A 576,716-nucleotide genomic window follows, 5' to 3' on the forward strand; every position below is an offset into this window, starting at 1 on the left:
TCAGATAATACAAGCTTTAAAAAAAATTATACATCACCTGATGTACAAATTGTTGCTCTAATTTAGAAGGGTGTTCATTGTTAAAACTGTTTGCCATTTGTGAGTCGCAAGTGCTAGGATAATAACACTTGCACTCCCCTTGCAAAATTTTGCGTAAAGTAAACGAGATCCTTGTGTCACGTTCCTTATTAACTAATCCCTGATCGACATCATAAAGTATATCACATTTTCTAGCCGATATCCCATGTGTCCACATGTATCTATAACAATATATCTTTATTTTAATATGAGCAAATTTCATGTTTTTTTTTTTTTATTGTATTAATGTCCATACCTAGATTCACCAGCAAGCACTAACATGGATCTACGTTTCAAAATCACAGGGATGTGTTTAGAATCTTTCCTGAAATCCATAATGCAATCAGAGCCTAAAGACAAAATCAAAATTTCATCCTCAAAAGCACTGTGAGTATCAATATGAGGAGGCAAACCTAGGAAAAGGAAAAAATTATTAAACAGAAAAATAATTATTTTTATAGAAAAAATTATTAATGTTATACAATTGTTAAGAAGTTTAGTATTGAAAATCTATATTGACTAGTTTCAGCCTTGTTGACCTAGAGGAAAATACTTTATAAATGTTGATGTTGACTTAAGCATTATGATGCCTAGGTGCCGAAATATTCCTCTATAAGGTATCATCCAGAAAGAGGTGATGAGTGTGTTTATGCCCAGAGAAATCGGTGATAAGATCACAAAGAATAATAAGGTGAAATGTGTTAGGACCTAACCCACCATAGCTACTCTTCAAACAAAGTCTCCAGCCAAACAGTATTAGGCTGATGAAAACTCCTATCCACGGGACAATGCAATTGCAATCCTATACTGATGAGAAGAAAAACATGGCCTACTCATTGAAATAGCTTCTTATAGTGAGGAAGGAATGTGAAGTTGTGAACCACAAAATTATTGAAAACATACAACATGCAAAACTCAATTATTTCTGCTTAGGCTAGGATGGAGTATATCCTTTGAATCCCCTTGAAACATCACGGCTTACAACCATCTAAGCAGCAATATGCAATAAGTTGTAAATACTTACAATTAATTAAGGGTTTTAGTTGATGAAAAAACGTTAACGGCACGAGAGGGATTCGAACCCACGACCTTCGGCTAGATACGCCGCTGCTCTACCACCTGAGCTATCGTGACCTCGATCCACTCGGACATCAACTCCCCATCTCAACCCCACCTTATGAGTTTTCCCTCCTTTTGCCATTTTTAACTTTTTTTCATCTCAACTAAAAACCTTAATTAATTGTAATGATTTAATTGGTCAAGCGGACCACGAAATTAGTGAATTTAAAGAAGTTGTAAAAACTACTAATACTACGACTATAAGTCACGAACAGTTAAAATGAACAGTTAAAACCATTAAAAGATTGTTAGTTACCTTGCCCTGGAGAATACAGATTTATTGTCAGTTGATCTGGATTATTGAGAAGTGGATATCCTTTTTCATTTAACCTCGGTCGGATAATATCACATATTTTTGGTAGACCATTGGGGAGAGGGTTGTTTTTATCAACATTATTATTTTCATACAGAAAAGCATATCCATAATGAAACACTTTACGCTGTTTTAAAGTAGTGGCTGAAAGAAAAAAGTGTTAATGCTCCTCTTCATAAATTAACTTATTGGTTAAATTAAATAATAATTCAATTCTCTACAGTTACAAATTTAAGCTATAACAATGGAACTGTAGATGGTTATGAAACAATAACAGTAGTTTACAGAAAGTTCACGATGTTCAATGTGATGAGTTAATAGATGTAGATAATGAATGAATTTGAATTTGTTTAAATCTTTTCGATTCAATGCACCCCTATAAATATTAGTTAAACTATTCTGCATACAGGGTGGTGCATTTTTCAACACATCATTGGAAAAACTAATGGAAAGGTAATGCACAATCTGCTTAACTGAACCTGATGCAATTTTCTAATTAAAACTAATTTCTTGGTAAGCACTGGCAAACATTTAGTTCAAAATGTATCCAACTCAGGAGAAAGTTGTGTGGATAGAGCAATATTACAGTATAATTTGGTTGTTACCAATCATTTAGATCTCTCTCTGTTTTATTTGTCAGACAGGTTTCGCCATCTTCAGTGTACCTGTAGAATTTAATGATAGACAGAACAAAATGACCAGAAAAGATCGAATTATAAATTCATCAGCACTACCGCACAGAGAAATCTCATAAAGTTGAAGTTTTTGGGGCATGGCAGAAAAATTTAAACAAGATACCCTGGGTAGCCAACTCCTTACCATAGTTCAATTATGTGAATGATTAGCAACTTTAATTCTGGAGATAATGTGAAATTAGTTCATAAAGGAAGTCATTACCAGCAAAAAATGAGTGAGAAGCGCCTCTCGACTTCTTAATGTGAGACCATATAAAATCTAAAATCAAAGTAAACCAACTGGAGCATGCTATACAAACACATTGTGGTCATATCATGCCAGTTCAACTTAGAAATTTTATGTCAATGGTCTCAAGAAAAGAAAACCAAAGTTTTCCATGGCATACTCTTTTATTGAGTATGTTTTGATTGGCAGTAGCCCAAATTTCTGAGTCTCCTACAACTATTTGATATTGTACCACAGATCTCTCTTTTTCCTCTGTGCCCCAGGATATCTCCCTCAAAGAAGTAGAGCAGCTTATAAGTTCAAGGGGTGGCACCCCTGGCTTACAATCTGATTTAATTCTCAGCATATATCTTCAAGCAGGGGAAGAGGTTGTTGGGTTGTCAATCTTGCGGGCAGGTCTTGTTATGGTGATGAACTCTGACAGGACTCAGATTCCAGACTCAGGCAGCTGATCTCATGCTGCACTGACTCCTTGATAACCTTCTCATTAAGTTCCCAACTAACTAATAACAGGCTCTCACTTCTGTCCATCTTCTCTAATGACTCTCATCTGTCAACACAACTCCTTTGTCCCTGGTAGGCCAGGAGTGGCATGGAGGCCTCCTTGCTGAAGAAGCAGTGTATACGACTAGGATGGTGGGGACCTCTGGTCTTGGCCGATGAAATTGTATACACGCTGTGGGCCATCAATGACAAGGCCTCTGAGCAATGCGACAATATAGCTAAAACTATGAATATGGCTAGATAGAAGTGAATTGATAGTCCATTAAAGAAGTGGTGCATTATTTTTATGGTGTCAAAAAAATGCACCACTCTGTATGCAGAATAGTTTAACTAATATTTATAGGGGTGCATGGAATCAAAAAGATTTAAACAATTTCAAATTCATTCATTATCTACATCTGTAAAATTACTGCTAGATTTATTGAAATAAGCTGTTTAGGTTTGAGATTAGATATAAATAATTTTGATTTTATGTATAGACACAATGTAAAAACCATCAAACTAAAATTCCATAACAATGTTCCAACTAACACAATATAATTCTTTAGCTTTATATTGTGTTGTTATATGACAAAAATATCACAAATTAAACTACAGTTGCAGTAATCTTACACTGTCCAACAAACGATTCGTTAGCTATTGTAAGAAATTCGTTTTCCTCGTCTAGGTTGAGAAAGTCTTTGAATAAAGTTGCTCCTGGAGGTAGTTGGGAGAAGTCGAATATATCATTGTCCAAAGGTGGAACTACAAAAATTGAACAATTTGAATTATTTTCACTAATTTCGTGGTTTGCTTGACCAATATGATTACAATTAATTAAGGTTTTTAGTTGAGATGAAAAAAAGTCAATGGCACGAGAGGGATTCGAACCCACGACCTTCGGCTAGATGCACCGCTGCTCTACCACCTGAGCTATCGTGACCTCGATCCACTCGGACACCAACTNAAAACTCATAAGGTGGGGTTGAGATGGGGAGTTGATGTCCGAGTGGATCGAGGTCACGATAGCTCAGGTGGTAGAGCAGCGGAATATCTAGCCGAAGGTCGTGGGTTCGAATCCCTCTCGTGCCACTGACTTTTTTTCATCTCAACTAAAAACCTTAATTAATTGTAATTTGAATTATATTGAAAAACATTAATTAGTAAGACACATACAAGACTGAGCAAAGAGTAAATAGAGAGGCTTCTTCACATTATCCAAGGCAAGCTTTCCATTAATTTGTCGATAACACTTTTCAGAACTTTGGACATCATCGAAGAGAATAAAAGAATACGACTTTCTCGGAACGAAAGATGCCGAAACAATTTTCCCATATTTTGAAAAAAAATTTATAATATCACTGCTGCTAATTCCATCATTGATTCCAAGATTGCAGATGACCAATACCTGCATCAAAAGCATACATTTAAATACTAATAACAACAAAAAACTATAATCTAGGCATTTTGTCCAAAAAATAATGAAAAATAAAAACAATTAAATAAATGATTTTAAACATTTTTATTAATTAAAATACCCTCCATCACTCTTAACACACTTCTCCCAATGTGATGGCAACTTGATTGAAAATTACTCTGAGCAAGGTGGTAAAAACTGGTGCACTGGGTTGAACTACTGCAAGGAAGGTGCAAGGGTGAGGTGTACAGTAAGTAAACTGATTTGCTCGTTACAATTTTCCTATTATATAGTGTGGTGGGAGGTCTAGGAGAGGACTTAGCATGGTGGGAGTGATATGTGTCGGTGAAGTCCTTATTTTTAATCTAGGTGAGACAGAACAAGGGAAAGGTTTTGTAAATTAAGAAATTGTAAAACACTAATACCAGCCACTAATGCTTGCACTGCACCTGGAGGATACATGCAATGAGTAACCAGCCAATACTGGCACTGAATGTGAGAGATTAAGGGGCAAGGAGGTCTCGAGGCCATCGTCGATTAAGGCAACATGGTGGGTTTTCAGGATGGGAATGTGTAGAGATGGCTCAAGCAGTAGGGTTAGGATGGATCGAGAGGTTCATTCGGAATCAGAACGGACTGATTTGTTGCCAAAAGGAATGTTGAGGTCGTTGTAAATAGTGATGTAGTTCTTCTGAGCACTTTTGATTGGAAAGATTGGATGTTGGATAGCTTGGCAGAACACCACAGTTCATTAGGTATATCCAAAGTGGTCACAATAAAATCTTGTATAAGTCTTCTTTCTAAGGTAGTGCCACGAGCGGGATTCGAACCCACAACCTTGGTCTGAGACACTGACTTTTTTATCTCAACCAAAACCTTAGAAAGAATAATTAATTGATTGATTGAAAAAAGTAACTTTGTCAATTGATAACGAAAATGAAATGGATTAATATCTTGTATAAGGTAGTTTAGTTTTGATGGTCAATGCAGATTTCCATTCTAAAAGTCTTGTTGTCCAAGTCTTCTAAGTTGCTGTCTTAATAATGTCATAATTCCCAAGTTTTGTGAGGGGATTCCACGTCAGTCTGTTGTCTAGGTTTAGTCCTAAAGTTTGTGACTTGAATGGAAATCGCTATCTCTTTGTTGTTCATGTACAGTGGAGGGCAAGACTTTTTTTTTCAATGTGAACGTACACCGAGGACAGTTTTCTTCATTCAGTTTTGTCCCCTACTTTTTACTCCAATGTTCGATAAGCTCAAGGTGTTCCTGGATGTTGGAGGTAGCTTGGATAGGATTAGAGGACAAGGTGTTGATGATGGTATATGGAATATATAGGTAGGCCATCAGTATAAATGATATAAAGGATGGGACCAAAACTGTTCCCATGTGCGATACTGGCTTGTATCTGTCTGACTTCAGAGAACTCCTTGCCTCACCTCACTCTGAAGCAGTGGTCTGTTAGGAAGGACTTCAGGATAAGTTAATAGAATAGGTAGGAAGCGTTTAAGTTTATAAAGCATGCCCCTTGTGCCAGACCCTTTCAAAAGCCTGAGCTACATCTACGAAAGCACCCAAACAATGTTCTTTATTTTCTAGAACACGGGAGATAGTGTCGACAACCCTGAAGCCTTGTTGGATCTTGGAATGATGAGAATGGAAGCTGAATTGGAGAGAAGGAATGATTTTATAAGCATCTACGATTATAATTTTTTATGGATGAAGTTGATTTATATTTTTAATGAGTGGTGTTTAGTGACTGTTAGTCAATGATTATGTGGAGATCATGAGATGTGGTCTGGTGTGATGTTTTTCTAAAACCTACGTCACACCAGACCACATCTCATGATCTCCACATAATTATATTTTTAATATTTTCTTGCTCGTTTGTAAACACTCTTGCCTTGCATAAAATTTATAAAGTTTGTATTGGTTTATATTTATACTTGTTGATCTAGTTGTAAGATTAATACTAATCAAAATGTGTTTATTACCTCTGTAGGATCTTGGCTCGTCATTATTTTATGATCCTCCCACAAGATATTTTTATACTTTGTAAATTTCCTATTCAACTTGTTCTGTTTCACAGAACTCATTGTTGAAAAGTTTATTTTTTAAAGTGAAAAGTAAGCAAAGATCGCCTACAGCTTTTTGCGTTTGGTCAGTAGTTTATTTTTCTAAATTAAAAAATTGTAGTACTCGTAGCAAATAACACCAATAGAACAGCTCCTAACTAACACTACACAAACACATTACAATTAACAACATTAGGCCGTTAGGTTTGTGTCTGTGACTTTAGAAGACAGCCTGACAGCCCCAGCAGATGGACATGGAAGGCATCACCTTATCAGTTATCACAACTAGAAGAGTAACCATCAAAGGTCGTTTACCGTATGTGATGTCACATACTAACCAACATAATGTACTGTGTAACATAATGTACAAATTCACTATTTTTCGTGGTCCGCTTGACCAATTAATTGAATAATGAACAAATTAGATTTTGTTTATGCATCTTAAGGCTAGCACACACTCGTAGACAAAATTGCGCCTCTGCCTATAGACAAATCGCCGATTTTATGTTTAGTTGAGGAACTGAACAAGATGATTTGTCACCATTAAACCTGCACAGCTTTATTAGTTAAACTAAATAGTTAGACGAGTGAGATGCTGGAAAACATAAAAATAGAAGATAGTTTAGGTTTCAGACATTCCACCTGGCTAACCACCACAGATTTTGAAAATTTGTAACTTATGGTTGGAAATAAAATATGCAAGCAAGAAACAAGATTCAGAGCAACCATTCAATGAAATGTTGAGCAACAGGTCAAAATTTGTCAGTTTGTAAACAAATTGTCAAAAACTAACTTTTATCTGACCTTCCTGTTAAGTCTGGCGTTCTTCAAGGTGCAATTTTAGGACCCTTATTGATTTTAATTTTATTAATGATTTCTCCTCTTGTTGAAATTACTCCAAATTTCACTTATATTCTAACAATACCCAAGTCTATATACAATATCCCCTGCATTTAATTCCTGATTATATCCATCTCATTGACAAAGACCTTTCTAGCTTCATTAATTGGGCTTCGAACAATGGTCTCAAATTTAACACACTCAAGTCCCAATCAATAATTATTTACAAATATATCTGCCAACTGAGTTTTTCCTTGCATTACTCGTGGTGGCTCTTTAATACCCTTCTCTAACCAGAAAAAAACTTGGTGTCTTTTAATGCCAAGTTATCTTTGGATGATTATTTAGGTTTTGTTGCTAGAAGGGTGAATGGGATTTAAGTTCACTTAGGAAATATCAAATTCATCTCCCAACTAGTCAATACTCTTATTTTACCTGTTTTTACTTTTTTCAGAACTATCTACTATTTTTCATTTAATCACACTTCTACTAAAAAATTAGAATACTTTTTAATAATGGCACAAGATTTGTATTAACTTTATGAAGAAGAGAGCACATCTCAACACATGGCAAGTTTATTCTGGGTATAAATTTCTTTGATTATCTTAAAGTTCGATTTCTTATTTATTTATTTAAAGTTAAAAATCACCTCTGCCCATCATACTTATTCATTATATAAATTTTAATTCTTTCCCAATTCTAGTATCAATATTATGAAAAGCGTGCATCATAAATCCAAATCTATGAATGATTCATTTAGAGTTCATGGGGTGAGTCTGTGGAATTCCATTCCACGGCATATTAAGTCGGCCCAGCCCCTTTAGGCATTAACGAGTGAAGCCTTCAACTTTTTTTTGCAAACAATCCATGATTTAATCAAACTAACATGATTTAACGTAATCTTGTTGCAATTTTTTTTTCTTCCCTCTTTTAGACTTTCCTTTATACCTACTTTTCTCCTTCATTCATACTCAACTATGTGAATACTATACAAATTTTACTTATTAATTATTATTTCTTGCAATATATTACATAACCTTTTTCTTATTTAATTATTTTATATTTTTCTACTCACTGTAAAAGAGCCCACCCTATTGTGAAACTGTTTATGATAAATATATTCCTATTTCTATTTCAAATAACTTGAAAACAAAACTTTCAAAGTAATTGATGATATCCATAGACATAGATCAAGGACTTGTGCTATCCTAGTGTTTTTTGACTTTTCTAACGCCTTTGTATTTCACATCAAATTCTCATTAACAAACTATTTATCCACTACTTTTAAGGTCAGTTCTTCTGTGTGCTCTATGATTATCTCCTTCCCTCCTAATATAATCCAATATGTATGTACGTAACAATATTAGCTATTCTTCCTCTAGACCTCGCTGAGGGGTGTTCCAAGGTTTAATCATTGGACCATAGTTTTTTTCCTTTTACATAGATAATACATCCTCTCCTCTCACTGTTCCAAATGTCACCTTTATGCAGATGATTTTCTATGTAAATCAGCTGAATTGCCAGTTTATATTAGTACAATTAATGACGAAATTATTAACATTCTACATGCTAAACATCTTAATATATGTATTTATTCAGGGAAAGGCCAGAGCCACAATTCATAGGCTGCAGCCTACTTGCTTAACAAGGAGCAACTAAAGATTCAGGCAGACAAGGTAAGTTCTAGGGATGTCTAAATTCAGATTTGACCAAAAATAAATAAATAAATAAAATTAAATTAAATTAAAAAATAATAAAAAGTCTTAATGAGGAGTTCTAGATAACAGAGATGCACAATAGAACACTAATACCGGTCATGGTTTATGGGTCGGAAAGAGACCCACTCCATTTTTAATATAATTTAATCTTAATGTAACCCCTCAGTAGAGTCAAATGTATGGATCTTCCTAATATCATCCTTAATAATACTTATTTGGAGATCGTCAGGTGTGACGTAGGTTTTAGAAAAACATTTTCTTTATCACACCAACGTTTCGATCTTTATTGAGATCATCTTCAGGGCTCAAAGTGTTTGTTTTTCGTGTAGATGTGTCATTCTTGTGTGTCATGTTGAGAGTGCCAAAATAATCATTGGCTAACGGTCACTAAACACCACTCCTTAATAATACTATTATCCCTTTTCATGATTGTATGAAAAATCTGCAAAATAAATACATAAACATTGAAAGATACACGCATGTACTTATTCTCAGACAGCCAAGCAGCACAGAAGCCTTAAACTCCTCCACCTTCAGTTCAAAGCTGGTCTAGGAATGCCTAACATACCTCCATCTCCTGGGAAAGTGTAATCACGTAAATCTGATGTGGGTACCAGGACACGAGGGGATTCAAGGCAATGAACAGATTAATAAAGGAGCAAAAGCAGGAACAGCTCCCACATTGTTTGGACCGAAACCACAAATTGGCATGCCTAAAGCATGTCAAAACTGAACAAATGGATTGAGAAAGAAATGACCAATAAAGTTTCAATTAATTAAGTTCCTCAATACCAGAAAAACAAAAATCTACTTTTCTCTCAGTAGGAAATAATTAAGGAAAATAATAGACCTTCTTTCAGGCTGAAATGATTAGAGAAAAGTGAGTAGCTGTTAAACACATGAATTGCAAGGAAAGAAAATCCGTACAAAAATTCGGATGGCATCAAGATCGCACTACCTAAGTTTTGAAACTTATTGTTTCTCTCGCTCAGATGTCTTTAGATTTATAGAATATTTAAAGAAAATAAATTTAGTTTTTACTATTATCATTATGTAATTAATTGCAAAAACTAAACTGTCCATTGCCATTTTAATTACCACCTAAAAAAGAAAAAAAATGGGAAAAACTGCAACAGAAACATCCTGACTCTGTCATAAAGAGGCAGAAACACTGAAACATGCCCTGTGTTACTGCAAACCATTAACCCAGAAACAGTGCCACCTAACCCATTAATGGCAGTATTAATGCTTAAAGAGGTGAAGAGGAACCTTGGAAACTGCTTAACTACTATAAGGGTAGAGCACTTTTTGAGAATTGTAAATAAATTAAGTTCAATTCCACAATACACAGGTCACAGTGGAAGAAAGGAACTACAACTGACTCCAAATAAAGGAAAAACAAAATTGTCATTATAAATACAATATTCAAGAACTGCTGTCACCTTCAATTATTCTAGACACAGCAAGTGACTTATCTTTACATGTCAAAAGCATACTTGGTTCTAAAAGCAGGTGCCCATGTTTCAGCAGTATATGGCCTGATAATAATCCCTCCTTATCATGTCAGGTTCTCAAACAGTCATTTACTATTACACAAAATTTCACAGCCACCCTTGGACTATTTATATGTTTTACAGTTATTTATTTGTGGAACTTCTCCATGCAGTCTGCGAGGTGATGAACTTGTATTCTGTTTGGATTGGCAGACTAGCATGATTGAAAACAACTAATCTACTAATCTAGCATTGCTTATTATTTTTAATAAGAGATGAAAGGTTGGTCGTACAAAATATTGTTTTATTGCTGAGCTTTCACTGAAGGATTTAGAACGATGACTTAAAGGATTAATTGATGGAAAATGATTTACTCTCTACCTTAAAAGCTATATAATATTTAATAATATAAACAGGAAAGTGAACAAATCATTTCAACATACTATTGCTTTTTCTCATTGAAATGAACTAATTGCAAATGAAATAATGCTTCTAAGAAGAAGTGGAAGAAAATAAATTTTACTCTGGGGCTTTGAACCCCCTTGATTAACAACAACAAAAAAATTGGCACAATTTGTGTCAAAATGAATATATAAATAAAGATTTAAATTTAATAGCATTATAATAAATTAAACAAATAATATTAAATAAGAAGGAAAAAAATTAACAGACAATTAATCAACCTCGGTGTTAAATTGCGAGGAAAGGATGTAATAAAAAAGAAGGGATAAAAGTAGAAAGGGTTGAGGCATGGCAAATAGAGTTAGGTAGGGAATTCTAGAGGAAGGGATAAGGAAGGAGGACTAAAGATTTGGATTTGTAAGAGAGAGGGTAGAGATCAGATGGGCGTGAATGAGTGTTAACAGATGTTAATAGATCATATATATAATATAGGAAAGGGAATGTGAAGAAATTGTTTGATTGAGGAAGGAGCCAAGAAAGTATAGCCGGCGATAGAAGGGGTACAGCCTATTTTAACCATGATACATATTAGACACAGCTAAACGTGAACCGAAGATAGCAGTTCATGATTCTCTTGAGTATGTCAACAAGCTCACTGGTGAGTCCACAGTAGAGCAAACTGCCACAATCGAAATGGGGAAGCACAAGAGAGGAGATCAGGAGTTTGTGGGTGCTGGTTGCGAATAGTTGGCTTGCATGACGGAATTGGTGTAGGGTGGAGAAAACAGCGGCGGGTGATTTGGAAATGTGGGGTTTCCACAATAGGGTTTAATCAAGATCAGATCAAGATGATAGAGATCAGATGGATAAAAGGAGATTGGTTGGTTGTTATTGCCAAGCAGTAGAATAGGAGGTAAAGATTGGAGAAGGGGAAGTGATCAAACATTATAGCCTTAGACTTATTGAGGCTCAATATTTTTCGGCCATTTTTAAAAGTCCAGGAGCTGATGGCAGTTAGGTCCTCTTGGATTCTTATGATTGAAATTTGAAGGCCATGAGGAGAAAAGGAGAGATAGATTTGAAAGTCAAACGCATAGAAGTGATAAATGCAATATTTAAGGATATTAGGAAGACCATTGATATAAAAACAAAAAAGGGGCAGATATACTGGAGCTTTGAGGAACAACAATAATGTTGGCAGGCGAGAGGAAGCCTTCTGCTTTAATTCAGACTTTTTTGGGCTTCATAAATTGCCCAGATTATCCCAAATATGTAATATATAATATGTTATTAGTATAATAATCAGTTAAGGACTGTCATGGGCATAGAAGAGCTGTTAAACATTCAGAAGACTCAATATAAAATAATTTACTTTGCGGAGCAATTTAATGCTATTCAAGGTACTCCAGTGAGTAACAGCAATTGAATTATTTGGCTCTGTAAAGTAATGAATTGCACTAAACAATTTATAACTTTATTATGTTGTGCACTGTACATAATACACATTTTTATCAGTAGTTAGAGGCATTCAAAATAACTGTTTGATTATTTGGTAAAAAAATGCCTGATTGCAACATGTTTTGGTTTATAAATAAATTTTTATTTACGGTTTTAATTACACTGAGTTTTATTACAGTCAATCAGAATATTGTTGACATAAATAAATAAATAAAGCAAATTGTTTGGTTAAAATGTATTCAGTTTTAGATTACAATCAATTCTTAAATGTAACATAAAGCATAAATAAATAATATTATTACTAGGAAGCTGTAATGTATAAATAATACTCTGTGTTGAAGCTGTAATGTTAAAACGCTGTATTTCTGTTATCTTCTTCAAACAATGTTTCGTTCGAATAATAAAGAATCCTGGAGCAATTGCAGAAGAACCAGTCATCTTACAAGTACTGTTCCTTTCTTTCCCATTTGTCTTAGCCATATTCTAAAGCAAATGCTATTATGTAAACTACATGTTCATACTTGAAACAGTTTAAAGAAATTCCACACAAAATATACATTTTGGTTCTTCAAATGATGTAGCAATAAAAGCTTAATTTTGAATCATTATCTGATATTTTAATTTTTATAAGAGATGCAAAAATTAGTAAATATAAATTCAAACTTCAAATTAAATTCATAAGTAACCAAGCTTCAATAAATGATTGAACAAAGTCATTTATCTAAGTAGAAGCAATCTTAGATCGTAAACATACACATTTACCACATTCTCATACACTCTCTACTAAAATCAAAATACCTTCAACTTCAATATATAAATTGATCTTTATAATTGTTTTTATTAAAAAAAGTTTAATACTTAATTGTTAGAGATCTAAATAAAAAATATTGTATTTAAAATGTTTGTGCAGATTCCTAAACTGTTTGATATATTCAATGAAATACAGTAATAACATTGCCAATGATTTTAACGTCAATTGCTTAAGCCATTGTTAGAGTTCCTGCTCCTAATCCAAAACCAACGCCCCTTGGCCCGAAATGACGACCATAACAACCTCGGCAGTAGATATCACCATCAGGTCCATCGTTCAAGTTAGTAGAATCCAATGATCGGTGGCAATCTCCACAGGAGAAACATCTTTTGTGCCAAACCTGTAAAGAGAAAAAATGATATTAATGAATATTATGATAATTATTGAAAAGTTACAACAATTGAAAACCAAAAGAAACAAGCAATCTTTCAAGAAGTTGGTTAGTTACAGCTTGAGGACACTCATTTTGATTATTACCTTCGTCTAATTTTTATAATACTTACTCTATTTTTGCTTATCATCTGTTCAGCAGCATATACTTCATAGCCACATCTGAGACATCCTTCTCCTTCTGCGGCTTTTAAACCAGGCCTTGCATCTAAGCTGAAATTTTTTTAAAATTTTAATGAAGCCAACTTTTTTTAAACAACTAAATACATACAAAGGTGCTGTGGATTCTCCATTCACTGAAACGAGAGTAGGAGCATGGCCATATCCAAAACCTTTTGGTCCAAAGTTTTTTCCATAACAAGCTTTACAATAAATTTCTTTATCAGGTCCGTCACAAGCCAACATCGAGTCAAGAGGTCTATGGCACTGGCAGCAGTTGAAGCAAAGTTTGTGCCACATCTATAAAAATCAATCATTGCTTTAACTTAGATAATATTTTAATTGACTGATTTTCTTATCAAATTTAGACATTTAAAATAAATTCTGCAGAGTAAATTAGCATTCATGCTTTTTCAGTTTGTTGCAGTTTGAAAATAAAGTAAATGTGCCAATATGGTATACCTGAGATAAAAGTAGTGAAAAGGTAATGTAATCATAAAACGAATGTATGTTAAAATAAATATTTGCAATCCAAATTTCACAGTAAACTAACAAAAAAATTTAAAAAATGTATCCAACATTTTTGGGATCATCAATTTGAACATTAACATTATGTTTGTACTTAATTTCATGCAAAATTTGTCTAAATCTTGGCTAAATGGCTAAGTATATTTTTTGCACTTACAGTGCCTTTAGCAAGCTGCTGCTCTGCTGCAAATACCATGCCACCACACCTTGGGCATCCTTGACCTGGAGGAGCGCGGATAGAGGTTGTGTTAGGACTGTAAAATGGCCTAGACTGTGACATTTCGTCTACCCTGTAAATTTCAAATAAATATGTAATTAATTTTGAATGTAATGAGAGTATTTTATAATTGACATACGTTAATCCGTCAGTTTGCAAGAAACCAGAACCACAAGCAAATCCATAGCCATGTGGTCCCCATTTCTTTCCATAGCAAGTTTTGCAGTACACATCCTTATCTGGCCCATCACAAGCGATGATTGAATCAAGGGTTTTGTTGCAGTCCTTACACTTGAAGCATTTGCGATGCCATTCCTGTAAAAATTAAATATATATTGCAGAATGCTTTTAAATAATATTAATTACAAAGTTATCTATTATAAGAAGTTTTATTTTTTTATGAATCTACTTTCCTGTTATGTAGTTATCCATTTCTTTATATCCATGAAAACCATACGGGGAGTGGAATGACACACAAGGTCCTATTTCATGCCATTCGAGCTGGCCAGATTTGACCCCCATGGATTATTTTCTTGGGGGGGGGGCTTTAAAGAATTGAATGCATGCCATTCCACCTAATTTTAATAAATGGTCAAATTTGCAACATAACTTAAATATAAAATGGACTCGATGATGTTAAAAGAAATCCTTTTTTGTAAAAGAGTTCTTTTTTTTTTCAAAAATTAATATAAGCTAATTAGCCTATTAATAACCCTATTCTGAGATGATTCCTATCCTAAATTAACTTGTTAATGCCACTCATTTTCGAAATAAACAGGGAGGGCCATCTTGTTACAAAACGCATACACCCTCATGCGTCTTCTGTTGGGCATAACTCATAAATGGTTGATCCTATCAAAATTTTCCTTTCAGTAAAAGTGACTTAAAATCAGTTCTAGAATTGAATTCTACAATAAAAATATGGGAATCTTGTTTAACATTAAAGTTAGTGCCATTTCCCAGCTATATGGGAAAGTTCTATTAAATCCGTTACCACCATACCATTCCTAGCGAAAATTAACTTTGGGTTTTGTATAAGACCATGTTTTGCTAAAGTTAATCATTTTCGAATTAAATGGATGAACTATATAAGTTGATATACCCTGTNATATATAAATAATTTGTAAATAAACTCTTGGCTTGTAGACCCCCAGTCAATGGTTCAATTCCCACCGTTGCCCCTGGTTTTTTTTTTCAAGATGTATATAATGTAGTTCTGTTCCAATTTGTCTTCACATACTGATTCTTACAAGTTTCCCAATATAAGAATGTATTTATATTCAAGTAAATTACACACACAAACTTAATATTTCAGTTGATCACATAACAAAATTATATTTAATCAATCATACTTAAAATGTATAAATCAAAAGTTTTACTTACACTTCCTTTAGCTAAGACCTGCTCAGCAGCAAATACTGAACCACCACACCGAGGACATCCTTGACCAGGTGGTGCTTTGATACGTGCTGTGTCCAACACAGTAGTTCTAGGAGCAGAGACCTCACTAAAGAAGGAATAAAGTTAAGTTAAAAATAGTACTTTGATGAATTTATTACTAGATATAATTCACATAGGAAGAATTTTTATTAATCAACAATGTTCAACATATCTGCTGATATCAACTAGTTTAGATATTATAAAATTTATTAAGCCTAACTAAAATGAAAATCACTACAGAAAACACAAAATGTTATACAGTCAGTAATATTTCGTTCCTAAGAATTTCCTGTTGATCAAAAGAATTTCATCCAAAGATAAAAAAAGCAAAGTTTCTAACTTTTATAATACAATATAATTTATTGGAACATTTTTAGATAATTAAAGAATTTATTTGTAAACAAACCCCCCTCCTCGGGTGCCAGCATTTTTGAAAAAAAAAAAAGCCCATTTGTAAGTATATTAGATTTGAATTCAAGATTGTTGGAATCGAACTTGACCTTCAGCTTACAGTGATTAGCGCCGTGTTAATGCCAAACCGTTATGGCCACTAACACCCCTTACTAAAATAGGATTGAATATACTTTATTGACTTTTTGTCATTTTCTGTATTTGGCTGGGTACATTTAACCAATTTTACTGACCAATAAATGCCATTTTCTGATTTGATAGGAAAACAATATTTCAGATAAAATAAAAGTTGAAAAGCTAAAATATATTTACAAAGAAAATTATTTAAAAAATTAAGTGTTGCAAAATAATAAGAATGGCTTTAAAATTAATATAATAATTTGATGGAATTATGTTGTCAAACTGTAAAAAACTGAAAAGATACAACATAGATAATTGTTTGTTGATTACAAACCACATATCTGTAATTTTAGGAATGCACATTTTTAACAATAACAATTAATATGGAAAATGTCAAATTCAAACACATTCCTAGTATGTATTAATTGATTATATAATCCTAATAATTATTATTTAATTATATAATCCTAAATTATTATATAATCCTGTATTATATAATCCTAAATTACAGCTAAAGGTAACTCTATAATTCTAATTATTTCCACAGTTAATACTCACAATACTTTAACATTTGAACATTACTGTAGCTCAATACATGATTTTAATATTCTCATATTATTATATAAATAAGTAAAAAATAATGTATTAAGGAGCTAACTAAATAGTCATCTTAAGAATGTTTTGTGACACAGAACAATTTTCATTTTAGGTACCAACAATACAAATTGACTCGGAACCAGGGATAGCTTTGTGTTTCATTGTATTGTCATGCATTAAAACTTTCAATGCTTATCAATTAAGACATGATTAAAAAAATATGTATCGGCACAGTAGCACCCTGAATTCAACTATTCCGATAGGGGAAAAAATAATACACAATACTAAAGGGACAACAATAGTAAAAATCATGCTTCTTCTTTCTAGGTGAAAACTATTTGAAGGAGTACGTTTACTGACATTAAACATTATTGAATTATGTAAATGTATATTATTTTGTATAAAAAAAAAAAATAAATAAATAAAAATAATAATAAAAAAACAGTTTTAGTCTTCAGGAAAACAATTTTTTTAATTGGGAAAAAGAGATTGCATCAAAATTTACACTGAGTTGGTGTTAGACGAATATAAACATACTACTTCAAATATTTAAATTTAATGAAAAAAATTGGATACAATAATAAGTGACTAATTAGACAGACTAATTAATTGATAACAGAAATTTAAAAATAAATCATGCAGATTTTTTTTGATAAAAAAATTCGTAGGGTTAAATAGGAATGATTTATGTAATCAAGATCGGATAAATTTTCTTGTTTATATATTGCATATACAAGTCTGAAAACAAGGAATTTTACAAGCAAAAAGGGGATAGACGGACCTGTTGTCATTGATATCGCATGTTAGACCAATCGCTGACCCTCCAAAACCTACCCCTCGTGGACCAAACTTTTTTGCATAGCACACTAAGAAAAAAAATAATTAGAGTGTAATTAAAGAACAACATGCATCTGCTCATTTTGCTAGAAAAAATACTGCTTTGCATTTAGGGACTAATCTTTTATATCAGTATCATGAAGTTATGACACATGTTTGTTATGATGTTCTACTCGAGTTTCTATTTGAAATGTTCAATGGAAAGAGCTTGAAATATATATTTTATAAATTTCTATGAAAAAAATGAGCACATGCATACTTGTCACAATAAATTATATATAATAAATGGACAAACCCATTAGAAACACCATCACTCTGCAATGCTCCACCACCTTGTCCATATCCATAGCCTTTAGGCCCAAATTTCTTCGCATAGCACACTGCAAACATCATGCAAAAACACACACGAATACATTCAGTGCAATATACAAAAAAGTAAAGGTATAAGAGAAGTTATAGTAAAATATTTTTGCTTTACAATCAAAATTTAAACATTATTAACACTCAGTTTAAACTAAACATATACTATAAATCCATATATGTTTAACAGCCATAATTGATCATATTAATTATTTCAATTAAATATTCTTTTTATCTAAGGTCTTGGTTGAGATGAAAAAGTTATTGTCATGAGCAGGACTTGAATATGACCTTCGGCTCAATACGCTGCAGCTCTAACCACTTGTCACGATAGCTCAAGTGGTTAGAGCAGAGGCGTATTGAGCTGAAGATCGTGGGTACGATTCCTGCTCATGACACTAACTTTTTTATCTCAACCAAGACCTTAGATAAAAATAATATTTAATTGAAATATATAATAAATTAGAAAAAATTTCAAGCTTTTAGCCTTATTTTTATAGCTTAACTTTATACCACTAAAGCAAGTCATCAAATGTATTTATGCTTTGTTGTAATATTAAAGTAAATTACGAAAATTTGAACTCGATGAAATAAGAAATACCATGTATAATGAAGTACATATTAATGAGTAAAATAATAAACTTAAGTACAAAATAACTTATTATTTACATCATACATTGCATTTGACACAATGAATTTAAAATGAAATTGTGATTTATTAATAACCTGTGTAAAATAACTGTTTGTTTTTAACTCGTTGCGGTTAAATTTTTATTTTAATAGGTGAGTACTGACGGAATAATTGTAAAATGCATTATACGCTTGCATACATGACAACTTGCTTTCCATCTCAACAAGTAGTGGATAATAATTGCATTGTAAGAATAGATATTGTAACACATATTACCTTTGCAGTATATATTTTTGTCTGGTCCTTCACAACAATTCGTAGAATCCAGTCGTTTCGAACAATCGCCACATTTGAAACACTCTCTATGCCAGCCCTGGGAACATGCACATGCAATAACACGATCAATCAAAACACATCAACAAAAACACTGAAAGTGCAAAAGGATATTTCCTTCATTTTCGTAGTTTTTATTTTTTTTGTTCAATTTCTTTAGTAGGTTTTGAGACAATCCACAAAAGTACATTCATTTCATAGGTTTTCAAGAAATATTTCACATATGTTATATATGTGATAACATTCAACAAGTTAAAAAAATCAAAAGCCAATATATTGTGTTATTTATCATACAAGTTTGCTTAACGGCATTTCTTCTCATTCATTTGTATTTTGAATTGACTTTTAATTTTTTCCTATTAACCGAAGTACTTACTAAGTACACTAAAAAATAATGGTGGTGGTATCAGTAATTGCATGAGCAGAGTGGTGAAGTAATTGTTCTAAAGAAATTACATGCTCGGAAAAAGTTTCCTTTCTATTCACTTACATCTACAATAAACTTCTTTATCTGGTCCATCACAATGCTCCAATGAGTCAAGAGTTCTCTTACATCTGATACAGAAGAAGCAGCTCCTATGCCAACCCTACCTCATAGTCAGTGAAAATAATTTTATACCTTTCATGCATCATTACATATGTTAAGTGATAATTTTGATAGTTTATTGAATTAATTCATCTAACTTTTACAATACACAAGAGACATGTCAAAACCGTTTCATTCCCTATTAATAGACATTCATCAACTTGGAAAAACAAACATACAATGTCCCACTGCTTGTATTATTAACATTTGTAGTTTAATTCTTCTTTTTTACATTTTTGAAATAAAAGAATCATTTTTCACATTCTTAACTGTAGGCACAAAAAATCTTTTTTTTTCAATACTAATGTTGAAGCATGCAATATTATTAAATTAAGGCAGTTAAAACTGTATAATGTAATTTTTTTTTCTTCAACATAACCAGGCTTGAGAATTCTTCATTAAATTTGCCTACGAAAGACATTATTGCTTGCATAGTTATTAATGTTTATTACTTTTTTTAATGTAACAGGGTTTTGGTTGCAATAAATAATCCACAAATAAAAAATTATATTGCAAAAAGTCTTTCAGAATATTTTTAAAAATATGGTGTAAAGATCAGAAATTTTATGTAGGACAATTGTGATCTAATTTCAATTTCTTCATCAAAATGTAAGTGAAGACTGTCCATTTTATTTTAAAAATTGATTCTTAAAAGACAATGTCATGGAAAAAATGCCTGATATTTTGAGCAATTTGAAATATTGTGGAATAAAACTAAACGAATTTACACTCTGCTCAGGCAAGGTGAAAGTGTACTTTTCCAATGATGGTAAAGATATTAGAACAACAATTATTACCTTTGCTAACTTTCACTGAGTGACATACTATAAAACTATAAATATATAATGTTTATTGTTGAGCTGTGATGATTGCTAATAGTTGCAATTATCATTAGGATGGTTTAAAGAATATGATTTAAATGAAAATGCTTAAATAAACACAATAAAAAAAATAAATGCGAACTTACCCTTCCTCTGGCTAACATTTGCTCAGCAGCATAGACGTATCCACCGCATCTTGGGCAGCCTTCTCCTTCTGGTGCCATAGCTATTGCACGGACTGGCATTGCTGCTGTTGCCCGTGTCCTAGCCAAACCTTGCATTCATTGACTTATTCTCAATTATTTTTTTTATTATACCACACATGTTAATGCAGAAAGTTAAATTAATTTAGAAAAAAAACAATTGAAAATAATGAAATGATATTAAAAACTATTATTTCACATTATATTTTAATCTGTTAATTCAAATCATGATATAAGACAAAATGATTTAGAATAAAACATCACAAGAAATAAATAAATAAAACATCTATGTTAAAAGCGTTAAACTAAATATAAGTAACAGAATTTTCAGCAAAGATTATTCGCAAAAAGCTGTAAATATAGGTAAAGAATTGCTAAATGTTAACTATTATGGAATTTAGAAAACTACAGAAAATTGTATAAGATAGCTAGTATAAGGCTTGGTTACTTATGGTACTGAATTGAATTTTTAATTTAAATATTTTAACAGCCAAGTAAGGGCATTTTCCTTACCAAATAGACCTTTTATAATTATTTGAAGAGTGTTTTAACTAAGGAGAAAAATTAATAGAAAAATATTTTTAAAATGTTATAAAGTATTATTGAGAAAAATTGTTAATAGGAGAAAATGGATTGGTGGAGGAAAAACAAGGTTGCAATTGGTCCTCAACTATTTTTGAATATTGTGTTATGGGTTACTTTGTTATTTAACCTACAAATGCATCGTCATACGTCTGTGTAGCTACAATTTTTCAAGATACTAAAGCTTTTATTTTTAGAAGTAAACCATGGAATGATCCATGCAATATTTAACGAGTAAAAAATGTTTGTCATTATATATATAATATATAAGTATAACTATTTCATTTTTGAAGTGGTAAGAAAGTCAGATGGAAAGACTAAAACAAATGGGTAATTACATGACTGAACCTTTCAACACTAGTAGCAGTAACTAAATAAGCATAAAATGGTAATTGCTGTGAGATTTATAGTAGTATTGGTTGAAATAAATCTAGAATCAGAGCTCAGTAACACATTTACCAACAGTGAAAAATCATTTGATACCATGATAGTTATAATAAAACAATTTTTGATGACAGTAACTACTGCTTTAAGCCTCTAGGTGCCCAAAATAAATCATAAGAATCAAAGAATGATTCAATAATTTGACTATTGTAACAAGGTTTGTTTTTGTACTTCTTCTTTTCCATTAAGGTTCTGTGGATAGATTAGGGTAAATTGTACGGATTTGTTAAGACATAGCACATAGAATTAAGATGTTAATTTCTTGTTAGAACTGTTATTTTGCGGACAGTTATCGTAATTAACAGAATTACTTTTTTTTGTAAGCAATAAAACAAAATGTTTAAATAATAATCTAGCAGACATTCATAATGCAAAGCCATAGCCATGCTCAGTGATATTGAATTAATCTCACCATTCCAATCTGGCCTGGTATATTTTCAGACAATTGATAGATATTGCTGTGAGCCCCCACAGTGATAATTTAATCCTTACTACATTATTCAATATTTTTAAAAACACATTGCTCCCAATTATCGCTAAATTCAATCCAAAGCTTTTCTACATAATTATATTTTCGTAATGTAAATGTTTTTGTATTATTATTAAAGGATATTTAGTTCTACTTAAGTCAAGCACTTTTTTTTTCTTTTCTTTTACATTGGAATGGCGCGAGCTTTTAATTATTATCTTGAGTGGGTATGGGAGTGTGTAGTAACTGTTCGTGTGCCATTCGAACAATTTGTCAAAGTAATAGTTTAGAAAATATACAAGCTATTGTATTGGCAGTTCTCACAACACATCTTTACTGTGAGTCGAGTGGTGCGTTTTGAGAATCTATGGCAATAAAGCTTTGGTTTGTGATTAAAGCGATGAAAAGAAGCAACTTTGATCAATTTCAACATGTACTGTTAATACTCATTACAAAAACTGAACTTTTAGTTTATCACACTTGTTTACTTTTTTCTTTCTTTTTCAAAGCTATTTACATTTTTGTGTAAATCCAGATCTTTTCTGTATGTCTTGCCCCATATTTACTTAAGTTTTTTTATTATTTAATTTTGATTCGCTACCATCATAACATTACTTCAAAAGTATTCAGCAAATGATAGAATATTGTATTGATGAAATAAATAATAACAGCTAACGTGCTATTAATATTCATTTATTCAGATAGTATTGTACATAGCAATTTGGATATTTGCTTAATATAATATTATGAATTTTCATAATATAAAAGTTGCGCAGAATGAATGTTTTGTTACATTTACTTAAAAATATGTTTATCTAAAAAAATATGACATTTCTTAAAAATTATATAAAATGCGGGAGTGTGGGGGTTTGGAGAACGTTCCTGTGGCATCCCTGGTGTTTAGTTACTGGGAACAAAAAGGGAAAAGGAGTCATGCACAATGATTCACTTAAATGAAAACACCCAATACAATATTAATGATTGTTTGAATCATTAATACAATCTTGGGTAAATTTAAGTCTAAACCAATTTAAACAAATCATATGTATTAACATATTGTTTCTTTTCTTTATTATTTTTCTGGCAATTATTTTAGAATCCAAATTATCTCAAATGCCAAAGTATTTATTTTAATCATTTGCTATAATAATAATAAGGAAAATGCCCTTTTTAATAAAATGTTGGCTAAGAATTTAAACTACTCAATTATATTTTTGTTTAAGGTCATAAATAAAATGGGACAAATTTATAAAATATTCACTCTTCCTTCTATTTTAATTAAAGTTAGTTTTAATTAGAGTACAATTATATAAAACATATTTATTGTAGGACTTAAAATATACAAAAATAAAAGAACACACTTACGCTTCAACATTGCTGCTGAATTGTTCCCCCTTATCCGTGCTGAGACATCCGGCTCCACCACCAAAACCATAGCCTTTAGGCCCGTATTTGCGGCCGTGGCAAACCTTGCAGTACAGTTCTCCTTCGTGTTCAGCACAGTTTGTGGAGTCTAAGAACTTGCCACACATACCTGAGAATAAAGAACAGTTGTTAATTAAAAATACATGAACGTATGGAACTTGATATTAAAGATATTTATGTATTTTATTACTTACCACATTTAAAGCACATTTTGTGCCATTTAAAACCGCCGGCAACGCGCTCCTCTGCCGCATACACCGACTTCCCACATTTTGGGCACTTAGGGTTTTCTACTGGCTTGAAAGGCATGATGCTGGTTTACGATTGACTTTTTTTAACTAGAAAGAAAATCGCATTATTTTACTTTATTTGCTATATATGGCTTACTATTTATTATTCTTTATTAAAAGTTTTATTTATATCTGTTTTGTAATTGTTAGAAACAATAAAAATAATGGATATCTGGTTTTGCAGCCACAGAGAAACACAAGTAAAACTAAACAAAAAAGCCTTATCTTAAAAAGAAAGTTTTTGAGTACTCTATTACATCTTTTGGTGTCAAATCAAAAGAACTTTTTTCTAGTTTAATTTAACAATTCTCAATTTTTCTTCTAAATTCTCAATAAACTGTGATAGAAGATGGTTTGAAGTGAAGAGTGTTAGTTGTAGTTTATGCTTTTTAACTTTTTTGCAGTGTATCAATTATGCTTTCATTAGTCTTTCCTGTGTAAATAATCAAGTAATTCTTTTTATTGGTAGACAAATTTTACAATATAGGCACTTTTAGAAAGATAAAAGTTCACTGAGGCCAAAACAAATACCACTGTTCTTAGGTTACACAAATAAATTGAAATATTAAAAGAAAGTAATATGAATGGAGAATGTAGATGTTAATTTCAAAATATTTGATAAGAAAGAGTGCTAGAAGCATAAAAGCAAAACTGTTGGCTTAAAACGTTGGGGGGGGGGGTACCATTTTCCTACTGGTAAAAACAAATTGAAATAAACAAATGTTTTGAAGGTGAAATGACAGTTTATAGTTTACATTTATTTGGCACCTAGTTTGCAATGGATGGATATACTTTTGGGTATTTATAGTTCAAATAATAAATTACCCACACATGAAACCTGACACTATTTTTTTTAATTATCAAACTTTTTTAAATTATTACCATAAGGTAAATCCACCTGAATTTAACATTGCATAGGTAAAACAATCAAAATTTTGTGAAATTTGTTGGTTGAAACTGGTAAAACCCACTCACACATCCAATAATCCATTCTGATAAAGTTTCACATTTATCTTTCCCGATGCAATTGTATCAAGTTAGTAATTAATTTTTAGCTATTCTTATTATATTTCATTGTCGACAGTGTGAAAATCATAATAGAGAATAAATTTAATAAGAATAAGTGTACTATTACTTAGGTAATGAAGAGATTCCAGACCATTGTATTTGAGTTTAATTTCAGTAGATAAGATGTTATGTAGAAAAAATAATAAAATGAGAGGAATCAGTAATATTTTTTTAAATTTAATGTTTTTATATTTGTTTTTTTAAAATTGAGTCACTCAGAATTATAAGTTGTAAAATTGCATTATATTTTTTAATATCTTTATTTATTTCTGAAATTAACATTGAAGCCTTGTTAGGCAAATGGCAATGGTAAAAAGAGAGAAAATGAGAAAGGTTGTAAGTTGAGATGGGGAGTTGGTGTCCGAGTGGATCAAAGTAACGATGGATCAAGTGGTTAGAGAAGCAGCGTATTGAGCCAAAGGTCGTGGGTTCGAATCCCGCTCATGACGCTAACTTTTTCATCTCAATCAAGACCTTACATAAAAAGAATAAGTAACGTTGAAGTTTAAATTGCAGAAATTTCAAAAAATTAAATAATTTTATTTTATTTATTATTATTATTTTTAATGACCTTATGTTTTCCATATTATAGTGATAAGAAATTTCAGGGGCGACAGTAGGAATCGAACCTACAATCGTGGTGTACAAGCCAAGAGTCTAACATGCTAACCTACCGAAAAAAATTGTTTCGCAACTTTAATTAAGATTAGAAAACAATTTTTCTATTTTGGAAAAGGATATGTGAATAAATTATATATTTAAAAAAAAATTAATTGCATATTTTTAAATTGGAAGTAATACAAATAAAAAAAACATGAACCTAATTACATAAAACCGTTTGTCAACATGTAATGAAAGTATATTTTCCCTGATTATTTATCGTGGAAAAGAAAAAACAAATGTGCTACGGCAAATGGAGTAAGACAGGGTGTGGGAAAGAGACAAACGAGAGTTTGGTCGCCTGCCAAGGAGGGTCGCCGGCCAAATTTGGTCTTAGCTTATGGTCAGGTGCTATGTAAGCCAGAAATACACATTCTTTCTCCCTGAATTCCCGAAATGGACTTCACCCTCCAGGTTCTTTTTTCCAGTTTTCCAGTCTTCTAACATTCGTTGTTACATACAAGACCAGAAATTGTCAAGACAATTTTTGTTTTTACATTGGCCTTAAGCAAGATCAATGTTTCAAGACTGTTTAGCCAATTTTTGATTGTTTGCCTCTTCTCTTTAAATTTGTCTAATTTATTAGTGATGTTTGATTATTTTTTAAAAATTTAATTCAAGTCTGGTTTGTGTGCAACTGATGTTACAATCGCAATTTTCACCATACCCTTAAAAAATTCATTATAAAAAGTGATGGTTGGTTCAATGAATTGTGAGATATGATCTGCATTGAAATAAATAATGCGGATTTTGTTTTTCTGGTACTACGTTCTAATCAAATTCAGTTGCATTTTATTTGATCTGAATTTACAATTACAAAAGTTCGCCATTTTGAAAAGTATAAACCAAACAATTAAAAAAAACGCTTAAATTGCACCAAAGAGGACATTTAATCAATATATATAAGAAAATTAAACTTAACTTAAAAACTTAATTTCATATTATATCTGTCTGCCTATGTAAAATTGATTAGTTGATTATCAATAAGATGGATGATCCATTTCTATCTGATTTGAAAAAGGAAAGTCTTGAAAGCAACTGCTCAAGCAATAGTATGTATAGTTGCTTCAATTTTCCTTCATATTAATTTTAGAAAACCAATAAAAGTGTCAGTTTTTAATTAGAAACTTTTTTAACTACAATTACTCCGAGAAATAGAAATACAATGTTCCCTTGTGTTGGCAGACAGGTTGGTGTTTGTGTTTGTTGATTGTTTTGCATACCTGTCGAGTAGTGGTATGTTTGTTCGTCTGTAGCGCCGACGGTTTTATCACACTAACAAGTTACTACTGGAGGCTCAAGAAGACCAGACTCGTTTATATAAGATGCCCCACCACCTTACCTTACAACCCCAAATAGAAAATAGACCACTGCTCCACCCAGTCGATCCCTCTCCGTGGAAACTATGATTCACTTTCCATTTATTATTACTCCATTCTTTCCATTTATTAGACTTCAAAAACCAAAGCCTTTTAATTATGGTCAATTTTATTGCGCCTAATATGAGGGGGAGGGGCATGGCAGGATCTAAGGCAATTCTCAGGCTGCAGTAAACAAAATTCAAATTTTGATTTTTTACACTATGACAAACTCGAAGCAGATTTTAAAAATACTAAAAGCATCTTTAACTTCATTCACTTCAACTACAAACTTAAGGGGGTGTGGGGAATGGATAATTTAAACTTTTGCGCGATTTTCAAAACTAGAGTAAACACTTTCAAGTAAAATTAGTCCAATTCAAGAAAATCTGTCTTATTTAATTTTCATAGAACGGTTCTAAATTGTCTAATGTTTTTATAAAGAAAGTATGTACCTAATATAGTTTCATCATTCATAGACTTTATTTATTTGTTATTGTTTTGTATAGATGTTATTTATTTATTATTTGTTTTTTTTTTTCTTTTGCAGGGTTCACAACAGAAAAGGTCATATCAACCCCCGAGGTGCCGATGTTTTTGAAAAGAGACCACCCATTCGTTGGGTTCGGATTTAGGGCCACTGGACTTGAACCCGGGACCTTTACCTCAGCGATGAGCGCCTTAACCTTTGCGGCCACCAAGGCCCATCAATGATTTATTGTTTGACGAAATTCATTTATTAACAATTGCAAAATTGTAATTTAAAATTTTCAATGTATTCCAAAAAAAATACTTTTTCATTAGAAAATTGCACCAGAGTCCATTTAATCAGGTGTTGCATTGTTTTTCCGAAATAAACACCACCCTGTAAATTGTTCTCTCTCTCACTCTCACTCTCTCTCTCACTTTCACTCTCTCACCCTCTCTTTAACTCTCTCAAACCTATCCCTCTGTTCTTTTGCTTTATTCTTTCCCTTGTTTATCCCTTTCCTAGTCACAAAACACCACACCTTTCTATTCCGACATCTATGAATGAGACAATTTCCAATTGAACTATCCATAAAAATGCATCTTTGTTCGATGATAAAAAATTATCCATCTTCAAGGGCCTTTAAAAGGGGATGTATTAGTCACAATATCCAATTTACATATAAGTGCAAAAAATTACCACCTGGCATATAGTGCCTTCGTAGATAGGTTTAAAAGTAAACCAAGACTTGAATATTTTTATGTGCCTCATATTAGAAATTTTAACGTAGGTAAACGAGATCCTTATGATTTGGGCAAGCACCATTCCAACTCACAAAGATTGATTGCATTTTGATTCCCGGAATTCTTCTCCTTTTATTCTGTCTAAAAACTATAACGTCTCTGCTCATGTTGGAAAAATTAAATCCGTTTCTTCAAATAAAACTAACCAGTCCCAGAATAAAGTTATTTTTCTTCTTCTTCTTCTTCCATCGGGCATAACTTAGAAGTGGTCAATTCTATCAAAATTTTCCTTTCAGTAAAAGTGACAAAAAATAAGTTCTAGAATTGAACTGTACAATACAAATATGGGATTCTCGTTTAAAATAACAAAGTTAGTGACATTTCCCAGCTAGATGAGAAAGTTATGTTAAATCGGTTACCACCACGCGATTCCTAGCCAAAATTAACTGGGGTTTGCATAAGACCATTTTTTGATAAAGTTAATCGTTTTCAAATTAAATGGGTGGACTATAGAATTTGATACAGATATTAAACTTTATTCTACGAGATGAATCCTGCTGTTCAAAAGGCAAATAATTTTGGAAGAAAATAATCAGTTTGAAATTATTTTCACTCTCCTCATAAATCACTTCTCGTATAATTCATTTCAATTAGTTAATTGTTTTAGATCCCATATGGTTTTGACATTAAATCTCCTCAGTTAAAACCAAAATTCTCTTCTTGACACAAACCTTGTGCAGTGAGTCAGTTTGAAATTAAAAAATCCTACCAAAGAAGTACTTGTTAAAAAAAAAATTGACAATATTTGATGTTAATGACCATATGATAACCTAATCCAGCTTCTTTAATCAAAACTGTTTTAATCCAACCTGCTCTATGTTTAAACCAAAACCTGACGTTAAAGTTGAAAAATATAAATTGAATATAAAAAATTGTCAAGGTGATTTCAACAATATTGAAGCATCAGAAACGAAAAAGCCTTTTCTTTTCAATTAATCTCGTCTAAACTTTGATTGAGGAAACTGTCCTATTCAATAAGTCGTTTGAATGTGAGATTTTGGCTTAAGTTCAGGGCAAAAAGCATTTTGTTTGTAGTAGTGCCCTCCATGGAAGAAAGGAAGAAAATAATTGATCACGTTAGAAAATTCCGTCTCTAAAAGTCCTTTACTTTATCCTCTAAAAATAGATCAGTAATAAAAAAATCGACTGAACCAACGCCAATCTAATGAATGCGATCTAAATGTAATCGTGAGTCACTTGTAAGACTAGTTCCAACTACTTTTGCGAGACACGTTGTTTATTTGATCGAAACACCTTCTGCCAATAAATGCCCAATTTCTCATTTTGGACCAATGATTGATCTAGTTTCTTTCAACTAGATAAAACAATAAAATTGACTTAAAAATAAAATTGATGTGTTTCACCAAATAAACTATACCTTGTACGATATTTTAGCAACAAACCACACTACATAGTTCATAAAACGTTGTCTTATTCCATCAGAACTGAATAATCAAAATGATGTACCTTTTGATTACCGTTGCAATTATGTTACCACTTGCATTTGTCTAAATTATTATATTTATGATATAATAAAGTTTGGTTGCAATAGATTTATGATTAAAACTACACAAAAGTTTGAATAGGTTTATTAAATAATACAAAAACACTCAGGCACCTTCTCCTGGGCCAAAGCCCATGTAGGTGCCCAGATGGGAGGTAAAATTCCAACCCCGCTTCCCAGCAGTGCCCCCTGGGAAACAATGGTCCTTGAAGACCCCTGGGAAGATAAGACTGACCAAAGACCGAATGGATCAGTAGGCTAAAGTGATTCTGGTACTCCTAAAACCTAAGTGAGGACCATTCCACCGCTCACAAATATGTCCTACACAAGCATATCGTCTACCCTTCTCCTATCTTATCATAACCTTATCCACCAAGTCAAAGTGTAATCGTAGCTTAGCCAAGGGCTACGTGGGTAAAGGGAAGGAAGCCTTTTAAGTGTCCTCTGATTTAAATCTTCCCCCGCCAGCGTCCCGCATGGCTACTTAGATCCCTAGCTTCTCGTGGGAATCACATGGTTCAAACAAGAAAAACTAAAAAATAGCGAGGAGGCAGAGGAGCTACTAAAAAGTCCTCCCTCATGTGTCCCCATGGAGGCGATGGAGGAAACGGAGCAGCTGACTCCTGAAGAAACTGAATTGGTTTCATAGGTTGAAGGTGCTCCTGAACCTGATGCCATCGTCAAGGGCAACCTGCAAGAGGTCAAAGAGGCTTCGGCAGAAACAAACATACTAAGATTTTCCATTTCGCCAGCCACTGCAGGGCACAACCCCGCCATCCAACAGCATGTGGCAACACCAAAAGCCTAAGGCTCGCCGGGGTCCCCGACGGCATGCCAAAAGGTAAATGGGGAGAAGGACGGCTTATTCTGGGAATACAGGGTGCTGCACAGGAAGAGTTGCAGGTCTGGGCCAATATCGCGGGACGAAGGTCTTGCTAATCGTAGATCCGGGCGCAGAGATATCCTTACTAACCCGACCAGCCCCGAAAATTCCGGTGCAAAGAACAACGGTGCGAGCAAGAAGTGTTACGGGTCAACCGTTGGCGGTACGAGGTAAGCAGTGGTTGAAGTGTGAACTGCTAGGGCAGGTAGTAGGGCACGAGTTCGTAATAGCTCCACTGGAGATGCAACAAGACGGCCTTTTAGGGAGGGATTTCCTCACAAAAGCAAACGTCCACATCTACTCAGAGGGAGGGGCGCTACATTTGAAGAGCTGTAAACAGACAGAGTAACCCTTGGAAGTTACTACGAGGACGTTGCAACGTAGGCTGGAACATCCCAGGCAGGACACAAACAACGCCGTACCACCCGGAGTCCAATAGAATAATCGAACGCCTCCACCGAACGTTGACCGCTTCTATCTCCCATTTCTTGGTTCGAGATGGAACGGACTGGGATAGGTGGGTACCTTTCGCGGTGATGGCGTATAGACCGATCCCGCATGCAAGCACGGGGTTCACACCCAACTATCTGGTGTTCGGTAGGGAGCTGGAGGAACCGTCCTCGCTCCGGAAATCGCCATAAGGGATACCTGGCACCGAGATCGCGAGAAAAGGGTGGGTCTTGCAGGACAGCTTACAAGAAGCTTTTAAGGAAGCCCGATCCCGGGCAGAGCAAGCATGGACTAAGAGGACGAAAGCCCGGAAAAAAGGGAGACAACCCCGAGGTTAGGGAGGAAGGGGCGGAAATAGAATTACGGTCACTCCAACAAGAGGTGTATTGTCCCTGGCACGATGAAGGTTGGATAGCACCCTGTTGTCCCCTTTAGAGTTATGTCAAATTTTGTCCAAAGTAGCGATTATGTTGCCGCCGCAGCTCCGATTGATTAAAGGTACCTCCGCTGCAGAGATGTATCCGTACTATGATGCCGCCGAGGTCCATGCTACCTCCACACAAGACTTCTTACAGGTGATAATCGACCTGCCACTGGCCTCAAAGGAACGAAGGCTCCGTCTGCTATGCTTGACAACTCTCCCTGTTCAGGATCCTGCTACTAGAGTAATCCTATCGCTTCAACCGGCGGCAGACTACCTTCTGGCAGCAATAGACCACCAGCACTTCGTCCAGGTCCGATGAGAAGAGCTGCGCTTCTGCAGAGGAAAGAACCCGCTCGTGTGCCCTGCTCGATGGCCGCTCGTATCCCGTCATAGGCCATCCTGCCTAACATTGCTGTTCTTAGGGGAAGTAAGCAAAGCTTTCCCGCTGTGTTCCTGGAGGACCGTGCTCGGAACGTACCAACCTGTTTGGGCGTGGAGCGAAGAACGAGAGGCTTGGTTCGATAGCGTCCCGGCGCCGACGAGGCTGATCTCAGAATGTGATCTCAAGGGAAAGGTTACTGTAACGGAGATGGAAGTTCAGGGCGTGGGCAAAGTGGCAGCAGCTGAAGGATGTACGCTACGCACACAAGACTTTAACTCTTGACCACCAGCAGCAACAACCTATCGGTGGACCTGGAGAAGAGGGTAGTACAGTGGACAGCGGACATGTAGTACGCTACCCCAGCTGCGGAACTAAGCGACAAAGGATGGAAGGAGGCGGAGGCAACGCTCTTGCAGGTCGGCGATGTATCAAGAGGGCGACACGGGGCTTGGGAAGCAGAGCTCGAAGCCCTATTACGAGAAAACAGCGAGGTGCGTCGGACTAGGAGGCGTACCCTGATTATGGGGATGGATGTTTGCTCTATCGGCGTACTGCTGCTAGTAGTCGGAGCGGGAGCCTGGTGGTGGAGGCGTCGCGGGAGGGAGGTAAGAGTGCCAACCAAAGAGAAGATTGCCTCACCGAGAGCAACACCCACCTTGGAAGAGGTTATCGATGGAACAGTGGTGAGGTTAAATAGTTTATGGTTTCAGACATAATAGTGTAAGAATGGTTGTTCCAAAGGGAAGCAACCACTTCAAACGGAGGGGAGTGAATTGTAACCGGTGATGGGAATATTTAATATAAAGGGATTGTGAAAATCTTGTTTAAATGGATTTAACATTGTAAGTAGAATAAGAAACGGTGTCGGCAAAAGGGGGACCTAGGTGCTATGTCAGCAACCCGGCCTCGTGTGAACGGAAACAATAGGGGTCAGTAGACGCAGAGCAGTCAGAGGAAGCAGTTTTCTATAAAATTCGTGTGATGTGGTGGGCTTTCTTCTTGGCAGGAAAAATATTAATGATAAAAAGATTAATGATATTGGCTATTAATTAATAAAAAGATGAAAAAAAGATTAATGATATTGGCATAGCTGCGACTGAGTTTACATGTATCTGTTCTCTGTTGATGTAAACCATTTCTAAAAAATTACTGATTGATAGATGGCTACAACGGTGTCTGACAAAATGAAAGAAAAGCAGTACTTTGATAGACCCTTCCATGTGGACATAGACAACAAAAACATTTGGAAGAAAGGTGGCCCTAATATGGTACACAGACGGATCGAAGATGGAACAGAGAGTAGACGTAGGGGTAAAGGGGCCAAACTTCTCTCTAGCGAAGCCCCTTGGACTGACTCCCAACGATTTTATAAGCTGAAGTCCATGCAATACAACTCTGTGCACAGGAGTCAATAAAGAAAAATATGAAAGGTGCACAGATATACATATTCTTAGACAGCCAGGCAGCCATAAAAGCATTAAATTCGTATGCTTTCAACTCCAAACGTGTCTGGGAGTGCCTAAACTGCCCAATAACTCTGGGAATGGAAAACGAGATTTTCTCAAAGTGGGTTCCCGGACATGAAGGTGCAGACGGAATTAAACAGGATGACTAGCCGAAAAAAAGGAGTAGCCCTCTCACCTTTGAAACCAGAACCACAACTTCATAGATGCACCGGGGTGTCACTGGGAAAATTTCTTGAGAAAGAAAAACTCAAGCACTGGACAAAGGCACAAGCTACGAGGCAAGCTAAGAGATTTATAAATATCTCAAAACGGAATGCGAAAGAACTCCTCTCTCTCAGCAGGCAGGATTTGAGGAAAATTATAGTCCTTTATACTGGCCACTGCCCTTTTAACTGTCACTTTAAGAAGATGGGCAAGGCTGAAATGGAAACATACCGGCTCTGTCAAGAGGAACCAGAGATATCGGTACATATCCTTTGCGAATGTAAAGCGTTGGCCTGATTACGGTACAGCCACCGGACATTTCTCAAGGAGATCCTCGAAGGAGCGGTAAGAAAAGTGCTCAGTTTTAAAAGGAATAGCGCAGCACTTTTCAAGGTATGCCATAGGGTTCCACCTGTTTAGGTCGCAGTGGAGGAAAGAACAACTTCTACAACAACCTTCAAAAAGCCTTATCAAAAAATCTCTTGCGGTTATCGTCTTGAATCAACTTATTTTAGTTTAAACAAATGGTTTCGTTATTTTGATCAAATAATTTCGTTATTTTTGCTTGTTTTGTGTTGTTTCTAAAATAGGAAGAGTTCTTTGTTTAGTTTCTGATTCATTTGACACAAACATTTATTAAGATGGATGATAATAAATTATGTAAATTTGTAATAAATAATAAAATAATGTAGTTATGTATGTTGTAAATTATTGCAAAAGGTTTACAAGACCCGATGTCCGCTCTAGACAAAAAAAAACCTGCCAGTCATGATCAGAAATGATTTGAAAATGTATAAACTGCAACAAACATTTCAACAGGAAAGACAATCTCATACGACATGGCAAATACTATTGCGCAAAAAGTTCCTCACCATCAAACACAGATATTTTTCCACACATGAGTATTTTTTGTCTATTTGCATGTTTTGTGGACAAGCATTTGATACATACGAATTGGGAGAAGCGCATGAAGTATCATGTGAACTCTAAAGGAGATCCCCACTATCTCGCGACGAGGATTCCCTATACTTGATACATTCAAATTATGTTTAAAATGTGGGGTAAATATTGGAAATGTATCTAGTCAAGTACATGAAAGTTCATGCAGAGCCCGTCTTCCTTCCACTTCACGAGATCGGCCATTGCAATCATCTTTCGACGAGGCCTGAGGTCTTGGCGTTTTTGCTGGATGTGTGGTATACCGTTTGATAACGTCAAAACTAGGCATGACCATGAGCTGCATTGCGAAAATATATGTTAAAAAAGGTAAATGGCAGACTGTTACCAAAAAAGCTCGTCTAATAAAGAATCCTGTCAAGTGATGACGGATTCATCGAAATTGAAACGGCTTTAATAACAAACTGAAAACCTGTTTTTAAAAAACATAGAAACATCAGTATATAAATCGATAAACCAACGATATTTGCGATAGAGCATTTAAAACAAAAACAAACCTGTAATAATCATGTCGGATTTATCAGAAATTATAAATCATTGTGTTAATAAAATAGGAAACGAGGTACGTCATATCTGGACGGGTGTTGGATAAAATAGGCTGTTTACTGATCAGAATAAATAGATAGAGTCCACTTAGAAGATTGGGGAACATAGTTATATCCATAACAAAATCCATAATAAATGTTAATAACACAGATGATTTTTGTTTTAAATATTCTGTACTGTCTAAATTCGTGAGAATACATCCAGAAAGTCTTGTCTTATTTTAGTATGCTAAATCGGTAGGACTTTTCCTGTGTTAACTATCCGACACCATTAAAAGAGACAAAGGTTTTTAGAAGGTGAATGATATCTCGATAAATGCATTCGGTCTTGATGAGAAAAATTATGGTTATCCTTTTAAAATTGTCGATTGTGAGCTACAAGACCACAGGGACTTACTTTCCTTGGAAAAAAATTCCATAATGCATTATTGTTATATTAAAAACTTTCAGAGACTTGTGGGAAGACAAAATAGATTTGGAAATGCATGCGTTGGTTGCAGAATTAACTTAGCTGTTGATAGCAACTGGAGCCCAACACCCGGGGTGGGTGATTCTCGAGTCTTCCGGCAATTTACCGTAAATAGCAAAAGCTGGAATTGCGGGTGGTCTAAGAGAAGCAAATACCTCCACCCGACCCATGTTTGTGTGTACTTGTGCGGATTTGAGCCTACATAAATCCAAATGAAAAATCTAGCAACACGCAATCGTTCACAACCAGCATTTGTCTCAACTGTCTCAAGAAATTCCATTATCAATAATACCCGACGAAAATCCGATAAATCCAAGTATATATACAGGTCCCGAAGTTGTTAAAAAACTTGTTAGCACACAATCAAAAATATTACACGGAGTTAAAATATAAAATTAACGAGGAGTTAAAAACTCTAACTCCAAATGAACAACAACAATATTATAATCAAAGCGAAAAATGCTAAATGTGTTACAAAGCTTTTACGGAAAATGATCATAAAGTCCAAAATCATAGACGTCTCAATGGAAGAAGGCTCAAAGAACATAACCTCAGGGCGTGGCACCCGGCACGTGGACCTCTTCTTACCATAGCTCAGAAAATGGCCAGGCTTCAATTGGTATGGAAAGATGTGCATTGGAAATTGGAAGATCAACCGGACACTTACAGTTCCGAGAGAATTTACCCAACTTTTAAGCCAAAATATATTTTTGTTTATAATTTCCTTAGTTGATGACGTAAGTAGTCGAATCCTGAAACCCGCTCTAACTAAAGGAGAAATTGAGATTGGCTTAATTGCCCTAAAGACAAATACCTGTGATAAGGTACCTAATGTTTTTTGTTTAAAAAAAAGTTTATTCAATTATTTTTAGAACATTGGTCTACGCTGTACGTTTTTATTGAAATCCTCCTGCCCCTGCCATCATTCATGCAAATTTCTTAATTCGTCTTGCCAATTTTTTTTTTTCAGCATTTGATCTATAAATTCGTGGAATGCTTATTCCATTGACCCAGATGTTTATTTTAAATATTTTCTTCCAACGACGGAAACTTCCCTCCTTATCCAAGCAAAACGATTGAAATGAAATTCTGATTGATTTTAACGAGTATTCATCAGGCTATGATAGAAGTGACCGTTTCGTTTTCAAAGAGCTGATCACAGCAAAAAGATATGCATCTTACTTCACCAAGAAGAAATAAATTTAATACATAAATTTTGCGTAGGCCTGATAATGGTGCAACCACCGACAGTTCTATAATAGGACAATTTGGTTCAGTTATACTTACAAGGTACTTACAAGTCATAATCGAAGAACATGTAGTGCCACTTGTCTTCCACGGTAAGAAATTCTTATTAATCCAGGATAATGCTGGGCCCCGTAGAGCACGTATTGTGGATGACTACATGAATGAGGATGAAATTGAGTGAGTGCTTGGTGTGGTCAGCTCGAAGTCCAAATTTGAACCCAATCGAACACATTTAGAACAAACTTGCGCGACGAGTACGACCCTGGTCCTAACACCCTAGAAGAATTGGAAACAAGCTGTTCTTGATGAATGGGAAAGAATTCATCAGGATTCCTCCAGAAATCTTTTGTAAGGAATGCGGAGACTTTTAACGGACGTACCAGAGGTGGGAATAGTTGGTATTAAAAAGGAAAAAAACATTTTTATTTGTTTATGCTTTTTTGTTCTTTACTCAATAATTTTTTTAGAATTAGGTAACAAACTTCTTTTTAAATGTTTTATTACGGATTCGAACCGACCACCTTTGGCTCAATACGCCGCTGCTCTTACCACTTCAGCTACCGTGACCGTGAAAGTAGTTAGAGCAGGGCGCTGTGTGTCATTTTTTCATCTCTACCAAGTCCTTATATAAAAAGTGTAATTAATTAAAATAATTAATACGGTGCCCATGCCTACTAAACAGATATGGGTAAATAATAATAATTATTAATATTTAAAAAATTACTGATTCAAAAGTTCCTGGGCATGAGGGTTTGCGTTCACAAACATAACACACATACACTGACATAAGCACACTATCATTATGTGTTGGACTTTTGGTGGGGCTTTCCTCAGTTTGGCGCGCCCCGGCTGCCTGTGGGTAACCACATGCAGACATGGGCAAACATACATATCACACAAAACACTCACACTGTCATAAATGAACTCATTACCAACAATACACTCCTAGGGTTACCGTACATAGGAGACCCTCTTTTCCCTCTCTCGGAGTCTAGGCAACATTCCCAGGCCAGTAGCCATTGGACGAAGCGAGTAGTCTGCCAGTTCATCATCAGGTGGCAGCCCTACCGACTAGCTAAGCTGCGAGGATTAACACTCCCCTCAGCCGAATCGGTGAAGGAGCTGTGGGTATCCAGGGACATTTGGTTTACAGACCTCGGCTCCTCAACAGAATCGGAGAACCCCCTTCATGCCACCCTCACAGAAAAACGCAAAAGAGATTAGAAGAAGGGAGGCCCCATCCCAATCTGCAAAATACAGAGTGACTAATAGAGTTCATTCTGCAGTGGAACTGCAGAGCAATAACAGTAAGAGTAACACATGCGGCAGTAACATATGCATCAGTTCCTATCAGGGAACATGCGCCGATGACGATACGATACTCCTCAGGATACCTGCATTCGCTCGAGACGCACGTTGCGTCAAAACTTCTCAGGGAGGTGCAGCCTGATGGGGGATGCTATATTAATAAGAAAAATATACATGCGCATGAGGTGATACTGAATACGAATATCCATGCGATCGCAGTTCGAGTGGCGACGCCGATGTGACTCACTTTGTGCTCTGTGTATCTTCCGCCAGACGGCTTATTTCAGAGCAGTGAGGTTTCTGCCCTGATTGGGCGTCTCCCCCAACTGACTATCGTGTTGGACGATTTCAATGCGCACAACACCTGGTGTGGTGACGGTCACAGTGCGGTCACCAATACCAGGGGTGTACAGACTCCGCCCTGGATCCTCCCAGCCGTACGCGTCCAAGAAGATCTCGCCGTGTTAGCCAAGTCGCCTACTCTGTCATAACTTTACCGAGCTAAGTTCTTGTAGCTTAGATCGAGGTACGCCGGTTTTCGGCTCGCCTTTACAGACGAGTCTAGGACAGACGAAGGTGTTTGGTGTGCCGTTTACTCTTCGACCCTCAATTAGGTTAGTTGTATAGTATGTGTAAAGGTACTGTTGGGAGTGAACGTATTCATTAGCGTGAATGTGTGATATGAGAGGGTCGATGGCGGAATATCGAGTAACCCCCCCAATTAGGTTAGTTGTATACTACGTGTAAAGGAAATTGAATGAATGGAAGTAAATAGGAGTGAATGTATTTAAGAATGAACGTGAGTGTGAATGGGTTTGGAACTGCATACATTGAGTGCTGAATTGATCTAGCTGTTGACACCCCCACAAGGGCCAAAACTTAGTCGCTGGACGGCTGAAGTCTACCCCCGGACTGCCAACACCCAGGGTGGGTGATTCTCGAATCTGGCGACAATTTACTGTAAATAGCAAAAGCTGGAATTGCGGGTGGTCTACTCGTGTTTGTATGTATGTACGTACATTTGTGGAGTTGAGCCTATACAAATCCAAACTTTTTTGAAATCATTATCCTACTTAAATACCAACAAACGACTACCAATTTCTTACAATACTTTTGTGATATCGACTGTTGATATTTTTTCTCACTGCTGCCCACCATCACACTTTACCAACCAATTTTCGTTTTAAGGAAACCCAGTTGTACTTTGACTATTTACCGTGATCTTCAATATGCTGCTGCATGATTGGATTATTTCATCCCGTGCGTGGTTGGTTTTGTATTAGTGTCCATTAACTATTTTAAACCACGGTTAAAAACATATGATCTTGGGAGTTTGAGCATTCACTGATTTAGAGCTTAAAAAATTGGCATGCTTCGCTTTACATTTACACCATAGAATTTTGCAATTTGATTACATATTTCCTTACCAAATATTTATGTATGTATTAGTAATTAAATGCATATATTATGTATAATGGAGCATGCTGCAATAAATGTTAATTAATTTGTATTGCAACAATTCAAAAATGTGTCCAACATTAAATTTGGGTTAACGTGATAGTTTTGAAAGCGTGTTATTTTTTATTACACGATCTAACGAGTCCGTTCAGAAAATATGTTGTTGAAAATTTCGATTGTGAGTTGTTTATAAAGTATCTTTTTTGACGTGAAACGGGTTTTTAAAATGTTTATTCAACGGCCTCGGTAAATTAAATCCCTTGGAATTTTTTATTCGAAGAATCGGAGTGAAATTGAGCTACCTGGCCGCATAATTGACGTATCTGGGTGAATGGGAGCCTTACAGTAGATTTGTAAATCGGACGAATTTAGTGTTTCTGTTAAAGCACCTTTTCACTATGGCCCAAACAGTGGCCCAACTGTCAAGGGCTTAGCAGGATCCTTGTTTGGGGGGGGGGGGTGTAGACAGATTGCAATTAGAAGTCATCATTGCTAAAGCTTACTTGTTAGAAAACTTTTTTTCTTTTTTATAGAAAGTATTCAAAATGAAATATAATAAAAATATAGGGCTACCCTCAACAGACGAAACAACATTATTTCTCGAAAAATCATAATAACCAAGTTTTGATGAAAATAAAAGTTTTGGGATCTTAACATTAGTCGACGTGGATTTTTCGAAAAATTTTCGACAACCGCTGATTCAATTTCTCCTTTCTTGTCGGGAAACGCTCAAAAGGCAAAGTCCGTTCAACCTAGATTCAGTCTTCGTCGATCTTTTCCATGTTTTAACTCTTCTCAAGGTACTGAAGGATCTCTCAATTGTGCTCGTAGAACAAGGCTGAGCTATTGATATAAGCAAAGCTTTTTGTATCGATGGGAAGATGCCGATTGAATTACTTCTACCATTTCCTTCTATTTTAGCACTTCATTGTCCACTTCTCCTTCCATTTCGTGTACCAAAGTTCACCTCACAAAAATCATCGGACTTCGTGATTTTTTTCTTCTAACTACTTAAATCATAACTTGAGCATCCGATACGGATGCAGGGATAAAAGAGAGAAGGCTGGAGAGTTATCCTGAGAGAATCTGCTCTCCAAGGAAAGTATTTTTATTTTTTTCGTATGAATGAGTCGAGATAAGGGATAAGAATAGCACATCCAATGGTTTTCATTGGTGGCAGCAGGAGGATTAGGCCGATATTTTTGTTTTCTACCATTCTTGGTGACTGAAGGTTGATTATAGTTTTCAGCTATTGTATATTGGTTGGAAAAGTGTTAATTTCTTTCATTGTAGTGGCACTTTCGTTCCTATGATGTTTTACAAGAGAGTGAATTTTTTGACGTGGTATGAGCATTGAAGGAGACTAACTATTTTATCTAATTCTTCTTATTATTATTCTTTTTTCTTTGTGCAGCGTTAAGTGGGGGGGGGGGCTCGGCCACCAAATAGTTGAAAGGAAGGCTCTCGAAGAAGGAATGGTTTCTGCCATTTTCATGCGATTTGGAAGAGACAATCGACGAACACATTGTTCGTTAATTTTAACATGTTAAATTTAGTTCCGTGACTTTATAGCTGCAAGCTTTATAAATAATCAAACTTGCTTGTTCTTTGTGGTTTCATCCCCATTTTTACGTACTATTTAAGACCTTGTTTGTTTTTATCAGTTAGCTTGGTGGACTACTTGATATATTATTACATTACATAACATATTACATAACAAACTTCGATAACATCTATTACATATGTAACTAATCTAAATGAGGGTTTATGGGATAGTCAATACTCCGCCATCGGTTACCTCCAAGAATAGGAACAGGGGACCCAATTAATAGCTGCATGAGCACAATTCTCAAATCGGGTGGCATCCCTGCACTCTCTCTACATGGAGCCAAGGAATTGCGCCCTTCAATTAGTTGGGACACATCGAGCAACCTTTCTCTGCATGCAGGACAAATAAGCGTGCTTTGGCCGGCATTGGACATTAGAAATAAGGGTCCGTGTGTCAACCTCGAATAGCGTTTTCTTAATCGGGTGAGGATGACCCTTCTTTGACGAGTTAGATCCTACGAGGGTCTCTCATCGACAGTGCTCTTGATACGCAAGAGCTTCTCTGTCGATCCGGCCCATTGACACTGCCACCTTTTTTTAACCATGTTATTTATTGCATTACGAGCTTTCTTTATGTACATCATATTACATCACCCAAGATCACGTCTGTGAAAAGTTGCAATAGTACAAACGGGACGAGAAACGAACAAAAAAATTTTCATCGAAAAAAGGCTAAATTTGTAATTGTTCAAGAGACTGGTAAAAATATCTTCCTCTTGTGATTTACTCGATAACGATGACAATGGAATAGATGATCTACAGAAGCATCGGTCTTATTGCCACCATCAACTCTCTACAAAACATGCACTTCCATTCAAATTGGACAAGAAATAGCTAAAAATCCTGTCTTGAGTTCTGCATTGTATTTCATTGGTATGGCTGCACTAAATTATCGATTAGGTAATAAGGAGAACGAAATAGATAGTATAACTGAACCAAATTGTCATATTTTAGAACTGTCAGTGGTTGCACCACCATTATCAGGCCTAGGCAAAATTAATGTATTAAATTTAGTTCAGCTTGGTGAAGGAAGATGCACATCTTTTTCTTATGATGCGCTCTTTCAAAACGAAACGGTCAATTCGTCAATAGCCTGATGAATACTCGTTAAAATCAATCATAATTTAATTACAATCGTTTTGCATGGATAAGGAGGGAAGTTTCCGTTATTGGTCTGAAGAAAATATTTAAAATAAACATCTGGGTCAATGGAATAAGCATTCCACGAATTTATAGATCAAATGCTGAAAAAAAAATTGGCAAGACGAATTAAGAAATTTGCATGAATGATGGCAGGGGCAGGAGGATTTCAATAAAAACGTACAGCGAAGACCAATGTTCTAAAAATAATTGAATAAACTTTTTTTAAACAAAAAACATTAGGTACCTTATCACAGGTATTTGTCTTTAGGCCAAGTAAGCCAATCTCAATTTGTCCTTTAGTTTAGAGCGGATTTCAGGATTCGACTACTTACGTCATAAACTAAGGAAATTATAACAAAAATATATTTTGGCTTAAACGTTGGATAAATTTCTCTCGGAACTATAAGTGTCCGGTTGATCTTCCAATGTCCAATGCACATCTTCCCATACCAATTGAAGCCTGGCCATTTTCTGAGCTATGGTAAGAAGAGGTCCACGTGCCGGGTGCCAGGCCCTGAGGTTATGTTCTTTGAGCCTTCTTCTTACAGTCCCGGAGGAAATCGAAATATTTCGGTCTTGTCTTATCAGATTTCTTATACCGAAATGATGACGGATGAATCTATCGTCTGTCTCGTCTGTAGACCCAGGTCGACCCGGTACTGGCCTCCAGTGTGAAGCCCTGTTTCTCTGGAGCGCCGAAGAACCTTTTCTATTGTAGAGTGATTTACACTCAGTCTCCTGGCGATGCTGTAGCATTCCTCTAATAATGTTGTGACCCTGACAATGTCATACTCACTCAAATGTCTGATGAGCCATTGTTAAAGGTTTAAAAGAATAAGAATAATATCAAATCAACAAAGGAAAAAGATTCACTGAAAGCGATTTTTAGGCGTAGCAGAGTAAGTTATCAACTCAAATATATCAAAAAGTGACACAATCCCTTTGTATATGTCAACCTTCATGGATTTATCAAAGGGAAGAAATGTTTTTTCTTTTTTAAATTGTAATAAATATAAAAGTTCTAAGAGGCGAGGAATGATGTTTTCTTTTCGTGTCCTTCCTATATTTGAGCTAAGTGTAGATAATAAATTTCTAGAGTTAGAATCTGTGAAAGACCGAATCGAGCCATTTTATTTAAGCATTGGTGGAAAACTAATTGCCTGGATGAGGTTAGACTCTGAGTCACGAGTCACCCACACTTGTACTAAATTTGGACGTTTCCCTCTCCAAGTTGCACGGGCGTCTCAGATTGGGTTACGTTTTTCAACAGTTTTTTTCTCTTCGGTAGAATCGGGATTCTAACTTAAATTTCAAATTTATTTCACCATTCCAAGATATCATCAGATTAACTTTACCGTTAAAGAGGCCTGCCTCATTTCAGTTTCAGTTTGACCAAATTGGACAATTCAAATTGCCTAATAATAATAAAATTAACCTATTTTTCTCTTATACAATATTAAAATCATTGTTTTGAAATTCTAACTGACTCAATAACCTGGTTTTATATTAAATAAGTGTAAGTGATATAAGGTTAAACGTTTTGAGCCTAAATCACATTTATTATGAAAAAAATTATACTTATATAAATGATATTCAAAAATTGTACAGTTTAATCGAAATAAGGTCAAACCTTATAAATAAGTCCCGTATCACAAATTTAGACCCAAATCGTTCACTGTCCGACAATAAACGCGCCTGGTTATTGTCACTGAGTCTCAATCAAATTTATCCACCTGCGTTTCGAATAAATAAGCTCGTAAACAAATGTAAAAATAAACGTGATGTACGTTTTATTTAGACTTTGAACACTTTGCTCTGAATGCCGTCTTATATTACAGCAACTAATTTAAAGAGAAAATATAAATTTTATACTCTGCCAATTTGTGTACATTGGAATTGGAACATAGCTGAATAGCACAATGTTTAAGCTAAATGATTGTTGGAAAATTCAAAGCTTTGAAAAACTGTTTTCTCCCCAAACTTAAAAAAAAAAAAAAAAATACGGGATAAAACTGAAGTTGGCTGGCAAAACGGCCAAAGACGAAGATGGCGTCCGATCCTAACTCCAGATCAACAATAGATATAGTGGAGATGACTTGATTGGATCCACCTGCTGAGTCGAACAAACACGTTCACACAAATCTTTCTGTCTTTCGGAATTTTAAGGGATTGTCAGTCTGTTAGAATAGCCGAATAGTAAATATATGTAAATGTAGATTTAATGTTCGGGGTTGTGTAATATACTGTGCCCATTGAGAGCTATTGTATCCACGTTCTCTACTTATAGCACGCCAGTGAGTCCTAGTACATGAAGAAATTTTATTAGCAGGCCCGGTTTTAGTGGTTAATTCCTTCTACGGTAACATTTTACATCTCGAAAAATTTCCCCCTGCGGGCAAATGTGGCGCGACAGGTTGTTAGGGTGTTGGTGTCTCTTCTGCTTCTTTGCAGAATCTGCAGGTGCCATGTTGGACAATGCCAAACTTCTTCAGATGCCCATACAGTCCGCGGTGTTCTGTCATGTTTTGAAGTTTTTTTTGCTCCCTTTGATGCATTCTTTTGTTTCGTCCTTCCAAAATTTACTAAAAGGTTCTTGGATTGTTTATGTTCAATGAGTGAATTCTACTGTTTCCTCATTTTCAATTTGTCTTTTTGCTCTGAGATATTCATTCTTAGCGTGAATCCCTATTCCACAGATGGGTTCAGGACCTCTCACGGTTCCAGGACGGAATACTCCTGCCCATGTACCTTCCTGTGTTCTAAATCCGTCATTGTACCGGCTGATGGTGCCGTTCTCAACGGAGGGGGTTTCCCTCTTTCCAATTCTTTTTTTTTGGTACTTAAACTTCGAAATTTCGCTTGTACTCAAACATCCTGTTTTGTCGTCTCTTGGGGCCATGAGTATCGGATGTTCTTTCATGGCTGTTACTATCTATCCATTTTAGCCTTGATGAAGGTTTCTCTTTGATAATGCTAATAATAGTTTTCTTAATTAAATATGTCTATATTTAGAGAATATAATATGTAATTAAAATTTAAACAGCTCGACCTTCCTGATTGGACTGTCCTTTTTTATTTACATATTAGGGAAATTGGTGGGAAATGTGTAAAGTGTGCTTCTTACGACGAGGGAGTTTGGATCGGGACTTCCCCCTTCAGGATACCACTTCTCTTCGGCTCTGGTCAATTCATGTGTGGGTAAATTTGTTAAAAAGTGAAAATAAAACACATAAGCACACGGGTTCAAATATGTCATTTTGTATACATATAACATTCTCACGGAAATATTGATACAACGAAATAAATTACAAATTTAATTCATGCCTTCCAAATGAGGACATATGAAAAAGACCAGGCACCTGTTATTCCAAATATTCTGAATTATACATTCTATTTTATAGTGTAGCCTATATACAAACTAGATTAATCTCAATACGTTAACCTTTGAACTGTGCAAATATAAAGTTATAGCCATTTCCAAATCTTGATTTCATCTTCATTTTTGGCAAAGGGGAAGCATTTACGGAGGACGGGTGCAAAAATAACTATCTGTAATTGGTTTAAAAAAAACACAGTGGGTTTTTTCCACAAATTGAAATTTATTATTTAAGTGTGGTGTTTAGTGACCGTTACTTGATTATTATTATTTGGAGGTCGTGAGATGCGGTCTGGTGTGACGTAGGTTATTATTTTCAATTTCATGATACCTGTTACGCCACTCATGTAGCCAATTAATTAAGTAAAAGTCCAAAAGTTACTTTGCTATCAGGATACCACTTACGTAAACGTTTATCTCGAAATGTAAGATACTATTATAAAAATGAAAATTTTCCAGTTCAATCTCTCAACCGTTTTTTAATTTTTTTAGGAATAACGGATTTTAACCATAAAGTTGTTCCCTGATAAATTTAAAAACAGTACCTAATATTATTATTATTAACTGAGTATTATTACATATTATTATCAGCGCCACGAACGTCTAAACGCTTTTTCATTGCGTTTCTACCAAAATTCCCAGGACAGAAATCAAATATGACGACTTTATTTTACAAATCTTTTTAAAACAAATGAGAATTATTTAACAGAAAATTAGAAAATTTTATCTCAACAACTAAACTGCACACTTTGGCTCTCTCAGATATTGTCATAAATATAAAAATAATTGATGTGCAATACCTCCTACGTCCCAGGGTGCAGATGCCAAAATTGGGCGACATGGTTCTATTTTTTGTTGATGTTTCGTTATTATAAAACAATCCAAAAGTTGGATTCCTCGTTTAATAGCCGTTCAGACTTTTTTTTCCAAATGTTTCATTTATTGAACGAAAAAGGAGAAGATTTTATTTATTATTTTCATTCAAAGGACCGACGAGAAGGGGAAATGCTTGCTGTTATAATATCACCAGCGCTATTAGTGTCCTGAATTGAGAGATTTTTGGACCCGACTGGTAAGCTACAGTTGCTATATGTATAATCCGTTTGGTGTATTTATGTCTCAGTTTTGCGGTCGCCCTCACTGAAAATAGAGCACAGCCCAAATATAGACACGACCGTCGACTCATCGAATAGCTCTGGGCCAGCGGCAAGTGATTGTCTTTCAAAATTCAAAATGATTTCTACAATCTATCGATGTTGAGTTTCTGTCGAACTATGGAATCGTTATGATTCCAGCGAGATTTATCGTCCGACGATGATTCTATAAGCGATAATATCCTGCTTTTTTAAAAATCTCTATCAAAGCCAAAAATATACGTCCAATCATATTTCGCTGTGATACTTTCACATATCTTTAAAACACTAAATACAAGTATTATGTCTTACCGTTTCAAAAAAAGATTATCCGATTCCTGATTTTCTATGTCTTCGGTACATAACGATATCTTGTTTTCGTTTCTGAAATTCAATTTCTTCTTCACAGCAAATCTTTTGGAACTTTTTCCGTGTTTGTAGGCATATTTTCGAACACATTTTGCATTGTTCACAGACACCTTTGAGAATACTATCACCAGGGAGAGAAGCGAGTAACTGACCAGAGTTGGGCGCTGCGCCACTATATTTAGACGGCTCGCTCCTGGGTTTTGAGTGGGTGTAGCTCTTCTACTCGATGTCAAGACATATTTATAATTATTATTTAATTTTGCTGCTTTTGTCCCTTGAAATCTGTTTTCTATATTTATCTAATACCTTTTAATTAATTCCAATTTGAATAATATTCTTAAGATGATTTACAGCCATATAATTTTCACAAGGTGTCAAAATATATCGCCGAACGTTAAATTAGTGCTTAATTAGGTATAACAGAAGGTATATGTTCTAAATGTCGGTCCTGATGAGAAACGATATTATTCTACTAAATCTAAAATGGTACTTAATAGCAAAAGGATCGAGTAAAGGGTGTTGTCTTCAAACCAAGAGGTTAAAATGGTCTTGAATATCAGTGCTTTCCCTCTCTGATTTAAAATCCAATATATTCATACATCGTATGTATTCTATATTCTGTTGGTACTGTGCACACTGTTTTTTCCAAATAACTAATGAATAAAATTAACGCACCACACTTAAATGTTAATATATTTGGGTCTATTCATATTTTCCGTACAAAAGTAGGTTTGGTTGCAAAAATAGTACATTTAAAAAGGAAAAAAAATAATACGAAAAAGTAAAATGTATATCGCCATCGATTCAGTTGGTCTTCATTAACTGAGTGCAGCGTAGCAGCATCTATGGAGTGAAGTTCCTTATGAAATTAGTGATAACCTTATTAACAGTATGCTTAACAGGTGCACAGAGGTTTTAGCTAACAAAGGAGCATCATACGGTATTAATTGTTTTAAAAAATTATTTTGTCCAATAAGCAAAATTATGGAATCGAAACCTTTTATTTTGTTATTTTTCAAAATCCCTTAATCAAATTTTCCTTCAGTAAAAAGCATAATAATTTCTAATAAATTTTAATGCGATTTATATTAAAAATAAAATAAAAATTCCAGGGAAAGTAAATACTACAAAATTGGCAATATCCTTATTCATTTTTGAACAATTTCGAATGATCTTTTACTACAGGTACATTGAGGAAGTTCTTCTGGAAGCTGTGGTCCCACTGCTCCATTTACTGGAGACATGATAATGCTCGACCGCAATAAGCTCGAGTTGCCACCCATTACTTGGAGAATGTAAGGGTTAGTACAATGAATTGGCCTGCGTCAATCTTATAGACCAATTATGGGACATCACAAAGAGAATGGTTAGACATCGTTCGCCGCCTCTAACAAGCACTGGACAGCTTCAAACCGATCTTGAAGAATGGTATCCTGTTGTCAAGGCCTTCGGCAAAGCCAGAGGAGGTCATACACGGTATTAAGAGCAACAACAGGTAATAAATTTTTAGTTAAATTTTAACCTATCCCTTAATAATTGCCTGGTGTTTTAGTGAATTTTCTTTCAAACAATCAAGGTTATGATTTACATTAAAATAAGTATACTGTAATTAATATAACAATAAAAATACATACAGTTGGAAATATAGAACAAAATATAAATTCTTTTTATATATATATTTTTTAGCAAATAGAGTAGCTAATCAATATGTTGATTGTTTTACATTTTTCATTTGCTATTGCACATATCTTCATTCATATCCTCATATGTTTGTAATCGTAATATCATCTAGTATCAATTGAGTACATTTAACAGAAAATTGAAACCAAAAGTGACACAACGTTGTACATAAATAAGAAATTTATTTTATTACTCTAGGCGAAATTATGACAATTAGAACTTAATAGAAATCACCCAATGTATTAAAAACGAATGGTTCTTTTCAATCGTCTTTGAAATTAAGATGTTAAAACGGGGTAAAATTTCGGTATTTTCGTTTGGAATTTTATCTTTTTGGAAAATTTCCAATTTCAGAGATACTCATTTCGCAGATAAATTAGTCGATTTAAATGGAAACTATCAAAAAGGCTAGTTCTCACGTTTCAAAATATATCAATCTGTCAGTGTTTGCAGTCCCTGTTCTGACGCTTATTCTTTAATAATTTGTATGGACCCCTCCTTTCCTTCTGAACATTTGTCGAAAGGTGTTCTTGGCAAGACTACAACATTCCTGAGAGAGAGATCTTCGAGCGGCAACAAAATATCTAGCAATATTCATGAAATTGACATGTGTTTCAATGAATATGCGAAATATGCCTCGGTTCAATCAATTCTGTCGAGTAAGATGACGGTATTAAGGCATTGAATAATTTTTTTTAATAGCCGATGAAGCTTTCTCGTAAAATTATTAAAACTGAAGATGAAGGGGTTTGATTTAATAGCGGAGTTTCGTCACATGGCCATGATCAATGGGATAAGAATCTACAGAAAGCTTTACGATCAGATGAGGCCACGAGTACTCAGGTACGTGTCAGGAAGAGTAAGTTAAAATACACGTTTGCTACCACACGACAACATGTTACAGTCTTTCAATAAGTACACGTGATATGATATTTAAACACTGTGCACTGATGTGCAATGCATTATCGCATTTAGTGAAAAAGACCGAGAAGAATCACACAAAAGCGTGCATCGTATCACCGACCTCATAATAAATGCAATAGCTGTTGAAAGCTTCAGAGGCATATTCTGGTCACATCCAGCTGGAAGAGGAAAAGCGTAAAGACTGGTAATCAAAGAATCCCTCCAGAATTGATTAAACAGGAACTGACCGAACTTAGGCCAAAACCTGCGAAATATTTCACCTGTAATACACCCAGCCACCAAACATGCCTTACCATTATTCTTTGTGGATCTTGATCCCAATTCGAACAACAAAGACTTTTTGGCATGACTACTCTTTGTTTTGCGAGGGTAAATATGGAAGAACCCCACGATAACGTTTAATAGTGCAATGCAAACGTTGTCAAGAATATGGGCACACGGAACCAGTGATGGCGAGCACATGACCCAATACTGAGCCCCTTATCACTCACGCCGTCTGTGCATTTTGCAACGGACGAAATCCGGCCAATTACAAAGGTTGTATTGTCAGCGTCTATGAAGACCACCGCCATTCAATGTGCATCCGACAACCCAGTGGAAAGCTTCGCAGCCAGTGACAGTCAACCTCAGAACTTTTGTTTTCTAAGTTCCGTCACGAAACCTGTGTTCCATGTTGTGTCATTAATTTAATCCAATAATGTTGTACATTATGTAAATTTCTATTAAATGTAGAAGAAACTCTGCTGATGTTAATTGGTGAGCACTTTCCAGGGTCGATAATAATACCCGGAGAGTCCACTAGCTTAGAAAGTCGGTGGAATAGTCCCTCCAAAGAGGACTGAAAGGAGGCGGCTAATATAGCCAAACAAGAGAAAATCAGATGGGCCCTTAATGGATTTCTCCCCTATAAATCCTCAGGTGTAGGCAATCCTTGGATAGGATATACCCTATACTACTACAGAAATGGCAGGAAGTATTTATACCATCTCTGGTAAGAATCTTTAGGGCCTCCCTAGCCTGAAGATATCCACTGTATGGAGGAAGGTGAAGGTGGCCTATTTGCCAAAAGTGGGTAGGGCCACAAATCAAACACCTAGTTCATACAGACCTATCAGTTTAGACAGAAGACAATAGAGAAACTGATGGAAACTATATTAGGAGCACATCACTGAAAACTAACCCACTCCGTGCTAGGCAATATACATATCAGACAGGGAAGATTTAACAATGCCACGACAATCCCTGGCCTATGCTCTACGTAAGAAAGGATCTCAAAATCCCTTTGTCAATGTGTGGAAGAAATCTAAGGAAGAGAATAATTTTATATACCCTGGGTGACACACAATAAGGGTGAGAACAACCGGAGGCTGCCCTCAGGGTGGAGTTCTGTCCATTACTGGGCCAGTATTGGTTCCTGATCTCCCCAAAATGCTCTCTTACGAAGGCTTTGCTTGCTTAAGATATCAGATCTGACGGTAGTTATGAATGACGGGATGAAAAGGGCACTTGGAGGAGTTAAGCCCCTTAGGCTAAATGGAATTAAAATTCCTTTCTCTACAGAGGCGAAATATCTGGGAGTCATCTTCGACCAGAGACTTTCATGGAACAACATCTAAACAAAATCACACAAAGAGCAAATATCGCCGTTGGCAAATGCAAACGCCATTGTGGTAATTCAGTTGGAGACTGAATCCAATTATGTCCATATGGCTATACACAGCGGTTGTTAGACGTATGATAGCCTACGGGTCAGAGGTTTGGTGGACAAAGACATTACAGCTAAGGGCGGTCAAGATCGTCAGTGCAGCTCAAAGACTGGGAGCAATGAGGATAATCCCGACGGGTGCCCTGGAAGTCCTTTTGAATCTACCATCACTATGTCTTAATCCAAGGAGAGGCCAGAGCCACAATTCATAGGCTAATGGAGGGACAGGCTCCAATAACCTACTCACATAACAAGGAGCAACTAAAGCTTCGAGGGTAGCTTCAGTTAGAAGAAATCTGAGGACCCGTAAATTCAGGTGATAAAAAATGTCTAGTTAAAATACCTTCTAGAGCAGACTGGGAGAAAGGGATCCAGTTAATGCCGACCATATGTGGTTTACAGATGGCTCCAAAACCGAATTTTGGTCAAGAGTATTTATAGAAATAAACCAAGGCCTAGAATTCATATATGTCATATACAATATGTCACCGTCTTTCAAGCGAAACTGTGGCTATTGAACACTGTGCCAAGGAGATAAAAAGGCTGGGTATTGTCAATAGAAGAACAGCCCTCTACTCGGACAGCCAGGCGGCACTGAAGCAATTGCCACGTCAGCGGTAAAGTGCAAAGTCATTTGGGACTGAATTAGAGCCCTGTCAGACATTGGGGAAAATAATAACATTACCCTTGTCTGGCTAATGAAAAGGCCGATAAATTGGGAAAGGAGAGTTCGATCAAGACACCTATTGACCCTACACCCTTTTGTGGCTTATCAAACTGCCAAAAATGCGGTTCCATTAGAAAATGGATTAAAAATAAGTCCTCCGTTAAATGGGAATGTAGCCCGGAACAAAGGCATGCAAAAAAAGTTTATCAAAGGACCATGGCAGAAACTAACGGCAAAACTACTAAATCTGCTAGGACTAAAACATTAGTTGAACTGCTGACTGGACACTCCAGACTCCGGAGGCATATATATAGACTCGGAGTGACAGAAAAAAAGCCTGCAGATATTATATTCCAAGAAGTAGAAGAAACAGCGGAACATGTCCTCTGTTGGTGCAAAGGCCTATGTAGGCTGAGATTCCTATTCCTGTGAGTCCTTTAAAAGCTTTGGGGTACGGAAAAAAGCCTTACGCTTAACGAGGAGCCCTTGATAAAAAAGAAAGAATAGAGATGTACAATAGACCAAATGGTTTTTCGTTACATTCCAGACCTACGTGTCCGGGTACCAAGTCAAAAAACACGGTTTTGCCAAGAAGCTCCAGTTCATGGTATCTGTCCAATGAGAGCACCATGAGACGGGCGATGTAAAACCTGCCACGGACAGCACTAACCGCGCTGAGGGTCGGTGCAGAGTAGATCATAAGAGTAACCGTCGTCTCGAATCACCTCAAGAGAGTGCCAAATTCCAAACAATTCCGCACGCATCACGCCACACCATGGCCGAACTTACACCGGTCAATGAAGACGGGCCGAAAACCGCTGCACCTCCATTTAACTTCCAAGAACCTAATTCGCTAAGGATATGACTGAATATACGACTTGGCTTACACGAGATCGCCCTGGACGATTATGGCCAGGATGGCCCAGGGCAGAGTCGGCCGGTTGCCCAGCTCGAGTACCGTTCCCAGTGTCATCCCCACCCTCTCTAAGGCTTCGATGCGGCTTGGTGTCCAGTGATTCTCAAGCAGCTACGAAATAAAAATTGTCCACATAACTTGTATAGGTTATCAAAAAGTTATTTTTCGGAGAGGTATCCGTCAATTAACACCAGCACTGCAAAGGTTATTAGGAGGCAGGAGAAGGGATGTCCTCAGGGATCGTGCTGAGGACCAGGATTCTGGACCATAATGTATGACTCCGTCCTAAAACTCGACTATCCTCCGGATGTTGAGGTGATAGCCTTCGCTGACAACCTATTAATTTTACCTTCGGGGAAATCGCCATTTGAAGCTGAGATAAGTGCTAACCGAAGTGTTTTCTGGTAGAGAAATGGGCAAACTGCAATACAATAAAATTTAATCCAGATAAGTCAAAAACCATGCATATTCATGGCAAAAAAGAAAGAATTGACTTACAAATATACTATTGGGAAGGCGACTGGAACAAGTCGATCATCTGAAATACTTCGGAGGTGTATTCGACATAGACTTTATTTGGAACCCTCATATAGAGATGATATGCGAAAAAGCATCACAACTCATAAATGCTCTTTCACGCTCTGCCAAGGTTTACTGGGTGATAGCTTGGGATGCACTATCGCCGATATACAAGGGCGCAATACTCCCTCTGCTTACATGTCAGGTTTGGGCAAAAGCCGTGGGAAAAAAATACAATGTTAAAAAATTGCGAACTGTTCAACGGAGGATCCTACTCAGAAGGATTAAAGGTTACCGCACTATTTCGTTTAACGCTGTATGCATTCTGGCTGGCGGGGAACCTATAGACCTGAAAATCAAGGAAGTGGTGGAAATCTGTAAGGTGTGTGATATCATAGTCATCATGGGAACATATGTCCTGACTACCAGACGGACACACACCTCCCCCGGTTCACACACTCTTGCATCCACAAACAGTTGAAGTGATCTGATCAAGAAGAAAATCAAAAAGACAGTTACTTCAACGTATACACAGATGGGTGTAAAACAGACACGAACATGGGATGTGCAGCAGCTGTTCACTCATTCAATCGATAAAATACAAATTAGCGGATTGGTGTTCCAACAATCAGGCAGAACTTTTAGCCATAGAGAAAGCACTGGACTGGATACAGTTTCAGAATGTAAGACCAGGAGATAAATCAGTTGTAATACACACAGACAGTCAAACGTCGCTTAATACACTCAGACAGAACACCAAATTGACAGGGACTGCTTTTAATATAAAGAACATCTTGAAACTCCTAAAAAATGAAGGAGGAGGGTTTCGTTCCGATGGGTTAAGGCGCACGTTGGTACAGAGGGAATTAGGAAGCAAATCATCTGGCAAAAGAGGCAGCAGCATGAAATACTACGGTCATAATCTCAAAAATACCAAAGAGCTATGTCGAAGCAATGGCCAAAAATAAGTGCAGCAGAATTTGGAACGAAGAATGGGAAAAAATCGGTACCGGTTCCCCTACATAACAGTACTTTCTTACAGTAAAGTCCCGTCTCGCAGCATCCTTTCAACAAGGCTGCAGTATGACCCAGGTTTTGAGTGGTCATGGAAAGATTAAGAGCTACCTTTATAAGTTTAATATCATCGATAACGAGATATGCACGTGTGCTCAGCAAGTCACTCAAACCTGGGATTATGTGTTTTCCTGCTCGCATTTTGAAGGACCAAGAAGCCGATTTATGGGAAAGGAGTGTGGCCGCCAAACAAAACCGAATTGGTGACTGTCTGCCTCGAAGATTTTCAGCGCTTTGTTAGGGAAGTGGATCTGGACGATCTTCTGCGATTCCAAATGCAGATATATGTGATAATTAACTTGCCTGTAAACTAAAAAAAACTCTCTCTCTCTCTCACTCTCCCTCCCTCTCACTCCCCTCCTTTCCTCTCTATCGCTCCTCCTTCCCTCCCTCTATCACCCCCTCCCACCGTCTCTCTCACACTCTCCCTCCCTCTCACTCCCCTCCTTTCCTCTCTATCACCCCTCCTTCCCTCCCTCTATCACCCCCTCCCAACGTCTCTCTCTCACACACACACTCTCCCTCCCTCTCCCTCCCCTCCTTTCCTCTCTATCACCCCTCCTTCCATCTCTCTCTCTCCCTCTCTCTCCCTCTCTCTCCCTCTCTCTCCCTCTCCCTCACCCTCTCCACTTGGTCAGTCACAGATATCCTTGCAGAAAATCATTCAGCTGCTCATGCTTTCTTGAACCGCCTGTTTCCTTGTCTTCCTTGATGGTTTTATCTAAATAGAAAAATCCAATTCAGATTTATATATATTAGTTTTATAGATTTTATCTTCGGTTCCTTGTGAAATCGCTGCTGGTTTTCTATGAACAACAAGAATTAAAATTGCAAACGGAGATAATTGGGTAAATTGGCTTAAACCTACAAAGTAGGTTCCAAGAATTCTTTACTCATACAAAAACAATGATGACCATTCTAATTAAGTTTCATTCTTAATAATGAATCATCAACATAAATAAGTCCAACATTGACCATCATAAATAAAAAATGGGGCAAAAACCTTAATACACTATCATTCCTAAATGCAAAACTCGTTTGTATGTATTCATTGCAAAGTTGTAACATTAAAAATATCGATAAATCCAAAATAGGAAAACAAATCAAGGACATCAGTAATAGGCACAAGCAAAATATTAATAAAAATTGTCAAAGAATGGAAGCATTACTAATTCTTCTCTACTTAAGCATATATTCTTTTGCAATGTGTCTTTTCGTGGTGCGCCTCTTCTTGTTCAATTTATCATTCAATGGAACCAAAACATTTAGCATGAGAATCGTTCCTGATCAAACTGTAATCACACCATTGATTTTAGGCTTATGTAGGGGAAAAAGTCTTCATAGTAGTATTATAAAGTCATAATTCAGTATATTTGATCAAATGATGTATATTGAATGTCATTTCATTCTATTTTCTCTGTAAATCGGTCTCATGATCTGTAATATTCCTTGTATTTTTAAGGAAAGGTGCTTTTGTCTATTGAAAATGGCAGTCATAAGAAAAGAAACATCACACAACCGCCACTGATGATGGTGTGATCTTGGGATTAAATAGCTTGGAAAAGAACAGGCGAGCCAAAGCCTTTGAGTAAACAACAACAAACTGCCCAAAATATGCAGAATTGCATGATATTGTTATATTATTTTTACTCTGCCTCAGTGGAAACTTTATTCATTTATTTATAATTAAATGTACTTGTATTCTTTCAAAGGCATGAAATTGCTACGATGCTGAAAAAAAAGTAGAGAGGAAGAGGGAAACAGCTATGTATAAATAGGTTGTACTACATTTGCCAAGTCCTTGGTGGTGGTGATTCACAAAGATAAATTTTATTTTACGTTTTGGCAAATAATAAGAACATTAAAATAGTCTTTTGGTTGTATTTTTAAACATTCATTTATTATTGCACATTTTAAAAACATGACCTTGATAATCAATCAAATAGGATTTTTTAAGAATATTTAAGTATAAAACAGCTAATGGACATTGAATCCATCCATACCTATCCATGAGGTAATGATGCAACATTTTGATGACATGTTTTTTACTTTTCACTATTTACTTTTACAAGGGTAAAAATTATTATGCATATGACCTTAACAGTTCATGCAGATCTTTCTGCTGTCACAAGAGACATTGCAGACTATACCAATTAAGAAGGCCAATTTGATTTAACTTTCTAAAATTCTTTAAATTATTAACTGTATTAATACAATTAAATTAACTGTAACTACTTTATGGTCTCTTGAGACAAAATTATTCTAAATACCAGCATATGTGTAAGATTAATAACTCATATTGAGGAGAATAAGCAGATTAGGAAAATTGGAGGTTTATCATCCAAACCAAAAGGTCCAAACTCCTGCATTTTTGTATTAATTAAAAGATAACTTTGCATTTCCTTCCCCAAGGAGAAATTTGATGCTTATTTTGTCCAACTTTATTTTTTTTTTAACCTGAAATTGCCATAATTATTAACAAGCAATTTATTTATGCAAATGAAAATAATTTTCCATGGAAACATGTTACATTTCAGTGTTTTTATACTGGATTTGTATTACTAAGTAGTTGTAATATAGTGTCAAACATCGCCAAAAAGAAGATATTTTGCGATCATGGATCAAGCACTGAGTAATACAACACTCTCAGTCCGTTCATTAGTGGAATATGAAACTGTTTTTAGTCTAGAATATGGAAATCGTAAGTAAAGGAAATTTGTTAGCACAAAAACCGAACTATCAACCTCAAATATTTCTTTGATAATCAGTCTGCAGAGTTGAGCTCAGTGAACGCTTAAATTCATTATTTCACTGCCAATTGTATAAATTATCTGTATCCTGTTAATTCATATTTTATAATACAAAAAAATGTGCCATATATCGGTAAAAAAATTAGTATAATCCTCTAGCTGGTTGTGAATGTTGGTCTACAAGTTTATAATCATACATTGAACCAGCATTGGGTCATCTACTGGGTCCGTCTACACCCATGGGTGTCTGATGTTACTCAAACATGATTCGGCTTTGCACCATTTTTAGTAAGGGACTCTGTTCTAGATTGTAGTAGTGTTTGGATAACATCAGTCTTGGACTGAGTGTATCCTCTCACGAATTCCTCAACTGAGTCTTGCTGACTGAATCCATCCTCATTTCTGCTGCATCCTAGAATTGACAGACAACTCATTTTGAATTGGACTGTCAATTGTAATCAATTTGTCTTGACCCTTGACAGTTGATGTCGTGTCTTGATTGGGTGTGTTCACTCACCCTCCGTATGGCTGACTCAGGCTGAATGAGTGTCCGACTGAGTTTCATTGACTGACTTATAGTTTTTACTTTTCCAATCTTCCCATTTTACATTTATTTCCCAGCGAGGGTGAAGGGAAGGAAAAGCAAAATTTGGTATGATGGTCTTCTCGCAAGGGTTAGTCATGACCTGGATACACACACCTTGTAATTTGAGGGAATTCCCATTACACAGCTCCCTGGTAATTTGTCAATGGCCCTCCAGCTTAAGGAATACAAAGTCCATCTGGTTGATGTGACCCCAATTTTATGGTGACCCTCAACCCAATGAGCTCTATCATGATATAAGGCAATTTTCCCTTAAAAATCACTCTTTTTTGTTATTTATTGGAGCTATTTGATTGTCATATTTTTACATCCTTCAGATTTTTGTGAAACATTTGTTCCCTATTGGGTTGGTGAGCTGTCAGATTTATAGCTGCATAAAAAAATCCACAATTCTTTACACTATTGCCTTATGTTAATGATTATTTTCAATACATATATTTTAACTTACACTACGTCAGGGAGGCTTTGAACCCAGAACTGTTAGCATGTCAAATGCAAGTAGGACACCATAACTACTTGATCACCACGGAACCCTATATTATATAAATAATTGTTTTACTTTTGTTTATGTATAATTTTCTTTTTTTAGGATATCAGGAAAAAGGAAATTATGATATTCTCTTTATAGCAATTGTGCTTACATCTGCAACCATAGCAAGACTATTATTTGGCACTGCTATTCCAATTCTTTATACGCCATTTATACTGCTGTTTGGTTTTATATGTGGAATAGCATTAAGATGGATTTCCTTACTTAGTTATTTCTCCGGAATAGCAACTGTGCCTTATTCGCTTATCATCGGCATATTTGGACCAATAACTCTCTTTCACTCAGCTTATGGAATTGACTATCACTCTTTGGGTCGTAATATAGGACATGTAAGTATACAGTATGAATACAACATAAAATGTAAAAACGAGGATTTAAAATAGTCAACATATTTTAATACTTTACAATTAATTAAGGTTTTTAGTTGAGATAAAAAAGTCAATGGCATATTTTAATACTACTTTATTAAATGACACCTAATTGCCAAAAGTCTAAATAAATCAAATTATGTATAAGTTAACATCTATTATCAATTAAATCAAGGTTTTTAGTTGAGATAAAAAAGTCAATGGCATGAGCGGGATTCGAACCCATGATATGCGGTTGAGATGGGAAGTTGATGTCCGAGTGGATCGAGGTCACGATAGCTCAAGTGGTAGAGCAGCGGCGTATCTAGCCGAAGATCGTGGGTTCGAATCCCGCTCGACTTTTTTATCTCAACTAAAAACCTTGATTAATTGTAATATATTAATTGGTCAAGCGGACCACGAAATTAGTGAATATAATGATTTGAAATGAAGTATACTTCACTAAAGCTCTCCGTGGCCATTTCATTTGTCGTTGAGAATCCAATCCGATTACACGACATTTGAAAAATGGCAAAAAGGAGGGAAAATTCAAAAGGTGCGGTTGAGATGGGAAGTTGATTTCTGAGTGGATCGAGGTCACGATAGCTCAAGTGGTAGAGCAGCGGCGTATCAAGCCGAAGATCATGGGTTCGAATCCCGCTTGTACCATTGACTTTTTTATCTCAACTAAAAATCTTGATTAATTGTAATATATTAATTGGTCAAGCAGACCACTTTTTTTAACACCTTTGCCAGAATAATTGCTTGTGCTATTGCTAACCTTTTGTAGTTTCCTAGCAAAAGAAATAATTGTTGAGGTATTTGGTGTCAAATATTTTTAACATACTTATTTTTATAGATTTTGTTGCTCGCAATACCAGGAACAATTTTGCATTGTACCATTGTTACATTCCTTGCATATCCTATTTTGTGGGCTGGAAACAAATGGAGTTTTGAAGCAGTATTCGGATTCAGTGTAGTCTTGGCTCCTTTGCAAGCAGAATCAACCATTGCTCACTTAGGCGGAGCTCAAGGCAAGTTTTATACAGGCATTGTTTTCACAGCTAAAATTTCTTGTTTTTCAAATGAGGAAGGAAAAATTACAATTTTTTAAATAAAAAAGACTATTACTAAACCTCACAAACCATTTAAGCCTGTTACATTTTTGTATTCCCTGATTTTTTAAAAACATCCGTACTATTACAGCTTTAATACTAATAGTATCAAATGTTGACAGTAGAATGTTACAAACTATCATTCAAAATGCCAACAATCATATTTAATATCTGAATTTAAAAGGAGGAACAAATAAAACCCATTAAGACGTCAAAAGAAACCTAAGATAAATTTCATAATTGCAAAAAGGTACTCTTATTTTGCAGCCCAATATCACCTGAGGCTAAACTTCAAAGTACTTTTTGTTTTTTCCTGAAAACAGCAAAGTAATCATACTAGGCTTAATCATACTTTCTAAGTAGGCCCAATAATTTTGGATTCTGATTTCATTGGTAATATTTAATTTTTTGTTGTTGTAAAAATTGATAATACTGTCACAAAAGTTATCAGGATTTGTCTGTACGCTTGATATAATAATACAAATCAAACTTACGGTATGAAATAAGTCAATCTTACAAACTTGGAAATAATTTAATGCTAACAAAACTATCTAGGTGTTCTTATATTTGACCTTCACTCTCCACAAAAAATAGTCTGTATTTTAAAAATTTCTATGAAGATGGCCTTATTTGACGGATGATCCTTATAAAAAAATTAGCAGCTTTATTCTCTAAAAATTTTGCTTAAGTCATAAGAACTGAATGTAAACAGCTGCTTGTATAAATGTTTTCACCTTCAATGTGCTTAAGTTTGTTTCATATGTCGGGTTATTTACACATTAAATAAGTAATTAAATATATGAATATTGTGCTAGTAATATCAATATGTATATTAATACATTTTGAATCATCTTCCTTTTCCTTTTTTTTGTAATGTGGTTTCATCATTCGATTATAAATAATTACTATTTAGATGATAATGGAATTATTTTTATTTTATAGGACAAGTGAGGCCACTTCAGTTACTTCTACAAGGCGAACAATTGATTACATTATCTATTTCTCTGTTTATTCACGCATTTCTCATGAAGCTGGAAGAAATTGGCTCGAGAAATGGTAATGTCCTTTTATTATTGTGCCAGTAAGTTTTATTATTTTTAAGATAAACCATTTAAAGAATAGTGCACACAAGAATAAAAAGCACATATTATTTTAGTAACCAAAGAGTTTATTTTATTTAAACACTATTTAATACAAAATACAAACCTAAAATCTTTCCAATTTGACAGAAGAGTAAAATATAGCTATAAATTTAGGCCAAATTAAAATTTGATAATCACAGTCAATTGATTGTCACTAGCATTTTATCTTTATTCTAGGATTACATATATCAATTGGCAATTTAACCTTAATTTAATTAACCTTTTACTGTTTTCTAAAATTTAAATATTATTAATCAAAGGGGCGTCGGTGGCTTCAACGGTTTAGGCGTTGACACGGCACTCATCAGTGTAAGGTAAAGGTCCCGTGTTTGAATCCAGCAGCTATGAATTTGAACCCGACATACTTACAAATGGGCTTTTTTTCAAAAACATCGGCACCCCGAGGGTTGATATAACCTCTGCTGTTGTGAACCCTCGTTAAAAATAATTAATACAGTCAATTATGACTATATGCATATATGGATTAATAAAATAATTACGGAAGTACTTAGCTAACAGCTCCTCGTGGCCACTTCATAAGTTACCAAGCATCAAATCCTGATTACACGATATTTTGAAAATATGGCAAAAAGAGGGAAAATTTGAAAGGTTGTAGGTTGAGATGAGGAGTTGGTGTCCGAGAGGATCAAAGTCACGATAGTTCAAGTGGTTAGAGCAGCGGCGTATTTAGCCGAAGGTCGTGGGTTCGAATCCCGCTCGTGACGCTTGCTTCATCTCAACCAAGACTTTATTTAAAAAGTATAATTACTTTAAATGTATCAAATATTAATCTTAGAAAATATTATTTATTAAATAAAGTTCAATGTTATAGAAATACATGTATATAAATATTTTATATAAATAGATTATTAGAGGATTGATTTACTGTCATCTTTATAATAAATATTATATTACATAGAACTGAATTTATCACAGCAATAGTAAATTAGTAATGATTACTAATTATTACATATTTTAATGAATTTACACAATACTTATTCGTAGTACATAGTTTTGGAAGCATGAACACTCATGCATATCACAAAATATATTATTATTATTTTATCTGAATAACACAATAAACAAAAATAAAATTATGTTTTAATAACAATAGTCACTTATACATGAAACCAACCTCATCTATTTTAATGAGCATATGACACAAAAGTTGATGTTTTGGGAGATTTTCCTTCTTTTACAAATCTGATTGCATGCAGTACTGCAACCGTGTCTAACTCCTGCTGAGTAGTTTGTTCATTGTCTAAACAAATTTTTGAAGCTCGTTCCCCAAATTTTTCCAAAATTTTCACCCTATAATCAATAACCGTTGACAAAGGATTTCCCGTCAGAACTATATACTCAAGTTTTTGTAGATTTGTCATGTGATCGAGTTCATTAATATGTTCTATTTTATTTGAACCTAAATTAATTCCTTGAAGTTCACACAAACACTCAAGCCCTTTTAAGGAAATTATACAGTTTTGAGATAAATCAAGAAAAACTAATTTGGAAAACTTAAGGTTAAGCCCTTCAAATGATGATATGCTGTTTTTTGAAAGGTACAGACGCTGTAGGTTGTCCAATCCCTCAATTTTTGGCATTTGGTAGATTAAATTTGAGCTTAAGCTTAAAGATTCTATATTCGGCAATAGTTTTAACGAGTCATCTAAAATAAAAAATTAATATTAATATCATGGAAGTAAATTATTCAATTAAATTTCAAGCAGTCAGGCAGTTACATTTTGCAATGTACGTGTTGCATGTTATGTTCATCTAACTTCAAAACCCAAAAATTTAAAGGTAATATTGAAAACATAAACACTAATTGTTGATTTTTAATCTGTATCCATAAATACCAAATTGTAAGTCATATGTACATGCATTTGTATTTAAGGTTTATGGTTCATGTTTTCACTCAACATTTTCAGAACGGTTTTTACCAAGATTACAACTGTTCATAAAGTAAGATATTTTATTTCTTATTAGAATCGTAATTATGTAATAACTGGAAGCAAATGGTGATACGCAACCATAAGTATCATTAATTGAAATTAATATATCACTCACATTCTCTCATACATTTGGCAGATAGCAATAAGAGGCAAGACCTTTTTTCTACAAATCTGTCAGCTATGACATAATTAGTTATATAATTAAAACTGGTAGTAATTGATACCAAAATTAATGTTTCTCAGCACAACTAGGCATATGATCACATGCCATTTTTAATTGGTAATTTAATCTTGCAAACAAAAAATCCACTACTGATACTATAGTATTAATAAGTTTAATGTTAAGATGTTTCAATTAATTTATGCAGAAAACAATTGCAAACAAATTACTAATGGTGCATAGCATTGATTCTTGGTTAAAATATTGCCAGTCTGTATGTGTCAAATTTATTTGAAGGTTAGTGCATCAGAAGAACTCTGTATATATATGCTGATCTTATACCGTATAAAATTAAAANTATATATAACAATTTGCAATTCCTAGTTGTCATTTTTCTCAAAATTACAGCAATAAAAAAAGTTCAGTTTATATATTTATGTTGACTATATTGTCATGTGTGCTAACAGTTTAAAAAAGTAATCAAACTGTAAGGACCTTTTGATTTTATTTAATCTAGTAAGGCTTAATAATTGTCAAGTAAATAAGCACTAATTACTAACCAACTATTTCTATTTTGTTATGGCTGAAATCGGCTTCGACAAGCTTGTTCCAACTGTTCGCTTCAGTAATTGTGCTTCTGTGAAGCGTATCGCACAGTAAAATATCACATATTTGCTTCAGTTCACACCAAATCACAGTTATATATTCTAACTTTTGCCTGAGATCTTCAGCTTTTATTAAATTAACAGGATCTATTTTGTTCAAAACAAGTTTTCTCAATGATTTAAAAGATGAAAGTTCAAAATATAGCATAGATTTATTTATATTGCTGGAGCCGACAGAGCTGTTAACTTCACTTATTGTCACTTTGTGCAGATTGCTACAAAAATCAAGTATAACACTGAAATCATGCTGAAACCCAACCATGTTTACTGGTGGACATGGAAGTTTTAACCTCTCACTGATTGCATGGACCTAAAAATATAAATAAAATATGTTAATAATACTACTAAATTTAAGAAGTGTAATTATTAATTACATCATGTATTTAACAAACAACAATAAAAATTGGATTTTCATTATTGCTAAATGGCTAATGCGTTAAATAAAGCAAAAATAAATAAATGAACTAGGCAGTAGTTGAAAAAATTAAAACCAGTCATTTTGATTTGTGTGACAGATCTATAAAAATTAGGGCAAAAAGGTAATGCAATTAAAATGATGAAATATATTTATTATGAAGTATTACAGTTCTCTGTTAGGTTTTGCAGTCAATAGGCATGCAAAAAGAGAAAGACACAAATTAATTTACAGGAAATGTTGAATATACTGAGTGGCCCCAAATCACGGGACAGAAATACAAGATCTTATACGAAATTGAATGCTGAGTAAAAAAGCCTGCCCTATAAACCTGGGTCTGGAAGGAAAGCCTCAGTTCCTTTCCTAGGATTTAACAAAATAAATCTTAGTTTTGAAATGGTAAGTAAACCGCTACTACTACCTTAAAACAACTCAAAACAATATTCATAATACATTTAATTCAGTGTCAAATGAGACTAATATCAGCCTGGTTGGTTGAGAATTACAATTTTCATGATTTTTAAAATTTAGGAAGGTAGGGGCACAAAAAATTCAGTTTCTGACATTTTTAACAATAATTTCAAAATATGCACCCCTATTAAAAATATTCCAAAACAAACCTTGTCAATGATAGAATTCTCCATCAGATTAGACCAACTCAAGTCCAATTGATGAAGCATCCCAATTTTGGCAAATTTATTACTTTTCACACAATTCAAAAATCACTGTTTCTAATGGCTATTCCACACTGTATGAATTAATGTACAATAAATCTGAAGGGGTTACTTAATAAATTTTGAAACTGTACATATCTTTTAATAAATATTACATTTTATTCTTTCAAAAAAAAAAATCGTTTGTTAATAATAAACTTGATTGCTAATCACAGTTCAATACCCTCCTTGAGCTGTGATGTCTTTGCACCTTTTACGTTAAGTCCAAACTACAATAATTTTCGCAAATTTGATGAAGAAATCCACAGGGTTTTAAGATCCTTTTTACTCAGCGTTCAATTTCCTATAAGATCTTGATTTTTTGACCCATGATTTGGGGGCTACCAAACCATAAGGATGGTTTCAATTGGTAAAAAAAAAAAATTTTGCCAATGTTTTTTTTACCTCACCCCATAACAAAAAGGAGGATTCCTCAAATGATTAAATGATTCAGAAAGACAAACAGCAAAGCATGCTTCTTTCTCTCTTGAAACGAGTATACATCCACATAAGGAAATTATTTTGTTGTAAAAAAATCATGTAACATAGTTGCTTCAATGTCTTCATTGCATCATTAGAGAGGGATATAGAATGAACACTTGGGTGCTCTCTTTTTTCTCTCTTATTCACTAAATATTTCTCCCTCCCACCCTCTCTTTCTTTCTGCTCCCTTTTTCTCTATCATCTCAATCTCACACACACACACACACACACACTGTTTCTTTCTTGCTTTCTCTATCAATGTATCTCATTCATTTTTCTTTCTCTTTCATTACTCTTACTACTCTCTTACTCTTACAATCTCTCTCTCACTCTCACTCTCTCTCTCTCTTTCTCCCTCTCACTCTATCTCTCGCTAACATTGTATAAATTTGAATTACACAAATATAGTATAAATGAATGTAGAAAAAAATTGTATATATTATCTGTAACTGTATGAGTGGTCAATATTTGACCAAATTCTGCGACACTAAATAAAACCGCATTCATTCATATTTATAAAAACAATTAGAACTAATTAAAGGGTTACCTGAATGAGTTGAAAATGGTAATCATCTGTAGGTTTCAGTTTGTAGCAAGAGTCGTTGGAAATATTCGACATAAATTTCTGTAGTATAACAATGACATCGTACTTATCAAAATCCAAGAAATAAGACAAAGGTTTTGGTAGTGTAAGGAGCAGTAAGCTGAGTATACTGGAAAGGTAATTTTCCAAGTCGGTTCTACGTTTCTCAATAAAATTCGGATTCTTGTTGATCATTTTCTTGGGTGGAAGAATATCTTTGGATATGCCATGATCGTTGACCAACGTGGCATGCAAAGCGGAAAATTCCCTGTATCTGTGTTGGACCTGCCAGCTCACAGGTCCGACCCTCACGTTGATCACGTAGTATGTCACACCGTCTTTCTCTTCGACGCGAGGTATGTCGATGCTCCAGTCCTTTTGGTGGGTCAACAGACAACTGGCCATTTTCCAACAACTCTCGAATATCAGTCCAAATGCTTTCTATTCGCATATAAAGGGTGAAAGCTCGATTTGTACAGTACGATGCTGAATTCTGAACATGATTTTTACATGCAACTCGTTTACATTTGTTACAGGGTGCTCAGAATAGGCCACTGTCGGTCGGCGCACCTTTTAACATATACTTTGCAACACTGAAATCAATGTTAGTCACTACTGAGTAATATCTCCAAAAACCTTTTAGGGGATTATAAAGTACAGGATAACAGATAATCCGTTCCTTAACACAAAAGTGATTGACAGTGAAGAGAATCGAGAGAATATTCTTTTGGATCGATTCATCGTGCCGCTACGAATTTTCGATGTTGAAATTTCATATCATCGTTAAATCCGGTAGATTACAAAGCAACCTGCTAAAAATAACTTATACACTAACGGCAATGCAAGCAGGAGAAAAAAATTAGGATGCTTAACAGAACTGATGTTTTATTGAGCTTAGTTACAGCACCATCATTAGGGCTGCACAAATCTTTAGCTAAGTAAATTGGCCGTTTAGTTCAAAGTGGGTAAGAATTTGCAAGATGGTCTCTTCAAAAACCAGCCATTTACATCCTTGTTGCGATGGTTGCCTACTGGTCCTTCAGACATTCTTATGTGGTTTCAGAAGAGGCTAGCTTACAAATAGGATTGTACTGATTTCCGTTGATTAAGCCAATAATATAGTCTTTTAACGGCTGCTTCAGTTTCCTCTATTCCACAATGATTGGTTTTCCCTGTGTGTTAGTTTTCTATAATGCTCTGTACTTCGTTTTCATCAATGACATCAATCAATTTTTTAGTACATTTCAATAGATCAATTTCGGAATCTTTCAAATGTTTTGCTACGGTTAAATAAAATTCTCTCTATATATATCATTTTAAAAATAAATGTAATATCTCTTTTTTGGTGTAATGAAAGATTTTACAAAGTTAACTATATCTTTTTCCAGATTACTTTTAGAAATTTGGCATATTATCCTTTTCTTGTTGTTAAATAAATTCAATATTTTTGTTTCAGCCGGGTTATGTTCGACGGTTGAGATTATTATTTGGTTCTTTCCGTGATTTACTGTGCATTCTGTATTGGTATCTCAATTTGAGTGTTCCCATTACGATTAGAATGAATTGTTTCTCCATCGCTCTCTGATTGATCAAAATTAAAGGGGTTTTCGTCAACATTAACTATTAGAGATTGATTATCCACTAGGTCGTCTGGGTTATCGAAAACTTCATTCGCGATATCTGGGTACTGTTCAAAAAATTGTGTCAGCATTTCATCGATTTCTTTATCTTCTGTGTTGGCTTCGGTCATATTTAATTGTATTCTACTTAAAGCATAGGCAACAGTGTTTTCCTTGCCACTTTTATATTTGATATCATAATCGTATTCCTCCAATTGAGCCGCCATCTCATAAGTTTAGAATTTGGTTCTTTGATCGAAAATAACCACTGGAGCGGTTTATGATCCGTAAAGATGGTAAAATGTCTTGAGTAGAGATACGGTCTAAAATGTTTGACTGACCAGACCATTGCTAGCAATTCTTTCTCAATTGTGGAAAGATGCATTCGCTCTCGTTCAAGGTACGACTCGGGTAAGCGATAGGTAAATCAGCATTATCAAAATTTTGGCTTAAAACAGCGCCTATAGCAGCATTGCTTACGTCTGTCGTAAGATGGAATTCTTTTGAAAAATCAGGATACCACAATATTGGTCCATTAATTAAAATGTTTTTGCATTTTTTGAAGCATTCTATATATTCAGGATCATTTATATAATTAAATAAATAATAAAAAGATATATAAATATATTATATTATATATAATAAATAATAATAAATAAATATATAATAAAAAGCTCTTTTGTTTTCAGTAATGCAAATATAAATGTGTACTATATTTGGAGCTTTAAATCATTGAGAAAACTTATAAAGTCAATTGTTAATACTGATCACAGTCATTTCTGTAATGAATCAATTCATTTCTGACAGAAAATCCTTTCATTTTTATTTATTAGTGTATGACTGAGGAAATACAAAGGAAATTAATAGTTTCGCTAGTTTCACAAATGTTAATAATTATAATAATGTAACACAGGACTGTAACAATAGTTTTCATTTTACAGTAGTCTGCCATTTGAATAATCTCGCAAATGCATCTTATCTTCAGTTTCTTGCTCATTAGATTGTTATATTTTTCACAGGATGAACCCAGTCAGCCGATGAAATTGATACTATGCTGATATTCATCTGAATCAGAATAATTATTAATGAAATGACCATATTGCTTGATCACAGAATCAAACTTAATCACTTGCTTTTTGTTTCAGCCGGTTTTGTACTAGCTCTTTTCGCATGGCAGCTACTTGGAGCGATCATGGGAATTGTTTTAGGAATAGTTATTCGATATCCTTACAAATTTGCCTATAATGATAATATAACACAAGTGACTCTTGCCATTGGAATGTTATACTTCGCTTATTACATAGCTGACATCATTGGTAATATCATGATTATATTTGTTAATGATTTGTAAGACTTGGTTAATTTTTTAAGAATTCTTTGAGAAATGTCAAATTATTCACAGGAAGGAAATTTTCTTAATGATAATAGCTTTTGAATTTATGTAATACTAAATTGGCAATTTAACCTTAATTTAATTAACCTTTTACTGTTTTCTAAAATTTAAATATTATTAATCAAAGGGGCGTCGGTGGCCGCAACGGTTTAGGCATTGACTTGGCACCCATCACTGCAAGGTAAGGGTCCTGGGTTCAAATCCAGCGGCCCTGCATTCGAACCTGACATACCTTACAAATGGGCTTTTTTTCAAAAACACCGGCACCCCGAAGGTTGATATAACTTCTGCTGTTGCAAACCCTCGTTAAAAAAAAAAAAATTAAAAATAAAATAAAAATAAAATTAATTAATTAATCAAAATTGTGTGAATTCTGTTTGATTATTATTAAATAAATGGTGTTTTTGATTTTCGTTATAAAATGTTTACTCTTACTTCCAAAAAATTGATGTCTTTGAGGAAGAGGTGTTCTGTACACTGTTAAACTAGAGGATTCATAAGAGAAACTGTAAAGACAACTCTCTTAGGAAATAGAATGTAACATTTCTACTAAATGATAATCTAATTAATATATTAGTAAATTTTAAACATGAAATTTGAGATAAAAAGCCAAGGTCACGGATGAGATTCGAACCCATGGTGGCTCCAGTGGTTAGATCAAAAGACTGTGCGTTCAAATCCCATTTGAGACATTGGCTTTTTATCTCAAATTTTGTGTTTAAAATTAACTTATGTGTAAATATAATGAATGGTACTGAAACTGATTAAAAAAACCCTTTAATTAATATATTCGGTTGTCCAGAAAATAATGCAGCTTTATGGTGATAAGACAAAAGCAATTAAATAAATGATTTTAAACATTTTTTATTAGAGTTAAATAGTTAAAATACTCTCCAGCACTCTCAATACACTTCTCCCAATGTGATGGCAACTTTGCTATACGCTCTGAATAGAATTTTTAGTCTTTATGATTAACAAATTCTGTAAAAGCATTTTCTAACGACTTATGATCAATAAATTTGTTTATGTTGTAAAACATTGTCTAGGTGCTTGAAAAAATGGTAGTTCTTAGGCGAGAGGCCTGTACTGTAGAGAGGGTGAACCTCTTAATGAGACAGTTTTTGTGATGTCACATATGAGACATGGAGGCCAAACCTTGTGGTGTAAGTGAATCAGCCTTTTCCCAATGATTAAATATGGCTTCAGTAATACCAATTTCTGGTGCATTGCTTTAATTTGAGAGCAATATATTTCGTTCTTGATTGTTTCACAAGGATTCAAGAAGCTATAGTAAGTAAATCAGTCAAAATGAAGCACTCCAAAGAGTCACCATCACTCTTTTGATGAGTTGGGGGCTTTGGAAAAAAAGTGTTGTTCCTTCTCCTTTGTCGAACCACTGTCCTGAATATCTGCTATTATCGACAAGAGAGAATTTTCTTTTCATCACAAGTAACAATTCTATCCAGAAAAGGTTTATTTCTGTTTTGGCAAGAAGTCTTGTGCAAACTTCATAATGTTGAATTTTTGGCAGTCGCTTAATGCATGAGGAACCCATCTTTTGAGCTTTTTCACCTATCCAATTGCCTTAAGGAGATCAGCAACAGTCAATTTGCTACCTAAAAGATTCTCTGCAAGTTCTCGAAAGTTGTTCTGGGATTTTCTTTGACCAAAGCCGAACATCATCATCTAGGGAGGAAATCCTTCCACAACGACCTTCTTTGTCTTTGACTAAAGTCTCCCTCTCAAAATTTTCTAAAACCATCTCATTCACACTGTCATTGCCCCTGACTTCATTAGTGTTTATGGCCATCTGAGCACCGTTCTGACTGAGTTGAACTAGTAAAACGAAATTACATGAAAATCACGTGTTAACTTCTTAGTAAAGACTAAATTATTCCGAAGTAACAAAATGCTACTGAAGTAAACAAACATTTTTGTTTGGAAGAAGATAAAAAAAGTGTTGACATTCATACAAAATAATCCATCAAATGTAAACAGTTTATTATTTAGAGGGGTAATTAACAGAAACATGAAAACCTGCATTATTTTCCAGGCAACTGAATATTACAATGCAACGTATTAATTTTCTTTCTTGTTTACAACTTGTTCTACACCAAGGTTTACATTAATAACAATAAATTTAATACATAATTAATAAATGCAAATTAATCACAATATTTTCATTTTGTTCATATAATTTCATTGGGACTACCTTATAGAATTATAAAACATTTTCAGGTGTAAGTGGTGTACTTGCTGTTGTACTTTTTGGTATCTTGTTAAGCTCAACTAAAATAAAAATTAGCCCTGAGACTGAAGTATATACAAACAACTTTTGGGAGTATATTTCATTTTTGACAAAAACCCTTATATTTGTTATGGCTGGCATTCGCCTAGGTTATGACAACCACTATCCTCAAGTAACTGACATTGGATATGTTATTCTACTGTATATACTATGTCTTGTAGCCAGGTAAGTTAGTTTTGAAATACATTTCAGTAATTTAATGTCAGTAAAAACCATTTTTTCCAGGATTATGATTTACTTACTTGCAAGCCCTGTGCTAAGGAAATCTGGTCCGCAATTATCATGGAGAAGTATAGTCATTTCAGTTTGGGGCATTTATAGAGGGTCGCCCTCTCTGTTGCTTGCAGTATTGTATTCAGCTCATTATCAAAATGAATTTGGCTACAGGGTAAAAACATAGTTTTTAATTTATCCTAAATTAGCAATGAATAAAACATTGAAACAGGACTATTATTGTATATTTTTTAAATTTAATGTAAACATGATTATATCTCTGCTTTATTTTGTAGGTGCTTTCATATTCCACACTAATTGTTATATTGTCACTGTTATTAAACTCATTTCTCATGCGATTTTTACTTAGTGTGCTAGGCTTGTATGATTTATCGAGAACAAAACGTGTAAATATGAACATGGCAGTAGCACAAATCAATGCCTGCAGAGAAAAGTAATTAATTATTGTTTAAGGATTCCATTATTCAAGCTAACAAACTTGTCATCATGTTTTAGAGCAATGTTTTCCCTAAAACTGGATAGAATTATCGCAGATGCTAATTGGCTAGTTGTTGAAAGTATAACTAGAATTGGACATCCATATCGAAAGAAAATGAAAGGACATGTATGTGTTGTTTTTTTTACAATAATTAATAAAATTGTTGTGGAGAATAATTCCATTTGTGGACAATAAACATTTCATAAAATATAATAATTAGCTTGAATTATTCTTTTTTTAATGTTTCAGGGTACATATGATGATGATATAGGAAATGACTTTCAAATTCGTTTGCTCAGTTGTCCAGATTGTGGAGGCCACACTTTGTGCCCACCGTCCTTGAAAGAAATTGATGATATGACTTTAGAAGCAAAACATCGCATTTTAAAGGCTCAATTGGTATGACTGGGTGTCTGTTTAAAGAGTTAGATGTACTGACCACATTTTTACTCACAAGTAATCTGGATCTTGGTATGGTCTAGATGAAAAAATTTTTGCAATAGTGTTAGTTGTTTTTTTTTAAATTTTTTTAATAATAAAATTAAATAAATAAATTTTTACTTAAACCATGGTCTATGAACGAAAGCAAACCATCTATTAAAAACTTAATTATGTAAATTTGTAGTCATATTTAGGATTGTTTTACCCTGATGATGATTTTAAATTATGATGAAAGCTTGGCAGTAAAACTTGAATTTGTTTTTTTCGTCACACATACCAAGATCCAAATTATTCGTGACTGGGTGACCCACATATTTGAACATAAACTGGTTAAAGAGGAAGACAAGATAAAAGGAATGCATTGTTACCCGACAGGTCTCATACTGGCGTCAATATGATCTGGGAATTCTATCAAGAAGGGGCATTAGAATACTGACTAATTTAATTGATGGTGCTGTTACAAAAGAAGATCCAATGCTGAGAGCAGTGGATTTAAAAATTCAAACAGAAGGATCAAAAATATTGAAAAACATGAAGTCATGCTTTGGACATTTGCTAACAGTTACATCAAAACAACATCGATTTATTCCAACCAATATGTTAGTATAAATATGTGATATATTTGCTATCAAAAAAATTAATACAATTAAGGTTTTTAGTTGAGATGAAAAAAAAGTTAATGGCACAAGAGGGATTCGAACCCACGACCTTCAGCTAGATACGCCGCTGCTCTACCACCTGAGCTATCGTGACCTCGATCCGCTCAGACATCAACTCCCCCTTCTCAACCTCACCTTATGAGTTGAGAAGGGGGAGTTGATGTCCGAGCGGATCGAGGTCACAATAGCTCAGGTGGTAGAGCAGCGGCGTATCTAGCTGAAGGTCGTGGGTTCGAATCCCTCTTGTGCCATTAACTTTTTTTCATCTCAACTAAAAACCTTAATTAATTGTAATGATTTAATTGGTCAAGCGGGCCACGAAATTAGTGAATAAAAATTAATATGAATTGTTATATAAAATATATGTTAACATTTTTCTGTTTAAAGTTAGATACATTTTTTTCACAGTTCTCATCTATGTGTACTGTATGTTGTTAATCTATATCTATGTTACTTGTTTCCAGCATCCGAGCAATGTGCTTTCGCTTATGTACTTCAAGAACTTTTCAGATAATTATGGCTTCACTTGCAATGTTTGATTTAGCCATTCTATTACATTTGACAATGTTGTATTATTTTCAAAACCAATTTGGAGATCATGATGCTTTTGCCTTCTATGCCCAAATACTTGATTTTATGTTTTTTAGCATATTTCTGTTAGAATTTTGGATCCAGGTTTGTTTATCTGAAATCATAGATTTCAATAAAGTTATTTTTGTCAATGGCAATAATTGAATACTATATAATTAATCGATTGCAGGTTTTAGGTATTGGTTTTGTTCAGTACTTCCGGAGTCATGTGAATAAAGTAGAATTTGCTGTTGGCATATTAATAAGAGGAAGTGAAATTACAATGTGTGTAGACACTTCCATTGATATGAAACAAGTGCTAAATGTTCTCAAATCATACGATATTATACTATTTCTGAAAACCTTACTCCTCTTACGTGCTGCACGCTTGTATATTTTTTGGACGGTAAGAGAAAATACTATCATTAAATTGCACATTAAAATACTACATTGCTAATATTTTAAACTGAAAAAAAGCTGATTCTTTAATACCTAAAATCTCATTATTTTGTCAGGGAATTATTTATTAAAAGCCAATTTAAAAAAAAAAAACAAGTTTACATTGATCCAGTCTCTAATAATCATATTGTTTGTAAGCAAGTTTTATACAAACTTTAAAAAAACTTGTAAAACTATAAAATAATCCATAAAACAAAACAAAAATCTTTTTATTTTAATAATTATGTGAATTAACTAATGTAGTTTAAATAAAAAATATATTTATAATGTTTTGTTTGTTTTATGGATTAATTTATTAATTCTTTTGTACAGGGTTTTAGCCTTCTTGCCAGTTGTAAGTTTATCAGGGTATTGTATAATCTGCACCTGTTAATTCTTATTCTCTTGGATGTATGGGGACCTATCTTGACTGCAGCATGACAATCTCCTATACAAATTAAAGTGTGTTGTTCCAAACACCTTATACCTAATTCTTCACTCCTACCTCATAGAATGATTATTTGTTCACCAAGGGTTGGTCTACTCCAACTCCTGTGGGAGCGGAGTGCCTCAGGGCAGTGTACTCGGACTAAACCCTCTACTCTCTTTGCATCCTTTTCAGACAACTTTTCTCTGAACCCGATCCTGCAATTGCCTGGGAGGAGCTCCAACAAATAGCCGATTGAAGCAAACTTTGGAGGATAAAGATGAATGAAAACAAATGCAACCATATTACATTTACTTTCCAAAGCAAAACCCCTCACAAACTTCTTCAACAACATTCCTATCCCTAAAACTGACTGTGTACACTACATTCGATTCTATCTTGTCGCACGTTTAACCTGGAACCAACACATACAAATAAAACAAGAGCTGAACAGATGCTTTGCACTACCCTGTAAACTGCTTGGATGCAAATCTAACCCGCCGACAAAAAAAAACTACAAAACACTACTCAAACTGATTTGGACATATGTACTGGAACTATGGGACACTGCTAAACCTACCAACATCCAACAAATTCAGTCATTCCAATACAAAGTCTTCAGAATCATAGTTAATATTCCCCACTGTGTAATATGGACCCTCAGGGGGCGTCGGTGGCCACAAGGTTTAGTCTTTGACACAGCGCTCATCACTGTACGGTAAAGGTACCGGGTTTGAATCCAGCGGCCCTGCATTCGAACCCGACATACTTACAAATGGGCTTTAAAAAAAAAAAAAATAATAATAATAAAAAATATGGGACCTCTTTGCCAAGGACTAATCCTTGAGTAAAGTTTGGAGAACAGCAATGGTTGCTAACTCCTCTCAAGACATAATGTATTGTCAACGTGAATGATAAATCCATAAAATTACAAAATGTATTATTACGTACAGTTGGTAAATATTTTATATAAAAAAATTCTCTTGGAATGAAACAGTTAACTATAGTTTGCATTTCATGCTTATTTAACTATGTAGTAACTTATCCTTGGATATAAAATGAAACCTGTATTGTTCTTTCAAATAGTAAACTAGAAATATGTTTAGTTGAATGAAGTGTATATTATTAAAGAGTTGAAAATTCAATTTTAGGCATTGATCCCTAAGCTACTAAATGTTATTGACAGACAAATGGATGATAGTCTGATGAAAAGCTATGACATTGGAAAGGCATTTCTTGTTGGACAAGAAAGAGTCATGAAATTTCTTGCGCATGTTGTCTGCAATGAAACAGTTTACAACAACTTAAGAAGAGTACTAGAGGCAGACAGATTAAAAGTTACAAAAGACCTTGGTAAACATTGCAAAATAACTAATTCATAATTCATCAAACTCATAGATGTACACTACACACATGTATATGTGTTTATTTTTTCTTGTGTCTTGCTGGTGGTTTTAACAGTAGAAGAGATAGGTGCTCCCTTAAGAGGGCTTTCTGTTATTTTAAATTGAAATTGTGGGATGTCGCTATCTCTCATAAAATATTTAACCCTTGTACATGTGATGGTAAAGTTTAAACAACACATATCAAAAAACACACATTTATACTACTATTTAACTAACCTAATTCAGGTTACTCAACTGCCTCCCCCAATCATCACACTTATAAATACATTCATACAAAACATAAACTTTCAAACAATGTATATATAACATTTATGTTGTTATCAACTAACCAACTTCGATGGATGTGTAGGGTATCTTATATTCCACCATAGACCAATCCAAACTCATACTCAAAACACTCAAGGCATTAAAACTTGAGAATAGACCACACCTTTCCTACAGTGCTAATAGTCCACACATTAATAGGATATGCTTCACAGTTAGTAGTGTAACATGCAGGAGAATCTCCAAACATTTGTTTTACATTTTGGTTTTTGTAGGATTAATCCAGAAAGATCGTCCTGCAATTGCAATTACCATGAAAACTCGACATGCAATTCGCCATATAATAAATATTATGTCAGACTGTTTAAATGATCTAAAAGAAGAAGGTAAAAAAAATTATAGTTAATAAATTATTTTATTAGTGTAATTTATTTATTGTAACCATTGTATTGTCAAACGAAAAGGGCATTTATCCAGCCATTTATATTTTATTATTTTCCAGCATTTTGTCCAGCTGAATCAAAATCTATTTGTATTTAACTACTTTCATAAAATAGTTTTTATTTCTCTAGATTATAAGAGTACCATACTTTTTTTAGCTTAAGTGAATGTCATAAATGATATAAGGGCTCTTGCCAGTGATAAAATAAATATCAAAACACATTAAGGCTCTTGCCAGTGATAAAATAAATATCAAAACACATTAAGGCTCTTGCCAGTGATAAAATAAATATCAAAACACATTAAGTTTTAAATTGAGAAGTTGTTTTACAAATTAAGTTTTTTTTAATTAGGAATTTTGGATGCAATAGAGAACAAAGTATTGGTATCCTCACTGGACCTCATAAGGAAAAAATTAAGAGACATTTCAGTTGTGAATCCATGTCCGCCAGACTTCATTTTGAGAGAAATACCTTGGCTTCATGGTGATCATGACACTTCAGATTTCCTTCTGGTAACAATTAATTTTGATCGTAGTGTAGTTTTAAAGATGTTTTAATTTGTCTATGGTAAATTCTGCACGTTTTTTTCCCATAGATTTAAACAAATTATAATGTATGCACTATTCTATCTTTTTTATATACATTTTTATGTATTAATTGTATAAGTAGAGACAGAGTTTATACTCAGTTTTTACAATAATTTTTTACTTGATCAAAGATAAATAGTTTATACAACTTTCAATTAAGGTTTTTAATTGAGATAAAAAAGTCAATGTCACGAGTGGGATTCGAACCCACGACCTTCGGCTAAATACGCCGCAACTCTACCACCTGAGCTATCGTGACTTCGATCCACCCGAACTAGTGAATTGAATAAGTTAAAATGAAGTATATCTTCACTAAAGCTCTCCGAGGCCATTTCATTTGTTGACAAGAATCCAATCCGATTACACGACATTTGAAAAATGGCAAAAAGGAGGGAAAATTCAAAAGGTGTGGTTGAGATGGGAAGTTGGTGTCCGAGTGGATCGAGTGGTAGAGCAGCGGCGTATCTAGCCAAAGATCATGGGTTCGAATCCTGCTTGTGCCATTGACTTTTTTATCTCAATTAAAAACCGATTGTAAAAGATATTACAATACCGATTGGTCAAGCTGACCACGAAAACTAGTGAATTGAAGAAGTTTGTACAACTTTTATAAACAATTTATTTAACACATTTTACACAAGTTAAATTATGTTCATATATGATACTCATCTCCAAATAATATAACAAAAAAATCAGATAATTCTGTAACCATTATTTTATTTATTTTGGTCATAAATAAAATAAATTCATAAATAATGATGAAATAATTACATCATTACAGCATTTTGCCATCTTCAGTGGTGGGATGTGTCACATCCAAACTAGATGTGCTTCATCCCACAGTATTCAAAGATAAATCTAACAAGAAAAATATCTATTAGACTCAGCAACTTTGTAAAAATTAAATTTTTTTTCCGCAGACTTCATTTTGTAACTTTTAAAGTTTTATTGATATCTAACTGTTCCTCAGACAATCATGATGAACCAGCATTGGGTCACTTATTGCGCCATCATAAGCGAGTTAATCTTAGGAATACTCCGTTCCTCACTTAAGATGGTGCAATGTCAAAACATGCTTGAATAGCTCAACAAACCTGCGAATGAAGATGGACCCAATAAGTGACCCAATGCTGGTTCAGCATAAGTTTACCGATTTGCAAACCACCACCCATCATCAACTCCTTAAACAATACCGTAAAATAAAACAGAACAAAAAGAACCACATCACAGTAAAGTTAAATTTGGGTGGAAAATACTCCATTTATTTCCACCAAAAGAACTAACTCCACAACTAACCTTAAGATTTACTGTTAAAACGCATAATATAATGCTGTTTTATTTTATTTGCTGTTTTATTACACAAGAATCTTTCACTTAACTCAGCGATATAAATAATTGTCAGTTTATTTGTATTCTAGATATATAATTGTTAAGTTCATTTTTTATTTGGTTTATTTTTAGCATCATTCAAGGCTTTCAAGTTATGATACTGGAGATGTTATAATAAAATATGGAGATGACCCGGTTGGATTGTATGTTTTGGTATCTGGCTTAGTTAAAAGTTATTACCGGCCATCATCTAACATAATTGAGGTAAATTGGATGTTATTTACATGCACTCTAGTTTTAGTCAGTATAAGCCCAAAATAAATAGCCTCATATTTTTAACCTTTCATTTCAAGCTTGTCTATAGTTTAGCAACTCCTTTTAACAACTTAACACGACAATTTTTGTTTTTTTTTTCAAATAAAAGAAAAGGTAAATATGAAAGCAATGGCTGAAAGCAAACAAATTTTTTCAAGAAAATCTTATAAAGATGACACATGAGAAATAATCGTAACAAATATTTTTTACATGTGATTTTTGACACTTGTTTTATCATGCCATCCTTCACATATTTATAGGTTAATACAAACTAACAACCTCTATTTCAGTCTTGTGAAACAATAAAACATTTATTATGGTTTAACATGAAATAGTGCTTAAATAATTATGTGAAAAGTTCTTGTTTAAAGTATTGTTTAATATATTTTAGCAAACGAATAAATATGGAATTCTTCCTAACTGTGATTTTTTCACTAATTTAAAATTTGATTTGCCACAAGAAGACTATGTTGTATCTGGAAATTTGGTTGGTGAAACTGGTATGGTCACTGGGAGAAGATATGATATGGACGTGCTTTGTGAAACTGCAGTTCAAGTAAGAACACATTTAAATAAGTATTTATATGATTTTGGTACAGATAAATTTCTAGTCATTGATTTTTCTAGTCTAGTCTAGATTCTAGTCAAAAATCAAAAGTTGGCAAGAAGTATTGTCATAACACTTACTTTACACTCAGTGTTTTTTTGCTTTAATTTTTGTTTTTGTGTTTAAGTTATGTACATTTGTACTATAACTTAAACAACAACTTGTGCTATCTTATATTTGTTAATTAATGAGATTGGTTTATTTTATGTACTAAGAATAATAAAATTACGTGTAGGTGTATTATATACCCTGGAAAATAATGAAAGCAGTTCTACATGACTCTGAAGATTCGGGTCTCATGCAATCAAAAGTGTGGAAATCTATTGGAATAAAGATCGCTGTAATTTTGTTACAATATTCCACACATTTTCAGGTACAAATTTAAAAAAAATCATTAACTATTGGGCTGTCTGGAAAATAATGCAGGTTTTCATATTTTCTTTCAATTACTCTTTGTAAAATAATCTGTGTACATTTGATGGATTATTCTTTTGTATGAACGTCAACAATTTTTAATCTACTCCCAAGCAAAAATGTTTGTTTACCTCAGTAGCATTTCGTTACTTGGGAATAATTCAGTCTTTGCTAAGATGTCAATGCGTGATTTTTGTGTAATTTCGTTTTACGAGTTTAAACTCAGAACGGTGCTCAGATGGCCATAAACACTAATGAAGTCAGGGGCAATGACAGTGTGAATGAGATGGTTTAGAAAATTTTGAGAGGGAGACTTTAGTCTTTAAGACAAAGAAGGTCGTTGTGGAAGGATTTCCTCCCTAGATGATGATGTTCGGCTTTGGTCAAAGAAAATCACAGAACAACTTTCGAGAACTTGCAGACAATCTTTCAGGTAGCAAATTGACTGTTGCTGACCTCCTTAAGGCAATTGGAAAGGTGAAAAAGCTCAAAAGATGGGTTCCTCATGCATTAAGCGTCTGCCAAAAATTCATCATTATGAAATTTGCACAAGACTTCTTGCCAAAACAGAAACAAACCTTTTCTGAATAGAATTGTTACTTGTCTTGAGCAGTGGATTCTCTACGATAACAGCAGTTATCATAGAGAACTCTTCTGAAGAGTGGACCACAAAGGTGAAGCAGCACCACATTTTCCAAAGCCCCAAACTCATCAAAAAAGTGATGGTGTCTCTTTGGAGTGCTTCATTTGGGCTGATCGACTAGTTTCTTGGCATCGAATTCTGGCAAAACAATCAATGCCAAAATGTATTGTTCTCAGATTGAAGCAATACACCTGAAATTAATTGAAACCATCTTTGGTCAAAAAGCTTCTAGTGTCAATGAGAAAAGGCCAATTCTGTTATAAGTCAACTCTTGACCCCTCGTCACGACAACATGAAAACTGTAGGTTCTGATTAAGAGTTCTGCTTCACCCTCCCTATTCTCCAGACCTCTCACCTACTGACTACCATACTTTCAGATCCTGAACAAAGTTTTACATCATAAAAAATTTATTGATCAAAAGTAGTTAGAAAATGCATTCACAGAATTTGTTAATAATAAAGACTCAAAATTATATTTAGAGGGTGTAGAGAAATTGCCATCATGTTGGGAGAAGTGTATTGAGAGTGATTAATAAAAAAATTTAAAATAATTTATTTAGTTGTTTTTATTTTATAACTATAAACCTGCATTATTTTCCAGACAACCTAATATATGACAAATTTTGTGATACGAATGAGGATAAAGTTAACAATGGTGAATAAAAAGCATGCTGTTTTTATTTTTAGGGTTGGCTACGAGAAAAATTATTGCTATATTTACAAAGGTCTGTTGTTCCAATGTTGTCAGGAGTAACGACAATAAATATAACTGATAAAGTAGACGATGTCATATTAGTTGAAGGTGTAATAATGGATGGCATTACAAGAGCAGTCTTTTTTGGACCATTTTATGTTCCAAGATCTGTTCACAAGATAATTCTGCCAGTAAATATTATTCAATCTTTTTCACAATTGTAAGGTGAGAAAATCTCTGTTGAAAACTTGAATTTGGATTACAGGATCACAGCACTTGGAAATATGACACAACTTATGAAACTCGCCTATTAATTATTCCAAATGTGCATGCCGATCAGAATGATATATTAGGTCCTGAAGGAATTTTCAAAGATCATTACCGTTCGCACCCACCTTTACAGACCATGGAAATTCTTTCTGATGCCTCTGTAGTAGATTCCACTACCAAACTATGTCCTCACGGGCAAAATAGCGGATGGAAATTGGATTCAGCGAGCAGTCAACGATTTTTCCAAAAACGAGCTGGTATCCATGTAAGTTTCTTTACAAGTCTGAAATTTTTATAGAAAAACAGAACAGTAGGGAAGTATAGTACAAATCAGATTATAACTTGGCTTAATCTTTGTACACTTTCTGTTTCATTTTGTAAAATTTTTCCTAAAACTGAAGCTTTTTCACATTTTTAATCACATTCTAACAAAATTATAAGTAGATTTCAATCCTTATTTGAATTTATTGCCATTCTACTCTATAATAATAAAAAAATCAGCTTTGCGTTGTTTTCTAAAAATAACAAATCATATATGAAACAACTTTCTTTTTTTTTTAATTAAAATTTCATTTAAACAACACAAAGAACACCTGCTGTTTTAGTAAACTGAGAGTGAAAACAGAAAAATACAACGTTTTAATTAAAACAAATGACTGCAATTATAATTTTCTTTTGTAGAAAAAAGTTGGGTTCATAGATTATATGCCGAACATTAAAGGAATTGATTCTACAATGCCAACTACATCTTATGCTTTACCATCAGAAAAAAAGACTCAAATCAAGGAAACAATACATGTTCGGAGAAATCAAGATTCAACTATCACCTATATTAAAGATATTGACGAACAGGTACCCACAAGCCCAAATAAATAACGAATTCTCAAAATCTTAACAATTAAATTGATGTTAATAAATTTCATACATAAAATAGATATTATTATCCTCACACAATTTTAAAGAATATAATAATTTTTAAATGTGATTATTAGAAGTAGACTAACCACTTTTATTGTGGCAAGTGATAAAACATTTTACAAAAGTAAGAATTAACTGGAGAAACAAAGCACATGGAAGTTACAAAATGTTATTTCCAATATAGATAATAAAGTATATTATATGCAAACCTCTAGAGGAAAGTATTGACTTAATGAATCAAGATGGTGGTGTACATAATTTTTGTTTAAGAAAACATACAGAAGCAAACAAACATTAACAAGATTTTACTTGACTCCACAGAGAAAATAAAATAAAAATAAATGTTAACATCAGAGTTATTGACTGTAATGTGTAACAAATTATAACTACTTCATTCATAAAAGTTATTAAAAATCAAGCTTGATCAAACAGTGGATTGTTTAATTGTGGTTTTTGAAATTTTAAATATGAATGAATTTACAACAAACTTAATGTTAGCAACTTTTGTTGTATTTTATTGTTAAGTTTAGTTCAGCTTATGTTTAGAGAGCTTCCAATTGAAATAATTAGTGTTTGTTGTTCTATAATACAAGCAAATTAATTAAAAAATAGTAGTCATTTATCATCAGTCAGTAGTCACAAAAAAATTAGATTTGGTTATTAGACTAGGCAAGATGCTGAAAAATTGTGTACTAGTGTTTTAATCAATTAATTTGGATTCTTTGGAAGAAACTTTTTCATTAAATTTTGAAACCTAATTTCACTTATCGGGCCAAGCATTAATTTGTTTGCTTTTTGTTTGTTAATATTACACATGTGCTAATGTGGGTCCTACTATTGGTCTCATTAAGTTTTATGTGTCAAAATTCACTCCTCATATATGACACAAATGTATTTGTTGCTACTACTTCCTTTTTGTATATGTATATAATATACTATAAATTTATAACACCAGATTTTTTAGGATCTCTTGAAAATTTATATTGAAATTTTATATTTCTTTATTTAATGACACAAGGAACTTTTTTAGCCAACTTTTTATTCTCTAAATCAACTAAGTCTTATAAACATAAAAAGAAAATTACATGTATTATGCCTTCAACTTATTAAAGTATTTTAAATAGTTTGTAGGTATAATACATGCAATTTACTTTCTGATAGTTTAAATTAAACCCTTCACTTTATTGAAAGGACAATATTTTATAGAGAAAAATCTTTCACTTTGACCAGATATTAAATTTGAGATAAACCAACAAATGGTATAAATTATTAAAATACACTATAAAAATTAAGTATTTGCAGGATTAAAGTTAATTGATTTGTAGAGTGAGGGCGAATCTGTAAAAGATGATATGCAACCGACTGTGAAATCAAAACATACACCCCATTTGCAACTAAAAAAACGCAGAAGAAGAACAGAACAGGTGTATGATTACGATATAGTCAGTGACAGTAGCTTTGAAGAGGATATGGTGCTGAAAAAGTCAAAGATGAAAGGCATCAGATCAAAAATATGTGACAAGATAAAGTCAAAAATACCTAATAGAGCAAGAAAAATATTCAGAACAAAGGAAGAGAAAACTAGTTTAACCGATGAATACAAAAGAACTTGTTCATCAAAAGACAAAGTATGTTCTGTAGAAGTTCCAAGGAAGAAGAAAACTGCAATTAAAAAAGCTGATCATTTGGCTTCTGATGATAATTTGGATGATTCTATAAATTCAAAAGAGTCCTATGTTAAAGTGAAAACATTTGAGGTTGAGGAATCTCTAGTTACTTTAATACGTATAAAAGGAGAATCGAAACATGTGCAGACTGATTTGCAAGCTAAAGATGTAAAGCACCTAGTTGACGAAACAGGCTATCCTGAACAAAAGATTATTGGTATTGATCATGATCGCCATGATAGTACTTCTTTATATAAGCAGTTGCAGCACAAGACAGAAAAGGACATAAAGATGGGAAAACACGTCTCCCCAAACTTCATAGTTTCCACCCATAAGATGGATCATTCTGCGGCCAAACAATTTACCACCAATCCATATCCTGTTGATGTTGAAGACAATGAAGAAACATCAAGTAATGATAGTACACCCGACACCTCTCCATTGTCTGGAGCTTCAATAAAAAAGCACAATCTAAATAAAAACACTTCCACAGATTCCTTATCAAAAAGTGAAGGTTCAGATTTAGAGCTTAAATCTGTTCCATCTGGGCGAGGCAAGAAGCAATCAAAAGAGAATTGAATTTAAAAAAAATGGAGTACAAATAAAATTTTAATTAATAAAAAATAACATCTAGTTTATTTAAATAGTTTAGTCAACAATGATTATGAAAAATTTTGTCTACATTACAACCCTATTGTTGAATGAAATCAAAACCAAAAGTTTGTTTCGCCATTTAGTGTTCCTTTTGACATATAAATACTTATGTCCAGTTTAAAACATTTTAAAATATTGAAGAACCAATGAAAAGAAGGACTTAATAAATAAACCATTTGCCAAATAATAAATGTTTGCCAATTAAAAAAAAATGTTTACAGGATTTATATCCAAAATTGGTTTGTTATAAAATATGGGATTTGTTAAGCTATCAGGGGCATGTTTTTATGGCATTTCTATTTAATTTGAAAAACAAAAAAACAATCACAAGATAAATCTGCTAGTTTACATTATGAATTACATTTTTAATTTTTTGACAAAATCAAAAACACATTCAGTTTTCATGGTTTGCATTTCTAAAAATAAAACTTCAATACGTAATTGGTAATTGAAAAAGACCTGAAATTCAATAGTTTAAAGCAGAAAATTATGTAATTGAAAATGAAGCAGGTGACATCAAGTGAGGCCATGCCATTAGATAAGCCAAAACATTAGATTAGTAATTCAGAAATTAATTATTCCAAATTAGTTTTCAAGGATCAATTTAATATTTTATTTGCACAAAAAGAAGTTCATAAAAAGTATGAACTTTTTATCATATATAATTTTTTTGCCTGTCCACCTCCATTCAGAAACCCAAGTGAATCCACGTGAGTCCCAGAAATCCCACAGAACCACAAGTGGCAAACCATGGCCAAATCATTTAAATTTAAAAACTATGAAGTGTATTAGTGATACTTTAAATATATTTATATGGTCCCTTTGTTTAAGAAGAGTTCATAAATGAGCCTTTATTACATTATTATTGCAAACAATTATTTTATAAAAAGCAATGTGACTTGACTACTGATATTTTATTTTACACAAATTTAATCGATCATAAAACAAATTGAATTTTGTTTTCACTAAAGATGTTCAGTTAATAAACAGTTGATTTTTGACTACGTTTACACATTCATGCTGTAGCAAGAAATAATAGCCTAACCACTAAAACTAATATAAAATGTACAATATATTATTTACAAAACTACAGTTGGGGTGTTCATACCATTAACGTTATCATTCATGCTAATAAATACATTCTACAGAGTAGAATCTTTCAAGCCATATGCATAAGTAAAAGTTGAGTAGCCTCCGTGGATTTAATATTACTTGGTGACTCACCTGCAAAATACACTGCATTTAATCATACATTATTTGGAGATCGTGAGATGTGGTATGGTGTGATAGGTTTTAGAAAAACATTTTCTTTATCGTGCCAACGTTTCAATCTTTATTGAGATCATCTTCAGGGCTCAAAGTGTGTGTTGTATCTCAATAAAGATCAAAATGTTGGCACAATAAAGAAAATGTTTTTCTAAAACCTACATCACGCCAGACCGCATCTCACGATCTCTGAATAATCACTGACTAACAGTCACTAAACACCACACACTTTAATCATACATACTAACTAACCTAACCTGTATTGACTAGTCTATGGGGTATTCTCAGTCCTTGACAATGATGGGACTGAGTCGGTCTTCAAATATATCAAATTTGAGATCATCCATAAAAAAATTAATTATGTCAATCTGTAGACATATGTAAGATGGTTTTGTCCTGATGATGACCTTAAAATAAGTTGAAATCTTGGCAGTAACAACTGAATTTGCATTCTCATTAAGACCATACATACCATGATCCAGAGTGTTTGCGAGGAGAAAAGTGTTGATACATCTAACACTTAAAACAGAGAAACTCTTTATTCCACCACACATCCGTCCATGCACACATTTTTTAAAAATCATTTTGCCCCTCTCAATTTATGAGACAGGTTAAAAATGGAAATAAGGGCTACTTACCAGACTATGATGGTGACTAATTATGGTAAGCACAAAGAATATTTATATCGTTTCAACCTAGCAGAAGATGATAAACACTCATGTAACACAGAATGCACTCAACATGGACACACATATTTCAATGTCCATTACAAGATTCCCCCGATCCCCCACAGGAAAATACCATTGAGCGGCGAACAGTGGCCAGTACCTTAAATGTGCTTATTTCAAGATTTGGTGACTTTTTTAATTTCTTAAATTCCTTAGATTTTAATTTAATCAGATTGAGACTGGCTGTAAAATATAAGGTATTAAACAAACACACACACACACAAATAGTAAATTGTATGTTGTATTGTATGTTTGTATTGTTAAATTGGCGAATCCTCAGGTGGGTCAACAATAGTCTCTCTTTTTTTAAGATTCTCTATGGCGCACAGTTTCACCGTGTATTTGATATTTTAAATTTTCGATCTTAAGTCATCCAGCAAGCTTGCCAGTTAATTATAAAACAAAACCCAAATGTAGAAATAAATTTCAAATGTGAATTTGAATTTAAGCAGGAAAGAATCAAGTAGTAGATTTTTTAGGCTGTTAATGATTTTAATTTGCAGGGAGTGCCCTAGAGGAGCGGTCCAGCTGGACCGTCTGTCTAAGATCTTTATATGGCTAAATGGCAAATTCTTTTCATCTCTTGTTTTAAGTCCTCTGAGCTAATCGGAATCTCCGGGTCATGGGCAGGGTTGTTGCTTTCTTGGAAACTTGATCAACTATTTTTTTCCTTTCAATGACAATGTGACCCAGGATCCACATGATGGTAACCTTACTTGGAATCAAAATTAGAAAAATGACAAGGCATAAAAAAATCAACTAGTCAAGTGCTATTGGTAGTCCTGGAATGGAGTTTGGTTTTGTTTGTCCTGCTCAGTGCTAACTAAAGTTAGGCCCCAGGCAGTTTTATTTATTAGCGAGCTTAGATATGATGGTGAATATACTGCTATTGTACCTCTCACAGTACATTCATGCTAATAAATTATTCTTGTTATGCTACCTGTGGTTAACAAGTTATCCACTAGGCGTCACCACTGCTTAAACAACGGTCTCGCCTTTCACTCTACAGCCAATCAGTTTGCAGCAGCTATGTATATAAGCAGGGGCTTGCATTCTTTTTCCAGACTTATCGATGAGGTCTCAACTCTCACTAACGAAGCTTGCCGTTAGCACTGTCTACAGTAACAAAGGTACTCACAGGTCACTCACCATACTCTCTCGCACTCTCAACAGCTGACATGGCTGCCTGCTGCAAGAGTCGTGGTCACCGCAATCTCATAATTTCAACACAAAATCACACAAATTAATACAAACATTAAAACAAGTACATTCAATAGAAGAGGGGAGAATTACCACGGGGTAACTGAGTATTTAGACTTGGTTTGCCAGGCTAGCTAGCAGTTTCAGGTTCAAATCATAACCCTTAAAATTTTGGTTGGGAATAATTGAATAAAAAGAGTATTGTTAAGCAACACTCAATGAGTAGTTGGGTAGATAGTGTATATTATAGGAATTACTTTACTTTCTTTTTAGAAAACCTCTACTTCTGCAGTACAGTTCTCATATTGGGCCACTACCAGGTATGTCATGTGTAACATACTGAGCAAACTTTTTTCTCCATGCCAGACACACAAGCTGATATTAGCACAAAAAGTATTGTCTGTGTGTCAACATCTTTATGTTTGGAGTTAAAAATTAATTTGTATGTAAAACATTATAACAAACTAATACATATAAAGTCACATTGGAAGTATTTAATTTATGTTGTAAAAAGAAGTAGGCATGTGGAACTTTAGTAGAAATTAGTAACGCTTTCGAGACCACAATGTTCATTATTAGCAATATTTCATACAAGCTTATGAAAGAACTTTTTTTTCCTGATGATCAGACAGGTACAATCTCCAAAACTTTACTAACATCCTATTATAACATGAACACACAACCGAAGAGAAAAAAAGGATAACAAACAAGTAATGAAAATTAGTATAAATTACGTTCACCACAAAAGAAATTTCTTTTTTTAAACTAACACAGCTAATTTAAAAACAAGATAGAGATGTTGAAAGTACGATGGTTACAAAGAGTGTGTAGAAAGTGAATTCTTCTTCAGAGCTCAGACTGAAATTTGCACCAGGCTGAATTGTATGACCTTTAATAAACTACATCCACAGTGACCTGTTAATCGATGTTATTTGAGTAAAATGTAGGGAAATTTTTCTTTTGGCACTATGAGAAAGTAATTACTATGAATTAAAATTTTGTAGCTATGCCCTACAAATTGCCATAAAGAATTGGAGGGTTTCTAATGAAGAATCGATGTCAGACCACAGAATAATAAGTTTGGACATTGAATCGGATAGGAGAGACCCTATACCATATAGAAACCCTAGAAACATTGACTGGGCAAGGTTCACTTATGGTACAACACAACTTGGGCTATGCAACAGTAAAGAAAACACCAAAAACCTATAATAAGTTAGAACTTGTATTTACAGAACTCGCAGGATTTATAATTGATGCATACGATTCAAGCTGCTCTGTGAAGGAACTCAAAAGAAGAAAAGAACCACCATGGTGGAATAGAGAACTGGGCAAACTAAGAGTCAAAATCAATAAAAGCAAAAATTGCCCCATAACAAGCAACTGGGGTGAGTAAAAAAGGTTACCCATCACAGGGTAAAGAGAGAAAATTTTCCTAAATTTGGTGCAGAAGTCTCCTCAGTATGAACAGCAGCTAGACTACATAAAGCACCAGTAAAGGACAGTGTAGATATAAACACTGACCTGAAGAAAGTAGATGGTAGCTACACAAAAGATGCAAACAAAAAGCAATGCTTCTTCTAAGTATACATTTTCCGGGCAGCACTTCTTTCATGAAATGACACATCCCTAGCAATTATTATAACAAATAAGCAGAGAAAAGAAAACTGGAAGAAAGCAGCTGAAATATGCACAGAGAAAAAGATCCTCTGGGAAATAAATTTTTTCAGCCCAGATAAAGCGCCAGGAATAGATGAGATTCTACCCATAATTCCAACACTAGTGTGCTTACATAGAAGCAGCCTAGCATTAGGATATGTACCTCAGACATGGTGTAGGGCAAAAGTAGTGTTTATACCAAAAGTAGGGGCCTACACTACCCAAATCCTATAGGCCAATCAGCCTAACATCTTTTTTTTACTAAAAGCCTTTGAAAGCTGATAGACAACTATATAAGAATGACAGTGTTGATAGGCAAACCACTTCATCATTATCAACATGCATACAGAGCAGGACGATCAACAGAAACTGCTCTGTACATGCATCCATGAAGGCGTCCCTAGAGAAAAAAAAACATGTAGAAGAAAGTGGCACAAGCTTTAATGGAGTGCAGAAGAATAGCGTGAAAAAACTGGGGATGGAGATCGGAAACCCTGCTTTGGCTAAAGTAAAACAAATAAAAAAATGAAGAGAACTCACAAAAATACAGACATTTCTCACAGCTAGTATGGAGAAGATACTGGGATTTATCCCTCTCCACCATATGATAACGAGGGCAGCACAGAAAACTATTATTAGTATTATCAAAGAAAAACCAACAACAGGAATAAAACTAAAATGGAGAGACAGCAACAACATAATGAATGATCATCCAATACTCATGGCTCCAAGATACGACATGAATAGGATGTTTGAGTTTAACCAAAATTTCCAAATAAACTTAGGTACCCAAAAGGAAAGGTAAAGAGAGAAAAACACCTCGTTTAAGAATGATACCATCACTGGTACATATATAGATTTAGAACTCTAGAAGGTATGGGGGACGATCATTCGGTCATGGAACCAAATACTCACAGTTTTTTCCTACTTCCTTTGATACATTCTATCACTTCTTTCCTTCTGAAATTTGTTAGGAGGTTCTTGCATCGTTTGTGTTCAATGAGTGAATTCCATTGTTCCCTCATTTTCTTTTCATCCTTCTGTCTGAGATATTCGTTAATAGTGTGGATTCCTATGCCACAGAATGGTTCTGGTCCTATCAGCGATACAGCAGCCCCTTTTCTTGCGAGGGTGTCCGCTTTCTCATTGCCTTCTACTCCCATGTGTCCTGGGACCCAGCAGAGGCTGACTTTGTTCTGCGTACCTAATATGTTTCATTTGGTTTTGCAGTTCAGTACCATCTTCAAACCGTGTTGGAATCGACTAATGATATTTGAGCTTATGCTTTGATGGCTGCTTGGCTATCTGACATGATAGCTATGTTCTTGTTTTTGTACCCTTTAGTCAAGTTGAACTGAGTACATTTCTCGATTGTGTGGACCTCAGCTTAGAAGATTCTGGTGTACTTTCCCTTGGGTTCTGAGTATTTGGTTCCAAGACCGAATACTCCTATCCCTGTACCTTCTTGTGTTCTAAATCCATCTGTGTACTAAAAGCTAGTGCCGTTCTTAAAGGAGGTGTTTTCCTCTCGTTCCCATTCGTTTTTGGTACCTAGGTTTATTTGGAAGTTGGACGAACAATGTAATTGTAGAAGAGATTCAACCACTAAAACCAGGCCTAATAATCAAGTTCCTTGATGAACTAGAACTTACTGGTGTGCTATAAGTACAGAATATGGGATACAATAGCTCTTAAAGCGCATGGTATAATACACACACCGACTAATACATGCACATTTACATCAGTTAAGATGATAAATAAATTGGTTCTTGGTTGAAGAAGTTAGATATGATTTCATTCATCTGTAAAACAGTGTTTGGAAAAAGTTTTTTGCAAATAACTTTAGAACGGTTGCTCACAAATAAAAACCGTTTGCCCATCTAAATTCAACGTCTTTTAAACACATTTACAGTGATGAGTTATTTAATGTTTGAAATGGGTAAGTTCCTATCCGTTATCTTGGAGAGTTAGATTAAAAAAAAATTGTTTGCCTTCTCCATAAAAACGGGTGAATCTTCTGAATCCTTGGTCCTACAACAAATTTCAACATGTCGCTAAAAATATACCTTACCATGTTTTCCATTTTATTTATAACAGAAATAATGCAAATATTTAGACATTTTAAAATAGTAAAAACTTCACTTATTAATACGATTCCCGACGATTTATTCAAGGTTGCGATTCGGACTTAAATTGTACGAGAAAATTAAGCAAGATTGTAAGAAACGTGATGATAAAGGGGGTGGAGGGTTTGGACAAACAGCAATCAACAGGCATTCCCTCACAATTTATGCCGTTTTAAAATTTGGAACCATTAAACTAGCGTCTATAAAATTTTCTGCCATATTTTCCTTTTTTCCTTCTAAACTATCTTTTGCTGAGTTATGTCTTCTTGAAAAATGAAATAACTCAGCAAACAACAATTTTTCGACGTTTTTGACGAAATAAACTTCCCTGATGTTAAAACCATTCAATAAAATCGTCGATCTTCGACTCTGGTTTTATTTGTAAAAAGTTTGACGTGTTTTAGCATGGCAACGTGACCTCAGTAATCTAAATAGCGTGCCGCCGCCTAACATTTGAGCCACTTCACCCTAATGAAATTAGAGAAGCTTTTACTCGAACCTGGTAGAAATTCAATTCTCTTAATGAGTTTGCACCTTTTGCCTATACATAGTTGTTTGACCAAAGTGAATACTTCACAGCGTTTTTAAAGTATGGGGAATAAAATTGTGACTTTTACAGAGGAACAACTTGAGGACTATGAGGTGATTTAGTAGTTTTTTTAATTGGTTAACTAGTCATTCTTATAATATTCTTGCGTTTCTCGTCGATTTTGTTGCAATGCACTCAGTTTAATTTTTTGTGTAGTTTTTTCATCAAACGTATTAACACTAAACAATTATTAAAGTATTATTAGTACGAGTATTTAACTCTGGACACCAAGTACACTGATTTCTCTAAAGCTTTTGATATAGTAAATCACACAATACTGTTAAGGAAATTAATGGATTATGGCTTCACCGGAACTTTCTTGAATTGGTTATCCAGGTTTCTCTCCGACAGAAAACAAATAGTCAAAGTAAAATAATTTAAATCGTGTCCCTTTGTGGCTTCCTCGGGAGTCCAGCAAGGGTCTCATCTCGGACCGGTTTTGTTTCTCTTATTTACTAATGATATCCATCTTGCTCTCCCTTATGCTCAGTTTTTATAATTTGCTGACGATCTGAAAATCTATTCCAAAATTACTTCTCCTTTGATTGCTTTCAATTACAAAATTCTATCAATAATGGATAGCACCTGGTGCTCTAATAACAAACTTGCTCTCAATGTCTCCAAATGCTACACAATTACATTCTCTCATAAGAAACAACCTTTTCTTTATCACTACACTCTCCATGATTCTCTTTTAACACGAGTTGAGGTTGTAAAGGATCTTGGTGTACTTTTTGATCAAAAGCTTAAGTTTAAAGAACATATTTCTTGAATAAAAAATAGATCTATGAAGATGCTAGGTTTCATCATCTGGAACACCTATGAATTTAAAAATCCTCTATGTTTTGTCCATCTTTATAAAGCTTTTGTACAACCCATTGTAGAATACGCTACACCTGTTTGGAACTCATACTGTGTAAATCACCAAAAAATTCTTCAATTTGTACAAAACAAATTAAAAAAAAAACTTTCTTTTAAACTCAATTTTCTGAACTCTGCCTACACTGGAATCCGATCTGAATTTAAACTTTTTGAACTGGAACTAAGAAGGGATTACTTTGATATTGTTTTTGTATTTAAATTATTAAACAATCTCATTGATAGTCCTTATCTCCCTCTCACCTACAGCTAGACGTCCCTTCGCACTCTCTCAAAACCCACAAACTATTTTATATTGAATTCCAAAGCTCTAACTACATGCTCTCTTCTCCTCTACACCGAATAACAATCAAGAGTTACAACATCTGCAATAGCATTGACTTCTTCAATAGTTCTGTGCAATCTGTGAAAAACCATATCCTCCAACCCTACTCTAGTTGAATTTTCTTACCAGTTTATATTTTTTAAATGCTTTTATATTTCATACTGTTAAAAGTTTATTGCAATTTATTTCATTTACTGGTTCCCCTAAATCTTGCATTCTAGTCTTATTATGTATCTACAAAAAGCATTATTTTCATTAAATATGTACCTAAACATTGTAGTTTTAATTGTCTTTCAGTATTATTTTGTTTCCTTTGCCTTAATTTGGTTAATAATTAATTGTCTTTCATTTTTGTTGTTGTTCAGTTTTTACTCTTTAATTGCGTTTTTATATTTATCATTTATATTTACCATTTATAATATTACCATGCATATATGTCCTTATTCTTTTTGTATATATTATTTGTATTTTTTGCATATATTATTTTGTATATTATTTTTATTTTTTGTTATTGTAAAATGTCTTTTTATAGTGGATTTTGATCCGTAAATAAATAAATAAAATAAAAAATAGATGTCCAGTAAACATACCATGACCTGCCAAATGACCAATTGCAAAATTTTGAATAGATGGTTTTTCACATTTGACTTTATGAATTTTTCTATTAAATACATACAATTATTTTTACATCATTTATTTGTATTTTTAATTGTTAAATCTGATAAACACATGTAGCCTAGCGTTATTTACCATGACAGGTCATTTCGATAAATATTTACTGTAATTTTCAAGATAAATATTTACTGCCTTATAAGAGTATTGTATTTGAAAATCTAATGCTAATTCACATTCTATGTAGTATATGAGTTTGTGGTACACTTCTGCAAAGACTGTTGCACAGTAAGCTCAATCAAATTGAACGAATTAAAATGAATGAGTGAATTAAAATTTCAATAAAGTGCCTAAAATTTCAAGTTGCAAGTATCATTTTAGTGGAAAGAAAAGGTTAAAAACTAAATACTGTTGGTAGCTAGTTTACCTATATATAATTTTATTTATTTATTTTATGCCGAAAATGTTATACTGAAACTCATAGAACCATTTACCAGTTGTGGAAGAACCATCACTATGTTGAACTATGACAATGTTTTTGGTTGACTCAGGTCAAGATAATAAATAAATTTTCTAATATCCCTGATTTAGCAGGCATAAATGCATAAATATAAGGAAACGGCAAGAGAAAATATATCGAAACAACATGTTTTACTCCAGTCAGCAGTAGAACTTGCTGCTGATTATTGACATGCCAAAGAAGAACAAATATGAAAAGGACATCGATTAATTCTATGGCAAATTATAATAAGCAGTAAAACATATCAAATAAATATTCTAAAGACAATAAAACTATAAAAATTTGTTCTAAATGTATGAAATATGTTTGTGGAAAATTTGTTGAAGTCGTGAGGAGTGGTCAAGAATTTTGTGGAAAATGTACATTGGTACCTTCTTGAATTTGCAAAAAATGCAATCTGCAATGAATTACCTGTTTTTAATTAAAAAAAAAAAAAAATAGTAATAGAAAAAATACATTTAGGTTTAATTATTACCTTAAAGTTATTTTTTAAATAATTCTTTACCAAAATCAATATTTCTCCATTCAATTGGGAAAAATAACGTTCTTACCTAAAAACTGGTCATTTGACCAGTTGCGATACAATAGTTATATAATAAATCTCAGCATGTTTAGTGTTAATTTGAAAAGTGGTGTCAAATACAAAAGGGTCTATGTACAAATTAAAATGAAAATTTGACTGTTCAAAACAATTAAACTTTTGAACATTTTACAACCGTCAGCCTTTTTCTGTCATTTTCTTATATTAAAGTTACATACATCTTATGTGTATAAGGTTTTAAATCTTCCCAACCACCCTCTTTATAAAATAACAGCGCTAGACTATTGGATATTGGATTAGATTATTGGACAAAAAATTGCATGATTATCCTCCTGGAATGCTTTCGTTCAATTCTCATCTCAATCTCAATGCCAATTCTTTTCTGTATAAGCTTAAAGAAAGGCCTTTTGCTTTCTAACTCGATCCAAAATATCCATGTTTTTCACACTGACAGTTATTTGGCTCAGAATTCCTCCAGATTCTTACTATATAAAGATCTTGGTTTTAATCACAACTTCTTTAATATGTCTGAGAATACAGCAATTTCTTCCATTCATTTTGTTCATTGGTTTTTTGAAATTAGACATGAATTGCTTCCCTTTAATTACAACCATACAAGAGATAACAGCTCTTTGCTATTTATGCAACAATCAGGCTAGACAAGACACTTTTCATTTTTGGCAGAATGTCCAATTTTATCTGAATTCAGAGTGAAACATTTAGGTTTACCCACGATAAGGAGAGAATACTTGATCTCCTCTTTAAAAATCTCATTGTTTCAGTTTAGTCAATTTTGCTAAAGAAGCCTGGAGCTTTATTTAGATTTTTTTAAAATCAATTATTATTTTCTAATATAAATTGGTTTTCTGCAGTAAATTTAAAATAAATCTACTCATCAAGATGAGTTATTTAATTTTCACCACATTTGTTTTGAAACATATTAATAAAACCGACTTAAGACAGTGCTTTTTTTTAAATGCAGGACTGTACATTTTTTACTAGGAAGGAAATTTTACGGTAAGTACTTGATTTGAAGTTATACAAGTAAGATTTAGTTCAACAATGTCAAACAATACATGACATTGTCAACACTTTAATACTAATTTAGTTTTATATAATATAGTACCTAGGTGTTTTGATTAGTTGCTGATATTATGGTGGAATTAAATTCTTTTTCAGTGTGCAAAAGAAGTTCTTTAGTATAAGCAATAACACAGTACCCAAGTCAATGATCAAAAATGAAGCTTCAAGAATTGCCATACCATTGAATGTAATAGAAAAATTGCCTGAACTTAAGGTAATTTGTTGTATTTTAATAACAAATGTGTTGTGCATTTTTTAAAATTTTATATATGCATGATTTGTTTGTTTTAAACTAGGAAAATCCATTCAGAACAAGAATTTGCCAGGTGTTTTCAAAAGATGGTTCTGGAGATCAAACGTTCGAGGATTTTTTAGATATGTTGTCAATATTCAGCGAACAGGCCACAAGAGATATGAAAGTGTTCTATGCGTTTAAAATTTACGGTGCGTATTATTAATTGAAATATCATTTTATGCCACTTGACCCCTTTTGATCATCTAGTCTCTGCATTTTGGAATTTCACTATTTTCTATTAGGTGTGTGTTGGAGCAATAATAGGCAAACCATGATGTTCAGGGTACAGCTAAATCATCTCCTCTCAACCTTATTTCATATCTCTTGATAAGCAATGTACGTTTTAAATTAATCTAAAGCATCTTACAATATAAATAACCATAAAAAACGAATCTCTGGCAGACTGAAAAAATACAACATAATTATGAGTTTAATGACAAAGAAATCATTAATAAAGACAAGTTTAGTGAGTTTACTACAACAAAAAACTTTGCATCAGTCGTGTGTATTGTAATATTCTATAAGAGTATGCTAATTGAACTAGTTTTCTATGGTTTCTTTCACATTTACTTCCCAGTAAAGTCTTGATGGTTAATTATTGCTTTTTACAATATGTAATCAAAAATATTTCATGTTCGAATTGTTTGAAACAAAATTGAACTTCTATGAGTAATTCTTATGATGTAAGGGTGTATATATAAATAAGAAAGGGTATAAATTATATAAATTTGATTATAACATTGGATATTAACCAGTTCTAATAACGTTTGATCTCTTAATTTTTCTGCACTGAAGTCGAATCTTATATTTTGAGATACTTAATCAAAAGGTAGTATGTATATGTTCTGAGAACTGTAGTGGGAAAATAGCGAGGTTATGCTCATTTATAAAGTCATATGGGTATCAAAATGTGTTCATCACACAAAAATTGTGGGTTTTAAGGTTAGAAGTATTCATAATTATCTAGTTAGAAAACTAATTCAATTTAGGTTACATTTAATGTGAATTCATATGAAATCAATTACAGATTTTGACAATGACAATCACATCGGCTGCGAGGACATATGCACAGCTCTTCGTTTACTAACTCACAATGAGCTGTCTGTTGAAGAAATGGTGCAAGTGTATGAAAAAGCTATGGAAGAGGGCGATGTAGACGGAGATGGTAAACTTTCTTTCATTGAATTTCACCATGTGATCTTGAGATCGCCTGAATTTTTTTCTACATTTCACATAAGGATTTAGTTAGCATATTACCTAACCAATTAAAATTCCTTGTAATTAAAATGCTAGGTATTTTGTAAGTTAATTGCATAATACTTATTAATTTATTGTTTTCCACTTTTCTTAAAACGTGTGGTGTTTAGTGACCATTAGACAATGATTATTCGGAGATCGTGAGGTGCGGTCTGCACCAGACAATCTTCAAATAATAATTTTGTTAAAACTATAATTATCTTCTTATTGTGCAAATATACTTTATATGTTACTAGAGTTGTTTTTTTACTTTCCTAATTTTTAATCTATATTGAAACAAAGTTGTCAACTATTATATGTTGAATTATGTCAGTTGATAATGTTTAGTAAATGCAGGAAGGGTTAGATGTGAAAGAAGAATCGTTGGTAAAAATATTGTCAGGGGTTTTCCAGCCTTCAGGTGCTCTTATCATCCCCTTCTGAAATATATTCCCAATTCATAGCACAATCATCACACTTTTTTCAAATATAGATTTGGACAAATAACTAGTGAACTTCTAGTTGTGAAGAAAGACAATGAACGAAAAATGGAAGAGAAGAGTAATTCAACATGTTTATTCTACAAAGACTACCAGTTGGACGAGAAATGTCAAACCACTTTATAATACTTTTCTAAAATTACTCTCATTTAAAATTTATGCACTATGCTGGGATCGGAGCCCATACCCCGTAATGTGTCAAATGCAAAAGTCACACATTTTAACCACTCCACTTGATGTTTATTAGTGTAAGAAAGCGGTTGGAATTTTATTCACAATCTGAACACTTGTAGTTATAGTGTTAAGTAAACTGATTGATTAATCATAACAGAGAATGAGTTCACATTAGTATGTGGTTTGTAAAACTATAAAACATAACCAACTAGACACATTTCCTTTAATTCTTATTGATTTTGATAAGATGAACTATTCCATTTAACTACAGTATATTATGCTCCAAATACACCCCAAATCAATGGCATCATGAAACATTGGCACATAAAAAAGTTACTTCAGTAAAAAAAGTTATGTAATTCCTGTCAGTCAGGAGGGCAAGATGTCAAACCACTTTACAATACATTAATCAATTAAAAAGCCATGGTCCTACCGAGATTTGAATGTAGAACCGCTAGCATGGCAAATACGAGTCGGACACCTTAGCCACTTGGCCACCATGTGTACAAGTATTGTTTTATTAACAAATTATTTCATCCATAGATCTGACCTTTAATGCAATTACCTTTTGCATCCTTTTGTGGACTGTATAGAACACACTAAAAAAAAAAATTGTTTGAACAATGAATTTTCAAAATATTCAACACAGAATATTTGTGCTAAATCAATAAACAAAAGAAAAGAAATATCAGAGTTCCAAATTTTGGCTGGTATTCTTAATTTCCAAAAAGCTTTTGACTTCCTTTTTACTCTTTACAACGGAGAATAAATTATCAATATGTGAATTTAATTAGAACTGATGTAAGGTCAATATGTCTTTTGAAGGGCAAAATTGGCTCAACATTCTGAGAAAGAAATCCAACATAGCGATCCACTCCTTTCCTCATCAATGGTGCCTCCAAGATGGTTTCCATTGCACTGGAATCAAAGAAATAAAAGTGAGAGGAAGGAACGGCTACTTGCAATTTATGGATGACCTGCTTATAGCCACCTTGGTTACTCAGGATGATACTCAGTGCAACTTTGCAAATTCTCGACCTTTAAATCAACAATGACAGGAGAGGAAAACACTATCTTTCTAAATGACTAACATATTGAAGGAAAGCATATTGTATAGTACAAAATGCTTTGGCAGAAAAAGTTCTTTCTGAAAATGTTCCAAACTCATGAAGAACAAACACATAAATACCAAGAATGAAAATGGTGGAGAAATGTGTTTTTACAATCTTGTCCTTCATAAAGATGAATATTAGTCATTAGCTGAAACCCTTCTTCTGATAGCCAAATTACCTGTTCATAGTTTCCATGGCACTCTTTTAAGTTGGTTATCTTCTTATCTTACCTCTAGAAAACAATATGTTAAACTAAAATCCTATTATTCTTTTCCTTTTCTTGCATCCTCTCAGGGATCACACTTAGGCCCCTTTCTATTTAACGACTTCATTAACAATACTGCATCTTTTCTTAATGTCACACACTGTCTCCTAATCGCAGATAACCTCAAAATATTCCACAGAATTCATTCTGAATCTAACTGCGTTCATTTATGGTCCAAACTAATTAACCTGGAAAAATGGTGCATCAACAACTATATGACACTGAACATTAACAAATACAATAGAATCTGTTTTAGCAGACTTAAATCTACTCTATCCTTCCCTTACTCCAAGTAGAGTGAAAATTATCAAAAAATGATCAAAGCTCTTGGTATTCACTTCGACCAATCTCCCTCTTTTAATCACCATATCAGCCTACCAGCCAATAGAGCAAACAAATTATTATTCTTTATCTGTCACTACTACAAGGATTTTAATCCATCCACTTCTACTCTTATATACATTTCCTTTGTTTGTTCCCTATTAGAATACTGCTTCTTAATCTGGTAACTTCATTACAACACCTACATTAAATTAAAGCAAATTCAGCACAAATTCCTTAGTTGAATAGGCTGGAGCAAAATGGGTATATCCTATTATGATTTCCCATTTACATCCTGCAGCAACCTGTACCATTCTCGTATCAATAGACTGCACAGACTTGGAAACACAATTAGTAACAATATTGTCTTCTTTAACAACTCTAGCGACTAGCTAAGAAATTTCTTAAAACCTATCCTATGGCATCTACTTTTCTTTCATATTCTTATTTATATTCAAGTATTTTATTGTAGTAATATTATAGGTATAATTATTATTATAGATATATTTAAAAACTAGAGGAAAAGTGATTAATTTATGATAACAAAACTAGCTAACTTCAGTTCAGTAATGAAGTTTCTTTTATTTTAAGAAATAAAATATGAACAGTCAACATATATGCAATCCTTAAAGCATGATACAATATAATAAAGTGTTTCCTTTTACATTGTAAATTATTAACCTATGGTTATGGTTTAAACTATCAATAGAAAAGTGTTTAAACTACAATAAAATAAAATAAATATACAATGAGTTTTTAAAACAATAACATTCCATAAATTTTGGTAAATGTAACAAGAAATATCTATCTGTCAGTTAAATAGTTTATGACTAAGCAATTATATCACTGTAAGTTAAAATACGTTTGTTGTAATTTTTAATTAAAATATTTGTTTGATTGACTTATTATAGTAGAAAAGGCACTTGATCTAAATAACAATCATAAAAATTACATACCAACAAACAATTTAAATGGACACTTCTGTTCAGTCGTAGTTAAATGTATGTAGGAGAATTTTCAAGGCATATGTTGCATGCTTTACAGTTCTTCAGACCTTTTTCATTTACAAGTGTACAATTAGGACATTGGCTTCCACCACTTATAAGAGGTTGAATCTCATTCCCTTGAGTTCGACTTTTGTTACACATTTCACAAATTGTGAGATTAATATTGTTATGGTACGTGCACGAATAACATGCCCAGAAATCATTGGTTTCTTCATGAAATGCACTAGTGCTATCTTTGGACTGTTTGCTTTTATCAGTGTTAGCAGGCTGACTGGCTTTGCTTGAATCAACCACACTGTAATCTTTTGCCTTTTTTCTGGCACTGACGTAAGTCTCTTGTTTTGAACATGAGGGCTCAGATGAGTTATGTTTCGAGGAAGTTTCATTTAGGCTCAGAGGCTCTAGAAGATTTGACGTTACATCTGATAATTCATTATTTTTAAAAAAATTACTGTTGGCACTCTTATTGGAATTGTACCTCCAATGTAGATCACATCTTTCATCTTTTGATTTGTGCTTATAAGAATCTTCATAACTGGAATGCTGTCTACTGCCATGATCTTTCACATCTGAAATGCTCCTTTTATGCAATCCACTATTTGAGGAAGGTGATGGTTCAAGTTCTATTAACTTGGCAGTCGGAACAGAACAACTATATGGCTTAGTATTAGAGGAAATTTCATAATTACATGTCGTGTAATATCCATTAGGAGAGCAAATTGGAAAGTGTGGAACCAATGGCTGAGATAAATACGTTCCATATAATGGTTGAGCTCCTTGCATATATATAGAATGAGGTGATACATGAGGATGACTGTATCTATAATTAGTCGAACAACCTACATGGTCAGGTGCGTATTTGGTGTACATATCTCGATAATAATACTGTTGGGCAATATTTATTAGGTCTTTTGTTGCTTCTTCTGGTGAACAAATATGGGTCTCTCGATAATGCAGAACATCAAACCAAGTGCAGTATCCAACAGATTTGATCATATTTTCAATTATTGTCCTCATTATCTGAAATAAATAAATATAATAAATAAATGTCTAAAAATATATGTATGTATTTGAAAGGAATAATGCAATCAGTGGCAAGTTAAAAATGCATATGTAAATATATATATATAAAATATATACATAAAATAAAATGCAGCTTGTTTCTTAACTTAATGCATAGAATAATTCAGAAGAGAACAGATTTCTTTATTAAATCTGCGCTTTGTATGTTTTTGTTTTTATCAATTACCATTTGTTAAAGCTCACTCAACCAAAATAAAAAATATTGCTACTTATAAAAATAGAAAATACTTAGAAAAACACTACTGTCAATTAATCTTTTTGGGACAGATGTTCTGTCTGTGCTGCTGCAAGCCCCCCCCCCAGCCTAATTATTTTGTATTATGCATTGAATTTCAAAGCATTCTCTTTGAATTGCTCCTTTTATGTCCCACCAATCCCATTCGAAATTTGACAGTATATCCTTCCAATATTCTACTTTACAACGGTTACAACTGAAGTTAGTAAATGTTGGGGGGGGGGAAACAAGTCAAATTTAAATGAAAATTTATTGGACTCAAAAAGTCTTTTTATGTATTTTAAAACATAATAACCAAAAAACAAAATAAACACTGATTACTGATTACTAAAACAAAATTACACTGATTTAGCTCAACTCAGCACACATAAATACCGACACAAATATAGAGTTGAAAAAAAGAAAGAAATCAGTTGTGTCGCAACCTTCAAAGAGTACACATTCTCTACAGAATACAGCTGTCGCTAATCCTTTGCCACACCAACACATAAGTACAATTTACACTACCTGTTGTAAAATACCTATTTTTTTTCTTTTATTATTAATATTATATATTAGTCATATTTCATACATTAATTTCCCACTTTAAGTCTAAACTGTTGGAAGTGCTCTAGGCGACCAAATGAAAATGTCAGCCTCAAGCAATGGATTCGATCTGATTCCTTCTAAAATTCTACTCCAGGTTGTGAATCGTGAATTCAATCATTTTACAGATAGCATTCAAATCTTGTAAGGTCCGTCCCACTCACTATTGTCTCTGTTTACATACCTCCCTCAGAAAATATATCTTACCAGGAATGGAAGCATTTCTTCCATAATCTCCAAAAACCTTTTGAGGTTGGCGGGGACTTTAATGCACACTACATTGCTTTTGGGTCTGAGTGGTCTGATAAGAAAGGGGAAAATTTACTAAAAGCGATAGAAGATAATATAATTCTTGCCAATGACAGATTGCACACTAGGATAATGACACCTAAGTCCCAAAGAAAGTCTGCAGTTGACATTACTGTGGTTTCATCAGACATTCCTCCGATAGAAATATGGGAAGTTCTCCAGGACCAAAGTTCTGATCATCTCCCATTTTTTTCACTCTTTCAAAATCTGGTACTACAGGCCCTCCTCACAGGGTTTTCTGTAAATGGTAAACAGAAAAGGCGATATGGAAAGATTACAAATCCTTTTGGGAGAAAGTGTGTCTTGATTGTCAAACATTAGCCAAAAAACTATTCTCATAAACAAACCAGTGTACTCACAAGGCTGACCTCTGACGAAGGTATGGTGGAACTCTGAGTGTGAGTTAGTTATAAAAAAAAACCGTAATAAAGCTACAATGATGACTTTGAAGCGCTTAAGGTTCTCCTGAAAGAATCAACAATACAATAGGTGGCAAAATCATGTACTGGGAAAAAGTATTGCTCTTCCTTAAATACGACTACTCCAATAAAGGATATATGGAGTAGACTAAAGGTCATAAGCAGTGGATCACTCTGCTCATCTACCACTCAGGTTTATAGAAAATGGATCACAGACTTCATAAGCAACTTGTGCCCTTCTGGATCAATTAATCAACTGGAGCTTGAAAAGACTCAAGTGTTGAGTAATATAGATATGACCTTTCCTTTTAAGATGTTGGATATATATATATTCTGAAAATCACTGTGAATGTAAATGATGTAAAATTAAAACTAAGGCCAATTGGCAGACAAAAGGTAAAAAATCAGAAGGCTAATAGGGTGGATGGTGGGAAGGTCAGGGGCGGGAGGGAGAAGAAAGTACGACAAAACATTCCAAATTAGGCATAGATATTCTGGCCGAATGGTTTTCCAGAAAAAGGAATGTGTTGCAATTTCGCACAAGTTTGAGTGAGAGACTAGGAGGACGGAAAAGGAGGGGTGTGGATGATCTCCATTCACTAACGAGGTGTCTGCTACATATTGGTTAAAACCTCAGCCCAATAAATGCCATGAGTGTTCAGCTATGGCTCCTAAAAGGCAAAAAACCAGGAGGGCGAGATAACTCGTCACTAGGCCTGGGAAGCGTACAAGCCTTAACAAGATAATTCGTCAATAGCCCCTAAAAGGTTAATTGCTGTAAAAAAGCACTGTGAAGTTCTTACCAGCTTACAGATTATCATTTAGTAAACAATATTGATATAATGACAATAACTTCAAATCAATTACCTGACATTCAACCAATGCAATAAATGAATCTTTGGAAACCTTCATAATTTGTTCTTTATTGACAGGGCCATTAAGTCTCATAGATCCGCTTCCATTAGATTGATAACCCATCAATTCAAGAATTATTTCTCCTCCAATCAAGCTAGCTTCGATGTGATGTTTATAAAAGCCACTATATGTCTAGAATAGAAAGGACATTTTTCTCATAAATATTATTTATATTTATTATCAATACACGTGTATGTATGTAAATATAAATGGAGTGTTTTTTTTTAACTTTTAATGTAACCACACATAAATGGCAAACTGATCACTATTTTACAACAATGTTATTAAACTGTACATGTCATGCTTTTATTTGGTGTCAATGATATCAGTCTTAAACTCATAAGGGGAAATGGTGGGCCACAGATTTGGACCAAACATTTTTTGTAGATTCTACACTCCAAAATATCAGATACATATCCCCCCACTTTTTGTGAATAGGTCCTGGTTTCGCAATTTTTTTTTTGAGAGTTGAAATTTTCCATTTTTAAAATTCTTATTTTGCCATTCTCCTTGCTCAAATGAATGTTGTGAATATATCATTGTACAGCATTTTTTTATGTAGATTGCAATAAAAATTTAGTAAAAGCTATCAAAGTTTATCAATAAAGAAAAAATTGCTGAAAACTAAATATTTTTCAAATAAACTAGGTGATAATTTTTTTGTGAAACTAACATGAAATTTCGTTACATGGTGATCCTAAATATAAATTTTTGTTTGAATTTACATTTATGTATTTTTTGAACCCTAAAATTTTTCCAATTTTTGAGATGTCGTAATCGAAATTTTTTTTTTGAAATGGCTATAATTCCAAAATGGCTTAAAGGATTTTAACACAGACTATTTGAAAGAAGAGGAACATAGCTTTCTAATGATGTATGTACAAGAAAAATATACAGAATAATTCTATAAGAAAATACACAAAATATCAAAATTGTCAGAATTTGTTTTTAAATGGAAATAATAGGCCAATTTTAATTATTGATATTAGAAGACTATTCAATTTGGTATGATTTATAAAAAGATAAATCAACAAAATACTGTTGTTTATGCATATTTTAGCAAACATTCTGCAAGCAAAGTAAGGCAGAAAATGATCAAAACTTGGATTTCACCTCATTGTCGTGATTCTAGTGTCCCCCTTAGACACTGACTTTAGCAGAAATCACTAATTTTATGACTGATAATTGCAACGATCTTCTTTCTGCCTGACTGACATCCCTAGAACAAACTCTAATATCATTTTTCTCAATAGCTAGGAAACCGATTTTCATAGTTGATAATTTGTTTTAAAGAAATTGTCAAGTGCATTTCATAACTGTATCGAACAATAAAATCAAACTATTATTTCAATAAAAAAAGAGGTTAATTTCTGACAAATAATTTTTCTATAGAAATCTTTTATATATACATATCTTATGGTACATATATGATTAAAAAGCTATTCCTCTTCTATCAAATGGTGTGTGTTTGACGTTAAAATCCTTTTATTCGTTTTTAAATTAAACCCATTTCAATCAGAAATGGGTTCAATAACGACATCAGAAAAAAAACAAATTAAGATCTAGTTAACTTGAAACATTTTTCGTTTTAGAAAGTTTTTGGTTATTAATTGGATAAACTTTGATATCTTTTACTATATTTTTATTGCAATCTACATAAAAAATACTGTAAAATGATATATTCCACAGTTGATTTGAGCAAGATAAACGACAAAATAAAAATATTAATTTCAACTTTCAAAAATTTTTGTTAGTGAAACCAGGGCTTATTCAAAAGAAGTGGTGGATACGTGTCTGATATTCTGAAGTGTAGAATCAGGAAAAAAGTTTGGCCGAAATCTGTCACTTCTTCAAATTTGCCTTTCCCTGATCATTTTTTCATATTTATAATCAGGCTTTTATATCATGTGGTTAGACTAAAAGAGAGCAAAATATTGCAAAAAAATCCTATTACTAGACTATTACAATTATTGTTTATATAAATTTATGTATATGTACAAAAGCTGCAATTTAGTTGTTACTGTTACAGCTTAGAAACTTGAAGTAAAAAAGTAAAGAAATAATTAATGTCGTTAATAAAATAACGGTAAATTTCATATTAATATTTGAAAATGGCAGCACAATAAAAAAATGAAGAAGAACAGACAAATACTTCAGGTGAAAACACAAGAAAAGAATAACATAGAGGTAGCTTCCCCTCTCCCATAATCTTAAAATCTACACTTTACGGTTTTTTAAATTTATTTTTTAAAGTTACTTAACTTCCAAAACCCAAAGTTATACTACTGCTAATGATTCTACATTTTAGTTGAAGCTAAATGCTTAAACTAATTGAACAAATATCATTTGACAAGAATCAGAAAAATACCAGTTTTGTTTCTATAAATCTTTTTTTTTATATAGTTTATTTTTAGAATTATAAAGTATGCCCACATGACAAGGCTAACAATGGATTTTGCTGGCAATAGTTGCAGTCCCTAAAAAATAATTTCAAATACTGCTTACAAGATATTTCTGCATTTCAAAACAACCTAACCTACTTACAAAATGGGCTTTTTTCCAAAGCACTGGAACCCCAGGAATAGATATGTCTACTGCTGTTACGAATTCCATAAATAAAACTAAAAATACCAACTTTTATTATTTTTTATCAAGTTATTCTTAATTACACATATACTCAACTGATTATACACAATTTTTTCGAAATGAAAAATCTGTGCCACAAGCAGGATTCGAACCCATGACTTTTGGTTAAATACACTGCTCTACCTCTTGAGCTACTGTGACTTCAATCACCCATGTCACAAATTTCTCATTTCGACTCCCCGTTTATTCCAATTGTAAGCAATTTGAGGCTTCATGTAGAAACACATTTTATTAACGATTGGACTACATTAGCGGGACTGTGTGCGATCCACAGGCGTGATTCTATTCTTAATTACAGATATACTCAATGAATTATGCACAATTTTTCATTTTGAAAAAATTGTGTATACTTAATTGAGTATATGTAAAAATAAAAATATTATTTCAAAGTTGAAGTCCATTTGGTTTACAGGCAACCACGTTAAAGGAAAAATTCAAGCTTATTTATGAGTTGAAATGAACTTCTCAGAAATATCACACCAATTTGAAAAACTTTATTATTGCTATCAATTATACAAATAAGACATTCATTAAACACTATACATAATGAATTCAGTGTGTTTTCTTCTCTTTTGCCCCGTTTTATCTTGGTGTCAGGCTGATGAATAAAGTTAAATCAGGTAAATCTATAAATTGTTTTTATCAATTTAATAACTTGCATCTGCACAATCTATATAATCGTGCTTTTCTTTTCACTAAAATTTAACTGAATTCATATCATTCAAGAGGGAAGTATATGATAAGCGATGTGAAAGATGTACATAAATATATCAGACAATAATTTTAAAATAAATTTGATAAAACGTATTAACTCCTACCTCTCAGGGATTTATTTTTTTACTTTGGATTTAGACATATTGTACTGAAGATTTCAGTTTTAAAGAACTAATGAAATATTATGGTCTTTCAAAGGTCACATTAATTTTGATCCAGCTTTACCTTTAATCATATTAAATGATGCAAGCAACAGTGAAGTTCTGTACTCGCTTATGAATCTGAGGGCATAGAAAAGCCCATAGGCTTCTCGAACACTTGCATCATCTGAAAAAAGTATCTGCTATTGATAAAGATTGAATCTGGCAATGTTTTTGCCTTAAAAATTTCCTCAATGGATATTTACCAAAGGATTTATTTACCGACTAACTTACTGCCATTTATGATTTAAAAAATCGCCGTAATGAGACAGACGAAGATTGACAAAAACCTCTACTTTTGCATATGTGCGATGGACAAACTTTTGAAATGATTCACCAAAGCATAGTTAAATTGTTGAATTAGGTGTATGTTACAGGGGAAATACACACACACCTCTCGACATGAATTGTAAGTCTCTGTTAGTGTTTGTAACTCCTTCAACCTGATGACGGGTGTTTAATGCTCGCAATCCGTATAGTTGTAAACAACAAATTCTATGAGTAGAACCATCATTTACAAAACACGTTTTTCTGATATTGCCTATTCATTTTTTTTCATACTGATTTATCATTTCACTTGAAAAAAGTTCATTATTTTGTTTCTTTCAATGGTGTGTTCCACACAAGTGATGTATATATTTTTTGCTGGAAAAGGAACATCTCATAACAAAATAGACTTCTTTTATGCTTCTATAAGCAATAAAACATAAAATTGCATAAAAGCTACAAATTTTTGAGAAGAGATAAATGTTAGTTGAGTATAAATTTCAAATTGCCGAAACTCCCAAAATTTTGGAAATCTATAACTAAATGCTGTTAATATGGATATTATAAATCACTGTGTTATTATTATTAAAGGAGTGGTTTTAAATGTAATACATATTTACCTTAATTTCCCTGAATTCTTTGCGCCAAGGTTGCACGATGAGATTGTGGGCATAAGCTACAAGTGCAGACCATGCTGCAGTTGTTTGGTATGCCGTGAAATCTTCTATTTCTTCAACACTCCGATGTAACACTTGGGCTGTTTCTCGAAAATAAAATTTGTCCTTATGAGGGACAATACTTAGATAGTTCTTGATCTGGGCTGGAATTTTATTTTACTTAGTATCTTTGTCGCTGTACTTATATATATAAAATACAAAATGAGATAAATGCGTTACCTTCCAGTTTCTTCTTCTCTTCCAATTTTCTTGGACTTTCCTCCGCTTCCAAATAACTAAGAAGAAGTTTGTCTATATTCTGATGCCACATTTGACAGTCAGATCTAATGTAGAGATTTGCTTAAAAAAATAAAAAATAAAATAAAAAAGGGGGAATATTTGAGTAAAAGCTATTACAACTAAAACTGAATATATAAAATGATTTTAAATATAATAATTATAGTCATTAATATGTAATGATATATTCTTGCACCCACATTATTTTATACCTGCACAAAAAAGGTGTCATTCTCTTAGACAAACACTAGTAATTGTAATAAAACATCTTTCTTACTTTTGCCTAGCATTTCAGAAATCAGAAAAAAAGTGGTTCAGCTATCAACATTACCAAAAGAGTGTAGTTTTAGTGGCCATAAATTAATGATTATTTAGAGATCGTGAGATGCAATCTGATCAACCTGATTAAACCTAAAATTTCTATATTGTGTACATCATTGAATAAATTCATATTCACATCTTATAAGTATTCCTATAATTGAAACAATGTTTATAAATCACAGGCCCTGAAGATGATCTCAATAAAGATCGAAACATTGGCACGACAAAGAAAATGATTTCTAAACCTACATCACACCAAACAGCATCTCACTATCTTTAAATAATCATTACCAAAGATTTTAACCACTTTTTCTTTTGGTGACAAATGTAAATAAATAAGCTGCATTTTTTCTAAAAAGGGTATTTCGAATATGAAGATATATGAACCCTCTGGGTGCCGATGTTTTTGAGAAAAAATCCAATTTGTATATCGGGTTCGAATGCAGCCGCTGGATTTGAACCTGGGATCTGGGAAATGAGCACTGAGCCAATGCTTAAACTGTTCCGGCCTCCAGCACTCCCATAGCCTACATTTTAAAACTGCAAAATGAACAAGTGAAGAAGGAAACAATGTAATTTATAATTGAAACAGTTTATGTCAATGAAGTTTTATCTTTGAACTCTATTGATTGTAGAATGAAAAGTACAATTACTCTTACAGAAGGCTTTGTTGAAAGTTTGGGGGATTCTGGATTTATGCAATGGAATGTTTAAGTTAATTGATTAGAGGAGTTCTGGGCAGTTTATCTGATTATTTAATAATTTATGGAGAAATATACCTTTTTTTTCTACATCTGGTTTCAAGATTGTTGTTATATTGCATTGTGCAAGTGTAAATTATTGCACCTTGAGAAGCGGATATGGAAATGTTTTGAAATATTAAGATTTAGATTATTTAAACATCTATAATGTAGAGAATTTAAATTATTTTGTAGAATTAGAACTCAAAATGAAAATAAACAGGTTTAAAAATCTTTAGATCATCAGCAAAGAGAAGAAAAACGATAACACTAAACAAAGTATAACTGTTAAAAGAAACAAAAGAGGGCCTAAGTGAGATCCTTGAGGAACTCCTGAAGTAAATGAGAATTTAAAAGATTCAGAATAATTAACTTTAACAATTTGGAACCTATCTTCCAGAAACCAACAGAGAAGACCAAAAACCATGTGTTTCCAGCTTTGCAATCAAAATATCATGATTGACATTGACACAATTAGTAATAAATGATTTTATTTCATCAGTAAACCAATTCCCAATATATTTTGGGCATTAAAAAGGTAATGTTTTGCATTTTAATATAACTTTAATAATTTTAATCATGTTTGTTAATACGTGTTGTGTCAGAGAGCCGACTGTGGTGGTTAAGTCCAGACATTGGAACACCCAGGCGTTAACTGTCTTGTCTGTTTTCATTACACTCGAGGCCTATGTGTCCACATAGCCAGAAAACAAGCACCATTTTGTTGAGACACTCCACTTCATCACTTCAGAGTATCCCTCCAACAAGAGCACAAGTGGTAGCAGAAGCTCTCACTCTCATAGGTGGCCCTTGAAGGTTAGATTCATAGAAGGGGGATCATCCTTACCCAATTATGAATAGACCATGCACGGTGGATACAGGGACACTTACTTTTGGGCAAAGTGAAGACTAAAAGCCTGCGTATATGTCTGACATGTAGAGAAAGGTTAGTTGATTTGTCCCACTTGATTGAAGAGTGCCATTCCTCGACTCCATATAGACCATATATCAACCAATACAAGAACTGTACTTGAACATGGCCGCAAGTATTTTGGTCCTCTGTTCCAATTCTCGAAGGAACATCACTGTTTTACTGTATATGGTACTCCACAACCCTAAATGAGTGAAAGGTATGTAAATATGAAAGAATATATTTAAAAGTGATTACGAGTGTGAATGCATTTAGGAAATGAATGCATTGGGGCTGAAATCATCTTGCTTTTGATAGCCCCTGGGGCCCAACCTTGGTGGCCGGATGGATAAAACTGAAATCTGCCAGTGATTTATTGTAAATTACACAAAAGTTGGTGCACTGCAAGAAGTGATAGGCTCAACTCTCTACACAAGTGTATGTATGTGCATACGTGTGCAGATTTGAGCTTATACATAAAGACAAAAAATGTTTATTTCAACTTTATGAATTTTTATAATTATTAATTACAAATTGTTATTTATATAGTAGAACCTCGGTTAATCGGCCATGCATTAACCATCTTTCAGATTAACCAGCATAGTGAGAAAAGAAAAAATAGGCGACGATAGAGAAATGTTGCTAAATAAAACCTTTTTGGGCAGTTGAGAAAAATCAGGCGCTGCTTTAAGATAAACAAATATTGTATCACAGTGTTTGTTTAAATGTAATGGGGTCTCACAAACTTCCACTTTTTGTCATCGATAAATTGGCTAAACCACATGCCTTCAAGAATCTGAACCATCATCCCTCCCTATGTACTCTAGGTCACAAAAAATGGCCTGGATGGGTTCACACTTGTTCAGTGAGTGATTTGAATTTCTTTCCAAAGGTAAAAAGTCGTTTAAAGAGGTTAAACTTGACGATCAAAACATTTCTGGTCTTGGACAATTTGCCTGATAAACTGACCAGTGATATAGCTTGCATAAAAATAATTTTTCTTCCCTCTAATGTAACAAGCTTAGTCCAATCCATGGACCTGATATCACCTATCAGAAAAATTACAGAATTGTTAAAAAGGCATTACAGGCATAAATAACAGCAATGGGTTCAACTGCTACAGACTTTCTAACCATGAAAAACGCATTAACTAACCGGCCTAAATGGAAAATGGCCAGTGTCCTAGTCCCGAGGTGGCCGATTACCAGGGGTTCGACTTACTTATTTTAATGTAAACCAAATTAAATGAGATCAGAAATGCATGTGTTTTAATATTATTTAATTGTGATGGTTTGAAAGAAAATTCACCACAACACTGGAAATTCATTTAGTGATTTAGTGATAACCAACAATTTATTACCCGGTTTTGCTTTTAATAACACCTATTGCCTCCTCTGGCCTTGTGGAGGGCCTTAAGCCTCCTAAGCATAATGTAAATAAGCAACCGGATTTCGTCTTGTGAAGTAGAATCCTTTTCTTCAATAAGAGTTGTTTTGAGCAATTCAACAATGGCGAACTATGTTTAACCCTTCTCTTTATAATGTCCCATAAATGGTCAATAGAATTCATGCTGGCCAATTCATTGTGCTGATATCTACATTGACCAAGTATTGGGTGGCACCTCGAGCTACATGTGGTCGAACATTATCATGCATTAACACGAAGTTGTCTACAATAAATGGAACAAGTGGGAGCCTAACTTCCAGAAGAACTTCCTCAAACTTAGTGCAATCAAAGATCCATTTTGTATGATAATCATTCAGTATGGACGTTGATTCAGTACGTCTGTAACTGAAAAGACTGTGACTCATGCATGGCAGTTGAAACAAAGCGTCTCCACGTCTTCTCCACACATGGTCCTGGTTATCTGACTGCCACAAGCCAAACGGGCACTCATCAGTGAAGAGAACTACCTACCCCCCATTGTTCAAGTGTCCAAGCGAGATGCTGATTTGCGAATAGTCTTTTCTCCTATGCCTTTCCAGTAGTAGCAAACCTGATGGGGGACGTCTAAAGACTAGGCTATTCTCACGAAGCCTTCTGATGGCTGTTTTAGAGCTCACCTTTACATTATGGACCATTTGAAGATGACTACCTATCAAGAAGGCGTCAAATGACGTTCCACAGTACATTAAGAGCAATAAAACGATTGTCTCTAGACATTGTAAAACTCAGTCGACCACTACCTACACTTCGATTGAAACTTCCGGTGGACTTAAACCGCTGTAGACCATTGCGGATGGTAGAGTGTGGCACACGTCCATCATTGGCCGTATCATCTGTCCAAGAGAGATCTCAACTTAAAACCATGGTTTTAAGAAAAAACAATTACATGACTAATGAGGAACTGATTTTCTTTATTTTGCATCTAAAGAGTGTAAAGGATTATGAACTCTACAAAAGTAAACAAGTTATTAATGCTGTGTCTATGTTTTAACTCAACTAATAATCTTTATACCTACTTATTAAGGAAAATAAACAAATAAATGCAAGTATCCAGTTTTTGCCTTTGAGTGTATAAATAAGGAATCAGTACTCTAATGATTTTTTAAGCAGACTTATTGTCGAATTGTCTAGTTTATGGTCCAAAGAAAGTTTTAGTTACAAAATAAAATACAAGAAGAAAATGCAAAAAACAAGTGTAAGAATATTTTGATCCGCTTTATGTAAAAAAATGTTAGTTTTATTGAATCCAATGGTGAATGGAGACTTTATTGACTCAGTGTAATCTTAATTTCCGGACGTTGGATTTATTGGCGACAGTGCTCAGTTGTAGTCAATAAGAAAAAATTAAAAATCAATAATCATCCGCACAGGGCTATAATTGTGGTCTATTTCTTGATCGAGCTATGCTAAACCACTGTCAATTCGCTAATTGTCCCTTAAAATTTTGTTAGCGAGATGGGGAAGTCGGGAAATGGGAAAATAGGGCAAATGACTTACCTCGATCCATGTTCGAGTTGTTTTCGATTATTGACTAGCTGCTTGGGACGAGAAAAGTGTTTCGGTCCCGAGTTTTTACATCACGCCTGCCGCCGGGTTTATTTTCGTTCTGAAGAAATCACCGGCGAAGAACATAAAAATATGCTATGAAGTTAATTGTTCTTCAACTGTGCCTATCGATTTGAAACGATTCGTCGGTACGGCCATTTGGAAAGAGAGACTCAATTGACAAAATTGACCTCCTCGCTTCCCTCAGGCCGACTTTCAACACTCGGCCTTTGATAATTTAAAACAAAAACTATTCGAGTTGCAATCAACGCAATTCGAACATATCACAGCAGACTGATTTGAAGTTTTGAACAATGAAGTACACCGACACCTGAGTGTAACTGGACAGTAACCTCAACCTAGTCGACCTAGATTTGTTCGGTGTTCTTTTTTTGGCACTGGCTGTACCAAAAAATTGGTGCTCTTTTTTTTTTTTAAATTTTACACGATCTACCATACAATGCAATTTTCAACGAGAAAACACATGGCTACAGCCAAGTCTATGGAAACACATTCACAATAAAATACCAATTGCATATTGGCGCTTTTTTACAATGATAATTTCAACTTTTAAAATTATAAATAGACAAAGAACACAATGTTTTGTCAGGGGGACGCGAATTTACCATTTAACGTAAATTGGAACATATTGTTTTTTTAACAGTGTTCGGGGTCTTCGAATATTTAAATAGTAAAGCTTCAAATTCTATCACTCTCTCATTTAAGCCGGTTATCCGATGGCTCTATTCTTGAACCTATACTCTTTTCCATGTTCCTAAATGATCTTATATTATTTTTAATTTCTCACAATTCCATTTATAAGCTGATGAAACTCACTTTACATTTAATGCCCTGCATGCAATATCTCTGAAGCTATGTCTGCCTATCCTCTTCTCATATCAACGATCCTATTAATTTGTCTCCTAAAATTAAAAATCTTGGCGTTATTTTGTGGCATGACCATGTATTATTAAAAATAGGTCTACCCAAGCCTTCATTTTCTTCAACACCTTAGCTTTTTCATTCTGCAAAAAAGTTCTCTCTCTTTTTTTTTCTCCCAACAGGAAAAAGGATTACATTTTAAAATATATCCTTAATGAGTCAAAAACCTGGTGGAATAATAACCCCAGGCATGAGGCACACAAAGAGATCCATCGAAGGGCCATCTGCAAAACTTACAAAGGAACTATTTGTTACATTTTAACACTACCCTGAATTCTGAGCTGGTTACTCCTTGTACCTTAATAATCCTGTTTATTAAAATAATGTCCATATAGTTTTATTAGAAAATGCATTCAAAAGGATTAACCAGCGAGAGAGAGAGAAACCTATTAGATTATGTTATTAATAATAAGAAAAAATATGTCTACACCTTCCTTGGGCCTCCTCTTTAGAAAGTATAGTAAGATCTCAGGCCCTCATGTCACTCCAATTTATTAATAGGTTCAATGTTGGATGAACTATTAAAATTTTTAAAAATAGTTAACTTTGATAATTGCATTTAAATCACACTGCTATGTTGTATTTCAAAGTATCATAACAATATTTTCTTAATTCACAATGATTTTCTCAAAACTCAATATATTGGTTAGTAGTCCTACCACTCCTCTGAGTATAGCCCTCTTCTATTGCAGCAGTGAGTTTGCTAGTCTTGGTGAGGGGTTGTTTTAAGTTTACTTTGTCTAGTGCTGCTAGAGTTTATCCACTTCACCTTTTTTTTGGTTTGAGAAGAATTTTATATTTGTTTTTGTTATCCTAAGTATAGTTCAGGGCCTATGAATGGTCCTGCAGATCCTCCTCTGGCCAGTCAGCTTTCTCTTTAACCAAAATTCCTCTGTGCTCTGGTACCCAAGACATCATCAGGTTGTTGTGTTTCCTGAGGTTTTGGAGTATTGGGCCCCATGCTATGTATTAATTTTTTCTAAATATATGTATAAAATGCTACCAGAAAAACATTTCTCATCCTTTGTTGATGAAACTAGTAGTCAAAAAAAGGAAAAATTATTAAGGGACAATATCTATTTGTAGCCTTGCCTTTAAACCAGGCACACAGGCTAAATAGGAGCAAAACACAGGTTGTGTTGCTAAGTACTTAAAAAAAGGCACCAAATAATCCTGTGGCACAGATCGTATCTTGGAGCACATATCGATTAACACCTGAAATTGGAAGAATATTGTAAAAAATTATATGCAAAACTAAGTACTAACTTTTATCTGCTCTGGCAAAATATGTTTGAGAATGGTGATTGCTGCTTACCATGACAGCTTTCAAAGTTATATTGGTTATGCAGTTGTAGAGTGGGGTCACTCAATTGAATGGGAAATTTCTGTCCCACCTGATTTTTAAACAGCAAAGAAAGTCTATAAAATATTGGCAGGGCTGTGCTATAGCTGGACTATATGAAGGCTATAGAATATACAATTTAATATTTAACTTCTACAAAAATAACAAAAATTTAGGAATATTTTTGCCATTAAATCCCTATACTTTGGTCTTGTGAGAAGCAAGCTTGGAACTCTCATTCACCTTCAGAGAGTTTTTGGGTAATATAAAAATCTTTGGGTTGTATTATTTGTTAAAAGGGAGATTTTGAATGTAAATAATGTTAGTTCAGTATAATATGTACTATGTAATTCACTTCACTAATTGGGACATTCCTGCCATGAGATTAATACTGAAGAACAAAGAATCTCGACTGAATGCATAAACAACAATGTCTGCTCTATGCTGTGAAAATTTAAATAAATATGTTCAATCTAATAAATTGAAAACACTTGATACGAGGTGTAAGCATAATGTGAGACGAGAAGCTAATAGGTTGAAAAGGACAGATAATAGTAGCATGTATTTGGGTACGACTGCTTACTTGTCTACGCCTGAAGTCAAGCAGATGAATGTGAAACATTTTAAAAGGAACAGGAAGTTTGAGTTCAAACAAAATTTCCAAACAAACTTAAGTACCAAAAAAGAATGTGAAAGAAGAGAAATCCCTCCATTAAGGAGGGCACCATCTGCTGTACATTGATGGATCTACAATACAAGAATGTACGAGGGCAGGAGAATTCGGACCTGAAACCAAATACTCAGAACACGTGGGAAAATGCACCAGTATTTTACAGGCTGAAGTCATGCAATTGAAATTAGTTCAATTTGAACGAAGTGTATAAAAACAAGAATATACCTATCATGTCAGGATCAAGCAGCCACCAAAGCACTAATGTCCATCCATTAGTCCAAAGATGGTGTTGAATTGCAAAACTAAACTAAACAGGTTAGGTATGCAAAACAAAGTCACCCTTTACTGCATCCCAGGATATGTGGGAAAAGAAGGCAACAAGATCTGACTGTTCCTGCTGTTGCAAGGAAAGGGGCTGCTATACGGCTGACCTACTGCTACCCTTCTGTTACATACAAATTCACACTGTCAATAAGTATCTTGGACAAAAGTACACAATGAAAATGAGGAAACAGTAGAATTCACTCATTGAACACAAACATCCAAGCACTTTCTAGAAAATTTCGGAAGGAAAGAAACAACGGAATGTATCAAAGGAAGCAGGAAAAAACTGTGAACTCTAACAGGGTTATTACCAGGACACTAGACTGAATCTAAAGAAGATTGGTACAATCCAACATGGCACGTGCAGATTCTGTAAGGAAGCGGAGGAAGCACCAGCACACCTACTAACGAATTGTGGTGCCACACAAGCCTGCAGGAGGAAGTGTTTTGGGATGTACAATATAACCGTAGACAAAATTCAACCACTGAGGCTGGGCATTCTAATCAAGTTCCTAAGCACAGCATGCAGGATACAATAGCTCTTAAGGGCACAGTATGCACCAAGTATGTACATCTATGTCTACGTTTTAAATAGACAATAATAAGATATCGTATTGCGAATGTTATGTAAATATATGAACCTGAAATATATATAATATTTAAAAAACATATATACGTAAAACAATGTTAATGTTGGTTATAATACTCTGTTTTATTTTTATTTATTTTTCTATTGATGACTATGTGGAAAAAAAACAAGAGAAGTAACGAAGATTTAGGTGGTAGGATTGATTTTTTTCAGGAGAACAAAAGATTATGACTAAAAGTGACTTTTCTTCCATTCCGTTTTTGAATGTTATATAAATCAACTGAACACTTGAAGTAAAATAAAGTTTGAACCTCAAGAGTTGTTTTTTTTTCCACCCCGCCATCAAAAGTTTATACATTTTTGGAAAAATGATTTTTTATTCAAATAATGAATGTGTGTTGGCTTTTTCACCAAGTCTATTACCTTTATGCTTTAATGTGGATCCGAATTGCAATAAAAATTGCAAACATGAAAAATGGATTGAAAAATCCAACTTTCTTTTTCCGCATAATGATACTTATAGAAACGTTTCAGTCTTACATACTTCCGCGATCCTGCCTTGATTTACAGCTTTGTCTAATAATGAGTAAAGTTGTTTTAAATTTGCTTTTTGGCTTGCACCATTTAAAATAGTCATTTACGGTAAAGGTCGAAATTTATTTACCGAACTTCTGTCGACTCAAACAATCGTTCAATTTGAATCTGCTCGATTAGAAAGTCACGCCGTGGTATTAACCAAATTGTCGATTTAATTTATGTAAATATTTATTTTCAAGACAGAAGCTTGTAGTACAGTGTAAAACATTGTTAACCATACCGACAGACCGAACTAAAAGAACCAAAGGGAAATTTTTCCACTTTCACGACCTCCGAACCGCAAGAGAAGCTCTACATGCAAGACCTCTCCCCATCGTCAAACAACAAATTGAAAATGTATTTTCCTCTATGGTCAATGTTTTATTTTATGAACCGTGCAAAGTAATCGAGATATAAGACATTTTGATAAATCACATTGGTCAAATCATTAAAGTGGTCCTCGATCAGTTCCTATTGTTCAATTTAATTTCAACTGAAATTCTGTTAGAAGCTAAAACGTTGTCCACGCGGTCGAACTCGCCCTTGTGAAATCTTGTGGTACTTTCACTTTGAAATTCGAGTTTATGCATTTTAAAATGCCAGTTGTCTTGGTGAAAAAGGTTAAACAAGAATTCGTCAAATAACAAAAAAAATCTTTAATCGATAGATTCAGTTTGAGTTTTAATGATTGAGTATAAACTTAGATGATTTAATGATTAGATTCTCAATTCAAGCTTTTATTTTTAATAAGATACACATACGTAAATATCTCGTTTGACAAACATTGTTTCGACAACTAATAAAATCAAAATTCGCAGGACTTGACACAGTAACACATATAGCTGCCTCAAATCTCAACAGACTACAAAGGAGGCATCAGGTACAATGATATGGTACACAGATGGTTCCCAAGAAAATGAAGGAGCCGGATCAGACGTTTTCTGTACAAACCCAAAACATGAGAAATCAAACTCATTAGGTCCGTAGGTCATTAGATCCCCATTACGTCGGTCTTTCAAGCTGACATGCCATCAACGCTTATACCTTGAATCTCAAAAGAAGTTACACTGGCACAAAAATCATCATAAGATCGGACAGCCAACAACTATTAAAGCATTAGCATGTAAAAAAATCACATACAGAATAGTCAGTGAATGTATCCAAAATTTCCAAAACCTGGGGAAATATAAAAACCTGATGATGTCGATGTATCTAGGGTACCAGGACACAAGGGAACTTTGCGTACCGAAAAAGCACACACTGGCCAGAGGAGGATCTGTAAAACCATACATAGTCCCCGAATCTATACTTGGCATAACAAAAACAAATATAGAATCCTCCACCGCAGAATGGATCCAAACAAAACAAAAGGAGAAGTGGATAAACCCTAGCGGCACTGTAAACTTATGATAAAACGCCCTCACCAAGACTGGCAAACTCACTGCTTCAATGTATGGGCCTTGAGCCTATTCTTGGAATAGTAAAATCAAATCAAGAATCTTCCAATACAAAACGGATCCAAACAGGGAAGGATGAAGAGGTAGATTAAGATTCAGCGCTGTGTACAGTAAATTCACCCTTAATAACTAATTAATTATTTGTTTAATTGACTGATGTCCTTTTGATGGCATTACATAATGTACTTATGACTCCTTCTTTGTGCCATCGGCTCATTTCACATCTCCTGGTACAGGTAGTAAAACTATAACCGGCTCATTTTGAATACCTACTTTGGTTACATGGGGTCGGCTCGATTTGACACCGCCCGAAGATTTCGATGATGTCGTGGCCATTGTTGGATCAGACGCTGAGATTTTGGCTAGTTCTTGCGAAAATGACGATGATGAAGACGAGGTGGACGAAGCAGAGCCAATACCTAATGATACGCAAAGGTGGCCAGAGGACCACTTGACACGCTCCGTAATTTCCTGATTAAAACAAATGTAGATGACGTGTTCTCAGTCGTTGTAATGTCGTGTAATCAGGATTCGATTCTCGGCAACATATGAAATGGCCATGGAGAGCTGTTAGTGAACACTAAAACTGTTTTACTTATTAAGGCCTTAGTTGGCAAAAATTACACGACGCAATCTATCTTGTGTCCTTCACGACAAAACCCGACTTGATCTATCAAACGCACTGACAAACAATACTGATGCCTACACATCCCTCCAAACTAACCGCGACCTCGTATCGAAAACCTCTCAAATAAAATCATCCAAACACTGAAGATGGCGAAATGCCGAAACGCGTACGCACTTACAAAAACCAGCTATTGTAGATTAGGCTGACCAGAATGATAGGTAACTATCAAACAATAAGTTTATCACACGGTAGGCTACAGGAGGAAATCTCACAAAGAAAAAAAATTTGGTTCAACGAGTGGATATTATTGTCCCAAAAACATTGTTGTCATCCTTAAGTACTACTATTTCGTCAAGAAAAACCTGGCGAGGGAAGAAATTCTCCTATTTCAAATTGGATGTGATGTTCGTCCCTTAATTATGCCTGATACTCCTGGAGAGTGAGGTTCGAGTGGTTATCAAATATGTAAACGTTCCTGCATCGTCTTTGTTTTAAATAATCCCTGCAAGGTGTGAATGTTTTTATTTGTGTGAGTGCGAATTGAGTGTGGTGTTGTATTTCGCTCAGGGCTGAAATGACCAAGCTGTCGGAGGCTCCATTAACAAAAATCCCTGCTTTGCTGTTTATGTTTAATAAATTGAAAAAACAACAATTAAATCAATCTGGGAACATTCTGTAATTAGAAGCACCTTTACTTTTTAGTTTTGCCACTTTATATAGATTTTACTTTTTTGTTTATTAAATTCACTAATTTCGTGGTCCGCATGACCAATTAATACTTTACAATTAATTAAGGTTTTTAGTTGCGATGAAAAAAAGTCAATGGCACGAGCGGGATTCGAACCCACGATCTTCGGCTAGATACGCCGCTACTCTACCACCTGAGCTATCGTGACCTCGATCCACTCGGACATCAACTCCCCATCTCAACCCCACCTTATGAGTTTTCCCTCCTTTTGCCATTTTTCAAATGTCGTGTAATCCGTTTGGATTCTCGACGACAATTTTTTGTTTATGTTGCAACAAATTCAGCAGACAGCTAAGACATTGCTTGAAAAAACTTATAAATTGTAAGGTTTTAATTATACTGTGTTATGGTACCGAAAAATGGCAACCTTTTGGCTTCCCTTTAAACAACTAAATGACCTTAAAAATTGCTTTCTATACGGGAAAGTTTTAGGGTCAGATACTTGAACAGAAAACAAAGCCTCTTCTGAAAACGAAAAGAATAGGAAAAAACCAACTGTCTATCTAGGGGTGCATTTGGTGGCATTATAAAACGTTATCTCTGTCGAATGTCCCAACAAGTAGGTAGCAACTACTGGTCAAAGGAAAAATTTTTGTTTAATGAATTAAAATTAAATCATTTTCCACCATGACGGGGCCTCATTCTTTGTAAGTGACGCGGCAAAAATTTGTGCAATCGGGTTTAGAACGTCCTACTTCACCCACACCGGACATCACACATTCGGTTTAACATCTGGTCTGGACGAAAATTATTTAAACATTTAAAATAATTGAAAATATGTTTTATTTTCGCAGGTACTTGTCATGTTAACAAAGATAAATCGTCAAATCTAATTTATGGTTTATAATAAATACTCTAATTAGTTATTCTTTTTATCTAAGGTTTTTGGTCGATATGAAAAATTAATGCCACTAGCGGGATTCGAACCAATGACCTTCGGCGGCGTATTGAGCCGAAGGTCGTATGTTCGAATCCCGCTCTTGTCACTACCTTTTCATCTCAACCAAAAACCTTAGATAAAAATAATAATTAATTGGAGTAATTAATACGGTCAATTATCACCATTAATCAAATATGGATTAATACTTTTAACTGTTATCTTTTATTCAAAATTTTTTAGTTTATATTGAATTTTATAAGAGTGAGGACCTGCGAAATTAAATATGTCCAAACTCGATTTTCGTCAAAATTAATTGTCCGAATTTAAAGTTGGGCGAAGTGCTGCGATGGTTTCAGAGATTTCGATCTCGAAGACAGGGAAGGTCTCGGTAGGCATTCCGTTGTGGACGAAGACCAACTCAAAACGTTAATTGAAGAAAATTCACGTAAGACAATACCGAAAATTGGGGGAGAACTTAGTGTTGACCACTCAACCGTTGTTCGCCATCTGGAGCAAACGGCAAGAGCGCTCAAGAAATCGACGCTTTGAAATTTGCAGTCGCTTCTGTTGCGCCCCTAAAATGATCCATTTCTCGATGGAATCATCACGTGCGATGAGAAATGGATTCTGTACGATAACTGGAAGCGTACAGGTCAGTGGTTGGACAAGAATGAAGCGCCAAAGCACTTACAGAAACCAAATCTGCACCTAAAAAGGTTATAGTGATTGGTCGTGTACTCCTGGGGTTGTTCACTATATTGACAAAATGCATGGTAAACTGCAATGTCTTTGTCCAGCATTGGTAACCGTAAGGGGCTGATTCTTCTTCACGATAACGCTAGGCCACATGTCGCAATGCCACCCTCCATATTCACCCGACCTCTCTTCCACAGACTTCCAAATTTTTAGGCATTTTGATCACTTCTTGAGAGAGAAAATTTTTAGAGAATGCGGTGAAGTTGAAAACGCCTTCCAAGACTTTATTGTGAGTCGAAATACTGTTGCGAAGTTTTCTAAAATTAGGGGAAAACAAACTTTCGACACCAAAAGGTTTTTCCATCTCTTTCCTTAAACCTTTTCTCCCTTTTCGATGAATTTCCGTTATGATGTAAATATTCTCTTAAGTTTAAAGGCCGTCTTCTCGTCCTTACATTAGATTTTGTATACAGTAAAATATTCAGCTCCTCGCAGAAATTACGCTGCCGGTTTCTTTTTGCCAGAACTTTGTCATTTTTTGACCAATTTAAAATCCGATTGCACCATTGTTTTTGTAAAAAATAATTTGAAATGATGTGTCAGGATATACAGGGGCGTATTTGAAATTTTAAAGTCAAACTGGGCATGAGGTACCCTGGTATTTTTTCTCCAAAAAAAGGTAAAAATGTGAAACTAGATTAAAAAATATTAAACATTTTTTTTTGATAGCGTCACTGGTTCAAGAGAAATTCCGCCGGGGGACACCCTGTATATATATTCAAAAGAATATCCGAATGAAAGGATTTTTTTTTTTGCTGAAATTATGAAGTTGTTGAAGTCATTTTTGTATTCATGAAGTTATTTTAATACTAATTATCGTGAGTGAATGCGTAATCTTTCCGGCAACAGTTTATCAGAATGTTGATTATTTAATTAATTTTCTAGGCTCATCCTCCTGGATCGCCTTGGTCTGTTTGTTCCCGCTAATTTCAGCCTACTTTGCAATAAATAAAAATTTGACGTTACATTCGAATTGAGAATTTGTTAAGAGTGAAAGTGCGAGTTCTCTATTGAAATAAATATCGTACAATGAAACTTGTTACTCCTAGCATCATAGAAAGAAGAAAATATACAGTCAACTATGTATATTGCAGGGATAAACCAGTTACATAAATATTAGGCAACCTGCGGCAAACATGAGCTTCACAGTTATTGAACATTCTCGTTAGAAACAGAAAATCGACTGTGTAATTAAGCATGTCTACTGGTTACGAGAATTCGCGTTATCTAGTTACTTAATTCATTAATAAACACACCTCTATATCTATATATTTAGGTTTATTCATATTTTGCATGCCAAAAATAAGTTTAATAGAAATGATAAAGGTGGGGGAGTATGTTGTTTAATCGTTTTTTAAAAGTTGGATCTTAATCACAGTTTATTGTTTTCAACGATTCGGATTTCAAGCTTAAAGCTCCTGGCCAGGTTGAAGGATTTACAACCACGTACATGAATTGTATGTAAGAGTGAATCCCTCTGCTAGCTTAATTGTTAACTGCTCTTTGAACATAAATAATCTACAAACAAATTTTTCGGATATAAAAAACGTTATCTCTCTCTGGACACGGAACAAGCACTTTCTCTTATAATAAATTCATTCCAACAATTCATACAAGACTAATAAATCTAATTCTGTTCTACAGTAAAGTATAATTATTCTGATGGCTAACCGAAATAATGAACTACGGATTCTACAATGGAATTGCCGTTCCATACTATCGAAAAACGGCTTTCTGGAAAAAGTTATTGAAGATAAATAATATACGCAGTTCTACTGTGTGTTTGATACTTGGTTGAAGATATGACATAACTTACGCTTTTCGGGGTATCATTTCCTATGTCCTATCCTCCTAAGACAAGTTAGAGCGGATGGACATGGAGGAGTTGGTATTCTCATAAAACATACGCTACCATTCATCCATGCTCATACTAACCATAACATTCAAAATTTTATGATTGTAGGTGTACAAATCCAACTTAGGAACTCTCGCCCTTTAACCAACTTATCTGAGTACAATAGCTATAGACACTCTTAGCCCTTTGGAGTTGGGATTCATTTCTAAAGAGCCTTCCGAAGCCACTGATTCTAGCTGGCGATTTCAAAGTCCATCAATCTCTCGCTTTTGGGTCCGATTGATCAGAATCAACAAGAAGGGCGTTATTACAAGCAATAAACGAGAATCAGTTAGTTTCCTCAATGATGGGATTCCCACTAACAAAGTAGGATCTTACTTGTCTAGAAAATCTGTTCTTGATTTATCGCTTTTCTCTGCGGATATAGCCTCTAAAGGAAGTTTGAAAGTGTTGGTCGATCCCATAGGTTCCGACCATTTCCCAGCGCTGATTACGTTATCACTCCCCGAAATTTCTAGGCTAGTTTTCTCTAATAGAAAATGGAACGTAAGTAGAGAGGACAGGCCTAAATTCCAAAGGCTGATGGATGTTAGTTCATACGGAGTGGAGTATGCAGTTAACATTCATAGAGTAATAGGATAATTTGGGCAAAATTTGCAAAGGGTCTATACCGATTTATTAACTACAAACCAACAAGAGAATATTATTGTCGAAATCATGGTGGACCGACGAGTGAAAAGCTATTATGACGAAGGGACAACCAACTTTAAAAGAAACTTAAATCTTGCAAACTACATTGCGTACAAGCGTTTCCCTGCAAAAGCTCATAAAGTCATAAAACTGGCAAAGAAAAAAGCTTGACACACCTATTCTACTTTAAATAAAAGTTCTTCTCTAGTAATTGTACGAATCGTAAATTGTCGGTGGATGATTGGGTGGTAAAATTCCTTAACGAACTCTGCCCTAAGGGCTCCTTAATAATTTCTATCAGGAAATTGAAAACGGTTCTGCTCCTGGCTTTGGTCAAATTCACTATTCAATTAATAAATATTCCTTGATCTATCCATGTAAAATGATAATCCTTCATTTATTTAATAAAATTTGGCTAAACGATATGTCGAACCGTCTGCTTGGAAAGTATCGATAATTAAACTGATATTGAAATCTAATAGAGATCCACAAAATGCCAATTCATATCGCACTTTCTCACTAACTTAGTGTGTAGCCAAAGTATAAGAGATTAATAAAAAATCGCATCCAATGATGGCTGCAAAGAAATCGAAATCTCGCAAATGGTCAGTTTGGTTTTTGCAACAAGTGGTCGATCTTGAACCTCTGTATATTTAGCAACAAGATGTCACTAATGGTGATCCCGCATATAGTTATTAGTAATATAAGGAATATGGTTTCCAATGGCAAAATATTAATCTGTATCATTGATTCAAATTTTCCATGTACCACGGACTTCCTCAAGGTGGAATTCTGAGCCCTATCTTGTATTGCATTTATGTATACGTCCTAGAACAGCTCCTTCACTAGGTATTGCCCAGCTAGCTGATGATGTCTGCCTTTATGTGAAAGATAGATCGATAGAAATAGGTAAGGAAATTTTGATGGCCTGGCAAGTTTTATGAAAATTAATTTTCGCACTCCATTCTCGAGGACAAGGTCTCTTTCTTTCGGAGGATCGGTTGATATAGAGGGACTTTTATCTTCAAAGTTAGAATCGGTAAAATTTTAAGGAATTGTAGTGAATAGAAAACTTACATGGAGAAATCATATAGAATATGGCAAGAATTTTAATCCATTGATTCCTTTGTCAACTGTAAATGGTTTCAAAGCTGTCCCAAAAGGAATGTTCTTTAAATCAATCAACCATTGCATGGAAAAGAAGCCATGGTTCGATAAAATGGACTTAACAAAAAAAAAAGTTAAACAATGAACAGAATCCGTACCATGGGTTATGTGGAACATTCCTGTTCAGAATAAATAAGCGTTGTTCTGATTTATGCAACCGTTGCAATACTGACAAAGATCATGAGCATATCATAATGTACTATTCCTCTTATCAGGGGAAGAAGGGAAGAAATATTAAACCGAATCCATACATCACGATATGATATAACAAACCAATAAATTATAAATATTTATTAAGTTTGAACGATACAGTAGTCTATATCTACATACTATCTACAATATAGATATTTAAATTTGTTTAAGGAATTATTTATAAATTAAATTATTTGTTTATCTGGTTGTTGTAGTTGTTGTTGTTATATTTAATAATTTGGTTTTGTAGTTAAATGTAATATACATAAAAAAATTAGTTTAATAAATTATTTATTTATGAGGTTGTTATATTTAATAATTTGGTTTTGTAGTTAAATGTAATATACATAAAAAATTGTTTAATAAATTATTTATTTATGAGGTTGTTATATTTTAATAATTTGGTTTTGCAGTTAAATGTAATATACATAAAAAAATTGTTTAATAAATTATTTATTTATGAGGTTGTTATATTTAATAATTTGGTTTTATAGTTAAATGTAATATACATAAAAAAATTGTTTAATAAATTATTTATTTATGAGGTTGTTATATTTAATAATTTGGTGTGTAGTTAATTGTAATATACATAAAAAATTGTTTAATAAATTATTTATTTATGAGGTTGTTATATTTAATAATTTGGTTTTGTAGTTAAATGTAATATACATAAAAAATTGTTTAATAAAGTATTTATTTATGAGGTTGTTATATTTAATANCACACACACACACACACACACACACACACACACACACACACACACACACACACACACACACACACACACACACACACACACACACACACACACACACACACACACACACACACACACACACACACACACACACACACACACACACACACACACACACACACACACACACACACACACACACACACACACACACACACACACACACACACACACACACACACACACACACACACACACACACACACACACACACACACACACACACACACACACACACACACACACACACACACACACACACACACACACACACACACACACACACACACACACACACACACACACACATAAACGCTAATATTTCTTTAAATGTATAAATTACTTATATAACAAACTGGAAGATGACCTATGGCTTATTAAAACGTCAGTAGACAATAGTGTCACCTTCCAAAAATTAAGCCTACATTTCACTTGACAAACAGTCAAAAACCTTAATATAATAGTAAAATGTTTAATTAGGTTACAACCAGAAACAATGGAAAAATTTCACATTATGACAAAGGAACAAGGAAGTCAGGAAATTCGATTTAACGGTGAGGCGTACAACGTTTTAACAGTAAGTTAATGCTTAATGTATAATTATGCAAATATTTTAAAACGTAATATGCTTTACTCAGAATACATTCGTCACAGTGAATGCGATTATGTCAGTTTCCATGTGGATCTATGCTCGGCGCCAACTCACATAATCTTTGCAGTTTGAATGGAAGATAACTGAATTGCATTATGATCCACTCATGAGTCAGTCTACTTAACGGTAGTCCTTTTATTTAATCGAAAGTGTTTGAAGTGATTACAGTACAGAAAAAGTAGTTTCGATCTTATACAAGATTATCGTGATTTTATATGCTAAATACAAAAATAAATAATAGTTAAAAAAATAAATTGAGAACGAAATAGCGCTTTATTTTTGTGTTGTTGATGAAGTGAAACAAAAAATTACTCACAATTCTGTCCTTGATAGAAGTTACGAAGGTCTTATTCGGATCAGTGAAAGTCGTTCCTTCTTCTTCTCCGACGCCCAAAGTCATCAGAAGAGGACGTGCTCATCTTTCTATCATTGTCACATTTGGTCGACGCATTACAGCCGATGATTTCCATCGTCCAGAGACGGAGAAAACTATATTTATGCGGACTAATAAGTTTTAATTGTGAGATTTTGTTTTTTCAATTTTCGGTCGTGGCAGAATAAAAAGTCTCATTACCCGGAGGCAGAACCTTGCTTGTGAAAGCATTTAATTAAAACAATCTTCTTGTGTTCTGTTTCTTTGACCTTTTAAAGCACGGGAGATTAGATGAAGCGTGTGAATGTGCACAACCTATATAACAGGCCTTTTCATAGTAACTATTATGTATTATATTGCGTTCAATCCGTTTTCTTTCATACGATGTCGGCCAGGAGTACAAGTTAAACGTCTATTGTTTACATCAGAATGAATTGTGTTCCATTTTACGCGGCTTCAAGTATAGGAAAACCATAAATTCATAATCATTATCATATTTGATTCTATTTCCAGTTGACATCATTTTAAAACGTTTTGTACAAGTGTTAAGGACCTAACAGAAGCAGAACAGGTCGTGAAAAGGTGTCAAGAATATACGGAAGATCTGTATAAGAAGGATAATATTATTGCAGATAGCTTTGACAGGGTGGTCAATGAGTCAGAGCCAGAGATCCTGAAGAGTGAGTTTGAATGAACATTAAGAAACATTGCTAATAACAAGGCAGCAAGGACAACAGTATTCCCAGCCGAACTGTTTAAAATCTTGTACGATGTGGTCAAGGTGATGCCTTCCATATGCCAGCAAATTGGGAAAAGATCAATTTGTATCCCCATACAAAACAAGGGAAGCACTAAAGTATGTTCAAAGTGAACTTATTTCACATGCTAATAAGGTAATGCTCAAGATCTTGCAACATTAGATAGATAGATTCCAGCAATTCATGGAGCGGGAATGTCCAGATGTATAAGCTGGATTTAGAAAAGCCATATGAACTAGAAACTAAATAACCAATATACGCTGGGTAATGAAGAAAGCCAGGGAGTTTCTGAAAAACATCTGTTTCTGTTTTATTGACTAAAGCCTTTGAATATGCGGATCATAATAAATTCTGACAGATTTTTGGTGGTGTTCAGATACCAAGACATCTTGCTTGCCTCCTGAAGAATCTGGAAACGACTTAATAGCAACGGTAAGAACAGAGCACGGAACAACGGACTGGTTTAACGTTGGGAAAGGAGTAGGGCAAAGTTGTATACATTCACCCTACCTATTCAATCAACCTGTCGCATCATGCGACGTCCTTGGGGAATCCGAGACTGTTGTTAAATCGCTGGAAGAAACATTAACATTCTCAAATATGCAGAAGAGATGTTGATCTGCACTTTCTTGCGATCTCACTTTGATGCGAGGAGATGTTGAATATCCTTATGACGAGGGTGAAAGAAGAGCGAGGAAAGCTGGGTTGCAGTTAAACCTAAAAAACAAAAAAAACAACAAGATTATGGCAATCAGCATAATTGATAACTTGCAAATAAAGGGAGAAAAAGTGTAGGCAGTGACAGTCTTTGTTTTTCTAGGCGCGAAGATTATTGCACACGTTGATTACATCCAGAAGACGTCCACTTCTTAGGAGGAAAGTAATGGCAATTCTTGATAAAACAGTTAAGGGCAGAGACATCATACTGACAACAAAGGTCAGCACAGTTAAAGCAATGATGTTGCCAGTAGTAATCCATGGCTGCGAGTGCTGGACCATAAAGAAGGCTGAGCTAAGAAAGATAGATGCTTTTGAACTGTGGTGTTGGAGGAAAATTCCGAGAGTGCCTTGGTCTGCAACAAGATCAAACAAGTCCTACTACAGGCAAAAAGCCAGACCGCTCCCTTTGAGGATATTCTAGTAAAAGCAAAACTGAAGTACTTTAGCCACATAATGAGAAGTCAGGATACCTGGAGAAGAACCTGATGATAGGGAAAATGGAAGGCAAAAGAAAGAGAGGCAGACTAAGCCGACTGAACGAATAAACTACACAAGTGCATTTAATATAATTTTTAATATAATTCAAGACAAAAATTCATCTGCTTTTAAAAATTTCTCTAAATGTCGCAGCCTTAAAACTGTATTCCTAATTTTATTAAATACAAAAATTACATTTTCCCAAGATAATATGTAGTTGAATAGAAGATATTGGTTTATTAGAGGATTATAATTTCCGCATTATCCTTGTAACTAGAGCGAGTAATTTTGAGTTGATTAACCGGTGGAACAACATTCACTGTTCTATTTAAAACTTAAAGAATTCGTAGCAGTCATTTCAACCAGGGGCCAAAGCCCGCGTATGAGTCCGGCATACAGAGAAATAGTTCCTCGATATGTCCCACCTAATGGAAGGGTGCAATGCCTTGGCTCCATACAGAGAGCGCGCAGGAATGCTACCCTATTTGGGAATTATGATTGAGCATAGCAGCGAGTATCTGGTTCCCCTGCTACAATTCTTGTAGGAAACGGGGTTGTTATATTGTATATAGTAATAATAGTTGTGTATCTTGTGTTGAGAGGGTCGATGGCGGAATATCGAGTAACCCCCATCGACCCCCAATTAGGTTAGTTATATAATACGTGTAAAGGAAATTGAATGAATGGACTATAAATAGGAATGAAAGTATTTAAGAATGATCGTGGGTACGAATGGATTTGGAATTGCAGGCGTTGGGTGTTGAATTGACCTAGCCGTGGACAGCACCCTTCCCTCGGGAGCCTAACTTCGGTGAATGGACGGATAAGACTGAGGTCTCCTGGAGTGCCAATACTCGGGGTAGGTGATTCTTGAGTCTGCCAGCAGTTGACTTAAATAGCAAAAGCCCAGACTTGGCGGTGTACTACGAGAAGCGAATAGGCTCAACTATGCACGTGTTTGTATGTATATGTGCGTATTTGAGATTATATAAATCGAAATCCATTTCAATCAGTATCAGAGGTTGAGTTATGTATTAAATATTTACTTAAATGCCGGGAATCTTCGTTCGGTAAAACTGGTACCCAACTGGCTCGAGTCAAAAATTCATTCCCCGAGACCAGGTCATCGCAGAAAGTAAGATTTAATAGCTAGCTGGACGGGGGTTCGTCCAAAAACCAATATAGCAGGAAAGATTGAAAATTTACATTGGTGAGAATGACCCTTGCGGTAGTTAACTTTCATCCTCAAACTCCTCATTGGAAGTACCTGTTTTTTGTGTGCACACTTTCAAAAAATTTACCAAACAGTGGTATGCTTCGAGCCGGACCGGACCTCCTTGACTCCTTTTTATCTCGGAATCCGCTTGAAAATCCCTATTTAACATGGAAATACGACTGTCAAATCAAGCAAACAAATGTACGCACTAAGTTCTTTCTGCTTACGTAATTTAAAAAAAAACCGAAAGTGCTACCTGGTTGAAATGTTCATGACTTCCTTTTTTCTAAAAAACAATGGTTTTAATTGGTAATTATTAACGAAAACTTTCATGAAATCCATATTTGAGTTAGGAAAAAATGATAAAATTTCCCGTGTTAAATACAGGTTACAAAGACATGGAGGAACGGATTCGAGGAAAGGGGTTCGGATCGCCCCTTTCTAATGGGAGACCAGGATCAGGTCTACTTTCACTTATCGGCATAACTCGTCAAACCACATAGCCCATGTACTAAATAAGTTCCCCTCTTCCATATTTCTCTTAAAATTAACCAATGGCATATTGTAGATAATAAATAATTTAAAATAAATTAATGTATTTCTTCTAGACGAAGAACACACAGCCCGATATAAAAAATTTAAACTGGTTCGAATTGTGAAATAATTGAAAATTTTGACTGCCACACTCGAACCATGGCCTGATTAACCGCGGTTTATTACGCACCAATGCAGATCTACTGTTCTGTTTATGCTATAAAGTGAAATTATTTGAAATGTTAATGAATGGAGTGAATGCGAAACATTCCGCAACGCTCATTTTCCTTAGTTTGGTTTATATAAGAAATCAGACAACATTCTACGACTTTAATTGAGTTTCATGCATAGTTATTAGCGGTAATTGTTACTTCGTGACAAGCATTGGCGTTAGAAATTTAAGAAAAGTATTAAATAAACATTATTTTTACGAATGTGATTAAGTTTTATTAGAAGAAGAATAATCAAGGATAGAATGTGAGTTTACTTTTTAAAAAGTATTCATTGTTTAGCTTTCTCATTGTGCGTCCATGTTTTTATTGTCCTTCAGTGTCCTGTTTATGTAGTTTTTTTGGACATATTAAACGCATCTCTTTGTTCCGTGTGAAACAATCGTGCGATTAAACTCTTACAGGGATACTAATTATCATCATCACTTTTTTTCTTTTTTGACTATTTAAATATTACATACATTACGCATATAAACTGCTCAAAACTATAATATTGCCAATTTTGGAGTATTTATTTTCCCTAGCATTTTTATTTTATTTTTATTATGAATTGCATCAAAATTTATTAGAGATTATTATTAATTATTACGTAAGGAAAATTTAATTAAGGGATTTTGAAAAATAAGAAAATAAAAGGTTTTAATTCCATAATTTTATTTATTGGACACGATAATTTTTTTAACAGCCTCTTCGAAATACATTGTCAGTATTTTTTAATGTCGTTAACCAGCATTTATTATTTTTCAAAAATAGAATGGCAACCTATTTAAATATTTCGGCATTTCTTTTTGAGGTCTGCGAGCTGATGGACCTGTGGTTTGGTCTTTTTCGATCTTCCCCGGTCAGCCCATCCTCGTTGTTTTGCCAGGTCGTCATTTTCACTGGTTGGTCTGCTCTTTTGTGAGGCAAAACCCACCACCGAACAAGACGAACGCGTCTGATCGATGAAAATGTTCCGAAAGGTTCAGCACCTCCAGAACCCTCAAAGGTAATTTATTTATTTTAATACTTTACAGGGGGATGACCCCCCCCTCGAATCAGTACAGTCATATTACAATATTTAAAATTAAAAAAATTCAAATATTAACAAAATTAATAAACTAATTATAATTATGACGACAAGCATTTACACATTTCCACATACACACTCCAATGATCCAAATATATCTAAATTAAGTACGCCGCAGATTTCATTAAAGGCCTTTTGAAGGTAAGTCATTATACCAAATTTTTCGTAATTAGTCCTATAAAACTGGGTATAAAAACTTGCTGACGACAACTGTGAGCAGGGGCATGGAAATTTATCAGATTGAGAAGTTGCGGACAGGAGTAATGGAAGTAATCTCAGAATATTTGATTAATGTTGCAATTCTTTAATTTACTGTAACATAACAACCTTTAACATGAGAATGAATATGAATTGTTAACTTAGTTTAAAACCTTTTCCCAATTTAACATGTATAAGAATTTTAGGTTGTTTACACATAAAGCCCGACAAGATATAGCCCACCCTAGTATTTTGTCTACACATTAAAATTGTGAGTCTTCATTAATTTTTTTGTTAGCATAAATGACGTTTCCAGTATAATTTTAATTAAATCTTGATATTTAAGATTTGTAAAATTTTAATCCCTGGAAATAATAGTAAATATTGACTTTGAGGTGGGACAAAAAGCGAGCACACCTGTTGTTTGTAAACAAACATAATACCGACCAACTGAAAGAACAAATGGTATTTCCAAAAAGGCAAATAGGTGGAGGATATAAGAAGTGGCATCTGTAGCAATAAAAAAATCTTTCTCACAGAATGAGCAGTATGCAATAGATGCAGATGTGGATGTATTAGGCGGGGTGTGTTTTATACTGCGCCCTTGTATTCCACGTCCTGTGCTTATCGCACACCGGTGAGTCCTAGTTCATCAAGAAACTTGATTAGTAGCCCGGTCTCTTCTAAGGTCGCATTTTACGCTCGAAAACACTTCCTCATGCAGGCAAGTGTAGCACCACGGTTTGTTACTAGGTGTGTGGGTGTTTACTCTGCTTCCTTACAGAATCTGCACGTGCTGGATTATAGCAATCTTCTTCAGATTCAGTGTACAGTGTCCTGCTAAGAATCCTGTTAGGAGTCACAGTTTTTTCCTCCTTCCTTTGATACATTCCGTTTTTTCTTTCCTTCCAAAATTTGTTAGAAAGTGCTTGGATTGTTTGTGTCCAATGAGCAAGTTCAATTGTTCCTCCATTTTCTTTTTATCCTTCTGTCTGAGGTTTTCATTGATTGCGTGTATTCCTATGCTACAGAAGGGCTCGGATTTTATCAGCGGTATTACAACCCCTCTTCTTGCAAGGGTATCCGCTTTCTCGTTGTCTTGTACTCCCACATGTCCTGGAACCCAGCAGAGGCTGAGTTCGTTTTGCATACCTAATTTGCTTAGTTTTGCAATTCAGCACCATCTTTGAGCTAATGGTGTTTAAACTTAGCGCTTTGATTCATGGCTACCTGACATGATAGTTATAATATTCTTGTTTTTATATCATTTAGTCAGATTGATTTGGGTACATCTCTCGAATGCGTGGATCTCTGCTTGGAAGATACTAGTGCGTTATCTCATGGGTTCTGAGTATTTGGTTCCAGGAGCGAAACTTATGTCCCCGTACCTTCTTGCATTCTAGATCCGCCTGGGTACTAGTTGATGGTGCCATTCTTAAAGGAGGTGTTTTTCTTTCTTTACAATTTTTTTGGTGCCTAAATTTATGTGGAAATTTTGATTCAACTCAAACGTCCTGTCATGCCATCTCTTGGGGGTCATGGTCTTTCATTAGACTGTTTATATCTCTGAATTTTAGTTTTATTCCTATTGGAGGTTTCTCTTTGATAGTATTAATAATAGTTTTCTGAGCTGTCCTCATTATCATGTAGTGAAGGGGGATTCGTTTTGTTATTTATTCTACTTTATCGGCCTAGGCTTTGATGCCATATGTGAGAATAGGTCTCATCATCATGGTATACATCGATAGCAGGGTTTCCGGTCTCCATCACCAATTTTTTCCCGCTATTCTTCTGCTCACTATATAGTATCTAGGATTAATAGTAAAATCAATTAACAAGGTACACAAAGATAGTACCAAGTGGATAATTTGTATTACATTTGTCCTCCTGTCCATACAGCGAAAATGGTACAAGTATGTTTTGAAAAAGAAAAAAAATAAAGTGTTGGAATAACCAGCTAGGCCTCCAGATTTTAATATTATTAGAGTGAATGAGAGAAAGAGAGAGAGAGAGAGAGAGAGAGAGAGAGAGAGAGAGAGAGAGAGAGAATGAGAAAGAGAGCGATATTAACTAAAGTTGTAACATTCCTTCAGTATAATGGCTGAACTTTCTGTTGCAAAAACCTAAGTTGATCCAAAATCCTAATTAAGATGCCTTTCATTTTGTTTTACAATTTCCTCTTTACCCTTGACTTCTTACTTACCTCAACAATCACCCTCCTCCCTCTCAGCGTAATTAGTATTTTTTCCGATCGAAAGTTATTACGACTGACTTTCTTACGAGAACCGATTACTGTTTTTGCGCTAAAAAATACTTTCGCCGACGTTGAATAGAGGTGGACAATGTTACTTGCGTTGCTTGACGTTACGTGAGAATCTGAGCCGTTGCGTCGATTGCTAAGAAGAGAGATCCAACCGAAGGTGCGATTCCAATGTTATTTTCAACTCACGCGCATACCTTGACACACAACGTCAGTGACGAGTCTTCCGATGCAGCCCAATTCCGTGTGAACGATGTTATCTGAGTCCTTAGAAACGAGCTCGGCCACCGGCAAAGGGAAAATATTAAAAAGGAAAATTAACGACTACACAATGGGCTTAGATTATTTTTAATACTCACGTCCATTTTATACAAAATTGTATATTAATTTTATAATTTGAGAGCCGAGAAATTCGTCTCCTTGCTGGAATTCATGTTTTGACTACGAAAGGAGTTTATAAATGATTTTGAAGTAACTGGTGCATATTCGCGACAGACAAGGAATTGTTTGTTTTCTATTGCAAGATCCGTTCTCATTGAAGCGCTATTGTTTAAGGCATTAAATTCTTTTTTGTTAACAAGTTTTCCTGATAACTGACGGAAAATCAGTAAAAAATCGAATAAGAACGTGAACAAACTCTCTCTCTCTCTCTCTCTTTTACGCCGCCTTTCCATTATACGAGTGTTACCTTCAACAAAATCACTATTATCGTACTCCCGCAGGTCGTCAACCTCAGATTTTATCTCGAGAACAAACCTAACTGGTATCCACACACTAGACTGAAAATAGTAGAAATGAACTGACTACTGTATGAACAATGGAAATTAGAAAGTAAACCTCCCATTCTGAAAACGAATTCGCTAACAATTTTCAGAAGTCAGAGAGTAGAGCATGGACGATGTGTTTCTACTTCACATAGCTGAAGAACAGACTTGCGGTTTTTGAACTCCCATCAAAAGAGAGAGAGAGAGAGAGAGAGAGAAAGAGAGAGAAGAGCAGGATGAACTGTGAACAAAAAAGAGCTAGACAAAACCTTTAGTTATTTTGTCCTTGTTAACTTAAAACACTTAGCAACTCAAAATGTACAATTAATTAAGTAATTTATTATATTATATATAACTAATTTATTATAAATTAAGTAATTTATTAATTTTTAAATCGAGCACTTTCGGTGCTGAAAATTACAAATCCTTTATTCGAAACGATACACAAAAAAAAAAACTTTAATTAAAGAATTAACATGTGTGGTGTTTAGTGACCGTTAGTTAATGATTATTTGTCGTGTTGAGAGTGGCCCTCACAAAACACAATAATGACACATCTACACAGAAAACAAACATTTTGAGCCCTGAAGATGATCTCAATAAAGATCGAAACGTGGTACGATACAGAAAATGTTTTTCTAACACTACGTCACACCAGACTTCAGGTGTTCAAAATTGCAAAACCTTTACAATAGATGCACCAATTATCTAGTTTAATAAAAAAAATTAAAAAGAAATTAAAATTTTGGGTCAAAATTTTTACATTTTTTGAGGACTTGCGATGCTCAAAATTGCAACTCCTTTACTCCATACGATACAGGAAAATTCTTTTTATTTAAAAACAATAATTTAAAAAAATTAGCACTTCCGTGCTCAAAATTGTAAATCCTTTACATCAAACGATGCACAAAATATTGTTTTTAATAAATAAACAAATATTTAAATATGAACTGGAAAACAGTTGCGACGTAATTATCTACATATATTGATTTAATATTGGCAATCGTTGCGATAGGTGATTAAGTCCCTTGGACTGAGACCTGGTGAAAAAGGTTAATATCCACGCTAATCCAATTTCATGGTCTCGTTCCCGCCTGGAAACTTTGTTTCTAGTCTTCATTGAGTGTAGATTCAACGGTGGGAAAGATGCCAAGGCGATGATTTCCATTCTCTCGAACTCTGTTGTCACTTATAACAAAATTATTTTACCAATGTGATTTTTTGTCAGCCTGGTTGTAGATGAGCATAAATTGTTAACAGATGTACCCATAACGTTATAATATGGGGTGTGCGCGCATACATACATTTATTATTGTACTGTAATAGATATTGTCTTGAATGGGAACATATTATGTATGTTGACGTCGTACCCGGATACTTGATTTAATGTTTCTTTTCGTTTTTTAAAATATTTCTGTTGACAAAACTTGCCAATTCTTTAGACCTTTTAAGCTTCATTAATATGCATTAAAAACAGAATAAACGGTACAAATAGACTCACACCTCACAACGATTAACAACAATGCTCAAACAAAGCAGAAACGAAGGGTGAATTGTATACATTTGAATAATCACTTGACGTGAAAGGATTTATGCTTGTATCTGAACCACTTGTATTTATTTACATTTGAATTATTCATTTTGGAGATTCGACTCTCATTAATGTGCAAGAAGAAGACAACAAAAAAAAGGGTACACATCGCGTGCAAGTGTCAAACTTGACCTTCGCAAAGTGAATAGGATGTCGTATGTTAATGTGCAGCCTGTCCCTAAAAAACGATATCTACACCCGGTTACCTCCCTTATTTCCATCACGATTTGCACATGATGTGCCTTAATTTTTCTACGTTTGTACAAAAGGAATTATAAGAAGTCTTTTCAGAGGATCTTCGGAAGAGGTCAAAACAGAGAAAACTTCCTTACGGTTTTCGCCGAGCTTTCGACAGTTTTATACTGTCATCTTCAGGGCCTGTTTTATTATCATATAAACAAACAATTAAAACATGAAAAAACAAAAATTACAACAATAATTGGATATCTCACTTTAAAACCTTAATAGGAAATTAAACATTATTAAGCTTTTAAAGTAAGATATCCAATTATTGTTGTAATTTTTGTTTTTTCATGTTTTAATTGTTTGTTTATATGATAATAAAACAGACCCTGAAGATGACAGTATAAAACTGTCGAAAGCTCGGCGAAAACCGTAAGGAAGTTTTCTCTGTTTTGACCTCTTCCGAAGATCCTCTGAAAAGACTTCCTGTATCCAGCAGGTCGATAATCTAGTTCATCGTTACAAAAGGAATTATAGTATATATTGTACGTATATAAATTTACAACTGGTTTTCAAGTAGATCTGTTTCTACACTGCATTTACTGTAAAATTACTTTTTTTTTTAAATTGCAATCTAATGTTATATATATTTTTAAAATAAAGACGTGACTTTTTATAGATAACTAAAGAAATATAGTCAAGGAGAACTAGAAATGGTTCATGAACCATTGGACTGGCACCGGGCCACTTCCTGGGTCTGTCTCTACTCGCTGGTTTTTGAGTTTTCATACATATTTCCGCTTTGCGCCATCTTAGGCGCAAGGTAGTGTGTGAATGTGAGTTTGTTTGTGCGTTAGTAGATTTTAGTAACCTCATCCAAGTTGACCCTTGTAATTCCTTTCAAATATTTGACACTTGATTTTGACAAATCTTTCTGGTGCATATGCGTAACATGCGGCAGTAGCTTTGAAAACACAAATGCACATGAACACGAGATAAGTTGTGTTAAAACAAAAAAATTAACAAAAGACACCAGCAGGTCACAAAAAGGGTCCGAATGGAGATGGATCCAGTAAACGGCTTCATTGACATAGAAAGGGCATTTAATAACAAATTAAAAACTTATTTTTTCAAAAATTAAAACATCAAAAACATCGCCCTATATTTTGAAGCAAATTATCCGGCAATAATGAGTAAAATTGGATCCGTCTTGAGAGAATTTAAAGCAATACAATTGAACTTTCTTTTGGAATTTAGTTATATTAATCCACAAACTCCAGATATTTCCGACGGATCATACAAAACAAAAACAAAATAGTTTTGATATCAACATATTTCTCGGATGTCCTGCTTAATTTCGTAAATAAAATTGCTACCGAGGCTGCAGAGTGTCACATTAAGAGGTTGGCTATTAGTTGGAATAGATGTATTGTTGATGCGAATGATTAAATGTACACCCCCTCAGAGGATCTAGTTATATAAATTTACCAAAATCTTTTAGAGCAACCAAATCAGTCATAAACGTAGAAACATCATTTGCTTTAAATATTCGATAATGCCTAAGTTCTTTCATACTAAATCACAACGAGTGGTATCCTATTCAAATGGCCAAATTGCATATAATTTTTCCTATGTAAACATTCCTACACCACTAAATGTTAAAATTTTCGAGTCCGTCAGCAATTTATCCATCAATGTTTTCGTACTGGATGAAAATAATAACGTTTATCCACTTAAAATTGTAAGTCGTGAAATACCAGAACATCGGGACTTGTTATTGGAAAAAGATTCAATTTTTCATTATTGTGTGTAGAGATTAGTGACCGTTAATCGATAAATATTCATATATCGTGAGATGCGGTCTGGTGTGATGTAGGTTTCAGAAAGACATTTTCTTTATCGTGCCAACGTTTCGATCTTTATTGAGATCATCTTCAGGGCTCAAAGTGTTTGTCTTCTGTGTAATTGTGCCATTCTTGCACTCTCAACACGACACGCAAGAATGGCACAATTACACAGAAGACAAACAGTTTGAGCCCTGAAGATGATCTCAATAAAGATCGAAACGTTGGCACGATAAAGAAAATGTCTTTCTGAAACCTACCTCACACCAGACCGCATCTCACGATATCTGAATAATTTTTCATTATTGTTATATCAAAAATTTTCCGAGGCTTGTCGGACGGCAGATCAACAAACATGAGCACTCGTTTTTAATTTGTAAGAGGTGTTTTACCCACTTTGGCAAAAGACATTCGAATAGTGGTACAAAATTAAATATTCATCTACATATTGCACAGAAATCAAACCTGTTCGTGTTGGCCTCCCAGAAATAAATGGTAATCAAATACCTCGGGTTAAATTTGAAAATGTTTACTACACTCAGAGAGTCCCTGTTGTAATATATGCCGATTTCGAAAGCGTTCGTAAGAAAATTCATTCATGTGAGCCAGACAGAAAAATCTTACACCCGAAGCGTACAGAAACACGAGCCTACAAGTTTTGGCATGTACATCAAAATTTTAGAAGATTATCCCTAATATCGAAACATGAAATTCCGACAAATCCTGTGATACGTGGAGGTCCAACCGCATGTGGTAAATTTGGTATAAATGGTATCGAAAATTGCAGGTGCGCTAGCAAATGTTTACAATCATAATGAACCATTAAAACAACTATTACCCTTTGAAAGGCAGGAGTTTAATAGTAGTGCAACATGTTATTTGTGTAACATGCCTGCCTTTACTGATATTGAAAAGAAAGTACTCGATCATAACCATCTCAATGGGAAATATAGAGGAGCAGCCCATAACTCATGTAATCTTAAATTAAGGAGTCATGGATTTGAGCCCGTATTTTTACACAATCTGTAAATACGAAGGTCATTTCATCATTTTGGCATTAGCTACGGACGGTAATAAAATTGATATAATTACAAACTAGGAAGAGATTTATATTACTTTTTCAAAATACAAAAATGGAATCTGAATTCATTTCATTGACACAATCGATTAATGCAGGAAAGTTTACAATCTTTAACCGATAATTTTCCTCGAGATCAATTTTACAACACTAAAAAGTTTTTTAACGAAGATGAACTGAAATCAGTTAGGAGAAAGGGAATTTTCTGTTACGAATTTTTAGATTATGTTGCTAAATTAATTTTTTCCTATCTTCATGCAAAACATAATTTTTTTAATTCGCTGACTTGGGTGCCGGTTCCTATCAGGATTATACGGGCAATGTTTGGACAAAATTTATTATCATTTAATATATATCGGGCGAATATTTCGATCTTTACCTCAAAACTGACGTTTTAATCTTAGCCGACGTTTTCGAAAATTATCTTGATGCTTGTATGGAAATTTATAAATTGGATCCTGCATATTATTTAAGGACCCAGTATTAGCCTGGGATGCAGAGCTCAAGCGCAACCACTCCCTACAGGCGAACTTCAATGGGTCGATAAAAGTGTAAATGTAAGTGAAATTGATAATGACGGAGAATACGGTTACTTTTTTGAAGTAGGTACAAATAATCCACAGAAAATACATAATCACCGTAGAGACTCCCTTTGCTCTCCGAAAGAGAAATCCCTTCAAACGGGAGATTTAAAAAACTGTTAACGACGCTAAAAGATAAAAATAAATTCACTAATTTCGTGGTCCGCTTGACCAATTAATATATTACAATTAATTAAGGTTTCTTAGTTGAGTCAATGGCACGAGCGGGATTCGAACCCACGATCTTCGGCTTGATACGCCGCTGCTCTACCACTTGAGCTATCATGACCTCGATCCACTCGGACACCAACTTCCCATCTCAACCGCACCTTTTGAATTTTCCCTCCTTTTTGCCATTTTTCAAATGTCGTNGGGGTCGAATCCCGCTCGTGCCATTAGCTTTTTTATCTCAACTAAAAACCTTAATTAATGATTTATATTAATTTTGGAAAACCCTTGGAAAATGTCAGGAAAAAATGCAAATGAAGTTAGTGAACAACGAAGGAAGATTACAAAAATTGATATCGAAGCTTTCCTTTAAAGATAAAACAATTTTCTCGGAAGAATTGTGTGTAGTACTTTTAAATCATGAATATATTACTCTCAATAAGCCGATTTTTGCTGGAATGGCGATTCTTGGTTCTTTGGTAAGTGGTTGTGAAGTATTAAGTGGTCTCGTAAAATTTGATTATCCGTCATTGTCTTTGAATCGATCGCTTAATTTCCTTCCAGTCTGTCCAATATATATGTATCTCCGCATGTGACGCTATAAACACCGTTATTATCTAGCCGGTCAGTTGCATCTGTGTTGCTTTTTGGCAGTTTACCTGTGATACTGTTGGTCCTTAGTGATGTCTTCAGACCGAATTTGTTGAACAAGTTTGTTAGTCCGTAGGTTTTTTTTCTTATGCATACTGGTTACTAACGCCCCAGCGACAAGCGACGGACCCAATGATATTCACTGACAGACAAAAAATTCCACCCACTTGCAATATAACTTGATTTGTACATATTTTTATATATTAATCAAAGTTTCACGTTTTTTAACGTTTAATAATTGAGTGTTTGTCTAAAAAAGTAAAAAAAAAAGTAAATTGCTAAGGAAAATGAAAAATAAAAAACTTAAAAAAAGACGGACAAATAAAATTTGTACTAATTTTGTTTTAAATTTTTAATTAACATTTCAATATCGCGTATTTCCTCCTCTTTCTTTAATTACATCTCGAAGGCGCCTCTACCAGTCTGGAAATGTCTTTGCTGGAGGTTAGCCTATTCTTCACGAAGAGTCCTTTCAAGATCGTGGAGTGTATCAGAAAGTGACCCTGATGTTAAGCTGTTGGAGGTACGTTCGTACTATGCGAATAGGAATAGGATTGTCGCTGATTTCATGGAGGATAGGCAACGCGTGATGTTTCAATATTTCATCCTGATAGCGAGTGGCCGTCAAAGACCCTCCACGAACAACAGCCAACGCTGTGCGACTCCCCATTGAAATCCCACACCATCACTGTGCTACATTGAAAAGGTTGGCTCAGGGAAAAATTACAGGCTTCGTAACTTTTATTTGCCTTCTCCACCCTCTTTCAATGGCTGTGTTCTCGAGCAAATGGGAGCCGTGTAATTCTGTCTGTTCTGTTCCATTCTTGTCCTTTTACGGGGTGATACGCCAACAATCCATATGGATTTAATCTTCTTGGGCAGTGCGTTCAGGAATTTGGAACCTCGAACTTTCTGGAGCTGATGAATCGCTTTAACAAGAGAAAGGTGCCGGTTTCGCAAAATTCTCAAATTCAAAAAACGGTCATCCTGTGGTTCTGTTACCCTGGGCGTCCAGAACCGGGCCTTCTATGGTAGGACCCAGTTTCTCGACAACGTCTAACCGCGTCTCGCAGTGTTTCGTAGGGAACTCCGATGGTAACAGCCGCTTACCTGATGGAATAAGAGCCACACCACGCGCAACATCCTCAGCACTAAGTGGCATTTTTAAATGTAAAATTGGTATTAAGAAAACAAAGATGAACCCATGGGCAAAGAATTGTGAAATTTAAACCCCCAGTAATTAGGACTGATTATTCGATCTCTTCCTAGAGAGGTTTATTAAGTATCCTTATCTAGAATTGTAGTTATGCTCATACATACTTTAGGCACTTTGTTAATACAATCAAAAATATATGAAAAAGGTAATGTGAGTGATTTTAATCTTTTAAACGCATTTCTGCAATCGGGATCGTAGCCTAACCCACAAATGATTCTTACTGCCTTTCTTTGGCTGGAGAAAATCAATTTAGATGAAGCTGAGTGACCCCTTACTAACATTGCATAACTAATACGCGCATGAACAACTTAGAATTGATTATATACTTGATACTTGATTATATAAACATCGTAGTAAATATGGACTAGAATTTTTTGTACATTGAAGAGAGGGTGTGAAGCTTCCTTGCCAAAAAATGGTATCGGTTAGCTAAACTAAACAAATTGATATGGGTAGATAAATTTTCTGAATTCCAGTTCAAGTTTAATAGAACAGGGATGACAAGTTGGATTTAGGGATTTTAAACTGGAGAAACGTTTCAAAATGAAATAACCGGTTTAAAATAGTTTAAAACATTAACGATAGAACAGAATGTCGTTATCAGTGAATGAGTGGTCAATACACACATTAGTGTTTTTTCCTATGCTATATGGCCCCTTTTACACTATTATTTCTTCTTTTTCCAAACGATATGTTCTTCAAAGAAAGAATTTCGATAACAATTCGATTTTATCTCTCCCAATTTAAGTAATTTAAGTAATATTAAGAAATAAGAAGTCCCTTAAATGCCATATGTTTTCAAAGAAGGCGGAAATGGATAAAAAAGATGTCTTGTAATCCAAGTCCAATCATCCTTCCACTTCGATTATCCCCTTTCGGATACCGCTAAACACTCTTATTGTAGGTAAAATAATTGAATAAAATGCAAATCAATTTACGAGAGGAAGAGTGATGTGAAAGGTTTTGTGTAGGGTCATGGGCGACGTCCTTGAGATTAACTTTGAGTTTTCGCTTTCTCGCCTGGAGTGGAGAGGGATCCTGTTTCAAGTGTAAGCCCTACTCCATCCATCCCCTCAAGACTCGCGAGTCCAGGACCACTCCAGAGAATCTCGTGCTCAGTCTCACTATAACACCAGTGCTAACACCTCCAAAATCACCTGGGATTCCCACAAAACAAGGTAATTCTCGCGTTTTATACCTATTTCAAATCATAACTTTAGTTTAGTATTACTCACTGGGTGAGACAGAAATGTGACATTTTCAAGATTGGACACATTCCGTTGCACTCATATGGAGAAGGTTAAATTGAATTTAAATTGTAAATGGTTCGTTTTTTGTAACACAAATCGAAATTTCGTTTATTATTTTTTTTAATCCATTGAAAAGTGCGTTGTACGTGAGGCGAATTGTCGAATTTATTTTAAGATCGGCGGATGAAAATTATTGCCGCGAGTGGGACTCGAACTCACGACCCCCGGATAAGTACCACTTGAGCTATCGTGGCTTAATTGTGGGTTCGAGCCCCACTCATGACACTAATTTTTCATCTCAGCTACACTTTGCATATAACAATAAAACTAATAAATCAATTAAAAATAATTACTTTGATTAAAATGACGAACTAAAACATATGTATTACCGAAGGAACCAACAAAGTTGTGTGTTTGCTTCAATCCACCCGTTGAAGTCTCCGGAGACTTCGTTTCTTCGCCACGCCGGCCGGGGGTCCTTTTCAAATCCTGGCTTCTAAAATGTAAAAATTGTACAATTGATAATATAACAGGGCGCTAAAGAAGTCCGTTGGCTCAGAAAGGAGTGGTGCATTTCCTCGACGCTGGCACACCACTCCCAGCTGGTTTGCACAATCCTTCCATACAGTTAAAAGTTAATATTAACTCATAAACTAAGGAAATAGCACCCGTTGGTAAATTTGCTATGATATTTCCACTTTCTCTATCGAATGATTTGTGGACAGATAAAATATTTAGCAACTGTCGACGTTCTGTTAGTTTTTGGGAATCGAGGAAGATTGCAGCAGTTAAATTGAATAGGTTTTTACAACCGTTCGAACGGCAAATTACATTATTTTAATTGTTCAAATAAATTACTTATCAGCAATTGAAATGTAATAAATTTTGAATTGAATAAATAGTATAATATTCGACTTAATATACTGAAGCGAAAAACTTTTTTTAAGGCTGTTTTCAACCTTCAAATAAACTCGGTACATATATTGCAAACAATCATAGCGATTAATTTTTTATTTGCATCTAAGTAAGAAAAACCTTCTGTGATCCTCTTAAAATATCGATTTTGCACTATTACATTATACATTTGAAAACACTTTGACCATTAAAAAAATGTATAAATAAATTGGCTATTAACAATTTTAAAACCCCGGTTCTACGTATTTGTTTGTCACATTTGTTATTTAAAAAGGGTCGAAAGTTGAAAGTGGGAATTACATTTGTGGTCAGTAGGGATGACCTCAGCCGCTTGCTCTCACTCGTGCCGTCTGGCAGCTGGCAAGTAGAAATTTAAACTCTACACTCTATCACCAAAAAAACTAATAATAATAATAAATTATTGAAGATTACATTGCAAAGCTTCTGTGGACGAACTTTATGATGTGTACAACAATAATTATTATCTATCCTTTGGATGCGATGTGTTCACAGTCTTTGTCGGGTTACATGGACTTTCTAGAGTCAGTTAATTTCTCTAAAATCTTGTTTTGGGTCATTGGCATTGGAGTGTGAACAGGGCCAGCGAGTGCATAGTGATAAGAGAAATCTTTTCATTAAATTGTTAGTTTTCAAATTGAATCAAACACGATAGGTACATCGCTTTGGTAAATGAATTAATTACGACTTTTAAAGTCTGATTAAAAATGTATTTAAGTTTAACCTCTTTCTCGTATTTTTTATTTTTTTAAAATACATCGGCATTGTATGACCATATAATTAGCTGTTGTATTATGGTTATAATTCTAATGAGGCCTAGCATCTCGCCATAAAAAAGGATACATCCAAAAATGGATCCATTACATTGGTCATGGATCCATTGGATTGTTGCCACCTTCATTCCTGTCTTATCAAAGGACACGACTGACAGAGATAGGAAACGACAAAAATCAAATCATTTCATAACTATAATACCTGATTTGTTTTGATTAATATTTTATTCTTGACCTTAGTCTTTACAATTTAAACGATCAAGTGCAAAGTTGAGGTTTATGCGTTGGTCTATTTGGTTATTATTTTGAAGTATTTCATTTGTTAGGATATTTATAATTTGTAAAACAAAAAAAATTGTTCAGTCAGGATTATCTTCACTTTTCTTCAACTAAATAATGTACACTGGAGCAATAAACAAAATAATAAGTTTAACTACCAATAAAGCTCTCTTTTTGAGTTTGAAATTATGTTGCAATAAAAGAAAAATTGATACAAAAAATTGTTTTTTTTTAAATTAATTGATTCTTAATTTCATTTATTCTTACTTCTTTCCTCCAGCCATTATAATGCCGGCAATTGGAAAGTACTTCTTGTTATCGAGTGAGGAGGCACGAAGATTTTACTCCCGCTCTTCCGTATTTTTTCAAGTCACTTGTGTTGCAAGGATCACCCTTCGGGTTGTGCAACGGTAACCTTAACACCCGATTAAATAACGTACAGCGGGGCGTGCGTACATTTTTTCTAAATCGCCTAATATTTGATCTTCGAAAAGGTCAAGGATTATAAGAGGCTTCCGCAAATTTGCCCCTAATGCAGTTTAAAGTTTAAAGTGACATAAAAGGTTAAATAGCGATTCTATTTTACAAAGGTAAAAAAATACACAAAAAAACTTGGATTTGCTACTTCCTATGTACGCCTCATTGGTTTGTTTATTTTTTTAAAAATCTACATGTTTATTTTAAACACTATCTGTATCACTATATTAAAAACTATCTGTATTTTTAAAATAAATATTGTATGAATAATAAATATTGTACAACCATATAATTAACTGTTGTATTATGGTTATAATTCAAAAGTGCCCTAACTTCTTGCCATAAAAAAGGATACATCCAAAAATTATATTGGTCATGGATTTGTTGCCCAGTAGCTTGTAAGATTATTATTGAGATCTTTGGGGTGAATCTGTAGATTGGTTGTTTCCGATCATTTCTAGCGTATTTCGGTCTGCCGGTTATTCCGCCGAAAATATTTAATTTAAAATTTACGATAAATTTTGGAGAAGGCCAATGCCTACTGGTATACTGACGGCTCAAAAGCGGGGAGAGGCACTGGAGTTAGAGTCCCCGAGGTGAGTCTGAAGAGTGAACTAACTTTAAACTTAATTAAATATGCTACAGGTTTTCAGTCTGAAATCATAGAAATTGAACAATGCTCCAGAGAAATCTAAAGGCTAGAAACACGTTCCAGGAGATAGCTATCTTCTCTGACAGTGGCGCTTAAGGCCTTTTAAAGGCAAAAAGCATATGGAATTGTTTCCATGGGACCCTGGGCATTCGGCATGGGACAATGAGAAACTGGACATTTCGGCTAAAAAAGGAGTCAGTATTAATCCTCTAGGCCCTGTACCCTATTGTGGCCTAACAACTTGTCACAAAAAAATGCCACATCGAAAAATGGATCCTTAATGTGATTCATAGAAGGGCCATCCGCAAGAATTACAAAAGAATCCATGAACAATGAATCAATGAACGGAACAGAACCGGGATTTTGGTTGGACCACTGCCGTCTAAGGAGGCACCTGGTCCGAATATGAGTATTGACAGATGAAACACTGTCCAGGAAGAAGAGCAGACCGCAGAACACATTCTATGTTTTTGGGAGGGTAGCTGTAAATTCTTGCAAGTAGGTGAGGAAAGGCCGCAAAAGGAGCCTCTGGTGAGACCATGGGGGTTGACTAACAACCTGAAGCTGGCCAGTGAGCTACAAAAAATAGATCTTCTCAAGTCGGGGTGCGGAAGGCCTTATGGTCTCCTCATTTATCCTTATCTCTATTGTTATAATTTATTACATGAACATAATAAATGGGTTCCCCTGATTAAAGCTGAGCTTCCTGAAGAATCGCAATGATAGCTCTGGTCCCATTACTTTTCAAATCTGGAATAGTTAGTTTTATGTGTGTTGTGTAAATTTTGTGCGTGTTACGATTTAACGTTGAATATATGAAACAACGTTAGTACAACTGGTCAACAAAAAGATCCATTCATCATTCTTTTTTAACGTCCAGTTCGTGTAGTTGATGTTATTTGTAAGTTGAATATGAATGAGTGACTGAATTGAAATTAATATCAATGAAACAACGCTAATTCAACCTTCCAACTAAATACCGGGTTGCAAATTGATTTAATTATCAATCTTTCCGAACGTCATAGTCATAGTTGATAACATACGAATAAGAGGATGAGTGAGTGTTTAGAGATTTGACTGTTTTATATTTACCAAAAATTGTAGTAAAAAAAGGCAGCGCGAATGACTAATGGATAATAGTGCAGATCGGTGATCTTTTGCAAATCGGTGTCTTTGAGCAATCTGTCAGAGAAAAGCCATCCTCTTCACGGATGAGTGCAGATTTGGCCGCTTATCTTTCAGACGATCGGAACAAGAAAACTTTCAGCCGACTTTTCGTTCTGGTGTAAGGTGACGAAATATTCACGTTCGCACCGAGCCCAGTTTGTGTCAAGAATGCAATTTTACTGAAGCCGGTGGACAGACAGTTTGCCCCATTTGTTGGTGAAACCAGTTTCACCCCAGTTCCCCGTGTCTATCCGGGCTATTTGTAGCAAGAAATAATTTCCGAAAGAAATAAGCGCGAATGGATTTCCGTGAAGTTTGGACCAAGCATGGTCGATTGCGCATCGTCAGTTACGGACTTCTTTTCCTTTTGCACCCCCCCCCCCAAAAAAAAAAGTGGTAATGAAATTTAAAGAAAATAATTGGTAATCATTTCAATGGAAATATCTAATCAAACAGCATAAATTAATTAGGTAAATAATTTTCCCGGCGCCGACTTCATTTGTTCTCCTAAATTCCTAAGAACGTGTACATCACGGAAAACTGCGACAAGACTGTTCAGACTGATTTTAAACTATTCCTAGATAATCACCGTGACTAGATAGATAGATAGATAGAATTTATAAATTTGACTCGCGGATGTAACTTAGTCTTTTATTGTCATACACCTATCAAAAATGAAATAACGTTTATTATATAACATCCTGCAAATTTCATTCACAAAAGACATGGCATTGCCATCTGCGGTGTTATTGTTTAGTTAAGAACAGTAAATTAAATAATTACATTAAAGAGAAAATAAAATTATTAGACATCCGCTACAAAAGTACAAAATAAAACTGAAATCAATAAGCTAATAAATAGACAAGTGCTTTCCATTTAATATTAACAAAATAAAATAAAAATAAGTATTTAATATAAATATTGCTAAATATCTTCAACTAATGGTCGCATAAATGTCAACAATTACTGCAAAATATCATCATCATCATTTCCATTCTTAAAGTCCATGCTCTCTTACAGCAAAATTTGACTTTAGTTTCCATTTAGATATTCAATTAGCTCTTGTTCAGGGAAATTTGCTTTATTTAAATACCTCTGTCTTATTTCTTATACGTGACAGACTTTGCAATGATGGATCGTTTCTAATTTCTGAGCATTGCATGCGTTATGTTTGAAGCCCACGTTATATCTTTTGTAATTTAAATTAAGTAATTCACCCCTGATCTTAATAATCCGTCCAATATTATTTATTGTATTAATTATCATTCAAATAATTTAAAAAAACATTATTATTTAGGATTTTATAAATAATAGTAAATTTTTAATTCTGGGCCTTACTTAAGCATAATATTTTATGATTTGCATAGATTTGTTCTCTTAATATTTTAAATTAATTTTCCCAATTGTTAAAAACTATTGCACCACTTTCGTTTTTTTTATGTTATGGAGATCTTTTATCCAGCAAGAGTTTATGTTTATTGCTTCCATTGCTAATAATTTTGAGAACCTGGTATTTGACGTTTGGAAGGCTTTAATAACATAATTATGGTGCCAATCTAATGAGTATATATAGTGTGGGACTAGTTTTGTTTCCAACGTAATAAAATAATTTGCAGTATTACGTGGCAGCTTTAATACCTTTTTAATAAAGGGGTCGCCGGTGGTCGCAGCGGTCTAGACGTTGACACGGCGTTCATCACTGTAAGGTAAAGGTTCCGGGTTCGAATCCAGGGCCTTGCGTTCGAACCCTATATATTTACAAATAGGCTTTTTTTTTTAAACCGGCACCCCCGGGGTTGATATGGCCTCTGTTTGATTGTATAGGAACCGGCCTGTTTACGACCTGAGCACCGCGACCAGTATTGGCCTATTGTGCATCCTATGACCTCAGCTGTTGCGAACCCTCGTAAATAAATAAAATTAAAAATAAAAATAACGAACGTAATCAATTATTCCAGTTTATTGTACACCTTCCAATACTTGCGCTCCTTACAAAAAATAGCACATTGTTGAAAAGTTCTATTTTAGCGGAAACAAGAATTTAGTTTCGCGCTATTAAAAAATTCCAAACTTGATTTAGACAATTTTTTGCTTTTGATAATTTGATATATAAATGTTTACATGAGCCTAAATGCGGAGTAAAATAAATGCCAATATATCTATATGAGTTTACAACTTCTATTTTATTTTTATTTAAAGGACAGTTTTGTGAACGAGAAGTCCTCCCCGCATTACGGCAAACCAAAATTTTAGATCTTAAGTTTATTTTGAAATTCCATTTATTGCAATATTCTTCAATGGCGTTAACATTAAATTGAAATTCCGCCCGGTGAGAAGAAACCATAGCGATATCGTCAGCAAAAGCTAACAATTTTGTTTTTGTACCGTTTATATTTATTCCTCCTGTCAACACTACATCAGTACCATTTATAAAATGTGGAACAATAATGGACTTAAGAAAGCACCGTATTTCACTCCCATACTAGTTCTAAAAGTACTAGATTATATCTAATATATGTATTTTTGTTTCTTACCGCAGCTTCATTTTCGTAGAGATGTTTAATCATTTTCACCATCTTAGTAGAGAATGCTATATTGTGTGGTTAGATACGTAGAAGGGAACTTTTACTATTTTTCAGAGGATTTTGGATTGGGAAATCTGGATGCGATCATAGTTGGAATGTTTGATTGAATCCCACATTTCAATGCCGTATGTCCAAACGGGTTTAACTATTGTTTCGTATGTCAGTCGTTTGTTGTGAAGCGTCAGTTTTGATCGTTTGTTTAGGAGTCGTGAGAATGTTTTGTAGTGTCTAGTCAGTTCCTGCTGTTTTAGTCTTGTATTCGAAGTTAGTCTTTTGTCGATGTACAGCCCAAGGTAGCGGACGTGGTACTGTAGGAAAGGATATGTGATGTGGGTATAGTGGTGGCACTATTCCAAGTCGGAGGGTAAAGGTTATATGTTGCCTATTGTCTACATTAATTTTCATCCGCTCCTTTTTCAGCCAAGTTATATCTTGATTAGGTGAACCTGAAAGGAGCGATCTGAGAGGACGGAATCTTTAATGGAGGATAGAATAACAATATCATGCGTAATTGATTAAATTATGCAAAAATTTGGTTTGGGTAAATATTTAGGTGATGGCAAGCATGACTACGCTAAGGGATGAAGATTATGTGTGTAATTTACCTTTAATACAATGGCCTTTTGAGAAATGAACCTACATGAACTTTCCTCCTTGCTCCTGCTCAAAATATTAGCAAGATTATATTCTGAAAATATTCAAATCATAGCGCTGGGGGTTCTGAATTGTATTAAAAGGTTATTAGTCGAGGTAAGGATGGCAATTTAATTTACATAATGCTGGGGCGAATTGACAAATAAAGTAAAAAATATGTACAGGAATGTCAAATTTTTTACGCTTTAACAATGTATCGTTTTATTGCATCGAACTTGCTTCGTTATTATCCGACGATTAACCTGCCATTATATACAATTAATTCATGACTATGCAATTTATTCAACCTTTAGACGACATTTTTCTCTACGTTGTCAGTTTTTAGTTTATTTTCTTGTAGTTTAAATTATATACTTCGAGGCTGGTTTTACGAATACACAATGTCACGCGTATTCAAGAGAAAATCGATTTTTTAAAATGTATCTAATGCATGTTCGTCCATTCACACTTGGTGTTCGAACCGGAGACAATCTACTCAAAGCGTGGATTGGTTTTGTCGAGAACAATAGTTGAATTTGTAAACAATGAGAGGTGTAGTAAAGTTCAAAGTAGGCGCGTTGTCTCTAATCCTCGCCCACTGGTCCAGAATTGTGTAGAAAGTGTAAGGAGCGGAGGAAGACCGGTTTGCCAACGTGCTCTGCAGACGGTTTAAGGCGAAACGTGCTTCGGCGAGGCAGGCCCTTGAAATCCAGTGAAACAGAACACGTCTTCTTCGGTTCAGTCATGACCTACCATGTTACCGAACGCGAATATGATAAGGTCGTCAGTAAAAAAAAATTAATCATTCATGACAAGCGAGTCTGTTTGTCACGTTTTTATGGATACCAATGCAACGATACCAATTAAAATAAGGCTTTTTCCTCTCAGCTTCTGTTTTTAACTGGATGGGTTCCGATTTACACTACCACATATTTTTTATAGTCATTTTACTTTAATTTACTACTGACAAGTTTCGGCTTAAATCATCCTGCTGCTTTCGCTTTTTATGACCTTAATTTGATGTCAGTTGCTCAAATAACAAACCTTGAACTAAGGACAATTTTCTGCTTAAATCATCCTGCTCTGTTTCGCTTTTAGATGTCTTAATTTGATGTTAGTTTCGAAGGCGTTAAGATTACAAAAGCTTTTCATTCGGATAAGAAAAATTCAACGCCCTGCGTCCTGACGTACATCAATGTCGAAATAACAATGTTGCAAATGCACACGGACATATTCAATTGACAGTGAGACCGATGGAGTTTTTTGTCAAGTTTCAATGAATGATTCGACTCACCTACATCAATAATCCGATTTTTTTCCATCTTCAACTCTTAATCGGAGAAGTTTTGACATAAATCATCATGTTTCTTTTGGAGTTTTAATGTGTCATTGTTTTTAAATTGATGCCAATTCGACAGAAAATACTTACCCAATCCAAATTTTTCAGTCTGACATTCAGCATTGTCAAAGCAAGAGTGTTCAGTTTGCAATATTGCGCCACGCAACCGCAGATCTGGTTTATAAACGCTCATACACACTTTCAAGTGAGGTTGATCAAGTTATAAAAACGAGATTAAGTTTAAAAAACTTGAAAGATTCAGTGCACTCGCGAGTTACAAATCGGCCAAATCGGTCCGGAAAGGGGTTCGGCTTCCTTCCTTCGATAAAACGACATCTATTTGGTTTCACTTCTTTCTCCTTTCTCCTTTTCTTGGACTTTTCCTAAAATTTCATTTAATTATACATTCGGCCATGGAGAGTTGACATGTTGAGTTTGAAAAGACGTTGTTACACGCACTTACTGTAGATATAATTATGATCTAACAGAACACTAAAACCGGAGCATTCTAGTATAAAAAAGAAAGGTAAATACTTCTTGAGTAAAACTGAAACTCAAACGACCTTGTTCTTTATTAAGCAAGGAGGGAACATGTATAACTGGTTTTCTTACAACTACGGTCGATTATTATGTCTGCCCTCTTACTTAATATATTGGCCCTCGGTCAATGAGTCCCTGCTTAACCACCTCTAGACACGTTATCAAAATGAAACAATCTCCGAGCCTAAAAACCCTTTTTAAAACAATTAAATCTAGAGGCCAACAAATATATCCTTTCTTTTGTAATTTCATCAAGATATCGTAGAAATTGCACAACTACAACAAAGTTTATGACAACCTTTAGTTTTTATTTCTTATTCCGTAAAAAGGTAAAATTTAAAGTAGCACATGTCTATTCGAATGGTTTCAAAACATTAAGGTGTATGACGTAAGAGTAGGAATGCGATTAATGGTGTAAAAAAATTAAACTTCTTGAACAAGAAATTATGTTGATGGTAGATTGATACAATTGTACTTGTAGTTTGGCTGTTTAAGATCATTCTGGACTGCATTCCTTGATGTTTTGTTGTGACAGACAGGTGTAAGCATTTCGCCTTGTCTTATAGGATAGGACTGGCAAAATAGTACACAGATGAACCACTTTAATAGCAAGGATAAGCAGGCCAAGATGATGGGAACCAAAATTCAGGTTTCTCACTACACAGACCTCAACAAGTCATCTCACAATTATTGTTTTAAGTATTCTTTTGTAAGTAAACGAGACGCTTGAGATAAGGCAATTTTATTTGTTTCAGTTTCCCGTCATGTGGGCAGCAAGAACTGCCAGTATTCTCTTCGTGCTGACTTTGAGTAGCGCTGAAGAGGCTCAGTTGAAATGGAGCAAACCAGCTTCTGAACGTGTCAGCGGTGATTGGGTGCCGTTGTCGGCGGAGCAATTGGGACAAGCGTCGGCTCGATCCCTGGGAGCCCCTTCGCAACGCAACCACCTCGTACAAGGATTGTATCAAGAAGATAACGGAAATAATTTTGCCAATACTTTTCACCAGCCACCTCAGTTTCGGCCGGATAACGCTCCTCGACAGCAAGAGAAGTTCAACCAACCTCAGGTGCTGTCACAGCAGTTTTTGCCTCCTCAGATCCCCCCGCATTTACTCGCTCAGCAATTACCGCCACAACTTTTAAATCAACAGTTTGAAAATACTTTCAACCAATTCCCTCACAATGCGGGGCTATTACGACCGCATTTCGTCGTGCCGCAAAACCATTTCGGTCAGCCACCTCCACCACCTCCTGTGAGAAAAGACGCCGTTCGACAGCACGCCGTGCCCGAAGAAAAGTTGCCTGTTAGGAATTTACAAAATCCCGGATTTGCTTCGCAACAAAATTCTTTCGCGGATTCTAGACCCAATCATCAACAACATCAACAACCTGTAGCGAGACCGGTCGGCGAGACGGTGCCTTATATGAAAGGGATGCGAGGCGGTGAGAAGGAAGAAGTTCAGATTCTCTATGTTCCCGTCGAAACTCTGAAACAAAGGGGTAAAGCATCGAGTGTATCAAATGGTGTCTCTAGTCAGGACGCGCAGGGTGCTCTTTCCAGAGAGCCGACTTTTCAGTCGTTACCACAGAGCCATCACAATCAAAAAGAAACACAAAAATTTAGACATCCCATCCAACCACTGAAGGAACAAATACCAGCACGGCATCTTACGAACGTCGATTTCGTCGCCGTTCCCAAATCCACACCCTTGGAGCAGCCTCAAAGAGCTCAAGAAGAATACGATTCCACAAAGGATACCTCTCAACAAGTATCGTCGTCTGAATTGAAACAAGACGAACAGGCCAAATACGTCCAAACGCAACCACAGAATTACAATACAAGATATCCCACTGAGGAAGCGCAATACGATCAAACAAATTTTAGACAATATCATAATGAAAAAGAACTGTATACAGAGAGACCTCGACTTGAATACAATTTAAAAAGTCGCTTTACTAAAATGCCAGATAGTTTCTTATTACCTGAAGATAACACTCGACGTCCTGCGGAAGTATACAGGGATGAAGTTAGGCCATCCAAGTTGCCACCGCCGAATCAGCCACCTTTATCCGTTTATATGGAAACGTCCCCTAACAGTAAAGTTGGAGACGTTTTGAGTTTGCTGAAAGATGCTAAAACGATACCTGTCCTAGATACTATTGGCCCGGATTCTCCACAAGTCTTCGTTGGACCGTCTAACTTGAAACCGCCTCATGGATACGTAAAATTCGAACTTCCGTACCTGTCTTCCCTGGATGGTAATCGAGTCGAAAGAAAAGTTTTGCAACTTCCCTTCTTTGTTGCGCCACTTAATTTTCAACCGCCCCCTGGATATTCGAAAATCCCCTTCCCTCCTCCACATATCGGCTCGGTCGTTTTGTCCAACTACACTGCCAGAGCGGTGACCGAGAAATACGCAACGACACCCTCTTATTCGGTTTCTTCTTCTTACAGGGATCCTTACACCATTCCCGCGGATATCTCCTCTATTAGCCCACAACTACCTTCGTTGATAAATTCCCTGCAAGAAGAACAATACGGGCCGACGACATTAGCAACGACGTCGACGCAGGAAGTGGTGACAGAAGCCGTAACTGAAGAGGTTCAGACTACAACGACTCCTAGGAGAACGCAAAACACGAGAGGGCATAACTATCGCGGTTCTCAAAAAGCTCAATTTTCCGCTCCTACTTCTTCCGCGACAAGACGGCCCTACGGCCAAAGACAAAGGAGGCCCTATAATAGTAGGACTCAGTCGAGAGTGACGACCACCACCACGACCACAGAAGAACCATATACGAACGTTAGACAAAGCCTTGTGAGGGATGATCAAGTACACCAAGATCAACACACCACACAAAATAATCAAAGGAACTTCGAGGATCGTTATCACGAAAGTGCGGTTCAGTCTACCGGCACTCACTCAAATGTTGATGATTCCACGACTGGCTTTTTGTATCAACAATCTCAGAAGGAACCCGAAGATAAAAGACTTGTGTCCGAACCAGCTAGAACAAAGGAATTAGACAGAAATTTCCGCACGCAGGCGTTCGTGCCCCAATACACTACCGATTACTACAATCCACAGGAAAATGCGAACGTTTATGAAAAAGAAAAAACGCCGTCAACTCGAGACCCCGTGGAACCTCAAAGTCCACCTGCAACTTACAGATCACAACCCCAACCAGAAAATCAACAATCGGTTTATTCATCCTTTGAATCTCAATTTTCACCCAGACCGGTTAATCATGATCAAAACAGCCAGTTTGCCGTAGCACAAGGCGAAAATGATAAATCCCTGCGGACTAACAGCGGTTATTCGACAGAAGCCACTTTGCAGCGACAGAAATACAAAGAAAATGCTGACCAACTCCCATACAGCGTTTTCCGCGGTCCCTCCGTGGGGATCGGTCAGCTCCCACCAGAATATCGCGAAGATGAGGCACGAACTAAAACTATGGACACGTACTTTCCACAATCGTACGAAAACCCTACTTTGAATGTAGATGAGGTAGCAAAACCACAAGAAGTGCCTTCGTACGATGTGAACTACAAGCCCGTCCAATATACGACACAGCGTGCTACCGAGAATACCCAACCCGATTACAAAGAATATCCTTCTTCTTCGTCCCGCAACAACCTTCTTGAACATACTACATCAGTTGTAACCGACCCTCCTATGAAACCTGTCTACAAATCGGAAAACCTGTACGGTAATGAAGAAGTAAGCAATCCTGTGGTAAAACAGAAGACATTCCGACCGACGCATGAACAAACATCCTCTGATGAATATTCAACCAAAACTACTTCCGAAAATTACGTCGAAACTACCACTCGGGCTCAACCTTCAGAACGCCCTCATTTGAGGAGTCGAGGGAGAGTCCGCGGCAGACCGTTGTATAGCAGACAAAAAACTACAACCGAACCTCCGAATTATCCTTCTAACTTTGGAGAAAGTCGGGAGCAGAGTTACAAGGAAGAGAAAAGGGTTAACGGGGATTTTAGCCCTAACAGTTTCAGATTAGGTGTTTTTAACAATGACGATACACCATATACGACTTCTCCGCCTACTGAGGCAACTACAAGAACAACACATAGAAAGTTGAGCAACCACAGGACTGTGCAACGAAGGCCTTTGAGGCCGACAACGACCCCAGCTCCTTCGACAACAACTTCCGCTCCATCGGGCGTTAAGTACTTAATCAGAACCAGGCGACCTTCCAACCCACCACAAACCAAATTGCACGCGAGCAGAGGTAGAATCAGGCGTCCGACGACTCCTACTACGACGACCACCACAGAAGCGTCTGTACTGGCCGAAACAGAACCGTGGACAGTACCGCAGCTACCAAATTTCAATTACAGAGATGAAGACGCCAGCTATAATCCCGTTTCTGTGAAGGGAAGCCAATACGACTCCTTTTCCAGGTCACCGGTTGTAACGAGGGACGAAAACAAATTTGAACAATATCAAACTACTCCTAACGTTTCAGGAAACGAAAGATTCACCGCACGGCCAAAATCGCAAGAAGTGTCGTACGTCGAACGAGACGAGGATACGTATCTTCAGCCAGTGAGGAAAATTAGGCCTACTCAACCTCCGGCGTACGACGAGGGATTAGAGTACGTACCTTACAATCAGGATACATCACCGGAACCCGTCAGAAAAGTCACCTTTAAGTCGAAAGAGCCTCAGTTCAGTTACGAAGCCCAAACGGAACAATACGACAATTACCAAAATTACGAAACCAGTCAAAAAACCCTACAAAGACATAGGGAGCCTTACGTGTCAAGGGTCGAACAACAACAAGAAAGGGTCACCAACCAAGCGAAAACCACGGGAAAACACAGAGGGACATCACCCCCGTCGGTATATTATCAGGAACAAGATTTTGAACCAGAGCCTGAAAAAACCTACAGAACGACTCGGAGACCGCTGGCGAGGCACAGAGAATCGCAAACGAACCCTCCGGCCGTTTACAACCAAGCCGAGGGTAAGGGGGTTTATCAATCCGACGATGAATCACCCCATGTAGGTCTGAGAGTGGAAGTGCCAGATACGAACCCTACCCCGCAACCGTATTCGGATGGTTTGCCATTAGACAAAAATTATAAGCATTTCACTACAACGCAGAAGATCGCCGTCTACAAAGAGCCTGCTAAAGAGACTTACTCGGAGGACAAATATTTGCCTGACTCTAATCCCAAATTAATCCCAGACAAAAATTCAGCACAGGAGAACAAATACAACTCAAAATCCTCAAAACAAAAAGAAGCTGAAGATTTTTGGAATCAAGCTGTTACAATTCAGCAAAGTAAAAGTTACGTGTACGAACCCGACGATGTCCCGTCGCTTTCCGATCAGTCGAAAAAGGGGAATGGAAAGTCAAACAACAACCAACCGGTTTTCAACGAATACGACGACTATTCTGGATTTCAAGATCCTGAAAAACCCATTACTTTGGACCAATCGCCCTTCCCTTCAAACGATCAGCAAGTAACATACACAGGATTGAAACCGAATGTCAACGTCGGGAAAGAAAGCCAATATCCAGAGAAAGATACGGCTGACGAGCCGGCCAAAGCCAAAGACGATCCTGCGGAATCACAGGAAAAACCGGCCAGCGTGGGATCACCGACCGTAGAAGCATCATCACAGGAAACCACATCGGAAAGTGTCCTCAGCACTACTAGAAAGGTAAATATTTAATTACCTAATTTAAGAAATTAATTTTTAGATCACTCAAATTATTTAATGTTGTTACACTTGGCCTACTGCGAAAAATGGTACTGTATGCCCACTTAGAAAGGAGATCCAGGACCCCCACCGGTTAATATTTCATCACAGACCTTTTCTCTACCACATTCTGTAAATGTGCGAGTGTGTCAATCTACAATGCTCCATTTTTGCCAATACCTGGCAATCTTTATACCGAGGGGCAATCTCTTCTGTACAACGGCTTTTTGCAGGGTATAATTCGTTCTGTTCACTAATTCTAGGTCAGCTCGAACTCGAAAGGGGAAAAGTTTGAAAACACAGTCTTGTTATTGTTATTGAATTAATTCTGCGATTGATTTCTTCCTGAAAAATTTAAAGGGTTGTTAAGAAATTGTTAAAAAGTAACAGGTTACGGATTACCGGTCATTGTTTTAAAAGTATAAATTTTTTACTCCGATTTCTTAATGGACGTAACAATTTCAACATTCCAATATTTCTGGCTCTCCCGGTCTCGCTTTTTTTTACACACGGGTTTCGGCTGTGATATCTCCAATTATCCATTATCCAGGCCTTGTATTTCTATTCAGATTTGTGGAGAAAGGAAAAGTGAGCAGGTCTGACAGAAATGTAAGCTTGTTGGCCGTCGCCAGGTTCGGTTTTTGTTATTCTTCAGCTTGCCCACTTTTCTTGCGTGGTACACGGAGGACTCAACTGTGTTCTTAAATTGTCCAGTAGAATTAGTTATACATTTCTATTGTAGATTATGTTTGTTTTAGTTTTCAGTTGTTTGTTATGTTTCAAGGGCTAACCCGATATGTAATACTAGGACTGTTGGTTTTGTGATTCCATATGCTATTGAAAATTTTCTTTATTGCCCCAAGTCCTTGAAGCTGAAAAATATTTGAAATTTCTCAGTACGAATTTGATCATTTTTCCGATCCTTCTGGTCTGGCTTATCTTTGCTATTTTGATCTATCAGACTCATTTCGGGATCTTCGCAGACTAACGAAACGCGCCTGACAGATCAAAACAGGGTAGATAGGCAGGCCGGTAAACAGGTTCATCACCCCTCAGACCTCAACGATCTCACGACTGTAAGAGTTTCTAGCCTTGTCCAACCTAAAATTATTCAGAAGGTTGTTGAGTCAGTTTTGTCCATTTGTTGATGTAAATTTTTCGGTGGTAGCAAGCACTGATATGGCGAAACCCGCTGACAGAGAGCTGAGAGAGAACAGCGAGTTTAGCCAGATCAGAATGATCGGAGCGACCGAACTATTCGAATTTTATGGTAGCAATAGTTTTGCTTGGTCAAGCCACGGCAATGTTTAAAACCCCGAAACAATACTTTATCTGAGAGGAGAAACCATTTCGTAATTTTACCAGAATAATTTCAAGACCTTTATATTGACGTTGTCTGTTTTCTGTTTATGTTTCAGCCCGGGAAGAGGCGCGGGACATGGGTAAGGGTTCGTGTTAAGAAGCCGAAGGACTTTTTAGAGACTGCAGAATCACAGCGATTTGGATCTCTCTCCGGCAATTCTCTCCCTGTTAATCCAATTAAGGCAAACGAGAAAAAAATGGATCAAGTGAAAGAAACTGTAGATAAATTGGCCAACCAGAGCAAAGAGGTCGATTCTTCAATGACCGACACTACGACGGAAGCCCCGTCTGTCATGGAACAGTATCAAAACACTCTTACGACCATGATAAGGGATTACATGAAGGGTGGCAATGAAGAAGGAAAAGAAAAACAGGACGTGGTGGATGAAACCACTCAAGCAACGACAGAAGCTTACGACACGACGACAATCCCGACAACTACGGAATTCGACCAAACATACACGACGTCCAAAATAGAAGATGGAACCCTGTTTAATAGTGAGGCTCCTTCTACAACTTTTTACCCGCAGACTGTCACTCCGAAAGTGCTAGGAACGTCAACGACCACTGAAATTTCATTAGAGACCGAAATCTGTTACAAAGGGCGCTGCGTGAAAACAAAACGCGGAAAAGACACCGGCGTTAAAGATGAGAGTGATCTTATGACTGTAGAATAACACCGTATCAATTGATCAGATTTTTAGCAAGGCAGTCATTGTTTTGATACAATAGCGGGCGTCGTGATAATATAGCTAGCCTCGTAAACTTACCCAACCGGCACCAATTTTACGCTCTTTTTGTTGTCCTATTTTCTTTCTTGAACGAAAAAAATTAATAGTTCAAAACACTTTTATCGGCTGTGCCTTTCAATAAAGATACATGTATCAAACGCTTATTCCTTTTAAAATGTTTTATTTTAATTTTTACTCGTAAGAATTTTCTGTCTGTATCGAACCCATTCTATGTGGCACAATCAATAATGGGAGATTATTTACGCAATAATTAAAATACAAACGTGTTTTCAATTTTGGCGATCTAGGATTTGTGTTCTACAGGCTATTACACCTCGGTCGTTATTAACGTAAATAGTTAAACTAAAAACCATAGAAATTTTAAATAACTTTCTCTACTCCACCAATTCTCGACCCAACTTTTCCAGTGCCCATATATTTGTGAAGATTTATTTAATTTTTTATTTGGTAACAAAAACCATAAACACAATTACAGTGTTAAATCGTGAAAGGACAACAAAGAAAGAAATTCGGAAAATTCATAACCGTAACGACGGCCTAAAAGATTTTAGGGCTTCCATGACATATTTAATAAGCATTGCTTGGTAGATCTATTTATTTCTTAATTAAATCTAGATGCATTTAGTGCAACATGCATATAATTACTAAGAAATATTTTTAAGCTAATTTATCAGTTTTTGTCGTTACCCGTAATTAATTCGTTTATCGGTAATCCATTCTGTTTAATATCCATGTTGCAAATGACGAGGCGGGCTAAGTCCTTTTATAAATTGTATTTTTTTTTTTTTTTTAATTATTTGTAATGTGTACCTTTCGAACCGATCCCATTTTCCCCTGATGGCGAATTTGTGCTGGAGTCCTCATGGTTCGGAAAGTATGCACAATTGTAAAACCCAAAATGAAAAGTCATGAACAATCTGTTAGATATACGATAGTTGAGCGTTTTTTTCTTTTGCAAAATGGTAATTTTTTCAATTTATTGTCTATGTTTTGTTTGTTTGTATTTTTATTTCCTTTGCAGGGAGAATGTGAAATGTCGTGGTTTATTTATTAATTTAATAAAAATAGTCATAGACGTGGCTATCTTGGGCGACCAGTTGTAAAACTAGTTTTGTAAATAATAAAACTCGTAATTTATAAGGGGAAAACATGTACATAGTGCAGTGTCGCAAAAGTGACATTTTGCATTTACTATTCGCGATAAAAGTGTATTGTTATCCTTAATCATGAAATCAGAGATGTATGTTTAGTTCATTCATGTTTGCCATTAAATATGACGTATTTATTTAAGATATTCTATATCAAATACATTTTTTACATGTTTCTTGTTATGATTTATCTATTACCCATTTTCCTCTTTTATTTCTGGTTTTATAAATGTGTTTCATCAACAGTGAAAAAAAAAAACCACTCAATTGATTGGATGTTTTTAGTAGCCAATTTTCGTTCGTTGTAAGTGCGTCTTAGGTTTTGGTAATTAACCTAACTCCTCTATTAATTATCATTAATAATTATGAAAGAGCTTGAAGAATATAATTGATTCTTAAAAACAATTGAACTGGCCAAATCTGTCCTTTTAAGCGAAAGAATCAATTTTTAAAATTCTGTATAGGAAATAACACTTACTTTTTTAAATACTTGTAGTTTTATTTTAATTTTAACGATCCAACAAGGATTCAGAGTTGTCACAATCTCCTGTGTTCTAGAGTATAAAGAGTATTGCTTGGTACGTTCCTAGATGTAGTATAGGCTTTGGAAAGGTCCTGGCCCACGCGAATGCTTTATAAACTTAAACGCTTCCTAACCACTCTTTATTACCTTATCCTGCTACATAACAGACCGCTGTTGGAGAGTGAGGTGCGGGAACGAGTTCTCGGAAGTCAGACAGAGTCAAACTGCGACCCACAAGGGAGCATTCTTGGCCCCATCCTTAATATCACACTGCTGATCTACCTCACACCCTAATCATTACCACCTCCGTGGATGATAGCAATACATTTTTGTCCTCTAACTCGAATCCTATCAAAGCGACCTCCAACATCCAAGAACAACTTGATCTTATAGAACATTGGTGAAAGAATGGAGGACAACATCGAATGAAGAAAAATGTAATGTGTACGTTCTCTCCCTCCAAAGTACATCAACGACAAAGAAATACCGATTTTCATTCTAGTCATTAGGCAGCAGACTGACATGGAATCCCCACACAAGGCTTAATAGACAACAACTTGACATAAGACTTCTCGGTCCAAAATCTATCTTGACCGTCAACACTAAACTAACCTTACACAACACTTTACTACGACCACTTTGGACATATGGTGTGGAACTATGAGGTTCTGCGAAGCCATCCAGCGCATCCAATCCTTCCAATCAAAAGTCCCCAAACAAATCGTCAAAGCTCCTTACTATGTCACTAACCTCACTGTCCACAATGGGTTTAACATTCCGTCTGCCAACGAATTGATCCGTTCTCCATTCCAGACGTTTCACACCAAGACAAGAATCTCTCGATCCATCCTAACCATACTGCTCGAGCCATCCTTACACATTCCCATCCCGAGAACCCGCTACGTCTCAATCGCCGTTGACCTTGAGACCTCCTTGCCCTTTAATCCCACACACTGAGTGCCAGCATTTTGGTTTCTCATAGAATGTGTCCTCCGGGTGTGGCGCTGGCATTAGTGTTAATGCTGTGACCGTGTGAAAAAAAACTTGTTGTAATCATATATATATATCGTATATATATGTACTTTCTATGTTCTCAATTAAAATAGAACTTATTTTTTAGTCGACCTGAACTCAATGCACTGTACTTACTTTTACACGGGTTAATTATTCAAAAGACCAACAATCTTTGGGATGTGGCAATCAATTTTCCAACTTTTTCAAAGAAATTGAAATTGGTTTGAGAAATTCTAAATGTGCATGGCTACAAGATTTAATATATTTGTAAGAGTATCTTACGATACTAAAAATAAATACAATTGTGATTGTAAGTTCAGTTTATTTTTCAAATCACAAGACAATTTTTTTTTATTGAGATGGCCAAAATTGGTTTTCCTTAATAAAAAGTAATTTTTATAAGCACAGATACGTCTGATAATTACAGTGCCACTGATGATTCGATTGCTAATAGCAGTCGATTAGCTGATTGATATCTCATAATCAGACATTTATAATTCTGGCAATATGTGCCGTTATTATCTCAATGTTCATCACTAGGAAGTTATAACCGGATGAATTAATGTCAAGGCTTCGTCTTGAAACAAGTGAAATTCAGAGATTCCATCTCTGTGGATTAATAATCCAAAAGTCGTCCCAATAAAAATCCGTACAGCGAAGTGGAAAGCTATTCTTCATCAACTGTGTATAAAACCAGTTATTCAAAATTCCAATTTTTTTATTCATAGATCGTGAATGACGCATCCTGGAATCTCAGCTCGCTTTCAATCATCTTTTTATCCACTTGATTATTAGTAACACAGTTCTGGCCTGTTGAAGCAAAATAGAAAAATTAAACTTAGTATTATTTGTTTTAAAAGTCCTTTAGTGAAGTGGCAGTGGTAAAATAACAAAAAATACATAAAAATGAATGTTCGTATGTGTGTTAATGATAAAAACGAAAACTAACAGAACCGAGTTCGATTAAACTTTCACACTTAGTTTGTATTAGTGTCGGGCTGGTTTAGAGAATATAAAATGGGCATATAAATAATGGGCGTCAGGATTTATAAAAAGGAGAGATTTCAGGAATTTGAGACGTCCATTTTCACAGTGGCACATCACCGCTCCCCATCCACCACCCCTTACGTAGTCTTCGTATCTTCGCATGCTTTACGCTTCCTCCGTCCGATCTTCGTACACAGGCGTGGTGGATGGCCACCAAATTCCAGGGACAGTCCTAAAATGGCTTATTTTAAAATGTATCCTCTCGTCCTTGATTCTAAAAAAGTTAGCACAGACCATCAGTTTGTATTTCGCAACCGTCATTCACCGGTCAAGCAGTGCCGCCGCGTTGTAGATGTCATTACTGCCGCTCTTGAATTGGAACAGATTGTTCGGGGGCCTTCCTTGATGTGGCCCAGGCCTTTGATCGAGTTTGGCACCCGAGCTCCTTCATCCTACATAATACTTTTTATCCTGCTACCTCTCCATGCTGGTGTACGAACGGGCAGTGTTCTGGGCCCCCTACTCTTCCAGGTGTAGACAGCTGACCTCCTATCTTATCCTCGAACCACCACCCTGACCTTTGCAGATGATTCAGCGATCCATTACTTTAGTAAGTAGTTACTTAACTCTGATCCAGTCATTTCCACTCGAAACCTTCAGAAACACCTCACACTACTGGAGTGATGGTGTCAAAAAATAAAAAAATAAAATTTAATCCAGAAAAACCCACTCAGACAACTTTCACTCTCCGCTGAAAGATCCCCACTCTAGTCTACTTCAACCACGTACCCCTCCCAACTATATATTGGGATTATATATTGACAAACGTCTGACTTTGAATCTTCACACACGACTGAAACGACAATAAGTAATGAAACGATACAGAGCATTTTCACGACTTCTTGATAAACGCTCTTACTTACCTCTGAGAAAAACTACTATAACACCATTGTGAAGACGATACGGGCGTACGGACTGGAAGTGTGGGGTTCAGCCAAAAATTCAAATATCTTCCGCATCCAATGAGCCCAATCGGCCCTTTTATGTGTCCCACGAAACTACTCATACAGGCGTAAATATTCCTTTTGCCCAAGATGTAATCCACTATCGTTCTCGCCACTTTTAAACCTCCGAACCACCATAAATCCTCAAATACAAAACTGTCATCCCGACAAATTCCCTCCAACCGTCTTTGCCGATTAAAAAGACGATGGCCGAGAGATCTACTTTCCTGACACTAACCTTGATTAAATATAGAACACTTAGTGGGTGTGCTGCCAGTGGGTCGTTTCTCCAGGCTTCTTTTTTTAATTATTTTATATAAACTTGGTACCTAATTGAGAGTAGATGTACTACACTGTAAATAAAATATTTAAAAAATCTTATTTAGGAGCAGATTCTGTCGAGGATCTGCTACTCCGACCATTGTTCTCTGGGAGGGAGAATACCTCAGGGCAGTGTACTTGGGCCGATCCTTAAGTCCATCTAGACTCAAGACAAACCTGGAACCAACACACACGATTAAAAGGAAAGGCACTAAACCAACGTTTCGGGCTACTTTGCAGGCTACTGTCATGCAAATCTAACGTTTCAACTAAAAACAAACTCGCAATCTACATGACAATACTAAAACTTATCTCGACGTACGAACTAGAACTGTGGGGCACTGCCAAACCTTCCAACATCCAAGGAATACAACCCTTCTAAACCGAAGTCCTCAGAATCATAGTCAGATCCTTACTACGTCTCCAACAACACCCTTCACAACGATCTCAAAATCCCTTTAGTGCAAAAAATAATTCCCAAAACATTTTCCACTTTCCATACTAAACACTTCTCTCACCCCAGTCGAGTTGCCCAATCCTTATCCAATAGAATCCACTCCTATAATCACACCAGATGATCCACAGTGCATCACACTGTGCTCTGTTTACCTTCCACCAGACGCACTGTTGTACAGCAATGAGGATTGCCCTGATCGAGCGACTCCCCCAACAGATTATGATGTTGAGCGATTTCAATGCGCACAACACCGGTGGGGGATCGCAGTGCACTGATGTTAAGGGCTGAATGATGGGGGGTTCTTAATTGGAGGAACAGGAATGGTCCTCTAAACCAGGGCTTACCACACTTTATAGCTATCGGACCCCTTTCACAGAACAAAATGAGGACCCCTCGCATTTAGCCAGTCGATTCCTAATTAGGTGATGGAAAGGGATGTGACTATGAAAACAAACGTTAGATTGACATACTTAACTTTATTTACAAAATGTGGAAAACAAAAAGAGGTATGTAAAAATGGAATGAGTAGGTTTGTAAAACTCGATCCAATATCAAAAGTAATAATTTGAACATTAATGATTAATGAATTAATGGGATGAGATTAATTGTTTTTGCCTGTACTATTTGGATATGTTGGGTTTAAATTTTGATAGCTGGAGAAGACAGATGTCGGGTTCACTATCTAAATGGCTTCTGTATTTAGTTATGGTGGCTGTAGATAGAAAATTCGGATTCGCTAGGTACGTTTTATCAAATGAACGAACATATTTTACTTTTTCAACGTGCAGTTAAACTTTTTTTCTATCCAGAACGAGCTGAAAATGAGGGTAAGTAACAGACTCGAAGGCATATTTCAAGGTGGCCTGAAGTAATGTCTATCAAACATTTGTATTCACCTGAAGGTATACTGGTTGGCTCTGTCGAAATTGAAAACGGTTTGACGATCCATTCATGGTATAGCAGCATTGTATCTTGGAGCTGATGTGAAGTAGTGCTCAAAGGACATCACCAAACTTCGAAGTTGTTCACATGTTTCATCAATACAACGTTCACAAGCACCAAATTTTTAGTTTTTTAAAAATCATTTAACACAGGGAAACTCTCCACTTCTTCCTTCTCAACAGATTCAACCCAAAGGGATTATTGTTTTGAAGGCGTCAACTTTGTCATTAGCATCGAAAGTTGTGATATCCTTCNAAAGAACATTGCTTTAAAGTAACTAGTTTCTTTTTTTTTGTTTAATACCAAAATCCTGCATTATTTTCCGGACAACCCAATACTCTCCCCATGCAAGAAAGACTCATCTCATTCATTTTAATGAAAATATAAATACGACAGTACTGCCATTTCTCAACATTGACAATGTTGGCCAATTTGAAACTGTGGTCCATCAACCGACATAAAACTTCCGAACGCAATTCCTGTAATCGTGAAAGTGCATTCGCACAAGACAGCCACCTAACTTCTGTATGATGAAGCTGGGAATGAACAAGGCTCCCCATATTGACAAATACTGTTATGAAAAGTCTTGACTTCAATGGCCACGTCTTAATATAATTGATAGTTTGTACAGACTCATCCACAACTTTTTTTAAAGAAGCTGGCATTTGTTTCATAGCTAAAGCATGTCTGTGAAGAACACAGTGACTACTGCTGCAAAATAAAAACTTTCGTTTTCAGTACCCATTGTTATTAGTTTTTTTAAATTTGATTTATTCATTCTTCATTTATTTTTGTAATTTTTACTTTTCCTCGAAGTTCGCCGTGGACTCCCTAGTTAAGATTGGAGACCCCCGAAGGGTCCGCGGACCACTGGGAAGCCCCGTCCCAAACAACGGTGCCGCTACACATATCGATCTGAGATCCGGAAGATTTACCGCGATCGACCAGTCGTTTGTTTCACCATCCCTGGCAACTATGGTTCCATTGGGAACCCCAACTTGGGTGACCACTTACTTATAGATTTGAGTTCTGTTCCCAGACAGGCGTACCGTGTTCCGGTTAGGTGAGTGAAGCGGACTGACTGGCCTCTTTTCTCCGCGTGAGTGACGTTTCTTACTCTCTCAGGAAACGTCAACAGAGATCTACGACTCATTGAGAAGGAGATCAACCGACCGCATGCTTATCGGTCCCTCGCGCACGTGGGTCTATTTTCGGCGCTTCAGAAGGCACCCGACGGAGGATAATATGTTTATGTATGAAGAGAAAAGAGCCACGGAGAGATGTACACAAAAGTGAACCCCCTGCGAGGTACGTGGAACTTCGGCTGGGGAAGCGTGGTGAAGGATTAGGGCTCTCTCTGACCGAACTTAGAGCTCCATCAGTGCCGGTACTGAGTACGGAACGAGGGTACGTAATCGAGGCTTCGGATGTCGCTGGGAAACTGGCGCGACACTTTGTAGCCGTGCCAATTTCCGGTGGGAAGTNCTCAAGTGGTAGAGCAGCGGCGTATCTAGCCGAAAATCGTGGGTTCGAATCCCGCTCGTGCCATTAACTTTTTTTCACCTCAACTAAAAAAAACCTTAATTAATTGTAATGTATTAATTGGTTAAGCGGACCACGAAATTAGTGAATTTAATTTTTTTTAATGTAGGAATATAATTTATACAACACTTGATAGTGTTATTTAAAGTTTTTTCACGTTTTTTTGTAATACACATGCATTCAAAATTTGTGTTTTAAAAGGGGTTTGTTCAAAATCCAAATGAGTGTGGGTTTTTAATTTGGGCTGTATGTTTTGAAAAATTGACATGTTGTTGTAGAAAGGGCTGTGTCTTTTTAAAAAATATTTTTTATTATTGATATGTTTCTTCAACCGGTTACTCATATGTTTTGTTTGACCGATATATATTTCATCACATTCATTGTATTAATTGAATAAATTGCATCATTATTTGTATTTATCTGTCTAGCATATTTTATTGGGGGTATAAACTATTTATTATTATTATTTATCCTTTTTAAAAAGATAGTTCCTACTCACAGTAAGTTGTTTTCAACAAAGTATTCAATATTTTAATTAAGTATTTATATTTTTTATTAAGTATTCAATATTTCAATATTCATGTATTAACGTTTGCAATTCATGTCGAGAGACGTGCATGTAGAACCCTTCAACCTGATGATGAGCTAAAAGCTCGACATCCGGATCGTTGAAAACGAGTTACTGTGAGTAGGAACTAGCTTTTTAAAAAGGATTGAACACCGCACTCACTCCGCCATTCATCATTTCTATAAACTATTTATTTTATTTTGACTAACAAACAGCATCTAGCCTGGCTTATCTTATGCACAATAGCCCAATACTGGTCGTGGCGCACAGGTCGTAAAGAGCTCCTATATAATCTGGCTTTTCTTACGTTCATTAAAAGTGTGTCAAACCGTGAACACAAAGCATAACTCGTAACGATTCGAGGAGGCCTGAGGTAAAGGAATCGGGTAATGGTTACCTTCGACCTTATGGTGGTACCTTGAAGATCAATGTTTGAACTTAAAATGGTAAGGTCGCCATCGTTATTACACTTTCCGCATATCATGATAATTTATCAGGGGGAATTTTGTGTCAAGTAATTACAACTATTTCTACTTTTACAACTAATCACGTTGATATTTGTTGACTCCGGCTAATTCTTTACAATGTGGAATTATTCAAATAATAACAGGTATAAACATATGTATAGAAAAAAGGGTTTACTCGAAATCATCAGCATTTTTGAATGGATATTTTGTTCAAAATGGTGCCGTTGTAATAACAGTTATAAACAAGGTATTATTACACTTTCAAAAGGATATAATAAATGTAATAATGTTATGAAATTAATACAGTTGCACAAAATAGACAACCGAAGTCTAAAGATAGGGTTTGGGTGGCATAAACCCAAAACAGGTTAAACCCAAGGCTGTGCCTTCCCACTGATGTTGTTTTTTAAGCATGTAAATGATTTACATTGCTTCCTGGAAGACTTGATTGATTGATAAGGGCTAAAAATAAGACTTAGGCAATCCTGTCTCCCCAGACAAACCCCACTCCTCTAGATTTTAGCGTTAATTCACTAAAATCAGAAACTGGTTGAAAACGCTGCCGTCACAGATGCAAAAATCAGTTTGAAACATATTGCTATCATCCTTAAGAAGCAGGGGAGAGAGAGAGAGAGAGAGAGAGTGAGTGAGTGAGTGTGTGTGAGAGAGAGAGAGAAGGAAAGGCAAAGAGAGAGATATAGTGAGACAGAAAGAAAGATAGATAGATTACAAAGAGAGAGTGAGAGAGAGAGAGAGAGAGAGTGAGTGTGTATGTGAGAGAGAGAGAGAGAGAGAGAGAGAAGGAAAGCGAAAGAGAGAGATATAGTGAGACAGAAAGAAAGATAGATAGATTACAAAGAGAGAGTGAGAGAGAGAGAGAGTGAGTGTGTGTGTGAGAGAGAGAGAGAGTGAAGGAAAGGGAAAGAGAGAGATATAGTGAGACAGAAAGAAAGATAGATAGATTACAAAGAGAGAGTGAGAGAGAGAGAGAGTGAGAAGGAAAGGGAAAGAGAGAGAGATATAGTGAGACAGAAAGAAAGATAGATAGATTACAAAGAGAGAGTGAGAGAGAGAGAGAGAGAGAGAGAGAGAGAGAGAGAGAGAGTGAAAGAAAGAAAGATAGAATGTACGAATATTACTTGAAGTTTAATTATTTGTTTAAAGCATAAATTGTTCGGTAAACCTATATGGTGCCTTTGTAAAACCCTTTAGCTTTTATGTGTATAGGATTTCATGTACGCATTGAAATGTATTTTGATTTTTTATTATCGTTACGCCATGCTGAATTAGTGAATGGAAGACCTTGGTGAATGCGTTAATTTACTACAGCACTGTTAACAGCTAAAAAACGTCCAATTAATCATTTACTATCCAGCCAATATTTATACCTATTTACGTTACAGCTCCAATCCTTTTTCTGATACTGTTACTTTTAAATCAACACCTCCGAGAGTAAATGCCATATTAGTCATCGCAAGCAGTGAGGCGAAACGGATGACGCTTCAATTCTTGTTCCTTTTTTTAAAAAATTGTATTGCCACATAAAACTTGAAGTTCCAGTTAAAGGGGCGACCTTTAAAGGATAGAAGGTGAAATAAACGTAAAACACGATTTATCTTGGTAGGGGAATCTCATTTTGAACTTCAAAAGCTCCGATTTCTGATCCGGCTACTCTAAAAAAGTGTGAACAATCTAGCCCTTAAACATATTATATGTACATTATTTTATTATATGTTAAATACTACGGGGGGCGTAGGTGGNAGCTGATCTCAGACTGTAACATAAAATATAATATGCTGAAGAAACTACTTGACAAAAGATCATTACTTAACGAAAAACTTATACACTACCCTAATCGCCCCAAAACGGACCGACGGACTTGAACTATACGGGAATGACAAGCGTTCCATTTTGAACAAAATCCAATCTCAACAATCCAAAATCCTTCGCACACTAGTTGATGCTCCATTCTACGTTACCAACCATGTTGTCCCCTCCGATGTGAACAAGCCCCAAACTTAACCCTTTCCCGTTACAATAAATCTCAGTCTAAACTATACTCTCATGAAACCCGTTCATTTGTAACCTGTCCGGCTCAACACTTTCTTCCAATCCTCATAGAACACTGAAGCTCAGGTGGTAAATTCGGTAACTCTAGGAACTGGTCTTGTCTTCACGCCATAATGGCCAATTACGGTCACTTTCACTGGATGGTGGTCATATCAATCACGCCAGATTTGTAAATGTGCATATAATATTATGATAATATTATGTATGTGCAAGTGTGTATGTGGGATTTGAGGGGTTCATCGATGATGACGGTGACTCTGAAGACGACGATACCGCCATCGGTGACGGGAACTCAAAGGAAAAGTAACAAAGGACGATGAGTGGGAGTTTTTTTAAAAAGACGTACATAAGGTCAGACGCCATTTTTTAAAAAAGTTGCATTAATACAGTTGATTTTCTCAGATTATTTTTATTTATTTTCTTTCTTTTCAATCTCATCCTTTTCCCTCAATTCAATCAGTCCACAACGGTCCATTTCTGGGGCCCATCCTGAATTGAAAAGCGAGAAGCGATTGGAGAAAAAGGAAAAAGTTTGGACTTTTCGTGAGTGGCTTACTCTTACTGTAAACTGATCTGATCAAGACGTTAAGATACCGAAGAGTACAAACTAGAAGCTGGTTGAGCTGAAAGGTTTTGAAAAGCATATGACGACTGACGATGTGGGATGGTCATTCTGTTATTCTATTAAAGACTTGCAAGATACGACAACTCCATGTTCCATGTTTACATTATGTGACGAGAAGAGTTCACATGACAGCTCATTAGAGAGGTCATTTCATCCCCTAAACCAGAGTACACCACGATTAATGATTTCATAGGCAACTATTTTTGGCAAGCGATAATCTGGGAGTTTCATTATTTTTAAAATGTACTTGAAATGGATCTGCAATGTAAACAAGTACAACTGGCCTAGTTCGGTCTCTATATAAAATATGTAATTTGGTGTTTGTGTAGGTAAGGCAAATAACTTTCTTATGAAGAAGCGTTGAATCTTTTCCAGCGGCTCAAATCTTTCGTAGCCCCATAACTGAGCAGCATAACAGAGGACCGACCGGGATATTGAATTAAATAGTTTTAATTTTGTGGGCAGGGGAATCGTATAATAAGTCGAAAGAATCAATGGAATTTTTATTCCAGTTCTAACTAAGTTTGATTTAAATAAACCTAAACACTGGTACCAACACGTCGGCCAAGTTCAAACAGCCCTTAATTCAAGATATCAGAGGAGCATACAAAAAACACCATTTAAACTTCTTATTGGAACAAATATTAGTCTCCCGGAGGATTTGTGCTTATAAGAATTAATTGAGGAGGCTTTCCTAGACAAGTACCTAGACGAAAGAAATGAATTACGGGAAGAAGCAAAAAGGCAAATACAAGAAGCGCAAATTGAACAATGGACAACATACAACACAAAAAGGAAGACGGCAACGGGGTACGAAGTTGGAGACTTAGTTGCCATTAAAGTCACATAATTTTCACCCTTATCAAAGACTCGTGCTAAATTCGTCGGTTTGTACTCCGTGGTATTGATTTCAGGGATTGATCAGTACAGGATGAAGAGATTGGGTTCAACAAGTCCCTCGCAGACAACAGCCAGCGCCGATTATATGAAGAGGTGGAGTTCAAACTTCATCTACATATCTCGATGACGATATTTTATCATCTCAGCGAGATGATAGAATGGCCGAATTGTGAGATTCGAGGGGTTCATCGATGATGATGAAGACTCGGGAGACGGTGATAGCGCAGATAGCGCATTGGTGATCGCAAACGAAAAATGAACAAAAGACGAGGTTTTTTTATATGACGTATATGAGGAGGGGCGGTAAAAGACATATAAGAGAATAGACGCCATTTTTTAAAAAGCCGTATTAATATAGTAGATTTTCTCAGATTATTTTTATTATTTATTTTTTCTTTCAATCTCACCCTTTTCCCTCAATTCAGTCAATTCACATCGTTACATGTACATCATTGTAAATAACATAATTTTTGCTTGGCACGTGTTGTATGCAGTTGAAAAAAAAATGGGTGAGTTTACTTCTTGCGGATGGCTATGGTTATAAAAAATATCAACTTTAAAAATGTATTTTTTTATTAATCATATCCATAAAATCATGGAAAAAACCATACTTTTGCACTCGTTTGTGGAAAATTATCGTCAAACTACATTAACCGTTGGTTACACGGGTGATGAGTAACCCTACTCGGTTATATTTTGTGCTGTTACGTTAGTACATATGGTAGGCCGAGCCTTAGGCACTTGCTATTCTCAATTATGGATTGGTAGCATTCCATTCATATTGACAGCTGTGACGGTTGTGTTTCTATTTTTTACGTGTTTGGGGTAACGTGTACCCCCTATTACCATTCTCGACTGTTAAATATCATAAATGAAAAGTCGAAATTTTTCATAAATGAAGTCAGAAGAATCCAAAAATCATAGATTTTTATAAAAGCGGAGAGGTGGATACATTCAACAAAATGATACATGCCTACGGTGTTTCACGCTGGCCCCTTCGCATGTCCTTTGGACTGCTTGATCACGTTTGTATAAATGCATTGTTATGCAACAAGACAGCTAACCCCCAAGAAAAATCTCAAAAGGAAAGTTTTGAAAAACTTGGCTCACCAGCCTTTCAAACCTCACAACTGATTTTTCCTACAACTTTCAGTTTATCAGTTTTCGTTTGTATCCAAAAAAACAATTTAATACACATATAATTGTTTAAATGAATCGTTGCGCTGAATAGAATATTATTTTTCCCTCAATAATCACTTAGGGTGACGAGTCACCATGGTGACTATGTGTCAAAATTGTGTTACCAACGGAAGATTAAAAATTGTGATTCATTTGATACATGAACGAACTGAATACGATTAATCACCGCCGAAAGGTCGAGTGAAAGTCACTCTGATCCGTTTCAAAAAATAAACTTGATGAGGAAAAAATAGCGATGTATAGTAGAACTGTTTGGCTGTTTAATTAGAGCGGTACAAATGGTATGTACTACATGTATGATATGAGTGATACATCAAGAGACCCAAAAAAAGATTTTCTGTGAAGTGTGGTAAAATGAAAATATATCGACATGTTTTGTGATACAAACAAACGAAGGATCATTGATGTTATCGCTTCAATTTTAATTCCACAAAAATGAATGTTGCATCAAACATTGCAATATTTTTGTAGAAATCTGTTCGATAGTGAAGGCATTCAGTTGGCAACCACACACTGACGCCGTCGAGGTGAAGGGAAGAAAGTAATAACATTATTAAAGTTCATCGGTCACTTCAGGTAAGGAGTCGACCAGGAGACTCTCCTGAAAATGTTTGACTGCTGCAGTGCTCGACCTCGGTTTGTGGCTGCATGGCTTATTTTTCAGCTCGAAAAACGATTTTGAGGAGGCTCGATAGGTTTTACTATCAGGGCCTTCCAGATGTCTCCGGCGCGTTTAAAATAACCCCTGGTCAGCCTGTACTGCGAGTTGGGTCTGTGGCAGCACGATCTTTGGAGAGAGTAACTTACCCTATATAATATAGGAAGGCTGTATGGCAGGGCTCCTGGCCTAACCTGGACATTTATGCTAGTACTGCAGAATATACGAGCGACTTCAGACCAGGGATGACAGTGGGATTGGTAATCGAACTGGGTTACTGGCCTTACTCGTCCAGGACGATCTCGCCGTGTTAGCCACGTAGTCTACTCCGTCATAATTTTACCGAGCTCAGTTCTCGGAATTTAGATCGATGTATTTTGGTTTTCAGCTCGTCTTCAGAGAGGTGTGAGTCAGGCGAGGGTTTGATGTGCGCCATATATTGCGAGGGTGCATCACTTCGTGGTCGCTCACACCGAAATGCAGAGTTTACACGGCGGAACTGTAGGTGACCATGAAGTGAAGCGTCTCGGCAAAACCGTGGTCGCTGTTTGGGTACTCGGACACATATGTCTGGAGAATAACAAAAGGCGGATGAGGCGGTTAAGTCCGGCATGTAAAAATGCGTTAAAAAACACGATTGCAAGCACATGGCAGAGTCGGTGAGCCCGATTGACAGAGAAGCTCTCACGTACCAAGAGCACTGTCTATAGGTAGCCCTCGAAGGTCCTGACTGGCAGAAGTAGGGTCATCCTCACACGATTGGGTAGAATATGCGAGGTTGACACACGGACACTTACTTTTGGGCCAAAGCCTGCGTATCTGTCCGGGATACAAAGAACGTTTGCTCGATATGTTCCAATAATTGAAGGTCGTCACTCCATGGCTCCATATAGAGAGCTTGAGCACGGCTGCGAGGATTTGGGCCCACTTTTCCGATTTTTAGAGGAACCAGGACTGGTTGACTGCTTTATAGACATCTCGTTTTTTATTTCTTTGTGTACATCGAGTCTGAATGTATGTAATTATTAGCGTAAATGTGTCGTGTGAGAGAGACGATGGCGGAATATTGAGTAATCCCATTGACTCTCAATTAGGTTAATCTTGAAAAGGTGCAAAGGGTGACTGGTGGAATATTAAGTACTCCACCACCTTAATTAAATGGCATGTAAATAGGGAAGAATGTATTTAAGAGTGAATAACTGCTTGCACATCTTTCTAAACAGTTTGTATACGTAACGATACAATAAGTGAAAAGAAACCCTCATCACCCACGTGACAACTTGCGAGTGAGAGTGTGAATGGGTTTGTATTGAGGAAATGAATGCGTTGGGAGCTGATATGACCTGTTGTCAGCACCCGGAGCCCAACCTCGGTTGTCTGGCGGTTGACACCGAGGTCTGACATCATCAGCAAAGAGCAAGATGTTTACGTTATGAGGGAAAACATCAGCAACAACATTAATATAGATCAAAAATAATAAGGGACCTAAATAAGAACCCTGTGGTGCTCCAAATTTTACGTTTATAAAGTTAGACATAATGTATTTTTTACTTGATGGTGCCTTCCATTCAGATAACTATGAAACCATGACCACATGGGTTATATAAAATAATATTCGATACCTGCTCCAACAAGTGACAAAATATTCTGTCAACCAAAAATATTTGCAGTAGTAAATATTTATTAAGGTGAATTTCGCTATTTAGAATACAATCGTACATTGTAGCACTCTGTGTGTTTATGATTTCACGTAGGCTTTCGCGGTTGGAAAAATATTGCATTTTATTTCCTGGAAGATACACGTTGAGTTTACTGCTTTTCACTAAAGTTTCACCCATGCCGAACTATTGTAGGGGTATTGTGCTTGCACCGCGTTGGTTTTATATCGTTAGAAGCCTTCGACACGTACGCAGTATAGCTAGAAGGAAAAGAATAATATTCGTTAACTTCTACACCTGGCCCATTCTTATATGAAATCCCAGAAGAAATAGAAAGTCCCAAAACAATTTTCCTCACTGGATGCAATCAAAAGAAGCGAGGTCAAGCTAATGGTAATATACAAAGCCCTAAATTCTTCAGATAGTAAGAAACTTAAAAAAACTATTTGCAAGTAAAAAAATAAAAAGTATAGAAATATAAATTATGTACTTTTATTATGCACATCTTCCCTAAATTCGTGTTAAATAAATGTTTAATTAAATAATAAATAAAAAACCTACCACTGTTTATATTAGAAAGTTGATATATTGGCTAATTTAAAAAATATCAACCGTCAATCTATTATACTTGAGTAAATTTGATCGTTTTGACATCATGATCACATGGTTTTATTAAGGTAATGACTGTCGAATTAAATAATCCCTTCGGAATCGAACTCTTTGTTCAATACCTGGTTAGCAGCCATTTGGAGAATGCCAGTGTTTCTGGTTTCCTGTCGTGATGAGAGTAGACTTGAAAAAGTTGAAGTTGGTAAGGGCTAGATAGATATACTAAATTGAATATACAATTTTTGTTGAAGGGCACTAAATAATGTAGTTGAAGCACCGAAGGTCTTTTTAGTTTAATGTTCCGAATCGGAAGTTAGTAGCTTTAAATTGCCTCTTGTCACTCACTTTTCATTGGAAAGTTATAGGTCGCCTGGCTTATCTCTCAATGTCTCATCAATCGACGATTCGTTCTTTCGAAGTCGCACAGTTTACAGATTAACTGGTAATCCTACATCTGATATTACTCTATATGTAACTCTTACTTTTAAGCTTAGTTTTTAAGTTAAATTTGTTTCTCTTGAATACTGAATGGACTTTACAATAAAAACGAAATTTTGTCTTTGACGACATTCTATCCATACATTTCATTTGAGAGGCAGTAAAATTAAACCACAATCGTGTGAAACAAAAAAGTTAAATTTACGCAAGACCCTAAGGTCATATTTCTACCTACAACCTACTATTAAGGATCAATCAAGCTTTTCCGTCTGAATTATGTATGTTCATAACTTTAGATAATAGTTAAAATAATTATTTACGTTTGAAAAAATTTGTGGGTAAGAAAAATTCAATTATTACAAGCGTCTTTCTTTAGTTCTGAACTATTTCCATCAGAATTGTACATGAATCCCATCATAATGAAATTGTAGTCCCAAGTTTTTGATAATCTTCAAGAGACACTTGATCCAAAAATCAGGGTACTTAAGTAGTGCATATAATTAAAAACTTTTTTTCTTAAATTTTTCAAGAACGCATTACTCCTCGATATAGAAAGGATATTCATAAATAAGTTTACGATGTGAAAATAGGAAAGTTACAAAGAAATGCGTTCTCGCAAACGTACTCTTCTCCTAAAAAATCCTTTGAAAATGATATGACTAATCTACAAAACGGTATTAGTTCGAAACTGGGGAATGTAAATAAATCCTTAGGAGAAAAAAACAATTCTGCACATCCGCCGCACAAGTTAATGATTTTTTTTCTCGATGAAAACAAACTACAACAAATTATCCATTTAATAAAATTTAGATAAAAGATTTTTTAGAATAAATGAATTCATTATTTTTATAGTATTCATTTTAGGCATTACTTGTCCATTCACTAGACTTTAAAGCAGCTAAGACTCTCGAGCAGTTAGACGACGCAGTAAACGTACTGAAAAGCTCTTGAGGTACCCATTAATCGGCTCAAGGCAAAACTACAAAACATCAGAAAACAAACAACATAGTGACTTCACCGACCAGTTATCTCCTGACAATAAGTAGATGACAACGAAACGTATCGTTTCATATAAGGCTTATCCCTACCCATTTGCAGTTAATCGACATACGGCCTAAAATGTGGAAATTCAATAAATGGAATGAACAGCCAATAACTGCATAAAAGAAAGTAAAAAGGAGATCCAGATGAGGTCGTAGATTCAAAATGACTTCATCTTGACTTCCTTGTTTCTTTCATCGTAAACGTGTGATGATCTTCCTCCAAGATTGACTGTAACTATATAATTTGAAGGACCACGTTACCACCTATTTACTTTAACGGAATTTCACTAGCCCCTTTCGAACACGTACGCTACTTGGGAGTTAACATAGAAAAACCAATTATTTTGAAATCACGTTCAAGTCTAAAACGGAACGAACTAAACAGTCATGAAAAACTATTATTCGATAACTATTACTCGACCTGGGGGGCCGCGGTAGCCGAGTGGTTAAGGCGTCAGACTCTCTGCTAGTAGATCCCGCGGTCGTGGGTTCGATCCCCACCGTCGCCTCTGGACTTTTTCTGACGCCTAAGGGGACCAGTGGCCGCAATTGAAAGAAATTGACACGGCACTCATCAATGGAAGGGGCGGGATCGGATCTCAGTGGCCCTGAATTTGGTCCCAACCCCCTTCAAAAATGAGTTTCTTCGATGGAAGTACACCGGTACAACGGGGGCTCTAGTTCACATTTGTGCTGCGAGCCCTCCCCTAAAATATGGAGCCAGGGATAAACTACAATAAGCTGTACAGCTCAGCTGCAGTGCTCAGGAGGGAACTCCTCCAGTCCCTGGTATCCATTGTATTTAAAAAAAAAAATTACTCGACAGACGAACCTAACATCCGCTAAACTTCAAAATGCTATACGCCATGATTCTATGTGGACTTATTATAGTATTGAACTTTGGAGTCATCTGAGCATTTCAATTCCCAACGCATCCAAAGATTCCCAAAACTCTCCTTTTTATATATATCAAACCTCACCCTATACCGAACCCTTAATATTCATTTCGTTTCAGATACAAAAACCACTACCAAAAATTTCATCTATCTTCAGTCCGATAGCACAGTTCTAATATCTTCCCAGATCATTCTCTCCGTCAATTGGAACGCCGACCTATTGGTGATTAAGAAAATTGAAAGGTCAAATAAAAGTGCAGTTTTTCCTTTACTAATAATCATCCACAATTGAATAAATAATGTCTAAACATTATTTATTCAATTGTTGATGATGTTTTGTTCCTAGCGTTGAAACGTCAATCTTCAATTCATCTTCTCTACTTCTCCTTACATATTTATCAAATTTGATTGCATTGCTAGCTTTTTTACTATATTAATTACTTTAGAGATACAAAAAATGTACAAAAGGTTAAATACATATAATTTCTAATTTTATACCTGTAATTAAATTTATTTTGTATGGAGCAACGGTGAAAAATATAAGTACAAACACCTTCTGCTTTGCTTTTCCCTGTAGCCTCCTTCAATGTCCGTGGCCAATGGAAATAGCGAGACTGGGCGGGCCATAGATCGGTAAAATCAAAATACTTGCAAAGTTTCAATTATGTAGGCACATTTTGAACTTTATATAAATACACTGTAATTTATTTTCACCTTCAATACAAAAATACATCCCCTTTTACAAGGGCTTAAAGGTTAAAAGTTGTAACATAAAACGTATGACAATAAAAAGTCTCTGTTTGGCTAAAGTCAAAACTTTATTCACAGTATGGATTACTGAACCTCAGTCACCCCAGAAAATTGAACAATTTATCTTTATCTGTTACAGTTCCTCTATGACAACTTCAATTCGTTCTTAAACAGTAAATATTTTGCATTTTTCGGCTTTATAGGAATTTAGTTTTAAAAAACCGTGTTCTTTGGTATTTGTACATAGCCTTATAATTAAAATTTGAATTTTTTTTCGAATTTAATAATATAATTATTGACTTAAATTAACGTGGAAAATAATGAATTATCACGTATTGGACTTCTGTTTTTTATTCCGTACATAATTGACTGTTTGATTACAATTAAAATAACTTTCCATACTATTACATTCAATGTACAATAAACTTGAAGAGAAAATCTCGTATAAGCACATTGTACTAAACCATCGCAATATTTTTTTTAAATTATTTTATTTATACATACCCTATATTTATTAGATATTACAAAATGACAAAAGGTATTGTCACACGGTCACAGCCTTAATAATAATGCCAGCGCTGCACCCGGAGGCACTGCCATGAGAAACCAGCCAATTCTGGCACTGGAGGACATCGTCCATTGGTGGCTTCTCGGAGTGGGAATATGTAGGATGGTTCGAACAATAGGGTTAGGACGGATCGAGAGGTCAATTCGTTGACGAAAGGAATGTTGATGTTATTGTGGATGTGAGGTAGTAAGGAGCTTTGACGATTTGTCTGATGACTTTTGATTGGAAGAATTTGTATGCGATGGATGTGGATGGCTTGACAGAACACCATAGTTCCACACCGTATTTCCAAAATGGTTGCAAGTAGGTTAGTTTAGTGTTGACGGTCAAGACATATTTCGTTCCGAGAAGCCTTCGTAGTTGTCCAAGTATTATGTTAAGTTGTTGTTTATTAAGTCTTGAGTGGAGATTCCACGTCAGTCGGCTGGCTAGTTATAGTCCTAACTATTCCATTTGAGTGGATGTCGGTAGCTTCTAGTGATTGATGTGCAGTGAAGGCAAGACTGTTTTTTTCAATGTAAACTGAGTTTATTTTTCTTCATTCATTCTTGCCCACCACTTTTTGCACAAGTATTTGATAAGCTCGAGATGGGTGGGATCGAGTGAGAGAACAAAATTGTGTATCATCGGGAGGTGGTGGTGATGGTATTAGGGTGTGCCAAGAATCCTTCCTTGTGGGACGCAGGCTTGTATCTATCACACGTCCGAGAACCCTTTGCCACACCTCATTTTGAAGCAGCTAGATAAGGTTTCAGGACAATAAAAAAAGGAGTGGGTAGGAAGCATTTAAGTTTATAAAGCATGACCGAATATCAGACCCTATCAAAAGCATATGCTATATCTAGGAACAAACACAAGCAATACTATATTCTCTAGAGCAGAGGAGATAGGTGACAACTCTGATACCCTGTTAAATCGTGAATGATGAGGACAGAAGCCGAATTGGTGGGAAGGAATTATTTTAAGAGAATATAGGATGGATATTAATCACATTAAGAGGGTGTTTCAAGGATTTTGGCCATGGAAGGAAACAGGCTGATGGGTTTGTAAGAGGATATGTGGTTGGGAGGTTTGTGAGCTTTAGAAATGAGAATAACGACGGAATATCTCCAAGAAAAATGTGAGAGATTCGAAGGTTGGCATTATATATTTTGGTTAAAAACACTATAGTATTTTGTGGGAGGTTTCGAAGTATAATGGAGGTCAACAAGATGAGGCTTAGAGTATTTGGTACTTGGGGATTTGTGAATGTGGTACTTTTCTGTAGAAGGATGAAAAAGGTTGAGAGGTAGATGAAGAAGAAGAAGTGGTATACAAAAGTTAATACATTACCATTTGTGCGTGAGGGGCATCATTTATGTCATGATGAGGAGTAAAGGTCAATTCTAAATGGGTTGCAAATAGGTTTGATTTATTTTTGTCGCTCCTGACCCAGGATCCATTAGGTAAATGAATGGGGGAAACTGACAGTTTAATTTTTTTTCTTTTCGGTAACGGACCAATGTAAGTCTATTGAAACTGGTTTTTGTTAGGGAAGGATCAATCATTATGGCTGATAAGAGTTGGATCATCTCTGATCATTCGTTTCTTTTTTTCCAGAACAGATTCCACAACCACCATATTTAATGGATGGGGCTGTTCTTTTACAGCAGTCGCTCATGAAATCCACAACCGCGTCTGACACTAATAGTTATTACTCTATTTAGTAGTTTTTGTTTTAAAAGATAACGCTTTAAGATAAAAGATAAAATTTTACATGAGAACGACCGTATTGCATCAAGAGATGTCATCATTACTTCACGACGAATGGCTCGAATCTAATTGTACATTCTCGATCTATCTAAACCCTATCTCGGCTTAGAAAAATATAATGAACTGAGGGCCTGTTGAATGATTGAAATCACATTGTGAAACCAATCGCGACTTCTATTGTCAATCTTCCTGACCACCCAAGTAATAATAGCGTCAATACTCAATCCCAGCGCAAATGCTCTCACGAAACTCAAAGGACCCGAACCTTTGATACTGTTCTTTTCTGTTGTTTTTTTTCACAATTCAAAATTACTTCCTGGACATATTGCAATTACAGTTATAAATTGTATCTTATCTCAAGAAAGAATTATTACATTTGATCTACCATAGAAGTAAAGGTTGTAAAACGTCTTGCTGTTAACATAATTAGGTGATCCACCTAAAGTTAGTTGAGAAGTTAAGCAACAATCATTTTATGACGTCCCTACCGGCACGAAACCCAAATAGGTATGGTATTGTAATTAAGAAGCAATTAACTTACACTATTTCTAGTGGTATGCGAAGATACATTCTCGTAATTTGCATGAAAAGTAAGAAAAGGAACGTAGAATTCCAATGGTAATCATGTAGATACGGCGTCGAGGGCGTTGACGGTATGAAGAATTGTATGAAGGGGCAAAAGTAATCCGAGGAAAAGAAAAATGGAAGATAATGATTAATGACCAATACTGTATGTGCTATTAGCAAGCCGTAAATAGTTTGTGAAAATAGAAAAACCATAACCTTTAAACGTTTTAACAAATCCATGTGTAACTTTTTTGTTGAATTCAACCATTATTAACAAACCTCATTGCGTCTACTGGAGATGGTGAGAAACCGAAACAAAACGAATAGGCAAACCAAAGTGACTTGCGACAATCAAAAGATTATTAAAAGTTGTTTTTAAGGTGTTTTTTAAGAACTCACAAATGATTATTAGTATGACGTCAAGAAAATTCAACAAAAAGTCAACAAGGTATTTTAAATTTATCATATAAATAGTCATAGAAATAAAAGAGGCGGTCACAATGCCTTCTGCACCTCGAACTGAGTTGTTCTATCGAGGGACAGGGTAGTTCAAGTCAGGATGAAAACCACTGAATGTTATATACTCTTTATTTAAACAGACTAACTTTTAATAGAAATGATAATATCAATGAATCTTACCAACCTAATACCAATGAACCCGAAACCCCCAATGTTATACGATACGGTCAAAATTCACAAGGAAAACAAACCTATAAGATCAGTAGTGAACTTTTATAATTCTCCATGGCAAATTCGCGATTACAATTGATAAAATAATTATAACTCATATCAATTTAAACCTACATTCGATATTAACAATTCTTTAGAATTGACAAAACAATTAAAGAACATCAATATACCTAAGAACAGTGTTTTAGTGTTATTTGATGTTACTAATTTATTAGCAAACAACCCTGTTAAAAATGTATGCTGGACGGATAAGACCGAGGTCAGCCCGGACTGGTAACACCCGGGGTAGGTGATTCTCGAGGCCTTCAGGTAATTTATTGTAAAATACATAAGCTAGAATTGCGGACTGCGGGAAGCGATAGACTCAACTCTGCACACTCGATAATAAAATGTGCTACTATTTTTTTCCCCATCCACCTCCCCGCTGTACCTAAGGGAGACCCCATACCGGCGGACCACGGCCACTAAACTAATTCAAATGGGATGCAAGTTTAGGCGATCTTATTGTGTTAACGCCTTCCTTCGACCTTGCCCTGAAAGGGAAGACCCAAGGAAGAAGGGAAATTTTTTTTCTTATTATTAATTTATCTAATCTAATAGGTCTCCCCCTTGCTGGTTAATCCTTTTGAATACACTTTCTAATAAATACAATATTTTAATAAATAAATAACAATTATGGGTACAAGGAGTAACCAGCCCGGAATTAAAAGTTCAGGGAAACGCTAAGATCTAACAAGTAACTTATCATAGGAAGAAAAAGAAGAAAAAAGAAAGAAAGAAAAAACTAATCAGGTACTTTATCCACTATAGCTCGGCTAACAGGCTTGAGGACCTCAAACGTCCTCTTTTCTTTAACCAGTTCGTTGAGGGTCGGTGGCCAAGTGTGGCGGAAGAGGAGCTTTAGTGGTTCCCTCACACTCTCAAGGAGGGGGCAGTTGAATAATCTGTGTTGGACACTGTCATCAACTCCACAGTCGGGACACAGTGGACTGTTAGCTCTAAGGAATCGGTGCAAGTAGGCGGTGAAATTTCCGTGACCTGTCATTATTTGTGTGATCCAGAAATCTGGTTGAAACCACTTTGCTCTTCCTCGGTCCTCAATACTGGATAGAAACTCGTGGGTTAACCTCCCCTTGGTGCTTCTGTCCCATCTTTCCTGCCACAAGTTGTCTATCCAAACTGTAAGGATCCCCCGGATCTGCTTTCTAGGTGCAGTTCGTAGCCTTTCCCTATCTGACGCATCCAAATTTACCATTGTTGGCTCCTTTCCATCTCTTAGCTGCCGGATTGCAATTCTACTGTGGAGAACAATGTCTATTGGTGCAGGGGAAGCAAGGACTTGGAGGGCGTGAGTAGGGGCTGTCCTATAAGCTTTTTCAGCTCAGTTTCTTCAGTTCTCAGAAGCGTTATTATTTGACTCTGCTCGAGGATGCTTCTACTCCTGCTTTGCAATTTTGTTCCCCAAGCTGCTCCTCCGTGGCAATGGGCAGGTATACGCCTTTGTAAGTGATGGAGAGCGCCCTTGGACTCAGCCCCCATTTTGATTTCGAGATCGAGCTTAGTTTCGAGAAGACGCACTCGTCATTTCTCTGATCTTGATGGCATGGTTTGTAGGAATTAACCTTTTTCCCAAAACTATGCCTAGGTACTTTACCTTTTCGTTCAGCTTGATTCTTTTCCCTTCGATCTTAATCACGGGGCTTGTACTTAATTTGCCTTTTGGCATTAGCGATTGGCATTTGTCAGGAGCAATTTTTAATTTGGCCTCTTCGCACCATGTGCTACTATATGGAGCCGCGGTTTGCATACAAATTAGATTAAACGGGGATAGAAATGAGAAGTTTGTGGCATGGGATATCGAATTGACGGTAGCTCAAATGGAAGAGCACGATGTATTTATCCGAAGATCATGGGTTCGAATCACGCCTGTGACAAATGGCGTGAAACCGAAACACATTGAAATTAACAAGTAGAGTGGACAAGTGTCGATTGATTTAGGAAAAGTTATAATTAGTTTGTTCCAGATCATTACGGTTCGCCTACTCTCGCTATTTTGATCTGCATGCGCGTTTTTTCATCATCTACAGTGTTACTCAGATGGAAATAGCAAAGATAAATTCAATCACGTTCATTGAACAAATCAATTATTTCAATTTCTCCCCTCTATCACTTAAACTTTTTTTTTACTTTGCCCTACAGACATTCAGTCAATGTCATTTTGTTGGTGACAACGCCAACCTACTCGGGCCACCTCCAAAAGGCACTACCCGATAAGCCCGCTTCTCATTCGGGTTACACCTAATTTCGGCAGCATTAGGAGGATGTGGATGAAAACCGTACGTGGCAACAGAGGCCCCTGGAAAAGTCCACATCCGCTCCATTTTCCGGGGACCATTTGCCCTTTACAAGTGGAGCACCTCTCGGAGACAACCCGAGCCAGCCAACCCAGCACCACCGGAACGTCGTCCAATATTTGCTAATGGCAGATCTTTATTTCTTTATTGAATATTTTTATCATTTTTAATTAAGTTGAAGTTCGCACAATTTATGCCCAGGGGAAAAAGTTTAATTACTAGATTAACCCCAGTCCCCCTTTTTACACCCTCATCACTTTTTTCCGATTTAGCATAAAATTGTCATTGCAGCTCGATTATTTAAAGAAAAAAGTATACCACTTAAAAGCATATTAAATGATGAAATTATGAAATTTTCCAAGCTCGGGAAGGAGGGGTTGAGAATCGGACTATGAAACTAACTAAAATTCATATGAACTGTTTGTCATGCTGGAGGTATGAAATTCACTGGCAAAGTTTGTGACGCGAGTGGCCTGACACCTTGTATATTTACAAAATGAAGTACCTTGTCAAACCCAATAAGGTAAAAAGAAGAGGTCCTAATATCGATCCCTGAGACACCAGGTTATTGTTATCTATGTTTTCTCTTATGTACTCAGTCAGATCAATTAGAGCTGACCTGGTGCTGAAGCAGAGTTTTTTAGGTATCCTATAGCCGGGAAAATCAATCAGTCGTCAATTTTGAGCTACAAAATAAAACAGATAGGTTGGAATTTTTTTCTCTTTATTACGGAAGCTCCTCAAACAACTTTTCTACCGTTGTATACGATTTGTTAAATGTTTATTTATCTCTTTCCGTATATATATGTTACGGGAGGAGAATATGTAGCTATGTTCGAACATGCTACCGGCTTGAGTGTGGGAGATTCTGATGGAAAGGAAAAAAACACGGCTCATCTTTCTCGGGAAAATCTTTCACCCACACAGTAGGATGTACTACTAAAATAAGATAATCCCTGTGAAGAGAAATCTCTGTGTTTTAAAAACCATTTCGAATTGAAAAGAGGAAATCCAGCAGAAGAGAAGAAAGTCTTACTCAGCCACTTTCCACACATTAAGCTGCCTTGTCTTGATCTGTTTGTCCGATCCGCGTAAATACAGTAACGGATGTCTGTTCGACTAATGACCGAGAAAAGTAATAAGATCACATTCCCGACGCACATAATGCATACGCCCGTTAAAATCTACTTCTAGCTATTCTATCTTGTACTGAACAGTCTTCAGAAACCTGTTACAAGCACCTTTATATTATAATAATAAGAATTTTAAATTTGGTTAATCTGTCAGATATTTAATTTCTAATATCAATATCATTTGGTCATCCTGAAGAAAAACGCGACTTTATTCTGCAACTACTGCATAGTTCTTTTTAAGTGTTATTACAATGATAATACTTTATTGGTGGAAGAATATTACATAGCATTACATTTGATGAAAGCTTGAACAAGGGCAAATTAAATTTACATGGCAAAGTGACCGATTATTCAGTATGTAAAATGCTTTCTCTGCTATCGCTTTATCTTCAGAAATCGTCTTACTTCCGCTGTTTATCATCCTTAAATTACAGTGTATATATACTTAACGTACATCGACTGGCAAAAATATGGCATACGGAATGTCTCGTCGGAATTTCGGTAACAAATATGATCAACTTCATCAAATCTGTCTATTCTTAGGAAGAGTACGTCACTGAAATGTCTTCAGAAATGCATACGAGTGATACGTAAACCATCGATAATAGTGTCATAAACCCACAATAATTTAATTATTTACAAATTACTCATTGTATATAAATATACGCACATAACACACATATACACATAGTATATACGATTTCTATATGATAGAGAACAGGAGATTTGATCCGCTCGCCAGAGTGTCATCTTTTTGCCGGGGTTCTTGCCTATTCGCTCCCTGTAAGAGGCCCAGGCACGGCATTCTTCGATCAGATGGGACACACTGAGCAGCCTTTCTACAAATGGGAAACCTTCGCCAAAAGCAGGTGTTAGGGCGTCAGACGGGTTTGGCCGATCCTCAATTGGGTTAGCACAATCTTTTCCTTTCGTTTCAGACTCTTGGAGGGCTAACGTTCTTAACTCGCAGGAGCTTCCCGGACGACCCTGCCCACTGACGCTGCCAACGTTCCCTCACAGCAATTTTTACTGCTCGCACAGCTCACCTGACCGAATCTAGTAGTTCAGTCTGGAGGGCGAGACGTCTCAGCTTCGTCTGCACGTTCGTTGCCCTTCAGCGCGACGTGTCCGGGTCCTAGACGATGACGGAATATCGGATACCCCGTCGATCATTACAGTGAGAGGTTAGGGATGGTTGGCGGCTTTATAACAATAGTAAGTGTTACTTAGAATTATAGAACAGTATTCCGGGTGTAGGTGGCTGTTAGGAAAAGTTCATTCTACTAACACAATAAGACGGTTTCTCAAGGAAGCAAAAATAATTCTCATACTTCATCCATATTTAATGGGCAATAGAAAATAATTGAAGATTTGCAGGTAGAACAACTATTTCACATGATTACTATTAGTAATCCCCATTAAAGAATCTTTCTTAATCGTTCACCTTTATTGGCGTCGTTAATCATTGAACATTAAAGCTTCTTGTAACTGTGGTTACATAATTAACAAAAATATAATATCTGTGCATCATAGTAATTAGTTGTTAATCCGTAGAGTTATTAGATTTTTAAGTAAATAAAGATCAAGTTGGGTAGTTTTGAACTTATATACTTAAACATGGGCCAAAGTTCAGAGATTCTCGTATTCCGACAAAAATTTATATAATATACATATGCTCAATTTTAAGAACTAGTTGATGTTTTGACAAAGCTGAAAATAAATAAAAGACAAACCAAAAATATCAATGAAGTTTATTTAAATTTGAATTGCCCACTTGAATGCCGTTTTGACCTGTCAGACGCGTTTTGCCTTTTAAAATTCGCCATTTTCGGTAGTGAAATTTTGAAATGATTTGCAAGCAATCGTGAAAAAGCAAATTATTTACATTGACTACAACATTGATAGTATGTTAACTTGAAAACAACATTCACTGTGGAAATTGACCTCAAATTGATTTTTAGACTTTATAGACACGTACTTTGTTCTTTCCCAGCCGCTTTTGGATCATTTAACCGCGCTTTTTTTGACTGTTCATTTTACGCCGTATCAAGTAGTGGGGTTATTTTCCAAAAAAGATTTGATATACTTTGAGATACTTTGATAATATGCTCGTCATAATCTACAAGTAATTTATTTAGTAGGCATCAATTTGTTTCATCTTCAATGATATTATTTTAAGCATTTTATAATAATCCATGTCGATTTATTTAAATTAATTTCTACCACAAAAGAGTGTGCATTGTATGTTGTAGAAAGGAAGGGCCAGTTGCCTGTTTTCTTTACAACAGCCCGTTTTGGTACTTAAATAATACCGGCATTGATTCAATTTTCTCTCAGCAATTGGATTGGTCTGGTCTCGCTGGGTTTAGGTTGCCAGACGAGTTTAGCCTGGGTGTGGCATTTTGCAACATACTGTTACACTTGATACCTTCCCTTAAAACTTCACTATATAAAAGTTAGTTAGTTTAAAAGTTAAATTTTTCACATTATAAAAAAAACATATTTTTGTTTTAAAACCTATGTTTTCATATGCAATGAAGTTACAAAATTACGCGCGCGCGCTGTTATTGATTGTACTGGTCTAGTTCTAAATAATTTCAATATGTAATTTCATTTTTCGTCAACCTCTTGGTATCGAAAAAAAATTTAATCCTTTATATTTAGTAGAGTAATAATTTAAATAATTTAATGGCACTGACATTTTTTCAGTTTTAAGTGGGTGTGTTTTATTAATGCTTTTTAAATTAGTCTCCACAATTTTCCAAAGGCACTAATAACTATAATCACTGCGTCTGCCATCCTTTTCGCTGCTTTATCCTCATAAAAAAGACCGCTCTACACCATTATTAGTAGAAGATGTTCATGACTATAATACTTGACATAAAAAAATAAATAAATAAAAATAAGATGACGTATTCACTTGATTTAATTAAATTAAATATAAATACTTCTATTGTTTAAATTTGGGACTTGGGCGTCGGCGGCCGCAACGGTTTAGGCGTTGACACGGCGCTCATCACTATAAGGTAAAGGTCCTGGGTTCGAATCCAGCGGCCCTGCATTCGAACCCGACATACTTACAAATGGGCTTTTTTTCAANTAAATTGGGACTTGCGCGGTGATGGATATGTAATTTGGTGGTAGCATATACTCAACGTTTGGTCTGTCAGACTGGTTAAGGCTTTTTGCTCTCTTCAGTGGTTGGTCTGTGCGTTATTTTGTCGGTCTGTCTTTTTATAAGGCTTGGCGAAATGCCGGAACTACGGGTTTCATCACATCTAAAAATGAGTGACCAGTTCAGAAAGACCGGTGAGTTTTTCAGGCCGAAATTCTTAATAATTAATTCTTAAGTTTTTGTATGCTATTTTTCTTGTTGTCACTTCTTTTTTTTTTGCAACTTATTTTATTAAAATTCTTTATTTAAAAACAGGCTGAATTGCATTTCGGGGCTATATCCATCTACCATATCAGACAGTTTTTTTTCTGTCGGTAGAGTAGATTTTTGATAATGGTATTTATGATAAATGATAACTCATATTAGTATCCAATATGATGGTTATTTTAAAAATAAAATTTGTAGAAACACTAATACCAAATCATCATTCCGCAGACCATCCGAAATCTGCAAATTTTTGTTGTCTATTTGCAGTCGACAATTTTCGGTTTGGAAATAGTTTTTCCATGCTGCACAAGTATTTAGTTCTGCCATTTGCTTTATTTATTTATTGTGCGGATATAATTATAATTTTTCAATCAACCACAATGGTTATTTCCTCATCGGACATCACTTCTTTCTAACAGCCTCATTATTAATCGTGTTGTCCTTGGTATGTCCATTCCCCCCCCCCCCNAAAAAATTTTATGTAAGGCATTGGTTGAGATAAAAAGGCAGTGTTACGAGCGGGATTCGAACCCACGATCTTCGGCTAGATACGCCGCTGCTCTACCACATGAGCTATCGTGACTTCGATCCACTCGGATACCAACTTCCCATCTCAATTCAACCTTTCGAATATTCCCTCCTTTTGCCATTTTTCAATTTTTTTATCTCAACCAATACCTTACACAAAGATTAATTGATTGAAAGATGTTATTTGGTCAATTGGACCACGAAATTTAATGAACTCTCTAAAAAAATAAAGTTAAGTTAAACAAGTGGTAATTTACGCTCTGATTTGCCACGATATCAATAGCGCGATCGCGGATTTAACTAAAGTTTTTAATTCCATGAAAAAGCGTATTTCATCTCTTGAAAAAGAAAATCAAAGTAAGATATCTGAAATCCCAAAGACCTACAGTCAAATAGCTGCTGCCGCTACTCCCCAGGTAAGCCCTCGACCTGTTTTTAAAGCTGTTATAAAACCGAAGATTTCGATGAAACTCGAGGAAACCAAAAGAATATTAAAGGAAAAAATAGACCCTGTAAAATTGAAGTCGGGCGGATGATTATATTACTTTCGTCGGTGTTATCAGTGCAACAAATACCATAACCGGAAATGCGATAGAACGGTTACGTGCCCAATATGTGCTCAAAATCACTCATTAAGAGAATTCACTATTAAAAATCCGGCAGAATTTAAATGTAGCAACTGTGTTCATTTAAACAATAAAAGGAAATAACCTCGGTTTCGACTAATGATTTGATAAACCATGTCCCTCTTATATCGCTCGTCTCAATCAAATACGTTCTTCAGTCAATTATGGTGACAGTTAATCACGACGTAATAACAAAGAATTTTAAATGTAATAAACTTTTTTTCAATTAAACCTGCAGATATCGAGGGCAGCTACTAGTAATATCGTAGATCTTGTCGGGGAATGAGACATAGACGTGGCTTTAATTCAAGAACCATATAAAGAGGGACAAAAGAAAATAACAGGATTTCCTACGGGAAAATAAAAGGGCGGAAATCATTCTACCGAAGAAAAATCTGGATGCTGTAATGTGTTGCGGAAATTCGAACGGCGCTACGAATTGTGCTGAATTAAGAACATCCGAAAATGAAAAACTAGCAATATTCAGTGTCTATTGTGACTGTACAGATGATACAGTAGACAATACCCTTCAAATAGAAAGCCTTGGAGGATATTAAAATAAACGGTATCGGGATGTATGGAAATGCAATGTCCCAAACTTAGTATAACATAATTACAAATAAAAGAGGAAAGATGCTAGAAGATTTTATAACATCTAGATCGCTATATTATGAATTAAAATTAAATTAAAAAATTTAATTTAACCAATATTTAACACAAAGAACGGCTGTAGTATTGTTGACATTAGTCTATGTTACCTTGCTATTTTGACAAGAATATCTCGTTGGAGGTGTGCTGAAAAAGAACGCTTATCAGACCACGAGCTGATAGCATTTACAATCAGTAGAGAAAAAATTCGTAAGGAATACAAGGGTAATCAATATAAAACATAGCAGGCTGATTGAAAAAAAAAATTGAATCCATACTGAAAAGGGTAATGCTAAATTTAAAACAAGAATGGCATGGGCAACAATCTACTCACGATTTGGATCCACGATATCCGTGAAATCTAGATTTGGTCCGTGAAAAACCTGAAGAAGCAAACACGCATGTAGTGAGTCAATTCCCAAGTATAACAGTAACTTGATAACCATAAAACATTCGGGCGATGGTGGAACCAACAACTAACAACATTGAGACGGAAGACAAGAATACTGCGTAGACAATATCAAGAGAGTAGGAACGATGAAATTCGGGAAAGAAAAAAGAAAGGCTATTACCATTTTTTACTACAAGCATAATAGAAGCTAAGGAAGAATTATGGAAAAATTACTGTAAATCAATAACTTCTGCTAATCCATGGAATTTAGTTTATAAACTTGAGGCTGGAAAAGTTCTTCCTGTAACTACGTCAACCACACTGAAACAAGGAGACCGCTATACTGCGAGCATGCAAGAAACAATAAATGTAATTTTAGAAAAATGCGTGCCAAAGGATTTAGAAAAGAATAAGGAAAACAGCTTCTAAGAATAAACCAAATAATCGAATATAAAAGCCTTTTGAATGACCAACCATTTACAACCCAGGAAATTAAGAACAGCTTATCGGAATTTAAGGAAAGCAAGGAAGACAGTTTCACAAAAGTTATTTTGGAACAATTTATGGAAGAATTCCCTCTTACTCTAACGTCGATTATAACAACTGTCTCTCTAGGGGGTATTTCTAAAAAAAAACGAAGTCAGTAATGATTCTTTTAATTAGTCAGGAAAAGAAAAAAAAGATAATACATCCAAATATTGACCTATTTCTCTCTTGCCATTTGCTTGGGAGGTCTTGCAAAAAATGATGATTAATAGAATTATTATCTGTGCAAACAAGGTGTTAGGTCACGATCACAATACGGTTCGCCCGAAAAGGGGAACTGTGGAGGAGCTTATGGAGGTAAACAAAATAGTGACACAGGAAATGAAAAATAAATCAAGTTGCTCATATCCATGGATGCAGCAGGAACATTCGACTCTGTTAATTAGACAGTTATCTTAACCCAACTAGCAAAATATAGACGCCCAAATAATCTTTTTCAGCTATCAAGAAGCTAGTTTACAGACCGAAAAGTACTTCTTCGGGTGAATACCATCATATCACGAACACCATACCACGAACTTCTGAAAAGATCGTGTATTGGTCCTAGCTATGGAAAAATTTTGTTTAACTCTTCGTCGGATATAGATTTTCCAAAAGGTGTACTATATACATTCGCAGACTACCTACTTCTGATGGTCGTTGGGAAATCGGAATTTCAATTGAATTATAAAGCTAACGAAAGTATGTACCTAATAAAAAAAAATGGTCCTACATAATTGATATATAGTTCAATCCTAAAAAATCCGAGATTTTGCATGTATCAACAAAAAGATGTAGGGAATCCATTGAAGTATACATAATAGGGACACCCATGAAAGTGGTAAAAGAACTCAGAGAATTGGGAGTTTGGATTAACAATAAATGGACGTGGAACACACACATCAAAAAGTTATGTGAAAAAGCCTCCTGCCCACAAACGTCATTACAAAAACTGCAAAAGTTTATTGGGGATGCCATATTAAGCATAACTTGCCAATATTAAGTTATGCTTCTCCTGTCTGGAATAAAACCATGACTAAAAATATAACATTCATAAAACGACTCAATGAAAAATCGCTTTACGAATCAACAGGGGATTCCGTACAATTATTTTCACGCAGCAGTGGTTGTGGCTGGAATTACTCCAATAAAAATAAAATTAAAGGAACAGATTGAAATATACCAAGAAAATTGACAACAATCAATACTTTGAGCCGGAAGTGGACCTACCAATGGAACGGTGGCCTCACCCTGGTGATGAAATAGAATACACTTAGTTATATATTTCACTTTTATAACCTATAAAGAGGAAGTACTGTCAAAATCTTCCAGAACAGGTAGAAGTCATGGGGTTCTAACAACCAAGCGGAGCTTCTGGCCATCAGAAACGTGCTTCTATGGTTGACAGAATTGAACAATATCGTCAGACCAGCAAGGATTAACACCGACAGACAGGTTTCACTTCAAATGATAAAAGATCACAGAAGCCATAACCCAATAACTGAAGAAATCAGAGCGCGTTTGCGAACCCTGAGAGAAATAGTAATTTCACTTCAATGGGCGAAGGCTCACATTGTAATAACGGACAGCGAAAAAGCAGATAAACTAGCAAACATTGCAGCAAAGGTCGAAACAATAGCCGTCACGTTTACAAAAAAACCCAATTGCACATGTAAAAGATGTACTAAAGAAGAGGAGCATCGATCAGTGGCAAAGCATCTGTACAGGAACGAACCATGGAAGAATAGCTAAAGCATACATCCCGAACATAAATGAAAGAATGACAATTGACATGATCCACAGTTATAAAACGACTATGGCTTTAACTGGACATGGAAAAAACCGGCCTTATTTGGCACGATTTGGTATCATCGACGATTCTGATTGTCCATGCGGGATGGGTGAGCTGACGTGGAGACGTGTAATCCGCGATTGCAAAATGTACGAAAGAGGACGAGCAACCATATCGCGAAAAATTCTGGAAGCAGAAACGTGTCTGACTGAAGAAAGAAATTTTTTTTAAATTTCTTTATAAATATTTTGTCGATTATATAAATTCTTTACACTTCTTAAAGTTATAGCTTCGAAGTAAACTAAATTTTAAAAAAAATATTGATTATAAAATCAAATGTATGTACATTATGATCCATCTTAAATTCAACATTATTATTATGAAATCCAGTATGTTTAGTGGTCTAATTAACCAAATTACTTCTTTCAATTTATTATTCTTTTTATGTAAGGTCATGGTTGAGATGAAATTATTATTACGTATTTATTAACATTATGATCAGGTGGAAAATAAAATCCCTATTGTCAGGGTTACTGTCGTTGGGCAAAAAAAAAAAAAAAAAAAAAAAAAACACACACAAGCTGCTGGAAGGACCATGGTGACTATATTTCACCATCAGCCACTCACCGCTCACACTAATAAATACACGCACTCAAACAAAACACATAAAACAGATCTATATACAATAAAAAACCCACGTCCTACAGAAAACGGAACAGGAGACTCAGAAAATCGCTGCTGTGCCCGAAAACCATTCTTAAATTCAGCGGTATGCATACACGCTCTTTGTAAGGAGTCAATGCATGACACGCTTGACACACCACATTATGTGGGTCACATCGACCAACCTTGGCCCAGAGCGGGTGCTCGCTCTGCTATTATTTATGAGTTTGATCAATACATGTTGATGAACAATTAACACTTTATTAGTAGAAATAACTAAAAATGAAGGCATGAAATAAAGACTGAGAGACAATTTTGCATCAGCTGGTTTACATCTAAACACAGCGCCAGTTTATTTTATTTATATGTTTTTTATACATAGTATATACTTTTTATGATTTTAATTATAGTAAGTCGCTATAATAAGCGCCTCATTTGGTGTGTGCCACATGTTTCATAAATTTAGTGTGACTAAATGGCTTTTTGTCCATTACTTCCTTAAGCTAAAAGTTAGTGGTTTTCGGACTTAGTCGATAACTAGTGATTTTCGTCCATTTTCCCGTTTATATTGTTAGAAATGATTTTCTATAATTCTCTTACACGGACACAGGCAGATAAAAATGGATGGAAACGATTTGTAGTTTTTAATATTTCTACAAGGGGTCTTTGATAATTTTCTTACTCTCCAAATATCTATGTTTTTTTATGTTATGGGCACTCACATCCCAATCAAGATGACGGAATACTGAAAGAAATAGCGAATCTAGGAACCAGGATTGTTGGAACTGATTACGAATGCAATTTCATCTGACGTACAACTGACAGAAAAAAGGGCCAAAATTAAGTTTTACAACTTTGCTTTCTTCATCGATTCCTCTCCATCTGTTTGCTTAAGGCGACACTAAAAGAAATACTTTCTCAAAAATTTCACGCATTATTTAACATACGGCTATCTGATAAATATCATGAAGAGTTTCTTCTTTTTACCATTCGTGTTGATTAACATCAAAGTTCTACAAATTAATATTGAGATTGACAATCGTTAGGAAAAAATTCCGCTGGTTTTCACCGCTCTCTATTATAAATAATCCAAAGAACATAGGTTACCGGTGAACTGGTCAGACCTCTATCCAACCTTGCATTCCAGTTCAAACCTAAAATATTTTTAGTATAATAAGAACTTGGAAAAGGCGAAATTCCGGTTTTGGGGGAGTGGAAAAAAGTTTTAGAAATCATCAGGGTTCAGTGAGCACGAGGAGACGGAGACACAGTGACCTTGGACCTGTGTAGGAAATCCTGGAGGACTTTCTCCTTATCGTTTCCACCCAAAAGTCGAAGGAAAAAAGATTCATTAGGGCGATTTCTCGCTTCGTTTGTTCCGAAGGTGGCCAGGGAGAATTTGTCACAGGTTCCGTTCCTGATCGACCAATCCAAGATTAATTTGCTAACGTAAACGGATGAGAGGGCTACGGTTCGCTCCGGTGGCCGACCTATCGACCGGCCTGGCAGGGACATAAATTTCGAAACATTAACATTGACCTTCTAAAAAGTAGAACTTTTAAGTGAATGGAAAAAGTAATTCACGGAGACTGTCTACGAAAGTCGTGGTGCGTTCTCTTGTTTGGACGATCGGCGAACCCCACCCAGGCCACTCCTTCATCGAGAGAAAGCATAAGTGAAAATTTTGAATGAATCACATCCAAAATAAACAAATTATGCGAATTTGGTCAAATTTAGCTTTATCTACACTTAAGGATATACCGTTAAAATTTTAAATTAAATATTGATAGTTATTTACTCATAAGTTGAAAAGGGACACGTGTGAATCTGTTCTCTATTATTAAAATAGTGATCATTAATAACGCTTAAACTTCATTTAAATTTTGAATATAGACAATTTTATCATTTTTGTATTTTGTTCTTTCAATGAAAATATTTATAAGTATTTTTATACCCAGTTTGTTCTTCTTTGTTGTCCTACAGATGTTAAAATAACCGATCGCAAATTTTTATTTAGTAGACCATCGAGAGCATATCTCGATTCTTTATTTATTAATTGTTATTCAGCTCAAATAGAAATTAATTGAAGAATGAAATTCAATGCGGGAACATCGTGATGTTAGAAGCACGAAGCACGGCGGGTTTTCCAATATCTTCAGAAGGTCGATTCTGATTAATCTTCAGATGTTCCACTTTATGAAGCTTTAAAGAAATAATTAAAAAGTCAGAAGATTTTACTTTCTTCGGTAAGTCAATATACTGACCGAAATTGTGGCAAATATAATGACCAATTAGACTGCGTATCAAATTAGCATAACGGCTGACTCTTTTAGATTAGCGTTTCCTTTGCGGTGTACTCTTTTTTTCCAATGCAACAGATGTTTTGAATGATTGAAATAATGAAAACCCGTTTAACTCTAATATGATGAATGTGTTGGTTTTTCTTCTTTCGATTGTGTGACCAGTAGCAATTGAAAGTAACTGTTATGCCATTAGTGAAAGAAAGTAAAATGCTTTTCGGTGCTGGTGCTAAACATCCGAAGAACGAACAACTAGGGTAATGAACACAGTGAAATCGGGAATATTTCAAGATGGAAACTTAGTTTCGGCATCAGTGGAATTAATAAAAAATTGAGCGTGCGGGTAACTCTATACCATATTTATAATAAATATAAACGTGCGATAGTACAGAACGTGAAAATGATTCGTTCTGTTTTTTTTTTGTTTTTTTTTTACTTTCGTTCTCTAGTTGGAAAGAAAGTGAAGAAGAAACCCCTCTTCCTCCCTCATTTTAATTGTAGTTTATTTCAAATTTCAAATGCCATGTGCATTATATGGCTACAAATTTCATAATCAGAACGATACTCGTGATAACATTAAATTTTAGTAATCATGCTTCACCACATATTAAGAAAAGATACCATCTTTAAAAAAATATTGTCCTTAATAACCATCCTATTGGTGTTTTGAAATCCTTCGAATAGATCCCTTGAGCTATTCTACAGTGCGTGGAAGTTCAAGTGAAAAGTAATTAAAGGAAAAAGGATAATTCATGAATGGGCCGTCCATGAAATGAATAGTACGTAAAGATAAGAAACAAGATAGTGTGCAACAATGAAATAATTATATGCAAAGTGGTCAAAGCAATCATGATTGGACTGGACCTTTCGTTTTGGTGATAGATTTCTCATCCACACGCAACGAAATGTAAAAGAAAAACCCATCGTTTTCCATTCTCTCTCTCTCATTCTCTCTCTCTCTCTCTCTCTCTCTCTCTCTCTCACTCTCTCTCTCTCTCCCTCACCCACTCCCCCTCCCACTCTTACACTCTCATTCACTCACAATCGTTTATTCACTCACTCAGTCTCTCTCTCTCTCTCTCACTCTCTCTCCCCCTCTCTCTCTCCTCTCTCCCTCTTACTCTCAACCACTCACACTCATTCACCCAGTCCCTCTCTCTCTCTCTCTCCCTCTCCCTCTCCCTCTCCCTCCCTCTCCCTCTCCCTCTCTCTCTCTCTCTCTCTCTCTCTCTCTCTCGGCTCTCGATTAGTACACATCGTGCAAAAATGAGCAAGTTCCCTCGCATGATCCCCCGTGTCTGAAAGGGTTTGCCCACAACCAATATAGGAATGGGTGTAGTATTTGTACAAACCTTTTTTACATACAATGTGCGTCTTTATCAAAAGATGACTATTTGGACCTTAAAGAGAGAAAAATTATTGGTTCTGTGAAACGTGTTTGGAAGACAGGCGACAATTGCGACAGACTGAAGAAGCTGCGGAAACACAAAGTCTGCCGGAACTCGTCAAGTAATGATTTTAAGAGAGACATTACTCAAACGCAAAAGGATATTGAAAAATGTTTAAATCGCTTCCCCACACTTGTGGAACCAAATACGACAGCGATAACTGACATCGGCTGCAAGATTGAGTCGGTCATTGCAAGACGAGACGAAATTACAAGCGAAAATATATCTCGGAGGAAACAGTTCGAACAGTTGGCAGTAAAGAATAAAGATTTTGAACGGAAGTACTTGGAAAATCAGACAGAAATCCATCAGGTAACATTTACAAAAAATGAGGACTTAATTGAAATGGTTCAAAACCTTGGAAATAAAATTGGCTGCAATATTTTGGAAATGGACTTGAATAAATGTTAAAAATGTTATAACAAGTTAGGAAATCGTCCAGGAATCATTGTTGATTTTGTTCGAATTACGAAATAAAGAGGATTTAATTCATCAACTTAAATCTCTTAAAGGTATATTATTAAACAGAGTTCTAGGTTTCATAGATGGAGACAAAATCAATATTTAGATTGCAATGACTTTCCAAAATAGAAAATTGTTGGGGGATGCGAAAATCATAAAAAAAGGGATATAGGTATTTACGGTTCAATAGAAGGACATTGTTTATTTTAAAAAATGAAGATAGTAAGAGCATTGCTAAGTCACGAAGCGACTCAAAGAACTTGTAAAAACATTGTGTTTTAGTATACGAAGAAAAGAATAATGTTATTACTTTAATAATATAATGTTAAGTAATGTAATTTTTGTCAATATTTATACATTTAATTTCTCTGTCGCGCATATCAATGTAATCTATTCATTCACATTGGTTTAAATTTTGCATTGTGTTTAATAGCAAAATATTTGATGTAATTCCGGTAGCCGAAACATTTTTAAAACCCAATGTACCATCATCTGCTGTATCCATGAATAATTATTATTTAACAAGAAATGATATGTTAGACGCTACCAAAGGAGCAGCGTTATACAATAAAAAATATCTCAAATTTAAAATATTACTGATGTAACCTGAAGATTGTAATATGAAACCAGAATTCATACTAAGTCAGGTTGAGGTAAAAATAAAAAAATCTTAGTAGGGATAATATACGGGCGTCCAAAAGTAGATTTTATGACTCAACTTTTAAATGTAGTAGAATCTTTTATCTTGAATTATTAAAACACTATAATTGTTGGAGATTTCAATGCAATTATGAGAAGCACCACACGATCTTCAGCAATTTCACTAACACAATACATTTTGAAAAATTATAAATAAAAAAAACGAATCACTATCATTTCCAAAATAATGTTGAGTGTAATAATAAATTATGTTAAAACTTAAATATAGGGATCTGATGTGAATTATACTGTTCAGGAGGAAAAATATACATGCATATAGCGAGTAAAAAAGTTGAGCCTGTTAATTCTCGCATCTCGCCAAAAATTCAGCTTTTGTGTAATTTACAATAAATGACATCGAGAGTCAGCCAACCCAGGTGTTGGCAGTCCGGGGTCAGTCCTCGCTCTCATCCAGCTCAGACCACATCTCCTTTCAGCCACCGGGGCTATAAACAGCTAGGTCATTTCAGCCCTAAACCCACTCACAATCTCACTCACTCTTAATTACATTCTTTCCTATTTACATTCCATTCACCAGTTGTGGAGTACTTGATATTCCCCTATTATTGGTTTTTTATAACTATAAGCAAAAATGGATCGTAGGAAGACTCTCAAAGAAGGGTTGGCTTCTGACATTTCCCCGCGATTTGGAAGAGACAATTAACACAAACATTGTTCGTTAATTTTAACATAATGTTAAATAGTTTTTTACTAAAACCTTTTAAATAAAACCCACTTGCTTGTTAGAAATTGTTTCATCCCTATTTTTACCTTCGAAACAAACAAACCTTGTTTGTTTACGTACTACTATATCAGTTAGTACTTGGTATTACACCATCACCTTTTACACCTATTACATATATAACTAATCTAATTGAGGGTCGATGGATACTCAGTATTCCGCCATCAGCCCTCTCACACAACTCATTCACGCTAGCAAATACATTCACTCTCAACCTATACTTGGGTACACAACAATACCCTTACTATATATAATAAACAGAGGACCCTGCCGTTCAAACACAATTCTCATATCGGGTGGCCTTCCAACGCACACTTTATATGGAGCCAAGGAATGGCACCGTTCAATTAAGCTTCAATCAGCAGCTTTTCCCTATGCCCGACAAATACGCGGGATTTGGCCCAAAAGTCGTGTCTCAACCTCGCATGGCCACCCATCGATAGTCTCTTGATTCGTGAGAACGTCTCTGCCGATCCACAGACGTTGCCATTATTTAATCATGATTTTTTTACTGCTGTCAACCCAACGGTTATTTAAGCCCTAATCACGTTTTTAATGCACACACAAGTTAGAGTGCAGGATCGCTTTGATCAGATCCGGAGGTTGGAGCATCCCGGTCTTAGCCGCCTCTTACGACTTTTCGTTACCCTCCAGACCTTTGGGTACGGCTACTCAACAATTTTTATTTATTTATTATTATTTATTTTTTATTTTTTGTAACTATCAATTAGTGAGGTTTAATATAGACTAAGGTTTACGATTTGTAAATAAAAATCATTAGTACATTTTACGGAGTGTCGATTTTATATATATTTTAATTTATTTTATACATCGCAATTATAATGGTTGATACAATATTTTTGACCACATACTTTATGTTTAAATAGATTTTATTGAATGTTATTAATTTTATTGAAATTAATCATTGAAAACAATAACCTTTTTTCAAAATAAAAACTAATTTAACGCATAGAATTCACTTCACACCTACAATAAATAATGGATTGGATTGGGGAAATCAGTATAGTAAACTGTTTAACAGCATATCAGTTAATCTATATTTCACATATCGTCTCAACCCAATTAATTCAAAGCTTGCTATTTCCATTTGTTTTAAATGTACCATTCTCTTCTATAATATAATTTTTATCCATGGAAGTTGATGAAAGCTTCCAAACCGCTGTGAAATTTGGTTTAATTTTTGTATTATTAGAACAACTGAAATGAAGAAATTCTAGTAGAAAGAGACGGGTAAAAGTATGTAACGGATTTAAATTCAAAAGTAATAATGTGGTTTGCTGCAAGTTCAAAGTTCCAAGCTGCCCATCATATTATTAAAAATAACCTGACCACAAAGCACAAGGCACTTATACAGAAAGGGAAGATTGGGTCAAATGACCACCTCTAAAGCGGGGAACACACCCGATGCAACGCCATGCGACGCTACCCCATGCTATCCGACGCCTTGCCTCATTTTGGTAGGGTGTGCACATCTATGCCAAGTCAAGTGCACGTCACGTACAGTCACACAGTGTTATCTCAATAATCAGTATCATAATCGCAAGTGTTCCCGGCTTTAAGGCCAATTCTTACTGGTGTATTACTATGAATCTCATGAGCCATCCGCAAAATCTACAAAAGAATTACTGGAAGGTATAATCCTAGAGGATCAATAATGGCTATCTTTTGCTGATTGGTTGACGCGCCTAACAAGCCGGGTATTGATGGAACCACGGGCAGTCTTTCTTTGAATTTTCCTGAGATCGGAAGAACACGTTTGGTCGACAGAAATTTGAGGACCTGGACTATCAACTTGGATATACCGCTTTGCCAAACCTCTGTCGACATTCCCATCTCGAATGTCAACAAAAAGTTGTTTTTTTCTCGAACGTCATTGAGCATTTCTTTTTTGTTATTTTATTAATTAAAGTGTCTTTTCCTGTTTGTTAAATAAATGTGCTGAAGCACGGCAGAGCCGCAATCCTGTTGTTGTTGTTTCTTACTTTTAAATTAAAATTCTTTTCTGTAAGTGTATTTAAAAATGTATAGTGCTGGTCCTTTGCCTCTATTCTTTGGACGGGGAAAGGTCAACAACAATTAAATTTTAATTTTTTTCAACAGCACGATATAGTGAGTCATAAATGTAACCGCAACAGAACCTGGATTTTGGTTGGAGTCCCGACAGGGCATTCTTTCCCGTATGTACTCAATAGCCCTTAAAAGGACATGAGGATCTTTAACCTCCGTACCCAGCCTTTCGGCCCTACCGGACGTTTTGATTCTGAAGATGAGGGATGACGCACCTCCGCTAGCGACTGGATGGATGTTAGAGCCGCAAGTTTTGATGTAGAAGCCACCCGGGCCCGAGGAGCCGAGACGGATCCCACTCTCCGCTTGTCGATTCCGAGTGGATGGGGCATTAAGCACCAGACCGTGTGCAGCTCGGCAAAAGGTAACCCCAGGTGGCTGAAATGCATCAGCCTGGGTCGTCCCGTGGGCTCCCTAGATAGAGAAGGCGACTCTATCTCCCAGAGTATTGGGGCTCCTACATAAGAACTTCCGGATCCGCTCCGACCGCGGTTTTGTTTAAAGTGGAATGTTTAACCATCCCGTAGAGGAAAACTACCCTCGGAAGGAAACCGATAACGGCACCCCGTGCAACAGGTTCACACTAAGTTCTCGCCAAGAGCATCGCCACTAAGCCACTACGAGTCCATTCCCATATATCAGGGTTTGGACTTGGAATATTTTCTGCTACCCTGTAGTTCAGATGATTATGTACCCTCCCCCGTCTATGCAGACAGGATCTGGCACCCTAATCCTCGTGTGCCTCTGATAAAGCACCCGCCGTCCGCTGTCGACCCGGAAGCCGACACGAATCCAACTTGTACTTTAGACAGGGTGCCACGCTCTCAAGGTTACACCATTATGTTTCGCCTGGATACCCCCTTGCATCCAAGGGTTGCGAGAGTTCCCAAGGAAATATGCCGTAGAACCTGGATTGAAAAAGGGAAGTGACCGAGAACACGAGGCTCACCTTTTCAGGTTGGACACCTCGCCTTGGCCACACTGTACCACCCATTGTCACCCTAGTCCCACATTTAATGTGGTATGGCTCCTCTGGGTGGATAGAAGAGAAGAGATGACCGTTCAACACTCTAGAGACCTTGCCAGGAAGAAGAGAAGACCGCAGAACACGCTTTACGTTTTTGTGACAGTCTATGTAGCTGTAGATTCGTTCAGCTAGGAGAGGGAAAGCCGCTAGCAGATCTTTCCACTGAGCCACTGGCAAGGCTATGTTAGTTGACTGACAACCTGAATCTGCCCTGTGAATAAATAGAGGAGCATGATAGATCTTTCTAGAATTTCAAAAATCAGTACCTGAGGCTTTCCATGCACTTCCATGAGATTGGAAATGTAAATAAAAACTGCTTCGTTTAATAAGCTTTGAAGAAGAAGAAAATACAAAACTAGGTAGGATCGGTACATTATTTTTTATCATAATAGATCATCCCCCAAAAAAACCATCCATTCCATGGAACAATCAAGGTTTTTAACCAATGAGGAAGATTTAAATCGTATTGATCGAATTTTTTATTAAGTGACAAACTGAATGCTACAGGTTAAAATTAAAATAAATTGTCGTTTTTCGCAAGCACTATAAAAAAATATTCACTGATAGGTTCACACCTTACGAATTTCGACATTATTGCGGTTAATTCTGAGCATTCCATTACACATCAATACATTTTGGGCAGCATTCACATTGTACATTATACACTCTTAACTGTTTTATTTTTTAAATTTTACCTTTATTACTAAGTTTTTCATGCAACAAAAAATTATTTTATCACTTAGAATTAAATTTTCGCCCTCGCTTTTACAAAAGCAGTTCATGGTTCATGTCAATGGTTGGGTAAACATCGACAGGTGAAAAACGGACTTAATGCCGAGCTTTATTTACGAAATCCGGTATCTGACTGACCCACCAAGAAATCCATCGAATGGTGTAATACGACGGTGGGTGGCATCCGACTGTCGAAACGTCGGGCACGCTGTTGTTTTGTAGTTCCTGTAAAAGGGAAACTACAGCTGTCTGTGATACGAGGAGCATCTCCGCTATCTCGAGAGTCGTGTACGTGGATTACTTTCGATTAAGGTTTAAAGTCGGTCATTGTCGGCCTTCCCGAACGCTCTTTGTTCTTCTCTCAAATCTAGTTCTCTCAATTTTCACTTCTTCTCAGTCTTACTAACACGTTGTTCATATCCTACGTACATTATTCCTTTTTTCAGCCTTTTATAAATAAGCCTGTCCAGTATTATTGAAATTTCTAGCGAGTGAAACCATGTCAGTAGTAGACATTCGTGATTGTATGTCATCCGTATTTATTTCAGCCTATTGGAGATACATACAATGAGAGTTTATTAGGACAAATTAAAGCCGAAATAGTCAAATTCCTTAATTTTCAAACGAAAACTAAACTACTGTAGAGAAAAGCAAATCTTGGCATCACATTTAACCCGAATAGGTTTATCAAATTACGGGTTCACGGCGTTTAAATGGGACGATCCAATGAAATAATCCTGTTGGCGATGAGGAAGAGGAAAAAGAAAGGGTTAATTTTCGAAAGTGGTGTTTGTCTAGATAAGGTTCAGAGTTTCAGACTGCTAGTTCACTTTCCAGATTTTAAGGCGACCGCATCGCATTCCTTTCTCGTCACATCCGTTTAACCATCCCAGTCGACTTATTTTCCCTTTCAAAAACAAGGCTGGACAACCGATCCATTACATATTTACTTTCTATTTCATTAATCAAAACCCATCTACGAAGATGATTCGCCGCTATTGGTATACGCTGTCTTTCACTGCACCTTACTAAAAAGAAAATTTGATTACACCAATCGACCACAAGGAAAGAGCAGTGAAACTGACAATTTTCAGAAGGTAAGCCAAAAAAAAAGGTGGAAATTTTGAACATAATTTTTTATAAGTATTTTGTTTTTCTTACGTTCAATTGACTGTTTTGTTACTTTTCTGTAAGCGCCCATATCGTTCAGGATTTACAGGACTGAAAAGACCTTAACTTAACATTAGAAGAAAACTTCAAAAACCCGTGAAAGTTTATAGTCTAAGTAATTTTGTAATTTGTTCGCTTAATATTACAATAAAAAAATGAAACTAGTAGGATTTTCAATGCTCTTTCCATTGGTGCATTTACAGTAGGATTAACATTTAATTCAATGAATTAAGGTTTTTAATTGAGATAAAAAAGTCAGTGTAACGAGCGGGATTCGAACTCACGACCTTTGGCTAGATGCGCCGCAGCTCTACCACTTGAGCTATGAGTCACGATTTGTCACGATAGTGGTAGAGCAGCGGCGTATCTAGCCAAAGGTCGTGAGTTCGAATCCCGCTCGTGACACTGACTTTTTTTATCTCAACTAAAAACCTTAATTAATTGAAAGATATTAATTGGTCAAGCGGACCCCGAAAACTAGGGAATTAACATTTAATGATATTCAGGGGCTTTATGGAATAAAGGTGTGAAAAGTTGAAGTATCCCGAAAATATATCTCGAATACAATGGTAAGAATCTGATTTATGATAATAGAGGGGGTCACTAGTTTGAATTTAGGAGAAACAATTATTAAATATTATTTTTATATTTAAGAGTATCCATTTTTGTCCACACATAAAGAAACACCGTCATTAATTGATATTTGACGAAAAGGCGCTTTCAGTATGGTACTTAAGTCTAAAAACATTCTTTAAAAACAAAAACAGTTCTAGTTCGTGTTAAGCACCTTTTCAAGCCGCCTTTAAAGAAGATTTTTTATAGCAATAATTAAGGGACATCGGCTGGATTAGCATAGGGTAATTGTTTTCTTCGTTGTCCGATGTTTCACTTAGATAATTCATAACTAATCTTGTATTTTTCACGTTATTGCAACCTTGAAAGGTTCTTTCCCTCCTGTCTGCCTATATGGACGTTTAGATTTGATGTCATTAAAAGTGAGAAAAATCAAGATGAAATCGGCAAAAACTCTTAAAATTTGTAAAAACGTTAGACAGTTGTTCTTCGCCGTAGTATCACCAAAAAAGGTTTCATTAAAATTCTTGGTCCCACTCTCGTAGTGAATTTCGAACACTAAGAGATTTTGATTTAATCGTTACTCTCACCAGTTTTATTATCAGATTTTATGCCACGGTGTCGCTGAACAGTGAAAATAAAAGGGTGTTTTGAAATCCAGTCTCAGGCAGAATGCGGCCGAAGTCGCATCTGCAAACGAATAGAAAAATGGAACACATGTGACAGTGATGGATTAGAAACCATCTTAATGCTGATATTCACTGCTGAGAGTGCTTAAAAAGAAGCTTACACCTTGTCATTCTGGCCCTGTCCTCTTCGTCACAGTGGAAATAAATTGTTAGGTTAATGAGTGAGTACCTTTGGAGAAGGTTTATCGATTCGAAATTTAAAAAATTAAGGAATATTTACATGTTGAATGTACGATATTAGCAACATTAAAATTTCAGCATGCATCCTTCCCTAAAAAAAGCGGCGAAGGATGCATCCGCAAAGTTTATGTTACACGCAAACCACGGAACGTACAATATATATGAAAAGTGTGATGAAAATGTGGCTCTGGTGAGATTTGGAAACTTGTTGGTTTTAGAAAGTTCCGTTCCCGTTTACTCAAAAGGCTGGAGAGAAAATAGTATGATTTATTTAAGCACCCCCCTGCAATTTACAAAGTTAAATTCTATGAGGGCAAAGTATTTTGTACTTACAGACAGAACGTCATTCCAGCTTGGCCGTCGAAATTTACTCCCACTGGAGTTGTACGTTTAACACTTATGCTTTTTCTTTTTCACGAATTGCACTTTCAGGTAAATATTACAGCCTAATTAACTGAAAGACATTTACAGACACGGAACCAATTTTGTTCAGAACGGTCTGAATCGCAAAATTAGGTTGGAAATTTTTGATATTGGAGGACAAAAAGTTTTGGCACTTCCCGCATGAATACAAAACTTTCCTACCTTCGCAAGTTCGGAAGCAATAATACAAACACTCCAAAATAAACTATAATACCGAACGTAAAATCGAACGTGATGATCTTCAGAAAGGTTGGTAGCCTGTAGGGAACTGAGAAGTGGTTTTAAAGAAGTACTCGAATAGGTATTGTGAAAACATTCAAATAGATAATTTGGGAATCACTATGACACCTTAATTATCGTTACTCACCACCTCGCCAAAGATGTTTCTAGAGCTTGATCTGAACAGAATAAAATTTAAATATTATAGTCAATGTTTTTCTCACAAACCTACTTGCCTCTCCAATCAAAATACCACGTTTATAATTGGCGTTTTGCAATCCACAATTTGTTATGAGGCCCCAATTAGGGACAGTAGCAGCTGTTTGGTCTTGGAAAGGTTTTTCTTAAAAAATTATTCGCTTTATCTACAAACACCCCTATTTATATGGTTAATACTGAAACCTCCGTTGAACCCATTTTCTTATTTACATTACCCTTGTATTACAAATTTTGTCTGAAGATGTCACTTCTCGGTTATTGGATGGTAAAAAAGGCGTTCAGTTCTCTGGTTTGATTCCTAGGGTCTCTTCTCGCTATTTCTCTTGTGAGTTTGATCCTTCCATATACAATATGCCCCGGTTAGCTTTCCTCCTCCTCCCCACTTTTACAAAATAAAAGAATGGTTCATCAGGAGGAGAGCTACGCAGTCTGAACACATTCTTCTGCATAGATCTCTTCTTGACTCAAATATAAAATTCATTGTTTTTGGCTGTTAAGACTCTGAATTGAACTTATGTCGAGTCCTCATTCAGTTGTTCAAAGTGAGATGGGCGTGGCTCCTTCTCAATTATTTGCCTGGTTGAGGAAAGCTGGGAGGTGCTGGGAGAATTGCGACGGCTCTACATGGGCTTCCCTCGCTGGTCTATTAATTTGTGAAACCCAATGGCCACGACAGGATAATGCATTGGTCAAGATCGGCTTGGCTCCACCCACAGACCTATACATAGTCCAACCCATGCTGTTGTTTCATCCTTTGATATGTTTAGCGAGACCGCTTCCAAAGCCAATGTTCCCCTATACCATTTCCACCTCTGGCAAAGATGGGCAACTATAGGCCATCTCCCATTTACACAGTGGCCCAATGCAGTTTGCGCCATAGTGAAATGGGGCCATCGGAGATTTGACACGCCCACGGCTCAGTAAATCATTAAATTTTCTTATTCACCAAAATAAAATTCTACGGAATAAGGATTTATATAGGCATCTTATGATCCCAGAAGTCACGGCGGAAATCCATAAGGTTACTGCCGAACACAAGTCTCCCCTCCGCCTATATGGGAACATCGAAGCGAAGAAACTCTCACAGAAGGGTATCCATCAGCAGAAAGTTAAAAAGAACAAAACGTGAAGTTGTGACATAAGTTTAGTGATTATCTTAATAAAACTAATGTGTTTATAAGAATGAGGAAATTACTTATTAGGTATATAACATTGTAAAAGACCAGTTTAACCAAAAGTTTACTAATAAATAAAAATAAAACCGCTCTTTCTATTTTCCTCCTTGAACGGTTAAAAAATTAATTTTCCTTTTAGGAGAAAATTGACCTGTTATATAAAGCCTGCAGTGTATTGCTAATTAGGTATCACGTAAGTTTACGTTCGAGGAGTTTTGTAATCCAGACTTCCTCTATTGTCATTTAGTGTATTGGAATATTTTATATAAACCACTATTTCGAAAATTTGTCTTGGAGTAATTTACAGAAGAAATTAGTTATGGGAGAGACGTAGGCAGTTGGCCAGTGGGTCTCTGGGTCAACCTCACTATTCGATGTGATCGTCAGGTTTCATGATTTTGCGGTGTGCCCTATCCAAGATTCGTGTTTTACAATCGACCTACAATGGGATATGGTTCTCGTTTTTAATGATGCTTCCCGGCTTGTCACTCGTAAGTGTTACGTATCATGTTGCACTGCATGTAGTTATGCAACGAGACGTTTGTACTTCGATAAAGGGCGGATGAGTATGACTAAATCGCGGCCGAAAACCCACCGTTGACGAATTTTTAACGGCCAATACATAACTGCTTCGAATACGCCATATACAAATCTTCGCAATCCATAAAAATTCTATAAAGGTAAAAAGAAATTTGCGGTTCAACTGCAATCGATGAAGCCTGTGAATTGAGGGTACACCTGTTTATAGACAGGAGACTTTTCCCAACATTCCATGAACTATGTTTGCCTTTCTTAAACTATACAAATGCATAAAACCAGAATAAATAAAAATTATTCATATATTACAATATTTTGATTTATATTAAAAAATATTGCATTGATTAGAAATAATAATAAAGAATAAATCCCATGATATTCGCAGCTAAATTGTAATGTAAACTAGTGATTTTATAAATATATGTTACCAATAGAATTGTATAAATGAATATGGTACCAATTAGAATATCGTTGGTAAATAAAAAAAAAGTTAGACATTAACTTAAATTATGATATTTCTTCTTGAAGTCTGCGGGTCGGAAGTTTTGGTCGTTTGCGATCATCATAGTCCGCCTCTCCTCGCTGTTTTGCTCTGAAGGCATGTTTAGGCTTTTCATTGATCTGGGTATAATTTTGCCTACCGTGTCCTTTTATATTTACATGGTAAAATGTCGAATCTGAGGGCTCATCACGTCTAAGAATTTAATGTTTTTGTGGTCTCAATATTTTTTGCTGAACAATTTAATGCTCTCTCTAGTACCACTTTTTATCACTTTTCACCACTTTACGCCTAAGCGTAATTGTTCTCCGCCGTGTCCTAAAACATGGTGAAATGGTGAAACACATTGATGGACCAACTGTGGGAACAGACAGACCAGGATTTACGGAATGACCAAACTACAAGTTCGTCAGGATTAAGAAGTTAAACCTTAAATTTTACAGTTTTTTCTTTACAATTTTCCTCTTTGAAATCCTAGCAATTGAACACTGCGCCAGAGAAATAAAAAGCTCGAAACACATTTAGCTATTTTTTTCGACAGTCAGCTCCATGCTTGGTGAAGGCAAAAAGCGTATGGAATCTCTGGCAATGTCAGTGAAACCAATGACCTGACCCTGAGCATTCGGGGCCTAGAGGCATGAGAGGAGGATATGTTGGCCAAAAAAGAAAGCCAATATCAATTCCCTAAGCAAGAACCCAACTGTGGCAACATAAAAAAAGGATACATCCAAAAATGGTTCCTTATTGAGCCCAAAACCTGGTGGAACAATACCTTAGGAATAAGACACGCGAAGAGATTCATAGAAGGGCCATTTGCAAGACTTACAAAGGAATTACTGGAGAGCATCCGTAACAGAACCAGGATTCTGGTTGAACTCCTGACAGGGTATTGCCGACTAAAAAGGCACCTGCACGGGATAGGAATACAGACAGAAGAAATACTGCGCAGATATTGCTAGGAAGAAGAGGAGACTGCGGAACAGGTCTGCAAGACTTTCAGAGGAATTACTGGAGGGTAATCGCAACAGAACCAGCAATCTGGTGCGACTCCTCAAAGAGCACTGACGGAACGGAGATAGCGGAACCCGTTTTTTTGTTTGTTTTTTTGGTGAAGGTCAATGTAGGTGCAGATTCTTGAAACTCGGAGAGTAAGAGCCGCAAGCAAGGTTATGAAAGTTGATTAACAGTGAGTTATAAAAATAGAGGAGCACAATATATCTACTCACGACGAGGTGCAGAAAGCTTGTGGCAGCCTCTTTTATTCATTCTCTACCCTTAACCCTATGTCTGCTAACATGCTGTTGATTGTATGTATAATTCTGATGTCAATAAAAGTGTGACGAACGTAGCGGAAATGATCGGAAAAGACCTAGCTGCAGATTAAGAATTTACGTGTAACATTGAAGAAGAGAAATCTTGTGTATTGTGTACTTTTTTCTTTTTTTTTTCAAAAGCAGTTATTTCTATTAGTTATTTTGTTAGTCCAATAAATGTTTTTGCTTAATGTTATCAACTCACCTGTTGTATGTATTTTGGACGTCATAGATCCGCAAATCTGTTCTCACTAGTAAAGATTGTACTCAGAGGGTTAGGTGGTATAATAACACTAGCGACAGCAGGCAAAGGATAACCGGAGTCGAGCAAACTATAGGTTCATCATCAAAATATCTCACAATGATAGGTTTTCTATATATAAAATATTTCTCCTATATATTAAAATATTAGGTTTTTATAAATGCCTGTGCATAGCATCATAGTACATAGGTTAATAACCCTCCCCCGGTGTGTATAATTTACATTATTACAGTATTAACATCAGAGGAATTTCATCTCTCGACAAACAAACGGCAAGACGAACTCTTTATAAAATCAAAAATCTATGAAAGGTAGCAAGGGCCGAAGTTTTGCGCAAGGGTCCGTTGTAAAGAAACAATAGGTCAGCAAAGAGCAGGGGACTAGGATTTCGCCAGTTTTCCTATCTTACCCTTCTAATTATACTAGCACCATTGTATACATCATTGCGCAAAACTTAAAGAAATCTTTCAATGGACAATGGTGTTTGATATCAACCGATGAACATAATTTCAAACTGTTCTATGCACAATGAAAAATCTGGAAAAATCTACTTTCTTAAGAAAATTACGCTGTTTTGGTGTTTTAAATTTAATATCTATTAACCTAATTCAGTCACCTGAAGTTATAAAACTCTATTCAAGTATACCATCTTATTTCAACGAACATTTAAAAAGATATCGTAATAAAAATTAACAAATTGGAATATTTTAACAAACGAATCGACCCGAAAAATTAAAATTTTTATAGTAATATAATCAAAATTATGTACCACAATTGACTCATAAACTGCATTACCGAGTGGGTCCGTTCAAGGGTTACGGTTGGTGGCGTCAACTTCGGTAGAGGACTCGACAGAATCGGAAAGCCCCCATCATTCTATAGAGAGTGGAAGAAGAGAAGGCCCGACCCAACCTGCGAAAGGGGAACAGAATAGAGAGTGACTAATGGTGTCCATTCTGCAATGGAACTGCAGAGTAAGTGGAAATAAGAGACACGAGTTGCAGTTCCTTGTCAGGAAACATACGCCGATGCCAATACTACTCCAGGAGACCTTCGAGGGCGCAGTTTACTTTGAGGGGGTATGAAACCTTCTCGAGGGAGGTGCAGCCTGATCCGGGAGGTAGAGACACGGAGCAGTAGCTATATTAATAAGAGAAAATAAACATTCGCATGAGGTGAGACTGAATACGAACATCCAGGCAATCGCAGTCCGAGTGGCGGCGCCGATGTGCCTCACGCTGCGCTGTGTGTATCTTCCGCCAGACGGAATAAGATTCCAGCACAGCAGTGAGAGTTCTGCCCTGATCGAGAGTCTTTCCCCAAACGATTATGGCGTTGGGCGATTTCAATGCTCACAACACCTGGTGGGGATCACAGCGCACCGATGCTAAGGGCAGAATGATGGAGGACCTTATTGGAGAAACAGGAATGGTTCTCCTGAACAACGGCGCCACTACCCATATTGATCTAAGCACCGGAAGGTTAAGTGCGATCAACCTGTCGTTTGTCTCACCATCCCTGGTAACTATGGCAGAGTGGACTCCATTGGGGAACCCCCAATTGAGAGACCTCTTCCCGATAACCAGGAAGAGTTCTGTCGCAAGGCAGACGTACCGTGTTCCGGCTAGGTGGATCTTGAAGGGAGCGAATTGGCCTTTTCTCAGCGTCATTGACGTTTCCTAGCCTTACAGGAGACGTCAACAGAGATTCTCTGACACATTGAGATCAACCGGGTCTCAGTCTTATCGGTTACGCGGACGCGTGGATATACGTGTAGAACTCGCGTATCGTGGTGGAGCGAGCACTGTGCCCAAGCGCACGCGTAAAAGAAACGGACTGTTTAGCTCTTCAGAAGGCACCCGACGGAGTATAATTTGATTACATACAAAGTTCAAAGGACCAGTGAGAAGGGGTATACCGTCCCAAGCAATAAGAGAATCCCTAGCGAATTATGTGAAGATTATCAACTCTCGTAATTCGACTGAGGAGGCCTGGAGAAAGATCAGAGCTCTCTGTGGCTGGACTCGAATCCCGTCGGAGCCCATTCTAAGTACAGAGAGCGGGGACATGACAAAGGTGTCGGATGTAGCTTACGAATAGGCACGACTCTTCGCAGCCGCGTCAGGTTCCGCAGCTTACTCCGACAGCTTTCGCAGAACGAAAACCGATACATAACGAATCCGGATTTACTTTGACGGCGGTGAAAGAGAGAGGTGTATAACCGTCCTCTGACTTTGAAGAGTTGGAGGCCGCGTTGGTGCGCGCCCGGAATTTAAGCCAGGGGCACGACGGTATCCTCATGTGAAATGCTGCAAAACCTTCCCCAGGATGTGAAGGTTCTTCTAAACTTCTAAGACGACCGTTGACATTCATTCCCTCTCTTAAGGTTGGTTGGCAAGGACCTGAATAGAGCCACAATTTTCAGACCAATCTCCCTTACAACCTGCTTAAGTAAAAGTCGTAAAAGTACCTGGATTCCATGATAAACAGTCAATTGACCTGGTGTTTTGAGACAAAAAGGTTTTACAGCCAGTATGAGGCGGATTCCGACGATATCTTCCCGCAGTCGATCATACTTGCCTTCTCGAGAATAATATTCAGAATACCTTTCTGATTAGAGAGCACGCTCTGGCTGTTATCTTTGTAGAGGATGATACGACGAAGAGATACGATATTTTGGAAATGTTAGGATATCAGATTTAAAAGCAAATCACCCCAGTTCCTTGAGGCGTTCTTAAGGAATCGAAGATGCTGGGTCAGATTGGGATCCGGGCTCCCCAGGAGCTTTGTTCAAGAGAATGGTGTCCCTCAGGGTTCAGTGAAAAGCGGTACTCTTTTCTCGATCGGCGTGAACCCTCGAACCCGAAGGTATCCGCCGACTAATCGGACGATTACTGTACGTCACGACATCTGTTTTTTTTTTCTTCTTCTTTCGGGGAAAGACCTAGAACAGGTCGGAGGGGGGATGCAGTCAGCGATAAACGTTGGAAGAGCCGAGGAATCCGAATTCGCCTTCTCTGCGTCGAAAACAGTATGCGTCCACTTTTGCAGGCTGAGGAGGGCCCACAGACTTCCGCAGCTGAGCCTGAGCGTGCTGCGATAAATTACATAGAGTTGGAGAGGTTCCACGGCTTCACGTTTGATCAAAAGTTTAGATGGCAGCTACACATTGATGCCGTCGAGGTGAAGGGAAGGAAAGTAATAACATTATTCTTATTCATAAGTTAAGTTCATCAGTCACTTCAGATGGGGAGAGAAGGGGGAGACCCTCCTGAAAATATTTAACTCTCTGCTGTGGTCGTCCTTGTTTTATGGTTGCATGGCCTATTCCTCAGCCAGAAAAACGTGCGGGCAGAGACGGTGTTCGGCCCGTTCAGAACAAGCCTTGGCCAGCCTTTGCTGGCAGTGCTGCCGCCCGAATTTCTGAGGGAGCAGCTCACCCTCAGCTATACCTACCTTGCCAAACCGGGACAACCCCTTTCGGGTACGATCCTTAGATGCCAGTAAAGTAGAATATACAGCGACGTTAGACCAGGACTCGACCTCTAGGAATACGCTTCAGCGAAGCATGAGGGCTCGGGATGCCACTTGGGGTCCGCCTTGGTCGTCCCAGCCATACTCGTCGGGAAGATCTCGCCGTGTTAGCCAAGTCGTTTACTCCACCATACCTATCCGAGTTAGGTTCTTGAAGATTAAATCAACCGCTGGTTTTCGGATCGTCTTTACAAGCAAACCGTGTCAAGCCTGACGAAGGTGTGGTGTGTCGTTCCACACGGCAAAACTTTACGCGATTTGGCACGCGCTTAGGGTGGTTCTGTGAACCTAGTCTGCACCGTCTCCCTCAGCGCGATTACTGATGTCTGTGGCAGGTTTTCCGTAGGCCCTCTCGTAATGCTTTTGTGGAGAGATATCACGAATTGGAGCGTCTCGGCAAAATGGTGGTCGTTCTCTGGGCAGCACCTGGACACATTGGTCTGGAGGATAACCAAAAGGCGGACGAGACGGTTAAGGCCGGGACGTCTCAACCTCCGGACTTAACCACCGCGATTCGGCTCTCCGATTCTAAAAATGCAATAAAAAAACATGATTAAAAGAAAGTGGTAGCGTCAATGAGCCGAATTGACAGGAAAGCCCTCGCGTATCAAACATTGTCGATGGGTTGCCCTCAGAGGATCTGATTCGTAGAAGGGTCATTCATACTCACCCAATGCCATGCGAGGTTGATACACGGATACTTGCCAAGGCCCGCGTATGTGTCTGGCATGTACAGAAAGGTTGTTCGATGTATAAACACAGATCAAACTGTCGACTTGTCTGGCTTATAGACTTTATAGCTTTTATAGCTTAAATAAATTAATTTTTTCCAATTAATTTTCAACCAGGGTAAAAATACTTACGTACTTAAGGCCTCGTGCCTATTTAATATGGCTGTAGCATTGTTAATGTCATTACCTTTAATTCATTTTAAAGGTTAATGTCGATATGAAATTTTGCTTTAATTGTTTTCATTTTATTGTTATACAAACGTGAGCGCTTTGTATGCTTTTTAAGGATACGACATGACACGTTCTAAGTTTAAATTGAGGAACAGGAGAAGGAGTCGTGAATGTTGTGTCTGAACTAAACCCAGAAATTGTATGAATCCGACAAAAGTCGACGCAAAAAGTAAAGAACGAACCGAATACTGGATAAAAGAAAGATAATAGATAAAATGCAAAAGAGGTTCCCGACCTATCGAGGTCGACACCCCTGTAAAGGATCTTATTCTTTTTCTGTCCGGTTCACATTCCACTGTGAAAATGTTTAGACGTTCATATTGCGGATATATAGTTAATGCAATGATTTATTTATTTATTTTTTTTATTACAAGGGTTTGCAACAGCAGAGGTCATATAAACCCTCGGGTGCCGGTGTTTTTGAAAAAAAGCCCATTTGTAAGTATGTCGAGTTCGAATGCAGGGCCGCTGGATTCGAACCCGGGTCCTTTACCTTACAGTGATGAGCGTCGTGTCAACGCCTAAACCGTTGCGGCCACCGACGCCCCGAATGTAATGATTGTTACATCACATGTTACATATTTGTGAGGAAACAGATTAAAAAATAGAAAATAAAATTCTTAGGGTGAAACGTTAATAGTATCTATGGTGTTGGAATTTCCAGTTTAAGACCCTATTTAATACTGATTACCTTTTCATTAATTATATTGACAAATAATTTTCCTAGTTGATTTCCAATGACGATGAAAATGGGATGAAATAAAGTCTGTTTTATTTTTGGACTGGGGAAATGCCAGCCGAGCAGGAATAGCGATAATCATTAAAACGATACAAGGCATTCTGTGAATAGATGCCAACTATATAAAGAAGATTAGAATTTGAATTCTATCTGAGCTATATATGGTGGTAATTTTTTTTTTTAAGAAGTTAAGTAATAGATGGCATTTCTGATGGAAAATGGATTCCGTACTACAATATAGTCCGGGAGCGATCATGGGGAAAGCAAAATGAGCCTCCATTAACCACTTTAAGGGCGGATTTCACCGAAAGTTCAAGCCGAGCATTAGACCGAACGGAGGGAAATTCCGTCGTACTCATCGCCTATGTGCCCAGTGAACGATATCTAACAGTTCTCGAATGTGTTTGACACTTTTATGCGAGAGAAAGAGATTCGGATTGACGATGGGAATGAGAAACTTGGCTGAAGATTTTTGAAGCATGTCAACCAAAGGTCAATCAACATCATGTGGCAACTTGAGTGAGAAGAAATCTTGACCACACGCCTGTTTTATTTGAAGTTCTACACAAAGCGCTAAACCAAAGAAAGATGTATAAAAAAAAGGGACATATATGCTCTAAAAACTGCGTAGGCAATGAATTGAGCTTTGACAAATTTGTTGACGGAATTGTTTGTCAAATACGCAAGATTACTTTATTAATTTGTTATGTCATACTCTAATCGTATCTAATTAATTTAAAATGTCCGTTAGTTTACACCATATGGGAAATTTATGATGAGCCTCGTTGAATTATGGCCCAAATTCGTTAGTTTACTGTGAATTTTCATTCCTGTTGAACTATAAAAATACACTTGTTTTTATTTAAACTGATTAAGAAAATGAGGAATTGATAATTAGTTTGCAGTCAGTGGAAAGAAAGCACCAAACAAATGTTGGCCATAGCAAATTTTCGACATAGTTAAAATAACTGACAGCTAAAAATAGGACATCAAAAAAACATGCTACGCTTTGAAAAAGCATTCGTAATTAAAAAAAGGACAAAATGGAAATATAAAACAAAATAAGAAAGCCCTGGATCATTTCTAAGGAACACAAATGGCTCAAAGATGGGAAATGGTACGTATATCGGCATAAATACGCCTAAAATTATGAACACCACATGGTCCTCTGCTCCACCACAGCCATCTTTTAAACCAATTTGCTAGCCATAGAAATTTGAACACATGATATAAATAACAAACACCTTAATGGTGCAACAGTAATAATATTATCACATAGGCTTTCTAAGCTTACAATTATTATGTTTTTACGAAGGTTCGCTACAGCAGAATGAAATATGAACCCTCGGGGTGCCAGTGTTTTTTAAAAAACGCCATTTGAAAGTATGGTGGGTTCGAATGCAGGGCAGCTAAATTCGAACCAGGGACCTTTACCTTACAGTAATGAGTGCCGTGTCAACGCCTTAAACGTTGCGGCCACCGATGCTGGATCCCCCCTCCCAAACCTACAACAGCAACTTAAAACTTGTCTTGAACTGCCTAAGTACCCTAAAAACCTGGAATGTACGAATAACCTAACGCTAAGAAGACCCCAGGTCATAAGAGAATTACCTAATAGGGAGCCAACAAAAATTAAAAAAGAACCGGAATAGGAAGAATAAAACAAATATTTGGAAGGTATGCCAGGCATGGGGTAAGCAAAAAGACTACTTGCTAAAACAATCCGACGGGACAGGTCCTTCTCAACAGAAAGGAGTAGACATGTTCTAGTAAAATAAAAAATGAAACTACTTAATATCTTACTAAAAACTAAAGTCCCAGAGGGAATACAGACAGCCAGACAGCTGTGCAGGCTCTACAAGTATACGAGATATACTTGCCAAAAAAGAGCCTTGGAACACCTCATACGCCCAAATTCATTTGTTGGCATAAACTACAGTCACATTAAAAAAGAACTGGAGTCTTGTGTTACTAAAGAACAAAATAAATACTGGGAGCGAAAATCAGGCATGAGGCAAGCAAAAAGAGAAAATCCTACTAAACAGAAAGGAATTAAAAACAGGTTTATATACAGGACGTGCTCTAGTAAAATACCAAAAAAATGGAACTGCTAACAGATGACAAATGAAGACAAGTCTAAAACAGACAGAAACAGCAAAAAATCTTACCCAACTGCCCTGATAAAGCTAGGAAACTTCTATTGGACACAATAGACGTAAGTTTTTGTGAATTGTCATCGCTCTGTTCAATGAACATGATTGAATTTATTTTCGCTATTTTGATCCGTTAGACGCGATTCATCAGGCCATGACTTGTAAAAGATGGACAAAATAACACACAGCTAACACTGGGAAGATGAAAAAAACGCCCATGCAAATCAAACAGGGAGAATACGCGGACCAAAATGATCTGAAACGAATAAATAGTAACTTTTCTTAAACCGATCGATAAACTTGCTCACTCTACTTGTTCACTTAAACGTGTTTCGGCTTCATGCCCATTTCAGTGAGGGGCTCTGTCGGAAATAAGTTTTTTTTTTTATTAACATAAAGACGTATATGAAAGTGACAGGTTTGTAAAATTCACATTGCTGATCTCAGACTTTCCTTCAACTTAAAGTTCTGATAATTCAATACTGAAAAGATTCACTTATAATCGTTTGTATAGCTTATACACATATCGGTTACCTTTTTGACTTTATGGAGACAAAAGCTATAATTTATTTAGATAGTGTAAAAAACTAAACAAAATGGTTAGGCTTTTATTTTCATCATTGAAAATATCAAATTCTTGTCGTTCCTGATCTCCAGATATAAAACAACCCAAAGGTTAGATCCTAGCGACATCTAAGTTGTTAAGGACTTCTATAATAAACAGCACCAAAACAAAAAATATTTATTTATTTTCTTGATTCTGATTAATTTAATACGAAAACCTCTCATCTTGAGTAATATATTGAGAATTATTTAACTAGTTATCTGTTTATTATTAATTATTATTTCCAATTTTTATGCAAAGAGGGTTGAGAAGAAAACTAGTGTCACGAGCGGGAGTCGAACCCATGACCTTCGGCTCAAGACGCCGGTGCTCTGACCACTTGAGCTATCGTGACCTCCATCCCCCGAGACACTAACTTGTTCTCTCAAATTTTAATTGTACAATTTTGAGAATTGTACAATTAAAATTTAAACAGGATTCTCGTGGCAAGAACTGGGTTATTGTTTAATCTACTGGTAGTTGTTAGCCTTGGGCGAGACCGCTGACATTTTGTAACGAATTATCTGGGCAAGTCTCCCTAAATTAGTCATAATTTTTTTCTCTGGATCACATTGATATATAAAAAGAAAAAAGCCAATCCTTCAATAATACGAACTCGAGTTGTATGATCAAATACTCACTCGCGTTACTCACTGAAGATGGAGCAATGCCGAAATGCGTTTGAGTAGTTCAACACACTCTCGAAGGAAGACGGACCTAATAAGTACTCGCAGAAAACACCCATCGTCAACCCCATTCCTTTAATATTAGGTACAAAATAAAAAACAAAATAGATTTGAGGTTGTTGTACTTTCTTAACTCCTCCGAGCATTTTTAAAATTAAAAATATAAATCCATAATCATTATGATGTCTAAACTCCACAAACCTCCCCACCACATATCTTCTTACACTCTTACAGACCTATCAGCCTTCTCCCAGAAATGATTATTTGGAGATCGTGAGATGCGGTCTGGGGTGACGTAGGTTTTAGAAAAACATTTTCTTTATCGTGCCAACGTTTCGATCTTTATTGAGATCATCTTCAGGGCCTAGGATTTAAAAAGAAATTAATTTATACAATGCTAGAAAATTTTAGATTTTTTAGATTAATATTGTTTAATAGTATACATTAGCATTGTATAAATTCATTTTTTTAATCTAAAAAATATAAAAATTTTTAGCCCTGTATAATTTTTTTTGTAAACTTTCTAGCATTGTATAAATTCCTTTTATTTATTTATTTATTTTTTAATCTAAAATTTCTAGTATTGTATAAATTCATTTTTACACATCTTACATGTATTTGTAAAATTTAAACAATGTTTATAAATCCCAGGCCCTGAAGATGATCTCAATAAAGATCGAAACGTTGGCACGGTAAAGAAAATGTTTTTCTAAAACCTACGTCACACCAGACCGCATCTCATGATCTCCGAATAATCATTGACTAACGGCCACTAAACACCACACATCTCCCAGTAAAGTCCAAAGTCCTCGAAAGCTACGTTTACTTAATGTCCTTTCTTCACACCAGTTTTTTCATCCAGTCATTCCACGATTCAGTAATGTTTCATGTTTGTTCACACTATTTCCTCAGCTTGAGAGAACAGACAGGGTCGGACACCCTGGAATTCTCTTCAGCCTAAAGCAATTCCTACCCACTCCTTTCACTAAATCCTATCTAACAGATGGTCGCTTCAGAGTAAGCCCAATTCAGGCCGGCGTCCCACAAGGGAGCATTTTCGGGCCCATCCTGTTTAGTACCTATAAAGTAATAAACTGAACGAGGAGAAATGCACTGATACTTCAATGCACCCAAATTACATTCAAGTTAAACAAACAGCCTTGCCAACGTCTATACGTTAACAGTAAAGAACTACAAACATGTACATAAGTAAAATACTTAGTGGTACACTTAGTAGACTGAAGTAGAATCTTCACACAAGATTCAAGCTAATAATAACTAAAGTGTATAATTCATGTACAGGAAAGAAGGAAATATTATAAATAAATAAAACCCTACCATTTGATGTTTTACCCTTCATCTTGGGTTGCCTATCTTGGTAGGATCCTGGTAAGGATCAAATAAGTTCATAACCCCCGCAGAACACAGGAGGGAATCTCTCGATTTAAATCAAATCCATATTTTTTTACGGTTTTTTTAATGTGAAGTGTTCAAACTTTTAGATAACAGATAGATCGATCGATAGACTTTCTTAAGAAAAGAAGTTAATAAGGCGAGTGGCAAGTTTATAATAATAAAATAGCATAAAATCGCTTATTTTTTAGCTAAATTAAATTCCAAGAATTTAATCCAAGTACAATTTATTTTTGTGATGTTCCCATCACCACCGATACGAACATCACAATTATAATTCAACGGTCATCAAAAGTTACATTACAATTTATTTACAAGATTATGCAGAATATCACCCTCGTATTGCAAATTCACTATTTTTAGAGGAAGTGAATCAACGACTGCCCAATAACCACTTGATTTTTACAGATGGCTCTATAATAAGTGGTAAAGTCGGATGTGCCATTTACGACCCTACTAAGCAATTCTGTAGTAAAATAACGCTTCCCTCAATGATGTCTATATTTTCCGCAGAAATGTATGCTCTTCTGGATGCCTTGGATCATATTGCCACAATAGAAGGAACTGAGTTTTGTATATTGACAGATAGCAAAAGCTCTGTTTCTCAAATCCATAATTTTTCCCCTAAGACTAAATGTGACTACCTGGCGACCGAAATAGTTGGAAAAACATATGACCTAAATTTAAAAAAACAAGAAAGTAACATTTGGTTGGTGTCGCGGTCACTGCGGAGTGGTTCATAACGAATTTGGCGATGAATTGGCAAAGGAAGCTACATCGGGTCCAGAAGTCCAGTACGTCAAAATACCCAAATCTGATATAAAGAGGGTACTAACTAAAAAAACTGTCACAGGGATAAGGTAGGTTCTTTTTTTAAGACTTTCATTCCTGAACCCCGTCCCATTTCATTGATTTTCGCAATGAGGGGAAGCAAGGCGTTTTTTTTTCTTCGATTATCAGAATTAGGTCGAATCACTGCATATGTGGGGCTTATCTGAACAGAATTCGTATTAAGACCCTCTCCAAAATGTGAAACATGCGATGAACCCGAGACAATTCAACATATTTTGTTTGATTGTCCAGAGTATGAAGAAGCAAGAAATGCCATGTTTGAACGAATCTTTAGTTAGTTACAAAGAGGTAGAGAAGCCTTTCAATTTTAATAGGTTCTGAAAATGAAATGGTATTTAAAACATTGTTTGAATTTTTAAATAAAAATAAACTGAAGGCTTAATTACGAATTAATCAATCAATTAATTAACGCAAAATCTGTCTAATTATTAATTTATTAATAATTGACATTGTTACTTATGTAGTAGTATTTATATATTTATATTAGTAATTTATTATTTATTTATTTATCAATTGATTATTTATACCGCTGTAAATACTGATTTATTTATTTATTGACTATTTATATTGTTGTTTGTTAATATTGGTACATTTGTATAAATTATTTATTAATTATTTATTTTCTAATTGATTAATTAAGAGGTGAGGAGCCTGGGTAGTTCCGGGGGTGCTGGGTTGGCTGGCTGGGGTTGTCTCCGAGGGTGCTCCACATGTAAAGGGCAAATGGTCCCCGGAAAATGGAGCGGATGTGGACTTTTCCAGGGCCTCTGTTGCCATGTACGGTTTTCATCCACATCCTCCTAATGTTGCCGAAATTAGGTGTAACCCGAATGAGAAGCGGGCTTATCGGGTAGTGCCTTTTGGAGGTGGCTCGGGTGGGTTGGGCGTTGTCACCAACAAAATGACATTGAGAATGTCTGTAGGGCAAAGTAAAAAAAAAATCCAAAAATCGTTGAAAAGCTTAATTTAAGCGGTATTCATCAGAGCAAAATTGAACACTCTGGATATATAACTAGATTTACTGTTTTCAGAATTAGGCATTTTTCAGAAAAAGAACCGTTTGTCATCACATTATTAGCGAATAGTTTTTCAATCAAAGGGATCAAAGAATAACACCGAGAATTAAAGGAAACTATGCAAAAATACCAGTTGTAATTTACGTTTTGGTACATTACTACAGCATGTGATCAATTGAGACAATAATTATTAAAATAAACGATTCAATCAACTATCAAAGATGGAATGAAAGTATGGATATGACATTTACGCTTAGTTTTCAGCGGAGAAAGGGTGATAGGGCAAAAAATTAGAACAAGAATGGATTACTCATACAATTAGAAACGTTTCCTAAACAATGGACTACTCAAAAATATATCATTCGTCTATGAATTAATATAGAATATTTTCTTGGGATGTCCTGGTGAAGAATAAACACTCAGTTAAAAATAATAATGATCAGTGTGGTATAATTACATTGAGAAGGGGAAAGGTGAAGGAAAGTAGCGTGACCTCGAAGGATAGAGGAAAAGTAGACGAGAACAAAAGCTAAGAAAGGGAGCGTGGTATAAAAGAAAGGGAGCAGCCATTGCCCGTTCTTTAATTAATAACGAAATAGAAATAAATCGCAATAAAACTTGACCGAAAGCGTTTCCAATTTTTAGAACCGAAGTTTTCTGAAAGTTAAGAAATAGCAAGACAGTAGGCCTACGAGAAGGAAAAGAAAGATGTTGATGATCTTCAAAGACGAAAGAACTTTCTTCCCAAATGCTTAACACCCCACTCGTCTCTAAGACCAAGAACCTGTTTTTGTTTTGCCTTTTCACTTGTACTTAGATTAAGCTCGTGAAACTTACTGTCCTCCCAACGCCTTCCATTGTCTTTTACAAAGCTGAACCGTACGGTTTTCATTGTTATGCACTTTTCGAATGTTTTTGTTTTAAACTGTACGATATTATAAATGAGTTGTTTATAAACTAATTAATCGACAATGTTGAAATTGTGAAGCATAAATCTTTCTCTAAATAAATAAAATAATATTTATTTGTCCTTTCTCATTTGGAGTGGTAGAGATTACTCCCTTTGGCGCTTAAAATTTAAAGACTATTGTTTCAATCTCTGCTACAGGATTTCCTGGAAGATTTTTTTTTTAGAAGAATTCTTAGGAGTGTCGTATCTAGATTTGTATAGCTCAAGGGTTTCCTATGGCCTTTCTGTAGCTATAGCAGGGCAATTGTATGTATGTTCTGTCGTCTCTCACTCTTTTGTAGACGTAGTCGACACTGGTCATTTATTGATAGTCCCATTTTTTAAGGTGGTATTTTACTAGAGCATGTCCTGTAAATAAACCAATTAAGAGTTTTTAATTCTTTTCTGTCGAGTAGGATTTTCCCTTCCTCCCGTTGGGTTGTTTTTGCGAGTAGTCTTTTTGCTTGCCTCACACCTGGTTTTCGCTCCCAATATTTATTTTGTTCTTTGGTTACTCGAGACTCCATTACTCTGTTTAACGTGACTATAGTTTATGCCAACAAATAGATTTGGGCCTATGAGGGGGCCTGCTTTTTTTTAGAAAGTATATCTACTGCCTCGTGCCTGAAATTCCCTCATGACTTGGGACGTTAGGCTATTTGAAGATCCCAGTTTTTTCTGGGAGGCAGTTCCAGACAATTTTTGACGTGTTCTCGTAGGCTTGGAGAGCCTGCAGAGCTGTCTGAAGGAATTATATTGCACCTTTGAGAATTTATTTCATGTGCCCATGCTTTTGTGGCTAACAGATTGGCTTGAAATGGTTGGGATAGGACCGAGGGCCATGTCGTGCTCAAGTTTGGTCCATTATGTCCATGCCCGTACCATTATTTTTTTATTGAAAATAAATATATTATAGTTTAAAAAAATAATTTAAGTATGAACTAACTGTAAATTTAGTTAGTAATATAATTTAGTAAAATTATATTAAAAATGTATAAACATGGATAGTTTTAAGTTCAGTTAATAAATTGTTATAAATAATAAATTAATATAATTGTGAAAAATTATGTCGATGTCAGCTAACTTGATTGTCTGCGGTCATCCTGGTTTGCAAATTCTCGCTGGTTTTGCCTGTCAGCATTTAGCCTTTGTTCAGTAGCAGTAAAATAACATCAATCACTGAAGATGACAAAATGCTGATCCACTTCTGAAAGACAAAACTTTAAAAATAAACAGGCCAAGTTGATCAGAGCTATACTAAATGTTAATGTTAATTTACTATATTACTACGTATTTTCTATTTTTGTCATTTTGAAATTTAATTATTAAACCTTAACCCATCTTTCAAAAGCAAAATTAACCATTCGATCACATTTCTAATTGTAACTGCCAAATCATTGATGTTCACAATATAAATTTATGAATTAAAGAGAAAAAATGGTTGGAGCGGTAGCACTTTAAAACAAACCACAAAAACACAAGGCCAATTACTTTAAGTATAACATTTGTCTTACGATTTACAATCTTCTTGCCATTATTAGTCATGGTTCAGAATATTAGCAGTGCTATAATAGTAATCGGGTCAGCATTTAATTTATTATTTATTTTATTAGTATAAAAAGAGGTCTTAAAGTTAATACTTGACACACTCTCTACAATGGGCAATATGCATCACTTGTCCTATGGCCTTACAAGCATCCTCAACAGAGGGAGGTAGCTAAAAAATTAATACTTCTGGATCTTCACAGTGAAGATAATTTATTATTTTTAATTTATTATTATAAGCTAACTGTCAAGTGACTTTTATAATCCATCTTATGTTTACATCAAATGATTATTTCATTACAGTTTTATTTACATTAAACAACAATGTTGTGGGGGGGAATTAAAATGTAGAATCCATTAAACAGATAAATGACAGAATATAAAGAAAAAGGAAATCACATTAGTATAGCATTAAATTCCAATAAATCATATTACATACTTCTTGCAACAATAAAAAGAAACCAGGTAACCAGGAAAGTTCGTGTGGTTTTTTATTTGTTATGGTTTTAATACCATTAATCAACATTTCTGTTTACATAGGATGATTAGATATATACATCTAGTAATTCAAGTATCAGTTCATAAAGAAAAAGTGCCTTCAACAGTTCACTGTATATTATCAAATATTTTCTTTCTTATGGCTTCACAATTCATAATTCGTGTGTGCTTATTGTATGAATTTAAACTCGGTACTAGGGCGGCCGAGGCAGCTCATAAAATTTGCACTGCATTTTTGTTATTTTTTATTACTGGTTATTAAACAATAAGTGAGCACACAGCCCAAAAGTAGTTCAAAACATTTGCTTCTGGGATTGAGGGGAATGAAAATAAACCACGGTCTGGAAGACCTCGTGTCTTCAATGATGACGAAATTGAGGGAAACTATCGAACTTGATTCGAGTCACTTCAGTAAAATGGTCAAAAAAGTCCAAATTTTTAACAAAAGGTGATGCTTTGTGTTTGGTGGAGTACGACAGGCATTGTGCACTACGAACTCCTGCCACATAGCCAAACCATCTACTCATAGTAGTATCTCAGCCAGAAACAACCTGTTCTCGTGAAAAGAAAAGGTGATTTTTCTGCCAGGACAACACAAGACCCCATACAGCCAGAACGACAAAGGATGTGATAATGAAACTAGGTTGGGAAGTCCTACCACACCCTTTGTACTTTCCAGACCTGTCCCCATCTGACTTTCACCTTTTCTTGGCAATGGATAATCATATGCACATTCAGGAATTCTATAATCGCCAGCAGCTGGAAAACATGCAGAATTTATTTTTTCAATCTCGGGACTCAAACTTTTATGAGGTCATAACTGAGCTTGTAACGTCTTGGGAAAAGGTTATAGATGCTGATGGAGTCTATTTCCCTGAATAAAATATTTCTAAGCAAATTTTAATTGTGGCAATTATTAAACCCTTTAAACACTCAAAGATTTTTCTGGTTACCTGGTATCTGTACACCAGAATTTTTTATTTTTTTTTGGGGGGGGAGGTCTATTTATAAGTATGTCAGGTTTGAATGCCGGATGTTCCCATAACACAGGTGTGATGTCAGTTTCATTCATTTTTGGCTTTTTTGTAATAAAAAAATTGTTTTACTTATTACTGATTGTTAAATATTCTTCCACTTCTTCTGTGAAAGTTTTTATTAAAAGATATAACCTAAAATTTTAATAAATCTCCATTGTTGGTTTAACAACAGAGAACAGTTAAGTATATAATTTTGCAATTACTTGTTTCAAATATTGATTTATTGGACTTATTATTGCAAGACAGCTAATACAGTACTGGCTCTTTGGATCAGCTGGTGAATATGGTAAAATTTTCATGTGGACTTTTTTAAAGAGTAAAATGCACTTTTTTTGAAGAGTAAAAAATTAATTAGAATTTAATTCAACTTTATCATTTTTTTTTATTAGAGACAACTGTTCTAATCGCATCGTCTGTAAGCAAACTTTGCCCCGAGCTAGGATGATGTGCTTTTATCCTGTGCACTTCCAAAAACTTGTAAATTAATTTATTAATCATTTTAAAGAAATCCTATTTGTCACATTGGAATGGGATCTATGCAGTAAAATCTTTACATAATGGGTTTGTCAAATGAGATTAATTTCAACCTATCCTCTAGCCCCACGATATATGTAAGAAAAGTCACTCTAACTTGAAAAAGTAAAAGTCATCCAGTACTGGAAAATTGTAATATGTAGAAGAAGAAGAAGAAGAAAAAAAATTTTTTTGGGGCCTTTGGGCCTCCTTGATTAACAGAAGAAGTACAAAATTGGGCACAATTCGTGCAAAATGAATGCATAAATAAAGATTTAAATGTAATAGCATCAAAATAAATAAAACATTTGAAATTAAACAAGGGGAAAAATAATCATCTACAGTGTTAATATGTTATACGGACCATACCTTTTTACTTACATAAATGCTTTCGAGTCCGGAAAAAAATAATGTGGAGACAGGTCTTATGAACTAATTCTTCTAATGACAGGTCTTGAAACTATCTTTTCCAGACGATTCAATAGTGCTATTATATTCATGTACAAACTATGCCACAATTCAGTAGACGGTTCAGATCTTTATTTACTTAACTTCTAAGACAACAGCTCATTTTTTTCTAAATTATTCTATCCCACCAACTACCTGAAATACTCCAACCTACTGATGCCTTAAATTCTGTCTTAAATTGAAAATTAATTTTCTGGTTTATATAATCCTCAAAAAATTAATGAATCACGTTGTTTTTAAGTTATAAAATTTAATTGTTAAACTGATTTTAATGCTGATGTTGACACACAAAGTAAACAAAGGTGCTGGCTAATGGTTCAAACTGTTTATTTAATTTATAGGGTTATTTTTTATGCAAAAAGTCCCATAATTAGACCACTAACTTCATTCAAATTATGATGATAATTTTTTTAAAATTTTCTTTAATAATGATTACAAATAGATGGGGTTGAGATCGTGGGTTCGAATCCTGCTCGTGCCATTGACTTTTTTATCTCAACTAAAAACCTTAATTAATTGTAACATATTAATTGGCCAAGCAGACCACGAAATTAGGGAATTACAAATAGAGTTCAACAAAGTCATCTAAAAGAAGTAGAACTGTTTATATCCTCACTCTTTACTGGAGAAGGACATTCTCAGCATCAGGCTGGAATCCATCTGGGCGTTTAACAGGCTATGATCTGGAAGTTATGGCAATGTTATTTAGCAACTGGACTCCTCACTAGACGTCCTGGACAAGGTTGTAGAAAGGTGAGAAATGTAAGATAACACAGATTTTTAAATTATCCTTTAATTTTTTGAGGAGTATATAAACTCAATGCATGCACGCTTACACAAAGTTGAATGAATTACTTCTCGCAGCTTGTTGACAATCGCACCTTTTGTGTAATGCACAATAAGAATTACCTACGCCAGATGTTGGCAAACTGGGGGTCAAACCATGGTCTTATCCGTACAGCCACTGAGGTTGGGCTCCAGAGGCTATAAACACAGTTAGGTCATTTCAATCCCCAATGCAGTTAGTTTCTAGATTCAAACCCACTTACACTTTCACACATTCTTAAATAAATTACTTTCTATTTACATACCATTCACTCAGTTAGGTGGTGGAGCACTTCATCTCCATAACCCCTTACACCCACAAACTCACTAAAACACATTCAGTCTCAACATATGCAAAGAAAGACGAGATATCTATAAAGTATTATATACATTAAAACCTTTAAAATAGGAACAGAGGCCCGCTCGTTGCCGTGCTCAAGCACAATTCCCTTATCGAGTGGCATTCCTACAGGCTCTCTATACGGATCCAAGGATTGGCATGTGCTGCGAGTTCACCGAAATAGAGTTTATGACGTAATGGAGGCCTGATAAAGTGACCGAGGTCGAGTGGGAGCCTCGAGTGAGACTGGCTCTGAACGTAACAGTAAAAGTGGAGAGTCTAGGTGCAAGAGTGAGAGCAAATCAAAGTAGAACCGCCTGTCGAGTCTCGTGCCATGCATTGCTAACCTGCTTTCGAAGAGAGAGATCATGTCCCTCGCGAATATGGATAGTTGGGGTAAAAAAAAGAAATTTCCCTCTTTTGTTTTTAAATCTGTTTACAAAAGCGCGCACTTTTCTAAACGTGTTCCACGTTTTTTCCTACAATTACAGATGCCGAGCCTTCCGACGTCGGGCTGGTCAACAATGTGTCTATTATTAAAAACAAATGGGAAGGTGAAGACGTCGAGGAGGATGTCGTTGTAAGTAGATATTCAATATTGTCTTCTGATTCCGTGAATGTTGGCCTTCCCGACCTTTTTCCCTTCTTTCTAGACGTTTCTCATTGTTGTTCTTTTCCCCCTGCGAAACAGGACAGTTGGGATCAAGAAGTCGAGGAGGAAAAGGAAGAAATCATCAAGCCCGAAACCCCGCCGGCGAAAAAAAAGAATTCGAAAAAATTAGGAGAGAAACTTGAAGAAAAAGAGGTGAGTCATATTAATGTCATACGTACGCGCGCGCGCGCAATCATCCCTAGTCCCCCCCCCCCGGTGATTCTCGTTGGATAAAATTAAACACCCCGACTCCCTTATTCAGCTCGTGTCGAGATTTTTCCTCCATTAAATTTAATTTATCGGACAGCATTTCGGTCAAAAGTGCAACAGGGCCGGCCCCTTTCTTCCGTCCCCGTCTGGCCCATTTTTACAGTTCGATTTCATTCCAACCCCTCCCCCTTTTTTCGCATTCCCGTCGAGAATAACATTTTTTTTAAATCAACATTTGTGCAGGTCATTTTTAACGAAATAGTGTTTTTAATACGACGACACGTGGAAAACTTGTGTCGGACCGGGGCACGCACTTGCCGTTCGCATACGTGCCACCACATAATTACGTGATGATCGTGGTGTGCCTGTGCCACTTTTCACCACTTGCACTCATAACAAATCCTCCCCGCCCGGTCTCCTTGTCCGACTTTCTTCTACCGTCTCTCCCTCTACAAAAAAGAAAAAAAATCATTAAAAATACAGTAAAACCCCTATAACGGACACTATTGGGGAATGAAATATTGTATAACTTTTAAACTACAACATACTTTTATTGATAAATGTGTACATGGTTAACAAAGAAATAATTGATATAATGCATTACAGCATGTTGTTGCTAAAAATAAATTATTCTCCTTTATAATGAGCCAAGCATCACCAAGGCTCTATATTTTCCTTACTCATTAGTTTAAGGCACAATTAACAATTAATTCTCCCAACCTACTCCCAGACCACCAATTTGGCTTTCGTTCCCGGCATTCTACGACCCAGCAGGTGCTACGCGTTGTAGACCGCATATCCTCATCCCTAGAGCGCAAAGAATACTGTATGGGGACCTTCATTGACGTGTCACAAGCTTTCGACCGCGTGTGGCACAAGGGTCTCCTATACAAACTAAAGCGAATNGTGCGACTCAAACGACACAGCATAAATCGAATATATTTACTTCACGCAATATTTGTAGATGTAAATAACAAATAAATAGAATAAAAATATATAAAATAAAATGAATCTGCTCTTACTTAACTAAAAAGGGAAACACATGCACTGGTATTAAACTAAAATAAAGGTGAAAAATTAACACATGAAATCGTACCGATAATTCCAAGCATGCCAGGCATTCCATAATGATATGAGTATCTCATTCAATGTGGAATATTCAGACCAGAAGTGAAACATGTCCTCAAGAGTATGCGAATTCAGAAAGTACACTTTCCTGAGTCTCCCTCAATCCATAATGCTGACTTAAAATGTAACACCTCACAGTGAATTTTAAAAACCTGTGGAGCTCTGTCTGGGTTAGATCTTTATAGTTACATTTCTGTAAGTCAAAAAATGCTGTGTTAAGTTTAAGTTCTGAGTAAATTTTAGCCTTCACTAGAGCGGGCAGTTCCTAAACAATTCTCCTGATTGTGAGCATTGATTTTATTTAACAGAGCAAATAAATGTGTTCTCCAAGAGGATATGTTATCTAAAGTCAGGGATACTTCAAGATTGCATTTCCATAGAAGTTTATACCAGTGAGCAAACCATGAGATTTTGTAGTTAATTACCTCAGTTGCTGTAATCCTAGAAAGTTTTCATTTATGGCCTTCCATTGATTTGACTACATATTCAAAATGGAGTCTAACAATCATTATATCTATTATTTTTCCACTTTTCCACATCCAAAATGTAATTGTTATATGTAAACAATGTTTGTAAATCCCAGGCCCTGAAGATGATCTCAATAAAGATCGAAACGTTGGCGCGATAAAGAAAATGTTTTTCTGAAACCTACATCACACCAGACCGCATCTCACGATTTCTAAATAAACACAAATCATTATATATTTTGGAATTTTCCACTTTTAGGAGAGTGGAAACAATATTTAGTATTACAAAATGGGGGCCACTATGTGGATTACAAGATATCGAAACCCTTGAAATAGAAGATTTTTATCCTCTCCTGTACTGCCCTGCTAAGAAGCTTGAGAGATAGAGCTTTGAAGTTTTTCATATTTCCTTTCTAATCCTGAAAGCTTATTTATTGATTTATTCTTATTTTATGTGGTCTGTTAATCAAAACTGTTGTTACGTTAAGCCATGTTTCCATGGTGTGTGGCTTGATGAGCATACTCAAACTTGTGAGTTAAGAATAAACTGGTACAACTGCAACAAACCACAACAGATGGGAAAATTGAGCCATACTGAGGCTTATCATCTGTCAAACCCCAGACCTTTGATATTTGGTGTATTTACCGACAAAAATGGGAAAGGCTGAGCCACCTCAAGCAATAACGAGTCTTTACAGTTTGAGGTCTGACAAACTTCTGATCAAGTTCGCCAAGCCCCACACACATTGTGGGAACAAGGCTTTAAATTTAACTTCCTGGTATGAACGCTGGCTATCTATACCATAAGTACTCCCTAACCACCCACTCTAACCCCCAATAACCTTGATTAATGGCTAGACCTCTTTCAGATTTGTTGTCTGCAAGAAAAGAGCAGCATAGATTGATGTACTTTATTTATTTTAAAATAACAAAATGTCATCTGTCTTAATCTATCTGAGTTGCGAAGGCTTCTAAAACTTGGTTGTGAGGTCCTCCAATTGATCTCTACTCTTTGGATTAGAGGGAGGGATGGGATTTGTTCTCTTTGCAATTCACGGACAAACATTCTCTGCTTCCTAGCTGAGTGTTCAATTTTAGGAGAGATTAATAATGGTTTAACAAATTAGTCATTGTTTTAGAAACTTATTTACAAATAATGAATTAATACAAAGTAAATAAAACTGTCTCTTCAATACAAAATTGAACTAGAGAAAAGTTGCTTTTTGGAGATTTACTAAGATGGACTTGGGGAACTCTTAAAAATTAAGTCTATTCCATTTTTCTCACAACTAAGGATGAGCTCATAGAAAGGATTCAGGAATCCTGTGTGAAGAATAGAGAATCAGAACGAACTCTTGAGGCATTAAAATCTGTCCGAAATGATGTCAGGCTTGTACTTCAAGAAGGTGGACTTTTTGAACATTTGTGTAGAGATTAGTGACCGTTAATCGATAGTTATTCAGATATCGCGAGATGCGGTCGGGTATGATGTAGGTTTCAGAAAAACATTTTCTTTATCGTGCCAACGTTTTGATCTTTTATTGAGATCATCTTCAGGGCTCAAAGAGTTTGTCTTCTGTGTAATTGTGCCATCCTTGCGTGTCGTGTTGGAGAGTGCTCATGAAACCTACATCACACCCGACCGCATCTCACGATATCTGAATAACTACCAATTTTGAACATTATTGGGTTGGTGCAAAATTATTGCAGGTGATTATTTGGAGATTGTGAGATGCGGTCTGGTGTGACGTAGGTTTTAGAAAAACATTTTCTTTATCGTGCCAAACGTTTCGATCTTTATTGAGATCATCTTCAGGGCCTGAGATTTATAAAAATTGTTTACATTTTACAAATACACGTAGGATGTGGGGAAAAAATGAATTTATACAATGCTAGAAATTTTAAATTCAATCAAAGTATTTGTATTGTTGTAACGGTCACTAAACACCATACATTATTGCAGGTTTTGAAAATTTGTTTTATTTTTGCAATTGCTTGTTATGTAAACAAAGCTAAATCCTCAAAATCTAATTTATGGATTACAATAAATACTTTTAACTGTTATCTTTTATAAAAAATATTTTACTTTTTATTGAATTTTATAAGTGTGTGAGGACCTGCGAAATTAAATACGTCCAAACCAGATTTTAGTTCAATTTAATTGTATGAATTTAAACTTGGTGCATAATGTCAAAATTTTCGGTGCCTAACATCAATACCGTTTGGGGAGAAGGAAGCATTAGCAAATGCACGGTGGAGTGATGGTTCACCATTTGGAATAAATTGGTAAAGTAAAGAAGCTCGACAAGTGGGTATCACACAAACTAACCAAAGCCCAAAGAAAATGTCGCATAGAAATTTGTACGTCTCTTCTGTTCTGCCACCAAAACGATCCATTTCTCAATCAAATTATTACGTGCAATGAGAAATAGATTCTGTACGATAACTTGAGGCATGCAGTCAGTGGTTGGATAAGGATGAAGCGCAAAAAGACTTCCTGAAACCAAATTTGCACCCAAAAAAGGTTATGGTGACTGTTTGAGTGTATTGTGGTGTACTGCTGGGGTTGTTCACTATAATTTCCTGAAACTATCACAGCAAAGAAATATTGCTAAGAAGTAGACAAATGCGTGTTCAGCATTGGTAAACATAAGAGGCTGATTCTTCTTCACGATAACGCCAGGCCATATGTTGTAATACCAACCCTGCAGAAACTTAAAGACATAGGATTTGAAACCTTACTGCTCCCACCATATTCACCTGACCTCTCGCCTACAAAATTCCACTTTTTTAGTCATTTTGATCACGTCTTGAGGGAGAAAATTTTTAGAGACAAAAAAACACCTTCCAAAACTTCATTGTGAGTCCAAATAAGGTTTTTTATGTCAGCGGAATAAAAGTGGTTATTACACGTTATCAAAGATGTATTGATTGTGATGTGAAATATTTCGAATAAATTTTCTTCATTTTAAACAAATTAAAAATAGTTTTGATTGCCTTTTCAAAACTTGCATTATTTTTGCACCAGCCCAATATATTCTTTTTTTTGTATTTTTTAATTAATGATTCAACATCTTTTTTTAAAATCATTTGCAAATAATTAACCTGGAACCCTTCCAACCATGATGATTATTCAGTGTGTTTAGTTAAATGCAATAGAATAACTTCACAATTAAAAAAAAAAAAAATATTTTGTTGTCCTTCCCATTATGGATTATTGGTATTACACTTTTTTTTATTAGCAGGTAGTCCTATATTTCTTAATTCTATTTCGCTGCAGAAATAAAGTGCATGATTTTGGCTAGGGTGCCAGCGTTGCAAGTCTCTCTCTTTTTTTTTTTTGTTTTTGTTTTGTGAATTAAAGCGAGTTATTTAAAGTTTGTTTTCTGTCTCTAGAAAAAGAAGAAGCAAGTTGTAAAAGAGCCTGAAGAAGAAGAAGTACAGTTGACCCGAGAAGAAATTCTTGCTGAAAAACTCAAGCGGCAGAAATTACAGGAAGAATCTGACCTTAACATAGCTAAAGAAGTTTTTGGTTTGTTTTACATCTTGTTTTTTATTCATTTAACATAAGAACTAAAAACCAAATTATTTATGTTATACGTTGTAACGTATTTAGTTTCAAAATTTTCTAAAAAAAATTGCACATACGTCATATGCTTAACACTCCTCATCAGAAAATTAAACTTCTCTATAATCAAATACCTTAATCGAACCACAACATAATAAAACCGGAACTCATAAGTCTGATGAAACGATAATCCCACGCACAAAATTCAGAAACTTAAAAATATCAGAATCTCTTATTAATGTGAGTAATTCAAAAGCAAAGATAAAAATTAGAAACACTGGAAAAGAGAAAAATAAAGAAAAAATTAAAAACCCAGTTTTTGTAAAAAATTATGAAACTTCTCATACTCCACAATTTGTGAATCAAATGACAGAATCCATGGTTAATCCAGTTAGAACCAACCATATGAATTCTGAAGTGGAAACAGCAACAAAAAACATTAAAGAATTCAATTTTGATATTAAGTATAAACAAAGGCTCTAAAATGTGATCGTGGACACATTGTGTCAAGAGTGGAAATAAATGCCAATGAAACCTCCGAATTTGACGATTTAAGTGATAAAAGTGTTGAAGACTTATTGCAAGACTTTTATGATTTATTTCCCGAATTACAAGAAGAAAGTCTGAGCGACTTTAAATTAACCAACGCCGAATTAGAACAGACAATTAACAATATTAGAGAAAATGAATACATAATAGCACATATCGACCTGGAAGAACCAAATGATCCGATTGACAACGACGCTACCATTCATTCAAATGCCGATGGCAATACTGTGGTCACAATGCCTATAATAGAGGGACCAATTAATCCAATCATTAATCAAATAATAATAACAGAAGTAGAATATGGACCCACCAAACCAAAAATATCCAAATTACATAATAACACAAAGGCACAAATCCTAGTACATATTGGGTACACCCAATGATACATTTTTAAACAGCAAACTTTGAATTATTATGACCATTTAAAAGGTTTCATTTAATCTCTGTAACTATTCTTAGATATGAAGAACTTGTCCTATCTAGATGAGTCTATGTTGATATTTAAATAATTGAGTTGAACTCTATCATTTATCTGGTTATTTTTAATTTCAGGTGTATTACCAAGTGGTATAGAATCGAAAGAAGATTATGATAAATTGAAGGAAAAAGTCTTACAATTAGTATCTGAGGGTGTTAAAAACTTGAATTTTGTCAACTTTACAGAAGAAATAATACATAGTTTATGTCTACATTGTAAGTGCCTAAATATGTAACAATAATTTATTTCAGTTTTGTGTACCTTTGAGTTTGATCCAATTTTAACCCCTCTATTTCTTTATAGTATCTTCAGCAGATTTGAAAAAAGTTCATACGTGGATAGGAAACTTGCACATAGAAAAAACAAAAATAGAAAAAGGTGAAAAATCAAAAAAGTCGAAAGGCAAAGGGAAAGCAAAATTGAAGTTAGAAGGGGATAACGTAAGTAATAATTTTAAGATAATTAAACCATAAACACTAAAAATGTATTTCTTGAAGTTGTTTTAAAGTTGACAAACTTTTTTTCTTTAATATCACTTACTGATTTATATAAGCTCAATTCACACAGATGTAAATACATGCATATGTGTATAGAGTTGAGCCTATCACTCGTTGCAGTCCGGTGGCAATTCCAGCTTTTGTAATTTATAAGAAATTACCGGCAGGCCTCAAGAATCACCCACACCAGGTGTTGGCAGCCTGGTGTCAGACCTTGGTTTTATCCTTAAAGCCAAGAAGGTTGGGCTCGAAGGGCTATCTAGGTCATTTCAGTCCCCTCCGTAATAGTTTCTAGATTCAACCCAACTTATGCTCTCACCCACTCTTAAATACATATCATTCACTAAGTTAAGTGGTAAAATACTGGGTATTCCTCCATCACCCTCCATAGACATATAACTAATCCAATTGAAGATTGATGGGGTGGTGCTCAATATTCCGCCATCGTCCCTCTCACACTACACATTCACACTAATAAATATATTCTGTCTCAATAGACAAAGAAATACAAACAAAAGATATGTATAAAGTGTTCTATACAGTAAAACAGCCCTTTCTGAAAATCGGAACATTGGGGCCAGCAGATACTCGCTGTCTTGCTTGCTCTAGTACACTCACATTGGGCCCAGTCCTAAGCGGCTCTCTGTATAGAGACAAGGAGTGGCACTTGTGAAATTGATAATGCAATGAAGTGTTGGTGGAATGAAATGGAGGCCAGATGAAGTCTTATTTGTCCATCCGGAGGGGTTAATGCTAATCATCCTCCTGTAAACTTGTGTCTTCTAAAGCTACTTTAAAATTTAGTTAATCTAGATTCTTAGATGTTTTATTAAGAATGGGTAAAATCGTACATTTTAGATCTTGCGCGGTTTGAACCTGTCATTTGGTGTTTGGTTTTCTTGCCTGTTCTAAAGAGGTTTTTTCCTGTTCAAACTGCGTTCGTACTGTTTCAACTATATTATTAAACCCACTTTTTAGTGCATCCAAGTAGCCTTTATTTAGTATTTCTGTAATTTTATTTTTTAATTCTAACAATAAATTTAATTTGGTTTCATTTCTTTCTTTCTCTTTATTTCTTTGTTGAACTAAAGCATCCAAACTCCAAATAATTTTGTCATAACTTTTAAATACATTCTTTCCTATTTATGTGCCAGTCACTCATTTAGGGTGGTGCTTGATATTCCTCATCACCCTCTACATGCAGGCAAATGTTGGTATGTTCAATATTCTGGCATTAGCGTCTTGCACTACACATTCGTACCAAAAATAAATTCTTTCTTAACACACACTAGGAGATACAAAACAATACATATATCAGTATAACAGTTGACTGTTACATCAAAACTTGATAATAACTCAGCGTCCTCAGCAGGCCACTTTGGTAAATTGAAAAAATTCTCTATAGTTTGATATTAAGTAATACAAAATATTTTTTTCATAACAGGGACAGGACATTCTATAAACTGAAATGGAGCCACTTCCTCTTTATTATTTGAACTTTTTTTTTTTAATATCCTCCTAAATTTCCTAAATGGTTTACTTACAGCCTTAAGTTTTTTCGAATTTTCTCTAGTTTGTTATGCTCGGTAGTCAGTATTTTGTTAATGTGTTCTCAGCACTGGTCACTTTGGAAAATCATTTAGACAAAGTATGCCCAGGTCACATTGAAACAAAAGCTGCTTCATGAATTTTTTTAATAATACTGTAAGCGGCGGAGACAGTGGTTCAAACAATCTTTCTATATTTGCCTGCTTTTCTCTAAGCGATAAGATTTATTACTTATTACTTTTACTTTATTTATTTATTTTTATGTAGGGGAATGTAAGGTTCGTGAATTTACTAAACCAGACAGTAGATTCTCAAACATTTATTTGAACAAATTCCCCTTTTTAAATGAATATGACACAACAAAATCTTAATTAATCTAGTAAGTCAGCTACAACTCCAAATCTGGGATGAGTCTATTATCAAAGGGACCTAACGCGGAAGACGCTCACCATGAACAGCATCCTTTAGTGCCTTCTCGATACCGCGGTCATCGAGTTGATCTGATGAGTCACAACAGTTGGTCCTTGCTGGCAAAGTCCCCTTGGTGAGTCCCAGATGGAATGTGGCTGTTTCTCTTCCTGATTGATTCCTGAAGGCGAATGTTCACTGATCTGAGCCCTTGGACGAGAAATTCTTTTGATTTCCAAATCGTCCCTTTTGAATTTTTGGGGGGGTTGAGATGGGAAGTTAGTGTCTGAGTGGAAGTCACAATAGCTCAAGTGGTAGAGTAGTGGCGTATATAGCCGAGGGTCGTGGGTTCGAATCCCGCTTGTGACACTTAACTTTTTTATCTTAACTAAAAGCCTTAATTAATTAAAAGATATTAGTTGGTCAAGTGAATTTAAACAATGTTTATAAATCCCAGGCCCTGAAAATGATCTCAATAAAGATAGAAGCATTGGCACAATAAAGAAAATGTTTTTCTAAACTCACATCGCACCAGACCGCATCTCACGATCTCCAAATAATCATTATCTAACGCTCACTAATCACCACACATTTTGTAACATACTTCAGAAAAAAACTGGTAAGGTATGAAGTCAGGGGTTAATTTTTTTTTTCCAACAAATCGTAAAAAAATTACAAAAGGTCATGTTAGTTACATTGACAAAGGGATACTAAAGGCCTGTGACACTGATTTGATTCCAAAAGTACCCCCAACACCCTACAACAAGCTTTGAAAAGCAGGGGTTTTCTAGAAGAGGTGTGTCGTTCTGGAACGAATATATATGTTTATTACATAATATACTTACTATAATAACTTAAATATACATACTTAATATAATATATATCGTTCCAGAAAGACAGACATAACGAACGTATTAATCGGATTGGTTTGTGTTAACGTTTTTCATTTTGATCAAACCCTTGAAAGAAACATAATAATCCAATACGGTGAATGATTTATTCTTTCATTTTTACCTTTTTTCCAGGATTATGGTGAATACTCCGCATTCTCGGCAGACTTTGAAGATTTTATATAACTAAAAACTGGTGTAGTGTTATTTAATTATCGCAGGCATGCATCGTGGATTGTTAGTGTTAATTGTATTTCTTCAATAAGTTAATTTTATAAAAATCCTCTAATATTTTCTCTTATTTTCAGTATCAAAGAAGTTGCTCATAATTGGCAAGTTTATAAAACATGTACATTAGAGTGTAAATATTTAAAATACAGTGTATATAATTACTACAGGAATTATAATGTAATGTTGTATACATATGCCGATTATTGGCTTGTCGATATAATTCAACTTTTATTTCTTATCGGCACAGTGTTGAATTCTGTAATAATATCGTTATTAGTTAATAGAAAACAATTTTTATATTTATGTATAACCAAGAAAATCGAAATATCTTTAAATAGTTACATATTACTTTTTTGTTCTATATTTCACAACCAAAATTTTAATTTAAGTGGTGATAAATAATAAATAATTGTGTGGCTTTGTTGAATTGCCCACTTTTCATGAATGGTATAGCTAAAGCTATCCTGTGTTAAAAATGTATATAAAGCGATTAACAAACACTAAGAGACAAATAATATATGTTTCATACCATTAGAGTAAAGGCGATCTGTTAGTTTTAAAAATCATTTTTGAATCACTTATAAAATTTCCCATATGACATAAACATATTGACGATTCAGTTTGTGGAATTTGTGAACAAATTGTATTTGAGTATAGATTGAATTAGAGAAATAATTTATTATACATTTACATGTTAAAAAGGAAAGTGGATTTTACTATATATTAGTTAAAATTGCCTTAAAAAATAAAGTACTAATTTAGGGATATATAAAAAATTTATCAGTGACACCAATAATTGTAATACCTCATGAATATGTTTATCTTTTAAACGATGTAACTATTTTGCAGTTTAAAGAAAGATTCATCTACTTGTTAACATGAACTTGAGAATGCAGAATTCTAGAATGTTTCAATTATTTACTATCAAAAAAAATTTGATCAGAATTTCACAGTCATTCCGTTACTATGTTGTTCATTATTCGTTTGAAAATCGGATAAAGCCTTATTGTAGTAATATCAATTTGTTAAAAGGAACACGCATGTCAGGTTATGTACTGGTTTGCAGCATGTACCTTTCATCAGCACACAATTATGCCTTATCTCTGTTAATTGATATCGCTGACTTCTTTATCAGTTTCAAATAAATGATAGGATATTGTGCCTTGAATGTAGATTTTGAAGATGATAAAAAAATTTCATAATGGTGTAAATTATTCTTATTTATTTTTGCAATTCATTCATAATTGTAAAATTTAGAATGAAATTTGGTAATTCTATATTCAATAATAATTGTCACAATAATCATTTTTAATCAATATAATTTATAATGTAATCATGTGATGTTATCAATTATTTTGTTCAATTGAAAATCATTGAAAAGGATTCAATTAAAAACATTTATTTAATTTTTTTAACTTTAATTTTAAAATTGCGGGCTGTCTAGACTTACTATCTTATTTATCAAATATGCAATGGATTTTTGACATAGCTGTGATTCGATTTAATGTCAGTTCTAACAGATTTTTGTTTAATCTGTATACTTAGCTCAAAATTTGTTGTTTATATCAAAGATAAGTAAACGAACAGAAGTTATGCTTGAAAAGAATCCTGCTTGAGTCAAAAATTCCTTGGTCTTGAAATGTGAAATATCATTAATCGAAGCATTTCATTTTTTTTTTTTTTTTTAACTAGAAGTGAAAATTAATTTATTTAAGTTTTAATTGTTTTATCGATTATCGTTAAGAAATTAAGTTCATAGGGTCTTTTTTTGTTGTAACAAAATGTTTTACTGTATATTAAGTTTACATAAGATGGAGTAAGGTATAATTATAAATAAAATAAAATGATATTTTTAATACAATGGTAAATGATCAATATTCATATTTCCTCTTCTGGTATAAAGAGAATAATTCTGTACTAATACATACAACAATAATTGACTGAAATCAAGCCTTGAGATAAACATCTTTTATACAACAAAATGCTTGGCCGTTTTAACAGTACAAAATTCATTAAACTGTCTTAAATACAGGTTTTTAAATTAATTGTGAATTTGACTGTTTTTATTCAACAATATTATATTGTTTTAGTTTACCATTGTTTTAAATAAATTGATTTAAGCAATATTAAATCTGAATTATTTGTTTATTATTATAATTGTTTTACAAATAAAACAATTTAATAAAGATACATTTAAAAACAAAATTATGTTTTCTGCATCCTCTGACTGATTAATTCCAATAAAAAATTTAAATAAAAAAAAGTGGAAAAATGAGAAACTACCACACCTGAGAACTGGTTGTTGATTTTGTCGAATCCCTATGGAAGGTAAGTTGTGGCAAAGGGAAGAATTTTGTTTCAACAAGTGGTTGACTTGTTTTACCCTCACAGAGTAAAAAATTGTGGTATGTATTCATATCGAAAGTAGATTTCAAGGTAATCCTATCAGACATTCCTATTCATTTGAAGGTAGGCTGGTTGGCTTTGTCAAAACTGAAAATGGTACCCATTCTTGATCTTGCAGCATTGTTTCTCGAGCTGTTGGGAACTAGTGCTTGAAGGAAATAGCCTAACTTTGAAGGTGTTTGCATATTTCACCACACACCACCTCTTCTCAACAGATTCAATCGAAAGCAAATTTTTTTTTCAAAGGTGCAAACATTCATTAGCAACATAAAATTGTGTTACTCCTCCCTTGCAAAGAAAAACGCATTAATTTTCATGAAAATATCTGATAATATGACAGTATACATTGCCATTTCTCATCATTTACAATGTTGGCCAATTTGTAATTGTGAAAGTGCTTCTCACAATACGGCCACCTCAATTCTGTATGGAGAAGCAGGGAATGATGAAGGAATGCAATAGCATCATAGTATTGTGAAAAGTCGACTTCAATAATAATTTGAACAGACATCACAAAATTTCTCAAGATTGGCTGCCTTTGTTTCATAGCTAAAAAGCATGTCTGTGTAGAAAACAATGGGCTGCTGTTCAATCCTTGGATTTGTTTTATTTTAGTAATCATTCTGATTGTTCGGCAAATCATTGGTGTTGCACCATTTGTGCACGCGTCAATGGGATTTCGTTTGTTGTAAAAAATCCTCTAACAAACCGAGTATTTTGCCATCTGTTGCATTGGCAGTAAGTGGTTTTGCACATTTCTCCGGGAGTTTTGGGTGTGTACCTTGGAGAAACTGCACTACTCCTCAAAGACCCTTACTTCAACCACCGATCAATATTGAAGTAAATTAATGATCAATGAGAACGACACATAGGTAGTGCACTCACGAGAGAAGTTTGAGCTTGAATCACATTTTCGCGAAACAAAGGCTTTTTATATACAACATAGATTGGAAAAATCCAGGGTGTTCCAGAAGCAGCAGTTTCCGGTAATAAAAGACCCCTGTTTCATCAATTTTATTTCTAGGAACTGTTAAACTAACCAGTATAGTCCCATCTCACTTACCTATTTTGCTTACATGTACAAAAGTAAACATAGAATGAATAAATAAAAATACCTTTTGTTTCCAGTACTCATTCTTTTTAGTTTATTTTATTTATTCATTCTACGTTTATTTTTGTAACTATTCATTTTTCTAGAAGTTCACTGCAGACCCCCTAGTTAGGGGTCGGTGGACCACGGTTTGGGAAGCCCCACTGTAAGAGATAAATGGGGGAAATTGCTGAGCATAGACTTATACCAAATTATGGCAAATAAAGACTGGCACTGTTTCACGGTCTACAGAGGTTGAAATGAGAAGAGAAAGGGACATACGAGGTTATGTCGTCAATTATGTACAGACCTATGCACGGTAGTTGTTTAGTACCTCAGGTCTATCAGTGTTTTTAAATTTATATAGAATGTTTTGTGTTTTCTTTTCTGAAGGGATATTCATCGTACTGGATATTCTGATGACGCCAACTTGGGGCTCTATCTCAGAGGAGTGATAGGACTATACCGGTCACTGGCATCTCGGAAAACGTCTACATAACATGGTTATCTTCAGTGTTGACCCATGTGTCAATTATGTAATGAGGAGGAAGAAATAGCCACCCATGCTATCTTCAAATGCGAACTGTTCAATAGAGACATAACCTTGGATGTAAAGAAAATCAAGGAAAAGAATTTGCATCAACAATAGTAAAGGAGCTAATATATACTTTTAAAAGAAGTGAGTCAAATGCATAGAACCAAGGAACTAGGAATAGTACAATAAGCCAGAACCAATTTATGAACACCAGTGCTTGGTGAACATAAAACCCCCTCCTAGTCACCAATCATCATCATCATGTATTGTGTCTTCTCGAGTGACTGAATGTGACCAGACTTGTCGAAGTGTTGAGAAGTGAAGGGATATTGTATGGTACTGGATAATCTTATGACACCTGATGGGGGTCTGCCGGCTTTTCACTGGGACATTGTGTGGAGGTTCCTCAATGTACTATCTGGGTTTTTGGCCATCGGTCGGGACTCCTGGCTCTTCAGAGGGAAGCAGGGAGTATGAAAATCTTTATGTTTATATGCACCTGAGGTTAGCAATTTAAGAAAATGAGAAAAAATATGTGTGTCAATGAGAAAAAAACCCACATAATTTTCCGTTTTATGATAGAGAGCCGGCGATGACCATTACATGTTTGTCCACCTATAAATAATATAGTACTATAGATTATCATCTGAGTTATATTGAACATTAATCTGCATCTTGATTACGCCTGATCATCAGGTCGCTCATATTCTTGTATGTGCAGGATACATTTTATATTTGCAATGACTGACAATAGTGGAGTGGGATGATCTGGGGAAAATTACCGTCCAATGCTGAAAGAATTTTTACCTGTTTTCAATTACCAAAAGACAAGGCATTTAGGAGAAGAAAAACTAAAGTACTACCCTTTTGTTTATTCTCAATATTCAATATTTAGTCTTATCGTATATGATGAATGTTTACACGATATCTCATAGTTTGATTCTAATTCATATAAATAATAGTTACATGACACCACATTTTGTCACAAAAATTGATTGTCTCAATTATTGACAATGACTTATTAACATAAATAAAGTATAACAGATGAGCAATGATGTAACACAAAACAAATAAATTAGCATTCACCAAAAGAGAAGCATAATTTTAATTTGGTCACAATAATCTGGGATGTTCATTACCATGACTGGGCATCAGATTTCAGATTTTGTTTTTAATAATCTGATGCTAGCATTTTAAATAAATAGTAATAGGCATATGTTGTAGTGCAAAACAGATTGCATTAAATAAAACAATATCCATCAAATAAATAAGCGTTAACAGAAAATAAAAATCAATTATGAAATGTAGGAACTTTTTGAAATTATTTTATAAAGAAGAAACTGTGCATCTCATTACAATTAATAATTTGCATATTGTTATTTACAATGGTTATGTACAAGAAAGGATGATTGAAACCTAAACGGACATAAAGATGAATCATTTTAATAAGATGATCCTAGTTTGAAAAGTCACCAATGTCTCTCTCTCTCTCTCTCTCTCTCTCTCTCTCTCTCTCTCTCTCTCTCTCTCACTCTCTCTCACTATTGTCTCAGTCTCTATATTTCCTACTTACATATTTCTCTTACTATTTTTCCATTATACACATTCCTTTATATACATGCATATGAGAATCTGATATGTCTTGATTTGTTGTCTTCACTCATTTTGTAAGAACGTGTTTTGTGTTTTTTTTTCTTTAAGTGAAAAACATTTTTGATTGTGACTTGTGCATGAATTGATTTCTTACAAAGAGCCAAAAATCCTTTTTCCATTCGTAATTAATAGACTAACAACAACAACACACAGTATGAAGACAACGATGCTCAAAAACGAAATGACGACCAGACAGATGCACCGCTGTTGTTTTCTAATTTTCAACCGTTTTATTAACTTTTCCGCCTGATCTTGATCAAGTGTAAAATCTCCCCTTGGCCGACCTGGAAACTCCTGAAAACGACAATAACAAAATTATTCATTCGTTTTTGTTACGATTTTTCTTTTGTAGGTCTTATAATGTGTACAATCGTGAAAATATGAATCTTGCAGCCTAACTTAACGTGAGAAAGTTGGGCAAGCAAGTGCGAAGCCTTTTCTTCAAAATTTGAACCAAAAGTTAAACCGCATCATCGGTTTTTTTTCATCATAATGTTATAAAAAGTTATATATGTTATAAAAACACAATAGTGACAGTCAATTGTTTTAATGGTTCTGTCTGAACTGTTTATTCCACAGGAAATTTAGCTTCGGAGTTTAGGTTGGTCGTTTTCAATCATTTTGTTCCGCCTAGTCTCACTTGTTGTTCTCTGACAGGAGCTTTTCACCACCTAAAACATAATTATTTATTTCCCATCCAAGTCATGGGATTTACTCTTTGTCTGACACTGTCTATCTAAATTCTGTTGTTGAGTCGTTCAAGATCATTTTTTTCTATTAGATGCGTTTCAGCTTTTCGAAATGTTCAAACAAAACGGAGGATAGAGGACCAAAACTAATGGAAAAGGCCAAACTAAGGGTTGTTATACTCGACTCTGCCCTCTCAACTACCTCATAAAGAAGATGGGCAAAGCAGAGCCAGAAATATTACCGGCCAGAAATACAGATTTGCCATAATCGTTTCTCAGGCTTTCCAGGACTATTAAATTGCGAGGTGTATTTATTAGCAAGAGTTGGTGAAATGATGCACAAGCAGTCGACCCGTTTGACATTCGGTGGTCGAACCAGTTCACACGGGCCGACTGGATTATTATTCTAAATACCAATGGGATATTTTTACATATAAAATGCAACTGGAGGAAAAAAAGAAACGATCATCTTGTCCGATTTAGTTTCTACGATAAATACTCCTATTTATATAATTTTGTGAGAATCTCATTTGCAAATGGACTTGTAAGAATAACTAGTGGTCGCGAATTGGAGTGTGGAAGACCAAGTTTACATTCATCATTTGGTTAATAAATTAGACACGGTCGAAAACACTGATCACCAGCGGAAGTGTAGGAAATAATTGGAGCGAGACTGACGCCGATAATCATAACTATTTCTGACTAGATTTTACCGATTCATTTATTTTATTTTTTTAATTAATTAAAGAAAATGGAATTTGAGAAAAAAAAATAGTTTTATTAATATTTTTTTCTTCTTCAAATTAATGTTTACATCATTCGAGAGTCTATTGGAAAAGTCAGCTTATGAGGTCATGTCCAATTATACGTTTTAAGGGGGTTTATTAAGTCTTTTAAAAATCCTTTCTTCCGCTGCTATCTAAATAGAGTGGAAACCGTATAAGTTATAGCAATTGCTTGGAAAATGCACTTTTTCCTGTAAAAGGCACTTTCCTCGACGCCTCTTCGCGCATCTCTTTTGGTATGGGAATTGGCTTACCGTATCCGGACTGTCGCTTCCGTCGATGCTTCAACCTGACCAGAAACAGCAGAAATATACAGAGCCAAAAATGGTAATGGTGGTTATTCAAAGATAACATGTAATAAAAGTGTCTTGTGTATTTATTCTAACTACACCATATACGTTACAAAACCTCTTCTTGTGTTTCTGTTTGATCATAAGAAAATTATTAATTTTACCTTCTTTTGTTAATCCTGCAGATTCTTTCTGATAAACCGAGCTAAGTCTTCTAGTCACACCTCAGAGTGCTTTTTCGCCTCGACCTATCTATGTCAATACTCTATTTCATTCATGCGTCTTCATTTTGTTAACTGTTAGTGAAGCCCCTTGGTGCTCCTAATTCATTTAAACTCATTTTTATTTCATAGTATATTATGGTATCTCATTCACTTCATTATGGCAATTATTCTCAAGTTTCAATTCATTCTGTCATTACACCTTATTTTTTGCCTTCCCAGCGGTAGTTATTTTATTGGAAATCACAGGTGGAACGCAGAAGAAAGCGGCCCACGTCGGAAGTAATAAATATTTATCTCTACTAAGATAAGAATTTTGGGGAAACGGTAATATGGTCGTTCCTGATCAATTTAGCCGCTTATTTTTGATGGTTTGGTCGAAGTTTGCGAGAAGCCGAAACGCGTCTTATAGACAAAAATGATCTTGAACGACCAAACAACAGAATTTAGTGCTGCGTGAGTCAACGAGGAAATCCCATTATGTGGATGGGAAATAAATAATTTTGTTTTAGGTGGTTAAAAGCTCCTGTCATAGAAAAACAAATAAAGACTAGGCGGAGCAAAATGATCGGAAACGACGAAGCTACAGGTCACCGTAAAGATATCCAGAAGAAATTTCACAATATTTTATTGTTATAGCTGAATTTATTGTGGAACAAAAAGAAACGTCAAAACAATTGAATATCAATATTATATGTAGTTCATTTAAACTTTATAAAATAATGATGAAAAACCTATATTGCGGTTCAAATTTTGAAGAAAAGGCGTCGCGAGTTCTCTACTTTAACTTTGGCTGTTAGATTCGTATAAATTATTATACTTTGAATACTATCTATTTTTGTGAGAGACCTTCTTGTCCCATAATCTTTCAGCAGCGAGAGTATCAGCCAAGGCTGGTTTCTCAAAGACATGTCTGAGAATAAGCAGTGCTGAGCGTATGCTGTGACCGGGTGAAAATCGTATTACTTATTTGTAAGTTGGAAAATCACCATTCCATCTAATATCAAACTAAACCAAGTATTCAAATAGGTCCTCAGAAGATTACTCCAAGTTTTTTTACTACGTCTCAGACTTCACTATGCACAATGACCTTAAACGTTCATTTCGTTAAAGAATTGATCCGTTTCCGCTTCCTTGCGTTTCATACTGATCTTCATTCTACTGCTGAAGACCACCCCATCGGTTACGTCCCATCTGAAGAAAGTCCCATCAAATAACGATGGCCACGAGACCTCCTCGCTCTTAATACGATAACAAATTGAGTGGCAGAGTTTGTTGGTTTGTTTGTATGGGTACATTCATGAATAGGATGATGATGATGTAGAAAGGCGACTAGGAAGTGAGGGTTTATTTTCTCAAAACATATACACCGCAGACCACTGGCGGCGGAAATTTCTCAAAAGTAAAAATAATTTCATTTTTATCCCTTGACGTCTTTCATTCCCTAAGAAATCAGAAATGTTTGGACTTGAAGATTGATTCAAGCAGGTCTCTATTTTTGTTATGCTAACTACTGTTTGCACTGTGAATTTTTCAGGACGTTCCAACAGTTTCATTGACACGTGAGCAACGTTTTATTCTTGCTATCTGTTCAAAAACATCTGTAAAGAAAAAAGTAAGATTGGGAAATGTAAGTGGGTTAAGTGCAACGGGAAAAGTAAGGACTCTCGCACGCATCAACACACACCGCACACACGAAAACTTTCAAACATCGGTGTTGGAATATTGAAAGAAAGTAGAAACTTCCCGCAAATAAGCTTTAGAGAATATGATTTAGAAATTTGAAAAACCCAAGAGCGCCTGAAGAAGAAAGAAATGAGGACGAAAGGAAAACAATTTGGACGGGGCTATCCAAGGGGCAGCCCTGCTAACTCCCTCAACCATACAAGAACTTACGACTATAACATAAGTTTTTCTTCCGGTTTTCAGACGATTTCTAAACCCTTTTTTAATAGTTTTGTTTAATCCTTTCTTAAGTTGGTTTTTCAAGGAAAAACAAAGTCAAAAAGTGGGCGCCATTCAAGCGTTAATTCAAAATCAACCATAAATTTTAAATATTATGATGTCTCATTATTTACTTCTGTCATCATCAATACCAAGTTTTTTTATACAGTTTAAAATAATTAATATAAAACAAAAACTAATATCAAAGGCAAAGAAATTAATCCTATCACTCCATGTTCAAACTCTTCTATCGTTTACCACAAGAGCGTGGCTCCTCAAGACAATCAGATCTGGCATCGGTGCTGGGCTGGCATCTGACATGATTTGATGATTACTGCATGTTCACATTGAAAAAACAGTCTTGCCCTTCACTTTACATCAATGAAGAGAAATTTCCATTGAAGTCAAATACTTAGAACTATACCTAGGCGGCTACGTGGAATCTCCACACAAGACAACTCTTTAATGTAGTTTTCAAGCAAGCTGAACTTTAGCAATTTTGCAAAATGGCTAGCGGGAAATTCTATGAGTTTAGATTGGCGCCTAATAAATCATTGTTGCCAATACACTGGCAAAAAGCCGGAACAACACTGCGCTGGTGGGATTTCCTGCTAGCCTTAAACAAAATTGCTAAAGTTCGTCTTGCTCTAAAATAACTTTGGGCAAGAAAGAGTTATGAGACAACTGAACAGAAAACTTGCACGACTATGAATACCTCTAGGGTCGCACATATACAAGATCTTTATACAAGATTTTATATATATATATATTACGCAGGGTGGGCGACCAAGACCCGAGGGGCAAGATTTTACTGAGAGCAATCACAGAGTGGAACTGTGGGGTTCTGTCAAGTCATCCAACATTCAGCGCATCCAATCCTTCCAATCAGAAGTGCTCAGACTAATCATCAAAGCCCTTTACTACGCCACTAACCTTTCCTTCTGTAACGAACTTATCTGTTCCTGATTCTAAAAGTTTCATGCCAACCTCTCGATCCATCCTAACCTTACTTCTCGAACCCTTTACCCCCCCCCTATACATTCCAACCCCGAGAACCCGCCACATCGCCTTAAATGACGATGTCCACGAGACTTCCTTGCTCCTTAATCCCTCACACTAAGTGCCAGCATTTTGGTTTCTCATGGCATGTGTCCTACGGGTGCACCGCTGGCATTAGTGTTAATACTGTGACCGTTTGAAAAAAAAAGTGTTGTGATCACATTTGTATTAAAGTACAAATATATATAGGAAACAAGTAAAATAATTGATTATAAAAAATAAAAATTGTTGATTATCAACTCGCGCATTGTGGGTGGCATTCTTGTCCAATTCTTTCGAAATTTATGTTTGCGACGTCTAATTTCACAAGTGTACAATTCTACTTGAGGACGTACGAAATGAGCCTTCGTTGAACGGAACTCTGAACTCTTTGGTGATGGTTGGCTAAGAACGGTCGGAGGAAAGTTAACCGGTTACTTCACAAAAGACCTTGTGTTGTTCTTATCAACTGACCTAAATGAGCACAAACAATCCTACTTGCTCACAATTTAAACCGGTGAACAAAAAGCGCAATTAATAATTGCAAAAATGTTCTCCTTGGCACAACGATTTATTTCTAATCAAAGATATATATGATTGTTTTTTTTTCTTTAATGAAGACGTATCTAACGTATTTATCGGTTGATAAATTCAGAACTATTAAATAAACAACAATGTATTCTCGCCAGGTTTTGTTTTGTTAATTTTTTCTGTTACAGATGTTTTTAATTGGTGTAAATTCTCTGATAGTGGAGTAAATTTAATTCGTACTTCAGCCAATCGCTGCCGATTTCATTAAGTCTCACATCCGACTACTGATTATATGAAACTAGATGAAAACCTGAATTTATTCAAGGGAAAATCATCTTTTATTAAAAGCAAAAGATTTTTCCATTAAAAAACATTAATTGGTAAGATTTTAATTGCGCGTGGAATACCAATTGCGACGTCTTATAATCAAAGCTTAGTATAATTAATTTTCTAATTTTATTGAAATTAAGGTGAAAGAAGAAGATTTTGTGATTCTATTAACGATCATAGGCAGTTCGAAGCGTGACTTGACTTTTTATCTTCATTTTTTTCCCAACTTAATATTTCTACTGCATCAAATATTAAATACACATCAATTATTCACTCTTCTTAGAAGAATCAGCCTTCACACAAAAAATAAATCACAATGTTTATTTCGTAACTCTCAAAAATCAAAATAAAAAATAAATCCAAAAATTCTTGCATGAATTTTGGTACTGAATGATGAGAAATACTCTGCAGGATTATTTACTGCGAGATGTTGAGCATTCGTAAAAAGGTCATCGACGGCCAAAATGTAATGCAAACAAAGCGAGAATGAGCGGATCGATTAGTAATGAAGATCAAGGAAGAGACTGTTACCAAACAGGATAAACCAAATTTTGTAGGGCATACTCCTCTATGCCTATTTGGCCAATTAAATCATATAACGGTGGAAATTTTATATACTGTAAATATATTTTAAAAGTGTAGAGATTAGTGACCGTTAATCGATAGTTATTCAGATATCGTGAGATGCGATCGGGTGTGATGTAGGTTTCAGAAAAACATTTTCTTTATCGTGCCAACGTTTCGATCTTTTATTGAGATCATCTTCAGGGCCTGGGATTTACAAACAATGTTTACATTTAACAAATACATTTAGGATGTGGATAAGTGAATTTATACAATGCAAAATATATTTTATATTCAAACAAAGTATTTCTACTCACTCAAAGTGTTTGTCTTCTGTGTAATTGTGCCATCCTTGTGTGTCGTGTTGAGAGTGCCAGTGAGATTTTGCTGTTTCATGTTTATATATGTTTGGTTTTGAGGGGGTGGGGAAGGAAGTCGGTATATAAAAGACAATTTTGTGCAAGGCGTCGGCTTCTTTGAAGTGAAAAAAGCCGACAAAGGGGAACAATGTGTTGGTAATAGTTCGGCCAGATTATCCTTTCAGGATTATATAGAAAGGGGATAAATAGGAAAAGGAAAGCTAAATTGTTGGAAAATTAGACTATGTGAAAAGTATTTGATGTGTGGAATGTAATGTAATGATATATGTATGTTATCTATATTGTATTTGGTTAATGATATTGGCGTAGCTGCGACTGAGTTTACATGTATCTGTTCTGTAATTGATGCTGTGTTTATCTCTGTTAATATAAAACATTGCTAAGAAATTAAGTTTATATTTGTTTTGTTCTGTATGTAATATTTTTGCATTTTTGAAGTCAAAATTGTGTTGGTGTTCAAAGTGGTGGGTAGCGAGTGCTGTAGGATTTTGCATGGGTTTTTTGCAACCATAGATATGTTGCTTTAATCTCTTGTCCAGATATTGGGATTTAAGACCGATGATACTAATAAAAAGTTTTGTTAAAAAACATCTTGATAGTTCGATCCATAATGGATTAGCAATTGAATATTGCCACTGCCCTCTTTTAGGTTAAGCCATTTGGTTGACATAAAGCCGGACAGAATCGTTGATTACTGAAATATTGACCAAAGTTTATCCATTTTCACTAACAATGGGAGGGCGTGGGATCGTCGATTTCGATTAAAATATTTGCGCTGATACTAAATGGAAAATATTACGCGTGTCAGAGCGTTCTTTCCAATGTACACTAGGAACCAAAGAAAACAATTTTTTTTAAATTACTGTCTCACTCCATAATATAACAAATGTTTTAGAGTTGTAGATCTGACCGGATTTTACAGCCAATATGAATTTTCAGTTGGAGACATGACCACAAACATAAGGCAGATACTGACGCCTCGATGATCCCACAAGGGCGCATTTTTAGTCCCATCCTGTATATTCACACCGCTCACCTGCCAGTCCACACCATTGCTGGCACCCGGGAGTTCTCATCAAATTAAAGCAGTTCCCACCTTTTTGTATCTAATCCTAAAATCCTATCTAACATATGGATGCTTTTTGAAGGAGGGCTTTGCTTTGGCAATGTACGGCAATGAGTTCTCAAAGATAAGGCGGCATCCTACAAGGGAGCATTCTAGGCCATATTCATACTATATACGTATAGACCCGCATAAGCCTGTTTATTTAACGTGAACGTAATTTGGGTGCATTTCCTCGGTCAGTTTGAATTTGCACCATTCTTCGATGGGCCTAAGATGCTCCTGTATTTGGAGGTAGCTTGGGTAACATTGGAGTTAGGAGGTACAATTGTGGTGTCATCCGCGTAGCTTAGCTGTATATAAATTCTGACCGTCCTAGACAACCCAACCTATCCTTGAAAACCCTTTCATTTTGCATATTCCCATATGTGATGAGTGCAGCTCCTCTAGTTCAGCGGACTACAATGATGTGGGTATAACTACCCGGTATCTCCATAGCAAAATTTCCTTTTCGACATGCAGTTCTTCCCTTTCCTGCGCCGGGAAAATGGAACCAGTTCTTCATCTGGTTTTTCTGGCCACCCAACATTCAGATATGTATTAACCTTGGTTAATAAGCGATCTTTTTTTTTTTTTTTTTTGTCGCAGAAAGGATGTCTCTCAAGTTCAAGGGAAGGTGATCATTGTCTTCAAAAGCATAGTACAGTGATCGGTCGATATCCTCAAGGTCCTCTGACTGTTCTGGAAGTGACGCTCGTGATAGCCAATCTGCGATGTTTTCGTTAGTCCATTTATGTTTAGTGGTCTAACTGACCATTTTAATTATTTCAATTAATTATTCTTTTTATGTAAGGTTTAGGTTGAGATGAAAACGTAAGTGACACGAGTGGGATTCGACCCACGACCTTCGGCTCAATACGCCGCTGCTCTAACCCCTTGAGCTATCGTGATTTCGAACCACTCGGAGACCAACTCCCCATCTCAACCTTGAACCTTTCGAATTTTCTCTCTTTTTTAATTTTTCAAATGTCGTGCAATAAGGATTTAATTCTCAACGACTGAAGTGGCCATGTGGAGCTGTTAGAGTTAGGGGTTAGAAAAGCGGCGTATTGAGCCGGTCGTGGGTTCGAATCCCGCTCGTGACATTAACTTTTTCATCATAACCAAGACCTTACATAAAAAGAATAATTAAATGAAATAGTTTTTGTTAGTCGTGACACATTCAATATCAAACTTATAATTTGCCAGTAACAGTGCTCAACGTTGGAGTCTTTTCGCAGCACATGTTGGGATTCTCCGTTTAGGTCCAAAATTCGCAAGCACAGGTTTATTATCATTTACTAGTGTCCATTTCCGTCCGTACAGGTAGAGATGAAATCGTTCAACTCCGAATATTAACGCAGCAGCATTCTTATGCAGCTGTGAATAAGCCTTTTCTGCTCTAGTCAGTGCCCTACTTGCAAACGTAATATGCTTCTCTTCTCCATCAGGGAACGGAGTAAACCGGATTGTAGTGAGGTAATGATCGATTTGATTTCACTACTCTCTTGATGTTCTGGATGGCCTTGTCACATTCTTCATCCTATTTCCACTGCGAACTTTTCTTCAACAGTTTATATAGAAGATTAAGTGACCTAGGCAGCGATCATAAAAATGTAGCTAAGTAAGGAACCCTAAAAATTCTTGGAGTTCATTAACGTTTGAAGGTTTGAGTGATTGAAGAACTGCCTTCACTTTTTCATCCGTTGAGTGCAAACCCTGTTCATCAATTCGGAACCCTAGATATTCGATTGAAGTTTTCCCAAACTCACACTTCTTCTTAGATAAGGTGAGTCCAGCATCCTTAAACTTCTCCAACACGAGGATGATCCGCCCCTTTAGTTCTGGTAATGATTTGGCTCCGACAAAAACATCGACCAAAAGTGCTGACACACTATCTATGCCTCCCTGATAATCTTCTGAAATTTCGCAGGCGCTGGAGATATGCCATATGGCATGCGGGTGTACCTGTAAAGACCTTTTTGAGTTGTTATTACCACGTAATGTTTCTTGAGCTGTCTTCTATTCCACACTGTTGATATGCATTAGACAGTTCCATTTTGGCACCCGATTCCCACCAAATCTCTGGAACAGATCTTCAATCCGAGGTATAGAGTCCATTTTTAGTGGAGGATTTATAATGAGTTTATAATCTCCGCAAATTCTGACAGAACCATCCATTTTTTAGCACTGGGTCAATTGGTGACCCGTAGGGGCTGAATTCACTGGGCTCTAGAATTCCTTCTTACCAACTGGTCTAATCTCGTTAAAGGAAATGACAGATAAAATAACTCACAGAAGATGCTGGAAGCAGAAACGACTCTGACAAACCAAAATAAAAACGAAATAATTCAGGAATAAATACAACCATAAAAGCTAAAAATAAGCAAATATTACAACTGAAGAAGACATGAGCGAGAATATGTAGACCAGGATTGTCGTGAGAACAACTTTTTACAAACCAGTTTAATGACAAAACCTGACGCACTCGTGTTGGCCATTGCTCATCGTCCAATAAACTTCCAGTAAAACCAGGAATTAACAAGTGGTTATATGGGTTAACTAAACGTCTGAATCTGTATCTTATTCGTTCCAACCGTTTTGGTCACAAAATCACGCACATAAGAAAAAAAATATTAAAAACTTACTTTTATCACCATTCGTTCTTTTTGAAAGAAGTGAATAGTTTTTTCGTCGAAAATTTCCTTCGGAAGTTTAGGGCAGGAATGGGCGATCAAGGGACCAGTCACCACGTTGGCGTTTAAGAAGGACTGCTTGATGCGGGGCAAAGATGAATAGACTTTCGAGAGGGTTTGGGCAGAGGAAGAAGCCGTCAGTTCGGAGAAGCCGCTGCTGCTGGCTGAAGACCTCGTTTCTGTTTTGACGTCCCCATTTATCATGAGTTTCAGCTTTCTTTCTGGCCAATCTTTTGCGTCCACATCGTCTGACAGATTCACGCCCGTCTCCTGGTCGGCGACGGCTTTATTCGTGGCAAAATCGATTTTCGAATTCAAGAACGTCGGATCCTGTAAGAGGCACATCTGCCGTTGTGCTTTCCTATGTATCTTCGCAGATAGATCTGTCTTGAATCCGTCATCGATAAGCTGTGTCGTTTCGTCTTTCGGCCAAACTGGACGAGGGACGGTCGCGTCTATCCTGTCCTCGGGTATCGTGTTCAAAGGATACCTGACCCTTTTCATGAAATTGTCCTCGGCGGCCTTTTGAGCCTCGTCGTCCAAGCTGATGGTTTCAACTGATATCTTATAACCGTCTTTTTTATTGTCATTACGACCCACGCAGTACTCGTCGTCCACGTAGAGAGGATTTATTCTGAAATAAATAAAACTTAAAAACTTATAATAATAAAACGGTTTGTTAATAAAACTTTTAAACAGTGTACCTGCTCACTGCATAGATTTCATTGACTTTAGACTGTGATCCAATAATTGCTAAAGGATCTTCCGTAATTATATTAGATGTTGAATTTGGACGGTAAGTCGATAACCACTTCAGCATGGTTCCTTTGTTGACCTTCCTACTTTAGATAGATCCATTTCTAATCTACAAAACACAAAATAACTATATATTATATCAACAGTTGTTGGTTCGATGTCGACGAGGAATTAGAACCTTTCGAATTTTCCTTCCTTTTTGTCTTCCTTTTTGCGGCGTATTTAACCGAAGGTCGTGGGTTCGAATCCCGCTAGTGACACTAGCTTTTTCATTTCAACCAATACCTTACATAAAGATTAATTAATTGAAAGAAGTTATTTGGTCAATCGGACCACGATATATAATAGATTTGGAACAAATGTTGTAATGGGAGGATGTGGACTGTAAAAAGATTTCGCAAGGTGTACGTGATATGATTCTCACGAATTTGTTGTTTCGTTCGCGGCTACAGACAAGTCTGCGCGAAAGTATAAAAAGGAAATCTGTACATTTAGTTAAGTATTTTTCAAATTTGAACATCCTTCGTCGTTGCCATGAGGTCGTAGCGGCAGCAAATCACAGTCTTCTACTTCAGTAGGATTAAGGAAAACCAAACTAAAGCACCACCGAAGCCATTTTATCCAGTTGCATTTTTTTTCTTTGTAACCAATTGACCACCCGAATTTTCTCCCGCCATGCTTTTGTCAAATGAAACCTACAGTGTTTATTTTACCAAGCGGCTAAATTTTCCTAATTGCCTGGTGTGTGCACATTGCAAAATCGATTGTTTTGCTCGAATCGTAATAGAACTTTTTCATAACAATCTATGATAGCTCTGAAACAATCCTCATACTTTTTTGACCGTTCAAGTAACCGTGCACAGAAAACAACTGAAGGAAATACTTCGGACAATACTCGAAGGTTCCATCAATGTACACTGTCTTACATCCAACGAAAGTAGGAAGAAGGTTGTGTGAACTACTGAAAATTACAATTTTTGTTTCTGCATCGTTCCTCATTAGGGAATTTTCTCCCTTCTTCGTCTTTGTATCCATGCTGGCAATTGCACGGGAACTTCATTTATGTTTTTCGGAAAAGGGTGGAAAAATTTCCTTTTGGAATCGTAAATGCTTTCCTAATCTTGGTAACATCCCTCAATGAAGAGCATGTGGTATGTCATTAAGACTCAAACGAATAATTTTGGACGGTCTAGCACCGATGATTATAAGTGAATTTGTAATTGTTTAAATTAAGAGTACACAACTACGCTGCCTTGTGGTCTCAGAAAATTGATAGCTACTCGATATTAAAGTGGACAAAAAGTTTTGTTTTCTACATTTTGTTGTTTACGATTTGCTTTTTTTTTATTCTTTACTGAATAATTTTTTAAATTAGGAAATAAATATTTTCTTGTTATATGTACTATTTTTATAACCAAACCTATTTTTGTTATACATAATATAAATAAACGTTAATACATTAAAGATTAAGGGTGGTTCGTTGATTTTTTCCATCAGTGTATATAAGTATTCACTTCTACAGGAATTGAGAGGAACGTGTACGTACAGAACGCGCCAGCATCGGCCAGTATGGTCGTAAAAAATATTTGAATTGTGCTGACACATGTCTGTCCGTGTCTGTAGCATTGTCACGCTTTGTATGAGTGTCTAAACTAGTGCGATAGTGACTATTTGAAAAATTTAAAAAATCTGCCTTCATCGTCTACAAGCTTTTTGTAGAACTCACTAGTTTTCGTAGTCCACTTGACCAATTAATAAAGGTTTTTAGTTGAGATAAAAAAGTCAGTGTCACGAGCGGGATTTGAACACACGATCTTCGGATATATACGCCGCTGCTCTACCACTTGAGCTATCGTGACCTCGATCCACTCGGACACTTTGAAAAATGGCAAAAAAGGAGGGAAAATTCAAACTATGGGGTTGAGATGGGAAGTTAGTGTCCGAGTGGATTTGGTACACAGATGGATCTAGAACACAAGAAGGTACGGGGGCAGGAGTATTCGGACCCGGAACCAAATACTCAGAACCCATGGGAAAACACACCAGTATCTTCCAAGCTGAGATTCACGCAATTGAAAGATGTATCCAATTCAATCTAAGTAAAGGATACAAAAACAAGAATATAGCTATCATGTCAGATAGTCAAGCAGCCATCAAAGCACTAAGCTCAAGTATCATTAGTTCAAGGACCAAGAATGGTGCTGAACTGCAAAAACAAATTAAACACACTAGGTATGCAGAATAAACTCAGCCTCTGCTGGGTCCCAGGACACATGGGAGTAGAAGGCAATGAGAAAGCGGACACCCTTGCAAGGAAAGGGGCTGCCACACCGCTGATATGACCCGAACCCTTCTGTGGCATAGGAATCCACACTATTAACGAATATCTCAGACAGAAGGACAAAAATAAAATGAAGGAACAATGGAATTCACTCATTGGACATAGACAATCCAAGAATCTGCTAACCAATTTTGGCAAGAAAGAAATCACAGAATGTGTCAAAGGAAGCAGGAACAGACTGCGAATCCTAACAGGATTCCTAACAGGACACTGTAGATTAAATGAACACTTAAAGAAAATTGGAACAATCCAAGATGGCACATGTAGATTCTGCAAGGAAGCAGAAAAGACACCAACACACTTACTAACAAACTGCGGAGCTACATTAGCCCGCAGGAGGATATGTTTTGGGATGTACAATGTGACCATAGAAGAGCTTCAACCATTAAAACCGGGCCTATTAATCAAGTTTCTTGATGAAATAGGACTCACCGATGTGCTTTAGGCAGAGAGCGGGGGATACAATAGCTCTCAAAGGGCGCGGTATACCATACCCTGAAATATTACATCTACATCTACATCTATTATTTTTGTTATATATGTAAGTTATGTTAATCTGGACCATTTTGTGCTCCTTCTGTACCCGTGATTAGTTTGATATAACGTTTTTTTCATTAATTTTTCATATGGTGTGTGATAGTAAAGGGAGAGCGGGTAAAAAATACATCTGGCGTTCTCGGAAAATAAATGCATCAAATTGGACTTTGAACTTCGATGCTCGAGACTTCGACCGAGAAAGACGTGTTTTGCTGCCCAGCGGGTTTGGTGTATTGTCGCCGAGAGTATTTGAGTGGTAAGTAGAAGACAAACCTTTACTTCAAATTATTCACTTTTCTTTACATCTCTTTTCATTTGCATTTGACATTGGTATTTGTTATCAATTTACAAAGAAGTATTTTGATTTTCAGTAATTATAAGCGTATTCATTCATTTAGTTTTGTCATAAACTGAGTTTTCAAATCTTATCTGGTACTTAGATTAAGTACCCAATGAGTGTAGAATCGGGGGGAGGGGGTCCCTCACCCCAATAACACGCCTCCGGTAACCCCTAAATTTAATACAAACAGCGCAAATGAGTTCTCCTTCCAAGATGTTATAAGAATAAGCAATTCTACTTTTTTAAAGATCGCCACAAACGAAAACAAACCTTTATTTACAGGGAGTTCTTCTAATAAATGTAGTAAAGCTGACATAGGCAAATCAGAACTGATAGCACAGAGAGAAAATGCCCGTAAAGAAACAAATAGGCTTCTAGCGAAAAACAGGTTAATATTAATGATTCAGGACCCTTTTTCGTGTTTGTTGAAAGCATGGATAAAGATTTAGGCAATGTCCACCCAATGCTGTTTGGTAAATGGTTTTTTCAGGACCCCATGTTAAACAAAAAGTCTGTTTTAGACATTCGCATAACAGGTAAGAATCGAATTAAAGTCTCAACTGCCAATAGAGAGGCAGCCAACTACTTAACGGAAAGTTCGATATTGTTAAAAGAAAATCTCTTTGTTGTTGAAAATCTCCCGGATTTCTTACTTTAAAAAAGGAGTAATCAGAAATGTAGACATTAATCTAGACATAAGTGCAATCTCCAATAGAAACAGTATCGGTTGAACGAATGCGCAAATTTGAAAATGTTGGAGAACAGGTTAAAATTACCGTGTTGTCCACATGTATTATTTCTTTCCGTGGTCAAAAAATTCCAGAGTTCATCTCTATGTACGATAGTTACTGCCGAGTTAAGTATATATCCCTCCGGTGAAACAATGTACCAACTGCCTGAGATACAATCATATAGTTTCTCAATGTCGGAGCAAGCAAAAATGCTTGAAATATGGCGAAGAGCATGCCCAAATAGAATGTACTAGGCCTTACTCCGAAATTGTATGCATCCTCTGCGGTAAAAACCACTTGGCTAATAGCAAGGTCTGCGAGGGGTATAAAAAAAAATCGAGGATAATATGGAAAAATATGGATAGAGTACATATGCATCTGTGCTTAGTAAAAATAAGTACGACTTATTGTCGGGTTTTCAGGAAAGCTCAAAAGACACTGATTTCCCACCCCCTCCTATGCGGCGACAATTCAGGAAACAACTGCTTTGATCTACCCGAGCTCGGCCAACCAAGGTTACAAAAGTGAATATGTCAAAAAAAATCTGGTAGCCCCGAAGAAGGAATTACCCACGAAAGTCGCCTGCGATCTTATAGCAACCAATACGCCTCCTCAGTGGCTGAAATATATATAAAACTCTTAACAAATTTAACAAAAGTTTACCTGTGCGTAAAATGTTTAACAAAGAAATGGTAGATGAAAGAGGTTTAGTTTTATACAAATTAGTCGAAAGGAATCCTCTAATAATTCATCATCTAAAAAATAGTATCATCTCATTCAACCATGGAAATATGTAGTGCTGAGTCTGGAGCAGAGTAAGTATGAGGAAAAATAATTAGATATAATAAGCGTTCTCACCTCTAACGACCTTTCTTTAATTCAAATTTAAATATTATGGAGACATGAATAAATCCAATGTCCATAAGTATGCCAAAATAATGCAAAGGAACATAGTTCCTTACCTGCCAATAGAAGCTTCCTAGAGTCCTATCTCCCCGACTCCATCCAAATAGTGGCCATAAAAGCTATCAACCTGTTACAATAGTGTCTATCAACATAAGTACCAAAATCCAAAGTAAGAATCTTATATGGGATGATTTATTTGGTCAATTCTCTCACCCGGTTTTAATAGGCGGATATTTTAATCCCCACCACCAAAGCTGGAGCTGTTCATTTAAAGACGCAGCAGGTACGACCCTACTTGAAGCTCGGTCGGCATGGGCTCTGTTTTTTAAATAACGGATCCTCGACTCTAGTTTCAAATCCGGGTAATAATCCTTCCGCTTCAGACATTTCAATTATTTCATCTTCTCTCACCTCTTCAGCCCTATGGGATGTCCTCCCGGACCGTTTCGGGTCAACTTAGGGGAGCCCGATGGGATCAGTATCGTTCAGAAAAAGAAAAGTCCATTGAAGTAAATCCTCCTAACAATTATACTGAGTTTGTCAAAAGTATTGATAGTGCCTCGTCGAACAATAGTTCTCGTACATCTGGTGCCTATGATGCCGGTGGAAACCATGTATAGAATATAAGGAACAACAAGTAGAAAAAGCAAGGAACATCCTATTTGTAAAGAGAAATCCGGGAGGACATCCGAGAATCTTAATCTTCCGTTCGATATCCTACAGAATAGAGCTCTTAGACTTTGCCTTGGTGCTCTATCCTCTACCCCTACCAATGTCGTTGAGGAGGAAACTAATGTAGAGCCCTGCATCTCAGAAGACAGAGACTCACTGCTAATTTTTTGACTGCTTGGTCGCAGAGTTGGCTGCTATGCGACAGGCTCGCTGGCAAAAGTTATTTATACTGACGGCTCAAAATTCCAGAAGGGCGTAGGGGCTGCAATTTTAGATACAGACAACAACCACCAAATTTTAATTAAAGTCCAAATATTTGCTCAATATTTTCTGCAGAGGCGATAGCATTAAAAGTAGCGATAAAGTATGCAGTCGTTCTAGATGCAATCAATGCCATAATTTTGTCAGAAAGTCTCAGTGTATATCCGCGATTAAAAGTACCAAATCGCCGCGGGACTCTATCATTGCAGAAATTAAGAGTATAATTTGGGTTAAAGCTCACAGTTCCAATCGACATAATAACCAGGTAGTTGGCCTAAGGAGGCAGTATAGAGCCCTGAGCTCCCAGGGCGTGTTTAACCCCGGGCTGTGGGAAGGTTGTGGACTTTTCCATGAGTACTCGGTACTGTGTAAATGGTTTTTATCCGCAATCCTCTAATATAGCCCGCATTTAGAAAAGGTGGGAAGACATCTTCCCAAATAGGCAGGGAGCTTGGATGTTCCACCTGACCAGTGATTGCGGCCTGGTGGGCTCGGCCAGTGGTGCCCTAGGCTGCTGGCCTCCTTAGGAAAATTGATTAAGTACATATAAGTAGAATGGCTAGATGAGGAGGAAAAAAAAGGAAAAAAGGGTGCTAAGGGGGGGGGGTTATACTGATTACGTTATACTGATCCTAAAGATGTATTTTCGGATGTGTTTATATCTCGGGAAATAAATAGTACAAATTGTTCGTCTTTAAACCTCGAAGCACTATACTAATCCTATGTAACGATAATCAAAATATTTAACTCGCTGCTGTGCTTGACTTTGTTTTATGATTTGCATGGTCAATTCTTAAGTATGAAAAACGCGCCTGCAGATGCTCGATAAGCTCTGCTATCAGGGTCGTTGAGAACAAGCAATTCGGACAGCTATGAGTGATGCCGCCCAAATTTCGGAGGGAGTAGCTCACCCTCAGCTATGTGGCGGCGTCCTTGCCAAACCGGGACAACCGCTTTCAGGTTCGATCCTTAGATGACAGTGTAGTAGAATATACGAGCGACTTCAGACCCGGACGCGACCTCTAGGAATTCGCTTAGGCGAAGCATCAGGGCTGGGTCACTTGGGGTACTCGAGCTGGACAACCGGCTGACTGGTCCTCCCAGCCTTACTCGTTCGGTTAAGATCTCCCGTGCTTAGCCAAGTCATATACTCCGCCATACCTTTACCGTAAGTTCTTGAAGCTGAAATCAATGTGCTGGTTTTCCGTTCGCCTTTACAGACGGGTCTAAGAAAGATGAATGTGTGGCGTGTACCCTGAATCTTCGTCGTTTCGTACGGCAGAACTTTAAAAGATTTGGCACGCGCTTGTGGTGATGCGAGATGATGGTGGCTCTGCCTACCTGGTCTGCACCGACTCCCTCAGCGCTATTACTGCTGTCTGTAGCAGGTTTTCCGTAGTGCTTTTGTTGGGGAGATACCACGAATTGGAGCGTTTTGGCAAAACGATGGTTGTTGTCTAAGTACCTGGACACATAGGTCTGGAGGGTAATGAAAAGTCGGACGAGTCGTCTAAGGCCGGGACGTCCCAACCTCCGAACTTAACCACCACGATCCGGCTCTCCGACGCTAAGAATGCAATAAAAACATAATTATAATAAACTGCGGATGGCAGCGTCAATGGGCCGGATCGACAGAGAAGCTCTCGTGTATCAAGGGCACTGTCGATGGGTGGCCCTCGGAGGATCTGACTCGTAGAAAAAGGTCTATCCTTACCCGACGCCATGCGATCCTTTTTTAAAAAAGGATTGAACACCGCATTCACTCCATCATTCACCATTTCTATAAGCCATGCGAGGTTGAAACATACAGGCCGAAGACACATCCAAATTCCTTTTGTTCAAATGTTTTTGGCCTACTTTACGGAAAGAGTGTTTTGTATTTTGTAACTTTTTATATACCTAATCTCATTTAATACACTCCTGCATTTCATGTTCTTATTCTAGGTAAAAATATAAAAAACTGATATCATTGAAAAATATGCACTACGAAGGCAGAAACCCTAATTAAAAAGAATATGTTAACAATTTAAACCCGCGATCGTGGGTTCGACTTCCTTTGTAGTTTGTCGCCGCTGAAATTTTCTATCACACTTCCCTTCCACCATACAAATCAACCATCACAAGTACGTTCTCTGACTAATATGGAAAACATAAGGCCATATTTAAAAAAAATGCTTTTTTACTTTACTAGGAGGGTCTGGTAATTTTTGCAAGTTTTTAATGTATTTAATATAATTTAATAAGATCTTGCATATTATTTTCTTATAGGTATTGGTAATGCAACAAAAGCAGAAAAACATATTTGAAAAAATTATTTAAATTAGTTAGGATACTTTTTCTCGGCTCCTAGGGCCCATTGGCAAGAACATTGACAGTTTTCTAATATCTTTCGACCTAGTGTTGCCAAAAAAAGTCTCATTTTTTCGTTTTCATCCCACGTCTGTAGCCTCTCCTTGGATGAGTTGGAAATAAGCAGATCAAAAAACAATTTTCAAGTTATTTTAAACAACAAATCCTAAAAAACGTAAATTCACAAGTAACGCAATAGTTTCAATATTTCTACAATCTCAATACAGTTTTTTTATTGAAATTTATTCCAAGTTTTGGTAAAGTTTTAGCGATTTGCAAATTTAAATACGTGCTTTGTTTTAAAGGCACAATTTTTCTTCTTTTTACCTTTCTTGGTTACGATGAACTAGATTATCGACCTGCTGGATACAAGAAGTCTTTTCAGAGGATCTTCGGAAGAGGTCAAAACAGAGAAAACTTCCTTACGGTTTTCGCCGAGCTTTCGACAGTTTTATACTGTCATCTTCAGGGCCTGTTTTATTATCATATAAACAAACAATTAAAACATGAAAAAACAANTTTTATTTTAATTTTTTTTAATGATTATTTAGAGATCGTGCGATGGGTCTGGTGTGATGTAGGTTTAGAAAAACATTTTCTTTGTCGTGCCAACGTTTCGATCTTTATTGAGATCATCTTCAGGGCCTGGGATTTATAAACATTGTTTAAATTATACAAATGAATTTATGCAATGGTGTACACAATATAGAAATTTTAGGTTCAATCAAAGTTTTTATACTACATAAAGTGTGTGTTTTCTGTGTAAATGTGTTACTGTTGTGTGTCGTGTTGAGAGTGTTAGTGAGATATCAATGTTTTTGTTTATACATGTTTGATTTTGAAGGCGTGGGAAGGAAGTGGTGATAGACATTTATTTTTCTATGAGGAGTCGGCTTCTTTGAGTGAAAAGGACCGACAATACTATATCGCTAAATTATACACACTTTTCTTTTAATTTAAAACAATTGTTTTAAAAATTTCCATGGCTTCATAGTTTAAATGGCGGCATAATAAAACGATTTAAAAAAGACTCCTGCTTATGCTTATGGAATGTCCACAAACGTCTTAAAAATAATAAATGAAGCAATCCCCCCCCCCATTGGCACATTAGATAAACCTACGTTTTGGACAGGGATATTTCCTTCAATTTATAAAGTTGTAACACCTGTTTTCAAATGAAGCGGCTTTAGAAATAATATTAAACAACTTCATATATAAAAATGAAACTCTTTCTTCTTGCCAATTTAGCTTTAGACGGGGTCGGGGAACCGGTGGTTTGTTGCACTCTTCAGAGTACACTGCAGTATATTTATGAAATTCTAGAAAAAAATAATGTTAATTATATTGATACTGTGCGATCTGACTCGAGCTTTTGACACAATAAATCACGACCTATTCTTAGAGAAACTAACAGCATTATGGTGTTAGGGGTACTGCTATTTAATTTTGTAAAAGATGCCTTGTAAATAGACAACAAATTGTACAAGTTAACAATAACACTTCACGTCAGCGAACTGGAATATGTGCCGTACCTCAGGGTTCAATCCTAGGACCACTTTTCTTTTAACTTTTTTAAATTTTTTTTATTGCTTTTATTGTATATTACAATTTTTATATACGTTTCTTTTAACGTATATGTCAATGATTTAAGCAGCTTTGTAAATGAGGTTTATGTTAATATTAAGCTATTCCAACTTAATGATAATACAAGTTTCATATCTAGCTGTGATTAAGTTTTATGGATTTTTAAGCTGTATAAATGATTATTTTCACTTCAATTTCCTGGTTTTAAATGTTGAAAAATAATCAGTTTTTTTCACTAACGGGATTTGATATTAATGTTAAATTCTTAGGGTTCAAATTTTACAATAACTTAAGTTGGCATAGTCACATTAATGAAAAAAGTATAAAACTTCCAAAAGTATGCTATGTAATTTAAAAAATTGAGGTATCAAGTAGACAGTAACGTCTTGAAAATGCTGTACATCTGTCTTTTCCAGGGTATAACTGGCATAGTTGGAGAAGCTATGCTGTGAAGATTTTTAAAGTTACAAAAGAAAGGCTTTGCGCATAATGTGCTACAAAGAACACAGTAAACTTCTAATTTGTAAATTAAACGTGATTACTACCCCTGGTTTGGTCGGGCATTCTAACATTAAATATTTAAGAGAAAAGTTACCAAAGGGTCTGCAATGACACCTCAGTAAATACTAAGCGGCCAACAAAACTTAGAACTGCCGAAAAAAAAGTATTTAATAGTAACGATTTGTTCGCCAAGAATTTTCAATATGTTGCCATTGACTGTATGAGAAAAGTCCACACATAAGTTTATAAATATCGTAAAGGAAAAAAAAACATAAAAAAATCCTTTTACAATGTGAAAAAATATCGAATTGTAAGCCTTAATGAAATATAATTATAAATTATTTCTTAGATCCTTAAACTTATATTACACAAGATTGAACTATTGCCATGAATTACTAAAAATAAATTCAACCAAATACTATAATTTTTCTTATAACAGGGTACATAAATATATTTATGAAAATATAATTAATATCAGAAATTTCAGAACTTTAGTCAGTTACCGAAAATTTATACATTCATACATTCTTGACTATAATAGATTAAGTTTCTCAGTCTTTTTTTTAAATAATATTATTTTTTACTTTTTTTATTATAATAAAAATTTTACAACCCCTGCTATCCGACACAACTATTTATACTTATGGCAAGCAGGCTGTAATAGAAAAGTAACAAATTATTTTTATAATTATGTGCTAATTTTTTTATTGTCGACTTCCAATCTAAAAAACTGTATTACCTTTTGTATTTTCCATTATGGCGAAATAAAGATTTATTATTATTATTACGAGGGACAAACTAAAATAAAAATTTCCCTGGTCAGTTTTTAATATTTCAAAACTTAAAAAGAACTTACGAAAGAGCTGATCCAGAATAGACTTAAGACGAGGTAGCGGCCGTGGGAACAATTTCGTTACTGGGATCTATTGCAACTGCTCCCGTGCTTGAGATGAAACATGTGAAATGAGTAAAAGTAGAAGGGATCCCCCTCTTTGAAACCCATATGTCCGCGCGAAATATTCTCTAATACCAAGTTTAATAAATAATAGTATAATCATTACCACAGGGAAGGGGGGGGGGCAGTTGTGGAGGAGCGTTCTTCATCCTTTACCCTATACAGCATCGAGACGCCTTTAAGGCTAGTATACACTCATAGACAAAATCGCGTGACTGTCTACAGACAAACAGCCGATTTTGTCTGTAGACTGTTGCGGAACAAATCCAAGATGACCTAGAACCTTAGTCACGCATCCACACATGCACAGCTCAGTTAAACTAGCTTCCGTTATAACATGACGAGTGAGATAGTGGGTTGCGGCTTTGATATTTGTGCAATTTTCATTTTTGACCAAAAAAAGGAAAATTAATCGTAAACGTTGCTGGACAAGGGCCGTCTTAGCAGATGGTCCTTATTTCTCCTTTCATATTGCGGTTTTTATAATCTTTCGATGTGACATCCCATAAACAACGCCATCCACACAGTGTTATATCTGGATGTTTCAGAAGATGAGACCTCATAATGTTGTGGACCCAAAAACCATTAAGGTCTGGTCATAAATCTGAAAAGTCCAAAATTCCGCGCCTGGTTCTTCTTTCTTCGTTCTTGATTATTACTTGAACCATTTTCTTCGATGATGTGAGGCAGTCTTGAGGCTACACCACTTTTCTGGTTGATCAAAGGAAGAAGCCATAAAGTGCAATTCCATTCAAACGTAGTAAAGTCCATTAGGACTGAATTCTTGCTATGATTTGGAATCATATGTCTATGTCGTCTGTTCATCGAAGTAGTAAGTTTTGATCAAGAGGATGGCATTTGGAACATGGAGTGGCAGACCTGGTATTGGTTTATACAAAAAAATCCTGTTTTATAGCTTTTAAAATTAGCTTTTATTATTAAATTTTAGAATGGTCAAATTTATTATTTTCTTGTTTGTTTTTATTTTTGTTATTGTTATCATTTTTTTCTATTTTTTTAAATAATCAAAATGAAGTGAACTTTTAATTTTTGGCATGATTTTGTACTTTTTTATAAATTAAATTAACAACAAAATGAAACTTTAAAGAGACTGATTTGTGTAACTTTTAATAAACAGTTAAGGATTAAAATATAGCTTAATTTATACTAGGTTGATTACATGCTTTAAGTTGCGTTATGTGTGCCTTTCTTATTTTTTGGGGATCGTTTATATCTCCTAGCGTTGGCTTTTCCTATTTGATCGTTTATAGTTATTTGGTACATTCAAACAGTTCATATTGGTAACGTATTTAGAGGATAACGACTGGGCGGTGCTAAAGGAAGCTCAGCGCGCAGCCCTGCTCGCTGTCACCCAGGCATACAGGACTGTATCCACGATGGCCCTACAAGTCATTGCTGGCCGACCGCCCATCGATCTAAAAGCAAAAGCCTTATGCGCCAAATGGGAAATAAAGAATGGACGCCTACCTCGCATCCCAGCCACGAGCACGGAAGAAGCAGATGAGTGGATGGTGAGGGAATGGCAGCTGGGATGGGACGATTCTTCTAAGGGTATCGACTCCTCCCCAACATAGCAAATCGACTGAAGATGAAGCATCTAGCCATTTACCATTACACGTCTCAGCTAGTGACAGGACATGGAGATTTTACCGCGAAGCTCCATGCCTTCAGACTCAAACCAAGCCCGATGTGCGAGTGCGGAGAAGAAGAAACGGCGGAACATGTCTTGCTTAGATGTGAAATCCTCATCGTTCCCCGAGTACGCTGGCTCTTCGAGATAAATGAGCAAGCGGCGACTATGGACGCCTTAAGAACAGCGATCGTCACTCGGGCGGGATTCAACGCGACACAAAAGATGTGGAAAAGCGTATGAGACACAAAGGATGGCTGACATAATAAAACAATAGATGAGAAATCAGACAAGCCTATACCTCCTCCACCTGAACATCCCGAGCGAGCCGCTTCCACGAGGCCCATCCCGGACGCAGTAAACTAAACTGTGACAAAGAGCTCGCCAGGTGGAGTAGAGATGCGACCCTCTGATAGACAAAAGAAAGATCAAAGCTTCCGCATATAACCCAAAAAGCTATATAGTAGCAGCGCAAGCCAAGAAGCTGCAAAGAGCCAGATATGGCTTAGGAGCGGCAAAACAAAAGGCACAGACGGTATTTAGAGGATATGTCAGATTTTTATTGAAACCAAAGAAGATTTTGCTTTATTTTGCTTCAGATATAAATTCAAATCGCTGTTTCTGAAAATCATACCCCAAGATCATTGAGACCGGAAGATTTTTTATGACCATAAACCTAAATTTCGGTGAAAACTCTTCAATTCTAATTTTTAATTCGATTCCCTTTTTGGTTTCTACATTTTCTCCTTTTAGTTACTAATTTTAAATTTGTCGTCAATTTTTTTTTCTAACTATTCTTGAGTTGACAAGCCTATGATAAAAGGTTTCTGAAATTGACGACTTCGTTGTTCCTGAATTTATCAGTGCGTTCACTGCAATTTTGTTATTTGTAATGGTCGTAATTAATCCATCCCCTTTGTTATAATTTACATGATTTTTTGAGAGCACAATATTTTTACCTTTTGAATTATTTGTTTTTTGAAATTTATTATATTTAAAACTGATCTTATAGACGACAGCTATAAATGGTTTTAAATTATTACTTTATTACTAATTTATTACTTAATTTATTACTTAAATTCACTAATTTCGTGGTCCACTTGACCAATTAATATTTTACAATTACTTTGCTTTAGTTTATGTTTATTATTTTCTTCCGTTGTAGATGAATTTGGTGTATTTACTGTTAATTTCTCCGACGCGATTGGTCGGAGGTCTCTCCTTTTTTTTGCTGATTTCCGAAATTAAAATGGTCGGTATTTTATTTTATTAAAATAGTGCGGATCAATCCTGCTTTCGCTCCTATTTATTTGCGGTTGGTAGTTATCAGAATTATAATCTTTTTTAAACCTTGTCTGTTTTCTAGCCATCTCGTAATCGTCAGAGACCAATTATTTTCCTTTACCAAAGTCTTTATTCAATTTATTTATATTTTTGTTTTTTCTGTGATCGTGAAATTTATTAATAGCCTGAGGGGATTCGCGTGTGTCAGTGCAGTGGAAATTTGGACTTTTATTTTTACATCTCCTGTGTTTAAAATCAACATGTCTCTTATTGCAATTGTCCCTTCCACGAGTACTCTGACTATTTCTTCTCCCAAAATCCTGTTCATATTCCTTTCAGCTAAACCTATTTCCTCTGTCGTAATTTTATTGGTAAAAGTCGCCAGCATTGTCTATTGTTAAAATTTCTACCAAAATTATTTTTATATCGCGGTTTTATATTTTCTTTCTCGGTTTCGATCTATCGGTTCGGCAAAGGTTTCTATTAGTTCTCTGACCTACGACATGAATTTTCGGTATCCTTTGTTTTGTTTGTGCTTCCTTGGTTGATAGGTTGAATCTGAGTCACTGTCTGAAGATAAAAAATTAACGTGAAGTAGCCGCTTCAACGCCTTGGTCAATAGGAATTGAATAGGACCGCTCCTTCCATTTCCTTAAGCGCTGACTTACGGAATATATTTTAAATTTGGTACCCAATAAACCCATATATTTAGGATAGAGTCGCTCAATAGTTTTGCACTTTCACTTTGGCGATTCATGTCGAGAGACGTGGTTGTAGAAGTCCTTCAACCTGATGATGAGCTAAAAGGCTCGGAATCCGGATCGGTGAAAAACAACTTACTGTGAGTAGGAACTATCTTTTTAAAAAGGAAAGATCTAACGTTTATATCTTTTCTTGGTGCGGCATTATACAGAAAGAAGCTTACGGATCCGTGGCTATTTTCAGCTAAAATAAAGAGAATTTCCGAAGTTAACGATTTATAATGAGTCAAAAGAGGATACGATGCCCACAAGAAATTAAAAATAAATTCAGAATCATTTAATATTAATGGCGGTAATTTATTTATTCTATATAAGAGAGAATGATGTAGCTTGGATGCCCTGACAAATTTTTCTTGCAATTTTCTAAGTTGCCGCGGGTTTTCTTCTCCTTCCGATCCCGAGCTTACAAATTTAGGAATAAATTGTTCGTCGGGATTAGAATTTGCGTCGGTTGGGCTTTGCGCAGGTTTCATCGCCATTGATGGAGCTAAAGGTATAATTTTGAATTTACCAGTGTTTCGCGCGAGTCTTTTTGCATTCTAACCCTTTTGGAGTTTTAAATTCTACGGTTTGCGGCGTTGAGGCTTCGCGAAAAAGTTCCCGATCCGTAATAATTTTTTTTTTTTCTAGAGATTTTAAAATTCGGGATGCTATTGATGTGACAAAGGTTTGCTTCTGTTTTTAGGAATTCTCTGTTGGATTTGCGGGCTTTCATTTAAGGATAATGAAATTTCCTTTTCTCTTATTTCGATGTATTCATTAGAATAGAAAGGTAAACAACCTGTTTTATCCTCAACGATTTTCGACAACTTTCTTCCGAGTCACACATATTAGCGGAACTATTAATTGTTGTACTATTGTTCAAGCGATTCCTCTGCTCCAGGAAATTCACTGTGTTCAAATTTCTGAATGCACTGCTCGAAGTAGATTAAATCAGTATGGAGTCAAGCTTTTGCCCCGTAAGAGGACCAGAATTGACCAGAACACACAGAGTTGCACGGCTCCCATTTCCTCAAGAACACAGCCATTGGTCTTTAGACGATTGTTCTGGTGTACTTTTTACAGATGGATGTAGATTTGCTCTACGATCTCCAGATGGGCGTGAAAGAGTGTGGAGAAGGCAAATAAAAGTTACGAAGCTTGTAATTTTTCCCAGAACCAACCTTTTCAACGAAGCTCAGTGATGGTGTGGGATTTCAATGGAGAGTCGCCAGCGTTGGTTGATGTTCGTGGAGGGTCTTTGACGGTCACTCGCTATGAAAATGAAATATTGAAACATCACGCGTTGCCTATCCTCGATGAAATCAGCGACAATCCTATTCTAATGCACGATAATGCCCGTCCACATGTCGCTCGCATAGTACGAGCGTACCTCCAACAGCATAACATCAGGGTCTTAACCTGGCCGTTCTTCAGACTTGAAACCTCGAACATTTATGGGATAACCGCAAAAGAACAAGTCCATCATTTTCTGATACACTCCATGATCTTGAAAGGACTCTTCGTGAAGGATGGGCTAATCTCCAGCAAAGAGACATTTCCAGACTGGTAGAAGGTATGCCGAGGCGCCTTCGAGATGTTAATTAAGGCAAGATGAAGAAATACGCGATATTGAACTATTAATTAAAAACCTAAAACAAATTTTATCTGTCCGTCTTTTTTTCATTTTCCTTAGCAATTTACATTTTTCTTAAACTTTTTGAGACCAAGACACAATTATTAAAGAAAAATCAAGTTATATTACAAGAGGGTGAAACTTTTTGTGTTTCAGTATATAAGAATATATTTGCTTAATACAAAATTTGTATTTGTTAATGTCAAATAAATGTAATACAAAATGAAAAAATAAATAGATTGTTTTATATCAAACTTTAGTTTAACATTAAAATCATTCAGACTATATCGAGAAAGATGTCGCTAAACCCTGTATAATTTAGAAAACTGCTAAATAATAAGTATTATATAATCACGTAGACATTGGCGTAGGTTGCGTTTTTTATGTTCGTGTTTTTTGAGNTAGATTTGAAATCTTTGAAGGAGAGGACATCACCAAATCACTCCCCGAGATAAAATGGTCCAAAATCTTGGGGTTTGTGAACAAGTCCAAGAGGTTTATGAAGGACACGTGAGACGACCAAGTCCCGGACCTTTTAGGGATGGGGTATGAGTCTACCCAGTCATTTAACCCCTCGGGTCTTGGTCGCCCACCCTGCATAATATATATATACAACGAGCAAATTGTAAGAAGCAAGGAATCTTTTGTGGAAACGCAACAACTAAATCTAGAGATAGAAATGTCACTTAGCAACGGTTTCTTTGTTATTGTGTTTTTCGTCAAACGTAGAAAATCATAGCCAATGATCCGTGTTAACAAGTGTCTATCGTAGTGCCCGTTCCGACACTCGAGCCCAATGCTGTTTGAGCGGCTGCTGGTTTCCCCGAGCTAAAAGTAGAAAAGAAAATGTCCGAAAATATGTATCGTCCGGGCCAGCCATACCAGTTTTTTGCACAGGAGATGCAAGAAGCCAATTATCATTACAGCATGGTAAGTGCCTTAAAATGTGTTTACCGCTAGTGGCGACTTGACTACATCATTTTACTCGTCGGCACACACAGAAAGAAACGGTTAAAACAATCCAATGCCGGCAAAACTTATTCTTTTTTTTTATAGGATGTATCCTTGGATTCACTCACAGCTCACAGTTTCTTGAGTTATAACTTAATACAACTTAACACGTTATTTGTTATAAAAACACTCGCCCCTACTTTCAGCTAAATAAAAACCGTTCTTATATCTTCAGTGCTTGGATTATTCGGCTTATTGAATAAAAGTCCTGTGAGATTCAATATTTAGCTTGCAAGGTCTACAAGCCCTGCAGATGTCCTGGATGTTGCATACTTTCAGCTGTTTGTTCGTCATGCAGTAAAGTCTCCTGCTGACGTTTGAACTTTATCTATAGATTTCATTTTATTCAGCACGATTCGTGGAAATATTTATTTTCTAATTCTTACAATAGGCCTGTACATGTGAAAATAACGGAATAAATGTTTGTAGAATGAGGTTGTCTTTTTTTTATTCCCCTTCACGAGAAATATATAAGCATTTGTTCTAAATTTTGCCTAGTTAATAAAATGTAAGTCTTGGGTTGTTTAGATTCATTGTTGATTGAGAAAACATTGTTAAGATATTAAAATCACATATTAAAATCAAGCTATTAGCTTCAGTTCAATGGAGATCTAGTGTCTTTGAGTTGATTTTTTTATTTATTGAATAACATCCATTAATTTCGTTTTATCTTTTCCAAGAAGGAAAGAACGCTGCATGAACGGTGTGAAATTTAATTTTAGTGGGATATCGACATTAGGGAAAGTGTACTGTCTGCAAGTAGTTTGATGGATTTAGAAGAGTATATTTCGAAGAAGAGAGTGGTCTGGCCGCTCACGATGGCCTTTCATGCTACATCGTAGATACTAGCATCAACAAATCTGGAAGCTTGTGGACACTTTTTCCATAGTTATATAGGTCTCAAGTCACCGGACAATTTGCAAGATCCAGGGATTACCTCCTGTGACACTCCACAATACGATGTATTGTGAAAACGGGTGGGGGGTGAAAAATTAATTGCTTTTACATTAATTTAACAGTAACTGGGACATTTCAATATAAGCATGGCAGAGGGTAATTTTATAAAATGCTCTATCACCTAATTACATCAATATAGGTGAATGAATCTATTCCGCACCAGTGGAGGAATGAATCATATGTATGCTATATATGCTATTTGGGATCAACTGGAGTGCTCAAATTATAGAAGCATTTCACTCTTTAACAAGCTCCCCCTTGGCCGACAAAAAGATTGGATAATAACCGGTCCCCAATAAACCAGAACTTCTCCCTTCGGTTGATTCTTATCTTTTAGCCTTTTACCTTTTATAGATTTTAAAAGTGCTTATGATAGCATCATACTCTCAAGACTGTACAAGACCACCATGCAAGAAATGAATAAACCATCACAGCTCATTAAATTGGTAAAAATTACAATGATGGATAGAACCATACACACCAAATCCATACAGTTGCTGGCCTATGCGGATGATGTAGACATCAATGCATGCACACTCCCAGAACTAAAGGGTGCTTTCCTTGGTTTGTAGGAAGCAGCCTTAACCATGGCTTTTACCATTAATGAGGAGAAGACCAAACACGTATGTAGGAAGTGGTAATGGCCCACTCAGAGATGGACTGCAGGCGGGCTCTAGCTTCTTCCACAGAATAAATGAATTTATCTATCTTAGCTCCCAAATTAACACCTTTAATAACATCTCTCAAGAGATTAGCAGGAGAATCATAGCTGCCAATAGGCGCTATTTTGGCCTTTCAAAATATATGAAAAACAGCTTAACCTATAGGAATACAAAAATCAATGTTTCCATCCTATGAAATCCTCATCCGCCCGATACTGATGTATGCTTCTCAAAATTGGACCACACACAACCCAAATGAAAGATGTACTCTGTCCAGTGAAGTGAACATCGTAAATGTAGTAAAGTTATCCATATGAGGCTGGGTTGGTCATGTTGTGAAGATGGAGGAGGGGGAAGTGCCAGCAAAGATCAAATGGGTGGGCAACTGGGAATGAGCAAAAAGGTTGGAGGCCTAAAGTTAAGTGGCTTGATCGTGTACACATCAAAGTGAATATTATTCTAGGAATTACAACCGGAAGGCAGCTGCAAATGATAGGAACTTCTGGCATAAACTTATTGAGGAGGCTAGGACCCACAAAGGGTTAAAACAGATAGAAACAGTTCAATGCTGATTTTGAGGATAGGCATCCATGATTGACTAACCAGATGTGATCTCTTCCATTAAAATATCTTCGTTCTTTAAAACATTTACAGTTGAATTTGTTTATTTTTCCCCTTTTAACATATTCATTTCTAAGTGTCACATCCTTTTGTTGCCATTCTTAGCCATTAATTTTTTATTGTGGGATATTTCCAACAAATATTACAATTTATACCATTATGACGTCCATTGAATGTAATAGTTCACACTATTTTTTACATTAATGCATATATCGCACACCCACAAGAAAAGTGACACAACTCAACAAAAGAAAATTTTACAGGAGAGACAAATAGAAGTTTACTTTTTTTTTATTTATGAATTAAGTACATACCACTATGGTTGTTGGCAACAAAACTGCCATGATGCATCAATATTGTCTTTCTTTGTCCAAGACTTAAGTGAAGACACAAAACTTTAAAAATCCAGCTATACTACCCCCCAAAAAGAAACTACCACTTTTTGAGTTGACACTTTTCTTGCATATATTGGCTCTCAGTGATGTAAGTTAGTTTCTTTGCTCTAATGATAACGGTGGTCAATGGATGACTGTAAGGGTATTAATTTCTTTATAATAGAAACAGACAACATGCAAACATAACAAACAAGCATAAATATCCATTACAAAAAACATATTTGTACAATTGATTTAACAATTATTTTTCATAATGTGAAATTAATGTAGGCCCTTATGATGACCACAAATAGGTCAAAAGCTTGGCAGTAACAACTGAATTTGCTGTTTTCTTCAAGACCAGAGTATTTATGAGTGAAAAATTGGCTAATACTTCTAACATTGAAAACTAAAATAATTCTAAAATTAGTACTACTTTGCTCTTACAATGAAGAGAAACATGCAGCATAAGAACTACAAATGCTGTTAGATTCAGTTAAGGACATGCAATCTTATTTTTTCGCATAAAATACAATTGTGGTAATTTGGTATTTACAATATAATTTTCTATAATATTTTTGACTTGCAACTTTGAAGCTGAGCACTCATGCTTACCAGATTTATTAGTGAAATCTGAAGAGCTAGAACTATCACTACTATAAGTCATACTTTTCTTCTCATTGCCTGATGCCAAAGTCCAGCAAGAAGATCTAATATCCATAACACTTTGCCTTAAAGCCAAAGAGGTGGAATTTTTGGAAAAACTGAGGTTTAACAATTATTTAAAAAAATATTATTTTTTAACTATTAACCAAAACACCTAAAAAGATCTTAAAACAAGCAAACAACCAAAGAAAGAAGAGAACAATAAATATTAAACAAAGTTTTTTTTTTTTAGGGTTTAAATCCACAAGACACATTCTTGGGCCGTCATTCGCCACAAAGAGAAGAAAATGTCTATGTAAGAAATGGTTTTAGAACTTTAAAAAAATAACTATGTAAAATTTTTACTGATTATTGTTTATTTGCAAAATAGTAAAGGGAAACATTTGTAGAAAAATAAAAATAAAATGAAAGTGTGTGTGCACATGGTACCAATAAATGCTTTTCAGTATTGTAAAAACAGTTATGTAATTTCAAAATATAACATTACACAAATATTACATGATGCTAGTATATCAGTAAAATTATTTAATAACTAATCATCTAAATAACTATTTTATGTAATTTTCAGGTAATGGCACCATTTGGTTATGCACAGGAAACACGACCAACAACACCAACACCAAATTATGTTCCTTATTCAGGAGTAAGTTTTACTAAGAATTTTTCATTACATTGACACATTATGAGATTTTATTTTTACTTTAGCCTATTCCATTCTTTGGTTTTGAACAGCAGGACTTAGCGCCAGAGAAAAAAACTTGTTCATTAGCTCCACAGAAATATCAAGAGGTACTTGAATATTTACTTATTAAATATAAACACAAAACACACACACACACACACACGTACATATACAAACATACTCTTGTTGGAAAGATGCCAGACCAGAGCATTTCAGGAAAATGGTGGTTGTTGTATGGGAACTCTGGAAGGTAACAAAAAGGTGGACGAGGCAGCTGAGGCTGGGACATGCCAATCTCCGAACTTAACCACCATGATCCGGCCTCCTTGTGGCATCATCGATGGGCTGGATCTTCACAGGATCTCTCATATTAAGACCACTGTGGCTCTCAGAAGATTTGACTCATAGAACAAGGGTCATCCTCATCTGACTAGGGATAGGCCATGCAAGGTTGACACACAGACACTTAATTTTAGGCCAAAACCCACATATGAGTGTGTCCAGCATGTACAGAAGGGTTGTTCATTTTAATGTAGGGGGCTCCTTTTTATAAGTACAAATTTGCACATACATTTACCACTTTATAGAGCTCCTTAGATTCCTTGGCTCTATATAGAGAGCATGTAGGAATGGCATCTGATACGAGAATTTTGCTTGAGCTTAACAACAAATATCTGGATCCTCTGTTTTGATTAAGGAAACAGGGTTGTTTGACTGTATATAACAATTAATAGAAATTTCTTCTTGTGTTTCTTGTTTGTCTTGAGAGTGAATGCATTTATTAATGTGAATGTGTAGTGTGAGAGGGCCTCTGGCAGAATATTGAGCATCCCATTGACCGTCAATTAGGTCACTTGAATAAGTGCAAAGGGTGGTGGAGGAATATAAAGTACTCCACCACCTTAACTGAGTGAATATTATGTAAATAGGAAAGAATGTATTTCAGAGTGGGAATGGCCCCTGTAGCACTTCTCCGGTGGCTGGACGGTTAAGACCCAGGTCTGACCCCAGACAGCCAACATCGAGATGAGTGTTTTTCAAGACCTGATTGTAATTAATTTTAAATTACAAAACCTGCCATTGCTGTTGAACTGCCATTAGTAATAGGCCCAACTCTGTACACTCATGTATGTATGTACATGCAGTCAGTAATCAGTAATACTTGGATCAAACAACCTTAGGCAAAAGTACTTATATTTGAAATGTGAATAAAATACAAGTCTAAATATACCAGTATTCATGGTTGATGACATTACGATATGTTCTGTTATGTTATTTTTCAGTTACTGCCTGCATTTGGCACGGAGGAAGATCCATTAGGAGATAAGTACAGAGCTGTAAGTACATGGCATGTTAAATATTTTATTTTAGTTAAGTTACTACTACAAGTATGAGAATTTTATAAAGACAGCACACTATTTAAATCATTAAACTTACAAGAATTTTTTTCAGCTTTTTACGTTTAATTTAAAAAACATACATTCTGTGCTTTAATAGTAAATCTAAAAATATTAGATTGTTGCTGGTTCATGCATGTAATATTGATCATTGTTAGTGTGCTCTAAGGCTGGACTTACTTTTTATGCAAAGCCAAAATTAAAAAGTCCAAGTAGATCAAATATATTTAATCAAAACAGCCAAACTTTAGTCTGATATATTTTGATATCTGGAATATCTCTCAATATATTTATACTATGATAATTTTTTGTTAATATTTCTTGTCTTACAATATATTTATTATTCATCATTTGTAGAATAAATTAAAGAGGAAGTACACAAATAATTCAAGAAGTAGGAGCAGAGATAAAGCTGAAATACATAGCCCACATGTGAAAGTATGTCTGATTTTAATTTTCATTAGCTTTTACTCTAACTTGGAAATAGCATGTACAGATGATACAAATGTCATACTGGCAAAAAATAAATTGTCTTGTAATCAATGTACCTTTATTTTCTTTCCTTTTTAACATTTCATGACAGTGCTGAGAATTAATGTAGACAAAATTATTTGAGAAACAATTTGTAAGTGAAAGGCATTTGTGTCAGATTGTATTAATTAGTTGTATTAATCATAAATTAAAGTTACCAATGTTTCTTGGTGAGTTAAGATTTCTTGAGGCATTCTATATTAACATTTAGTTGTACCTTTTGTAGGACCGGGCTATGGAAAAGAACAACGATGTATCATATTCGAGAGGCCACAGCAGAAATAGAGAGCCAAAACAAAAGTTTTCAGATGAAGTATGTATTTTTGCAGTTATTTTGGCTATTAGTGGTAGATCAATTTATTGGTACTTAATTATTTTAATTCTTGTTAAGCTTTACTTTTTTAGTGAGCTGAATTATGAAAATTAAGTTGAAAATAACACACTTGTAATATTAAATTTTCTTCTTAACTTTCTTTCCATAATTTAATATTCTATATAAGTGGTACATATATTAATTTGCAGTAATATTATAGAATGTTTAAAAATTATTGTTTTTAAATTAATTCTATGAGAATAGATTGGATGTATTTGGGCTGATAGCATATTGATGGAACCATATAGTAATTTCAAAAGGGGCTTAATGACTTTTGTTATTTGGTGCATGAAAAATGTGCATTTTTTTATAACATTCTTTATTTTCCTTTTATTCAAAAATCAGATAGTACAATATGACATGCATAACAATCTGTCTGTCAGGAGTTAACTAAGAATAGCTAATAAAAGAGAAAAGCATAAATAAAATAAAAAATACTAATTAATACTACCTATCCTAATGAATAGTTACATCTGAGTAATGGCACAATTATAACATTTAAATGAATATAAACAGAAATTAACAATCCTTAGCCAGGGGGTTAATAAAACATAACTTTTAAAAATATTTTTTCTTTTTCCTTGAAAAGTTATCACCAATTGAACTGTTAAATCAATTACCAAGCATCGCATGCGTAGCATGCAAGGGATTTGCAATTTTTTTCGTTCGGAATCTGGATAAATGAAACACGAGAAAGGCCGGATACACCTATTTGCAAAAGACGACATTCTGATAAAATTGAGCACTCAGCCACAAAGTGTAAAATACATTCTTTTACCCTTGAGTTGCATAAAGAACACAGTTTGTTAACATTAGATTTCCAGGGTACAAAGTTTAGGATTATTTTTCAATACATTATTATTTGTGCTGAGTGGGAGGAATAATTTTATTTAAGTTGTCACAAATAAATAATTGTTTGACCATTAGTTTTTCTAAGCATTTTAAAAAGATTGACAGAATAATTAATTTGAGGGCCTTGGAGCCTTTCTTGAAGATAGGAATAACAGTATCAGTCTTTCATTTTAGGGGAAAATAAGAATTATTGTCACTACTTCAAAATGTTTCTATATCTGCTTCCCCACGTGTAATAATTTTAACAATAATTCTATTAACTACACTTATACACAATGACAATCCACCCACTTCAATCAACTTTATTAAGGACTGGGTATCTTATTTGACTAACAACTAATGTTTAAAAACCTTATTTTAAAGCTAAGCTAAAGCTGTAAATTTTCTGGGATTTATAATTTCACACATTTTTCTAGATTTTCAGAATATTCAGATGTTAAAATTGATATTTGTATTCTTAGTCGGACCCATCCTTTTAAGTATTAGTAGTTCTTTTAGTATTAAATATATACACACTTGGAACCAGATGTTAAAAAATTAAACATTTCTCCATAAATTAATAAATAATCAGATAAACTGTCCAGAACTTTTACAGTTAATTAATTTTGTCATTCCATTGCATAACACCAGGAACCCTCAAACTTTCAACATAGCCTTCTGTACGAAAAATTATACTTTTCATTCTCCAATCAATACAGTTCAAAGACTAGCCAACTCCATTGACAGAAAAAAAAACTTGAAGTTCCACTTCAAATTTATACATATTTAGCTATAATATCAGTTATATAGTTTACGTATTCTATGTCTAGTCCTTTTTATTTACCTGTTGTGATATAATTTTAAGTTCCTGTAGATACATTTTTTATATTTTTCTTTCTCTTTAAATCCACTTATATTTGTCTTTTCTTATATTTATCCACTTACTATTTATTTTTACATTGTGTTAACCTTGTTTTTGTCGTGATGTTTTGCTTCCAATCCTGTGTTTGTAATAAATAAATAAAAATGAAAGAGTTATTACCTACTAGTGACGGTCTAATTTTGTTCCTGCTCCCTTTTTACATTACACCAAGAAATCATGTGGCCAATTTGGATCTTCTTGTGGGATTATTTGTAAGAGTGGAGCATGCAAATGGGACTATGGGTGGAAAGGGTGGGGTGCAATTTTAAGCATCTGGTTCATGCCAGGTCATGGACAAAAGGAATGTTGAGTTTAAAATCTTAAAATCAATATTTTATATCAATCAAGCTTAAAATCAATATTTTGCATGGAAAGTGAGATTGTGTTTGTAGAAATGAACTTTTTTTGGAGGATCTCGGATTGTTGGGCCTGGATTCTATAAATATTGGAGCACTTAGATCAACACCAAAGTTCTAGTCTGTAAGTCCATGCAGGTTTATTACAGTATTTTATAAGGGTCATGGGTTAGACCAGAACCGGTCGAATAGTCTGGTGAGTAGTAGTGTTGTTTTAATTCAATTCTTTTTAGGCTTGTGTGGGGATTCGATGTCAATTACCAGTCCAGAAATAGTCAAAAGTGTTGTACATGTAGTGTGATTTGTTGAAATGTAAAAGTTACATATTTACTTTTTGTCTCATTTATCTTTGCTTTCCACCTTTTATACCACTGTTCTAGCAGGGAAATGTGGGTTTGAAGCTTTCTGTGTGGCAAAATCGGAATAAGCAGGAAGCATAGCTGTATCATCAGCACCTATAAATGTAGGTGTTGGAGGATTTGCAGAGAAATCATGTATGTAAATTGAGTAGAGGATAGAATCTAAAATACTAATTTGGGGGACACCAGAGTGAACTGAAAAGATGGGGGAAAGTGCTTTAGCCTCACAAACCTGAAAAAAAGAAAATTATACTAAAAATAGCTATCAATTTGTCAATTAAATAATGTGCTAAAAAAATACAAATTTAAAAAAGAAGTTTGGCTTTTAAAGTTTTAATCTAATAATCACATCTAATTACAATATTGGTAGAAATGTTACCTGAGAGGTCACAGCAGAAATGAATCACCAATGTTCAGTTGAAGATTATATACATCATTATATACATTGGTATATAATTTTGAAGTTAATAGTATATTTAAAAAGTAATGTTTTTACATAATTATAAGTCTTTTTAAAAAATATATTGCAGGTGATTTTACAATTTTTTAGCATATTCAAAATTTGTAATACATGCCAGTGATGTATTGGAAACCTCTACTATATGTATATTTTTAAACCAATACTTTTTATCAATACAGACAAAATTACAATGCGTTTTATTATTATTTCTATGTATAATAATGTTGCCAGTTAAAATATTCATATATTCTCTAATTTTATTTGGCAATATATATGTAATACTTTTCAGGCAATACATACAAACAGAGCCCTGAACAACTACTACAACTACAACATGTACAACAGCACTAACAAATATAACAACTACAACAGCAGCTACAACAGCACCTACAGTAACAGCAACAACAACTACAGCAGCAGTAACAATGGCAACAACAACAAGAAATGTTACCTGAAAGGTCACAGCAGAAATGAATCACCAAAGTTGAACTGTTCAGTTGAAGTATGTATTTTGTTACATTGATGTATAATTTTATAAGTTAATAGTATATTTAAAAAGTAGTGTTTGACAGTTATACTATTTTATACAATTTTTAATAATGGCAATGTTCTGTCCAGCTATATTTATAATAAATATGCACTAAAGGTTAATCTTTCAATTTTTAGATACATTATGTATTTCACAACTTTTGCAAATTACTCAATTTGTTTTAAAAACTTGTCAGTATAACCAGTTTTTTCCAAATTCGTTGTTTCACCCCTCTCTATTCTTTTTTGCTTCCAATATTATTTTAACCACTAGATAGACATAAATGAAAGCTGTTTCTTACAGCTATTGTTGAGTGATTCTTTCATATCGCCGCACATCTCCCTAAAAGTTATCAGGTGCATTAGATTTGTTTTTTCAGTGGAACTTTAATAATTTTGAACAATAATCGTTTATTCACACTATTGGCTACCAGTGTGTGTACAAAGAAATTAGTTCGTGTTTGTGAACAAATTAAGACTCACACCTTAGCCTGCACACCTTGCAATACAGACACCAAAGGAAATAAAGGTAATTGTTTCATTATTTATTATAATGTTTTCTTCTTTATAGTTTATTCATTAAATTTATACTTAAATCATTTGATGTTTACTTAAGTTTTCATCTAACATTTTTTATAGTATATTATTTGCTTTTTGGCATTAACCCTATTATTATTAATTAACAAGTTCAATTTAGAACATATAGACAATGTATACCATGTTTTAGGTTTCAAATATTAAGATTTAATAACAATAATTGCAGATGCTTTTATTTTTGTCTGATAGTGTCAGGAAAAGCTTTTTATTACGTTATTAATTCAAACCCATTGCATGATTTTAGTAAGCTCATGTGACAACTAGAGACTGGATTTATAATTCTCTTTTTTTGTATCTTGTATGACACTTGCTCACACTTTATATCCTTGTAATTAAAAATTTTACTTTTAAAATTGTGCAAGGAAGCATTGTTTATAATACTGAAATAAAGGTATCAGATATGAAGCTTTGTAGGTGAAAAAAACCACTTCTTTTTCTTCCGTCGAGCTTTCGGCTATATTTAACACCTTCCTCAGGACACTATTTCAATATAGTCAATGTTATGCTACAATATACATATATAAATTATAATGATAGCCGAAAGCTCGACAGAAGAAAAAGAAGTGGTTTTTTTCACCTACAAGGCCCATCCCTGATCGCTTTATTTCAAAATTTGAAGGCCGATATTACACTCAACTATATTGTTTATAATTTTTTTTGCCCAATTTTAAACTCCAGCTGAGAGAGTTGCACCATGATTTTTATATAAATTACCAGAAGGAAGGGTAAACATTGCACAGGCAAAATATAAAACTGCATAATTATAAGATCAATAGGAATCCAGACCTTTTTTTACAAATAGAAAGAAAAAAGTTAATAACAGATTTAAAAAGCAGAAGTCTTTACACACCAACATGGACAGATTTAGATCTACAGTCCAAACAAATGAAAATATAGTATCAAAACTGGAAAATTATGAAATCAGGGTTAGTATATATGTATCTTACACGTATGACTAATGCTGCCTGCATAAAAACAGATAATTGTTTTTAAATCAGCTGTACGAGTAGTATTGATTTATTTCTTGTTGATTTTGTTATTTCTTGTTGAACAATTTTTTTTTTCATGTTTTCCACTTCCTGTTTTGACAGTGGTCAAATGCTCCATATACGCTCCTGTAAGAGGGTTTTGCAGACTCCCCCCTCCTTTGAAATTGTAAAACATGGATATCTCTCATAAAATAACACACACACGCACTGACACAAGCACAGTAACTCTATGTACACAATAGGGCAAAATCCCCAGGCCAGGAAGTGAGCAGTGAGGGCTGTGCCAACCCACCCTCAGGTGGCAGCTCCACCAGCTGGCTAGGCCACACTCCCCTTAGCCGAATTAACCCTGTTACAAATAAAATAATAAAGGCCATAGAACCAGAAGGTCAGATGTTCTGAGTGTGCGAAGGGAGCACATTCCAAAGATTTGGAGGGCAACATTCCTCCAACTTATCAAGTGCAGTGGGGAGCACACTGCCTGCCCTAACATATGCCAAGGGAAGGCCTCAACCAAACCTACAGAAAACAAATACAGTAAAAAGTGATGAAATCCTGAGGAACAAGGAACTCCTGAGTGCCTACCCCACCAATAATGTTGGGCGATTTTAGTGCCCACAACAACTGGTGGTGTTCACAGCAAATGGACGCTAGGGGCAGAGAAATAAGGGACCTAATTGGAGAATCAGGACTGGTCCCCCTGAACAATGGCGCTGCTACATATATTGATATAAGCACTGGAACATTTAGCGCAATTGACCTGTTGATAGTCTCGCCCTCCTTGGCATCAATGGAGTGGGAACCCCCACTTGAGTGACCATATTCCAATATTCCTGAGGACTATTGTTGTGAAGCAGATGTACCATGTTCTGGCTAGGTAGGCGTTGAAGCAATTGCATGCAGTCTGACTTTGAGGGTGGAGAGAGAGAGAGAGAGAGAGAGGTGTATAACCACCTGCTGACAATTAGAGAATTGGAGGCTGCTTGGGGAGCACCAGGAATATAAATAACTCTGGGTGTGACGGTATTCCACACAAAATACTTCGAAACCTTCCCCAGGGTGCGAAGCATAGCCTGTTGGAATTCTTCAAGAAGTCAACAACATATGGGATATGGGTCCCAGCTGGCCATTCCTGCCCTTAAGGTGGGCAAGAACTTGAATCTGGCCATGAGTTACAGGCTGATCTCCCCGACAACCTGCGCAAGTAAACTCCTGGAATCCATGATAAACAGCCATTTGCTTCAGAGAAAAGGGTTTTACAGCCAATACAGGCAGGATTCTGTAGGCATTATTCCACAGTCGATCATGTTTGACTTCTTGAGAGTGATATTTAGAATACTTTTCTGAGTAGAGAGCATACTCTGACTATGTTATTTGACTTTGAGAAACCGTATGATATGACATGGATATATACAATACTTTGGGAATGTAGAGAAGTCAGAGTTAGAGGCAAATTACCCCGTTTTCATGAGGCTCTCTTGAGGAACCGACAATTATGTGTCAGATTGGGGTCCGTGCTCTCCAGAGACTTTGCTTAAGAGAATGGAATCCCTCAGGGTTAAGTAATAAATGTTATGCTTTTCTCAATCGCAGTGAATGTCTTGCTGATGGTGTCCCCCGAACAATCAAATGATTACTGTACGTCGACGACCTCTGTTTTTTTCCTGTCGGGGAAAGACCTAGCATGGGTCAGAGGGGTGATGCAGTCAGCGATAAGCATTGTGGCTGGAAGAGATGAGGAACCTGGATTTGCCTTCTCTGCATCGAAAATCATATGTGTCTACTTTTGCAGGCTGAGGAGGGCCCACAGCCTTCCTCGCAGCTCTGCCTGAGGGGTGCTGTGATAAGGTATGTGGAGTTGGTTCCTTGGCCTCACATTTGATCAACAGCTTAGATGGCAGCCACACATTGATGCCATCGAGGTGAAGAGAAGGAAAGTAATAGCATTATTAAAGTTCATCTCAGTAACTTCAGGTGGGGAACGGACAAAGAGACCCTCCTGAAAATATTTAACTCGCTGCTGTGCTTGACCTTGTTTTATGATTGCATGGCCTACTCTTCATGCTGAGAAATGCGCCTACAGAGACTTGATAGGCTGTACTATCACCGTCTTTGAGATTACAAGAACTAATATGATCAACTTGGCACATGTCTGTAAGTATGATTTGAGCCTATATAAATCCAAATCTTTCCACACGTCGTGATAAAGCTGAAACAGTACATTGAAAACATACACACTCGTATTAGTATATACCTAATTTAAGTTTGGTAGTCTCGGGTACTCATATTCCACTACCATCATCGACCGTGCTAACTTTCATACAATACCTTTCACACTGTATATATATATATGGTCAAGTCACCGGGGTATTCGATATTATGGTGTCTCGCCCCCAATCACCCTACAAGCAAGTAATAAATAATCTACTTTGGTGGGATACTCTATAAACTACCATAAACCTCACATACTCAAAACAATCAAGCTAATAAATACATTCTTTCAATAAGGGATAACCACACATCAAAGACACTACAATTGCACATGTTATGTGTGTACAAATTGTGTGGAAAAAAATAGTGGTGTGGGATGCCAATTGACATGCTTACTTTGTGTGGCAATTGTAAAATAAGAAAATAGATTTGGAATATAAATGGTATAAATATCTGTAATCAAAGGTCAAATATATACAAAAAGAATTTTTCTTTTTTTTTATAGTGATGATAGTACCTTACATTACTGTTAAAAATGGAAGAATATATGACAACAATATATATTATTGGGTATAAGTGTTATAATTATATTACTCATGAACTTTATGGTCACAACAAAATATAAAAGATTTCATAATATAAAAGAATCATTTAGTAATATGTAATATAATAATAATAAGTTTTTAATTTAATGAATTAATTAAACGATTTTTCCATTTCAGGATCTATCAGAAGATAAAAATTGGCAGAAAAAAAAGAAGGTCCCTTCAAGAAGATATAAGAAGATATATAAGTTATTTTAATAACACCAGACTATATATTTAATTGTAACTACCATTAAACAATTGAAATTGATAGTTCGATGGCGGGATGAAACAAAAATAAAAAACTCTAGAGGTTCAAACTTTATTTCACTTTTTTTAATGTGCAAATGCTTTACACAGCGTTCAAAGACGGAATTGAACAGAATGTCTCTTCAAGTCAAAAATCGTTTGTTATGAAAATCAGTCTTACCACTTAAATCGTCATTACATACTCCCCCTCTGGACCTTGCTATGGTACCTCAGCGAGGTCCAACCACAGTGATAATCCATCAGCTTCTTCAATCTTCCCCTATTCCCTTTATCTATCTAATGGAGAGACAGGAGCTTCCATGTTCATAGAATGGTAGGAATCCAGGTCAGAGGCATGAAAGTGTCTGACAACTTCAGAACCTCCACTCTTGGTGTTGAATGTTGAGAGTTTATAATTTGTTGATGAGACAACTCTGGAATCAATGTAAGGGCCATCCCTCTTGGTGGCTAACTTGCTCATGAAGCCCATATTTTGAGATCTGAGGACATTTGTCTTCAGTAAAACCCTGTCACCAATCTTAAAATTTACATTCCTCCTGTTTTTATCTGTTTACAATCTTTCCTATAGTCCTGTCATTGAGCAGCATACCCAGTGGGGCCTCCTCCTGGTTTAAAGCATCTGAAAAGGTTCCAAGAAGTTCAGCAAAGGGAGAACTTGAATAGCTCAATGTACAAACGAACATTAAATTTATTTATAAACTCAAAACAAATTTGGGAGTTTTCTTAAAAAGACCACTGATTTCTATTATAGTATAATATATTATTCTATTCTATATAATAGTTATATTAAAACGATATTCGTCTTTATTAGGTAATCAACCACAAGTAAAGTTTGGTTGTTATTTAAGTAAGGAAGAATTTTGAAAGTCAGATTGACTACTTTCCGTTTAAAGATAACATCTATTATGATTCATAATACATCTTCCTCTTTTATGGCTCCATCTGGGTGAGAAATCTGAATCTTTGCTAGGGAAAAACTATGTCCATTGTCTTTCAAAACTTTAGAGTGATGCACAAGGATTGCTTCCCTGCACTCCAGAGTCTGCAAAACCTACCCCATTAATATTGTTTACAGTTATCGTCAAAAAAGGTCTAGATTAAAAAAGTAATCGAAGCCCAGAGGAATCGACTGTAAATTTTCATTAGAAATTTGGAAAAACTCTACAGAACTTGTTTCCAATTGTTTGGCCTTTGATTTGGTGCAAGTTGGACACTTGGCTTGAGTAAACCCTGGGACACACAACCACAGCAAGTGACCTTGCCTGTAAAAATAGAGATGGTTTAGTCGGGGGTGTTTCTAGATCTTTTTCTGTTCTGAGTTTTTGCTTTTCACTAAGTCTTTTAAAATCTTCTCTCAGATGACTGAAGTTTTTGCAATAAACACAGCGAGGGCATAACTTCTTTTTGAAGACCTTTTCATTCACTTTTTCAGGAGTGCATTGTATAATTTCTTTAATTGCTGCAAAGTACTCTCTTCCAAAATTTCTGGTTGATCAATCTGTAAATAATATCTAGCTGGGCTTCAGCATCTAGTTCATAAGGTAATTTGGAATAAGTGCTCGGAGAGGAGAAAGAAAAAGCTCAATCGACTCATTTGTCACTTGTTCACAAGAGAAAATTCCATGATAGATAGCATGTGGAGGTAGAGCCGTTGAGAAAGTCTCCTTTAACAAATTGAGTGTAATTCGCCAACTGGTGTACATTTTCTTTACTCCTTGCCACGTAGCTGCTTTACCCTCCAATAGCATGCACAAATCTCAAAGAGTGTTTTCATCTGAAACATTGACACAGTGTTTATATATCTCAATATTGACTATAAAGGTGTAAGTTTCTACGTCAAAATGGGCAGAGCATTTTACAAAATTGCCTGAAGAATCGACTCGCTACTGTTAGGCCTTAGGGGAATTAAACAAAAGTTGTTCATCCATAAGGATTACGTTTTCAGGCAATTGAGCTCTAACGACAAGAGTTGATGTCTCATCTGTGGGGTTTGATTTGATGCTGTCATTTTTTGCAGATTCTCCCAACTTAAAGAAAATGTAAGAAATTTAGATTGAAAAATCCATTGTTTGCCCACATAAAATAAATAAAACTATTTTTATTTAGTATGTTTTTTATTGTAATTAATTTTTGTAAATTAGTAATTAAGTTTGTAATCTTTCTTGATGCTCTGTTTTGCAATTTTTTTTTCAATGCACCCTTATTATTAATCAGTCAATGTGACATAAAATACTTAATGCTGTTTAATATTTTGTTTAATTTATATTTCCAAAATTTTTAACTATTCAAAAATTTCCATCGTGTTATATTTTAGGAGGGCAGAACATTGCTGTGTTCTAATAATAATAATAGTTATAATTTAATATTAATATGCTTAGTTATTATGTGTGTATAAAATTGTGTACATTCATTATGATGCACCATTGATTTCAATATTTTATAATATTTTTCCTGAATATTGCGTATAATATTCAGCTGAATTTTGTACAAATAATATAAAATCTAAAGATAATTTTGACATTTTATTAGTATCGTGCAAGTAAATAGATAATGAATTGATGAATCCTTCAAGGCAAGTATTTTCATTAAACTTAATAAAAATGGGTAGACCAGACAATGTTACAGTTATGAGTACGGCTACATCTGAAAGCAGTAACATTTCTAATTTTTGTCTATTCTACCTGGCAAAATAATAAAAGGAAGCTTTTCATAATTTTTAAAAAGATATTGATTTCACATAAAAAACTTAAGATTTTAATTTTTTTTTAAAAATAAAATAATGTAATGTATTTTAACAATTATACTTTAGAAAGGGGGAGTTTTCAAAAGTGGGAAATTATTACTAAGCACAAAGTGAGAACAACAAAAGTATAATTAAACACTATTCCCAAGTAGGAAAAACATTGAATGTTAAAAAAAAGAATTTACAATGCAAGTTTTACATTTATCAGCAGTTTTATCATCCGTGATCATCATGTACATTTTGCTATTATCCATTCAGATTTCATCATCTTCAGTCTAGTTGTGATTACAACCCATTCCTAGCCAAGTTTCCTTCAAGAAACTACATATTCTTAAGTTAGTTCCTAATATGCTGATATGAGAAAATACCAGAAAAAATGGTAAAGATAAAAAACATCAAAAATAATTAAATAATTATTCATAATGTAATAAGATGGTTCAAACGTATTAAAGAATACTTCTTTTCTTTATAAATTAATTCATTAAATTACACCAATAAAAAACTATTCTTTCAGGAAATCGTGGGTAATAGAAAAATCACTGGTCAAAATAATTCCGGGAGTGGAAGTAGAAGTGCAAGTGAAAGTAGAAGTAAGAACAAAAGCCAAAGCCCACAATATGATCGTGTAAGCCAGTGATGACAAATGATAAAATAATTGTTGACTATATGTCACTCATTCATCAAATTAATTAGGTTTCACAGAAAGAGTTAAAACAAAAAAAGACTGTGCATTTAGTAGATAAGAGCACATCAAGCCATGATCAGAGCCCAAATAAAGTAAGTATACACAATTAGATGTTTAAAATATATTCTTTTTCATTACCATTTTAACATTGGTGGTCTGATATTAATTACATCAAGATAATTTCAAAGTTGCAGAGAAAAAGGGAGAAGCAAAAGATGTCTTCTGAAAGTGGAGTAATGAAGAATTCGATCCAGCAGCCAATAGAAAACAAAAATAGAAATGTAGGGAAGATTTTTTTAGTCAGTACAAGCTTTTTTACTATATAATTATTGTACAGTTACTTTTAACAACAATAAAAAATAAATTGTGCTTGAGCACAGCAGAGAGTATCTTGGTTTCCTGTTCTGATTTTTAAAGGAAACAGGGCTTTTTTACTGTATATAGCAATTAATAGATATCTCCTCTTGTGTTTCTTTGTATGTTGAGAAAGAATGTATTTATTATCATCAATGTATACTGTGAGAGGGCCGAAGGAAGAATATTGATTACCCCCATCCACCCTCAATTAGATTAGTTTTATAATAGGTTTAAAGGATGAAGGACTAATAACATGAAGTACTCCACCATCTTAATTGGCTGATTGATATGTAAATAAGAAAGAATATATTTAAGAGTGAGTGAGAGTGTGAGTTGGTTTACTGCTGAAATGACCTAACTGTTGCGAGCCCCTGGAGCACACCCTCAGTGGCTGGTTGGATAAGACCTGGACTGCCAACAACCTGTGTGGGTAGTTCTCAGGGCCTTGCCGGTAATTTATTGTAAATTATAAAACCTGGAATTTTCCGGTGGACTGCGAGAAATTATAGGCTCAATTCAGTACACATTTGTTTGTATATATATATATATCCATGTGCAGAATTGATCTTATATAAAAAAGACATTATTAAAAAGCAAAATTGTTGATTCTGAAAATCAAAATTATTTTGCATTTCAATAGTAAATATAAAATTTGTCTTGCAGATAATGTCGGATTGTAAATTTTGTATTATACTCAATAAAAAAATAAATAAACAATATATAGATATAGATATATACGTTATAGTCATCTATAAGTGAGTTCTCCTCACCATTGTCACTTTATTTCAAATTCTAAGTTCTTATAAATTGCAGGAAATGAATGGAAACCAAAACACGCCTTCTGAGAGTAAGGCTGCAAATACAAGCACACAGTCAATAGCGAACAAAAGAGGAAATGTAATAAATTTTTCCTTACTCAGTAATTAATTTTTTCTATAAAATGACACTTATTTACGGCTCATTGTGATAATAATTAAATTATTATATATTTTAAAACTAAAAATTTGGTAGAAATAAATTTAAAAACAATCACGCATACATTTTTATTTTGTAGGAGATGCATACTAGAACACAAACGCCATTTTATGACTATTCGACCAAGATGAAGCCTCCTTGGCAACCTGATAAAGTATGATTAAACAAGAAGTTTTAAAGTATATTTTTATTACTTGTTTTCTGTAAAATGTGCTCAGTTTTAAATTGATTAATTGTAGGTCATAATTGACATGCAAAAAAATTCTAGATACGATCAATCAAGAAATGAACATAAGACCCTACCGAGAATACCGGTGCCTTTGCTTGATGTATGTATTGGGTCTTTTATTCTTGTACTTCATTCTTGCAGTTATAGAAGTGAAGTTGAATTGATTTAATTTCACAGGAAGGATTTGATGCACATTCAGAACTACAACCGTGGCCTTCACAAAAACCAAAGGAAGTACAAAAATTTATTCCTCCTAATCTGATGAAGAAGGTATTTGTGCATGTATTTTTCATTTATTTATCTATTTTCCTTTTATTTATTCACAATAATTAAATAGAGAAGCCGATGTCATTTAATTTGATCCACACAGTCCACTAGTACAAACACTATTAGAGAAGAAATGTGTGCACATATAATAAATATCACATAATAAATATCAAAACGTTAAGAACAACCACACTGAAAGATGTTTATTTAGAAAAGAACAATTTAATTATTGTCTGTTTATAAACAAATTAAATGAACTTTCAAAAGATTGGTATTAAAAAACCAGTGTACATTTTTAAAAGACTTGGTGAATAGGATTGCACTAACTTTACTACACTAACTATACTTGACTATTTTGGTCAATTTTATTGATTTTAATTTTAAGATGCGTGGACAAAGGAAACAAGCTGATACAAATCTGAAGCAAACTGAGCCGAAAGGGGTAAATATATTGTGCACGTATATATATGAATGTATGTGTGTTGTGTTTGTGTGTGTTTTTGTTCCTCAAGCACTGCAGCCTTCTGGCTTGTACTTTCCTAGTTCCTTACTTCAGAGCAGTCGACTAGATCTTTCTCCTAGGAAGTTCTAGGTCATTGACTATTGTTGCTACAGTTCCATTCCCTAGGTTTTTTTGTATTCCAGGTTTTGGGCTGTTGCTTCACAAGCCATGATGATGTTGGCTGTTTCTTCCTCCCCATTGCGTAACCTACAAATGGGGGGGGGGGTCATCATTGAATATACCCATGTTGTGAGGATGTTTTCTCAGATGCCAGTGACCTTTAACAGTTCTATCACTCTGAGTTTAGCCCTCTCTTACTGTAGAAGTGAGCATGTCTTGGAGAGGGTTGTTTTAGCATAAGTTTACTGTATCTAGCGCCTTGAGAGCTTATCCTCATCTTATTTTGCCTTATCTGGATCCATTCTGTGATGGAGGATTCTGTATTTGTTTTTGTTATCCAAAGAATAGGTTCCGAGTCTTGCAGATCCTCCTCTGACCAGTGTATCTGCCTTTCATAACCCAAAATTCCTTGTGTCTTGGTACCGAAGATATCATCCGGTTTTTATGTTTTCCCAGGTTTTGGAGATTTTGGATGCATTCACGTACTAGTTTTGATCAGATTTTTTTACATCATAATGTTTTCAATAACTTTTTTTTTAAATTTAATTTAAGGCTATTTTGTCTTTGTAATAAATTCATTCCAGAATCCTGGGCCGCATGTGGATCCTTGTGACCTGTTTTTGTTCTCTCTTTACTACTTTAATCGTTTAGGCACTCAAGGTGGAAATCCTCCTATAAAAGTAATTACCGGCCAGCTGATGATTTTTAGGGTGTTTCTTATTTTTTAGTTGGAAAAGTATGGCAGGTCACCATGTCGCATCAAATGCTCAATCAAAATTTTTTTGACACTTTTTTTCCAAATGTTTCCTGATGTTATCACTTGTCATTTGCTGGGTATCTCCTGTATTTTTTGCAGGGTGAAACTATATTGATTGTCTGACAGTTGATTTGTATTTCTTAGATTGTATTCTGTTTATCAACAACTTCTCCAGGATTTTCCTAAACCTAGGTAAGAGACTAATGAGTCTATATTTATTCTATATTTGGATGTGTCGATACAGTGTTGTTTCCCTGGGTTTATTAAGAGTGTTAATTTACATTTCGTCCACAACATAGGAAAAATACCCTCCATTTAGACACTCATTATACATTGTCAATCCGAAGTGTTATGCAATCATCGATCTTTTTTATTACTTCTTTTGTCAATCCATCATAACCAGGTGCTTTACCATTGTTGAATAGCGGGTGATTTCTTCTTTTAGAATGCACTTGTTGTATTGTTGAATTATTTCTTCAATAGTTTCTTTTAGGTTTGATGTAATGTATATATGTGTTTGTATTGAAAAAATATTCCATATGTATTCATTATTTGTGTGACTTTCATTTAATAAATATTTATTTGTAAGGTTTATGATGGTCCAAATTGGACGTATGAAGTGATCCAACTTGCCAAGCCTGCAGGTGTAAGTCTTAAAATAAAAATAAAATCCACTATACTATCTTGTTATTTGTATATTACTTTGAACATAACTGTTACTTAACTATTTTAACTTGTTGATGTAATAATCTATCGTTTTCTGATATTATATATTTTTAAGATATATGAAAAATCAACTAAATGGTCTTACAATAGACCATCAGATGTACATCTAACAGTAGTAAGTATTATCAATTATCTCCTTTTTTATAAAATAAAAACTTGTTGATATTTGTGCTTAAATTGCTTTTTATGTCTCAATTATTTTTATGCAGAATATAATGCTAATTGACATTAACTTTTTTAATGTTAGTTTATTGTAATATTTTATGCTAAATAAATTTTAAACGAACTATTTTTTTAAAGGGCAATATGAGTATGGCTACTTCAACTACTGATATGACAAACTCCCAAGTAAGTGTCCTTTATTTATTGTTTCCTCCCTACTCCTAGAACAAAATATACAGATATAGTAATCCATATACACATTTAGTAGTCATAATTGACTGTATTAATTATTTTAATTAATTATACTTTTAATCTAAGGTCTTGGTTGTGATGAAAAAACAAGTGTCCCACTGGTGATAATTGCTTTTTCATCTCAACCAAGACCTTAGATTAAAAGTATGTAGATATAATTGAGAAAATGTTATTTTTACTCGTTAGATTGTCTTATTTAGAATTTATAAAAAGAAACAAAACATCAATTGATTGTCTATCTGCATGTTTAGTTTATATAATACGCATACAAGTACCTAAGTGCTACGCAATGGACTTTATTGCTAAATGTGGTTTCCAATCAAAAGTGACCTTTGTGAAACTTGTGGGACATCAGAGTATCTCGAGTATCTCATTAGGAATTACACCAAACATGTAAATTAGAGAAAGACACCATAGGACACAGTCTACGAGACTAAGAACTTGGAAAACCAGCAAATTTCAAATCTTTCTTGGGGTCAAACAGTTGAGGTTTATGAGGCGATTCTGGCATAAGTTATATACAGATTTTCGGTATACTGGTGGGGTGGTGCTGGTGTGCTGTGGGGAGAAGTTGGGTTTCTGTGCACATTAAGATCCATAGGTCTGGGAGATGTGTACTTTTCAACATCTCTCAGTATAGTGGTTTTTTTATTCACATCCCTGAGTGGGCCTCTCTAAATATGAGAATAGATGAAACTAAGCCTGCATTTTCTCTCCGTTTGTCGGTTGCAGCTGGGGTGATGACCTCCTTGGCTGTCTGTATGCCAAAAATGTATGTAAAATGCCAATGTAAAAAAAAAAAAAAAAACGATTCTTGCCCAATGGCTATTGATAAGGCCACAAAATAAAGAAAACCATATAGCTTATGCTTTTTTATATTTGATCTAAACAAGTATTTCGAACACTTTTTGAAAATGGTTACATAAAGAATTTGTACGAATTGAAGTTGACATTTATTAGCCCTGTAGGTGAGTTTATAATGGTCAAGCGATTTTGACTTTCTACCATGTGTTGGCTTAGCCCAAAAAATTATCACCATGATGTTCAGCGTTTAGTAGTGTGTATATTATGGTGTTATTTGTTCCAATTTAACTATTAAACATGTTGAGTCCTTTCTTACTGAAGACTAGGAGTTGGAGGTTTTCAATAAATTGTGATTCTTTTTTTTTTTTAATTTTTTTATTGGCCTTATGATCTTGCATATTAGCCATAGTACGAATTCTTGTGTGTTCAAATTGGGGGTTATCGGGAAAAAAGGGCCAGAGGCGACGGTGGGAATCGAACCCACGACCGCGGCGTGAGAGTCTCTCATGCTAACCACTCGGCTACCGCGGTCCCCAATTGTGATTCTCAAAACTTAGAATTATGTTTTAATTATGCCAATTAGAATGAAAACACTCAGTTCCTTTTCATAACCATGCTTGCTGACCAACCTCTATATTATATTATGCATTGCAACATAAATAAACCTTCAAAGATTTGTTGTTATATTGAAAAACGTAGTGTTTAAATTTTATTGTCTAGTAACTACATTTCAACCTTAATTTAAAACACTAAATATCTATGTAACACAATAATTATATATTTTTCTTTTTTAAGGGTGTACATTTACCTTCTATTTCACAAAGTCAAGGAATATCAGCTGTAAGTGTTACATTTCTTTTCTATACATTATTTTAAATTATTTGACATAAAAATGTATACCTCAAAAATACTGGCATCCCAAGGGTTCATACAACCTCACAGTTGACATACCCTCATAAAAACATAAATAAATAAATAAAAAATAAAAATGTAGGTAAATTTTTATTAATTTTTAATTAATTAATTTATATAATAAATGTATTTATTTTTATTACTCAGAAGTCAGACAGATACAAGCCGGCATCCCACAAGGGAGCATTCTTGTCCCATCCTTTATATCATTTATATTGCTGATCTATCTTTAGTGACTGGGAGATTTTTGGTGGTCCTGACAGGGGCCGGTGTTATAGTTGAGACGATGGATGGGAACGGGATGTTGGAAGTGGTCCTTGACAATGTGAGCCATTTGGGTGAAGTCCAGGGTTATGAGTCGGTTGACTTTACAGTGGTTGAAGGGACTCTGTGCAGCAAGAAGCCAAGTGCAGCAGTTGGCCAGTAGCCAAGTCGGTTGGGTTGAGAAGGCAAGTTCGAGGCTAATGCTTTAAGACCCTTGCTATTATTGATGCTTTAGTGCTTCATTAGTGATTGGCGAGAGATCGTCGAGTAGACAAGTCTGAAGTCAATGGGGCAGTGCCCCTCCTTATACATGATATGACCTACTCTGATTGGCTGCAGACTGGAGGGAGAGACCATTCCAGAACTAGTACTGACACTTAGCAAGTACTGTGGTAACTGCAGGTGGCCACCACATATCTACACACCGTAATAACATCATCACCTCCTATGTGGAAGATACCACAATTTTGTCCTCTAAGTTGAATCCTATCCTTATAGCTACTTCCATCATCCAAGAACACATTGAAAAAATAGTCTTGCTCTCCAATGTGCATCAACAACAAGTGATACCAACTTCCATTTAAGTCAAATATTTAGGATTATACCTAGACAGCAGACAGACATGGACACCTCAGACTTGGACTTTTAAGACTGAAATCTGTATAACCATAACTAAACTAACCTTATATAAGATGATTATTCGGAAATCGTGAGATGCGGTCTGGTGTGATGTAGCTTTCATACAAATGTATAATTAACAAAGTGAAGATTATTTTAAACAATAATTCCGACTCCACCATATCCATCCTCCCTACCAACTGAAAAAATGGAATGAGCTGAATTGGCCACAACAATATACAGGGAAATGTTTAGGGGAGGTACAAGGGACAAGCATTATCTCGAGAGAAAGGGGAAAGAAACACAGGTTGGAAGGTACATAGTTTACCCAACTATCATACTCTATATTCAACTAATTTTTACTCAAATACCATATTGTAAATACAACCAAATTTATCCCAACTATCATATTATAAATTTAATCAAAATTAACCCAAATGCCATGTTCAAAATACAACCAAATTTAACCTAACTATAACTAACGAGTGAAAATAGGTGAACCTCAGTGATCTGTTTTGGGGTTACTTCTGTATCTTATCTATTTAAATGATTTGTTCAGTGAATATTTACAAATAAAATTAACAGGTTTTTCTGATGAAATATTTCCTTCCCTCATTAAATCTAATATAAGATATGGTTTATTGAAGTGGGTCACTCAACATTGACAAAAAAAAGTCTTTAAGAGAGCTCTGAAGGTAATAAATTATTTTAATTATCTAGAAGAGACAGTTTAAGAAAATTGGAAATTCTGACACTTCCTTGTTGTTATATATGTTTATGTATTTTACATGTACATAAAAATGTCATTGAATTTAAATTGTTATAATCTGTACATAAATTTAACACAAGAAATAAAGTAGTGTATTCCATTTAGAAGATTGAGAACAATGTGTCCACGTTTGATGCTAATGGCAGTCAAGCCATTAATAAAGAAGTATTTTATTGAAAAAGAAAGAGAGAAAAAAGTATATATTTGAAATGATATACTATTATACATATAATAATTATACTTATGTGATTTTTTTAAATAATATAATTATGCAATTTTTTTAAAAGTAAATACATAAAACATACAGCATGGTTTTTTTCTAACCGTCTGCCATATGTATTATTATTTTATATATTATATCAACTAATAATGTATCTTTATTTTATTTTATTTTTTTTTAAAGGGAATACATTTACCTTTTCCATCACATTTCGGAGGCGAGGTGCAAGTAAGTGTTTGACTGGATTTTCTATTCATTATTAATATAGATTATATACAAGATTTTTAAGTACACTTATAAAACATTTTACAGGATTTTTTCCCGCCTGACTTCTATTGGGAAAATGAAAATTACAATATATCAGATACAGTAGGTATATGGTTAATTTGACATTAATGTATAAATACAGGTGATAGAAAAATGTGGAGGCATTTTATCACTTTGTAGTTTTTTGTTTGTTTCTATAAAATTGTTTGAATTCTTTCAGCACGGACGACACGAGCTACCTCGTGAAAGAAATTGTCAAGGAATGTCTGAAGAATGGGAAGCTAGAAATATTCATGAAGTAAGTTTATCTAATTTTATATATCGTTAATTGTCACTGAAACTTTTTATTTAAATTCCTGATTTCTATGACTAGTAGCCAATTAAAAAAAAAATGATCTTAATGATTATAAATTTTGAATTATAAAAGAAATCAAAAGATTTCGGCGATTATCTTATGTATTATGTTTTAGGAAAAGAATGGAAAACCTTTGATACGACTTAGAGATGTCAATGAAGTAAGTTAATACTGTGGAATTGTCTAATTTCAAACCAAATATGATAAATTGTTACCAAAAAAGTGCTTTTTAAAAAAATTCTTCTTTTCTCTTTTTAGGATGCGGAGCCTGCTTTTCTAAGACCAGACATTGGTGTCTATAGACGGAGAGAATTGGATCCAATTGAAGTAAGTCGGTCAAAAAACAATTTTCTTTATTTTTTAAAATAATTATTTGGCTCAATAAATTAAGTGTACTATCACATGATCAAAATTATAAATGCTTACTTAAATGTTTCTATTGTTTACACTTTCATTGGTAATTCAACTTGTATTTAAATATTTATTTTAATTTCAGGAATACGGCCGAACAAAAGGCATTCAAAAGAAAATAAAAGTCACCAATTTCAAGAAAGATGCAAGTACTATATTATTTATTTAAACAAATTTGATCAAATAAGCTACTATCAAATTTTTAATCTATTAACATTTACAAATTAAATAAGTTACAATTTCAGAGAATAATAGTATAGCTTTAAAGAAGGTACATGAAAACAAAATAGCAAAAACTTAAGGTTATTATTATTTAACATGTAATATATTTATGCATCTCTGTACATAATAATTTGTTTATTTGAAAAATTCGGCCCCAAATATCAAATAAATTGTTTTAAGTTTTCATAGCATTTGTGCATTTCCTGTGCTAAAATCATTGAATAAAGTGAACATTACTTGTAAGTCAAGACACACTAATTTTACATACTTAGAAAATATTGGGAAAAAACATACTTGGAAAATGGCAATAGAGTTAAATGTCTGTAGCACATGGATGAAAAATCCAAATATTCGCTAACTTGTCTAGTGTTATTTATTTTCTAGAACTATTTAGTAATTTCACACGAAGGATTATCAATCAGTGATGATTAACAATTTGATTCCGAAATGAAGAAGCTGTATGTTTTGCCAGGCTTTTGGCTTTTTAATAAAATTTATTATAAAATAAGGACATGAACATATAAATTGTAACCCCTCTTTTATTGGGCTGTCCCCAAAAAAGGGTTTACCAAATTTATGGCATGGCTCTTTCGCCAGGTTTTAAATTTAAAATTGACAAAACAAAAGATTCTTCATTCCAAATATATTTACAAATAATAAACAGATTCAAAGGACTAAAAGAAAAGAAAATACTTTATTGGAAACTAATAAATAAACTGTGAAATAACAAAGGGGGAAGCCTTGACTCACCTTGACAAAGAGCAAATTTTACTTTTAAAAATCCTTTCGGACAGCACCAAAAACAGGTCAGGAGTGAGTTCCCCTGCCCTGATCATTCGAAAAAAGGAAAGATAATCCGCTCCTGTCCCACCCATCAGTATTGGCGTTTAGAGGCAATACTATATCAATAATAAATATGACTGAAATATCTGTGCTGCTTTTATTCTTGTTTTTTAACTTCATGCACTTACATTGTATTTATTGTAAGTCTATGACTTTAAAACAATTGTATTTATTCTTCTGTAGAGCCCTGAGGAAGAATTAATAAAAAGCTGAAAGCTTGGCAAAAAGAAATAACTACTTCTTTCCAGAGCATATCCCCAAGCCTTGAAATCAAATTATTAGATATTTTGTTTTAATTTACTATAAACAGTGAAAAATTGTAATTGATACATTAAAAGGAATAGCAAGTTTGGTTAGAAGAGGGAGGATTTGAAAACTCATGACCATTGTTTTCCACTAGTGATCTTAATGTATACATTTTTGNCAATGATGTGGCAAAATTGAAAGAAAGAAAAACACTCAGTTCCATTGTCTATGTCTAGAGATCACACTAGACCAGTGGCTTTCATGGAATTCACATACAATTAAACTACTAAGAGAGCCAATATTGCCTGGGGTGCAGAAGGCTCTGTGCCAAATGCTGGGGGATTAAGCCCCAAAATAACCCTTTGGCTTCACCTGTGTCTTAAGACCAATGTTCACATATGGGTTGGTGGTGTGGTGGACCAAGACTTTGTAGGGCAAATCGATTAGGCTCTTAAGCGGCACCCAAAGACAAGCTTGCCTCAGTGTCACTGGAGCCATGAGTACAACACCAACTGCAGCCTTGGAGGTGTTGTTAACCCTCCCACCACTCCCTATTTTAATCCAAGGACAAGCAGAGCAATGGCTCACAGGCTCATAAATGGACACCCATCTGCAAGGCTATGTCCTCAAAAATAGAAACTGAGGGAGGAGATACAGGTAGATGCCATATTAGGCATGCCAATCGATGCCACTACTCCAAATATAACTTTACCAAAAAGTACAACGCACTGATACCAGAACGGGAAGTGGGCCAAAGGAACACCTCTAAAGGTAAATCCTTACTGGTACACTGACAACTCAAAAACTGATAAAGGCATGGAAGCTGGAGCCTTCGGGATGAATCTGAAGACCAAACCGACTTTAAACTTAGGTACACAAACAACACTTTTTCTTTTTGAAATTATAGCAATTGAACTCTAGCCAGAGAAATAAAGAGGCTAAAAACACATTCCTGGATGATAGTCATAATCTCTGACAGTCAGGCAGCACTTACAGTGTTAACTTCATGTGAGGTGAAGGTTAAAAGACTTAGAGAGGCAAATTCTACTCGTCGTCCATTCCCTTTAGTTAGAATAGTTTTCAAGTCCTGATGAAGAGTTATTATGCAAGTATGTTGAAGGAACTGAGTTTTTTCTTTCTTTTAAATTTGCCTTGTCATTGATTTTATTTTTTATACAATTGTAATGACTTAAATATTGACGTTCATTTTGGAAAGGTGAAATATGTACCTATATATAAGGATAACTATAGGATAATGCCATGCTAACCTCTTGTTACAAGCTTCTGTTCTTTTTATTCTTTATAAAAGTTAATAATGGTGCTTTTAGATGTAAGTTTCTGCTTAAAATGTCAAAAAGACTTCGGTGCTACTGACACATTCAAATGTAATTTACCAATTTATACTAAATGCACGATCTTGATTCGCGATGAACTCAAGGCTATGAAGGACGCCAAGAGACAATTGCTTTTCTTTTGTTTTCGTTGTGATACAGACTCGAATTATTCCTTAAAGGAATTAAAACAGTCTATTTGCGAATTGAAAAATTATCATATTGATCTTGCTCGGTTGGAAAAATCACTAAACAACATAAATAAAAAGATTGATGATATGGAGAGTGAGCTGTCTTCAGCAAAAGGTGAGCACTTTTGTGATACATTTGATTTTACTGAATCTGTAATATCACAATTAAATGAACGTTCTGTAAGAAGGAAGAATATCACACTTTTCGGTTGACGAAGCTACTTCTTTGAATGCTCAAGAAAACAGGACGAAAAATTGGTTTTGAGTTTAATTAAAACTGTTTCTCCTATGTTCGATAAATCTTTTTGGTTGCAAAGACTCGGAAAACACCCAATTTTAAACAAAAACTGCCCTATTAAAGTGATTTGCTCCAATAAAGAAGATGCTCAACTGCTGCAGCATAGTTTCAGAGCTGGTAAGAAGGCCAGTCTCGTTTCCATTTCAACCACTAATGACAAAACCAAAATGCAACAGTCTTACTACTCATCTTTAAGAGAAGAACTGAAAAAAAGAATGGGTTCGGGAGAATCGAACTTGGTTATTCGTCATTTCAATGGCACCCCTAAAATAGTAAATGACCAAAACCCAAAAAACAGGTAAATAACAAATCGAATCATTCTCTCAGTTTAATTTACCAAAATGTAAGAGGCTTAAACACTAAACTACACAACTTCAGAAGTGTAATCCCTAGCTTGGACTGTGATATTATTCTAGTTACTGAAACATGGCTCTCACCTGGAGTCTCAGACTCTGAACTTGGTTATGTGTATGTAGACAGGTTAGAAATGCTCTAACCAGCGCAAAGCACCATGGCGGAGGTGTATTGATCGCTGTCAGGAATTGCTATTCATCAGTTTGTATATCACTTAACTCTCAAAACCTTGAACTGCTCTTCATACTCATTGACATCGGCTTCATTAAGTATTTGGTGGCCACAGTCTACATGCCACCTAGTCAAACGTGATATTTACGAACAGCTGTGCAATGAAGTATAGAATGTAAGTGCTCAATATCCAAACTGCCAGATTTTTCTTTGCGGTTTGAATATACAAGATTGGTTGGACAATGAAGATTGTTCCTCTAGTCAAGCGATATGCTCCTCTCCAGCCAAGTTACTCTATGACTCCTTTGTAAATATACTAGCTTTAAAGCAAGTAAACAATGAAGTTAATGTTAAGAATAATAAGTTAGATTTAATATTTGCCAAATTATTATTATTCAAAATTTTCATCTCTTCCAATGTAAAACACTGTCGAATATCTGCTATAAGAATTATCTTTCCAATACAGAAAACTCAATCCAATCTAATACTAAAAAGTTTTGGAATTACGTGAATTCTGTCAACATTTCTAAGGCCATGCCCTCTTTCATGCGTTTAGAAAATGAATCTTCGTCTAATGGCCATGACATTGCTAATCTCTTTGCTAAATATTTCTCTCAAGTCTATGACCACAGTTCTGATCTCCCCACTTCCCTAACTGAAACAACCTCTCTCCTTATGCCATATTCTCACACTATATCTAATTACTATATCTCAAAAGATGAAATACTAAACTCCAACTCATCACGCAATGTGAAAGAGTCTTCTGGTCCTGATTGCATACTCACATATTAGTTAAAAATTGTTCTACGGCTCTCATCACTCCTCTACCACCAGTCGTTAAAAACAGGAATTTTCCCCAATGCTTGGAAATGCACTTTTGACATTCCTCTACATAAAGCCAAACGATATATTTAATGTTTCCAATTACAGACAATATCTATTCAATCCATGTTCTCCAAGATATTTGATTCCATTGTTTGTAATAAACTTAAAAACGACATAAAATCTTTTATTACACCTCAGCAACATGGTTTCCCCTCCAATAGATCAACTAACCTGCCCACATTTGAAAATTATATCTTAGATGCAATAAACTCTGGACACCAAGTAGACTCAGTGTACACTGATTTCTCTGAAGTTTTGATAAAGTAAATCACACAATACTGTTAAGGAAACTAATGGATTATGGCTTCACCGGAACTTTCTTGAATTGGTTATCCAATTTTCTCTCCAAAGGAAAACAAATAGTCAAAATAAAATCATTTAAATCGTGCCCCTTTGCGGTTTCCTCGGGAGCCCCGCCAGGGTCTCATCTCAGACCGGTTTTGTTTCTCTAATTTATTAATGATATTCATCTTGCTCTCCCTTCTGCTCAATTTTTATTATTTGTTGACAATCTGAAAATCTATTCCAAAATTACTTCTCATTTTGATTGCTTTCAATTACAAACTTATATCAATAATGGATAGCACCTGGTGCTCTAATAACAAACTTGCTCTCAATGTCTCCAAATGCTACACAATTACATTCTCTCATAAGAAACAACCTTTTCTTTATCACTACTCTCTCCATGATTCTCTTTTAACATGAGTTGAGGTTGTAAAGGATCTTGGTGTACTTTTTGATCAAAAGCTTAAGTTTAAAGAACATATTTCTTCAATAAAAAATAGATCTATGAAGATGCTAGGTTTCATCATCTGGAACACCTATGAATTTAAAAATCCTCTATGTTTTGTCCATCTTTATAAAGCTTTTGTACAACTCATTGTAGAATAAGCTACACCTGTTTGGAACTCATACTATGTAAATTATCAAAAAATTCTTCAATTTGTACAAAACAAATTAAAAAAAAAAACTTTCTTATAAACTCAATTTTCTGAACTCTGCCTACCCTGGAATCCGATCTGAATTTAAACTTTTCGAACTGGCACTAAGAAGGGATTACATTGATATTGTTTTTATATTTAAATTATGAAACAATCTCATTGATAGTCCTTCTCTCCTCTCTCGGCTATAGCTACATGTCCCTTCGCACTCTCTCAAAACCCACAAACTATTTTATATTTAATTCCAAAGCTCTAACTACATGCTCTGGGGACCGCGGTAGCTGAGTGGTTAGCATGAGAGACTCTCACGCCACGGTCGTGGGTTCGATTCCCACCGTCGCCTCTGGCCCTTTTTTCCCGATAACCCCCAATTTGAACACACAAAGAATTCGTACCATGGCTAATATGCAAGATCATAAGGCCAATTAAAAAAAAAAAATAAATAAATAAAAACTACATGCTCTCTTCTCCTCTACACCGAATAACAATCAAGAGTTACAACATCTGCAATAGCATTGACTTCTTCAATAGTTCTGTGCAATCTGTGAAAAACCATATCCTACAACCCTATTCTAGTTGAATTTTCTTACCAGTTTATATTTTTTAAATGCTTTTATTCATACTGTTAAAAGTTTATTACAATTTATTTCATTTACTGATTCACCTAAATCTTGCACTCTAGTCTTATTACATATCTACAAAGAGCATTATTTTCATTTGTCTATTTGGTTAATAAATAATTATGTCTTTCATTTTTGTTGTTGTTCAGTTTTTACTCTTTAATTGTATTTTTATATTTATCATTTATATTTACCATTTGTAATATTACCATGTATATAATATGTCCTTATTCTTTTTGTATATATTATTTGTATTTTTTGCATAATTATTTTGTATATTATTTTTATTTTTTGTTATTGTAAAATGTCTTTTTATAGTGTATTTCGATCTGTAAATAAATAAATAAATAAAATTAACTGTCATGCACACACCTTTAATTATTTAATATGATCTCCAATATAGCTTATTACAATTACAATTATTATTTGAAAAATGAAATAATTTAAAATTGTCTTCTGTTTTATTGAAGTCTCAATTTAACCCAACTCAATTTTTTAATGTTTCAGTGCATTTTATTTTCACTAATAGTCGTAATTGCCAATTTTAATTTACAAAAAAAAAAAATCTATAAGTAAATAAATTTAATGCCAACTGGCAATATTTTATGTCTAATTGTCTACCCTCGTGCAACCCCCTCCCCCACACAACCAAATTCAATTAAGAAAGAAGCTTTTTATTAGATTTTATTCCTAGTAGTATTTATTAAAACATTTACATGCTTTTCATTTACCCATTGTTCGGTATGTTTGCAGGATAAAAAAATTGTCTATGATCCTCGGTTTCGAACAGTTGATCCTTGTGTGAGTATAAAGTGTTATGTGCATTTTGGAGTTGGTATCTAAAATAATGCATTAATACATTTACAAACCCAACTGTAATATAATTGGTGGTTAACCATGTAAATTAATTAATTTGTCTTGTTTTACATATGTTTAGAACAGGCTCAATCCTCCATATTCAAAACACGTTACGGTAAGATGAAACAAAATCATATAAATTTACAATTATTTTAATCCAATGTAAATTTATGTTTGTAGAAAAGGGAATTGCCACCACCGGTAAGTTTTAAATTTTATTCAAATGAAAATATACTGTAAAATACATCAGAATACCTAATCATATTCTACCTATAATATAAATTTAGGATGCAAATTAGTACAAAAATGAGTTATAGTAATGAAATGTCCCAAAGTTTGCTTATTTGCCACTTTTCTATTCAGCCTTATAATATATAATTTTGTGTTTGCTCTGTAAATACATTGTTGTTAAGCTGTATGATTACATAGATTTCATTACCCTATTTACATTATTTGAGTAATAATCAATGAATAAATTGAAATTCATAGTCCAAACTCTAGCTTCCTTAACTTTAACCCAGCCCAACCCTAATTCAAATCCTAACTCGCCTTGAATCTTAATCCTAGCTTAACTAACATAACCTGTTCTTAAATGTAACTAATCCAACCTTGATTCTAGTATAATTACTCCATTAACTCTAAGTTCCCTAATACTTACTAATCTGTAATATAATCTGTTTCTAACCTTAATCCACATAACACATCACTAACTCAAATTCAACCTTCCCTAACCTTAAACTAACACGCCCCTAATTCGAATCTTAACACATTTTGAATCCTAACTTTATATAATACATCTCTAACTTAACTAGTCCTTAATTCAACACTAACACAATCTTAATCCTCACTCTAACATAATCTGTCCTTAATTGTATCACTAACTCAACCTTAATCCAAAAAACTTAACTTAACCTAACATTACACATCGCTAACTCAAACTTGAATCGTTAACTCAAGAAATGTACCTTAAATTATGGCTTTTTAGCCAATATCCATCTAAGAATTCACAAATACACCAATACTTACTAACTATTCACCAAAACAATCACAAAAGGATCACAAAAGAAACAATTTTATTTTTTAAAATTGAACATGTGTTAGATTAATGGGAAGTTGATCTCGACTAAACCATTCTTTTGAGATTGTCCCAAATATGTTGGATGATGATAAGGTACTTCTTGCTGGCCACTTAAGCGTTTACATAGCTGTGGTGTTAAGATACTTAGAAACACATGTTGGCCAATCGTGTAGAAGCAATGGTTCAGAGCCTAGGAAAGGCATAAAGTGCCACATGATCTAGATGGACCACAGTGACCAAGTAGTTAAGGCGTCTGACTCGCATTTGCCCGCTAGTGGTTCTGAGTTCAAATTCCAGCAGAGCACAAGGAATTTTAATAGAGAATAATATTTGAAAAACTATTGTAATAATTTAACCCGTCGTCCATGACACCCAACTGATAAGTTATATGTCGGCAAAGAAGTCCTCCTGTATGACAGAAATTGCTTTACATTTTTCACCACATATCTTAAAGCTTTTAACACCCTCTGATGGTTAGTACCGACTCAATATGTGCCTCCCAAGAAATGCCATCACAGAACATGATTGATTCTCCTCCATGCTTTATGCATGTTTTTTCATGCAGCACTGACTTTATTGTTTTCCAGGTCTTCTCCAGAATCTTTCAAAACCATTTGGACTGTTACAGGCCACACTCTCATCAGTGAATACAATTTTGTTTCCATTCCTCTATATTCCATGATTGGTATTTCCTTGCACGACTTTGGAGAGAGGACCCATTTCTGTTGTGTGAAAGAGTCCTTTCACAGATCTTCATGACCTAAGGTTTGACTCTCTCAATCTCCTTCTAACAATTCACTAGTTTTCGTGGTCCGCTTGACCAATTAATATCTTTCAATTAATTAAGGTTTTTGGTTGAGAAAAAAAGTCAATGTCACAAGCGGGATTTGAACCTACGACCTTCGGCTAGATATGCCGCTTCTCTACCACCTGAGCTATCATGACTTTGATCCACTCGAACTAGTGAATTGAATAAGTTAAAATGAAGTATATCTTCACTAAAGCTCTCTGTGTCCATTTCAATTGTCGCCGAGAATCAAATAGATTACACGACATTTGAAAAATGGCAAAAAGGAGGGACAATTCAAAAGGTGGGGTTGAGATGGGAAGGTGGTATCCGAGTGAATTGAAGTCACGATAGCTCAAGTGGTAGAGTAGCGGCATATCTAGCCGAAGGTCGTGGGTTCGAATCCCGCTCGTGACACTGACTTTTTTATCTCAACTAAAAACCTTAATTAACTTCTTCTAACAGTTGACATTGAAATTGATGTCCACAGAATTCTAGTGATTATGTTTCTAATGTCAAAAGCTGTCGAATTCCTTGCCTTTTTAAAAACAGTTGTCTATTGCTTTAGTGAATCTGTAACATCCTGAATTTGGTCACCTGAGTAACTCCCATTCCCAATAGCGACAGCACAATGATTTTCCTTCTTCATGATGATTTTGCTTGATTCATCCTAGCTTAGACTATTTGTTGTGACACAATGACACAAACAAAATTTAACAGAGTAAAGAAAATAGTGAAAAACTGCTACCCAGATATAGATTATTATTAATTTTTCTACATTTTATTTATTTTATTACAGCGAGCAAATATGGATTCACCGAAGAAAAAAGATCAAATTCAATCAACTTCTGAGCAATTAAAGGTCAATTTTTACTTAATAATTATATATATACATACATATATTCTGAATATATATAAAAATTAAATTAGATTATTTTTCTGTAATTCTTAATGTACTATTGTACTGTCACACTTACGTGTGTTTTGGTATTATACTATGTATTGCTCTTTATTATATAAATACAAACAAATATTGAATAATTTTTATTTTATTTCATGTTCTCTATAAATAGCGAAAGGAGCCTAGACCTGAAATGGATTTCACTGGCAAAAAAGTAAGATTATATGTATATAAATTATGTCTGCTTAAATTATTTACCCAGGACAGATAAACTTATTATCATTAAATTTCTAAGAATACTTATATAACTAGAAACCCTTCCCAGTTCGCTTTGCCCATTCTGCTTGAGAAATTCCAATTAGATTATTCCTAGCCACAAAAAGGAAAGGTATTCTCAAACTTTAATGTAGTGTTTTAATAATAAAGATCTTTTTTAAAGAGAGTTTTGTAATAAAAACACTCATATATATACAGGATGATTCACAAACTATATACGAAACTCAAGAAGATGATTCTTTAGCTTATTTGCAACAAAAAGTATTCTATACATTTTTTTAAAATTCTCAATAGTTTTGGAAATATTTATAAATTAATTTCATTTCTTCAAAATTTTTTTGTTTTTTTTAGGTTAAACCGTCATAACATTTTTGCTCTTTAAGGTAGAGCAATCTGATAGCCCCATTAGAAAGAGGGATAAATTTCCCATTACATAATAGTTTTTAAAATGATTACTTTAAGCATTTCATTTTTTGTTTAATCATGAAACAATCCAGTTTTTGTCACTTCAGCTAGATCCTCTGATTTGATGTGGGTGTTGAGTACACAAGAGAACTTGCATACTTAATTATTACAACCTTTTCCCTTTGTTGTTACTATCCAATATTTTACTTCTAAACAGTGTTATTATTAGTTCTACTTCGGTAATCATTCACCATGGTTTACACTAACGAGGAGTATGGCAATATGATATTTGCATATTGTGCCACTCGGCGTAATGCAGCCCAGGCAGTGCAGGAGTACCAAGTTCACCAAAGAAGTTCTCTTGTATATACAATAGCCACATCAAATCAGGGGATTAAGCAGATTTTCTGCTTCTTGTCAATTTTTTCCATTTTGTGTTTTTCTTAAAAATGGGATGTTATTTTATTGTGAAAAGTAATTATTTTTTATTTTATTATCAATGTGAATAAAGAAAAAGGAAAGCATTCGCCATCTTTTGAGAATGAATTTCTTATTCAAACTGTATTTTTCCATTTATCCTAGGAAAAAGCACATGGTTTTCAAGCTTAAATGCAGATTAAAACTCTAGCTGAAATGACAAAAACTGGATTGTTTCATGATTAAAAACAAAATGAAATGCTTAAAGGAATCATTTTAAAAGCTTATTTATCTGATGGGAAATTTATTCCTCTTTCTAATGGCACTATCAGATTGCTATACCTTAAAGAGCTAAAAAGTTATGATGGTTTTAACCTAAAAGAACTGCATTTTGGAGAAAAGAAATTAATTTATAAATATCTCTGAAACTATTGAGAATTTTTAAAAAATGCATAGAATATTTGTTGTAGCAAATAAGCTGAAGAATCATCTCCTTAGTTTTATATATATATAAATTTCAAATTTTGTAAATACAGTTTCTTCATATTTTATATTGCTTTTTTTTGTTACAGTTCCTTCGGGCTGTTTTACCATGTGTGGGTATTTATTTGTAAATTTTTCATTGAATTTTATCATTTTCATGGTTAATGTAACATTGTTACGGTTAATTTTAAATAAGTTTTCTGATATGAAAGCTCAACAATTATGGTTGTTATTTCCCATAGAATTGTTGGTGTTTTGTTCATAGAGTCTCCAAAAATACATCAAATATAAATCAATAGATTAGATTTATTTGGTGCAAGTTTCAATTTCCAAAATAACAACAAATATTGTTTGAATAATTTTGAACAGATTTTGTGGTGTAAGAAGTGTACAATAACCATGGTAGAGCAATGATAAATGCAGCATAAACATTTGTATGTTAGTAGAAGTAATTGTGAATAACAATGTTATATTTCCAGAATGATCGCAATTTCCGTGTACCTAAGGGAGCTCACCCAGAGGTAATTAATTTGATCTGAAAAATAAACTATTTATATATTTCATATCATTTTATAGGCATTAGTTTATTTTCCATTCCTTTTAATAAACTGGACACTATTTAAGGAGGAGGAAGGATTGGCCATTTGTTATTCCTATGGAAACTGTTGGATGTTGTATCTTATAAAATATTTAGCCTTTCCACTTAGGTGATAAGGGCTTAAACAGCATATCTTAAACTTACACATTTATACTATTACCTAATCTAAGTTTGGTGGTACTCATTATATTATTTATCACACTAATAAATTCATACATATATTCATACATACATACTAATTCATACAAAACATAACCTTTCAAACAGTGCATACAGTTAAAAGAATTAGTATTTGGTATTATGCTGGTACCACCAACCACCTTATAAACATAACAACTAACCTACTTGGTAGGTCTTTGGGATATTCTGCCAAAAATCCACCCACACAAACTCAAAACATCAACCTAATAAATACAGTAGTTTTTGTGATCTGCTTGACCAATTAATATCTTTCAATTAATTAAGGTTTTTAGTTAAGATGAAAAAGTCAGTGTCATGAGCGGGATTCGAACCCACGACCTTCGGCTAGATACCCCACTACTCTGCCACTTGAGCTATCGTGACTTCAATCCACTCGGATACCACCTTCCCATCTCAACCCCACCTTTTGAATATTCCCTCCTTTTTGCCATTTTTCAAATGTTGTCTAATCTATTTGATTCTCGGCGACAATTGAAATGGCCACGGAGAGCTTTAGTGAAGGTATACTTCATTTTAGCTTATTAAATTCACTAGTTTTTGTGGACCGCTTGACCAATTAATATCTTTCAATTAATTAAGGTTTTTAGTTGAGATAAAAAAGAAGAAAAATGGCAAAAAGGAGGGAAAATTCAAAAGGTGGGGGAAGCTAGTGTCTGAGAGGATCGAAGTCACGATAGCTCAAGTGGTAGAGTAGCGGCGTATCTAGCCGAAGATCATGGGTTTGAATCCCGCTCGTTACACTGACTTTTTCATCTAAACTAAAAACCTTAATTAATTGAAAGATACTAATAAATACATTTATAATATTTTTCCCACATTCCTGATTCAAACGCACCAATCTATCTCAAGCATTCAACACTCCTCTAAAACCTTATCCTTCAGAATTGCAAAGTCAAGACTATGGAATTTGCTTCTCTCAGAAGTAGTTCTGCTTCCTCGCTGGCTTGTTTCAGGTCCATGACAGCTGAGTTTTTAAAAATGACATCAATCATCTCTTTTTCTGCCCTCTTCCTTTTCTTTTCCCCTTTTTTCTCTTTCTGATTCTAATTCTGTAATGTGGTTCATCATTCGATTATAAATAATTAATATTTTCAAGAATATATTAATTTCTTTGTTGTTTTGTAGATTTTATTTTATGTTATTATTATTATTATTATTTTACTATGTTTATAAAACTAAATTTATTTCTAATATACGTATATAAACCCTATTTGTACCTGTAAAATAAATAAAAAAAATGTTACTTATGATTTTTAATTTTCACTATTTTTCTAATTTCACCATCATCAACGTTTAAATATTTCATTTTTGCTTTGTTAGTGCTAAGGAAAATTGAAAAAATGCAGTTATAATATTTTTTAAAATCCATATATGTACTTACTAGTCATAATTAACCGTATTAATTATTTAAATTAAATATAATTTTTATCTAAGGTCATGTTGAGATGAAAAAGCTTGTGTCACGAGCAGGATTCGAGCCCATAATCTTCTAGCCTCAATATGCCGCTGCTCTAACTACTTGAGCTATCATGAGATGATGGGTTGCGTCTCTGGGACTGAAGTCACAATAGCTCCAGTGGTTAGAGCAGCGATATATTGAGCTCAAGGTCATGGGTTCAAATCCTGCTTGTGGCACTAGCTTTTTCATCTCAACTTTAGATAAAAAGTATAATTAATTTAAATTTATTTGTTGTTGAATATTTTTAATACACTTTAATTATAGAAAATTTCCATTATAATTAATTAGTAATTCTCAGATTATTTTAAACCATTACATTCTACTTGTTTTCTAGACACATTTTCATACAAAAACTATCTTTGAAAAATGAAGATTTGATTAATAATATTTCTCATGATTAGAATTTTCAATTTATAATGTTTGCAAAAATTTAAATTCATAAAAAGATTATTTAGCACGAATTTCAACTATTATTAATTGTTTTTATTCAAACCTGTCAATGTTACAGCTTTTAATGGAACACCGAAACTTTTGCCAAAAGCCTGTAAGTAATGTTTAAGTTTAACTTAAAGCTTAAAAAATAGTTTCAAAAGTAATATTTTTGACAAGATAAGATATTGTTAGGGCAAAAATAAGTCAATAACATGCTTACTGATGTGGCATTCAAATTGTCTATTAATGCGTTCTGTTGGTAACTAGTATCGTGAACCAGTAGTGCTTTGTGATGCAGCTGCCATGGCCAACATTGGACGTCATCTCATTTGGTCCGAAGATAACCAACAAAGTCCATGTGAAGTAAATAAACATGCTCAATCTATTGTTATTATCTATTAAGTACTTTTAATTAATACTAATATGCATGTAAAACTGTTAATATTTTAACCCTTCAATCCATATTGTCAGAATAGAGTTTTATTTTTTTTTAATTTTCCATTTCTTTGGCACCAAATATGTAGTATAGTAAATAGTGTTTCTCAAAAATACTATATTCATAAACTTAAGATTTTTAAACAAGATCTTTTTTGGTTTTGAGTCCAGTAATACCCCAGAACATCAATTACAACTTATAAGCACACAAAAGGTTTATTTTTTGACTGTTATTGTTTATAATACTTTCAAAACATTAAAAACTTAGACCAAGTATAACAAAATGAATATTTTTTTCTATAGTTTAGGGTCAAAAAGGTTGTAACTTGAAAAGATGCCTGAGAATGAGGCCACTGGCAAAAATGAAATGAAATGATTATTCTAGAAAACAGGAGTTCTTTTTTTCTGGTAGTTCGTTCTTTTATGTTGAACACAACAATTGTTTTAATTACACCACTTTGAGTTTCTACACCACTCTACCATTCAACAGTACCACTGAGAAGTAGACATCATCATATGCTCCTTTAAGCAGAAGGAATGCTGCTTGGATTCTTAGCCTTCAATCGAGTGTAGCACCCAGGCTTGCTTTGGAAACTCAAAATTCACCTATTTTTTCATCCTAAAATCCTATCTGTCCATATTTTGAAATATGAATCAGAACGTCCTTTCGACATTTACTATGTCAAAGCAGGGGTTCCACAAGGCAGCTTTTTTTGTCCTATTCTTTATTCAGTATACACTATAGATCTTCACATATGCAGATGACACCACCATCCTTTCGGCAAACCACAACAGTGGTCTTCAGAAACCTCTAAGACCATCTGTCCTTTTCAGAATGGTTGCAGAAATGGAGGATAAGACTTAACAAAACTAAATCCAAGCAAATAACTGTCACCTTTCTCTGTATCATCTCCAATATACTATAACTAAGTTCCTTTCTCAACAACCAAAATAATACTCATTATATGATATAAACTACTCAAACGACTATTTGAAAACAACTTTTACTACAAAGGAAACACCTAATTTATTATACATAATTACTACAGCCAATCTGGACATATGGAATTGAACTGTGGGGTTTAATTTGAATGTTCTGACCTCAATCGAATCCAATTAGACCAGTTCAAAATCCTGCGAATTATTTCAGCTTCCTACTTCATATCAAACCTTACCACCCACACAGACCCAATAGTGCTATTATAGGAGTGTAATTAATGGATTACTTCTTCATCCTTATAATATTATAAAACACAATTTATAAAGAAAAAAGTTACTTGTAGCACTGTTTTAATATAATAAAAATAATTATAAAATTAACACCTACCAGATGTTGAAGGGTTAAATGGCCCATATATGGAATAAGCTAATTATCAATAAATTACACAACAATAGAAAAAAGCTAATAATATATTTTGCAGCTTCGAACAACAGTGGCGCCTAAAGAGGACAAGAAAATGATAAAGGTAAATAGATGAGAAACAAGATTATTTGTAGTTTTCTTTGGTTTTATCATCATTGATATTGTTATACTATGGATCTTTAGGATACTAAAATACCACAAATGCAATAGTTTCAGATTTTAGAAGGCGGAATTTACAAAGCAGATACTGCAGCTCAAACTGCGGAGACTGTCAACAGGGTAATATTATGTATATAATGGTTATGCTCAAATGTAAAATCTAAGACCTGGATACAATTTCCTGTGTGCTTTATGTGGTATAAAAAAATTCAATCCTGATATTGATTTTTAAAATCTAAAAATATGTTCAAATAAAAAGAAAAGGTGCCGAATGAGAAATTGTTAAATGCTTAAGCTGTTAATCAAACTAATTTCTCTCTTTCAGATTTCTAGTAAATAAGTGAATAGTATGTCTAAATACTAGTTTTCACACAATCCCTTCAAACATGACATTCCCCAAGCAATGGAAAACTTATTTTATAACACCATTTTTAAAAAAGGACAAATCCAATATTCAAAATTATAGGCCGAACCTATCGTCTCAGATACCATGACATCTTCATTTAGAAATGCACTTATTAAAGAACAACAAACAACATGGGTTCATAAAGGGGAGATCGATGGTAACCTGGATTTTATACAAACACTTTACTGTTGATTTGTTGGAAACAGGTTCTGAGGTCCACTCCATATATATAGACATACCTGTGTAAGGCTTTTGGCAAGGTACATAGCTCACATAGCTTACAAATTGAAAATCCTGGGAGTATAAAACCCACTTTTTAGTTGGCTACGATCCTTCTCAGAGAGATCTGTTGTACTGGAATTGACGGTGTATATTCCCATACCATTGATGCCTATTCGGGTGTTCCACAGTGTTTGCACTCCTGACTGATTTTCATTTTCATTTTCTTTAACGATGTATACAACACAGTTTGAGCTCACAGTTAGCTGATGATCTTAAAACGCACAAATATCACATTTAAGTGTCACTATACAACAAGATTTAGAGAAATAGAAATGGTGAATGATGGAGTGAGAGCGGTGTTCAATCCTTTTTAAAAAAAAAGATAGTTCTACTCATAGTAAGTTGTTTTCCAACGATCCGGATTTCGAGCCCTTAGCTCATCGTGAGGTTGAAGGATTTCTACAACCACGTCTCTTGACATGAATTGCAAAAGTGAAACCACCGATACCCCGATACGGTTTCATTTGGCTCATAGACCGTATGTTAAAACTTCCATTAACATCTGCTAACTATAAAAAAGAATTCAAACTATTAAACCTTAACAAAAAACAATGGGTATATTGAAATATTTATTGATAGGTTGCTAGTTAAAAGAATAAAAAAATTAACTTTAAAAGAATGAAAAATAGGACTCAGCCACCCCACCATAAATGAATCATTAGGTTTCTGTTGTTTGCCAAACATTAGTGAATTATCGGAAAAAGTTAGTAAAATTTTTAAACAAGAAGGTTTTAGAATAGCTTACATAAGTATGGGGTCCCGTAAGCATCCTCTCAAAACCTAAAGACAAGGTAGACAACTTGGCAAAAAGCGGGATTTACCAACTCAATTGTAATGATTGTAATATTAAATATATAGGACAAAGCAGTAAAGAAATAAAAACAAGAGTAAAAGAACACTTGCCTACATCGAACAAATTTTCTGAATTTAAGGACTATTTAAAAGAAACAAAACATAATTTCAATTCAAATTTAAATACAAGAGTGTTACATAGTTTCAACAAAGGGAAAGAACTAGATTGGTTTGAGAAATTTGAAATTAAAAAATGTAAAATTGAACATGGTGATAAATGCATTAATAATATAACAGATTTTGATCTACCTCCCATTTTAAATATGTACATAAATAATATCAAACATCCAAATAATTAATCTAATTATTTTAATTGTTATTATTTTTATAGTAATTTATAGTAATATTAAGTATTTATTATTCTAATATTTATTTGTGTTATAATTTCCGCGTTTCGCACGTTCAAATTGAGCGTCATTAAAAAAATCAGCTGATACTTGGAACGTCGCGTTGGCGGAGGTATCAGCGGTTCACTTTGGCAATTCATGTCGAGAGACGTGTTTGTAGAAGTCCTTCAACCTGATGATGAGCTAAAAGGCTCGAAATCCGGATCGTTGCAAAACAACTTACTGGGAGTAGGAACTATCTTTTTTTTTTTTAAAGGATTAAAAGATTTAGATTCCTTCTCAGATGGTGCGTCGCCAATGGGGTAATAAATAATTAATGCTGATAAATGCAAAGTCTTGGCGTTTTCAAAGAGGTATTCAATCGTTTCCTCTTTTAAATGTTGTGTAAAGGGTAACCGAGTAGATAAGGTCTCCACCTTCTCAGACCTGGATGTAATTCCAGTTGGAACACCTACACTATCAAACTTCCATATAGAAACCCTCATAAAATGGATCACGGCTGATTTTTCCTACCACTTAGAAATAAATCACAGAACAAGTTATGGTCAGGCACCTACCACCCACCGAATAGCTAAACTTTGCAATGAATTCGTAACAAGAGAGACTTGTTCGCCAATAATTTTGCCACCTTTAATAGGTCAATTAGAGGGGTGGTTCTGCATACTGGGGAGAATTATAGAGACAGATTTGCTCTTGAGTTTGATCAGTGATTAAATTAAATACTTTTTTTTTAAATAAGCGATTTGTGTGCTAAATTGACTGTCCCGTTGTGGGGCTTCCTGTTAAGACTGGAAATTTTAATAAATAAAGAAATAGTTCAACATTGTTGTCTTAACATACGTGTTCAATATAACACAACAAAAATTGTCCTGATATGAAATTGAATGTATATATGTGTACAGTAAATCCAAGTCTCATGCCATTCTACAATGTATGTCTTATAATAGTCAGTCAGTAGAGACTAGTCAGGATATCTGTGATACCATTTGTAATTAATTTATGATTTCTGTATGTTCCTAGTCTAGAAGTAAACCTGGTCATCAGCTGTGATACTGATATTGATTTATTATTTAATTACAGTATTGGTGTTACATACACAAACAAAAAGCTTTGATACCCAAAGGCTTGTCAATACTTTTTAAAAGGATAGTTCCTACTCACAGTAAGTTGTTTTGCAACGATCCGGATTTCGGGCCTTTTAGCTCATCATCAGGTTGAAGGACTTCTACAACCCTGATGATGAGCTAAAAGGCTCGAAATCCGGATCGTTGCAAAACAACTTACTGTGAGTAGGAACTATCCTTTTAAAAAGAATTGAACACCACACTCACTCCATCATTTATCATTTCTATTAAAGGCTTGTCAAGTCCTGAGAATTTACCACCAATTTTTAAAAATAAATGTTCCAATTTATTAAGTAAGTGTTTATCTTATTGTTCAATAAATCTTTAAAAAATGGGAAATTTCCACATAAGTAGAAGAAAAGCTTTGTTGTTCCAATACACAAAGTGGTGACAAAAGGTTGATTAACAATTACAGACCTATATCTCATATGTCAATAATATACAAATCAATATTTATATGTGCCAAAATATTTGATAGTTTTATATGTGATATTTTAGCTTTTAAAACTTTTAAAATTTACTCTTGATGGGCAACATGGGTTCCATTCTGGTCAGTCAAAAAACTACAAATTTATTCATTTCCAATATGATTCCAGATGATTTTTCTCAGCACAATCAAATTGATACACAGATTTTAGTAAGGCGTTTGAAAAGGTCAAACACAGTATTCTGGTTCACGAAATGCATTTAATGTGCAAGACTTTTTGAGCTGGTTAAGTTCATACTTGAGTGATCGACTGCAGATAGTAAAATGTAATGATAACTTATCCTGAAAATTCTATGCAACCTCATGTGTACCTCAAGGTGGGCATTTATCTTAGTTACTTTTTAAAAATTTTGTTGCAGATCTGGTTAAATGCATTGTACACAGTAAAATACTTATATTTGCTGACGATGCGAAAATATACAAATGTGTTAAATCAACTGATGATTGTGCACAAATAGAATTAGGCATAAATAATCTGTATTCATGGTCTGAATGAAATCGTTTGTTTCTAAACATTGCTAAGTTTAAATAAAGTACATTTTATGATTATACTATTAATTATGTGTCGCTGGAAAGAACAAATTCAGTAAAAGACTAAAAGGAAAATATTTAGACTCTAAATTGTCCTTTGATCAGCATATCAACTTTGATAAAAGAAAAAAAAATGTATATTAGAAATTTCATATGGTTTTAATCATATGACTGTATTGAAAAAGTTATATTGTAAAGAGCAAATTAGAACATGTCTGTTGTCTGGAGTCCATTTTATAGCTCCTGAATTGGTTAGATTGAACTTGTAAAGAATACATTTCTCCGATTTGTTTCTTATACATTTAACCATGGTGATACAAATTAGGTTATAAATCAATTAATGCTAACAATAGTAAGACAAGTGAATGAATGTGAGAATATTGAATTGCTCAATACTTTTGTTCATAATGATTATATGGAGATCGTGAGAAGCGGTCTGGTGTGACGTAGGTTTTAGAAAAACATGTCCTTTATTGTGCCAACGTTTTGATCTTTATTGAGATCTTCAGGGCCTGGGATTTATAAACATTGTTTAAATTTTACAAATATATGTAGGATGAGAAAAAAAATGAATTTATACAATGTTAGAAATTTTAGATTGAATCAAAGTATTTATACTCACTCAAAGTGTTTGTTTTCTACGTAATTGTGTCATTCTTGTGTGTCGTGTTAAGAGTGCCAGTGAGATATTGATGTTTTATGTTTATATATGTTGGATTTTGAAGGGGTGGGGAAGAAAGTCGTGATAGAAAGACATTTTTATATGAGGAGTTGGCTTCTTTGAGGTGAAAGGAGCCGACAATGGGAAAAAAATGGGTAATGGTTCGGCCTGATTATCCTTCAGGTTTATATAGATTGGGATAATTAGGGAAAGGAAAGCCTGTTCATAACCTAAAGAAAGTTGTATTAAACTCTAGTCATTATTAGTGAAATTTGTTCCATTTATAAAATAATTTTTGGTTTGTTATGTGTTTAGTATTTAATATCCAATATATATGTATATTGATATATTTGTATTTGTTTAGTATAATTACCAATGTATATTATTTATCTGTATATATACTACACTGGCTGTAGACTGTTAATAAATATTNCCCCTTTTTTGTTTGCTTTAAATAACTTAAAATTAAATTTAATTTTTATACTATCAAAAATTAGAGTCTGAAAACAAGAAAGATGATATTGGATAACAATCTTAGTTTGTAAATGAATTCATTTTAATTATTTATTCTTTTATTGTATTAGAAATTTAAAAAATTAATTATGCTGTATTGCGCAGATCACAGAAACTCTTGCAGTTCCTCTGGCTCCTGCTGATGTCACTGAAGAAAAAATTGTAAGTTTTACAGATAAGTAATTTTTAATCTATAGTTATTTACCGATTTACTCAACTCTGTTCATGGATGTACATATGCATACATATACATACATATACAGAGTTGAGCCTGTAACTTCTCACATTCTACCGGCAACTCCCAGCTTTTGAAATTTACAATAAATTACCAACAGGCTTTGAGAATCACTCACTCTTGGTAGTCTGGGTTCAGGCCTTGGTTTTATCAATCAACAGCCCCCAAAGAAATCAAAGAAATCAGTTCCTAAAACTAAACCCATTTGGTTTCTCACTCACTCTTAAACAAATTCTTTTCTATTTACATATTATTCACTCAGGCTGGTGGAGTACTTTATATTCCTCCATCCTATGCACACTAGGGTACACAAAGCAATACGTATACCAGTACGATGTACTTTAAAACAGCCATTTCCTTCAAAAATCAGAACAGGGGACCCAAATACTCACTGCCGTGTTCAATCACTCTTTTCATATCAGGTGAAATGGCACACTTAAATTAAGTGGGACACAGCAGGCAACCTTTCTCTACATGCTGGACACATACACATGTTATGCATAATCATTTTTTTAGCCTCAGAGGGCAGATCGTGAGGAACAGATTCAGAGGGATGTCCTGGCCTTAGTCGTCTCATCTTTTTTTCATAGCCTTCAGACCTATGCAGAAAGTGTCAATGTCATTTTGAGTTTCTTTTTGGGTGTGCTGAGATTGAATGTATTTATTAGCATGAATGTGTATTATGAGAAGCCTAACTAATCTAATTGAGGGTCAATAGGTACTCAACATTTCACCATTGGATTCAAGAGATTCATTTTTTAATTTTTTTTTATTGAAAGCAATACGAATCCACAGAGAAANTTTTTTAATTTTTTTTTATTGAAAGCAATACGAATCCACAGAGAAAAAATAGTTTGTTCATTTATAATTTATATGCAATAAACCAAATATAATTAATCTTAAGCAAATTCTCAAATAATTGTTTATATATCATGTTAAATTTTTTGTAGAATGTCTTAGTACCAGTGAAATCAAAAAGTAATCACAGTATAGCTCTCGGAAATGTAAGTAATAATATTATTATGTTACAATTTAAAGTTTCAGTGTAAAAACAAGTTATTTAGTTGCATAAAACCTCATTGTATGTTTTTAAATTTTACTATTGAATTATTTTAGAAAATGTTGATAGTCTGATATACTAGTAGATACTAGTACCTAATTACACAATGAACAATTCAATGTTAAATTATTTCTGGTCTATACTGGAAATGCAAGTATGTGTTAGATGATTTTGTTGATGTGTTCAAAAGCTATGGTCAACTTTACACAAATGCATTATCTTTAATTATTTTATTTTTTGCATCTTCAAATGCAATCGGTACCTGGGTTTTTCTGCTCTTACCTCATCAGGATGGAAAGATGGAAGACCCTTTGTATATTTTCAGTGACTCTATGTGGGATTTTTTGAATGTGAATGGTGGAGGCCAGAACACCTTGAACTAGAGACAGTCAAAGGACTGAAAATGTCATCGAAATCATGACTGGGTCTCATAGCAGTTGGATGAGGATGGCAGCCTTCTTCATAAAAACGGTCCTGCTATGGAAATAGGTGATGCTTGACCATCACCTAAGGTCTGGTAGTACAGGAGATGCATCTGGATCTAGAGGTGGCTTATAATCCTTAGTAAGTGGCTCCATCCTGAAGTAATGCTCATAGCAGTTTCAGGATGGGAAAATTGCCGGTTTTGTGTAGCGGTGTTTTGGTGGGTGCAAGTCCCACACACCCAGGAGTTTAGCTTCCTGATTAAAATAGCTCCCCCATAGGCAAAAATGCAATAAACATCATTTGAGCATTAACATATCATTGAAGATATATGAGTGTTGTGATGGCACATCACATACTCCCATCTACTTTTAAGATTGCAAGCATCATTAATATTTATTGTACTTCATCACTAATACTAAACTTACTTAAACTTTTACATTTCATAATACTTGGTAATGTTTATAGAACAATTTGGTACATACACAAAGTGTACCCGATGAAATAATTGGAGAAACGGTAAGCATGAACACCAATGACTCATATTATAACTGTTTTATTTATTTTTTAATCTAAAATTTTCTAGCATTGTATAAATTCATTCTTTTTTTTTAATCTAATATTTTCTATCAATGTATATATATATATATATTTTTTTATTCTAAAATTTTGTAGCATTGTCTAAATTCATTTTTTTTCTACATCCTACATGTATTTGTAAAATTCAAACAATGTTTATAAATCCCAGGCCCTGAAGATGATCTCAATAAAGATGAATGTTGGCATGATAAAGAAAATGTTTTTCTAAAGCCTTCTTCACACCAGACCGCACCTCACATTCTCCAAATAATCAATCATTGGCTACGGTCACTAAACACCACACATTTACACACACATTTTATTTAAAGTTTTCAAAAATGAATTTGCTATTTACTAATAGAAAATGCTCTGTAATTATTATTTCACATATTTTTTAAATTACAACTATTTTATTTCAATATTATTCAATATACACATACATGTGCACACACAAGCACGCTCACACACACACACACACACACACACACACACACACACACACACACACACACACACACACACACACACACGCGCGCGCGCGCGCGCGCGTTTCTGATAATTTTGGGAACTTATCCTTGCTGTTTGTGGCATGATCTAACTTCTGAAGTTGGCTAAAAGACTAAACATATCTACAGACCAAAATAGTGAGGATGGCAGACCAAAATGTTCACCAACCCCTACATATCAAAAAGAAATCTCCCAATTTACACAAAAAAAATGTTTTGATACTGTTAGTTGTGAAAATTTGATATAATTATAATGTTGTTTAATCATCATGTACAGGAAGAAAATGAAGTGACAGAAATGGCAGGCAAGAAGGATGAATCTGAAGAGGAAGAGGTAAGTTGCATATTGTTAATGCATTTAATAAGCAAAGACGGACATTTCAATTATGAATTGTTCTCCTCACACAATATTGAGCTTTTTGAAAATTATTTTGTATGGATAAATGATATAGGGCACAAAACCGATTTACACATTGCAAATTCTTTTTGGATTAAACTCATTCTGAGTATTTTGTATAAATTGACAATCTGTTGTAATCTATTTTGTAGTGATATTAAATTAAAGAAATCTGTTTCCATAGGTGCATTCAAGTACTTTTTTTCTAGCCATGGTCCATTGCATTCAGGTATTATGGTCAACAGCCGGATTTGTTGGATGAGTGGCCAAAAAGCTGAGCTCTGCTCATATGAGTGCAGGCTTTAGAGAGTGAGGACCTAGTATTACAACCCTTTGCAGGTCATGGCCTCCCCAATAAATGTATGCCAGAAATTCCTGTCATCTCAGGCTAACTTCAATCTGCAAGCTCCGTGAATAATATTTTCTCTGTAGTGTACACCGTCAAGCCACTTAAGCTCAGACCTTTCAACCTTTCTGCTCGTGCCTAATTGTCCATCCAATCTTTGCTGACATTTCCACCTCCTTCCTCACAACATGGCCACCCCAGCTTCATATTGGTAACTTCATTACATTTACAACGCTCGCTTCTTTGTACAGATCAAGAGATTCTTTTTGTCTGTCTTGGGGATGGTCCAAGTTTAAGAAGCATATTTGCTGAAGTACTGGGCAGGTGAGGGTTTTATAGCCTGACTTTTGTGTTCCTGAAAATTAAGCTGCTTTTCATATATTTTAAAAGGCAAAATAGATTCTATTAGCAACTATGATCCTCAAGCTGATCTCCTGGGAGATGTCATTAAAGGAGTTAATTTGGATGCCAAGATTGATAAATTCGTTGACTTTCTGAAAGAAGTTAGAGCCTACTTGCAGTCTGTGGTTACCACTGTTTTGAGAATGACCTGTGAGTTTGTTTTCTGAGATCTGAATGCCACAATCCCAGATTACTTTTTCGAGGGCTAAGTTAAACTGAAAGCAGGCTAGAGAGTCACCTTGCCTCAGTACTTTACTTGTCCTGAAATAAGGGGATGCATCAGTCTGGATCCAGACTGCACATGATGTATCCATAATTGTTATTTTCACGAACCAAATGAGCTCGGTTGGTATATTCATTTCTTGCATGGCCTTGTTCACCCTTGGGTGCATGACACTATCATAAGCACTTCGTGATGGCATGTGGAATTCAATACCTCTTTCAAGAACCAACTGAAGGGATCTGGACTACTATGGACTTATTTTTCTTAAAACCTGTCTTATATTTTCCAATCACCCTGTCAGCCAAGTGGTGGGGGTAAGCTTGTTAAAGAGTTGTTGCTTGACTTAACACAGGGTTTGAAAAAAGTAAACATTAAAAAAAAATTTTTTTGACCATCTTATTAACATGAAAATTGCTTCCAATTTCTATTGAGAATGAAAAAGATATATTTAATAGATGTCTATGTCATCTGGATAGGCCATCTATATTCAACATACTTGTATTTACTTTTTTTTTGTAATTCGCAGTGAACCTATATAAACAAACTTGTTTTTATTTACAGAATTAAGTACCAATTTTAATATGAAGAATACACCCCACACACTACGGAATATATTTTTATGGAGCTACAAATTATGGAATGTCTTACAAGTTGTGAACCCAGCTGTTGATCTAATTGTTTCTATTGCAAAATTACCAGACAATTTACAAATTTTTCGGAACTAAACAATTTTTTTATTTCAACATAAGTTTATACCATACTTTATTGTATTAAATAAGTAAAAATATAAATATATATATTTTTTGATATAATGTTTGCTTCTTTGGGAGTGGTTGTTGACTCTCCTAGACATATATCTTTTGTACTTACTGTATGTATTTCATTACATTATGTAAATATTAAGGTAATTGAAATAAATATAATTAATTTTCTTTTGAAAACAATTGAATGAAAAATGAGAAAATCAAATAAAAGGGGAACATATCATCACAATGTACCAACAATTGTCAATAATCACATTTGCAATGTTTTTTACTGAGTAAATTAAACATATTTTTTATAAAGACATAATTGATTATTTTAATTTAAAAATAAAATCACTTTTATATTATGACGATAGGGGCATTTTTATTCAGGACACAATTGATAAAAGTTCAGTGTTAACCTAAATTATTTGAAAAAGCCTGGTGAAAATTTGATTAACCCTGAAAGAACATATAATAAAATATTTATCTTTGCTACAAAGAATCTATGGCACATAGATCTTTTTGCTCTCTTTCTAAATAAACACAAGGCATTTCATTGTTTGTTATGAATTTTTTTATTCACCTTCTCCATGCTTTCGGTCTCCCAGACCCCAGTGTGAGGCTTGTGCTACGTTTCCAGCAGTCTCTTGTGAGTGAGAAATCATTAATTTTATAGCATGTATCTGTTTTGTATTATTTCCCTCTGTTTTCAGTTTTAAGAGTTTGGAGGAAGGGGGAAAACAGCAGTTGCTTCAATTAGAGGAGAAGATAGTGATGAAATGGTGTACCAAATAATTTCTTTCAATTAATTAATCTTTATGTAAGGTATTAGTTGAAATGAAAAAGTTAGTGTCTGAAGTCATGGTTAGAGCAGCGGCGTATTGACCTGAAGGTCGTGGGTTCGAATCCCGCTCGTGACACTAACTTTTTCAATTCAACTAATACCTTACATAAAGATTAATTACTTGAAAGAAATTATTTGGTCAATTGGACCACAAAATATAATGGTACCAAATAATATTGAATCTCAAGAATCATTTCTTAAGCAACCATTTCTACACCCCTGAGAAAAATAACATGAATATTACGAAAAGTTTTGCAAAAAAAGAGCGCTCAGAAGCTGATATTGATGAAACAGCAACTAGGAAGGAGGGAAAAGGAAAAATTTTTCATGATTACTGAACGTAAAAACCATTGATAAAGCTTTTTATTTTGTAAAATTCAATCTTTGATAATAAGTTATGGTGTCAGTACAAGAGAAGCCTTCATAAAGACAACACCTGGAAAGCAAAGAAAAAAATGGTCTTAATAATTAAGAAAAATGGTTAAAAAACCATGATTTGATCCAGAAAGCTATTTCAACATTAATTATGTATTGTTATACTAATTGTGGTTACCACGTTACCAACAAGGTGTGACCACCAGTTCAAAAATGACCTCATTCTCCACTCTGCAGCCAATCAGCGTAGTGGTGCAATTCCATATACAAGCAGGGGCAATGCCCCACTGACTGAAGATGAGATGTCATTGCATATTGTTTTTCCTGAACAGTATCCCTGCTGCTGGGGAGTTTATTCTATCTACTCCCCCAAAGTAATTATAGATCATTTAACAAAATTATTTTCATTCTATAGAAATAATAATCTATAATCATTTTTACACAATGAAGTGATAGCTCAATCACTAACCCAGTGCTCAGAAACAAGACAACAAAGTAACGTAGTAAAGTCCATGCTGTTTATAAAGTTCAAAAAGATTTTCAAATATTTGTTAATTAAAACATCGAGTGATGCCTCTCCCTGAAGAGTAACTAGACTTATATGTTTCTCCTTTGCACCTCGAAAATGGTACAATCCTGAATGATGTGTTTCCACGTCTGCTGTTTCTCAGATGAACAGATTTAGACCGTTCGCTTTCTTGGATATGCAACTGTGCCAAGTACGCCGCATTTTTGCCATGTCCGCTTGCTTATAGCCTTGGTAATTGTATAATTAAGTGGCAATTTACCACCAAGCAGGATTTGATGAATGATGGAGTGAGTGTGCTGTTCAATCTTTTTAAAAATTGAATTCCTTCTCACATTAAGTTGTTTTCAACGATCCGGATTTTGAGCCTACAGCTCATTATCAGGTTGTAGAGCTCCTTAAATCCAGATGGTTGAAAACAACGTACTGTGAGTAGGAACTATCTTAAAACTGGCCAAATTAGGCATGTTACACAGGTACACCATTAAATTTGGGGTGTACAGAATATATAGAGTTAGAAAAATTTCAACGGTTCACTGCGAGCAGAATATTATCCCTTCCTGAAAATACTCCCTTTATGCAATATTTTGAGTTTCAGCTTTTCTTCTATTTTCTTCTATGCTATGCTTATAAATTACTAAATTATTTAGTTCCTGAATATCTTTTCAAAGAATAGTTCCATAAACATGGGTTCTGTCCAATTATTTTGTGAAAAGAAATAGCAGCAGAGACGTTCCCCTGTTGAGCCAACATGATTCACTGACGAGTTGTGCCGATCAATCACATGGAGCAAGTGACAAGCTGTATCGCCCCAACCGACACACTGCTGATAATTATCGGCATTGTATCGCAATGATCCTGGTGTGCACTTGTTTAGATGCTTAGGCAGCTGAAGCATATCGCATCATTTATCACATATTGCATCGCTCCAGTGGGCACCAGGCCCAACTCGCAAGGGGATGAGACTATCACCAGCAGATGGTCCACATATGCTTGAAGTTTTCCATCACTAGGCAGCTGTAGCTCTAACATGGAACTGTAAAGGTTGTTCCAGAAACCGGGTTCACAGTCTGACCCCTGAGGACACCCTTGACTTACACGTCTCGAAATTTCAAATTTGTTGGTCTGTAATCTCAACCTTCTCTCAAAACAATAAAATCATTGCTTATCTGGAACACTACCAGGTCAACAGCAAAGGCACTCGCAGCATCAGCCTCGCTCTCACCTTCTCGACAGCCGACTTGGCCACCCTCTACAACACTCGCCTACCTGCTGCATGAGTCCTTTTTTCCGCTGTCAATTGACCGACACACTGTAACCACATCCTCGGACTCAAAAACACCGGCCTAGTCAGAGCCACCAAAACTCCCAGTCACCAAACAAATATTTTTGAATTTCTGACATTTTGATTAATTTACCTGAAGGATTTACTCGAATGGTTAGTGTAGATTCTGGATAATATACCGGTGTGTATTGCACTTCATCATACAAGTCCTAAAATGAAAAGAATTTACTTATTAAAATTATACAGCAAAAAAAAATAAAAAAATAGTACCTCAAGAGTATATCCTTTGGCATACTTTAATCCAATTTTTTCTAATGTTGTTACAAATTCATACGGGGAACCATCCGTGCGGCGACTGTATATTGCAATTGCGTAAGAGTATTCAGTATCATTTGCAGGAGTTACTTTCCTTGTCCACACTTCAATTTTGTTTTGCTTAAAAAAGTAATAATAAATAAACGAATGTATCAGAAAACTCTAGTTCAAATGAACTTAAGGTCAAACATATTTCACATACTCTTAACACTCTTAAACCTTGAATGCCTAATGGATCTTGGTTAACAGCAATTATCTTTTTGTTTTTAAGAATATCAGCATATTCTGGTCTTATTTTGTCTAGGTCAGTTGACATTAACAGAGGGGCAGCTAAAATTGACCACAACGCCATTTGTACCTTAGACTGTTCGTAACTTAACCCAAAGTTTCCAATAAGCAACTGAAAAGGAATAATACATTTTCTTTAACATAAAATGTTTTGATTTCAGTTATTAAAATATTTATAAAGATATCAAGTATACCATGTCGGGATCGTTCCAATGTCCTGGTCCAGCAAACTGTGCAATGTAATCCTGCTTAAGAGCAAAATAATCTAGTATATCTGTGACGCTATTCCACGAGTCTTGGATGTCATCATAATTTCTCCAGAGATTGCAATTTTCTGACAAAATTGAAAAATCTGTCTGAAATACAAACGTATACATACATAAAATAGAGTATATTTTTTAATAATATTAGGGTAAATAAAGAATTTTTTTAATTAAATTTTTATTATTTTATCAGCTTTTACTTAATTACATAAATATTCAATTAATTATACACAATTTTTTCAAAATGAGAAATTTGTGGCATGGGCAATCGAAGCCATGGTAGTTCAAGTGGTAGAGCAGTGGCGTATTGAGCCGAAAGTTGTGGGTTCAAAACTTGCCTGTGACACAAATTTTTCATGACGAAATGAAAAATTTGTGTCACAGGCAAGTTTCGAACCCACAGCTTTCGGCTCAATACGCCACTGCTCTACCACTTGAACTACCATGGCTTCGATTGCCCATGCCACAAATTTCTCATTTCGACTCCCCGATTTTATTCTAAGCAAATCATATTGGGTTGTCCGGAAAATAATGCAGGATTTTAAGTTTTCATTAAAAAAAATCTATATAAAATATTCTGTTTACGTTTACAGGANGATTGCCCATGCCACAAATTTCTCATTTCGACTCCCCGATTTTATTCCAAGCAAATCATAGCTTCATATAGAAACAATTTTTATTAACTATTGTACTACATTAGTGGGACTGTACGATTCACAGGTGTGATTCTAGATTAATACTAAATTTTTGGCTAGCTCAAGTGGTTTCATTTTGAAAAAATTGTGTAAAATTAATTGTATTTTTTCTTTTGTTTACTTTAACTTCATATGCATAATCTTTCATTAAATAAGCTCAAAGTTCTCGAATAAACACAGAATATTGTTTTTCAACACTGGCATTGGATATGAGGGATAATGGGCGAGGAGGTCTCAATTAATTGGGCCAAATGGGTGAGGAAACTAATTATTTGATTAATAGGCTTAAATAATATTGATTTGAGCAAGGAAAAAAATGTTATTAGTATTTATATATACATCTTTATATTATATTACACATATACATTTGTTTAGTTTGCTCAAACAATTAATTATAACAATTCGCACAGTTCCTAACCATTGGTCGAATTTACAGAGCGATGAACAGGTTAAAGCATAAGCAAAATTTAAATTGGCAGAATTTACAATCGCCCTTCGAGGCAATCATCTTTCCATGGATTCTTGGGTCAATAGATGTAGATAAGGTTTTGGCCATATAGTTAGGATTAAATGTTTGGTGTGTAAATGTTGGAATCAGAATTGGATTAGTTCGTTGACAAAAGGAATGTTGAAATCGTTGTGGAATGTGAACTTAGTGTTGTAGTAAGAAGCTTTCATAATTTGTTTGAAGACTTTTGATGGGTAGGATTAGATGCGCTGGATATTGCAATAATGTCTTGTATAAAGTTTACAAAAAAAAAAGGAGGGAAAATTCAAAAAGGTGGGATTGAGATGGGAAGTTAGTGTCCAAGTGGATCGAAGTCACGATAGCTCGCTCAAGTGGTAGAGCAGTGGCGTATTTAGCCGAAGGTCGTGGGTTCGAATCCCGCTTGTGACACTGACTTTTTTATTTCAACCAAACCTTAATTAATTGAAAAGAATTTATTTGTTCAAGCAGAGCACGAAATCTAATACAATATAATATTAATGATATTTCAATTAATTAAGGTTTTTAGTTGAGATGAAAAAACGTTAATGGCACAAGCGGGATTCGAATCCACGATCTTCGGCTAGATACGCCGCTGCTCTACCACTTGAGCTATCGTGACCTCAATCCACTAGGACATCAACTTCCTATCTCAACCCCACCTTATGAGTTTTCCCTCCTTTTTGCCATTTTTCATCTCAACTAAAAACCTTAACTAATTGTAATGTATTAATTGGTCAAGCGGACCACGAAATTAGTGAAATTAATGATATTAAATAACAAATATTAATCCATATGTGTTTAGCAGCCTTAATTGACAGTATTATTTATTACAATTAATTATACTTTTATCTAAGATCTTGGTTGATATGAAAAAGTTAGTGCCACAAGCGGGATTCGAATACACAACTTTTGGCGAGTGGATTGAAATCACAACAAGTGGTTAGAGCAGCGATGTATTTAGCTGAAGATCATGGGTTCGAATCCCACACATGACAACTTTTTCAACTCAACCAAGATCTTAGATAAAAAATATAATTAACTGATAAAATAAACAATATATTTCTAAGGAAAAGTGGGCTTGGAAAGGGTAGAAAATATAGCATAATTTCCTAATTTGAACATGCTGTACTGTTTGTCATTTGTCATACGAGTGTCAGACATAGTATTAAAAAACATATCTTATTAACTATCATTAACTGTAGTTTTTGTAGCACTAACATTTATTTTCTCTTGTTTATTATGAAAATTTGCATTAATTAAACTTACAGGTATACTTTCCATATCTGTGTATGCAGGATAGCTGCAGGAATAAACAATGGGATGTCCTGTCTGGTTTAAAATCCTTTTAAACTTTTCATAATCTACAAAAAAAAAATGTTTTATTAATCATTGTGGTATTGTTTTACCAACCCGGTCTGCCATGTTGGACAAAACCCAATAAAAATGGATGAGACATATAATGTAGATCATATATGCAATATTTACAATTATATTTTTAGGTTTTCATTTAATTAAATGTTAGACATAGAAAGTTGTTTATACCTGCCGCATACTCTTTTCCATAATAGTAGCAGCCATCTACTTTTAAGTAATCAATTTGCCATTCAGCAAACATATATGCATCTTCTTTTTCATAGCCATATAACCCTGGATAACCAGCACATGTTTTGTTGCCATAATTTTCATAAATTCCGAATTTTAGCCCTTTCATGTGTACCTTTGAATAAAAGATGTTACTAAATATTATACAAAAACTTAAATGCATAAAAGATCAATATATCATATTAACATTATCAGTTGGCACACGAATAACTTGTTGACACACATAATAATTGGCACAAGAAAATAACGATCTATAAATACTTATAAATGAATAAAGAAACAGCTGCATCCAAGTTAAAATAAAATTTAATTATTTATCAAGTATGGACTTGAATAAAATACAACTACAATTAATGGTGTTTGTGAAAAATTGAATGTTGTCATTACAATAAACTTTTTAAATTTGTCTCTGAATTGTTTCACTAGTTTTATTTGGTGAATAGTTTAATAGGAAACAAACAATAATATAAATAATAATAATGTACTTACATAATTAATTAAGGATACCATGCCATGAGGGAACCTAGTATAGTTCGCTTGCAAATTGCCGGTACTTGTTCTATTCATGTCTAGCCAACAGTCATCAATAACAATGTATTCATATCCAGCTTCTAGATATCCTTCTCTTACCATGGCATCCGCTGTTCTCCTTATTAATTTTTCACTGTAAACAGCATAAGACTGAGAAGTTAATATATTGGCTCTTCATTGCATTTAATTTAATTTGGACCAAACATCGAGGCACTGCAAACGGTTTTGAAGGTTTCTGGGTGCAGTGACTGGATCTTTATGTGAGGAAAGGATTGCTGTATCATCAGCAAAAGTGGAAAGAATTGTTTCTGGAAAGGAAAGAATGTCAGCAGTATATATCATGCAAAGGAGAGGTCCAAGAATGCTCCCTTGTGGTAGACTCAGGAATGGTAGACTCAGACGAGACTCTCCATTTCGTGGTACCTCTCCAACAAGAGTACAATGAGATGGTTGACAGAGAACCTGTCACGGACTACAGTAACCGCTCTGAGAGACCGATGATGCTAAAAATGATATGAAAAACAATATTAAAATGAAGAGGCTAAACCGTGGTTGTTATCTAGGAACCCGGACACATACATAGGTCTGGGGGGTAACGAAAAGGTGGAAGAGGCGGCTATGACCGGGACGTCCTAACCTCCGGATTTAACCACCGCGATCCAGCCCTTTGATGCAAACAATGCTTTAAAAAACACGATTAAAAGAAAGTCAGAAAGTCGGTGGACCGCATCGGCAGAGAAGCTTTCGTGTATCATAAGCACTGACGATAGGTGGTCCTCAGAAGGCCTGGCTCGTAGAAGAAGGTTCATCTTCACCCGATTAAGGGTAAACCATGCGAGGTTGACTTTTGGGCAATAACCCGCGAATATGGCCGGCACGCAGATTCTCGATATGTCACACCTAATTGAAGGGTGCAATCCTTGGACCTTTAGTGACTGGGAGTTTTGGTGGCCCTGACAAGGGCCGGTGTTGTTTGGCAGCGTGGCGTTGAGACGATGAATGAGGCCGAGATCAGTTGCCTGAGCACCGGAGCCGTGGGTCGGTTGGCTCTACATCGGTTGGAGGAACTATGGTGCAGCAGGTAGCCGAGTGCAGCGGTTTACCAGTAGCCAAGTCGGCTATGTTGAGAATGCAAGTATGAGGCTAATGCTGAGAGTACCCCTGCCATCGTCGTAGGTGCTTCATTAATGATTGGTGCGAGCTCGTCGGGTAGACGAGTCTGAAACTCTGAAGCCAGTGAGGCAGTGTCCCTGCTTATATACGCACTGGCTCTGCCCTGATTCGCTGCAGAGTGGAGGGCGAGAGTATTCCAGAACCGGTAGTGACACGTAGCGGGTACCGTGGTAACTGTAGGTGGCCACCACAGCTCCATAAAGAGAGCGTGTAGACATGCCATCGGATATGAGAATTGTGTTTGATCCCGGCAACGAGTGTATGGATCCCATGTTCTGATTCTTGGAGGGCCTAAGGGTTGATTTATTATTACAGTAATGATAGTTTTGGCCGATAGCCACCCTAACTGAGTGAATGGGATGTAAATAAAACAGAATGTATTTAAGAGTAGGGTGTTGAAGTGACTAGCTGTTATTAGCACCAAGCGCTCAACCTCGGTGGCTAGTCAGATGACCGAGACTCCGGAGTACCACACCCAGAGTCGAGAGCCTTCTCAAGGCCTGCCGGTAATTCATTGTAAAGTACAAATGCTGGAATTGCAGGTTTACTGCGAGAAGTGATAGGCTCAACTCTGTACATGTGTGTACATATGTACATGCAATTGCAGATTTGAGCTTATATAAATCAGCAATCAGCCCACTCACTAAAGCACCAAAAAGACCCGGGAAATAAACTGCCCAAAAATGAATAGGAATATTGCCAATTTTGTTGTATTTACTTTCCCTATCATTTTTATTTTATTTTTATTATAAATTTTATTAAAATTTATTAGAAATTATTAAGTAGAAGGAAAGTTTAATTAAGAGATTTTGAAAAATAACAAAATAAAAGGTTTTAATTCGATAATTTTGTTTATTGGGCACAATAATATAATTAATACCGTGTATAATATCCTCTGTTAGCTAAAACCTCTGTGCACTTGTGCAGGCATAATTTAGTAAGTTTGTCACAAATTTCACGAGGAATTTCACACCATACATATTGCAACGCTCCACTCAGTTGTTGTAGGTCAACTGGCGGATGGAGATCAAAAGCCGTCTACCCTGCAACACATCCCGCCTGTGCACAATGGGATTAAGGTCTGAAGACAATGGGGGAAGGGGCAGATTGGAAATTCCCAGGTTTTCTAAACATTGATGAACAACTCTGCCTGTATGGCATTGTCATCCAGAAATCGAAAATCCCTGCCAATGAGACCCTGGTTTGAGAGATGTATTCATCGATAATTTCTTGGACATAGCGGACTGCGGTGAGGTTGCCTTCAACAATATGGAGTCCAGTTCGTCCTCCAGTGTAAATCCCAGCTCAACCCATTACACCGCCTCCTACAAACTGCACTGAAGGGAGCACGAACTGAGGGCATTGTACGCATCCCCTGTTCTCGGTAGACTCTTCGACACCTGCTGTCACTATCCAGACAGAAACGCGACTCCTCAGTACATATAACATCATTCCAATTAATTAGTGGTCTCTTCTCGCTCTCTGCACCATATTCTCCTAAGTTGATGGTGACGGGCTGTTGCTGCAGGTCGACTCAAAGGGGCATACGATGTGAGACCAACTTCCCACAAACGATTCATAATCGTTTGTGTTGATAAAGGCCTTGCCAAAACATCTTCTACTTCATTTAGGATCTGGCGGGTACTATGAAAAGAGTTCCGTTTTGCAGCAATGACAATATTTCTACCCTCTCATCATCATTTCCCTGTCCATTCCTTTCACAAATATTTAACAAAATGCAAATTCCGCCATTCGGCCAGGGTAGGTGAAGTTTTATTCAGAATTGTTTAAATATAATTAAAAAATAAAAATAACATCGATCATAACTAAAATAACATCCCTAACCATCGATTACTAAAGATAACGCGAAGTAGACGTCTGTTGCCGACTGTCTTCTGATGGCACTGCTTTTCGTTATACTCGAACTACTTTTACGAATTCAATTGTTATGTGGCAAGCTTTCGATCTATTTTAAGGTCATCATCAGGGCACAACAATCTTAAGACATCTACAAAGTGGCATAATTAAATTTTTAATTGATGGCTTCAAATTTCCTTGAAGACCGACTCAGACCCAACATTGCTAAGGACGGAAACGCAAATAGAACTTGAATGCAAAGGGTAACTTTCAAGGTTTTGATATCCTCACTGCCTTAAGGAACATTCGAACCGGTAAACATAATTCGCATCACAATGGAATTTGAAATTTGGCACTAGAAAAAATCTGTACTGTCAATTACAGAGCTTGATAAATAAATACTGAAGTGTTTTTTCCATTTGATTTTGACCGTACCTTATACATTCGTCAGGATATTTTGTACAGTCCGTATTGCATCTGAACCTTTGCCAGGTCATCCAACCCATGGGTGGGGTGAGTGCTAAACCGTTGTCCAATGCGTAGGCGCCTTGGAACACGATGAAGACGACCAAAATACCTCTGGAAAAAACAAACATAATTTCTTCCTAAATCATCACAAGCTAACTAGCAAAAATTAAACCCAAGAACAAAAAATGCAAAACAGAAAATGTACTTGAATTAAAACATCCTTTTCAAAAATTTGAATGCAATGTATAAATTACATTTTTAAAACAATTACATTTATTATATTACTAATATCAATACATAGTAGAGTAAATTAGCCTTAATTGAAAATTATTCGGCTTTTCTTTCATTTATGAAATTTCAACTGCACGTTCTCATTTGTTTGAGATTATGCAGTTAAAAAGGACACGAAGAAGAAAGGGTGCTTGTTCAAGAATCGCTGATATTAAAAGAGGTCAATGTGCGAAGTTTCGTCCCTTTTAAATTTTATACCGGTTATTGTTTTTATTTGTTTTAATGTTAAATATTAAGCACTATTATTGTTAGTTGTTTAATGTATTTTTTAAGCAATTAGCAGGATGTTAATTTTTTTTTGTCATTTTGTATAGAATATGTGTTCATAACAAATTTTTTTTCATCTTTACTTTTGTTATGTATTTTTTTTTAATTGATGCGACACTGGACGATTTTGACAAACGTTTCAACTTAAACAATAGAATACTTATGATTATGAAATTGTCGAAACTCTTAGCCTATGTTACCTTAGCTTCATTGTGGTGGTCTAGCGCCAACTGAGAGGTAGAGACGAACTGACTCCAGGGATCAACATCTGCTCTGACTTGTTCCCCAAGGTCGCTCGGAATTATTTCTAATGTAATCTTTCTAAAATCAAATATGATATTTGAAATAAAAATCAATAAAGACGCAAAAAAGTTTAAATTTATACAATTGTGTAATACTAATTTTTATCTCTCGATAAAAAATGATCAATAGAATCGGCGAGTAAAATGGTGTATTATTTACATTAAATTACTTTTAAAACAAAAAAAACGATGAATTTAGAATCAAAAATAATTTTGAATAATGTTTAATTTTGCTGCTGTCTAATCGAAGAACACTTTTGAAATCAGTTGATTACTTATCTCGTTTACAGTTTTTTCTCTCTCGACCTTATATCAATTCGTTGTTAAATAACAAAGAAGCCTTTCTACATCTGTAGTTTTGTGATTTCAGAGTGCAAACGACCATTGAGGGGTAACAGCAAACGGTTATTGACTATTGTTGACACTTTCCTCCTGAATCAATTGCTTCTGACAAAATCAGCTTTAAAAAAGCCATCTCGCGTTGGAAATCTACGAAACAGGATACGGGGCATTAAAATGTATTGCTCATCCTAGGTAGTCCCCAGCGCCTTTTTAATTTTTTGATCACACTGTCAAGTATGCAGAATGGAGTTTTTTTGAAATTTCGGCCGATCTCTGCTTATGGTTATCTTTGAAGCGTTATGTCTTTTAAGAAAAGTATGAAATTGTTCTCAAGAGTATCGGTATACATTGCTCAAGAATGGCTTATTAAGCCGGAAACACACTTACACGATGTAACGCCTTGCGCCGCTACCCGATGCTACCCGACGTAAGTCCAAAGTTCAATTTTCCTTATGGTTGTATTCCCCCGTGCACATCTACCTGATGCTATGCAAAGTTACCCTACTCTACACTCTGCGATCCCCATTGTCCAGATTTTCGTCGGATAGCATCGGGTTCAGTCGAAGGCAAAAGAACCGGACACTCATATTTTTATTCAAACTACATGTATTATTGTCGTTATATTAATTACAATATCGAGTACACCACAGACCCACCAAAGTAGGATAGATATCTCTTTGTGTGTTTTGGGTAGAATGAATGTATTTTGGCGCGAAAGTGAGTATGTGGGTGGGTTGTGCCACCGATTTAGGTTAGTTTTAGGCCATAATATCTTTTAGAGTGAATGGGCGGAGGCACTGTGGTAATATTAAATGCGCCAGTTGCCCCGCATTTTTTTATTTGTAAATACAGAATGATTGGTTACTGTTTGAGTGAATGTATTTATTAGTGCGATAGTAGTGTATATATTGGTGGGTCTATGGTGGAATATCAAGTACCCCATAAACCCACCAACCTAGGTTAATATTTTAGACTAATTGTAATTTTAATTGTACATAATGTATCGATGTATTTATTAGCGTGAACGAGAGCGGGTCTTCAGAGGAATATCGAGTACTTTGAAACCCGCATATAGGCTAGGCTAGGGATTGAGTGGCAGTGAATGAGATATTGTAGTTTCAGGGCCTTTTCACCACGTGTGGGAGGGCTGAAAATGTAGAAATAACGTCCCAGAACACAACCAGAAAGATCGCCAGACTTCCTACAAAAAAGCTAACTTAAAAAAATAAATAAAATATATAAATAAATAAAAATAAATAAATTTTTAAAACGTGAGGTGGAAGAAATGTGAGGTACCGGCAATAGCCCAGGCAGCTAGCCGGCCGAAAAAAAATTAATTACAACATACTTATGTTGATAAAAACCAAATTAACCAAGATCAAAAATTCATTAGAATTTATTTAAAAAAATCAATTTTAAGGGTTTGGTAAAAAATTGATCAAAACACCGGAATAACATTTTTTATATAATGAATTTAACAAACAATTTATCACACGGTTTTGCTCATAAAATTTAACTACAATTTATTTCATCGTTTTGCTCATACAATTACACCATTTTCGACGAGTAGCGTCATATTTTTTGTAGTTAATTTCAAACTACGTATATGTAATTTTGTCGTTATATTAATTACAACATTTTTATGTTAATATAAACCCAATTAAACGAGATCAAAAGTTCATAAGTTTTTATAAAATTTTTTAGTTAAGATGGTTAGGCAGAAAATTTATCAAAACACAGGAATAACTTTATTTAAAACAATTAAGTTTAACAAACCATTTATTACATGATTTTGCTCAGAATAATGCAGAACAAAAGGGACGTGGCGATTGTGCTACTGATTTGTGATACACGCTGTGTGACTCTACGTGGCGAGCGCTTGATGCATGGCGTTTTCATCGGGTGTCTTCCCCGCTTTAATAGGTGTTACAGCTTTTTCCTTGCTGTTGAAGGGAAGTATCATGGAATACTCTGTTGTTTCTTTCTCAACTAGACATAATTGTCATTGGTCATCTGTCATTTGTCCAATTTTTTTTAAAAATGTACTACCTAGGACTTGTAGTTATTTAGTTACTTAGAGAATGATTCGGAGAGAGAGAGAGAGAGAGAGACGTATATCTCGGAGAATCGATCATTCGTAAGGATTGGCTTTTCTTCCGAATCCGCCATTAGGGAGATAATGTGACACAAAATCGGTTTATATGCCCCTTTAGCCGGAAATGAAATATAGATCTACCGAATGAAGGTAAAATAGGCATTCACAATATCTCCGTCAAAAGCCAAGTTAGATTTTTAAGTCTAAATATTGACCGCATGTTCACATGGATCGCTCACAGTAAGCAAATCTTAGCTAAATGCGAAAATCTGTATAACATTCTTTGCAATCTTACTGGCGCCCCCAGAGACTGTTTTACAAATCCACTATTAGATCCGTTATTGAGTTCGGCTCATTATTTATGGGGAAGCCTCAAATTCTGAGTTAACCAAACTACAGAGGTACTGCCATTAATGTTATAAGCAAATCCTCGGCGCTCTCCTAAGCACCACCATTGTATCACTGTCCTTTGAAATTTCAGAACCTTCTCATCACATAGGAATCAACAAACTAGCCATAAATAAACTGTTACATCTTTTCTATTCGGAAAGTCACATTCTGCCTAGGATTCAAACTTTGATTGAGGTAGTTCAAACAGAAAATTTCTAGCAGGAAATGAAAATTTCTTGTATAGTTTCAGCATTCTTTTCGTTCGTTTCTGGGATATATTCAATGTATTCTTACAAGCTCCCCCTACTCTGCAGCTAGGGTAAGAGAGAGCTCTACAAACACCTTCCACATTCTATTTTAAAGACCACTCTGAATTCCACCTTCCAGTGTAGAAAACGTGAATCTGTTTTCCCTGGACATCACCACGTTTTTACTGACGGGACGGTGATTGGAGGAAAAGTAGGTGCTCCACTGTTTGATTCTGCATTGCATGTCAACAAAACTACCGCTTGCCGTACTCAGCCTCCATTTTCACTGTACGCCTTAATCAGAGCCTTGGAATATTTGATGACATTAGACGGCACAAAATTTTGCCTTGTACAAACTTTTTTTCAAAATCCAACTTCTAACTCATCACTGGGCACTGAAACTGTAAACTTTAAACTGTAACTGACTCGTGACCAACTGCCCAGTCAACTACTCAACTCCATTCAACTAATGACTGACAGGCTACCGGTACACGTGCCACCAATGACTTCCTAGTGACTACTTTATTGGTAGCACCAAGTGAAGACTGTTTTTTGTTAAGAAGAGGTGCTTTTTTATTTTTAATGTTATTAATTGCTCCGAGGACGGATCCACTCTCAGAATGACTGTGTCGTGAGAACACTATTTTTTAAGACGAAAATTTTTTCAGGAAAAATAACTTGTTTTAAAAGATTGTTAATCAGAAAAATGAAATTTCATTGTATGACTTGTTATTATAATCGTAATTTTGTTATATATTCAAACTTTCGGTAAATCCATACGGTTTTATATTGTTTGATTATTTAAAAACGTCGTGAGAAAACTATTTTTTGTATAGATAATTAGATTTCTAACTAACTAACAATTAAGTGTGCAAAAATTATTGTGTTAACTGTATTGAACGATTAGAATGAAGATATGTAAAAGTTGAAGCGACACCGTGGACGCTCGAGAATCCCCTCCAAAGGAAAGCTAAAGAAACGGAAATGGTGAAGTCAGAGGGTAGTAGCTGCCACGGAGAACGAAGCCCCACGTAGAGCTCCCCTCTGGGGAAGTTTACAAAAGAGAAGTTAGTTACAGTTTAGAATTTATAGTTGAAGTTGGATTTTGAATTGAGAGTTCGTTGCAAAAACGGATACGAGTGGGCTAGACCTTTGTTATTATTTGATAGTTACCTATCATTTCGGTCTGCCTATCCTCGCTGATTTTTGTTGATTCAGACGCGTTTCGGCATTTCGCCATCTTCAGTATTTGTGTGATTTTTTTATAGTACCAGGACATATATCACTCAAACACTGAAGATGGCGAAATGCCGAAACGCTTCTGAACCAACGCAAAGAAGCGAGGTTAGGCAGACCAAGATGATAAGTAGCTATCGAACAATAGGTTTATCCACCCCCGCATAACACAAGAGGAAGTATGATAATTTAAACCTTTGTTAGATTTTTATGTAGTAAGCGAGCTTTGGATGGGGTATGTCTGGTTTCGGTTTAGATTCCTCCTTTGTAGATTTTAAACAGTTAATAAACGTCGTTTTGTAATGTGCAGACCAGGATTACTTTTTTAATCTCCCCAATGACTTCGGGTACTGAAAGCCACCGGATGAATCCGAAGACCGAACTGACTTTAAACTTAAGTAAATACGCTACAGTTTTTCTGTCTGGAAACATAGCAATTGAACAGTGCACCAGAGAAATAAAAAGACTAGGAATACATTCCCGGAAGATAGCCATTTTCTCTGACAGGCAGCTCTAAAGGCTCTTAGCTTCATTGGAAGTAAAGGCAAAAAGTGTATGGAATTGTATGGAAGCCCTGGCAGAAGTCAGTGACATCAATGACCTGACCCTGGCATGGGCCCCTGAGCATTCGGGACATACAAGCGTGGAAATGCCGGCCAAAAAAGGAGTCAATACGAATTCTCTAGGCTGAGAACCCTACCGTGGTCTATCATCTTGACACAAAAAAGGACACATCCAAAAATGGATCCTTAATGTGTCCAAAACCTGGTGGAACATAACCCCAGTATGAGGCAAGCGAAGAGATTCATACTAGGGCCATCCGCAAGACTTACAAATGAATTACTGGAGGGCAACCGCAACAGAATCAGCATTCTGGTTGGACTCCAGGCATGGCACTGCAGCCTAAGATGGCACATGCACCGGATAGGTGTACAGACAGACGAAATACTGTGCTGATATTGATAGGAAGAAAAGGAGCCCGCGGAACACGTTTTGTGTTTCTGTGAAGGTCTATAGGAGGAACCTTGCAACTGGGAGAGGAAAAGCCGCAAACAAGATTCTACACTCAGGAACCTGTGGCAAGGCTGTGAAGGCTGATTAAAAACCTGAAGTTGACCATTGGTTTAAAAAATAGAGGACCACAATAGTCTAGTTAGGTGGAGCTGGAGAAGGACCTGTGGCCGCTTCTTTTATCCCTATTCCTATTCCTATCCGCATCTCTCTCTTGATGGAGGAAACGATTAAAAGAGGGGACAAATTGGTCTGTATAATTACTAAACGCTGATATCTCAATGGCCCCCTTGACGCAGTTTGCCCTTTTCGGAAAGCAGCTCGGGTTAAACTTTGTTGTTTTAATAGCGCTATTATAATACCTAGGTAAGTTGGTAAAATGCATATATTTGAATATATAAACGGACGAAACTTGAAGAAAACGTCTGGGAAATAACTGTAGCAATCTCGCATTAACTTCACATTTGTTGTCTTAATTTATAATCATGACAAGAATTGTTCCACTTGACGGCCTCCGCCCACAGACTCACCAAATCTTAACTCTATTGAACCGTGTGGGACGTAAGGAACGATTTACAGAACTACGACCTCCAGCAGTTGCTCCAAACGAAAAACATTCCACCGTTGGAAAAACATCTTGGCATGCAGGCGATCTGACACCAGTTGCTTGTTAATGTTAACGTTAAAGTTAATTAATAATAAATAATAATTAAGGTTGATAATGAAAGAAGGTTTTCGTTCTTCCTGACCTTTCAAGTCTTTTACCATTTTTGATACAAAAATTCCTCACATAATATTCTTCTTTAGCTTGACCTCCTTTATATCATTTATACTATTGACCTACCTATACACCCCAATACAATCATCTCTCCGACTTTCTAACCCGGCTAATCTATTAATTTCCTTTCATACACAAAGGAAGGATTTCCTTCCCATTTAAAATATATTCGAATCATCGCAGGACCAATTGGAAATGCTTTATCATGAATTAGTTTCCGAAAATAAACTTAATGAAATCATCACTGTTTACAATTCGGCCAGCAACGTTCAAACGGCCTCCCACAAAAGGCCACTCACTATACACTCTTATGGAAATATTCCATCGTTCTTCCCATTCCCAAAGCTCACAAACGTCCCAACCACATATTCTCCTTCAGATCCATCAGCCTCGAAAGACGCCTTCTAACGCGATTAATACATACATCCTGTATAATTATAAAATAATTCCCTCTCACCAATTCGGCTTTCGTCCACATCATTCTTCGATCCAACAAGGTTTCAAGATATCGACACTATCTCTTCTGCTCTAGAAAACAAAGAGTATTGCTTGGGTGCGTTCCTAGATATCGCACAGTCTTTTGATTAGGGCTGGTACCTGCATGCTTTGTAAACGTAAACCCTTCCACTCTTTATTATCTTATCCTTAAATCGTACCGAAGCGACCGCTGCTTCAGAGTGAGTTGCGGCTAAAGGAGGCTCCATACATGCAGTATTCGCCGACTGCCGCGCAAATTTTCGCCGAATCCCGACAAGTGTGGATGGATACTCGGCTATTCGCCGAACAACAATATGATGCGGTGCTTGCCGTGCTCGGCTTTTTGTCGGTTTTCTGGTCCATTTCAAAGGGCACGAATATTCGTGAAGTAAAAGCACTCAAACCATCCACACATTCGCTCCCCGCTTCCCCATTCCGAGTGGTCGGGTCCGCATTAAGCATCGACGTATGCCGCGCGGAAAGGGCTACCTAGGCCGAAATACAACCGCCTGGTCTCCCGCATACTCCCTAGATAGAGAAGGCCACTCTATTTCCCAGAGGATCGGGGCTTCTGAAGCGTAGAAACTACCGGATCTGCTCCAGCCGCGGTGTTGTTTAAAGTGGATTTGCTAACCACCCCCTAGAGGAGACCGCCTACAGTAAAAGCCTCCAATCGAGCTCAGCCTACACCTACGTGCAAAGAATACTAGAACAGGAGGAACCGATTCGCTACCCATTCCCCCATCCGCCACTACTCACGCATTCGAGGGACTTTTCAGCATAATCATAGCGTCCTCAACGCTTATACTCTGCCGTCCGATCCGCCGTATCCCGTGAGGCCGGGTGTATAACGATGGTCATACGCAAGTTTCGTGTGAAGGTCACAGATAGAAGATATCCTCTTCACTATGTTCCCGCCAGGGGCGTCAACACGAACCACTACAAGTCCATTCCCAGTGTAAAAGGGGCTGAACCTTGGAACATTTCTGTTGCCCCGTAGTACAGATGNATATCATCAACGTTGATATGCACTTGTACACAATCATCCACTCTCGATCATCACTGCCTTCAATCGACTGACACACGACGAAAGGACGGTTCAGGGTTTATTTGCTTCTTTGTGCTGTTGAGAGGGAATTGAAGGGCCCTTCTGAACATCTCACATTTCTGCATCTACAGGCTAACAGTTGAATGGGCACTCAATATCATATTCATGGTAAAATTTTTTAAATATACAACCACGAATCATAAATACCCATATTTAAATTAATATGAGATTAACTCTGCTTGTTTTTTTTTTTATCGATGATTACAAGTATTGTTCATAAGAATGTTACGACGAATGATTTTCACACAAAGAAGGGAATAATATAAATACTTTAAATATAAATTTATAAATATAAATAATGTAAGATCACTCAAAAGACACCTTATTATTTCGTGTTTGCATAAATCAAAGCTTAAACTGTAAAACATTCTAATAGTTTCAGTAATTGCTGTAATCTGCATAAACGAACAAAGTTTTCTGTAAGTGCTTGATCAAGATCTTCACTGATGACTCCGTTCTGATGGAGGTGATTTATCTAAATCTTACTTTAATCTTAGAGTGGGCTTTTTCATATATCAGAATAACAATCAATTAAGGTTTTTAGTTGAGATGAAAAAAAGTTAATGGCTCGAGAGGGATTCGAACCCACGACGTTCGGCTAGATACGCCGCAGCTCTACCACTTGAGCTATCGTGACCTCGATCCACTCGGACATCAACTCCCCATCTCAACCCCACCTTATGAGTTTTCCCTCCTTTTGCCATTTTTCCTCTCGAGCCATTAACTTTTTTTCATCTCACTAAAAACCTTAATTAATTGTCATGTACTAATTGATCAAACGGATCACGAAATTAGTGAATTAATATCAGAATAACGTTTTATGCATAATAAGAAATTTCTGATTAGTCGTACATTCGGTTCACTGAATTGAAGTCAGTTTGGGTTCAGACATTTTCATTCCTTTTTTCAGCAGTGCCATCGCTACCTCTCTTGAGAGAAAAGAGTGCTCTTCCGGAGAATCCCTAACCATTCCTACACGCGAAGCTTTCGATCGGGTATATTACTCGGAGTTGATCTGGAAGCTTAAGATGGTCTTCCTTTTGGTTCTCATAGGGCTTTGACTCAGTAGCTCACGGTGTCGTGTGATCTTATGCCTCTAGTAATCCCTATGGGGTCCCAGACAAAAGTAGCAGTCCCACGATGTCCTTGCCGATCAACCAAAATGAGATGGGGTTAATTGCGGACAGAGGCATTTATAGTGGTAGCGGGTTGCCCCCCTCTAATCAATAACGTTGGGGGATTAATATGCTTGTAAATAATAGAAATGTTAATAGCTGTTTAACATGAAATCAAATAATAGAATCAATAAAATGTGATCGACAGTTACTTAGAAAGAAACAAAGAGGNGCCGAAGCGAGTACAATAAATTGTTAGTTAAATTCATTATATCAAAAAATCGTATTCCGGTGTTTTGATTAATTTTCTACCAAACCATTAAAATTAATTTTTTAAATAAAAACTAATTAATTTTTATTCACAGTTAATTTGGTTTATATTAAAATAAGTATGTTGTAATTAATATAACGACATTAATACATGTAGTTTGAATAGAAATATCAGTGTCCGGTTCTTTTGGCTTAACTGTACCCGATGCTACCCGACGGAAATCCAGACTCCGATTTTCCATAAGGTTGCATTACCCCCGTGCACATCTACCTGATGCTATGCAAAGTTACCCTACTCTACACTCTGCGATCCCCATTGTCCAGATTTTCGTCGGGTAGCATCGAGTTTAGTAGAAGACAAAAGAACCGGACATTCATATTTTTATTCAAACTACATGTATTACGTTATATTAATTACAAATACTTATTTTAATATAAACCAAATTAACTGAGATCAAAAATTCATTAGTTTTTATTTAAAAAAAAAATTGATTTTACTAGTTTGGTAGAAAGTTGATCAAAACACCGGAATACTATTTTTTGATATAATGAATTTAACAAACAATTTATTACACGGTTTTGCTCATAAAATTTAACTAACAATTTATTTCATGGTTTTGCTCATACAATTACACCATTTTCGTTGAGTAGCGTCAGAATAGGACACTCATATTTTTTGGAGTTTATTTCGAACTATGTATACGTAATTTTGTCGTTATATTAATTAGAACATTCTTATTTTAATATAAATCAAACTAAACGAGATCAAAAATTCATGAGTTTTTATAAAAATTATTTAATTATGTTGGGTAGGAAAAAAAATTATCAATCGGAATAACTTTATTTAAAACAATTCAATTTAACTAAAAATTTATTACGTGGTTGTGCTCATAAAATTTAAGTAACAATTTATTAGATGGTTTTGCTCAAAATAATGCATTAAGAACAAAACAAGTGTTGCGATTGTGATACTGATTTGTGATATACGCTGTGTGACTCTACGTGGGTGCGCTTGATTTCGCATAGAAGCATAGGGTAGCGTTGCATCGGGTAAGTGTGTTCCCGGCTTTAGGCCTCAGCCGTCCTCTTCTTCTGCCTACTCAATCTTCGGAACTCTCTGCCTTCTTTATGTTGTGGATGGCGCTTTGGCGGCCTTTACGAAATGGCTTGTCATAAATCATTTTTTCATAAATGCACGAATAACCGTACAGAGAATATAAATAACATATTTAGTGCTCCGCCAACTGGCAGGATACCTTTAGAAAATACTAAGCCCGTAGATGTAGTTGCTTTATCTGCCCTTCACTTCTGTGAAATCGGTGACAGGGGTTTTACATCCTGGAATCCCTTCAACCAGATGGTGGTATAGAATGGTCTACTAACTCATGCCAGCCAATTGTAACTCCAGGTGGTCCATAACCGGTTGTGGACCACCTGGAGAGGGCTGTTTTTTGTACTCCACACCTGTACAATCAAAATTAAGTTTTTCAGATAATCCTTCATTTTTATCAATACAGACGTAAACCTGGGATAGAAAGAAAACCCTGGGAAGGAATTGTAGCAATGAGAGTCGATGACCTAATTCTTCTTAATAGAAGGATCGAGTCGATTACACTGATCTAAGGAACTAGGCGAAATTCAATAAGCCAGAAGGCTGCAGTGCTTGGGAAACATAAAATCCCCACTTCCTAGATCCTATTCCTCATCCTCCCTTTTACCGTTTACATCATCCTAAAATTCTTAATCGTCGTGTAATGCCCTTACCACCTATGCGGATGATACCGCCATCCTTTGCTCTCATAAAGATCCCGTCATCTCAGCCAGAAACCTGCAAATCCAGGTCACAACCCTTGAGTAGTGATTCAAGATCTAGAAAATGACAACAAATATACAAAATAAAAATGTCACGTCCATCTTTCGAAGATTAACCACCGCTCTGATATACTATCATAGTATCGGTCGCACACCAGCAAATCTAGTCAACTATCTACAAACGATTACCCACCAACACACGCTTCAGACTGCTGAAAACGATCAAAATAAACCGCTAACTTATTTTACAATAAAAAGTCTATGGCTTCACACTTTAATGTGTAAGCTGATAGTGAAAGTTCTTGCAAGTAGCAGGCTTAGCCACATCACAGCTTGGGGCTGACTGCACGATCCCGGAAACACTCTTTACACCAGGATATAAAGTTTCAACAGACTACAAAGGAGAAGAAGAAAGCAGGAGGACATTGATATAGTTTACAGATAGCCCCAAAACAAATAAAGAAACCGGATCAGGCGTTTTATGTACAAGCCCAAAATATGAGCAATCAAACTCATTAAAGATCTCTGTCTTTCAAGCTGAAATACAAATCACCAACTCCTGTTCCTTGGAAAATCTTAAAAGAGATTACATTGACAAAAAAGCAGCTATTAAAGCACCAGCTGAGAAAAGAATCACATCAAAATTAGTCAGTGACTGATCCAAAACCTCCAAAACCTGTGGAAACACAACGACCTGATGATATCTGGAGTACCAGGACACAAATGAATGTCGGGTAACGAGAAGGCAGACAAACTGGCCAGAAGCGGATCTGCAAAGTTATGTATACATATATTCCTGAAACTATTCTTGGGATAACCTCAACAAATATAGAATCCTACTTCACGGAATGGATCCAAAAAAGGCAAAATGAGATGTGGAAAAACTCTTGAGGTGCTAGATATAGCAAGCTTATATTAAAACAACCTTCACCAAGACTGGCAAACTCACTGCTACAGTAAGAGAGGGCAAAGCACATAGGATTGGTAGGATTACCGACTGGTCACTGGCATCTGAGAAAACATCTACAGAACATGGGCATAATCAGTGATGACCCGATTTGTAGGTTATGCAATGACGAGGAAGAAACAGCTACCCAAGTCATCTTTAAGAAAAAAGAAAAAAAAAGCCAAAGGCTGCAGTGCTTGTAAAACAAAGTAGTCCTAGTATCCATTTTCATCATCAGCAAATTTCAGCTTTGTGGTTTTTAAATTGTACACTTATAAATACTATATACAATAAAAAATAAATTAAGGACGCTCATGAAGTCGATAAATGATGGCATTTACATTTAACTAACTGCACATTTCCAATGATAAATAAAAATCAATAAATAAATCAAAATCCATTGATTCGTATAATTGAAATTACTCTAAAAGAATACGACTTTAAATCTTGGGACAGCTCTGCAATTAACTATCATCAGTCTTCACCAAAAATTAAGCAAATAGCTGAATACTTTACATACGAATTACTCTCAAAAATACATTTTCGTAGTGATGCTTCATCCTTCCAAATACAAACGCGAATCTGAGTTTCTACTGTTTACTTTACCGGTTTCAGCGCACAAATTCAGTCGATACCATAATTAAAGAACGAGACTAACAATGGGAGTAAATATGCTATATTTCGTCGAATTCACTCGACTTACATTTAAAAAATCGTACTTTTATCCACGAAATAATTTTAGTTATTTTAAAGTTTAAAAAATATATATATTTAAAAACTAGATATAATTTTGCAATGTCACGTCAATCTACCGCACGCTAAATTGTAAAATAGGACGAACAAGACAAAACCAGAACAATTCGGCTTAACGATGTTTGAACCGTTGTTATTGACCTTATCAACCAATGTAACAATAGGTAACAGGAGATAAGTGGTCTGGCTAAAATAAAATATCTATGTATAAAATATATTTATATTAGGTATCTATAAATATCTTTATATAAAAAACCGCCTTTCGGTTATGATATTACAAGGATTCGATCTGAACAATCACAGTAAAATTTAAAATAATAGATATTATTTGGGCATTTTTTGATATAATCATATCTAGGTGGTAGGACTATAGTTAGAATAAAACAAGACTTTTTACCTTTAAAAAACTCGAACCGATCAGCTTATCAAAAGTTATATTTATGAGTTTTTATTAAAAAAAATTAAAATAGTTTAAGTTCGCCATTGCTATTGAAAATATATTTGATAAATCGATTTACCCGTTAGGAAGACATTGTTGTCCACCTGGATTTCTGAGGTCGCCTAAACTACTCGACATCTTCAAAAGCCTAAAATGTCACAACTAGATCATAATTTTGCGCTGCCTCGTATATTTATCAAAAGACGTTAAACAGTAAAATTAGGAGGCAAAAACGAAACCTGAAAAATACGGTTTAACGATGTCTGAACCTTTGTCATTGACCCTAGCAACCAATGTAACAAGAAGATCGGTCTGGATAAAATAAAGTCGGGTTTGTATAAAGTACAATAACATTTAAAAAGTAGACAAAATTTCGATGTTTTTTTGATACGAGTGTTTCTTCTAGGTGGAAGGACTGTCTCTAGAATTAAAAAAAAACCTTTTACACCCAAAAGACTCAAACTGATCAGCTTCGGAAAAGTCATGTTTATGAACTTTTATGTAAAATCAAATTTAAAATAGCTTTATTTCACCAATGTTGACTCAAATATGCATACCTTCACATTTTGAAGATCAGCCCTTGTACACCCGTTCCGAGTTCAGTCTAGCAAGTAATCGTACTGTCTTGATGTCAGTTTAAATTCACAAAAGCTCTCTGATGCTCTATGACAACAGAACCGTGACATATTTTGCCCTTAATCTGTGGAAACTGATTTTTGGGAATTAATATAGTTGGAATACTGATGGTGCGGCGGGTTGAATGCGGGAGGGGTTGTCTTGCGCCGTTTGAAAATCGATCATCTATATGACGTCATCGTTGAGTTGACTTCACTTTTGTTCAGTAGAGTAACAACCATGGTCGAGGGCGCCTACATCCTCATCGCCCTTGTATCTACGGCATCTGCTGAAGTATTCACCAACTCTTTCTTCGTCAAGCTCCATGGGGACGGCGGCCGGGACACGGCGAGTCTGGTGGCCGCTAGGACCGGCTTCGACAACTTCGGACCGGTGAGCAGACACGCCAGATCACGATGTTTCAAAATAACACATACATACAAAAAAAAAAAACACTATAAAATACACTTTTCCTTTCCCCCCAATTTTTCTACATTGACATCCTTAGCTATGAATTAGTTTGCTTTTGGATTAGCATTATCTCACTTTGACATCCCCAATCGTCTTGTAGATTCAGAGAACGTAAACAAACGATGGGGCTATGCTGTAAAGTATGATCGTGAAAAATGATGACAACCTCATCAGAGTTGATGTGAATCCCTTTTATGACAAGCCATCCGAATGTCGACAGTTTTGAATTGCGCAAAGTACAAAACTTTTTTTACACATGGTGTCTAAACAAAACGACGACAGGCAAATTTTTAACTATTTTCAGCAGTTACATTCGAAATGATTTATATTTAATAATATCATAATTAATTTAACTTTTTTTAAAAGCAAGTTTAGTTCATATTCTCTCTGATTAAAATAAAAAAAGTCGTATAATTTAATTTTATAAATTAAAACAATAAATAATAAAAATAAGCAGTGGATATAAAAATGTGTGGTTGTAACGAAATAAATATACTGTTGACTCGTTTCAAATCGCACACGATTCCCGCTCTGGATCATTCAATAACGCGCTCTTCATTACTATCGACATTCGCGATGTTCTGCTTTCCTTTTCGAATATTGAAAAATTTCCTTCTCTTCGTACGTAGAAAGTCAGGGGTTTGACACATATTTTCGAAAACGTCCAGCATATGGCGGGGGGGGGGCTCACAAAAACCACAGGTTGTCCCAACCTTGTTGATAAATGGCACATATCTTATTTACGAAAACCGTCCGGTTGTAAGAAAATCGATACGGATGTAAAACGGTTGGTTTTTATCAACTCAGTCGGTGTACGCCAGCATAACACCAAAATAGATAAACACCTGATCTGATCGACAGAGCTAACAATTAAAAAAATATATAGAGGGAGAATGCGATAGAAAAAAAAACGTGATTAAAGATAGGTTCTGACCTATTTAGTTTGGCACCGAAGTTCCAGATTTTTGGGAAAAAGCATGCACAGCTGTTAGGCCAAAAGTGAGTTCGAATAGATTCACAACCCGTTATTTTCTCTAAGTTCCATCCCAAAATTCTTATTTTAAAATAATTTTCCCCATTAGAATTGAAATATGGTCAATCAGCCTTCAACCTGGCATTTTGAAGTTTCATCGGAAATAAATGGAGAGCTATTGTATTCTGTGTTTATACCACGCCGGTGAGTTCTAGTTCATCAAGGAACTGATTAGTAGGCCCGATATCAGTGGTTGAATTTCTTACGTTGCATATCCCAAAACACTTCCACCGCGGGCAAATGTGGCGCCACAGTTTGTTAGTAGGTGTGTTGGTGTCTCCTCTGCTTCTTTGCAGAATCTGCACCTGCCGTGTTGTGTTATGATCTTGTTATAATCTGATAATTAAGAATCTTCTTCAGATGCCTATTCAGTCTGCAGTGCCATGATTCGAAGTTTTCCCTCTTTTTGTGATGCATTCTGTGATTTCTTTTCTTCCAAAATTCGCTATAAGATTCTTGGATTGCTTATTCCCAACGAGCGAATGTTTCTAATTTTCAATTTGTATTTTTGTCTAAGATACTCATTGATAATGTGAATCACTATGCTAGAGAAGGGCTCCGGATCTATCAGCAGTATAACAGCTCCTTTCTATGCAAGGCATCCGCTCTCTCGTTGTCCTGTATTCCCACATTTCCTGGGACTCAGCGTTGGGTGACTACGTTTTGCAGTTCAGTACTACCTTTAAGATAATGATGTTTGAACTTAATATTTTAATGGCTGCTTGGCTATCTGATATGATAGCTATATTCTTGTTTTTGTACCCTTCGTTCCAGTTGAACTGGATACATCTCTCAATTGCATGAATGTCAGCCTGGAAGATAGCGGCGTATTTTCATGCGTTCTACGTATTTAGTTCAAGGACTGAACACTCCTGCCGTAACTTCCTTCGTCCTAGATCCGTCAGTGTACCAGCAGATGGTACCGTTCTCAGCGGAGCATTTTCTCATTATTGCCCATTCTTTTTTGGTACTTTTTTTGGTAATTTATTTCGAAATTTTGCTTGCTTGGGGATGGAAAATCTAGGGATGCAATGGATACAGGAGTCAGAGGGGCTTGTGTTGGATATCTGAGGTTTAGTATCAACACTGAATGGTAAGGTTGGAGACAAAGGAGCATTGACGGTGGTTCGAAGTATTTTTGATTCTAGGGATTGGAAACGGTGGAGGTTGGAACGTTTTTTGAACCCCAAAGTTCGATGTCGTATGCCCAAATGGGGCTAAAAAAAGTTATATGAATGAGTGGTTTGTCTTGTAAAGTCAGTTTTGACCGTTTATTCAGCAATATTTTTAGAAGTCTGAATTGTCTGTTTATCTCTTGTCTTTCGAGTCGCGTGTAAGAGTTCCATGTAAGTCGGTTGTTAATGTGTAGCCCAAGGTAGCGGACTACATAAGCTTGTGGGAAGGGATACTATTGTAATAGATGGGAGCAGTGGTTATTCTCCGAAGAGTGAAAGTGACATGTTCACATTTTTTAATGTTTATTGTTATCTTCCACTGCTTGAATCACTGCTCAAGGGATGTGACATGGCTTTGTAGGCTGAAATGACAGGGTTTTTATGGGAGCAAAGGATGTTGGTATCATCCGCGTAGGAGTAAGGATGGTTTCCGGAAGAGTAGGAATGCGGTGTATACGGTGTAGAGGATAGGTCCTAAGATACTTCCTTGTTGTACCATGCATTTATGCGATACCCGGTTGATAGAAAGTGGCCATTGATGGCTTGAAAGCATCTATCAGACAGGTGGGATTTTAGGAATGATTTTTTTTATAAGAATGATGGACGGGGAGAAAGTGTTTAAGCAGGAGTTTTTTCTAGGATTTTGCCCATTATGGCAACAGACTAATTGGTGATAGGATAGATTATGTGGTTTTTTAGGCTTTGACATCATTCGAGTGAGGTAAAATTTTCATTGGGATGGCAAGTATGTCGTTCTAAGGGCAGAATTGTTTATGATAGGTAAGGAAATTTATAACTTTTTTAGTTAGATATTGAAGGATTTTTGCGGTGATCAGATCGAAACGAGGAGCTTTTTTAAGGGTAGATGGCTTATGATAAAGGATACTTAATTGGGTGTGAATGGTTTTGGTGAAAGGGAGAGCGGTAGAAGAGATGTTACGTCTTGTTCAATGGTTCTATTGAAGTCGGGATCATTCAGGTCAGGGTGAGGAGTGAAAACGCTCGATAGATAGGACGCGAATAAGTCGACTTTTTCTTCGTTGGACGAGGCCCAAGAACCATCCTCTCCGCGAAGGCGAGAAGGAACGGTTGCAGTACAAAGAATTGGAATTTGGAATTTATTTAATATATAAGTTACATATAAGTTACATACATTTTGTAAAAAAGTGAATAAAAGGGGAAATGTCTAGGACATTATACATCCTTGGGGCAGAAGACATAAGTATATTTACAATTTTTGCTAATTTGCCCTAAAGAAATAAAGAACAGTGGTGAAAAATTATTACAAAATCCACTTGCAGTAAGATTAAATAAATTATAAATACAATAGGCTTAGAACACAGTGCATTTGTTTGACTAGAATTGTATAATATCTAAGTTAAATAATTGCACATTTTCTTCAAGAGATAACCATTTACATTAATAAAAAGCAAATTATTAATAATTACATATATTATAAATTATAAATCATTGACTAGACATGTACAATAGAAAAGTTTAACTACACATTTACTTTAATAATAACTAATTTCATAAATAAATTAATAAAACAGCAAGTTAATAAATAATTACTAATTATTATAAGTTAAAATCATCGAGTAGACTTGTTCAATATCTAATCAAATAATTACTCATTTCTTTGGTAAATAAATAAATCAATTAAATAATTTAATAAATAAATAATTTATGAAATAATAACACAGTGAATAAATATATAAAGCAGTCATACTAAAATGTGTATGATCCTTCTGTGTTTCCAATTTTTGTTGAGGTTAAAGTTTCCTACATTTTTTACTGTCGTATTTGTACTCTCAGCGCTACGTTCATAAAAGGAGTTAACCTTTTGATATCATCCTTAATGAATGAGTTGTTTAAAATTTCATGCATACAGCTTATACGAGCACTTCTTTTAGAGGATGTTATTAACCTTAAAAATTTATTTTGAATTGAATGTAGTCACTTTATATTGGTGTTACTTGTGTAGCTCCATACTTGACAGGCGTATAACAGCATGGGTCTAACTATGGTTTTATATATAATTAGTTTATTTTGGAGGCTCATCCCTGATCCTCTACACATTAATGTGAACAGAGTCTTGATAGCACACTTCCCTTTATCAACCATTTTACGAGTGTTGGTACCAAAGTTAAGTTTGCTAGTTTGCTAACGAGTAAACCAAGGTATTGAACACTATTGCCCCAAGGAACATTTGAGTCACCGATTCTTATAAATTCCCTTTGTATAGGATGCCGTTTTGTGCATAGAATTGCCTCAATTTTTGTTGTGTTTAACCTGAATTTCCATCTGTGGCAAAACCTAACGATCCTATGGAGGTTTCGTTTCAATTTGTTACTAACAGCACTTACCCTCCACGATGACAGTCCCAAGAGGTTTGTCCTCTGCCGTCAGGGAAAGTGTGTAGCCTTGAAATATTTTTTTCTCGGGGTCTGTAGTTCATTTCTTAGTAAGTGAGGTACTCGACTGTATATGCGTTTGTCAAATGGATAACAAGTGCGTCCCCACTTGGCTCTTGCGCGTCGTTTCTCTATAATGATACTGGATTATAGTGGTGTGACGTACTTGTTATATTTAAGATCTAGTTCGTATTTTTGTCGACTCTAGGAGAGAATGTTGCATAGTTTCAGTAAAACATTGTACAGCGTTATCTAGGTCGTTAGGTGTTTTAGTGGTGTTAGTGAGTCAAGTTTTTGTTTATGGAAAAGCCCAAATCATTTCCAATCAAATGGCCCTCTAATTAGGGTAACCCTTGGAGGAGATGGGAAAGTTATTGTATCTTGTCCTATTATCTCGCTCTCTCATTTGACTTTGGAGCCCTTTGAGGTGATCCTAGCCACGATGATTTGCAGGGTGATCACCATGACAGAGTGAGCATTTGGGTGGCGCATCGCAAGTTTGGGGCATTGGCTCCATAAATGTGCCCCCCATATTTTACGCACCTCGGGGAAATTTGACAATAGCCTTGAGTGTAGCCGTATTCATCTTATAAAAACCGTTTATTCTGTCTGTTGTTTATGTAGGTATTTTGATTTTTGTTCTTACATATAAAAAAAGAAAAAAAAAGTATTGGTTACAATGGTCTCCTGGAATTCGATTCCTCAACATCAATCAGAGCCCAATTCAGTTGGGTTACGCAGATAATTAACCCGTTTTCAGAAATAGGGTGCCTTGACTTCTGGTAACGACAAGATGTAAATGAACTGACCCATAGCAAAGTTTATCTCACAGACGAGAACTCCTTAAAAGAAAATGACAGCATTAAATTAAGAAAAGCTAATTATATTAGTTATTTCAGTCGTGGGTTCGAATCCCCCTCGTGACATTGACTTTTTTATCTCAACCAATAGCTTACTTAAAGATTAATTAATTAAAAAGATATTAGTTATTATTCACCAATTCAAATCCTCATTCCGCTTGTCTTTACGTATTGAAAATGGTTCCTTTTGAGGCAAGTAAAGTCTTTTTCCAGGCTGGCACTCGTAGTAAATATTGCCTAAAGTTTGTTATTTCCAAGCAAATATACCAGATTTCAATTCCTTTTGCTCCCCTACGCCATTTAGCCGAAAAGGAGGACCTTTGACATGTATTATTTAATTGCCAATTTATGAAACTTTCCTATGGAGCAACGCCAATCCAACAACTTACTGAATGGATCTTAACGTAAACGTTTGTGTGGCACATACCACTTTATGCCACAAGCTATGCGAATTAGGTCATTCATGATGAATGAGTGAAACATCTATTGAACACCCACTTATAACAATTTTATTATTTATTTAACCTTTTTACAAAACATGTTCTTGTCTATTTTGTTGTTTGCATTAGTTGATTTTGTTTTTTTCTGGTGGTTGTTGTGGGTATTAAATATTCATATCCTGATAACATTTTTCTTCAGCTTTTATTCATATATGTGAAAGATTTATTCAGAATGTCGGGCTCCTTGCATGTATAAATTCATAATTTTATGTATACATGTAACAAACAAAAATTCATTCAAATTTTAATTGATGATGATGATAATGGTGTATACCACAAAGTGAGGGTTTTGTTCCCCAAGCACTGCACCCATCCGGTTTATTGTACTTTCCTATTTCCTTAGTTCAGTCTGAGAATTCGAATCTTCTTTTAAGAAGTACTAGGTCATAGACTGTCGTTACTATAATTCCTTTCCCTGAGTTTTCTTTTTATCCCAGGTTATTTATCTAGTGGGCGATTGCTTCGCATTCGAAGATGCCACGGGTAGCTGTTTCTGCCTCCTCATAGCTCATAATTTATAAATGGGAGTCATCATTGAATAGGCCCATACTTCGTAGATATTATCTTAGATGCCAGTGGCTTGTACATATTTACTCCTTTGGGCTTAGCCCTCTATAATTGTAGCCGTGAGTTTGCCAGTATTGGTGAGGGTTGTTTTAGCATAATCTTACTAGCATCTCCCAAAGTTGCCTAAGGGCGACACGAGATTTAGCAAATTTTCTAAAAAGTAGTTAATCCCGTGAGTTCAGAGAAGGTGATTTTCCTTTAGTGTTTATTCTATTGTATTGGCAATACTGATTTTTTTGGCGCCAATCTAAAATCTTCATCCAGGAATGTTCCATCTCCACCATGGCTCTTCACCTCACAATTGCATCTTGTATCGATTGTTACATTTGCCAAACATAAAATTGTTCATATCTAGTTTTAATTAAACTCTTTCTTGCTGAAAGTTACTTGAGTGTAATGCTGACTTAAGCAAGGTTAGCAGGAAATCCCATGAGATTAGTGAGTCAAGTCCCCGTTGTGAGCACAAACTATTCTACAATGTTTAGTATTCTTTGGGTGAACTCTTTTAATGTTAAGGCTAATTTTTCTCTGACTAGTATAACAATGTGATCTGTCACCTGACTTGCTATTAGCTTTAGTGAAAGAACAAGCAACTCGTTGTAGGTTTTCCAGTACTATCAGCAAGGCTTGTGGGTATTTGAATTTAGTTATCATAATTTTAACTTGAATTAGTAAATTTGTATGATCAGAAAGGCGTGTGAATTGTTGAATTGACCGAGTATGAGAAACAATTATCAAAAGGGGTCAAGGCGAGGAAACAATTTGGATTATATATAAAATATGTTGAACTTGTAGCTTTGAGAAACGTTAGGCCGAGATACTTTGATGTTATAAATTCCCGTCGGGTGGGTACGCGAAATTATTACGAAACTTCCCTTATCGAATGATTTAGTAGAATGGCTTTTCATCCGACTGCCGTTCGTTGGGCGGCCTACTAATGAAGCATCAAACGATCTAAAACTTGCATGATTATGTTTCGACATGAGCCAACATCGAGGTGAAATACATCCCAAAAGGCAATAAATTAATCATGACGAAGAAGGAGGAGGTAGTGTTTGTTAAATATTGTACCAGGCCGAGTTCAACGATAACTGTTCTCTTTTTAATATTGGCCGAAGGTTCAGAATGTTATTTTATGAATTTGGCGGTTAAAATGATACAATAAGTCTGGTAAAACTTCGTTCTGAGGATTTTCTCTTTATAAAAATATTTTATAGATGTAGGGCGGTTGAACCGATATGAACTCTAACCCACCGGACTTGTCCTTGACCTCGTGTTGCCACTTTTGAAGCAAGAGCACTTTAGATGACCTTCAAAATCAAACATTCAGCAGGACAGGTAACGAAAAAAATTGCGAACTAATCGAGACAAGGAATAGAATATTTATATTGGTCGAACGAGATTCGAAACATCCCCTGTGTAATCTTCTGAACCGACGTGTTATCATGATTTCTAGGGTCTTAGTTTTTCAACTTCTCGAGTAAACTGTTAATTAGCTACAATTTCCTTCTTTCCGGAGACTCTGATCTTGTTATCACTCCAAAGTCACACTGGCTCTTGGTAGATTGATGACCAATATTGGGGTCACCTACTAATGTCGGTCGCCCATTCAATCATGGTCTACGAATGCGTGTATGGGCCGAAGCGTTAAAAAAAGAGAAATACCGAAAACAAACGGCTGCTGTCCAACGGAGGACGCCTTGTAGCAAGATCCTTGTTTCCGAGCCAGCAGCCGCTGGTGGTCGTGGGAATGACAATGGCTCTGGTTAGAAAATGGATCAAGGACCACACGATTATATTCGGCGCGGATGTGCAAGAAACATGGCCAAACAGGATGTGGAAGTAAAGGTAGCTCTCCGACACGCACGGGAGATGAACAGCTCGACTGGTTCGGGACCTTACTGTATAGTATGATCGGAGACACGGAGAAGTCGACTACTTTGGCACCTAATTCCTGACGGGACACGGGTATTTCTGCTAATACCTCGTACCTCAGCAGGATGGGGAAGATGCAAGACCTTCGTGTATTTTCGGCGACCCCCTTCGGTATACCCCATACATTTTTTGAATGCGAACGATGGGTACCAGAATGCCATGAACTGGATGTAGTAACAGGGCAGATCACGGCGGAGAACATCGTCGGAATCATGTTTTTTCGCATCGAGTGGACGAGGATGACGGCCTTCATAAAGACTGCTTCGAAGGAAGGTGATGCTCTACCGTCACCAATAATAAAAAAAACTTTAAATACAACCACTTCTCATTATAAAAATGAGTAAAATTGATTACTTGAATGTAAGCATTAATGTAAGTATGTATTCGGCACCAGGACCTTTAATTTGAACAATTTATTTGATGAAAGGTTCACAAAACTAAATAAAATGATCAAGTTACTGGTTTAAATAATCGTTAGTTACATTTTTCTGCCCTGAGAATTACTTACATTCAAGTAAGCAATTTTGCAATTTTTTTAAAATGGGAAATAGATTATTTAAAGTTTTTTCATTATTATTATTATTATTATGTGTACCTACCAACCTCGTGGGTTAAAAAAGATAATGGAAACTTTTTAATAAATATTTCAAGGACAGTTCTTAATATCTTAATATTTTCAAAAAATCCTAGACCGATAGATTTTGGGGGTGTTCCAAACTTATTCCTATTCATTGTTCTCATAAAAATATCTAGTTCCAGAAAAATATTTAAAAATTTGTGGTTCTCATTTGAAATAAAAAAAGTGGCATCGAAAACAAATTGACCACGGTTTTGGAATCTGTGAAACAATATAAGGGGGGTTATCGTTGGTCATTTTTTTGTATCTGTTGAAAAAGTAAGGAAAATCTGCTGGCGCATGTTATAAAAAGAAAAAAAGATTCTGTATAAGGATAAGTAAACACATCATAGTCTGGAGGTAAAGAAAAGGCGGACAAGGCTGCTAATGCCGGGATGGCAGTATATTGAAAACCACCAGAATCCGGTCTTTTGACGCTAAAATGCAATAACAAACTTGCCCATCAATGGGCCTGATTGGCAGAGAAGCACTCCCGTATCAAGAGCAATTCGACAGGTGGTCTTCAGAGGACTTGACTTTAAAAAAAAAGAATGAGCATCATCACCGGTTAAGAATAGGCCATGGTTGGTTGACTTATTTTTTACCCAACGCCCGGGTATGTGTCCGGCGTGCAGAGAAAAGTCGCTCGATATGTCCCACATAATTGAAGGGTGCCATTCTTTGGCTCCATATGGAGAGCGCATAGGAATGCCACCCGATTTGAGAATTGTGCTTGAGTACGGCAACGAAAATGTTCCGATTCAAGGAGGTTCATTGTATATAATACTGTTGGCTTTGTGTACCTAGCGTGTGCACATTTTTGTGAAAGAAGTTAAGGTCTGTTACTATGTTGCGTATTTTGTTGTTAGTGGGAAGCTTACAGTGTATGATCAGTACTAATCCAGAAAGATCAACTTATTGGTCAGTATCTGTTGGTAAGGATAACTACATTAATCCTGCAGAACCCAATTTTTTTCACACGTCAAAAACGTATCATCAATCCTCCTGTACTTTATAAAACTGATGGTGAAAGTTACTAATATATTTTGAGTTTAATTAAAAATGGGGTAGCTTTTAAAACCGAAAAAATTCAGTTTATTTACAAATGAAATCGTTTTAAGAGATGTTGATGTTGCCCAATCCCATTGCTAACTCGATTAAAAGGGCTAAAGGCTTTGACCCGAAAACTCCGTTAAAATATGTTTTGATAAGGACGCCGATATTTTACAAATGAAAAATCATAGTTCACGCTATTCGCCAATTAGCTTTGAAAGGCGTTGCGCGCATGCTATAGCGCAGTTCTTGTTCAATACCAGACCAACTTCCCAAAACCACTCTTGAGACAAAATATGATTGAGCTGTCAGTTAAGTGAGGCGACGATGCAGGACTCCACAACTACAGATCGATTTGGACGAAGAAAGCACTCTGGTTTGGCCTTTTTTTGGGGGGGGGGAGGGCAAGTTACAAATTTGTAATTTAATTTACAAACTTTCGGGATTTCACAACTATAACAATGACGATATAAGTCATTTCCCGGATCAATGGACCATGTAAATAACAAAGAAAAACGTTAAAAATGTTATCAAATTGACTTCTAATTCTTACCATAACTTGAATTGAACGAAGTAAAGTGCCTTAGTTAAAATAGTTCTAATCAAAATTTGCATAATTTACTTTAAATCTTAAATCAAGGAGTTAATGAAGAGGTAGGAGGAACAAAGTATTGCTCGTTTTAATAGCTAATACAAAGGACAACTGCGCAAAAACAATAAAAAAATCAATACAAATCTGTCCTAAGCCGCATAATCCTTGCGAGATTAATTTAATAATTTATTTTATTCTATTAATAACAATATTTTCTTATTTACTTACGAGGCTGATATTCCATTCCAGGAAGCCACCCTCATGGGTTTGGGGACTTGCACACACTTAAAAAACCTACCCCAAAACAGGATATTTTCCCATCCCACTTTAGGATACAGCTGCTTAATAAGGCTTATAAGCCACCTCCAAATCCGGATTCATTTGGTGTCATTTACTGTGGAACTCATTTTCCTCAGAAAAAATCTAGTTACAAAAAACATTTAAAATTTGGAGTTCCCATTTGGAGAAAAAAACCGACGTCGACGTGCCATACTTGACATAGAAAAAAATGGAAAACGGTTTTGGAATCTGCGCAAAAATGTAATGGGTTTACCGTTGATCTCTTTTTTATATCTGTTCAAAAAATAAGTTAAACCTGCTGGCGCTCGATAAAAAATACACTGTATATTAAACTTATAATACAATGAGAGGCAAAAAGTGCACAATTTTTATTTGTTGTTGTTTGCTGGTTTTGAAGAAAAGTGTAAGATAGGACTAAATAAAATAAATAAATAAAAATTAAACTGAGTAAAACAATTTTACCAAAAAGTTTATTTAAACAAAGAAAAAATATCAATTCAGAACAGAAGTATTTCCTCCTCTTGCGTAGATCAATGCGTGCATTCGACGTGGCATCGATTTTATGAGGTTTTCTATGTAGTGCTCTGAAATATTTTCATACTCCTCCAACAGCGTAATTCTTAATTTCTGCAAATTCTCCGGCATAACTGGGCGAATTTTTACCCTCTTTGACTACTCGTCCCAAGGTTTTCGGCGTTCGATAGGAGACTTAGGGGGTAGGATAGTCGGGACTACATGCTGGCCACTCCAAACATTGAATTGAAGCCTGTTCAAAGTAGTCACCAACGATCCAGCTGTGGAGGGACCTTGAATCGACATGCAAAACCATCGCCAATTAGTGGCATATTAGGAACAACTTTTTGTGATAATGAATCACATTTTTATGTTTTATCTCTCCCTCGTCCTGTAAAACGGATCAAATAATGATGTTAGGAAATCAATGGAGGATTGTCTAAGTCGTCTAAGAGGTAATTAAAAATATTAATAGCGGCCACATTTTTTGCCTCTGAGTGTACATTAATATTTCTGGTACAAACTTGAAAGTGTGCAACTTTACACTTCGTTTACTGTCTAAGGAAATAGAAGCTCAACTATGATCTAACGGTTGTGTAGAACTAGTTGAAGTTTGATAAATTATTTGATATGTCTTTTCATCAAGTCTTTGTTCATAAGTGATGTTTATAAGTGAAATATTTAGATTTAATCTCATTTATGACTGTTTTTAGTTTTGTTTCCTCATGACATTCTTGAAAAAGACAATGGCAACTTTGCATGAACTTAGGAACAGCTGATTTTTGTCGTTGCGGTTATTTTCTCGTTAATTATAATATGAAAACATGCTTTTGTAGTGAAAATTGATAAAATAATTTGTTTCCAAGCATTGACACAATGGACAAATAATCTTTATATGAAACTTGTACACATTTTACTGTAGAGTGTAATGTCATTTAAAAAATTGCGCATAAAAAGGTATTAGGTATTACTTAGGTATTAAGTAAAACTTTATAAATTTATTTTTAAATATTCAAAGACTAAGGAAATTCCATGTTAATCTCATTAGCAATCTAAAATTCAATTGTGAGAATCACTACTTAAATAAATATAAATAAAGTCTTTTGTAATGAAAAACCCAGGACAAAAGCGACATACAAAAAGTTATACTCGATAATTAAAAGTTGGTGAACTTTGAAATATTTCGCGGAAAGCCGGATGTCATGAATGTTGATGGAAAAAATAAAACAATACAGAATTTATTTAAAATAATTTTTTTTTTGAATGTAAAAATAACGATTGATTTCTGTCAAAATGTTATAATATATTTATTTTATATTTTACAAACATCAGGGATAAGACAAATTTGAAGGAAAGAAAAACCTACGTTAAAATTTCGTAGAATATATCAGGACTTTGAAGTTATTCCTAATGACTTGCAAAGTTAACAAATATGAACATCTACTAGGAGACCCTGGTGGCCGAGTGGTTACTTGTCATGCTAGCGATTCCGGGTTCGAATCCCGGCATTCTTGGCTTTCTAGTTCATTATAGTACCAAAATGTATTTAGCGGTTTGACGACCCCGAGGCACCCCAGCGGGTAGTTCGAAGTTCAGCCCTCCGGAATGATAGGAATTACTTACTTTACTTTATATATATTATAGTAGGTAGAACAGTTGTAATGCAAACTGGACGGGTGGTAGATCGCTCCTCTCTACTAAGCTTAACTCATAAATTATGTACCATCGAAGCCAAATTTACCTCTTATTTTAGATTATTACTTAGTACATGTACCGCCGAAACATATCCAGTCATATCCCTAGTCGGTCTTTCGACATTTCCTTGTAAAGGTCCTTCGGCATTTCACGATGAATTTTTGTCATCTGTCAAAATCGACAAACGAATTTTGATCATTTTAAGAATCTGGTGACTCTCTTTTATCTATAAATTATAGTTTCATTTCTGTCCATGTATGCTAAAATTGTACCGAAAAAAGGTTTTAATTGTATAAAACAGAAAAATTATTTGTGTGGCTTAGCCTTTTTTTTTACTTTAGCCTGTTTTTTGGTATAATCATATAACACAATTAAAATAGATTTAAATCTTAAATTTAATCTTAAATTTAAATAAATTAATTAATTAAATTTAAATCTATACTTTTAATATCATTTACGTTGAAATTCAACCTTTCAAATTAAAATGATTACTTTTAAATTTATTTTGTGAATTTGTTGTAACTTCAAATTGGAATTTTAACGTGAATCGTGTTTATACGAAATACTGTATTTAAAGCAATAAATATTTTGTAAAAACATCAGCACATTCTCGGCTTTTTATGGTTCGAACGTTTATATCGATATAAAACGCTCAAAATGTATTATCAGATTTGTGTAGTTATGTGCACATTTCGCCAGTCTTTCGTTTTTTTTTTTTACCCTCCCACACTCTTATCACTCTTTTCTCTCTCGCTCTCTCTCTCTCTCTCTCACACACACACACACACATACACACACACACACACACACTCACACACACACACACACACACACATATATATATATAATTAAAAGAAGGTGGCAGCGTCGGAGGGCCGGCTCGGCAAAGAGGCTCTCACGGATCAAGAGCACTGTCGAAAGGGGACCCTTGGAGGACCTGAATCGTAGAAGAACGGTAAACCTTACCCGATTATGGATAAGCAATGCGAGGTTAACACGCGGACACTTACTTTTGGACAATTACTAGGGGTACAGTCCTTGGCAACGTTGTGTTACAGCCCATCTTCAAAGAAATTTGAAACATTCTATAAAAAACTAAATTAATTTGTAGACATCTTTAAGATTGTTTTGTTCTGATGACGACATAAAATAGGTCAAAAGCTGGGTAGATAGGCATGATTTTTTCTTTCATGAAGACCATAATTTATTCGTGAATAAAAAAGTGGTCGATATCGCTTTAAACTTACTTTTGGGCCAGAGCCCGTATGTGCGTCGGGCTCGTAGAGAAAAAAAGTCGCTCGATGTGTCTCACCTAATTGAAGGGTGTCATTACTCGGCTCCAGATAGAGAGTGCGTAGGAATATCGCCCGATAAGAGAATTGTACGTGAGCAGGGCTGCGAGCCTTTGGGTCCCCTTTTCCGATGTTTAGAGGAAACAAGATTGTTTTATTATATATAGATACTGATATATGTATTGGTTTGGGTCCCCTAGTGAGTGTTAAGAGTGAATGTGTAGTGTGAGAGGGCCACTAGAGAAATATTGACTACCTCTTCGACCCTCAATTAGGTTAGTTATGTAAAGGTGAAAAGGGTGATGGAGGAATATCAAGTACTCCACTACCCGAGTGAAAGGTATGTAAATAGGAAAGAATGTATTTAAGAGTGAATGAGAATTTAAATGTATATGGAGTTAGTATGGCTGATTGCGTTACGGCTTAAATGTCCTAGCTGTTGAAGGCCTTTGGACCCCGAAGCTGGATAGCTGGAATTGCGTGAGCAGAATTGAGCTTATCTAAATCAGTTACATCCCTAACCAGGTTTCTTTGTAATTTTATTATACCATCCTTCAAAAACATGTCGATAATTTTTCCACTTCTTTCACATATAAAAAACTTTTTTTTTAATGTTTTCACATTTAATGTATAAGTATGCTGAATTTGCGGCGAATTTAGTGGGCGAGAACGTCTAAATCCAAGAGTAGCAATTTTTGCCGTTATCCAACGAAAATGTGTTGTTATGAAGGAAAATACACCGTAATTCAGCCAGTTTTTCCGTCTCTAAAGTCTAATATACCATAATTTCTGCATGGGAAGCCATGCATGCTTGTCATACGGCGAGTGTCTCTCGATAGGTACATCGTAGAACACTTCCTATTAAGCTTTATGAGCTTCCTTTGTTCCCTTTGCTACCCTCTCTCTGACTTTTTTAAATTTTTTAAAGCTTTTTTTAAGTTAGATTTACCGGGCGACCTTTACGATAATCCTGGTTTGCCTATCGCTGTTTTGGACGGTCGTTCACTGGGTTTGTGCGATTGTCTGTTCAGCTGAGTTTCTACCTCCTAAATGTAAAAGTTGCTACGATAGTTATGCTTTTTGTCACATTGACAGAGAGAAGGATAAAATAATCTTCGAACCATAACCCCCGGCTAATTGGTAGTACCACTCCCTCGAAATTCAATTGTAAGCGGTCGTAAAACTAACTGGAAGGCACCAACTGACATCCGATTACGGAGCATCAATCTTTTCCAGAATAAGCCGTAATTCACGGTTGGATTATTTGAGGGCTTATTATTATGCGAAAGGGAGGCTGACTGGACGCGAGAGAAATTCGTTTCCCTTTCACAATCATTAGTGACAGAAACATATTCTTCCCATCAAGCTGAAAAATGAAAGTGATTCCTCTTAGAAGCTAAACGTAAAGACTGGGTGGGATTGCTAAAACGCGTGATAATGCCTCATGAATAATTTTACAATTTAATGCGAAAAGAAATGAAAAACAGAAAGGTCTATTGAAGCATTTAATTAATAATTTAATGTCTGAAGGCCGAAATCCAGTGGAACACTGAAAAAGTGACCACCTTCGTTTTTTTAAGTAAATACTTGCAATCGTTATAACTTTTGTTTTTGTTGTTTACTGGATATTTAAAAAAAAATAAGTTATAGGTAAATGAAACATTAAACGAATAAAGCAATTTTGTCAAAAATGTGGCTAAGGAAACTATGAAGAAAATATTCAATTCAGCCAAAGCCCGCAAACATGTTCAGCATGCAGAGTTGCTAGATGTGTTTCGCTTAATCGAAGGGTATCTTTGGCTCTATCACTGGGAGACAACTCGTCCCAAAGTGTTCGATAGGTCGAGACTAAAAAGTCAAGACTAAATGGTGGCGAGTCCAAACATTGAAAGAAGCCTGTACGAACTACGAAGTAGCCACCAAGATTCTAGCTGTGGTGCCTTGTCACGCATAAAAATAAGACCGTCGCCAATTAATGGCAAATAAGGAACGACTTCTTCAGATAACATATCTTCAATGTATCGCGCAGCTGTTAGACACCTCGATGAAGATCTGGTTTGCGCGACCTTCCATAGAAATGCCTGCAAAAACCATAAAACCACCATCTCCAGAGCTTCTCCTGAGTGAAAATGTCGCGGAGGTATATCGCTCTCCTGTTTTTTTTTTCCAAACCCTCTCTCTGCCGTCAAAAGACCTCAAACAAAACCTTGACTCATTCGAAAACAAGACTGTAGTCCAACTGATGAGATTTTTCGCGAAACTTAACCGAGCTGTTCTGTGCGTTGACAGAAGTCCACCAGTGGAATGCCTTCTCGCACGTAATCCCGCTTCTGACAGTCTTCGCCTTAGTGCGTAAACTGACATTAACATTTCTAACTTGTTGAAGTCGTTGCTTGTTCTTAACAGCAGTAGAATGTCAATTACGGAGTACATTAACAATAAAACCATCATCTCTCTGAGATTTGACACGATAGCGACCTAAACCATTCCTTCTTGAGTAACCTCCAGTATTTTGTTAGCGATGGAAGACTCTTCAGATAATTATTCTGGTAATGTTAAACACCCTGGCGAAGCGTATGCGGACTTCTTCCATCTTCCAACAATGCTATGTTTCCAGCCGAATCTGCATCACATAAAACCATCACTCAAACATATTTGAAACTTAAGAATGTTACAACTTAAAGAAAATCAAACCACCGGAATGTTATAAAGAGGTTTTACAGATAAACCAACAAAGAAGTGGTTTAATATTTAAAGATTTATTTTCAAAATCCAACTGTATACGCAAGTGGAAGATTTTATCTGTGTTCTTTACCTCAAGTCCTTTAAAACGACAAATATTATAGTAAGATAATCAATGGAGGATTGTGTAAGAGAAAAATATTAAAAATATACTTTTTGTCTCTCAGTGTAGTTTTATCAACTGTACAATATGCTCAAATGGGCACTGACGTGGTATCTTTCCCGTGCGTAGGTATGACCTATCATCAACGTGTTAGTGTTAGTATGGCGCTTTTCTTTCCTGTGCGATCATTTTTCTGTTATGGTATTCGTCATTAATCTTATATAATATACAACGCCTTCTGGGTGGATAAAGTGTATTGATGGGGCCTCTTTAGCTGCATGTCTTCGAAAATACATTTAAAAAATATTAATGTGGTGGATGTTTAATGGCTCGAATACATATTGTAAGAATTGACGTTATTGATCTCACATTTTTTGTTCGCTTTAAACTTACTCCATCAATTTATTGAATGACAAAATGACAATGTAAATGTAAACAATGATAATGTAAAATATTTATAGAAATTGAAAAGCGCTGGGATAGTTTTGGTAGGGAGTTTGCTTTCAACGTTAAAAAAAAAGCCTGATTGATTGATTGATAGTGTTGGCAAGCAACTCGGGCAAGCGTAATCAATCTCCAACAGTTCGACGCATAAAACATAACCCGTAAGAATATACAACTCACGTTGGCTAAATGTAAAAAAAATGGCTGTTATGTTAAAAAGCATAACCAGAACGTCCTCTTCAAGATGTTCAATCGAGAGACTTTAAAAAAATTGTGTCCCCTTTCTTAATATTGGGGATGGTACAGGTTTAAGATTTGAATCCTTATTAAGAAAGTGGAAGACGAAGACAGTAATAGTCACGTAGCGCCGTAAAGAGAAAATATTAGATTTTCTTCAAGTAATCTGAAGAAATTTGGTCTGAATCTAGCCGAGCGATAAAGTAAGTCGGCTTTTGTCCAGCCGAAAATTGTCCTCCATTTTAGGACGAAATAAAGACCACCAAATAAATTTACCTGTTTTGTGTTAATAATTTCAGTACCGGAGATTATGCAAATAAACTGTGTCTAATTTCCTAAATGTAGTCAAAGAAGCAAATACTGAAACATCATTTTTATTTTCAGGGAGAGGGTTGAAAACTCCAAACTTTACTCCATTCTGACCCATATAAGTAGGTCAATTATGCAATCCATGTAAGAATATGTATAATAAATTAAGAATAGACCATAGAAAGTGCGGTTTTTCCTCTTCTCGCCCCTATCTCGGTGTAAAAATTGCCTAATCGAGAGAGAGAGAGAGAGAGAGAGAGAGAGAGAGAGAGAGAGAGAGAGAGAGAGAGAGAGAGAGAGAGAGAGAGAGAGATTTTGTGAGTGTGTGAGTAAGTGACTGAGTAAGAGAGAGAAAGCTGACAGTCTGAGAATAGGTAAATCTGTGCACCTTTCATATTCTTCTTTATGAACTCCTGTGCACTGAATTTGATTGGATCGACCCGGTCATGCAACATAGTTGAAACCAGTCCAAAAGATGTTGGTTATGATTCGACATTTTACTTTTACGCCTACCTCCGTCCCATCTTTGATCCATCTGTATACCATATTAGGGCCCCCTTCCTGAAACTTGGGGCTACTTTTCTTCAAAAGGTCTCTATTATTTATGACCATTTGGAAGGATCAGTTGAAGTTTTCCTCTCATTTTGTTAGGCAATTATAGTCATAATATTTTTTCTCTAGATTTGTGATGGCTTCCCCTTAGATAAGGTTCTATTTCCTGTACCTCAGAGGTCTATTCGCACTCTCAAAAGCCAACTTATATACATAAATATGTTAGGCTGGAAGGTCGAGAACTATTTCCAATGTTGTAGTGGGGCAGGTATGCATTCTTTGCTATGACCTCATTACGCAATGTTTTGGCCAATGTAGAAGAACTCCCAATGTAATCAGAGGTCTGATCGTTGTGGTGTATAATGGTATGTGGTATGATATCAGAATTTCAACTAGGTGTTTAAGTTGGAAGTGGAAAAATGATTTGAGAAAGAAATCTCAAGCACTGGATAATCAACGGGGCATTCAAAACATCCAATAAAACTTGGCATATGTGTTTATTCTTATGAATTTACATAACACGTTATTACTATGTCCGTGAGACAAGAAAGAGTGTTTGTGTTGTTCGGATGAGGAACACAGCTCATTTCAGGCAAATGAAACCGTCAATTGTACTTATATTTATAACAATTTCAAGAACAGATTTGTTCATGTTATTGATTCGTTTAAATCAAAGCAAACCCCATTTTCTCGCATGTTCGGGCTTTGCAAAAAGTTGACAAATTCCGTTGGAATCATCGCATAGTTCTTCAGACAGATAATTGCATTGAACCCGGGAGGCACGTTCGGATTTCGAAATCAAATTCTATTGAGCACTCAGAGAGCACGCGCAGAATTCACCCCGGGCACACCTCGGATCCTCTGGAGGCGTAATAAGTTTACTTTGTACACACCTGACCAAGTACCAAACCTTAATTAAATAAGTTTACTGATGAAATGTTGTTATCGCCAAGTTGTCAAGTGACAAATTACAACGTTCAAGTGTATGAATTAAAAGGAAAACTATTTACATCAACAGTTTTAGATAACGACGTGTATGGATTAAAATGTAATGATGTCAGAAATCGTCAAAAATGCACTTAATTTTTCTAAGCAACTGATAAAAAAATCGTTATAGTGAGAAAAAAGTCACAATTAAACATAATTTTTATATTCTAGACCCCCTTTTAGATTCTAGAATTAACACCCCCTCACATTAACACTCTCTCCCTCCCACCCCTTTCACTTTATTTCTCTTACTCTCTCTCTCTTCTCTCTCTCTCACTCTCTTTCTCTCTCTCTCTCTCTTTCACTCTTTTCCTTTCTGTCGCCTTTTCTTTCTTTTTCTCTTTCTTTCATCTTCTCTCTTTCATTATCTTTCTCATGTTCTCTTTCTTTTACTTTCTCTGTAGCCATATTTCACTCTCTTATTCTCTTACTCTCTTACTTTTTCTTACTCTCTCTCTCTCTCACATTCGCTCCCTTTCCTCTCTCTTTCTATCTCTATCCTCTCTCTTTAACTTACTCTATCTCTCATTCACGTCCCTTCTTTTTCTCTTACTATTTCTCATACTCATTCTCTTATTCTCTCCCTCTCTCTCTCTCTTTTTCTTACTGTTCCATTATCGCTCTCTCTCTCTTTTTCTTCTTCTCTCTCATTCACGTCTTCTCTCTTTGTCTTACCCCTTTCTCTGTCTCTCTCTCACCCTCTCTCTACACCTATTTATTTATTTTTAATATACACACATACCCTCCCTTTCCCCCATTTATTTTCTAAATGGTTTACTGTTTTCTCTCTCTATTTATCCAAGGTTCTAAATAATTGCTCATTGCAATGTCAAGCTAGTAGCTAATATTCTTAACAAAAAATGACAACGTCTAATTTTAAAACATGAACTTGCGTTTCAGTTCTCCCTCAGGCTTCATTTTTTTTGTAAATTTCAAATCTAGAATACAGTTTTGCAACTTCTTCAAGGCAGAGGATGTGGATGAGAATAAAACGTAGATCGAGCTAAGAATGTCGGACGCATAATCGACACATCTGCATATGTATGCTCCGAGCGCAACATAGTGAAGCGTTATGATAGACGGCAAGCAATTCTGTACTAATAGTTTTCTTGAAAATGTTTTAAATTAGGGTTTTTTGTATATTCTTACTTTTATTTTGTACAAGGCTTGCTTTAAAAATAGTCCAAGACTGTCCTTTTCTCAGCGAAGAATGAACTCTTTACCTTCCTAATAAGTTATATCTCCTATGTTTGTAATTAAAAATAATTTTGTATCAAAACTAATTTTTTTTTATTATTTAAAGATCCTGGGATGAGGTCTGGTGTAGGTTAGAAAAACATTTTCTTTGTTTCGATCTTTATTGACATCATCTTCAGGGCCTGGGATTGATAAACATTTAAAAACATTTAAATAAAACTAATTTTTTTCTAGATATTTAAAAAAATTGATTGTGATCATGATTTAAAAATTAAATACTTATTGCCTGTAAAGGAATGTCTCTATAAAACAATAAAATCTAGTCATAAAATATTTAATGAATGTAGTATTTTTTTAAAAATGGCTTTTATGTCTTTTTAATAGGGTGAAAACCATCTGATAGTGTGAAATGTGTAGATTAGCAAGCGAATATTGCAAAATCTTCAAATCACGAATTTATGTCCTGTTATAGGGTATCTAAGCGACGGCATAAGTCAAATAACATCTATGATTGGGTTTGTTCAAATATTTGGTGTCAACAGTTTGATCGTAGACATATCTCACGGATCGGCTGAGAGTTAATAATTTTCTCGGCCCTTCATAATTTTACTCTTTATACTGGAATCGAGGTACATGCCATCCATCCGATTTCTCAATGGAGACATCGTAGTTTTCCACTTTCCCCGGGTCGTTAGAGCAATTTTTATGACAGTATTGTACACTATATTTACTTATTTTTGTTATTTACTGGTTTTGCGTTTAGCCGATATCTGCGCACACCTCTAACAAATTTGCTAATATATGTTTTNTTGATGGAAAACCCAAACTTGCTGTAGATATCGAGAATGGTGCGATTCAACAAATTGGTTAAAACTGAACAGTCGATGAAATCAGAAAATAAACAAAAAGAAGATTCCTTCTCTTAAGACAAAGACAGAAGTATCAGAGCGACAGTAAGTGCAAGAGAAGTGTGACCAGTGGGTGTAGACAGCATTCATAGTCTCACTATTTTGGTCAGCTAGACGTGTTTTAACATTTCGTGATGTTTGGATTAAAAGTTATAGATGAGCATGACGGGGAATAACGCACAGACCAACCACTGACACATTAAACCAGCAACGATATGGAGACCAGGATGATTGGAAACGTCCAACGTACGTTTTTGTGGGATTTCGCTTAGTTTTTTTTTTTTTTTGCAGGACAGACAGACACAAACCGGAATCCCACAAGGGAGCATTCGTGATCCGATCCTTTATATCATTTATACTGATGACCTACCTATTCACCTTAATACCATAATCACCACCTGACGAACCGCAATTTTGTGCTTTATTTCGAATCCTATCCAAACTACGTTCAACATCCAAGAACACCTTGAGCTTATCCAAGTATGATGCAAAAAGTGGACGACAAGACTGCATAAGAAAAATGTACTGTGTACACTTGTGACGATTACCATTTCGATCATCGTATTGGTCGAAGCAAGTTATTGCTTACCAGCAATATCGTTACTTCTTTCTTAAAATACCATACCAAAGTTATAAATAAAAGTGTATTTATTATAAAATAACTTAAATATAAAATATCAAAACAAGTTTTATTGAAAAGTAACTAAAATGAAAATTAAATTGGGTCCTTTTACTATGTGAAATAAACGAAATTAAAATTAAAGTTTAGATTAATAACAAAAACACAAAAATCTCTTTGACACTGTAGATTCAGAGCTCTTCTTATCTTTACCTGTTTGCTTTTAATATTTTGTAAATAGAATTAGCTTCGCGAATTGCCTTCACCGCTTCCGGGAACATTACTGGGCGGCACTGGCCTTTTCCTTCCCAATATCCCCTAGTACATTGGAGGACGGGCGCTTGGTCAAGCTGACGTGTAAGGGTGTAGCATCACACTACCCACCCCTGAAGTTGGAACACACCGGCAAGGGGTGTTTCGGACAGGATTTACATATATGTACGTTCACGATAGTTTTATATGGCTGGGACAACCAGGGTCGTCAGAGGGATTGACCATCTGGGTTGGTGTTAGGGATTGGTTGTGATCCATCCTGAGTGTAAGCGTCCAGGATTCCGCCGGCTATCGTTGTTCCAGGATTCACCATAGGAAAAGGGGAGAATCTCCTTCGGTCGTCGCCAGCCCCAACCGGATTGGGCGTCTACTCTATCAAGTATGACAACTAAACTGTCCTCTTTCGGGAAATAAATAAGGTATTCTGCCTTGCGTTGGGGGCAAATGACCTTTTTGTACGTACTGTCTTTCTGCTAAACATCAACCCATCGTTGTAGGCATGCTTGATGAATTGTTGGTGCTACATTTGGTAGTACCTCTACAGTTTTAAGGTTGTGTCCAGATGGCATTTTGGTCGTAATCTTCATTTGCAAAACAAATCTAACAATGTTTTGAATTGGTGGCTGTGGATAGACGGCAAGCGGTCCTTCGCCTTCCACTGGGAGAATCAAGAGCTCGTGCCTGGAAGAGTCTCTGTCCAACGGGCGTCTGCTTCTCTGCTGACAGTCTGGCATAGATCTTCTGCCGTCTATTGCTCGAAACTTGGTCGAGACAATAGTGAAACGATATGATGAAAAGACTCCACAGATTCTACGAACGTCCCAGTAGCTGCGCTCGATAATTGTCTCGAATTTCAAGGTCCAGGTTCCAGGCAGGGTTGTCCGGATCGCTGAGCTTGGGGTCCTCAGGTGGCTGTATTACGTCTATCTCTCAGATGCTTTTAAAGGAGAAGAAAAAAATAAGAATTTAGTTTGGTCTTAATAAAAATTTTTCATTTGTGGTGCCAAAGATTTTTAAAAATGATGTATGTCCCCGGAAGTTTATTTTTTAATTTATTGAATTAAATTTTGTTAAATGAATTAATTAATTTTTTGACATAACATTTTGCTTTAATAGAGGCCTTAATGTTAGTACCAATCAACAATCAACCGACACTAATATGAAAGCAATACAAGCTAGTTTTTCCGACACCGACCGACACAACATGTATAACGTGTTTTTTTTACTATTAAAATTATTTACAATACCGTCACCAATACGAAACCAATGCAAGCTAGTTATAACCCTCGGTGTCAACTCTGGGGAATAGGTGAAGGTTTGCACTGGAAAACATGAGCTCTTTTCGCTCTTTTCTCGTCATCACAATTTTTGACGTTTTGCAGTAAATATGTCACCTTCAACCTTACAAGGGCCATAAAATCTATGACTTAATTTAGCTGCTAAGTTCTTCCCTTTATCTGATAATTTATACGTTTTCATTAGAATTTACGTTACCAATTACTGCTGACACATTTGGGAATTTGAGAATTTGTTCTCAACATAGGATATATCTCATTCTAGGTTTGAGGGGCGAGTTCAATTGCCCGCTTAAAACAAAGTTTGGTCGTAGTGTATTTGGTTGCCGTGCTTTGTGCTGAGTTTAATGCCACTTGCAAATAAGGTAGTCCTTCGGGTTATGTAGTGGAAAATATTCCTTGATTTTAGCCGTAAAACCGATTAAGGCCGTCTTCAAGTCCCTCAGACACGTTTATGCCTTACTAGGGTTCGGGTAAATTAGGTATTCTGGGTGAATGCCATGATTTGTTAAGAATTCATTATATTTCCTCGAGTGAAATATCGCTGCGTTGTCTGACACTATGCTCTCCCAGGATCCGAAGTTCGCAAATATGTCAGACAGGCGTGCCATTACCGATTCGGCGGGGCTTTACGTAACCGAGCTAACATTATATATCGGGAAAAATCATCAACCGCTATTAAAATGTAGTAGAATCCTTTACTATTACTGGTAGGGCGCCAGCCATGTCAACAAACAATCTTTGTGATGGTTTTAAGATTCAAAACTGCTCATATTTTCGCACGGTCGTTTTTGTCCCAGCTTAGACCTAGTACAAGTTAAACAGTTCCTGACATTTTCGACCACAAACTTTTTTAGACTTTCGAAGTACTATAAAACTTTAATGTTGTTGAATGTCCGAGATATTCCCACATGTCCACCTATTAATGAACAATGGAAATATTTGAAAATTACATCCCTTAAGGACCGAGGTGCAACTAGTCTTAACCTGTTTTTCCCCAATTTATATCGTACTAAACCGCTGAAACTTTTTTTACATAGTTCCAGCATTTCTCTCCCTTTTCTAATTTCCTTCTCAATTCAGAAATGGTTGTATCTTTGGTTTGTTCTAGTATATTTTTGAAATCTTCAGGTATGCTCTTCAACAAATCAATATGTACCTCATCAAGAGTTTCGTCGACCGGATTACGTGGTAGGTAATCCGCAGTGTTGTTTAATTTACCTTTTATGTGGCGTACTCTATAACAAAATGACATCAGTATTGTTGCGAATCTCGCCCTGCATATTAATGATATGGTCAGCGCTTTATGGTATTTACCTAACGCAAAACTTATCGCCAGAGCTTCCAGATCGTGGGCCGAGTAATTTTCTTCGAAACGCTTTAGTTTGCATGAGGCGAAAGCTATTGGCTTAAATGCCCCTTCGACTTCCTGTGCAAAAGAAGCGGACACTCCGAATTTGTCTGTAATGACGATGAAACTCTTTTGGAAGTTTGGGTTATAAGCACCGGCGGAGTCGTTATTTTTTCTTTCAGTTTTTCCAAGACCTTTGACAATGCTGTGTCCATATCATTTGGGAATCTTGCTTTCGTAATTCGTTGAGTGGGTAAGCGAAGTGTCGAGATCCGGAATATATCGTCCAAAGAAAAGTAATCGCGCCCATGAATTGTGCTACTTATTTGGGATTTCTCGGTTTTGGTAAGTCTATCACTGCGCGGATACGCACCTAATTGATACTTGACAGTTTCCGATTTCATGACACAAGAAGGTATTACGTTTTCTGGCGATTTGTATGTTTTTATTTTATTAACCGTTAAATTTGCCTTTCTCAAGCGGTCAGACACTTCCTTTAGGTGCTCGGCATGTTGCTCTTGATAATCCGAAAAAATTACAATATCATCAAAGTAATAGAAAACGAATTAAAAACCAGATCTCCAAATATTTTTTCCTGGCCCCCGGTTGCTAATCCGAAAGGTATTTTACGACATGCAAAACATCCCCCAAAGGAAGTAAGTTTTTTTCAATCGAAAGATAAAGGTATTTGGTGGTACGCGGGATTAAAATCAAAAATCGAAAATATGCATCCAGAGCGTAAGTGCACTAGTGCTTCTTCTATTGTGGGGGGTTTGCTGAGTGATATAATTTATTTTTGTGTTTAAATCTCTCTAATCTATTACCAATCTTTAGTCCCTTTTATTTTCATTTTTTTAATCTACTTTCTTTGGGACGAGAAAGCAGAGCGATGCAGATGATGATTCTACCGGCTCTATTATACCCACTTCAAGCAATTGGTTTATCTTGGATTTAAAGCTTGATACCGTTCGGGCCCTAAACGATAGCAGACCCACGTTTTTCTAGATTCCAAAACAACCCCCGGCTTGAGAGAAATGTATTCGATCAAGTGTGTGTAACCTAACTTATCGGTGAGTACATCTGGATAGAGATTGAAATTGCTTTAAAATGTTTGTGTCTGCTACTGGAGAGAGGTTGTGTCTCTGATTGTTTTAATTGTATTGTAAATATTTATTGATTTCATCTTTAATATATGCCAAATTAGTGATGTTTACCCTCTGTGAATTTCCTACAATGAACGTTGTATTGCATTGAAGGGGTTGTATACATTTAACATTTTGGCAGTTTTTGAAAAATCTTTCTTCCACTCAAAATATCGCAGCTACTGTGTCCAGTAGGGCTACTGAAGTTATGTTATTAATGGCAATATTCAAATGGCTTCCATGATTTTTTCCGGTTGTGATATTTGTTACCATACTGGTATAAACACAATTACTTAGTTTTTTGATGTGGAGAGGTTTGGTCAGAATTTTTCGTATGGTTGAGAGATAGTTCCGTTCATTTTGATTGGTTCCTTTAATTTTTGAATATTTTAACGGGTTTCATGGAATGTAAGTCTCTCGATTGTTTTCTAGTTTTTGATGAATATGGTTTTCTGAATCTTTTCGTCTAGTTCGGGTTATTGTCTCTCACTTTACCTTTTTGTTTTTGTTAGTTCGGTTCAAGGTCATTGTTTTCCATTGGTTTGTTATTGCTATATCCCAAACACTGCGATTTCTAGTTAAGGTAAGGGCGATTCGTATAGAAAGTATTATCCCGGTAATGGTAATAAGGCCTTTGTTTACTTTTGTAATCGTACATGTCGTTTTTGCCCCAATTTTGCGTACCTGTTATTTGTTTTCGTTGACACTTCGAGCCTTTCAACTTCCACTACTAAACGGTCCAAATCATGCAATGCGTTTGGATTCCGCATGAATTGAATTGGAATCGCGCACGGGTCTCTATATTAACTCCTGATAAAATTATTTGTAGGACTTCATTTGGAGAATTATTTTCGAAAATATAGGAGAATTTTTAAGTTCGGTTGCTTAGTGTCTGAAAGGTTCGCCAACATTGAAGGGCAACAGTTTCCAAGAAATTAAAAATGCTTTGGTACGAACATCTGTTAGTTGATTAATGAGATAATTGTTTACATGTTCGAAGGTGGTGATTTGTTTTGCGTTTTGGCTCAAAATTGGGTTTGCCTGGTCAATGTCAATTCTTTTAAATATTTCGTCGGACCATTCTGAGGCCGTCATATTAACTTCACACAATTTTTCTAGGTAGGATAAAAAAGACTACGGGCTGGTTGTTTGTAACAAGTTGCTGGATTTCGTTTACCATATTTTTTAAATATATCGGTAATTTATTGGGTTTTTGAAGTGCAACCGACTCTTAGGGCTCGGTATTACTGTTTTCGTGAATGGTTTTGTCGTTCGAAGCCTCATCTCGCGCTATTTCCGGTGGTACCCCCAGATGAAGGCTATTTTCTCGTGGAAGAATATTTTCTTTTGTTCTACGTGCGAAATTTAGTTGTATTTAATGATTGTGCAATAATTTCGTTTTGGGTTTGTATCTGTTTGTTTTCGTTAACTCAGCCGTTACTGTAAATAATGTATTCATTTGTGACTGCGAATATTCGGTTGGGTTTTTGCACGAATCACATTTCCATTTTCCTCATTGTTCATAGCTTTTTTCCCCATGCATCTTTTGATTTTATTGACGAACAATTGAAAACGAAAAGCATGCTGAACAAATTTAAAGTAAATTAAATAACCTTGTCTCTAAATTAAAGTCATAAATTGATAACAGTTTGTAATGAACCCTTATATTATGTAATAGATATTTAAAACTTAGATACATAGATATGTAGAAAAACGTTTTAATCTGTCAAATTAATGAAATATTTTAAAATGATTAATTAGCTTAGCGCCAAAGGTGTGTAAAGGTGAACCATCAGCGGTAACTAAATAGAATTTTGAAGGTCTACGACATTTATCTTCACTTGATGCTGGCCAACATGATACGTCTCGCCGGTGTCGATTAAGTAAGTACTTAATTTGGCAATTTTGTCAGTGGCGAATAGGCGGTTCTTTATACCTCGCCTGCAATCCGTCTCTTGTAGCCGAGGATTTGTTTTTCGTGTGAGGTGGCATATGATCGGGGGGTCGACATTTAGAAGCCCTGCGACCGAAAGTTCCATGGTACAAGCAAAACTTTTATGTTGTCTGTGTTGAAAGGTGAGGAGCTGCGGCTTCGCCGTAAAGTTTGTTGTTAGGGCGATTAATACTATTATTGCAACAACTTTGAGTTCTGTGTTCGTTAATTTCCAACCTCATATTTTCAATTTTTCTGCTCCAGTAAACGCTCTTACATTAAAGAACATTGACTAGGTTTGGGTGAAATGTCTGATTGCAAGGTGCACAATCCGGGTCTTTGCACTTTCATCATCTTTTCTTTCATCAAAATTAATTTTCCGGTTTGACTTCATCACCGAGCATTGACAAAGTTGAGTGTACATTGCTGGACAATCGTTGTAACCAAAGAGACCACAACAATTCTTCAACGACTTTCAATCCGGCTAAATTGCGCATTGTTCTAAATAAATGTGAAAGTTTCTGGTCTCCTAGTTCCAACTCATTTAGCGGTTTTTTTAAGCGTAACTGCTCACTAAAGGCAAACACATCCATTATTGCCTTTTTTATAGTGTCCTATTTATATGCCGTAGGAGGATTATTGATTACATCGCTCACCTGTTCAAGCACTTCTACGTCCAAATAGCTCACAATGTAGTGAAATTTGGTTTCATCCGCGGCAACTCCAGAAACATAAAAACTGGACTCCGCTTGCTTAAACCATAAGCTTGGCGTTTGCTTCCAAAAGGGCGGTAGCTTCACCGCAACTCTGGCTAAACTGGTCCCGTAGTATTTTCCTCTTCGTTTTCCGATATTGTAAAATATGTAAATAAACTTACGCATTCGTCGGTTTAATGTTGCTTTAAACACAACACATGTAATCGAGAAAGTTCTTTATTCCAAAAACGCAATAGAGGAAGGTTCTTTTTTAGAATTAATTAAGGTTTTTTGTTGAGATGAAAAAAAGTTAATGGCACGAGAGGGATTCGAACCCACGACCTTCGGCTAGATACGCCGCTGCTCTACCACCTNTGATGTGTACTTCATTTTTAAACCTTTTATTCACTACTTTCGTGGTCCGCTTGACCAATTAATACATGACAATTAAAGGTTTTTTGTTGAGATGAAAAAAAGGTGGTCTCGTGCCATTAACTTTTTTTCATCTCAACAAAAAACTAAAACTCTGGCTAGTGCTGTGACCGTGTGGCGCCACAGTTAGGGTCTCTTCGGTGGCTGAACAAAAAGAGGATCGCAACTGTTCATTCAGTGAAGTGGCAAATACGACTCGGGCGGCTGGGCGTTGGGGTTGGAGTGGTTCGACATGAGAGGGTCGGCTTGCGAACCCCTGGACACAGCAGTTGCCCGACCAACAGTATCAAATACCATTTAATTTACAATTTAAAAAAATTAATTGTAAAGTATTAATTCGTCAAGCGGACCACGAAATTAGTGAATTTAAGTTCTTTTTTAGGTAGAGTCGCCAAGCTGGTCGCCACAAGGTTGTAGCGTCACACGCTTGCATTGAAAAAATAGTCTTGCCTCCGCTGTACTTGTACAACAAAGAAATACTGATTTCTATCCAAGTCAAATAATTAGGTCTATACTTAGATAGCATGCTGATGTGGAACCCACAAGGACCTAAATCCGTCTGGACTATCAACACTAAACTAACCTCATACAACATTTTACTGCAACCATTTTAGACGGAGTGGACATCCAGAGCATAGAATCCTTCCAATTAACATGCCTTAGACAAATCGTCAAAGCTCCTTACTACATTACCACCCTCACTATCCACAGCGATCTCAACATTCCTTTTGTCGACTGTCTCGATTCCAAAAGTTTCACAACAATCTCTTGATCCATTTTAACCCTTCTGCTCGATCTCTCTCTACACATTCAGGCCCAGAGAATCTGACACGTCGCCTTGATCGACGATGGCCTCGAGCCCTCCTTGCCCCTTAATCCTTCACACCAAGCGCTCTTTTCTCATGACATGTGTACTCCGGTGCAGCGTTGGCATTAGTGTTAGTGCTGTGACCGTGTGGCGCCACAGTTAGGGTCTCTTCGGTGGCTGAACAAAAAGAGGATCGCAACTGTTCATTCAGTGAAGTAGCAAATACGACTCGGGCNACCACTCCAACCCCAACGCCCAGCCGCCCGAGTCGTATTTGCTACTTCACTGAATGAACAGTTGCGATCCTCTTTTTGTTCAGCCACCGAAGAGACCCTAACTGTGGCGCCACGAGTAGGCAAGAGGTCTCGGGAACGGGATAGGTTGTTTGTTGTACTTCACCATTCCCCATCCACTACCAGGTATGTATTCGAGGGTCTCCGTGAGCGTAGTCTCAGCGTCCTCGAACGCTTACGGTTCGGTGGTCCGATCCTTCGTATCCCGCGAGGCCGGGGATTGCAACGAAGGTCATACGCACAGGCGTAGATGGATGGCCTCGTATTTTAATCGGCCATGCTCCGTCCCGCGTCTTTTCACACAGGATATGGTTCGCTGACCCTCCTGTGAGACTGATCGCAAACCCGCCTGTATGCGCAGACGACTTGTGCTTTAGAAGGATCGCAACGCCCTCTGAGCGGCACCGTTAGTTTGCACCTGATAGCCCCCCCCCCTTGCAATCATGAGTTGGGATTGAGTTTTCAGGGGTAATGAATGACGCAAAAGACTTAAAAAGGTTCCACCTGTTGGTCCCGTGTCTTCTTAAGGAAACCCGATCCCCCCACCAGCTAGCTGGAAGTGTACCCGTTAATTCAAGCTCACCCTTTCAGGTTGCGCCTCATATCCCGGGTAGCTCTTGTTTTCTCTCAGCTCATCATCATCTTCTTTATTACTTAGGGAAGAGGCTATCGACCATTGCTGGTTTCAAACCTCCCCCTTTTAGGGAGATGGATGGTTCCAACGGTCGTAGGCTCACCCCTTCGGGTTACGCCCTCACCCCAGCCGAAGGTCCACCCGCTCCACATTGTATTGGTACTCTTCAAAGGATAAACAGGTGTGTGGCCTCCTTTTGATCGCCCCCGCCTTGGCTGCCGCGGAGGTTATGTATGTGTGAGGCAATTTCACTTCACCGTTCCTCACCCACCGACCCTGGTACACAATCAGTGGATGAAGCAGGCGTAATCCTCGCATTCTCACATGCTATACGCTTCCTGCATTGTCCAATTCGCCATTTGCTTACGTGGAGCACTTTACCAACAGCAGAGGTCAACCGGAATTCCGAGGTCTTTGGAAAAAGAGCCTATTTGTAAATATTTCAGGTTCGTATCTAGCGAAAACCTAAACTTACAGTGATGAGCGCCGGGTCAACGCGTTAACTGTCACGTTCACCGACGCCTCCCTTTAAAATATTTACTTATTTTGAAACATTTGGAGTTTTTTATTCCTGCCATCCTGAGAGGATTCAGTGCAGAACCTATTACGAAACATGATCAGTATTTCAATTTTGCACTTTTTCTCTACACTCAAGGGCACGAGGCTACGACCGTAACAAATTGCTATGTACTCAAGTTTTTCTCCGGGTTTCTTTTTGTCCAATCTACTTTTATTGATGAAGGCGATGTAAGGGATAAAGTAAATGACTTAAAAAAGGGGTTCACCGACTAACCTAGACATTGATTTCGGGCTGCGGAAATGCCCAGCTCACAAACTGGCCTCACCCCGCCAACGATAACAATCACCGTAGATAACATCACGCAAGTCGAACAGAATGTTTATTTTTGATATAACAAAAATTCTAATTATATTAGTTTAACTATAATTCAATCGAAAGAAATACCAGCTTTAAGACTATCTAACTAGGTTTAACAATTAAAAATGTGACCCAGTTTTTATTTTTATTGCAAAATAGACTGTAATTATCGGATTATTAAACTATTATTATATTAGGTTGTACCTCCTAAAATGCCATTTCCCGCTAGGATTCTTTCGGAAAAATCTATATTATGAAAATCTAATTTTAGTTTTTTCTCGCCTTGAATTGCATATTTTCTTTTAAATTAAACCTTGTGGAGGTTTGACCACCTGCCTCATCAATAGATCTTGAGTTGTTTGATCCAGTACCGTAGATTCAGTACTTTTTGCACGAGCCCCGAATGCTTTCTGGATTTTCTAATCTCTCTTGGCAGAAACTGCTAAATCTGTTCAACTTCAATAGGTGATATGTATCTGGGCAATATCCTTGGAATGTGGTCCATTTTTTGAGGGTTGGTATATTTTATATTCATCTTCTTCTATTTATATTTTCTGTTTGGAGATGGTATCTGAATTTTCTAATCTCATTTTTGCTTGTATGATTTCATTAAGGTAACTCTCAAGGTTCTGGGCCAATACAGAATGATGGAGGGTCCCTTTGTTTGTTTTTCAGCTGCTTATCTGAATCTCTGTACCTTCATGCCCAAGGGCCCACATCAGTGTTGCTCAGGTTTGTTGTTAAAGCATTGGATACAAAACCACACTCGCCAAGATAAGGCTTGCACTTTATTTACCTTTGCCCATGAATTTTGGCTTGTTTCACGGGTCCTCCTTCAGAGTTTTAGAAGATACGATTATACTCCTCGTACCTCTCCTTGTAGTATGCTCTCTGCTTTTAGGAATCATGAGTACGATTGTACCTTCTAAAAACCATGAGGAAAGACCTCTAGAGAAGGCTGAAATATACAGCAAAAGTAATAAAGACATTGCAAGTAATTGATGATGATGATAAAATGAACTAGGAAGTCGGTGTTTGGTATTCGCCAAGCATTGCCTTTTTGCTTATTGCACTTTTCCTCGTTCCTTAATTCGGCTCAATTGACCCGATCCTTCTTTCAAGAATTCATTTCTGCAAAATCTTTTTCCCGGGTCTTTTTGATTGTGATTGTATTGAGCAGTTCGCATTAGAAGATGACCTATAGGTAGCAGTTTCTTCCTTCTTAATGCATAGCCTATAAGTGAGGTAAATATAGGTACCCTTGTTGTGTAGGTGTTTTCTCATATGCCAAGGATCACCAGCCTATCTACCCTTTCAGTTTTACCCGGTTTAGTTGTATATTTTAGTCAGTTTTCATGAGGGTATTTACTGACTCTGGTACTTTTGGAGTTGGCCGTTGAGTTTGATCTTGTTATTCGGAATATAGACTCAGTTGGCTTGCTTGTTCATTACTCAGGATTCCTTTGTGCCCCCCGTTTGGAGATTTTTGATGAAATCATTGGATACTTTAAATTTTTTTACCCATCCGATGCTCCGCCGTTCCTCAGAGAGACCCAATACCGGTGGGCCGCGCAAAGCTCATCTCTAGATGAGTACCCAAAAAGTGGAGAAGGAAGGAAACAGCATAAATCTTTCCTCGAGTCCGGAACGGCAATGATCACGCACTAACCTTGATGACGAGACAGTATTCAAACATCTCTTCCCTTGGAACTACTTTCCCATCTCGTTTGCCACGTGACCATCCATTTTTTTAAGAAGTCAGAGCTGCGTTTTTATGCTGTTCCTTAGCCTCTGTGGGTCAAGTTCTCATATGCCTTGCACGTTGAGTCGTTGTCCGTCTTTTAGTGGTCTGATGGCAATTTTTCTTTAAGAACGTAGAACGATTACTTGGACAGCTTGAGGTGAGGTCGTCCTACAAGATTTAGTATTTCTTAGGAGTGTTATTCTCTGGCTTTGTTCGAGGATATGTAGTCCTGCTTTTGAATTTCTTAGCCCAAGCTTCACCTCATCATATCCCTGTTCTTCGTGATCAATAAAGTGTCTAGAGTCAGTTATATTTTGGGAAAAACTCAAAACCCGGAGATCAAGTTCGTGCCCATATAACTCAGATAAAAAAAAATAAAGGAACCCAATTCTCCATCTCAGCAATAAATTAAATAAGACAGAAATCTATAAATAATAAATAAGTTTAAAATTTTTTTTTCGCGTTATGAACTATGCATATTAGCCATGTGACAATTCGTATATGTGTGTTCAAATTTGGGGGGGGGTTATTGTGAAAAAAGGGCCAGAGGCGACGGTGGGAATCGAACCCACGACCGCGGCGTGAGAGTCTCTCATGCTAACCACTCGGCTACCGCGGTCCCCCAAATAATTGTTTAAACATAAATTTTTCTATATTCAGACATCGTAGAAACATCATTAATTTTATCACTTATCCCGCAAATCATGTTGATACTTTTCCAACATTTTTACATATTTTTCCAAAACGTTCCTAACTCATTCCACTCTCACTAACCATTTACGTCCAGAGCCATTCAACCCATGTGGACAACACCGTTGGCTAGCTTGGAGCATGCATACGCCATCTTCACCTACCAAATTGACTGCAAGACACCTTCATTGAACAAGGTTCCAAGAGGGAAGTAGTTCTGCATGAATTCGCATCGAATAAGCGCACGCGTGAGGGGGCGTCGGTGGCCGCAACGGTTTAGGCGTTGACACGGCTCTCATCACTGTAAGGTAAAGGTCCCGGGTTCGAATCCAGCGGTCCTCATTCCAACTCGACACACTTACAAATTTTTTTTGTTTTTTTAACACCGGCACCACCGTTTATATGACCTCTGCTGTTGCGAACCCTCGTAAAATTAAAAAAAAAATAAATAAATAAAAAATAAGTGCACGCAATCTCGAAGGAAAAAGATTTTTTCCTCTTGGATCTACAGACAGAGATTTTCCATAGGAGTAGAGTCGGCCAAGAATTATTACTAAAGACCAACAGGAACCACCTATCATCCATCTTCACGTAGGCCTTTGGAAAGTTCCACTTCTTTCCTTGAATATTGCAAGTGGATTTCAACTGAGAGGCCACAGAAACATGGGCCAAGAAAAATAAAAACTATGTCCCCTCTGCCGTGCGCCTCATTCCACCTACTGTACATATTTAATCCTCACACACTATTTTGGATGTGGCCTTTTGACGAGATAATGCTTTTAGGACTGCTTGGCTGTCTGATCGTATGATGATTTTTACTAAGTATAACGACTTTTAAGATTTTCTATGTCGCCGAGAAGTCCTTTTCAAGCGGGGACGTGGTAAGCTGAAGTTGATACGCATGCCCTGATAGCAAAAATCACGATATTCCAATACCTCGGTGGATTACCTACGAAATGAGAATATGAATACATTTTTCTTTATCGGCATCATATCAATCAATAGCTTTGCCATTTATCAATTACTTTTGTCCTTTTGATGGGTCTTTGGCTAGAATCTCTTTTCTTTTTTAAGTCCAAAGAATATATAGAAAGCTTTGTTTATCAGATATCCCGACTAATACCAAAACGTAGATTATTTTGGACACATGGCAACATACTGCGTTAGTTGAGAGAAGAAATTTTTTTTAAACGTTCATGGTTTTCGGTTTGTTGGTGTTATACGGTAGGGTTATGCACGGGGACGATTCAATATTTTCAACTAAATCGATTAGGTTTTGTGGTCTGATTGACGAAATAAATTCTATTCAATTAATTATTTTTTAATTAAGTTATTGGTTGAGGTAAAAATGTCAGTGTCACGGTAGCTCAAGTGGTAGAACAGCGGCGTATTTAGCCAAAGGTCGTGGGTTCGAATCCCGCTCGTGACACCGACTTTTTTATCTCAACCAATACCTTACATAAAGATTAATTAATTGAAAAGAATTTTCAACTAAATTCAAGTCAAGTATAACGTACCATTGTGTTTATAATCAATAGATCAACTGGCGAAACATCAACGGAAAGTTTATTTGTACACAAATACATAGGGAAGAAGAGGAAGGTTTAAACCACATTTTAATTGAACGATAATTTATTTGTAAGTAAAATTGATAAAAGAATGACCGGCCGGTAAACTTTAAACACAATTTGATAAAAACTTTTTTTTTCTTTCAATTTTTTACTCGGATTAATTGAAACAAAAAGAGAACAAACAAACAGACATCCGAGAATTAATGTTGGAAGTCGGAAAAAACTTTGCGTTTTATATTCCATTTCATATTCCATCCCCTCATAATTCATTCTGAATAAATTTCCTCATTTCAAGTTTAAACATTTATTTCATAATTTTTATCCTTTAGAAATGCTTTTATTAAGAATTTTATGATTTATGATGGTTTATGTTCATGACATTCGTCATTGGATTCTTGTAGATGTAAAATTCAAGGTAAGTGGTGTTCTGTGTTCTATGAGAGCTAATTTTTTTCCACTGTACTCGATATTCCGCCATCGGCCCTCTCACTCACTGCATTTACTCAACACACAACCCCGTTCATATAAACCCACGCCCTTATCCCTTAAAAATAGGAACAGGGGACCTAACCTGCTCTCATGACCAACGACTGTTTTTTAAATAGGGTACCATGCCTTATCGTTACCTAAAGGGGCCAAGTCCTGGCTCTCCTCGGCCTGGTGTGACACATTGAGCGACCTTTCTCTACAAGCGGGACATCTGCGAGGGGTTTGCCTAAAAAGCGGTGTGTGTGTCAATCGGGTATGGCATATCCTCAAACAGTTGAGCGCAATCACTTCGTTTCTTTTTCGACTCTCGGGAGGGGAGCTCGTTGGGGCACACGATTCTCGGACAATCCGGGCCGGTCTGAAAGACGAAACGCCCTAGCTTTCGCCGCCTCGTCTGCACGTTTGGGGATATCCAACCCGACGTGACTTACACCTATCAGTACAGATGAATCGAAACCGGAGAACCTCGATCGAAATTTTGGGAACGCAGCTCGGTAGTGGTGCAGCGGTGTTCACGACCTGGCTAGTACCAAAAGCTCGTCCCGGACGAATATTGGTTCCCATATATGTGCGATTTTTTTTAAAAGGATTTTTAACGTCCGCAACTAGCCCTTCGGCCTTATCCGACGTTTTGATTGTTAAGATGAGAGATGACTCACATCCGCTCAAGACTGGGTATGTGTGACAGCCGCAGAAGCCAGGGGCCTAGATGAACCTCATTCTCCACATATTATTTATGTATTCCTCGTTGTTTTTACCTGTTAGTGAAATCAAAGCTGGAGTGTTTTTTAAATAGTTACTACGATCGGAAACGTTGGATTCACATTCAAAAAGGAAGTGATTTATATTATCTAATTTTAGGTTTAAACACAATTGGCAATAGTGCATATAGGTCGGAAATTATATTTTAAGCCTTTTGTATCAAATGACGGTAAAACCCTAAACATCTTGAGTTGACTGAAAACACGATTTTATGAATGCAATTATTTTAAATGCAGGGTTCTTCCTGCCAAACTGCTGATTTGTCTGAAAATAGGGTTGAAGCCTAAATTTTTTTTTCAATATAAAATGAAACAGTGATTTTCAAATTTTTTAATTAGATTACCCATTTTATCCTTTGGATATTAGCATTTTGTGCCTGGCACACATCATTTGCTCTAAGCATTAAAAGATTGTTCCTAAGAGAAACTACCCAGTTGAAAGGGACGGTTTTGCATTCAGACGATTGAACTAACCTACAGTAACACGACTTCTCTAGGCTGCCATCAGGAAGTGAGAGTAGTTTACACCAAAACTTTAATGTCCTGTAAAAAACGAGATTGTTAAGTGGAAAGAAATTGTTTCTAAAAGATTGTAACGTCCTGGAGTGTTGAAAGGAACATGAAGGATGCGGGTAAAATATTTTTGTTGCACTCTTTCGATTTCATTCAATGAATCACTTCAACTCCAAAGTTTGAGCCCCATACCTCAGAAATATACAATAATATTGAAGCCGACATGGATTGAATAAGGCAAATCATTTTATTAGTACTTTTATTCACAAAATAGATAGCTGCTTGATTAAGTTTTCCGAAGGACACGAGAGGGACTCCCAAATAAACATACGATTTAGAAAGCGGTAATGTCTCATATCATTGTTAACATTTTTCAGTCTACTTATTCGTCCTGATTTTTGAAATGGCACAACTGCAGTTTCAGCTATATCTACCTGGAGGCCATTCACCTTATAATATTCACTAAAAAGCTGAAGTTTGAACTGTGCAACATGCCAGTAATAAGAAACGGTAGCAACATCATCTGAATAAAATAACATTAATAAGTAAATAATAATAATGGTATTAATGCTAATTCCTACATCTTCTCTTTCAAAAACGTTATTATAAGATAAACAGAAATAAAAGAAGAGGTGAAAGTTTTTCTCCTCGTAGAACGCCTGTACTTGTATTAATTTCCCCAGAGGTCCCATCATTCGGATCAATTTTCATCTTAGCTTTAAATGGTATTAATTACATCTCCCAATTGCATGGATTATAGCTTGACAGATACTGGTACTTGCCCATTTACTCTGAATTTGGTTTCGGCCCCTTTAACGTTTTGCGTCTTAGATCGATCAGTGCACCATATTATAGGGTCTTTGTTGAGTTTTTCCCACTCCTTTTTGGGACTTAGGTTTGTTTGAAAATTCAAATATCCTGTTTATGTCGTCCAATGAGCCATGTCATTAGGATTCTTAGGTTCTCCTTTGTTAACGTTCATAACAGTTTTCTTATCTGTACTTGTTTGGGGGATTTATTCTAAGATTTTTTCCATACCAGCTGGGGGATTTATTCTCATCGTTCCAGTAATACGAATAATGCAAGCCTCTGTATATTTGTTTTTTTATTGGTTTGGCTTTATGTGACAGGTCTCGAATTTCACCAAAACATGAATATGTTACTAATTACTATTGTTAAAATATTATCAACGTATTTGTTTCAAATTAACTACCGCTGTTAATAAAATATGCAACAGATAAGAAAAAATTGATCCTACACCCCATAATCAACAATTCGGAATAACAAACAAAAATCTGTCAAATAAACCGTATAATAATTAAATAGTTCCACTTTTTGTTTAAAGAAATATCATGTAAAATTGTTTTACTTTTGAATATGTGATATCAGCTAAAGAAAAGAAGCTCAATAGAATAATAATTGCATGACATCAAAAACGACTTATAGAACATAAAGTTTTCCCACACTGTTTCATCTAGGCCAGCACTAAGAGAATTGCAACTTACTCCTAGGCTAACAACATGCCAATCAGAACGCGGACATTAAATGGGATATTGTAAGCAGCAAGTATGATGGACTTTTGTTGGGTCATTCAAAAGACAACGATGTGTCAAAAAGATAAAACCCTACTGAATTATTATTCGGAGATCTGTAAATGCAGTCAGGTGTGGGGTAGGTTGTAGAAAAACATTTTCTTTATCGTGCCAACGTTTCGATCTTTATTGAGATCATCTTCAGGGCTCAAAGTGATTGTTTTCCGTGTAGATGTGTCATTCTTGTCTGTCGTATTGAGACGCGCTCTCAGATGATCTCAATAAAGATCGAAACATTGGCACGATAAAGAAAATGTTTTTCTAACACCTACGTCACACGAGAGTGCATCTCACGATCTCCGAATAATCATTAACTAATGGTCACTAAACAGCACACATTTCTACTGAATTATTTTCTATTAGTTCAAAGAATACCGATCAATCTGAGACTGCCCTATCTTCTCCTCATTTGCCTTTTATACAATGTACAATTTTGAATATGTGGACATCGTGAGAGACTAGGGACAGAAATTTACATTCACAAGAACAGACCTCTTCTTTCTGTCCCCTTCATCAGAGAATTTATAGCAATGTATGAATCGACTAGCAATCCGCAAGACATTTGAACCGTGCCGGAGCTGTAGCTCATAGCGCCGTCCCATCGATAACCAGAAGTTGAATAAACTGTAGTAAGGAGAATGAATCTTTGCACACAGGTCCATTTTTAATCTCCGTTTATTTTATTGTATTTTACCAACTGTAATGTAAATCGTAATTTTCATTGTCTCTTTTTGATTATCATTTTGTTTTATTGTGGTACCGTACAGTGCGTTGAATGAATAACGTGGTAGTTATTGTTGATTTGGTTTTCTCAATTTTTCACTTACATATATCTATTTCCCGCGGGAAAGGAAGGGAATCCTCGAAATCTTCACTTAAACCTTACTTTCATGCCGTGATCGCTTCGGGGATGTGGATAAAAACCATTACATCGAAATTAATATGGAAAAGGCCACATCTCCCAGGTCCCAGGGGTTAACATGCCCGGATTCCCCCTGCCCGCCCGAACCAACCCTCCACAACAGGGTAGAGACCCCACGGCCAGCCACAACAACCAGCACAAGTCCTAGACTTCCAACCCACTATCTCTCAGAACTCTTCATAAACACTTACATGTCATTATACGACCTGACGCAACTACTATTCTGTTAAAGATATTCGATACCATTAGTGTCAAGTGTCCAGAAAACGTATGAGAGACTCAATAAAAACACGCTTAGAATGGTTGGCTGAAAAAACAAAATACTACATTTGTCTCAATTCGGGTTCTTCAAAAGGGTCAGTCAGTTACGGATGCCGAACTAGCATTAATCAACGACATTCAGCTTGCTCCAACTAAACGGTGGGTACACTATCTCTTCTACTAAACTAACTATCGACGAAACTTGCGGCTACTAAATAGACTAGTCCAAAATATCATTAGAAAAATAAACACAATTACTTTAAAATAAATGAAGTTTTAATAGGCCTAAGAACATCATTTAATGGAAAACATTTAAAGGAGTTGTCCCGGCACCCTTCTCTATGCCATATATGCCTTGGACCTTGAATACCATTACCTGATGGTGTCTAAGTAATAATCTATGCAGACGTCATATACACGTGCAATGACATCTTAGTCAAAATCATGGAAAAACTACATGGTTTCATCGAGATGTTTTATAAACGGTTAACAGACAAAGGGTTAGAAGTACCTGACTGCAAATCGAGCATATATCTATTCACTACATAAACTTGGGAGAAAATATTGTTCATTATAATCTCTTTGGGGGTTATAAGAAGCAAATCCCTGATCACCCTCTATTTTTGAGCCATCGGTAAAAATCAGGTGGAAATTTGGAAATCTTTCATGTATATTCGACTCTGAATATTCTATCGGTTAAATATATTGTGTAGTCTTTTAGTTCGTAGAACATAATATTATTAATAATTGCCTTATAATCGAGACTGAATATTGCGTTGATTGCACTTTTATGTACAGAGTGTATTTTTGGGACTGAGGGTATAACGGCGTCTACCATAAGAGGGACTCTTTCCTTTGCCAGTACCGAACAGTCAGAACTTTTTGCGTCAAGTAACATAATTTTGGAAATAATGGACTACCTTTTCGTAAAGTTTGATTAACAGATTCTTTGCGAGTGTTTTTCGTCTAACATTTGACGGTAGTTCACAAGTCTCGGCTTAGTGAGCCGGAAGAGGAGTTCTAGAAAGGCATCCAAGTATGTGCGTCAAATATTTATTTTGAAAGGTAGTGATCCATTTGAAAGATGTGTTAGAGGCATGAAGGATGCCTGGCCAAGGAAGGATCAAATACTGCGTTTGTCGGGCCACAACCGGTATTACCCCACTCTTTAAGCACAGCAAAAGAGAGTATAAGTAGCTGGGGCATGAAACACTTCCTTAAGGAATGGAATATGTCCCCCGGATGCAGGCAATCAAAGGAGTTTCTGAAGGAAATCAAACCTAAAGAAACGAAAAGGTTACTCTCTAACTCTAGGAGGGGAATAAGGAGGCTGATAGGTATCCTAACGGGCCATTGCCCCTTGAGAAGACACCTCTTCATAATGGGTACTCTACCAGACCCCTTCTGCCGCTTCTGCGAAACAAAAGAAGAAACGGCTCGACACTACCTCGCAGAATGCGATAGGTATGCTAGGGAAAGATTTAATACTTTCGAAGGAGAGGACATAACCAAAACACTCCCCAGGATAAAATGGTCCACAATCCTGGGGTTTGTGAATAGGTCCAAAAGGTTTATGCAGGACTCGTGAGCCGACCAAGGTCCCGGACCTTTTGGTGATGGGGTGCGGGCCTACTCAGGCTTTTAACCCCTCGGGTCCTGGTCGCCCGCCCTGCGTAATATATATATAGAGGCATGATTGTAGAATACTGATCCATAGTAAATTACTGACCTAATCGTTGCTCTTAAAAAAGAAGACTTACAATAGGGTCAGCACCCCATTTGCCAAAGGTAAATGTTTGCACGTATTGAACGGCTTTTCACATCTTTCAAGAAGAAATTTTATGGGATTTAACCATGACAGTTTACGATCTAAATTCAGGCCTAAAATTTGCTCTCTTGAACAACAGAATAGTGAATGCCATCGATATCTTGGGTTGAACCTAGGGGAACGTTTCGTTTTCTTGTGAACATACATGGTTAAGATTTCGAGGCTGATATTGCAAGTCTATTTATTCGAAAGGAAGCCCGGAACGTTAATCATAGTTGTGCTTAAAATTTGGATCCCTTCAGACAGATCCTGGGCCTCTGCACGTTTCATAAAAACAAATGTTATCGGCATATTGGATTACATGGAATCTACAAGCTGAATGAATTCCAGATCCGAAAAGTACATGGCATACAGAAAAGGACTAAGAACCCCTTGTGACAAACTAATAGTCTTTTGGGACCTTCAAACGACCCATTATTTCGAAGAATAGTTCGCTACCTGTAGCACGAGCCATGGTGTTGGAAAAATCAATCCTGGTAAACCAATCTTCAACATTTGAATTCCAACAAAGCTACATCGACGCTGACATATGTCTTGTGAATCTAAGAATAGACCTAGGATAGACTTATTCTTTGTGAACACAGCGTAGATGTCGACAATTAGCTGGACTTGCGAGTCAAACACAGAACGATCATTATGGACGCCGTACTGACCGCTCCAGCCCCTTTTGAAGAGTACTTTTTACGTGTGTGGTGAATAGTGACCGTTAGTCGATGATTATGCGGTCTGGTGTGACGTAGGTTTTAGAAAAACATTTTCTTTATCGTGTCAACGTTTCGATCTTTATTGAGATCATCTTCAGGGCCTGGGATTTACAAATATTGTTTACATTTAACAAATACATATAGAATGTGGAAAAAAGTGACTTTATGCAATGTAAAAATATGTTTTATATTCAATAAAAGTATTTCTTCAAAGTACTCACTCCAAGTGTTTGTTTTTAATTTGGTCAAAGTGGAAATTGTATGCATCTTTTTGATGTTTGTAAAAATGTTTGTAGGTATTATGTTGGCGGCACTGAGTTTTATTGGTGTAATTTTTGTGTTAATGTCTTAATGTTTTTGATGTTCTATGTTTAAAATGTTTCTTTTGAAATGTATTGTAGCCTTATGTATGTTGTTAATTCTGGTGTTGGGGTGTGATAAGTGGTCGGAGTATTTCCTGTTTAATTTCCTATCAGTCTGTTTGATATATGAAGACCAAGACGATCGGAAACGGTCCAATTACGTTTTCTCACCCTGAAGGTCCCAACACAAAATCTTCAAGTAAGCAATACAGATAGCCTATTTTATATTTGTATGAATGAATGAATAATAGTATTTATTTACAAGGAATACAGCAAACTCAAAATATATTACAAAATACTTTACGGCATGGACAACAGTCCGTCAGCCGGAGTTGATGTGAGCAAACACAGAATAATAATAATAATAATATATATTACAAAATACTTTACGGCATGGACAACAGTCCGTCAGCCGGAGTTGATGTGAGCAAACACAGAATAATAATAATAATAATAATAATTTCTTAAGCCTGGACTATGTTACACATTATCCAAGTGAATAATAATAAAAATACATGAAATAATTAAATTAAATTAATCTATGAACATACTATAAAATACTGCGATTAAATTAAACAAAATTGAAAAAAATAAATAAATGAATAAATCAAAAATAATAAAAATAAAGCAATACAAGAGAAGAAAATCGAAGAAATAGTAATAATAAAAGCTAACAAAATAAAGAGATATTGTAAAACAATAATAATTAAAGTGTTGGACTAGCTCGAATCTGTAAGTCCAAGCAGCAAATCTGATGAGAGGACGACACAGACGGCCATCATTTAACAGTGCGGGTCTGGTCAGCCTCGCCAGGCCAACGTGCAGGTCGCGAATCTCTGCCAGAATCGAACATTCGGCGACAAAATGAAATGTGTTTTCCACCGCTCTGGAGATAGCCTTCCACCTCTCATAGAGGGCACAATTCAACTACTTTTTCCATCCATGGAGTGTAATTTAAGAATAGCAACTCGCACCTCAATTTAAATAGCCACCGGTCCGCAATCAGGCTGCATATGCCAGCACAATGATCAAGTTCCGGATATAATGTAAAACAGGACGGGACTAAAGCTTTTTTCTGAAGCTCCTCATGGTGTGAAGATTTCATTTTACTCAGTAAGGTGGCCAACTGGCCACTCCATAATGACATGTCTTCCACAGTCAATTCACAATCATATCTCTGAGCCAGTCAATCCAATTCCTAAACCAGAAAGTTTTGGCTTTTATTATTTCCAAGGCAGAGATTCTTGGCGATCTATGAGGAGGTAACCTCAACATTCTTAGGCAGTAATCAAAGTGTAACTTCAAGGTGAACACTTCAAGTAGATCGACCTCCGTTTCGAGATAAACCATATGGTTTGGCACTACCGATGGAATACCAAATAATTTTTTAATAAAAAAACGCTGGAATTTCTCAATAACTTCGAATCGTTGTGAACCCCAAGCCTGAGCTCCATAACAGACTACGGAAAGACAGACTTAAATGGAAGAGACACTAGTTCCTGGGAAAGGAAAGCAGGCCAAACTCTATTAATAGCACGTTTAGCTACGGAGACCCTATCAAGAAGATGCGTGTTCATTGATAATCTCGGAGTTAAGGACACACCCAAATACTTATACTGAGATACTGTATTTTATATTTGTATTTCGTTCTTTAAATACAAAATACCAAATAGGTATGTAACGACCTCTTATACCCCTTACCAGCCGGCAAAGGCAACTATCTGGTAGGTAGTAATGCCTAGAACTGTTTGGGATTGCATCTCTGTTCGAATTTTGGGACAACAAAATTACCCTTGTTTAAACGTAGACAATGCGTTAAGAAAGTCCTCGGTTCAATGATATATTTTTCCAAGACTGAGGTGAAAAAGTACATTCAAGTGCCATAGAATAACCTAACTAAAATAATACTTTGAAAATAAATAAATTAAATTTTTAACATAATTAACAAAAAAGGCCGAAAAAAGAGGAAAATGAGAAATTTAGTTTCTGTGAGGAGAAATGCTTCACGCACCTTTACAATTTGCTCCTGCAGGATTACGACCTCGGTCTGCTCCAAGGCCTTAGAGTTTTCCGCCGGGTATGTCGAGGATAATGCAGTGAACATCTTGGCTGTAAAACATAGACTGCATTTCTCGGGAGGTAATTTTCTCGAAGTTGAAATAAAAAGAAGATTACTTCTTTGAGAGGATAAAGGCGTTTGTTGGTTGTTATCGAAAACAACAAGGCGCACCGGCCAGAGAAAAGCAATATACTGCGGAAAAGCGGCTGTATCATGTTCACTTTGGCGTCAACATATGCCCACCATATTTGATAAAATTTTATTATGGAAAGAAAACTGAAAAAGAGGTAATACAACTTGTGGCTTCTAAAGTAAAATGATTGAGAGAATAATATATAGAAACCAAGAATTTACAAATTATGTAGGGTGTCTGTGGTTTGCTTAAAGATGGGTAGGAGGCATAGCCAAAAGTGAACGAACGGTTTAATGAGACCTCCTTTTGTTCGTGTAATAACCAGTCGAGTTACGTCCTCTTCGCTAGGATTAAACTATAAACGTGACCTATTGGGGTGTACATAAACGACGTCGCCAGAATAGGATGAAGGGCTAAAAGGGAGGCGGAACACTTCTTTCCCCTCTGAAGGAAAGAGATCTCATTTTGAAAATGCCAGACTAGGGTAATTTTGACACAGACTTGCAAACTATGTCTGAGTTCGACCACTGAAAGAGGGCCTTTGATAAGATCGTCATTGTTAGTACTGCATTTCCAAGTGTCTATAAACCGCACAACAAAACAAAAAACAAGATCGACAGAGAAGAGAACTTACAAATTCTATTCAGAAAGGGATTTTCGATTTCTGTGGTGACCAACGAAATTTTATTCACTTTGCAGTCATCCAATTCAGACATAGTTAGGGAATCATCAAAAGCTCGGGGCCATTTTGTTGGATCGAACCTTCAAAATGGAAACCCCGCCCACCATAATAGGTCGTGGATAAGTGCATCGGGATGTAAACCTCGAGAAGCGCAATCAGCAGGGTTTTCAGATAAACATGACATATTCAGTGGGACAGGTGTTGTTTAAAATTTGTACCACTCTGTTGGCGACAAATGTCTTTAGAGCATGAGGGAGGATTCTAAGCCATGACAAAACGGTGCGAGAATGAGTAAAAATATCCCGAACGTACAACTACATTCAAATCTGGAAGGGACATAAATAACGGAGGTACTGGTGTGAAGATCTATGCAAACTTAGATTCCTACTGCTGGGATAGGAACAAAACAAGATTTGATATACACGTTCTAACAAAGCTTTGGGATCTGGTAAAAAGCCTTAATGAAGAGGTCTACATAATAACGGATATTAGAATATTCGCATCCAAAGTAACCGTAGCCTTATCCGTCCAGCCGTCAAGGTTGCAGGATATGTCTCTTGTTTTCACTGCAGAATGGATTCCATTAGTCACTTTTATTTGGCGATATTTGAGAGGATGACGTCCTAGTTCGGGGGATTGGATCATCCTTGGCTGGGTTTTTAAGCAATCTTTTTTCTTGTCTCTTTTTTTTCATCTTTAATCTTTTTTCATCCGTGAGGGCAGGACGAACGCTAGAGCGAATAGTGTGCGCTCCGTCCTAGTAGAGGATTTTTGTCTTCATTTTCACCTTTTTTTTGTTTATTTTCCTTTAAATCTCGACCAAAAAAGGTAAAAGGTATAATTTTTATATTTATCTTTTTCCTTTTTCTTTTTTTTTATGCGAGGCCGTTAAAATATTAGTCGAACGCAGTAGTTCTGCCGTTAGATTTTAAGATGGTTTTTTTATGAACTTTTTCGCATACTTCTGTCCTCGCTGTATTCCCATGGAAGGTTTATCATTAATCCACAATCTTATATATGAAAGGTTTCGCAGTTTGGTACGACACAAAAGGATTCAGAGCCAATAGGTGTCCTCACCGAAATTTCCTTGGCCAATTTATCGACTTCTTCATTGCCCTTCTGCCATATGTGCCCTGGTATTTTTACAAGAATGGTTTCGTTGTTTTTCCCAATGTCCGTTAGGAGAATGCAGTCTCAAACGATTCTGGATTTTGCCACGTTGTAATTGCCCTTAGTGCCGCCTAGCCGTCCGAGTGGAGGGCTCTTCTTCTGATAAAAATACCTAGCTTTCTAATCTCTTTGGCACAGTCTCTCCTCAAAAAACAGTGGCATATCGCTCAAGGCTTATAAGAATTCTAGTCCTTGGTTTATTTCCATAAATATCAGCTCTTAGCCCATGATCGGTTGTGGATTTTTTTCTCCCAGTCAGCTCCACTAGGTATTTTATTTTGGTCATGGCATGAACAGGCATCCCCAGAACTCTGTCTGCCTGTTGCTTCCCCTAAAGGTTTTAGTTGCTCCTTGTTATGCGAGTAGGCTATTGGAACCTGTCGTGAATTAGCCGTGAATTGTAGCTCTGGCCTTTCCTTGGATGAAGATATGTAGTGATGAAACGTTCATGACTTTCAACGCAACATGAGGGTCGTTCTCATTGCCCCAGTGGCTGGCCTGCGTGTTATTTTGTCAATCCTGTCGTTTTAAAGGCTTTTAAGATTATGGTGAAATTCCGCTTCTGAACGACAAAAAGCCAGGGTCTTAATATTTATCAGCCAAATTGCTACTTTGATATAGAAATTTGATTGTTTTTCATAATTTATTCTTATTTTCCATATTTTTGCTTGTTTTGCGTGTCGTCCCAGCATTTTTACTTCTTAGTTTTAAAGAAGATGAGAGAGTAAATTTGCGAAAGAAAGATGTGTGAAAAAAGTAGAGTATTTTCCGTTTTATCCACGGAGGGTTGGCGATGACCAATAAAATGTTTGTCGGTTTAAAATACAAAGCACTGCTAAAATTATAAGTCTAAATTATTCATTACACAAAAACCTTTTTTATTAATTACTAAAATGAATTATTCACTTATACATTTATTTCTCTGATGACCGTTGCGACAAAAGAAGAGTACCATTTCAATAAATCACCGTTGTCCTGAAAAACGATTCTACTTGAATTACAACATTTGTCATTATTATTATTAATTTCACTAATTTCGTGGTCCGCTTGATCAATTAATATATTAACATTAATTAAGGTTTTTAGTTGAGATAAAAAAGTGGCCATTTCGTTTGTCTTCGAGAATCCAATCCGATTACACGACATTTGAAAAATTGCAAAAAGGAGGGAAAATTCAAAAGGTGGGGTTGAGATGGGAAGTTAGTGTCCGAGTGGATCGTGGTAGAGCAGTGACGTATCTAGCCGAAGATCGTGGGTTCGAATCCCGCTCGTGCCATTGACTTTTTTATCTCAACTGAAAACCTTAATTAATGTTAATTATTATTAATTTGGCATAGAGTAGTGATTATTATCGAGGAAAAGAAGGTGTTTGAAAAATCTATCTTTTTCATTTAACCGTAGGAAAAACCCTTTTTCTTTTTTTCTTTTTCGGATGAACCGCTGTTAAAGGAAAATCCTACGAACTGGATGGGAGTTTTGTCCTGGGCGTGGGTAAGATAAACAGTTTCCTCTCGTACTGAGTACGTCAAAGCACACAACGTATCGATGGCTCTGTTTACCAATCGCCCTGGAACGACCAGATGTCTGATGAAATGTCTGACCACAATCGTACATGGGTCCAACACCAAATACAACCTATCAGAATAAAGCCAAATTCAAATATATGACGTGATATGAGACTATAACATTGCCCTTCAATTACAGTCTTTCATTATTGCGTTAAACCATTCAGTTCGATTACTCGCCGAAAGAGAAAGACATAATATCATAATTATTATCATACACATAACATAAATAACTTCACGTTAAAGTTAGCTTTCTTAGCTAAAATATGATGCTTCTTCTCAAAACAACATATGGAGATATTTTACGAATAAAACGTAAAATTCTATACATACTCATGGAAAAATATAGTTGTTTTTTTTTCGAAAAGTTAGTTTTTTATTATACTATTAATAAAATGTATTGTATATTTGTGTTTAATAAGTTGATATTATATGTCTAACATGTTTTGCGAGTAAACAACAAGCTGATGGTGTACAGTAATATGGTGATACGGCCCTGAGAAAACCATCCGATGTTTAGTCATCGATTCTCCATGTGGGAAGATCCGTGGGCGAAAAGAAATCGGATGCAAATCGTCGAGGGTACGTTTTATATAGTTTATTTCCATTTCTTCTCAATCCCTTTATTTGCGTTAGTGCTATCGCATAAATTTCCCAGATCTCCAATAAGAAACAATGTTTTAAACATGATTTTATATACTTTTTCCCATTTTCTTATGTACATATTAACACAATTAATTAATTTCATATATATATATATATATTTAATTTCATGCACGTAAACCTCAAGTTTTACTTTTATAATAATAAGATCCAACTTACCTAAGTCATAGAATTTGTAAAGTTGCTGAAAAAGGTACACAAATCACTGTCACCCACTGCCAGGGAACGTTTCTGTACGTAAAATCTCGAAGAAAAGTAGCACTTTCTTTGTCAAAGAGTGTATATCCAATTCTGATCCTGAAGTACTTTAATACTTTAAATCTATGGCGATACGGTTCTGTCCGTGATCTGAGAGAACTTGTGTCATCCTGCAAAACAGACCGTCACTGCATTTAATGTTGAAAAAAATGCCTTTTTGTTGATCTCCTACAGCAACCGACCAACCACCCAGAGTCTTTGACGGCCAAGTCGCCCACCTATGTTGGGAGAGTGGAGTTTTCCGCCAGTCTGTCTTTATCATTCGCCAACAAGCGTCTTTACCTCTCTGAAGCCACCAATATGTTGTACAAGGGCATTCCCCGGAACCCCAATCACGTCTAACGTCACTTCAGTATCTGTTTTCTCAATTGATTGATTCCTACCAGCATTATCTATTCCAAAGAGTTTAGTATTGCTACTAGAAGTATTTGTTGGAATATATTTTACAGTAAGCTAGTCAAAATTTTCCTTCCTTTATCATGACTCCATTTTAGTAAATTATAAAGACTTTTCTTGTTCTCTTGCTGCCATCAGTATAAATCTGCAATTTGAAGTTGGTACACCCATGGTTTTAGTGGAAATAAAGCTCCTGCACCAAACAAGGATGCTGCAACCAAGGTTGGTAGAGAAGTTGGTGGTTTGAGCAGCGGCGTATTGAGCCGGAGGTCGTGGGTTCGAAACCCGCTCGTGACATTAACTTTTTTATTTCAACCAATCCCTTACACAAACAGATTAATTAATTGAAAGAACTTATTTACATCGTTCAAACCGAAATTATTTCAAAATTTTTACTTACGTGCCAAATGAAAAAAACAATTTTAAACATCTCTATTTTTGAATTATGTGACAACATTGTATCGTCTAATGATTATTAATAAAATTGGATTTGTCGTTTGCGTTCCTCATCATCGAAGGGATGAGTTAATTACTAATGGATTATATTAGGGGCGGATAATCGAAGTGATTTGGCTGTTTCGTGGATGGAATCGCTGCTAACAAAACGTCATTGCTGGAATGTTCGTCCTAGCATAAAGTGAATGACGTCCGTCGCCTCTTATCAGCCGGGGCGGCGGCCGACCACCTTAACGGTGAATTATTCATATATATATTCTCCGTATATATTTAATTAAAAAAATAAATATTAACCGTTATATTTAAGTTCCTTAGTGCCAAACATATTAACGCAAACTGGAAGATAGGACCGCCCGGAGATGTCATTAAGGCGGATCAGACTTTCCAAGATCAGACTACTGTCCTGTTAAGATTGGAGCCCACAGGGCATCCATGGTCCCATCCTGTATTCAACGTACACGTCTGATCTGCCCATGTCAACGCATCCATCCACCCAGCAGATACTGCTATCCCATCCTCCAATTCTACTCACATACTTTCATTGAGATTACGTTTCGGCATTTTGCTATAATATTATTTAATACAAAAAAAAGTCAAAACTTTATTATTAAAATTTTTGAAAGGTTATCACATAAAAATTGAAAATTTGTTAAGGTTTTTTAAAATTAAAATTGTTATAATTGACTCTACGTCCTGGCGTCCTGGAAAAGGACCTTTTCATGGAAAAATAAGTCAAGCATCAGACAAAATTCTGCACCCTTCGAAAATTGCAGAAACCATAATACAAACCTTTTAGTTTTTTCTTTGCACGTAAATAACATAATTTCCATATTTGTGCGGATTTCCTTGGGATCTTGATTATTCCATATTTCCTGATATCCCATTTCTTTAAGCAAGGCTTGATATAGGTAGCACAGTTGTCATACACATCAATGTACTAGCTTAGTAGCTCCTTCATGGGCGAATACCTTCTACTGAAATGTGGGATACATCTAACATGTAATGTCTACCTTAATAAACCTCTCCTCCCACACGTAAAGAGCCCTAATTCAAACAATATTACAGCAACACGCACATAGAGAGTAAAAAGAACCTATTCTCTACCTAACCTAACTAGTTCGACCGGTCTGTGAAGTATTCTATATTCCATCACAGACCAGTCTGGTCACTTTTACCCACGCACGGAAATTATTGTCTTTAAACTTTTTGCCTGAAACATCAGTTTATCGAGAGCAACAGGCTTTTTATAACATAGTTTAGGATATATTTCATCTCTCATTTCCAAAAGTTGGTACGCGCCATTCTTAGCAGAGTGTAGCTTAAAGATATTAGGACATTATGGAAGGGTGATTCGCATGCATCCAAAGTTTCTCATGAAGTAATTGATTTGATAGTCTTCAATTTCTTTAATGTAGCTACATCCCCTTACTTGGGCTCCATAAAGCAGCGTACTAAGAGATAGCGTTATATAATTTAAACCATGGAGGACACTGCGTCCTGAGATACCCGTTATTAAGACAGATTTGCGTTGTATTTCGCATATCAATAGAATTTTTTGATAAATATTTTTTTGTGTCTTCTTTGCTAAAGATTTGTTTTATTTATATTAGCCTTTAGATTATTTTCAGCATATAACCGAAGGATAATTTCAGCGTAGCCGTCTATATTCATGCTCTACTTGTTTAATACTTTATCATATTTTTTGAAGAATTGTCGTAAGCTTTTGAAAAATAATTGAGTCTACGACTCGCCATCTTGGAAAACCACTGCAGGTTGAAGTTTGTCTTCTCGTGTTCCCTGAAATTAAATGAAATTGAAGTCAATAAATATTTGGGATCGGAGTACAGGAAAAGTGTAAAAAAATTATTCATAAGCGAAACGCGTGCCTAAACTTATGATACAAAACGTTGTTTTCTCTTGAAAATTACGACTTTCCTTTAATATTTATGCAAAGCATGGCAGACATTTTCCATAAAATTATAAATAGACAATTTACCTCATTGAAATGTAACTATTGGTTGTTCAAAAACTCGTTAAACCCAATTTTCGTGTGATATGGTTTTGAAACGTTTCATTCGCGCTTCAGAAACTTAGATTTGATTTAGATCAGTTGCTTTATTTGTTTTTAAATGCTAATTTTATCACAGCGTTAAGGATTAATTTATTTTCTCATTGCTCTTCTTGGCCTCTGTTACAATGCTGAGTGTGTACACAATCTAAATAAAGAACGCTTCTCTCTTTGCATTGTAAATGAAGACGGTTAGAACACCCAAGTCGATCAACGCTGTAAGGTCCAATTACTTTTTTTAACCACCAGCCGTGTTAAAAAGGGAAACTTGCTAATGGAAGACTGAATTAAACCAAAGCATCTTAACTGTACCGTAAAATTGTTTAAAAGAATTCACGTCCGCTTCAGCCTGTAAGTGAACGTCATGAATTAGACGTAGTTATGAGCACTTTTCATTATAATATCAATAAAAAGAACGCATATCAAATAGTATTTATGAAATATACTTTTCTGACAAAACCAACACAAACCTTTAAGTTTATTTTTTTATTTATTACAGGCCTTCTACTACGTGTCATTTAAACAATGTTTAAAACCGAGATGCAGCGTACAAAGTTGTTTAAAATTGAATCAACATATTACTATCATTTTAAGGGGAAATAAGTTTATTAACTATATTGAATTTATTTTATTTTGATTAGTTACAGTCTCAGACATAGACCCACATCTTTATGAGTATGCTTGGCCCTCATTAGTTGCAATATATAACAATAATAATAAATATATGCGTATATAGATAAAAAATAAAAACAAATTTATCTCCGGTAACAAAAGTGGCTCCTATATATTCGAATATATTTTTAAAAAATACACTCAAAAAACCACACTTGTATTTGTTTGTTTATTTTCCATAAAAACTAGGTACAAAGATTAAATTATTAAACTTAAACACAATATTAATAACGCAAAAAAGCTATGATTGTAATTAACATTTTTGGAGTTTTTAAGCAAAAAAATCTCAAATTAATAATTAAAGAATGATTTGTTGTTAATTTTATTTTTTTATAATTTTTAATCTTAATTGTAAATAATTTTTATATTAATTTATATTTCATTTTTTTTTCAATTCAAGAAATTTTACTTCATGTATGATGTACTTCATGGTACGTACCATACCATCTACTTTCCTTTAAATAAATAGGTGATATCAAATTAAAAATGGTTAAATTGAACTTAAAAATCGGTAATTTAAAATTAAGAATTAATTTGCAGTTAAAAATGGTTAATTTGTCATTAAATAAGATGAATTTAGACTAAAAAATGGTTAATTTGAAATTTAAAAAAGTTAATTTGAAGTGAAAAAGAATTAATTTGCAATTAAAAGAAGAAGGTGAATTTGAAATTTAAGAAAGATTAATTTGAAATAAAAAGGGGCTAATTTGAAATTTAAGAAAAGTTAATTTGAAATAAAAAAGAATTAATCTGGAATGAAAAAAGGCTAATTAGGAATGGAAAGAAGGTTAATTTGAATAAAAAGAGACTAATTTGAAATTTAAAATGGTTAATTTGAAATAAAAAGGGATAATTTGAAATTAAAAGAAGAAGATTAATTTGAAATGAAAAGATTAATTTCAAGTTAAAAAGGCTAATTTGAAATTAAACACAGTTAATTTGAAAAAAGTTTAATCTTATGTTAAGAAGGGCTAATTTGAAATTAAAAACCGTTAATTTCAAATTTAAGAAAAGTTAATTTGATGTTCAAAAGAGTTACTTTGAAATTAAACAGGGTTAATTTGAAATTAGAAGAAATAAGTTAATTTGAAATTAGAAAGGTTAATTTGAAGTAAAAAGGGTTAATTTTAAATTAAAAGTGTTAAATTGAAAAGAAGTTTAATTTGAAGTTAAAAAGGATTGATTTGAAATTAAAAAGAGTTAATTTGAAATTAGAAGATGAAAGTTAGTTTGAAATTTAAGAAATGTTAAGTTGAAGTTCAAAAGAGTTAATGTGAAATTAAAAAAATGATAATTTGAAATTAAAAAATGTTAATATGAATTTAAAAGAAAAAAGCTTTTTTGAAATTAAAAAAACTTAATTTGAAGTTGAGTGAGGTGCGGTAACGAGTTCTCTGAAATCAGGCCAATACAAGCCGGTGTCCCACAAGGGAGTATCCTTGGTCCTATCCTTTATACCATCTATACTGCTGATCTACCTACTCACCCCAATACTATCATTACCACCTACGCGGATGATACCAAAATTTTGTCCTCTACTTGAATCCTACCCAAGCTACCTCTAATATCCAAGAACACCTTGAGCTCATCGAAGGTTGGGGCAAAAAGTGGATGACAAGATTTAAACGGAGAAAAGTGCATCCAATGTACGTTCACTTTGAAAAACCAGTCTTGCCCTCCACTGTACATCAACAATGAAGAGATACCGACTTCCACTCAAGTCAAATACCTAGGACTATACCTTGACAGCAGACTGACGTGGAATCCCCACACAAGACTTAAAAGACACCAACTCAACAGGAGACTTTGACAATTACGCAGACTACTAGGACCAAAATCCGGGTTGACCATCAGCACTAAACTGACCTTACACAAGACTTTACTGCGACCACTTTGGACATACGGTATGGAACTGTGGGGTTCCACCAAACCATCCACTATCCAGTCCTTCCAATCAAAAGTCCTCAGACAAATCGTCAATGCTCCTTTTTACGTCTCTAACCTCACTATCCACAAAAACCTCAACGTTCCTTTTGTCCACGAACTGATCCATTTCCGATTCCAAAAATTTCATACCAACCTATCGATCCATCCTAACCCTACCGCTAGAGCCCTCTCCATATATTCCCAATCCGAGTATCCACCACGTCGCCTAAAACGACGATGGCCCCGAGACCTCCTTGCCCCTTAATCTATTAAAATGAGTGCCATCACTGGCTGGCAAAAAAAATTGAAGTTAAAACGGTTTATTTGAATTTAAAATGTAATTTGATGTTCCTATTTTCCCGAATCTTAAAAATCAATTAATTACAGCGTTTATTTTATATTGAAATTTCTTATAGAGGCATCGTGGTCCGCCATTTTTTATAGTCAGGTCTTTTAACCTGGAAGAGCTGTGTCGCTTTCTGCCGGTGTATTTAAATACAAATACTCACTAATACTACTAAAATATACTATTTACTTAAGTATTAAGTAATTATTTACTTACTACTACTAAATCATGGAAAGACAAAGACAAAATAAGACTATGTGACTGCATGCCACATCATCTATATAATATCTTCAAAGATATTGGCAGTATTCTAACGGGGCTTCCCAATCTATGATCAGCGGACCCCTTGGGGCTCCAAATTAATAAAACTAATAACAAACGAAAACTTATTTTGCTGGAGCAGTCATTGTGCTCTCCACAGACATGCTTTAGCTATGAAACAAATGTCAGCTTTTTTTTAAGAAACCCAGCCATGAAAGGCAAGACTTTTCACAATACTGAAGATATGGGAAGCCGTCATCATTCCCTGCTTCCCCCATACAGAAACGACGTGGCCTCTCACGATTAAAGGAATTACGTTCAGGGGTCTTATCTTGTTGGTGGAACACATTGTCAAATTGCACAACGTTTTCAATGATGAAAAACTGCCATGTATACTGTCGTATTATAAAGTGAACGGGATGGGTCATTCTTTTCAGGGGAAGAGTATCACAACTTTCCATGCTAATGATAAAAATACCGCCTTCAAAAGAAAATTACAGTTTAGGGTTAGTTGTTGAATCTGTTGAAAAGGAATAGGTGGAATGTTTTCTTGCGTTAAATGATTTTTTGAAGAATAACTGGAGCGTGAAAACGGAAGGTTGATTGATGAAATATGCGAACACCTTCGAAGTTTGGTGGTGTCCTTTGAGCACTACTTCCCAACAGCTCGGGATTCTTCAAGTGAACACGATCGTTTGATAGAAATTACATCAGACTCCACCTTAATATTTTCTTTCGAGTCCGATACTTACCCCCATTTTTGACTCCGACTGGAAAACAAAAAATTTCAACCGTTGTTGGAAAACAAATTACCTATGCGAATCCGGATTTTCTGTCTATACAGCCAATATAATTAAATACCGAAACGTTTAGATGCTGAACCGGTCATCAGTCTCCAGCTATCAAAAATTAAAACGAAGATATACAAATTGTGCAGGCTAAAACAACCTCAATTTTCCATTAATTCATTAATCATTAATGTTTAAATTATTAATTTTGAAATTGGCTCGAGTTTTACATAACTTAGTTATTCAGATATCGTGAGATGCGGTCGGGTGTGATGTAGGTTTCAGAAAAACATTTTCTTTATCGTGCCAACGTTTCGATCTTTTATTGAGATCATCTTCAGGGCTCAAAGTGTTTGTCTTCTGTGTAATTGTGCCATCCTTGCGTGTCGTGTTGAGAGAGCCCTGAAGATGATAATAATAAACGTTCGCACGATAAAGAAAATGTTTTTCTGAAACCTACATCACACCCGACCGCATCTCACGATATCTGAATAACTATCGATTAACGGCCACTAATCTCTACACATTTTTACATAACTATTTATTCCGTCCTACCCAATTTGATTTTTGTGTTCCGGATTTTGTGTGTAAAGTTACGTATGTCGATCCAATGCTTGTTTTCACAGTGATATCCCCCTCCATCACCTAAATAGAAATGGACTGGCTAATTTATAAAACTTTAATTTACTATGCACTATATGTATCTAATTTTAAGTATTTGAATGAGAGTTGTCCGCCCTGTAACTTGTTAGGTGAAAGCTGTCTAAATAGTTTGCGAAGCACTGTTCCAAGAGTACCAGTTGAAATACTAAACCTCTTACTTAACCATAACTATAACCTAATTTTGAAAAATGAACTAAAAACCAGACTTTTTATCTATTGACGGTCTTCGTGCGCATTAAATCTTTTATTTGTCGAAATTTGTTCCTTTCGTGCCTTAATATCAAGGAAGATAGACGGACCAGGATAACCGATCAGAAGCAAATAACCACTTTTGTATAGATCTTTCTTTTGTTTTAATAATTTATTGTTATTTTTTATAATCTTACTAATTTACTACTTACTACGAATAAAACGGTAAAAAAATTAATTTGGTTTCTTAAAATATTTCCAAGGAAGTAGGAATCGTCGAGTGTGGTGCAAATCTGTTTCACAGAGCTTTTTTATCTTTGTGCCTGTATAAGACTCCAAATCTTTTCGTACCGAGTACTTGACAATTATCTCTTTTCACGTGTCCTAGGAAATACAACATCCTCAGGAGTCGTGATCTTCAAATCTTGTTACTCCAACTGAGGAAACCAATATTGCTTTCTAACGTTAATGATGCTTACGCCAGGAAATGACTCGGAGGAGATTGCAAAACGTTTTGATCGATCTTGTTTTTAATATTACGAGCGTTATTTGATCCTTTTTTTCTTTCTAAGCTCTTCTTATGTAACACAAAAGACCATAACAATGGTCGTAATTTTGTGTTATATGCCAGTATCGTATGTTTAAATTAGCATTTCCTATGTACACTTGAACAGAAAAGAAGCAATATTAACTACACATATCTTACGCAGCAGAAAAACAAAAAGTTAAATATGAGATCGATTTGTATTAAAGTATAAATAGTGTGATAAGCTTATAAATTTCTTAAGATTTTATCCATTCATGACAATAGTAAATGTTCAGTATAAAGATTCTCGATGCCACATTATGGGATGAAATGCAGAAAATCCGTGACAATCTGGGGTACCTATGGACTAGTTTGCAGTGCAAGCACGTGGCTGAATTGTTGTTATTTTTGGTTTTTTTTTGGTTATTTTTGTTTCGTTGTTCTTTTCTTTGGCACCGTCTTTTTTCGCTTCTATACAGATTGAAGTGTTATGTCTGTGGTTTTCAGCTGTCATTCCTGCCTGTTTGCACCGTTTTAAATAGGGTTATTTAGCCTAAAAACTCGGAAATACAGTAAATTTGGCCACTTTCTGTACAATTGAAGTATTGTATGTTATTGTTTTGTACGTGTAGAAACCGAATCAGATATCAGAAAATGAAACGTTTTCTTTAACAAAAAGGTATATCTATAAGGGATCATAAATTTTTGTTTCATTGCGGACGAAGTGCAAAACGTTGTTGACTTGTATACTAGGTACATAATTATAGTTACTAATTATTTTGTCAGTTCAAGTTTTTAGTTATTATTCTTGGAATAAGAAATCATTGTAATCGATCAGTATAACGATTAAAATTGCTTTACATTCACACAGACAGAAAAGAGCAAATCATACCGTTCACTACAGAAAGCCTTTCACTGATAGTTTTTGAAATTTTGAAAGTATGCAATTTTAATGAAAAGCCAAAATTTTAATAATTTCGATTAAAAAAGCCAGCTTACTACTTTATCAGAAATAGTATTAAAAAAATTAAAAAGATAACTATTGGGAAGCTCTTGAGTTCAGCTTTTGTTTAAAACGCAATTTTACAATTTTTAGTCAGAAATTAATTGAAAAAAACGAGTTTCATTTTGGATATTTCAAAACGGGATTTTTGCTGGTTTACTTGCAATAAAAGCAACTTAATGCTTTTCATTTCTGATCAGCGTTAAGTTATAAGGATAAAGGTTTTCAGAATTTGATCTTATCTTCTTTAAGTTTGTGTTTCAACTGTGTGAAGAATAGTTATTCAGATACAATTATTGTGAGTCCATTTGAGTAAGTAAGTATGTAAGTAAGTAGTAAGTATGTTATTTATTTCGTTGATTACACAGTAGATAACGATGTATTGCAGGGAGAAACATTACAGTATTTGTATTTAAAAAAAGAAAAAACCCTTCTCAGCCCCGCACCCAATTCGACTATTTATGAAAGTTCCTAGAAACCCCTATCCAGCCACTTTTATTACATTGTGAGGAGTTCTTGAACTCCGCATAAGCTCAGTATCACGTAATAGTCTAATCTGGGTTTATATATATATATATATATATATCACCATTGTGCGAAGCGTGCAAAATGAAAGAAACAACACTCGATTTTCAGCACCGCTTGGCCCTCGGCCCCACAACAACCAACGAACTGCTAGACATAGAAACATGAAATAAGTAATAAATATCTCATAAGTACAACAACAATAATCCCCAAGAACACTCTTCATCAAGGCATGGTCTTGAAGAAGAAAGCACATTCAGTTGTTACTGCCAAGCTGTCGATGTATTTTAAGGTCATCATCAGCGCAAAACAATCTTAAATATGTCTACAGATTGACATGTTTAAGGTTTTTACAGGCGATCCCAAATTTCCTTGAAGACCACCGATTTCAAAGACTGTAATACTGCCAAATTGAGTCAAATCAAATTTCGACATAGCTAAATTTTTTCAGACCATCTTTAACAATATTCACTCCGCATTATGAAATATTTGGCCAGAATCACGGGCATAACATTGAACACGACTTGAATGTCACCTTGCATCTCTCTCCTCCACCTAAAGCATTTACTCCATTAAACATAGAACACACTATTAAGCAACTACCTCCTCGAAAACTCCAGGATATGATTTAATTATAACACAAATATTACAAAATTTGCCTCACAGAGGTTTACTTTATCATACAACTCTGTACTCAGGACCACATATTTCCAGTGCAATGGAAGTTCTCAATAAGCAAAATATTTAATAAGCCAAATAAACCTTGTGATCTTGCTGGTTCCTATCGGGCAATTAGTTTATCTATCTTTGCTATTGTAGAAAAACTCCTTCTCCGAAGAATTCCGCCCATTTTGCTCAACACCTCAACAGCTCCATCGTGTTGCTGACAATATCGTTTCTTCCCTTGAACAAAAGCAGCATTGCTTGAGTGTCTTTCTTGATTTAGAGTTCTAAGCCTTTGATCCAGTCTGGCATTCGGGTTTACTTTGCAAGCTAAAGAATATCCTCCCTCAAGCGTATGATCCAGGACCTCCACTGTGATCACATCGACGGATCCTGACATGGAACTGAATTTTCACCTATGAAATCGCCACACACGATTGAAAAGACAAGAAACAAGCTAAAAAGACTACTTGACTCACGATCAAAATTAGAATGAAAACGAACTTTTAATTTACACGACAATAGTACGTCCTCTCTGGGCGTACGGTTGTGAAATGACTCAACCAGGATTCAAAATCTCAATGTCTTCGATCTATTCAGTCGAAAATTCTCCTTCAAATACTCCTTTTGCGAGGTCTTGGATAAAAAAAAACTTTTGAGGGAAAAATATCAAAATGAAGTCCTCGCACCAAAAAAATTTAATATTTTATTCTATTCTTAATTTTTTTAAAAGCAGTCTACATGACTCACGATACCCAGGCCAGGACATAAAACAAATAATTATTTCTTGAATTAGAAAACCTTATTTAATAGCCCCAAAAAAATCAGACCTTAATTGAGGATTGGGGGGAAACAAATCGTATAAACCACTCTGATTACATTCGCATTTGTCGATTCCGTAAGCAGTCTTATAGCAAAACAAAGTCGGCCGAGTTTTGGTTGCAGTTGGAAAATATCTTCCTCTTATGTTAACTTGCAGTCAAAGACAACATCCAACACTTAGTGGGACTGCCATGGAGACTCTCACCATCTACCAAGGTGCCAGCCGACCAAAAATTAGCAGAATCGCTAAAACTGAGTGAAACTGTTTTTCTACATTAAGAGCAAGACCATTCTCCGAAATCTAAGTTACGACTATAAAAGTACGCTTAATTTTCAGCCATAAGTCATTGTGTTTTCCGCGGCGATTAAGGTGGCGTCTAAATTAACACCTCAGCGCTCTTTACGAAGTCATTGGTATATATTAAAAATAAGAGGGCCAAGAATGGAACCGTGTGGTACTCCGTATTCGATTGGGATCTCGGAAGAGGACGTCCTACTGTATTTTGTTTTCTGGTGGCGACCCTGCAGAAAAGAGGCAAAAAGATCAGAAGCAACACCACGAGTCAAGATATTATCCTACTGGCGAAGTCAATGATAATGTTCAACGAAGTCGAAGCTTTGGAAAAGTCCAAGAATGCAAGCTGTTTGGGGTTTATTCGATTTTGATTCGACTATGCTACCAATTTTGCTACTCAGAGCATCTTAAGTCGATAGTTATTTTCTATGCCCGAATTGATCCGATCTTTTTGGATAAAATCAGGCAATATGCTGTAGAGTGTAGAGTATCATTTCCATCGCATTGTTTAGCACCGACGGCAAAACAATTGGCGTGCATTTTGGACATATCCACTTGTATCCTTTTTTGAAAAATGAGACGATTTTCGCAATTTTTTAGCTCTTTTGAGTAAATGCTTGTACATAAAATGTAACAATATCAATCAATGGGTCGTCAGCTCAGATGCACATTCATAAAGACATATAATATTTAATAAAAGTAAGAAATATACAAATAAAATGTATTATAATAAAACACTATAGGTAATCCATATATGTTTAGCAGTCATAATTGACCGTATTAATTATTTCAATTAATTACAGGTTTTAAATATTACATTATTATACTATATGTTATATTATTATTGTACATTATATTTCATCTCAACCAATTCCTTAGATAAAAAGAAGAATTAATTGGAATTATAGGTAATGAAATACCTAAAAATTTTCATCCAGGGAAACAATTAATATCTTATGAATTGCAAGTTTCAGACATGATAATTTAGGAATGAAGTATTTATTGATTGTTTAGGGCTAATATGAGGGTTATACAGACCATTTTTTCATATAAATATCTGCGCTTTTACCAACGTATGATATAACACCGGACATAATTTTACGCTTTGCGAATTCGGTTTGAAAACAAATTATTACCGTTGAAAGGATACGGTTCAAACATTGTTAAATACAATAGAATGAATTTAGCACTTCACGGAACAAAAATACAGAGATTCACTCATCGGTTTGGAACAAAACGCTCTCTGTTGGCAAAGAAAAAATTCCCTTTTAAATAATTTTATTTAAATAATACAAGGGTAGAAAAACTGTTGATGGCGATTCAGGTCAGATTTTTGACCAAACAGAGATCTTACTCCATCCTGTGGAAGATGGATAAAATGATTAAAACTTTACAAATAGCAATGGAAGCAAATAATGAAAATTTCAATTTACAAAAATTGATTGTTTGTAATGTTTGTTTTCACCCTCAAATAGGTAGGAAAAGAAGAAAATACATTTTACTCTGAGATTTTGGGCCTCTTTGAATAACAAAAAATACAAACATTTATCACAATTCGTGTTGAAATGAAAATATAAAGATTTAAATGGGACAGCATAAAAATAAATGACACGTAATAAATTAAATAAGAAGGGGGGGAAATTAACAGACAATTAGCCTTCCTCGATGTTAAACTGTTGGAAGGAGAGTTAGTGAAAAAGACGGGGAGGTAAAAAGGGTTGAGGCACGGGGAATGGAGTTAAATAAGGGCGCATGTAGACGTCCACTTTTTTTCATCAGACAACGAACCCCCAATAAACAGACATCTTTGTTACATTGATTACCGTACAATACAATTACATGATTTTCCACCGGATGGACTGAGCATCGAGTACCGTTTCTCCCTAGCTAAAGTTTGAACTGATAGCCACATTACACATGTGTATAATGTCGAACAATTAATAAATAAATTTTAAAAAAATAAATAAAATAACTCAATTGGCCTACCATTTATACTAGATTGGTTTGAGAAATTTGAAATTAAAAAATGTTAAATTTAACATGGAGATAAATGTATTAATAATATAATAAATTTTGATCTACCTCCCATTTTAAATACGTACTTAAATAATATTAAACGTCCAAATAATTAAATTAATTTTTTAATCGTTATTTTATCATAATTTAATAATATTAAGGTATTATTCTAATTTTTTATCTTTTATCTTTAATCACTAATTTATAATTAATTCCTTACGGTATTTATTATTATAATATTTTCTTGTGTTATAATTCCCGTTTTTCGCGCGTTCAAATTGAGCGCCATTAAAAAACCAGCTTCTCATTGGAACATCGCGTTGGGGGGGGGAAGTCGAGAGAGGTGGTTGTAGTACTCCTTCAACCTGATGATGAGCTAAAGGCTCGAAATCCGGATCGTTGGAAAACAACTTACTGTGAGTAGGAACTATCTTTTTAAAAAGGGGGCAATGCCATTTCTAACCATGATATATATTATTCAGATCTGGTTGGGGAGCTAAATATGAACCGAAGAACGCAGTTCATGAGTCTGTTAACAAGCTCGCTGGCGAGTCCACCGTAGTCCAAACAAACAGCCCTAATGGAAATGGGAAGCACAAGCGAGCAAACTAGGAGTTTGCGGGTGCTCGTTGGGAAGAAAGATTAATGTTGCATGACGGAATTGGCGGAGGGTGGAGCAGCAGCGGGAGATTTGGGAAATGTGGAGATCGGATGGTTGATAATGCAGAGAGGAGGAATAGGAAGTAAGGATTGGAGAAGGGGGTGAGAACCAAACACTATAGCCAGGAACATATTACATATGTCACGCAGGTACATAAGAGAAAGAGTCCATTTTCAACGGCACAGGAGCGATGGAATTTAGGTCATCTTGGATTCTTATGGTGGAGATTTGAATGTCATGAGGTGAAAAGGAAAGTTAGATTTGGAAGTCATCTGCGTAGGCAATTTCAGGTTATTTGTTATTTGACGGAAAAGCCAATTTTTGTCAGGGTTTACTTAGAAATGAAATTGAGACGAATAGGAGTTCTTTAGGCGACAAAACATTTTGTGGTGTTATTTATTTTTGTACAAACTTAACTTCGTACCAGTATTTTTTCGTCTTTATATATTTCGAATGGCTTACTATATGTTTTTAAAAAGAGAAAAATACGTCCCTAATATTTGTTTTCTTAAATTTGTTTTATAACCTTTGTAAGTTCAATTTTATCAAACCCCTCCAGACAGTTTTTTTAGGGATATTTCTTGCATCACTCAAAACTGCTTTTTTGTGCTGCGTTCAACGTAAAACCAAATTTTTGAAACTATTTTGCTAATCAAAAGTTATGTCAAAATGCAGAAACTCTCATGCGCTGTCCATTTTTATAAAATTAGATCGATGATTCGTCCAAATTTAGGTTAATTTATCATTTATTTTATTTCCTTCGAAAGATACAGCTTGAACTGCGATTTCTCTCAGATTAGGCACACAAAAAATCGTGTTGAACTATTTTTCAAGATCAATGCAATCAATTGCAGCGGCAAGGTCACGGCGTTCTTTATTCTACGCTTTCACCAGTTTTTTAACTTTCTTTAACTCTCTTAATTAAACGATCCGGGGTTCTCTCTCGCCACTGAGCAGCTCCTCAACGAGTGGATTGATTTCCCTGCGCATGAACGTTTTTCGGATAGCGTGGTGATCTTTATACGGTGTTGGACCTGTGTTACTAATAAGTGCACTGGTGCGGGTAATCTTCTGCCGACAGGATCCTCCATCCTGGAAACGTAAACCAGCCTACAGCACATAAGTTGTTGACATAGAAGAAAGAATAAGACAACAATGACGATGATCCTCAAAGCTCTTTGTTGTAGTTGACTGGCGACAGGAAATCAAAGAAGACCTTTTGTCAAGTAGTACAGCTCGAGCAGTCTCTTCAAGACCCGAAACAAATAGACAACTTAAGTTTTCTCAGTCACGTTTGACAAGGGGTCACAAGTTGCCCCTACAACTGTTCTGGTTCAAAAAACCCTTTCTGCCGTGTACAATGGCAAAATTATAAGAATAAAACTTAGTATTTGCCGCATATAGTATTCTTTGAAGATTGACGAGCTCTTCCGTTTAATTAATTTTTAAATTTAAAACTAATATTAAAGTATTAGTATAATTTTATTTGATAGTTTTATAATTAAAATAAGAAACTAACTTTGTTTACTTTTGCCGTAACTTATCTTTTTCTTATAATATATTTATTATTTATATTAGATCACATTTTATTTTACATGTTATTGCCTATTGACGGTATCTTAAGGATTTTTAATATACAGAAGCTCTAGATCCAATCAGATGAGTGATTTGAGTGGCAAATTGTCGTAAAATAGATTTGGCAACACATTTGGGAAAAATATTACCTCCCACATACGGACGAGGTCGCTGAATACCCAACAAATTATATTAGGGAAACGTGGGTAATCCCAACAGACTGTTAGCTAATTACCTACTCTTAAAGGTATAATACACGATATATTACACGTTATAAAAATGAGACAAGAAAGCTCCTGGTCTGGACGGAATCTCTAACCTAGTCGTCTGAGAGAATCCAACCAACTGCCTCTGCGATATGTACTTGCTGGTGACCTCGATGACTCATTCTCACAATAATATTGCGAACTTCTGTTTCAAAATGATGTCTTTCTATAGTTAAAGAGAATATAACTGGATTAAAATGGATAAAAAACGAGAAAAGGTGTTTGTTTACAAAATAAGTAATCTTCATGTTTACTATTCTTAAGTAAATCCGTTATTAAAAATGAGGATTAAGATTTGTTCGTTTTTGGTTTGTATTTTCTGTTTTGTTTTATCCAACTAACAAGAATATATCGGTTAATTTAATTAAAATTAATAGAATAAGAATACATTTCAAATAAACCTATTCATTTTTGAGCAGTTTAGTTGTAAACCATGTCCATTAATTTTTTGTGACACCTTATCAAGTAGGCTTTAAAGTTCTTCATGGCGGTTTCAATTAAAACGGTATCGTCCGTATATCAATAGTATTTATTGGGGTACCGTTCACCTTTACACCTTTCTCCGCATCATCATTAAGTTATTAATAAAATATGTTAATTCTTTTAATTATATTTTACTATTGAAACTTGAATCTTAATGATGTCTTTATCAGTTCTTTACACTTACTGTTAGTTTTCTTTACAGCAGTGATTTTTAATTATATTCTTCTTTAATTGTTTTACCCATATTTTGCATATTGGAATTATATATGGAAAGCACTAACTCTTAAATTAGCCCTTTAATGTGAAACATTTCAAAGATGAAATATTATCCTGGCTTATATTTATCTATATCTATGATCGTGCTAACCGTCTGTAAAACATGCCCGGTTGTCGTAACCTGATCCACCCATAATGGTTTAACCAAAAATAAGAATTAGATTTAGTATAAATTAAGCATGATGTCAATTTTTACAAACCGTTGTTGCAAACTTTCAAGTTTCTTCTCACTCTGCTTATTGAACAAAGTTTCAGGCGAAATATTACCTAGAATAATTTTCCGCTTGAGATCTTCTCATAATAAACATTGGCTAATGTACTTTGCCGCGGTTTCATAAATGAATTCGTATGGATATGAGAAGAGAAACAATAAAGCAAATACAGCATAAGTTAAAGACGAGTACATGATATTCAAGGAGATAAGGCGATTAGCTTTGAAATGCGAAGTTTCCTTCTACGTTCTAGAAGCAATATTTTTAACCTGTTTCAACCGACAATCGATTTGGACGATATTTTGAAGATGTGGCGCATTTTCAGGTCGGCCGGTCTATAAATCTCCATCGATTCTCGTACAAAATTAACCAATGATCAGTTATTATATTAATAAAGTATAGTTATTTATATAAAAGTATATATAACTATATTACAGTTAATAGTCATACATTTGTTTGTTAATTTCCTGATCTATATAAACTCAATTTGGACACGATTTACACGCGTGTACAGTGTTGAGCCAATCACTTCTCGCATACCACGGGCAATTCCAATTTTTGAAATTTACAATGAATCATCCATGAAATGAAGCCTCGAGAATCACCCACCCCGGGAGTCCAGCGATTAATTTCCCAATGTTACAGAAAATTTAATATCTTCGTACACAAATTCCCGAAATGATTCATCGCAGGCCTGAGAATGCAAAACGTTACGCGAAATGAAATAAGTACGCGCCAACCCCCAGTGTAGGTGATATGTGTTACAAGGTTAGAGTTAGGGGCGGTTATTTTAGGCAAGGTAAGGTCAGGTTATGTTAGGTTTGTGTTTGGGATGGATAGATTAGGTTGTGTACATTAATTTTCCTTAGTACCTTTCCACCAAATATTTTAATGTATATTATACCAGATATGATGTTTTAATATTTTCTTTTGAATTATTTCGCACCCACATCCTCAGATTTCCCCGATGATCAGCGATATCCCTTAGTGCAGGTTTTAGACATTTTTAAAAATCTATTCTCTGATGCAGGGCAAAATAAAAAATAAACGTATTTTGTTTATCGAGAAATAATCGCTGCCACGCAGCTGAAATTTACAAGACACGAGTTAGTTACTTCCAAGGTTAAGCACAGAGCTTTGTCGCCATGGTGAAACAGTTGGGATTAGGTATTTAAATTTCAGATTTTCCCGTCCAAGGTTGCCGCCTTTCTTAACGGATTCTGTTCGGAACTAGGGTTACTTTAATCTTTAATTTCTTCCCGTCAAATAACCATCGCTTTAGACTGCTTAAGTAGAAGATGGCAGTTTAATTAATTCACTTATGAATCCTTGATGTACTTCGGTTTGGACGTGTCTATGTTTACACAAGCTGACCGTTTAAACGAGAACAACAAAACGTAAGAGAGTTTTTTCAGAGGATCTTCGGAAGAGGTCAAAACAGAGAAAACTTCCTTACCGTTTTCGCCGAGCTTTCGACAGTTTTATACTGTCATCTTCAGGCCCTGTTTTATTATCATATAAACAAACAATTAAAACATGAAAAAACAATANCAATTATTGTTGTAATTATTGTTTTTTCATGTTTTAATTGTTTGTTTATATGATAATAAAACAGGGCCTGAAGATGACAGTATAAAACTGTCGAAAGCTCGGCGAAAACGGTAAGGAAGTTTTCTCTGTTTTGACCTCTTCCGAAGATCCTCTGAAAAAACTTCTTTGGATCCAGCAGGTCGATAATCTAGTTCATCGTAAGAGAGTTTGTTTAACTTAAAACTAACTTTAACCATATAACTCTAAACGCTCAAACAAAGCTTCACCGATTCAATATTTAAAAACTAACCACTTTCTCTACTTGCTGAAGTCAATTTATTATGCAAAATCTAATCTTATTATGGATTTTCTTAAACAATTGCACTGTCGATTTTGGGACGAAACAAACAGAACTTCCAGAAAACTCATCAAAATTGTTACAAAGTCGGTGACAGTTGTTGATATACGAGTCGAATCTATAAATTTAGGATGTTCATAAATTCGTGGTCACTCCCGCATTACACACGTGACGGAATTGTATTCGATTTGGAGTGGTGCAGGTTAGGGTAAGGGCGGGTTAGATAAGTATGGATAGGATTAGAATTAGGATTAGGTTAGGTTAGGGTTAAGTTAGACTAGATTAGGGACAGGTTACAGTTATGGTTACAGATGGGATAGTCCATTGCGCTGTTTGAAATTTTTTTACGGTTAACTAATATCCTTGAGTATTAAAACAAATATTTTAAACGCTTTTTAAACAATGATCCGTAAATGTTATCAACTTTTTTTATTGATTCCAATTGTTTAAGGAGAGGAGTGTTCCAGAAAAAAGGACCAGATACAAAGTTATCCAACTCTCGTCTAACTTGGCGAATAATTCAAGAAAATGTACTTCTTCTTGTTGGTTTTATTAGCGCCTCCGACTCCTCCCTGAGCCGGATAGGGAATATACAAGGTGAAAAGCGAAATTAAATGTTCGTGACGAATAATGCCTCGAGGGTTTGTCAAATCTGTAATATTTATTACGCCGCTTTTTTTTAAAATAAGTTGTTCCGTTCACAATGTCAGCGTCACGTTGCAGCCGATTACGGCAACATTTGATACACAATGATGACGGACGAAACGAGACCTTTGAAGTTCGTATTTTAATAATTCGCCCAATTTTATATAATTAAATCGATTCGTGTGTTATAGTACGTACGAAGACTAAAATCTAATATATAAACACTTGACAACTCGACGCACGGATTTTCTTGGCTCAGCAGTAAAAGATTGTTATTATCACGCGTTGCTGGTTTCGACACGTACCGCACAGGAAAATAAATACGTATTCCTCATATGATTGTATTTTCTCAATATTAAAACAACGATAAAACAACACATGTAGTAATAGCTAATGAACAACAAAAAGAAAAATAGTACACGAATCTAATTCACTCGAGCTGGCTTAATAAAGAAATTTACGACCGAAAAAACGACACCACACGGTATTTTAGGGCAAACAAAACTCAATTAGTTTTTCGTCCAGTGTTTGAGTTTTTCTCAAACACTTTTTCCAGTTCCAACTTAAGCACACATTGCGGTGCACCCGGTATTGGTTCTGGTCCCATGGGTGAGAGGGCTGCTTGCTAGTTGGGTCGTATAATAGTCCTGGTAAAACCGCCATCAAAAATTGAGGGATAGAGCACCATTTAAATTATTTTCGTAGAAATAAGGCCCAATTAATTTATTTCCGAAAAGTCCACACCAAACTTTGATACTGTGAAGCACCTGATAATGACATGAGTACGATATTCTCGGATTTTCCTCTGCCCACGTCCGAAATATGTAAATTCCTACGGTTTACTATGCCATTAGAGGTGAACATGGCTTCATCAGTCCATAGGACATAGGAACGTTTTCTTCAGCGTCACAAATCGACATTTGTGGAAGGAACGTTAGACGCCTGTCATATTCAGAGTCCCGAAATCCCTGGACAAGACGAGAGCGATACGGCTTAAAATTGTAACTCCGGAGTACATCTCTAATTTTATTTTTTGAAAAACCTAAAACCCTTCAAAGATTTCGGAGAGAGGAATAAGGATTTTCGCAAACCCACACTAAAATATTCAGCCCCTCGTCGAAATTCGCCACCGGTTTATTGGTGATGGGACAGCAACTGATCCGTATCTCCTCATATTGCGAGCAACACGAGTAAACGTTTTGTGGTTTACTCTGGGGCGATCAGGAAATTTCTGGGTGGACAACTCGACTGCACACTTTCAGTACCACCAGTACCAATAAAGCAGTCGAACTTATCAACTCGCTGTTCATCGGAAAAATGTACTCTTCGGTTCATTTTGAATAGAATACTAAATGTAACGAATAGGTACTATTGTAAAATTTATTTACTTCCAGGAATTGAAATTGCTCTCCTAATGTAAGTGTTTGACAAACAATGACAGAATATAGACACTATAGGTTCCCGGCCACGTAGGGATAGTCGGGAACGAAGCAGCAGACAGGGCGGCCAAAGAAGCAGCCAGAGGACCTCATGACGCTTCCCAACCAATACGCCCAGCGGACCTCAAGTTATTAATTTCAGATACGATAAAAGAAGAATGGAAATATCGCTGGGCTCGGAAAAATAGAAATAACCCTGCCAAACTGTGGCAGGTTAAGAAAGACGTCGGTCCCTGGTTCACGGAAAATGGGTCAAAAAGGGAAAAGGTCATACTGACAAGACTACGCATAGGTCATACAAGAATTACGCACGGGCACCTTCTAGCACGAAAGCGACCGCATAGGTGCCCATTATGCAAGGATAGAGTAACAGTCGAGCACCTTTTCAATTGTAGAAGGCTCGACGTTTATAGGCAATATTTTGGAATATCAACGGGCCTTGCGTAGTCTTGAGGCACGGCAGCGGGCACAAATCGCTGTACCGGTACCTCAGGGCTATAGGGATTTTCAAATGTATATAGTTTATGTGTGTTTGTGCTGTGCTTGTGTTGTGTCTGAAGTGTTTGTGTGGTGTTTATGTTAATATATTATAATATATATATTAGGATGAATGTAATTTATTAGCGTGAAAGGAAGGGGTTATTTACCCCGCCACGAGGAATATCGAGTACTCTGGGGTGAGTGTGTGACGTCTGGAGAATAAAAGCAAGTTATTAGTAAGAATGTAGTGGGTTCAACCCCGCCACGAGGAATATCGAGTACTCTGGGGGAGTGAATGTGACCAGACTTCTATGTTTGTGGCGATATATATGTTATGTATTGTATGTTGTGTATCTATTCTTAAATTGACAACCTGAGGTAGGTAACAAGAGGCTAGCTTTTTAAAATAACCACGTAATATACAAGTAAAAGCAGAGAGTCAGTAATCAGATCGAGATGCTCAAATGGCTGCAGTTCAATACAAAATACGCGAGAAAGACAGGAAAGCGAAGGAATACACGCGGAGGACCGGCGATGACCTCAGCTGTTTGTCGGCCCATAAACCTTCCACTTTATATATATATATACACACTATAAAGGCAATTAATGCTTACTTTAGTGAGGAAGCAAATTAATTGGAATTAACACGTGTGTGATTGGAATTAACAACGAAACAAACGAAAGGCGTTTTTTTCAAACCTTTGTCGTGTTTTGACCAATTTAAATTCCGATTGCACCATTGTTTTCAGCGTAAAAAAAATCCTTTAAAACGATGTGTCATGATTTATAGGGTCGTATTTGAAATTTTTAAGTTGAACTGGGTCTGAGGTACTAGGCTAAAAAATATTAAACAGGTATTTTTGGTGGGTTTTTTTATAGTGCCATTAGTTCAAGAGAAACCTAGCCGAGCCATCTAAAAAGGACACTCTGTATAATAAAAGATGTTCTATGCTATTGACATCACCTTCCTGATTTACCGCTGTCCGATACAAATTTACGACAATCTAAGAGGAAGCTATCCTGATTTCCCAACTACAACATTACTCACTAGTTGACGAGTTTTGTGTAATAATCACGGAAGTTTAGTGATGCTTGTCTTATGTGACATATAAGCGTGACTTCCGATTCCACTTGGCGCCAAGTTCCAGCCGAATCGATTTTGCTGACAAGAGCTCTCGAATATCAGTTCTTACATTGTTCTCAGAATATCAGTTCAGTCATTTATTTTTATAATAAAAATAAATCCCAGCGCTAAACCGGGTCATGAGGGAATTTCAGGCAATGAGACATATTAACTTAAAAAAACGAGCCTCGGAACAACAAATCCAAATGGTGGCATAAATGGATATTAAACAGCCACATTAAAAAGAGCTGGAGTCTTGGTTAATTAAAGAATACAACAAGTACTGGGAAAAGCTAAAAGACAAAGTCGAGCAAAAACAGCCCAATGGGAGAAAGGAAAACCTACTCAGCAGAATGGAACTCAAAACTCTAACAGGAATTCATCCAGTAAAATAGCAATTAAAACATGAAACCACTTGACTATATCGACAAAAGACAGAGTCAAAAGAACATATCCTATACAACAGCCTTGCAATAGCTACGAAAAGTTTATGGTACCTGGAGAGGGCTCAGTATCATACCACGTAGAAAAATTCTGTACCTCATTAGTCAAATAATTCCTCCAGCATCACAACTGGTCTTCCTGTTTATATTCCATGGTTGGACGAGATTATTATTACTATTGCACAAATTTCCTTTTTATTCCATGTCCCGAGAGTTGCAGGCTATTTTGTACAAACAATCATCTGGGTTTTGCATTTTAAATGTACAATGTTATGAAAAATTGCGATAAGGCTTATATGGAGGGCCTTGCCCCTATATTATTCAGGTCGCTGATCTCCACAAGGCACACCTCACAACACCCGTATGGTCGTAGATAATGTTCAAAGTTGAGAAATATACCAACGAAGGGATATTGATTTGAACCTGTATATCACTTAACGAGAAAAGGCCCCGTGTATATTTCTTTAAATTATATTGTTATCAACAAAAATAACAACCAGCTCTGGGTAAATTTCCAAGAAATCCTTTTTATACTAGGCTCAAACTCAGGACTGACAAAACTCTAATCAGGCCTCCGAGTTATACTGAAAAAAATGCTAATCAGCACGCAAACAAAAGTGAAGGAAACAATCGTTTATTTTGGTAAACCCAAAAGTTCAAAAACTGGCGTTATTCTTTGTTCAAAACATCAAATTACATTGTTAATATTATACTGTTGAATATTTTATAATTAATATTCGCTCCTTCAAGTTTTTAATTTATTTATTGAACACCGGTCTTCTTTTAGTATTAAAAATCGACTAGGAAGAAGCAATAAAACTTCTTCTAGTATCTTGCAAGAATAAAACATTTTAATTTTGTAAATTTTATTAACTAATATTGAAAGAAGGAAACATGTCAAAATAATGACCATTAATAGCACTGTCGATCGGCGGGCCTAGAAGGACCTGACTCGTAGAAGAATGGTAAGCCTTACCCGATGAATGATAGGCCACAAACGGACATTTACGTTTGGGCTAAAGCCGGCGTATGTGTCTGGCAGAGAAAGGTTGCACGTGTTTCCTACTTAATTGAGGAGTGCCATTACTAACTTCCACATAGAGAACGCGCAGTAATGCCAACTGATATGAAATTTGTGCTTGGGCACGGTAGCGAGCATTTAGCTCCCCTGTTCTGATCCTTGAAGGAAAAGTGTAGTCTCATTGAATGTGTTAGTAGCTTGTCTTGAGAATGAATGTATTTATTATCGTGGATTTGTAGTGTGAGAGGGTTGATGCTGGATTATTGAGTGCCCCATCGAACCTAATACCTTAGCTATCCTGTACGGCTCATCAAACTTATTTTCTAAACTTCCTTTTTACACCTTCATCTGAATTACCAGTAGCCGATTTTCGCCATAATACTAACTCGCCTATCTTGTATTTGTTTGCAACCTTACGCCTCTGGTTATATCTCTCCATAATTTGCAGTGCACACTTATTTATGTTACCAAAAGCTCTCCTCGCGTGGCATCATTAAATTGTCCGCCAATCCAGTGGGCCCGCAATGTTGCAACTCACTGGCTATGGGTACGCGATTGTCAGGATATTCTCTCTTTAATCCAGATACCTCAACACCAGAACTAGGCTTGTGCGCAGAAATACTTGAGCCGTCGCCCGATATCTCAGCTGCAACGTACTAAAATTATTTATTTTGACCGCCGCAGTACTCCTTTCACCAACCATACTTCGCCTTAAGTACTCTTTTTAATTCCGATATGACAAAATACTTCGCCCGGACCATCAGTTATTTTCTCCACTTGATCTTCAGTATTTTTGCCCCCACACCCAGTCAAGTCCGCCATGACGCTTGACTTGTGTATGAACATCAACAGAGCCGGAGAAAATCGTGTGCTCGCATTCTCTATACCATATATACCCCACACAATGGCAAATACCTACCCTATTTACTCTCATCTGCTGCACTGGCCGCCAACATCTCAATTAAAGTCCGATTTTGTATTTCCACTCGACCCCTAGACATAGCAAAAGCATTCGGTAACTGTTGATTCCCGTCTCTGCCAAAACCTCTTTAAACATCCTACTGGTAAACGCCAAACCACGATCGTTAATTACATTCGAGAAAATCCAAACTCGCCAAAAATTATCGCATATATCATCGACCACCATAAGAAGATAACTATATCCTGACGTACTTCTTGTGAATGGTACTAAATGATCCACATGGATGGTATAGGGATTGGTTTTCTCTGGTTTTATTTCGCCTGATAATTGCCTTTGTATTAATGCACCTCCTATTCCAAATTTGCTTGCATCGGTATGCAGTTCTGTATCAAGTTGACTATCATAAATCGCTAAGAATGGTCTACCTGACAGTAACTCTTTTAATTTTTTAAACGCCTGTGGCTGATCTTCTCCCCACTCCCCACTGACTAGCGCATCCTTCCTTGTTAGGTCTGTTATGGGTTTCGCCAATATTAAACAGCTATTATGAATTTGCTCAAATACCGAGCTAATCCTATGAACTGACGGACATTATGCATACTTGTAGCAATTGGAAATTTATAAACAGCCTCAATTTTCCTTTTTCCAGTTCGCACGCATTATGAACTAATCTCAAACCCAAGGTTGAGATGTTCCTGTAGAAAAGAACATTTTTCTAGCTTTAATTTTAACCCATCCTACTCTATCCGAGCTCTATAGCACTTTATCTAACAACGCCAGTTTAGAATCCATATCATTTGATGGAATTAATAATATATCATCCATGTTTGTTAGCACATCTTTGTTTCGCAATTCGCCAAGCATATATTAAACACTGAGACGCGAAGATATTCATAGTGACCATCTGGCATAATGAGTGCGGTTTTATTTATTGAGTTTGGATGCATAGGGATTTGATGAGATCACTGTGTCAAGTCCAGGTCACCCACCCTGGGAGCTGTAGCCCACTCAATGTGGCACTACGGCGACGACGAGTGGTATAGTGTGGTTAAGGCTCGAGACCCCGTAACGGCTCACCTCGAGTCCTCATCCACGGCCTTTTCTCAATCCCGAATTCATTCTATTCTGTGACCCCCCTCCCAACCCTTAGATACAAGGGGGGTATCCAGGCGCAAAATAATGGTGTAGTCTAGAGGGTTTGGCAACCTCTCTAAAGCACAGGCTGTACTCGTGTCGGCCTCGGGTCGGCATGGGCAGCGGGTGCCTTATCAGAGGCACACGAGGGTCAGTGTACCAGATCCTGTCTGCATATACGGGGGAGGGTGCATGACCATCTGTACCATGGGGTAACAGAACGTTCCAAATTCAGCCCATGTTACGCTGGGAATGGATTCGTGGTGGCTTGTGGTGACGCCTCTAGCGGGAACTTACAGAAAAGGCTGTCTTCTGCCTGTGACCTTCGCGCGAAACTTGCGTATGACCACCGTTATACACCCGGCCTCACGGAATACGGCGGATCGGACGGCAGCGTACAGGCGTTGAGGACGCGATTATTATGCTGGATAGTCCCTCGAATGCGTGGGTAGTAGCGGTTGGGAACGGGTAGTGAATCGGTTGCTCCTACTCGAGTATGCTTTGCACAGCAGTGCGTATGTCCGTCGTTGTTACCTTGTGGGACAGCGAAGGATCGGACCACCAAGGCGTAAGCCTATGGCGTCCCTCGATTGCGCATGGCAGGTGTAGGCTGAGCTCGATGGGAGGTGTTACCGTAAGTGCTCCTCTAGGGGGTGGTTAGAAATTCCACTTTAAACGAAACCGCGGCCGGAGCGGATCCGGTAGTTTCTACACTGGGGAAGCCCCAATACTCTGGGAGATAGAGTCGCCTTCTCTATCTAGGGAGTACGCGGGAGACCAGGCTGATGTACTTCGGCTTAGGTAGCCCTTTGCGCGCGGCATACGGTCTGATGCTTAAAGCAGGCCCGGCTTCTTGGAATGGACAAGCGGGGAGCGAGGTTGTATTGGCCCTTCGGGGCTGAGCTGCCTCAAAACTAATGCTGCGGCAGTAACACAACCCTGTCGTATGCGGAAGTGCGTCAGCTCTCATTTTGAGAATCAAAACGTCCGATAAGGCCGACTAGGTGCGGACGTTAAAGTCCTCAGTGTCCTTTTTAGGATGACCGAGTATGCGGGAACCCAGTATCAAGTCCAGGTAGGGTTAGGTCCCTCAAAATGGGTTAAGGGAGATGTTGGCTTGCGAGCTGACCGCGGACGGCGGGTGCTGAATCAGAGACACACGGGGGTTAAGGTACCAGATCCTATGTGCATAGACGGGGGAGGTTGCATAACCATCCGAATTACGGGTCAGTTAAAAATTGTTCCATGTCCAGTTCAGCTGTATGTGAATGAACTCGTAGTGGCTTAGTGGTGAGGCTCCTGGCGAGTATTTAGGGAAGAGCCTCTTGTTCGGTAATGCCCTTATAACTTCAACAACTTCAAATGGACGTTTATATTTCGGATCTAATTTCGTTTGATTATGTACTTCATTTTTTACGAATGAATAATTACCAACCGAAAGTTTCTTGACTTTGCCTTTATTAAATCTAGCAGTGCTATAGTTAGATCCTTTAAATATGTTAGTGGCGGCTATTTTTCTCAATTCCTCGGCATTAATTTCTTCGGATTCCATGATATTGTCACTTACTTGGAACAATCCTGCCGGTTTCGCGGCATTCCCAAACATTAATTTCATTAATTAGTTGAATTCGTGAAGATAAGTCAAGAATGAAGTAGTTTAGAAAAACACCTTTTTCGTTTTTAACCGACGTTTCGACCTTCGGGTCCTCTTCAAGGCCTAGGTGAATTACAAAACTGATATAAAAATACAATAATGTAAATGTAAGATGTAAATATAAATTAATCCATATTTGTTTAGTGGTCATAATTGACCATATTCATTATTCCAATTAATTATACTTTTTATCTAAGGTTTTTGGTTAAGATGAAAAATTACTGTCACGAGTGGGATTCGAACCCACGACCTTCGGCTCAATATGCCGCTGCTCTAACCGCTTGAGATGTCGTGACACTTATTTTTCGTCTCAACCAAAAACCTTAGATAAAAAGAATAATTAATTGGAATAAATATAAACTTTGAACCAAATATTTCACACTGACATAAAGTGTGTTGCTATTCTTGTGGCGTCATATTGGTGTTGTGTGAAATGTGAATTTGTATTCTATTGTTTTTAATTAAGGTGGACATTGTATGTTCTTGCGGGGTTTTTTATATTTGTTTTTTTACTTTCCACCACCACCCTTCTTCAACTTCGTTAATGATATATATCATGTCTCTAATCTAGAATTCTAATTCATCCTCGTTCGCAGGCCTTAAATTAAATAGTACTCGAAATTTACAGCTTTTCGATTGGTGAGTTGAAGCTAAACCATCGGAATCACTGACTAACTTGACAAAACTATCAGGAAACCATTTTGTTAAGTCTGGTAAGAGTGAGTGCCTTCCCACCATCCTTCTGGTATGAAGCTGATTTAAGTAATAATTTCTCTCTTTCAATAGTCTATTCGTCCGGTTGATCTGATTTCTTGTCAAATTCAACATTCGCTTCGGCCATTGCTGGAAGTCATCGAAGAAAACATGAGAGTTACGTTTGATTTTTTTTTACCACAAAGAAAAACAGTGGTGGAAACTAAACAGATACGGACGAAAAACTAAGAAGCCCAACCCCCCAAGTTGATATCATGGTTTCAGCATGGCACGCCATTATGCCGACCAGTCGTCTACTTTCCGGGCAAAAGTCTCTACCTTTTGTTTGACTTCCGCTATACCTCCAGGTAATACAGCGTCGTTTAGGAATCGTCATATCGTCAGCACGTTGTCTTGAGTGAAGTCATAGGAGAAGAGATTGTTAGGACAAGCAAAATCTCGTGATTTCGAACGTAGTACTGTTCACTGCCACGTATGACTAGGTATCACCTAATACCACGTATTTCACAGAAGGTTTTATTTGCCGAAAGGCTATCGTGTTATACCTCAAACGTTGTACAAATATAGAGCACACTTTTTTATGTAATGTGGATCAAGATGTATTCGGTTCGCTGGGAAACCAGCCGCACAGACTTTTGCATTTTATGTTACAAGTTTTTGTTCTTACAGGTACTCGGCTCTGATAACGAATTCCATTTCGTCCACCGGGGCTTAGCAGGTGCCCGAACAAAAAGAAGCATGCCGCACACAAGGAGGCTGAAAGTGGATCCCTTGGTGAGTAAAAGCAGCATGGTCTATTTTTTTAAAGGAAATTTCAATTAAATAAGTGAATTGACAACTTAGAATTGATTAAAAATTCCGTAATCACGGGTTCCATTTCGTTCGCGTAAAATCTTATTATGGCAGCATCAGCGGGTCTTAATTGTTCAATTACCATTTGTCGGAACATGAATATGTCTCACTCTCTATTAGCATGGAATATGTCTCACAGCGTTAGAGTCGGTTGCGGAAATAACACGGCCATATACGGCCAGTTAGTTAAGCATTTATCGACAGCAATAGTATATTGTATTCCCAAAATTATTTTACGACAACGTTAATGAAGATACATATTTTCATAGCAATACTATCGACTGAATCAGTATAATTCTGTTTTACAAATTTACGAACATAACCCATGCATTTCATTTATTTATACTGTTCAATTATTGAAATTATGAGAGGCTTTACATACAGAATACTTGATAGGAGACCAACAGTTTTAAATTAAAACAACACACTGAAATGGTACTAGTTGACACTGAAAACGCTTTTAACTGTTCACGGCACAGAGGCATTATATAGCTTTTTATAAACCTATTCTAAATATATTTAATTTTGAATTTTCTATGTATTTCCAACTTTTTTCATATAAAAATTTGGCTTACTGGGTTTTGGCTAGATATATCACATACCTTATAAGTAGTTATCTGTCAGACGTCGCCAGGGCTCTGTGTTGGGTCATAAACCATTTAATTGATCAACTATATTAAGAAGCATTTTTACGACCCTCTTATTGAAGTCTTATCATATCTAGTTTATTTTCTAGACGTAGACGTTATATGAGAGGTAGTAAGAAGGTCTTCCCAGGTTGGACCATCTGGCTTCCATTTTGGGAAGAAATGCTCAGCCGCTTTAGCAGCAACGAACAACCTTTTCAACAAAAGATCCCACAGTACGAAACAAAAAAAACTCATATTTTTCGATGTATTAAAATCTCTGAAAATTTTATTCAATTTTTGAGAGCTGTGAGCAGTGGCAACTTGGTAAAAGCAATATTTGATCATTTTTACACCTAATTTTTTTCTGGTTCCTGGGGCCGATTGGACGGAACTCTCGGACACTTGTCAAATATTTCGATCAAGTATCAGCAAAAAAAGACTCATTGAAATCCGTGACCTCACAACACTATCCTCTTCTTGTTAACAGTTTCCCGATTTTGTTCGTGGTCTTCAGAGCGGTTTTAATTTCTAATTTTTTGAATAAATTTGTTAGTTTCTACATTCTTTTCCTATTGATAAGAATTTGGTATATTTTTAACCCCCTGTTAATGTAAGGATTTTCAATCCTAATTCTTAGAAGATAAAAATAGAGTTCGAGTGGGGGGTCATTGTTGGGACGCTTGATTTTTATAAAGCCCTCCAGTCCCCGCTGCGTTGGCTTGGGCTGCTTAGGCGAAATCCGCCTGGCCCCTTTGGTCGTTTCCGCCTCATCGGGCTTCATATAATTATTTCTTTGGCCAATGCATAAAGCAAGGTCAGAAAAAAAAAAAAATAGAGTTTTTGTTGTCAACGTGTTCAAGTTTCCATATGCAATTATACATATGATACAGATCTTCCGTACATGACCTTTCCGACGACTATAATTATATTTCAATTTGCTAACGATGTTCGTTTACAAATTTACGATTAGAGAATTGTTAAACGTTTGAATGAATGTTTAAATGTAACTTCGTGCATTCAATACTAATTTTTACAATTTAAAATGCATTTATTTATGTTAAAGAAATGCGTATTACAAATCAGATAAGAAAATCCTGTTATTAAATGTACAATATAATTAATCAAATACGGTTACTACGAGTAAAATTGCATTATATAATATGGCAAAAGTGTCATCTTGACTTTCAATTTCAAGGGAATTCGAACTGCGCCTTGGATTTCACGGTCCAAATATCATTATTACAGAATTTGTTATGAATTTTTCAATATTAAATCCTAAACAACTCGAAGAAAATAAAATATTCTATTTGCAGTTTTAAATAGAAAAAAAGAAGCAATGACAAGTCTTTGTTTATTAAATTGCAACTCATCATAAACACTGCTGACGTCGCGAGGGGGGCGAGCCGTGTAGAAGACATCTCAAGAAAGATTTCTCCTATTATTTTCTATGTAATATCCGGGATCGAAAGAAAATTAAAGTTCCACCTTTACTATTATTTTTCAGCAAGGGTGAAAGCGTTCAACCGTACACATTTTGATTATACTGATAAGGAAAATACAAATATAATCAGGGCCAGTCGTACTTTTAAACTGAAATGTTCAACAAGTCAGACTGACTGGAATAAAATTAAAATAAGTGTAGGTAAAACGTACATAAAACACTTCACACCAAACTCCAATGGACAACCCTCAGGCATGTGTCGCATTTCATTTTCCTCGGTGACTCCTCACGCACCTCTTTTCGTGTGATTGCCTTACCGAAGTGGCTGTAGATAGTTGGGCTAATGCTTTACATTCACAAAGGATATATGCCGATTTCTCTGGTTCCTTCTGACAGAGTCGACATGTTTTTCTTTGCTTTACCCATCTTCGTAGTTATGAAGGCACTGACCGGTATAGAGGCCTATATTTTTCCTCAAATCCTGCCTGCTGAGAGAGAGAGAGAGAGAGAGAGAGAGAGAGAGAGAGAGAGAGAAAGAGAGAGAAAGAGAGAGGAATTCCTTCGCCTTCCTTTTTGAAAGTTTTATCAATTTCTTAGCTTGCCTCATATCTGGTGTTTTTGTCCATTGGTTGAGTATTTCTTTCTCAACTCATTTTTCCAGTTTGAACTTAAGCACACATGTCGGTAGTGGTTCTGTCCCATTGGTGAGAGGGCTGCCCCTTTTTGGCTCGTCGGTCAGCCTGTTCATTTCCTTCTATATTTTCATGTCCCCGAACCCACTTTAAGGTAATCTTGCGTTTTCTTAGAGGCATTGGCCTCATTTAGGCACTCCCAGACAAAGCTAGTGTTAAAAGCATACGCATTGCCCGTGTGCTTTCCTGAGTGAGTATGTTAATCCGTGCACCTTTCATTTTCTTATTTTTAAACTCCTGTTTACAGAGTTGGAATGCATGGACCTCAGATTGAAAAATAAAGTGTTGGGCTAAGTCCAAGGGGCTTCGCTAGGTATAGTAATAGAGTTCGGCCCTTTTACCCCTATACCATATTATTAGATGAACCATATTATGGCATATTCCTGAAATGTGGGGCTAACTTTCTTCGAAAAGTTTCTAGTGTGTAGATAGTCAATCCACCGGATTTATTTAAGTATAGATCCTTAGGTAAAAGTAAATTAAGTTAAATTTGTAACCTGAGGGACAGGGAAGAGAGTGTGTACCATTCTTGTGCAATTGGACCAAATTTAGCTGAATTTAAGCTTAAATTCTTTTCATAAAATTCCTAAACTATGTTCGAAAGATCTCGTCAATTTCGGAAAATAGGCTCACGATTAACAATTAACAAAAGAAGTTAATTACTATCAACTACTACAACCACTGTACTAGATAGACAAGGGGTATCCTGTTGAAGGAGGGCAGGGAATATTCCATCCACCCCGGCTGCCTTGAATTTCTTGAAGGAATGTACCGCCCATTTGTTGGCCTCCCAAGAAATTACCTCATTAGCCTTATCCCGGTTTGGTGTTGGTAATTCATCCTCGGCTAGAATAGTGGAAGAGTCTGACCTGGGGAAATGCCTAGACATCAAGTTCAGGATCTCCTCACAGGATGGTGTACACCCCATTATCATCCTGTAATAAACCTAAAGGATTAATATAATCTTTTTCCAGAAGTTTAAAAATACAAGCACTTTCCTTAACAGTTCTGTTTCCAAACATTAGTCCCTCCAGGCTTTACGCTTAGTTTTCCTTAACTCTTTTTTATAATCTTTCTTCATGGAGAAATAATCCCTCCAGTACAGTTCAGAGTTCCACTGCAGGGCTTTTTTGTGTATTGCTCTGACCCTTTTCCTTAAACTAGCCAGATCTTTATTCGACCAGTGATGTCGATTCTGACGTAGTATTTTTTCAGGACACGCTTCTACACCCGCAGAGTTTATGACCTGTATAATGTTATTAGCAACCTGCTCCAGCTCTGTTACGTTAGTAGGAGTAGGTATGCAAACTGTAATATTATTAATAATATTAATATAGGTTTCCCAGTTCGTTAGTTTTGGATTCTTAAACCTTATTTTGTTAACTTCTGAGATTTTAAAATCAATGATACATTGATCTGAGAAGATCTTACCTGGTGTCACCTTCCACTCCGTTACCCAATTAGCAATTGGCAGAGAGGCTAGTGATACATCCAATACTTCCCTCCTATTTTTTGTTATAAAATTGGGACAGTTGCCCACATTCAGGATGGATAAATTTTTGCTTAATATAACTTCCAAGAATGTAATACTTCTCGCATTGTTATCTGTGCTACCCCATGCTAGGTTGTGTACGTTGATATCACAGCCCAGAATAAGACCTATATTATTATCGTCACAATATGAGATAAATTCCTTTACTGCCTTAGCTGGGCCGTCCTCATCGTGCGGTAAGTATGCACTTGCCAAATAAAAAGTTTTGTGGGGTCCCCCTTCTCCTGAAATCAATTGATATTGTTATGATATCACTAGACCAAAACCTAGATATAGGAATTGGTCTTAATTCCTTATGTACCACAATGCATGCTCTCGGCCTGTCGTGCCTTAGATCCTGAAACAGTTCAAATTTTTTATTTTTTAAACCGATTGCTTGGCCCCTATAGGTATAGGGTTCCTATATTAAATAAATCAATGTCTGCAGCACAGTCATGTCCCTAACGATTTCGGCCGTGACAATCTTACTGTGCTGCATATTAATTTGTGACACCCTGAGAGGTCTCATGAATAATCCGTGGTACGCTAGGGGTGAGTCACTTAAATGAGAAGGGGACGGTTTAACCCTGATTCAGAAGGGAATCCTCGGCTTCGCTAGATAGCTCACCGACAATCATCCTCTCCACACCAGTATCGCCCACTCCTACAACACCCTTGCCTCTATCCGTGTGAGCGGGATTGGAGTCACATCCATCGTCCTTTATCAGTGGACATAGGTCCTTATCAATCTCCATTATCTCTGGTAGAGAGGGTTATGGAGACTTTTACCCTGATGCGGTTCAACTCCAGTGTCATCATTGGGTTATGTTGGAATGTTTTAGCATCCCATTCTGGTACTTCCCAACAGAGGTAAGTCCCGTCACCTGTGTGGGTCTTTCGAGTGGAAAAGACACTCGTTAAATAGCAAAAACAACTTTCGTCGTTGGCACGTGGTTTTACAGGCGTGCAACCTTCCGCGTAGTTCACGGCCAAGTCTTTCGATAACAGATTATACCGTTGACAGGTGAAACAACAGAATCGGGTTTTCCATTTGCTTTCAATCGAAGGGTAAACCACTTTTTCAGTTTATTTGTCTTTAATTTACATTGTATTCGACTTGCGTATGCGACGTATAAAGTCCTTTGTACGAGTAACTGCCGTTTAACAAATGAAATGAAACGAGTTCCAGGCCGTATAACGTTGCTGAGGAAAAGCGACATCCCGGTGGGACATAAAGGACGAGCGATAATTTTTGTCCTTTAGTTGATTTTATGTTTGGCAACTTCAAATAAAGACTGCGTTCTGCCTCTCGTGATTAATTAAAAAATAATGAACCTAAACACCGGATATTTTTTAACCGAATTAGTCATTCCAATGAGAGGGCGGTAATAGAAGTGAAATATAACCCCCTCGGGGCGAAGTTTTTGTGCCTGACATTAATGCAAATTAAAATCTCCGCTTGAGTGAGTGAGAGATAGAAGGTAAATTCCCTATCTGAAAAACAAAATGTCACTGCGAATGGCAGCCTTCATGTGAAATACAATCCTTTATCCTCGACTTTATTGTCTAGGCCGTATTTACGTTAAACATAAGATGGGACTGTCCTGTAAATTGAAAATTCCCATCGGCCATAATTAACGATGAGACAGGGTTATGGGTCTTTTTTGTTAGACGGCGATAACAACGGCAACACGAATACAGAGAGTAAGTCGTTTAAACGTGCAGTAAAGGTTCAACTTAGCCGCTGAATTGAGGCTATAAGGAATAAATTTTAGTATAAAGGACATTACGCCTTCATGGTTTTACGGCCCAACCGTCTTAAGTTTTCCATTAAAAGTTCGATAAATAATTTATTATTTTTGGACATAAAGAATAACATCACAGCTAACGAGGAATTATTCTTACAAATCTGTTATTCATTCGGCCAACATTTTTACAAGGTTTGTTGTTAATCCAACGAGGATTCAGGGAAATTTTGGAAGAATAAACGATCCAGTTTTAAATTATCACAGCAGACATTTATTACTATAAAGTAAACTGTCGAATTGAACAAGTTTGAAAAATATAGTTTATATTATGGGATTTACTTGCTGTGTTTAAATATGGGGCATTCGAATAAAATTGTTTTCTTATATCCGAATCGGGATACAATAGCTCTTAAAGGGCGCAGTATAAGACACACCGACCAATACAACTACGATCCGAATTAGTTGTGGTAAAGAAGCAACAGTACAATGTTCAACATTACACAGTAGAGGTAGATGTATCACTCGGGGTGTATAATATACCGCGCCGTTCTTTTTCTTACTGTATCTCCCGTTCTGGTTTATAGCACACTGTTGCGTCCTAGTTCAACAATGAACCTGATTTGTAGGCCACGTTTCAGTGGTTAAATTTCTTCTTCGTTACTTGTACATCACAGAATACTTCCTCCTGCGGGGAAATATGGCCCCGCAATTTGTCAGTATGCGTGCTGGTGCATCCTCTGTTTCTTTGGAAAATCTGCACGTGCCGTGTTGTGTTATACCTATGTTTTTGATATACCCTTTCAGTCTGCAGTGTCCTGCCATGATTCCAATCGGGATTCTAAGTTTTTCCTGCTTCCTTTGATGTATTCTGTTGCTTCTTTCCTTCCAAAATTAGTTAGAAGTTTCTTGGGTTGTATATGTCCGATGAGTGAATTCCTCTGTTTCTTCATTTTCATATTGTCCTTTTCTCTAAGATACTCGTTGTTAGTGCGAATTATTATGCCACAGAAGGGTTCAGGATCTATCAGCCCTTTTCCTTGTAAGGTCATCCGCTCCCTCGCTACCCTCCACTCCCACATGTGCTGGGATCCAGCAGAGTGTGGCTTTATTTTATATGCCTAATCTATTTAATTTAGTTTTGCAATTCCCATCTGTGAGCTAATGTTGTTTCAACTTAATGCTTTGATGATTGCTTGGCTACATGATAGCTATATTCTTGCTTTTGTATCTTGTGTTAATATTGCACTGCTTACATCTCTCAATTGCATGGATGTGTTTTGTATTTCTTCTTTCCCTTGAGTGGTTGTATTAGTTCTCTTGAACAATAAAATAACTTGTTGTGAGATTCTTTCTGATTACGTTCACTCCCAACTAAACTGGGGGCCGCTCTAAAAACTGTTTCGGGGAGAATGAAGTGCAGAGAATCCCAAGAAGAAATGGATTATAAACTTTTGTCGAAGGCCGACCTGGCCGGAATATGACAAGATCGCGGAATAAAGCCGAAAGGTAAGAAATCTTAACTTACTGCCCGTTTACGACGACCCGAGATGGAAAACAAATTACAATATTCACACTCACCGCGGAATGCTGTAAGCATGCCGTGCACAACAACTCTTTCGCTGTCAAGGACACGAAAGATGCTGTCGAATTCTTTTCAGGAAGCGACAACACAAAGTCAGTTAAATCTTGGCTGGAGAATTTGAAGATATGGCGGAATTTGACAATTGACTAATCGCCAAACGTTGATTTATGCCAGACGACTAGCTGGCTCAACCAAACTTTTTCTTAATTACGAAAAGTGTGGTAAAACTTGGGTCGACTTGCGACAATCATTACTGACAGAATTTGGTCGGAAAATGGACAGTAAAAAAGTCCACACGCTTTTAAGGTCGACCAAACCGAGATACGATGAGCCATGGACGATTTATCTCTATAGGATGCTTGCTATTTTCTCGCAATGCCGACGTTGAGATGAGCTGCGTTTTGGGATACGACATTGACAACATTCCAGACCGCCTCGAAAATAAAATAATCCTGAACAGACCCTCAAATACAACCCAGTTTGGAGAAAAACATCACATATGGGCAATGTTGGGCACTTACTCGTGTATTAATAAGAAGTGAATATTTGATCATCCCTCACCACTCTCAAAAATGAGTGATTACTCTTATCCATTACTTTATCACTCATCACTCATTTTCTTTATGAATAAATTATAATCACTTTCTTTTTGTTTACACACTGCTTTTGTTTGTTGGAACTTTGGAACCTGCAGTCTTTATCTCCTTCAGTATTTAAATTTAACCAGTACCAACTAGGCAGTTGAAGAAATGAGTCACAATGTCTAACTCTGCCAATACCAAACCAATGTGTAAGCAGTGCTGCTCTTATCTCCGATTTATCAAACGAAACAGGGGAATGCTCTAGAGAATTGTATCGGCACTTGTATGCTTTGCCTCACTGAAAATGTAGAAGTCAAGGGTTATGGAACATCTCTATCAATTTTATGTCCCATTTACAAAGAAAACACGGTATGGAAATCGTCAATGCATACAATGAATATGTCAAAAATAAGAAGAGTTGGCGAAACGTTAAAGCTGATTCTAATTCTACAAAAAGAACTAAAAATAACCCCTCAACTACCCAAAAAATAAAAAATAAAAAGTTTAATGACTCATTAATAAAATTTATAATGGATGGGATATATGGGAAACATATTCCCATTATTCAAGCCGCTCTGAACAAATTATACCATCGATATGACTCCCTATAATTTAATGTTTGGAATATCAATGAAAACAAAACAACTTAGGTTATAACTTAGAACTTAAGTATAAAAATGTTAGGTTATAACAACTTAAGTATATCATAGAACAGGAGTTTGCCAAAGCATTTAAGGACGGAGGTCAAGAACTACGGGACTATGCCAAAACACACATGGTTTGCTGCACTTTTTACAGATGAGTGTAGATTTGCTCAACGATATCCAGATGGGCGAGAAAGAGTGTGGAGAAGGCAAATAAAAGTTACGAAGCCTGTAATTTTTCCCAGAGCCAACCTTTTCAAAGTAGCTCAGTGATGGTGTGGGATTTCAATGGAGAGTCCCCAGCGTTGGCTATTGTTCGTGGAGGGTCATTGACAGCCACTCGCTATGAGGATGAAATATTGAAACATCATGCGTTGCCTATCCTCGATGAAATCAGCGACAATCCTATTCTAATGCACGATTATGCCCGTCCATATATCGCTCGCATAGTGCAAACATACCTTCAACAGCATAAAGCCTTAGCCTGGCCGTTCTCCAGACTTGAACCCCATCGAAAATTTATGGGATAACCTCAAAAGAGCACGTCCATCGCTTTCTGATACACTCCACGATCTTGAAAGGACTGGGTCATTGTACGCATCCCATGTTCCCGGTAGTCTCTTCGGCGCCTGCTATCACTATACAGACGGAAACGCGACTCATCAATAAACATAACATCATTCCAATTAGTGATCTCTTCTAGGCGCTCTCTCCTGCACCATATTCTCTTAAGTTGATGGTGGCAGGCTGTTGCTGCAGGTCGTCTCAAAGGGGCGTACGATGTGAGGCCAACTTCCCACAAACGATTACGAATCGTTTGTGTTTATAAAAGCCTTGACAAAACATCTTGTACTTCATTTAAGATCTGGCGGGCAATATTGGGCATCTTGCAGCAATGGCAATATTTCTATCCTCCGGCGTCATAATGCGCTGAGATCCACTACCAGGCCTCTTATTGGCATTTTCAGTCTCTCGCAAGCTCTGAGAAATGCCAATGCCTCTGCGATATCCACTTGCCGTGACCTCGATAATTCATTCACACAATAATATTGCCAACTTCCGGTTCAAGATGATGTCTTTCCTTGGTTAAAAAGAATACTAATTAAAATAGAGAAAAGACAAGCAAAGGTGTTAGTTTACAAAATGAATAATTTTCATGTTTACTATTTTTTAGTAATACGTTATTAAAAATGAGGATTAACATTTTTTATTTTTTGTTTGTACTTTCTATTTTGTTTTATACAACTAAAAAGAATATATCGATTAAATTAATAGAATAAAAATAAATCGCAAATATCTCTATTCATTTTTGAGTAGTTTATATTGAACAGAAGCAATGATTAGGCCGTTTAATATAACCGTGTTAATTATAAGTTAAAACGAAGCATTCCACTTTTCCAAGAAGAACGGGCTTTCAGACAAATTAACTACAAAACGCCCTATATTGTCCATGCTAAGCATATTATAAACTTGTTCCCTTGTTAATTTTCCATTTTTAATGTTTTAATCAGTTGTATGTACCTTTGTTAAAATCTAATCGTGAGGTTCATAAATAAAAAACCACTGTATGGATTTGCTAAACACTAGGATTATAACATGCACATTTTGGTGATCTTGTAAAAATATTTTATAAAATCTTCTGTTTGAAGTAATATTCGGCCTTATTTTCTTAAGCCAGTCCTTCCCAGGCTGTCTAAAACGCTGTTTCACACACAAGTCGATAGCTCATCAGTTAAGTACCATGCCAGGTTATTTTAGGCTTTAAGGAGAACATGAACAAGCCTAGTAAAACATGTAAAAACAGTGAGGGTTGAATACAATCACCTTGGCGAATACCGGTAAATTAAACGACTCGTCAGACTATTCGAGATTTCTCCAGATATCGTGCTCTATTGATAAGAAACGCCCCTGTTAAAAATAAACTGAGTTTTCCTTATCTTCTTTTAAACTCCTTTCTTGGCCGTGTTTTATAATATCTGAAATTAAATCACGCTATTTTCTCGATATAAATCGGCGAAATGTACGGAGTTGAAAAACAAGAAACGGCCGTTTCTCACTCCTCTGGCCTAAATGAGGTCAAAGCCAACCGTTCGGATCAACCCCGTACTAAATTAAGCTAAAAATTTTAATGCTTGACTTCGGCGCAATTAATGCTCGGTAGCTATGAAGTCCTCGAGCTTTTTTAACTTGGGCCAGCTTCGATAGTTTTCATTCCCTTAGAGGATGCAAAGACGAAAAATTCGCGTACAACAACCATTTCGGCTCGTTAAATGTTAATTTCCTTCATATATTGATTACAAATGAGTTGGTTTTAAAAAAAAATAATTACGTTTTTTCAACACAAACAAATTAAATTGTGTAATTTTTGCTGCTTTATTATTTCGGAAAATATAGTTTTTTTACCTTTTTACTTGACCATGACCAAATACCTCCTATATTAATTAAACATCTCCAAAATAAGAAAATAAAAATAAAAAAACATAGCCGTATTAAATAGCATTTTTAATAGGATTTTTCCCAACAGCACAAAAACAAGCTGAAATAACAATACTCCACGAGCTAGGGTAAAATTCTAAATTAATCAAAGGTAGAAATATAAAGACATGAGATGAGGTGTCAAGTTAGTACATACATAAACAAATATACAGAAGAAACTGTAAAGATTGGAGACTTGATATCCAGTTTATTGCATGAACAGGGTGTGTTTTTTAACATGCGCCAGCAGGTTTTACCTATTTTTTGAACAGTTACAAAAAGTGACCAATGGATACCCCCTTACATTTTTGCGTAGATTACAGAACTGTCGTCAATTGTTTTCAAACGTCAAATATCGTCGCCATCGACATCAAGTTTTTTATTTCATCCCCAAATTTTAAATCTTTTTCTGAAACTAGATTTTTTCTGAGAAGAATGAGTACCAGTTACTTGAAAGTAAGCAACTATCTGGGTACAAACTACAACAACGTACCTAACGATTAGGGAGAGGAAGCGTGAGTGGGAAGGGGAGGGGCGAGGGAGAGAGAGAGAGAAGGGGGAGGGAGAGTGAGGGAGTGAGAGTGAAGAGAGAGGAGAAAGAAAGAATAGAAAGAGGCGGAAAATAAGAATCATATTTATGTATTTTACTTTATATGAAATCTATGATGGTTCGTACCAAATTTGTCTATTCTGATTTCGCCTGAGGAAGATCGGATATGCCTAAACACGTTACAGTTTATATACCTATTTTACGTAAAAAAACACAACTACGTACGTTCTAAAATAATCATCCCCACCTCCAGGAATCTGTGCTACCCAAGAATTGTGCAATTGTGGGAAAAACTTCAAAGTAGCACGCCCTCGTTGCATTTCTATTGAATTCATTGATAAAATACGGCATCATCGGAAATAAGTAGAAGGAATATGTTTTAACTGCTTGTCCGCCATACCTTAACTTCAGCATGCAACTCCACTTGTGGTTGTTGTACGTGTGAAAAGCGACATCACACGCTCCTTCATTTGAAAAAAAATATCTTCTTCAATCTCCGTACAATACCGCAGTTAATCAATCATACTCTTCAACCGTCATAATACCCATCAGGTTGAAGCGGACAAATCCACGACATCAATCAGTAGATAATACAAGCCGGTTCTGGCACCGCCTCCAACACAGCCCACCTCACCACCTCATCCACACCTAACCACAAACTCATCACCTTCATGGGGTCTGACGGTGAACCCGCCTCCGCCTCACGCCACCACGACACCCGGTTACACTTCTCGTTGCTCTACCCTAATCATGACGTCACCATTTTGCGTCATTATTCTTATTACTGTATTGATATTACCTCTCTTATCACTTATTTAAATAAAACAATTGGTGAAATTAATACTTTATACAATTCATACATGTTTAGCGGTAGCCGAGTGGTTAAGGCGTCAGACTCTCGGCTAGTAGATCCCGCGGTCGTGGGTTCGATCCCCACCGTCGCCTCTGGACTTTTTCTGACGCCTAAGGGGACCGGTGGCCGCAATTGACAGAAATTGACACGGCACTCATCAATGGAAGGGGCGNGTAAAACGATGTGGTGGTGGCGGTGCCAGAGTTGGCATCTCTTACCTGCTTATTTTACAGGCTCTATTTTAACCGCCGCACAAGGCCGGCTGAACGTGCTTTTGGGTACAGGAAAAGCGACCATTCGTAACAAAAACGGCAAATGGCATCCTTTCCGAATGGTCATCCTATATGGAGCCCGACGAACTTTTATCAACCCTAATCTTGCGGATCGTTTAGCCCTATAGGTTCGTTGGATTTGGACATAATCTAATAAATGGGGGATACCCAAGTGCCTTTCAGGATTTAGGGCTCCCAACATAAATCCACAATGCTAATACAATAGTTATGGAGTAAATAAACTACCATTTACCACAGTGCAATCTAGAAATTTAATGTTTGTTTCCTAATTTCAAGACCGTTAGCCGACTCCATGAATCAGTGATCAACTATCTGGATACGTTATTACGGGTCGTACACCTCCAAACACGACCAGTTGACCGAACACTCGTGGCGACTATAGCTACCCAGCTCGAGTACATCCGTACGACGCATATTTTGCATACATTGTACGCCGTTCTTTCCATACTCCCCCCATTTGTATGTACAGATGTAATTCCATCACTAGAGAGATGCTATGTTTCATTCATTGAACCTTCCAAATACAAAGTGTTTACTCCAGGAAAAATTATAAATTACATTTTCCTAATTCTTGTGGCTTTCAAGGGCTTGTGGTTGTGACTTATCTCTTGGGGGGTGTTTTGGCCGGGCCGACCTTTGGGCTGGGCTATTGGGGCAGGAGAGTGGCCGCAAGCTCAGTAGTAGGCATTCAGGTCTTCACCACGCCAATATCTCCGTATAGTTTTTTCTCTTTCTCTCGACTCTTGCGATTTCTCTCGTCATCATCCCTCGACACTTGTTCCGGGCTTCAACGACGATTTACCAACAGAAGCAGGTTCGGATTCGGGCCCGACCTCCAACATCCAGCCCAGCACCGGCGAGCCGTAGCCAGAAGTTTAGTGCCCCGCATACGATTTTTTTTTCCTTCTCCGCTTTCCTCCTTAAGTCAATTCCCCAGAATTAATTTTCATTAGGTTTCATTTACTCTTTCTTTATTTTATTTTCAGTTCACATTTTTCCGCAATAGCCGTAACTTTGTCTTGTATTGTTTTTTATTTATTCAATTTATTTATTTATTTTATTTTTATTTCATTCGGCAATCCGCCGAAACACAAAGCATTGGCTTTGAATAAATGTAATGGGTTTTCCTTCTAACGATTAACTTCTTCACTTTGTTATTATTAGATTTTTTGAGTGTTTTACGAACCACATCAATGCAGAGCTTATACAGGTTAAAAGATTCTATTAGAATAAATTTCAATTGTATAATTAGGTCGTTGGAGTTTTTTGTCAAATTTTCCACTTCTCTTGCTACGGGGTTTTCTCTATAAATTAGAAATACGAATATTTTTCTATTGACACAATGGGTTTTATTATTAAATAGGGGTGTAGGAACAATGTAAGTGAAATCAGCGAACCGTTCGATCTTATCAAATGCTTTTTTTACGTCAATAGTCTGCCGTTGTTACAACAATAACGATCCTGTAACAGGTGCAACAACTATAATACTTTAATATCACTGATAATTCTTCTATTTTTTAGGAGCTAACNTATATATATTTTTTGGTAATATGGAGGCTAAACAGGTGAATTAAAATCCAAAATCGGCCTAATTACAGAAAAATATAGAATTTGAAAAGTCATTATTATTTCTTTTTATAAACCCTAAAATTTAAAACTTCCTTTTACAACATTTTCAATGTGTGAATTAAAAGACAGGCCATGATCATTTTTAACATTTCATTACAGGTAATATAATTACTTGGAGATCGTGAGATGCGGTATGGAGTGACGTAGGTTTTAGAAAACATTTTATTTATCTTGCCAACGTTTCGATCTTTATTGAGATCATCTTCAGGGCCTGGGATTTATAAACATTGTTTAAATTTTACAAATACGTGTAGGATGAGAAAAAAAATGAATTTATACAATGCTAGAAAATTTTGTATTAAACAAATGAATTTATACAATGCTAGAAAATTTTAGATTGAATCAAATTATTTTATTCACTCAAAGTGTTTGTTTTCTGCGTAAATGTGTCATTCTTGTGTGTCGTGTTGAGAGTGCCACTGAGATATTGATTTTTTATGTTTATATACGTTGGATTTTGAAGTGGTCGGGAAGGAAGTCGGGATAGAAAGACATTTTTATATTAGGTTTCAGGTGAATGGAGCCGACGGAGCGGACAATAGGAAAAAATGGGGAATTATTCGGCCTGATTATCCTTTCAGTATTATATAGACGGGGATAATTACGGAAAGGAAAGCTAAATTGTGAAAGAATTAGATTAGGTACAAATGTTTGATGTGAGGAATGTAATGATTGTTTTATATGTTTTGAGTGATGTGATAATATATCTCTGTTATCAATATTGAATTTGATTAATGATATTAGCGTAGCTACGACTGAGTTTACACGTGTTTGTTCTGTAATTGATGCCGTGTTTATCTCTGTTGATGTACACTATTTCTAAAAAGTTACGTTTGTGTTTGTTTTGTTCTGTATGTAATATTTTTGAATTGTTGAAGTCAAAATTGTGTTGGTGTTCAAAATGGTGGTTAGCCAGTGCTGTAGGATTTTGCTTGGGTTTTTTGCAATCATAGATATGTTGATTTTCTCTCTTATCCAGATGTTGGGATGTAAGACCGATGTAAGTTGCCGGACAATTTAAACAATCGATTTTGTAAATTACGTCAGATTTATTTGTTACTAGTGTGGGATCTTCAATTTGGAAAAATGTGTGTGAATTGCTATTTTAAAGTTATCAGAAGAGGGAAACGTGTTTAATTTATGCGCAAGGCCGTGAATGAATGGCATGGAAACGTATGCTGGTTTGTCTGTAATTGATAGATTTGATATAGTATTATTAGTAATAGTGAATGGTGTTAGTGTTGACTTGTAGTTGTTGATTATGTGTTTAGGGTACTGATTGTTATCTAGGTTTGTATATCTTTATGTTCTTGTCGTGAAATGATTCATGGCTTAGGGTAATAATTCTGTTAAGTTGCCGTTTGGCCGTGTTTATTACTGTATGAAGAGGATGGCGTGAGTAAAGTTGAGGAAGTGATCTATGTTTCGAGGTTTTCGATAGCAATCTGTGATTAATGTACCATCTGGTTGTTTTATTACGAGTATATCTTAAAATGGTATTGTTTTGTTGTTTTCGATTTCATGTGTAAATTGTAGGCGTGGGTGAAAGCTATTAAATGTATCTAATGTAGTTTGAATTTGATCTGTGGGAACTGCTGTCAATATATCATCTACGTATTTAGTGAGGAAGGGTAATGTGAAAGGAAGTGGTCGTATAACTGTGTCCAGTCGTGTTTTGGACGCCGTCGAGTGAGGATCGAAGTGGCTTTATCTCCTATTTAAAGAAGATTTAATACTTTCGAAGGAGAGGACATAACCAAAACACTCCCCAGGATAAAATGGTCCACAATCCTGGCGTTTGTGAATAGGTCCAAAAGGTTTATGCAGGACTCGTGAGCCGACCAGGTCCCGGACCTTTTAGGGATGGGGTACGGGCCTACTCAGGCTTTTAACCCCTCGGGTCCTGGTCGCCCGCCCTGTGTAATATATAACTAGGCTGATCACAGGCGCTTTCCGGAGCAGTCCCTCGTTCAGCCTTCATGCAGATGCAGGAGAAATGCCTTTAAGTTTCAGACGTGACTTTCTTGATTTGAAGTTTTTTGCTAAAATCACTTCCTCTAAGTNCGAAGGCCATGGATTCAGATCCCGCTCGTGGCACTAGCTTTTTCATTTCAACCAAAACCTTACAAAAAATATTAATTAATTGAAAGAAGTAATTTGGTCAATAGAACACTAAATATAATGAATAAATAAGACGTTTCATCCATCCTTAAATAGTTCCTCCAATCAGCGGGTTCAAGGGAAAGATCTTTCATCAAATTGATCTGGGTATTTCGGCTTCTGTTCTTACGCCATTTCCTCTTCGATTTTTTGCTTTTAATATATAAATAAATGGAAGCGTAGCACAAGAGATCGTCATCCATTTTGAGAAGGTAATTCACTGGTTGACGTTCGGTGCGACTGGCTGTGGAGTGGTCGTGAATGCCCCCCTCAAATGTCAGGCACTCCAAATGGAGCTGTACAGCTCGGCGCGGTTCCATTTGGAGTGATCGTGAAAGGCCACCTTATTAAATCTCCAGTCGAAGTGAAATCAATTAAAAGAATCACAAAAACATACTTAGAAAACAATTGCTCTCAAATAATAAATCTTGGTACATGTATTCTGACGTTTGATTCTCAAAAGTTGCCTGAGTTTATTACAATATATGGAACCCGTTGCAAAGCGGCTCCTTATATTCCTCCACTTAGACAATGTAAAAACTGTTTCCGATATAATCACTTCCAGGATCAATGCAGAGGAAAACCAAGATGTGAAAATTGCGGGCTGTCACATGAAAATAACTTGTCTTGCAGCAGTACAGTGAAATGTGCAAATTGTTTTGGGAATCATAAGTCATCTGACCGATCCTGTCCCGAATATATTCGATTAAATTCAATAAAGCGAAATAAAGTTGTATCATCTACGTTATATGCAACAGTTACCTCTAATAGATTTAATCTTCTAGATAACCTGTCGGATTTTCCTCAATTAGATTCGCCAAATTCAAATCAACATGGTACTAAGTTTAAATCCCGACCCGTGTCTAAAATGTCTTCCTTCAGACATAATCCTTACTCAGTCAATAAAAAGAAGGTTAAAGATAATTTGAAAGAATACGATTCACTAAGTAACGTCCTAACAACTACCGAAAACCTTAATAAAAATCCCACGAGAATGGCCTAAGATCAATCCATATTCAAATCAGTCCGAAGAAAATAAGTACTCATATTATGTAAACCTGTTGCATAAAAGTGTACAAGATCTCGAAAATAATCCTGGTGTGAACCCAGAAAAAACCTTGTTTAACATCTTTCAAGCTTATGAGCAACTCAAAAACGAAGTTAAAAAAATTTTCAAGCCAACACTCATGATCATAACAATGTAAGCTAAAATTAAATATGTATAAACAAAATATGAATTTACGATTGCTGCAATGGAATTGCCGCTCTATAATTTCAAAGAAAGGTTCCCTGGAAGAGATAATTTATAGACTAAAAATTGACATTGTAACACTTTCCGAAACATGGTTGTCACCAAACCGTAGAATAAAATTCGCTTGCTTTAACTTTATACGTCAGGATAGAAATGATGGTTATGGACGAGTGGATCTACTCGTTCGTAATTCAATCCCAATTTCCAATGTGTCACCGTGTTTTGTAACATATCCAATTTCATGACTACATCAATTCAACTCCTAATAAAAAACTACGCATTTCCCCTAACCATTATATCTGTATATAACAATCCTAGAAACAAAATCAGCACCCAAGAATGGGACATATTTTTTAGCAATTTGCCAAGGCCATTCATATTATCTGGAGACTTCAACGTTCATCACACCGTTTTCGGATCTGATTGGTCAGATTCATGCGGCAGATCTCTGATTGATGCTATAGGAAACCACAATATAGTGTTTTTGAATGATGGTTCACCACGCATAAAATATCATCGTCATTATCAAGGAAATCTTCCGTAGATATAACTTTCGTAAGTTCCGATATATCATCAAAAGGCTCCTGGAAGGTCTTTCCAATCCTCATAGACATAAAAGAAACTTATGTTCCCAAAGTTATTTTTTCTAGCCGTAAATGGAACCTAAAAAAAGCAAATTGGACAAAATTCACGGAAAAAACGGATTTAACGGTAAACGCAATAGGCGAAGGGACCTATGAAACATTTGTTCAAATTGTGAATACAGCAAGTGACTTATACATTCTTAAACTCAACAGAAACCAGAGCCATTTTTCAAAGCTAACGAAAACTTGGTTGAATCCTGAATGTGAGCTAATCTTGAGGCAAAGGAAAGCTGCGTTAATGGCATTTAAAAGGTCACCGTGTACTCAGAGTTTCATAATATACAAAAACTCAAATGCGAAATTTAATAACGCAGTAAAAAGAGCAAAAAAAACTGTCGTGGAGAGAATGTTGTTCATCTTTAAATAGAAGTTCTACTTCAGCGATATGGTCAAAACTCAAAAAACTAAAAAACTCTTCAAATCCCCGCCTACCTTATAACAGTTGGTACTTGGACAGAGAAATTTATCCAAAATTTATTCCCTCAAGGTCCGATAAATAGTTATGAACAAACAAACGCATTCAAAAGCGCTATGTTTACTGAAGCCTTCGCTATTCAGAAATGAAGCTTGCCTTGAAAAAAGCAAATAATTCTTCCCCCGGAGTTGACCACATCCATTATTCGATGCTTTCCAATCTTTCGTTTGCTTGTAAACAAACTTTATTAAATGTATATAATAATTTGTGGCGAGGAAAAGCTGAAATCCCTCCCTCATGGAAAATCTGCTTGTTAATATTAATACTGAAACCGAAAAAACATCCTAACGCCTCGTCATCGTATCGCCCGATCGCTCTGTCTTCTTGTGTTCTAAAAACATTCGAAAGAATGATAAAAAACCGATTGCTATGGTGGTTAGAAAGAAATGAATTCCTTCCTCCTACTCAATTCGGATTTCGTAAAGGACTCTCGGTACAAGATGCTCAAGCGAACTTAATTAGCGACATTTATGATGCTTTTACAAACCATAAATCACTAATTGCGTTATTTGTCGATATTTCGGCGGCGTTTGATAAAGTGGATTTTGGCATCTTAGCCCTTAAAATGTCTCTTATTGGCCTCCCACATATCATTATTCAAAATATTTTAAACATTATAGTTTCAAGAGAAAATGAAAAGTCATTTGGACCTTGTAAGACTTATCAGGGTCTTTCTCAGGGAGGAATTCTGAGCCCATTACTATTACTAATCTATGTCCATGATTTACCTTCTTATATATCTCCTACTATTAAGGTGATCCAATTTGCGGATGATATTTGTCTATATTCCACGCATAGATCCATCGAAGCGGGTGTTCTTGCTCTAGATGAAGGCACGAGAGAATTCTTAATATGGACAGAAAAGAATAATTTTACAATTTCAGCTCAAAAATCACATCTCTGCCCTTTCTGTACGAAGAGGTCGATCCTTCTCAGTAACTCAGTGGAGTTGTGTAACAATACCTTTCCTGTATGTAGAACTGCGAAATTTTTAGGACTTATGCTGGACCGTAAATTGTTATGGAAAGAACAAATAGATCAAATATTATGTAAAGGTGAAATATATTTTAATGTTCTGAGATGTTTCTCAGCAAATAAATGGGGCGCCGATTCGGAAATTTCACTGCGATTTTTATAGGTCATGTATTCGTAGTTCGATGGATTTCGGATCAATATTTTTTTGAAATGCAAAAAATCTCATTTAAACCGACTCCGAGTTTTCCGCAATAAGTGGTTTCGGAGATGCCTGGGATTATTGTCAGATACTCCTATAAAAGTTCTGCTATATATAAAAGCTGCGAGCCACCTCAGAATTTTAGAATTGAAAGATTGGCCTATAACTACGTTCTAAAACTATACTCAACTAACAGCGAAATTTATAAAAAAAACTAGCCCTCTTGAACATAAACATTTTAACAAAGAAATTCTGGGAAAAGAAAAGTACGCCTCCTATGATAGAAGCCTATTTGGAATCAATTCCGAATATCTCAAATATTTATAAAAACGACATTTTTCCAACATTGGAATCAGATTATGAATCATCCCGCTCTCACATCCAAGTATCATTCCTCCGCGACTACTCTGGGATGGCCCCCTCGGCTGTCAATTCTTTATTTTTAGGGGATATGCAACCGTTTTCCAGATCTCCGTACCTCATCTTCACGGTTCCGACACAAAATCGTTCTTGCTGGCGGGACCGTCGAGCAAAGCATAGAATTTGCAGCAGAAACAGACAAAAAATACGAAGCAATAATTAATAAAAACAATGAAATAATAAAAAACCTAGAAACCCAAATCCAAACCTTGAATTCATATAGCATGCAACAAAAGAGCAATGGCGATGAAGTGGGAAAAGTAAATAATATGTTAGAAAACCAGGTCTTGGAAAGGATGCAAGCACATGAAATCATGCTAAATAATATATTGGGAAACAGAACAACAATAAACGAAAAAATTAATCACATTCAAGATAATAGCATGCAGGTCAACAAAACATACGCTCATGCAACAAAACATAATACTGGTTTAAACTTAGCAATGCCAAACATTACACAAAAAGACAACACAAACCTCATGCAAATAAGAACTCCCTCATGCACCCCACAGTTACCACTTACAGACACAACAAATAACATCGCAACAAATCAAGACCGTGACTTGCCGTGGACGCAAATTACAAGGAAAAATAGCAGAATGACGCTGAAGGAGAAAAAAATCGCGAACCCCAATTTGAACAAGGTCGTGATAATCAAGTCTAAAACTAATGAGACCTCTACCGCCATCAAAGAAAAACTTAAACACGGATTCGAACCTAAACTACTCGGCATAAGAATTACAAACATGAGACCCACTGCAGATGAAAATTTGGCTCTTCTGGTCGAAACCGAAGACTATAAAAAGAAACTAGAGTCATGTCCTCAATTAAACGTGCTTGGATTGGAAGCAATTGAACTCCCAAAGAAAAAGCCCACTATTACTCTATACGGCATCTCTGATGAATACACGATACGCGACTTTCAGAAGGAACTGCTGGAGCAAAACAGCGAACTGTTCAAGAATGCAGACGACCTTAAAATGAAATACAGAACTAAAAAAGGTAAAACTGGGTCGCAGAAATCAACCCCACGGTATTGAAAGAGGTCATAAAGTGTAACAGGCTTTTCCTAAAATTTCAAACATGCAAAATAGCTAAAAACGTGGAGGTTATTTCGTGTTTTAATTGCCAGGGGTATGGGCATATAGCAGCCTACTGTAACAAATCAGTGGTTTGCAGATGGTGTTCCGGAAACCACGACGTGACAAAGTGCGACAAAACCAACTCACCTAAATGTGTAAATTGCGTCAATGGGAAATTATTAAATGTTGAGCATATGTCAGGTGACAGATTATGTCCTTTTAAGATAAGGGCTAAAGCCTATGCAGAAAGCAAAATTGATTATGGGGCGTAATACTCTCACAATATATCAATTAAACGCACAAAAGTCCATAAACGTCGGCAACGAATTACGGGAATTAATTGCACGTGAAAGCCCCGATGTCGTAGCAATGCAAGAGCCATGGATCGAGAGGAACATCAGCCCGTTGGGGATTATGGCAACTAGATACGGCGATAAAACTCGAGGCGCCAAAGCAGTGGTATACTCAGTTAATCCGGAAATTCTCACTGCCGAAATTAAGACTAATAGCCCCTACATTGCTGCTGTCCTCGCAAGGAAAAATCTATGTGACATGCTAATCATTTCAGTGTATTTACCCTGCAAAAGTGGCAATCATGAAATCTTGGATGAGCTAAACACACTAATCGCCAAAACTAATTGTAACATCGTTCTCGCCGCAGACGTTAATGCTCATAATAAGTGCTGGGGATCTCCAGCTAATGATCTCGCAGGCATTAAAGTAATGGAATTAATTTTAAAGAATGATCTCATCCTTCTGAATTCCCAAGATTCTCCTCCCACTTTTGCAGGAGCAAGCGGTGTCTCTCACATAGATATTGCCGCTGTCAGTAGGAGTTTGGCCGATAAAGTGGCTTCCTTTGAAATATGCCCAGATGAAACAACCAGCGATCATGCACTTTTGAAAAGTAAAATTGAGCAGCAAGTTAATCATAATACTACCAATAAGTATCGTAACAATAGAAGGTTCTCCATTAAAACAGTAGATTGGGAAGAATTTCAGCACGCGATGAAAGACCAATGGCACGATGGGGTAGGCTGTGCCTGGTTTGACACCCAATTAAACCAAAGTGAAATGTACAAGCTCCCTTCGGAAATAAGTATTTATTCTGCGGAACTATTTGGCATTTTTAAGGCTCTTGAGTATGCCAATGAAAATCAGCTAAGCACTAAGACAATTATAATACTGTCTGATTCTAAGACTTCCTTGGAAAGTATAAAAAATCTAAATTTAAAATTTGGTGGAAACTATTTAGTACACTGGGTGGCAAACAAAATATTAGCACTAAAACATAATAAAAACACTAGCATAAGATTGTGTTGGGTTAGGGGTCACGCCGGGATCTTTTGTAATTTCATGGTAGACAAACGAGCAAAACGAGCTTTGTATGAGGGGAAGAGTCTTACAATTCCTATTCCCATTCAGGACGCAAAACGATGTATCCAGGCGGAAATTATTAAGAAACGGCACAACACAATTAATTCTACACCGACGGGAGCTTTCTATACCTCAATAAATCCAAATTTAAATAAGAAACCTTGGTTCCATGGACTGTCAAAAAAGGACTGCCTACTTAGATCTGGTCATGGCATTTGTGGGATGTATCTTTATAAAATAAACAAAGACAGACTAAGTTATGCGGACCATACCATGTAGAGGAAGAAGTAGAACACCTTATTATGAACTGCAAGAAATATTCGAAAGAGAGAAGGATTTGGTTTGACAGATTATACGCAAAGAAATGCATTGTCAAACCAATAAATTACAAATCCCTACTCTTGCAAAATGATGACCAGATATACCGTCTCATGATAGAAATTATACATAGCTGTGGGATAACACTGTAAAATTTATGTATGTATAATTGTATTGTGTATTTAATTTTTGATTTATGATTTAAATAAGGTTTTTAGTTGAGATAAAAAAGTCAATGGCACGAGCGGGATTCGAACCCACGATCTTCAGCTAGATACGCCGCTGCTCTACCGCCCTTTAAGTGATTTGTAGGTGTACATGTGAATGTGTTTCTTGAAGGATTTTGTTTGTCTGTTTGATGAGAGAAGGGGCAGGGTCTGTTTTGATTTTGCTGTATGTTTTTTTCACATTCTACATGTATTTGTAAAATTTAAACAATGTTTATAAATCCCAGGCTCTGAAGATGATCTCAATAAAGATCGAAACCTTGGAACGATAATGTAACTGATTTTCTAAACCTACATATCACCAGATCGCATCTCACGATCTCCGATTAATCATTAACTAACGGTCACTAAGCACCATATACAGGTAATATAGTTCTAACTAATAGTATTTAGCCTCCCGTGAAAACAAATAATATAAAATTTTCTTTATTTATTACCATACTATTACTATTACACCATTTTACTAGATTTCCTAAGTATTTTTTTTTTCAATACCACCGTCAGCTAATGATTTTATTTTCTTATATATTTTTAGATCATTAACAAATAGTTTAATTTGGCATGAGACAAAGCGCTTTGAAATCTCATTTATAAAAATGTTAAAAAGTAACGGGGATAAATGGCCTCCCTTTGATATTGCAGAAGTGGCATTAATGGCTTTTGATAGAATATTTCGAACAGCAACAAATTGGGTTCTAATTTGTAAGATAGTCATTGATCCTATTCAGGAGAGTACCATGTATGCTAATGGCAAGTATTTCACAAAAGATAGCATGACCTACTCTATGATAAGCCTTACTAAAGTCAGTATATACAAGTTTGTCAGAGTATTACCTGCCCTTCACAAATCCATGCTGGGCTTTGTGCAAAGATTTTTAATCAGTCGGGTTATTTTATTAAATATAATTTTTTCAAATATTTTTGGGTTGAATGAAACTTTACTTTTAATTCCGTAGATTGTTATTTTTGTTTGTTCCCAATTTTGTGTATTTGTATTACATGATTAGATTACATCCCCAGGGACACCAGTTTTAGATAAGTATTATATACGATAGACAATTGTTTAACGAGAACGAATCTACATTCCTTCGGTAATATAAATAGTTGGAAAGGAATCAGGACCTTTTACATTACTACGTTTTAGTTGTTAACTAACTAATAGGATAAAGAGTGTAACGTTTCTTTACTATTGTAAAACATCTGTAGAGTGTGTATTTTCAGTGTTGTGCTAACATAAATAACGCTATCATGACAGCTTTGATTAAGCAAAACCCGGGTGCTTGGGATCCAAAGCGGCAACACGGTTGCAAAAAGTGGTTGGGTCAAGTAAGCAGTTGTTTTTATATGGTTCTAAAACCATCGGTTTATGCTGTGATAAGAAAACAAACGTATGTTATAAGTTTGATCAAAATTAGATTTTTACCACGAAAACGTGTATAAATCTTGAAAGGCACTTATTTATTTGAGGTGTAAACTTGAGGTTTCATGTTTCAGTCAAGTACTGGCTTACGAGGGGACCTTAAGGATGTGTAATCGCCGAATTTCAATTACACTTTTTTCGTCGTACCAGAAATCACGTGGTAAAAGAAATATTAAACATGTCCGAGCCTTTTATCCAATGTGCTCTAGGAACCGAAGAAAAAAATGAATTTAAATAAGTTAAGTACTTTTATTTAATGTAGATTTCTGCCTTTTTGTACGTGTATTTTAAGTTTATTATATATCAACCGCTTCGTTTTTTTACGTACTGTCAAAAATTGATATGTGAAATTGTTTTCAATGAGGTTAGATAAATATAAAAGTTTGGAAAAGCCAAACCACGCTTCGAGTAAAGTATGCCAAAAAATTTGTTTTGAAAAAAACAACGGATTCGTTTTAAATACGAATTTTCATCACAAATAAAAAATAGACATTTTTGGGCTGGGTAGCCGGTGTATATGTATCCGAAGTTCGGTGTTCCACTTAAAAATGCACAACTTCTATGAATTTTATTCAAATCAATGTTATGACAAAGGGAATCTAATGACTGATCTAATGATTGATAATTAGATGACCATGGTTAATAGAAAAATATGTCCTCAAAATCTCCTCCTTAAACCAACAGTTGTACTTAAAAATTCAAAAATGTATGATAGAAACTTCTTCCATTTGAGCTCCAATTGTTTTGCCCCATTGCAAAATTCCCCTTTGGTTACTGCCTGACCTTGCCGAATTTCCACTTTATGATGTAAACTATAGGTTTCGCGATCTGAGCCACCAAAAATGGTCTAATGCGACTACTATTTTCACAAATTCTAGGTTCTAAATCGGATGGGAAAAAATGGCAAACTATGAATCCTCAAACAATAAATATGCTTCGTACCGTCGCCCTGATGAGACTGCTTCCTCTTTCACTTGCGAAATATAAGAAATCCTTTTGGCTCTTGAATATGCACAATCTATCGACGACCATCACGTATTGCATTGTTCTGACTGTAGGAGTGGATTAACCAACGTCTCGACTCCAAATTTTAACAAATCTTACAGTTCAAAATTGGCAATTAAAATTATAATTGAATCGATTTGACAGGCAAATTCTGATTCTATGGTAAAAGACCACTGGTCGTTGATCGGAAACGAGAGAGAGAGAGAGAGAGAGAGTGAGTGAGTGAGTGAGTGAGAGAAAAAGAAAGAGAGAGAGAGTGTGAATGAGTGAGTGAGTGAGTGAGTGAGTGAGTGAGTGAGAGAGTGAGTGNGAGAGAGAGAGAGAGAGAGAGAGAGCGAGAGTGAGTGGATAGATCTTGATTCACACGGGAAACAGTACCTACAAATGATCGGTCAGGAAATAGTGAAGTGTGTGCTGTATCCAACCAATAAAAAAACGCGGAACATATCATACGGTACTGCAGAAAATGCGAGAAGGAAATAAAGACTCTTTTTCATACACTATACCAATATAAAAAATTATGACAACCGTGGAAAATTGGATTTTTCTTCTTTTAGCCTGTCTCAACAACGTTTAGATTTTTGTCATTAAGAGCAAAAAAACACGAAATCTCCTCAAACGTTTTATTTGATATTTCCGGTTCTAATTTAAATATTTAAGCAAATCAACTTATGCCATTACGTGAAAAGCCCAACACTCCGAGGGTTGATATGACCTCTGCTGTTGCGAACCGATCGTAGAAAGACAATTGTAGAGTTATATAAAACCTTCGAATATCTTGCATGCACAACAAAAGAAAAAAGATAAAAAACACATTTTAAAAAATTTATCGAACTTCATTAGTATTTTTCGACCCAGTATCACCAAAAAAGTTGTGCTAAAATCAGTGATCGCAGGTCCTTTGCCATTATCATGGTATTTTAGGTCAATTAAAAAGTTCAATTATGCTTGGCTATATTAAATTTTATTACGATGAAATTAATCACTATCAAGTTCACTTTATCCCATAGAGCTCTCTCGGTCTATAATTCATGCCGAAGCGCACGACAGATTTAAGGATATTTCATTTAAAAAACGATGTGTAATTTTTATACACTTTAATCAGTATTTATCAGTACATATTTTGTAGTTTATTGGAAAAAAGACTTGGGTTAGAAATTGAAATTCAACAGGAAAATATTGACGTTTCGAATGGCTTCAACCCCTTTGGTCTTTTATGAAGTAGCGCCGATGACTTATTCCGAAGTCACGATTTTTTCATTTAAAGTGCCTTTTCAGATTTCGGCCTCTTGCCGGCTGACAGTGGACGTTAGAAGTAATCTCAATATCATCATGGAGAAATGGAATTTGTACTATACAAAAATTGTTGCATATTGTATGCAGTTGTAAAAAAAATGTTCTAAGAATCTAGACTATCTTCTGGATGTGAGGATGCAACAGTGGCAGTCTCAGTGCCAATCCCATGGCTGAAATAGAGCAAGGTCAAGTTTGTCTAAACGTATTTACTAGCATGAATGAACGTTTGGCGGAATATTATGTACCACAGCGATCCTTACCTAGGATCCTTGTTTAGTACATGATGTTGAACACATGGATTACATGAAGTTAATGTACATCGGGATGAATGTATTTAACGACGGTCAAGAGAATTAACGATGATTAGTTCATAACAAGACCGAAATGACATATTGTCGATAGACCCTGGGGCTAAATTACATCGGATTGATTTACAACCACTTGACAGTGGTGAGTAGTCTACGTTAAAAAACAGTTTCTGTTAATACTCGCCCATTTTCTTTAAACAACTACGCTAATATTTTATAGTTTTTATAGGGAAAATCGCTTTTGTTCCAGTAACCTGATAAAACTGCCAGATCCCGAACTAATATGGCATTTGACTGTTTTGAAGCATAAATCAGACATTTAGTTTATTTTGTGGAGCTGTTATTTTTCCCGCAAAGATTTATTGACGTCATTTAGGTTCAAGTGGTCTATTGACGGTGTCGGGGTGGGGCGGTGAACGACAGGCCCATATCAGAGGAAATTGAGTTTCCCTGTCAAATATGTTTGAACGAAGGGCACCGGGCAAATCTTTATCTGCAATACATCACTGGTCGCTGGACGTCTGCTAATAAACCCGTTAAAATTTCTCAACACTCGTGGACATGGGGCGTTCTGTTGAATTTTTTCCAACGCAAAACTACTTCATTATATTTTTTTAAAAAAGTGTCTTTTGCCCCTTTACAGTAAAGCAGGGGCATTTTCGAATTTCTATTGTAGTACGTATAAGAACCGCTGTATTTTTACTCAAATCACCTGTAAAACTATTGCTGTGAACGAATAAATATTTTTTGTACTTATCCCTATTGTTTACAGATTTATCATTCAAATGTTTGAACTTAATACTTTCGTAATATAATCATGGTTTTCTCTTTTGTAGATGGGTTTTCAATATATAAACATATATATCAGTCAATTTTTTACGTAGAAGAAAATAGTAGGATAGTTACCTAGTTTCCTACTTTGTTCGGTTTCAAATGATTTATTTCTATAACAATGCTATGATATCGTACATATTGAAATACACAATTTGTACAAAAAATTTCAATGAATGAATTTCAATATATCAATATATTGTATTATATTATTAAAATGACAACAGTATACCAAGATAAACCTTGCCAGGAAGTATCCTCCCACATATTGCAACTTTTTTAATTAGAAAGAAATCAGTAATCCTTTTTTTAAATAATATTTTTCCAAAATTTTACTGATTGTGAGTGACAGTGTAAAGGAAATAGGTCTGTAATAATAACTGTGTAACATCACTTTTTGTGCTTTATGAAATGAGATAACAATAGATCTAGAATTCAGTGGGAAATGTCTTAGTTTAAACGATAAATTTTAACTTGAAGTAGAGTAAGATGTACGATGAGAGAATTTTCGTGAACACAAAATTTGATAAATTATGCTCAAAGGTGTTTTTCTCTTGTTACTTCGAGGCAATGGTTTTAAAGGTACCTTTATCTTTATGCGGGGAAAGGATTACTGTATCGTGATCAAATATGTAGAGAATTATTTCTGGAAGGATAGGAATTTCAGCAGTGTATATCGTGTAAAGGAGAAATCGAAGGATGCTCCCCTTTAGGACGCCAGCTTAGTTAGGATGCATAGAGGGTATCACTGTGCCCTGCCTAATTCTGAATTAACGGTTAAACAGGTGGGATTTTATGATTAGGCAATATACACTGGGTAGAATGCTCTCCAGCTTGGAAGATCTTGGAAGAAGCCAATATTTGAAAAATAAAACTAAACAAGGGAAGGACACCTTACTTCTGGACACCTTACTTCTGGACACCCATTTTCAACTAACATTTTCATTTCAACCAAGTCGTTACATAAAAAGTATAATTAAATTTAAAAACGTTATAATAACGTCGAATTCGGATTAAATCCACACGGGTTATGATTTTTTTTGTCCGGAACTTGGAAGAAAAAATTGACATAGCTTAAAAATGTATATTTATATTTCTATAAAAATTCATATTTATCAGCCTTACAAAAGGACTTTAATACGATCCTACTTACTATTTTCTTATCCTACATATAAAATACATGAACAATAACGACAGAAAACTACGTTTAAATTACATTTTGTTTTCTTATCCTATTGGAAAAACGTTTCTAAAATTTTTCGACCTAGTACCACCAAAAAAGATTTCTCTAAAATCAGTGATCTCGTTTGTAGTCTCCCGTTGTTAGTGAACTAATTTAAACGCTTTATTATCGATTTCTTTCGTCACAACTGCATTCGTGCGGGAAAAATTATATGAACTATTTATTTATAATTGTTAATTAAACGACGAAATCTTTAGTTTTCACATTTGAATGCGTGATGTATTTAACTTTCGATTCAGCGAGAATAGGCGGGCCGAGATGATCATTAACGATCGAACTGTATTCCATCACCTCCGCAGAGGGTTTTTCAAGGCTACATGATGAATTAACGCCATGTGGTATATATCGAATTCAAACTGAATTCATTTCAAGATAAATTTAGATTGACGGTAAAAATGAGGGAGGTAGTTCGAGGTGATGACATCGTGTTGGATCAGTTTGCCTTGCTTTTAACTTTTGTTTTGTCACGATTATATCGAAGATAAGGAAGTTAAATGAACCAGTATTATTTAACGAAAAGGTAAATTACGATTTTTTTCCATCTCTGAGGTTCTATCCGACTTCCCACGGTTATATATCCATATATAGCTTTACTCCACATTATTTATTCATACAAAGGTTTATTATTGATTTTAACTTATTAATTTTAAGGGGATAACTGTCGAGTTGGCCGTTTGCCATAATTGTCGCTTTTTGAAATTAGAATAACCTGGTCAAAACTCTATTTTAATTTTGTTGTTGAAATATACAAAACAAATCCCCCCCCCGACTTTTTTTCCGTCCAAACGTCAGGCTCAACGTGGCGCAACACTGCATTCATATTCAGTTCTCTTTTAGCAGAATAAATTTAAACAAGAACTGGTCGTTGATGATGTACTTTGGTCTGCGAGTCGGTGAACTCATGCACTTACTGGCCCTGTCTCCACTAGCGGGTTTTTGAATTAATCAAACGCCCATCTTCAGGGAAGAACGTCTTAAAATCCTCACTGGAGAGTAATTAACCATACTACATTTTTTTTAGTTGGATTATAATTAATTTAGCTTATCAACGTCACAGAGAACAGTCGCAAGTAAGTGTGATAGGTTGTTTAATACTTTCTTGGATTCGTGAGGAGCGGTGAAGAATTCGCAGTAAATACTTTCTGTCCAATAAATAACATACATCACATACATGAAGGTATAAAGATTGATAGATTTATTTCACCACGCAAAGTTAAGCCTCTTGGACCTCTCTGTCACTTAACGNTGAGTGATTTTAATTGGCAATTAAAATTATAATTGAATCGATTTGACAGGCAAATTCTGATTCTATGGTAAAAGACCACTGGTCGTTGATCGGAAACGAGAGAGAGGAGAGAGAGAGGAGAGAGAGAGAGAGAGAGAGAGTGAGAGAGTGAGAGAGAGAGAGAGGAGAGAGAAAGCGAGTTATTGATTAAGTGAGTGATAGAGAGAGGAGAGTGCGAGAGAGAGATTGAGTTAGAGAGGGATAAGAATAAGATCTATATATACATAAAAGATCTATATATAATTAAAAATATCTTTGACCCTAAGATATTGGATCAGATTGAATGTAGTTTTGCAATATTTCTTATTTTAACGCGTAAAAAGAGCCCCGGAGTAGTTAAGAAGAAATATCACGATTCAATACCAACGTCCTCAAAAATTGGGAAAAGAAATGATCTAAATGTGTGATGGAATTTTGTAGCTTGTTGAACAGGATTTATTTATTTAGGATTCTTGTCTGTGAAGTGGTCCGCCTATTTTTACTGGTTTAGTGGGTTCATGTTTAAGATGCAGAAGTTCATGCATGGATCAGTTTATGTAAATAAAGACAAATTTGTCTATTTATCTATGATAAACAGATTTATTAGATTCTTTCCACAATTGTACATTTAAACTCGTTATCTATCAGTTCTAATGGTATACCTACTAAATTCTTCTTGTACGACGTCACGATTTATCACACTTTCTTGTCTGGTTTGTCCAAAATATTTTTTCTATATACCTTTAATCGGTAAAATTGTATATAGATGTTGAAACGTGATTATGAATGTAAATTCATTCTAAGCGTATTAAATCAAACTTTTTAGTTAAAATTTACAAATTTTTTGTGTTCGTGCGTGACAAAATTTATCTTGAATATTTGCTTAGAATTGAATGTTCACATAAATTGAAATGCGAGTGAAAAGGAAAGAAAAGAAACATTCGGTGCCACGTAAGTTTTCCTTATTTATCCCGTCTACGCTTGAATAACAGAAAATGAGTTCGCCTCAAAACAATGTCGACATTGAACTCAGTGGAAATTCTTCAAAGAATAGAAATGAAACGGGATTGTTTCGCCCACTGACCATCGGTGGTTAAATGTCAATCCGCCAAAACATGAAAGCTGCGTAATTAAATTGAAATCTATATCAGGCAGGATTGATCGCTCGGATTTTTTACTGATTGGACTAATTTTAACTTTGACTTATGAAATTATTCCATATTTTCTATAAACAATAGGACAACCTTCCTTTTCTTCCGGACCTAAAAGGGTTTACTGCAGGAAGTTATGAAGGGTAAGTTGTACTACACGTGTTAATAACAAGAGAACTAGATTAGGCTAATTTGATAAAAACCGTTCCTTTTAATAAGATTTGCATACCACCGATCATAATTATCTCGTTCCTTGAGAAATTGTGTTAAACGCCGAATAACCGGTTTGAAGTAGGAAATGAAAATTAAACAGAAAACTCATCATGCTATGGTAATTAAACAATCCTCTCGCAGTTTGGGCCAAAAAGCGATAAAATAATCAAAAAGTGTGTTTTATAATAAAAAAGTTATTTTATTGCTCTTCTATTTAAAACTAACTGAACCGCATAAATTACTAAACGAAAAAAATATTCAAAACTAAGGGTATGCCGCAATAACAAACTTAATATAAATAATATAATTGTTGATTGATTAAACAAAGCCCACATACAGTTTCTACATTATATAACTTTACATATATAAAAAAATAAAACTCAATTTAATACCTTTCAATTAATTAAGGTTTTTAGTTGAGATAAAAAAATTCAGTATCACGAGCGGGATTCGAACCCACGATCTTCGGCTAGATACGCCGCTGCTCGTAGAAGAAGCGTACTCCTCACCGAATTAAGAAAAGCCCATGATAAATTTACTTAATTTTGGGCAAAAGCCCGCACATGTGACAGGCATGCAAAGAGATGGCTCGACGTGCCCCACCGATTGTCCTCAGCTACATATAGAAAACGTGTAGGTATGCCACAGGTTATGAGAATTGTGTTTGAGCACGGCAGCGAATCTTTGGTTCCCATGTTCCGATTTTTGGAGAAATCCTGACCTTTGGTTGTTTTGTGTGTTTCTTTTTTGTCTAATAAGATTGAAAACATTTATTAGAATGAATGTGTAGTGTGAGAGGGCCGTTGGTGGAATATTGAGTTTTCATCAACTCTCAATTAGATTAGTTAGCCTTCCCATACTAGTTAATAAATACATTCAATCTCAACGCACCAAAGGAGACAGGCGAGATAGACACTCTCTGTACAGGTCTGGAGGCTATCAAAACTGTGTATTTGATCTCTCAGCATTACAAGTATTACAATTCATATTTTTCATTTACAATATTGAGATTCCCGACATTAAATTTCGTACTCTTCTTTCTTGTTCGCTGCGGAGACCTCACGCGCAGTAGTCATCATACACCAGTTTCAATGCCGCCTTCCCGCCGTCGTCATCCGGTTGAACCGCGTCCAGGAGGTGTGGTTGCCACCATTCCGGCGAGAGCGAGGTCCGAGATTCCCATCCTGCGAAGACACACAACTGACTGCCGGCAGAGGGCTCCTCTCCAGGAGACGGTGAGAGTTGAGACATCGATGCTGCTCGTCCCTAGCAGCGCCGCCGCCTGCCTGGTGATATCCTGGTTGTCGCCATACTTCGCTGTTTTCTGCCGGTGCGCCGCGCTGAGTGGAGGTCCTGCCGCTACGATCTGGACGTCGATGATGTGGCTGTTACCATCCCTCGTAGCCAGGAGGTCCGGCTTGAACGGGAGGTCGCCGTGGTGCTCTAGAAGAACGGTATACCCCTTCTGCTTGAGCCGTCCGGCGAGTGCAGCTATCACGGCGTCGTGGCGTAGAATTTTCCCGCCGTGGGTACGCCAGCAACTCTGGACGACATGCGCAGGGGTCTCCGGGGCGTCACATCCAGCTCGGCAACGGAGGTCCCTTCCGCGGCGCTGCTCTCCCCTTGCTGGCCTGGTCCTTGTGGGTAGAGCGTTGATCCAGGTCCGGGTGTACTGGATTTAGTTCCTGGAATGGCGCCGCTGTTCCTCCGTATCCATGCTGTAGACGCCTTCTCCTTGCTGGCCTCCCGTACTGCCGCTCCGTCGTACGTCATGTACAGCGCTTCTGCCCAGAAGCGCCTTCTCTGCTCCGGAGTCGGGTTGTCTGGCGGGAGGCCCCTCTTCCTCAGCTGCTGCTTTGCCCACGCTATACGCCGTTGGGCCGCCGTGCTCCCGATTGCTGCCCTGACTGCTGCCGATCCTCTCTCACGCAGTCGGTCGAATCTTCCAGCGAAGCTCCCTGGCACAAAGGTTTTTATGGCGGGCACCCCTCGCCCTCCATCCTTGATCGACGTGTGAAAGAAGGCTTTCGGGGTGTCCTTCGGTAGGTGCAGCCATCCTCTCACCGCTTTCCTCACTTGACGATCTATGGCGGTGAGTCGGCCGGCCGTCGTCCTTCCCAGTACCAGGGGGTAGAACAGCTTCGGGAGCAGGTACGTCCTTAGTACCTCAAGTCGCTGCTGCGGCTTGAGCGGGGCGACCTTGACCCTCTAACGGAGTGTCCCCAGTTCGGCTTCCAGCCTCATTTCCCTTACTCCCCGTTCCGAAATCGACTCCGAGATACCTCCAGGTGTCCAGAACCCCGACCTGCGTCAGGGATTCCCGGACACGGAGAATCGTGCCGTTTCGTCAATTATCATCTTTTTCCTTTTACCGTCGGGTATTAGGGAGAGTACTGTTGACTTCCCCGGGTTCACCTCGAGCCCATACCTGGACGCTGAGGACTCGAAAGCCCCTCGAAAGAAAACGAGCACGACGTCGTCCGCCAGCGCCAGGGCTCCGATTCTGTTCCCTTCTAATCTATATCCAATGTGGGGAGGAATTGTAGACAAAATCTCATCCATCACCCAGTTGAACAGAATCGGCGATAATGGATCGCCCTGGTGCACTCCGCGGTTCGGCCGGATCGCGCGCGATCTCCCTCTCCTTGACTCCAGGCATGTGCTTCCCTCTCTCAGAGAGTCTCGGCTATGTAGCGTCCCAGCTTCTCGGGTACACTCTTCGCAGCTATAGCCTCCAGTAGGCCCTCTCTACTGACGGAATCGAATGCCTTCTGAGGTCGAGGGTCGCGACATGTAGGCCATTGAGTCGTTTCTTCACATCACGGATTAGAGAGTCGAGCAAGATAATATTTTCCGCCGTCCCGTCAACGCCGTCTGTAAATCCTCTTTGATCATCTATACATATTACATGACTGATATAATTGATGGTAGTTAGTTATAAACATTAGTAGCCTCATCCTCCTTTTCGTAGCAAGAGTCCTCGAGCACTTAATGCCTTTTTCATGGTTGCATTCGTTATCAGCGTTAATTTTCCTATAAGGATAGAAGTTTTCAGTATTTGTTCTTATTTTATTTACAAGTCGTATTTCAACAGTCTGTTTATAATAGTTATCCAGATACAATTTTGGACCGTTTGCTGAGGTCGTCACGTGTAGAAAAACACACACATGATGATTATTGGTGATATTTGTTCCATTTTTGGATTTTAGACCACAATTTGGACTGTTGAATAAGGATTAAACATCAGGACCATGTTTGGTCACACAGGAGAGGCGGGTGATTGGAAGGAAGAGACTCAGAAGAATAAAAAAAGTTCCAGGCTCATCAGTGTTCATTCAGAAACTGGCCAAGTGTTAACCAATAAAAATAAAGCACTGTGATGCTCATAAAAAGCATATAAATGAAGTAAGATTGGACACAATACAGTTATAACTACCTTGATAGACTGACATTTTTACTTTTTTAGGATGGAATCTAGAACTTGTATCTTTTCTTTTGAGTTCCATCAGGTTAAGGGCTAAAAAACGAACGGACTTGGCCTCAGTGTAGATATCATTCTATCGATTGGTTAATTCTTTTGGAGGGGGTCTGGAACGTGGCATTTTTTTAACGGTTAGGTTTTTGTACCCACTTGTAATATAACTTGATTTGTATATAATTTTATGTATTAATCAAAATTTTACGTTTTTTTAACGTTTAATAATTGAGACTTTGTCTAAAAAAAGTTAAAAAATGGAAATTGCTAAGGAAAATGAGAAATAAAAAAAAAGACGGACAGATAAAAGTTGTTTTAGATCTTACAATTAATTAAGGTATTCAGTTGAGATAAAAAAGTCAATGGCACGAACGGGATTCGAACCCAGGATCTTCGTCTTGATACGCAGCTGCTCTACCACTTGAGCTATTGTGACCTGACGGTGAGGCTTCTTACTTACCTTTCATCTCGCCTTCTCCACACTCTTTCTCGCCCATATGGAGCAAATCTACACTCATCTGTCAAAAGTACAGCAGACCAATCGTCCAAAGACCAAAGACGAGCCGTGCCGTCTAACCGAGTCTCGCAGTGTCGGCCCACGGCATACCTGATGGAACGTCCATCGTCAATAAGTGCCACTCCACGTGCAACATCCTCAGCACTAAGTGGCATTTTTATGTTTACAACCTGAAATTAAGAAAACAACAAAGGTCAAAACTAAACAGTTTCTTCCATCAGAATTCAAATGAAAATGAATAAACATTTCAAATTCCGTAAAAAGTAAACATTGAAAAATGGTTTATTCCTGTTTTGGATTAAGGATGAAGTGTGTTTACCTCTAACCTGATATTCCCAATTTAAAACATAGCATGAACAAATATTTATTGATGAAAACTATGAGACAAATTAAGGGCAGAATTTTATTTTATCAAGAAAATGAAAAAAATTAATTGGGTGGAATTTTTTGCCTGTCAGTGTATATTGAGTAAATACTGGTATTTTTGTCTTATTTTTAGATTTTAAAAGAATATTTTATTCTTTTTGTGGGAATAATTTTTGGAGACTGTGTTATAAATACTGTTTGCCATAGTCTCATATCTGTGTTATAGATTTATGTACTCTCTATTTTTTTTATATGTTTTTTTTTCGCATCAGTTTTATACCATGTATTTATTCTTCCACTTTATGGCCTAATGTTGTCTTCGAGCAATGGCAACTTTAGCAATTTTGTTAAAAGTTAGCGGGAAATCCCGTGAGTTTAGTGATAGATAGTTTATATTGGTGCCAAAGAAATCAGTTTTGCCAATACTCGGGTAGGAACAAACAACCACTCATAACTCGCAAGATTTCCTGCTAACCTTAAGGAAAATTGCTAAAGTTGGCATCACTCTGAAGGAACTGTGGTAAAAAAAGTATTAAATTATACATTTTATATGAAAAATTTGTTTGGCAAATATAGCAGTCGATACAAAATGTACTGGTGGTGTGAAAAGCCAGTTAGAGGTAGAACATTATGAAATGGAGTGTTTAGATTGGCGTCAAAAAAATCAGTGTTGCCAATACACGGGGAGAAACATTGAAGGAAAAACACTGCACCCGTCCTAAAGTCATGGAATTAAACTTTATCAGATTTACTAAAGAAAGCTGTAAACATTGTAAAATGTCACCTTGTTTGAAATGTTATTTATCTTAATAATTGTAAGAAATTATATTATTTTATTGATGAAAAATCATGAGCAACCTTTTTCGAATCGTTATACATAGATTTTCTGAGATATCTTTACATCTTTACATCATATTTATGAAGATTTTAATGTGGATATCATCGAGTCATTTACGAAAATTGAGAAATCAAAAGTACGAGAAACCTAAAACAATTTTCTTTACATAAAACTAAAGTATTTATCTTTTCAAGTTCAGTTTATTCTGACATGTGATTATGATATCATTATATATAGTGATGATTAACTGTGACACTCACTCCATACCATTTATAATTTTAACATATATCATGTTCCATGACAATGCACCAAAGGGTTCTCTTCATTTCGTCTCTCAGTCAGATCTGCCTTCACCTGACCTGACCTTCAACAAAGATAATCCCTGTTTAAAAATAATCTTATAACCCAGGGCTACGTTATAAAGTGTGCATACAGAAGGCTGTTTCCACTTTACAGGGTTGAAATAGACAAATGGTCTTAATTAAATAAAATTAATCTATTTCTCATAGTCTTTACTGAAAATTTAGCCGCAATTTATGCCATCGTCTAAAATGTTTGAATTACGAACAAAGAACTAAATAATGAGTACTTAAATGGTACAAAACGTGTCCTTATTCAAATCCATGCAAATGGCATACGTGATGTACATGTTTTATGTAAGTTGACTAATAAAAACTAATATTAATTATTCTCCAGATACTGAACATGCAGGAAAAAAGTGTCCTTTATATAGCGGACATGAAAAAGAAGGTTTTCTTCGTTTCACAGCTGCATGATGTTGCATCTAATTTAAATTATTGAGCATTTATTTCTTCTACTTCTTCGTTAGTTTAATAAATAAATAAATATATAATATTATGTGAGTTTAAAATAAAAATCAAACAAGGCCTGATAGAATAATAAATTATATTCTTTGAATATGAAGTATACATCATCTATCAATTTATTAACTAAAGAAATATCTTCGTTATGGAAGGGTTTTATGCTTTATGATTGAAAATAATGGATGTTCAATGTCATGGTGAAATATCTATGAAATCATACAAAAAGTGGTAATAAATGTTAGCGATTTGTCCACGGCTTGTGCATATCACGTGGCCACTCGCCGCTCACCCTTGTCCGACCTCGGGATCCGACTGCGATTATCGTATAACACCCACGCTGCAGAAAAGAAATAATTTCTATGACGCAATCCGAGCGAAGAGGCGGTTTCGCATCGGGTTACCACTTGCGACTCAGTAAGTTCTCGCGACACCCATCGTTCGTCTTTTTTTCACTTTCTAAGCTCCACGAAGTATTTTGAAAAATACCGTGACAATTATTCCAATTAACCTTCCGATACGGTTCAGAAATAACTCGTGATAAAAGCTGTTATGAACAATTCATAATTTTTTATTCATTTTATTGCAATTGAAACGTGTGACCCAAAACTGAACAGTCAAGAGTACAGAAAACATACACAAACATTTTGATTTTAAAAACAAAACGTTAGTTAGAAAGAATAGATTACAACTAGATAATAACTGCAATAGATGCAATCAAACTTGTGCCCAAGGAAAAAATATATGTATCGTATTTTCATCGTATATTATATATATTAGCGGTGATAAAGAAGAATCATAATAAAATAATGACTGTTTATATCAAATATTTCATTGTTTGTAAAGTTATTGAATTTGTAGAAAATGAGTTTTGTAAAATAAGTTAATGATTTCATAATTGTAGAAGGCAAACACATTGTGTCGTCTTGGACACTCCCCACTAGCTTTAATTCGTCGTATGTTGAGGAATGTAGAATAGCTCACGGGAGCAGAGTTGGCGCTTGTCGACCCTAGTACCAATGCAGGACAAGATGTCCGGGGAGTCAATCCTAATGTTCAAGATATATTTATGGCAACTACATTTTTAAAATGTACCTTCTGACTTCTAGTGAATCCCAAATTTTTTTATTTTTATAACAGCTTCGAGGTGTTCACGAAAATGGCAGTTCTTATTAAAAATAACTCCTAAGGTCGGAGCTGGAACCGACGTCGTCAATGGGATGACCATTAAATTTGTAAATAAATAAGTCAAGCTCATTCGCGACCTTTTTCTTGGAAAATCCTACGACTTACACTTATTTTCATTTTAATTTAACAATATTATTTCGCACCAAGGCCAGAAATCGTCCAGAATCTTCTGCAGTAAACAACATTGCTCGAAAGAGTAAGTTGAACGAAAGATCGTCACCTAAAAATGAAGAAAATCTGGAGTTGTTAATGCCTCATCCAACATCAGTTAAAAATTATTTAAAGATCTTGAGATGCGATCTGGTGTAGGTTAGAAAAACATTTCTTTATCGTGCCAACGTTTCGATCTTTATTCGAAGATCGTGAGATGCGGTCTGGTGTGACGTAGGTTTCAGAAAAACATTTTCTTTATCGTGCCAAGGTTTCGATCTTTATTGAGATCATCTTCAGGGCTCAAAGTGTTTGTCTTCTATGTAATTGTGCCATTCTTGCGTGTCGTGTCGAGAGTGCCATCGAAGATGATCTCAATAAAGATCGAAACGTTGGCACGATAAAGAAAATGTTTTTCTGAAACCTACGTCACACCAGACCGCATCTCACGATCTTCGAATAAAGATCGAAACGTAGGCACGATAAAGAAATGTTTTTCTCACCTACACCAGATCGCATCTCAAGATCTTTAAATAATTTTTACGTGATGTTGGATGAGGCATTAACAACTCCAGCTTTTCTTCATTCTTAGGTGACGAAACCTACATCACACCAGACCGCATCTCACGATTTCTAAATAAATATCGATTAACGGTCACTAATCACCACACATTTATTCATGACGTTGTAAACGCCTAATTGTGAAAGATGGCTGTTTCATCGAGACAGCTTTTCAACATTTTGTGACATTCTTTCCAATCGATACAGTTTCTTTTGATTTTTTTTCCAATCTGTCTTGTGACAAATTTCATCTTCCAATTTTTGCTGCTGCAATTTATGCCTCCTCAAGTTAATAAATATTTCATTCCTTTTACTTCCAATCGATGAACGGTTTCCTTTTTGATATGTTTTCGCAGAAGGTCAGCCGCTGAAAACTTTCAAAACATTTTCAAACCGTTAAAGCCCTGAACGTGCAACAAAATTTAACAAAATTATTAAATACCAGCGCTCTCTTTTTGTCAGGGATAACGCGGAAATAATTAAACTTTATCTCAAATTGTCCAGACATTAATAAAATGATGATTAAAAAATTAACTTGGCTTAGAGCAGGAGTAAAACAGAGCTGGGATTTTAACGTGAAACTTTCATTAATATGTTAATTTAGACAAAAATGTTTTGCATTCCATGTTTAAAGTAAAAGAAAAACCTGTGACAAACATCGTAGTTATCTACGTAAATGACTGTGGTGTCGTTTCACGAACGATTTCCTGACTCGTTAGATAATTTTTCAAATATGGAAAATAAAATTCACCCAATTATAAAATATCACATTTTGTATAACCTTCAGTCTTATTTCTATTGTAGGTGCAGTACGCATACCAGCTCCCGGGGTTCAAGAGGGTGAAAAGAGGTTACAAGCCTCTGAACGTGGAAAACCTCGTACCTCATATCAAGCCGGAGCGAGACCCCACGGACCCATATTTCACGTTCCAATGGTATTTAAAAAACACCGGTCAAAATGGTGGCAAACCTAAGCTTGACCTGAACGTCGAAGCAGCCTGGGCGCAGGGTGTCACAGGGAAAAATGTAACGACCGCAATTATGGACGACGGTGAGAAATAATATCTACTTTTTCGAGATTTTGCTTAATTAATTTTTTCTTAATAACAACTCTTTTTTAGGTGTCGATTACATGCACGAAGATCTTAAATATAACTACGTAAGTAATGCCATTAATTTAACATGTTCAATTATTAATCAAGTGCATAGGGAAACTTGGCTTAAATATTTATAGCATAATTTGTGGAAGAACGTTTGCACTAAGTAAAATCTTCTAATCTTCCAAAGAGCATTACTTACTCCCTTCCTTTTCTTTATATATACTGGTTCTGTATTCAAACAAAAATTAATTATGATATATACGATAAGAGGACTAATATCAGTAAAAAGCAAATAGTATAATAAAAGAGAACAACATAACAGATACTAATATGTAGTACTGCTGACTGAAAAAAAAGTAGTAACATGTTCCAATCTCCCAAGGGGCATTACTTAGTCCCTTTCTTTTCTCTATAAAGACAGCTTCGTTAATGAAATTCTACGGGGAAAAAATTAAAATATCAAAATTTTTTATAGTGAAGAGTTTTTAATTCTCTTTTGTTGGACATTATGTATAGCTAATATGTTACTTTTGGCCAACATCGACAGTAAAATCATTTTCCTCCCAACATCGCCTATTTAAGCCAGAAATGAGCCGAAATAACAAAATCGTTCAACAAAATAAGAGCATGATCAAATCTTTCCTGTTTCCAATTTAAACCACAAAACCACCATTATCCCTTATAAAAGGTAAATAGTCTTAAAATCTCCCCCTGCATGGAGGGGTTTATTTTATTTATCACTATTAATGTTGAAAACCGTTTTAGCATTCTCATATATAAGGTGTATCCACGATTTGTGTTTGGTGTTAGTCCTTCAGATTTGTTATTGTAGGTGAAGATTTTGTTTTCATGAAGGAAGATTATTTTTTAAGACGCTTAAAATCAGTGGAAAGGAAAGATAATTTGTTGATACAACATGCAATCTCTGTTTTGTGCAAAAAAAATTAAATTCTTAGAATATTCTTGCAGCACATACTTTTCGTTACAAAGTAGATTTTATCCCAGAATCTATACAGAAATCAGCAATTTGAGGATTTGGAATTGGATGACAGGCGTTTTCGTTCGATTTATCCTAAACGAGAGAAGGTAGCGTTTTTTCGTCAGAACACTGTAACAAACAGCATAGTGTAAAACTCAGCTATTAATTGTTCTGTGCCGATTTGGCTTTTATGGAGCAGGTGCTATTGCTGAAATAATAAATAACAATAATGAATAATAAAGAATAATAATATTTGGATTAGGCGAGTTATCTAATCTCTTTGGTTAAGTAGGACCATCTAAAAACAGTTCCACGCGACCAAATCATATTCGCCGAGAATTACACGAAATTTACACTAATTTTTCATCTCAACCACACTTTACATAAAAATTATAAAGCAATTAAAAATAACCAAATTTTCAATTCATGTTGAGTAACCTTGTTAACTATGTTAGATCGTGTTAGGTCGAGAAGAATGATAACGTAGATTTGTAAGTATCGGCTAGTTAACATTGCTCGATCTAACAGGGTAGAGCCAATGTTCAATGTTAAGTCGAATGGAATAGCGATTTTTTTTTTGTGTGTGTTTTTTTATTGGCCTTATGATTTTGCATATTATTGAATTCTTGTGTGTTCAAATTGGGGGTTATCGGGAAAAAAGGGCCAGAGGCGACGGTGGGAATCGAACCCACGACCGCGGCGTGAGAGTCTCTCATGCTAACCACTCGGCTACCGCGGTCCCCAGAATAGCGATGTTGTCACATTGTTAGCCGTTAGGACGTAGGTAACAAACATGAATTTAACAATTGTTTTTTGTTGACACGTATTTTTATTGTTAAATACCCGTTAATTAAATCAAACCAATACATTTCTTTTTAATTTCTGACATATCCTAATACATTCATTCATAGTGGATACATCCACCTATCCCACAAAGTGGTAGGCTGTTAGCCGTTAGAATATAAGTTAGGTATGTCGGCAGGAATTGAAACGTGTCATTTGTTAGTACTTTTCGAGGGCATAAATAGCAATTTGAATGAAAGAGTTGATTAATTTTCCTTTTTTACTAACTTTTGGCATCTTATAATTTAACACATCAAAAAAAAACAGAACAAACAACAAGACTTCAAGGGCTGTTATAGCTTTATTTTTGGTTCTACCAGTCGCCCACTCACAGCATTGAGGAAAAATTAACATTTAACATGCTAAGAAAAGGAGGCGTTCACGATCTTACTGAGCATTTCTGTATTCGGGTTAACACGAGGTAACATCTAACAAACATCGTGAATACTATTTGGTTCGAGTTATTCCCACTCAGCTAGCAAAGTTAACACAAGTAACTTCAATATACCCGACATCGTTGATTTTGATGTACTCGATTTAATTTGAATAGAGGACAAAACCAAAGACTACTATCGTGTCGGATAGCCAGGCAGCCATCAGAGCAATAATTAGCTCGAGAAAGGTGCGCAAAACAAATCTCTACTGCGTTCCCCAGGATACGCAGAAGAAAAGGTAACAATGAATTGGATGCTACTACACAGCTAATAGGCCCTGAACCCTGTTGGTTGTATAGGTATTCGCACTACCAATTAGCATCTTAGGAAAGAATATGATGAAAGTGAGGAAACGATGGAATTCACTCGCTGGAGACAATCCAAAAACCTCTTGGCGAGAATTCTAAAGAAAGAATAATAGAGTGCACCAAAACAAGCCAGATAAGGCTCCGGATCTTCACTGCGGACTGGATGGGCATTTGAAGAAGATTGGTATCAACCAACACGGTACGTACGACCAGAGGAGGATGTGCAAGACCATATATACGCCCTGAAGCATTCTTGGGGTAACACAAAGAAACCCAGAATCCTACACCACAGAATGGATCAAAAAAAGAAAAAAAGAGAAGTGGATAAACTCTAGGGGTACTAGACATAAGGGGTATTCACGATCTTTTTGTTAATCTGTTAACTTCGTTAGGCCCTGTTAGATCGAGAAAAATGATGACGTAGACTTGTAAGAATCGGATAGTTAACATTGCTCGATCTAACAGGCCTGGGCCAATGTTAGATATTAGGTGGAAAATCAATCCGTTTGGGCGTAGGTAACCAACATGGCAGCCATGAATTTAACAGCTGTTTTTTGTTTACACGTATTTTTATTCTTAAATAAGCGTTAATCAGACAAATACATTTCTTTTGTTAATTTCTGACCTGTCCTTATACTCTCATTCATAACAGATACATCCCTTATCCTATAAAATTGTAGGCTGTTAGACGTTAGAATACAAGTAAGGTAGGTCGGCACTAATCGAAGCTTGTCATTTGTTAGTACTTTTCGAATGCATAGATAGCATTTTGAATGAAAGAGTTGATTAATTTCTTTTTTTATTAACTTCTGGCATATTACAGTTTAACACAAAAGAAAACCAAAACAAACAACAACAAGCCTTCAAGGACTGTTATAGTTTTATTTTTGGTTCTACCAATCGCCAGGCGCAGCATTGCGGAAAAATTAACGTTTAGCATGCTAAGAAAAGGAGGCGTTCACGATCTTACTGAGCATTTCTGTATTCGGGTTAACACGAGTTAACATCTAACAAACATCTTGAATATCCCTAATGTAAGCTTATGCTAAACAACTCTTACCAAAAGTGGCAAACTTACTGCTACAATTAGAGAGGGCTAAACTCAGAAGAGTGATAGGACTATATACAGGTCACTGGCATCTGAGAAAACGTGCACATATGGGCATATTCAATGATGATCCCGTTTGTAGATTATGCTAAGAGGAGAATGAAACAGCCACCCAAACATCTTCGAATGTGAAGCAACCGTTCAAAGGATACATAACCTGGAATATAAAGAAAAAAGAAGGAAAAGGTTTGAAGCAACGACGGTCAATGACATAGTACTTCTTAAGAGAAGGATCCAGTCGATTGTACTGAACTAGAACTAGCAATATTCCAAAAGGCTGCAGTGCTTACGAAACAAAAAAAAACCCTTCTTAGTATCCATCATTATCATCGTACAGATTATACGAGGAGGCAAAATGAACCACAACTTATTAACGGACTGTGGTAGACTTATCCGCAGGATGAAATGCTTTTGGATATATAGCATAACGGTAGAAAACGTACAACTAATAAAACCTAGCCTAATGAAAAAGTTGCTTGATGAATTGCGACTCCCTTTTGGTATAGGTTAGGTGCTATAGGTAGAAAACTTGGGATACAATAGCTCTAAAACTTAGCTCCCACTCCCTAAAATGGAAGAATGTTAAGTAATTTTTTTACGAGGGTTCGCAACAGCAGAGATCATATAAACCCTCAGGGTGCCGGTGTTTTGAAAAAAAAGATTTGTAAGTATGTCCGGTTCGAATGCAGGGCCGCTGGATTCGAACACGGACCTTTACCTTACAGTGATGAGCGTCGTGTCAACGCCTAAACCGTTGCGGCCACCGTCGCCCCCCCTCTACACTTTTTTTGGATCTAACACGTTTTAACAATTAACAGGGTTAGCACAAAGATCGTGAATACCCCTATAGACTTAATAATAGCAATTAACTTCCAGTCCATATAATTTTTTCTGCACAATTATTCATGAGGCACAGAGTTCAACGATTTACGAAAGACTACAAAGTAGCAAAAATTTGACGTTTTTTCGAGAATGTATTAACCATAAGCTGTAGAATGAAAGTATGTATTGTTTATTCATCCTATCCCGATTTTAATACGTTCCTATTCATCTGTGATACTGTATTAGTACTTGCCAATTACTTGTGTTTTCTTCTTTATTAATCAAACAATTTTTTTAAAGATAATTTATGTGTGTTTCCTACAAATGTAAACGGACCTTGGGTAGAATTTGTACGTTTCTCATTTTTTCTCTCTCATTTATTAAGTAAGAAGAGTTGTGATGGATCCCTGTGTAACGGTTGATCCCTTTGACATATAATACTCTGTGTTTCTGACTGTAGTCTTTCCGGGAAAATACATATTTGCCAAGTATATCACAGTGTCAGACATATTTGCACTAGCTCCGAAGAGCTGCGGTCTCATTACCTGTTTCCTCTAAATCCAAAAATAGCGTAGCGCGAGCCGAAAATTATTGAGATCTTAAATCGATACTGTGGCCAAGTATTACAAGAATGCTGACTGTACAGGAAAGAATATTAAAAATATAAAATTTCCATAATATGTTTTGTAAATTTGTGTTCTAAATTCTAAAAGTTTATTGTAAATTAAATAAATACCTTTTTTTATTGAACCAAAGTTATGTTATGATTAGACAAAATTTATATCGTAAATTCGACAAAAGTACGTATTAAAGTAGATCAAAATTAATTATAAAAATCGGAAAACATTAATACGCTAATTTATGTGAAAAATAGTTTGGCCTATGCGCGGACATTGGGCACAGCGACAGGCACAGATCGCTCATGCAATATTTCGATGCCATAAATATTTATAATCTAGACCTTTATGTATGTGACATGGGCTATTTATCAAAACGTATGTGTTTATTTGCGTGAATGGAGGAGTACATTCACATTATAGACTTTTCACACTACCCCTAAATACTCAAATTCCTGTGGGTAATGGAGGATATGTAAATATAAAGCTAGTTATATCTAAAGAAGTAGCACAAGAAATTAAAAATTTACCTGTTAAAAAGACTCCAGGATATGACCATATCACTGAAGAAATATTGAAGAGAATGGTCTGTCTATATCCAACACAAAATCGGTTATATGCCCCTTCAGCCGGAAAAGAAAAATAGATCTACCGAATGGAGTTAAAATAGGCATTCACAATTTCCCCGTCAAAAGGCAAGTTAGATTTTTAAGTCTAAACATTGACCGCAAGTTCATATGCATCGCCCATATTAAGCAAATCTTAGCTAAATGTTAAAACCTATACAACATTCTTTGCAGTATTACTGGCGCCAGATGGGGAGCAGACGCTCAGATTATTTTACTGTTTCATAAATCCACTATTAGATCCGTTATTGAGTTCGGCTCATTATTTTATGGGGAAGCCTCAAATTGAGAGTTAACCAAACTGCAGAGGTTCTGCCATAAATGTATAAGCAAATCCTCGGAGCCCTGCCAAGCCACCATTGTATACCTGTCCTTTGAAATCTCAGAACCTCTTCATCACATAAGAATCAACAAACGAGCCATCAATAAACTGATAAAAGGGGGCGTCGGTGGCCGCAACGGTTTAGGCGTTGACACGGCGCTCATCACTGTAAGGTAAAGGTCCCGGGTTCGAATCCAGCGGCACTGCATTCGAACCCGACATACTTACAAATTGGCTTTTTTTCAAAAACACCGGCACCCCGAGGGTTTATGACCTCTGCTGTTGCGAACCCTCGTAAAATAAAAATATAAAAAAATAATAAAAAATTAACTGATAAATCTTTTTTATTTAGACAGTGACATTCTGTCTAGGTTTCTAACCAAGGTTGAGGCAGTCCAAGTGCTCTCACATGCTCACCCTACCATTCAGCTTGAGTACAACATAGCTCTACAAATACCATCCACATTCTTTGTAAAGGCTACTCAGAAATCCAAACTCAGGTTGTGAATGCTATGTTCTTGGAAGTCATGCATCTATTGCTCACTGTTTTTACTGACGGGTCAGTGATTGGAGGAAAAGTAGGTACTGCCTTGTTTGATCCTGCACTGAACATCACAAAACCCTACCGCTTCCCTGACTCGGTCTCCATTTTCTCCGCCGAACAGTACACCTTAATCGGAGCCTTGGAGTGTTTGATGACATTGGACGGCACAAAATTGTGCCTTGTAACGGACAGTAAGAGCGTCATTGCTCAAATTGAGAACTTTAAGTCAAACTCCAAGGGTGGCCATAAGACGACCTAGTATACGGGAAGCAATATACCAAATTTAATGCAGAAAGAGATCGTTTGCGAAAGACCATCACCCCAGCAGAATGGCCGCCTAATCTCCATGAACTAGTCTGTGATACAAAATCATTTGCAGCACTAAAAGATTTTGCCTCAACTACGCTTAAATGAACAAGTCCCTATTTATTCTGCTTACTAAGTCCTAAATATTGTTGTTATTGTTAGAGTTTTATTACCGTTATTTATTTATTTGTTGCATAATTAAGCATAGGTTTAGGTTTAGGGTTCCGGACTGTTTTCCTCTTCTTAGTTAGAAAATTTTAGATAATATAACTATATACAAAAGAAAATCACGAAAATGTAAATGTGCAAAGGGAAACCAGCAATGGAAGACCTTTTGTTTTAGGTTTTAAAATGAAAATATTGTTCCCTCGAAAACCTACCAGCGGTCTCGACTGAAGGAAAGATCGTTGGGAGGTAATTTTATCCCATTTATTTGAAGTCCCTTAGATTTATAAATTCGATTAACGCAAAGCGTTTGTCCGCCGGTATGGGGTCTTCCTCAGGTACGGCGAGGTGGTCTGGGCACTATCAACACGACACACAAGAATAGCACAATTACGCAGAAAACAAACACTTTGAGCACTGAAGATGATCTCAATCAAGATCGAAACTTTGGCACGATAAAGAAAATGTTTTTCTGAAACCTACGTCACACCATACCGCATTTCACGATCTCCAAATAATTATTAATTAACGGTCACTAATCACCATACACAAAAAAATATTTTAGGTGTATGTATGACCATTAATTGCGTTCAGAAAGCTGCTACTGCTCACAGTTCTCCTAATCCATTTTAATTTTAAGGAATGTTAGTGCATCGAAAAATAGAAGGCACTTATGTAGGAGTTTGGTGAAATAATAAACTGAAACAACTCGCGGATGCCAGGTTATGAGATAGAATTACTAGAGTCGAGATGGAACCCAAGGTAGCGTACTCAGCCAGATTTTAGGATTATNTTTTTGAAACCTACGTTACACCAGACCGCATCTCACGATTTCCGAATAATCCCTGTTTACTTCAAAAGTCGAAAGCGGAGACGCAAATACTTGCTGCCGAACCCACGTACACAAATTTGTCCACATTATTGTAAGAAAACATTGATTAAACGTCATGTTTTGGAAAGGGTTTGGACAACAAAATGCTAACCGAAACAGTAGAAAATGTTTTAAAGATTCATATTTGCCTTGATGCGAATGTTATCATTAAATAACATATGTATTGTTCATGCTAAAACAATCGTGAACGCTTTTCTTCTGTAAGGCCGTTCAAGTATGCTGCCTTTTCAAAGAGAACGTTTCCAGCCGAGGAAGGGAAATTTCACTTTACAAATCTGCTATGGAACCCTACCTACAAAAGGGCATAGGGTTACAAGACCTAGAGTTCGTGTGTTCCATATTGATGATTTGACAGTTTTTGCAGTCATACTAAGGACATTTTCACCGCATAGAAATCGTGTTGGAGCGTCTCAAATAAAAGTTGCAACTAGGAGTACAAAATTTAAAATTTATTGGCTATGTAATTTCACAAAACGGAATACGTATGAATCCTGAACGAGTGCAAGCCTTAATAAATATGGAAACAGCTAAAAATCTTTAAATGCTAGGAATCTTTTCTAGGAGCGGTTAATATTTTAAGCCAGTCCCACTTTGCTCAAACCTTGCTCAACTTAAAATGTAAAGACACAGATTTTGTGTGACGCAAAGAACATTCTCTAGCATTTAAATGATTAAAAGAATCGTTAGCGACCGAACCCATTTTAAAAATACTCGAAATTGATGGAAGTAATCGTTTTTGCCTATTTACTGATGCCTCAGACGTTCTTTTTCAGTCCGAAAAGGGGAAACTTTAACCCATCCATTTCATGTCTAAAACTTATAAAAAGCATCAAAGAAATTACAACGCTATAGAAAAAGAATGCATGGCTATTGTTTACAGCGTACAATACTTTTCAAGTTATTTGACTTACTTAATTTAAACTCTATACCGACAACGAAAGTTTAAAAGGGCTGTTTGATAGACCCAGTAAAGTAAAAGTTAAATTTTCCAAGTGAATAGCCTTTTTGAAAACTTTTCAATTTCAGATTTTCATATTCCCGGAACAAAAACCTTTGGGCAGACTTGTTGTCATGAGCAAAGGTAGTACGAGAAAAAATCCCGGCACATTTTGAGAATAATCTAGAAGATGGGATAGATTATGGTTCGACTAATATCTTATAATTTCAGCGCGCCGAATATAAAATTGCAAATTTTACTAAATACGGATTTTTGCATTGGAAAATAGAAACAGTGCTCTTAGAAAAATTGTGCATGACTTTATTAAAATGAATAGAATGAAAATTGGTAACTTATATTTATTTATCGCCGTTGTCGGCTTTTCCAAATTTTTGTTTGCTAACCCGACACCCGATCAGAAAACAGACACCGCGATAAGATGCGTAAAACATTACATTATAAGCCAATATGGCATCCCAAGGGTACTATTTTCCAGCGATGCAGCAATTTTTAAGTCCCCAGCGTATAAACGTTTCTTGTTCAAATCTGTAATCACTTTCGCTAGGAATTCCTTACCATCCTCAAGGAAATACATCAGAAAGTAGCAAATGTAAAAAAAAACGCGATTGTGTCATGTGTAAATGATGCAGAAAATTAGGACGAAGATACCCCTTGGATAGTCTCTAGTTTAAACAATGTAATGTCCGGCAGAAATTTTCCTCGGAAGAAAGTTAACCAATAAAAATTAAATGGGGAAAATCCAGATAATGAGAAACACGACCCACGATTGACACAAGTAAAATGGAAATCGGTCATAAATTTTTTTCAAAAGGCGTAAACTTACTGTATTATAACCGAAATAGGAAACTAGGCAATTTTAAAATTGGGGATCAAGTTTTGGTGCAATGTCACATTTCTAAAAAGAAAATAATGTTAATTTAAAACTAATGAAAAAATACCAAGGATTATAATGTTTGTTTTATTAACGACAATAAAACGCTCCAAAAGCACACATAACTTAACCAAAGAAATAAGGAAATTGGATTGAAAATAATTTATAATTATGTAAGCCGGTCCCCGTCTTAGAGAGCTGTAGCTGTTAAAATAAGAACAAAAATTAGTTTAAACAACCATTCAAAAACGGTTATAAATCGGAGGGGCGATCACCCGGACGGGAACTGGTTGATGTCCCTCACCAATCCGGGAACATAACTCTGCAATAATTAATCAGTTGGTCGAAGGATGACAGAGTACAGACAGGAGCGACGTGATATTTCTCACAAACCAGGAAACCCTAGTCCTACAATAATTAACCAGTTGGTCAGATAAATAAGAAGGGAGGAGTCCGAGAGGATCGAAGTCACGAAAGCTCGAGTGGTAAAGTAGCGGCGTATTTAGCCGAAGGTCGTGGGTTCGAATCCCGCTCGTGACACTGCCTTTTTTAACTCAATTAAGACCTTTGATAGACAGGATAATTAATTGAAAGAAGTAACTTGGTCAATTGACCACTAAAAAAACGTAAATGAATTAATATTTAATAAGTAAAAGAAGTATCACTTCATTAAAACAGCTTCCCGTGGCCACTTCATAAGTCGCTGAGAATCCAATCCTGATTACACGACATTTGAGGTGGCAGAAAGAGAGAAAATTCGAACGGATGTAGGTTGAGATGAAGAGTTGGTGTCCGAGAGGATCGAAGTCACGACAGCTCAAGTGGTAGAGTAGCGGCGTATTAGCCGAGGTCGTGGGTTCGAATCCCGCTCGTGTCATTGACTTTTTTATCTCAACCAAGACCTTACATAGAAAGAATAATTAATTGAAAGGAGTAACTTGGTCAATTGACCGCTAAAACATAAATGGATTAATTTTATAACAACTTTAATTTAAAAAATCTTTTATATTTAGTAATTTGATATTGTATATTATGAAGAATCAAATAGTAAACATATTTTGAACATAAATGTACTAAGTGAAATGTCAATAGATAATTACGTGTTTGTAAAAATATTTTAATAGTTAAGTGAAAAAACATCCCAAACAACTGGACAAATGATCACCAAGTTTCTTCGAATCTGAACGGGGATCAAGTGGCAACCCATTCCACATCGAGGACAACGACCGAGCAGAACCCAGCAGTTCGGAACAGTCTCTGCAGTTCTTTCTTGCAGACAGATAGCCTTCTTATCCGTTTCCAAGAACTCCCCAATTTTACTAACAGCCTTACCTAACTCTATCCTGTACATATTCCCGGCCATTATTTTGAATTATATGAAGTATTAGTTAAGGTTAGTAGCAAGCAACACTCAATAACTAGTTACTGACCTAATCGCGCTGTTAACAAGTCGCTAATCAGGTCAGTGTGTTAGTGGAAATAAAATAAAATAAAACAAAAAATACAAAATAAAAATACCCCGATTACTTGGACCGTCTATTAAGGGAAGAGACAGACATCGGAATAGATACAAGTAATACCGTCGGATTCTACAAGAAATCCTGAAACCAACGATATCACACACGCCTATACAGCTTCTTTAATTAAGAAATTTTATTTTTGAAATCGCGTATTTAAATACGTCCATCTCTATTCGGTCCGGAAGGGCCAGCTGCTTTTATTCCTTTCAACTTCGGAAGGCTATAACTTTAATACGGGGCGAGATAGCGAGCTAAATCCTTCACCGTTCGACTCTAATTAATTTTCTGAGTCCAACGACACCTCACTCGACTATGTTACCCCTTTAATTACAAGACCTAATTTTTAAAATCGCGTGTTTAAACTCGATTCCGGGTCCGGAAGGGCCAGCTGCATTTATTCCTTTCAACTTTGAAAGGTTATAACTTTAATACGGGGCGAGATAGCGACCTAAAACCTTCGCCGTTGGATTCCGATTAATTTTCCGAATCCAACTATACCTCGCACGACTATTCTTTGATTAAATATTACGATTTCCGGTTTACGTGTTGAAATACGTCGATTCCCAACACTCGGCCGGATTTATTGATATTCAGAGGCCTGTCCCTGTTCCTCTGAAAATGTCATCAGCTTAAAATTTATAGCGTTGGATTCTACAAAAAAATCCTGAATCCAACGATATCCGACACTGCAATGTAGGTGACGGGATTAAAGCTCCTATTTTCTAACTCCCGTCTTTAAATAGGAGGTTCAATATATTTAAAACTTGGTCAGGGCCGGTTTACGAAGGCTTTCCTATTTCAAAAAGAAAAAGGGAGGATGTGCTCGGTCTTTTGACGGTGGCAATTGGCGTTATCGTTGAGATCGTTATCTTTGAGATTCGGGGGGCTATAACTCTCGATAGGGATTAGATACCGATCTAATAACTTCATCGTTGGATTCTTAATAATTTTCTGAATCCAACGACACCTCACACAGCTATACTAATCCTATATTTTAATTACCCGATTTTCAAATCCGAGTATTCAAATACGATGAATTCGAGCAGGTGGCTTCAAATCAAATAAAACATTTTTTCAATCAAATGAAACTTTTTTTCAATCAAATGAAACCTTTTTTCAACCAAATGAAACCNTGCCTCACCTCAAGACAGGATCTCAGGAGGAAGCTACATACCAATCAATAACACAGCCCTTATACCAGGATCAACTTAGTAAACTCACAAACCTCGTGGAATCCCTTATTAAAAGAATCGACAAACTAGAATCGAAAATAACTCCAAATGACATAACAAACGATACACTCATATCACCTGCTCTCTCCACAAAGTCAGAATTAGTAGCCCCACTAAAAATAAAGCTAAGTAAAATAAATCCTCCAACATCAAAAAAGAAACCCACAACTCCAACCATAAATCCCCAACAAAAACGTCAACGCCCCTCATCACAAAACTCCACTTGCTCCTCCACCGATCTTCACTCAATCCCTGAAACACTAAATAAATCACAATCAAATATATCCTCTAAAAAAATAAGAGAAAATGTCAATAACTAATAAAGAGCCCACTGATTGTACCAATCAACAATACACAACACAAACTGAAACTAAAATAAATAAATAAATTAAAAAAAAAAAAACAAAAAAAAAACAATAATAATAAAAAAATTAAAACAGAAAACAAAACCTAACTCCATGGTCTCAAGTAACATATAGTTTCCCTTTTGCCCCCTTATGAATATCTTACAATGGAACCTGAACGGCTTGTTTTATCGTAGAAACGAATTAAACTATCTGATAAGTAAATTAAATTGTTCGATTTGCTGTCTTCAAGAAACTAACCTCAAGCCTACATACAACATCGAATTCCGAAACTTCATAACATACAGAAAAGACCACATAGATGGTCAGATAGCATGCGGAGTTGTAGTGCTAATGGTTAAACAAGGAGTCCCTCACATACCTCTCCGCATTAATTCCGAGCTACAAATTGTAGCTATTAGAGTTCTATCAAACCCACATTTTACCATCTGCTCCCTATACCTACCGCCAAGCCAGAATATAGATATGGAAGTGATGCACAATACCCTTAAACAACTACCCAGGCCCTTCTTAGTACTAGCAGAATTGAACGCGCACAACCCCATATGGGGCAGTGACTCTACCAATAATAAAGGCAAGCTAATTGAAGAGTACATGGATAGGCACAATATAAACATCTTAAATGACGGTTCACCTACCCGTTTCAGTACAAGATCGGGACAACTATCTGCTATTGATTTAAGCCTAATAAGCCCGACTTTACACCCACCCTTAACATGGAAAGTCTTAGAAGATTCACATGGTAGTGATCATTTCCCAATACTAATAACCGCTGTACACAATCATACCCCATACCTAAAGCCAGACTCTTGGAAAATAAACAAAGCCGATTGGAAATTATATAAACAAACGGTGTCTCTAGAAAACCTTGACTTGAACGAACAGAACTCTAACACACTTCTACAAAATGTTAATACAAAACTGCTGGACGGCGCTCGCCGTGCTATTCCGCAAAGCAAATCCAATCAGTACCAAAAAAGACAAGTTCCATGGTGGAACAAAAAATGTCAAGAAGCTATTAAAAATCGTATAAAAGCCTTAACCAAATTTCTACGCCATCCATCAAGTGAAAAGCTGGAAAGGTATAACNTCCTATGTTTTTCGTGCTATCGCTACAGGCGTGTGCAGGACAAAAAACTGCGGTAAATGCGGTGATGCCTTGCATGATACTAAAGAATGTACCAACCAAATCAGTTGCATTAACTGCTCGGGCGGGCATCCTGCGTACGACCGTAACTGTCCAATTTATATAAAAGAAAAGTTGATAGAAAAGATCAGGTCCCAAAATAAAGTTTCATACAAACAAGCTGAACTGACGTATAATACCCTTCAACCCCCAAAACCTTTAATTTCATATGGAAAAATTACAACGGCACTAACACCATCAAGTACAGTAACAACAAACAACCTGACCGCCGTACCCACACAGATAAACGATGACAAAACATTGCCTCACCTCAAGACAGGATCTCAGGAGGAAGCTACATACCAATCAATAGCATAGCCCTTTTACCAGGATCAACTTAGTAAACTCACAAACCTCGTTGAATCCCTTATTAAAAGAATCGTCAAACTAGAATCGAAAATAACTCCAAATGACATAACAAACGATACACTCATATCACCTGCTCTCTCCACAAAGTCAGAATTAGTAGCCCCACTAAAAATAAAGCTAAGTAAAATAAATCCTCCAACATCAAAAAAGAAACCCACGCCTCCAACCATAAATCCCCAACAAAAACGTCAACGCCCCTCATCACAAAACTCCACTTGCTTCTCTACCGATCTTCACTCAATCCCTGAAACACTAAATAAATCACAATCAAATATATCCTCTAAAAAATAAGAGAAAATGTCAATAACTAATAGAGCTCACTGACTGTACCAATCAACAATACACAACACAAACTAAAACTAAAATAAATAAATAAATAAATTAAAAAAAATATAAAAAAATTATAATAATAAAAAAAATTAAAACACAGAAAACAAAACCTAATTCCATGGTCTCAAGTAACATATAGTTTCCCTTTTGCCCCCTTATGAATATCTTACAATGGAACCTGAGCGGCTTGTTTTATCGTAGAAACGAATTAAACTATCTGATGAGTAAATTAAATTGTTCGATTTGCTGTCTTCAAGAAACTAACCTCAAGCCTACATACAACATTGAATTCCGAAACTTCATAACATACAGAAAAGACCACATAGATGGTCAGATAGCATGCGGAGGTGTAGTGCTAATGGTTAAACAAGGAGTCCCTTACATACCTCTCCGTCCCATACCCCCTTAAGTCCCTTACCCTTAATTCCGAGCTACAAATTGTAGCTATTAGAGTTCTATCAAACCCACATTTTACCATCTGCTCCCTATACCTACCGCCAAGTCAGAATATAGATATGGAAGTGATGCACAATACCCTTAAACAACTACCCAGGCCCTTCTTAGAACTAGGAGACTTGAACGCGCACAACCCCATATGAGCCAGTGACTCTACCAGTAATAAAGGCAAGCTAATTGAAGCGTACATGGATAGGCACAATATAAACATCTTAAATGACGGTTCACCTACTCGTTTCTGTACAAGATCGGGACAACTATCTGCTATTGATTTAAGCCTAATAAGCCCGACTTTACACCCATCCTTAACATGGAAAGTCTTAGAAGATTCACATGGTAGTGATCATTTCCCAATACTAATAACCGCTGTACACAATCATACCCCATACCTAAAGCCAGACTCTTGGAAAATAAACAAAGCCGATTGGAAATTATATAAACAAACGGTGTCTCTAGAAAACCTCGACNTGTCAGACAACTTTGTGCAAGAAAATGGTGTCCCACAGGGATGTGTACTAAGCGCGCTACTTTTCTGTATTAGCTTAAATAAAATGATTGAAAAAGTTCAACTGCCCGTTCGCGCAATGCTATATGCTGACGATATAATCATCTACATAAACGGAAAAAACCATCTCATGCTACAAGACATGCTACAAGAAGCTCTAAACTCAGTATATAAATGGTTAAACCAAACCGGATTTAAGATATCCCCTTCTAAAACCACTGCTGTCTTGTTTGCCAGGAGACGGCCAGGTGCCCCATTGACGCTAAAATTAGCTGGTACTAGAAAAAAAAAAAAAAAAAAAAAATTCCTTCTATTTAAATATTCAATAAACTCCACAAATGTAAATATTGATTTATTTAAATAAAGTAACCGGTACTCAGGAAAGGACTCTATAAAATTTTTAATTTTATCTATTAAATTCACAATTTTTTTTTAAATCCTGCAATAAATATGTAATAATCAAATTAGGCTTCTCTCAGAGTTTATTTATATCACTGTATCAAAACGATTTTCTATTGAATATACCACTAAAAAATATTTTAGGACTACTAGGTGACAAGCTTAGACATAATTAAAATAATATTTTTAAAACAATAAATTACTAACTAATACTTAAAAGATTGTTTGAAATTTTGTTTAGTAATATAATATTGGTACCTAATTTCTTTCTAGGTTCTAAAATAGTCAGACATTACAACCATTAAATTTTCTATTTAAATTCTTTCAACTTAATTTTCGTACCATTTATCATTTCTTCTGGAGTTTTTGTTTTCTTTCAGCTTTCTTAAATTGCCAGGGGTGCTGCTAGAATATGTTGAAGTTGTCTATTTCTAGGATTTTTTTTACATCCTTGGATCTAGTTAGTTCTAATGGTCGGTGATCTGTCTAAATCACATTTTTAACCCCCCCCCAGGATTTTAACCCCAAATCTTTTCCTGACACTATAATGCCCTAGAAGTCCTTTTGAATCTACATATCTTTATCCAGCGAGGCCAGAGCAACAATTCATAGGATAATCCTGGGAGGCTCCAAATAGCCTACTTGTTTTAACTAGGAACAAATAAAGCTTTGGGGGGACCTTCAAGCAGACAGGGTAGTTCTGGGGATGCATGTTGATGCCATCTCCCCTAAATCCAGATTTGATAAAACATTTCAAATTAAAATACCTGGTAGAGCAGACTGGAAAAAAGGAATTTCAGTTAATGCCGACAATATCTGGTCAGCAGATGGTATTTATGGAAATAAACCAGGACTAGAATTCATGTAAGCCTTGGGCAATATGCTACTGTAGTACTGTCTTTCAATAGGAGTCTGTGTCTTATTGAACACTGTGCCCAGGAAATTAAACAGCTTATTAACAGAAGAATAACCATCTATCAGACTCCCAGGAGGCACTGAGGGCAATTACCACATCGATGGTAAAGTCAAGAAAACAACAAACTTATCCTTGTCTGAGTACCTGGTCACACAGGGCAGAGGGGCAACAAAGAAGTTGGTAAATTAGCCAAGGAAAGTTCGGTGAGGACACCTATTGCCTTTGAACCTTTTTTATGGCATACCAAACTCCAAAAACGTGGATCCATTAGACAATAGATTAAATATAAGTCCTCTGTTCAATGTGAATGTGGCACAGGATAAAGATAAGCAAAAAAAGTCCTCAAAGGATCATCACAGGAACTAAAAGCAGAACTACTAAATCTAGAATATATTAGGACTATATTAATAGTTACATTGGACACTGCAGGAGGCATGAGTATAGACTCAGAGTTGTGGAAATAAGCCTGTGCAGATATTGCCAGGAAGAAGAAGAGACAGTGGAACATGTCCTCTGTTGGTGTGAAAACCTGTGCAGGCTGAGATTCCTACTCCTGGGAGAAAAAAGTCCAAATTTATGGTGACCCTCAGCCTGATGAGCCCTATTCACAAAGTTATGCGATAACTTTCCCTCAATAAATAACTTTTTGTCTTTTGTTATTCATTGAGACCATTTGCCAATCACATTTATATACCCTCCAGGTTTTTGAAACGTGTCTTTGTTCCCTACTGTGTTGGCAAGCTGTCAGATTTGCCTACATAAAAATTTTCAACTCTTTTATCCCAACTTATTCTGTTTGTTTGTCGGTCAGACCATTCTAGTCTATAAAAAGAAATTCATTTTGGAATAAAGCACAAGAAATTTATAAAAATGGAATGCTTCCAACAAAGACAAAGAGAATAGAAGAATAACTGAAATCCATTAAATTATGCATTGATGGTGTAATAACCAGAAATAATGTTGCAAAGCTCTTAAGTATGTTTTTCTCAAGTTCATACAAAAAAGTAAAACATTGTGGTAAAGTTTAAAGGGTGAACCTATGCTTATTTGTCTGTCAGACCATTAGAACCTTTAAAAGGACGTATACATTAAAAAAAAAAGCACTTGAAAGATAGGAAAATGCAAAGCTTCTGACAAAAACATGTAGAATCGGCGGGACAGTATAATTGAAATTCGTTAAATTATGTGGTTATTGTTGGATCACCACCTATTTAGCAAAATGTAATGCTTAAGCTAAGCTTAAAATAAGTATGTTTCTGAAGTCCCATCTTATTAAAAATAATGAAACAATGTGGTGAGGTTTGCAAGAACGCAGTCTGCTTTTTTGGCTGTCGGATCATTAGAATCTATAAAAGGACATATATTCAACAAAAGCACACGAAATTTAGCAAAATGAAAACCTTCTGACAAAGTCATGGAGAACAGATTGAGCAATATAATTGAAATTCATTAAATTATGCAGTTGCCTTGTAGTGAAGTATGTGGTCTGCAGGGAGAACCGACTCTTGTTTCTCAGACTATAAAAACCTATAAAAAGACATGTACATTTGAAAAAAACGCAAGAAATTTATCTAAATGGAAGCTTCTGATAAAGTCATGGAGGGCAGATGGAGCGGTATAATTGAAATTCACTAAATTATGCAGTTGTCATGCCTTCATCAGAAAAAAGGTTGCTAACTTGATAAGTGCATATTTCTGATGTTCCTTCAAGTTAAAAAATAGTTATCTACGTTGGTCTGCAATGTGAACCAATGCCTGTTTGTCTGTCAGACTATTTATTTATTATTATTTATTTATTTATTTTTTTTATTAGACTATTAGAAACTATAAAAGGATATGTGCATTTGAAAAAAGCACAGGAACTTTACCAAAATGAAAGCTTCTGACAAAAACAAGGAGAATGTCTAGTGCAAGTTTATGAAATTCATTAAATTATGCGGTTGTGGTTCACTAGTTATATAGAACAGATTGAGCTGTATAATTGTAATTCATTAAATTATGCAGTTGTCTTCATCAGAAAAAAAGGACTCAAACTTAAGGTAATTGCGTTTTTCTGATGTTCCATTAAGTTTATAAAAAAAGTGAAGTATGATGGTCTGCAGGGTGAACCTATGCTTGTTTGTCAGACCATGAGAACCTATGGACATTGGTCCATATGGCATTTGAAAAAAGCACAGGACATTTATCAAAATGGAAGCATCTAACAAAGACAAGGATAATGTACAATGTAGGATATATGAAATTCATTAAATTATGCAGTTATCATTGGATCGCTAGTTTTTCAGCAGACTGTAATGCTTAAGTTCTAAATAGGAATGTTTCTGAAATCCCATTGAGTTTATTGAATATAGTGAAACAGTGTGGTGAAGTCTGCAAAAGTGCTTGTTTGTTTTTTGAGAGCGTTAGAACCTCTAAAAGATTATACATATTGGAAAAAACACAGAATATTCAGCAACATGGAATGCTTGAAAAAAAAAGAAAAGAAAAACAGAACAGTATAATTGTAACAATCATGCTAAAAGTAAAATACAAAAAATGTTGGTGTTAAGAAACATTTGAGAAAATTGGAATTGACTTTGGGAATGTTATATATTTTATAAGACTAATTGTAAATAGTGTTTTACGAAGAAAAATCATTTTAAAATTTTACTTTTTCTTGTATTTCATTTTTTTTAATGTCCCCTGTTTAGTTCTTAGGCTCGCCCATCATCATCACTCATTAGTTCACACTTTCCAATGTTTAAGCGGCGAGCGCTGTCAGTTGGCTGTCACCAGACAACAAGTTGCAGAAAGTTTCCGTCAGAAACCCGTCGTTGTCAGTGTGTTTACAACTGTTTGGTTGCTTTGCGAAACTGATTTTGAACTTATAATTAAAGTTTATATTGATATCTGCTATTAAAAATGAGATACGCACAATTGGTAATTGGCCCGGCCGGTAGCGGTAAATCGACTTATTGTTCTGCAGCGGTACAGCATGCCGCATCGTGTAACAAATTGCTAGAAGTTGTCAATTTAGACCCGGCTGCTGAATATTTCGATTACGAACCGCTCGCAGATGTCAGAGAGCTCATCCATCTGGACGATGCGATGGAAGACGAAGACCTGAAATTCGGCCCCAACGGCGGGCTCATATTCTGCATGGAGTACCTCGTCGAGAACGCAGAATGGCTCAAGGTAGGCCATTTTGGTTTCTATATTGAAATATATAAAAATTTTCGATTTGTTTCAAGGAGAAACTTGGCGAGGATGACGACGACTATATACTGTTCGACTGTCCTGGCCAAATCGAGCTTTTTTCGCACATGACGACGATGAGCCAGCTATGCCGTATGCTGCAAAACTGGAACTTCCACGTTTGCGCTGTCTTTTTAGTCGACGCGCAGTTCATGGTTGACGGTGCTAAATTTTTATCCGGCACAATGGCCGCACTTGCTGTCATGGTCAACCTCGAGCTCCCACATGTAAACGTCCTGAGTAAGATGGACCTTCTTAGCAAATCGGCTAGGAAGGCCATCGAAAACTACCTCGATCCGGACCCGCACTATCTTCTCGGGGAACTCGAGTCCGGTTCCAACTGGAACAAAAAATTTAGACGGTTGTCCGAGAGCCTCGGGAAGCTTATCGAAGACTACAGCTTGGTACGTTTCTTCCCGCTGAATCTAAAGGATGAGGAGAATATGGCCGACCTACAGTTAACTATAGCCAATGTCATTCAATACGGAGAGGAATCTGATGTTAAAACCAGAGATTTTGATTATCCTGAAGAAGACAATAATGTTGAATTCGATGAATAATTTTCATATGATAGAGATAAATGTAACTTGGCTGTGATTATATAATTAATAAATATCAATGAACAATTATGGAATATTTTTCTGAAACCTTCATATACTTAAATTTAGTTTTATAAAACCAATTCATAAGGCTGGCGATTTCCCTGATCTAAAAAACTACAGATCCGTCTGTATCCAGCCAGTACAAACAAAAGTATTTGAAGCCCTGGCACTTAGTAAAGTCCATTTGCAGCTTAATAATTCAAATAGATGTCATATAACTAAGTAAATCCTATTTGGCTGATAGTTTCCTGGCTGAAAAGTTGAATAATACAATATCCAAGAAATTTGTCGTTTCTTCAGACTTCAGACTAGCATCTTGGTCCTTTTCCTTTCAAATTATTTATTAATGATATTACGCTTTGCTTTTCTGATACAATTTTCTCTGTTTGCTCGATGTCAAAATTTTCAAGTGCTTATTCAGAGATCGTGAGATGCAGTCTGGTGTGACGTAGGTTTTAGAAAAACATTTTTAAAAACAATGGGCACTCAACACGACACAAGAATGGCACAATTACGCAGAAAACAAACACTTTGAGTCCTGAAGATGATCTCACTAAAGATCAAAACATTAAAGAAAACGTTTTTCTAAAACTTACGCCATACCAGACAGCATCTCACGATCTCCGAATAATCATCGACTAACGGTCATTAATCATCACACATTTTCAAGTGCTTTCATATCTGAATTTACAGAAAACTACCATTAGCCTTAATAGTTTTTTAGAAGAGTATGGTACATACAATATTGGAATACTGTAACATTGTATGGAGTCCTCTATTACAGACAATTCAATGGTGACATTAAATTCATGCACCAACTAAATTCAGTAGATAGCTCCTCAGACGATCTCATTTTTCTAATCCTATGCAACCAACTCTCCCAGAAGAAAGGTTCCCGTGTATGGCAAAGGGTATGCAGATTTAAAGGACTTAATAGTAAAACATGATGTCACTACAGAAATAAATTCTGTTTTTCTCAAATGTCGTTGAGGTAGCCCAGTAATATTTTTTTGCAGAAAAAGACAGAAAATTTAAATACCATTCCTGTTTTGGCCAGAGCAAAATAGGCCCTGCACCTTGACCCTTTGAGTTCTCTCCTAAACCTCTCCTTTTGAATTTTTTTCAGCAGTTCTGATTTCTCTATCTCCCAGTATGAATCTATTGTGAACAAAAAACCTCTTCTCGGCTCACCTCTCTCCTCTTTATTAAAAAAAACCTCTCCTGGAGCACCTCTCATATTCCCTTTCAATTTTTCTTTAATACTTCCAAATTTCCCATCCTATTCTTCACTTCACTGAACTATAGGTTGTTCTACGGTGGTGAAACGTGCCCAACCTTGCTACATCCTTCAGTGAGTAATCCATTTTTTATAGTCCACGCCAAATAAGTTTTTCTTTATTTCCTTTATTTAAATTTTTTAATATTCAGAATTTTTGGTCCTCTGGGCTGGATAAACTTGTTCAAACTCCTAATTTCCATTTCCATTTTCTAATTCTTCAATTCTAAAATATTTGTTCTATTTCCTATCGTTTTGATTGTTCGAATTCAATTCAATGAACGATTAACAAACAGCTTATACTTAATTGATGAAAGACACCTCTTTTCTAAAAGTTTAATTTTTAAGACCCGCTGCAAGCTTTTAAATGTCGATTTGAAACCGTGGCGTGATGAAGGTCAACAAATATGCTCTCTGTAATTACAGATCAAAAGAAAGTACACAACATTTTATCGGCGAATGTACCGTTCTGAAGGAAAAGTAAAATGGCTCCAAGAAAAAGCCTCATTAAGGAGGGTATCATAGAATGGGTAAATGGCAAGAATTGGAATTTGTTAGCAAATTTTCTAAAAGAGGCGTTTAGTTAAAGAAATGAAGTGAATTTACTCTTATTATTACATATTTTTTTATTTACAAACACATACAAAAGAAAATGTTTTCATAAAATAGAGAATAACATTAAAGACGACAACCATGATCGGGGTAACATCAGTGGAGTTGGAGTTAGTCTTCACATAATATAAAACATACAAAAGTACAAAGCTGTGTTGAATTTATAAATAAATAGTGCATTTGATATAATAACGTAACTTAAGCAAAACAAAAATAATGAACTAAATAACTTAAATTGTTCTATTTATTAATAAATACAATATAAATTATATGAAGCTCATTTCATAGTTGTTTTATAGTAATTGAACAATACCTAATTATGACTTTTCATAGTCAATGAATTTAATTTCCTCTAAGTTTTTATTTATTCTTTATACTTTAATGTCTGTCTAGCCCAGTAGACGAACTAAATTTTCATGTTGAATGTGTTAAAAATGAAATAAAATTTAATTTGTATTCATTCTGTAAATAAAACACTATTATCTATCATCTCAACATCCTGTCCTACGCTTAATATTCATAGATACATTTTCCTCAGCAATTACCTTTCAACCAACTCTATGTTGTAGAATATATTAAAAGTCCAAACTCCCCCAACTACTTAACGATATAATTTTTTTAAATTAAAAGCTGTAACAAATTTGAGAGTCTGGAACGGATCTAGACTCTGGTCAATAGCAATTAGTATTCATTTCTAGTTCATTAATCACTGTAGTTTGGTAATCTTTGGTTTAAAATTGTGTTGACTTTATTATATTTTTGTATGAAATTTTATTTTGTTTAATTTTGTAAATAAAAAATTGTTCAGTCTGTATTTTGTATTTTTTCACACTATTTCTTCTTACTGGGTCTCTGTAGTCTTATAAATGATTGAATATTAAAAATACAAATAAATAATAAATAAGTAATGCAAAGAACCAATAAAATTCTAATTTTTTTGTAATTGTGGTTTTTTTAAAACACATGGCTTAATCATGTTTTTAGTGAGAAAATTGAAATGTAAGTTTTTCTATTTGATAATTTTCGATAAGACTGTTGGTTTGGGCTAATATGAATTTTTTGAACAGTAAACCCTATTCAAGCGGTCAACTATACATCAAACACAAAGGACACAAAAGCAGTTTGTGTACAAAATGATGAAGCAGAGAGTATTTACGATTTTCCAGGTGTGTCATTGCTAGAGAATGGTAAATATCTTTATTGTAACAATAAATATTAAAATAAACCCATCTAAAACATTAAAAAAACCATTATTTTGGGTTTTGGTATGGATGGTTTTCCACTTATAAGTAATAATAGGTAAAAGGAGACATAAAAAGTTAGTTTCTGATCTTGATGTTAAAAGAATCACTTACTGATCTGTACAAAACAATTTTAGAAACTTGGTCTAAAGTAGAAGAAAACCCCATAGAAAGGACTAATTTTGAAGAGCATTCAACTGTTAATGGTAAATATCCAATTAATGGTAAATGGCGATCCAGCTAATTTTTTTTTCTTCTAGAAACAGACAAGTGTTTATTGCTAAATCCTAATCAAGATGATGGGTTCAATTTTATTGGTAATTTCAAGAACAATGTAGAAAATTGTATTGATCACTATATTTTTAAATTTGTTGTAGATACCTCGATGTTTTCAGAAGATGTGTACAATTTAAATGATAGTGAAGGTGAATAGATTTAAAGATAATATCATACCATAAATTTTAAAAAATTTATCTTAACTTAAATAACTTGTGCCTGATCATCCAAGTGTGTACAATTTTTATTAAAAGCCAAACAAAAATGATTCCAAAATAATTAAAGTTATCATAATTTGGCTAACAGCTTTGTCAAAGAAACTTTATCTCTGGTACTAATATTCCTTTGGATACATGAGCGTCATGTTTTGAGCTTTTGCTGATTTTTTTCCCCTTTGAACTCACCGACACTATTCCCCCTTCACATGTTCCCCTTTCTGGATGCGTCTTTCTCATTGAATGAACTTAGTAAAGTATTATCAAGCCTTAAAAACAAACATTGCCACACCCTGATTGCTTACTGCACAAGTTTTATAAAAATGCATCTCTTAATTTAATACACAATTTATTCAACTTCTTTAACTACATATATAAAATTGGTGAAATTTCCCCATCATTCTGCAAATCAATCTTCTTTCCTCTTTACAAACAAGGAGACGTTAATGATACAAACAATTATAGAGGTATATCTTATCTGAACTCTATTTCGAAAATTTTCTCTTCACTTCTCTTAAATCGTCTAAGATCGTTTATAGAAAAAAAGGAAAAGACAAAAACTTTTGTCAGAGTTTCAGCCAAATTACTGTGCTGACAATAATATTTTTGTGTTAACCAACTCATTAAAATTAGGCTTCTTGAAAAAGGGAAAAAAGTATTGCTGCTTTATCAATTTTAAATTAGCCTTAGATACAGTTGATTATTTCTCATCGTTCCTCATACTATAAAATTTAGGAATTTTCTCAAAATTTTTAAACATTTGAAAAACCCTTTATTCACATGCAGCAGTTCATGGGTCAGATGGTATTTCTAAATCTTTTAAACAGGTGGAATGAACACATGGATGCGTGGTGAGCCCTACCCTGTTCTCTTTATTTCTTTATGACCTATGTGGTGTTTTGATGGTGGGTATTAAAATAAAGATGACGGAATCCTCATAGCAGACAATCCTAATAAATTACAGAGAAGAGTAAACCTTTTAGCACAGTATTGTCAGCAATGGAATTTAGAAGTTAATCTCTCTAAAACTTTTTTTTTGCAATGGTGCTAAATTAGCTGACAAATAGTTTTATAAGGGAGAAAAAGTTGAGGTTGTTGATCAATACAAGTATCTGGGATTTTGCTAACCCCTTGTATCTCCCTTATAATCTCCTCTCTTTTAGACTCCAAAATACTTCATGCCAAATTTGGACTTAACAAGGTGTGGGCTAAACTTATACAAGACAAATGTCCCCTTTGACTCTAAAACAAAAGTTTATAAAAGTTTTGGAAAAATTTCAAGGTACTTCCTCAGAAAAACTGTTTTCTTTCCCATCTGTCACCCCTTTTTATATGTTAGCTGTTTGAACTGAAATGGAACTAAATACTGCCTTAAAATACTAAAATTGCCAGGCCACCATTTACCAAAAATCACTGCCCTGAAAATTTTTATAAAAATAGACTCTGGAGGTTCAAACAGTTTCTATGACACAAAAGAATCATTCTGACTTTGCAGAGCCTTGGAATGGTATTTCTTCCTAGGAATACCAGTTAATTGGCCTGTCTGACAAAATAAAAGCATCCATAAAACTCAGCAACAAGTTTCTATTTCTGCCTGCTTCATTTTGTACTAAGCTGTCATAGGAAATATTAACATCAAAAAGGTATTTGAAAAAATAACGATCTAAGTTTCTTCGAACTTTGTTGGCTTTTTAAACTGAGGGAACTGCTGTTTTTAAAATATAAACCATGCTCCAAAAAAATTCCACTGATGAATGTAACTCATTTTCTGGATCAATTCCTTTGCTTGTTGAAGTCAGGTTCGACTATTTTGGAATCTGAATTCTTTCAAGGAAAGAAATTGTTTCTTATCTGACAGGTTAGTGTCACTCTTGGCCACTTATTAATTATGCATACCATTCTTGGAGAATTTGATCGGATTGGAACTAATTTTTGCTTTTTCAATTTTTTAACACTGTAAATTCAGATTTTTTTAAAGCTTTAGTTAACTTATTTTATTATGTTTTTGTGTCACTTTTCATATATTTTGGTGAATGAACTATTAAATTTTGCCAGTTTATTTTCTTTTTGTTGATTTTATTTATTTTATTTTATTTTCATGTCTTTCTCCTACAGGTGGTCTTTGCCATTGCATGCAATACTTTTTTTTTAAGAATTGTATTTTTATTTTATTTTAAATAAAAGCACATTAAATAATAATAATTTACCTAATTATCATATATTCAGTTATAAAATTTTTATTATTTGAGTGAATTAGAAACTGGCCGAGTTAATTATTATTTAAATTTATAGACAGTCAACTGCAAGAAACAATTATTGAGATAAATCTAGGTCTTTCAGGTAAATATTATAAATCGCACTGTATTTTATTGTATTTCACAAATTAATAATTTGCTTTTGTTGTAGATTTCATGTTTGAAAATTTCCAAGACATGCCGGAAATAAAATAAGACTTCAATATTGTATAAATATCCGTAAAACAAAAATTCAAGTTTAAGAAAAATTACTTGTTATTACAAACTTTAATACATTAATTGTCCGTTGGTTTTGTGTTGTTAATTTATATTTATTTATATAATACTAGTTACAAATCCTTTAAGTAACATTTTTTCCATTGATTTATTAAAGGGAAAAGTTAATAAAATTATTAATGACTAGATAGTTACATATTCAAATAACAAAATTTCTTTTTATGTTGTCTTTTTTTATGCTAAATTATTTTTATAATAGCATACTATTATAAAATTGCAAGCATCAAATAGATTCTAAACCAGAAATTTTATTTATATTAAAATTATGGCAGAAACAACACTGGGCCTGTCACTCATATGTTTTTATGACACTCAAATGCATTTTGGCTATGTGTCATCTTCAGTGAGACATGTCCAGTTTCAGTCTCACTATTCTTGCGGTTTTGCCTCACATTTTTGCCATTCAATGGTTATTCTGGGTGTATCATCATAATCTATCATCATTAATATTTTTATAGGTTTTAATGATTGAAATAATATGCATCTTTGTTAAGATGCATATTAACTTTATAGACTATTTTTGTTAGGAATTTAGCATGTACACACAATCCAAACAATGCTAACTTAACAATGGGAACAGATTAAGATCGGAGTTGTACGTTAATTTATGTCAGTTATGGAAAAATATTTAAATTCAAATTAATCATTTCACTGACCTATGGGTAAAAAATAAAGTGATTGTATTGGTAAATATTCACCGTCGAGTATAGCATCAATTTGCATTCCGTTCGATAGTGTTCCTGAAAGCTCTGCTTTGTAAAAATTATACAGCATGTACAAACCGCTGATACTACTCATGTCGATTTCAATTGTGTGAATTTTATCTTTCCATAGTGCGACGGGTAATGATAAATTTACGATGAGTGCGTTGTCCGCATACAAACACTGGCTCATATCAATTGTCAAAGTTTTGTCATTGATTTTCAACGTAATAACTGAATCCTTGGCCAAATATTTTGTTTTTATTCTGCAACTCAACTGGAAAAGAAAAAATCTTTTATGTAAGAAAATATATATAATATTGCCACACTGATCAGAGGTCTCATCATACAATGGCATCATAGGATGGCTCCTAGGCCATGCACGCAAAGCTTCTGAACAGTGCAAGAATCTTAAGGTCCTCCGAGGCTTTGTCATCCATGGCCAAAATGAGGAGGGCCCGAAAAAATTCACATAGCAATTCGGCTAGCGACAGCAGCAAATCAATGGGCAGCAGAGGCTGTGGGCTTGAATCTTCAATGACAAAGCTATGGACCATGACCCTTGGGTGACAAGGCCTCTGAGTGATGAGACAATATGAATAAATAATACCAATTGTTAATTAGTTAATAATTAATATTAACATGTTAATAATTAATAAATAATAATTGTTGTGTACCATAGAGTACAATAACATTGGAAGACCAAGCTGTAAAATTTTTAAAAAATGGAAAATGTTATTTGTTTATTTACCCTCTTTGTACGTGTAAATACAAATTATAATATATCTTTATATAATATTAGTCATGTATTGATATTTACCTTTAAACCTGAAATAATGACATCCTCTTTAACTGATATAAATCCAGAGCATCTGTTCAAATGCCTTGAAAAAACTGGAGCTTCTTCAAACAGTACACGGACCTCTTGAGGCCCTTGTAAGCAGTTTCGAAACTTACCGCCTCTCAAGGTTTGCGGAAAGCCTTCGGGAAAAGGTATACGACAATCTTGAGATGTAAGATTTGCTAGGATGGCCAAAATCTCTTCACCCTTCAATAAGCCACTGCTGATGGGGCCATCGCAGAATTCTTTTGGTGTCATGTTAAAATAATGAAATTTAGGAATTAACAAGTTTCGATAGTATTCTTTTGATTTTTCTCCTGAAAATGTTTGAATTAATGTCGATCAAATGTGATATGTTTATTTGATTTACCTTTGTGTTGTATCCATTTTGCAATTGCTTCGAAAAGATCGAATTCCCTTGCTAACACATTCCCATCTGATACAATTTTCACAATACTACTTTCACTCAAATGAAGGAAACCTTGACAGTTAATCGGTATCACCTGAATTTAATATTTTATTTTATTTAGCTAATAGAAAAATAATTTGTTTCAATATAGCATTTATGCGACCATACTCTAAGCGAATAGTCTTCCAGTTTCTTTAAAGAGTAAAGAATGGAAAATTCATAACAAATGCATGCTGTGTTGTCGTTGATGTTGTCAAAAATGTACTTGTAGCAGTATGCGGTAACAAGCGGCGATAACAACTGATCGCCAAGTTTATAGAGAGCGATAGCTTGTTCACATGATGTCAGCTTAATATTATTTGTATAAATTAATCTGAAAAAAGAAGATATAAATCTCTATTTATAAACAGAAAAGTTTTTTACGTACTCTAAAAACATTTCAAATATTTCAGGAGCTGCTGTTACTTTAACAGTATTTGATTTACTCTCCAAGAAATGACTCCCAAACAGCGTTGAAAAAAATTCGCTGCACATTTTCAAAATAATTTTATGTGCCTTGAACTGAAAATGCATGTATAAAATTTTTTTGGCAACCCACAACAATTTTCTCTTAAGACTAAGTGATTGATTGTAATTGATTGATTTCTTACAATGTCATACTCATAGAAAAGAGTTTGACAATACAAACAAGATAAATAAATACATTGCATCCTAATTACATAAATTATATTAATTTGTGTTTAAAATAACTAAGACAATTGAACCTACAATCGTTGATGCTTTATTGTCAGAGACTATTAACTCAACATCACAGTGTAACTTGGTTTCAAACAAAACCGCTATTTTATCATCCCACGATGATTTCATTTTAACACAAAAATGCTGAGCCTTTTCTGCAAAAAAATAAAAATAAAAACGGATAGTTGTATCAGCAAGACTAAACACACTAGAATATATATCTATGTATATTTGAATAGTACAAAATGTTATTTATTTTGAATATAGTTGTACCTGGAACATTTTTTTAATATAAAAACTTTAATCATATTCTTAAACATATTTTAAAAGTCAATTAAACAAAAGATCTTGCTATAACAAGATTAGCAGCCTTATATTTGCATGATGTAAATCATTATGTCTTTATTAGCAAGATTGCTGGATGCCATAGAAGCGAATTTCAAGGTGCCAACCAGGACAGGTAATATTAATCATTTCTAAAAAAAATTGACATTTTATGTAAAGGTTGCCTAAGGTGTATCCTTAGGGGTTTGCCAGGTACTTTGATTGTGCCTTTGTTAGCCAAAACTTGTGAGCCTCCCGTAGAGAAAAGGCGGTTAAAATTGGCATTAAATTTCCTCACCAAACTCGTCAGCCTTGAGAGCCCAATTATTAACAATAGACCTCCCACATTAGTTTCAGCTTTTCTACATTAAATCCCGCAGATATGCTCATTACATAAAAGCTATTTCGACCCTTCATACCAGCTTGATTACAGTGCATTGACACAGTATTTTTAAAAGACTATTCGCAGACCGCTCAACACTTAGTTCAGAAAGAATTTATATCGAATATGGATATAACACTATCTAAACCATCTGCAAAATTTTACTGATGGGTCACTCTTGGATGGTAAATCAGGTTGCGCCATTTTTGATTATAAAAAAAGAACCGTCTACACAGCGTAACTGACCGCCATAGATAAAGCGCTTGAATTCATTAAAAGAAGAAATTAAATTAAATTCTGTATCTTAATGGACTGTTGAGCACTGTAGATAGTATATGTAAAACCCCAAGTTGTAAATATTATTTCAGATATTTACAGAAAGATCTTTGAGCTAACAAAGCTGGACAAAATGTGACAATATGTTGGGTTAAAGGTCATGCTGGTATTTATTATAACAAAACTGAAGACACATTGACAAAAGAGGCCACTATATCTGGTGTATCCTATCAAATTAAAATAAAAAAAAATTCTATCAACTGTGGTTCAATATATGGGATAAAGACTACTGATCAGTAACAGTTGGCGAGTACTATCGAGCTTTATCCCAAAGCTAAAAACAAAACCGCGGTTTTGGGAACGAGGCGGGCAAAAGGAATTCTATTCCACTATTTTCAGAATGAAAACTAACCATGGCTTGTGGGAGGAGTTATATGTACAGAATTGGATTAAGGACATCCCCTAACTGCCCAACATGCGACAGTCCTCAAATCCCAGCCATATAATGCTGAATACCCAGAGTATGAAAACCAGAGAAACAACTATCGACAGATTTTTGTAGTGACCCCAATATATTTGGTCCGATAAGTCTTGAACTGTTGTTCGCAATAAAATGACAGTTTGTGAATTAATTTACAACTTTCTTAAGCCAGTTAACATTTCGTTTTAAGGAATTTAGAAATAGCTCTCAGACGGTAGAGGCAGGGGTGTCCTCGGCGTCCTGTCACCTTCCTCCTCCCATTCGGGTAGAGAAAAAAATTATAAAAATAAATAAATAAATAATAATTTAAAAAGTAAAATAAAATAAATAGATTAAAAACAACCTACTAAAAACTAATAGCAACCAAAACAGTAAGATAATAAATACAATAAATAAAAAATATATGACAATACTTCCAAAGGATAAAGTCAAAAGAAGGAAAAAAAAAGTGTCAATTTATTTACTATGTACGAAAAGTTTCAGCGAAAGAAAGCTTGCATACAGCCCTACGGAGGGTCTCGTTCAAAGGTGGTCACAGCTAGAGCTTATGGCTCATTTTAGGACCCGACCGAATATTATGATGAGATATTCCAGATAGAGATGCCAGTTAAGATACATTCCTTGTGGGGTACACAGACGACATTGCCACGGTAATTAAGGCAAGATACTTGGAATGTATGCAGACAAGGTTCGACCAAATTATGAGATGAGCCTCATCTTGGATGGCCATGTATAGAGTTGGGCAACAGCAAAAATANAGAGAGAGAGAGAGAGAGAGAGAGAGAGAGAGAGAGAGAGAGAGAGAGAGAGAGAGAGAGAGAAATAATAGACAGATAAGGCTAACATTTTCAAACGCTCAAGTATTTCACTTTACTTAGGTTGAATTTGATGATAGATAACATAAATTAGATTGTCTAAAATGATTGGTAATGACCAAAGTACAGCTTCATTACCCTGCAGACCAAATGGAAAAATCTCATAAGATCACAGATTGCAAATGCTCAATGAGTGTCACATTAATTTAGTTAAATTATATACAATTATTATCGCGAACAATAATGCAAAAAATAATTTGTATATCACATTTAAAAGACTTACCAATATTTCAATGTACGTTGAGCAACAAATCCAATAGACTTCGCAAAAAAACCTTTATCTCATGACCCTTGAAAGATATTTAACATTGATAAGCTACAAATGAATGACGGTGATCAATTTGGATATTCATATACCTAATTTGTAAGATTCAACTCCTGTTTTTGAACAAAAAGTTGACATGACACCTTTCTTTATTAAAGTCTTACTATTTTCTAATATATGACACGTCAATTTTAGTAAAATTTATACAAATATTTAATTTCAATACTTACAGTTCAAATCGAGAAAATATGGTATTTCAATATTTTGAATCTGTTGCATAAAACTCCACGAATAATTCTGCTCTGGTGGAAAAGCAATGTAAAACAATTTTAATAGTTGTAATTGTTTACAGGGAGCAATGACTGTACAATAAGAATCATATTTTTTTTACAAAATTAATTATTTAACATTTATAGGTAAATATTAATAAACAAGAAAAAAAGTTTTTAACATATAAATAGTATTAATTTAATAAAAACTCAAGTTGAGCCAATACAAAAAAATAGTAATGTTTGACCCACTTAATAAAATCAAATGGCACAAAATTTGAATTGTCATGTAGTCATGAGCCCTGCATTTGTTTGTTAATATTTTTCTTTGAAAGGAAATGAAAAATGAACTTTATTCTGTGTTATAGTCCCTTGAATAATTAATTATGAATATAATTTAATCGACATTTTTAGATCCATAGGAGGATTAGGTGTTACATTAAGTAATACCAAGAGGATAACGTGTAAGTTCATAAAGAAAAGACATCTTGAAAAGTTTATTGTAAATTATAATTTTTTTTTCTTTGTCATGGCTTCAAAACCCATAATTCATACACTTATTGTATGAATTTTAGCCAGGTAGTGATAGCCAAGGGTGCTCGTAAAATTTGCAATGTGCTCGGTTGCCCAAAAGTAGTTCAAAATATTTGCTTCTGGGAATGCGGGAATTGAAGATGAACCACAGTTTAGAGACCTGTCTTGAATGCCTATGGATTGAAGTAGTTATCGAACTGGATCTGTGTCAAACATGTCGACAGCTAGCCAAACCATTTCCTATAGCTTACAACTTGGAAAGACGCTAAAAGTAACCAAATGTGTTCTTCATAAACTGATTCAGAATCTAAAAATTGTCCTTTCATCGCATTGATGACTCAAAGTAGAGACATTTTTGACGGATTATCACATGCAATGAAAAGTGGATCATGTACCATTGGTCGTCACCAAATGAAGTGAAAACCGAATATTCACCAACAAAATGATGCTTTGAATTTGGCTGAGTACTTTTTTAAATTTTTTAAACCACTTTTGAGCAGTGTGCTCACTTATTGTTTCATTGCTGAACACACTGCAAATTTTATGGGCTGCCTCGACCGTCATAGTACAAGCTAAAATTCATACAATAAGCATGTAGGTAATTTTGGGTTTTGAAGCCATAAAAAAGTTTTATAATTTTCAGTGAACTGTTCAAAACACTTTTTCCTTTTCTTTTCTGGCTACCTTGTATAACACTTTTAATATTAAATACACAGTTAATTCATTAGTGTCAGTATATCTAGCTGAGTTAAGCTTGTAATTTTGTAAGAACTAACTCAAACTTCATGGTCCTGGTTGTAGAACGGTAGCTTTAAAGGAACTCAGGTGTTGAGATGTGGGATTTTATTGTCTTTTTTGATGTAAAAGGCTCGTAGGCACATTTTTTTAATGTATTTTTCAAGAAAAACGCAAAAAATCCCAAAAAATCCCAAAAAAATAAAAAAATAATTATATGAAATCATAATTATTATTATTTATATGTGTGTTAATAAAAACTGTCTAAGCTTGACCCATGTCAAAACCCATTATTCAAGATGTAACAGGCAAATTTTTCTCAAGATGGTACAATATGCCAAAAACTGAAAAACATATTTGATCCCTTATTCCATATTTTATCACTTATACTGATTCTAGGATATGGACTTGGCCGATAGATCAGCTCATCATTTCCAGCTGCCCCAAAAAATAGACCCAGCAGAGGTTGACTTTCTTTCACATATCTGATTTGTTTAGTTTGGTTTTGCAATTCAGCACCATTCCTGAGCCAATGCTGTTTATAGTTCAAGCTTTGATGGTCGCTTGGCTTTCTGACATGACAGCTATATTATATTTATGTACCCTTTGTTCAGATTGAATTGGGTACATCTTTCAATTACATAGAACTGAGCTTGGAAGATACTAGTTTATTTTCCTGTGGGTTCTGAGTATTTGGTTCCAGGGACGAATACTCCTGCCCCCATATGTTCTAGCATTCTAGATCTGACTAGTGTACAAGTAGATGGTGCCCTTCTTAAAGAAGATATTTTTCTCTTTTCCCATTTCTTTTGGGTACTTAACTTTGTTTCAAAATTTTGATTAAACTCAAACGTCCTATTCATGTCGTCTGTTGGGGCCATGAGTATCGGCTGGTCTTTCCTTAGATTTTTACTATTTCTCCATTTTAGTTTTATTCCTATTGAAGGTTTCTCTTTAATAGTAATAAGGTTTTCTGTGCAGTTCTCGTCATCATCTGGTGGAGGGAGTTTAATCCCAGAATCTTCTCCATACCAGATGTACGACATGTTCTCTTGGCTCCCATTATACAAATGTATGCAAGTCTCTGTATTTTCGTGAGTTCTTTTCGTTTCCTTATTTGTTCTACTTTATTGACCCAGACTATGGGGCAATATGAGAGAATAGGTCTCACCATCATGGTGTACGTACAAAGCAGGGTTTCAGGCCAGCATCCTAGTGTTTCCTGCTATTTTTCCGCACACCATTAAGGCTCATGCCCTTTCTTGATGGTAGAGCTGATATGTTCCTTAAATGCCAGTGTTTTGTCTAGTGTGACACCTCGGTATTTGGCCTCATTTTCAATTCTATCACAATGTTATTGAGTGTTTTCTTGGACTTAGAATCTTTAGCCTCAATAATTACCATCTGTTATAATTTAATATGAAATTGGAATAAAATTTCACCATGGTAATGACATTTTACAATATTTAATAATATTGGAAACTTAAAATGGTTGATAAGTCGTTTTTTCTTAAAGTGGCGGGACTAATTGGGGGCACCGGTCTGGTTGCATACTCAGGCTATAGATTATATAAATACATTCAGTGGCGTAGAGAAGTTGCTGAGTTCCGCTTGAGAAAGAAATTAGATGAGGAGCGTGGGATCGATCGTACATGGAGTGAGGAAGTAGAGTTTTTAGTAGCACAAGGTCATGACCGCAAAAACATTCATAGTCATATGGCATAATGTAAGAAGAACAATAATTTACATTACATCATTTAATTTCTATAGTCTACTTACTATATAATATATTCAGATGATTGTGTACCTTGCATCTTTTAATGTAGGTATTACATTGACAACATGTATGAAATAATTTGTTTTCAGGTATTCATTCAATTCAGGGGGAACAACAAAAATGAAGGGCAAAATTACAGGGTTGTAGCATATCTAGAAGTGGACGTAGAACATAGAAATTGTAGGTAATATTATAATTATGCTTTTCATTTAACATATGAACCTGTTTCTGTGTATTCAACAATCGTTTTCAGGTAGATATAGTTTGTAGAATTTGTAGCCCACCTCAGCACAATCGATTCCACTCGACTCATCTAAATTCTGCCTTTTTCTTCACTCAGCAAGTTGTCACGTCTCTGAATGTTCCTTTCCTTAATCTATAGCACAGGAGCAATCAGGTTTGGTCCCTCCAGTTAGTCCTAAAAGTAGAAGAAGAGGAGTGAGTAAAGTTTTTTTTTTAAATTTATGAACAGTTTTTATCAATCTTACAGTTTGCAAATATAATTGCTTTGTGACAGTTTTAATTCATGTTTATCTCATTACTATAGCTTTTTGCTTGTTATTCATCTGATTTCTAGTTAAATCACAATTTTTTTGTAGGTTGAGTTTTCTGATCCCAATAGGGGGTCAGAAAAAAAAAGAATAAGACAAGAAAAGAAATTTTAATGGTTTCTTTCCCACTGTATATGAATGCAATGCCCAAAAGTTCAACAAAGGAAGAAACTAGGAACAAAGGGCTGGTGACGAACTTAATGTTCTTATCATCATATTAATTTACAAAAACTGAAATTGAACAATCATTGCATGTTTAAAGGCAACTGCAAATCACAAGAATTTTGTAAGCATTTTTTTACTTTGCCTACTTCGTGATTCAGATTCTTTTATATTAAATTGATTGATATTTCAAAACAAAATTACTTTCACTTTTTGACCTCAACAAAATTGTAAGTTGAAGGTCCTGGGTTCAAATCCAGCAGCCCTGCATTGTAATCCAACACACTGAAAATGTTTTTTCATTTTTTTACACCCAGAGGGTTGATATGAACTCTGTAGTTGTATCACATCCTAAAATAATAATAATAATTAATAAAAATATACAATAAATAAAAAAGTGAATGGTTACAGTTCAATAAAAGAACATTTGTTCCTTTTTTCAGCTCAATTTTCTCAATTAAATAAATTATTTATATTAATCCACATTGTTTGCCAACTTTAGGGCTACTCCAAAATTATATAAATAATTGAAATGACAATTTGAAATTACACTGTGTAATCATGTTGTTCTGCACATCTGATAATTGATACTGATTCTAGGATATGGAGATGGCAAGCAGATTATGACATTATTTTAAACTACAGTCCCCATCAGAATTTCTACATAATGAAGATTGTATACACTTGTGGCCAACATAATCAATTATACATTTAAATTCATGATAGTCTTCATAATTCATTCATCATTTTGATTCTAGAATGGTTATTTGAATGTCACTTTACACACAACACGATTTTCTGCCGAATACCAAAAAATACCAAAAAGTAATATGTTCAATTACAGATGACGAATAAATAAAATAAATGTTAATAATAAATTCACGATTTAATCAGTTTAATATACTGAATTGTAAGTAATGATTTAACAATTACACTTTCTAAATCATATCCTTTTACATGTGTGATAAAATATTTTGCTTGGTCCATTCTAGGATATAGATGTGGCAGACAAATTGCAACAATGTTAAATCTACATTCTGATATTAACCAATGCAAATAATACATGTATAAAAATTATAACGTGCAAGTGTAAAAACATTTTAGAACAATTTCATAATTAGATTTATATATAACAATATTGGTATTATTCTCAATAGTCTTAATTCTTAACCAATTTATTTTCCATATTTGATCACTTATTCTGTTTCTAGGATTGGGTTTGGCCAATAGATCAGCTCATCATTTCCAGCTCTCCCAAAAAATCACATATTAATGAAGATTTACACTAATACTATGTCGTTATGGAGAAGAAAATTTTACAAAAAGTCAATATAATTTATTATTCTCAATGTTGTTTTTCATTTATGATGTCTATATTAATACCAAAAACTCTCTGTATTAACTGTATTAATCTCTATGTTAATACTGATTAGTCTGCTCTTTGAATGTATTCGTTCAAGTTGAAATACATTTAAAATTGTATGTTAAGTCTGTTTGATTGTACTTGTGTTTAACTTTCATTCATAATTAATACAATAACCTTTTTTTCCAGAATTAAAGGTTTTCTATTAATTAAATGCCATACAAGACAACAAAATTATTTATAAATTTCAAGTCTTTACAGAAATCCGTTCATATTTATCTGAATTTATNATATTAGCACATGGTTCTATGTCTAGTAATTCAACTTGAAATATGATTGTTGTGCATCCCAGAGCTGTGTGATTCTGAACTTCTCAGTGTCATTATGTCATAGTTTGCTATCTTTGAGACATCTTTGTACCACGGAAGAGCTCTCGGTTTTTCACTTTTCATTTATTATTATTACATTCTGCTCCATTACAATTTAATTTTGAATTTTAAAGATTAGTATTTTTTCCGAATTTTTGAATTGGCTTTGGCTGTGTCATTTGTCAAAGTTCTCAAAAAGTTTATATGTCCAGCATTTGATTAATGGTTTTCACTGTTTTCAGATGAAATCTTAGTACCTCAGTCTTTACCACCATTACATACATAAATATAAATAATAATACAGAAATATAAGGGCGGAAGTTTATGGGTAGTGGATAGAATGTCTGGCTAGGTCATTCTAAATCACTGCAGGCTAGATCTGGGGTCCTTGTGTTTCATAATTCAAAGAATAAATATGGAATGCAAGAGGAATACATTTTTTCAAGCTCTGTGACAATGTGGACTATTACCTAATAAAATGAATTGAAATTTGGACTATTATTGGGTTGTCCGGAAAATAATGCAGGATTTTGGTATTAAACAAAAAAAAAGAAACTAGTTACTTTAAAGCAATGTTCTTTANTTATTTCCAAGTAGCGGAATGCTACAGAGGTAAACAAACAATATCATTTGGAAGAGGATTAATAAGTGTTGACATTCATACAAATGATTAATCCTGTAAACGTAAACAGAATATTTTATATAGATTTTTTTTAATGAAAACTTAAAATCCTGCATTATTTTCCGGACAACCCAATAAATGCTCATTTGCCTAGATATAAAGAAGGTGAATCTACAATCACTGAGAAGATGAGTAAATCAGTTAATGACCTATGTTGTGGGTCTATTGTTTATTAGACTGTAGTTTTTCAAGTTCTCACTGCAATTTATTCAGAACATTTACCTATTGTTTTCAGTATTTCCTTCAAAGTTTTTAACAATTAATGAGTCGTTTTACAATTTAGTTTTACAAGTTTTACAATTAATATGTATTTTGTTTCTTCTGGGTCTTAAAATAAATCTTATTAATGTGAACAAATATATTATTTATTAGAGAGTAACCTTTTGAGCTCAGAAAATATCTTAGTCACACAATTAATCCAGGAAATAGATTATTAATATTGCCATTCTAGAATAATCGTCAAATGAGTGACTGGACAAATGAAGGCAGAAGCAGCTGGATCAAAAATGAAATTATAAGTGCGAGGACATGTTCCAAAATTGGTTAATGAACTAACTTATATAATTTCTAAAGGACTCTGGTCGTCCAGGTGACTTATTGATTTTGAACTTGGCGAGAACAACAACAATTTTTTCAAGCTCTGTGACAATGTGGACTTGATTATATTAAATGTTCATTTGCTTAGAAATAAAAAAGGTGAATATACAATCATCGAGAAGAGTAAATTAGTTAATGACCTATGTTGTGTGCCTACTGATTAAATTTTGATGACATTAAAGACTTGGAATTACATTAAAATAAGACTTGGAAGAACATTTAAACCTTCTCCCTTGTAACAAACTTCAGAGGAAATACTGCAAACAATAGGTAAGTGTTCTGAATAAATTGCAGGGAGAACTTGAAAATCTACAGTCATAAAAAATAAATCAGTAAACACACAACATAAGTCATTAACTGATTTACTCTTCTCAATGATTGTATATTTACCCTCTTTACCTCTAGGCAAATGAGCATTTAATATAGTCAAGTCCACATTGTCACAAAGTCTGAAAAAATTGATTCCTCTTGCATTCCATATTTATCCTTCGAATTATGAAACACAAGGACCCCAGATCCAGCAGTGATTTGGAATGACCTACTCAGACACATTCTATCCACAACCCACAAACATCTGCCCTCATTCCCATAATATATATTTATATCAAAAGGAAGGAAAAGACAGAGGTACTGCAATTTCATCTGGCAGTGAAAACCAATTGATCTAATGCTGGCCATATAAACTTTTTGAGAACTTTGACAAATGACACAGTCAAAACCAATTCTAAAATTTCAGAAAAATACTATTGTTTAAACACCAAAATTCAAAATAAAACTGTAATGGAGCAGATGAAAGATAGAATGAAAAACCTAGAGCTCTTTGATTGTACAAAGATACCTCAAAGATAGTAAACTCTATGAGATCAGGCATAATGAGTCGCACTAGAGAAGTTGAGAATCACATGGCACTGGGATCCACGACAATCATATTTCAAGTCAAATTACTAGACATAGAACAGAATATCTGAAAACTGTGAAAACCATTAATCAAATGCTGGACATATAAACTTTTTGAGAATTTTGACAAATGACACAGCCAAAACCAATTCAAAAATTCGGAAAAAATACTAATCTTTAAAATTCAAAATTAAATTGTAATGGAGCGAATGTAATAATAACAAATGAAAAGTGAAAAACCGAAAGCTCATCCGTGGTAGAAAGATGTCTCAAAGATAGCAAACTATGACATGAGGCATAATGACACTGAGAAGTTCAGAATCACACAGCTCTGGGATGCACAACAATCATATTTCAAGTTGAATTACTAGACATAGAACCATGTGCTAATATGAAGCAACAAGAGTGCAATGATAAAGGCAATTATTACATGTTTTAAATTGTTCAATACAAAAAACTTGAGACAAAGATAAATATGAACGGATTTCTGTAAAGACTTGAAATTTATAAATAATTTTGTTGTCTTGTATGGCATTTAATTAATAGAAAACCTTTAATTCTGAAAAAAAAGGTTATTGTATTAATTATGAATGAAAGTTAAACACAAGTACAATCAAACAGACTTAACATACAATTTTAAATGTATTTCAACTTGAACGAATACATTCGAAGAGCAGACTGTCAGTATTAACGTAGAGATTAATACAGAGAGTTTTTGGTATTAATATAGACATCATAAATGAAAAACAACATTGAGAATAATAAATTATATTGACTTTTTGTAAAATTTTCTTCTCTATAACGACATAGTATTAGTGTAAATCTTCATTAATACGTGATTTTTTGGGAGAGGTGGAAATGATGAGCTGTTCTATTGGCCAAACCCAAATCCTAGAAACAGAATAAGTGATCAAATATGGAAAATAAGTTGGTTAAGAATTAAGACTATTGAGAATAATACCAAAATAGTTGTATATAAATCTAATTATGAAATTGTTCTAAAATGTTTTTACACTTGCACGTTATAATTTTTATTCATGTATTATTTGCATTGGTTAATATCAGAATGTAGATTTAACATTGTTGCAATTTGTCTGCCACATCTATATCCTAGAATAGACCAAGCAAAATATTTTATCACACATGTAAAAGGATATGATTTAGAAAGTGTAATTGTTTAATTATTACTTACAATTCAGTATATTAAACTGATTAAATCATGAATTTATTATTAACATTTATTTTATTCATTCGTCGTCTGTAATTGAACATATTACTTTTTGGTATTTTTTGGTAATCGGCAGAAAATCGTGTTGTGTGTAAAGTGACATTCAAATAACCATTCTAGAATCAAAATGATGAATGAATTATGAAGACTATCATGAATTTAAATGTATAATTGATTATGTTGGCCACAAGTGTATACAATCTTCATTATGTTGAAATTCTGATGGGGACTGTAGTTTATAATAATGTCATAATCTGCTTGCCATCTCCATATCCTAGAATCAGTATCAATTATCAGATGTGCAGAACAACATGATTTACACAGTGTAATTTCAAATTATCATTTCAATTATTTATATAATTTTGGAGTAGCCCTAAAATTGGCAAACAATGTGGATTAATATAAATAATTTATTTAATTGAGAAAATTGACACATATGCTCTTATATTGAACTATAACTATTCACTTTTTTATTTATTGTATATTTTTATTAATTATTATTGTTTTAGGATGTGACACAACTACAGAGGTCATATCAACCATCTGGGTGTAAAAAAATAAAAAAAAAACATTTGTCTGTGTGTTGGGTTACAATGCAGGGCTGCTGGATTTGAACCCAGGACCTTCAACTTACAATGATGACTGTCGTATCAATGCTTAAACTAATGCTCATGGTTCCGCAAACATTGACAGCTATCTGAAACATTTTTTTGTTTGACTAGTTAAATACTAAAGATTATATAAAACGTCTAATTTACAAAACTTGCTTACAATTTTAATTTTTTAACATGCTATCTAATGAAGTTAATTTATAAATTTTCTATTTTCATTCATTTAGTTTCTTTGATGACTCATTTGATTTGTTGAGGTCAAAAAGTGAAAGTAATTTTGTTTTGAAATATCAATCAATTTAATATAAAAGAATCTGAATCACGAAGTAGGCAAAGTAAAAAATTGCTTACCAAATTCTTGTGATTTGCAGTTGCCCTTTAACATGGAATGATTGTTCAATTTCAGTTTTTTTAAATTAATATGATGATAAGAACATTAAGTTCGTCACCAGCCCTTTGTTCCTAGTTTCTTCCTTTGTTGAACTTTTGGGCATTGCATTCATATACAGTGGGAAAGAAACCATTAAAATTTCTTTTCTTGTCTTATTCTTTTTTTTTCTGACCTCCTATTGGGATCAGAAAACTCAACCTACAAAAAAATTGTGATTTAACTAGAAATCAGATGAATATACAAGCAAAAAGCTATAGTAATGAGATAAACATGAATTAAAACTGTCACAAAGCAATTATATTTGCAAACTGTAAGATTGATAAAAACTGTTCATAAATTAAAAAAAAAAACTTTACTCACTCCTCTTCTTCTACTTTTAGGACTAACTGGAGGGACCAAACCTGATTGCTCCTGTGCTATAGATTAAGGAAAGGAACATTCAGAGACGTGACAACTTGCTGAGTGAAGAAAAAGGCAGAATTTAGATGAGTCGAGAGGAATCGATTGTGCTGAGGTGGGCTACAAATTCTACAAACTATATCTACCTGAAAACGATTGTTGAATACACAGAAACAGGTTCATATGTTAAATGAAAAGCATAATTATAATATTACCTACAATTTCTATGTTCTACGTCCACTTCTAGATATGCTACAACCTTGTAATTTTGCCCTTCGTTTTTGTTGTTCCCCCTGAATTGAATGAATCCTGAAAACAAGTTATTTCATACATGTTTTCTGTGTAATACCTATATTAAAAGATGCAAAGTACACAATCATCTGAATACATTATATGGTAGATAGACTATAGAAATTAAATGATTGTAAATTATTGTTTTTCTTACATTATGCCATATGACTATGAATGTTTTTGCGGTCATGACCTTGTGCTACTAAAAACTCTACTTCCTCACTCCATGTACGATCGATCCCACGCTCCTCATCTAATTTCTTTCTCAAGCGGAACTCAGCAACTTCTCTACGCCACTGAATGTATTTATATAATCTATAGCCTGAGTATGCAACCAGACCGGTGCCCCCAATTAGTCCCGCCACTTTAAGAAAAAACGACTTGTCAACCATTTTAAGTTTCCAATAATATTAAATATTGTAAAATGTCATTACCATGGTGAAATTTTATTCCAATTTCATATTAAATTATAACAGATGGTAATTATTGAGGCTAAAGATTCTAAGTCCAAGAAAACACTCAATAACATTGCGATAGAATTGAAAATAAGGCCAAATACCGAGGTATCACACTAGACAAAACACTGGCATTTAATGAACATATCAGCTCTACCATCAAGAAAGGGCATGAGCCTTAATGGTGTGCGGAAAAATAGCAGGAAACACTAGGATGCTGGCCTGAAACCCTGCTTTGTACGTACACCATGATGGTGAGACCTATTCTCTCATATTGCCCCATAGTCTGGGTCGATAAAGTAGAACAAATAAGGAAACGAAAAGAACTCACGAAAATACAGACTTGCATACATTTGTATAATGGGAGCCAAGAGAACATGTCGTACATCTGGTATGGAAAAGATTCTGGGATTAAACTCCCTCCACCAGATGATGATGAGAACTGCACAGAAAACCTTATTACTATTAAAGAGAAACCTTCAATAGGAATAAAACTAAACTGGAGAAATAGTAATAATGTAAGGAAACACCAGCCGATACTCATGGCCTCACCAGACGACATGAATTGGATGTTTGAGTTTAGCCAAAATTTCAAAATAAACTTAAGTACCAAAAAGAAATGGGGAAAGAGAGAAAAATATCTTCTTTAAGAAGGGCACAATCTACTTGTACACTAGTCAGATCTAGAATGCTAGAATATATGGGGGCAGGAGTATTCGTCCCTGGAACCAAATACTCAGAACCCACAGGAAAATAAACTAGTATCTTCCAAGCTCAGTTCTATGTAATTGAAAGATGTACCCAATTCAATCTGAACAAAGGGTACATAAATATAATATAACTATCATGTCAGAAAGCCAAGCGACCATCAATGTGCTAACTACAAACAGCATTAGCTCAAGAATGTGCTGAATTGAAACCAAACTAAACAAATTAGATACATGAAAGAAAGTCAAACTCTGCTGGATCTATTTTTTTGGGACTGCTGATCTATTGGCCAAGTCCATATCCTAGAATCAGAATAAGTGATAAAATATGGAATATGGGATCAAATATATTTTTCAGTTTTTGGCATGTTGTACCATCTTGAGAAAAATTTGCCTGTTACATCTTGAAAAATGGGTTTTGACATGGGTCAAGCTTAGACAGTTTTTACTAACACAAATATAAATAATAATAATTACTATGACTTCATATAATTACGCTCATCAATTTCAACTGACATTTCTGCATTGTGCATATATTTCAGGATGGCTTTATAAATATCATTGTTCTTCACAGCAAACAGAAATTTCTAAATGAATGACTTCTCTACACATCGCATTCTGTACAGGTCATTGAAGTTATAGTTCTGTGGGAATAATATATCTTGCAGTGCATTCAAAGTCCAAATTTGGGTATTTCAAAAATCAATTATTTAATTTATAAGCACTAGATATCTACTCAAAATTCACTGCAACCACAGCACATCATCCTTCTATGAAGTATGAATGACATGAAAAGATTCCGACAAGTATGCTTTAATGTGATAACATAAGACTGTACCAAAGCTGACAACAGTTGTACATTGTCTGTTTCAGTGTGAGAACAGCCCTAGAAGTATATTAGTTGCAACTGAATTTAAATGTGAACCTGTAAATTAATTTTGTGGTCTGCCACTTGTTAAATTCAAAGATATACACAGACACATGAAGATAGTAAATGGCAAAACCCAGTGATAATGATGAAAATGATTGGTCATGACCTAATAAATAAATCCTTAAAATAAAAAAAAGCATTGGTTACAGAATAATTCTAATTGCAAAAATTTATTACCTAATAACAATATTTTCAAATATTGTACAAATAACTTCTCTAAGAGATTTAGTTAGAATGAGAATTTAAATATATTTTTATTTAGCAATTGGTTTATAGATTTCGTTAATCGAACAATAAATGAAATTAGTCTCACTTTCCTACTGTAACTAGTACTTTAGTGCTTTATATGGAAATTTGAGAGGAGATATGGGACACCTGTTTTATGATTGTGAAGTTATGTGTGCACTGTTCAGTAGGGGTAATGACGATAATGTTCAATTTTCATGGACCAATGGAAACGGATGTGCATGAATCCTGTCTTGGAAGCGATAAAGCAATGCTAGCACCCTATCCCCATTTGATTTATCATCACGGCGGAAACAGAAGAGCACACATCTCCGGCGTTATCTCGTCGTTACGCTTCTCAAAATACGGATTTTTCATCTGCATATCGATTGTTACTTAATCCGATGGGAAAAGTAAATAAAATAAGCTTTAAAATGCTTGGCGTTTAACGCACCTATTTTCAGTAAAAGGGGTTGGAATGACAACAGATACAAACTACATTAAAAACCAAATATATCGATAAAAGTCATTGTCAAAGGTATAATTTTTCTTTAAAAAAATCCATGGATTATTTTAACATAATGTGGCTAGATTCGTAAATTTATTTTTAGATGAAAAGAAATAGGAATGATCGAGAATGTTAATTATTCCGTAAATTATTTAACTAAGGCGGGCGCTAGACGATCAATTAATTATATTGCACAATATTACGAATCGCGCAATATTTTTACCCGCTTAGGGATAGTACTGAAGTTTGTTCAATCAATGAACAAAAGTTCAAACGAATTTAATTATATATCATTTTTATAGAAAAGATAGAAATGATAAATTATCATTTTTTAAATGATATCATTTTTATCGCACCTTATTTTTTCATTTCGCCGTGTAGGGTTGATATTGCGCAATAATCTTAACTCTTTTTAATTAATTTTTTTTTTAATTTTTTTTTTATTGGCCTTATGATCTTGCATATTAGCCATGGTACGAATTCTTTGTGTGTTCAAATTGGGGGTTATCGGGAAAAAAGGGCCAGAGGCGACGGTGGAATCGAACCCACGACCGCGGCGTGAGAGTCTCTCATGCTAACCACTCGGCTACTTACTCTTTGACATCTTGTAACGCGAGGTTTTGCCTATGCCGAAACATTGGCGTTTATGAGTTGTCAATATTATTGTAGGTGTAGGGTCCGCCTAAGATTAATAAGCTATTTTAAAGCTCATGGTATTGGTTTGAAAACCCATGGAATTTTAACAGAAAGCTGCATAAATTGAAATTAATTGCTGGTACGTCAATGGTGATTTCAGATATCTTCAAAAACCATGTGCGCAACAAACTCGCCAAAGAAAATTGTGTATACATAAAAAAAGGTAAATATTTGTTATAGTTTTTATTCATGGTTAACGACTGTAATTATCTCAAAAATGAATGATTGGCGAGTGTTGCAGTTAAGGCACAAAACGGTGGCAATTAAAGATGAACAATATGTATGTGTTATAAACGGGAATGAAAAAATAGATAAGGCAGCGAAGTTTGCCACGAGACCACGCGCAGTTCGACCAGTGGATTTACAAAGAATTGTTAATGCAATAATAAACGAATGGAGAATCCGCTATAACGAAAGAAGTATGTCCAAGTTATACAAATGTAAAAAAAATGCATCGGTTCTCGGCTTGCGGAGGCTGAGTCTAGAACGGAAATGGTCATGCTTACAAGGTTGCGCACATGTCATACCAATATCACACAATGAACTTTATAATGGGGGTGAGACCACGCAGGAGAAATCAAGGTAGAGCACACATAATAGACAGTAAAGAAAGAAATACGACATCCCGAATGACCCTATGGGTGGCCTTGAAAAAATCGAGTATCTTAGGGTCATACATACCCTGACAGGCAAAAAATTCCTCCCAATTGTTTTTTTCATTTTCTCGATAAAAGAAAATTCTGCCCTTAATTTGTCTCATTGTTTTTACCAATAAATATTTGTTTAAGTTATGCTTTAAATTGAGAATATCAATTAGACATAAACCACTTAATCCTTAATCCAAAACAAGGATAAAGTTTTTTCAATGTTTAATTTTTACAGAATTTAAAATGTTTATTCAGTCTCATTTGAATTCTGAGTAAACATAGTGTTCATCAACATAGTTTTCTTAATGTCGATTTTTAAACTTAAAACTGCCGTTTAGTGCTGAGGATGTTGCGCGTGGTGTGGCACTTATTGGTGATGGTCGTTCCATCTAGTATGCAGCTATTGCCATCGGAGTTCCCTACGAAACTCTGCGAAACGCCGTTAGACGTTTGCGAGAAACTAAGTCCTACCATAGAAGGCCCGGTTCGGATGCCCTAGGGTGACCGTTTTTTGGCTTTGAGAATTTTGGGAAACCAGCACCTTACTGTTGTTCAAGTGATTCATCAGCTCCAGGAAGTTCGAGGTGTCCAAATTTCTGAACGCATTTCTCGAAGAAGATTAAATCAGTATGGACTGATGGCTTTTCGTCCCTTAAGAGGACCGGAATTGTCCATTACATACAGATTGGCACAGTATTTGCTCGAGAATTGGTCTTGGAACATTGGTCTTTGGACGATTGGTCTGCTGTACGTTTTATAGATGAGGGTAGATTTGCTGTACGATCTCCAGACGGGCGTGAAAGAGTGTGGAGAAGGCGAAATGAAAGGTACAAAGCCTGTAATTTTTCCCAGAGCCAACCTTTTCAACGTAGCTCAGTGATGGTGTGGGCGGGAATTTCAATGGAGAGTCGCAAAGAGTTGGTTGTTGTTCGTGGAGGGTCTTTGACGGCCACTCGCTATGTGGATGACATTTTTGGAACATCATGCGTTGCTTATCCTCGATGAAATCAGCGACATTTCTATTGCACGATAATTCAAATAATCCTCATGTCCTTCGCAGAGTACAAAGGAACCTTCAACAGCATAGCATCAGGGCCTTAACCTGGCCAGCCCGTTCTTCAGATTTGAACCCCATCGAACGCTTATGGGATAACCTCGAAAGACGAATAAGAGTACGTCCATCACTTCCTGAACTTGAATGGACTCTTCGTGAAGAATGGGCTAACCTCCAGCAAAGGGACATTTCCAGACTGGTAGAAAGTATGCCGAGGCGTCTTCGAGATGTAATTAAGGCAAGAGGTGGAAATCTGCGATATTGAAATATTAATTAAAAATCTAGAACAAAGTTAAAACAAATTTTATCTGCCCGTCTTTTTTTTTTTAATTTTCCTTAGCAATTTACCTTTTTTTATACTTTTTTAGACAAAGACTCAATTGTAAAAACGTTAGAAAACGGGAAACTGATTAATGTATAAAAATATATACAAATCAAGTTATATTAAAAGTGGGTGGAATTTTTTGCCTGTCAGTGTATTTTTAATCGTATATAGAACTAAGGTTTACAGTAGAACTTAGTAGATTTTTAAGATATTCATTTTTGGGTAAATGGGATTTTAAGGTCGTTTTGGTGGGGTAATATTTGCATATCATATGGATCATTTATAATGGAAATACCGTACATCCAAATAGGTTGTAATAGCGTTTTGAAATTTGTAAGTTTGTTTTTCGTCGTTAGCCTGGATGCCTTATCATACACCATGTTAAAAATACGCCTACCAGATCTTCCGAAGCAGCTGTAGGATCGGGGTCAGACGATAGTACTGCCTACATCGGCAAAGGTTTCCAGGATTGTAGTTGGGACATCTGCGGCATAAAGGATATATAATGTTGGTCCAATCATATTGCCCTGCGATAATCCCTCGGACAGAGTGCAGTATTCGGAATAAACTTTTCCTCCCGAAAAATCCGTTCTGATAGATAAGAGTAAAAGATTAAGTAAAGCGTATTTGAAATCACATGAATTATTACATAAAAAAGAGTAAATGATTCTTTTCTCTAGCGATAAATTTTCTCCTTGACCATGCTCACCTGAATTATCTGCACATCGATTTTCATTTTTGTTTAGGAGAATTATTCAGAAATCGTGAGATGCGGTCTGGTTGATGTAGGTTTCAGAAAAACATTTTCTTTATCGAGCCAACGTTTCGATCTTTATTGAGATCATCTTCAGGGCTCAAAGTGTTTGTCTTCTGTGTAATTGTGCCATTCTTGCGTGTCGTGTTGAGAGTGCACACACCAGACCGCATCTCACGATTTCTGAATAATTATCGATTAACTGTCACTAAGCACCACACATTTGTTTAGGAGTTTTAACTTAGCGCATTTTCAAATTGTGAAATTTTATAAATAAATAATAAAAAATATGAAAACTAACATTGAAGTAAAAAATGATGAAAATTAACGTTTTAAATAGATTGTAAATACAAACTGGTTTTATTATCAACTTAATACTAAGGTTTCCAGGTTAAGGGCCGTTTTATATTATATAATATATAATATTGATATATCCGGTTATATCAAAATTTAAACCGGTTCAAACCCAATTTGATGAACCCGCAGAATGAAATGTTTCCCAAATCAAAGTGTTTTGCAAATCAAGTGACAAAAAACTCTTTTCACCCCACGGACGGCTTAATTGGAGCGAACCGGCAATTATCCGGTCGTCGTCGCTTTGTGTTATTCATTTTTCAAAGCTAGTCGACCGAAAATTGACGGATCCAGAAAAACCGAAACCATAAAATATTGCTCGAAGGGTAAATATTTATTCATGTAGATTGTACCCTAGCATGCAGATAAAACTACCGAGCTTCGGTTAAAAATAGATATGTAGTAAAAAAACAGGCACGTAAGGGAGCATAAAGTTGAGTTAAGTTATAACGGAAGTTAAAAAAAAATTATCTAGACTTGATCATTGTGAGTTCGATTTTGCTCGAACTATTTGCTTCTGTTTCGGAATAAGACCTCCTATAATCCTCCCTTTTTAATTATTATTGTAAAACCAGTTGATTATTTATATTAACATTATAAAATCAAATTAAGCTTTATTGTATTGAGTCTATTTTATGATTTTAATATACAATTTGTTGGTCGTATTTGCGAAGGTTGGCTTGGGGTGCTTGAGGGGTAACTCATAGCTATTCACTTATGATATTTGCAGCAACCACGAAGCGGTCTAAGTCAATGTCGGCATGGACGTTAATTATTCATGGTAAAATTAAGCATTGTTCAAACAAATTAATACTGCAATGTATTGGCATTGGGCTCCCGCTTGTATTTATTTGTGAATGCGTGTCGGTCGTACTTTGCGGGCTACATGTGTAATGTAATTAACTAAGGCCTGGCTGGGGCAGCTGAATCAGTTGCTAACACTATGTGGGAGGACAATGGGACGTGAGGAATATTTATGAGGCTCAAAATACTGGATCGGCGGTACTGGATTTCCGCCTTTGCCCGGTGGTAAAGTGATAATGTCCAGGAGCTCTAATCAACAAGGGCTAGACAAATTGCGGTGACAAGCGCTGATCAGGGGCCTGGCAGGGGAATTTTTAGTTTTGATTGGATTTATTGTGCCTGGACGAGGGGACCGAATATTGGTTTCGAGATCAGAAGGAAAATTTCCAGAAAACAAGTAACCGTGTCAACTGAATTATGGGTGAATCATCAAAGCACAAACAAGTTCTTTCAAAACATAGCTTCTACAAAAACAGAATGTCTTAACTTTTCCTTGTAAATTATTGAAACCCACCACTCATATACATATTCACTATTATTCCTTTAATAGAAATATGTCTATATAGACAATCTTCAACATTACTATCCATTTTCTTATAAAAGAGATCATGTAACTCTTAACCATTATTTGTCCATAGTTCATAGAGATAATGTTAGGCGGAATAATCTCTCAAACAATAATATTTCATATGGGACATGGGTAAGGCTTAAGAGCCACCAATTAGAAATTTACATGCAACTTAAGTGTGACTCTGAGGACAGTCAGGATGATATATTTTTGTGAGGTTTCTCCGTTTTGCCAGTGGGATGATGACCCTGTAGTTTGATCATTGCTGAACATTTTGGTCTGCCTTTCCTCGCTGTGAAAAAAAAGTAATTTTTTTACGAGGGTTCACAACAGCAGAGGTCATATAAACCCTCAGGGTGCCGGTGTTTTTGTAAAAAAGCCCATTTGTAAGTATGTCGGGTTCGAATGCAGGGCCGCTGGATTCGTACCCGGGACTTTTACCTTATAGTGATGAGCGCCGTGTCAAAGCCTAAATCGTTGCGGCCACCGACGCCTCCCTGAATTTTGTAGTTCACCACGTTTATTATCTCTTTTTTAAGGGTTTTGTTTGATTTTTACGTTGAATTTTCTCTTTTTGTGTTCTTTTTTATTAGGTTAAAGTTGGGTTTTATAACTTCTGTTGATGTTTATTTAGGCTAGTTATTTCGTCAAATTTTATGCTTTTGTTGTTTGATGTCTCTGTTTTATGAATTATGTTTCATTTTTCTTTCTTTTTGTGCTTTTTTATTAAGTTAAATTTGGAAAATAAATTTGGCCCAGGGTAAAATTACTAGATTAACCTCATTCCCTCTTTTCACACTGTCATCACTTTTTCCCCATTTAGTGTAAACTTTCAGCATTTTGGTTCGATGCAATTAAAGAAAAGTATACAGCTAGAAAGCTTATTCAATGAAACAGTTGTTATGAAATGTGCCAAGTTCTACCGTGAATGTTCCCAATGAGGTTGCAAATTTAGTTTTTTTTTTTTTACCAATTTTAAATTTAGAAGTTTTTTTACTAAAAACTAAATTGAACGTTCTAGAAAGGCTATTTATTAAAGGAATTTTAACGCTCTTTTCAATGTTTTTTTTGAATTTCCCTAAAAATGAATAGTTCATGAGCGTTGAGTAGATTTATGAAAAAAAGTTGAATATTTGTGAAAGGGTTGAGGATCGTACCATGGTTCATATGACCTTTTTTTTTGTTGAATTTGAGGTACAGAAGCACCTGATGAACTTTGTCGTACGAGTAGCGAATCACCCTGTATAAAAGAACTCCAAAAAAATTACAGCGAGGATTATATTGCTATTACTGCTAGTTGAAAGGTGTAAGTGTTATTGGTATATTGTATTGGTGTTTTTGGTAGGTCTGTTTTTTTTCTCTTTTTTCTTTTGTGCCATCATTACACGAAGTTTATTGAGTTCAAAAACCTTGTAAAGTTTCCAATGGATCGGTGAAGTTGAAGAAGGTAGACATTTTGTCAAAAAGTAGTTTTTCATAACTCCAAAAATTTCTATTCAGGGATTTTTGGGCGTCCAGAAAAAACGAATATTAACACCATTTCTTACTAATTTGTTTCGTCACTCGGCCAAGTTATGTATTTCAACATATACAACACATATTATGAGAGTCGATAGATATTTCTTTTCGCTCAAATACTCATTTAGGTGATAGTTAATAGTGAGATTTCTCCCTGGCCCAGTCCAGTAGTCACAGTCTCTGCCTGAAATACAGTGATGGCCTAATGGCTAGTATGAATTCTAGTCCTTGGTTTATATCCATTCATACCAGCTCCTGGCCCATACTCAGCCTTAGAGCCATCTTGTATACTACATATAGTCGATATTAACTGGGATACTTTTCTCTCAATCTGCTCAAAAAGTTGGAATTTCTTATCAAATCTGCATTTTGGGACCATGGCGCCTACAGGTATCTTCAGAACATTGTCTGCCTGAAGTTCCTCCCAAAGCTTGCTCCTTTTCAATCAGATAAGCTATTGGGGTCTGCCTCTGCATTTACCCGTGAATTGCTCCTCTGCCACTTATAAGATATGAAGTAGTGGTAATTTGAGGACTTCAAGGGCAGCTGTGGGATTAGTACTTATTGCCCCAGCAATGCTTAGGCTGCTATTCTCTGAGCAGTATTGAGGATTCTGATCGCAGAAGCTGAAATGTGTACGTTCACTAAACGCAGGCCCATAGGTTATCGTAGTTCTAACAACCGCTATGTATAAGCGGGGAACACACCCGATGCAGCGCCTCCCGACGCCTTGCCTCGTTTGGTAGGGTGTGCACATCTGCCCGACGCAAGTACACGCCACGTACAGTCTCACAGCGTGTATCACAATTCAGTATCGCAATCGCAATTCCTCTTATGTTCTTAATACATTATTATTCAGAAATCGTGAGATGCGGTCTGGTGAGATGTAGGTTTCAGAAAAACATTTTCATTATCGTCCCAACGTTTCGATCTTTATTGAGATCATCTTCAGGGTCTGGGATTTAAAAACATTGTTTAAATTTAACAAAAACATGTAGGATGTGGATAAAGTGAATTTATACAATGCAAATACATATTTTTTTATACTCAAGCAAAGTATTTCTACTCTCTCAAAGTGCTTGTTTTCTGCATACGCTTGATTTATTGATTGAATATAAAAAAAATATGTATTTGCATTGTATAAATTCACGTTTTTCCACATCCTACATGTTTTTGTTAAATTTAAACAATGTTTGTAAATCCCAGGCCCTGAAGATGATCTCAATAAAGTTCGCAACGTTGGCACGATAAAGAAAATGTTTTTCTGAAACCTACATCGTACCAGACCGCATCTCACGATTTCTGAATTATCATCGACAAACGGTCACTTACCACCACACATTAATGCATTATTTTGAGCAAAATCATGTAATAAATATTGTTAATTACTTTTCAATTAATTAATCTTTATGTGAGGTATTGGTTGGGATAAAAAAGTCAATGCCACTAGTGGGATTCGAACCCACGGCCTTCGGGCTAAATACGCCGCTGCTCTTGAGGCTATCATGACACTCGGACACCAATTTCCCATCTCAACTTAAAGGCGTTCGAATTTTCCCTCCTTTTTGCCATTTTTCAAATGTCGTGTAATCTATTTGATTGTCGGCGATGTTTTGATACATGTAATACTATCTTACGGAAAATTGGACATTGGATTTGCATCTGGTGGCTTCCGGTCACGTCAGGTAGCGTTGCATCGGGTGTGTTCCCCGCTTTAAGGATCTTCATCTTTTCTCACAAAGGCGATTATATCTACCTACTGTTTACCAGCTGAATATTGCAAGAATGTCTGTGACAGTTGGACAAAATTTTGTTCACAATAATAAATCCAAGCAAGGGTATACTGTTGATATTGTGTTATCCATATGAATCCCCAATTTGGGACCAGTGATGTAGGATGGAGCTAAGCGATAAAATGTGTCTCTTATTTTAGTTTTAGTCGAAAATCATTTGTTATCTGGGTTATTAATTTATTATGTATTAATTTAAAAAGTATAGTTTATGTTATTCTCTGTACCAATCTTCTTAAAAATCTTAATTCCTGGGTAAGGAATAGTTTATAGTTATCCCTGAGACTCATTTCACGGGAATTGATTTTATATTTTTGTTGAGGGGATGACAAATCATTCCTCCCACGGTCCCAAATGTCGCGCTTCAAGGGCGTGACGGATTTGTGATTTTTTTTTAAACATAATGTGGCCATTATGCCGAGGGGTGAGGTCATGACGAATCCCGGCGTCAGGCTTTCGGATGTGATTTTCCGGGGAGTTAGTTTTGATACCAGGCCCACATATAATACACCGTGGCGTCGGATTCGGGGGAGGGGGTGAGGATTTTCTTTCGCATCGTCCTGCCCGGTTTCTTCCTGCCTAATCAACCTCGGATTAGGGTTTTGTACGGCGGATCCGTTTAAATTGAAATTTATCCCGGCTTTGCCAGGCTTATTTGGTATTTTTTGGAGTTGAAGAGCCAGGCCAGTTAAATGTTACTAATTGAAATTGGGCCAAGAGAAACAGAATCCCCTTTATTACCTCTTTTTTTCATTATGAAAGAAGAAGGGAACAAATCAAGTAGATTTAGCCCACAAAGAGATCCTACTTTACTACTACGTTACTACTACATCAGATTATGAGTGAATCGCCTAGTACTTCTTATGCTAAGTTCATAAACAATCAGGATTTTAATTAAAAAGTGAATTGTGATATTGCCTCGTGGAGTCTGTCGAGACACAGATTTTGTAACTTTTTACTTAACATTTCCTGTGTTGCCGGCCAGTTGCCCCCCATCCGATATTATGCTCCTGTTTAGGATAAATTTTTCACTTTCGAAGATCGGGCTGTCAAAATTTAAATGCTTCCATGCCTGCGGTAGTTTCATGGTGCAGCTGCAGAGCTTATCTTCCTTTGTATAAACTTTCTTCAAGTAAGACTCGCTCCTGTCATGTTAACTTAAAACTTAGGTCATGCAAGCCTTTCAGATATTTGCTCAGTGGTCACAATTGACCTGATTCTTTTATCTAAGGTTTTTGGTTGAGATGAAAAATTAGTGTCAGGAGCGGGATTCGAACCCACGACCTTCGGCTCAATACGCCGCTGCTCTAACCACTTGAGCTATCGGGACTTCTTTCAAATATAATCCAGAAAAATTTCTTCCTGTGGGCTCCGTTCGATGATTTTTTTCCACATCACTTCCCACTGAGACACCGCATCTTTCCTTAGCATCTGACATATACACTGGACTTTTATGAAATTCTATATCAAGCAAAGAATGAGTTGTTGCACGATTTGCCAGTCCGTCAGCAAGTCCCTATCCAGGTTGTCCTGCGAGTGCCTTAATTCAATTTTCAATTGCTGTTTATTATGGTCTGATAGGGTATTTATTATTGTTTCAAACAATTGAAGATGACATATAAGGTTGTTGATCATCTTAATTGCTCCGTGACTGTCCGTCCATATGGATGCACTTTTGGAACTGTGCAAATCCTTTATTCCCCAATCCAGAGCTTTCAAAATCGCTAGGTATGGTGATAAGGATACTAGGAAGCGGGGTTTGTACTCCCCAGGCACTGCAGCTTTCTGGATTATTGTACCTTCCTAGTTCCTTAGTTCAGTGCAATAGACTCTATTCTTCTCCTTAAGAGAAGACTAATTGTCATTGACGATTTCATTCCCTAAGTTTTTTCGAACATTAGGTTGAATCTCCATTGAGCTGTTGCTTCGCATTCGATGGTACGGGTGGCTATTTCCTCCTTCTCAGTACATAATCTGCACATGATAGTTGTATATGCCCATGTTTGTAGATGTTTTCTCCGATGCCAGTGACCGGTTTCAGCCCTATCACTTTTCTGAGTTTAGCCCTTTCTAACTGCAGCAGTGAGTTTGCCTGTCTTGGTGAGGGTTGTTTCATCATAAGTTTACTATATCTAGCACCGCTAGAGTTTATCCACTTCTCCTATTGTTTTGATTGGACCTATTCTGCGATGGAGGATTCTATGTTTGTTTTTGTTATCCCAAGTATAGGTTCGGGGCCTATGGTCTTGCGGATCCTTCTCTGGCTAGACTGTCTGCTTTCTCGTTACCCAAGATATCATCAGGTTATTGTGTTTCTCCAGATATTGGAGATTTTGGATGCATTCACTGATTAAAAATCGCTAGGAGCTAAGCTTGAAAGCTCAAGAATCGAGATTTAAAACTGTACGTTGATTGATCCCAGTTTGTGTCTACAAATACTACGAATGAACATCCAACTTTCTCTTCGATTTTTCAAAATTAATGATTGAGTCGTCATGCTTCTGAGTGCATATTACTTGTGTGAGATTCCACTTAGCTACAGGGACATATCTCATGGGTATGTTGGTGCGATATATTTATGGGGTTTACAGATCTCGTATTTCGTAGAATTTACTCAGTAAGATATCAAAGAGAAGATGTCTGAAAACTCCTAGTTGCCATGTACAGTACCATCAATACACCTACGCATTTATCCCAGATTTACTGTAAGCTAAAATATTAGAATAAGATTGTGAAGTAATCACGATTACCTAATATATAACCTTTTAAACTTTGAAATGGGTGCTAAGGTAGGTAAAAAATAGATCAAAAATACCATGAAAAAGTTTTGCCTACGTTTTTTGTCAGAACGGATAGGATATGAATGTTATGTTTTTAATTGCTCCAAATTTTCTCTTAGATTGAAAATCCTCCCTTCTCAATTTTTAAATCGTTGTTTTCTTTAATTAAAACGATGTATATTTAAAATCGATATTCCACATCGTCGTCAATCATGAAATAAAACTTTCATCGCCAAGGTTCATTTCGCCGGATCATAGACTCCAGTGATTGATTATGTGTCTATAACGGTCTTGGAAAATGGGCCCTCGGCCAGATATCTCGTCCTCAAAGAGTCCCGGTGTCATTTACACCCTTTTTCTTTGCCACACGCACCTTAATTGAGCCTTTCCTTGTGTCCTTTAAGTGGCACAACTATTTGTCACCTATGGCGCCGTGCCACCTCGCCCTAACGACCTCGGATATTTTTTCCATCGTACCATTAATAACGTTCCATTAGTAGAGAAAATAACTTTATTGTTGTTTTCATAAATGGACACAGACTTATTTATAAGACGTGAAAGGCATTGTGTTTAATAAATGGGCTTGCTGTTACTAAACATCTAGAGAATAATAAATGTTTGATATTATTTTCAGAAGATTCCTTTTCATTTATGTAATGAAAAGTATGTAAAGTAAAAATGTAATTTAAAATGATTTTTAAATAGATAATAATTATATAAAGCTTCTGATGTTATTGTATAATAATATTAATTAACAGTGTACCAGTAGGAGTTCGCCTTTAGCGGTGTTCCTTTGGCCCATTCTTCCCGTTTTGATATCAGAACTTTGTACTTTTAGTAAAATTGTACTTGGAGTAGGGGCATTGATTGCCATGCCTAATATGACATCAGCCTGTATCTTCTCCCTCAATTTTCATCGTTTATTTACATGATCTTTTCTTACAGATGGTTTTCCATTTATGAGCCTGTGGGCTGCTGCTTTGGCTTTTCCTTGGATTAAAATACGATGTGGTTGAAGGTTTAACAACTTTAACTTCCAGGGGCGTAGTTGGCGTTGTGCTCATGGCTCCAGTGACACTGAGACAGGTTGTCTTTAGGTGCACTTAATAGCCTGATTTCTTTGGCCTGCAGAGTCTTGGTCTACCACAACACAAACCCATATGTCAACAATAGTCTTAGGAAGCCGGTGTATAGCCGTAGGGTCATTTTGGCTTTTAAAACCCAGTTTGTGGCCCAGAGCCTTCTGCACCTCCCTCAGACCATTTTGGCACTCTGAGTGGTTTTAGTCAAATGTGGATTCCATATGAGCCGCTGGTCTAGTGTGATCTATAGATATTTGGCCTCCTTGGAAAATGGGATCGGGGTCCCGTTTAGACTTGAAGTTTTTAGTCTTCATATTGTTCTCTTCCTTGTGAATGGAATCAGTTTTGTGAGGTTAACAGAAGGCGCCTCCCTTTTGCACCACCTGTCAACGAGATTGGGGGCTAGTTGTATACGATCCATCCCGATGTCTGCTTGGCGGCCCTTTACTACTATGGCAAGGTCGTCCGCATAACCTAGACAGTAGAATCCTTCTTGTTTCAGCATTTCTAGGAATTCGTCTACCAACGTCGTACACAGTAGAGAGGAGAGAACCTCCCCTTGTGGGCATCTCCTGGCTGTCTTAGCCCGGATGGTCCCACCACCCAAGGTGCATGTAATTATCCTGTTCCTTAGGCCTTCTTTCACCCATTGGCATCTTTTCCGAGACTCACCTGTTTTTGATAGCTCTAAATAGAGAGGCTGTGATTGCGTTCTTAAAAACTCCGTCTATATCCATAAAAAGTGTAACAGCTATCTCCTCGTTGTTTATGGTCTTGGTTACGAATTTACATAGGTTATCCATCTCTGTTGATCTCCCTGGTTGGTATGCGAACTGTCCCTCACTGAGAGGTTTGTTCTTCAGTGCTGTCTCTCGAATGTGGTTCTCTACCAGCCTTTAACATGAATGATGTGATATTGATAGCTCTGTACGAGTTGGGCTTGTAGTCGATAGATCGTCCTACTTTTGGTATGTACACCACTCGCATCTCTCGCCTACTTTTAGCAATGTAGCTCCACTCTAGGAAGTCTCTGACTATTCCCAGTACGTAAGGCAGGAGGATCTCTTGACCTTTTTGTTGGTAGATTTCATTTATTCCTGGCGCCTAGTATGGGATAACGGCGAAACTTCTCAAGTGCCCAGCTTATGGCTTTAGGTTGTATTGTAGCTGACACGTCCTTGTACTCTCGTGTGTTCTTCGTGGATTATTTCTGCTCCTGGGAAGTGATTTTCAACCAGTAGAGAGAGTATTTCTTCTTCCTTTTGTGTTCTGTTGAGGATAAAACGTCAAAATCGTTTCTGTACCAGGGCTTCAGAAAGGGCAACGAGGAAGCTGATAAACTGCCAATCCATCAGACGAGTTAAGAATAAGTCTTCGGTTCTCGGCAGAACTACTAAACTAGGACGTGTTTGGACTGCAATTGTATACGGAGACATCAGAAACCAGTCTAGCAAGCTGAGATTCCTTCACCTGGGAGAGGAAAAGCCAAGGTCTGAAGAACATATTCGGGAGACCTTAACCCTCGATTTTGGATCTGATGAAATCCTTACATTAAACGAAAAGTTCGAGGTAAGAATAGAGATACACAGAAGACAAATATCGGTCGCAGTGCGCAAGGTCGTAAAGATCGACTGTTTTCGACCTTAACCCCTTTATCACAACTATGACTATTAAATGTCATGGAAATTCAAATGATTGATTGGTCAGGACGCTTCCAGAATTAAATTTCGTTTAGAACTTTTGTAAAACCGCTGGTGATGTTTACTCTCGTTATGATTTCACTGCTGACGAATAGAGAAACCTTCTGTTCTTCAACTTTTCTTCATCAACTTCCCAACTTGAACTCAACGCTGAAAGAGACTACTACTAGAGATACAAGACAGACCGACATAAAGAGCCACCAAATTTTATGTTCATGACCTCGCAGATCATCGTCACGTATTTATTTACTCATAAAATGATTTTGAGTGTGTAATTTTATTTGTCAAAGAGGGTGCATGTACTAATGTGAGATGAGTAAATTAATTTCACTACCAAAATATCTCTAATATGTCCTACGCTACAGTGCTGTCAGTGCTGTAAAACGTTATAAATAATTTGTAATTCCAATAGACAAATAGGTAGGTACGGAATTCAAGTCACGGGCGTGTTGATACTGGACGTTATAAATTTAAGATCTCCCCAGTGGCTTGAAAGGGCAAACACCGTTCTGAATAGAGCTTCTGAATCCGTGAGACAGATTGAAAGCAGATTCGTGTCGATTTTCCCCCGGGTCCTAGACCGCAATTGTTAACTTAAGAGCGGACACTGGGAAAGTACATTTCGCTAGTGATCCCATTAACCGCTGAAATGTCCTGTTCCGCTGGGAAATTTAATAGTATTTGGAGAATTTTTTTTTTTTTTTTGGTTTCGGTTAAAGTTACTTTTTTGTAACTCGTATATGATTTTTAAAAAAACACACAAACAGAGTAAGCTAAACTTTTCTGAATCTAATATTATGAACAGCGAGTTGTATTTTTTGGCATAATCTAAGATTTTGATTTTTAGGGTTCTGATTGTCAAAAAAGGCTTAATTTCTCAACTAGATGCGCTTTATTAGTGTGAATATCGCCGGAATATTTATACAAAATAAATACTTATCTAACAATTTGAATATGCGTTTATCAATAGCAATTATGTCATGCATAAAGAAAACTGATGAAATTAACATACTCCTGCAAAATGAACAGACCCTTTTCCCCTAAGGCGAAAAATTAAAGATGAAGTAATGCTTTATTTAGAACATAAATAAGCTCGGCTGACGGGTTTAGAAAAAAAGAAAGCCTCGGGCGCTAAATTTTCTAATAAATTCATTTTATATTGAATTAAATTACATGTACAAAGAGTAAACGCAGGCTTTGCTCAAAAAGCAGAAAACATGAGTCCATGAAAATTTTCATATATTTGGCTGGAAAATAAGTCCCTAGTGTTTTTCAATAATGCTATTTGACTTCTCTTTTGTTTTGAAGTGAGGTTTATTAATTTATTATTGATTATACACATTGAAAAGGGATTAGTTAACCGTTCATTATCACCAAAATTCATACTTTTGTCACAGATATCTCGCATTCAACTAAACGAGACACGTAATTATGTCAAAAGACTATCAACACATCTGAGTACTATAGGTTCCCCACAGCCTGAAAATAATTTATTGGACCACATCATCATCTAGATTCATTCCTAAAACGCTAAATAAATGACTTATTTTTAATACGATTTAATACGATACTTAATAACCTTTAAACAATGCTCAGAGAGGAAAATCCTGGAAAACGTAGCGACTCACCGTTAACAACTTCAATGTTGTGTTGTGCATTTGGTGGAATTAGAAGGGGATGATTTATAATGGGCTTCTTCCGTCCAACAAAACCGTTACTAGAAATTTCCCACTGGGGTCGCCATGTCATTTAACATTGAGGTTCTTTAGGTGCGCACCTAGCCGTCAGGTTTAGATCCTCAAATTAGGAGCGACTTACCTCCGCGCATGGAAAATCTGCTTTTTCCGTGACGTTCGGTGTAGAAGCCCGCAAATCCACAGACTAACCGACAGACATGCTGATTTCTCTCTTGCCCCTTCCGAGGGGGTGGGTTAACATTGTGCACTTAACCAGTGCCGCGCGTAAAGGGATACCCAAAAAGTGGTCGAAATGCATCGGCCAAGTCTCCCACGCATTCCCTAGATAGAGACGACAACTCTATCTCCCTGGGTGTAGGGGCTCCGCTAGCGACGAAACCTCCGGATGCGTTCCAGCCGCGGTTTAGATTTTAGTGGAATCTCTAACCACCCCCTAGAGGAGACTTTGCCTTCGGTAAAAGCAGCCCTGACGACCACCACCAAAAAACATCCGTCCCCGTCATCCATTCCTCACGCATTCGAGGGACGCCGTCAGCGTAGTCATACCTCCTCGATGACTATACGCTCTCGGCAATCCGATCCTTCCGATTCCCACGAGGTCGGGAGGTAATTCGGAGGTCATACGCAAGTACTACGGTCCTCGGTGACGAATGAAACAGCCTCTTCTCTAGATAACCGCCAGGGGTCTCACTGTGAGTCCTTAATCATGGAGCTGGGTTTGAACTTGGAACGAAAATATGCTGCCCCCCATGCCCTGGTTATGCACTCTCCCCCGTCCGTATATTTAAAAATATATTTAGACAGGATCTGGTACTCTAACCCCCGGGTGCCTCTGATGCAGCACCCGCCATCCGAGGCACCTCGCAAGCCAACAACTCCTTTAACGTATCTCGAGGGACTAGATAGGCGTAGTCTTGGCGTCCTCGCACCCTGTACGCTTCCTTGGTCCTATCTTCCAAATGCAAGCAGAATATACTCAGGGCGATCATGCGCACAAGGAAACTCGTGCAGCTTGAGTTTTACAGAGTGCGTCACGTTCTCAAGGCTGCACCATTATTTTGTGCCTGGAAGGCCCCCTTCCAAGGGTTGGGAAGGGTCTGCGGGAGTCTCCTAGGAGTATCCGCTGCACAGACCCAGGATTTCGATTGGGAAAAAGGGAAAAATTTTCGAGACTCAATTCTATGTAATAGGAAAATTTTATTTCACTCTAAGACTGCAGGAAACGCGCAGCGAATCGAAATGTGTTGTTTTGTACCAGGGTAACACCTGCCCGTGTCTTTACTGGTGAGCCTGAAATTGTTAGAGCTTGGATGGGATGTCCTACCTCACTCACTGTATTTGCCAGTCATTGCTCTTTCAGATTGACTTATTCCTCGCTCTGCAAAACTATTAATTGTAAGAACTTACTTCACTTAATGACAACAGAAAACACATTGAGGAAAGGGAAGGGAGTGTTTATTTATTTTTTTAACGAGGGTTCGCAATAGCAGATTCATATCAACACTTGGAGAAGAGTGTTTTTTGAAAAAAGCCTATCTCGTGTTCGAAAGCAGGAACGCAGGACCTTTTCTTTACAGTGATGAGCGGCCAAACCGTTGCAGCCACCGACCTGAGTGCGCTACATTATGAGATTAGTCCGCCTAACCGATAATTGTAGTGCACACATTTGGAGTGAATAAAGTTAGCAATTGACCAAAAATCGCTAATCGCAAGAGGATCATTTTCCATCAGGATAACCCTTACCCCACGGTCTATGTACCCGCGCGCAAAAGTTGTTCGTTGTGAGGGAAGGTTGCAGATATTTTTACAAAAGATTACTGATGTGAATGAGCCATTCGCGCTCTCATCGGTGCTTCTTGCGTATACAGGATGAGGATAATACCAGTATTGTGGATGACCTGAATATGGTTGGAATTGAGGGCATAGTGTGGCCTCTACGGAGTCCAGATTTGGATCCGAACGGACACCTGATATTAATTAAGTGATGCACTCTGCATCAGAATCCAGGCCACTAGTCTCAGCATCTTTTAGGTTTGAAGAACTGGAAAGGGCTGTCGGAAAGGACTTGATTCGTGTCAGAAATCTTCGTGCTGAACATAAAGATTATGATTTTCTGTAATTTTTCTTATATTTTATTTTTAAGCAAATTACTTAAATTTCTGGTTTAAATGAACCTCAGTGCATTAAAAATGTGATGATGCGTTAATTTTGTCGATCAGTATTAAGGAGAAGAATGATATGTCGTCAAGGAAATTTTGAATACATCGAATTTTAAAGTTGGTTGTTGGCCTGAGAGTCAGTTATCAATTTACTAGGTCCGTCTTCTTTTGCTTGCTTACGTTTCACACAAATCAGTGAGGGACATCAATATCACGGTTGATTGTTCTAATCGATGTTTCTTGAGGTGCGACATGGTTTGTTCATTTTGCCTTGAGTTCTTTGAATAATTTTAAGAAGTTGATTTAATTAACAAAGCAGAAAGTTATGTTATTGCAGCGTAATTAAATTCCATTTTGAAGCTTGCTCTTTCCAAGAAAGAAGGATGTGAAATTTTCAATCAAAAGTAAGATTCATAAAGAATTTTTCTTAAAGTATATCAAGAAGGACATTATGAAATTGTTTGAATATCTTCCCTCGTATTTTCTCCGGTTTATTAATAAATTAGAGAAGAGAGGGAGGGTGAGAAAAGTGAGGGGTGGCTGAACGCTCTTCGAGGGTTAAAGGGGTCCACGAGGCCGTCCTCTTTTGTAGTAATTGTCGGAAAGTTCTCAAATGCAACCCCATAAAGAAATTAGACGTGTTCGTTTAAACAATTTCAACTAATTAGGTATCTGGAGAAGACGTTGCACGGTTAACTTTTCCCGTGCTCTTCTGAGCGGCCGAGCGCTTACTCGGGACGCATTCTTGAATAATATAAAGAGGGAAAATGGGGGTGGAGGATCTTGTTTTAAACAATATCCTGCGTGAACCTCGGCCGGTTTAAGGTGGAACGCTTTTCCAGGCTTAACAGATGATCTCGTCTGAGAGTTTCGCAGAAATTTGTATGAAAAATTAAATAATGGTTTCCAGTAAATTAAAAGATTTTTGAAATTAGGTTGTAACCTTCTATCTACGAAATCCAATAACCTTTTTAGGTATTTTGAACAAACCATCATAAGTTTACCTCTTATAAACGTAGAGAATACCTCTTATATCTTTCATGGACTGACATAACTGGTCAAAATGACAGTTTTATCGAAAGGGTAAATGCGTCAATTCTATATTAAGTTTACCAATACTCTTACCACATTATCAGCTGGTTTCAAAACCTGTTGTTTAAACTTTTTGATCAATTGGTCTGTCTATCTGTTTTGGTATGTCAGGCGCGTTTCAAGTTCATCTTTATCCATTACCAGTGATGTTCCGAAAAAAGAAGTTGTTTCTTTATTTTTCCCTTTAACACCATATATACCATAATCAAAAATAATTCTGAATTATCACTATAAAAGTGTTTGGCGGTCCAAAATGATCGGAAACGAGCAGATTCTAAGAGAAAATCTCACAAATTGATAATTCCACTGGACCAATTAAGGTTTAATTGTACTAATTAGGTTGAATAAAGATATAAATTATTTTTGCAAAAATATGCTTGGTGAATATTAGAGCTAAAGAGAAAGAGGTCTTTGACCAGTGAAAAGACCAGTTGAATCAGGCAGAGCTAATTAAAAAAATCCATAAAATATACGGCAATGGATTAATGGATGTTGATAAGGTTTCTTTAGCAAGTTGTAGAATCGTCAAGTAGTAAGTACTCAATCTGCCAAGAAGTGTGAGGTGTAGAATAAAATTGTATGTCGAGATCTGCACGACAGGGAGAAGATCAGAGCAACTATCAACAGATATTTGTTGAGGTTAAGTAGCTAGGTAACGAAATTAAGCGCCAAGTCAGACGAAGCGTCAATGGACATCGATGAAGTTTTTTCAGCAAGCAAACCAATTACTCACGTACCAAGTCACGTTGACTGTAAACAACACGGTAATAGTCAGGAAAACTTTCAATAAATATTGATAAAGTGTCTTTAGCAAGCTGTAGAATCATCAAGCAGTTAATTCTCGCGGCCTTGCGAGGATGTGTGGATGTCGCATGGCATTGTTAGTTGGCAATGAATATTGATGTTTCTTCAACATGCAGTAAAATCAACAGGCAACAAGGAAGTTCAGTTCTCGCGAACTTTCCAGGAAGTACTATGTTAAAAGACATTTTTTTAGACACACCTTGACCCACCACTGGCACTACGGTCGCCACTGCTTCTGGAAGACACATTCCAAATATCTTCGGTCGGAACTCTCACTGCTAATGTATTAAGGGTCGAGTTGGTCTCTGGTTCAACATTATTTGAAGGGAAGAAGAGGTAAGATTAAAGAAAAGAGTTGAATTGAAGAAAAAGAGCTAAATCGAAATATACACTGCAGACGGTGAGGTTAGGGTAATTTGGGGAATTCTTCTAGGGACTTTTAATAGAATTCTTGGTTGAATTAGATATTGGATGGCCTCGTGGTATTCCAAAGACCAACAGGTCAACTAATTGTTTTGTAAAGTGTTTCCTATGTTTTTGGTTCTAGGAACCTTTTTAGTAGTCCAATAGTCTTGGTTTAAGCTCTTGTCGCTTAAGCCTGGTGTGGGAATTCCTTGTTGTTTCCTCGATTAGCTCGAGGAATTCCTTGATATCGGCGTTGGCGGTTATTGGATCGTGATGCGTACATAATATTGCCGTATCGTTCATATGACAAAGTGTGATGGACTGGCAGGGCAGCAGATAAATAGTGTATGATGGCACTAAGAATGCTCCTTTTTTCCCAGATCGGTCTTGCACCTTGCTCTAAACCAGCAATAAGTTAGGTAGGATTTCAGGATTAGGCAATAGGTTTTGGGAAGGGACTGTTCGTAGAGAAATCCCCGATGCCAGACTATGTCGAACGTTTGGGTCATACTTGAAAACGACCTAAAGCACTAATCTCTATCCTCTGTAATGATTTTATGAATATGAATGACGCCATATGTCGTCAAGCTCTAAAGTAATCGAATTCAAAAGAAGCGTCCTTTCAGAATGGTAAAAAGAGAAGAATGAACTTAAGTTCCAGCGATCCGGGAAGAGGATATAAAATAATAAATATCTTTTTTTAAAAGCTCATGCGATCTGAAGTATTACTAAAAGCTACTTTGCAAAAGATCTGAGCAACTTATTGGGTTGTCCGGAAAATAATGCAGGATTTTAAGTTTTCATTAAAAAAAATCTATATAAAATATTCTGTTTACGTTTACAGGATTACTCATTTGTTCCTCTTCCAAATGATATTGTTTGTTTACCTCTGTAGCATTCCGCTACTTGGAAATAATTCAGTCATCCTTATAATGTCAAAGCGAGAATTTCGTACGATTTTCTTTTACGAGTTTAAACTCGGCCGAAGCGGAGCCCAAACGGCTAGAAACATTAACCAAGTCTGGGGCGAGGGTTGTGTTAATGAGTGCACTGTGCAAAGGTGGTTTAAAAAATTTCGGGAGGGAGATTTCAGCCTTGAAGATGAAGAAGGTCGTGGAAGGCCTTCCTCTCTTAATGATGATGTTCTGCGATCAGTGGTGGAAGAAAACCCCAAAACAACTGTTCGAGAACTTGCAGAGCAACTCAAAGTCAGTAAAACGACCGTCGCTGACCACCTCAAGGCGATTGGAAAAGTGAAAAAACTCGAAAATTGGGTTCCACACTCATTAAACGATCGCCAAAAAAATCAGCGCTTTGATGTTTTCTGGCATTTCTGGCCAGAATTGTTACATGTGACGAAAAGTGGATTCTCTACGATAACACTAGACGTTCTGGACAGTGGCTCGACAAAGGAGAAGCTCCAATACATTTTCCAAAGCCCCCAACTCATCAAAAAAAGGTAATGGTTACGGTATGGTGGGCTTCATTTGGTTTAATACACTACAGCTTCTTAAATCCTGGCGAAACCATCAATGCTGAATCATACTGTAACCAAATTAATACCATGCATCAGAAATTGGCAGTAATGAAGCCCTCTTTGGTCAATCGGAAAGGGCCCATTTTGTTGCATGACAACGCTCGACCACATGTGTCACGTGTAACGTCACAAAAATTATTGGAGCTTGGCTATGAAACTTTGCCTCACCCACCCTACTCTCCGGACCTCTCGCCTACTGACTACCATTTTTTTAGACACCTGGACCACTACTTACAACACATAATATTCAAAAATCAAACGGAACTGGAAAATGCATTTATTGACTTTATCAATTCTAAAAATTCTGAATTCTACTCAGACGGAATTAATAAGTTACCAACACGTTGGGAGAAATGTATTGAGAGTATGGGAAATTATTTTGATTAAAGAACATTGCTTTAAAGTAACTAGTTTCTTTTTTTTTGTTTAATACCAAAATCCTGCATTATTTTCCGGACAACCCAATATATACAATACTTAGATGGCCGAGTTTTAGTTGTTGCAAGGATGCAGCGTGGAAAAAATTTCACACTTTTTTTAAAATTTTGTAGAACTGTGATGAAGTTTGAACCATATTCTGAGCAGTTGAAATGTACGCGAAATTGTCACAAGTGAAGTTCTTTTCTAGGTTGTCTATGCGCTATTAAAGTGCACACGGAGGACCACCCGAAGTAATTTGGAGATTGAGAAAAAAATGATAAATAGAACAAGAAAACTGCAAAACAAAAAATAAAAAATGTATGTGAATCATTTTTAAAAGGTAAAATAAAAATGAAACAATAAAAGATTCACCTGCGGTTGATCTGGTGAAGGTAAATTGTGGGAAGGAAAAGAAAAGGAACTCGGTGCCATGGAAAGACGGGTTTTTTTGAGGTAGGTACTGCTACCAAAGGCTCCTGTGATGTTGGCAAGGGATAAGGTGTAGAATGTCTTTCAGAAAATAATTTCAAGCGGTGTCAAAAAAAGCTGTTTGCGGGTTTGAACAGCGCGGTGACGAACGAGACTCGACTACGAAGACAACTGGCGTGTCACGCCAGTGGGGCTCATCCTGAGCCGACGGACTATGTGGTATTAACAGTGCGAAGAATAAACAAAATCAGGCATTACGTTCCTGAATAATTAAAAAAGAAAACCAAACGGCTTTTCCAGCTACTCACTTCCTTACGGACCAGGGAAAAGTATGATCTTTATGGGATCGAAGTTCTGCCGCATCCACCATAAGCATCCAGAACTTGCTCATTCTGATTATTAATTTTTTCAAACCAATTTCCAAAAAAAGTAATAGTTTTTGGAAAAGTCGAAATTGCAATGCAAGATGTTTTCGAAATTCACCCTAAGGAGAGGCACCAGCGTCGAATGGAGCAACTGACTGAAATATGGCTAAATGCAGCGAATCACAATGTGCTGTATTTTGAATATTAATTATTGCATCATATTAAAAAATGTATTCTGGTTTTTTAATTAAAGAGCTACAGAGCTACAGTTTAATGGTAGACAAGGTGCGGACGTAAATATGTTTAAATACTGATTATAAGGCATTATTTGAGTTAATTAATTAATCTTTGCGTTTTCAAGTTTTTGCTTGATGTCGAGCTGAAATAAGTTCAGCAGCTGGTTGACAATACCCGTGAAGTTTCATATTAAGTATGATTTCGGTTTGTTAACTTTACCCCCTCGGCTAACTTAGGGGCCGATCTAAACGTAATGAAATGTCACTAACATTCTTCATCTCAAAGCTTTCGAAATGGTTTTAACGCTCGCGTGAGCAGAAAACGGGCAGGGGCCCCGGTTCGAAGCGTGTAATTAAACGAAATTCCTTATTGCCTCTTTGCCCCGACATACACCAAAACTTTAGAAAGGCATGAAAATAGGGCATTGGCTCGGAAAAAATAAAGACATTGAGTCATCCCTTCCTCACGTCTGAGGCCCTAGGATTTCATTTACAGAATAGGTTCGACTGAATCTAGAATAGACAAACTGTTCACTTTATTACACCAAATTTGATTGAGAAAGTGTTATTCGAATCATGAAGATCACTGATGACATGTATCTAACGTCAAATCTTTTTGTCTTACATTTCAGAGGACAATGGTTTACTCGTTTAACCATCCAAATAGTCTATTAACCTTTTGATCTTTAAGGATGAAACAAAAAACAAATGTAGTATTTACCTTCACACTTAATATTTTATAATACATCTTAGCAAAGCTTCCTGGACTAACCCCAATAATTTTACAAGATGAAGTCCATGGTTACAACTTTGTGCATAGGAGTTAATAAAGAAGATACAAGAAATATATGGAAGTTGCAAATATTTATATAGCCATAAAGGCAATAAATGTGTATGTTTTCAACTCCAAACTTCTCTGGGAGAGACTAGATTGCCTAATGACTCTGGGAAACAAAACAAGATTACCTTAAACGGGATTCTGGGAGATGAAAGCATAGAAGGAAATGAACAGGCTGATGAACTAGCCAAAAAAAGTGGCACCCTTTTCACCCATGAGAACCTTGGTGCAACGTAGTCTGTGCCTAAGTTGGAAAAAGGCCTTGAGAAAGAAAATCTCAAACCCTGGGCAAAAGCACCAGGTATGAGGCAAGCTAAGACATTTATGAATATCTCAAAAAGGAAGGCGAAGGCACTTCTCTCGCAATTATAGGCTTCTATACCGGCCTGTCCATCCCGACTATGGTTCGGGACAAAAAAATAGCCCACACTACAATTTTGAATATTTTAAATATATCTTGGTATCTGCCAGTGAAGTATTACCCGATAGAAATAATACATACACATCTTCAGAATGTGTTTTAGTGAAACTTAAATGAAAAAAAGAAACAATTAAAACGAATGACAAAATAATTCGTTTTATTATTACATTCACCATTCACTACGGTAGTTTATTTGCGATTTGGAAGATGATACAGGCGACGAACATCTTGGGAAAATTTATTTCTTGCCATACTCTTGGGTCTGCTTATCATCTTTTCTTGTTCTGTAAATGTGGGCAGCCTTTATAAACAGCCCAGACAAGAGATCCTCATACATTTTCAATTATAATATTAGAATCTGGAGATCTGGCAGGCCATTCCAAAACTCGTTTCTTGTTTCTTTTTAAAAAAACAGGCTTTTACCATTTGACCAGTATGAACTGGAACATTGTTCTGCTGAAATACAAAACTGCCTACCTTGGCAATTGATTTTCTATTAATTCGAGATATTGCATGTTGTTCTAACAGATACAAAAATAATTACTGTTTTATTATTGTCACCCCATACCCCATCACAAATCCTCCATCTACTTGCCTTTTCGAAAATACCGTCCTGGAAATAAGATGCCAATCGTCGGAGACGTTGTTTGTTATATCTGAAAATAATATATTTCCCTATTCCTCCTTTCAATAGATAGGGTCAGAGGCGAACTGCTTACTGCGTTACTTATGAACTGTAATTAACGGTAGCAATTATTTTCTCTCGCTGGATGTGCGTGGCACCATTTATGACCCCTTTTACGTTTGTTATGTCGATTGACACTCCAGCTCTTTGAGCGATTCGCCAAACTGTCAAACAAAAATTTAAAGCTATACTCAAAATTGCTCCATTTTTCTTGTTTGTTATGACAGATGGCCTACCTGGAGTTCTCTTCTTTCTGTAGCCTTCTCGATTATTATAGTAGAAATGACTTTCCTATTCCGTCCTGAGTATCTTGATATTTCCGATATATGATACCATTCTATGATTTTTCATTCTTAATATTATTACGATTTCATAAAGCTTCAAACAATTGGCACGTCCCATTACAAACATTGATAGTAGCAACAAACTGAGTTTCATAACTTGGCACCCGATTGGATTTAGATAATATTTTTGTGTATAAACAACAGATGTGCTATCTTTTTCTCGAACCTCAATGTCAATAATTAGTATTATTTCCATAAATTAAAAATTTACTGGAATTTAAGAACTAGATACAACTAAAATTTATGTTATGTATATTAAAAAAAGTAATTTATGTTTAAAAAACACTTAAGCCGCGAACACACTTACCAGATGCAACGCTATGCGACGCTACTCGATGCTACACGACGAAAATCCGAATCCAATTTTCCGTAAGATTGTATTACCCCCGTGCACATCTGCCCGATTCCACGCAACGCTACCCTACTCTACGCTCTGCGATCCCCACTGTCCAGATTTTCATCGAGTAGCATCCAGTACAGTCGAAGACAAAAGAACAGGACACTCATATTTTTTGTAATTTATTTCAAACTATGTATATGTAATTTTGTCGTTATATTAATTACAACATTCCTATTGTATTATAAACCAAATTAAAAGAGATCAAAAATTCATCAGTTTATAAAAATTATTTAATCATCATGGTTAGGCAAAAAATTGATCAAAGCACCGGAATAACTTTATTTAAAATAATTAAATTTAACTAACAATTTATTACATGGCTGTTCTCATAAAATTTAACTAACAATTTATTACATGGTTTTGCTCAAAATAATGCATTAAGAACAAAAGAGGCGTTGCGATTGCGATACTGATTTGTGATACATACTGTGTATATGTACGTGACAAGGCGTCGGGTAGCATCGCATGGCGATGCGTCGGGCAAATGTGTTCCCGGCTTTAATGAACACATACAATTGTAATATATAGACCGAATACTTTGTCCCGGACCATATCTAAAGAGGCTGGGTAGAGAAGAGACAGAAACTTGCCGATTCTATCAGGAGACCCCAGAGACATTAGTACATATCATCTTTGGATGTGAAATATTAGCTCTGTTATGTACAGCCACTAAGGTATGACAATTCTTGTACCAAAAAAAGGTTCGGAAGACGCATCTAGGAAAGTGTTTATATTTATACAAAAAAGTGCACTTTCCAAGGTATGGCAATAATTGATACACAATAGATCTATTTAGCTCTAAGGAGGAAAGGATTTTTATATTTCTTAATCAACCCCAACCTTAAAAAAATATTCTTTTTATGTAAAGTCTTGGTTGAGATGAAAAAGTTAATGTCACGATTGGGATTCGAACCCATGACTTTCGGCTCAAAACGCCGCTGCTCTAACAATTTGAGCTAACATCACTTCGATCCACTCAGACACCTACTTCTCAACCAAGACCTTACATAAAAAGAATAATTAATTGAAATAATTTATAGGGCCAATTGGACCATTAAACACAAATGGATCAACTTAAAAAAATATTTAATGGTATCAAATTTTTATTTATCAATTTTTTTATTACTTTTTTATTTCTTAATTGATTTTGATTTTTTATTAATTTTATTAAAATTTGATTTATTTATTAATCACACGTAACACTACGAGGATTATGTCAAATTACTGTAGTATGGGATGTTTTTCCTCAATCTTTGTATATTTACAAATATAATTGTTAAAAGTTGTACAACTTAGTTTAGTATGAATAATACATATGGAGGAGACTAACTTCTCGAAAAATCTTGTTTATAAAGTTTTCTGCGTTGTCTGAATGATGCTAAATGACTTCATAGGCGGTTTAATTAATAGTTCAATATGTGGTCGAAATTTTGGTTAGCATCAATAATACGGCAAAAGATAACCATAACTTTGCACGTTGTAAACAATTTGCCAAGTTTCCTCCTACGTTACCGAAAGTTCTTGTTCATTACTCCGTAAATATACCGAGACTTTGCTGATGAACTTTACGATCAATAGCCAAATTAATATTCAATTCTGCAAAAATCTGTTAATGTATTCTTATTCCTTAAACAAAACGAGCCACGTGAAAAATGTACTGATGACTTTTAACACGGTATTTTTAAGGCTATTATTTTGTAGTTTGAAATTAGTTTTTTACACATAAAGGAATAAGTAAGAATATATTGTCTGTTCTTATTAAATTGAAATTTTTTAAACAATATGTTTAAAAAGCATCCGAAATACCAAACTGTCAATTCCTCCCCTCACCACATTCATCAACCGTCAAGCCGACCCCATCGGCAAAGAATGGCGTTATAATGGGGATGGACCAAGGGAGAAAGTTTTCAAAGGGAGAATAAAAAGAGAGATAGACGGGATTGGTCAAGTGGGGTAAGTAAACAGACATGAATACAGAAGCTGAAAGTAACATTTGTACGTCACCATTATTCTCGTTATGAAGGTCATACACACTGACAGGCAAGAAATTCGACCCACTTGTAATATAATTTGATTTGTATATATTTTATATATATAAATCAAAGTATCACGTTGTTTAACGTTTAACAATTGAGTCTTTGTCTAAAGAAGTTTAAAAAAATGTAAGTTGCTAAGGAAAATGTAAAAATAAAAAAAGACGGACAGATAAAATTTGTTTTAGATTTTTAATTAATATTTCAAAATCACAGAGTTCCTCTTCTTGCCTTAATTACATCTCGAAGACGCCTCGGCATACTTTCTACCAGTCTGGAAATATCTCTTTGCTAGAGGTTAGCCCATTCTTCAAGAGTCCATTCAAGTTCAGGAAGTGATGGACGTGCTCTTATTCGTCTTTGAGGTCATCCCATAAATGTTAGATGGGGTTCAAGTTTGAAGAACGGGCAGGCCAGGCTAAGGTCTTGTTGTTATGCTGTTGAAGGTACGTTTGTACTATGCGAGCGACATGTGAACGGGCATTATCTAGCCTTAGAGCAGGATTGACGCTGATTTCATCGAGGATAGGGATAAAAGAGGCGGACATAAGGCCTGCTACACCTCGACCTGAATAGATCTATTGTGCTCCCCTGTTATTTATAATTCACTGGCCAGCTTCAGGTTGTTAATCCGGCCTTCACAGATTAACCAGCCGCTCCTTGGTGTAGAATCTTGCTTGTGGTTTTTCTTATCCAGTTGCAATAACCTGCACCTACAAAGACCTTCACAGAAACGTAAGATGTGTTTTGCGGTCTCCTCCTGTTCCTGGCAGTATCTGCACAGTGTTTCTTCTGTCTTTACTCCTATCCGGTGCATGTGCTTTCTTATATGGCAGTGCCCTGTCAGGAGTCCAAACAGAATCCTGGTTCGGTTGCGGTTGCCTTCCTTTCCTGTAATTTGATTATTTTCATTGTAAACTATAATTCTGTTGTAAGGTTTGCGGATGGTCCTTCTATGAATCTCTTCGCGTGCCTCATACCTGTGGTATTGGTCCACCATATTTTGGACTCATTAAGGATCCATTTTAAAATGTATCCTCTTTTATAGCAGGCTGCTAAGCCGCAGTACGGTCCTGGGCCCAGAGAGTCCATGTTGGCCCCCTTTTTGGCCAACATGTCAACATTTTCGTCACCTCTATGCCACGAATGTCCAGGGACCCATGACAGCGTCAGGTTGTTAGTGTCACTGACTTCCGTCAGGGCCTCCATGCAGTTCCACACACTCTTTGCCTTCACCTCTCATATCTTGCACCTAGGACTTTTAGTGATGCCTGACTGTCAGAGAAAATGTCTATCTTCCGGAAATGTAGACCGAGCCTTTTTATTTCTCTGGCAGTTTTCAATCGCTATGATTTCAGACTGGAAAACAGTAGCATATTTACCTAGGTTTACCGTCATTTCCGTCTTGGGGTTCATCCCGAAGACCCCAGCACCAGTACCCTTGTCGGTTTTGGTGCCGTCAGTATACCAGTAGGAGTTTGCATTTAGCGGTGTTCCTTTGGTCATCGAGGGTAGGCAACGCATGATGTTCCAAAATTTCATTGACATAGCAAGAGCCCGTCAAAGACCCTCCACGAACAACAACCAACTCTTTGCGATTCTCCATTGAAATTCCCGCCCACACCATCACTGACCTACGTTGAAAAATTTGGCTCTGGGAAAAATTACGAGCTTCGTACCATTCATTTCGCCTTCTCCACACTCTTTTACGCCCATCTGGAGATCGTGGAACAAATCTGCACTCATGTGTAAAAAGTACAGCAGACCAATCGTCCAACGATTAATGGCTGTGTTCTCGAGCCAATGGGAGCTGTGCAAGTGTGTGTATTCTGGTCCTTTTAGATGGCGAAAAGCCATTAGTCCATCCTGATTTAATCTTCTTCGAGCAGTGCGTTCAGAAATTCGGACACCTTGAACTTCCTGGAGCTGATGTATCGTTTGAAGAGTAAGGTGCTGGTTTTGCAAATTTCTTAATCAAAAAACGGTCATCCTGTGGTTCTGTTACCCTAGGGCGTTCAAAAACTATTAACCATAAATTAATTATCGTAGGACTCAGTTTCTCGAAAACGTGTAGGGAACTCCGATGGTAATAGTGGACCGCATACCTGGTGGAACGTCCGTCATCAATAAGTGCCACACCACGCGCAACATCCTCAGCACTAAGAGTCATTTTTACGTTTAAAAATTGAAATTAATAAAGCAAAGATGAAAACTATGCTGTTTATTATTTCAGAATTCAAATGAGACTTAATAAACATTTTAAATTCCGTAAGAAGTAAACACTGAAAATTTCTTTATTCTATTTTTGGATTAATGATTAATTGTGTTTACCAATATTCTAATTAATATTCCCAATTTAAAACATAGCATAAACAAATATTTAATAATAAAAACAATGAGACAAATTAAGGGCAGCATTTCCTTTCAGAGAAAATGAAAAAATTCAAATGGGTGAATTTTTTGCCTGTCAGTGTAGTTTCATTAAAATCACGATGTACCTTCTTATTCCGTCCAAACTCTAAAACTTTTATGCAAAACGAAAGTAAAGTAGAAGTAGAGGGTATTAGATAGAAAGAGAGATAAATAGATAGATAAATAGAGGGAGAGAAAGACAGAGTATGTATATGATTGAGAAGAGAGAGTGAGAGGAAGTGAGAGAGAGGGTGAGAGAGAGAGAGAGAGAGTGAGAAAGAATAAGGGAGAGAGGAAATGAAACTTAGGTTTATTTACAGTGAATTGAAAGTAAAGGACGATTGATAAATATGGTTTTTACACGACGTTTAGTTCCGGGAGTATCTAAGGAGAAAACCTGATTTAAAATTGACTTTTCCGGAAGAGGGGCCAATTTGTAGGAATGCTCAGCAGAATTCGAATGCGGTTGAACTGAGCAGTTGTAATTGGTTCGAGTTTTTATTAGATTCCATCCTTCCTTTCAATTCTTGTTCATCACTATTCGAACCAAGTGAGTCTCAATTAGATGGGGGAAAACAGTTTTGGTCCGAGGGTGTCTGCAATTGGCCACGTATCGAATCAATAGGTTATCCCCGAGGGACGCCGCTGCGATACAACGTGAGCCATACCAACGGATTTGCCCAAATTCCATTTACTACAGGTTATACGAGAACGATTGAATTGTGTCTATGGATCGCCTGGGTAAACTCCCCTTTTCCTCTAATTATATCAATTTTTCAATGTTCTATTGATACACAATTATTGGTCGTGAACTGACCTCGCAACAAGAAAATCTCTGGCTTACATATATCACAATTCGTCTCACGATAGCAGATTCTTGAGATAAAAGCATTTAATTAAAATAAAATCTTATTTTTTACATCTTGAACTTCATAATGATCATATGTGATCATCTTACACTTTCCACCTCGACTTTACCACACCTTCGACCTCCATCTTACAATTTCCACTTCCAGTCCCAATATTTGTACACAATCTAAGTAAATAGGATGATTATCATTTTGACATTAGCTGAGGACGGTAATAAAATTTATATAATTCCAAACTAGGAAGAGAATTATAGTACCTTTTCAAAGTACATAAATAGAATCCGTTTTGTTGGCGCAAACAGATAGATTAATGGCGAAAACATTTCACTCTTTAGCCAATAATTTGTCTCGAGATCAATTTTATAACAATAATTTTTTTAACGAAGATGAATTGAAATTAGTTATAAGAAAGTTTTCTGTTATTACTTTTCATATTATGTAAATAAACCAAATTATCCCTATCTTCCTCCAAAACATAATGGTTATTTGGTGATCATGAGATGCGCCCTGGTGTGACGTAGGTTTTAGAAAAACATTTTCTTATCGTGCCAACGTTTCGATCTTTATTGAGATCATCTTCAGGGCTCAAAATGTTTGTTTTCCGTGTAGATGTGTCATGTGTCATGTGAGGGCACTCTCCACACGACACCCAATAATGACACATCTACACAGAAAACAAACTACTATCGGTCACTAAACACCATAAACCAAAAACATAATTTTTTTAATTCCCTGCCTGGGGTGCCTGTTTCTGATCAGGATTACTAACACGCGGGCAATGTTTGCACAAAATTTGGGTCCCGCTTATTACTTCACAGAACTTGATTAGCCTGGGATGCTGCTCTCAAGCACATTTATGTTGCCATAGATCTGTTAACCAACTACGATATGCATTTAATGATCGAGAAGGGTGTAAGGGGTGGTATTTGCTAAGTAGTGAAAATAATGCTGTTGCGGATAATGCTTATTTACCGGAATAAGACGAATCTAAAAATAGAACTTTTATTCAGTATTTTGATGTCAACGTCTAGGGGCGACGGTGGCCGCAACGGTTTAGGCGTTGACACGGCGATCATCACTGTAAGGTAAAGGTTCCGGGTTCGAATCCAGCGGCCCTGCATTCTAAAAAAAACACCGGCACCCTGAGGGTTTATATGGCCTCTGCTGGTGGGACATGACTGGCAACCATCTTATACAGGTCGACCATGACACGACCTCTGAATGTAGAAGAATTTCAATGGGTTGACAATAGCATAAATTGTAAGTGAAATTGATAATAACTGAGAATACGTTTACTTTTTTAAAGTAAATTAATTATTAAAGTGAAATAAATTATCCCCAGAAAATAAATGATCCCCAAAAAACCTTCATTTGCTGCCAGAAACAAAAATCACTCCAAAAAACTGTTAACGACGTTGAAAAATAAAAAGAAATATGTCCTTCACTACAAAAATGTGAAAAAAGCTAAAACTTATCGAATGTTAAAGTACACAGGGTTTTGCGGTCCAAACAATCCAAGTGGTTAAATCTTACATCATGTTAAATGAGAGGAAAGAAAAACAGAAAAAATAATTTTGAATTATTTAAAAAAAATTAATGATTAATGCTATTTTTGAAAAATCCTTGGAAAATGTCATGAAAAGAACGACAATGGAGTTAGTTAACAGGAAGTAAAATTACAAAAATTCATATCCAAGCCATCTTTCAAAGATAAAAACTATTTGCCCAAAACATTGGTTCATTAGAATTTAACTATGGTGAGAGTTGTCAGTGTCGATCGAATCGATCTTTTATAATTGGATACCAATTCATTATTTAACGAAATTCAAAGCAAAAATTGCCTTATTTTTTAAAAACCCTACACAATTTTGTCATGTCAGATTATGAACCAACCCACCCTTTCTACTCGGCTGAAATTGCCAAGGAATTTTGAAAACTATACGAAACGGGAGGTACACCAATTTTAGAATTTGTTGGTGTAAGATCAAAAATTTACCCTTTCAAAGTAAATTGAAGTGACGAAACAAATTAAATTGTATCGGCCAAACGAAAAATTTCATTTAAGAATTACATCAACTGTATAAAAGAAAAGGTGCAACTTCGTACAAAAACGAGAATTATCCGCTCCCATCATTATATACCAAGTATATACCGAAGATATAAATGAACTGGTATTAAGAGCACACGACGAAAAAACGCATAACATTGAAAATTCTTTGGCAGCAAAATTAGCACTAGCGATTTTAATCTAAAAATCTCAGCTTTTCACAAACATACTGTTATTTTAGATTGAAGCTTTGATTTGGTTAAGAAAATTAAAATCTATGATTATTTGGAGAACGTGAGATGCGGTCTGGTGTGACGTAGGTTTTAGAAAAACATTTTCTTTACCGTGCCAACGTTTCGATCTTTATTGAGATCATCGTCAGAATCTGGGATTTATAAACATTGTTTAAATTTTACAAATACATATAGGATGTGAAAAAAGAAAAATATAAAATTTAAACAATGTTTATAAATCCCAGTCCTTGAAGATGATGTCAATAAAGATCGAAACGTAGGCACGATAAAGAAAATGTTTTTCTAAAACCTACGTCACACCAGACCGCATCTCACGATCTCCAAATAATCATTAACTAACACTAAACACCACACATTAAAATCTATGATTTAAAAGCCCTTTTTTCAGTATTAAAATTAATCAATTGTGAAATTCATGTTAAAATAATATTTGCGAGGTGATCCAATTTTCATATCAACTATCAATATTTTAATTTTTTAGAGTGTACTTGACATATTCCAAGGTTTAAGCTTGTGCTCCAGAAAAACGTATGCATTTTTTAAGGATAAAAATCTTATTTAAATTAAAATCATGTAAATTCGCACATAACCCGATACAAGCAAAGCCGGGCCGAGCTTTTTCGTGGGAAAGGCCGTCCCTAGAGTTGGCGTTTCCTTTGATCGAGATAAATTCCATTGATGATACTTTCACGTTTGACGTTGTCCAGAGGAAAAAAGCCAGCAGAAAAGAAAAATATTTTATCGTTATTGCAATACACAAAAAGAACTTCCAAGGCTGCTGATTTAAAGAACACTATCTTCCAATAACGAAATATATAAATTTTATTGTTTAAATGAAATTATTACTACGTTTTGTATGTTGAAACTGACATTCATTTTTTTGACATAAACTAGTTGTAAGATTATAAAATTTGATTTACTCGATTTTAATAATTTATACACTCAAAGACCAAAAAAAATCTTGTATTCAGCAGGTCGATAATCTAGTTCATCGTTACAAAATCAGTTTACTTTCAATGTTTCAAGAGCCAATTGTCGGTTGAGTTAACTGGTTTTGTTAAATTGTTTTATTTGATCTGAAATTAATTATTAATTTTTGTTCTTAAAACGTTTTTTATTTGTTTTTTACCTATACATGATAGTATACTATACAAATATTTACACATGATTAATATATCACTCAGCACAACACTAGCACTAATGCCAGCACTGCACCGGTAGAACACATGTTTTGACGACAGCGAGTTTCCGATCTCTTTTATTTTGGTACATTAAAAAAAGTATGTTGTAATTAATATAACGATAAAAATACGTATAGTTTGAATAAAAGACATAATATGATTGTCCGGTTTTTTCTTTGGCTATGTTTTGGTAATAATTTATTACAATTTTTGTTTTTCCTTTTTATCCACTATAACGTGACTTTGAAGTCACGATAGCTCAAGTGGTAGAGTAACGGCGTATTTAGCCGAAGGTCGTGGGTTCGAACCTCGCTCGTGACACTGACTTTTTTATTTCTATCAAGACCTTACATAGAAAGAATAATTAATTGAAAGAAATAACTTGGTCAATGGACCACTAAATGGAATATAATTAAATTTCACCTCGTCAAATTGTTTTTGATTTCTCATTCTGCCCTTTACATTAAAAAATAACAATTATATCAATCGAAAAAACGCATTTTGATGAGAAAAAAATGTACGGTTTATTTGCAAACAATCGTCTGAATCATGAAAACATTCTTGTTTTGTGAGGTGTAAGTTTAGAGTAGGTCATTGTTTTTACCATCTAAAATTGTGATGAATCAATATCCATATTTAAAACCGGCCTTCGCATTGATCGTAGATCATTTTTATGACATAAATTATCCATTGTTTTTTTTTCTCCGGATGTGAAAATAGATTAAACCTGCCTCAACTATCTGAGGCCATCAATTTCTTTGTGGGTGAGATTTGGGTAGAGCTTGTGGTAAAGGTGACTCACCCTTATCCCACCACTGATCAGACATTACAATTATAATATTAAAGGGCAACTTTTTAAGCCGCCGATATTTTCATTTTTTTACGCAGATAAATCATCTCAACTCCACCATCAACAAATGTTTTGAGTGGTTCACTCTTAATTTTGTCATATAGGAATTAAACATAAAACTATGTTAAATAAGTATCAGCAACTTCACCCTCCTTACTACAATATTTATCTCATTTAGAATTTTTTAAACTCATTGTAATGGGCTATAGATTGTTAAAATATTATAGTCCAGAATCAAATGAACGTAATTTTTAAGTTTATGATAGCATAACAAAAACATAAGAATAAGTCCAGTTTTTCATACTTTTCCTCAATTTCAAAGAAAAACAAGGTTTTATTTGTTGTTGCTTGTTTAAATCTAAAAGGCTTCTCTGTGTGTAATGTGACAAATTACATTATCCTCCCAAGAAGTTTACTGGCTGTATGTATAATTTATTAATTTATTATTTGATTATATTTACTTTTCTTAAGTTGGTTAGGTTCAATTAAAATTTTATAAACCGTATTAAAATTTTAAAATAGTTATTTGTCAACGTTTTTGTCTAAATTTTGCAAGACTTTTGTTCACCATTAAATACAAAAACCTACCTTCAATTTTGTACTGCAGAATACGCAACAAATTAGAGGAGATAAAAGCAGCTGCAAGAGGATGTAACAACCGATAATTTACTAATTAAAAAAATAAAGGTAAACATTGTCTGACCAGCATTATCCTACCAGAAGTAGGAAAAGCTCAGAAGGAAAGCGACAATTTATGTAGTATGATGCAATTAAAAATCCAATTTCAATAAAAAATAAAAAACGAAAAAAGCGGGTTAAAAAAATATGTCCAGATGTAAAATTCATTCGTATGTTTTTAGATGTGAACCAAAAGCCAGAAGATCTAATGATGTACGAATTTTTGGATTTAGATCTTTTAGTGAGTGGTAAAATGTTCTGAGATGCATTCATGGAAACACATAAATATGATATTATTATTAATATAATGTGTTGAATAAAAATAAAAAAAAATGGGGAAAAAAGATTTTCGTGACCTTTGAAACTTGATAACTTATAAACCGAATGCTTTATTTTCACGCAACTAAGCCCATTTTCTTTAAAAGATAATTTACTTTTATAAATAAAACAAAAAACGCTGGTGATCTAAATTACAATGACAAAGTCGTGCCTGACAAGTCGCATTATTTCACAAATTAATGGAATTTGTAAGGAGCATATAAAATGGACTTGTTTAATACGTCTGGAGAAGACTTTTTTTGTAAAAATAATTAGTTCTGTAAAGATTAAATTATTGACAGTGATTATTTGGATTATTGACTGTATTGAACTGAGGATGTGTAAAAGTCGTAGCAACACGTTTTTTGTCCTCTTTGGTCGCTTGAAAATTCCCTCCAAAGGAAAGCTCAAGAAATGAAAGCGAGTAGCTGTTACGTGTAAAACGTAAAGCCCTCTGGGAAGGTTTGCCAATAGCCGGTGATACAAAATGTGGACAGTCAGAGTTGACATGAGTACGATGTAGTTGAGTGGAGTTTTGAGTTAGTCACAGGTCAGTGCCCAGTGATGAGGAGAAGTTGATTTTGAATGCGACAGTTCTTGCACAAACTGGAGACGAGTGGGCTAGATCTTAGATTTTTATGGAGTGAGTGAGCTTTGGATTGGGAGTGTCAGGCTTCGGCTTAGATGCCTCTTTTCCGGATCTTAAGAAGTTAATAAACTTTGTTTTGAAATGTGAAGACCTGAATTACTTTTTTATCGCTCCAATGATTCGGAAGAAAGGCAAATCCTGACAACTGATCGAATCCCATATTTTTATCCGTCGGAATCTCTCTCCCTCTCTCATACAATATCAATATTCTATTTTATTGTGTATCGGGTTGTCCGGAAAATAATGCAGGATTTTAAGTTTTCATTAAAAAAAATCTATATAAAATATTCTGTTTACGTTTACAGGATTACTCATTTGTATGAATGTCAACACTTATTAATCCTCTTCCAAATGATATTGTTTGTTTACCTCTGTAGCATTCCGCTACTTGGAAATAATTCAGTCATCCTTATAATGTCAAAGCGAGAATTTCGTACGATTTTCTTTTACGAGTTTAAACTCGGCCGAAGCGGAGCCCAAACGGCTAGAAACATTAACCAAGTCTGGGGCGAGGGTTGTGTTAATGAGTGCACTGTGCAAAGGTGGTTTAAAAAATTTCGGGAGGGAGATTTCAGCCTTGAAGATGAAGAAGGTCGTGGAAGGCCTTCCTCTCTTAATGATGATGTTCTGCGATCAGTGGTGGAAGAAAACCCCAAAACAACTGTTCGAGAACTTGCAGAGCAACTCAAAGTCAGTAAAACGACCGTCGCTGACCACCTCAAGGCGATTGGAAAAGTGAAAAAACTCGAAAATTGGGTTCCACACTCATTAAACGATCGCCAAAAAAATCAGCGCTTTGATGTTTGTGCATCACTTCTTTGTCGAAACAAAAATGACCCATTTCTGGCCAGAATTGTTACATGTGACGAAAAGTGGATTCTCTACGATAACACTAGACGTTCTGGACAGTGGCTCGACAAAGGAGAAGCTCCAATACATTTTCCAAAGCCCCCAACTCATCAAAAAAAGGTAATGGTTACGGTATGGTGGGCTTCATTTGGTTTAATACACTACAGCTTCTTAAATCCTGGCGAAACCATCAATGCTGAATCATACTGTAACCAAATTAATACCATGCATCAGAAATTGGCAGTAATGAAGCCCTCTTTGGTCAATCGGAAAGGGCCCATTTTGTTGCATGACAACGCTCGACCACATGTGTCACGTGTAACGTCACAAAAATTATTGGAGCTTGGCTATGAAACTTTGCCTCACCCACCCTACTCTCCGGACCTCTCGCCTACTGACTACCATTTTTTTAGACACCTGGACCACTACTTACAACACATAATATTCAAAAATCAAACGGAACTGGAAAATGCATTTATTGACTTTATCAATTCTAAAAATTCTGAATTCTACTCAGACGGAATTAATAAGTTACCAACACGTTGGGAGAAATGTATTGAGAGTATGGGAAATTATTTTGATTAAAGAACATTGCTTTAAAGTAACTAGTTTCTTTTTTTTGTTTAATACCAAAATCCTGCATTATTTTCCGGACAACCCAATATTATGTATTTAAAAAATAAATATTCTTCAAATACAAATTTGACCCAATGAGCTGCCATTTCATGTTATCATATTTTTTTATTGCATTTTTATCGTCTGAGGGCCGTATCGTGGTGGTAAATTCGGGCGGACGAGTCGACCCGGCATTAGCCTCCTCCCTTGCTACTATTTATTTTTTCAAACTTTTATTTATATATTATATCAATAATACGCAAGGTTATGCAGGTGACATTGTTAAACTATTAAAGGGAAAATTTTCATCATCGATACAAGAGCTCACCTAAACAGCATTCAACATGGTTGAGCATCGGTGGTCACAACGGGGCATTAAAAAAATCCCTCAAAAACTACACTAATTGAATTTACCAAGAAAAGAAACATTAGAGATTCAAGGCTTATTTTGATTTAAAGAAATGGTGCAGTTAATAAACGAGGTTAAATATCTAAGGAAATCTTTGATAAGAAATTAAACTTGACCCCTCACCAGTCACCTCCAGCATATCATAACAAAAAGAAAAATATGAGGTCACAAGAAGAACTCTTGGGGCAAATCTTGGGAACTAAAATAGAAATGGCATGTTGAACGGGGCTCATAAGACCCTATGGCTTACGAATCTGGTGAACTAAAGCTCATCATAAACGTCCTGTGCATCACAGCGGCCATGAAATCAACTCTGGTAATTATACCAGAAACATCTTAAACCCACCCTTGGAAATATTAGTACAAGGAGAAATCAGGAAAAGCTCATTTAAGCCCAGAAATAATCAAATTAGATGAGAATTAAACACAACAAAAATTAATAAAATCGGACACTCATCCTGAAAAATGAGGTTGACAACATGATCTCGGAAACATCATTTACAACATGTTATAAAATCTCAAAAGCTCAACAAGCTCAAAATATGAGCAATCAAACACGTTAGGAAGTATACCTTGGTTTTTCGAGCCGAAATACATGCCATCAATGCTTGTGCCTTAGAAAATCGTAAAAGAGGTTACATTGGTAAAAAATCGGATTACCTAGCACTTATTAAAACATTATCAGGTTCATCAAATCACAACAAAATGAGTCAGTAAAGGCTTTCAAAGTCTTCAAATTCTGGGGAACACAACGACCTGATATCATGGGTACCATGACACAAAGGAATTTTGGGTAATGAAAACGCAGATACGCTGATCAGGAAGACCATATATATCTCCTGAACGTATAATTCGGATATCAAGATCAATCAAAATGGAATCGTCCATCATAGAATGGATTAAAAAAAGATAAAAGGAAAAGTGATAAATTCTGGAGATGTTTATGTTAAAACAACTAAAACTGCAAACTCACTGCTGGAGTACGAGAGGGTTGCACTCAGATTAGTGTTAGGACTAAATACCGGTCACTGGTATCTCAGAAAACATCTACATAACATGGGTATATTTAATGATAACACCATTTATAGGTTATGCAATTGTTATCTTTGAAAGCAAAGCAAACACTCAATGGAGACATAACCAGGGAACAAAGAAAACCCAGGGAAAGGAATTGCAGCAGTGACAGTCAATCTTTAATACTCTTAGTAGAAGGATTGAGTCAATTGCTCTAAACTAAGGAACTAAGAAAGTACGATAACCCAGAAGGCTGTAGTATTTCGGAACATAAAAACCCCGACTATATCGACATGATCATTTTTTTTTGACTGGGGCTTCCGACATCTAGGTCATTTCAGCCCCCTACTAAGTTTATATTCTATTTACCCTTTCAAACACTACATTCATACAAATAAATATATTCATACACATAAATACATCCATACAGTACACTCATTCCGGATCATGTATTATATCATATAAACTGTAATATATAGCGTAAAATTTTGTTTAAAAAATTATCTTCTTATCTATAAAATACCCTAAATATCTTAAAAACCGAAAAAATTGTAAAGTATTAATAGAAATGTGTGGTGATTAGTGACCGTTAATCGATATTTATTTAGAAATCGTGAGATGCGGTTGTGATGTAGGTTTTAGAAAAACATTTTCTTTATCGTGCCAACGTTTCGATCTTCATTGAGATCATCTTCAGGGCCTGGGATTTACTAACAAAATATATTTTTTTATATATTCAATCAAAGTATTTGTACTCACTCAAAGTGTTTGTCACCTCAAAGAAGCTGACGCCTTATACAAATATGTCTTTTCTATACCGACATCCTTCCCCACCCCTTCAAAATCCAACGTATATAAACACAAAATAGCAAAATCTCACCAAAATCTCACTGGCACTCTCGACACAACACGCAAGAATGGCACAATTACACAGAAGACAAACACTTTGAGTGAGTACAAATACTTTGATTGAATATATAAAAAAATATATTTTGCATTTTATAAATTCACTTTTCCACATCCAAAATGTAATTGTAATATGTTAACAATGTTTGTAAATCCCAGGCCCTGAAGATGATCTCAATAAAGATCGAAACGTTGGCACGATAAAGAAAATGTTTTTCTGAAACCTACATCACACCAGACCGCATATCACGATTTCTAAAAAAAAAGAAAAAAAAAACATTAATTCTCAACAACAACAATATGTTTTTCTGCGTGTTGTTTTATAATGCACGCATTTTAAAATTCATAGTGATTAGAGTTTGAAGGGTTATATGGATTCAATTTCTGATAAACTTCAAAACAAGATTTGAAATTTGGCGAAGTAAAATAATGTATCACTGTTGATTTGATGCCGAAACGTTGACGATTTCACTCAGACGTTGGAATGGGAAACAGCCGACTCTTAGCGTTAGAAATTGAAATCCCTCCCAGAACACGTATAGCGAATTGGTATAACTTAAATAGGATGTCACCGAGGTGTAGGCGTAGTCGGTAAAATTGAGATTAATGACTTGTATGATATACCAATTGCTATGGAGACATTAGCAACTCGGTCCTCTCGAGTATTGAAAGTACGTCGCTAAACTCCCAGACTTGTGAAAACCCTCAGACTATCTCACGTGGAATTCAAATTAAATGACTAATGTGATCCGGCCCCTAATATTCTCGTTAATACCTACGCCCTTTCTCCCGATGCTCCAAGTTATTATCAACTCAGCATTCGTATGGAGCCAAAGTGCTTTCCATATTAAGCCTTGATGAGTTCGGGGAGGCTATAATGTGGGTTAGTATAATTGCGAGCGCGGGCTGCGCGCACATTAAGACGCTGCGAGCAGTTAAAACGAACCGGGCGACTACATTAACGATGCACTTAATAAATTCAAAACTGACAAACTAAATATCACTTGGACCTTTTTTCCAGTACCGCCTACTCTAGTTTCTGCGTCTTTTAAACCTCACGGACAAGACAATCTGACCTCAGATTCCACTTTGACACTTGATTTGGTGTTGGTAAAGAAAGTATATTGAAAAGAACAAACCTTTTATCTTGATTAATCATTAATTCGACACCACTCAAGACAGGTAGTCCATACATAATACAAGTCAATTTCAACTTACTTAACCCTTAAACCGATGAGTCGCGAGGTTAAACACAAAAAATTGCACCAACTACTATAATAATGTTTAGAAGAAGAAAAACACATATTTTGGACCTTTATGTGTCAGACATATTTGTAGAATATATTTTGTTATTTGACATTTATAGATATTTTTGTCGCAATATTTTCGTCAAATATGAAATTTTTAGAGGTAGTAGAAAAAATAATAGTAGATAACTATGTTGTTCATATAAAATATAAACAACTACAACAACCACAAAAACAAGATCAAGATAAAGTACCAACATACTTTTTAAAAACATCGATTTTTTAGTTAACAATTGGATCGTGAAATATCCGAAGGCTTGTAGGTAATACGACTGGCAAAATAAGAAAAATAATAACAACTAGAATAAGAAAAAACCCCGAAAAAACAACAAATAATGGATAAGAATAAAAACAATAATTTTCATAGAAAATGTAGACAATGCAAAAGTGAACAATAAAAATTTTTAAAGTTTACTTTTATCGCTTTTTGAATCTTAATTTTTGTCAGAATGGGTTTGGGTTTTTACTTTGTAACATTTCCAGATATACTTAACAACATTAGCACGAAACTAAATTTCTAGTTATATAAAATACTAGTTGCAACGATTATTTAGAGATCGTGAGATGTAGGCTGCTGTTTTTCTGTAAAATTTGTATCATTGTATAAATTGATTTTCACATCTTAGATGTACTTGTATAATTTAAACAATGTTTATAAATCCAAGGCCCTGATGATCTAAATAAAATCGAAACGTTGGCGCGATAAAGAAAATGTTGTTCTAAAACCTAATTCACACCAGACCGCATCTCACGATTTCTAAATAGTTATTTACATGAACAAATATAACAAAAAGTAAAAGTAAGAAAATAACCCGATTAAAACAGTAAGAAGACTAACAATAAATATAGTAAGAAGAAAACAACAGATATTATTTCGAATGGTAAAAAATGATCATTTTAAGACAATTTTTGCAACTTGATACATCAGAAATGACTTCAACGACGATGTTTTTAATCATTAGATCGATATCAAATTTTTACAAAAATTTCTTCAGGTCTGTAAAAATTTTAATAACAACGTTATTTTCAAAAGGAAAGGAATTTACAAAATCACGAATAAGAATAATAAAACAATACTTTTTAAAATAGTTTTTTTTTCTAGAAATAGTAATATTTAGGAACTTGTTATAACATTTTAAACATTCATTAGAAAAATGTTACAACTAGAGTGTTTTCCTTTAAAATCAGATACCAACATAAATAACAGATGAAGAGCATACTGACGTCGAGTCATTTCCATTTCTTATTTGAATCTCATCTTTAATGCAATTAAAGTGAATTATTGCCACAAAATTTAAACACAAAAATTATAGGGCATGTATGGGTAATTTATGAGTTCATTAATCTTAATACATGACAATATGAAAACGTCCTAAAAAATCCATTATATTTAGTGGTCTATTGACCAAATTACTTCTTTCAATTAATTAATCTTTTTATGTAAGGTTTTGGTTGAAATGAAAAAGTTGTGCAACGAGCGGGATTCGAACCCACGACCTTCGGCTAAATACGCCGCCGCACTGCCACTTGAGCTATCGTGACTTCGGTCCACTCAGATACCAACTCCTCACTCAACCTACAACCTTTCGAATTTTCCCTTCTTTTTGCCATTTTTCAAATGTCGGGTAATCAGGATTCGATTCTCGGCGACATATGAAATTGCCACGGGGAGCTGTTAGTGAAGTTATACTCCGTTTTACTCATTAAATCCATTATATTTAGTAGTCTATTGGCCAAATTATTTCTTTCAATTGATTAATCTTTTTATGTGAGGTTTGGGTTGAAATGAAAGAATATTTCCTCGAAAAATAGAAATACAGGTTTCAGCAAAATCGTAGTTATGGCGACTTTTATTTCATTGGCGATATTTAATACGGACCGCGCCAATTTAATAAAACTTTGTTGTCAAGACATAGGGGTAATTAACTTAACTCCTTACCTGGCTAAAAGCGACAGTTTTTTTCTTTAAAACTTTTACATCCAAAAAGGCGTTATGTTTCCTCTTGGTAATGACCCCTTTATCATGTAGATTACACTAGCCGGATTGAAGCTAATTGTGCATATTTTTCAGCCTGTTACCATTTGAGAGTCTCAATCTATTGCAGATTCTCTTCTTTTAAATGAAAACTAAATAAATTTTCTAATATGCTAGCCTCTCATTTGAACCTTAGATTGTCAACTACAGAATAGATATAAAACAAACTATTTGTACAAATGGGCTAAAAATAAATTGGACTTAATTCGTGAGGCATAATAAAATTTCACTTGAAAAATAATTTATATTATTTTCAGCGTTCGCAAATTATGTTAATTATAGTTAAGTTATAAAGTTATTTAAATACAGCTCAGTCCGATTAATTGTCGCCAACCTTAACTGCTTGACCATCATGAATTGAAGAAAAATTGCAATTGTAAGGTAAGAACGCCCGTTTTTCGCTTCACTGGCCTAGGGCAACTAATTAACCGAAGATGTTTGTCCGAGTGAAACGGGAGAAGCTTGAAATTTATACTCGCCGCTCACACTTGACTTGATACTTGATCCAAAGCTCCCCCGGGCTTTTAGCCAACTAGCCCAGAAATACAATACAGGACCCTTTTCCTGGCCACTCCGGTTTTAGTGAGCAACGAACGAGCACTTGAATACCGATTAGTTCCCCAGTTGAAGTTATGTGACTGTTTTTTGCAACTACACAAACTAGTTTTATGCGTATCCCAGTTGGCTTCAATTTTTCCCAGTCCAATAGTAAAAAAAAGGAATCATAAAAACTACTCATTTTAAGGCATAAATTTTGCAACATTTTCAAAATAAATCTACCCATTTCCTTGACAAAATTTTAGGCTATAACAAACTATTTGTATAAAGTTGTTTAGCATATCCAAAACAAATAAAACCCACTAAAACGCAGATTTAGTTAAAACTCTTCTTGTGTTTATGATTACAGATAGGTTTATATTATGCACAAGAAAAACGTATATACCACGCTCAGTTTTTAACTTATTTCGTTCAAACTGCAGTCCCTGTTGCATTTAATACATTCCATAACATATAATTTTTTATATTGATTATTATCTTTCATGCTTTTTATTCGTTTAATGAAACGCAATCAAGAGGCAAGGGGACATCCGAGAATTAAAAGGAAAAAATTGGGCAATTCCGATAATTGCTCCAACTTAGAACTTATAAGCAGACACGTTTTAACTCTTTAGCCCGCAAAGAGGGATTTTTGTGAACAAAACTGAATTCCAAAAGAATATCCAAAAATTATACTTTTTGACTAAGGTCTTGGTTGAAAAAGTTAGGGTCACGAGCGGGATTCGAACCCACGACCCTCGGTTGCGGTGTATTTAGCCGAAGGTCATGTTCGAATCCCGCTCGTGACACTAACTTTTTGATCTCAACCAAGACCTTAGATGAAAAGTATAATTAGTTGAATTAATTAATACTGTAATTCAGCAAGTATGTCAATTATGACTGTTAAACACATATGGATTAATTTAAAATATAAAAGTTCAGTTCATTTAAAGACGTAATTTTTATTGTAGAAAAGTGTTTTCAATTGGGCGGTCCTGATTTTTATATTATTTTCGCCATTTACACAAAGAAAAGCTATTTTTACAAAATCGTCTAATGACTGGAGGTGGTGTGATGTACTGCAAAAGTACATCATTTTGGCAGTCTAACTTTGCTGTTTTGACCGACAGATGTATTCCAGATTCAGTGGTTGGTCTGCACTGCTAAGGTACTGAAGGTGCCCAGAAGTTCAAACGTATTTGACTGACCAAAACGATTGGAATTGATTCTACAGAATTCTTATTTTTTAGGATAAAATGAAGGTAGCAAAATATATATAAATTGTTCAGAAGCTGATTGTTAAAAGAGGAAAAGAGCTGATAAAAAGGATGTTGATCTTTCAGGAAGAAAATGCACCTAAGAAAATTTCGTTTTTGCCCTAGACAACGTGACACCCATCTCAACATTTTTAATAACTGCGGTTTAGTCGTTCCCATCATTACGGCCGTCTATCTTTGCTGTTTTGATCCGAAAGATGAATTCCAGATTCAGTAGAAATGATAAATGATAGAGTGAGTGTGGTGTTCAATCCTTTTAAAAAAGATAGTTCCTTCTCATAGTAAGTTGTTTTGCAACGATCCGGATTTCGAGCCCTTTAGCTCATCATCAGGTTGAGTCTGTCGACATGAATTGCAAAAGTGAACCCGCTGATACCCCCACCAATGAGACGTTCAAATTGTGCGCCATTAAAAAACCAGCTGCTAATTGGAAGAGCCACTTGAGCTATCGTGACTTCGATCCATTCGGACACCAACTTCCCACCTCAACCTAATTTCGAATTTTCCCTCCGAGTAGATCGAAGTTAATTGTTATTTAAATATTTTCTACACTGACGAACTGAATATTGAGTTTTCTTCAGAGCCTTCTGCCGACGCGTTTCAACAGTTTGCGTTCTTCAGTGCTATTTGGGAACTAGATCCACATCAACTAAACGGTTTAGCCAGGCTGACCAAAATGATCGGATTTGCAGAAGTTGCAGAATAGAATTGTGCGAGCAAGAAAGAAATCAGGGTAGTATCTTAAATTATCTGCTATATTACTGCTTTTGCCACCATGCATAGAAACGATCGCTAGATCAATTATGATAATTAAGCCGTTGACTCGAAACAATGGGATTTATGTTCGTCGGATATTTTCACGAAGCGGGGGTAGTAAAATGACTGGCTTGATGCCATTTTCTGTGTAGGGCAGTCGCTAATTTCTCTCGGATTAGCCACGCATCGCGGAGTCGCTTATTGGATCATGTAACCCTCTCGCTCCTCCTCAAACTTCTGCTGAAAACTCCAAGAACAACTGTCACTCCCCGACCGCCCTCGCGCCCAGGGGTCCTCCCCCGGGGAAAACATTATTTTTCACTTCGACATAAAACCTGTTTATCAACTACCCTGTAGGCCCTGGAAGAGAGAAAAATGAGGAATCCCCTTTAAAAGAATTATCCTGCCTCATGGTTCGGCAGACAAAGAGAGATTGTCTCTTCAAACTTTCTTTCTTACCCTCCCCCAGCTTGAGTAGGAAGAGAGAGAAAAAAATGTAAAAGGATTTGAGAAGTTCAAACTTTTTTTAATATTTTTGAAATGTCTCCAAATGTTTAAATCTCCTTTGGGTAGTACTTCTCAGAGGTATATCTACCTATATAAATTAACGTTGCACATCACACCGTTTTACCAAAATAAATCAATTCTCAAAAAAAAAGGAATCTGAACTTTTTTATCGAATTAAGCCATATTATAAAATAATTCATAAACAGGTGTGAGGTTTGATACTAACTGTATTCTTTGTATACAAGAATAAAAAAAATGCCAAAAATGGCTACACTCAAGGGCACACGTTTACTTTCGTCTTCCTCAGTATCATATTACGATTTATACTATCATATTATTTTCTACGTTTTAATGATTTTTTCGTTTNACCTCAGAGTACATGATGCTCCATGGGGTAATTGAGGATGACCTCCTCCATTCACGCTAATAAATTACACTCACCCACCGGACTTTGTTCACACAACCTCAGAGTACATGATGCTCCGTGGGGTAATGGAGGATGACCCCCTCCATTCACGCTAATAAATTACATTCACCCACCAGACTTTTTTTCACATAATCCCAGAGTACATTATGTTCCATGGGGTAATTGGGGATAAGCCCCTTCATTCTCACTACACTTTATTAAAAAAAAATATATTCTAGTTTGTTTGAAACTAATAGTTCTTTCATAAGACTCAGAATTTACTCCTAAGTGTTCACAGTTTCATATTGTTTTTATATTATTATTTTGTTTATTTTTTGAAGGGGCGGCTTGGTCATTTCATTCCCGTTTTATAGTATTACTAACATTTATACGTTGACGTAAAAGAAATTAAAACAGCAGTGTCTGTGTTAAAGAATGAATAATACATTAGTAGAACGACGCCGTTAGGACTTCACTAATAAATTCAAATCGCTTTTAAAAGACACCACCTTCAGTAAATAATAGTTCACATAACAGCCAAGACTCGTATTATTATTTGACGAGATCCTTCTTATATTTACGAGGTGATATTTATATAGGTAGCGTTATTACGGCCTTTGATCTATTTCTACGTCTAGATTACAACCCCTTGTGAAAAGGGGGTTATATATAGTTTCTCGTCGTGATTATTATACCTGTCAACTGGGACATATTACCCCCACTTGTCTTTCCAGTTATCACCTGAGATAAGAAGACTCGAGTGGCGTGTAACACCCTCACAAGGATATGTATCAACATCCTTATGTTTCATAGCTCTTGGACATCACTTGTTAACATACAAAACAATTAGTTAAAATGTATTGCCAAACCGTAAATATGAGAATAATAAAAAACAAATACTCTTATAAATTCAAGCAGTTCTACAAATAGCCAATTGCACTTCCTAAAATTCATCCAAATAAAAACAAACGATTAGTAGCGACTTTATTTTAGATTTTAGATTATTTTAAATTTTATTTTGTATTTTAATAGTAAAAAATATGACACTAAATCTTACAGCTAAAAAGATTAGCCAATTTCAAATTTAATTATATATTGCTATATTACATATATTGCTACATTTGTATTACAAATACAAATTTTTACAAGGAAAATAAAGACAGATAAATTGTTCACAGAAATAATGATTTTTTTTCTACGAGGGTTCGCAACAGCAGAGGTTATATCAAATGCAGGGCCGCTGGATTCGAACCCGGGACCTTTACCTTACAGTGATGAGCGCCGAGTTAACACCTAATCCGTTGCGGCCACCGACGCCCCTAAAAAAATAATGATTTATATTATGTTTTACGGTTGAAAAAATTTTGTTTACCAAATAGAACAAAAACTTAAAAAAATTTGATGGGCGAGTTTGCCAAAATTTGACGCGAATGCGATCGAAACATAAATCAAGAATGAGCAAACCTGAGAAATGAAACTTGATCCTGAATTATTTTTAACTTAAATAATTGAAACGTACATAAATTAAATTTTAATTTTAAATGAAATTGATCATTGCAAAGGTGAATAGTGGTACATGAGAAGTTTTTTATTAATTAACCTCCGAATAAATATTATAAAAGGACATCACGCAAATTACCGAGAAATAATCCATGAATTTTTAAATAATCTTACGTAACCGTGAAAGTTTTTTTGTTTACCAAAAAGAATGTAAAACTTTCTTACACAAACTTTTCTCGTACAAAATTAACCAATTCCGTAATTAGAAAAGTGTAAACGTATTAAAATGCCCCACTTTCGGCAAACTCTCCAATGGGCTTATCTTATCTGTGGGTATATTTTTATATAAAAAAAAAATCACTTTCAAAACTTATTATATCTCAGTGCCAGTAGTGTTTTTCGGGTTGATAATAAATGATTTCGGATTATAACATACTTGAACTAAAGAGTACGCAATCATTCATATAAATATTTTTTTTTTAATCAACCGTCTCCACATGTTTCCATCCCGATGGAATTAAGTGCAAATATTAAAAATACCTTAAGAGATAAAATAGTGAACAAAATAACCACTTTATAGCTAAGATCTTTTTTAGGGTGTTTTTCAGGAACATACAGCCATTTCGACATACCATTTTATTACAGCGATATCGATTTCGGGAGCATCACCCTCCCCTCTTCAGTCTACATAGTAAAAATGACAATGTTACATATTAAGAACAATTTTTTCCATAATTTTAAATAAAACATAGATAAATAGTTAAAATGGTTAAACAGACTCCTACCTGGTTTCAATTTTAGCAAATTTTCAACTCGAAGGTACTTATGTGCTATACCGTTATAATGGTTACCCTTATTATTTGATAATTATTTGGAGATCCTATGATGCGGACTGGTGTGACGTTTAGAAAAACATTTTCTTTTTTGTGCCAACGTTTCGATCTTTATTGAGATCATCTTCAGGGCCTGAGATTTATAAATATTGTTTAAATTATACATATACTTGTTGGATGTGAGAAAAAATGAATTTATACAATGCTAGAAATTTTAAGCTCAATCAAAGTATTTCTACTCACTCAAAGTGTTTGTTTTCGTCATGTTCACATCTTCAGAGATACTTTGATTGAGACTAAAATTTCTAGCATTGTATAAATTTTTTTAAAATTATTTATTTCAAATAGGTTAGTTATATAAGTGTAAAGGGTGATGGAGTAATATCGAGTACTTCACCACACTGAGCAAATGGTATATAAATAGGAAAGAACGTATACACAAATGTAAAAAATGGTACTGATATTTTTTTGCTTATCTCAAAATATTATTTTCACCCTTATATTAATTACAACATACTTATTTTAATGTAAACCAAATTAAACAAGATCAAAAATTCGTGAGTTTTAGTAAAAATTAATTATGGTTTGAATGAAAATTCAAAAAAAAAAAAAAATCGGTAAAATCATTTAATGATAGATTTAAATTAACTAACGATTTATTACATGGTTTTGTTCTTAATAACGCATTAAAAGCAAAACTAGGTCAAAAAATTATCAGTTAAATTTTAACAAAGTGTTTTTTAAATGGGTATTTTAATCGTTTTTAAATAAATTTGTATACTTACGATTTGTATATTTACATTCGTAATTTTATGTAAATTTTTATTTACATTTTGTAATCATTTGTATAATTTTTAATAAATATTCAATTTTTTTACCAATTTTATTTGACAAATTTATTATAAATTTGCTATACATTTGCTTTATTTGTTTTTTCCGTAGCCGTAAAAACTCAAAATGAGTTCGAAGAGGCAAAACAGAAATAAAATACGCAGATGATTTGTTGATACTGATGATGAGTTGATACTTGTTATATCTTCCGAAGCTACGAAAGCTAAATTTAATAATTTAAAAAAAAATTTATTAATATGAAAATTGTTTTGAAACTAACGTTCTGTAGAGAAGCCTGAAGTACTTTTTAAATAAATAAAAACAACTGAAGTTTTCTACATTATTCAAATTTAAATTAAATTATAGTTTTTATAAAAAGTGAGTTTGAGATGAAAAATTCAGTACTGCTCGTAATACTAATTTTACATCTCAAACACACTTTATATACAAATTATAGGTAAATTTAATTCTTTAATTAAAAAGGACCAACTTAAAAACATATGGCTTATTCATATTGAAAAACGATTTCTACATTTGTACATTTTTTGCATGTACGAAAGTGGGCGCAGAACCTGTACATTATTTTACAATCCTTGGCCATATCTATTCCTAAACATCTGCTTAATGATTGTACAATTTTTAAATCCAAATCCGGTTATAACATTTTCTGAAGAGTGCACTTTCGTTTCGATAATAAATTAGACAATAAATAACTATTGATTATAACGGTTGAAGCTTTTAGAGCTTATGCTTTTGCAATTATAAAATAATATTTCCCATTGTTGTGTCCTAGGTATCCTTGAAATCTTACGAGGTAAATTCTGGTCTGACGCTCTTAAAAAATTGACTTATAAATTTCTTATAATTTTCAATTTTAGTATAATCGTAGGCTTTCTTAGATACTTTAGACAACAAATTCATTATAGGTGGATTGTAGATTTTCACTAGAAGCTTTTAAAACTCATTTTTTGACGGTTTTGCATGCAATTAATATAATAATATTAATTAGTGAATACTAATATTAATCCATTAGATTTCGTGGTACGATTGACAAAATAACTTCTTTCCATTAATTAATCTTTATGTAAGATATTGGTTGAAATACCAGTGT

General features: G+C 35.6%; 15 protein-coding genes, 5 long non-coding RNA genes and 2 other non-coding genes across 50 annotated transcripts in view; 11 read left to right on the forward strand and 11 right to left on the reverse strand.

The window, feature by feature from the left end:
* LOC112126657 overlaps positions 1-4,252 on the forward strand; it is a 59,316-nt gene extending 55,064 nt beyond the window's left edge. For both annotated transcript variants that reach the window (XR_002910120.1, XR_002910118.1), the window contains one exon: positions 4,175-4,252. This is a non-coding gene — a long non-coding RNA (uncharacterized LOC112126657). The remainder of the gene's footprint in view (positions 1-4,174) is intronic.
* Positions 1-6,675, reverse strand: part of LOC106668903 (alkylated DNA repair protein alkB homolog 8) — a 10,271-nt gene extending 3,596 nt beyond the window's left edge. The window contains exons 1-6 of the mRNA XM_014398069.2: positions 6,323-6,675; positions 4,091-4,322; positions 3,548-3,679; positions 1,454-1,654; positions 335-491; positions 38-260 (exon numbers count right to left, since the gene is read on the reverse strand). Coding sequence (XP_014253555.1) covers positions 38-260; positions 335-491; positions 1,454-1,654; positions 3,548-3,679; positions 4,091-4,322; positions 6,323-6,424 — 1,047 coding nt within the window. The 5' untranslated portion in view covers positions 6,425-6,675. The remainder of the gene's footprint in view (positions 1-37; positions 261-334; positions 492-1,453; positions 1,655-3,547; positions 3,680-4,090; positions 4,323-6,322) is intronic.
* A 5,759-nt stretch (positions 6,676-12,434) lies between these two features.
* LOC106668908 (muscle LIM protein 1-like) lies at positions 12,435-27,025 on the reverse strand. Of its 6 annotated transcripts, none has more exons than XM_014398077.2 (12): positions 26,920-27,025; positions 23,873-24,016; positions 23,619-23,787; positions 20,702-20,819; positions 19,092-19,188; positions 18,120-18,204; positions 15,803-15,926; positions 14,559-14,734; positions 14,360-14,492; positions 13,787-13,974; positions 13,629-13,728; positions 12,435-13,465 (listed from the first exon to the last, which is right to left on the reverse strand). In XM_014398077.2, the coding sequence occupies exons 2-12, from the start codon at positions 23,985-23,987 to the stop codon at positions 13,295-13,297; spliced, it is 1,476 nt and encodes a 491-aa protein (XP_014253563.1). In that variant the 5' UTR covers positions 23,988-24,016; positions 26,920-27,025; the 3' UTR covers positions 12,435-13,294. The 6 variants fall into 6 exon arrangements, 5 of the variants coding, with proteins under 5 accessions (XP_014253563.1, XP_014253564.1, XP_014253565.1 ...); XM_014398078.2 differs by lacking the exons at positions 18,120-18,204; positions 19,092-19,188 and adding exons at positions 17,769-17,853; positions 19,639-19,735; XM_014398079.2 differs by having other exon boundaries at positions 20,702-20,829; positions 26,920-26,982.
* Positions 25,782-27,929, forward strand: LOC106668909. The gene is made up of 2 exons (XR_001340831.2): positions 25,782-26,110; positions 27,605-27,929. It is a non-coding gene; the product is annotated as an uncharacterized LOC106668909 (long non-coding RNA).
* Positions 27,930-46,731: 18,802 nt separating this feature from the next.
* On the forward strand, positions 46,732-85,179 carry LOC106668905 (sodium/hydrogen exchanger 10-like). 7 transcript variants are annotated; one of them, XM_014398072.2, is made up of 24 exons: positions 46,732-46,823; positions 48,439-48,748; positions 58,682-58,971; positions 59,849-60,023; positions 61,047-61,160; positions 68,982-69,152; positions 71,468-71,702; positions 71,763-71,925; positions 72,047-72,204; positions 72,267-72,375; positions 72,499-72,648; positions 73,066-73,289; positions 73,814-74,024; positions 74,110-74,325; positions 75,936-76,137; positions 76,730-76,840; positions 77,249-77,409; positions 78,946-79,077; positions 79,520-79,684; positions 79,971-80,108; positions 81,480-81,677; positions 81,752-82,021; positions 82,438-82,608; positions 84,000-85,179. In XM_014398072.2, exons 2-24 carry the CDS (start codon positions 48,679-48,681, stop codon positions 84,918-84,920), a joined length of 4,755 nt encoding a protein of 1,584 aa, XP_014253558.1. In that variant the 5' UTR covers positions 46,732-46,823; positions 48,439-48,678; the 3' UTR covers positions 84,921-85,179. The 7 variants fall into 7 exon arrangements, with proteins under 7 accessions (XP_014253558.1, XP_014253556.1, XP_024081929.1 ...); XM_024226161.1 differs by lacking the exons at positions 46,732-46,823; positions 48,439-48,748 and adding exons at positions 57,250-57,439; positions 83,881-83,933 and having other exon boundaries at positions 84,000-84,090; XM_014398070.2 differs by lacking the exons at positions 46,732-46,823; positions 48,439-48,748 and adding an exon at positions 57,248-57,439.
* LOC106668906 (nischarin-like) lies at positions 62,099-66,897 on the reverse strand. Its single transcript, XM_014398074.2, has 3 exons — positions 66,182-66,897; positions 63,919-64,333; positions 62,099-62,912 (listed from the first exon to the last, which is right to left on the reverse strand). The coding sequence occupies exons 1-3, from the start codon at positions 66,620-66,622 to the stop codon at positions 62,392-62,394; spliced, it is 1,377 nt and encodes a 458-aa protein (XP_014253560.1). The 5' UTR covers positions 66,623-66,897; the 3' UTR covers positions 62,099-62,391.
* A 6,236-nt stretch (positions 85,180-91,415) lies between the features above and the next one.
* Positions 91,416-98,210, forward strand: LOC106668907 (calcium and integrin-binding family member 2). Of its 2 annotated transcripts, XM_014398075.2 has the most exons (5): positions 91,416-92,616; positions 96,423-96,457; positions 96,620-96,737; positions 96,820-96,967; positions 97,846-98,210. In XM_014398075.2, exons 1-5 carry the CDS (start codon positions 92,566-92,568, stop codon positions 98,061-98,063), a joined length of 570 nt encoding a protein of 189 aa, XP_014253561.1. In that variant the 5' UTR covers positions 91,416-92,565; the 3' UTR covers positions 98,064-98,210. The 2 variants fall into 2 exon arrangements, with proteins under 2 accessions (XP_014253561.1, XP_014253562.1); XM_014398076.2 differs by lacking the exon at positions 96,423-96,457 and having other exon boundaries at positions 91,418-92,616.
* Positions 98,211-101,001: 2,791 nt separating this feature from the next.
* On the reverse strand, positions 101,002-115,070 carry LOC106668936. Of its 4 annotated transcripts, XM_014398141.2 has the most exons (6): positions 114,674-115,070; positions 111,712-111,935; positions 109,703-109,822; positions 109,427-109,626; positions 104,932-105,111; positions 101,005-102,453 (listed from the first exon to the last, which is right to left on the reverse strand). In XM_014398141.2, the coding sequence occupies exons 3-6, from the start codon at positions 109,791-109,793 to the stop codon at positions 101,422-101,424; spliced, it is 1,503 nt and encodes a 500-aa protein (XP_014253627.1). In that variant the 5' UTR covers positions 109,794-109,822; positions 111,712-111,935; positions 114,674-115,070; the 3' UTR covers positions 101,005-101,421. The 4 variants fall into 4 exon arrangements, with proteins under 4 accessions (XP_014253628.1, XP_024081931.1, XP_014253627.1 ...); XM_014398142.2 differs by lacking the exons at positions 109,703-109,822; positions 111,712-111,935; positions 114,674-115,070 and adding exons at positions 107,524-107,600; positions 108,565-108,666 and having other exon boundaries at positions 101,002-102,453; positions 109,427-109,515; XM_024226163.1 differs by lacking the exon at positions 114,674-115,070 and having other exon boundaries at positions 101,003-102,453; positions 111,712-111,909.
* Positions 115,071-130,131: 15,061 nt separating this feature from the next.
* Positions 130,132-155,666, reverse strand: LOC112126654. Its single transcript, XR_002910117.1, has 3 exons — positions 155,415-155,666; positions 155,042-155,334; positions 130,132-130,800 (listed from the first exon to the last, which is right to left on the reverse strand). It is a non-coding gene; the product is annotated as an uncharacterized LOC112126654 (long non-coding RNA).
* On the forward strand, positions 145,935-164,666 carry LOC106668918. The gene is made up of 3 exons (XM_014398108.2): positions 145,935-146,041; positions 156,247-161,190; positions 162,648-164,666. Exons 2-3 carry the CDS (start codon positions 156,256-156,258, stop codon positions 163,266-163,268), a joined length of 5,556 nt encoding a protein of 1,851 aa, XP_014253594.1. The 5' UTR covers positions 145,935-146,041; positions 156,247-156,255; the 3' UTR covers positions 163,269-164,666.
* Positions 164,667-223,812: 59,146 nt separating this feature from the next.
* Positions 223,813-223,886, reverse strand: Trnak-cuu. The gene has a single exon. It is a non-coding gene; the product is annotated as a tRNA-Lys (tRNA).
* Positions 223,887-233,934: 10,048 nt separating this feature from the next.
* LOC106668930 (eukaryotic translation initiation factor 3 subunit J-like) lies at positions 233,935-246,366 on the forward strand. 2 transcript variants are annotated; one of them, XR_001340837.2, is made up of 8 exons: positions 233,935-234,069; positions 234,165-234,253; positions 234,365-234,478; positions 239,527-239,662; positions 240,800-240,940; positions 241,029-241,165; positions 244,204-244,305; positions 244,377-246,366. XR_001340837.2 is itself a non-coding variant. In XM_014398131.2 (7 exons), the coding sequence occupies exons 1-7, from the start codon at positions 234,042-234,044 to the stop codon at positions 244,252-244,254; spliced, it is 696 nt and encodes a 231-aa protein (XP_014253617.1). In that variant the 5' UTR covers positions 233,935-234,041; the 3' UTR covers positions 244,255-246,366. The 2 variants fall into 2 exon arrangements, 1 of the variants encoding a protein (XP_014253617.1); XM_014398131.2 differs by having other exon boundaries at positions 244,204-246,366.
* Positions 235,138-235,232, reverse strand: LOC112126658. Its single transcript, XR_002910123.1, has one exon. It is a non-coding gene; the product is annotated as a U12 minor spliceosomal RNA (small nuclear RNA).
* A 3,279-nt stretch (positions 246,367-249,645) lies between the features above and the next one.
* Positions 249,646-272,434, reverse strand: LOC112126656. The gene is made up of 4 exons (XM_024226129.1): positions 272,388-272,434; positions 261,258-261,418; positions 260,506-261,187; positions 249,646-250,277 (listed from the first exon to the last, which is right to left on the reverse strand). Exons 2-4 carry the CDS (start codon positions 261,371-261,373, stop codon positions 250,074-250,076), a joined length of 1,002 nt encoding a protein of 333 aa, XP_024081897.1. The 5' UTR covers positions 261,374-261,418; positions 272,388-272,434; the 3' UTR covers positions 249,646-250,073.
* A 6,068-nt stretch (positions 272,435-278,502) lies between these two features.
* Positions 278,503-321,665, forward strand: LOC106668874 (uncharacterized protein DDB_G0289917-like). The gene is made up of 37 exons (XM_024226153.1): positions 278,503-278,727; positions 282,321-282,383; positions 282,657-282,731; positions 282,794-282,877; positions 284,054-284,107; positions 284,525-284,605; positions 284,925-285,011; positions 288,289-288,501; positions 296,436-296,546; positions 296,615-296,698; positions 296,795-296,887; positions 297,777-297,860; positions 298,018-298,092; positions 298,178-298,267; positions 298,345-298,437; positions 298,820-298,876; positions 300,403-300,459; positions 300,595-300,654; positions 300,840-300,887; positions 302,553-302,597; positions 304,724-304,768; positions 304,853-304,909; positions 305,028-305,105; positions 305,278-305,322; positions 305,421-305,489; positions 305,659-305,718; positions 312,429-312,476; positions 312,613-312,648; positions 312,714-312,734; positions 315,198-315,260; positions 315,472-315,513; positions 316,970-316,993; positions 317,360-317,401; positions 319,647-319,682; positions 319,838-319,933; positions 321,427-321,471; positions 321,579-321,665. The coding sequence occupies exons 1-37, from the start codon at positions 278,644-278,646 to the stop codon at positions 321,663-321,665; spliced, it is 2,532 nt and encodes an 843-aa protein (XP_024081921.1). The 5' UTR covers positions 278,503-278,643.
* Positions 321,666-332,836: 11,171 nt separating this feature from the next.
* LOC106668917 (alpha-N-acetylgalactosaminidase-like) lies at positions 332,837-356,932 on the reverse strand. Of its 2 annotated transcripts, none has more exons than XM_014398107.2 (11): positions 356,797-356,932; positions 343,118-343,238; positions 342,327-342,470; positions 338,820-338,994; positions 338,271-338,445; positions 337,995-338,089; positions 335,475-335,636; positions 335,195-335,392; positions 334,948-335,112; positions 334,811-334,886; positions 332,837-332,927 (listed from the first exon to the last, which is right to left on the reverse strand). In XM_014398107.2, exons 2-11 carry the CDS (start codon positions 343,126-343,128, stop codon positions 332,887-332,889), a joined length of 1,242 nt encoding a protein of 413 aa, XP_014253593.1. In that variant the 5' UTR covers positions 343,129-343,238; positions 356,797-356,932; the 3' UTR covers positions 332,837-332,886. The 2 variants fall into 2 exon arrangements, with proteins under 2 accessions (XP_014253593.1, XP_024081895.1); XM_024226127.1 differs by lacking the exon at positions 356,797-356,932 and adding an exon at positions 343,303-343,399.
* Positions 356,933-356,995: 63 nt separating this feature from the next.
* On the forward strand, positions 356,996-478,741 carry LOC112126655 (neuroendocrine convertase 2-like). The gene is made up of 4 exons (XM_024226128.1): positions 356,996-357,247; positions 436,889-436,993; positions 478,300-478,546; positions 478,617-478,741. The coding sequence occupies exons 1-4, from the start codon at positions 357,095-357,097 to the stop codon at positions 478,727-478,729; spliced, it is 618 nt and encodes a 205-aa protein (XP_024081896.1). The 5' UTR covers positions 356,996-357,094; the 3' UTR covers positions 478,730-478,741.
* A 19,677-nt stretch (positions 478,742-498,418) lies between these two features.
* Positions 498,419-499,531, forward strand: LOC106662699 (GPN-loop GTPase 3). Its single transcript, XM_014386936.1, has 2 exons — positions 498,419-498,842; positions 498,899-499,531. The coding sequence occupies exons 1-2, from the start codon at positions 498,570-498,572 to the stop codon at positions 499,460-499,462; spliced, it is 837 nt and encodes a 278-aa protein (XP_014242422.1). The 5' UTR covers positions 498,419-498,569; the 3' UTR covers positions 499,463-499,531.
* Positions 499,532-502,328: 2,797 nt separating this feature from the next.
* Positions 502,329-505,667, forward strand: LOC106662883. 2 transcript variants are annotated; one of them, XM_014387319.2, is made up of 7 exons: positions 502,329-502,391; positions 502,460-502,579; positions 502,771-502,839; positions 502,894-502,950; positions 503,011-503,058; positions 505,417-505,464; positions 505,531-505,642. In XM_014387319.2, exons 1-7 carry the CDS (start codon positions 502,367-502,369, stop codon positions 505,572-505,574), a joined length of 411 nt encoding a protein of 136 aa, XP_014242805.1. In that variant the 5' UTR covers positions 502,329-502,366; the 3' UTR covers positions 505,575-505,642. The 2 variants fall into 2 exon arrangements, with proteins under 2 accessions (XP_014242805.1, XP_014242806.1); XM_014387320.1 differs by having other exon boundaries at positions 502,353-502,391; positions 502,460-502,558; positions 505,531-505,667.
* A 115-nt stretch (positions 505,668-505,782) lies between these two features.
* Positions 505,783-511,300, reverse strand: LOC106662909 (BTB/POZ domain-containing protein 2-like). Of its 3 annotated transcripts, XM_024226156.1 has the most exons (8): positions 511,040-511,300; positions 510,906-510,972; positions 508,375-508,499; positions 508,034-508,167; positions 507,775-507,979; positions 507,568-507,700; positions 507,177-507,514; positions 505,783-506,633 (listed from the first exon to the last, which is right to left on the reverse strand). In XM_024226156.1, exons 3-8 carry the CDS (start codon positions 508,471-508,473, stop codon positions 506,304-506,306), a joined length of 1,239 nt encoding a protein of 412 aa, XP_024081924.1. In that variant the 5' UTR covers positions 508,474-508,499; positions 510,906-510,972; positions 511,040-511,300; the 3' UTR covers positions 505,783-506,303. The 3 variants fall into 3 exon arrangements, with proteins under 3 accessions (XP_024081924.1, XP_014242841.1, XP_014242842.1); XM_014387355.2 differs by having other exon boundaries at positions 510,906-511,300; XM_014387356.2 differs by lacking the exons at positions 510,906-510,972; positions 511,040-511,300 and adding an exon at positions 508,854-510,112.
* Positions 511,301-512,740: 1,440 nt separating this feature from the next.
* LOC106662923 lies at positions 512,741-516,414 on the forward strand. Of its 4 annotated transcripts, XR_001339978.2 has the most exons (8): positions 512,741-514,211; positions 514,352-514,442; positions 514,516-514,700; positions 514,862-515,099; positions 515,576-515,651; positions 515,734-515,885; positions 515,968-516,116; positions 516,187-516,414. It is a non-coding gene; the product is annotated as an uncharacterized LOC106662923 (long non-coding RNA). The 4 variants fall into 4 exon arrangements; XR_001339977.2 differs by having other exon boundaries at positions 514,352-514,446; positions 515,576-515,885; XR_001339975.2 differs by having other exon boundaries at positions 515,576-515,885.
* A 3,144-nt stretch (positions 516,415-519,558) lies between these two features.
* On the reverse strand, positions 519,559-522,355 carry LOC106662704. 5 transcript variants are annotated; one of them, XR_001339940.2, is made up of 9 exons: positions 521,957-522,355; positions 521,731-521,820; positions 521,473-521,657; positions 521,073-521,310; positions 520,745-520,807; positions 520,309-520,384; positions 520,075-520,226; positions 519,844-519,992; positions 519,559-519,773 (listed from the first exon to the last, which is right to left on the reverse strand). It is a non-coding gene; the product is annotated as an uncharacterized LOC106662704 (long non-coding RNA). The 5 variants fall into 5 exon arrangements; XR_002910122.1 differs by having other exon boundaries at positions 520,075-520,384; positions 520,745-520,803; XR_001339938.2 differs by having other exon boundaries at positions 519,896-519,992; positions 520,075-520,384.
* Positions 522,356-576,716: the final 54,361 nt, after the last annotated feature.

Source organism: Cimex lectularius, unplaced genomic scaffold (genome assembly GCF_000648675.2).
Source record: "Cimex lectularius strain Harlan isolate CLEC.00 unplaced genomic scaffold, Clec_2.1 scaffold66, whole genome shotgun sequence".
In the NCBI taxonomy this organism is placed as follows: domain Eukaryota; kingdom Metazoa; phylum Arthropoda; class Insecta; order Hemiptera; family Cimicidae; genus Cimex; species Cimex lectularius.

Bases quoted from the DNA above. Each gene is read 5' to 3' on its own strand.
- LOC106668908 (XM_014398077.2), bottom strand. From the start codon at position 23,987: ATGCCTTTCAAGCCAGTAGAAAACCCTAAGTGCCCAAAATGTGGGAAG. The intron at 20,820-23,618 runs GTAAGTGTGTTC...AGGTTTGGCTAG, and splicing joins TTCAGCAGCAATGTTGAAGC to GACACGGGCAACAGCAGCAA. The intron at 19,189-20,701 runs GTAAGTTCGCAT...GCATGTTCCCAG, and splicing joins AAATGTTAGCCAGAGGAAGG to GGCTGGCATAGAGAGTGTTT.
- LOC106668905 (XM_014398070.2), top strand. From the start codon at position 57,355: ATGGATCAAGCACTGAGTAATACAACACTCTCAGTCCGTTCATTAGTG. The intron at 81,678-81,751 runs GTAAATATTATT...TTTGGATTACAG, and splicing joins TTCACAAGATAATTCTGCCA to GATCACAGCACTTGGAAATA. The intron at 82,022-82,437 runs GTAAGTTTCTTT...TTTCTTTTGTAG, and splicing joins AAAAACGAGCTGGTATCCAT to AAAAAAGTTGGGTTCATAGA.
- LOC106668906 (XM_014398074.2), bottom strand. From the start codon at position 66,622: ATGGCCAGTTGTCTGTTGACCCACCAAAAGGACTGGAGCATCGACATA. The intron at 64,334-66,181 runs GTAACCCTTTAA...TTATATTTTTAG, and splicing joins ACCATTTTCAACTCATTCAG to GTCCATGCAATCAGTGAGAG. The intron at 62,913-63,918 runs GTTAGTAATTAG...TTTTTATTTTAG, and splicing joins TAACAAAATAGAAATAGTTG to ATGACTCGTTAAAACTATTG.
- LOC106668907 (XM_014398075.2), top strand. From the start codon at position 92,566: ATGGGGAATAAAATTGTGACTTTTACAGAGGAACAACTTGAGGACTAT. The intron at 96,458-96,619 runs GTAAGTACTTGA...ATTCTTTTTCAG, and splicing joins ACTAGGAAGGAAATTTTACG to TGTGCAAAAGAAGTTCTTTA. The intron at 96,968-97,845 runs GTGCGTATTATT...AATCAATTACAG, and splicing joins CTATGCGTTTAAAATTTACG to ATTTTGACAATGACAATCAC.
- LOC106668936 (XM_014398139.2), bottom strand. The intron at 109,627-109,702 runs GTAACGCATTTA...ATAAAATTCCAG, and splicing joins AGAGAAGAAGAAACTGGAAG to CCCAGATCAAGAACTATCTA. The intron at 105,112-109,426 runs GTAAATATGTAT...TTTCTATTCTAG, and splicing joins AAGAATTCAGGGAAATTAAG to ACATATAGTGGCTTTTATAA.
- LOC106668918 (XM_014398108.2), top strand. From the start codon at position 156,256: ATGTGGGCAGCAAGAACTGCCAGTATTCTCTTCGTGCTGACTTTGAGT. The intron at 161,191-162,647 runs GTAAATATTTAA...TTTATGTTTCAG, and splicing joins TCCTCAGCACTACTAGAAAG to CCCGGGAAGAGGCGCGGGAC.
- LOC106668930 (XM_014398131.2), top strand. From the start codon at position 234,042: ATGTCCCTCGCGAATATGGATAGTTGGG. The intron at 234,254-234,364 runs GTAAGTAGATAT...CCTGCGAAACAG, and splicing joins ACGTCGAGGAGGATGTCGTT to GACAGTTGGGATCAAGAAGT. The intron at 241,166-244,203 runs GTAAGTAATAAT...CCTTTTTTCCAG, and splicing joins TGAAGTTAGAAGGGGATAAC to GATTATGGTGAATACTCCGC.
- LOC112126656 (XM_024226129.1), bottom strand. From the start codon at position 261,373: ATGCTGAAGTGGTTATCGACTTACCGTCCAAATTCAACATCTAATATA. The intron at 261,188-261,257 runs GTACACTGTTTA...TATTTATTTCAG, and splicing joins GAAATCTATGCAGTGAGCAG to AATAAATCCTCTCTACGTGG. The intron at 250,278-260,505 runs GTAAGTTTTTAA...TGTCGTTTTCAG, and splicing joins AAGAACGAATGGTGATAAAA to GAGTTTCCAGGTCGGCCAAG.
- LOC106668874 (XM_024226153.1), top strand. From the start codon at position 278,644: ATGTCCGAAAATATGTATCGTCCGGGCCAGCCATACCAGTTTTTTGCA. The intron at 305,490-305,658 runs GTAAGTCGGTCA...TTTTAATTTCAG, and splicing joins GAGAATTGGATCCAATTGAA to GAATACGGCCGAACAAAAGG. The intron at 312,649-312,713 runs GTAAGATGAAAC...TTATGTTTGTAG, and splicing joins CATATTCAAAACACGTTACG to AAAAGGGAATTGCCACCACC.
- LOC106668917 (XM_014398107.2), bottom strand. The intron at 335,637-337,994 runs GTAAGTTTAATT...TTTGTATTTCAG, and splicing joins CAGATATGGAAAGTATACCT to ACAGATTTTTCAATTTTGTC. The intron at 334,887-334,947 runs GTACTATTTTTT...TTTTCATTTTAG, and splicing joins CCAAAGGATATACTCTTGAG to GACTTGTATGATGAAGTGCA.
- LOC112126655 (XM_024226128.1), top strand. From the start codon at position 357,095: ATGGTCGAGGGCGCCTACATCCTCATCGCCCTTGTATCTACGGCATCT. The intron at 357,248-436,888 runs GTGAGCAGACAC...TTGTTCTTACAG, and splicing joins GCTTCGACAACTTCGGACCG to GTACTCGGCTCTGATAACGA. The intron at 478,547-478,616 runs GTGAGAAATAAT...ACTCTTTTTTAG, and splicing joins GACCGCAATTATGGACGACG to GTGTCGATTACATGCACGAA.
- LOC106662699 (XM_014386936.1), top strand. From the start codon at position 498,570: ATGAGATACGCACAATTGGTAATTGGCCCGGCCGGTAGCGGTAAATCG. The intron at 498,843-498,898 runs GTAGGCCATTTT...ATTTGTTTCAAG, and splicing joins AGAACGCAGAATGGCTCAAG to GAGAAACTTGGCGAGGATGA.
- LOC106662883 (XM_014387319.2), top strand. From the start codon at position 502,367: ATGTTTTTAGTGAGAAAATTGAAAT. The intron at 502,951-503,010 runs GTAATTTCAAGA...AATTTGTTGTAG, and splicing joins TGATGGGTTCAATTTTATTG to ATACCTCGATGTTTTCAGAA. The intron at 503,059-505,416 runs GTGAATAGATTT...TTAAATTTATAG, and splicing joins CAATTTAAATGATAGTGAAG to ACAGTCAACTGCAAGAAACA.
- LOC106662909 (XM_024226156.1), bottom strand. From the start codon at position 508,473: ATGAAATCATCGTGGGATGATAAAATAGCGGTTTTGTTTGAAACCAAG. The intron at 507,701-507,774 runs GTATGGTCGCAT...TATTAAATTCAG, and splicing joins TGGAAGACTATTCGCTTAGA to GTGATACCGATTAACTGTCA. The intron at 506,634-507,176 runs GTAAATATCAAT...TTTCTTTTCCAG, and splicing joins TCATTATTTCAGGTTTAAAG to TTGAGTTGCAGAATAAAAAC.